This window comes from Dipodomys spectabilis, unplaced genomic scaffold, assembly GCF_019054845.1.
Source record: "Dipodomys spectabilis isolate Male_0828 unplaced genomic scaffold, ASM1905484v1 ptg000053l, whole genome shotgun sequence".
Taxonomy (NCBI): Eukaryota; Metazoa; Chordata; class Mammalia; order Rodentia; family Heteromyidae; genus Dipodomys; species Dipodomys spectabilis.
The window spans coordinates 11,977,665-12,465,251 of NW_024870730.1; the positions used below are offsets into that span (position 1 = coordinate 11,977,665).

At 39.7% G+C, this 487,587-nt stretch overlaps 1 protein-coding gene across 1 annotated transcript; it reads left to right on the forward strand.

Annotated features, from left to right (window-relative positions):
- Positions 1-130,885: 130,885 nt before the first annotated feature.
- Positions 130,886-487,060, forward strand: Bach2 (BTB domain and CNC homolog 2). The gene is made up of 8 exons (XM_042679581.1): positions 130,886-131,163; positions 167,364-167,497; positions 216,936-217,043; positions 335,010-335,158; positions 416,721-416,975; positions 460,638-462,230; positions 474,958-475,164; positions 480,878-487,060. The coding sequence occupies exons 5-8, from the start codon at positions 416,733-416,735 to the stop codon at positions 481,358-481,360; spliced, it is 2,526 nt and encodes an 841-aa protein (XP_042535515.1). The 5' UTR covers positions 130,886-131,163; positions 167,364-167,497; positions 216,936-217,043; positions 335,010-335,158; positions 416,721-416,732; the 3' UTR covers positions 481,361-487,060.
- The last annotated feature ends 527 nt before the right edge of the window (positions 487,061-487,587 follow it).

Here is a 487,587-nt window from a genome sequence, read left to right on the forward strand (position 1 = left end):
TTTCTTCTTGCAATCTCCCTGCCATCCTTTTCTACAGTAGTTTTTCAGTTATTTAAAAATAACCTTTTTTTTTTTTGGGTCCAGTCGTGGGGCCTGAACTGTGGGCCTGGGCGCTGTCCCTCAGCTCTTCAGCTCAAGGCTAGCGCTCTACCATTTGAGCCACAGCACCACTTCCGGCTTTTTTCTTTTTGCTTATGTGGTGCTGAGGAATGGAACCCAGGGCCTCAGGCATGCAAGGCAAGCGCTCTACCACTGAGCCACCTTCCCAGCCCTTATAATGAGTACATTTGTTTTTCTGGGGGGGGGGGGGTCCGGTTGTGGGTCCTGAACTCTGGGCCTGGGTGCTGTCCCTCAGCTCTTCAGCTCAAGGCTAGCGCTCTACCATTTGAGCCACGGCACCACTTCCGGCTTTTTTCTTTTTGCTTATGTGGTGCTGAGGAATGGAACCTAGGGCCTCAGGCATGCAAGGCAAGCACTCTACCACTGAGCCACCTTCCCAGCCCCTTAAAAATATTCTTGAAACTATGGAGAAAGGTTCCAAGGTAGCGACCACTTGGTGAATAATTGTTAAGAGAAAAGCTAAAAGGGCTAGATCTATTAAACCAGAAGTAAGAAAAAAAAGAACACAAAGATTTTTCTTCAGTTTCTATCCAGATCAACCAAATATATAAACATGTGAACAGTCAACATGTAACTACAGGTTGCTGATTTTAAGCTAATTAACTTGATGCTGTGTCATCATCTTTTGCAAGACCAGTTTGCCAATGGCTTACTAATCAGTAAGTCCCACTGATAGCAAACAAATTCTACAAAGAATATGTGTTTTCACTCTAAGGGTTATCTCTAGGTCTCCAAACACAGTCCACAGAATAAAACAATAACATTACTTCCAAGCTCTAATCTGTACCAACCAGTTAAAATACATTTAGTTTTTAAGTATTATATTTCCCTGCACCAAGAATGTATATTTGTTCACCAGTGGTTAGGCACTAAACTCCATAATCCAAGTCGGCTATCTAGGCTTTACTAAAAACTAGACAGCATTTCCACATTACCCTCACAGTCACTTTTTATAAAATTTCTCAATTTTTTCCAGTAATCCTTAAAAATATCCAGGCTTAGTTGGGTGTGGGTGACTCATGTCTATAATCCTAGCAAATCAGGAAGCTGAGTTCTGAGGATTGGGGTTTTAAGCCAGCCTGGGCAGAATAAGTGTGTGATATTCTTACCTCCAATTACCCACAAAAAGCTGGAAATGGAGCTATAGATCAAGTGGTAGAGTGCTTGAGCAAAAGAGGTCAGTGACAGTGCCCAGGCCCAGAGTTAGAGCCCCATTCCCAGCACCAAAAAAAAGCAAGGAAGGAAGGAAGGAAGGAGGGAGGGAGAGAGGGAAGAAGAAAGGAAGGAAGGAAGGAGGGAGGGAGGGAGGGAAAGAAAGAAAGACAGGCAGGCAGGAAGGGAAGGAGAGAGAGAAAGAAAGAAAGAGAGAGAAAGAAAGAGAGAGAGAAAGAAAGAAAGAAAGAAAGAAAGAAAGAAAGAAAGAAAGAAAGAAAGAAAGAAAGAAGAAGGAAGGAAGGAAGGAAGGAAGGAAGGAAGGAAGGAAGGAAGGAAGGAAGGAAGGAAGGAAGGAAGGAAGGAAGGAAGGAGAGGAAAAGATCCACGCTTTGTCTCAAAGAAATGGAAGGAAATAGAAATATTGAAAGTTCTATGTATTCCAGGTACCATTCTTAAAATTATACACAAAATGTTAGAAATTAAATTAGGAGAGAAAGGAGAAGGAGCAAGAAACAGATAAGACTAAGGATATGGCTAGAAGTAGGAGAAATGGAAATGGAAAGCATTTGATATATGTTTCAGAAATATGCAGATAATTATGGGGGGGGGGAGGCAGGGACGGGAATGATGCTCAAAAGAAGAGTTGAGGACAATGGGTAAGTATTAAACTCAAGTGAGTAGGGGCATTAAAAGCCATCCCTGAGATCCATGGGCTGGGTAGAGGTGTAAAGAAAGGGCTATAATTGTGTGGGCATGTTACTTTCAAGATGCCTAGCAGATGTGGAGTAGGAAATTAGATATATGACTTTGGAGTTTCTGTATGAGGTCAAGGCTACTGGGACTGATATACTAATCATAATACCCTATAAAACTACCTAGGAACAGAATATGAATAAAAGAGAATAGGTACTAAGTTCCTATCTTTAGACATGTCACATCTTAGAGGTTTTGCAAAGAGGAGAGGGGCAAATGAAACTGTAAATGTGTGAAGAGAGAATAGAAACACTCAGCATGAATGACGTACCAGAAACTGAGAAGAGAAACCAGCAAATGCAGCTGAGAGATAGAGTTGGAATGAAGCAAGATGATTTCTAACTTAGGCTACATAAAGGTCAGTAGGTTGTAGGTGACCTCAGCCAGACCTAGTCATGAGTTCATGGAGTTGTGGGAATGAAGGCTGGTATGTAAAGGAAATGGAAATTATGTCTATAGTCAAATCTTCTGAGAACTTTTAGAGGAAAAGAAGTCTCGAAATGGTAGGTAGTGAGAGAGAAATGTGAGATCCCAGGGTTTGCAGTGTTGTTACTGAAGTATTTAACTTTTTACTTTGGAAAGTTCCACACAACACACACAAGCTAGAGGACTGTGTTGTTCATTCTCATGGATTTAACACCCAACTTTAACAATGAGTTTGTTCCCCATTCCTCTTTTCATTTAGGTATAATTTATATACACTAAAATTTATATTTTGGAGGTATGAGAGCTATGGATTTTTATAACTCTATTTAACCATGTAGCTACCACCAAGAAGCAAAATACAGAAAAGGTCTACCACCCTTCTGGAGTCATCTTCTTTTTCTTACACTTCTTGCAAACATTTGCTTGTTTCCTGTCAATACAGTTTTAGATAAAAGATACTCAACTTGCCGGACACGGGTGGCTCACGCCTATAATCCTAGCTACTCAGGAGGCTGAGATCTGAGGATTTCAGTTCAAAGCCAGGCCAGGCAGGAAAGTCCGTGAGACTCTCATCTCCAATAAACCACTGGAAAACCGGAAGTGGCACTGTGGCTCAAGCGATAGAGCGCTCGCCTTGAGCTGAAGAGCGCAGGAACAGGCCCAAGCCCAGAGTTCAAGCCCCATGACCGACAAAAAAAAAAAAAGATACTCAATTTGATGGGCACAAGTGGCTCACACTTATATTCCTAACAACTCAGGAGGCTGAGATCTGAGGATCGTGGCTAGAAGCCAGCCCAGGCAAGAAAGTCTGTAAGACTCTTATCTCCAATTAACAGCCAAAAAGCTGGAAGTGGAGTGTGGCTCAAGTGGTAAAGCATTAGCCTTGAGCAAGTAAAGCTCAAAGACAGTGCTCATGCCCTGAATTCAAGCCCCAGGACTGGCACACACATACTCACATACACATACACACACATGCACACACACACACACACACACACATGCACACACACACAAATACCTTGTTTCAGAATGAGGGGGGGTAGTAAGGAGGAAAAAAGGAAGAGGAGGAGGAGTAGAGAGGGAAGTGGAGGATGAAACTATAGAAAACCCAAACTACTACAACATAACAAAAACCAGATGGGTTTTTCCCTGGGAGCAAGGGAAGGATGAATGACAGAGGAACACCAGGAAACTCTGAGGATCATTATGTTGACTCTAGTGATAGTTTTGTGGATATAATGTTATATGTGTTAAAAAAAAAAAACCCTATCAGATTTTAGCCAAGTGCCAGTAGTTCACACCTTAGGTCCTAGCTACTCAGAATATTGAAATCTGAGGATAGTAGTTCAAAGCCAACTTGGGCAGGACGGTCCATGAGACTTTTTTTTAGTATATATATATATATATATATATATGTATATATATTTATTGTAAAGATACTGAACAGAAGGGTTACAATTACATGAGGAAGGTAATGAGTACAATTCCTATCAAGCATTGTTACCTCCTCCTTTGTTTTTTTCCCGACCATCCCTTCCCTCCCCACCTCCGCAACTCCCCCCATCCCAAAATTGTAAAGTTTTCAATATAGAATCTTGTACAGCTCATTGATACAATGGATCATCCTGTATCCTTATTTCAGCATTTAATTATTTCCCTTCCCCTCCCCAAATTGGAAAAATGTATAAACAAGATGCATGGCATCGGAATAAAATACAGTGAAAACAGGGTTATACCATGGGGGAAGAGCATAAAAAAGAAACAAAAAAATCACATACTATATTACAAATACATAAAAACAATAGCAAGAAAGATAAAACCTCTTGTGTCCCTACCTTGGGGTTCATTTCACTTAACATCATCCTATATGGTCATATGTACATAGCTTTTGACCTTTTCTGCTTGTCCTAGACATATACTAGTTATTGCAAATAAAGGAAACCATAGGACTTATGTTTCTTTGGGGCTGGCTTACTTCACTTAATATACTTTTTTCCAACTCTTTCCATTTCCTAACAAATGGGGCAATGTCATTCTTTCTGATGGAAGCCTAGGATTCCATTATACATACATACATACATATATATATATATATAGATAGATAGATAGATAGATATAGATATAGATATATATCACATTTTCTTTTTTTTTTAATTTTATTTTATTTTATTTGAGAACATACTGTACAGAGGGGTTACAATTACATGGGCAGGATAATGCATACATTTCTTACCAAGCATTGCAGCCTCCTCCTTTGTTTACCCTTCACCTCCCTTCCCAGCTTCCCCCCTCCCCCCCACCCAATCATACCCCCCCTCCCCCCCCTCTGATATTGTAAAGCTGGTTTTGACATGACATTTTGTACTTCTCATTGTTGCAACAGGTCCACCTGAATCCTTAAACGACTTGTTTGTCCCCATCTCCTCCACATGTTATACTGACATCAAATATAGTGAAAGCAGGGGTTACACTGTGGGGGAGGGACATACAAAGCAACCAAGAAATAATCTTATAAATGCGTTAGAAACACATGCATGAAAGAAACAAGAACATTAAAATACATATTTGAGGGTTCGTTTTCCTAACATCACATGCTCTGACTTTTTCCGCTTGACTCATACCTATACTAGATATTGCAAATAAGGGAAACCATGGGACCTATGTTTCTTTGGGCCTGGCTTACTTCACTTAATATAATTTTTTCCAAGCCTTTCCATTTCCTAACAAATGGGGCAATGTCATTCTTTCTGATGGAGGCATAGAATTCCATTGTGTATATATACCACATTTTCTTGATCCATTCATCTACTGAGGGGCATTGGGGTTGGTTCCATATCTTAGCTATGGTAAACAATGCTGCATTAAGCATAGTTGTGCTGGTAGCTTTGGTATGACCTTGTTTGTGATCATTTGGGTAAATACCCAAAAGTAGGATTGCTGGGTCAGAGGGGAGCTCTCTGTGGAGTCTTTTGAGGAACTTCCATACTGCTTTCCAAAGTGGTTGAACAAGTTTACACTACCACCAGTGGGGTTCCCTTTTGGCCACATTCCCTCAAGCATCTCTTGTTATTAGATTTCTTGATTATAGTCATTCTTACTGGGGTGAGGTGGTATCTCAATGTTGTTTTGATTTGCATTTCATGGCCAGAGAAGTTGAGCATTTCTTCATATGTCTATTGGCCATTCGTATTTCCTCTGCAGAGAAGTTTTTCTTTAAGCCTTTTAGCCCACTTATTAATTGAACAGTTGTTTCTTTGAGGATTTGTTGTTAGGGATTCAATTTTTTGAGTTCTAAGTATATTTTAGATATAAGACCCTTGTCTGTTGTATGGCTAGTGAAGTTCTTCTCACAATCCATGGACTTTCTATTGATCTTGCTAACTATGTCTTTTGCCATGCAAAAGCTCTGCAATTTCATCCATAACATTCTAATTTCCAATTAACCACCAAGAAAACAGAAGTGGATGTGTGGCTCAAATGACAGAATACTATCCTTGTGCATAAAACCTCAGGGACAATACCCACACCCTGAGTTAAAGCCTCAGAATTCACCCCCCCACACACACACCTATCTAATTTACAATTTTAAGACTATGCAGCTCATTATATGCCAATTGTGCTTCAATAAAGCTATAAAGAATGCTTACATTTTAAACCTTGGTTCTTCTATTATATTCCTTCTTTGTGAATGGCAGTACCTTGTGCCCAGCACAAAGTCCAAACTTTAGCATCATCTGTAACTCCTCTTTCTTCATTTTTCACCCTCTTAGCACCTATATTCTGCTCAATTGAGTTATTTGTTGCAGATTTTAAAAGATCCATTCAGCCTAAAGAATTGAGCTTCTGGAATTTCCTAGAATCAATAATGCCTCACAGTAGAAAACACTTGAAATATCATATATTTACAGTATTTTTGGCAGGGATTGGGGCTCATCTAGCTACTCAGGAGGCTGAGATTTGAGAATCGTGGTTCAAAGCCACCCAGGGAGACAATTTAAAGAGACTTAATTTTAACTAACCAGCCAAAAGTATAAGTATGGCTTAATACTAGCTTTGGACAAAAAAAGCCTGGAAGAATAAGAGGCCCTGAGTTCAAACCCCAGTAATGACACAGAAAAAGATAAGCAAGCATAGAAAGAAAGAAACCAATGAAATAAAATATTTTTGAAAGCAATGAAAATACTCTGACATCCATAAAACAGGTATTATTATATTACTCATGCAAGCCTGTGACTTTTAACTTCTCACTCATTTTACTTATCTCTGAGGCATTTTCAAGTTCTGTCTTTAATGTATCTCTTATGTGATGGTAGGGAAATATAAGCTGTTTGAGAATTAATTGTAAGGGGAGTGGGTTCTATGAAGTGTCACCGATTTTTAGCTCAACAACCCTCAAATGACATATCTTATATTTAAAAATGAAGATCAACTACAATTCTCTTGGACGCCTGTCTCAGCTCCAGCCTTGCATGCGACCATTCTGGCCACAGTCCTATTCACAGCATGTCTCTGCATGACAGGTTTGTGTTTTTTCTTCTCCCTCACTGTTTTTTAAGCATCAGCTACTTCCGCTTTTTCTCTGGATCCCTCTAGGCACATTGTGGTCCAGCCTTACCTCCTAGACCCTGTAATTATGTTGTGTGCAGGAAGCAGGTTGGAAAAGATGGCAGTTGTCAACATGCCTGCCAACAGATGGGTGAAAATGTGCTTTCTCTTACCTCATTCAGTCAGAACATCACTGACAGAAAAGGGAAAAAAAGTATCTGTATATATCCATGTGACCTCTGTCATGCTGTCAGGGCAGCCAGAACTATTGTGTTCTGTTTGGTAGGTGTCAGCTCCACCACTTTTAGTGCCTGGAGGCAGATGTCAGTTGAGTACTCAAATGCAACCAGAAACCATCCCCTGAAATCAAAGCCAAACACACCTGCTTTCTTCTCTATTTATCTTTCTCTATTTATCAAGATTATCTGAAAATTTTCAACTGCTGCTATTTATAAAACTCATCTTCCATATTTTATCATTCTGAACTTTCCCCTAATCACCAGGCAATAGAGCCCAGGATATTGCTGTTGCTTGAACAGTCACTTCTAGTAAGATGATGTTGTCACATTAATGATCCTGTGACCTTTAGGAAGAAGGAATATATAAACACCAGCTGCTACCATTAGAAACTATCTCTTTCCACCATAAATTAAAATATAATGTTCACATATGCAATGCAGAGGAATGGAAAACCCTTTCTAAGCTTAGAGAGAAGCTGCCCTGAATTTGTAGTTATAATGTTTAACAGACAACTGTCTGTTCAATTTATCTATAAAATTCTCCCAGACTAAAATGGACTCACCAGCTTGCTTTCTGAACCTAACTGGATACACTTTCAAGTAAATATGGTAGATAACACTGATATGTTCAAGCTACTTTCTAAAAACAGCTAGAGATGCTGGAAAATTGTATGAATAGTATGAGATTCTTGAATTATTTTCTTGATTCTTAGGAAAGAGGTAGGCACTAAAAGCTAAAATAGCAAGATTGAAATGTTAGAGATGGACCCCCACAAAAACAGAGCTACTCATGGGCCTTGAGGCTAATATTTTAAGATTTTTGTAGGAACCCAAGAATAAATGCCTTAGACTGTTGAGAGGAAGAATCTGGTACCAAAGCACTCTTTGTGACTATCTCTGAAGTAGGAATTTGGTCAGCTCCATCTGCAAACCTAAGGAAGAGCTCCTAGGCACTTGGTGAAGAGAATCACGTGAGTCATAACAAACCCAACCCTAAGCCTCTACTTGTCCTATCTGATTTTGTAACACCAGTATGACACAGGAAAAACTGAGCAATAACTGGTCCAGAACAGATAAGAACCCAAGAGTCTCTGCAGAGGGAGACTTTGGCCAAAAAGAATTTGACAGCAATCATTTTACAGTAAAATATTATACAGAGGGGAGAAAATAAGCTTCTAGGAAGAAGAGACAGAGCATGAAAACACAGGAACCCAGGATAAAGGAACAATATCGAAAAGTCCATGAAGTAAAATAACTGAAATATTTTAGTAGATTCTAAGGGTGACAGAGATATTAGTTAAGACTTTGCCCTGTGACTGAGGATGGGATGGATATAAGGAAAGAAATGTCCTAGCTGGCACAGTGTCCCTGGCATTGGAGTGGTACAAAAGAAGTAAAATGATAAAGACTGTGGAGTTGAGGGACTGTTATTACTGTTGATTCAAAGATGAGAAAAAAAGAGAGGCTCAGATTTATTTGTCAATAACCTAAAACCAAGTATAAGACTTCCAGGGCTCCTTAACAACCTTTGAAGAGAGTCTCATCTCCTGCAACCACAGGACAAATGCAACCAACAGACAGACATAAGATTTAATCATAAGAGTTAGAATTGCAGAGTACACTGGATTCTCAGCTAAGGTCAGTATTCCACACCACAGTCAGGTCCCTGGTAGAGAATGGGTGAAGTCCTAAGAGTTAGGATGAGATGTCTGGCAGTCTTAGACCTCCAGATTCCCCTGAATCCCATAGAACTGTAGATAGATGATAGACAGATGATAGATAGATAGATAGATAGACAGACAGACAGTCAGATGCCTCCCTCACCCCTATCTACACAGGCATCAAATGAAACAGGGACTTTCCAAAGCCATGTTTGACCTCCAGAATTGGTTCCTACTGTCTATTTTGGGTACTGGATCCAAAATGAGGCCAAATGTGGGCATTGCTACATTGCAAAGGAGGGCTGGTTAAGAGAGGAGATGGATGAGAAGTTAAAGTTGCTAAAGGCTATGACTAAAAGTGTAAGAGGAACAGGATTGAGCATCAGTGGTGGTGGTACAAGGACATGATTCTCAGGGTACTGGAGGGAGGGGGAGATGGGTAAATCTAAAGTTGTTTCTAAGAGCAATTACTAATGTTATAACCTCTGAAATATCATAAGTAAACACCCTACCCAGGTCCCTAGGTGACAGTTCTAATATTCTGCTTGGATCCCTCTTAACATCTTGGAAAGATGTAATGGTTTGCCTTAAATAATATAGAGACGTAAGCACTACAATGGAGAACAGAATCAAAGGCTCAGAGAAGTAGGCATATTAGTATGGGTCTAACCCTACTAACTGACCACTGTAGGGTTATTCTTGCCTGGAGGACAGTTCATTTATCAGGCAATGAGAGAACAACATCACTAAGAAGCTCAAGATGGCTCTCTTCCTAGGCCAGAATAGATGGTTAAAAAAATGTCATTTCAGCTGGGCATTGCTTGATTCATGCCTGTAATCCTTGCTACATGAGATTGGGAGATTGTGGCTTTAAGCCAGCGTAGATATATATGCAAAGGCTTTTCTTAATTCACAGCTGGGTGTAATGATACGTGCCTGCTATTCTAGCTACCTGAGGAAAGCCGAGGCTGGGAGGACTGAGGTTCTAGGCAAACACAGTAGAAAAGCCCAGGTGATGCCATCTCAGTGGAAGAAGCTGAGTGTAGTAGCAGGTGCCTGAAACCGCATCTGCAGTGGGAAGTGTACAACATCAAGACTGTGGTCCAGATGCATTCTCAGGGGAAAAAAAGACCATATCTCAAAATAACCAGTGCAAAGTGGGCTGGAGTTTTTGTGGCTCAGCACTAGAATACCTGCCTAGCTAGTGCAAAGCCCTTAGTTCAAACTCTAAGAACTGAGATAGATAGATAGACAGACAGACAGACAGACAGACAGACAGACAGACAGACAGACAGACAGATAGATAGATAGATAGATAGACAGACAGATAGATAGATAGATGGATAGATAGAGTAAAACAGCCATTTCACACCTCATCAACCTGATGGCAGTGGAAGTAACAGGAACCCAGCACAGCTGAGATCAAATGGCAATATCTAACCATCAAAAGAAGATGGGTGTAATTCACATTGAGGCAGCAAAGATGGACACTCTAGCAAGTTTGATTGAAGAGTATAACATTGCCACAGAAAACCTAGATGGACAGTCAAGAAAGGCAGAGTCAAAAGAGATGAGGGCTGGAGGCAGCTTAGGTAAGTTGGATAAGTGCAGAGATATGAGTCACGGCTCAGGTCCCAAACTAGCATGAGTCCTGTAGCTTAGAACTCCAACTACAGGCTAGGCCGGACTTCCATCAAGAAGGTTCTGCTCCAATATGGCAATGCTACACTGTTAGCCATTTCCCAAGCCTTGCCCCATCATGGTCACTTTTATATGCAAATTCTTTTTATTTTTCAAGTGCTGGAGATTGCATCTAGATGATCGTTTTTTTACCGCTTAGCTTCAGATGAATGTATTTTAGAAAAAGAGAATACTCCAAGCACCATCATTGCCTCTTCTAGAGGCAAATAGCTATTAGATAATAAACAGAAATCTGACCCAGTGTCATTTTACAGTGAGTTCATCTACTTATTTCCTTGGTTCCCCAAAGGCTTATTTAGAACAAACATACTTATTGATGGTCAGAAACCTCACATTTGGATTGAGGCCTGTCGAATATGCACCACTGAGGTAGGGACAATTAAGTACATGCCCTTGACATTGTCCCCTGGCCAGGACCACAGTATTGGAGGGCAGGGACAGCTGTCAACCCCCAAAGACTCAGAGGATCTGGGGCTGCTGGTGCTTGTTACCCATTCTTGTTTAATTTAGCAACCCAAGCCCTCCAAAAATGGAATGAATGAAGACACACAGCAGTCAGCTCCCATAACTTAAGCAAGTAGGATCCTGTTGTTCCTTATGTGCAAGCTATGATACAGTTGCTAGAGCAGATGAACACAATCCCTGTTGTTGCCTGGCATGAAGGAGGCTCAGAAGCAGTGTGCAGTCACATGGGGCGGATGACAGCATGCATTTAAAGTCTTGTACTGAGCTATGTCAATGTTCCTGCTCTCTGTCATAACAGAGTCTGAAAGTTCCTTGTTAGGGGAGGTGGAAGGTGCCAGCTTGAGAGCAAGAAAGTGCTCTGCAGGGGTCCCAGACTTCAGCAAAAGCAGCCTTGCTGTTTGGGTCATGTGACCTAAGACATCCTTCAGTACTTGGAGACATCTGTGATAAAGACAATGTGTGGAGCCTCTGGCAAGTGCTAACAAGAGTCATTCACCATTTCAAAAGCAGTTCCTGAGACGTTATTCATCCAGATGCAAAATGGTATCTTACTGTGCAGATGGAAGCTAGGTTAGATCCAATTCAACAAGGCCTAAAACAGGAGGGATTCAGAATGGCTATTGTGAAATGAGAAGGGTATCAAGTGGGACCAAGTTCAAGAGGGTCCAGAGGGCACACCTATGCAGCACAAACAGCAACCCCACACCCCTGGGATCTAAACAAGATCAAAATTACCAGTGCAAAGTGGGCTGGAGTTGTGGCTCAGAAGTAGAGCACCAAACCTAGCCAATGAGGCCCCTAATCCAAACTCCTCTTCCCTCCCTCAGCTCACACCTATGGCTGTTTGAGAAGGGGTGTACCTATGACTAGACTATGAAACGGGAACATCATGAGCTTGGCTTACAGTGAATTGGCTTTGTAATAGCTTCTGTGTGAAGCCTTACTCGCAGTGCATCAGAAAGACAGTGGTGAGGGAAAGCCCTTTGATTAATAGATTTAGAAGATGTTTATCATCATCCACTTAGTGGAAAGAGAAGTATCTGAAGATATGTGAGGTATGTGAAGTCAGAGTACAGGGCTGGCTGGGGCTGGTGGCTGAGCTGCTTAGTTAGGGCCTAGACTAAGTTAAGAATGAAACATTGGCATTCAGGGAGCCTAAAAAAGATCTGTGTGGGTGGAGCCATGTGAACAGGGCCAAAGTGTTGGATTATCCACTAATTTCCAAGAAAGCACACCAAATCAAGACGTAATCAGTAAATTGAAGGAGGTACTCCAAATGGGTATGACAGAAACTGAAAATCCTGCTGGACTCAGAGACCTTTGCCACCTTGCCATTCTTCCTTTCCCTGGGAAGAGCTAAGACCCTGACTGGCACTTGTTCCTCTACAGGCACCACAGGCAAAGCCCAGAGCACTTCACCCTAAGAGATCTTAACAAAAATGCAAGCAGGGAAAGATAAGAGGTGGAATGCTTACAGCTCACTTTTCAGCAAAACGTTCTATGTTTGCTTCTTTCTTGTGTTTCTATTATCAGAGATGGAGACAAGCCCTGATTAAAAAAAATAAAGTTTCAACTGGATTCCATCTCCGCCAACCATTGTAACTTACTAAAAGGGAGCAGGACACCTTCCTTAGACTAGGAAACAGTTGTAGGTTTACATCCTCAGAATGACAACCTTTTCCTAAATCCAAAAGGTTGCCTCTTAACTAGCAGATATTGGAAATATGAGAAGGAACTGTAGCAGCAGAAGCTGGGAATGGTTATTGTTATTTTAGTTGGAAAACAAAAGAACTTTGTTTGAAAAATCTTGGGAGTTGACTTTCTGTCCTTGCTTTAATTTCTATCTCACTGCTATATAAAAGAACCAGCTATTGAGTGGTGTCTGCTACAGAGGACTTTTACTCTACTCTTTCCACATCTTCCCAGGATACCCTTACAACCAAACCCAGAACGCTTAAACGTCTTTAGCAAATAAATAAGATAAAATAAACCCAAAGAGAAAATAGGCAGAAATTCACAGAAAAGGATAAACCAGGTGGTTAAAAAGCACATAGAGATGTGCACCTGTGTGTGTGTGTGTGTGTGTGTGTGTGTGTGTGTGTGTGCGCTCACACATGTGTGCTCACATATGCACACGCCAGGACTGATGATTGAATTCGGGCCTTGTACTCCTATGTAGCTTTTTTTCCTTGTGGGTGGCCCTCTACCACTTGAGACACACTTCCAGCTTTTTTGGTGGGTAATTAGAAATACAAGTCTCACAGATTTTCTACCTGGATTGGCTTTGAACTACAATCCTCAGATCTCAGCTTCTTGGGTAACTTAGGATTAAAGGAGTGAGCCAGTGTCTCCCAGCAAGATGTTCACTTTTAATAGCAGAGAAATGCAAGGTTAAGCAGTACAGAGCATTCATCAGCTATTACCACATATGGGTCCGAGTATGGGGATGAGAACTTTCTTCTATTTCTGGTTGAGTATTACTACTTTCAAAAGCAATTTAGTGATAGCCAGGAAGCTGGAGTTTTACACAGTGAGCAGACACTAGAAATACTGCCCAATAGTACCCAGGAAGAAATGCACAATATTTTTAGTCACAATACCATAGAAAAAATTGGAAAGTCACCTAAAAATCCATCCATTAGGGAAGCAAAATGATCACAATGTAATCCTAGATAGGAAACTATCTGGTGATTTAAAATATGAATGAATGAGTTCTATAAACATCAAAATAGGGAAAGTCTAAGAAACACAATGTTGAGTAAAAACAGCCAAATACTATTTATGTAAACATTTAAAATATTCCAAACAACACTATATGCATGCTGTTTGTGGATCCATACATATGCCATGAAATATGAAAGCATGAGAAAGAAACTGCTTTAAGAGAATAGTTTATCTCTGGGGCACAAAAAGATTTCAATTTTCTCTATAAGGTTCTTATATCTTAAAAAAAGATATAAAGCAAGTATGCTAAAATGCTAACATTTACTGGACCGTAGGGGCTCGTGTCTGTTATCCTAACTACTCAGGAAGTTGAGATCTGAGGATCGTGGTTCAAAACCAGCCTGGGTAGGAAAGGCTGTGACAGTCGTATCTCCCATTAAACAGTAAAAAAGCCAGACTGGAGATATGGCTCCAATGACAGAGTGCTAGCCATGAGCAAAAAGGTAAGTAAAAGTGCAAAACCTTGAGTTTAAGCTCTGTTACTAGCGCCCCTCCCTCCCCATTAAATCTAGGTAGTGAATACTTTTCATTTGTGTTGTCATCCAAAAATTTGAATCAGTTAATCAGTTAATTACATTAAAACTAAGAGGAAATAGCATAGAGAGGACTAAGCCTGGACTAGGGCTACTGTGTGGTCCCCAGCCAGAGCAAATGGGTAGTGCCCAGGAGAGCCAATGATGGGTGGGAGGAGGGAGGCATGTCAAGGAGTTCTGTGCAGGACAAGGGAACTGTGGCTACATAAATAAGCAGGCCATAGGCAGCAGGTGCACTCATGGCAAGCAAGGCACTTCGGCTGGATTGAATGGGGCCAAAGTAGAGGTAGAAGGAGTTGGGCCCCCAGGTCTTGGGATCTGGGTTGCAAGTAGAGGAGAACATAGAAGCTGAGTGTCAAAAACTCAGTCTAACATGGGGACACTTCCCTTCCCATTCCCCAACTCCTGTATTGTTCTCTTGCCCCTCAACTTCTAGGATCCCCTCCTCTTAGGATCCCCCTCTCTCCCTCTCTGCATCCATCTGTGTCTGGCTGTGTCTCTCACCTATCTCTGTCTCTGTCTCTGTCTCTGTCACCTGTCTCTCTGTCTCTGTCTCTCTGTCTCTGACTCTCTGTCTCTCTGCCTCCCTGTCTGTCTCTGTCCCTGTCTCTGTCTCTCTGTCTCTGTCTCTGTCTCTGTCTCTCTGTCTCTCTCTCTGTCTCTCTGTCTCTGTCTCTATCTCTGTCTCTCTCTCTCTCTCTCTGTCTGTCTGTCTCTCTCTCTCTCTCTCTCTCTCTCTCTCTCACACACACACACACACACACACACACACACACACACACACACACACACAAGCCCCCACACTTCCGGATCTACTAACCTAAATCAGCAGGCTCAAGGGTTTCTCAGAGACTCCCCTCAGCATTAAGGATGCTAATTGCTACTCTAGCAGTTACTTTGGAAGATCAAAGAACCGCCCACAGAGCAGAGCTGCTTTTCATCTTCCACAGACCAAACACTAATACCACCCATCCCCCATACGGCTCCCCCTCTCAAGCTGGCACATTGGACCAATTCCCTTTCCTCTTCCCCACATGCTCTCCCCCGCCCCCTAAAATAGCTCTGCGCCAAAAATAAGCGCTCAGAAAAATGCTCCCAGAATGAATGGAAAAGGTAACTTCACTATCATTATAGTTCCCTTCTAATTACTGTGGTTTGTTTAAAGATGCACTTGTTTGTTTCTGGTTGTGATTCAGAAACCCATCACTGAGAACCCTCCCCAGTCCTTCCAGGAGCTGGGACAGGAATCCTACTGGCTTCTCCTCCCTCAGGCCCTAAAGCCTCAAAGGCACCCACAGTGATTACCCCCCCCCCCTCCCCATTGCTACACAAAGTGGATGGGCTTTCACTGAGGACAGATCTGTGCTTCTGGAATACAGGACATGGGAAAGTGCCTCTCTTCTACCCCCACTATCCTGAAGCAAGCCTTCTAGGGGTGGCACAATCCCAGAATGGGCCTTTTGTCAGAGGGACAGTTATTAAAAATGGTCTGTCTGGCTCTAGCTGGATAAGCCAGGCTGTCCTCCACACATTCCTCTGGAGTTCTAATAGGGGGATAATTAGAAGACATGAGTACTCGTCCCCAGAGAGATGTGTAGCCGAGCAGTGGCTTCCTCAGAGGCCTGGGCACAGTGATGGTAAATGCGATGGTCTTGATGGTGAGATTCAGTTGGTGCCATGCTCTGCAGCAGGCTGCTGGAATCTTTAGTATGAAGTTGTCCCATAGACCTAGGCCCCTTTGTCATGCAGGGGACAGCTTGCCCTTCCCCTGATCAGGGACCTTTTCCCACTGCTGCCCACTCAGGCCCTGCTCTGCCATTCCTGGCCACTAACATTCCAAGGCCACTAACCCTTGTGCCCTGCCCTGGGCTCCTGCTTCCACTACACCCTGTTCTCAGCCAGGTTCTGCTGACCACAGGGGAGCTGTGTCCTAAAGTCTCTCCTCTTCAGGTTGAGCTCCCTCGCTCTGTGCCTGTGGAGCCTAAGGACAAGATCAGGGCTAAACAAATAGGTGCTGGCTTTCGGCAATCAAGATGGAGATCTCCCAAGCAATAATTACTCCTGGGCAGTACATATGATGGTAAAAGTTCGACCCCACAGGGCAGAAGTTCAGGGTGCTAAGGCTTCTGAAAACAATAATGAAGGACATTTGAATACATAGTCAGGAATTGTCTCTCATCCTATCTACTACCTTCCAGCTTCCTGGGATATTAAAGGAAGCAAGGGAAGTGAGTCAATTGAAAGCCTAGAGACACTCAAGCTGCTGAGCCAGGGAGAATGGTCTAGTAGGACATTCTTCTCGTGCAGTCAGCAAGAACACAGAGCAACCAATGCCCCCCAGCCATGAAAACTGGCATCAGCCCTGCAGGTCCAGGTCTCTCAGACAGGAGGAAGAAAGACAAAGGTTGAGAGAGGACAGAGAAGAAAGTCTATGGTTGAGTTCACATGTGAAAGTTTAGGAAGACAGGGAGGTAGGTGCTTTTCCAGAGGCCATGATTCCTAATTTACATATGCAAGTGGTAAACTGAGGAAGGTAGGTAAGAGGTGGGTAACTCATAAATTGGTGGAAAAAAAGTTCTTGCTCTCTAAGCAACATCCACCTTTGACCCCTAACCTTCGGACCCAATGGGAATTGTTCAGCTCTCCATGAACACACCCCAAAGTACTTGATATCATGATTCTACTCAGGCTACAGTAAGCCAAGTGCATACCTGCCTCCATTTCTCAGGATTTGATTTTTTAAAATATTACTTACCCTTTGAGATAAAAATATATGTTCTTCTTACAGGAAGCCTTCCAGGATACCTTCCTTGTCTCCATCTTAGTGAGTTTTGTCTCCTGGTTCTCATGCAATTTCTGCTTCTATTATCATTCCTACCACAACCCAGTTTGTGGAGGGCCATTTGTGTGGGGCTGAGGACTAGCAACTTCCAGGAGGCTGAATCCAATGGATATTTTTCATCCCTAGCTTTCCCAAATTCCTAGCATACTCTTGAGAGAGAAGATTTTCCTTCCTGAATTCCTGTCTCCCTATATCTGTCTGTCTATCGGTATAGACATTTGGATTCTGCTTCCCTGGCCATCTCCTCAGATAACAGCATCCTTTCCTTTCCTTTCCTTTCCTTTCCTTTTTTTATTTTTTTATTTTTTTGGTTAGTCGTGGGGCTTGAACTCTGGGCCTGGGCACTATCCCTCAGCTCTTCAGCTCAAGGCAAGCGCTCTACCACTTGAGCCACAGCGCCACTTCCTCCTTTCCTTTCCTTTCCTTTCCTTTCCTTTCCTTTCCTTTCCTTTCCTTTCTTTTCCTCTTCTCTCCTCTCCTCTCCTCTCCTCTCTTTTCCTGTCCTTTCCTGTTCTTTCTTCCTTTCCTCTTTCCTTCCCTTCCCCTCTGTTCTCTCTTCTACTTTTCTTTCCTTCTTCTCTCAATTTCTTACTTTCTATTTGAATTTAGACCCTCACACTAACTAGCCAAACACTTTATTCTAATATTCTTTTGAGGAACCATTCTCCCCACGACTTCCAGTCCATGTAGAATAGAGGAATGAGATCAGCCTACAGCTCAGAGATGAACATCCAACCTATACCAACCCAGTGATAAGGATACCTGATGTTTATCAGACCAACAGAGGAGAAAAATTTTCCTTGCCTTGGATGGAAGTGATCTTGAAGCTGGTGACCTGATCAGTTCAGCACATGGGAAGGCTTACTTGGAATGAAGCATGCAGAACTGTGAGATGGGAAGCGATGTAGGGGACCTCTTCAAGCACTTGGGTCCAGTAGATTCTGATTAGTCAGTTGTAGGTTATGAGACATTGTAAGTTCTTTGTAGAAGATGGGTTTCATAATATGTATTTGAAAGAGTCCTAATGTAGCCTCTGACACAAAACACTCTTCCAGCCTACTCTTATCTGGTTGTCCCTTCTCAACATCTTTTCTAACAGTCCTTCTCTATCCAGACTGTAGATGACTGAGTCCAACAGACTCGTCCTGAGGTCCCTTCTCTTCTTGCTTTCTATGCATCCCAAGGCAATCTCAACAATCTATGGCTTCAATTACCATCTTCCATTCATAGCTCATTTGCATAGTCTCTCTTAGACCTCCAATACTGTGTATGCAGTCAGCTCTCTCAGTGTCTCCATGTCTCATGGGCACCTTCAGTTGGCTACATAATCTTGAATAATGACACTCCTTAGCAGCTCTCCCTTCTTTTCTATCACAACAAACGGCCCAAGATAAATGCCTAGTTTCATCTAATTTAGTCTCCACCCTTATACTGGCTTAAAAAATTATAGGCATGTCTCTTCTGCCCAAATACTTCCACAACCTTTCTATTGCTCTTGAGATAAAGACCAGAATCTGGAGCACAGATCCCAAGGTCCTGACCAGTATGGTTCTCTCTCACATCAATGCTCAGTGCTCTCCAATTGGCTGGCCTCTCAGTACTTTTTTGAGGTAAGTCCTGATCTATTCTGTCTTGGAAACTTTCACGCCTTTGGTTGCCTTAAACCTCCTAATCTTCATTGATAGACAGGATGCTGCTTTCCTCTTGGTACCACAAAGGTCTTATGCTTTCTTCTGGTAAGGGCAGAAACATCCCAATAGGTTTTATGATCTGCTTCAGGGAGGTAGGGCAGAGAAGGCCCTTTTGTAATTTTCACAAATTCCTTCAGCTTAAAATATTCAATAGGCCAAGGTGCCATATTTGGGGGTAGAATATTCTGAATCCCATCAAAGACTAGATACCACTAATCCTTTTTAGAACACTTTGTTAATATATATTTTTATTGTAAAGATACTGTACAGAGGGGTTACAGTTACATGAGCAAGGCAATGAGTCCATTTCCTATGGAGCATTGTTACCCCCTCCTTTGTTTTTCCCCTATCATCCCTTTCCTCCCCACCTCCCTGACGCCCCTCCCCCACCCTGTAAAGTTGTAAAGTTTGTTTTCAACATAGTGTCTTGTACATCTCATTGTTACAATGGGTCATCCTGTATCCTTATTTCAGCATTCTGTAGAACACATTTTTTTTTATTAAAACCTACCATCATTGATAATTTAAATTCTTAGTTTTTTCCTGGACAAATACTACTAACAAATACTACTAACAACAATGGATTTTACAACAGTACTGGATCTTCATGGTTTCTTAGGCTTTTGGGATAAGTTACCATGTTAGCAGCCTAATTATTTTTGTTTGTTTGTTTGTTGTGCTGGTCCTAAGGCTTGAACTCAAGGCCTGGGTGCTGTCCTTGAGTGTTTTTGCTCAAGGCTAGCACTCTACCCACTTGAGCCACACTCTATTTCTAGATTTTTGATGGTGAACTGGAAATAAGAGTCTCATGAACTTTCCTTCCTGGGCTGGATTTAAACCTGGATCCTCAGATCTTAGCCTTCTGAGTAGCTATGGTTACAGCCATGACCTACCAAAGCCCAGCCAGCAACCTAACATTCTAAAATTACTTCTCCATATGGAAATCTGGACAATGGCTTATTACTACTATTTAGATGTAATTATTCACTGGTTACTAATAGCAAATTCATTAAATTGTTTGATTTTTTTTTATCAGTAAATCTAGTTCCGTAGCCAGAGGACTTGGCAGGTTTTAAGTTTCTTGCAAAATGTTACCTAATGTCATGTAAAAACACAACATTCAAGAGAGGAATCTGGAAAGTGCTTTTGTAATTCACACCAGACTGGTGGCTCTACAGTGGTTTAAGTGTGGTCCATTTAGAGTGACAGCCTGGGGATAGGCCAATGTACAGGTCATGGGATGGGGGTGGGGTTGCTGTCCTGGGTCCCCTGCCAACCGACTTTCAGAACTCAGATACAGTCACAGGAACACTTTTTGTGGAGTATCTTAAAGTTCAACTTAATGTGCATATCATTGAAGGGAAAATATAGGCACAGAGAAGTTAAATAATACATTGACTATCATACTGCTAGTACTTCCTGAAACCAGAATTCAAGCTAAGGCCATCTGCTATACATCTAGCAGCATCTATTAGCGGTTGTGGTCTGGCAGTGGCAGAAGGGAATGAAAGAAATCCAAATGAGTTTTGGTCTGTCTTGGGGGAAGTGGCAGATAAGGAAGGTAGAGAGGATGCTTGATGCCTGGCTTTCACATTGTACCAAACTCAAGGTCACATTCAAGAGCGGAGAGATAAGCTCCCCCCCTCACTTCCAGCTATAAGACAGGTCAGACTCAGCAGCTGCCAATCTTTCCTCTAGCAGTGTCACAGTAAACACTCACTGCCAAGGACATCTTAATAATGCAGGCTCACTGGGAACACAAGCAGGATTCAGTTTGGGAGGGATACTTGTTTAGCTGGCTCCCCTGGGCTGAACAGGTGGAGAAAGGATGTCAGCAAGATGGCCCAGATCCCAGAAGAGCTCCAGACCACAGCTGCAGGAGAGTGATCTGTGGATTCCACTAGGTTGTAATGAGGAGTGAAATCCAAGGACACTGTGAGAAGGGCTCAGGGTTTGGCAGCACTGAGAGGGGGGTAATGTTCATCGGAAATGGGGCCACCCATGGAGATGGACTAAAATGGAAGGACAGAACAGATCATCAAAGATGACAAGAGGTGATTCCCCTGAGTGGGAAAACACACTATCTAGAGATGGAGAGGTAATGGAACAAGGAGTATGATGGTTACCCTGCTTGAATCGAATAGTTTATGTAACAATTATCTCTGTACTCCCCCTGCCTTTCCATCGTCTCTGCAAACATGCAATAGCACACACCATCAGCTCAAATTTAAAAAGAGCCAAACAACCCAAGACATGCACCACCAAGTTCTATAGAAATACTGGTAGCCCAACCCCCACCTTGGGACCTTCTGGATCAAGTCAGCCACACAAGAGGTTGTAGTCTCCAGTCTCTATAGCTTTTTGGTTGTTTATCAGGTCTTTGGCTGTCTCCAGGACACAGGTGAATAAATGAGGTAAAGTAATATATGCCTGCCAGGAGCAGTGGTTCATGCCTGTAATCCTAGCTACTCAGGAGGCTGGGATCTGAGGATCACAGTTCGAAGCCAGCTCTGGCAGAAAAGTCTCCATGAGTTGCTTATCTCCAGTTAACCACTCAAAAACCAAAAGTGGATCTACGGATCAAAGTAGTAGAGCTCTAACCTTGGGCAAAAGAGCTCAGAGACAGAGCCCAGGCACTGAGTTCAAGCCCCACAACTGACAAAAAAAATGACTATATGCTCATGAATTCCCAACTACTTGGTGAACCCAATGCCATGCCAGGAGCCTGAAGGCCTATGTCTTTTTAAACAAAAACTTGCCCTGTCTCTTTATCATAACAATCCTAGTATTTCAAGGGGAAGGTTTGGCCATGGAGATTTGTGCCTTGTGTATCAGTCTAAATAGGCAAGCTTGTTCAACATCAGTAAGTAAAATAAACAAGGTGATATGACAGTTTCAAAGGACAGCAGAGTGGGTAAGGAAGGGGGGGGGGGGGTAGAAAGGAAAGAGGATATTAGGAAAGAAACACAATCTAGCCCAGAAGAGATCTGCAAAAAACAGATATGCCCAGTTGGGCAGAGCAGAGAACGTGAAAGCAAAGGGACTGCAGAAAAGGCAAGACTAGCAGAGATAAAGGGTTGTCAAATCTACTGCAAAGTGTGCCACTCTTTGATCAGCTTGTTTAACAACCATTCCTGTTTGTTCAAAAGTGCATCAGAGGGGGACATATTGCCTGAGTATCAGGTACCATTAAGAGGAAGACCAACCCCAGGCTATAAGCCTGGTGCATGACTGTCTGAGCAGCAGATACTTATCAAGAGGAAGACCAACATGGGCCTTGGACTGTAAGCATGGCCCCTGGACAAGTCTGTGATGCAAAAAATGTCAGGGGACTCAGAATCAAAGTTCATGGAGGGCAGGACAGGCAGGCCTATCAGAGGGAAATCAGAGGTCCCTTACCCATTGTCCCTATTTGGAGAAACGAGAGGTGGGAATGGACGGAAAGAAAGTTAGAACTCAACTTCTAAAGAATATGGATTTGTATGACATTTACATTATTAAATGACATTCAGTCTAAAGAGCTAGAGTTAAACCAGGTGGCTTCTGTTGGGGATTTTCGGTTTTGTGTCTATTCCATGACAAGCTGTAGTCTTCTTTGTACAGTTTTCTGGGAGACTCAGGAATATATGAAACCTATTCTGGGTTGCTGGTGGAGAAGAGAAAGAAGGAATCACAAAATGTGTCAGGATAGGAAGCATGTTTTTCACTTCTCCTCACAGTCCACACAGAGCCAGGCCCAAGCCCCAACAGCTCTGCTGCAGTCTCTCTAATGAGGCCATTGCTTCTGGACCTTAGCTCTGCGTTTGACCCATTGATGGCCACTATAAACAATCGTGCTGGATCAAGCTTGTGTTACCCAGAGGCGTGGGTAATATTCCGCCAGCGGATTCTGTACTGGTTTTCCCTTTCTGAGCTGCAGGGATGTGAAACAGCCATCAAAACAAGGAAGCACAAAAAAGATGCTCAGCTCCCGGAGAGGCAGACAGCCAGTGTCCTTAGCCAGAAAGGGTGGAGAACACCTCCTGGGAGAACCCACAGGAGCTGGATGGTGTAAGAAACCTTCCTGAGGCAGTCTTGGTAAGGTAGTCTTCTGGCTGTGCAGGTGCACCCTGAGTGCTACTCAGACTCCCACGTGCTCTGGATGGGCAGGCAAACCCATGTGTCATCGCCCAAGTATCATCAGCCACCAAGCATACTTAGTCACCCCTCCATGCCAGTGCCTGACGTCCTTCACGTTGTCAGTTCTCCTCACCCCTCTCCTTTCCACCATAACTCAATTGGATGAATCTGAACAATGTGTAGAGTAGGTTTGTACCAGTCTGTCTCCAGAAATGGAGACAGAGATGAGGATTTCTATCCGGTGGTCCTTGTGTTGGCTGCACAAACAGTATGGAGCACCTGCTGTATGTCAGGCACTGCGACTGGTGGTAGGGAGTTCTCTCAGTGGTTTTCTAAGATGTGACAACAGGACTTTGTAGCCAGTGCCCTGGAAGATATGTACTTACCCTATTCTGCGATGGATGTGCTGGTGGTGATTAGCAGCTAGAGGAGACCACATGGCTCCTGGGGGCTGGAGGGGTTGGAACTAGGCTCACAGGTGGAAAACCACTTCCTAGCTGAGTGTTTATGTTATTTTTGGTTGTGAAACATAAGGTAGTAACTGTAAACTGGGCCTGAAACTCTCCTAAAAGAAAATCTTTCCTTCTGTGTTTTATTCTCTGCTCTCCTCTCCTTTTCTTTCTCTTCCTCTCCCTTCCTCTCTCATCTCTTCCCCTCCTCCTCCCTCCCCTCCCCTCTCCTCCCGTTTTCTCTTCCTTCTTCTCTGCTTTCTTTTCTTTTGCTTTATTTTGTTGGTACTGAGGGTTGAACTCAGGGTCTTGCATTTACAAAGCAGGCACTCTACCATTGGAGTCACCCACTCCAGACCATATGGTCTTTACTTTCTTACTTTCTTGCTTTCTTACTTTCTCTCTCTCTCTCTCTCTCTCTCTCTCTCTCTCTCTCTCTCTCTCTCTCTCTCTCTCTCTTTTTCCTTTGCCTGTCCTGAGTTTTGAATTCAGGGCCTGGGTGCTGTCCATAGCTTCTTTTACTCAAGTCTAGTGCTCTACCAATTGGGCCACAACACCACTTCTAGCTTTTCTTGAATGGTTTATTGGAGATAAGGGTCTCAGAGTTGCACAGGCGTTCTTGCCTGGGTTGGCTTTGAACCACGATCCTCAGATATCAGCCCCCCGGAGTAGTTAGGATTACAAGTGTGAGCCACTAGTGCCCAGCATGATCATTTCTCTTTCTGCTTTGTTGTTGCTGTTGTAGTTTTTTATTAAGAGCTTGTGAGAAGAGAGTTTATACAGAGGAATGGCAATCATTAGGTTGGATGGATGGGTCATGAAGACAAATGATTCTGACTTTTTTTCTCCACAATTGGGAATTCTAAATCAAGTCAATGATAGTCTCTTAATGGGTACAGACTCAGATCCAAGTTAGTGCTTCTCATAATATTTAACACAAGATCGTTTGGGAAACTGGCTGGAATGAATATTCCCAAACTGAGCCATTCACCTTGAAGTCACCTTGGAGTCTAGGAAGGACGGGATAGATTCATAACATCCTGACAAAGAGGGATGGAGAACACTGCTCCCAAGAAAAGAAACTGCAGAGCACCTACCAAGCAACAGTTACTTCTGTTCTGAACCAGACTGCCCCCTCCTCAAGTGATGACAATGACAATAACTAAACAGGATGGAGATATGACCAAGAAGGCCATGCTTGTGACTAGGATTGCTTCACGATACATAACCCCTAAACATTCTCCTAATTCTTTGTCTTTTGGAAGCCAACAGCTCATGCCTGTACCCTGAAGGCAGATGAAATTGGGCTAAAGCACTTTCATTGCTTATTCCCATGGCTGTCTTTGCTATGTTAAGAAAGCTCCTTTCCCTTCCCTTCACCTGGTGTGTTCATTTGGCATATCAAAATGAGTGCCTGGACCTGACATGTAGACCCTCTATAATTTGGGCCTGGGGAAGGAAGGAAGGAAGGAAGGAAGGAAGGAAGGAAGGAAGGAAGGAAGGAAGGAAGGAAGGAAGGAAGGAAGGAAGGAAGGAAGGAAGGAAGGAAGGAAGGAAAGAAGGGAGGGAGGGAGGGAGGGAGGGAGGGAGGGAGGGAGGGAGGGAGGGAGAACCACTCATTCAATAGAAGAAACCAAAGCCCAGAAAGACCACAAGACTTACCAGGATCTTGCAGCTTCACAGGATTGACGTGGATTAGTTTCTGTTTGATCAAAGATGCCAAAGCTTCTGGGTGCTGCTGACTCACACCTGTAATCCTTGCTACTCAGAAGACTGAGATCTGAGAATCAAGGTTCAAAGTCAATCAGGGAAGGCAAATCTGTAAGACTCTTTTTTTAAAAACAACTTTTACACTTTTTTGGTATTTTTTTATTGTAAAAATACTGTACAGAGGGGTTACAGTTACATGAGCAAGGTAATGAGTACATTTCTTTTTTTTTAGATTTTTTTTATTGTGAAAATACTGTACAGAGTGGTTACAATTAAATGGGCAAGATGAGTATATTTCTTATCAAGCATTGTAGCTTCCTCCTTTGTTTTCCCTTCCCATCCTTCCCCTCGCCCCCTCTAGCCTCCTCCCCCACACACCAAAGTTGTAAAGTTTGTTTTTTGACATGACGTCTTATACATCTCATTGTTGCAATGGGTCCACCTGTATCCCTATTTAAACAATTTGTTTTTTCCCTTCCCTCCACAAATTATACCAACATAAAATATAGTGAAAACAGGGGTTATATCGTGGAGGAGGCACAAAGCAACAAAGAAATCATCTTATAAATATGTTAGAAACAATAGCAAGAAAGCAAAACCATTTGAGTCCTTATCTTGGGGTTCATTTCACCTAACATCAACTTATCTGACCTTTTCTGCTTGTCTCAGACATATACTAGTTATTGCAAATAAGGGAAACCATGGGACCTATGTTTCTTTGGGCCTGGCTTACTTCACTTAATAAAAGTTTTTCCAAGTCTTTTCATTTCCTAACAAATGGGGCAATGTCATTCTTTCTGATGGAGGCAGAGAATTCCATTGTGTGTGTGTGTGTGTGTGTGTGTGTGTGTGTGTGTGTGTGTGTGTGTGTGTGTGTGTGTGTGTGTCTATAACATTTTCTTGATCCATTCATCTACTGAGGGGTATCTGGGTTGGTTCCATCTCTTAGCTATAGTAAATAATGCTGCAATAAACATGGTTGTGCTGGTAGCTTTAGTATGGTCTTGTTCATAATCATTCGGGTAAATGCCCAAAAGTGGGATTGCTGGGTCATAGGGGAGCTCTATGTGGAGTCTTTTGAGGAACCTCCATACTACTTTGCAAAGTGGTTGAACAAGTTTACACTCCCACCAACAATGCAGTAGGGTTTCCTTCTGTCTACATCCCCTCCAGCATCTGTTATTAGAGTTCTTGATTATAGCCATTCTAACTGGGGTGAGGTGGAATCTCAATGTTGTTTTGATTTGCATTTCTTTTATGGCTAAAGAGGTTGAGCATTTCTTCATGTGTCTATTGGCCATCCTTCTTTCCTCTTCAGAGAAGTTTTTCTGTAAGTCTTTAGCCCACTTATTTATTGGGCAGTTCTTTGAGGATTTGTTGGTAGGGAATTTAATATTTTGAGTTCCAGGTATATTTTAGCTATGAGACCCTTGTCCATTGTATGGCTAGTGAAGATGTTCTCCCAATCCGTGGGCTTTCTACTGAGTTTGCGAGCTATGTCCTTTGCCATGCAAAAGCTCTGCAATTTCATGCAATCCCATTTGTCCAACCTTTCTTTGATTTGTTGTGTTTCTGGGTCTCTATTAAGAAAATTTTGGCCTGTGCCAAGGAGACCTAGGCTTTCTCCTATTCCATCCGGTAACGTTTTCAGAGTGTCTGCTTTGACTCCGAGGTCTTTGATCCATTTGGAGTTGATTCTGGTGCAGGGTGATATATAAGGATCTAGCTTTAGTTTTCTACAAGTGATTAACCAATTTTGCCAGCACCATTTACTGAAGAGGCTGCCTTTCTTCCATTCTATTTTTTTAGCTCCTTTATCGAAGATTAGATGGCTATAGGTCTGTAGGTTCATTTCTGGGTTTTCAGTTCTATTCCATTGGTTCTGAGGTCTCTTCTTATGCCAGTACCAAGCTGTTTTGATTACTATGGCTTTGTAGTAGAGTTTGAAATTTGGCATTGATATTCCTCCAGAACTGTTCTTTCTGTTAAGGATCATTTTTGCTATTTGGGGTCTTTTATTGTTCCATATGAATTTTTGTATTGCCTCTTTTATTTTCTTGAAGAATAAGGTTGGAATATTGATAGGTATTGCATTGAATTTGTAGATAGCCTTGGGAAGTATTGCCATTTTCTCCTTTGTTTGTCCCTACCATCCCTTCCCTCCTACCTCCACAACTACACCCCCCTCCTGCCCCCACCAAGTTGTGAAGTTCCTTTTCAACATAATGTCTTGTACATCTCACTGTCACAATGGGTCAACCTGTATCCTTATTTAAGCATTTTTTTCCCCTTCCTCTCCCCGAATTAGAGAAGTGTATATACAGATGCAGGGCACCGACATCAAATATAGTGAAAATAGGGGGTTATACTGTGGGGGAGGAACATACAAAAAACAAAAAAATCACATAGTACATTATAAGTATGTTAGAAACAATAGCAAGAACGAAAAAAAATATTTGTGTCCCTATCTTGGGTTTCATTTCACTTAACATAATCTTATATGGTTATATATACATAGCCTTTGACTTTTTCTACTTGTCCTATACATTATCTCCAATTAATCAGATGAAGTCAGAAGTAGAGACCTAGCTTAAGGAGTACAGTGCCTTAATGAAAGAGCTGAGCAACAGCATGAGATTCTGAGTTCAAGCTGAAGTAATGGCATGATTTAGAGAAATCCAAGGCTTTGATTTCCCTCAAAATGTTTTTAGGAGACATTTGATATACTGACTTTCATTTACCTTTTTTGGGGGGGGGGAATTCAGTCATGGGGGCTGAACTCTGGGCCTGGGCTCTGTCCCTCAGCTCTTCAGCTCAAGACTATCACTCTACCACTTGAGCCACAGTGCCACTTCCCACTTTTTTCTTTTTCTGCTTATGTGGTGCTGAGGAATCGAACCCAAGGGCCTCATGCATGCAAGGCAAGCGCCCTATCACTGAGCCACCTTCCCAGCCCCTCATTTACTTTTTATTCAGAAATTTTCTTTTTTTATTTCTAAAACTTTATTGTAAAGGTGATGTGCACAGTGGTTACAGTTACATAAATTAGGTAATGAGTACATTTCTTTTTAAACAGTGTCACCTACTCCCTCATTCTCTCTGTTTTTCCTCTCCCAACTTCCCTCCCCATTGTGTCTAGTGTGTTTTACTGCTGAATTGATTCACCTTTTGTCCCACTGTTTCTCTCCAATTCAGATTAACTCATATACAAGACAAAGGGTATTGAAATAAAAAGTAGGGACAGAACAGAATAAACCAAAGAACAAAAGGAAAGAAGTAAAAGAGAAAAGAAAAAGAATGGAAAACAGTAAAAATAAAAAAAAATCTCATGCTTCCATTTCTTGGAGTTCATTTCAATAAGTATCATTTTATATACTCATACGCAGATAGCTATTGAGCCTTTGTGATCCTCTCCTAAGAATATCCTCCTTTGTTCTCATTGTGTGAATGTTTAGAATGCTTTTTAATTAATCATGTCCAAGTGTAATGATTTGTCTTTTACTATCCATTGGGTTTGCTTGTAGATTTATAGGCACATTCTAGTTATTACAAATGAGGGAAACCATGCAGCTTATGTGTCTGGGGCCTGGCTTACTTCACTTAGTATAATACTTTCCAAGTCTCCATTTCCTCACAAATGAGGCAATGTCATTCTTTCCGATGGAAGCATAGAATTCCATTGTGTATATATATCACATTTTCTTGATCCATTCATCCACAGAGGGACATCTGGGTTGATTCCATATCTTGGCTAGGGCAAACAATACTACAATGAACAGGGTGGTGTCAGTGGCATTAGTGTAAGTTGGTTTTTAGTCAATTGGATAGATGCCAGGAAGTGGGATTTCTGGGTCATAGGAAAGCTATATGTTTAGTCTTTTGAGGAACCTCCATACTGCTTTCTAGAGTGGTTGAACAAGTTTATATTCCCACCAACAGTGTAGTAGCATTCCCTTTTGGCCACATCCCCACCAGCATCTGTTATTGTTAGTTTTCTTGATAATGGACATTTTAACTGGGTTGAGGTAGAATGTTGTTTTGATTTGCATTTCTTTTGTGGTTAGAGATATCAAACATCTCTTCAGCCCACTTACTAATTGGGTTGTTGTTTCTTTAAGGATTTTTGGGGGGGTTTTAATTTTTTGAGCTCTAAGTATATTTTGGTACGAGGCCCTTGTCCGATGTATAACTAGTAGATCTCCCATTCTGTGGGCTTTCTGTTTATCTTGCTAGCTATGTCTTTTGCCATGCAGAAACTCTTCAGCTTGATGTACTCCCATTTATCTAGTTCTTTTTGATTTGTTGTAATTCTGGATCTTTACTTAGGAAGTTCTGACCTGTACCAAGGAGGCTTAGAATTTCCCCTATCCCTTTCTGTAATATTTTCAGGGCATCTGATCTTATATTGAGGTCTCTGATCCATTTGGAGTTGACTCAGGTGCAGGGTGATATCTAAGGATTTAGCTACACTTTTCTCCATGTGTATAGACAATTCTGCCAGCACTATTAGTCCCATCCTGTGTTGGCTCACTTATCACATATTAGGCAGCTATATGTTTATGGATTCATTTCTGGGTTTCCATTCCATTGGTTCTCAAGCCTATTCTTTGTGTCAGTACCAAGGTGACTTTATTACTACAGCTTTGTAATACAGTTTGAAACTTCATATTGATATTCCTCCAGTGCTGCTTTTCCTGCTAAGGATTGTTTTTCCTATTTAGGGTCTTCTATTATTCCATATGAACTTTCGGATTGCTTCTTCTATATCATTAAAGAATGTTGTTGGGATTTTGATTGGCATTGCATTGATTCTGTAGATAGCTTTGAGCAGTATCGCCGTTTTCATGATAGTACTCCTTCCAATCCAGGAGCATGTAAGGATTTTCCACTTCCTTAAATCTGCTTTTGATTTCCTTTCTCAGGTTTTTAAACTTTCATCATAGAGATACTTCTTGTCTTTGGTTATTTCCTAGGTGTTTTTCATTAGGTTATTACAAAAGGGGTTGCTTTCCTGATTTCAGCCTTGCTCTTCTCATTGAGATAGAGTTTTACTTCTTTCTCTATTTGGATTCCCTTTATGTTTATCTCTTGCCTTATTGCTCTAGCTAGGAATTCCAATACTGTATTGAAGAGGAGAGGAGAAAGCAGACATCTTTGTCTTGTTCCTGATCTTAGAGAAAATGTTTTTAACTTTTCACCATTAAGTATAATGCTGGCTGTAGGTTTGTCATATATAGCTTTTTGAGGAATGCTCCATGGATTCCTAGTTTCTCCAGAGCTTTTTTTTTTATCATAAAGGGGGGTTGGTTCTTGTCAAATGCTTTTTCTGCATCTCTTGAGATGATCATATAGTTCTTGTCCTTGTTCTTGCTCATGTGTTGAATTACATTAATTGACTTGCATATATTGAACCAGCTTTGCATCCCTGGAAAAAATCCCATTTTATCATAGTGTATGACTTTTTTGTTAGTTGTTCAATTCTGTTGGTCAGAATTTTATTGAGAAGTTTTGCATTGATGTTCAGCAAAGATATGGGTCTATAATTCTCTTCTTTGATGAGTCCCTATCTGGTCTTGGAATGAGGATTATGCTGGCTTCATCGATGAGTTTAATAGGATCTTTGCCTTTCACTTTCATTGAAGAGTTTGAGGAGTATTGTAATGAATTCTCCTTTGAAGACCTTATAGAATTCAGCTGTGAATCCATCTGGTCTTGAGATTTTCTTGGGTGGGAGGTCTTTTATTTCCATTTATATTTCATTACTTGTTAGGGATTTTTTAGTTGTTTAAACCTTCTTGGTTTAGTTTGGGTATATCAACATTTTCTAGAATTCTTCCAGATTCTCTGATTTGTTAGCATAATAGTTTGCAAAGTATTTCCTTATAGTGTGGAATCTTGCTTGTTTCTGTCATGATGTTCTCATTCTTAGAAATTTTCAAAATGAACGTTTATTGGGCTTCAACTGCTTTTAGTTTCTTTATTTGAAAGCTTACCATAGAAAGCCCTAGTTAAGTGTCTTTTATCTGGACAAAGATAAAGACCATCTTGTTAGACTGAAGTGTAGGTGCAGCAATGAGCCCCATGTGTCACACTTCATTTTCCCCTTATTGTATGTGAGGGGCAAGGTTAGAATCAGGAAGCACGGGAGAGGCAGTTACAACTGATGCTGACCCATCCTGCCCCCTGCCCACTACCCCCCCATTATACTAAAAGATGATAACTTTTGTAGGAGGGAAGAGGAAGCAAATGCTTTTGTTAGACCAATATATTTAATGACAATGTTTCACTGAAATACATTGCTTCCTTGTTAACAGTGCTTTAGTCACCTTTTCCATTACTGTCCACCTCATCTTCCTGTCAGCATTAAAAAAAAATAGCATCCTGAGGTAAAATGCTCATGATGTCCCCATAAATGCACATTGTCAGGGTTCATTGTTGTAAATTTGCCCTCTTGTTCTCCCCCTACTTCCTCCTGCACCACGTTTACATATGGGTGCCTGGCAACCCTATGCATGATCAGGGCAAGCAAGAGGTGATAGCTCTGGGGAATCCCCAGCAAAAGGGCAGATCTGCCAAGGACCGTTATCAGATGAGGTTGATGGGTGTGAGGTGACTCACACTGTGGAAAGACATTATTCATCTATAACCACACTTCTCCTTACCACACATCAGGCCTTCAAATTGCTGTGTCTAAACCAAGTTCTGCAAAACCAGTTCCGATATGAAATGAGATGGAGGATTCAAATAATTTCTACAAAGCATCCTTATCAATCAAGATTTCCTTCATTTGGTTGTTCATTTATTTATTCATTTAATAAGTACAAATTAATTCAGGGCACTGGCTCAAACATAAGAAATGTGGGAGAAATATGGTAAAGAACAATGGAAGGAATGACACTGACCAAGATGCACTGTATTCATATAATTGATGGGTTGAATTAAGACCTCTTTGGACAACTACTTAAAGATAATTTTAAACATTAGGTAAAATTTTTAAAAATAAGATGTTTTTATGTACTTATGAGGTTAAGATCATTACACCACCACTATAAGAGAGAAATAACAGGGTCTTATCTTTTGCAAAAATGGAACTTCAAAAAGAATTGCTACCTCAGATTAATGACTAAATAGAAGTTAGTTACCGGTTCAGCTTCCTCTACTTATGGACTTATTCCTAGCCATCCATGTCAGCTCATTTTTCCAGGAGCAGCATCTTCTACCTCTTCCTTTCAAAGTTTACTTGTAGTTTTGCTCTGATCAAAGTTTTCTGTTGGAACCTGTTAAAAGTACACCATGATTGCAATTCATCTGGGGATATGGCCCTCTCAAGGGAGAGCAGAAGATAAGATAGTGTGTTGAAAAAGGCCATAAGCAAATATATTTCTGCCAGTTTGTGATCAGGAATGTAAAAGAGAAAGGAACACTTAGCAGGAAGAAGCAAGGATCAGGCATTGAGGTTGATTCAGCTGCTGCTGCTGCTGTTGAGTGTTGTGGTCTGATCTGTCAGCAGCAGACAACACCACCAGTGCTTGATGTGATAACATTCTGGAGAAGACAACTAGAGGGAACTAGTTGCTGCTGCTGCTGCTTCTCCTCCTCTTCTTCCTCCTCCTCCTCTTCTTCTTCTTCTTCTTTTTATTTTTTGATGCCTGTCTGGGTTTGAACTCAGGTCCAGGGTGCTGTTCTTAGCTATTTTTGTTCAATACCAGCATTCTACCACTTGAGCCACACCTCCACTTCAGGAACTTTCCTGCCTGGGCTGGCCTTGAACCGCTATCCTCAGATCTCAGTCTTCTGAGTAACTAAGAATACAAGCATGAACCACTGGTGCCAGGCTGAAAGCCAGCTCTTGTTGCATATTGATCACATGCAAACATTTTTATCCTAGGGTGAGAATGGGATAATAATCTGTCCTTCCTGGATTAGTTGTGATCCAAGTGTGGGTATAGATTTCCAGCCTATAATGCCTGGGCCAGGCCTGCTATCTGAGACCACTCAGAGCACCTGACTTGCCGACATCATACATACCACTTCAGATGCAGGGGCATGGCAAAGGAGGTGTAACAATGGCCTATGTCCATGGGATATTGTATACATTTTATGACCTACAGCTTACCAATCACTTTACCAGAACAGCCTCTAAAAGGCCCAGCCATATATGGTACCAGGTTATGGACAAAGTCCATAGTCCAAAGTCAAGATGTGTGATACACTTTAAATACATGGGAGGAGAGGTCCCTTTTATCATTTGGAATTTGGGCTTTCTGTTTCTTAAATTTTTGATACAAGCACCAGAGGCAAATAGAACCTGATTAAGAAAACAAAAACAAAAACCAACAACCTGGTGAATACTAGCTCGGATCCTCAAGGAGTAATTTCAGAGTTATCCTATCAGGCAAGAAACCCAGATCAGCAACACTGACAAGATGAATGTCAATCAAAGCTTTGGAACAACAGCAGGTCTGTATATTGTCCTGCCAGCCCACCTGTTTTTTATTTTTTGGTTTGCTTGTGTATTTTTTCTGTTTATTTGTTTGTTTTTGACAGAACTGAGAAGGAAACCAGGTGGAGCAGGGAGAACCACCACTACTCTGAAGAGCCCGAGAGAAGATGTTGTGAATTTAATATGCAGCATGGGTGGTTGTGTGCAGTGAAAGAGACTGTAGCTAGGCTCTGTGCCTCATTCATACACATGCAATGCACTCAGGGCTCTCTGTTCTCCCTCATAGGTTCTGGCTACTGAGAGCTTGCTGTAGATTTAAGCACATATCTGGCCTACACCCAGGCAGGACACATGTCCTAGGGAATAGATGCATCTGGGAACTGGCCTTGAGAAAGCAAGGTCAGTGGTATCACTGGAGAAGGAACTTGAAGATTAGCAGGGGAGAATAAATTTGCCTTGCACTCAGGAAAAGGCCTTTCTAAGTCCCGGGGTATGAGTAGGATCTACTCTGACACAGGTAGAAGAGGAATGCTGGTAGACACACAGGTAAGATGTTGGCCATGTATACAAAGAAATCGGAGGGGCTGGAGTGGTGAGAGGGACGATCCGGTTCAATCCGGTTCAATCTGGTTCAAACCGGCTTGATCCGGTTCAATCTGGTTCAAACCGGCTTGATCCGGTTCAATCTGGTTCAAAACGGCTTGGCCGGTTCGATCTGGTTCGATCTGGCTCAAACCGGCTTGATCTGGTTCGATCTGGTTCGATCCGGTTCAATCCGGTTCAAACCGGCTTGATCTGGTTTGATCTGGTTCGATCCGGTTCAATCTGGATCAAACCAGTATGATCCGGTTCGATCCAGTTCAAACCAGTTTGATCCCGTTCGAGCCGGTCCGATCCGGTTCAATCTGGATCAAACCGGTTTGATCCGGTTCGATCTGGTTCAAACCGGTTAGATCTGGTTCGAGCCGGCTCACCTATTTGATCCGGTTCGAGCTGGCTCAAACCGGCTTGATCTGGTTCAATCAGGTTCGAACCGGTTTGATCCGGTCCAAACCGGTTCGATCCGGTTTGATCCGGTTCAATCTGGTTGAAACCGGTCCGATCCGGTTCGATCCGATTCAAACCGGTTTGATCCTGTTCAAACCGGCTTGATCCGGTTCAATCTGGTTCGATCCGGTACAAACCGGCTTGATCCGGTTCAATCTGGTTGAAACCGGTCCGATCCGGTTCGATCCGATTCAAACCCGTTTGATCCTGTTCAAACCGGCTTGATCCGGTTCAATCTGGTTCGATCCGGTCCAAACCGGCTTGATCCGGTTCAATCTGGTTCGAACCGGTTTGATCCGGTTCGATCTGGTTCAAACTGGTTTGATCCGGTTCAAGCCGGCTAGATCCGGTTCAATCTGGATGAAACCGGTTTGATCCAGTTCGATCTGGTTCAAACTGGTTCGATCCGGTTCAAACCGGCTTGATCCTGCCCGATCTGGTCCAAACCAGTTTGATCCGGTTCGATCCGGCTCAAACCGGTTTGATCCGGTTCGATGCGGCTGAAACTGGATTGATCCGGTTCAAACCGGTTTGATCCGGTTCAATCTGGTTCGAACCGGTTTATTCTGGTTCAATCTGGTTCAAACCGGTTTGATCCTGCACGGTCCGGTTCAAGCCGGTGTGATTCGGTTCGAGCCGGTCCGATCCGGTTCAATCTGGATGAAATCGGTTTGATCCGGTTCGATCTGTTTCAAGCCGGTTTGAACTGGATCGATCCGGTTCATACCGGTTTGATCCGGTTCGATCTGGTTCAAACTGGTTTGATCCGGTTTGATCCGGTTCAAACCTGCTTGATCCGGTCCGATCCGATCCAATCCGGTTCAAACCGGTCGATCCGGTTCGATCTGGTTCAAACTGGTTTGATCCGGTTCAAATCGGCTTGATCCGGTCCGATCCTGGCCGATTCGGTTCAAACCGGTTTGATCCGGTTCGATCCGGTTCCATCTGGTTCAAGCCAGTTTGATCCGGTTCGATCTGGTTCAAACCGGTTTGATCCGGCTCAAACTGGTTGATCCGGTTCGATCCGGTTCAAACCGGTTTGATCCGGTTCCAAACCGGCTTGATCCGGTTCGATCTGCTTCAAACCGGTTTGATCCGGTTGATCTGGTTCAAACCGGCTTGATCTGATTCTATCCGGTTCGATCTGGTTCAAACCGGCTTGATCTGATTCGATCCGGTTCGATTCGGTTCAAACCGGTTTGATCCGGTTCGATCTTGTTCAATCAGGTTCGATCTGGTTCGATCCGGTTCCATCTGGTTCAAGCCGGTTTGATCCGGTTCAATCTGGTTCAAGCTGGTTTGATCCAGTTCGATCTGGTTCAAACCGGTTTGATCCGGTTTGATCTGGTTCAAACAGGATTGATCTGGTTTCATCCGGTTCGGTTCCATATGGCTCAAATTGGCTTGATCGGGTTCGATCTGGTTCAAACCACGATCCTCAGTTCTCAGACTCCTGAGCAGCTAGGATTACAGGTGTGAGCCACCAGCGCTTGGTGCTTTGTTACTTCTTATATTCTTGGTGCCTAATATTTTGCTTAACGTGTAATCGTCATTCAGTACATGTTTATGGGTAGAATCATGACTTGAATTTTCCCCTTTCTTTGCAGGTCTACCATTCTCACAAACACTGTTAATTGGAGAAGACAGAGTGACAGATAATTACGATATTTAATACTTGCCCTTCAGGCTGAAGGCAAAGGTAGCTGCAAGATTGGGTAATTTTCAATTCAAAATATCTTCAGAATTATGAAATAGAAGCTATACAGATTTAATTGAGTTAAAGCAATTAAAATACTGTTTCTTATTCCTCAGATAACAACTGTGAGCTTGAAGGACCGACTGAAAATAATCCACTCTCTTTAGAACAACCCATGGCGTTGTTAGAGGCAATTTCACAGTTAATTCTGAATAAAATGCCAACTGCAGAGTGAGTATTTTCTTATAATAAAGATCTTTATTACAGAAAATGTCAGCATATCTGATGGTATCTATCTCAGCATGATCTTGTACATGTATATACATTATATCAGTATATATACTTGTACGTAGTTATATATTAATGCATAACTGCTTATTTATTATATATAGGTATATATAACAAATTCATCTTCTACTGGTGATAGTAACAATAATACAGCTTTTAGGGGGAATTATTGAATCCAAACCTCTTTTTCATTTAACTTCTTTTTGTTGTTTGTTTTCTTAGGTATTCCAGTTTGTTGAATGAATTTGTTGAATCTGAGTTTTTTCTGATCGATGGAGACTCCTTACTGATCACGTGTATATGTAAGAAGTCACTGAAGCAGGGGCAGAGTCTCCATTTCTTCTACCTGGTTGAATGCTAAACAGCATCCAGGCACAGAGTTCAAGCCCCATGACCAACCCCCAAAAAAACAAAAAACAAAAACAAACAAACAAAAAACACCACAATTGACATATACCTCTAGAACCATAGCTCAACACTCAGGAGTTTATTAAAACAAAATAATTCAAATGGAGAAAAAATATTTATATAAATGTATAATTACTTATAATTTTTTGGGGGGGGGTCCAGTCGTGGGGCCTGAACTCTGGGCCTGGGCGCTGTCCCTCAGTTCTTCAGCTCAAGGCTAGCGCTCTACCACTTGAGCCACAGCGCCACTTTCAGCTTTTTTCTTTTTGCTTATGTGGTGCTGAGGAATCGAACCCAGGGCCTCAGGCATGAAAGGCAAGCGCTCTACCACTGAGCCACCTTCCCAGCCCTACTTATAATATTTTTAAGTGATAAGTAAAAAATTAATACCTGTGATAGAGAATTGACTAAACAGTTTATATTTAGTGAGATATTTCTAACCATTAAAAATTATGAATAATGGCCAGGCACCGGTGGCTCACTTCTGTAATCCTAGCTACTAAGAAGGCTGAGATCTGAGGATCACAGTTCAAAGCCAGCCCAGGCAGTAAAGTCCATGAGACTCTTATCTCCAATAAAACACCAGAAAACTGGAAGTGGTGATGTAGCTCAAGTGGTAGAGCACTAGCCTTGAGCTGAAGAGATCAGGGACAGCACACAGGCCCAGAGCTCAAGTCCCACAACTGATGAAAAAAATTATGAGTATTACAAAGTAACATTTGAAAGTAAAAAATAATAGCTGGTCATGAGTGGTGCACACCTGTAATTCGAAATACTCAGAAGGCTGAGACCTAGAGGATCAAGGCTCACAGTTAACCTGCACCGAAAAGTCAGAGACACCCCATCTCCAAATAACCAGCAAAACACCAAACTGTAGGTATGACTTAAGCAGTAGAGTGCCAGTTGCAAGGAAAAAAGCCAACCAAGATCAAGAGGCCCTGAATTCAAGCCCCAGTATGGGCATATACACAGAGAGTATATAAAATAACATCAGGTGAAAAATCAAAACACAATATGAAATGTTGAAAAAGATGACCTTGATCAAGGCATAGTGTATTTATAACCACTTTGTTGAATGGCAACTTCTTTGTACAACTACTTAAAGATAATACAATACAAAGAAACACAATATCTGCATAAAAGGTAAAAATTCACATGGAAAAAGACTGAAAGAATGTGGAAATGTAAATATGTCATGTTACAGAAGTGAGATTTTGATTTTCTTTATTTTTCCCAGTTTTTACTGTTTACAGATAAGGATTTCCAACCAATAGAACATTCCGTATGGTGAATGTAAAATCCACAGAAAAACCTAGTATAATGCTAAACAACTTGTATCTGAGCAAGAATAAGAGAACATGAAGTTTGCTACCTATCAGGGTTTAGTGAAAATATTTATTGTTTTCTGTACCAAAGAGGATCAAGCAATTTAATGTAGGTCACTGACCATCCAAAGAAAATAAATTTCAAAAGAGTTCCTAGTATAAAGCTATTTCATTTTGTATTGAAAATACAATAAAATTATGTTAAATACAGCGTAATATTCACTGCAAATGTGCGTTTTGAAAATTCATGGTCTCTGCCCTCCACAGCTCTGAGAAAGAGAGAAAGATAATTATTATTATGCCAGTACTGGGGTTTGAACTCAAGGCTCTCCACTTGATTGATTAGTGCTGTACCACTATATCCACATCTCTAGCTCAGCTTTTTGTTGCTATTGTTTTTTTAAAATTTTGTACCATCCCTGAGAATTTAACTCAAGGCCTGGGCACTGTTCCTGAGCTGTTTTCCTCAGGGATAACACTTTACCACTTGAGCCAGAGCTCTAATTTTGGCTTTCTTTGGGTTAGTTTACTAGAGATAAGAGTCCCATGGACTTTCCTACCTGGCTGGTTTTGAACCACAATTCCTTATATCTCAACCTCTTGAGTAGCTAGGTATAGGCCACCAGCACACAGCTGGTCTGGCTTTTTTTGCTGGTCAATTGAAGATGGAGTCTCATGGGCTTTTCTGCCCAGGCAGGCTTTGAACTCTGACCCTTTGGGTCTCAGCTAAGTTTACGTAGGTGAGCCATTGGCATCTGGCTTGGAATTAATATTTTCTGAGTACTCACATGTACCAGGAATGCTATGAGTCACTCCCTGGCACCCAGGAAGCTTGAGGATCCTATACATCAGTCACCTTCTTCAGTCAACCGGAATCATATTCCAGAATGTTCTAGATCTATTCCAGAATGTTCTAGAGAATTTGAATGAACATCTTCTTAGTTGCAGCAAGTCTCCCCTAAACTTTGAGTTACCTCAATTCTCAAGCTAGCATCTTTCTTTTATAGTTAAACATTACCTTCCTCTTATCTTAGGCCTGATATCCACAGTTCCGAAATTCATTTACCAATGAGCCCACAGCTAAATTTTGAGCCATGATCATTTATTTTAGTATCTAATCTTTCCATTTCACCACATACTGCAATGTCAAAGAACATACAGGCTGACTAATAAAGATGATTTCAGTCCATCCCTTGATAATCACATCCTGGCTTTATTCACTCTTCTAATAACTCTATTAGAATGTTTATAAGATGACGTGCTTTTAATTGTTTCTCTCCTCCCAAAGATGCTGAGAGTACGTCTCCCTAATGGGCTTTGTAACTTCCATTCTTTATTTTTATTGCTAATGGACTCTCCAGTAATATAAAATGACTGATGAGCATGGGCAGAGCAAAGCAGAAAAATCAATACCTGTCCAGACTCAATATTAGTTAGAAGCAGGTGAGGAGTGAGGCTGGCAGACAAAAAGATTTCCTCTGCCCTCCATGTTTCATGGGCTGTGAAGTTCTCTACAAGGCAGATTTTTCTTTATATACACTGGATGCATTTACAGAGTGTTGAATGATTAGGAAAAGGCATAGACATCTATGAAAATTGTGTCCAGTAGAGGGCACTGGTACCCACACACACTCACCTTGGTTCTACAACATCAGTGCCGCCTCTCCAGGACTTCTGACCTCCCCTTGGACCACAGTGCAGTGACTGACCCAATCAAATACGAAAGCACATCTGTTCAGATGTGGTTATAACTAGCAGGGTCTCAGAAGCTGCAGGTTCGTATCTGATGAGCTGGTCCTACACAGCATACATGCTAAGCACCATATCACCTCGGTCTTACAACAAGCCCTATTCAAGGACTATGGTCATCATAATCATTTCTTAGGAAAAAGGTGAGCTTACCCAAGCTCATCCAGCTAGTAATTAGTACAGCCAACGTTGGAATCTCAGAATTTAGCTGCCATGCTACCAGTGGCTGGCCATGATATCTGCTCCATTTATGCTTCATTCATTATCTTGCCTTGTGAAATGTCTACTCATCCTTCACTCCATCCACAGCTAACAGGGATTTGAATGTAATAGGTGCTCATGAAGCAGTTTGACTGATTGAGCACACAAAAGTACCTCAGTCTATCACCCTCTCTGAGGTGTTGTGGAGTACATTTGACATGCTTTCTACTTTGTCATCGTTGACATTCTAAGACAAATACAGTATACTTTGGTATCAGTGGGTATGTGGTGACCACTATCGAGGAAAAACTGGGAAAGGTGCAGAGTGGAGTGCTGTATTGTGGCAATTTCACTCATTTTTTTTTTTTTGGGGGGGGGGGTCTGGTCGTGGGCCTGAACTCTGGGCCTTGGCGCTGTCCCTCAGCACTTCAGCTCAAGGCTAGCGCTGTGCCACTTGAGCTACAATGCCACTTCCGGCTTTTTTTTCTGCTTATGTGGTGCTGAGGAATTGAACCCAGGGCCTCAGGCATGCAAGGCAAGAGCTCTACCACTGAGCCACCTTCCCAGCCCCCTCACTCATTTTTTTCCATAATGCCACTCAACTTCTGTTAAAGATGTTCAGAAAAATTTCTAAAACTTTCTTGGCTTGTCCTAAAAATTGGGAGAGAGAGAGAGAGAGAGAGAGAGAGAGAGAGAGAGAGAGAGAGAGAGAGAGAGAAAGTGTGTGTGTGTGTGTGTGCGCGTGCGCGTGCTCGCGCGCACTGCTACTTGGGTTTGAACCTCATACTCTTAGATTTCTTGCTCATTGCTTGTTCTTTATAGCTGGAGCTATACTTCCAGTGCTGGTTAACTCAAAATAGAGTCTCTCACAGACTTTTCTGCCCTGGCTGACTCTGGTACTCTAGGTCTCACACTCATGAGTAGATAGGATTACAGGCGTGAGTCATCAGTGTCCAGCTTCAGATGATCATCTACATATGCTTTTGGACCTTATACCTTTTGTTCTCACAATTTTTTTCAAACCTTCCATTCAAGCTTACATTAGTTATAACTTCTGAAATGTTTCTAGAATTTTGTGCTAGTGGACACCTTTAGGGCTGGATGTTTTGAGTAAATGTCTGCATCTAGCCTTTTCCTTCAAGTTTTCAGCTGACCATTCTTCACCTCTCTCTCGGGGCTTACCTCACCCAGCCCAGAACACTTATCCTCATCCCCTCGCCTGTGAGAGGCAAAAACTGACTCCTGCCTATCTAAACTCTATTACCCTCTAAAGACAGATAAGTGTTTCCACTTCAGCATCTCCTCATATCTTTATCATCTCTATTACTTGCAGGACTTTTAAATCAATTATCTAGTAATACAGTGCTATGTCCTTAGAAAATATCTCATGTTGTATGACAACTAAGATAACTATGGACAGAATTAGGATATATTTAATGGAGCACAACTGTAATCCCAGGGACTCAGGAGAAAGAGACTGGGAGGATTGAGGTTTCAAGCCAGCCCACTAAAAAGGTAAGGAGACTTCCTTTCAATTAAAAAAAAAATAAAGGAAACCATGGGACCTATGTTTTTTTGGGCCTGGCTTACTTCACTTAATATAAGCTTTTCCAAGTCTTTCCATTTCCTAACAAATGGGGCAATGTCATTCTTCCTGATGGAGGCATAGAATTCCATTGCGTATGTATATATATATATATACCACATTTCTTGATCCATTCATCTACTGAGGGGAATCTGGGTTGGTTCCATATCTTAGCTATGGTAAATAATGCTGCAGTAAACATAGTTGTGCTGGTAGCTTTAGTATGGTCTTGTTTGTGATCATTTGAGTAAATGCCCAAAAGTGGGATTGCTGGATCATAGGGGAGCTCTATGTGGAGTCTTTTGAGGAACCTCCATACTGCTTTCCAAAGGGGTTGAACATATGACCAGATAAGATGAAGTTAAATGAAATGAACCCCAAGACAGGGTTTTCTTTTTGCTATTGTTTCTAAGGTATTTATAAGGTACCATGTGATTTTTTTTTGTTGCTTTATGTGTTCTTCCCCCATGATATAACCCTGTTTTTACTGTATTTGATGTCGGTGTAATTTGGGGAGGGGAAGGGAAAAAACAAGATGTTTAAATAGGGATATAGCTTGACCCATTGTAACAATGAGATGTATAAGACACTATGTTGAAAAATGTACTGCGGGGAAGCGGGGAGTGTAGTTGTGGAGGTGGGAGGGAAGGGATGGTAGGGGAAAACAAAGGAGGAGGCAACAATTCTCAATAGCAAATATACTCATTACCTTGCTCATGTAACTGTAACCCCTCTGTACCATATTTTCACAATAAAGAACTTATAAAAAATAAAAAGATGGGCTTTGTGGTGCATACTATAATTCTAACTACCAGGGAGATAAAGGTAGGAGGATTACAGTTCAATCTAGTATGGTAAAAAAAAAAAATTACCCTATCCTAAAAATTAATAAAGCAAACAAAGGCAGAGGCATAACTCTAGTAGTGAGATACAATCTTCTACTTGTGAAGTCCTAAGTTTAAACACCAGGACTGCCTCCCCCCCCACAAAAAAAGAAAGAAAAAGAAAAATGAAAAATTAAACTCAAAAGAATGTGTGAATGAGAGTGGACAATATACCTATTGTGAGAAGCAATAATTTATTATTCTCAGCAAAATCCCATAAGTCAATATTGAAATGATACTAATATTTACATTTTTCTTTTGTTTTTATTTCATGTATAAGTTTCTCTTAGAATTGTATGCCCTTGAAGCATGAAGGGATTGTACCTTTTTTGTCTTAGCTATTTAAGAGCCATTACTTCAGATTAATGTCAGGGCTCCAGAGACCTTTGCTTTAAAGGATCTTCAGTTAGTCAAGTCTGAAAACTCAGCACTAATTACGCCAGGTTTGCCATTGATTTGGTTGACAGAACGAAAGACTGCAATGAACTAGTGGCTTTCAGAACAGTTAATGCCACAATTTGATCTTCCCATGTCATTCCTCCCATTTCTATGGAATCTGAATCATAGATATCATCACCAATAAGCCAGGGAAACTCTCTTATGGTCATCATGTAATATCAAAGGCATTTAACTTTTAACATTTAAAAATGTTTTTTGCTGGTGGCTCACGCCTGTAATCCTAGATACCCAGGAGGCTAAGATCTGAGGATCACAGCTGAAGCCATCCTAGACAGGAAAGTCTATAAGACTCAAAAGGCTGAAAAAACAGCTGTGAAGCACCAACCTTGAGCAAAAAAAGTTAAGTGACAGCACCCTGGCCCTGAGTTCAAGCTCTAGTACCAGTACACACACACACATACACACATACACACACACATGCACACAAGGTTTTTTATTGCTCATTTGTCTTTATATATTATATATTCACTCAGGTGTCCAAACTTACGAGAACAAGATCGAAAATAGGCAGGTACAAGTGGCTCATGCCTTTAATCTTCACTACTCAGAAGGCTGACATCTGAGGATGGCCATTCAAAGCCAGCCCAGGCAGGAAAGTCCATGAGACTCTTATCTCCAATAAACCACTCAGAAAACCAGAAGCAACACTGTGGCTCAAGTGGTAGAATGCTAGCCTTGAACTGAAGAGCTGAGGGACAACACCCAGGCCCAGAGTTCAAGCCCCACAACTGACAAAAAAAAAAAAAAGATAGAAAATAGTGGTACCGCAAAAGAAATAAAAAGCACTTTCATATATGCCCAGCAGCCTACGTTCTTTTCAGAATGAAAATTCTTCTAGAAAGGACCCCCCAAAGCAATTTTAATTTCTCCCTTAAAGTTCAATGAGTGTTCAGCCAGAGTTTGGCTGGGTAACAAGTCCATGTTTGTGGCCACTCCCAATTCTCACAACTCACACTTGGACTGGTGCTTGAAGAGGCCCTCATGATATAAAGGAATGGGGCCACCTCCATGTTTTAATACACCCTGGTGCTGTTTCTTCCCCAACAGGGCATGCACACCATTTGGTGTCTACAGAAGAGGCTCTGTATTTACAGAGGCCTTACCATTTTAATTAACTGGTCTAAACTGTTGAATAAATGCCTGTGTCTCTAAGGATTAAACCCCGGTTGAGTAAGAAGAAAAGAAGCTGAATGTATCTGCTGAGATATGTTCCTGGGAGAAATGGCTAATTAGTGGCTCTTTCTTTACCCAAGTAGCAAAGGGCTATTTATGTCATCATAAAACTTAGGAGTTTTCATGAAATAGTGAGGCAGGTAGGTGGATAGTCAGTCATTTTCAACATGATGAAGGCAAGCCAGAAGTAGATTCAAATTAGCCAACATCTGGGAGAGAACCAGGTTGAAGTCAGTTTCTCTGAAGACCTCGGCTGTGTCAATTGTTAACCGGCTGGTTACTACATCATGGGGGTGGTCCCAGAAGAGAATAAGAGAAGAATTCCCTAGAGAAGATCTATTTATCAGCCAATAGCAAAATATTTCAGTATTTTTAAATGGCTATGCTTCTCCTCCTGCGTGCTGGTTAGACATCAGCGTGCATTTACCAGTCCACATGGCTTAGCTGCAAAGGACTATCACTTATTGTTGCAGCTTTCCCATTGATTTGGTTGACAGAACCAAAGTTCTACCAAAGAACCAAATAGCTTTCAGAAGCATTAGATCCACAGCTTGCTTTTCTCATGTCAGTTCCTCCCATTCCAGTGAAATCTGAATCACAAATATTACTGCTGATAAGCAGGGGCTACTCTTGTATTGTCATCATCTCATTTCAAGGCCATTTAGCTTTTATCATTTAATAGTATTCTCATCACTTTGTCTTATATACGATGTATTCAGTCAAGAGTACAGACATAGATAAACAGGATAGAAAAGAGTAGAGGAAAATCGTGAAGAAATAAATAATCTATAGGCTAGTGGTAGACCAAATGGTTGTTCTAAGCTCATTTGAGAAAGACTTTAAGAATGTGTTTATTTCCCACGAGGGCCTGAGCATGGAGGCGTCTTTCAACACTAGGAGAGATCAAGTAATTGATAGCAAAGAAGGAAATCTCAACACACAGGCCTGTTTGACTCTTACTTTGAGGACAAGTGATTAAAGTTTAGCTGAGACGGATAGGTAGCATATTTTAAATTATATATCATCTCAAGCACTAATATTAATAACAGTAGGAAGTAGTGCTGTGGCTTAAGTGGTAGAGTGCTCACCTTGAACAAAAAGGAGCTCAGGGAAAGTGCCCAGAGTTCAAGGCCTCAACCAAAATAATAATAATAATAATAGCAATAATAAAATACAATTATTCTTTCAATGTAGGTTTCTTCTTATAGTTAATCAAATTGCAAAGCATTTACTTTGTGCATTTCTCAGATGCATGTTCTCTATCAGTTCTACAAATAAATGTCCATTGCCTGAGGAAGCCCCTGTTTTTCTGGGGAATTTTTAACTTGCTGGAGGCTTAGAACACTTATTTTCCCCCTCATGCCTGCAGAAGCACTGCCAAGTGGGTGTGAAGGCAGAAGGTAAGGTAGTCCGAGTGAAAGAGAAATGTTTTCATGAATGGAAGGGTGGGTATTCAAAAGATAAGTGCTTGGATCTAATTGATTGAATAAAATGATATTTCTAAATCCATCTTACAAGTGATGAACTCAATCAGGGCACAATTGCTTTCATGTGGTTCCCCCGAACCCCACCTCCAGGACTCACTCTTCCCACATAGATGGCACACAGTGCAGAATGGCCCACACCCACTTCCCACAAATTACAACACAGTGCAGGAGCTCACTCACATCCAAGCTGACATGGTAAAATAGTTATTATTTCAAATCATCACCTAAATGCTGTCATTTGGCTTGCTTGCTTGGCTGGTGCTCTACTACTTGAGCAATGCCTCTGGCCCAGCATTTTACTGGTTAATTGGAGATAGTTTCATAGACTTTTCTGTCTGGACTGACTTTAAGCCTTGATCCTCTAAGTCATAGCCTCCTTTGTAGCTAGAATTATAGATATGAATGGGCTTCTGGCTTCAGGCAAATGGTATTTTTTTTCTTTTTAATACTTTTAAAAATCAAGTTCCCCAAATCCTGTTATTTAAAGCAACCATCGTTTAATGGAAATTGGGCATAGGAAATTGCCAAGACAGAGAAAAATTTAAGAGTCCAGATGAAGGGAAGAGCACTGGGATCTGCCATCCTCAGTCCTGTGTGTGTGTGTGTGTGTGTGTGTGTGTGTGTGTGTGGTCTGTGTCTGTGTCTGTGTGTGTCTGTGTGTGTATTCCAGAACACCATATTCCTCTTCCAGGGGTGTGGGATGTGAGCTAGGGTTTTGATAAGAACATCTTGAGTCAGAGCTTCCCATGGCGAATCCTGCCCTACTCAGACTGGCTAGGAGAGAGGGAGGAAGAGAAGAGAGAGAAAGGAGCCAAGAGAATATAAGTATCTGAACCCAGGTCTGAAGATAGCATGGTGTAGATCTTTCTGGGGATTGTATGTTGATATTGATGATCTCCAGAGCAAATTTAGTTGTCTCCTGGAAAATGGACAAAGTGATGGTTGTCTCATAATCGTATCTGCTCTTTGCTTTGCCAAGCACCATGTGATGTGAGTGCTAATAAGCTGTTCTTCATAGCCTCTCCTGCTAATGTAAGGGAGGCAGCCCTCCTCTGTGGCCTGGGAGTAGAGATGCCACAGCCGGCATGATGACTGTCTCCAACCTTTCTCCTGTGGTAGCCAGGGTACCCAGCTGAAGGACTCCCATGAGAACTACGCCCATGAAGAGAACTTGGAGAGAGAGAGAGAGAGAGAGAGAGAGAGAGAGAGAGAGAGAAAGTGTGAGTGTGAGTGTGTGTGCTGGTCCTAGGGCTTGAACGCTGGCCCAGGGGTCTGTCCTTGAGCTTTTTTGATCAAGGCTAGCAGTCTACCATTTGAGCCACAGCTCCACTTTTGGCTTTTTGATGGTTAATTGGAGGTAAAAAAATCTCATCAACACTTCTGCTCAGGCTAGCTTCAAATGGTCATCCTCAGATCTCAGCCTCCTGAGTAGCTAAGATTATAGGTATGAGCCAGCAACTTGTGTATTTTGATGTTCTTTGCTAAATGACCCCAAGTGGTATGTCATTAAAAACTCCCTGCAGAGCCAGTAGCAGGTGGCTCAGACCAATAATCCTAGCTACTCAAGGAGGCTCAGATATGAGGATGAAGGCAGTAAAGTCTATGAGACTCTTACTTCTAATGACCAAAGAGCCAGAAGTGAAGCTGTGGCTCAAGTGGTAAAACACCAGCCCTGAGTGAAAAAACTAAAGGACAGTCCCTGAGTCTAAACCCCAGTCATGGCACACTCACAAAAACAAAGCAAAACAAAATTCCCTCAGGGCTCTCTTGTGCTGGCAGTTTTGAAAGGAGAAGAAAGGAATCTGGATATTACGTGAATGTTTGTCTATTCTATATTCAGTGTCTCATTTCATCTTCCCTGAGGCTGTTTTATTATCCACCAGATGAGAAAAATTGAGGCACACGGTGACATAGATCAATTAGAAAAAAATAACAAACAGATTTGGGTACAGAAGAGAAAGGGAAGATTTCTTCTCATCCCACTCCCTCCAAAGAGTCAGATTTCACAACAGACCCAAAGTACTGTGTTCTCTCAGAAGTGCCCGCTACATCTACAGTCTGGCAAATAGAAACCTGGACCACATCCCCTAATCTCCATCCTGTCCTTTACCCAGCAAACTCCATCCTAAAAGGGAAGGGGAACGATGTTATCTTTTGACATGGTGTGGCTGGCACGTCTTGCTTCTTTGCTTGTTTCTTGCATCTTTGTCCCAGTGATCTTCCTGACTTGTCCTCTTCTCCTTCTCAATTATGGTGTTGCAAGGAGTCCCTAGCCTCTGAAATTCAATGCTTGGCTGATTTACTTGCCTGACTTTCTACTTTTTGGAACTGTCTTCTGCTGGCCCTTACATTTACAGATTTTGAACATGAACTTGTTAAGGTTTGGCAAACACTATCTCCCCTATAAAAGCAGAGATAAAACTTTTTCTGTTCCTTCTTATTCTTTGTCTGTATCTGTCTTTCTGTCTGTCTCCCTTCAATCTGTCTCTGTCTCTGAATCTTTCTCAATTTCTCTCTCTTTCAGTTACTCAAGCCAAAAATCTTCCCACCTCCTAGAGAGCTAATACTTTCTTTGCTATAATTATGAAACTCAGCAGCTGTGAGGTACTGGGGGAAAATATCCACCACCAATAACAAAGTATGCCTCGCTTTGTGTGGAAGCAAACGGTGGCATTAGTGGACATGGCCACTGTTCTTTCCCAGAGATCACCCCCCATGACACCCCTCACCATCACACTGCCTTCTTCACATTTTGGGGAGTGCATAATCAAATTTAGGGGCTGTATATGCTCTGTTGTCCAAGGTCATCTAATAACACTTGGGCAAAAGGGGCTTTCAATGTGCCCTTCATGTTAACGGCAGTGAGCCCATGCTCGAATAGACAGGTCTGGTGGTGTATCTGGGGCTCTCACTCAAATCCACCTCAGCCTCTCCAGGGAAAAGCTGTCAATCACTCCCAGCTCAGCAGTGGCTTTACAAAATGCACAAGTAGTAATTACAGAAAGACCCCCTACTAATTTCCCTATGTAATCTTGCTCTAAAACTTGAACCCAGGCCTCCACTTTAGCTGTTTCCTACATAACTTCAACCTGAAAAACACAAAAGAAAGCAACGGCTTGGAGGGATAGAAGCTAGCAGGGGGTAGAGCTGAGGAAAGAGAAGTTCAGACTAGCACAGCCCTGATCTTGAAGATTGTTATAAATCCTTTAGCAGGGTTGAAACAATTAGATCATTTGATTGGTCTTAAAGTTCCACAATCCCATAAATTAGCCTAGTGGGCATGTCATGCTGTTAAGTAATGCACTGTATTGTTCCAACATCAACATCTGCCTGAGGAAAACAGACTGGTTTTAATTTTAGCTCCAAGAAATTATACCTATTCCAGTCCTTATGACAATCTCTATAGAGACTATTGTAGAGAGGTGGGTTTTATCATTAGCATTTTATTTTAAAAAATACTTGTACTTTAGCTATAATAAGAAATAAAACTTTTAAGTGGTGCTCACTTTTAAAATCCAAAATCAGAAGCAGATATATCCAAACAGAATAATTTTCCATATATATAGAAAATATATGCATGTATTTGTATATGTGTATTTATAGATGTATATATGTGATATATGCATATATGATATACATGTTACATATATATATGTTACATATATATATATATATATATATATATATATATATATATATATGGTATTTGGTGCTGGTACTTGGGCTTGAACTCAGGACCTGAGCATTGTCCCTTACCTTTTTCACCCAAAGCTGGTGCTCTACCACTTCTGACATTGTTGCTGGTTAATTGATGAGAGTGTCCCAGACTTTTCTGCTTAGGCTAGCTTCAAACTGCAGTCCTCAGATCTCAGCTTCTGCATAGCTAGGATTACAGGTGTGAGCCTACAGCAAGCCCAGCTTCAAATACCATCTCTTTCAAGTTGAGGATACCATTATTTGGTGTTGCCGACAAATACCTCTGAGATGCAAATAGTCATACATGAAGCACTAGGTCATCTACCACCTCAACACAAAAACAAAGAGACCATATGTTCCCTGCCCCCTTTCATTCATCTGAATCATAAAAACAAATAGCCATCAACCATTGAGTCCATGCAATTCTAAAGATGCATCAAGTTCATTACCAATTCTCAATGGCATCCAGAGAGAAGAACATAAGACAGAGAAATGTACAGCAAAAGAGAAGAGAGGGCTGAAGACAATTCAAGGAAAGGGAGAGAAGGAAAAGTCAAGCATGGAGACAGATCTGTCCCCAGCTGGTCCCATCACGACATGGGACCAAAGATGGCTGATGATGTAACAGTCATCACCCTTAAATTGTACTTACCATATGCCAGGCATCCTAAATACATGAACTTGTGTAATCATCCCAACAGTCATATGAGGTTTAAAAACATTCTTAGATGAGGAAATTAAGATTCAAGGATGTTCAGTAATTTTCCCAATGTCATGCAGCCAGTAAGTAGCAGAGTCTGACTCAAGCCCATCAAGTGGATGTGGACTTTAATAATCCATGAATGCCAGGCACCAGGGCCTCATGCCTGTCATTCTAGCAAGACAGGGGACTGAGATCCAAAGATCAAGATTAGAAGCCAAGCAGAGCAGAAAAGACCAAGAGATTCCATCTTCAATAAACCAGCAAATATGACAGACTGGAAGTGGGACTCAGGTGGTATAGCATCAACTGTGAGCAATCAGCGAGCTAGAGCTTGGGCCTTGACTTAAGTCCCAGTACTGGCATACATGCTTACAATACCTAAAGAATCCACACACTAGTTATTTGTGGTTCTGTTCCACCCCAAACTTTCTATAACTTCATAGTTACATTTGTTTTACTCCACACAATCTGAGAGGCTCCACCTTTAATTTAATTTCCATCAGCCCTTGCACCGTCCCCCTCAGAATGATCCTCAAACTGCCCTACATTTCATTGACTCTTCAGAAGGTGAACATTTCTAACTTGTTTGTTTTTTATACTGGAGCTTGAACTCAGGACCTTGCACTTCCTCATGTTGCTTGATCAGCTGGCACCTGCTTTTTGCCAGCTATTTTGGAGTTAGTTATGGACTTTTCTTGTTTTGATCTGTGATCCTCCAGTTCTCATCCTCCTGACTAGCTAGGACTTTGCAGAAGCCACCAGTATCCAGTAAACCTTGTTTGTTTGTTTGTTTGTTGAAGGATAGTTTGCTATTGAACCCAAGCGAGCTTCAAACTCACTATTTGGCTCAGGCTGTCCTTAAACACTCCCTCCAGCCTTATCCTCCCAAATGTGAAGCTGAAGTTTTAACTTCTTGGGAAGGGATATGACTTGTCAGAACAGTTGAAAATCAGGGCCATGTATGAATAAGAAAAAACTCTAGAAAATAATTTTTTAGGTGAAAGATGGGGGTGGGGGTAATAGGGAAGAAATGTTACCAGGCTCCTTCTATGGCCCAGGAACCAATTTCAGCAATATAAAAAGCCATTCCAATTGTACAGGCAATTGAAGATCCCTAAAAATTTGTGTATAAGGATTGTGGGGGTCTTTCTGTGAAGTTCACTTGTTTTGATCATTTCTAGTCATGTCTAGACTCTGACTCTACCTACTATGCTGGGGGAGCCAGCCCATTGAATTATAATGTGCATCCTAAATATGCTCTTGCATGATCTCAGCTTTCTCATAAAGGCATCTGGAGCATTTTTGCTTTTCCCGATAATCAAAGAAAGAAATAAGACACTGATAGAATTTAAATAGGAATTCCAATCTTTTAACATCTAATATATAGCAAAAATATACCAGCAAAAGATAAAAATAAATTTGATGATGAGATTCTACAGGTGGCAATGCTCTAGGAATTCCCACAAATCGCCAAGGGTCAAGGTTAGTAGGCCCAGGATTTACTAGTTCATGTAGAGTTAGTTAACTAGAATCAGGAAAGCTGATTCATACTATATACTCAGGAAACAGATGCATAAACAAGAACAGACTTTTATTTATTTATTTGCCATGTGGAAATGGTCTTTTCCATAACTATCCAACCTATTGTGGGGGATCTGTTTTCCTCCAGTGTGTTACAAAGTGATTTCTCTCTTTCTGCATTTTGAGGCCCTTGGTCTTCTGTAATTACAGCATCACCTTGAGTAGATTAGGTTACTAGTCCTGAATTAGACTGTTTTCATAATCTATGACCCCTGTTTTGTCTGTCTTCTGTGATTGGCTATTGTAAACAGGTTGACTGTACCCCAGGCCATCTATAGCTTGACTCTTCACTTGGACTTCTGCAAAGAGTTTCTCAGCTGATAACCTACCTCTCCTCCCTTGGCATGTTAGAATTCAATGATATGGTGCTAAGTTTAGGTCAAAGAAGAACAAAACATTTAACTCTTCCTGCTTTGCTAATCACAGTAGCAACAATAGCAGTATTTGCTGAGTTCCTATTACTACCCATCACTATCCTGAAGTTTTCTCATGACTACGCTACAGACAGAGTCTGTCCTGAGACATCGCTTTCTGGGGGTCACAAGGTCAGTAATTGGCAGTAAGCAGATGCCCACACTCCTAACTACAGCATTAAGTTACTTCCTTAATCTCTGTCTACTTGGGATTTGCAACTATAAAATGGGGGCAGGGTGGAAGGAAGCAGCTGTTTCTCTCATTTGCTCTGACTCAAGCTAACAGTTCTTGACCTTTTTTTTTTGCATTTTATCCATGCAGAACAAGGTTGTATTTGTAATTAAACTCCAGACAAATAAGTAAAGCACCTAGGTGTTTGGTTATTTTTTTTTGAGGGGGAGGGGTCCCAAGTAGAATCTCATTATGTAGTCTAAGCCATCCTCGAACTCAAGACTTTCCAGCCTCCAACCTCCCAAGTACTGTAATTATAGGTATGTGCTACCATGCCTGGCTTACTACCTTAGTATCATTAGCAGGATCAAAAATTTGAAGCTAGTACAATACTCAAATCCAGTTAGGTTCTGTTGTCAGGAATCTAAGAACATCAACAGTAAGATTCTATTCTTTCCTTATATACATCCAGTCCCTCATTTCTACCTCCAGTTTTGAGGCCACTGGCTAAGGATGTCTACATTTGTTCCTGAGAACAGTTTGGTTGTACACAGAACCAACGAAAAGGAAAATCATGTAGATGTAACAGGCAGTTGAGAAAATTAATGTCACTGTTTGGTCTTCTTTTCTCTCTCTTTAAAGACGGCATTAAAGATTTTGTCTCTGTCCACTGTGAGGGAAGACTTAAGGCTCAAACATCATCTTTAAGGGAAATGTTGCCCTTTTCAAGCATATGTAACCCAAAAAGAATCCAAGTGTGTTCTATTACTTTGTTGCTCTAAGTCTACTTATAGAAGACTCTTTCAAGCTCATTTATTTTAGCCTACTTATAGCAGCAGATATTTGGATTGTTTGGCTTTTGCAGCCTAAAATAACATGATTAAAGAAAGCAAGTAGCCTGAACTGGTGATTGCTAGGACATAGTGGTAAGATGTAGTGGAAAGACTTGGGAGAAGTCAGGAGGCCTGAGTTTCAGTCTGGACCTCCAGGTTCTACCACCAGAGTTGTGTTGAGTAAAAGTGTTGGATGAAAATAGAGAGACATTGCCCATCATCTGCTCCAACTCCTCTCCATAACAGGCTAGAAAGGTCAGATGACTTCTTCAGGATCTTGTCTCCTGATCCCTGTTCTCACACCACATTGTACTCTCTGCGTTCTGTGTGGCTTCTTATTACAGAAGGCACTGGCTGCCTCTGAGAGGATGGTGAGAGAGAGAGCATTAATTCAGGATGGCAGCCAGCATGCTCCTCTGTGTGAAAAGCAGTCTATGCTGAGATGTCCATCAGAGCTTAGAAGGAATAGATCCCCAGCCATTATAATAATCTGCACACACCTCAGTGAATAAATATACTCATCCATATAGGAACTGGCAGGAATGAAACAACAGGTGCTTTGAAAGGATTGCAAAATATATTTGTACCCAGGCCATGTAAAAAGCCACTTCCATGCCAACAGGAAGGACATTTGGTATTTCCATTTAACATTTATCAAATAGTGGGTTTCAGAGCAGGCTCTCAATCTGAGCCCTTTTTGGCGGCAAGCATAAGCTTTTCAGATACCTGCAGTTTCTTCCTCTTACTGACAAAGATGTTTATTGAACCGTAAGAGGTAAGTAAACAGCAGTCGAGATCTCAGAAGAAATCAGTTAAATAGTTTAAGGGCTCTCCCTGATAGAAGGGATCAAATACCTGACCTCCAGTGAATCCTAAAAGATTCTGGCAGAAGGAATTGAATCCCCATGTGTTCCAGTATTCATGTTGGGCAGAGAAGAAAAAGTTTCTTCTGGGTTTGAAAATAAAATAATGATGTGATTAGGCACCTTAGAGCCTTGTAAAAATGTAGATTCATCAGTCTGGGGATGGTGCTGAGACTTTGCATCTCTTACAAGCTCCCAGATGATACTGATGCCAGGTTGAGGACCACATTTTAAGGATACCTCCCCCATCCTTAGTATTATCTGGTATATTATTATTGGAGATTAGGGGTACATCCATCGTTGGTCATCATTAAGTCAAAAGTATAACTTAGCATTGTTTACTCATCCATAGAGAGGTAACTAGTGTTACTTCTATCACTAAGGAAAGACATCTGGAAGTCCTAATTAATATTAAATAATTTTCGATGTAATATGTCACTTTCTCAAGGGTATCTGTCATTGAATAAAGGATAGAGAGAAAAGAAACTGTTTATCACATGATTCTTTGGTGTCCTTGCAGGTGTGAAGGAAGGCTTGCCAGGAGACCTGTCTTAGAGGCCAGGCCCTTTCTAGCACCCCACCGTCACATTTAAATATCTGTCTTCAGGATATGTCTTTGACTCTTACACATTAAATAACAAAACCAAGCCTATTTGTATCACATTCTAGACACTTCAGCAAATGTCCTAGTGTCAGATTTTAAGTAAGTAAAACAGGGATCATCATAGCTTAAGCAGTTCAGCATTTCCCATAGTACCTACCACAATGCCTTGCTCTAAATGATAGATACACTACACATGAAGGAAAGGGAGCATGTAGAGAGTTAGCCTTATTTCTAGGGGATGTGATAATTGGAAAAGTTATGATGCTTAAGTTGATCTTCCTAGGCAAAATTACCAAACCAACTGGGTGGCTCATTGTTTTCATCTCAAACCATCAACTGATTTTAGGTAGTTAAATTCAGGCTTAGGTGGTACTCAGAAGGTCTATAGATTGAGAAAAGCTAGCATTCGGGGCCTCACATAGCGACCAGCATCTTACTAAGATCCATTATAACAGTTCCAGAAGAACAAAAGAACACTATTTAAAAAAAAAGTACTGACCTTTGAAGAACTGGACCAATCCTGAATAAATGCTATGGAACTATTTTGATTATAAACTCATTCAATTTTCCTTTTCATATCAAAATATTTATTAGATCAAAACTCAAAACATCTCCTTTTCCAACTGAAGAAATGTCTAAAATATGATCATAAAAGTGTTTAATAGTCATATTAAACACTTGGCAATGTGGATTAGGCTAATTTCCTAAAATTTTAATTGTTTCAGATACAGCTTAGGCACAAAGAACTGCATATTTCTCTTTTGATTGAGGTGTAAACTATAAGTTTGGTGGATTTTCACAAACACTCATCATGTGACTACCACCATAACCAACATGTAGAACATTTCCCCCATTTCCATATTTCCCACGTGCTGTTTCATGGTTCACCCAGACCACATCCTTGACAACCAAAGAATTGTTTTATGTCACTATGGTTTTTGTCTTTATGTCTATTTTCATATAAATTGATCGCAAAGTTTTCCGTCTTTTTTTTGTCTAGATTCTCTCGTGTTACATATTGCTTTTCATAGTCATCTATGTTGTTGTGTCTATAAGCTCTTTTTTATTTCCAGGTAATATATTATTACATGACTATATCACAATTAGTTTATCCAGTTACCAGCTGATGAACATTTGGGTTGCACCTTCTGTGGGTCTATTGGAAATAAAAGGTCTATGAACAACCCTGTACAGGTTTTGGTGTGGACATAGGTTTCGTTTCTCATGAGCAAATATCTAGGAGTAGGGCTGGTGAGTCATATGGTAAATGTATTTTTTTCACTTTACAAGAAATTGCCAAACTGTTTTTCTGAAAGTGCCTGCATCATTTTGCATATGCACCAGCAGGTGAGACTCCAGTTTCTTTATGTTTTCACCAGTAATTGATGGCATCGGTTATTTAAATTTTAGTCATTCTAGTATGTGAATGGGCATAACTTTTTAAATATGCATTTCCCTAATAACTAATGATGTTGGGTATTTTATGTGCTTACTGAGCACTTGTATATCTTCCTTAACTCAAAATTGTTTATGGTAGTTATAGAGCAAAGATGGCACCATTTTAAAGATTGATGAACTAAGTAAGGCCTAAGGAAAGAAAAGGTAAACATCTACATGTGTTCCACAGAACTCTTGAAGCAATGCTCCCCACGAAGAAATGAGTGGTTTTATTAAACAAAATTAGGAAAACTGACATATGTGAATTCCTACCACTTTGTATGTTTGATAACCAGATGGGTTAGATATAGGTAGGTAGAGAGATAGAGAGATAGACAAATAATAGGTAGATAGGAAGATTTAGATACATAGATTTTTAACATAATAGGATAATTTTCAAGTGAAGGCATCTAAGTCCTAAGTTAAATAGAAGGAAACATAATCCTTTAGAATACTAATTTCTAATAGAAGCAACTCCTTAACTTTATGCCACATATTCAACATTAAGGAAATATTGTATGTCTGCACATGTGGGATGATAAGCCAGAGAACATTTCTGAGTTCTTAGATTATCAGCATCACATATAAAATGAAAGTGAAATGGCTACCACCCAAGCTCATTGACAAAACACATGAATGGTGTTTAGCATGTAGTAAATGTTCAGTAAACATTAGTTATTATTATTGTTGTATAGACACTTAACAGCACAAGAATGTGAATCCCATCACAAAAATACGAGAGTATATGAATACATGAAACAAAACAGAAGATTGCATAGGTACACATGAAAGCCTCTGAGCCAAATTCAATATATGACTTACTCTATAAATAGGCCTTTTCCAAGCCTGACTCCTAGATTCATCTGGAATTGCCACTGATTGGAATTAGATCTGTATTCCATCCACCATGAAGACTCCTTTCTGCCACACCAGCCCAGATACATGCTAGGAGAACTGTCCTGTTTTCTCAAAGGGAGTCTTCACTTCTTCCAGCACCAAGAAAACAAGTCTGAGGATAGGAATTCATGAAAAATATCACATCAATAATGTGATTCTTTTCAATCTAGACAATGGCCAGCCATTCCTAAGGACCATCTGTACAAGACACGATAAAAATGAGGCCAATTTCTTGCTGAGACAGCAAGGAGCTCCTACCTCGTAAATGTATTAATTGAAAAATAAATTGACTAATTAATTAAAATTAAGATTTTCTGCATCAATGATTTGATATAATGTTTAAATCAATATTTTAACCATCACTTCTGTATGCATTCTCTTGTAACAAAAAATTAGTACATACATATATCAGAGTCACTCAATCAGGTAAAAATAGTTGGACCTTTGACATTATGACAAGTGTCTCCAAAGTCTGAGACTCACAGGTGAGGAAACCTCCGTGCTGTTAACACTTAGGCAGATTTTCTCAGTCTCGGCTCTCCTAAAGGGATTCTCTCCACATTGTCCCCAAACATCCCCAAAAGCAATCACTATCACTTGGTGAATAAAATTTTCCCCAACAGCATGTGTGTTCATCATAAGAAGAGTTTCTAGAATGAAGGCACAGCCCATAGGAGCCATGGTGAGGCTTCCAAGAGCACAAATTCAAATACACAAATTCTGTCTTTCTTGAAGTATAAGTTTTGATATTTTCTTTCTGATTCTATCAGAAGGCTTCTGTGACTGGTCCCTGCTTTCCACAGCAGTTGTAGACAGAAGAGAACGTTCCTATCTATCCAGTGAAGGCATGAGAAGTTCTAGAATTTTCTCTCTGAGAAACTTCTTTTCCCCCGACCTCTCAGGTGCCTCTGTATGGTCTTGAGTCCCGTTTGCACTCCTGGGAGCAATGATGGGCCTGCTCTCTCCCCATACAACCATCCGAAGCTAATAACAGCCAAGTAGGCAAGTCCGCAAGAAATTATTCTTAAACAGTAAAGACTAACTGGTTATTTTCCTTTTTGCAAGTGAATTCCAAAATTCTGGAGTCACATGAGTCCAATGGGTAAACTTGTCAGAGTAGGGGGAAGGGAGCAGTGAAAAAATACATGCAACAAAAAATATGCCTTCCCCATGTTCTTGCTGCTCATTAGACCAGCACTGAGCCAATCCTCATATGGCCTGAATAACTGATACTTTTTATAAGTAACTGAAGAGCTATAAAAAGCTTAACATTTAAGAAAACAACAAACAGCTGCTGGCAAATGAGCAAGAAAATAAAGAGCAAGCCTATCTGGGTGGCAGAGGGTCACACTGCTTCAAGAGGAAGAGCTAGAATATCATTCACATTTGATCCTGGGCTGATCCTACCTCTCCATCACCCACGACCCCCTACTCACCTGTCCAAGTAGAACAAATGAATGTATGTCTCCAGAGTGCTCAATTATTTCCTTTCTTAAGACCAGGTACCCAGCATGTGGTAAGCAGTGGTATGCAAGAATGGTTCCCAATCAACAGAACAAACAAAAATCTATGGCAGAGTTCAGCTTCCATTGCATTCAGGCTGAGCCTCACTGACCTGGGACCCCTGGGATTAGTTCACATGCACCTTGAGGTGCCATGCAACTGCTGTTCCCTTTAACGGAAAATGCCATCTGCAGGGCCTCAGCTGGCAATGGGCAGCAGCCACCTCCCAGCTTCCTCTGTCAGTTGTCCATCAGCTCAGTAGTGAGGCAATTACTAGTGGAGACAGTACTAGTGGACACAGGATCAGGCATATTAGCTTTGGCCTCTGGAATCAACTCTATGAAATCAACTTCAGTGCTTCCTACTCCCTGATCTAGCAAGTTAACTAACCCCTCTGACACCTTGGTAAACAGCAAGTCAGCATTATCTTCCTCTGGCTTTCAAGTGCATCTTAGGTGGGCTTGTTAGATAATGCTCTAAAATGACTTTGAGAGGGCACACAGAAATTTTCCCTTATCATATTTTCTTAATGACATTAAATGAATATCAGGAAAAACGGAAAGTGAGTACATTCAACCAGATCAATAATTTTATTAAATCTATCTGGACTCAACACTTTTAATTAAAATGTAGCCTCTCTTGATAGATGAAGAAAAACCAAACTGTACTTTAAAAATTCATCTAGCTGGGTGCTGGTAGCTTACAACTGTAATCCTAGCTATTCAGGAAGCTGAGATCCGAAGATTATGGTTCAAGGCCAACCCAGGCAGGAAAGTTTTTGAGACTCTTGTCTCCAATTATCTACCAGAAAACCAGAAGTAGCACTGTGGCTCAAGCGGCAGAGTGCTCACCTTGAGCTGAAGAGCTCAGAAACAGTGCTCAGGCCCAGAGTTCAAACCCCATGACAGACAAAAAAAAAAAAAAAAGATTCATATGGGTTGAAATGAACTGGATGGAAAAGGACATATCACAGCATAAAAGACTTAAGTAGCTATAACAATATCAAACAAGGGAGACTTTGTTACAAAGAATTTTCCCAAAACAGAAGGACTTTTCATAAAAATAACAAATCTTAAATGTGCATGTCCTTTCTAACAGGGCTTCAAAACACATGATGTAAATATTGACAATTCAGACTGTTCTCCAGTTACAGACTGAGATTTAAACTCCTCCCCAGAACAATTAGCATACAATTAGTCACAAATATTCATTAACTCGTCAAGGATCTGAACAACATGATTAATAAATTATTAGCAGCTCTGATTTTCTCCATCCCTTGATTCATATCTTTCGAAACTAGAAAAGCTTCCAATTCTGGCCACCAGGCCCAGCATGGAAGCCAATTCAGTTCACTTGCTTCCCCTTGAAGCTTAACATACGGAGTGACTACTGAGAATTGTAAGGTCAATGGCTCTGTTATTTTTTTTCTCCTGAGCCTATCTTATATGACTCAACTGTGGAAATAGTAGTTCATCCCCTAGTCATGTTGCCATCTGCTAGGCACTGTGGCCATGGCTGGAGCCCTCAGAATCCTTCCCTAACACCTCAAAATACATAAAGTGTTGCCACAACAGATGTTTAACCATCACATTTCATGCATGTTGCCTAGAAGAAGACTTCCACAGGGAGAGCGTCGGAGGTTTTAGTGAACAGAAAACTTCCTTTGAAAATATCCATAGCAAAAGAATTTATATTTATTCTCTACCTTTTAAATGAAAGCTGAAAAAATAGCATTTATTTATTTTTATATTCATGCCCAATTGCTCAAATTTCATTGAAGATTGAATCGAAAGGGAAAAAAATATCTTTTTTTTGAAGAACATGAAAAATCAGGTGGTTCTTTAAAAACTTTTCTTAACTGGGCTGTGTGCTATATCATAATATCCTGCTCCAAAATGCACCTGGGAGTGAGCGATGTGTGGTACAGGGCCTTCGGATCTAAGATGAGTCAGACAAAGCATCCCCAAATATGCAATTTCTTCTGCATTAAATTGAAGTTATGGACCTGAAATAGACAGTGTTTTAGCTAAAAGTCTGCATGCAGAGAATTAGACATTCCTAAGGTTTGTGGATTCTATATTATAACATCTTTAAGCACCATATATTCCATTTACCCCACCAGCTCATGCTATAAGAAGTTTCTGTTAGTATGGATAAGGAACAAGGGAGCCTTTGAAAGGTTTTCTTAATACCTATCCTTTAAGTTCAGTGCTACTGCCTCCTGCCTATAATCCTAGCTACTCAGGAGGCTGAGATCTGACAATCTCTGTGCGAAGGCCAGAGTAGGCAGAAAAGACCACAAAATCCATGAGATTCTTATCTCTAATTAACCAGCAAAAAGCTATAAGCAGGTGTGGCTCAAGTGGAAGAGCCTAGAAATCAGAAAAATAAATAAATAAAAAAAAGGCAAATAGACAAGAGAAAGCATAAGGCCCTGAATTCAGGCCTAGGTACCAACACAAAAAAGGGAAGAAAGGAGGGGGGGGGGCGGGGAAAGGAAGGAAGGAAAGAAGCAAGCAAGCTTGCATCAGCATTTATATTTATATTGGTCCATTCAGATGGACTAGGAGATGTCAGACTGTGACATTCAGTGGAGGCAAAAGAGTCATTGCTGAGCTGTAGAGGCTCCTAGTTTCAGAATGCCCTCCAGCACAGAGCAGATGCAAGAGGGAAAAGACTACTACTTCTCAAGTTCAGTCATTGCAAGCGCTACTGGCAGCTTCCATGTTTTCTCCTTAAAGAGTATTTGTAGCATACTTCTCCCAAATAGCAGCTCTAAAGCCAAGCCAGCTGCAAAAATCTTGTCCATTGATAATAAGCAATTTTTCCTTAAGGAGCTTGTTTACCATAACTCTTCCATCACAGATGTTCCCTGTTTAAAACAGAACAGCATGCCGGGCACTAGTGGCTCATGGCTATAATCCTAGGAGGCAGAGAGATCTGAGGATCACAGTTGGAAACCAGCATGGGTAGAGAGTCCAGGAGACTCTGGTCTCCAAGTAACACACACACACACACACACACACACACACACACACACACACACACACATACAGAGCCAGAAGTGGAGCTGTAGCTCAAGTGGTAGAGCACTACTCTTGAGCAAAGAAAGCTCAAGAACAGCATCCAGACTCTGAGTTCAAGTACCAGGACATGCACCAAAAGAAAAAGAAAAAAGGAACACAATTCTAATATTCAATATTCTCCCCTTCTTGAACAGAGTGTTACTCCTTACTGTCAAAAAGAAAACCTGGTTTATTCCATGATTAATCTTGCCAGTGTTCTAGAAGGGCAAATAGGTGACAGGCATGAGGGGAAGTGCATCCATGAACACATTTTTTTTTACTGGAACTTGTCCTATTACAAAGCTCTTCTGCCAGACTCCATTAGGAAATTGCAAGCAGATTCATATATCCAAGTGCTCCTCTTTCTCCTACTCATAAATAAGTAGACATCATATGGCAGAGAGGGGGAGAGGCTGATTATCTCTCATGGCATACCCTTGCACAGCAGACGTTCAGGCAAATGCAAATACCAAACACAGTAGTTCGTGCATATGTGCACATGAATATATAGCATGTATTACTCCCTCATCAATGAGATTTCAAATAGCTACCAGGGAAGGGAAGAGCAAAGTCACAATCAATACAGCTCTACTTCTGAATGTCAGTTGAAGGGAGTGACAAGAAGATGGGCAGGCTGCCCTCAGCAATATGAAAAGAACAGGAACACCTAAGGATTGATTAAAGCTGGGCCAAATTCCAGGTCTGAACTCATCACAAATTATGCTAAGAGCTCCCGAGGGAAGGTTCCAATTGGCATTTTTTGAGCCAGGCTTCCCATTCTTTTGATACAGACATTGGGCCTATGTGGGAGATGATTAGAGAATAAAAAGCCCAAGCAAGAAAAAAAACTTGAGAAGGGCTGCTTTTCCATCCAAATGCTTTCAACTTTCCTATGAAATCACTCAGCTTCTTCAAAGTAAGCTGATATTAGTCTACATTGTCATTCAGTCCCCAAATGAAGGGCAAGGCCTGCAGGTAGGAAGATAAAGACAATGCAGATGGAAATATCTGTGGACTGGCAAGAAGATGGCACCCTGGCAAAACCTTCCAGCTCTGTAGAACTGCAGAGAAAGCTGGGGAAAAATATTCTACTTAAAAAATATTTTAAGGTGTTTTCTCTTTGTGTGTGTGTGTGTGTGTGTGTGTGTGTGTGTGTGTGTGTGAACAGAGGCATACACAATCACTAGCGTATTGTGTGAAAGAAAAATGAATGTATAGACCTTCTAGACCCCAAAATACAGAACAACAGTTCCAATTTTCATGACCAGAAATAACTGGAGGAAATGAGAAGCAGGTGTGGGAAGGCTTTCCTGAGCAATGCCAGGGCTTTGTTGTAATTCAGTTGTGCACAGCCTGCCTCTCCCTCCTCATCTTGCTGTTCATACATTCAGAGGTCAAGCTACTAAGTTCAGCAAAATGCACTTAACTTAATTTCTTTTAGACCTCAGCCCCATATTGCTTTTCCAATGGCTTATTTCACTGACTCCAGGAGGCCTCAAGTCTCTGCTGTGGGAACTACAGTGTCTCCTCAGATGACACAAAGTATTTGGACAGAAGCTTGGGGTTTCTCAGTTAATCAAAGAGAATATGAAATTATATTTGGGTGGGTGGTGGAAATCTAAAATGAGTTCTGTCTACTGGTAAGTTAAATCATAGTGGTGAATGGAGAATTGATATTTGATAGTATCTTTCATTGGAAGACTACTGACTGGAAAAAGGCAAATGTGATGATGTACCTCTTTCCTTTTCACAACAAGCTTACTTTACTTATTTTATATCCTTTAAGAAACCTTTTTATTTTTTTGTGATAATACTTGGGCTTAAACTCAGAGCCTAGGCACTATTCCTTAGCTTTTTCACTCAAGGCTAGCACTCTACCAATTGAGCCACACCTCTACTTCTAGAGTTTTGATGATGAATTCGAGATCAGAGTCTTATGGATTTTAAACCACAATCTTCAGATCTCATCCTCCTGAGTAACTATAATTATAGCAGTGAGCCACTGGTGCCTGGCTCTTTTTAATTTTTGAAAATTGGGAATTGCTCAAGAATTAAAAAAACATCTGCTTTGAATATATTTGCCAGCACTTAATACCCATAGAGAGCATCAGACAGATTCTGTCTGAAGTGTTTGCTGTGGGATTGTCCTTTGTTAGTTTACAGTAAAGCTCTGGGAATGTCCTGGGTGGTGATTTCAATAGATAGAGGGGGTGGGAGATAGGAAATGAACTTGAGCCCTGAGTCTTCCCTTCCTGGTTGCTAACCTTTGACAAGTCATTTAACCTCTATAGTACTTCATTTCCTTATCTGTGAAATGAGGCCTTGAACTAGATGAATTTTCTGTTATAAGCTTATGACTCTAATTTCTGGTCCTTTTGGGAAAAGCATAGATGGCTACACTTAGCCCCATAGTAAGCTAAAAAGACTTTCAAGTGGTGATTACGAGTGACTATAGGACGGTAGCCATAATTCTAATAAACAGCTGCTCAGAATTCATCTCCATGTAAGGAACATCAGCCCAACTGCGGTCTTCAGCGATGGTAAACTGTCAGCGTTCAGATTCCAGCAAAAGGTGCTCCCAACAAAGACAGGTCAGAGTTTCAACTTTAGGATTTAAAACTCACTTCCCTTGACTCTATTATTTCATTACTGGATGCCCAAGAATGCCAACTCTTCCTTATTAGCCTCTTATCTAACCAGAAGACAATGTGACTTCACATGTGGAGATGTGGTGATCATGGATGGATATAGGCTTACGACTCTACGGGAGGGATGGGTTGTTGTCTTGGCTGGTCAAATGCTCTTCTGTGGTTTGAGTCAGGGATAAAGAGCATCAGCCCTCAAGTCAGATACCTTCCCAGAACTAGAACGCATCCAAAGCTGCATTTGTTGTTGGGTGTACTCTGCTCTTCTCTTTTATCGTTGAGTTACAGAGGTGCCTGAACTACCTGTGTTCACTCTGATTTACACTTCTAGTTGCTGGAAATAGCCCCGACATCAGTATGCGCACAGCTCCTTTGAGAATGAGAGTGGGCCTGGCTGTGCCCTTTACAACCACTGTTGTCTAAAAAAAAAAAAAATCTATGTTCCTTGGGCAACTTTAAAAGCTAAAATGACTGGAAGTTTTGGATGCTAATTTTTCTCCTGTTTTAACAATATTTTACAATTTTGCATTTTGAGCTGTTGTTAATGGGGGAAATTTACATTGTAGTTACATGGCATTTTTAACCCAAGTGGTTCCAAAATATATTATTTGTTTGGTTGAATTACTCTGTTTCAGGTTATAGATCTTTTTCTCTGTCTGTCTATCTGCCTCTCATATTTTAGTTATATTTTATAGTACAAAATATACTCACACTTTTCAAAACTGAGTTTTCCTCTGTACTTAATAAAAGGAATTTCAAGAAGATTCATTACTTTTGCAATACATTATCTCTGGCTGATTTATAGGCAACTATAAGGAGTTAAATTCTCTTCTCCTTCCCTAAATTTACATCTTGAAGCCCTAACTCCCCAGTAATAAGAAGACAACTGTATCTGGAAATAGCCGCTTCACAAAGATAATTAGTTACGATGAGATTATACTGCAGGAGGGTGCCCTCCCCCATGCAATATGCCCAGCGGTCCTTTTTAAAAGAAGAAAAGTGGACACATACATACAGGGGCATGCCATGTGAAGATACAGGCTGATTCATATCTGGGCAAGCCCAGGGACACAAAGACAGGCAGCAGACCACTAATGCTACAGAGTAGAAAACAGGAGATTCTCCTCCAGAGCCTTCAGAAGGAACTCACCCTATAATACCCTGGTCTCAGACTCCATATCCGAAGGACTAGGAGACAAGAAACTGTGCTTTAGGTCACTTGGTTGATGGTTAGTTGTTCTGCTAGCTCTAAGCAAATGAAACAATAGCCAAACTTGGAAATTTTCTTCTAGACTTTAAATTATTAAGAACAAATGTCTGCAACAATTTGTAGACGTCTGATTTGTTTGCACTGGTTATGACAAATGCACATACAACTCCCCCCTCCAAACCCCGCCCCCAAGGTTTTTTAACCATATGCCCAAAGGCAGAACTGTGTCTGGATTCGGCCCCATTGAGTGGTTGCTGGGAATGCCCCGGACACATGCTGTAATAGTAGACGTCAACGGGGATGGTGTTTTCTTACTCTCAGTCTTGAATTAGTAAAAGATGGAGGGGGGGAAGAAAGCACACTTGCGTATTCACTGGTTTAGGCCCAGTCACGATTCCTTTAAAGATGCTGCCAATAGATTTTAGTCATTCTCTGGCAAAGGTTTCTCTTCAACCGCAAACGCTGCATAGTTACTGAATGAGTCACCACCTTGAGTAATCTAATTCCTTGACCAGTACATGCCTGCTGATTACAGCACACATTGTCTATCGTTGTGTATTTTGCTTTGCCTCACTCCCTGGATATTATTTAATACTATCTTAAGAGTAGGGCTAAAGATTTACTCTGAATCCTCACAGGGCTAATCTGCTTACTCAGCAGCAAGTGAAATGGCCGGTCATCCGGAACCCAAGTGTTAAGTTTTATTGAGCTTTCAGTTCAGCTTGATGTGGTCTTCATACTCCCCGCCCACCCTCAAAATATAATCCTTTTGCTAAAGAATCAGAGGAAATTAACAGGAAAGAAACAGAATGGGGTTCTCAGGGAGGGTGAGCCCACCCAGGTCTCTAGTCAGGCTCCAAAAGATCCCAGTATAAATCAGCACATATTTCGAATGCTTCAAGAAAAATACAGCAAACTATCATCAAATGTTTACTTCTATCAAAGATGAAAGCAAGTAGAATCCTACCTTCTTTTTTGCATGAGTTTGTATGTGTGACTAAAATACATTTTTCCCTATCAATATATGATAACCACAAGTTTCTTCTTCTCCCCTCTCCTCTTTCTTCTTCTCTTCCTTCTTTTGTGCTAGTATCGGGGCTTGAACTTAGGGCCTCTACTACTTGAGTCTTGCTTCTAGCTCAGCTTTTACTGGTTACTTTAGAGATGGAGTCTCAGACTTCTCTGCCTGGGCCGGCTTTGAACTTTGATCCTCCATACTCTGCCCCATGAATAGCTGGGATTACAGGCATAAGGCACCAGCAACCCACAAGATCCTTTGTGCTTTAACCAGGAAACACTTTATTCTTCACAGCTGGTAGATTAAAGCATCTTGAACATTTGTAACATTTTCGTCTAAGGACAATTTTTTTTTAACATTTGACCCCCTCTTTTTTGAAATCCTTCCCATTTCTTCTGCTGCATATAACTTCTTAATGTTCATTTCTCCAGGAATGGTTGTCAATAGTATGGAAGTCAAAACAAGAGAAATGGAAGGGAAGTGTACTAAGTGTACTAACCTGTTCTCTAATATTTCTACATACAAACTCAAGAAACCTTCAGATTATACCCTCATAGAGTTATATCTATGTTCCACATTCATTGAAGCACTAGTCACAATAGCCAAGATTTAGGAACAACCTCTGTGTCCATCTGTGAATGAAGAGATGAGAATTAGGGAGAGGGCGACAGTGCTCAAAAGGAAATGTACTCATTACCCAACTCATGTAAATATAACCCCTCTGTACATCACCTTTACAATAAATTTTTTTGGGGGGGGTCTGGTTGTGGGGCCTAAACTCTGGGCCTGGGCGCTGTCCCTAAGCTCTTCAGCTCAAGGCTAGCACTTTACCACTTGAGCCACAGCGCCACTATAGCTTTTTTTCTTTTTGCTTATGTGGTGCTGAGGAATCGAACCCAGAGCCTCATGCATGCAAGGCAAGCACTCTACCACTGAGCCACCTTCCCAGCCCCTACAATAAATTTTTTTAAAAATAAAGAAACTGTGATGATACTGCTCAGTAATATTTTATAGTACAAAATATGCCCAGTATGCTCAAGTCTCTGGGTTCAATTCAGACCACCACACAAAAAATTGTGATGGATGTTGATGTGTATGTATGTGTGTGTGTGAATATTACTCAGCTTTGACAAAGAAGAAACTGTCATTTGTGATATTTGTGATACCATGAATGAATTTGGAGGCTATCATGCTAATTAAAACAAGACACATAGAAAAATTCAGCATAATCTTTTACATTATGGAACCTTTAAAAAATCAAATACATAAAAACAGAATAGAACAGTGGTTACTGGGGAATAAATAAATACATGAGTTAATAAATAATATTGTACTATCATCCAACATAAAGACTATAGTTAATAATATTGTATTATATATGGGAACTTTATTAAGGGTAGAGTTTTCAAGTCAGGTGCCTGTTATCCTAGCTACTCAAGGAGCTAAGACCTGGAGGATCACAGTTGGAATACAGCCCAGGACAAAAAGGCCAAGAGACTCTTCCTCTGATTAACTAGCAAAATGCTGAACTGGAAGCATGGCTCAAGAGCACAACTGTAAGCAAGTTGAACAAGAACACAAGGTCCTGAGTTCAAATCCTAATATTGGAGTAAAAAAGAGAGTAGGCTTGAGAAGTACTTACCACAAGAGCAGCCATGTAAAGTGACAGAGAGATGAAGTTGCTTGACTACAGTAGTCCCTATGTATATTAAAACATCATGATGTATCTTATATATAGTAAAAAACTAAAAAAAAGCTTTATTGCAGGTGAATATACTTATTTGCTATTTGACTTTAGGCAAGTTTCTAGACAGATCAAATCAGGATAATACTAGAACTTTGCCTATAAGATCATTGTTAAAAATCCTCAAAGAAACAACTGCCCAATAAATAAGTGGGCTAAAGACTTACAGAAAAACTTCTCTGAAGAAGAAATAAGAATGCCCAATAGACACATGAAGAAATGCTCAACCTCTTTAGCCATAAAAGAAATGCAAATCAAAACAACATTGAGATTCCACTTCACCCCAGTTTGGCTATAACCAAGAACTCTAAAAACAACAGATGCTGGAGGGGATGTGGACAGAAGGGAAACCTACTGCATTGTTGGTGGGAGTGTAAACTTGTTCAAACTCTTTGGAACGTAGTATGGAGGTTCCTCAAAAGACTCCACATAGAGCTCCCCTATGACCCAGCAATCCCACTTTTGGGCATTTACCCCAATGATTACCAACAAGACCATACTAAAGCTACCAGCACAACTATGTTTATTGCAGCATTATTTACCATAGCTAAGATATGGAACCAACCCAGATGCCCCTCAGTAGATGAATGGATCAAGAAAATGTGGTATATATATACAATGGAATTCTATGCCTCCATCAGAAAGAATGACATTGCCCCTTTTGTTAGGAAATGGAAAGACTTGGAAAAGCTTATATTAAGTGAAGTAAGCCAGGCCCAAAGAAACATAGGTCCCATGATTTCCCTTATTTGCAATAACTACTATATGCCTGGGACAAGTAGATAATGTCAAAAGCTATGTATATATGACCATATAAGATGATGGTAAGTGAAATGAACCCCAAGATAGGGACACAAGTGGTTTTTTCTTTCTTGCTATTGTTTCTAACCTATTTATAAGGTACCAAGTGATTTTTTTTGTTGCTTTGCATGTTATAACCCCTGTTTTCACCATATTTTTTGTATATTTCACCATATTTTTTGGTATAATTTAGGGAAGAGAAGGGAAAAAACAAAATGTTTAAATAGGGATACAGGTTGACCCATTGTAACAATGAGATGTACAAGACATTATGTTGAAAAACGAACTTTACGATTTAGGCAGGGGGCGGGCAGGGGTGTAATTGTGGAGGTGGGAGGGAAGGGATGGCAGGGGAAAAACAAAGGAGGAGACAACAAAGCTTGATAGGAAATGTACTCATTACTTTGCTAACATAACTGTTACCCCTCTGTACAGTATTTTTACAATAAAAACCTTATTTTTTTAAAAAAAAAGATCATTGCTAAAACCCAGTGCTGGTGGCTTACAGCTGTAATCCTAGCTATTCAGGAGGCTGAAATCTAAAGATTTCAGTTCTAAGCTAGCCTGCCCAGAAAAAATCAATGACCCTCTCATCTTCAATTAACTAGCAAGTAGCTAGAAGTAGAGGTGTGGTTTAAGCGGTAGAGAGCACAGCCTTGAGCAAAAACAAACAAACAAACAAACAAACAAGCAAGAGTATGAGGCCCGGAGTACAAGCCTCAGTATACACAAAGAAATCATTATTGTTAAAGAGCAAAGATAACCCAAACACTTAGCACTGTGCTTAGTGCATAGACATAGCAAGTCCTCAATGAATCTTGACTATTCTGAGGAAAGACATTCACCATTGATCTCAGCCTTTGATCAATACTAGAAAAAGCAGAGGGACAGAGCCCAAAGGACTTCCAGGACTTCGTATTAAAACACTGCTTTCAGTCTCTTTGCTCCAACAGTAGTTTCATCTCTCTACCCTCAAAAGAAGTTTTGGAATAGTTCTACTCCCGTGTTGCTTTGAAAAATGAGTGTCTCTGTTCCAACGCAAATATTCCAGCACTGAGAATGGTCGCTCCACTTTCATTCCTGCTGTGCTGGATGGGAGAATTGCTTGGAAAATGTTCCTGTCTCTCCTGGTGAAGACTGAGGCCCAGGAAGCAAAACTGACCTGTACCACACACTCTAACATCCTTCTCCAAAGAGAAGCAGTGTGGCCGTGCTACTTCACAAAATCATTGGCTGTTATAAAAACAATCCATGGGAATTTACAGAAAATGAAGTCATCTGATGTGCTAACTTAGGAAAAACAATTTCAGGTTGTCAATGAGGAAATGAGAAGAACAACTAGCAAATAGCCTGAGTAATTACTGACTGTTAAGACAAACAGAGGAGAGAGAGACATAGCATGGTATCTTTCTGATTTGATTGGTATTTGATCATAGCTTTGAAAAATATTTCAATGGGGGAAGGGAAAAAAACAGCACAAAGTAATCTCAAAATCTCATCAGTCTCTGGCTATGAATACTACCTCTTCTTTTAATCAGATAACTACATTTTTCCGTAACTTAGATCATCTGATTATATATCTTCACATACTGCCCGAGGGCAGAAAAAAAATCACATATCCCTATACTCACATGAGCGGAAATGCATAATCTCTTTTCAGGTAAGATTGTAGCGTTCCAGCTCATTCTTTAGACTTGTTTCCAGTGACTTCCACAAAGGCCAGAGACTCAAACTTTGACCTGTGAGCAGAAACAGATGTACCCTGAACACTGGATTTTCCTCCTTCTTGTTCTAACTTACCATTCCAAAAGTAAATTGTTCATCATTCTCAAACATTTTATTTTCCTTTTCATTTTTTCCTCTGACAGGTCTTACAGGACCTGCTATTAATATCTCAATCTTTCTACCTTGTCAGCTTTGGTTTTTCAGAACGTAAACATGTGAGCCTGTGACTGGGCATGTCAAGGGGACTTCATTCATTCTGTGAATGTGCATTATCCAGGTGGACTGATATTATGAACCTCTTTCCATCTGCAAACAGCACTGAGGACCACCTACATCCCAACTACTGGAGAGAAGCAGGATGGGAAAAAATGCATTCCAATCTATAGACATGTGAGGGATGGAGGCAAATGAGTAAGAAGATATAAAAAGTGCACAGATCTCTGGGTTTCTTTCTTTTGCACCCCTCCTGCTGAAATGTGTGAGCAGATGTGGTAGCTGTATCTGAGCACCTCCTAAAGACAATACTACCAACACCAGTTTGGTATCCAGGGCACAGAGCTCCTCAGCCATGGAGGGAAAAACAGACCAAGTGCTAGAACACATCTTCCTTCCTCTATTCCCATAGAACTTTCTTTTTTAAATTATGTTTCTCATAAGAACTATATAAATTTCCAGTGGCAATAGGAAGCAAAGCCTTTGTCTGATGCCTCCTCCCTTAGTTTTCACTTTCATCTTGATTTTCTTATTTCCCCACGTCTGATGGTGTCTGTGACTTTCTCATTCTTTCATTGCCCCAATGCTGTCATCCCATAACTGTGCAGGACCTTCTGTAAATGAGGCCTTTAAGATGCCTGAACCATCTTGAATACACTAAAGTATTTCTAATTTAATTTTGTCAGTACTGGGATTTGAAGTCAAGGCCTTGTACTTGCTCAACTAGCTTGCTAGGCTTGTGCTCTACTTCTTGAGCCATACCTCCAGCCTAGCTTTTTTGCTGGTTAATTGGAGATGAAATCTCAAGGATTTTTCTGCCAGGCCTGATCTCAACCTTCCATCCTCTTCTCTGAATCTCAGCCTTCTGAGTAGGATTAGCCTGTGTTCCTAGGATAACAAGTGTGACCCATCTGTTCTGGCTAAATTATTTCCTTTGCAGTGTGGGTAACTCTGCCACATAGCTCTTGAAGGTCTGAACACCACTGCATTCCCATATAGAATGTGGAGGGGGGGAGGGTGGCTGGGAATGTGGCTTAGTGGTAGAGTGCTTGCCTAGCATACATGAAGCCCTGAGTGTGATTCCTCAGTACCACATAAACAGAAAAAGCCAGAAGTGGTGCTGTGGCTCAAGTGGTAGAGTGCTAGCCTTGAGCAAAAGAACCTCAAGGACAGTGCTCAGGCCCTGATTTCAAGCCACAAGATTGGTTATAAAAAATGGGTGTGTGTGTGTGTGTGTGTGTATGTGTGTGTGTGTGTGTGTGTGTGTGTGTGCCTTTTTTGGGGGACACTTGAATCAAGGCCAGAATGCTGTCCCTTAATTTTTTCACTCAAAGTTAGTAGCCCTCTACACTTGAGCTGTGCCTCTACTTAGGGCTTTGTGGAAGTTAATTGAAGACAAGAGTCTCATAGATTTTCATGCTTGGGCTGGCTTCAAACCTTAGTCCTCAAATATCAGCCTCCTGATACATATATCATTTTTAGTTAAAAACCAAAGCAGTAATAAAACCCCATAAAGTACCTTTTGCTACTTTGTTGTTATTTATATTTGTGGGTGTGTTTTTTTAAAAGATGGAGTCTATGTTGTTCACAAACTCCTAGGTTCAAATGATCCTTCTATTCACACCTCCCACGGAGCTGAGATAACAGCCACAAACTACCATGCCCAGATTATTGTTTGAGATAGCATCTCCATTTTTTTCCTGGGCTGGCTTTGAACCTTGATTCACCCAATCTCCACCTCCCAAGAAGCTAATATTACAGGCTTGAATCACCACACCCAGCCAAGCCTTTATTTCTTTACACTCATGAATCTGACCCATATAAAAGCATTGTGGAAAATCATATAATTGTGAGTACTCCCTGTCTCCAAATGTCTAGATTTCTGGAAAAAATCAAGAAATGGAGAGTTATGCATGAGATGAGGTAAGCCAAGGGCGGGCATCATGTTCTGTGGCATCTCCCTTGGGTGCTGTGGCTTTGGGGCTCTTTGTTTCTTACGGGATGAGACAAGAATGCCATTGTTGTTGCTTTTACCACAATTCTGGGGATGAAGAATAGCTGTGTTCTTTAGTTTTACATCCTGGTATAATCTCTTTATTGAAGGCCTGCTATGCAGATGGTCTCTTTTGAAATGTGGATCTGGAAAACCCTGCCTAGTAATCAGGATAAGGCTAGAGCACCTAGAAACTAGTGCTAGGTCGATGGTCTGTCCTTTGACTCAAGGACAAACCTTGACTTTATCCCTCCTAAGTACCTTGGGCCAGCTACTTGGTTTCTCCATGGCTCAGTTTCCTGCTGGTGAAATGGAGTAAACAACAGATACTGTTCCATGGGGTCCTCATGGTGGTTGAGTTAGTATTTATGGAATTTCAGAGCTAGGTTTGGCAGATAGTAAGTACTTGTGTGCTTATTTGGTATGGTGATTACCAAGACTCCAGAGGAAATCCAGTTAATGGCAGAATGTTCTTCTTTATCTAGATTTAAACCACATACTACTACCATTTAGTATACACATAACCCCAGACCTCTGAAGACAAGTTTTATGAAAAGATATCATTTAATCATGAGGCTGTCATCAACAAACACAACAGAGATAACCATGCCATGAAGACACTGCTGAACCATTTCAAGGCAAAGAAGAAAAGAAAAGAAAATGAATGTGAAGTTATGCTTGTGATTACGTGCCTTTCAGGACATGGGTGTGTTTAAAGTTCAAAAAAGTGTTTCTTTGAGAGAGACAGACTTTCTCCCCTGATTCCTGGGTTCAGCGAAACCCACAGTTCACCAAGGCAGTTTGCTCAACTCTAATTAGGAAGCTGACTGCTGGTTGGCCTTGTACAAAGGACTTTTAATTAGGGCTGAGAACGCTTAGAAAAATCCACTTGGCAAGTTGACTCCCTCCCTCTATCTCTTTTTTCACATCTTGCCAAGATCATAAGGAAAAAGGAGAGCTTAATTACAGTTGGTGTATATATCTTTAAGAAAAAAAATACATTAAGTGCTTTAAAATAGGCTCTCTTGGCTCTGCGATCACAAGGATTTTACTCACTTCTTATCCCTGATTGGTCTCATTCTCAGTTACAGATGAATCAGACACATTTTGAGCAGCTTTAAGATTTGCTTTTCATCCAAAGCCAAGTAGGCAAATGGCAGTGAATTCACAAGCTTTTCCAAATGATCTCATAGGTTCCTCTGGCTCCACTTTGGGGGCCGTTTACACTCAATGATGCTGTTATCTTAAACACTCCCGGCCTACTGGTGTCCGAGGAGAGACCATGGGGTAAGGGCAGGACAAGGTACCCCACTGTCTACATGCAGGTTTGAGTCCTTAGCTATACCCATGACATAATCACAAAAGCAGAATCCAAAGCACAGGAAAGAGTGAGCACCTACAGGGATGTCTGGAGGAGGGTGGGCAGGAAAGCTTTAGAGATAGGTGCTGTCCTCAGGTCCATCACAGAATGTTTCATCTCTCACTCATTGCTATCCAATCATCTCATCTCTGTCTGACAACAGGTGACCTGGTGCCCCAACAAGCCAGGGAACCCATAACTTTTCAATTCTTTCTATGAGACATTTGATGGGTCCATGGAGTAGCTGAACCCCCGTATGCTCGGGGAAGCACAAATCAGCATGAGATTGGTAGACTGGTTTTTATGGCTCCTTTCATCTCTGCCTTTCACGTCCAAGTCTTTGTGCCTCAGTGCTAAGAACCCGTTCCATTTAATCACAGGAACCTGAAGCTCTGCTATCCAGTCACATGTCTTTCCTTACTATTTATGTGGGATGTGAAAACAAGAAACTGGGTAGAATCAGAAGATGCAGTCACTAACTTCATAAAGGGATATGTCAATCATTCTCGAGCTACATCCAGCTCTTTCACACATTTTAAACGTGATTCTTCTGTGTAGACTTTTGGGTTTGGCTCTGTGAAATTATCTGAAAATGCAAGCACATCCCTCTCAAGCTTGAGCTGCTCGTGATCCACAGGGATTTGAAAGTCCTTTGCTTTCTGACCCATGACCACTAGCTGAGAGGTAGGGAAGCTAGGCTGCCTGGGACTATGTGACAGCAATAAAGTGTTCCTCTGCAAGTCTCCTTCTAAGGTCACTCTGATCTTGTAGTAGCAGCCGCAACAAATATATTGAATTATTTTATGGTGACTATGTCATTGGGCTGAAAGCCCCTCAATAGCAAAAAATATATTGGAAGGAGAGCAGCTTTCTAATTCAAGCCAGGTGAAGTACCAAGATACTCAGCTGATTTATTACACCATATGTATGTCTCTCTTTTACATTGTTTTTAGCCAGTCTTAAGAGAGATCAGACATCTACTTATCAGGCACCTATTTATCACCGTTATGTTCTTCAGGCTATTAAAAATAATCAGGTTTATGAGTTATCTTCTTTCCCAACTGCCAAGAACACTCCTTAGAATTTAGCACTAGCTCTTCTGATGAGCTGAGAGAGAAATATCATTATCCTTGTTTTACACAGGGAGAAATCTAAAGCCCGGAGAGGCTGTTTTGCCTAAAGGTGAAAATGTTGTTTTAATCCTAGACTTTTATTTTTATCTCTTTAAATTTCTTCCTGACGGTAGTAATGAGCTTGGAGAATTCATCAGATCTAAATCCTGTCTAAAGACTTGTTTATAAAATTATTTCAATAAAATCCACAATCAGATTGTCTGGGGCGGGTCTTGTGAAGCAAGTGCCTTGCCTAACGAGCACACATTCTCATCATCAGCCGGCTTCTCCCACACTTTGTCAAGGCGGGTGGTGAGGCTGGTGGAAATTTATTAGCAATAAAGACCAAAGCTCTAGGAGCTTCTGAACTAGGATTTGGTTTCTTTCTCACTTGTTTAATTATTTTAAAAGTTAGGTTGGAAAATGGGACACATCCTAGTCATTAACTCCAGAGACCACTTGGACTTGACTTTGGTCGTGTAGTTGCTGTCTCCTAATCTCCCTTTCTTGTGGTTGTGCTGCTTTGTCCACTGGCTTCTTCCTGCTTCATTTAGCACATTTAAATTATACCCAATATGGAAATTTGAAAGAAATGTGGAATGCAAGAGGAGAATCCTATGTTTTAGAACCCAAGGCTTCTAGATACTGGTAGGTATGGGTGCTGCCATAAACACTGAAGTTCTGTGTGTAACACAGTGCTTAGTTTACTTACAACAGGACAGGACTACTCAATTCACAGGACAAGTTGTAGCCACCATGAGAATGAGTTGTCAAAGCTCCATCACTCAAAGGCAAGAAAGTGTATCTCAGTCCCAAAGACCCTCTATTTCATTCTCACACACACTAACACACATACACATATACTCCCACACACACATACACTTATACCCTGTAGGGGGGCTCAGTTGCTCCAACACCTGCACTGAAATGGGAAGGAAGCAAAACAGGACAGGCTTCACCACTGACTGCCTTTCCTCATGGAAGCTCAGCTTGTCAGGATTGGTAGGCACACTTTCTGCATGAAAACTGCAGTTGGAAGGAAGGGAGAGATGTAACTAATCCCATTCTACTTCTGCTATCACTTAAAAATACACAGTTTTCCAAGAAAACGTCCGATTTGCAAGTGACAAATATCATCTCATTGAGGAGAATTTAGGAGAAATTATAACAAAAAACAAAAAATATTAAGAAAAAATGACATTACCCATAACTAAACAATCTAGCTAGCAAATGCTAACATTTGATTTAGGCCCTTCCAAGCATGAAAAAACTCTTTTTCCCCCCAGTTAGGACTAATATGCACATGCAGTTTACATCCTGCTTTTCTTTTTCTTTTAGTAATATTTCTTGAGCATCCTCCCAAGTCATTAAGTAGTATTCCAAAATATGATTCTTAGACAGGCATTAGTGGCTCAGGCCTAATAGTCCTGACTACTCAGGAGGCTGAGATCTGAGGATTGCAGAATTAACCATGGAAAAGCTCAGAAGTGGTAGTGTGGCTAAAGTAGTAGAGTGCCAACCTGGAACTAAAGTTAACTAAGGTCATGAGGCCTTGAGTTCAAACCCCAGTAACAAAAAAAAAATTGCGATTTTATCAACTGCATAAGTTCCAGTATATGAGGTACAAGGATTTGTGTATTCTTCTCCCTCTTGTTAGACATTTACATTGTTCTACTTTGTAGTTAAGCACAAAGAATTCTACTATACTTTGCCCACATCTTTGGAGGGATATATTTTTCAAATAAAACTAATGAGGTAAGCCTATTAACATTTTGAAAATGCTGAATATCTGTTTTCTAATTTCTTTTCTGAAAGCATTGTATCAATTTATATCTTGATAGCCATGGATTGAATGAATATTATCCACTTCCCATGGTAGCCATGCACTGGATAGATTTTTTTATAAACATCTTAAGGGCCCAGGAGTTGAAAGTTTACATTTTTAAAACTTGTTTAAACATTTGTAATTTATTCTATTTCTGTTGCAGTTTGAGCAAAAGTGTTATTCATGAACTTTTGTATTATTTGTTTGGCTAAGAGTTTTAAACAACACTTCAAGTAATTTGTTGCTAGGAAAAAAATCAATATCTGCCTACTACTCAACTTTAATAATACAATATTACAACTTTGGCATCCTTATTTTTTCTATTGATTGCCATAGTCTGGTGCTTAGATCTCGTATAACAATACTTTTCTTTTGATTTCTGCTTTCACGTGGGTTTGTGTTTTCTGTACTTCTATTATGTGACTGCATTGTCCCTTTGGTCAACATAAAACACCAAAAATGGCTCCTTTATTCCAAGTATTTAAGATGGATTCTCCTTTGACTAATTCTTAGTGCCATTCTTTTTTTCCTTTTATTTACATTTGCTTGAAAAGCATTTGACCATCATTGTAATCTTTTAACTACTTAGAATTGACATTTCAACATGTTTTTGTCTTTGTTGATTTTAAATTGAATTCACATTCACTATAACATAATTACAACTGTTGAAAAGTACAAAGTCAAAGCTGAACAAAATAAAACACTAGGAAGGAGTGGATGGGGTCAAGGGAAATGGGTAGACAAATGAAGAGAAGAAGAGAGAAAGAATGCAGTCAAGAATCCAATGTATATTCTACAAAATTAAGAAGAGTGAAGGATCTGTATAACCCCTGTTTTCATTGTATTTGAGGTCCGTGCCCTGCATCTTATATACACACTTTTCTAATTTGGGGAGCAGAAGGGAAATAACAAAATGCTGAATTAAGGATACAGGTTGATGCATTGTAACAATGAGATGTACAAGACACTATGTTGACAATGAACTTTACAACTTGGGTGGGGAGGAATTTGAGGGGTAAGGATTTGGGGAGGCAAGGAGGGAAGGGATGGTAGAGGAAAAACAAAGGAGGAGGTAACAATGCTCGATAGGAAAAATACTCATTACCTTACTCATGTAACTGTAAGCCCTCTGTACAGTATATTTACAATAAAAATCATACTAAAAAAGAAGAGTGAGGGAAGGGATGAACAGGGAAGGGATGGATTAGAATGTTGAAAGGGATGGCTTTGATCAAGATATATTCATAAACTGTTTAGTTAAAGGGAAGCTCCTTTGTACAACTACTTAAAGATAATTTTTAAAAAGTAAAAAAAAAAAACAGAAATATATATGCATACAAAATCATCCATTACTCTATACCTAGACTTTTTCCCTTTAAAAAAAAGTTTATTCTTTCTTTTGCTTATTAAATTTCTTTGTCATATTCAAAGAAAGCTAGAGGAGCCGACATGAGGGTTTGTAGGTTACAATTAAACCAGAACAGTTTCATTCCAAGCACCAGCAGAGGATAGGGAGACAAAGTAGTTAAGAAACAGCTCTTGTTTTTGCTTGATTTCTTGAAATCCCAAAAAGCAAATCACATTCTTCTCTCATCTACTGTGGGAGCTCAGAAATAAAGCGAACACACTGCCCAGGATTCAAAGCAGGAGTAACTTGAATCCACTGTCCTTATGAGGAGAAATGCAGCTTCCTGTGTCAGGAATTTAGAGAGTGTGATTTCAGCAGCTGTCATTGAAACAAAATCTCAACTACAGGAAGGTCCCTGGAGTGTGTGTACATGTGTGCATGTGTATGTGCATGCGTGTGCATGCATGCGTGCATGCATGTGTGTATGCATGCGTGCACGTGCGCAGGGGTAAGCCAACAGGCCACAGCAGCAGAGAGGGTTTGGCAGCAGCCCAAGGCCCCTCTGAGGATAAGCAGATAGTCAACACAGCTGAGTCTGTTTCCTCCCAGACATCCTTGGAGGTCTGAGAAAGACTGGTTCTGAGAGCTGCTTTAAGTCATGGTCTGGCTGAAAAGTAAGGTCCAAAGTTTAAGCAAAAATGTGTCCTGTGTTAGTGGATCTGAAAATGAGCTCTTCGGAAAGGTTAAGAATGTCTTTATCATGAGAGCAGGCTACTTAATTACCACTCTCAAATCTATGATTGACTCAGAGAGCGTTGCTCAGTGTTTTCTGCTTTCTCTATAAGAAAGAGTAAAAAACGAAAACAACTGTCATCTCTTAGAACAATGAAAAAGTCAAAAATCACTTCTTAACCCTCAGATTTATACAAATGGAAACCATCTCTAGGTAGAACTTCCATGCCCGGTGACTTTTGAAGTTAAATAACCAGCCATGCAGAGTGCAAGGGCTAATGGTATCTGGACATGACAAGCGTGGGTGTGTAGTCCAGGCTGACCTGAGCTGCAGTTCTGTACTACCTCAAAGACTACTTGACTTCTTTGCCTTAATTTCCTCATCTGTAAAACGGGCATAATAGCAGGTGTATCACATGGGGGGTTTGATGAGACAACCTATATAAAAGGATAACCTATGTAAATTCCTAGTATAGTACCTGATACATAATAGGTGCTCCACAAATGTTAGTTTTCTCCCATTTTTTTGGCTTTTGCTTGATAAGCAATAAATCTTGCTCATTGACTACTAAAGAAAAACAAAATTCCGTTTCTATTCACAGAAGATCTACTGAGCATCTACTCTGCAGCCCTACAGAAGGTACCAGCCTGGACACAGGTGTTTCTTGATTCCTCAACATGCATTCACTCTATTGGTATATCTCCAATTATTGTATATGATCTCATCCCATGATCATTTCTTCTGTCTCTCTTGGTAGGGCTTACTGGATCAAATATGGTCCAGCCATTGCCAATTAAAGAATCTGAGCACTTCACATGATTTCAGGAATGGAAACAGGACCCAAGAGAGCCAAGACCTTCACTGGATTGCCATGCAGAGCAAGGCATCCCTTCTACTGGACCTGAGTCTCGAAAGCTAGAGTGAGTGCAGCCTGAGAATGAAAATACAAAGGTGAGAGAGATGAGTTTAGAAACAGGGTAAGCCTGCTGAATCCCAAGACTTTTCAGTTAGCTGACCTAGGAAGTTCTACTTTTTGCTGAAGCCAGTTTCCATTGGGTTTTCTATTTCCAAAGGAATCCAAATTTATTTAGGCCTTCAAATTGATATAGGCCATGTAAGACAAACAAATATAAATGAAAAAACATTTAAAAATATTTTACATGAATAATAACAGTACAAAAGCCATGCACCTGTGGCCCATGCTTGTCATCCTAGCTATTCAGGAGGCTGAGATATGAAGATTGTAGTTCAATGTCAGCCCAGGCAAGAAAGTCCATGAAGTAGCTCAAGTGGCTTAAATGTAAGACCCTAAGTTCAGCCCTCTGAATGTCCAAAAACAAGAAAGTGGGAGGGAAGAAGGAAAGGATTATGGAAGGAAAGAAGGAAAGAACTCAAAATCTATTCTCATTCAGCTTAACTTTATTTTGGGAAATATAATGCAAAAGGGTGAAGATGTTTTCCAAGAGGGAGGAATTATTAGGCAGAAGCATTCAAAAATTCTATACAAGAAGGAGAAATCATTAGTTTATATGCATTAAAATTTTCCAATTTGTAACTTTAAGAGTAATTCTTTTGGGGGGGCAGGAGTCATGAGCCAGATGCTCTGGATTATACAAAGTCAAGATAATGCGGAAACAAAGCAAAAACGTTAAAAGAAGAAAGGGTAAAAGTATCTATAAAACAGGTTTTAGTGATGAACCAGGAAGAGAGACCGGGGGTCTGAGTTCTAGAGCTTGAGGGATTAAAATATGAAGAGAAAAGGGGAAAGTCTTCGAGAGTTCTTTCCACCTACCTGGAGAAAGCCAGGACTGACAGGGAAAAAGTGCACCTAGAATGTAGTGGTGAGTGTTTTCTAGGGAGAAAACCCAAAGACATGGGCACATCCATGTAGTTTCCTTTTTCATGTCCAGATTGCAACTTTAGGACTTACTGTCAAGGAGGAGGAGCTTGAGTTGGCATTTATGGAAAAGCCCTGCTGGCTCGTTGTGGCAAGATGGAGAGTATTTTCTGTTCAGCTGGAGAAAGACATGAAATGAGCCAGCACAGGACAGGTGCTAGGAGACCATTTACCTTGGAAATGAGGCACAAAAAGCAGATGGAGAAAACCAAAGCAATCATGATGACAGAACCTTTGGTTGGGATCCTCCAAAAGGTAAAACGTGTAATGACCATATCATGACCCAGAAACTCCACTTGTAGAAAGAAGGGAGTGGGCACCAGAGTTTTTAGCAGCATTAATGACAATATAAAAAAAAATAGGGGCTGGGAAGGTAGCTCAGTGGTAGAGTGCTTGCCTTGCATGCATGAGGCCCTGGGTTCGATTCCTCAGTACCACCCAAGCAGAAAAGCCAGAAGTGGTGCTGTGGCTCAAGTGGTAGAGTGAGCTGAAGAGCTGGGGTCAGTGGACAGGCCCAGTGTTCAGGCCCCATGACCGACCAAAAAAAATAAAAAAGATTAGAAACAGCCTAAATGTCTATCAACAAATAAGCAAAATGTGCATAGAATGAAATATTTTTCCACCTTAAAAAATGAAATTTTAATAGGTATGTATTGCCATGAAGGAACTTCAAGATCATTACACTAAGTCAAAAGAAGCTAGGCATGAAAAGACAAATTTTGTATGACTGCCCTTATCTGAGGTGCCTAGAACAGGCAAATTCATAAATGCAGGAAATATGGTAGAGGTTACCAGATGCTGGGGGCGGGGGATGAGGAGTGGAGGGGTATTGTTTAATGAGTACAGAGTTTCTGTTTGGCATGATGAAAAACTTCTGGAAGTGGATAGTGGAATTGGTTGCACAATATTGTAAATGTACTTAATCCCATTGGATTGAACACAGTTAAAATAATAACTTGTGTGAGATGTGTGTTTTAAAAGTACACACAGTGTAGGGTTGATGATATAAAGTAAGGAGCAGGGTTTTGCTCATTGCCTCCGCAGACAAGTCTTGATCAGAAGAGAGGGATATCAAAATGTTCTAGAAGACTGATCAATAGCCATGAGGTAGACAAGTTCAGACAAATGTTAAGCCCCAGACAAGTGTGTGAACTTCCAAAAGAAAGGATCTGAGTTAACCTGAAGAGCCAGACTGTTTGCTGGATGAAGGAAGAAATACTGGGAAGCCACACAGTTGTTATTACTTCAACTTTTTCCTCTTACAAAACACTTGCTACAGCTTTGTTTTCTGTTTTGTTTTTTTTTGTTGTTGTTGTTGTTGTTGCTGTTGTTTTTAACAAACCTGGTAGATCCTTCTTAATATTACCTAATATTATCTTGCTCAATTGCTGTCATAAACAGAACTAATTAGCCACAAGATCTTTAAATTGTCAACCTCAGCCAATAAACAGTCCACCATATGGAAAGAAGGCAGTCATGACTCCGGCAAAGTGACTCTGCTTTTCTGAATGGGAAAAAAAAAATCTATGTTTTGATCTTGCCCAAGAATGTCACTGAATGCAAGTCTGAGGTCAGCAAATAAACTTTTTTTTTCTTTTGGCACTGCAATGTTTCCAATTGCATCAGCATATGCTTTGTCAGAAAGGCAAATGTCAGACTCTCAGCTGATCAATACTAAAACCTATTTACAACCTGCTTTTTTCATTATCTTCTTAGTCTCAGTTTTTATGCTTTCATAATCCTGCTGTTGCATAGTATTTATTTCAATTTCCCTTTATTTAAACATTTAGACAAGATCTGAAAGGAAGTGCATAATTATAACAAGTTTTTTATTTTTATTTTTTTGTCAGTTGTGGGGCCTGAACTCTGGGCCTGGGCGCTGTCTCCTCAGCCCTTCAGCTCAAGGCTAGTGCCCTACCACTTGAGCCACAGTGCCTGTTCCGGCTTTTTCTCCTTATGTGTTGCTGAGGAATGAAGCCAGGGCCTCATGCATGCAAGGCCAGCGCTCTACCACTGAGCCAACTTCCCAGCTCCAACTTCTCAATTTTTACAGGTTCAAATCTATTTGTTTCTGCTGTCAATAACTCTTACATTCAGTTTTTTAATTTAATTTTATTGTCAAGGTGATGTACAGATGGGTTACAGTTACATATATAAGGTAGTGAGTACATTATTGTTGAACTTGTTACCATATCCCTCATTTTTCTCCCACTTTCCATCTCCCCCTCGCCCCCAAGTTATACAGTTCATTTCCAACGTAGTGTCTTGTGAGTATCACTGTTGTATTGGTTCACCCTTTGTCCTTTGTCTCACCATTTTATTGTTCCCCTCCCCTTCCCTAATTCAGATTAACATAAGTACAATATCCAGGCTACCAAAATAGAATACAGTGACAACAGGGGCTAAACCATAGGAAAAAAAACACAAAAGAAAAACGAAATCACATAGTACATTAAAAACAATGACAACCAAGAAAAACTTGTTTCTATATCTTGGCCATAGCACCACTTCCTCTTGGAGTTCATTTCAATTAGCATCATCTTATATAATCATATGAATGTAGCTATTGACCTATTCTGCTCTGTGTGTTACTATCAAAGATGTCCTGGTACCTCTTAACCACAGATGAGGTTACAGCAGCTTACCACCCATTGCCATGTAGTAGCAGAGCAATTCTCATGGACTAGGAAAGGGAGGAAACATGTTTTAACATAAGAGACAGGTCTGACACCAGACTGGGTCACTGTTGAAGAAGTTTCTCTACTTAAACTGACTTAATGTGGCTCAGATCAGCCCCAGAAGCAGAAGACAGAGGCAGTTGGCACTGATAGGAGGGAGAGGTTTACTGAACAGCAATGGTGAGTTAGTAACACAAGGAAAATCCTGTGTAGGCTGAATCAGATTAGATTGACCTAGCCACCAGAGGTCGGTGCTATTCTTCCTGAAGGGTTCTATTTGCACTATCAACCTACATGGAACTTTAGGAGCTTTACAGAAAAAAAAGGACTTGAGCTTTGTCTACTTCAGGCAAATACAGATATGAGCATTTATCTCACAAAGATTTACTGAATGTTTTGTGCTGTGCCAGACACTACAGAGAGGAAGCTGTGAAGTTGAAATTCAAGGGCTCGCCCCTTAAAAAGCTTACGATCTTAGTGGAAAAAACAGTAGTCAATAGAAGCAATAAGAAAGCAGAATAAATGAATGATTGAGATAGCCACAATGGAAAAAAGAAGAGTGGAACTGTGTCAGAGTTTCTGTGACAAAATATCTAAGAGAAACCATTAAAAGGAAGAAAGGTTTACTTTGGCTCATAGTTGCAGAGGTTTCATTCCATGGTCAGTCAGGTCAATTGCTTTGGGGCCCAAAGAGAGGCAGAACATCAAGGAGAGAGCATGGGATACAGCAAAGCTGTTCACTTCCCAGCAGCCAGAACACAGAGAGAGAGGAGAGACCAGGAATAATACCATGATTGTAGTGACCGACTTCCCCCAGCTAGGCTCCACATCCTTGTTTCCATCACTCCCAAGAATGCCATCAAATGGTGAATCTAGTTATTAGGTCAGACACCTAATGAGCCAATCACTCCCCAAAATCTCTATGAACACTACATTTGAGATCCAGTCCTCAACACATCCATTTTGGTAGAAAATTTCATGTCCAAACTACAACGGACAGTACAGATGTCATTGGGAAGAACAGATCATAAGAACATGGCTATCTTCAGTTTTCCCTCTTTCTTTCCCATTTATTTAAGAGCAAAAAGATAGCCCGATGATAAACTAATTTGCTGCTCAAGTTAACCAGAGTTTTTCATGCAAGACTTAGCAAACATGGGAACTCAGAGCAATTAATGTCTGTCTGCTAAATTTAATGTTGGTAGCATTTATTCTCAGAGGCAGCAGAAGGAACATTTATTCTCAGAGGCTGCAGGTGGCTAAAGGCAATGTCTTCAGGCAGTAGTTTCCTTGGACTTGGGTCCCTTTGCATAAATTACACAGTCAACAGGCAGCTTTGGCTTTGAATAACTGAGAGTTCATTTTATTCCTAGCATACTTTCATTCTATCTCCTCATCTTTCAGCCTACTACTGGTGACTCCACAGGGTCTCACAATGATCTCTGGCTTCTTCCAGGGCAGGGAACCATTTTAGTATACTGCCTTAGTTATGTCATGCCTTGGGCAAACATTAATAATAAAATATTACAAATCAATTACTCAGATTGATGATTAATGTCATATACAATTTCCTTTCTACCCTTTTTCATATTTTGTCTTCTTATGCTTTCCAATCTATACCTTATACTCAGACTAGGTTGATGTATTCATTGTGACTAGGACATGGGTCCTTTTTTCCTTCTCTCCTTTTCTCCAAAGCCTTAGGATCCACTTATGTCTTCATCTCTCTCAGGAATTTTTTTCCATAGCTTCCTTATCCACAAGGATCTCTCCCTCTTCTAAATGTTTAAAACCCTTGATGTCTGCCAGTCATCTTGTGCTAATGCTGCACAGCCTGGTATGACACATATTCTTCCTTGGGCTTATGCCTTATGGCATCAAGTTAGAAATGCCTTTAGAACAAAATCCACACTACAAAAGTGATTCATTGGTGTGAATATCTGACCTCTTCTTTATGCACAATCAGGCTAAGTCATGGAGCATGATACAGTACAGGATGGAAACATATATAAACAGAGTCTAATGAGCAGGTCTCTCTCGTTGCGTGCCTCATCCGTGGCCCCTGCTAGAAAAACTAGTTGGCTTAAGTTACCTGGAAGGAACATCTCTATCTGCCTCATAATCTCCTTTCCCTCTTGCACAACCATGGCTGCTTACAGGGTACCTGAGCCCAAAGCAGCATTTATTTATTGTGAGGCCATATGTGATCTGCACTGATAGTCTTGTACATATGAGAATTTGTCTTATGAGACATAAAGTCTTTGTCAGTTGAAGATGACTTCTGTAGGCTGGAAATGATGATTGGGAGTATGTTGGCAGATATGTTGAATGAAATAAGCAAAATAAATATGCAAAGGAAGTGGGTTTACGAAAAAGCACAATGGAGATTATTCTCAGAGGCATAGACTTCTGCTGTGGCTGAAGATGGAAAGAAAGAATGAATCCTTGTGGCTTTGTTTCTCAGATCAGATCTTTAATTAATCAGGGTCTGATGATATTTCCTATCTATAAGATGGCCCTATAAAATACAGCATATTGGATCTAGATTGAGTGACTTTCTAGTGCCTTATTTTGTTTAATTTCCGTCAAAAGACACCTGAGTAGAACAGAGGCAGAACAAGCTGGTGATGATTTCCTCCCACCATTCTTTGTGTCTTCCCAGGTAGGGCTCCTGGAGGGAGCTGCTCCTTTCCTTCTCCCATGGCTGTCACAGGAAGCATAACTACTAAATTCCTACTATGGAAACCCAAGCATCAATTGCTCAAATGCTGCCAAAAAGTAACATCCAAGTGACAATAGTGTCTCTGGTCCTGTCCCTATCCACGTCTCTGTTTTTAGATCTGCTCCTGCTCTTTGAAATTACAATGCAATTGCCAGGATGTATTTAATGAGTACTCCACCTTTCTTTGAAGATGATGCTTTGATCCCAAATTTATATCCTTCTCTCAGGGGTAGGGGCTTTGGGATGTGCCATTTTCCTAAACACCCAAAGAAGAATATCCTTTGAAAGAAGAGCTTGAGTCCTTAGTTAACAATAAAAAATTAGAGCTTTTCAAAAGAGAATTCCCTTAGCCCAACGTCTTTACTAAGTTACTCTCTAGCTCTTAAAAATAGGGGCAGCCTGGCTAGGCTTTCTAACAGATGCTGGGAAATCATTTTATAATGCGTGGAAAGTACCTTGTAAACAAACTCCAAGTAGGAGTACTCTCTTGTCTTCAGAGATATTATTCCATGTGTAAATGCTAAAGACAAAGAACTATCCCACACTAGAGCTCTGTGAGGGTACTTTAGGGTTTCTAGAAAACAATGGCTAGCCATCTGGGGGACACTCAAGTATATGTGGGGAAGGCGGGGACTGTTTCTCTCATGTTCAACTTTTTACATTAAACACAAATTATATAGGTGAAGTAAATGATATGTGTGAATTAAAACCCATTTTAAGAGAAAGTTGAAGGGGGAAAGGATAAAGAAGCAAAGAAAAAGTAACCCTTACCCCCTAAAACTTATGTAAGTTCCTATAAATCATGCTCCAAAGTGGCTCTCCATCCTTTGGTATCTTTCAGATTTCAGAGCATGTTGCAGGAGTCACAGTTAAGTCCAACAGAAAAACTGGGGAGCAGTAAGTTTATCTGGGCAAGCTCTTGACAACCATAACTGGGGGTAGGTAGAGGAAGCAGTAGGGGAAGAAACTGGACTATATTCAGCCATAACAAAGGGATCCTCTGAAGAGTCATCTCCACCAAGATAAGAGGCAGGGCTTTAGTAACCTCCCTCCTGTACATACATCATGTCTGTCACTGAGTGCAGGCTGCCCCGAGATGGGGCATGATGGCTTTCCTCAGCTTACAGCAATAGCCTGCAGGGTTACTCAGATGCCCCTGTCAGCTATAACTCCCCAAAGCTGGTAGAATTTGAAGCTTAGTCACATAGAAATCCTTATAGCTCTTGAAGCAGCTCCTACCACAAGACCAGAGCTGCCATTATAGCTTTTTAGATGTCAATGAAACAAGTAAAGGAATGCTACAAAGAATAGGTGCTCTCCACATTAGTGTTCTCATGGCATATTGTCAAGGGACACCTATACGACTTTCAGTAGAATCTGTGGTCAGAAGCAGGGAAGCTCCAGACAACACCTATCCTATCCGCCAAGCCTATCGACACAACAGGCAACTGGCTCCTTGTTATGGTTTGGATAAGAACATCCCTTGCAAAAGGTTCATGGGTTGACAACGGGGTACACACTACAATATTGACAGGTGGGGCTCTGGGAGAGCCAACCAGATCATGAGGGCAATAGGTTGTTCCAGTGATTGATTCACAACTCAATGGACTATTGGGAGACAGTGTAGGGTGGGGCCTTTTTGGAGTGAGTTATGCCTTTGAAGCATCTATTTTGTCCAGAAACTCTTACTTTGCTTCCTGACCACCGTGAGGTGAGTCACGCTGCTCCAGCATGTCCCTTCATCATGATGATCTGTTTAAGCACAGGCCTAGAAACAATAAAACCAAGCAGCCATGGACTGAAACCTCTGAAAGTATGAGCCCAAATAAATCTTTCCTCCCTCAAATTGTTTTGTCAGTTATTTTGTCAGTGACGGAAACTAACAGACTTCTTAAACCTCTGACGAGCATTTTTGTCACTGTTATTTAATTCCAAGAGGGCTCAGTTCTATCCCAGCTGAAAGAATTAATCTTGTTTTCAAGCTTGTCATCTCCCTTAGCACATACACCTGAGAATTGACAGTATTGTTTCGAAAAGGCTTCTGGCAATTGAACTGAAAATAAAAGAGGTATTACCAGAAACAACTTGGAGAATTAAAAGATCAAAAATAACATCTATGAATACTTATGACTCCCTCACTAAACAAAGGACAAGCTAAAACTCATCTATACATAATTTCCAAGGATTAAAGTCCTTCTAGGTTTTCTTTGAGCTTTTATAAACATTCATTCCTTGTATTTCTAAGGAAAGGCATCCTCTCTGGTAATTTTTTCCTTTTCTTTCTTTTAGTAAAATAAATTTTATCTTTTATTGTTATTATTAAGGCGACATACTAATGGGGTTACAGTTACATAAGTCAGGTAATATTTCTGTTTGAACAGTGTCACTCCTTCCCTCATTTTTTCTTTCCTTTTTTTTTTTTTTTTGCACTGGTATGGGGGCTTAAAGTCACTAAGGTTCTCAAGCTCTCACTCAGCTTTTTGCTCATGGATGGAGCTCTACCACAACAAAATCTCCAGTTTTTGGTTGGTTAATTAGAGATAGGAATCTCCTCGGTATGTCTGTCTGGGTTGGCTTCAAACTGAGATCCTCAGATCCCAGCCTCCTGAATAGCTAGAATTACAAGCATAAGCCACTGGCACCTGGTTCTAGTGACATTCTTAATTTCTTGTCAATTACTTTGGCTCAAAAACCTATCAGTTTAAGAAAGTGTATTAATTTTCTGGTTAATTCAAAGATCATATTCTACAATTGTAGTTATCTTTAATGGACAGTGTATCCAAATTATTATCTCCTAGGAGAATATCCACTTGCTTTTCCTGGGTACTCAATTCTTGTCTTCAGATTTTTTTTAAATAAAAATACAGAGGGGTTACAGTTATATGAGCAAGGTAATGAGTACATTTCCTATTGAGTATTGTTGCCTCCTCCTTTGTTTCCCCCCACCATCCCTTCCCTCCCACATCCCCAACTACCTACCCCCACCACCCCACTTCTGCCAAAGTTGTAAAGTTTGTTTTCAACATAGTGTTTTGTACACCTCATTGTTACAATGGGTCAACCTGTATTCTTATTTAAGCATTTTGTTTTTTCCCTTCTCCTCCCCAAATTAGAGTAGTGTATATATAAGATGCAGGACACCGACATCAAATACAGTGAAATACCATGAGGGAGGAACATACAGTGAAACAAAAAAATCACATGGTACATTAAATATGTTAGAAACTATAGCAAGAAAGAAAACAGATATTTGTATTCCTATCTCGCAGCTCATTTTGCTTAACATCATCTTATATGGTCATATGTACATAGCTTTTGGCCTTTTCTGCTTGTCCTATGCATGTACTAGTTATTGCAAATAAGGGAAACTATGGGAACTATGTTTCTTTGGGTCTGGCTTACTTCACTTAATATAATTGTTTCCAAGTCTTTCCATTTCCTAACAAATGGGGCAATGTCCTTCTTTTCAGATTTTTTAAATGGTCCTTTTGAACTTATCACTGTCATATCATTGATAGAACAATGACCATTCATTTTATAACTAAGTCTGAAGCTAATTCCTTCCTGTACTCATTGGTATAGATAGATATTCACTAATGTGTGAGGCTTGTACAGATAACACACAACTTCACATCCCAGCAGTCACTCAGCTTTGGAAATCACTACTCTCTCTGCCTCAGTTTCCCCATCTGAAAAATGGGAATATCTGTCAATAGAGATTTTGTTAGCAGTAATCAATTTTAGAGCAGTGTGTGACAGCTTTTAAAAAGCACGTATGGAAATGAGAGAGAAAGAGGGAACAGCTTACACTCAGCAAAAGGAAAGAAATGTACATATCACCTGATTTGGAAGAAATAGCTGTAGTGTCAAAGTTTGTAGACTCCCATAAGCTTTATAGACCATGATAATGACAATGTGCCTCGTGAAGGTTAAAATGTGTTTGTGATTTTAACTAAGTATCACTATCCCACAATACTGTGAAATTTATGTAATCACTTTATCTCAATAAAAATTATTTTAAAAAAGCAAGTACAATTATTGCGATGTTATCTTTAAAAAATCAATTCTGTTAAAAGAAGTGCCTGACATATAAATGCAATACACAGGCTAGTACTATCATTGCTGTGCTATTTTAAAACACAAGCATGCATTTAAAATCGTTACCACTTACAAAGTTAAATGGTGATATTTCTTTTTCCTGACAGCACAAAATCTTACGATGAAGCTCAATCATTCTCTTCTGTTATAAATGAGATCCCATTTCATATCACAGTCACAGGCACCAAAAAAATCCCAAGTCAACATGCATTCATTTACTCTACAAGCATCAAGGTGCTCTTTCTGAGCAAAGCATTGGGCTGGATGTGGGCCTCCACTCCTCCCAGATAGCCACTGAAAGCAACCCTTTGTCAACATCAATCAGTGAGTTCCCAGCACATTTTTTTTAATCTGACATTTACTTGCAAACAATCATTATAAGCTCGAGTGGGTGTGGAGCTTCCTTTCAGGTACTTGAAAGCACCAAAGATAGCTCTCCAAGAAAAAGATTTAACAGATTATTGGGGGGAGGGGGTTGTTTTGTTTTTACAAAATCATTGAGATATTTCTACCTGTATCTATATCTAGAAAGTACTATTTTAGCAAACTATTTTGTACAGACCTGTCAGTCCTGGGGCTTGAGCTTTTTTGGTCACAGCTAGTGCTCTACCACCTAAATCACCCCTCTACTTTCAGCTTTTTGGTGTTTAATTGGAAATAAAGTCTCACCTGCTTTCCTGCCCAGGCTCACTTCAGATCTTAGCCTTCAGAGTAGCTAGGATTATAAATAGGCATGAACCATTGGTGCCCAGCTCCTTTTTCGTTATTTGATAACTCAATAATGTCATCAATTGTCTTTTTACATAGTTCTTACTGGGTAAGTCATGTGCTGAGTGAATGTTTGTGTGAAATACATATTATCTGTTATATCAAAAAAAATACCAAAAAAAAAAGAATTGTCCAAATTCTTAAAGTGAAAAATGAACACAAAAGTCATTGGGGGAATGATAAAATTAGCCAGGGAAAACTTTAGGAAGGTAAATTTTAAACTAGAAACATTGCATAGATAGATTGATCTCTCTCTCTCTCTCTCTCTCTCTCACACACACACATACACACACACACACACACACACACACACACACACACACAATTACATACACCTGCCTTCTAAACATGATGCTTATAAGAACCTAAGAAACAGCAAATCAATGAACTGATAGATGCTGTAGAGTGTCAACTGCATGGCTGAGCAGATTCTGTGGTTATAGGTGAGGCAAGACCTTTGTGAGTGTCCCCAGATGAATAGAGTTGGACATTAGGAAACCTTTGGAGCCCAGTGGAGCATTCAACCCTCAAAGGAGAGTTTCAGGTCCTGGAACCTGTCACTGTACACTGAATAGAAAGCTGATAATTTCCTAAATGGTGGCTTCGAAAATGTTTCATATCACACTACAGGAATTTACTTCAGGACTGCTCAATCCAAATATCTGACTCCAAGGAGCTCCTTAGGGGGATTTTAAACTGCCTTTCTGTGGCCATAGTATGGAGAAAAATATGAACAACAGAGAAAATCTAGGAATCCAAAAACCCAAAGCATCCCACTCCAATCTGGCCATTAGCAAGCAAAGATCAGCAATTTGTGGCAGCAATGGGGAAGAATGAAGACCCAAATTTTATCCACATAAATAGAAGAGTCATGGGAAAGAACAATACAGGCACACTCAAGCATCAGAGAAGACCAGCTATCCCCTTGGGGCCCAAATGGGGCTGAGATTTCCAGAAGTTTCTTGGCATGTTGAATTGAAGCCTCTTTGTACAACTATTTAAAGATAAGAAAAGTGGAGTGTTGGCTTAAGTGGTAGTGCACCATCCTTGGGCAAAAAGTCTCAGGGACAGCACCCAGGTCCTGTTCAAGCCCCAGGAATTGCACTAACTAAATGAATAAGAAAGATAAAAAAACAAAAGAAAAAAAGAAAGAAGTTCCTACAAGAAAGGAGGTTATGGGGCTGGGAAGGTAGCTCATTGGTAGAGGCTTGCCTTGCATGCATGAGGCCCAAGGTTCGATTCCTCAGCCCCACATAAGCAAAAAGAAAAAAGCCGGAAGTGGTGCTGTGGCTGAAGTGGTAGAGCGCTAGCCTTGAGCTGAAGAGCTGAGGGACAGCGCCCAGGCCCAGAGTTCAAGCCCCACGACCAGACCCAAAAAAAGAAAGAAAGGAGGTTATTGCCTGACAAAAATGTAGTATTAGGACAGAAAGTAAGTGCAGAATTCTTCATAAAAATATTCCTAGGTTAAAGGATCATTTTATGTTATGGCCATAGCTGGACTCAATGTATAATATCTTTAGTAATGTTCCCAGGGCCTAGAACAAACAAACAACATAGCATCTTGCCTCTGCCTCAACATTAAGGAATTGTTCTAATAGGGTAGTACATAAGGGAATATATGACAGAGTAAACATATGCCTATAACAGGCTGTCCATACCATCTTTTAGGGGACATTCTGAGCACAGATATTAGGGGACATATATATATATATATATATATATATATATATATATATATATATATATATATATATATATATATATATATATATATATGGAGAAAGAGTTTGATTGATTATGGAAATTGGCTCATACATTTATGGAAAAAAAAATCTCCCAAGCTGGCATCTGCAAGCTGAAGAATAATGAAAGCCAAATGATATAATTTAGTCTAAGTTCAGAGACTGAGAACTAAACATGCCAGTGTCCAAGGTCAGGAAGAAATGGATGCCTGAAGTCAAAAAGAGTGACTTTGCCATTCTTCTGCCTTTTGCTCTGCCTAACAGCTGAAGTCCACTACCTTGGGGAGGGTCATCTTTCCTACATAGTTAACAAAATCAAATGCTAATTTCTTCTGGTAGTACTCTCACATAATTAATTACCAGCTATCTGATTATCTCTTAGCCCAAGCAGGTTGACATACAAAATTAACTATCAAAAGTTAGTTTGAAGCTGGTTGCTTGTGGCTCATGCAGAGTACTAGACTTGAGGAAAAAATGTTCAGGGACAGTGCCCAGGACCTGAGTTCAACCCCAAGACCAGCACATACACACACACACACACACACGCACACACACATGCACACACACATGTTTGTTACCTTAACACCAGTACATTTCTTCTTAAATTATTTTTAATCTCTAAATAAAAATAAGAATTTCACTTAACATGATAACAATTCTGCACACAAGAACAAAACTGGAAAATGAAATAATTTCTATCCAAAGAGAAGAGATTAAGTATTTACCAATATTAACTTTTCTTGTGATACCTCATAACTTAAATACTAAGACACAAAATGAATACTACTTAAATACTTATTGGTATAAATGCATTACAAATTATGTTACATAAGGAAATAGAGGAAAAAAAGCAAAAAAATTGCTCGTTATATGAATATGTACACACAAATATACTTGTAACAAAATAAGGACCATTACAGTTTTCAATTCTACAATTGGTCACAAGGTCATAGCTAGTATATATAACTACCTTCTTCTATCCATTTTGTATTTCTGTTAGCTTTTAGCAAGTACCTCAGCTAATCATGGTCCTTCACATGATGGTATGAACCAAATCTTCATTCCTGAAGGACTGGGGCTCTTTAGTAGCCTTGTCTGGGTTGGGCTGTTTCAGTTTCCCATTGATCTTGATCATGTAAAAAAAAAAAAAAAAAAAAACCTACAAAATACTTGTTTTCCAGATATACCCCCTCCCTTCTACCTCAGAACATCAGTTTAGTTTTTTCCTTAGTAGTTCTGGTCATTTACCTCAACAACAATTGTAACAGTTTTGTTAATGCAGATACAAGGAGCCCATGGGCTCCAGTTCAGTGCAATCATTACTAAGTGTCCCAGTGGGAAGCATTCCTCACTCCCAAACTAAGACCACAGAGCATTGACTCAGGAACAGGAAATAAGATTTTGCTAGTGGTTTACTGGGGTAACAGTGAGTGGTATCACTTTTGTTGTCTTGCCCAAAACTAGACCTATGAATCCTACCTATTGGGAAAAAGTACAAGACAGAATGTTAGACAGGAATTCAGAGCATACATAGCCTACAAGGGATTCCAAGGGACTACCGTCTAGCAGGTTCTATGCTAGATCTTTAAAAACACTAGTCTACCATTTTAGCAAGTCAGATGCTTCAGAATGCTAAGGGACATGGTAATACTAGTAAATTCTACAAGCATAGGGCCATTATCAAACATTTTTTTTGGTCACAAACTGATAAGAAGCACTATCCTATGGAATACCATGACAGTACAACTTCATACATCCTTAGATGGTAGTTTGGGCTACATCAAGGAATACCTTGATAAGAAAATATCCTGTGGAATACCACAACAGTAAAATTCTGTACATCTAGAGATGGTAATTTGGGCTCTGAGTGAGAGAACAATCCCATTGTGGGTAGGAAGATTTCTTCTACAATTTACAGGATCCCATTCTTTCCCAATGGATGTCTTCACTTTAGAAGATGATAGATACCTTGTGAGAAGGTTAATGGCCATTGTATTTCAGCCAGTAACCCGAGGAGGTTCTCTACTTGACTTCCATCAATTTCATCCTTGTAGCTCTTTCAGGACTCATAAAAAGCTGTTGGTCATTTGTCGGCACCTCAGCTGAACATCTGAATCTGAATTTGTTCATCACTTTTCCAGTGACAGTCGAAAACTGCCAGCCAACACCATTATAGTCTCTAAGGTTTGAATCTTGGTGATTACAAAGCTAAGAAAGCACAACCAAGAGGCAAGAGTGGAGAAAGATGCATTTCCCACAGTGAGCAGAGAGCACTGGAGATATTTTCAAGGCAGGGCTTTTCCAGAATAAAGGGAGCTTGGGTAGCCTATACCTATTCATATACAAAAGCACATTTCTGAGAATACTCAGCTTAAGGTTATAGATCACATAAAGATTCATTGTACTTTATTGAATGGCAACTCTTTTGTACAACTACTTAAAGATTTAAGTAAAATAAAATAAAATAATAAAGAAAAAGTGTCAAACCATAAGTGATATTGATAGTTCACTCCTATAATACCAGCTCTTGGGAAGCTCAGGAAGGAGAATAACATATGTGAGGCCAATCAAGGCTACATATTGAGTTTAAGGCTACCCTGGGTTCTATATAGTGAGACATGGTCTCAAAAAAAACTGTAAAAGGAAAAGAAGAAAGATGACAGACATGACAGGCTCGGTTCAATGTTATAAAGAGCTGAAATTGCTGTATAATGAATTATTACCTAAAAGAATAATGCAAAATGGCTCATTGGCCCTAGTTGGTTCCCTATAGTGTGTCAAAAGAGTTTTACCTGAAATACAAAGGAGACTTTTGAACATATATTAATATAGGAGTTTGCCCCAGTGATGTCTGTCTTCCTTAGTGGCTAACAACTTCTTATAATTGGAGGATCAAGAATATCCATGGTCACAAATACAGTCCACCTGCCATGACTGTTCATGTTAGTTTTACTTCTGGAAATATAAGCTCATTAGCATCCTTGACTCTCAACACTATAGAGATTCAATGCCAGAAACCTCAGAAACAATTAAGAAAACAACCTGAAATTCTGTTTCTTTGAAACCATGCTCAGTTCCCAAAGTTGTACTTGTGATGTTCTCCAATGGGAGCTATATGCACACATGAGGAGATTTGGCATGGGTTCCCACAATTATAGAGGCCAAGAAATTCCACAATCTTCTGGGGAAAGTCTTGGTTCAAATCTGAAACTCTGAGAACCAGGAGCACTGGAATATGTAGTTGAGAAAAGATGTCTGTCCCAGCTCTCAAAGGGAGTGAGTCCACCATGCTTTGGATTGGATGGTACTCACCTACATTGCATATGGCTATCCATCTGTTTTTCTCAGTTTGAAAATTCAAATCCTAATCTCTTCTGGAAACTCCCTCTCATAGACACATACAGAAATATAATTTTAACAGCTCTCTGGGAATTTTATAGCCCATTCACCTTGATGCATAAAATTAATCATCATGTCATCTCTGAGATTTGGAAGTGTCTATGCATTACCACCTCTATATGTATTGTTTCCATGTGGAACCTTTCCTCTCAGATATCTGAGCATTGCTGGGATATCTGTAAAAACATGATTTTTCTGTGAAATTCTAAGATTCTGGACAAGGGTTTTGGCTAGAGCAATTTTCTATACCTAGACCTTATTCTGTCTCACTAAGCACTGCCATAGCTATGGAACTCTACAAGGTACTTAGTGTACTATGGGCAACTAGGAGGTGGACAACACTTTTTCAGAGTTGAAGCTAAAGATCAGAGGAACAAATGTTCCTTGAAAGAAAGAGACACATTGTGTACATTCACTTTTGAGAATGAGCTGTTAGCACCATCTGTGCCCAGCATGTAGGAAAGCAACATCATGACCATGAACACAGGACCTAGCACACGCAATGACTAGAGCCATGGCACCAGGTTGTTCGATGACAGAATATCTTCACTGTACAAGCAGAAGAACAAACAATCCTAAATATTTAATAACCAAATTGGGAAACCATTAACCACCATAATGAATTTGGAACTCACAAAGCAGCATGAGCAAAACTCCTATAGATTACAAATTCAATAGTGTTTATTCAAAAATACTAATTAACATACAAGGTGCAGGCTCATGAAACAGAGCTCCTAAGAAATTGAGGGAGGCTGGAGAGGTTAGTGGGGAGGGGGGGAAGAGTCAGACAATTTCCATAGTGAGAATGATGAGAGACTTGCTTGCTCAAGGGCAAATTTTATGGAAAATCATGATCCAGTGCTAACAGAAGGAGAAACCTTTCCAAGGAGTTAATGGAGCAGTTAGAGAAATTCAGGCTCGGTAAATCATGAGGACTGGAAGTATTGATCTGAACATTCTAGTAGATGAAAATACAGAGCTGAGCTGCTGACCCAACTATATAATAGAACAGCTCTTCAAAGTGGCTGAGTGGATGCTGGAGTTTTGCCCACAGAGCCCTCGCCCTCCCCCACATCCCCCCTAGCTGATTCTTTTAAGAAATTCCACACACTCTCCTAGAGGTTAGGAAGCTCACAATACTCACACATCTCATACAATTTTACTTTTTTATCTCCCTAATCGTCCCTAAATCAAAAACACTCAACCCAATTTCTCATCTCATCTCCAGAGGCATATCTCCAAGTCTCTCCAGGACATTTTTACTCAAATAATTATGGGTAATTAGACACTTAGTGTCCCAATTGCCCTCACCAGTCTGGCCAATTTAAAAAGAAAACAACACAGGCAAAATGTGAAATTCTCCAAATTGTGTTCCTGATCTTCCAGCCTCCAACTCCTCTAGCCAAATGGCCAATGATATTAACCTTTTACCTCGGGTAGGTATTCAACCCTTAGTGACTCAGTGTTCCCATCTAAGAAGATGACTCACAAAGGGTTGACGGGAGGATTGAACCAGGAATGTGATGATATCCAGCTCATAGTTACATATACATTAGCATTGCCTTTATGCATATGGACTCCACCGGCATCACCGGGATCCACAGACTTCTGTCTCTTGAACCAGGCTCAATGCTGGCCTTGAATGATCCCATAAGGATGAGTTCTAGACCTCTTCTGCATAGCTGCCTAAACTTACAACATAGAGAGGGAGAAAGAGTAGGATATTTCCCAGAGGGAAAAAATGGGATCTGGCCTGAACACCCCACTCAAATAGTCCTGCATACCACAGGCTTTCATTAAAGAAAAGATACCCAATTTGTTGAACCCGTGAGGTGTGAGGGCCCAGGACAGGGTTCTTGCAGGACATCTCACCAGCTGATTAGCCAATTGGGATGCCACTTTTCATGATGACATTTTTCATGAAGATGCCTGGCCAATTGCTTCCTTTGTTAAATAATTAGGAACAGGGAGCATTAAAAATTAATAGAAAATTATATGAATAATGAATCTGTGGTAGTGTTCAAAATGATCATACACTACCCCCCAGGTTAGACAATGTATCCTGAAGTGGATGAAGGGGTTATATGACATTATAGTCTATTCACTGATGGCCTGAGGAAAACAGGAACAAGAGAGAAAACAAATAAAATTTGGGCAAGATGGTACATATTTAGCTGCACAAAGTGCTTTTGGTTATAAAGCAATACACTAGAGAGTCTGTCTCCATCCTTCATTCTCAGAGATGTGCTGCAGAGTCCTGAATCCCATCACCTAAACTGTAGCTGATGAGGCTTTTACACCAATCCAGCCTCCTAGGTTATACTTGTTAACTCCTTGGATACCAGCAGCAAAGCTACTTTTGTTATGGTAGACAGGAAGGCAGGAGCAGGAATGGCACAATGTCCCAGGCTGCGAGACTCCATTCATAAAACCCCCAAAGGTTCACACCCTGGAGCCACAATCGACAAAATGTCTCACACTCTGGATCTAAATCTTTATAAAGCCTTCATCCTATATCAAGGTTAAACAACGAAGGGCAAAGAGGATTAAACATTCAAGAGTACACCTTCCGTATCCATCCAGACTCTGCTCAGTGGTCAAACCACTGGAAGAGGACCCCAAGAGGAGAGTCCTTCATGCCAAGCACATCAACTTCCATGCATTTGGGGGTGTGAGGGCGATCTGGCTGCGACATCTGTCACCCCATTGATTGCCAGGGTTGATTCGGCTGATCTGGCTGCCTAGGAAGATGTCCCCTTCCTCCCTCACTGCTCCATGTGTGTCCCTCCAGAAGCTGGGCGCTCGGTTGAAGAGGACGACCATCCTCAAAAGAGGAGGACAGGTCTTCGGTCAAGGGTGTACGAGTAGCTGAGCTCCCCTGCTAGAACCCCCAAACAAACTCTCAGGTTCCATGCATTTGGCCCTTATCCAACCACTCAACCTCTCCCCTTTTAGGAGTACTGTCCTTGTTTAGGTGAGCAATATTTACCTGAACTTCTAGCTTCACTTGTTGAGCTATAATTCCACTTTCCTAATAAATGTCACCTTTTACTCCGTACTGACCTATCTGGTCTGCAAAGGATCAAGCAAGGAGAAAACTAAGCATAAGCTAGTGTTAACCAAACCCCACTTCCACCACCTCCCCATCCTCCCAAGCAAGCCTGCTTTGTGATGCCTAAAGAAAAGAAAAATACTGTGATCTATTCTTCCGTAGGCTCCTGAAGTTATTCCCGAAAGCTTGGTAGTTTCCTTCTTCATCCTGCCAGTATCTATTTACTTAGCTTCTCTGTCTCTGTCTCTGTCTCTGACTCTCTCTCTGTCTGTCTGTCTGTCTCTCCCATACATCCTACACACACACACACACACACACACACACACACAAACACACACGCACACACACACACACACACACACACCACACACACATTTTGGCTTGCATTGCCTTAGATAATATGTTGGCTCAAAAGAGAAGTAACAACAAAAAGAGCATTTCCTGGCAAATTAAAGATAGCCAGAACCTGGTATCATCCTGGTGATAGGTGAACAATTTCAGTGTGACTCCCTACAGTTTCTTTGATGCAATTCTTTTTAACCCTAAAGGACTTCCATGGTAATGAAATTTGTTTCAAATATCAAGGCTTGCTAAGTACCGATACCTTGGGAGTGTCTCCATAGTAGAGCTGTGTATGGCATGACCCTGTTTCTCAGAGTGTATGAGAGCTTGTGTGTCATAGGAGGGGATATTGCTATCAGCTTGTGATTCAAGTTTACTTTCAAAGCAGCAGCTCTCAAGAGGCAAAATAAGATATGGATCTAATTTGATGAGACACCAGAATCCTCTGACCTGTCTTATCTAACAGAATTCTTGTGCTTGTTTTTTCATTATGAAGATCTGAGTAAAAACTTTATTTAGTGCCTGGACTCCTTCCCTTCCCTCCCCTGTGAATTTCTAATGGAAAGTCACAGAGGCTGATTTACAAACAGAGCTTTCTTAGGTGCTATATTTAGAACAATGCTATACCAGATTTAAGGAGTGGGGTGGGATGGGGTAGGGGAGAAACTACAGTCACTTTTGAGCAAAGTAGCATTTCACTGCATAATAATGAAGTACTAATTGCTCTTTGTCATCACTTTTTATGCAAATTGCCCTGGAGCATTTGCCCAATATGCATTTTGTGTTTTAACAAAGAAAAGTGGAGTCTTGACAAACAAGAATCGTGTACCCAAGCAAAAATAAAAATATCAGCTATAAAATAAACTGCTTAAGGTGCATTCTCTAAGGATATGACTTTTCCATTGTATCATTCTCATTATTTGTCTATTTGACCAATAACATTCTTTTGAATGTAAAGCATAATGCTTTATGTATCAAGCAAAAAAAAAATAAACTTGTGGGCAAAACCTGCAGACTTCGCTCATTCTGTAATTTACTGTGGACATTTGATGGAAAATTATGTCCCAGCAACACTGAAATAGACCAGGTCAAAATGTAGATTGTTAAGGAATAAAATTGTGTCAAAGTCTCACTTGTACTTCTAAGGATATGGTTTTGGTTTTAATTCCAGAGGTTTTGGTTTCTCTGATGGACTCCCATTTATACAGAGATAGATGTCAGCATGGTAAACAAATAAATAAAGAGGGAAAACACAGTGTGCACATTATGGGTAAGTAGGATGTTTGGCTCCTGATTCGCAGACCATCCCTAGACATTATCAGAAAAAAAAAAACTTTTCACAAACAGAAAACAAGAAATCAATGTGATATTTTTTTAAAAATTCCAGGGATCTTCAGTGTGAAACCTAAAATTCAAATGTAGTCTTCTCAATTATTATGAAGATGCATTTGTTAAGGTAAGAGGATAGAATATATTTTATTGAACAGTCTGTTAGCTTGATCTATACCATTTAAATATTTATACATATGGTATGTGGGTCTCCATTTGTATGTCCGCCCTAGGTCTCAGTGATGTTAAGGGCAGATCTACTTCTTAGACCCACTCTCCTACATCACTGCTGACTGGAGGTGTTAAATAAAATGTGCACATGTTTATTCTAAAAAGGGAAGGAAATTTAAAGACAGCTGATTTCAAAGGTTGTCACCTCTATTTTTTTTTTTTTTTTTTAGCAAATCCACAGATTTCATATAGACAAATACAGTATGTGATAAAGTATTAGGAAAACAGGTTTCGTCCCAAATAACATTGAAATACCACATTGCCTAGTATAAATGACCATCTGCAAGTGTTAGTTCCAAAACAGGATAATTCCTTGAAATCCTCATTACTACACTGTGGAGTCTGTTCAGTTCCAGAGCAAAGCCATTTATAGCCCTGAAATAATCAGTCTGTAACCCCTTTTTCAAGGTTGGATCCATAAAGTATTATCTCCCCACTTGACAAGCACAGTATATACCCTAGATCCAGAAGAGTATTTGCTTAAGGTTGTCGAGTCAGTCAGAGGCAAATGGAACTGTGGAATCGTGACTCAGGGTACCATTAGACAGCCTGATTATGAGATGAAATACTGGTAAACACCAGCTTCTGGGCCCAGGAAATGTACTATGAAGGGCATAATGAATTACTTATGCTGTGTGGTGTATGTATAAATCATATTAAAGCATACTGAAAAGTACATTATCATGCTTCTATTTTGCATTACAAAAGTAACTAATGTAAGCTGCAAAGTGTACTTTTAATCCATTATTCATCTCTAAAAGTAGTCAGACCACTATTCAAGTACCATAAAAGGCTACCACTATAGGCAAATCTGCCTTTTAATTTATAAAGATGAAACAGCAAGATTTTTTAAATCAATTTAAAATTAGTAAAGTTGCATTTATCAAAACATATTAAACCTTTATGTCCCTAGCTCAGATGGAGAAATTATGATAAGTCATAGCTTTTATCCTCAGAGAGATTATATTTCTCAAATCCAGAAATTAATGCAATTTCTTTCACTGAGTACAATTCTCTGGTATTATTTGTTTACCTCACTTTGAGTGTTTGCATTAGCTCAACAATCAAGTTTCAGTTTCCTTTCTTGTTTGGGTTCTGCTATGTATATTCTGGATTTTTTACAGTATTGACTTCTTTGTGCTTTACAAGGTTTCCCCAAAGCAAGAACAGGGAGCTCAGTCTGAGCCTATTTAGGTATCCCACCAACAGTACCCCTCAAAGACCTTTGTAGTTACGGCTCAATAGCTAGAGCCATAAAGGGAAATGTTGTTGCAAATCAATATAAAACCAACATAAGCACCAAATACAAATGACAAACCAAGAACATATTTTAAACATATATTGAAAAGGGCCAGATGCTTCCATGTTCAAAGAGTCTTAGAAATTGAGACAGGATCAACAACTAATGGACACTGAACAAAGAATGTGTATAGAAAATACAGAGAAAGAAATATAAATGGACCTGAGACAAGATGAGATGCACTCATATAAAGAACAACTCTAATCAAAGTTACTTAATGATACAGTATCTCACCTATTGAACTGGGAAAAAAATAAAAAATAAAAACTTTAATACAAAAAATAAAATCTAAACAATAATACAACTAGCAGAGCTATGGGAAATAGCCACTCACATATACTAATAAGATTGTAAATTAGAATAATACTGACAGGTCAGGCACTACCAATGGTTCATGTCTGTAACCTTAGCTACTCAGGAGGCTGAGATCTGAGGACTGTAGTTTGAAGCCAGCCCCAGAAGGAAAGTCCATGAGACTCTTATCTCCAAGTAACTACCAAAAACCTGAAGTGGAACTGGCATAAGTGGTAGAGCACTAGCTTTGAGCACAAAAGCTCAGGGACCATTCTCAGGCCCCAAGTTCAAGCCTCACCCTTCATACAGATGGATATACATATACACTTATGAAATCATGTCTATACCAAGTAATGGTTGGAAATGAGACACTCCCCTACCCAACTCATGGGATGAAAGCTTATTCTCACCTGATGACAGTATTTTGCAAGATGATAGAAACTTTAAGAGATGATGTCTAGTTGGAGGAAGTAGGTTGCTGGGGGTATGGGTGGGAACCTATCTTGCTTCTAGTCTCGGATTATCTCACTTTGCACTCTTGCCTACATTCAGTGAGCAGCTTTGCTCCCCTTCCAACATGAAGTTCTGCCTTCCTACAGGCTCCCAACAATGAAGCCAGCCAACTTTCAATTGAAATATCTGAAACTGGTTTCTGCCAGTACTGGGCTTCAACTCAAGTCTCACAGTCCCCTGAGCTTTTTCACTCAAAGCTAACACTCTACCACTTGAGCCACCAATCCACTTCTGGCTTTTTGGTGGTTCATTGACACTGAGGGTCTCACAGACTTTCCAATAGGGCTGACTTTGAACCAAGATCCTTAGATCTCAGGCATGAATCACCAGCAGCTGCTGTGAATATAGTTTTATTGAACCACACACATTCATTTTCATATTTCCAAGGCTGTTTTGGTATGACCAGAGTAGAGGTGAGTAGTGTGAATGAGAACCAAAGACCCTCAAAAATCTCAAATATTGTTGACTTCACTATAGAACGTGAATTGCTTCCTAATAAATGTAAGTACAGAAAGCTTATTTGGTCTCCATTCTATCTCTATTCACCTAGCAGACTGCCTAGTGCCCAGAAGTACTCAGTAAATGTCCTGGCCCAACAGCTGAGAACTGCTTGGTGTGGGAGCCAAGCATAGCATCCTTGCTAAGTACATACTGAACAACCACTGTGCAAGTGTGTTTATACACACCTACTCTTGTGACCTATGATGATTCTGACTCTTTGGGTATACCACTCAACAGTTTCTCTTTTCTGTGTGTGTGTGTGTGTGTGTGTGTGTGTGTGTGTGTGTGTGTGTGTGTGTGTGTGTGTGTGTGTGTGTGTGTGTGTGTGTGTGCTGGTACTAGGGCTTGAACTCAGGTCCTGAGTGCTCTCCCTTAGCCCTTTTTTGTTCAAAGCTGGCTCTCTACAACTTGAACTACAGCTCCACTTCCAGCTTTTTGGTGGTTAATTGGAGATAAGAGTCTCATGGACTTTACTGCCCTGGCTTTGAATCATGATCCTCACATCTCAGCCTCTTGAGTAACTAGGATTACTGGCAAGATACTGGAACTAGGCAGATTTTATTTTCTTAATCTTCAGACTTTTGAAAAGAAAGTTTGTGCTCTTTTTAAAAATATTTTTTTTATGATCTTTAGCTGTATGAAGCGGTTGGCATGCAACAAAGAAGTTCATGAATACAATACACTTGATCAATGTTACCCCTTTCAACATTCTCACTCATTCCTCCCAACCCATCACTTCCCTCACTGCTAAAATTAATTTTGTAGTGTATACATTGAATTTTTTTCCTGCATTCTAAGCTGATGATTGGAGCTCAAGTAGCCTTTGTAAGGCACAGGGAAAGCCAGCATGCATTAATGGAAAAGTTGGATTGAAAAAGGTACAGTCCCACAAAACCATGTTACTCAAAGTGGGGTTCAGAGCAGAACCCACTGAGAACTGTGCTCCTGGAAACTACTGCATTTGTAACTGCCATTGTGATCAATTCCAACAATCAGTTCTGATCCTTGATTAAAAGTAATCAGATCCCCCCCTCCCAGGTCAAATCCTTATGACCCTTAACTTCAAGGTAAGAACAAACTTCTGAGATGGAAAAGTTAAACATTCCAGAGTAGCTTACTGTAACTCTGTTCCCATCTCTAAATGTCTAAAACCAGCTCAGATATTATCAAGCTGAAGGCATAGGCTTGCCTTTCCTAACATCTCTGCTCTAAGAATGGGTTAATTTCGTCTGCTCTTGCTCTTCTACCCAGCATCCTCCTGCATTATCATAAACTTAAAAGAAGGAGAGAGGGATGGGAAGGGAGAGAGAGGGAGACAAAGGAGAGGGAGGGAAGAAGGAGGAGAGGGAAAGGGAGGGAAGGAGAAAGAAGGAGAGGGGGTGAGGGAAAGAGGAAGGGGAGGAAGAAGGAGAAAGGGGGAGAGGGGAAGAGAAGGAGAGGAGTAGAGTGAGAGGGAGGGGGGGAGAGGAAAGAATTGTCACATTGAGGGTGGGGCATGTAGCTCAGTGGTAGAGTACTTTCTGGGCATGCTGGGTTCCAGCCCTAGCACTGCCAAACAAACAAGGCACTGATTGAAGCCACATGATCATATTGTTCCAATCTAAGGATTCTAATTTTCACTTTTTTTCCAGAATAGGTGGAACACTTCCCATCTCAAACTTAAGTTGTTATGTTTTGAACCTAAAGAATCTATATTTCTCATTTTAAAACAATAGTTACTATGGGAACAAAGTATGTGTTACTCTTAGCAACCACTGCAGCTTTCAACACTGGTAAACTTGGTTTCGACACAAAACTACTTTCACCAAGAGCTTATTGTTTCTGCAAGACCAAGCAATCATAGTATACAAATTCAAAAACAGAATTCTGCCAGGTTTGGTGGTTTACACCTGTAAACCCAACATTTGGAAGGCTAAAGAAGGAGGATCCAGACTTTGAGGTCATCTTGGACTACATATAGAAACCTCAGTCTCAAAATGAAACAAAAGGACTTAAAATAATATAAAAACTTTGATAACTATATATATATATATATATATATAATAACCCATGTATAAAACACAAGAATGCTTCAAAGAAACACATTAAAAGGAACCTACTTTGTGTCTTTATTCTCTAAATTTTGTCTGGTTCATAAAATAATGATAGTGCAAAAGAAAGATAATTTGACTCTATGTAATTGCATTTTAAATGACAAGTAAAGAATGGGAATATTGTAGTTGCTATAAAAGGCAAGCTGGCTACCAGAACTTTTTCTAACTCTGGCTTCCAGACTGTTACTGGTAAGTAGGGCACAAATCCCTAACCCATGGATCTTAGACTCTTCATTGAAAAATGATTTTATCTTCAAAATAACTCTACAATTTTATTTTCTCCAAATAATGACATTTAGGATGTTGACCCAATATTAAACAATGCATGGGCCTTAGGTAGAAATTTTACTAGGAGAGCTTTTCAAAAGCAGATGCTGGGGTTACAATAGCTAAGACATTTCATTAAGAATATAGATGGTGCTGGGCTTTGGCACATACCTGTGATTGCCTGAAGATCAAATCTGAGGATTGGGGTTTGAGGCCAGCCTGGGCAGGAAAGTCTATAAGACTTCTCACCAATAAACCACTCAAAAAAAGCTGGAAGTAGTACTGTAGCTCAAGTGGCAGAGCAGTAGCCTTGAGCAAAAGAAGCTCAGAGACAGCACTCAGTTCCTGAGTTCAAGCCCCAGGACCAAAAAAAAAAAAAAAAAAGGAATATAGAGGGTTTGCCAGGCATCAGTAGATCTACGCAGACCTGCCAGAGATTCTAATGTGCCCACACTAGAAAGCTCTGTATGCTTACAGTCTATGTCTATGTCTGAAGAATTTTCAAATCTAGAGGGCACTGGTGGCTCATGCCTATAATTCTAACTAGTCAGAAGGCTGAAATCTGATATCTAAAGTTTGAAACCAGCCAGGCCAGGAAAATTCATGAGACTCTTTTCTCCTGCTTAACTACTAAAAAGCTTGAAGTGGAGCTGTGGCTTAAGTGGTTAAGTGCCAGCGCTGGAGAAAATAAAAGCTAAGGGATAGGAACCCAAAGGCACAATACCTCTGTGACTCTGAACATATAAGAGACAATGCCCAGCCCCTGAGTTCAAGCCCCAGTATTGGCATAACCAAAAGGGAAAAAAAGAGAGAATTTTCTGATCAACCACTTGGCACTGGATGATGAGTATTCCTTGAGCTTTTCAGCACTACGTGGTACAATTAGAACTTGGGCTAGCTCGTGTCCTAAAATATTGAACTCAGATTCATCTCTTTTCCCATTCACCTTGTAGTGTTAATCTTCAATCTGCACTCCATCCATATTTTTTTCACATCTTTGAAACATCCCCCTGTACCATCTGTGCCATTCTGGGTGACTCATTTCTGAAACAGAACAGGCTCCTTTACATGTGCAGCCTGAGTCTCAGAACATGCTCTTTCCTATCACACTGAAGGCTTGCCTCTCATTCTTGTGCAGAAGCAATGTTGGCTGTGGTATACACGGCAGTGACATCTCCCTCTAGGAACGTGAAAGCAGAGAGACAAAAGAAGAAGTGTATGTACATTAGTGTGTGCTTAATACCACATATGCAAGTCAGCATACCTAGCTGGGTGTGCTGGTACACAACTATAACCCTAACAATGTAGAGGCTTCTCTCTGTTAGTGTTTCATGTGTGTGCGCACGTGCATATATGCCTGCACACACACACCAAGTCTATATTCCTTATATTCACAAATCAAAGAACAAAACTAGCAGGTTTGTTTCTTTTATTAATTTGAATGTCAACCCACTTTTCTTCCTTCTTCTTGCTTTATTTATTTATTCATTTATTTATTTGTGGCACTGAGGTTTGAACTCAGGGCCTCATGTTTTCCAGGCAGGTCTTTTGCCATTCAAGCCATATCTCTAGCTCTTTGTATTTTAGTTACTTTTCAAGTAGGTTCTCAGATTTTTGCCTGGGCCAGCCTGGACTGTGATCTTCCTATTTATGCCTCCTATGTCTCTAGGATCACTGGCCTGAGCTACCATACCCTACCAGAGATGTTGCTTCTTGAAGACAAGTTTTAAAGTTCTAAAAAAAAATGTCTTCACTAGCTATATATGATAAAAAGCTAGTTTTTAATTTAATAGCCATGGAAAAACAGTCCAATGCCCATAGGATTTTGACATGGGCTTTAGGTAGAAGGGTGATGTACTCCCTTGACTTCCAGCAAAAGGCTGGCAGTGGAGCTGTGGCTCAAGTGGTAAGAGTATCAGGCTTCAGTGTAAAAGCCAAGGCCCTGAGTTCAAACCTCAGGCACTTACATATACACAAAGAAAAATATTGACATTAGATAGTCACAACATCTTATTGATAAAGTATTATTTACTCTGACTTGGTGCTTCTAAATTCTTTTTAATAAGTTTTTTATTGTAAAAATACTGTACTGAGGGGTTACAGTTACATGAACAAGGTAATGAGTACGTTTCTTATCAAGAATTGTTGTCTCCTCCTTTGTTTTTCACCTGCCATTCCTTCCCTCCCATCTCCACAACTATACTCCCCCCTTCCCCGCCTAAATTGTAAATATCCTTTGTCAACATAGTGTCTTGTACATATCATTTTTGTTACAATGGGTCAACCCGTATCCCTATTTAAGCATTTTGTTTTTTCCCTTCCCCTCCCCAAATTATACCAACATCAAATACAGTGAAAACAGGGTTATACAGTGGGGGAGGGACATACAAAGCAACAAAAAAAAATCACATAGTACCTTATAAATATGTTAAAAACAATAGCAAGAAAGGAAAAACCACTTGTGGTCTCCTTCATTCTATTCCAGAGACAGGTTCTATCCTGTCCCTTTTTATTCCTTTTCTAACATGTCATCTACAAAAACATTCAAGAAGAAATGTATGATGCCCACTGGATCTTAAAGCTAATGATTTTTAAGGCAAATTTCTTACTCAAATACAACATACTTATTTTAAAAAGCATATATGTGAAGTTCATTTTCTTTGTATGTGAACCAGTCCTGGTGCTCAAACTCAGGGCCTTAAGCTCTCACTTGGCTATTTCACTCAAGCCTGACACTCTTACCACTTGAGCCATAGCACCACTTCTGACTCCTTGCTAGTTATTTGGAGATGAGTCTGACAAGTTTTTCTGTCCAAGTTGCTTTCAAATTGCAATCCTCAAATCTCAGTCTCCTGAGTATCTAGGATTATGAGCCACCAGCACCCTGCTACTGTCAATATTTTTTGAGTAATATCAGAGATGTCAATTACTATCAGTAATTATCTTATTTGAAGTCAAAGATATGTGTGTTATAAAGGAATATCATTTTTCTTCCACAGGACCATTGCTGAGGAAAAAGTATAAAATCATAAACACCAAGATTAAATACTGAACTGGTCATTAATAGCTATAAGATATTGTGTATATTACCCTATCTGACCCTGAATGTATTCATATGTAAAAGGAAGATTCTAGCACCTATTCTTTGGGCTTATGGAGAAAACTGAACAAACAATCCATTTGAAGTTTTAGCCCAAAGTCTAGCTCAAGTGAAATTAATTATTAGTGCGCCAAAAAGTGGAAAGCATATATATCCACTGGAAATTACTTAAATTTATTTAAAGATTAAAATTTGATGCTTTGGTTATTTTTTAAAAATTTTTCGACAGTAGCACTAAATTCCCTTTTAGGATCATTAGGTGATTTCTACATACTGGGATATGATTTATATCCCTTCTAATTTTTAAGTAAAACATGAACCTTGTAGCCAGAAAGGCTTCTAAGTGGGCACTGACTGTGGATTCATTAGTAGTTAATATAAACCCTACAAAGGAGGAGGCTACAATGCTTGATAAGAAAAGTACTCATTATCTTGCCCAGGTAATTGTAACCACTCTGTACAGTATTTTCACAATAAAAAATATACATAAACCCTAGATTTGCTTGGCCTTCAATTTCTCTACAACAGTTGTCTGAGTAGTTTTATCACCCTTGTCCTCAGGAAAGTAAATGAAAAGAACAGTCACACCAGACTCTTACCATGTAAATGTTTTTGAATAATCATCAGCTTTAATATTTCCACCCAAGTCAAAGTATGATGATGAAGTTGTATTTAGACATTGGATCTAGATCTCAATTTTGTTTGTGTACAGTTACTTAAATGCTAAGTATTGAGAGGGTAAATTACCTGTGTAGTAATCATATGCTGTTTGGTTAGCATCAAACAGATCTGTATCTACAAAAAGCTTTGCTAATATAAACAGAAATCTGTTAGCATAAGAACCATCTGAAATAACCTGGAGCCTAGCTCCAGAGACCCACAAACACAAGCAGGCTCAGAAGTGGAGCAATCCCTCCTTGGTGTCCCTGTTGCTTTGATAGTTGAGACTTGGTGAACTGGAACCAAATTCACAAAGGGCAGACTTGTCACTGCAGGTTCTCAGATGAAATTGAAGCCTTGTTTTTAATTTCATTTCCTTTTTTATTTTTTAAAAAAAGAACCTGTTACTCACTTTTCTAAATGACACTAAATGTAAGATAACTGTCCTAGCACCGTTCCTTGCTTGGTTGACTGCTCACTGGATAAAACGCAAATGTATTCTCAAAAATAGCCTGGGCACAGGCAGGCAGCCACCTCCATTGGAGCTGATGGAAGGAAGCTCTCAGGAAGGAAACAAGGAGTATCTATGTAGGAATCTCCTACCAGATACTACAGAGAAAAGCAAAGGTTTAATATCTTGGAGAGCAGGAAATTTGTCTCTGTTTTCAAGAGGAAATTATTGGAAAAAATAGAATCAAACTTTGACTGGAGCAAAAATTCAATGTTAATGATTTTCTGGTTTCTAACCTTGACTCTATTATTGATGGTCTTTGTCATTCTCAGCAAGCTTATGCCTCGATCTCCCTCTCATGACACAGTAATAGCACAGGTACAGTTTCCATTCTGCACTTGATGCACCCTTGAACTCTCATGTGAACTAAATAGTGGAAAATAAACCACAAGCTTTGACTATATTAGAAAAAGTCCATATTTTAAAACATTTCCAGATGAATCCTTTCGTCATGTAAATAATCATCTATGCCTGTTTTTAAAAAATAAATTTAATACTGGGATAATATTTTTTTTAAACTGGAACCTACTTTGAAAGGAAAGTATGGTGATTTTTTAATAGGCACTGTACCCAGGTTAGGCACAGAGGAGGAGGTATCTGAATATTTGCTACATTCCTGCCATAACCCGTGCTAAACTAGAAGGCTGTGGTGTCAAGGAGGGGTCCACTCTTTTGAGATGACTCTTCAGCCATTAAAACCACTTCATGTTATTAGAACTGTAGGGAGTGAAGAATAGGAACTTAAGGTAGAAAGGTGAGAGGGAAGGACTGGAGGTAGAGTTAGTACTTGCTAGGGAGAATAGAGCTTGGTACAGTTATGACACTAAAAGACAAATGTAACTGACCGAGGGCAAATGAAGGGGTTTATAATATAAAGGCAAGAGAAAGGCAAAGGCCTAGGTCAGCAAAGCCTTACAGACTGTGAGATAATGCTGGACTTCTGCTCTTATCTCAGTATGTGCCCATTAAGGGGGATTTGGAACAGAGGAATAATGATATTATTTACAGTAAAGAGAATCTTCCTCATGGAGTGTGAGGAGGAATTGGAGGTAGCAAGAATAGAGGCGCAGACTATTCAGAAGCTGTTGTACTTGTAGTAATCCATGAAGACAGCCCACAGCCTGGCCTAAGATGAAGACAGTAGATACAGTTAGTTGTGGACAGATTCAAACTAAAGTTTGGGCTTGGAACATGGCTTAGTGGCAGAGTGCTTGTGTAGCACGCATGAAGCCCTGGGTTTCATTCCTCAGTACCACGTAAACAGAAAAGGCCAGAAGTCGTGCTGTGGCTCAAGTGGTAGAGTGCTAGCCTTAAGCAAAGAAGCTTAGAGACAAGGCCCTGAGTTCAAACCCCAGGACTGTCAAAAAAAGCCTCAAACTAAAGTTTGGTGGTAGAGTAGGCAGGTGTGGCTGAAGGATGATGTTCAGAGAAGGGAGGATAAGAGAATTATCAAGGACAATTCCTGGGTTTCTATAGAGTACCAGGGTACTGTGTGCTTTTCCTTTATTTCTCTGTAGTCTTTTGAACAAAAATCTCAGTGTCCAGAATGTCTTTTAGGTATAACTCTTTTGAAAGTTCACTCTCTCACCCTCTGTTCTTCCTCCTGAGTACAGATTCATATTTCTAATCTCTTCCTGAACATTGAATACAATACCTCCTCCTCCTTCTTGCTCAAGTCCAAAGCAGGAAGACTTAGAATTTTGTAATGCTTTTATCTCCTACTATATGCTCTCCAACATAAATTATTTTCTAAGGGCTAAGACACTCCTTCTCTAATCCTAACTACTCAGGAGACAAAGATCATGAGGATAATGATTCTAGGCCAGCTGTCACAAAAAAAGTTAGTGAGATCTCATCTCACTCAATGAGCTGGATATAGTGGCATGCATCTGTCATCTCAGTTATGCAGGAGACAGAAGTAGGAGGATCACAATCCAGACCAGACCAGTAAAACTGCAGAAACCCAATTGAAATAAAATAACTAAAAGAATGAGTTAGAGACATGACCCAAGTAGTAGAGTACCTACTGAGCAAGCATGAGACTCTGAGTTCAAACTCCAGTATCGCCATACAAAAAAAGTCAGCCATGTCAGAATCAGACCCGTGCCCCCTTGGTAAAAGCCCAGAGGTATCTGTAGTGGAAAATGGCGGATTTTTGTCTGCCCAGCATCTCTCTTTCTTTCAAAATGGGAATATGATAGACATGGTTTTCTTCTCCCTTTCCAAAATGATGGGTCCATGGCAGAGGCGCATAATCCAACCAAACCTACCTAGCAGAGACCCTGGGGTTGAGGGTTGACATAAGAGATATTTAACATTTGGGACTAGTGAACCACTTATCCCTGTACACAGCAAACATCTGCCTGCGCATTACACTAGTGAAGACGAAGCGGGAGATGAGAAGAGGGAGAGAGGGAGGAAAGTCAGTTACACAAGCAAATGGAAATGAGAATAGTAGCATGGAGGGAAATGTAAAATGCATTCTCCTGATCACAGATTCACATAGGGAACACTTTGTTCAATGTCATATACCCCAGCTTTATGCCTCTACCGAAGCTGTGATGGACCTGCTTACATTTCCCACTTCCAAGGAGGATACAATGTCCAAGTTTCCCTCTACCCAATCTCACCATCCTTGCTTCCCTGTGGCTTAGCGCATGTGGCTCTATTGCTGCCTCTAACCTTCAGCCATCAAGCTGCTACCAAGTCCCCCCAACTTTTCCCAACTTTTCTATGCTAAATAGAACTCAGAGGTTATACCATGGGGGAAGAACATATAAAAGAAACCAAAAAATCACATAGTTCATTATATGGGGAGGGGAAGGCAAATAAAAAATGCTGAAATAAGGATACAGGTTGACCCATTGTAACAATGAGATATACAAGACACTTTGTTGAAAATGAACGTTACAACTGGGGGTGGAAGAGGGAGGAGTTGGGGAGGTGGGAAGGGAAGGGATGGTAGGGGTAAAACAAAGGAGGAGGTAACAATGCTCCATAGGAAATGAGCTCATTACCTTACTCATGTAACTGTAACCCCTCTATACAGTATCTTTACAATAAAAATATATACAAAACAAAAAAGTAGAACTTATTATGAATAAAACACTTGGAGCCTTCCTCAAAACAAAATATAGCACTAGAGCATCACAGATTTGGATACAGAGTATAATCTCATTTATTTAAAATAAAAACTAGAATACAGTGCCGTGCCCACACGTGCACATGCGCATGTGCATGCACTCGCGTGCGCACGTGCACGCGCGCGCACGCACACACACACACACACACACACACACACACACACACACACCTAATAGAATTGGATTTAGTAAGCTTTAGATGAGCTGATACTTTTCCAGTAGAATAATAGGATGTATCTATTCACTGGGAGATGGAGTTACCCCCAGTTGGAATAAACTAATAGATTAAAGCAATTTTGTTGCATTCTGTTCTACAAGAGGGGGCTAGATTCTCTCTGCACTTCTTCTTTGGGCTGCCTGTGGATAAGTATAGACTGTCTCAGGCCATTACTTACTGTTTTAGAATGCTAAATGTGACACTAGTGGCTTAGTGGCATTAATGCCCCTTTCAAAAAATGCCCAGTTTTCTCGTTGGAAGTAATTTCAGCAGTGATAGGCTACAACAGAGTCATTTCTGATAAGCAATTAGCACATATCAAATCAAGGCAAATTATTCAAGGTTTTACCCCGCCACTGAAGCTATAACAGGGCTCACCCATTAAACAGCATTTGTGCAAGACTTCTGCTGTTATTATGGAAGCAGAGGCAATATTCAAATGGAGACAACTCAACCATTGAAATAAGTATATTTTTAGTCATAAAATGTCACTGTTCTACAGACCTGCTTTTCCTATTAATGTGTTGGAGATGATGTTAATGAGAATAGCAAAGAACACAGCAATGTCTGAAGCTGTGAACCATTACTTACCTGTGTGAAATCTGGCAGTCCTTAAATCCACAAATGAATCTAAACATCTAAGCAACAAAAGTACAGACTTAGATGACAACAGACTCTTCTACAATACATTACTTTTCATACCCTAAATGAAAAAAATAATAAGAATACACCAGGGTTGGAAGTGCTAGTCAGTAGTTCCAAGTTCCAAGTTGAGATTTCAGAAAACAGCTCATCTGAGATATATGACTATATGTCATAACAGTCATTGTGTTTACCCACCAATAGCACCTCTAAAGAATACCCAACACATAATTTGTGGAGGGGTAGAGAAAAAACAAATTGTTTAAATAGGGATACAGGTGGACCCATTGCAACAATGAGATGTACAAGACGCTATGTTGAGAAATGAACTTTACAACTTTGATGAGAGGGGGTGTGTGTGGGGGGGGGAGATGGGAAGAGATGGGAAGGGGAAACAAAGGAGGGGGCAACAATGCTTGATAAATGTACTCATTACCTTGCCCATGTAATTGTAACCCGTCTGTACAGTATTTTCACAACAAAAAAAAGAATACCCAACACATACACAAGGGTGCTTAAAGAGAGCTATGATAGTCAGAAGCAGTATCCCTTCTTTCTTGTATAACTCTTACTTGGTAGCAGTTAATTGCACTAGGAGTGACCTCTGACCCTTCCACGGCAGCCAATTACTGCCTGGCCATGGACCTGTGTTAGATGATAAACTGGACCATTAGACTGCTTCACTTACAAATTGGAACTAGGAAAGATGTAGTAAATAATAGAATGAACAAGAGAAAGTGAAGGTAGAAAAGTGTGCCATGAAGAAGAGTCAAAGCCTTAAAAAGAAATTCATTTCTGAATTTTCTAAGAAACAATGTTGAAAGGGGTAACATTGATCAAGAGGCATTGCATTCAAAACTGCTTTGTTAAATGGTAACTCCTTTGCACAACTTCTTAAAGATAATAAAAATAGTTAAAAAAGAAATTATGGGAACAGGGATTGTCTTGGCTGGTCTTAAGCTGAATCTCAGACTGGCTCACATGTGAGGTTGATAGGAGCCCTGCAGATCTCTGCATATCCACAGACCATACAAGAGCTTTACAATACATATCCAGATACATTCCCAATGTTTCTGGGGAGGCAGGTGCATAAGTTTGTCTGACAGGCCAGGGATGGAAAGCAACTTCAGACCTCCCACGAGCAGTGAAGAAATCCAGGAGAGTGGACTGGAGGAAAGAAGGCTTGGGTCTGAGGAGAAAAGATTGGCTTGGTCTGAGGCTTCACCTGAAAGCCACAGGCTTTAGGTCACCTATCTCTACCAACAGGGATATATCTCAAAGTCTCTTAACATTTCCCAAGGCAAACAGCCACTACAGATCACCTATCCCAGAGCAGACTGGAGGGACAGCCTTTTTTCTAGGACAGGCATACATGTAAGCCAGGGCACAGATGCTCTGGGGTATGGCAGAAGTGTTCAGTATTACTGTGGAGAAATGTGGCCATACTTCTTTGAAACATCTCTAAAGACTGAGTGAAAACTTTTTTTTCAACAGAAAGATAATCTCATTAAGCCACAAGACTAAAAATCCAAAGTAGAAATAACTCCATCATTCTTTGACCTCCAACAAATCACTAAGTCATTTTTTTTCTTATCCATGTGCCAGCCTCCCACTTTAATTTTTACCCTAATTACTGAATGGCTGGTATGTGTGTGTGTGTGTGTGTGTGTGTGTGTGTGTGTGTGTGTGTGTGTGTGTTCTACCAGGGCATGGGCTAAGAGTATCAGCTTTCTCATTTATGGTTAGCACTCTATCACTTGAACCACACCACCAGCCTGGCTTTTTGCTGGTTAATTAGAGACAGAATCTCTCAGACTTTCCTGCACATGCCAACTTTGAATCATGAACCTCCAGGAGGAGGTCTTAACCTCCTGAGTAGCTAGAATTACAGGCATAACCCACCAATGCCCAGCCTGGCTGATTCTTCTGGAGCTGGCACATATCAGGTTGTTCACATCTGGTTTAAATAAAGTCTATAGGAGAGTCTTGGAGCCAAGATAAGTATATTTGATTAAGCACCTATAATGCTGTTGCTATAGCACTTATCACATTAAATTGTTTAGGAATACCCATTATGGAGTTGTAATAGTTTATCAGTGAGGTGGCTGCAGCTCAGAGAAGAGCAGAGTGTGGGATATGAGTCTTCATGAAGTCATCGTTTGGGCGAGCGCTATCAGGCCATAATCAACTCTGGGAGTAAAGGGATCTAGGTAGGAGTTGTATCACACTTGTACTTATACATGGGGGATTGTTAAATAGCACCACCAAGGCAGTGCTGTTGGGAATGAAAGGGAGAAGATAAAGAGGTAAAAAGGCAGAACTGCATAGGAAGTAGAAGAAAAGAAGCAGGAAAAGGTGAGGTAAATAGTGACTAACATAGGAACTTGTGAGAGAGGAGGTGGAGGATAGGAAAGCCTTCCCAAAAGATCCAGAATCCCATCCTGCACCTCCCTGCCTCACAGCAACCTCCTACCCAAGCACATCTGCTCCACATTTCCCACTTACCATATCAAAGGCACAACCAAAATTAAAATCAAGTGAGGCACCATGTCTGACAGCCAGCCAGTTGAGTCTAGAAAGCAATCTTTGGCATTTTGTCAGCCTCCAATACAAGGTTTCCATTTTTCACTTTGGGAAATTTCATATTGCAAAATTTCCTCTTTCACCCACAGCCACCAGTGCCATTTGCCATCCATTTGGTATCTGGACCAAACCCAAGCATTTGCTGAGAGAGGCTGGTTTTTTGTTTTGTTTTTTTTTTCTAACTGGTTTGGACAGGATTGCATACTGGTTATGATGACACAGTCCCGAAGCCTGGCTGAGTGGGTTCAAATCTTGCTTCTGATATTTGGTAGGTTATCTTAGGCAATTATTTCACTTTCCCATGCCAAGTTCCCCATTTCCCAGGGTGATTAGCATGCGCAAGCCTCCTGGTTTGTTCTTGCTATGGTTTGAAAATATCCTTCAAAGCTTGTATGTTGGAAACAGAATGCTCACTCCAGTGAGTAGTGTTTGTAGGTAGTACCTTTAAGATGATTAGGTCATGATCACTCTGCCCTCATGAATAGATTAATGTCATTGTTGGGGAAGTGGAATCCTTATCACAAGAATGGGATTGTTGTAAATTTAAGTTTGGCCATGCTTGCTTTCTCTCTTAGGTGGTCTTTTGCCTTTCTACCCATTTGCCAAGGGCAAGGAATCACTAGATGTCATTCCTAGATTTCGGTTTTTCCCAGAAAGCACTAGATGTAATTATTTGATTTTGGTCTTCCTAGCCTCTTCAACTGTGAAAATTTCTCAACAAATTACCCAGACTGAGATATTGTACAGTAGTAGCACAAAATGGTCCTAGCCTGCCCCAAACTAAAGAACCTTGAGTAGTGCAAGCTTTCATGATTAAATAAAAAACAACCTACATAAACAACATGAAAATTAAGAAGAGTTGATCATCTAAAGACTAAATAAGACATTGCACTGGAAAACTTGAGTGTTACACACATTGGCCATTCATGTTACAAGAGCTTCTTGCTAAATGGCTTTAGTGATGTTTGTTGTGTCTCTGTACTTGTCCCCCAAGTCAAGGTGAGTGGTTATAGACCAGAATATTCATTGTTCACATAGAGGAGTGAGTGCTCAACCAACCAGAGCACACAGTGACTGATGCTACACAATGAACTTATGGAATAATTATATGTAAAATGAGACTCAGGAGGCTGAGATCTGAGGATCACAGTTCAAAGCCAGCCAGGACAGGAAAGTCTGTGAGACTCTTATCTCCAATACACCACCAGAAAACTGGAATTGGCACTGTGGCTCAAGTGGTAGAGTGCTACCCTTGAGCTGAAGAGCTCAGGGAGAGTCCCCAGGCCCAGAGTTCAAGCCCCACTACCAACAAAAAATAATAAGAAGTGGGAAAGAACTGAACATGTGTAGCATGCATTTCTCCATAGAAGATACCCAAATAGCTTGAAAGTACATGAAAAATGTTTAAAATTGTTAATCATTAGGGAACCGTAAATCAAAAGCCCAATGAGATAGTGCATCACACTCATTAGGATGGTTACTTTATAAATGCATACATACACCCATAGAAAAATACTACAAAAATAACACATGTTGGTGAGGATGTAAAGAAATTGGTACCTGGAAGTGTCAAATTCATAGAGATCAAAAATAAAAGAGAGGCTGCCAGGAGTTGAGAGGAGTCAGGATGGGAGTTGTTATTTAATGGGCATAGAGTTTCAGTTTTGCAAGAAACTGCAAGATGAAAGGAGCTCTGGAGATGGATGGTGGTGAAGGTTGCACAACAATATAAGTGTTCTTCACAGTACTGAAGAGTACACTCAAAAATGGTTAGGATGTTAAAATTGCCAGGTGTGGTGACATTACCAGCTAATCAAAAGGCTGAGGGAGAAAGATCATTTGAGGCCACAGTTCTAAGACCAGACTATGCAATAAAATGAGGACCCAGGGCCGGGGGGGGGGGGTGAGGGTGGGGGGGTGGGAGATGGGAAGGGATAGGAAGGAGAAACAAAGGAGGAGGCAACAATGCTTGATAAGAAATGTACTCATTATCTTGCCCATGTAATTGTAACCCCTCTGTACGGTATTTTCACAATAAAAATAAATGAGGACCCATCTCAAAAACACAGTTTGTGTCTGTAAGTTTTTTATTATGTGTTGTATCACAATTGTAAATTTCAAAGGGAAGGGGATATCCTAGTAATGATTGTTGTAAAGAATTTCAGGCTAAAGTAACTATAAAAAGGATCTGACCAGCGTGGTCAGGAAAGTATCACTCAAGCAAAAGCAGGATGGAAAGGGAGTTTACTGGGGGGAAAAATGGGGTGAACAGAATACCATTTACCAAGTCCTTGTGTGGTGAAGGATCACCAATTGATTAGGATGCATTGTTAGACAAAATACAAATACTTGCTTTTACTAGATTTGTTTCTCTTTTTAATTGAGGTATACATTGTAAGTATAGATTTATACAATGTCTAAATACATAGAACTATGCATAGCTTTTAGTAGAATCATTTAAGTACAGCAACAGCAAAACAGCATGTTGCTGTGTTTCCTTTCTCCCTTCTATTCCCTTTCAGCAAGATGCTATCAACCTGGAAGGAGACCATGGGATATGATAACTGTCTGCAACACGTGATCTTCATGTTTCTTTTTCAGAATGGAAAAAAAATGTTATTGTTAGGACAGTTAGTGATATTTGAATAGAGTCTCTGATTGGCTGGTGGTACAGCAATGCCTGCTTCCTAATTTTGTGTTGTGGCTATATAGTGTCATTGCTTTCAAAAATATTCCCTGATTCATTGAAGGTTTGATGTAGCATCATGTTGACAATTACTTTTAAATTATACAGAAAGAGAACAATGGTAATGGGTGAGCATGCGGGTATTTATATAGCAAGACAGACAATAGAACAAATGTGGTACAATAGTTAACAATTAGACTAGCTGGCTAAAGGAGAAATGGCTTGAAATTTTCTAAAAGTTTGACATTATTTTCAGAGCAATGATATTTAAAAAACATTGTCAGTGAGCACTGGTGGCTCAGATCTGCAATCATAGCTACTCAGGAGGCTGAGATCTGAGGATCAAGGTTTGAAGCCAGCCCAGGCAGAAAAGTCCGTGAGCTCTTATCTCCAATTAGCTACCACCATCACCACCAAAAAAAAAAAAGGCTGGAAGTAGAGTTGTGGCTCAAGCGGTAGCATAGTAGCAACAAAGCTTAGGGACAGTGTAGCACAAAAAAAGAGACTTTGTCTATTGGTGAAATGAATACACGCAAGACAGCAAGTAACAGATAAAACCATAGAACACTGAATTTGAAAAGGTAAAGTTTGAGGAAAAAGATTTCTTCAGTGTGAAGCCAGCCCTCTTGAAAGTAACCACACAGGGTTATGTTAAATTCATAAGCATTCTGATTAAACATCTGCTTGCATTAATGAGGCCTTGACATGGGCTCTGGGGACATAAGCTTTCTCTGGATGGTGCCCTGGCTCCAACTCCAATTCACCTCTATGACACCACCCTTTCCAGGCTCAGAAAGTGAAGGATGGAGCAAACCTATCAACAGCATCTTGCTGTACATAAGACCTAGGCAAAACTGTCAACCCAGGGAGTTCTGAAGTGAGCTGAGAAAGAATACTAAGCCTCTTGGTATTTCTAGACTTCTGCAAAATCACCAAAGGCCTCAGTCAAGTCTAGGCATGAGGCCTGGAGTTTCCACATGCACCTAACAATTGAAGCCAGTGGCACAAGATTCTTGATGTGCCCTGTTGTGGGAGCCTTTCAAAGGGAGCATCATGGCAAAATGGAGAGACAGAGGAGCCCCAAATCTCTGTCATTCATACCCCACTGAGCTGGAAGCACACACGTGGGCATGGCTGTTAGCACTGTTGTGGTTGGATGCCCTTGGGTAATTACACCACATAAACAATTTTTTAAAAATAGATCAGAAACTGTAAGTACAGTCCTACATATTCTTTGCGGGGAAATTGTCATAGGGCTGCTGAAATCTAGTCTCTGTGCCTTCTCAAAAGAATCATAGCTGAGTTAAGGAAAATCATTCAATTTTAAAGTGTTTATTCATTTTTAATTTTTATTGTAATTATAAAGGTGATATATAGAGGGGATACAGTTACATATGTCAAGTAAAGAGTACATTTCTTCTTTTGGTCTTTAATCTCACCCTGAAGTTTCGGAATCTTAGCACCATCCTTTTCTTGGATTTCTCTGGAACATACTTTTTAAGTCCCACCTTTCAGATAGAGAAGTAGAGGAGCTCCCCTACCCTCCTCCATCTCCTCTTACCTCTCCCTCTGCTCAAGTTCTTAACCCCCTTTTTCCATCACTCCAGGTCCCACCTCTCTTATTCCTTCTGTCCTCCTCTATACTGTCTAAATCTCCTGCTGTCATATCAGGCAGTCCCCTCCCCACCAGACCTTACTTTGTCATAGAATGCTATTCCCAGGCCCCTCTTTGAAATGTCCTTTTCTTCACCTTCTTCAACTTCCCAATCTCTGGACCTTCTACATTCCTGTTTACTCCATTCCTGTCTTCATGAGCTCCTCCTGCTTTGCCCATATCCATCCATGACAGGGCTGTTCATCAAAGTTCCTGCCTTGATACTGCTTCCTTTTGACTCCATCCTTTACCAGAATGATCCTACCACCACCCAACATCCTGAGAACAGTTCTTTCTTAGTCACTCAAGATAGCCAGCTCCTGTTTCTCTGCTCTCGTTCCTCTTTTTCTCCTACCTCCCACTTGCAAGTGAGCTCAAATCATAAATATCTCTCAAGCCACCTCTGGTCTCTAGTTCCTCTCCTTGCCTTGATTTAGGCTCTAGGATTTCAGCCATTACCTCCAGCCTCTTTACCTTCTCTGCCATTATGAACACTCAAGAAACATCTTGAGGGCAATTAAGTCATTATGCTTCTGGTAATACTATCTTTCCTGTTTCATATTCTGCTATTTTCAACTATTTCAATTCACTACTCTTTCTCTGCCTGCATCTTCTTTTGACAAAACTTCATCCTTTAAAATCCAGCTCTGTTGTCTTCCTGCTCCAGGAAGCCCTCTCAAACTCTCCAAAACAGTCAGTGGGAAAATGGTCTTTGTCCTGTTCAGAACCATAATGTGGTGCTATGGCAATTTGCTTACCCATCATCTTCCTATCTGGTGCTTGAGACCCTGACCGAGGCACCTTCCGAAGGTAAAAATTATGCTTCCTCATAGACTGTGCCTGCTTGATCTCTATCTCTCTCTCTCTCCCTCCCCTCCCCTTCCTCTTCCTCCCCTTCCTCCTCCTCTTGGTTCCCTGCTTCTTCTTCTCTTCCCCTTCTTCTTTTGGTGTTACTCCAGACTGAACTCAAGATCTTGCAGTTGCTAGGCAAGTGGTCTACCACTTGGATCATGTCCTTAGTCCTTTAACTTCCAGTTTCTTTGTTCATATTGAGTCTCATACTTTTTCTTGAGGCTGGCTGTATACCACTATCCTTCTACCTGAGCATCCCAAGTAGCTGGGATTATAGGCATACACCATGATACCCTGTAAGGGATGACTTTCCAACAGGTACAAGTTTTTGCTAATGGGAGGAGAATGAAGAACAAAACCTAAATTTTAAGACAAAAAAAACATCTCCTCACAATAGCCTTTGTGCTGCAGTGTTATTTGTTAGTTATGATAACTAGGACTCCTGGACCCAGTACTCCTGATCTGCTTCTTGACATTATTACTTCTTTTGTTGATGCTGTTGATGGTTGTGGGGTTTGGAATAAGGCCTGGGCATTGTCCCTGAGCAATTTTGTTCAAGGCTAGAACTCTAGCACTTTGAGCCACAGCTTCACTTGTGGTTTTCTGGTGGTTAATTGGAGATGAGAGTCTCATAGTTGTTCCTGGCTGGAGTTTGCTTCAAACTGTGATCCTCTGATCTCAGCCTCCTGATTAGCTAGCGACCAACAACAGCACAAGGATGTGTCAGTCTGATCAAAGCTTAGCCACTGAGGTTCCTTTTGCTATCTGTCCATTGACCTTTTCCCCTTTCTGAATCCTTCCTGACCTTGAGGTTCAACTCAAATTCCACCCTCTCAGTAGAAACTTCCCAGGCTCTTTCAACCCTCATAATTTTTTCTCTCTTAATACCTACAATACTTAAGTTCTTATTAGAATTTAATTGCATACATCCTGAATTTTATAACTTTCATTGACATTCTTTATTACAAACCTTTTATATTAGAGAAATTATTTTAAAAGTGAAGCAAAATCATTCCTAAACTCTTCTTGTGAGAGTCACTCTGATAGTGTATAAAATTTTTCAGACTTTTGTTATGTATACATACAATTTTTATAAATGAGCTAATACTATAAATTCTGTTTTATAAATTGTCTTTTAAAATATACTAGTAGAAATTAACATACCAATACATATACTTCTGCCAGGCACCTGTGGCTTATACCTATAATCCTAGCTACTCAGGAGGCTAATAACTAAGGATTTTGGTTCAAAGCCAGCCCTGGGCAGGAAAATCCATGAGACTTTTATTTCCAATTAACTACCAAAAAGCTGGAAACGGAACTGTGGTTCAAAGTGGTCGAGCACTAGCCTTGAGCACAAAAGCTCAAGGATATCGCCCAGGCCCTATGTTCGAGCCCCAGGACACACACACACACACACACACACACACACACACACACACACACACACACACACTGCCAGTAGCTGATAGTTCATGCCTCTAAGCCTAGCTACTCAGGAGGCTGAGATCTGGAATATCATTGTTCAAAACTAGCCTAGGCAGAAAAGTCTTTGAGACTTTTATCAATTAATGAGCAAAATGCTGGTTCAAGTGGTAGAACATCAACCATGAGAAAGAAAGGGTTAGTGAGAATTTGAGATTGTCATTTCAGGCCCTGATACTGGCAAAAAAAAAAAAGAACCTTCTGTAGATTGTTAATTTCTAATATAATTTTAGATACTATTATGTTAATATAACTCATAAAAGCAATTATACATAAAATACAGCATTTGTGAACTGTTCCATGTATATTGTGACTACAGACTCATAGCATTTTTCTTTTCTTTTTACATGCTGGTACTGGGGCTTGGACTAAGTGTCTGTGCTCTGTCCCTTAGCTTTTTCACTCAAGATTGGTGTTCTACCACTTGAGCCACAGCTACCTCTGACATTTTGGTGATTAGCTGTAGATAAAGTCTCACAGATTTTCCTATCTGACCTGATTTCCAACCTTGATCCTCAGCGCTCAGCCTGAGTGGCTAAAATAACAGATGTGAACCACAGCATTGGCCACACTCACAGTTTTTAAAGTTCATGGAGGATAGTGTCTGACATTTTCTAATTTTCTGTCCCTTATGTGCATACTAGTTGTTTGTGTTAGGTATGTCAAAAAATTAGTATATTTCAACTACCAATGTTTTGTAGAAGAAGGATCTTGGGCTATCACTATAGATAGCAATGTTAAGAAAATTACTGGTTTTTAGAGCTGATTTCCAAAGTCCTTCTTAAGTACTGTGATCTCTAGGGAGATAAAGATGAAACAAAAGAAGAGATACATGGCTTTAAAACCAAAACAGGCTGCCGGCCAAATTTACCAATAACTAGAAGTCCAATTTTGGTGTGATTCTAGTTACCCTAGAAACTACAGTGCACTCTGACTTGGAATGCACTTGATGTTTTTTCAGAACTTGTGTGAAATTTGCTACAATGAGAAATCACTGCTACTGGCAGCAGCATCTGCAGAATGTAGTGACCCTCCAAGGCCCTCCTGTGCTGCCTAGCAATCCTGCTACATCTCCTGGTGCTGGCTTACACCTTTCCTCCATCTCTCAACTCCAATACCCTGGGTACCCGTCAGCTGGTCCTGATGCTTAATCCTCTAAGAAAACACAGCCTGTGCTTCACAGATCTGTAAGGGATCCTCAAGCTTCCCATCCCTACATCCTTGCCTCTTTGCAACACTCATCAGTGCTGCCTTCCTCCTTTTGTAGGGGTGAACTGGCCTTAGCCCCATGAAAGGCTTCACTCTCTGGTTCACATACTATAGAAATCATCTCCCTTTCTTTGCATTGTTTTCCCCAGGGCAAGATTAGTCCCCACAGTGAGTTCAAATTTATCCTTTGCCTTTCACCCATTTCCTTATTTTACAACGGAAGTCCTCTAAACAGTGGTCTCTAGTCTTCCCCCTCCCCTCCCCCGGTTCATCTCTACCATCATTCCTTCCACACTGATGCCAGAGACCTCTGAGTCACCAAACATACAAGTCAACGATGTGTTCTCTTATTTTATTTGTCTCATTGACAACTTCAGCACAGCAAAAATCTCCTTGCTTTTCCAATATCCTCTTTCACTTGACTTTTAGCATGGAGCATCCTCTCTCCCTTTACTCTTAAGGCTGCTGCTTATTCACCTATTAGCTGATTATCCTTATTTTCTTCATCCTCCAGACTCTAAATGTTTTTTAGAGATGAGATTCTCCCCTCTTTTCTCCTCTTCCCCCCCTTTCCTCCTTCTAGATTTGCATTCCCCCTCTCCCTCCCATTCCCCTTCCTTCCTCTTCTCTTTCTTCTCCCCTCCCACACCCCTCTCTCCACTTCCCTCTCCCCTTCCCTACTCCCCATTCTTTTCCCTCTCTATGTTCTCAAATGTATTATGTTGATGCCACTCATGTTTCTACCTCAAGTCTGGATGTCTTTTCTGACTTCTAGGTTCCCATATCTAATTATTTGCTCAATTTTCCATTTACATATTTGGTAGGCATCTAAAATCAGCTATCCAAAACCAAATGTTTGTGCTTTCTCCCATGTCTCACTAAGTTGTATCTCCACTCCAAAATCCAGAGCTGCCTTTGGCTCCCCTTCTCTCACATTCCACAGATGAATCATCAATAAATCCTGTCCAACTTAATCTTTGAAAATGTGTCTAGATCTCATTTATGGCTGATGTTCTAGTCCTGCTAGCTGACCTCAAAAGCCTCTTGCCTGGTCTGTCCACTTCCTCTTTTACTCTCCCTTCTATCTAGTAAACAGTGATCCTTTAGGAATCCAGGCTAACTGGTTTTCATTATCTACAGAAATCCTTATAAATAACCTCCCATTCCCCCCACCCCAAATCTGCTGGCTATACCTCTAGAATTGTGGCTCAGCTACACTTCGCCCTACTCTTGTACATCAATCACAATGGCCTCTGCTGGTTTTGTTCCTGAAACATGCCAAATCTACCCTGCCTTCAGGTCTTTGCACTTGCTCTTCTTGATATTTGAAAAGCTTCCCTCCCCCCCCCAAGATAAGTGCAGCAATTATCCTCTTGCTTCATTTATATTTCTTCTTAAATATATATTCTCTTATCAAGAAACACTTCTTTGACCCAACTTAAGAACCTCAACCCCTATCACTCCAAAGCCTTGCTACTTACCTTTACATGCTTCACTCCAAGCCATCCCAACACATCAGCTGACCCCATTTATATCTATAGCTTAGACATATGTTTGGCTCATTGTCTTTTTTCCAAGCTCACCACTAGAATAAAAATTCCACGAGATCAGAGGCTTTGTTCTGTTTACTGTTCCATCCCAGCAAAATAGAATAGCTGGAAGAAATACCTTAACCATGTAACAGGCAAGTCAACAATTACTGAGCCAATCATCAAAGCTTTTCCAATTCCATCAGTTCTTCAAAGTGTCACCTGGGCATTGCTAAGCTAGGGCTTTACAGTTTAGATAGATGTACATTAACATCTAGTTTTGACATAGTAAACATTAGTCATAATTCCAAGGTACTTGTCCCAGTGAGAATTTTCCTCATCAACAGAACTTCCTTCCATTACTAGGCTCTTCCTGTCTTGGGCATTCTTCCTCCCAGCATCCTACTCTAAACCCTTTTGTCAAGATTTCATTGGGTACTAAGTTTGCTTTGCTGAGATGATTCAAGGTGCTACACTGGAAATTCTGCCTACTGTTTTGCCTTAGGAAGAACTATTACAATCTTCTCAACATTATCAAATTCTGTCTAGGGTGCTGGGGTGCATGGAATCCAAGAGTTCAAAACTGTCTTGTCTTTCTTCTGTCTTCCTTTCCCGGTCCTTTTCTTCTTGCATATCTTCTTTTTCTTTTTTTTAAATTTTATTTTATTGTAAAGATGCTGTACAGAGGGGTTACAATTACATGAGTAATAAGTACATTTCTTGTTAAATACTGTTACACCATCCTTTTTTTCCTACTATCCTTTCCCTTCCCCAACTCTCCCACTTCCCCACACACACCTGATTATTTTCTTTTTCCTGTTTTCATTTTTTATTTTTTTTTTGGGGGGGGGGCTTGAACTCTGGGCCTGAGCACTATCCCTGAGCTCTTGAGCACAAGGCAAGCCTCTGCCACTTCTGGTTTTCTGGTGGTTAATTGGAGATAAGAGTCTGCCTGGGCTGGCTTTGAACTGCAATTCTCAGGAATCTCAGACTTCTGAGTAGCTACGATTACAGACATGAGCCACCAGCAGCCAGCTTCCTGCTTTATTTTTGTTTTGTTTTTGTTTTTTGTGCCCAGTCGTGGGGCCTGAACTCTGGGCCTGGACACTGTCCCTCAGCTCTTCAGCTCAAGGCTAGCGCTCTACCACTTGAGCCACAGCACCACTTCCGGCTTTTTTTTCTTTTTGCTTATGTGGTGCTGAGGATCGAACCCAGGGCCTCAAGCATGCAAGGCAAGCGCTCTACCACTGAGCCACCTTCCCAGCCCCCTGCTTTATTTTTTAAATAAATTCTAGAAATAAAGTTAATTGGCTTCAATAGCATGATACAAAGCCATTAACCTAGGAAACCATATCATGATGACAGATGAAGCTCATATTCTAGATCAAAAGACACAGGTAACTATGTAGGAAAAAGGTGCATCAGGACAGGTTGAATGTTTCAGGCATGGGAAATAAATTGACCTCTACTCAGGTTGCTGAGTGAAAGATCTGCATCTGTTTCCCATTGCAAATGACTGAAGTGTTAGAGTAGCAGCATCAGCCAGGGGCAGCCTAGCAAACAGGATAAAGGTGCTAAGATGTCCACTGGCTAACCTCTGTAGCATGGTGGGAAAGGAGCCCTTAACACTTGACTTACCATGCTAATTCATACAGTGCCAAATATTCTTTTCAGGTTTCAATTCAAATAACCTGCTTCCAACTCCTAAAATAAAATGAAACTTTCTACTAGACTTCTTCATGCTCCTGAAAGGCAATGATTTTTTATCTTCTTTGACATCATGGAGAGAATATATATGATCACTGAAGTGGGAATAACCTGCAGGTTAACTAGTTTTAATTCAGCCTCTCTGAATGACTCAGTAACACAATCTCTTCAGGTGCATTAGGCTTTGTCATCTTGACTGTCCTATCTCATACTTGAGAGTTTTAATTCACAAACGCTGAATCCAAGTCTACAGGCAAATAAACTAATTTACAGCATCTTCTAGCCTTTGCTGTATCTACCTGGGACCAGAAGTAAGGGGCAAATTTGGCTTCTCACCCATTGGCATGTCTCCTCACATAGCTGGGCAGTCTTAGCCTGTCTAAAGAGAAATGAATCTATGATCCTCATATGGATATTTTCAGGCCTGCCTTTATTAAAATGTATAAAGTTTCTTTCCCATCATACATTTACAAGAATGAGAATGCAAGTCAGGCACTGGTGGCTCATGCCTGTAATCCCACATACTCAGGAAGCTGATTCCTGGAGGAACCATGGTTTGAAGCCAGCCAAGCAGAAAAGCCCACAAGACTCTACTGCTAATTAAACAGCAAAAAAAAAAGTGGAGATATGGCTCAAGTGGTATAGCACTAGCTGAACAAGAAGTTCTGAGTGCAAGCCTTAGTACCAGTCACTTCCAGGACTGTCAAAGAACAGCTTGGTTAGGTTAACATCAGTATTCTGTCCTTTCTAGGGAAGGGGTCCATCCCAAGGGGTGCTAGATCAGAAATAAAGAGACACAGGTCTTCTAGCTGACAGACCATCCCTCATTTGAAAACTGGAAAGCTTAGCAGAGAAAGATCTCCCAGTGCCAAACTTACCAATGGAAGTTCTCCTATGCTGATAGAAAAATTAATTCAGTCTTGCACTTGTCATGGTCCCTCACAAACGTGCTTTCCACATAGACATTCCAAACCTGTCTTTGAAAATTGGGCCCTCAAAAAGGTCAGTGGTTGGAGCAACACTTTGGATGATATCACAAGACTCCCAGGGCGACGCTTCACTGCTTCCTCAGCATATGCCAGGGCCCATTTTATAGAGGGGATTTATGAGCCTTCTCTCAGTAGAGCGAGCCAAAGTTTTATAATATTCATTAAAAATCAGCACCACGTGTAATAATATGGAATACTGCCTTGCAGTTATAGGTGTTCAGGGAAACAGGGCAGAATTTCTTGGCCTTGGCAAGAGGTTGAGTTGCAGGCACCAGCACAACACTAACACAACCTTATTTTATTGCAAATGTTATGTCCAGCCTAAGTCCTAATTTAACTCTTATAACTGTAACTATCATCAAGCTTTCTTCTGACAAAGCAGCGTCCCCAGCGAAAGGAAGCAAAGTATCTGCAGACGTTATAGAAACCGGGAAGGCTGGCTTTTAATTAGCAATAGATGACACTCTTTCTACAATCCGGCCGCGAGGTCTTAGAGGTTCGTTCGGTGGGGCAGGCCCAGGCCCACCTGAAAGGGATCCAAACATCCCATCACCAGTCGTTGGGAGACTCTCCTTCCACCGCGCGGCCTCCAAGCATCTTTTCCAGCCCCTCCCCAGGGAGAAAGGATAGGCAATCCTGGAATCCTAGGTTGTGAGGTCTGGCTCCCTTCCCCGGATACAGCGCTAGTGCTTAGGGCTCTTGGCTCATTCTCCACGTGCCACCCTAACCATCACTACTATCCTAGCCTAGCCGCACTACCCCCAACACACACACACACACACACACACACACACACACACACACACACACACACACACACACACACACACACACACCCTTCCTTCTCTTTGTAGGCAGGGCCGGGCCTGGCCGAGCCAAGTGGTCAGCTGGGCAGGGAGGAGCGGGCTCTGGCAGCCGCGCGGCCGCACAAAGCCGGGAGATCGGTGGCCGCAGCGGCGTGAGGCGCGCCCCTTCCCGCGAGCCGGAGAAGCGCGCGCGCCCGCCCCAAGCCCCAGCCCCAGCCCCAGCCCCCCGGAGGAGCGCCATTCGCGGAGCGGCTTACGCTAGTCGCCGGGCGTACGGCGCCCCAGCGGCCGGGGAGGTGCGCTGCCCGGCTCCCGTAAAGTTATTGTGAATGGGGAGCGGGTGACGTCAGCGCCGAATGTCAACAATGTAGCGATTGAGAGTGTGGGCGTTCCGGGGAGAGCTCGAGCCGCGCGGCGCGGAGCAAACAGCGCCGAGCCGCCGCCGCCGCCGCCGCCTCAGCCGCCCCAGCAGCCGCAGCCGCAGCAGCAGCAGGAGCCGCCGCCGCGGCCGTGCACGCCCGAGCCACGGTCGCAGCAGCGCTAACGGGAGCGCCCACCACCGCCGCCGCCCGCCTCGCTCGCTTTCGCCCCCGGCCTCTCCTCACCCCTTCCCTTCCCCCTTCCCGTCACACTCGGGGGGCTGTGAACGAGCTGCCATGTGATGCGCGTCCCCCCCGAGAGCTTTCGGTGACCCCCTGAATCGCCCACCCGCGCCAGCTGCCGGGAGGCGGCTGCAGGCTGCGAAGACGCGGGGAAGAGAAGGCGGAAAAGGACGCAAAGTTCTCCCGCGAGGTGAGTCCCCGGGCCGCGGGCCCCAGCGCCCAGGCGGGGCGGCGGGCCAAGTTTGCGTGGGGAGCGGGTGCGCGGGGCAGGCGGGGAGGCGTGGGACGAAGTGGCGCGGGAAGGGACGCGCGGCCGCCCTCCCAGCGCCGGGCCCGCTTTGATGGCTTTTTCTAGGAACGGGAAGGGGTGGGAACGGCGGGGCCGGAGGACGCGCGGCGGCGGCGGCGGCCCCGGCGCGCTCACCCGCCCGGCTGTTTACGGCGGGCGGGCGAGGCGGCATTGTATTTTGCTCGGGTCGACGGGTGTTTTGGAACAGCGGCGGGAGGAGGAGGAGCGGAGGGTAATAAGTCAGGCGTGGGGAGGGCGGGCTGGAGGGAGGCGCGCGTCCGCGGGAGCCCGAGCAGCTGTCAGACCGACGGCCCTGCCCCCGCCTCCCCTACCCCCACATTCCCCGGACCGAAAGAAGCCGGGGCGTCCCGGTCCCTTAGCCCGCGAAACCCGCGCCGCTCCGGGCCGGCCGGCCGGACGGCCTCCTCCCGGTGCACCGCATCCGCAACCGGCGCTGCTGCGCCGACCGCGCGGGCGCCGCGCCTTAGCGCTCGACTGTCAAGCCGCCGCCGGGTGGCCCAGACCACCGCGCCCGGAGAGGGATCAAAGCTCAAGTTTCGGGTCTCAGGAAGCAGCCCGGGTACGCGCGGGTTGCAGACCCAGGTGGAATTTCCTTCTAGCCCAGGGCCGGCCGGAGCGTGGGGTAGCCGCGGTGCACCGAGCTCGGCGCCGAGAGCTCCCGGTTTCTGAGTGACAGCTCGCTCCAGCGTCCCGCGGTACCCACCCACAACCTTCACTGCGGTCTCCGAGCCCGTAGCTTCACGCGCCCCTTCGATCTCCCCCCCCCCCACCTCACACACACATACACACACACACCACCACGGTGGGTCTTCACTGGTGGGTGTTCCGAAGCCGAGGGCCGCGAAGGGCTTGTCCCAGGTGCGATGCCCACGAGCGTACTCGCGCGAGCATCCCTGCGACCTCGGTCTGGAGCCTGGAGGAAGCGCGCAGGGCAGGGTGCGTCTGTTTGAAGGTGCGTTTGAACTCCCGGCTTTGGGGGGTCGTGGGCGCACAGGGGATCCCCAGCAAGCTCTGGCATGTAAGTATGAGAGTTTGACAACTTGGAGGAAGTTCCCGCCAGGCCGCAGTCCAGGTGGTTTGGGCTGGTGACTGGAGAAGGGGCACCTGGCTGCCTGTTCCCTCAGTCACTGTCGCCGCCACCCGTGGCCACCGAGAAACGAGAGGCACCAGGGCGGCCCCCCCTCCCCCCAGACCGAGGCTGCAGACTGTCCGCGGGGCCCGCAGGTGGCCAGCCTCGGCGGTCCTCCGGGGCTTTCACCTTCGCCGTGCAGTGCTGCAGTCTCACACGCGGAGTGAATTTCATCTGTTGAGTGTATTTAACTAAAAAGGATAATTACTTTAGATTAAAAAAAAAATCCTTTCCTGCCTAGTGGGAACCTTGGCGGAGATGATGCCTAATGAGATTTTTTTTTTTTTGGTCTTTGTCTGTTTAGAGTAAAATTAGAGATGTTAACTCTGATAACAGTTTCCTCAGATCATTACAATGTAACGTGGAGGAAAGGCTCGTGGAAGCTGCGAAGGCTCTGGCTGGCCTGACAGGAGCTGAGCTTGCAAGGCTGCCGCTTTGGTTAAGCGGGCTATTTCCGTAAGGCAGCGGGCTTCTTGCTTAAAATGTGAGATCGCCCCACCCTGGTTCTCCGGCAGCTCTAGAGTAAACGGCAGTTTTCATTATTGCAGGTAATAATAAACGTGAGTCAAAAATGACATCTTGGTGGAATTAGTCTTTAGCTTGTAAGAGAGAGTGCTAAATTACAGTGTTGCATTCAAACGGCTCCAGTGAAAAGTCTGTCACCCTTTCCATTATAAATGCAGTTTTTTTTTCAGGAGTTTATAATTTAAGCACAAAACTTTGAAATGGTGACAATGTTTTCTCCTTCAAGGATTCTAGTCTTTAAAATACATTAATTGCTCATTTGGATACTATTTGCTAATCCTGAAACTTGCATTCACACGGGGGGATGGGTACCAGAGCATGCAATCATGGAATAAAATACTTTGGTTAGTATTTTCATTTGGATTTTAGAAGGCTTCAGGCTTGTCATTTGGTAGTCACAAATGTGCTGAATTCTTCTAATATCTGTCTAATCTGCAGCTGGGTTGAAATGTCGGTCTGATGCATATGCTAGGATTATGTGGAAAAATACATTTTCCTCATGCATACAAATATCTGAACTCATAGCTAAATTATAAACACCCTTGTTAGTGATTGCTCAGGTTTGTGTGGGTTTTTTGTAGATTACATCTCAGAATCTGCCTAAAAGAAGAAGAGACAGGATGAGACAGGATGAAGGGAATGGAGATCTTCAAATTTTCATTTTCAATAGTGCCAATCCTGGGAAGCCATTTATTCTCATTCTATTGAATTATGCCCTTTGACTCAGTATCTTCAGGCAATTCCCTTCCAGCCACTCACCTCTGGCTGCTGTGTGAGAGGCTTAATTATTTGCAAACTGCCTTGAAATCCCAGGATGAAAGGCACTGAATAAGTGCAGAGTATTGTTATTCAGATATGGAATTTAATGATCCATTACAGTTCATCAGGAAAATGCACTTTGCCGTGATGGTAGGAAACGTTTCCACCTGATAGAAGGTAATAATAACTGCTTAAAAGTAGGTTCAGATTACAGATGAGACAATTAACTCTAGCCATGTGCTCTTCCAATTTGTTGCAATTCATTTTGTGATCAAAGTGAGTCTCAGTGAGCCAGATGGTCAGGTTCATGTTCAAATCTCTCCTAGGCCAGCCCTTTGCTTCTGGGCCCACCATACAGCCAATGTGACTTAGTTATTCATTAGCAACTGTGAGCTATTCTTCAGAATTTGTAATAGAGGCTTCTGTGATGCCAACAAAAGGGCTCAGACCAATCTGTATTGTTGGGAGCAGTTTAATTTTACTTGGATTAACTCTCAGTGTCTCTGGTGTGGATTTCGCTTTAACAAGGAAGAAAGAGAGCCCAGTGGATCTGCTGTTTGGCTCCACTGCTATAGGATTTGAACCTCAGATCTCTAGGGATATGTCTGGCTTGATTGTTAAATGAATGAGAAAATACTTAAAGTCACCTTGCTGTTTATCTAGGAGTAAGGAGCAGGACCAGTTTCACAAGCATAGATTTAAACAATTGTACTTTGCCCCTTTCAGCTCATACCTCCTTTAACATTCTATTGTTGTTACCTTTACATCTTTTTTAAAATTCCTGAACAAGGGAGCTCTCATTTCTATTTTTATTGCACCCCACAAATTATGTATCTGGTCTTGATGATGCGGTAACTACCACGCTATAGTATTTATTGTTACCAACTGTTGCCAGGCAGGAATTGGTGGTAATGCTAGCTTTGTTTTTACCGTATTTTATGATTTTTTCCCCCAAGAGGAACTACATACTCAGATTATTTTCCCCTGTGGAATACCTTATTTTAAAATATTAGCCCAAAAATTGTTCTTAAATGTTGGCTGACGATACATATAAAAGCTAGAGCTGGCCTGTAGATGGCCCATTTCCCACCACTGAATAGCCCAGATCATCTTATTGTTTAATATTTGTAGATTTAGCTATTTTCTAAAAGCTAGGCACCTGGTGAGTAATTTGTGAGTTTCTACCAAATGGATGGTTACAACTGTTAAGAAAATAGATTTAAGTAAAACAAAAGTCTAAACCAACACTGAGTCTTCTCAGGGATTGAAATCTTTCTCTTTAAGAGAGAATTCAACCTGAAAGGTTAAAGATTATGTACCATGAACACAGGATTACCCTTTGTGGATAAATAGTCCAGTTTTGAACCGCCCTCTTCTATTTAGTTATTGACTAGTTGGGGTAACATGGATGTTTAATGTCTGAAGACTTCCATGTGAGTTTAACATTAGAGAACACATTAAAAACAACATATTCGCATTATTGAGCGTTCACATTGTGTCAGATAGTGCTAACTACCCTCATAGCCAACTTAGAGGAGCCCTGTGAAGATGGCGATTCTACAAGATGGCATGATTCTAATCAGAACTTTGTTGAATGCAATGTGTGATTTTTTTTTTTTTGAGTGGCTTTCCCAGGCTGGATCTATAATATATCTCTGAGTGTGGTTAGGACTGTAATGTCACATAGGGCCATAACATATTAAAAATTTGGTCCCTGTCTTCACATCCACGGAACAGTGGCCAGTACAAGACACGATATGGTTATCAACATCTGAGGTTTAGGTACCTGACTGTCCACCTGCCTTTCCATTCCTCTGCCTGCCCCAGATTGATACTTAAGAAGCTCCTGTGGCATAGGAGCACTTGAAGTTCAGAAGTTAGTGCTGACTGCAAACATTGAAATTTCTTTGGCAAAACAGATGAGAAGCAGAGCCATATTTTAAAAAAAGGCAACTTCAAAGCAATGGGGAAGAGGAAAAGAGTTTTGGATGGTCGGTGACAATGTATGACAATATGTTTAATAAATATTTAAATTTTATGCAAATATTTACAAATTAGTCAAGTCAAAATTGAAACTTGCTGTGAGCTAAACATGTTGTAAACTCCATTAAGTTGCTTAAAATAGTCAAAATTGAGACTTGCTATGAACTAAATATGTTGTAATCTCCATAAGATTGCTTGAAACATAATTGACCATTTTTTTTCTTTTTGACCTGAGAGATATTTTTATAGAAAAGGTATTTGTTAACTAAAGGTTTTCCTTCAAACTTCCCCCTTTTTTCCTTTGTTAATTTTAAGTCTCTACTTAGAACTTGAACTTACTCTTGTTATGAACATGCTACTCCATTAAATCAGAAGGTATCCTGATAATTTTACCACCATGTTCTTATATCAAGGACAATTTTATTTCTAAAGAATATGTAAATTGATTCTCTTTCTACTAATGACACTATTTTAAACATCGAATAGGAGTTTAGTGTTTGCTTTTCCTTGAGCTGTTTTCCCTCCAAAACAGTAAATCTCCCCATCTAAAAGCATTCACATCCTAGTTTGTTCTAGTCACTGGAATTACAGCCAAAATGCCTCTGGGTCTTCCCCAGTGACTTCTAATCATGCTTCTGCAGTATATTCCCCTGGTTGACTTCTCTTTTGTTCCTTAGCCTGATAATGATTTGTCCTTTGCTTCTGAGATGTATCTTTTTCCTCCCTGACCTTTTTGTTCTCTTCCTGAGGGCTGTATGACATGCTGCTGCTATATGCTGAGAGCCTGAGCTTGGTTGCCAGCTTCCTCCCACCTCTGTGTCAGCTTTCATCTCCTCCTTTCCCCAGCATTGAAACCCCCCACTTTCTAGCCCTCATACTTCTCATTATTCTCTCCATTGTTCCTAAGATTGTGGCTGGCATGTGTTCAACTTCCCAGTGTCTTTCAGAAGAAGGTATTGGAGTTTCCAAGTTTCCCAACACTCAAGACTTGCTCAGTCATCTCTTCTCTATGGCCCTCTTTAGGCAAATCCTGCAAGACTTTCCTGAAGACCATAGTCTTGCCTATAGAAGGCTTAATTAGGCCTTTGCTTTGGTGCTTAAATTTGGAAGACTTCAGCATGGGGATTTTTATTTCACAAGTATGAAGACAAAATGAAAGTGCATTTTTAACTTTACAAATGTCCACAGATCCCTGGCAGCTTTGATTTTCATCCCATTCTGTCTCTTGTCAATGCTACAAATGGACCAAAAAGCATCCAGAAAAGCTGTTCTGTAGAAACTGATGCCTCATGCATTTATTCCACATACAGACTGAGTATCTTATCAATGCTAGGTGACTGGAGTTGCAAGTGGGGAACACACTCAATCCTGGTGACTCATGAAGCCCATCATCAAGTAGAAAGTATGGCATTAGCCAGTTAGTGACAGGTGAGCTCATTAAAACTTCTGTGGCAAGGCACCCATGGCTCCACCTGTAATCCCCACTATTATCCCAGACAGAAATGTCCATTAGACTCTTATTTTCAATGAACCACCAAAAAGTAGGAAGTGGAGCTGTGGCTCAAGTGGTAGAGCACTAACCTTAAGCACAAAAGCTCAGGGATAGCACCTACACCCTGAGTTTAAGTCCTAAAAACTACACACACACACATCTGTGAAGGAAACGTATGATGAAGGGAATTTGACTAGTTGGGAGGTTGGGGACCCCTACCTACCTACCAGGAATTGAGGAGCGAGCTTCAGTCAGGTTCACTTTAAATCTTGAGGCTTGCTTTTCCCAGTAGCTTCCTAATCCTATTAATTTCCTACTCTCCTTGCCCCTTTGGAGTATTGCATAAACCATATTACCCCTGGGGCCATTTTGGCAAATAATGGTTCTTGTTTAACAGAGTCCAGAATTGATTTATTTACCTGAGTCTTTAGACAGAATCGCTAATTGCCCAAAGTACCATTTAGTTCATTTTTGTACTTAGAGAAAGTGCAAGTGAATGTTGTTACTTTGAAGATATGTAGGTGGTTTGGGCAATAATTGAGTGATCATAAATTCCATAGATACTGCCCCTAAGCAAGGATCTTAACTGAAACTGAGTTTGGCTTTTGTCTAAATCCCCCTATTCCCAGAGCGGGGAAATCTTCATCCTCTACAGATCTAACATGGTTACTTAGATCTTTCTTGGAAGCACAATTTAGGAATGTTGGGAGTGTAACTACTTAAAATAAATTCACTATACTATTGCTAAGATTCCTGAATCTTCTTTTTATTTGATGACAGCCAAAGAGCTTCTGTGTGTTTCTTACATTAGTTCAATCCTCCTAACAGCCCAGAGCTAAGTATTGTCATTAGAAGTTGAATTCCCATGTCACCCAGCTAATGAGTGAGAGAGCTGGGATTGGACAGTAGATGTTTGCCTGCTAGAGCAGGTACTCTTAACCATCACGATATATATAATGTCTCCCTCCCCACTTCTTTGTCTAAGTAACAGGTCTCAAAAGAGGAAAAGTAGGCCATCTCACTCTAAAATACTTGATACTTTGTTGGCATCTATGTGAAAGAAAATATTGAAAAATAATTTCTCAGGGAAGGAACCTGATTGATCATATCTCTAGTCCATTCAAGGATCAGAAAGTGAAAGTGATGACATGAGAAAGAAGACATAAAGTAGACACATCATGAATCAATGGCTTTGTCCCCAAGGCTTATCTGTAGTCAGACTCTTCCATTGTTAAGTGAAGGATTTGCTTTTTGCTGTTTTCAGTGGAGGGGGGGAGTGTTGGGGGGGAGAATGTAAGAGACTATTCCTCTAGTCAGTAGAGCATTCTATGCTAGAGGAACAATACTATAGGAACCAATTCCAGTAGATCTTCTGATTGGAAATACTAACTACCAGTCACAGATAAAAGTAAGTAACCTTTGTACTCATTCTAGTCAATTTCAGGAAGAGATTATGTTGGCAGATTATTATGTTGCAACTCCCAACCAGAGATTTGAATGGGTTTGAAGGACTCAGGGAGACATTTGTTTTGGCAGTGTCCCCTAATTACCTTGGGTTTACAGGGTCACTGTTCAAAAAGCTTACTCAGCTTAGTTCTGCCGGACAACAGCTTGTCATCTTTAGTCAAGAGGCATTATTCTTGGGAGCTGCTTAAACATTAAGCATACTTTTAAAACCCAGTATGGGAAATGATCAAATGTACAAATGAATGTACTGTGATTATTTTTTAGCATTTAGATCAAAATTTTGAGATGGCTAAATGGGGAGATGCTTAGTGTGTCAGTGTTGGAGGTTTTAAATGATTAAAAAAAATCAAGCAGATGAGTGCATAAAGATTTCTATGCAAACAATGATGAGCTTAAATTAAAGCTGCTGATTTAGTGTGAGAATTACTTGCATTGATTTGTAGAATATCTATATGGGCTCAAGATTCCATATTATGCAAATGAATAAGCCCTGAAGAGTCAAACTGAAAAAAAATGAAATTAACTGCAAAAGATATTATTACCCATTCAGCAAGAGGAAAATGTAGCTATACTGCAATTTAACCCTTACTTTCCATGCATCCCTCTGGGAAGATGAGCATCAGGGAGGTTGGTCCTTGTCTTAATTGTAAGGAAGCAAGGTTTGCTACCAGTTATCCCAAGTTCTATTTCTGTCCTTGCTTCCTAAGCTTTGTGCTGTCCTGTCTTTTACCACACAATGCCCTTAACTAATTCCTGTCCTTCTCTTTCAAATCCAATCATATCCAAGGATATGAATAGATGTGCATACCCAGTACATGACTTCTTTGAGGCGTGAGCATATTAATACAAAACAAAGGTAAAGAAGAAAAACTCTCAGAGTGGGAATCTCTCACAGTAGTATTTCACACAGTGGTAACTGAGTAGTTGGAGTGCATGTTTCAATAAAGAAAAAGGGCTGTTCATAAACCTAACATTGGGCAGAGAGAATAGACAAACTGACTCAAAGCTACAAACCACAGTAATATTCAAAAGTATAAAAGACAGGTTGGGCACCAGTGGCTCAAACCTGTAATCCTAGTTACTCAGGAGGCTGAGATTTTTTTATTTATAAGTTTTTTTATTGTGAAAATAATGTGCAGAGGGGTTACAATTACATGAGCAAGGTAATGAATACATTTCTTATCAAGCATTATTGCCTCCTCCTTTGTTTCCCCTTCCCATCCCTGCCCTCCCATTTCCCCCCACCTTGCACTCCACCCCCCCTTTATTTCCAATTAACCACCACAAACAACTGGAGGTATGGCTCAAGTGATAAGGCAACAGCCTTGAGCAAACCAGCTAAGCAAGAGTTTGAGGCCCTGAGTTCAAGCTGAGTTCACCCTGCCAATATATAAAAGGCAGATATCAGATTTTAGTGATACATCTGTCACCTGTGTAGGAAGACCGTGTGTTATATGACATCTAAACAAAACTTCAGGGGAAAGCCATGTGGTCCAGAATCAGGGATTTGGTCAGTGGCAGTGACCTCAAAGGTTTCTGTCATCCTTGAATGTTAAAATTTGGGGGAGATCCAACATCATCCTGCTTTCCTTCCCCACAATTTCATTGTTAAGAACTGAGTTGATAAACTTATTTCTAAGTTGGTGTGCTCCAAACTGTTAGCATGTGGTAGCAGTTGGATGTTAGGGGAGATGGATTAATTAATGGAACTATGCTTATTCTAGATAGAATTATTTGTGAATACCTAGCTGTAAAGAGTCTGAACTGCCTTCGATACCACCCTTTCCCTTTCACATGTTCCTGTGGCAACCATGCTATGTTGAGTTGATGGCGCCATCTTGTGCTGGCCCATGGAACTGTCTGCTAGACTTGTCAATCCCTCATGGTCTTGCTGAGGTTCAGTTACCTGACCTTTTTCTGGGGAGTGCACTGTCCTAGTAGAGATATATCTCAAGTTCCTACTTTCCCTCTGCCTTTGCAGTATAATTATTCTTGTGTCTCTCTTGCTTCCAAACTTCATTTCTGTCTTCTCTCTACTATCCCCTCTTTATAACTTACTACTCCTTTTTTCTTTTCCCAACTTTTGATTAGGTTTATTTGAACCAAAAGAAAAAAGTTCCCCTTACCTCGTCAGTACTCCTAATAAATATAAATAAGTTCATAATGATACTTCATGCTAAAGTAAGAGAACACCAGGTGTTTTAAAGTGAATTTAACCATTCAAACCACACTCTCACTAAGAAATTTGGTGTGATAAGATACAATCTCAACCTCCAGGGGCTAAGGCAAGACAATTATAATTCAAATTCTCCCTGGGCAATTTAGTGAGAACGTGAGTTAAAAATAAAAAAGATCAAAACAAACAAATCTTATTTAGAAGACTGTGTTCCTTGTTATCTGCTGATTAGAGATTTCTCTAAACACAATCAAGAGGACTTTCCCTTTATTAGTATTGGAAATGTTGTTATGGTGTCCTTTTCTACCTTTTCAATTCCAAATGGAAGCTCTCACTGACATTTTAAAATTGGAAATGTTTCCATGGATTGTCCTGGGATGCCAGCTCACGGGCATGATAGTTTTACTGTGGGAAATGTGTTCTGAGCTCCAGATGGCCAGTTTTCCTAGGGGCTTTTGGATCCTTTATTAAAGGAGAAAGCAGATAAAAGACATAAAGTTCCTTATTTGCTCATTGAACAATGTGGGTTGGACTTGAATCCGTGTACAGGTTTAAATCTCCCACATTAAAGAATGAAATTTAAATTTCCACTTCTGTTAAGCATCTTGACATTGTGGGTTTGAAAGTAAGTCCCTTCTGAAAAACAGGAACTGTGCTTGTCTGTTACCAGTTCTTGTGGTCTATTCGGCAACTATTTTGATTTTTCAGAAGGGAGGAAAAGCAGTTAAATCTAGTCCAAATTAGAGCCAGTTAAAATTAACTGGCTCATGAGATTTGAGTGCAGCTGTTGCTAACATTGGAACGCTGAGAGTGAGGTGTTTGTTTATTACCAATATTAATTACTATTAGTGTTACTTCTTTTTCAGCATGGATTATTTGGCTTTTGGTCTAACCTTGGAATGCGGGAACTGCAGTAAAAAGGATCCCAGTGGCTGATTCTCTTGCACACTGTTTTTGTGTCCGCTGGGTAGGTGTGTGCATCTTCTGTATGCACGTCATTTTAGCATGTCAGCAATTTCCTTCCGGAAGCGTCTGCTGACTCACTGGCTGCCCTTACAGCACTCAGCTGGCCGCCCTGTAAACTGTCCCTGTAGCAGCCATCCTGTGAGCTTTGGCTGGGGCCTGGGCCAGCTGTTTTCAGAGCTCCTGGCTGTTGAGCTGGGTGCCTTTCTCCTTTCTGTAGCCTAGCACAGCCTTTTACTTGTTGGATAGAAAACAAGGCAAATTTCTGACTCTCTTGGGACTGCACAGAGAATCACATTTCTGGAAAGACTTCAGGGAAACTGATTGTCTAGAAATCTTTAAGGGGTCAGGAGAAGGAAATGCCATATTTCCTACTCAGCACAGAAAGGACTTTGCATAAACCTTTAGCCTAGGCTTTCTTGGTGTAACTGAAACCTGACCCACTTGTCCCTGTGGGAAGCAGGGCAGAGAGTGGGAGGGACCGAGTCTCTGTATGATGACAGCTTTTGTTTATACCCTTAGCATGTTTTTGATGCAAAAAACAACAACAACAAAACAAAGCACCTGCCCTGGAGTCATTCAAAAGCTGGCTTTTATTTTTCTGGGATGGTTTCTCTGCATCTTTCCTAGTTCATTTTAGCTTATTTTCATCTGAAAGAGTGAAAGGTTGCTTTTCTGAGGTTTCTATATAGACTTCCTTTTGATGACACAGTTGATCAAATCATCCTCAACTCTCTTGAGAAGGATGATTAAAGCGAGCTCAGCTGGGAAGAAAAAGCTTATAAGGGCTGAAGAGTTCTCTCTCTCTTCCCCCCTCCCTCTCTCAGCATACAGAAGCTGCTTAAGCTGCTTTGACCAGTAATAAAGAAAAAGCCGCAGTGACTGGGTAACATGATGTTGATGGAAGTTCTTGGTTTCCGCCGATACAAATGACTCATCAGTATCAATCGAATTGTGATTTCTAATAATAACAGTGTAAGACCTTCAAAACATGTGGTTTTAGCCCTTGCTCTTAGTGAAAGGTCGGAAAATATTAGTTTGAGCTTTTTTTTTTTCTGCTGACCTCTTAATTTCACCCAAGGTATAAAGTTGTTTTTTTTTTGTAGGTGTGATGACCCTATTGTTTTTTTTTTCTTTTTTCATCTTACTGTTTTGAGTTTCGTTATGATTGATGAGCCTAACGCAGATCCTTTCATCACTTAGAAATCTGTGCACTAAGCATCTCCTGCCAGCGTTGTGTGTTTTGAGGGAAATGTGGCTGAAAAGCAAATCCTTCCAAAACGCAGAAAGGAAAAAACTGGTATAAGACCATGCTCCATCAAGCTGCTCACCTCCTACACAGCCTCTATTGTGGATTGTGGAGGGCTGTGGGATTGCTGAGTAGCCTCTTGCCATGTGAGTCACCGTCAAAGGATTCCAAGGGGAGGGAGGGCTAACAGAAAATGCAAGTTAGCGGAAATGGCAGTGGAGAGGAGCACTGGGCAGGAAAGAAGCGAGCCACCTCTTTTCTATAGCTGGCCAACTATCCACGGCAGCCCTGAGCACTCCTGCACACCCCAGCCAGCTGGCTGAGGGTCAGTTTGCAGCCTCTTTACATCTAAATGTGGGCACTCTTACTCTTGGTTTTAGTTTGCCTGCAGTTTGCCTGACCATCAGTGATCTGTTTGCTCTTTATCATAGTGGTCTTACCTGAGAACCTTTATGTATTAGGTACTTAAATGTTTACATTTACCGTTTAAATTACTTAACCTGTGTGTATGTGTGTGTGCACACGTGTGTGTGCATGTGCACTCATGCTCGTGCTCATGTGTGTGTGTGTGCGCGTGCATGCATGAGTGAATGCGTGCATGCCTGCATGAGCACTGGTACTGGACTTGAACTAGGGCTATTCAAGGCTGGTACTCTACCAGCTGAGTTGCACTTTCACTTTCTGCTTCTTTGGGTGGCTAATTAGGGGTGAGAGTCTTATGGACTTGCTTGCATTACAGGTATAAGCCTATAGCACTCAGCATAACTTTTAAATGTTCCCGTCATTTTCCATTTGCCTCAGACCTATTAGAACAAGAGGCTTTTGCACCTGACTGCTGGACCTGGAAATAGAACTCTTTACTCTTTTTATCTTTTATTCCCAGATATATTCAGTAACAAGGGATACTCAGTAAGGGATTGAATCTGTAAATGAAATAATTGACTCCCTGATCTCTTCTGTTTTAAAACTCACCCATGAGTCATTTGACGGCTCATCCTAATACTTGGGAGGTAGAGATCAGGAAGACAGTGGTTTGAGACTATCCTGTGCAATAAGGCTATGAAATCACATCTCAACAGAAAAGGTTGAATATCATAGTAAGTACCTGTCATTCCAACTATGGTAAGAAGTGTAAATAGGATTGTAGTCCAAAACAACCCCAGCATAAATAAAAGACCCTATCTAAAAAATAACCACAGCAAAAAAGGCTGGGGTGTGGCTCAAATGGCAAGCACAAGGCTCTCATAACCACCAGTAAACAAACAAACACATAACCTGTGGCTTCGTGATAACAAAACAAAACATTCAGATTCCCCTATCCTGTCACTTGAATTTCTTATAGCTTTTTGTTGTCCTGTGATTTGAGACATGTTTTTATTTTTTACAGTTTCCCTGTAGATGAAGTTCTCTCTGAAGTTCTCTGATTTTAAAATTATTTCTTGAACAAATCATCACTAATATATTGGAGATTCTCTGTTAGACACAGAGCTCTCTGTGTGTACTCTAATACTACTGTAAATTACAGTCCCTGGCTGGAAAAAATTAGTAGTTCTGTCTTGGAGATGATATCCAAGGTAAATTATAAAGCAATTTGTAGCCCAGGGCCAGAATGGACAGTAGAGCAGAGATAAGTATGATAGAAGCTGGGAAAAGAGAGCCAGTAACATTTGAAGAATAGAAAGCTTTTAAAGGAAAAGTTGGAAGTGTACATGGCCTCATGATACTGTGGTCCACCATATGTAAAGCATGTATATGAAGCAATAAGCAAAAGCCAGATATAATACAAAAAATGATAACAATACATTCATGAACTTAAAGATGCATTTCACAAAAGAAGAAAGCTAGTAAATATATAAAATATATTCAGCTTTATTAATAATCAAATACATGCCAAATAAAGCCATAATAGCCTACCATTTCATACCATCTGGATTGGCAGACATTTAAAAACTGACAATACCATGTGTTGGTGAGAGTATAGATGAATAGGCTCTCATATATAGTGGCACAATTACATTGGAACTTGTCGAACTTGTCACAATTACATTGGAAACCAGTTTCTTATTCTCTAACCAGGTCCACCCTACAAATAATGTATAATCTAGCTATCTTCCCCAAGGCATACATCCAAGAAAACCTTTTTGCCTATACACTACAAGATATATCAACAACAATGTTGACTTAAACTTGTCCATAAAAACTATTAAAACAACCAAATACCCAATCAACATTAGATTGAGTAAACACCTTTTGCTATATTCTGTACTAGGATACTGTCTGGAATTTTAAAATGACCTAATAAAACTATATGTAGGGGGTTTAAGGCAGTATTGTTGTGTTGTGAAGAGCAATTATTGTATTTGGGCTCGAATATTGGTAGTACGGATGACCTTGAGCAAATTTATTAACTTCACTTTCCTCATCTATACATTATGGAAAATAATTCTACCTGATAGAGTTGCTAGGAGGAATAAATTAGTTAGTATTTGTGACATGTTTAGGAAGGCAGCGTGCATAAAGTTCCAGTTTGAGGTCAGCCCATGCAAAAAAAGTTATGAGACTCCATCTCAATAGAAATAACTGTCTATGGTGGTATCTGCCTGTCATCCCAGCAATGGTTGAAGCATAAATAAAGGATTGTAGTTCATATTTTTCCAAGCAAAAAGCAAGACCCTATTTAAAAAATAACAGCCAAAAAGGGTTTGGGACATCTCACAGTGCAGAGCTCCTGCCTAGCAAATGCAGGGCTCTGAGTTTAAACCTACTATTGTGTCATCCACAAAATAAGAAATGCAATATGTCTCCCCCTCACCATCCAACTGAACCGGAAATTGCCTTTGATCAGGATTTCCATGGAGTTCACATACTCTCAGACATTGGTGAGGCATTGGTTAAACATTTCTAAGATCTTTCCTAATTCATAAGAATCAATGCTGTTTGGATAAGCTGCATATTGAGCTGTAAATTACCACTTGATATGGCAACATTACAATTTAAATCACCTGAGTATATTGTAGGCCCTAAAAGCCAAACAAGTATTTATTGATGAATTTTTAAATGAATTTGTCCATTTTTCTATAATGTAAAAGTTAGGTTACATATATATATTTGAGCTACTATTAGAATTAAAATAGGATAAAATATTGTTTTCATTTTAATAAAAAAGCTAGATTTTTAAAAGCTTTGACAGGGCTACTTTTTGTTATACTTATAAGAAATGTCAAAGTAGATTGGGGTTCTAGGTATCTCTTAAGTATACCTCAAGTAAGCATTTAAATAATAAAATATCACTGAATTCATGTAGATTAGGGTTCTGGGTATCTCTTAAGTATACCTCAAGTAAACATTTAAATAATAAAATATCACTGAATTCATTGCATTTTATAGTTGGTTTTTTCTTGTACATATTCCATATTTCGACCTTGTGGGAACCTTTGAAGATTGAATATTTTATAATTCCATACCACACCCTTTATCTTTCAGATGGATCTAAAATCAGGCAAGTAAAATAATTTTATCTTTCCTCTCTCAAAGATATGACTAACTTAAGCTCATTTATTTTTTCCCTTAAATATTTAACTGATGCAGTTCAAGTGGAATCCATGATTCATTTAATCTTTTCCCCTTCATGTAGTTAGTCATTTGTTCTTTGATGTCCGTAGCAAAACCAGTACTTAATGTGATAGTCATAAAATTCCAAAACACAAATGTCTTAAATGACTTAAAATGAGATATGAAGTAGACTTCACTGTATGGTAAAAATGAGTGGAGAAAACTTCTCATGATTAGGTACTTGTTAAGGCTTTGTGACCATAAATGTGACCATAAATGTGACAAAGGGGCCTCTACAGTCTTAGACATGTTAATAACTTTTGTGCATTATAATGTTTTACTTTTAGCTTAGCAAAGTTTCCCTCCCTTCTTATGGGATTAAACTCTGTCTTAATGAGATTCTTCAGGGTTTGATTTCTTAACCCATAAATGATTGGGAACAAGTGTTACAATAGCTAATAAAGTAAAATAGTAACTACTTACTGTAGGATAGAAGGCTAGACTTTTCAGGCAGATTTTGTGTTTGTTTGCTTCATTCATTTATTCATTTACCATGGGTCTCTTAGCACCCCTATATACAAAGCTCTTGGCTCCGTGCTCTGGGAAGGGCATCACAGGAACAGCAAAGTCCCATGTTCTCAGAGTTTATAGCTTTTTGACTCGAGGTATCCTAAAACTGTTTTTTTTTTTGTTTTTTGTTTTTATATTTTGTAAGTTTATTTTTAGAAATAATGTTGCATCAGTTTATTTTATTTAATCACCATTTTAATTACTGGGATTGTGAGATTGGCATTGAATCTGATGACAATTAAATAATCATTTGACATATACTATTTATTTATATATATATTTATACATTTATTTATTTGTGGTACTAGAGATTGTTCTTATTCTTGCAAAGCAAGTGCTGTAGGACTTGAACCATGATCCAGACCTTTGTTTATGTTATATTATAATAATTAAAAATTGTTTTTAGTTGTACAAAGGATTTTTTGAGATAGGATTCTTACCAATTTTGCTTAGGTTGGCCTCAAACTCACACTCATCCTGCCTCTACCTCCCAAATAGCTGGGGTTTGAGTATGAGTTACTATGTCTGGCTTGGCTTTTGAGATAAGGCCCCAATTTTTTATTTTTTGGGGCTGGGCAGGCATAGACAAAAATTTCTTCATATTTCAGCCTCCCAAGTAGGTAGACAAGCGCCACCAAACCCAACTTTAATTTTGGATTTTAAGAGAAAAATGTAGCAACATTACTAGAAATTGCTAGTGTTTATCAGATCTTATATATATATACATATATATATATATATTTTTTTTTTCTGAGATGGCCTGAGCTCTAGCGTGAACTATTCAATATAACAGTCACTGGATCACATGTGGGTTTTTTGTGCATTTGAAATGTGGCTATCGTGCAAACTGAGATGTAATGTGAACTACACACTAGATTTCAAAGGACATAAAATATTTTTGAATCATTTTTCTTATATTGATTGCATGTTGAAATGGTAGTATTTTGCATACAATAGGGGCAAGTAGAAAGATTACAGTTTGGCCTATTTCTCTTACTTTAAATATGGCTACTAGAAATTTTAAATTACACATATTTCTATTTCAAAGTGCTGGTGTAGAATCTAAAGACTAGAGATTGCAAGCACTCAGAGGAAAGAAGATCAGAGCTTAGCAGAAGGCTTTAGAGGTGAGATACCAACAGACCCACTTATTGTAAGGAGAAATCATAGTCTGCACCTTTGCCCTACTTTTAGAGACACTTGCTTTCTTGTACTCACAAAAAGAGCATTGGCTAGCAAGCATTTAATACTTACAATGTGCAAGGTATTGCACAGGATTGAAATAAGTGTTACATAGACTCCTGTTTTTAGGGGAAAAATATAGCCTCCTGGGGAGGCTTGATCTAAGCCTATGTCTTGTTAAATCATGGTTTGGGAGAGAAATAGCCATTCATTTCTCTAATCCAAAGTTGTTCCAGCAGACAGATGGAAGAGACATTAATGAAAAGGTGTTTTTGAGGAAGAAACAGTCCCCATGACCTGGGAAAGTGTTCCAGGAAGAATGGCTTGACCAGATTCTGACGAGTAGGCAGGATTTTAGAGGATAGGCCTAAATTCACAAGAGAAGCAGGACGTGATGCAGAGATGGGAGCAATGGAGAGGGAAAGGTGAGAAAAGTGGGAAATCAGAACAACTGAGCAATGAAAGTACAAGATATCTAAGTAGAAGGACTTAGGAAGAAATACAATGAGAAGGCAACATCTGATGGGAAGATTTCATTATCAACATCTCAGATTAGAGGTTGGTCAGGATGCTTTAACTTTGCTTAGAATAATAATATAATACTTAATATATAATACAATAATACACTAACAATACAACATTTGTTGTGTACCTTTGATTATTAGGCAGTTCTATATATAGCAAAAAATTAATAGTAGCTCACCACTTAAGTTTAATAGAATCTTATGATTTTAAAGTATTCTTATCAGTATTTCAGGCAATTGTGACAAGCCTTTGTACATCCTTCTTACTTCACAGACATTAAGTATACTGTCATTTGATCTTCTCTGTTGGCTTTATTCTACAGGAGTGGAAACTGGGAACAAAGATTGAATAATTGATGGTGAAATTTGGAATTCAAGCCAGCTCTTAAAAGTCCATTTTACTATGATGTGCCACTTAAGTTTTCATACCTGTAAATAAATTCCTTGCAAAAAATAGCTAATTTAATTTAACTATTTAATTGAATGATAATATGCATAAAGAAAAATATGTATATTACACACATTCATCATACTGGTGAATTTTCACACAGTGAGCACCCTGATTTCACCAGCTGTTGAAGACATAGATGAAGACACAGAACAGTATTACACTTCAGCTCTCCTTCAGCTTCTCTCTAACAACCACTATTTTGATTTGTAAAAGCCTCAATTTGCTTTGCCAGGTTTTGAACTTTATATATATAAGTGATTATATAGCACAAGCTATAAGATATTTTTCATTCAATAATATGAATGAAATGGTTAGATTCATTCATGTTGTGTATTTTGGTTGATGTCGATGTTTGATCCTCCATGCTATATAGCATTTCATTACATGACTGTATTACCCCCCTCTACTCCCCCCACCCCCACCCCGCCTTTATCCATTATATGGTGTTCCATTTGGGGCCATTGTGACTAGCACTGCCACCAAACATTTGAGAACATATCTTTGAACACAAGTGTGCATTTATGTGCATTTTTGTTTTTTATTTATGTATGGATGGAATTACAGAAGAAGCATAATTTAATTAGATGCTTTTAAGAAGCATGGATTTTAAACTTTTCTTGTAGATGAGGCTGAAGTTTTACCTTGTAATATACTTTTGAGGACAAGAGTGAACGCTTGAAACTATTAATCTCTCAAATGCTGTATCAAAATATATTAAGACAGACACTATGGAAAGATCCAAGGCAAAGGACTTTTATTACCCTAACATTTCTGGAAGAGAAGATGAATGGGAAATAGTAAAAATCTTTCATCTTGAAAGAGTTTAGAGGAGCTAACTCTGAAATACTGAATTTACATTGCTTAAGTGTCTCTTATGGTTATAGTTTTTTTTTTCCCTCCAAAGGAAGTTCTTGCAAATGATGGTGGGAAATTAAGATGAGTTTAGTTCCAGGATGGCCATTTTACCAGGGTAATAGGGGATGGGGCAAATGGCAGGAAATTCCATTTTAGAATTTATAATAAAAACTATAGTTCTCAAAAACATACAGAAATTTCCTCTCTTGCTTTGGGTAAATCTACAGGCAGTAGAATTTACATTCTTGTAAAAAAAGAAAAAAGAAAAAAGAGGGGGCAATTACAGATACTATAACCTGGTTTTTTAGAAGAAAAAAATAAGTCAGACTTTTACCCAAAGGCATCCTGTCTGAAGGAAATGTGGTTCTTTGGGTTTGTCAGCACAAAAGACTTCAGTGTCTACCTTTAAAGCTTATTAGCGTTAACTGATCATTTAAAGATGTATATCTTAAAGGCTGGGGAAAAGACTAGGCTAGAGTACTTTTCAAGTACTCTAGGCCCTGGGTTCACTCCTCAGCACCGAAAAAAAGATGTGTAACTAGTTATACTTACAAGCATTATCAGACTTAGGAGGACCAGGCAGAGAAAGACAACCTCCACTTTTGATGCTCTAACTGAAAGTGTCTCTGTATAGTTACATGTGAAATGGTAATATGTGAAACATTTTGCTATAGTTACTTTGACCTCAGTGGCCAAAGAACATCAGAGATGCGATTAGTAGTAAATTACAATTAATTTAGAGTAGAGGGATATTAACTTAGGGCAGGGCTTTTAACAGCCTAACTGTTCTAAGAAGATATTCCTTGTGTTTGTAGACAGCCCCTGCATATTGTTAGGAGTTTGGTGATGTGAGACTGCTCTGACTTCCAAACAGTGGGTATAGCTTGTGTTATGGGAGCATGTTAAAGAATCACATTTTCTCTAATGTCCATTGATAATTTGTTTGTTTATAAGCTGCAGTCAGATTTTGAATTTATTCAACTTTTCTTCTCATTTTCCAGCTTAAATCTAAAACAAGAGCATCCTAGGTAGGTAAAGGGGAAAACCAAATTATTTTCAAGTCATATTTGAAGAGCAGGTGTGTTCTCTCACAATAAAGTGCAGGTGCATTCTAATTTAGCTGCTTAACATGGTGATAAAAATTATTCAAGTAGAATAAAAAATTTTTAAATGACTTATAAACAGTTGTTCTTAATTTTTCCCTGTTCTCTCCACTTGACTTCCATGGCTTTTGTGAATTTCTGAAGCAGCAACCCCTTTAAAGAACACTGCTCTGAACATGTGAATTCCATTCATTCAATGAAACCCAGGCTTTTCATGTGTAGGACAATGTGGGGTCATAGGGTCATTGGTCTATTCTTTGTCCAGTCTGATTCGAAGTCCTGGAACAGGACTCTGCTTTGGGACCCAGCGACATTTCCATTTGTCATTGAACAGTACAGGCAAGAGCTACAGCCCCCAAGAGACCACCACTTGGACCTCACCCACTACCAGAGGATTTGCTGCCTCAGCCTTTCAAGTACCCCCGAGAATCTGATTGTGATGTTTTGTGTAGTGTTATCAGTGTTGGGGTGTTTCAAGGGATCTCCCCTTAGCTTGACTTTGGGTCTTGGTGATAGAATCTAAATAACACAGGTTACTCATCTCAAGTTGAAAATCTCTCCCTTTTCACATTGGTGCTTGTGATAGAATGTTCTGCATTGGCTGGTTGTCTGTGCGTACTTTGTGGCTGACGGAGATGCAGCTGGAAAGTGTGTGGGGGTTGTTGGCTTCCTCAGGCTGCCACAGGTGGTCAGGCGGAGGCGGGTGTAAAGGTGCAGCTCCCACTTCCTTTAGCTGGTCTTGTAAGTCTTGGAGCTGCCACCTGAATACTGGTGGCATGGCTGCCAGATTGTCTCGCTGGCGTTTTTATCTTGTATTGCTTCTGATTTGCTTGTGGAACGTTTGGTTTAAAATTCCCTTTTTAAGTATTAAAAAAAAACATTCCAAATTACTCTGAGTGGCAACTCTTTTTTTTCTACTTCTTCTATATGGACTTTCTGGATTTTGTGAAACAAATCTTAAAAACAACAAGAAAACCTTAATATCATATAAAAGTTAGAGAAGGGCTATATGGATAAAATATTCCCTTCTTAGAGCAAGAATAAAATCAGCCATGTTCTTGGCAGGTTATGTTAAAATGAATTTTATAATGGAAGGACAGAGTTGTTAGAATACTCTCCTAGACTTGGAAAAGGCTTCTTTTAGTCAATCCGCTATCTCCCCTCCCCCCCCCCCCCCAACTCCCAAGAGTCTCTTTAATTTCTCATAGTATTGTCCTTAGGGCAGAGGCAGGGGACATGCTGATGTCGTTGGTTCATGATAGCATAGAAGCTTTACCTTGTTCCTTTCCATCTTTGAGGAAAACTCATAAAAGTGGCAATTTTGAACTGTTTTTCAGAGAAAGGAGCTGAGGTTTGGAGACATCAAATCCCCAGGTATATGGTTCATTAAGCACATACCATAGTGAAGTCAAGCCTCCAGTTCCAGCACCAATGTTCCTTCTGATGTCAGTACTGCATTCTGTCTACATTTCATTATCTAAGGAACAACTTGCTTTGGGGACATCTAATCCCTGCTAGGTATGAGTTAGACCTGAGCCTTGGCAATGAGTAGAATTTGTATAGAGCCTCTAAAAAATGTGTTTCTGCATGAGGGAAGCTTCATAACAAAGGAATGATTGGCCATCTGTTTCAGGACACACTGTGCAGGCCAGACTTTCTGGGAGCCATTATAATTAACACTTAATGTGTTTACTGTGCTGGAGAAACTACTTCAGATCATTTTCCTTTCCTTTCCTTTCCTTTTCCTTTTCCTTTCCTTTTCCCTTTCCTTTCCTTTCCTTTCCTTTTTTTTTCTTTTTGGGCAGTAGTTCAGATTGGACCTAAGGTCTCACAGTCAAGCTATGTTACCTCAGCCTCTTTTTGTATTGATTTTTGAGGTAGGACCTTACTTTTAGGCTCAGGGTAGATTGGGCTTCAATCCTCTTACCTGTGCTTCCCTGTGTCATTGCGAAGGACAGGCATATACCACTTCAGTCAGCCATTTTGCTTCCTCAGTGACTAGGATAACAGATGTGTGGTGCTATGCCCAGTCCTTGATTGAGATGGAATCTCATAAACTTCTTTTAGTCTGGGCTGGTAAAAACAACTTTGATTTCCCATCACTGCTTCCCAAGTAGCTAGGATTGAGTGCTTAAGTTAGTATACCCAGCTATTACTACAAGTTTCTTCCATCTGTTAACCAGTCTTTCCTTAGTCACAACTTCTGAAGAAAATACTGTTACCAAGTCCATTTGAGTGATGAGAAGACTGAGGTACATGCTTTAGAAGTCCACACAGTCGCCAGGCACAGGTGGCTCACACCTGTGATCCCAGCTACTCAGGAGGCTGATCTGAGGATTGCAGTTTGAAGCCAACCTGGGTAGGAAAGTCCATGAGACTCTTATCTGCAATTAACCCCTCAAAAACCAGAAGTGGTGCTGTGGTTCAAGGTGAAAGAGTGCTAGCCTTGAGCAGAAGAGCTCAGGGACAGCACCCATCCTGAGGTCAAGCTCCACAACTGACAAAAAAATAAAAAAATAAATAAAGAAGTCCACACAGATACCTACCACATGTCCTATTCCTGGGCTATGGATATGTATTTCAAAACCTCTAAGGAATACATTGCTGGTGGTTAGAAGGAATTCAACCAGATTATAGTGTTGCCTCATAGAGTGGGAACTCCTTTTTATCTGAGTTCTCTTCATGTTAATCCAAACTATATGGCAACAACCTACATTTTCTCTAAGTTCTCAGAAGTCTCATAAGAACAAGAACATGTCCCAGAACTTTCAAAGCCAGATTGTTCTTTGGTGAGAATCCAGGATCCCTTATTTCAGCATCACGGCTATGACTTGTAAAGCATTTCATCTGCCACAGTGTCTGTCATAGTTGTTTTTATTTAAGCTACAGATTTGGAGATACACCTCACTTGAGCATTAGTTTAAAATTTTTAAGGAGGAGATGAAACTTGTATTTACAAATGATCATTTTTATTTTAGCCTCCGACTGTAAGCCTATTGAGTTTTTTTTTTTTTGTCTTCTCCTTAGCCAGTTTTACTGCTATTTGTATATTCTACTTCTAGAAAATAAGTCTTCATCTAGAAAAGCCAGAAACAGAATACCAGCAGGTGAAGCTTTTTAAAATAGAGTCAGCTCATGAAGATGAAACTCCTACCTCTAGGACTGGTGGAACGGCTCATGTGGTAGAGTACTTACTTTGCAAGTATAATATTCTGAGTTCAAGCCCTAGTACTGGGAAAAAAAATTGTGGCTGCTATCCACCAAGCACCTTGTTTCTCTCCTGCTTTTTGACATCTGTCCTCATTAGCACCTTCAGTCAAAAGTGTGAGAAGGGAGAAAAATGGAAGCCAAGATGGTTTTGCTTCATGTTTACAGTTTTGGTAAATGATGAAATGTCTTTTGGGATGATGTATAGGTTTTTATTCATTTTTCAGTTCTTTTAGACTTCAGTTTTTAAATAGAATTTATTGTTGCTAATCACTTACCTTGAATGGTTAGTAATCTTTTTGAATTACCAGAAAGTTTTATTATAATCTAGTTAGCATCTTTTTTTGTAAGACTTTGATGTTAATATAGTCCAAATATAAGTTAACAGACTTAATCTTTTACTATTAAAACTTCTTTCTGGACTGGGAATGTGGCTTAGTGGTAGAGTGCTTGCCTGGCATGCATGAAGCCCTGGGTTCAATTTCTCAGTACCACACAAACAGAAAAGACCAGAAGTGATGCACTGGCTCAAGTGGTAAAACACTAACCTTGAGCACTGAGAGGCTCAGGGACAGTGCCCAGGTCCTGAGTTCAAGCCCCAGGACTGGCAAAAAAACAAAAATAATAAAACTTCTCTTTCTCTCCTTTCCCTCCCTTCCTCCCTCCTTCCCTTCCTTCCTTCCCTCTTTCCTTCCTCATTTTGTGTATATCTGTGTGCACATGCCAGTGTGGTACAGAGGCTTGAACTCAGGGCCTTGTGCTCTCACTTGACATTTTTACTCAAGGATGGCACTTTACCACTTGACCCACACCTCTGCTTACAGCTTTTTGCTGGCTAATTAGAAATAAGAGTCTCATGAACTTCTTACTCCTAGCTGACATTGGACTGTGATCCTCAGAACTGAGCCTCCTTAGTAGCTAGTATTACAGTTACGAGCCACCAGTACCCTGCTAGTGCTTCTTGTAAAGAAGCTGCCTAAATCCTATTTATAGTTCTACCATAATCTGTTAACTGCCCCCATATGTCAGCGCACAGAAGCGCTCTAGGTTTTTATCACTCTCATCAATACTGAAAGTAAATTCTCACATATCTATTTGGTGTCTGAAAGGTGAGTTCATAAAAGCTGAGTCAAAGATAATGCCAAATGGCATTCCAAAAATGTTGCATCAGTAGAGTCTCCCACCAGCAAAATATGAGAACACCTGCTTGTCTCATCACTGTTAATGCTGGAAATCTTTAAACGTTTTTCTCACTCTGATAGGTAAAGTGATTCCTAGTTGTTTGGGTCTGAACTTCTCTGAAATGTTTAAAGGCCTGCTGGACTTTTCTATTTAATGTTGAGGGAACACACTAACATTTCTTCTTATGAGGTCTTTAGCAGCAGTCTGGGTGTGGTACATTCAGTGATGGGGTATGCATTGTTCTAGCCGGATAAAGGAGATAAGAAGAGGACAAAGAACATTAAGTGTGTTTTGTTTGGATTTTTTTTTTTTTTTGAGATGGCTTAGTTCTCATTTTCTTTTTCTCTAACATTTTTTTCTTCAAAAGTCAGCTTACTTACAGGAAATCCATCTGTCTATTTGTGTGTAATGTAAAAAGGGCCCAGGGTGGGGCCTGTGTGTGGCTTTGTACAGCATATACTGAAGGAGTGTATTCTCATCTGTACAGGTTTCCTGTTGAGCTAAAGTCATGTGACATAAAGTTAACTCTCAAAACATGTAATACAGTGCCATTTAGTACATTCACTGTGTTGTGCAATTGGCATCATTATCTAGTTCTAAAACACTTTCATTATCCCAAAGGAAACCCCATGCCTGCTCTCTTCACCCCCTGCAACTGCTAATCTGCTTCTGCATCTATGATTTCACTTTTTCTTGGTATTTCATATAAATACAATCTTACAAATGCAATCTTTCATTTCTGACTTCTTTCATTTAGCATAATGTCAGTCTCCCCGCCCCCCCCCATCCTATACTCTGGCAGTACTGGGGATTGAACTCAAAGCCTTCTGCAGGTGCCCTACCACCTGATTGTTTTGCTTTTCAGATAGCTAACTTTTCCAATGCTAGAACAATGCATACCCCATCACTGAATGTATCACACCCAAAAAGACTGCTGCTAGAGACCTCATAAGAAGAAATCTGTTAGTGTGTTCCCTCAAAGTTAAATAGAAAAGTCCAGACAGCCTCTTACCTCCACTTCAAATCAGCTGGGATTATAGGTATAACCCACTATGCCCAAGCCCTTCAGATAATACTTTTGAGGATCATCCATATTAAGTCCTAAAGCAATAAAAGCTGGCTAAGATGCTATTGTGCACCACAATTATACTATAATTTGTTTACCCATTTGCCAATTTATAGATTGTTTGTGCCTTTTGGCTGTGTAACTGTATGTATAACTGTACTCCCAGATAGTCAGTTAGACAAGAAGAAAGACAGTGGAGAAAGAGTCTGCCAGTGAATACTGGTGGTTTTCTGGAGCTTATCTTTTCTGTATTTTCTGCTTTATACGATCTTTAGAAGGGGCAGCTATGGGCCATATTTGAGATTTATATTCATTGACTTCAAAATCTAGGTTAAATTGAAACACAAAGCTTGTCTTTCATTCCCTCTGTATTTAAGAAAGAACTTACTGGGTACCCTTAAGGCACTGAGTCCACTCAGCATTAGTGGGTTCAGTGGCTAGCAGGCTATTTCCCTCAGTGGTTTTTAGTTCCACCTCCAGGTTTGGAGGAGTTATACCCATGTTGTACTTGACCAAAGAGAGTACAGGATCATTTCTCAATGGTGCAACCTTTGTCTGGCTGTACGCTTCTCAGTTTTCCCCTCTGTGAGATAGGTCTACTAATACATTATAAAGTTGCAGAACACTTAAATGGCACAGTGCCACCTGGCAGTGCTTGATTAATGTTCATTTTTCCTCAAAGTTCTTTGTCCCCTACATCTACAACCTATAACATTACCTACTTTACCCTGTCATAGAAAAAAATAAAATGAGGAAATACTCACACGAAGGTCCTGAGCACCATACCTGCCACATAGGTTGACATTATTAGGAAGATTCCTTACCTGGTAACTAGTATTTCTCATTGGGAAAGTAACATACGGTTGATTACAAGCTATCTGAATTGCTTCTGTTAGAAAAGATTTTTACCTGGGTGAAAAAGATTTTCACCTAAGTTGTTTTGAAACTTTGTTTGTTACTGTAGATACATCTGGTTTATTAAATGCAGCCATGTTCTAGAAAGAAGGAGCTAAAATCCCAATGTGGAAGTTGGAAATTTAGCATTGTGAACCGGGTACTATGGCTCACGCCTATATCCTTCTACTTGAGAGGTAGAGATGAGATCATGGTTCAAAGCCAGCCCAACAAAAAAGAGGTACCTAGACTCCATCTCAACCCATAGTAGCACACATCTGTTATCCCAGCTACTATGGAAACACAATGGCTGGACACAGTAATGCACATCCATCATCCCCAGTGTTATGGGGAAGCTAACGTAGGAGGACCACAGACAGCTGGCCCAGGCATAAAGTAAGACCTTACTGGTAAAAAGGTGCTAAAGGTGTGGCTTATGTAATAGAGCACCTGTCTAGCAAGCCCAAGACTTTGAGTTCGACCCCCAGTACCACAAAAAAAATTATTTCATATTAACACAGATACTTTAAAGAAAGTTACATTTATAGCAAAGTTTGCATCCAAAAAATATGTGGCCAGCACAAAATTCTCTATACAGAAGTTAACACAAGACTTCTGTCTGAACTTTGGAAATGTACTCTTGTTTTGAGCACTGCTATTTAGAAATCCTGTTTGGAGAAAATGGGAAATGGTTTCAGGAAAAAGAGTGGAATTACAGTAGCTATCCTATATAATGGTACCCTTCAAGTATGGGACCAACCTACTTGGTGAGAAAGAAGTGGTGTCCAGTGTGATTCCATACAAGGAAATGTCTCAAAGGTGTTGTGCTAGTAAAAATGAAGGAAAGGAGAGCCCATGCTTTGTCAAAAGTGCAGTAAGTTCTTAGTTATACTGTTATTTCTTTTACCACATCTACATATCCTGACAACAGCAGGCTATTCGAATAAGACTTGCATGTGAATGTTTGATAACGCAGTCTTGATTTTTTAAAACTCAGGACCTTGCACTTGCTAAGTAGGTGCTCTAGTAGTTAAGCCATCCCTCACCTCTTTTTGTTTTTAAATTACTTGTTAGATGGTGTTTCACATTTTTGGAGTGAGATCCTCCAACTTCTGTCTTTGGGATTATATAGCTGGAATTACAGGCATGAACCACTCCCCTCACCCCCCCTCCCCAATCAAGAACCATTTGAGACATTTTACCCCTACCTAAACACTTCGAGATAAACACATTTTCTGACATAGTACAACACAATTATGAAGTAATTTAACTAAAAAACTTAGGCAGAGGACAAACAAGAAGGGAAGAAACAGCAGTGTTGACTAAACTTGAGAATGTAGAGAGAGTTATAGGGAGATAATTAGAACTCCTATTCAGCGCCCCAAAGGAAAATTTTGTATATACATGAAAGAACCACCCACTAGACACAGATTTTCTCCAAACATTTACCTACTTCAATGAGTTTCTCTTGATGCCCTGAAGCCATTTAGTGTTTTGGCTAGACTTGTAAGCTTTCCATCCTCAAGGCATTTCTCTGGCATCATCAATCTACAGCCAAGAAGCACATGCTACTTAAATCTGTGGTTAGAAGGAAATTTTCAAGAGGCTTTCATGATGCTTTTATAATGAAAAGAACTGATGGGCCTTTCAGTTGTTATAGTCAGAAATGTTTATCACCGGTTAGTTGTAGAAAACTTGGGAGGCCTGCTCTGAGATTTCATTGAGGTTGAGCTAAAAGCTGATTTATTGGCACACTATTTTGAGTAATGTTACTAGCTCAGTAAAATGTTAAGCTTAATGACATCATAGACTTTTTGGCAGACTTGGACTTCAGGAATCAGCTCAAGACAAAAACAAATCCTGTTCTTAGGAAGCTGAATGCCAGTCATAACACCAAGTAGATGAAATTCTCCTTTCCCCTCCTTCTTTCTCTTTTCCTCTCCCCCCCCCCCCCCTCAGCATTTTTTTTGGCAGTTGTGTGGTCTGTACTCCGGGCCTGGGCACTGTCCCTGAGGTCTTCAGCTCAAGGCTAGCGCTCTACTACTTCAGCCACAGCACCACTTCTGGCCTTTTCTGTTTATGTGGTGCTGAGGAATCAAACCCAGGGCCTCATGCATGCAAGGCAAGCACTCTACCACTGAGCCACCTTCCCAGCCCCCAGCTTTTTTTTTTTTTTTGTAATACTGGGTCCCAGACTCTTTCAGGTCTTTGCAAGATCTCCACTGAGCTTCAGCTCAAGAACTATCTTTGTAAGATACAAATTTAGTCAGGCTAAACTCAAGATGGGAGATAGAGTTTGTTCATCATTCATTCTTCCAATAAGTAAACATTAGGTGCCTACTTCATGTTATGATGTACAAAAGAAACAAGAAAGGGTAGCTGTCTGAAAGGGTAGGTGTCATGAGCTGTCATAAACAGTACAAGAGCAACTTGAATATCCTGAGGCTGGCAGCATGGGATTAGTAAGGAGCTCAAAGAAAAGTGAGTCTGTCAATAAAGATTACTAAACAAATGAAATCCCAAACTGAATATTGAAAGAATATATGGGGAATTCTTCTAATTGGACAAGGATGGGATAAAATGTATTCAGGGAAAGAGACTTGCCCAGACCCACAGAGGCACAAAACACACGCCAAATTCTATGAATTCCAGAGTTCAATGTGACTAGAGTTTGGTGACATAGAGTAAGATGAATCAGTAAGGATCTTACACATCATTCTGAGGAGATTTTCTTTTATATATAGGGAATCGCCTTAGGAATTTTAATGAAGTTTCATAAGTATATTTGTGCTATAGAAATATTGTCTTGAAGCAAAGCAGAGAAAACTAATGTGATCCAAGGCCAGAGCACAGGCTACTGTGCTCCTACAGAAGTCCACAGAAGTGACAGGGCACTGGCAGCAGGGATAGAAATTAAGAGATGATGGATTTAGGGTCAGTTAAGAAAGAGAATCCAACCAGGTGCTGGTGGCAGGAGACTAAGATCTGAGGATCATGATTCAAAAGCCAGCACGTGTAGGGAAGTCTGTGAGACTCTTATCTCCAGTTAACCACCAAAATACCAGAAAGTAAAGCTGTAACTCAAGGGCTAGAATGCTAGCTTTGAGCACAAAAGCTCAGGAACAGTTCTTAGAACCTGAGTTCAAACTCCAGGACAGGCACCAAAACCAAAACACCAACAATAACAACAAAAAGAACCCACAAACTGGGTGATTGATTGGATATGGGGATTGAGAGAAGAAATAACTCAAAACAACTCTCAGATTTCTGGTTTGGGTGCCTGTATGAGTGATGTCATTAGCTTATGGCTGCTCAATTAGATCTTAAGATTGGAGAGCAAGATTAATGGAGACAGAATAAAGTGACCCAGTTCTAGGCAATGGACATTTAAAGAGGAGGAAATAAAAAGAAGACATAGAAGGAATATATGAAGGGGAGGAATACTTAAGGATAGGGTGCATTTTCCAAAACCCAAAGTGGGGATTTTCAGAAAGAGACAATGGTGTAGAATGTTAAATACTTTACACAGATCAAGCAAGCTCTCCTGGATTTGGCAACTAGTACATTCAGTCATACTGGCAGGAACAATTGTTTGAGCAAGGAAAAATGAGAAAGAAGACGGTTTGTTTGTTCTGCTCTTACTAGAAACTTTAATGTGAAAGGAAAGAACAAGAAGGTTAAGGAGAATTCTATGTCTCCATCAGAAAGAATGACACTGCCCCATTTGTTAGGAAATGGAAAGACTTGGAAAAAATTATATTAAGTGAAGTAAGCCAGGCCCAAAGAAACATAGGTCCCATGATTTCCCTTATTTGCAATATCTACTATATGTATGAGTCAAGCGGAAAAGGTCAGATAATGTGATGTTAGGAAAATGAACCCTTAGAGATGTATTTTAATGCTTTTTTATTTCATGCATTTGTTTCTAACGCATTTATAAGATTATCTCTTTGTTGCTTTGTATGTCCCTCCCCCACAGTATAACCCCTGCTTTCACTATATTTGATGTCAGTATAACTTGTGGAGGAGATGGGGAAAAACAAGTCGTTTAAGGATACAGGTGGACCTGTTGCAACAATGAGAAGTACAAGGTCATGTCGAAAACGAGCTTTACAACGTTGGTGGGGGGGGGAGGGGATGGGGGAGGATTGGTGGTGGGGAGGTAGGGGGGAGGTAGGGAAGGATGTGAAGGGTAAACAAAGGAGGAGGCTGCAATGCTTGATAAGAAATGTATGCATTATCCTGCCCACCATGTAATTGTAACCCCTCTGTACAGTATGTTCACAAAAAAAATTAAATAAAAAAAAAAAGAAGGTTAAGGAATATTTTTAAATCTTCTAGAGATTGAATATCCAGTGTTTTCACTCTAGGCGATAGAGTGTATGAGTGAGAAAGAGGAGGAGCTAATAGATGAGAGCAACGGAAGAAGGGCTAGGTGTAGAAATGGGTAAATGAGAAGCAAAGGCAAGTGAGACTTGAAAGTTGGAAATTTGAAGAGTGTAGTATCCGATGGAAGAAGCATGGCTGACTGATGACTCAGATGCTCTGCCCCATAGCCACCATTGCATTGATGCTAAGGCCCTGCTTAACCTTTGGATTCTCCTGGTTGATAATGGAGCATGATAGTGGTTCTTATTACAGGTTCATTGCAATGGGATTTTTCTAGTACACCACACTGGCTCCAGAATTTTCACTGGTCTGACTAGACCTTTCTTGAAACTATTATTCAGACTGAGACTTCCTACTTGATCCTGCCTGCTTCCCTTTCCATGTTTGCAGTTGTTGTGGTAAGGACCTACTGCATGCTGTAGCTCCCTTCCTCAATGAATCGTTGCATTACTAATATCTAAAAATAAAACACAGAGAATAAAAATCAGTAGTTACTAGGAGTGGAAGGGGAGAGGAAGGAAATGGAGAGATATAGGTCAGAGGATACCGAGAAACGTATGTATGATAGACAAGGGTATAGAGACTTCATGATATAGTCTGAGGACCATAAGTGATAAAATTTATTGCATATGAGATTCATGCTAAGTGAGTTGCTTTTGCCACAAAAACAAAACATAATTATGTAAGATGGTAGAGATATGTTCATTTGTTTCAGTGTAGTAACCTTTTATTGTCTATATACATCTTAAATAACCATAGTAAAATTTATAAAAAAATATTTTGATAGGTGGTTTCTTAAATTTCACTAGCTTAACACAAAAGAACTTTTATCTACATGAGATCCAAAATGAGTATTAGCACATGGCAGGTGGTATTATTTTCAATAGTCCTTTAGGAATTCAGGTATTTCCATTTTGTAGCCTTTTCATATTCAATAGACAACTTCTAAAATTACTGCACACTTTATACTATATGGACAGAGAAAAACTCTGAACACAGGTGGCTCAAGCCTTGTAATCCTGGCTACTCAGCAAGCCGAGATCTGAAGGATCTCAATGCAAAGCCAACCCAGTCTGACAGACAACTATCTCCAAAATAACTAGCAAAAAGCTGGGATAAAGGCATGTCTCAAAAGTGGTAGAGTTCCAGGCAAGTAAGTGCAAGGCTTTCTATACAACCCCCCCCCCCAAAAAAAGGAAAAAACAACAACAACATAAAGGCCACATGTGGAATTGTTTTATGACTAGGCCTGGAAGTTAGCATTAATCATTTTTACTGTTATTGGCAGAATCTAGTCACCTGTCACCAGTTACCTGACTAATGAAGCAAAGAAAGAGGTGCTGGCTGAGTTAATTGCTTAGAGAAGTAATTGAAGGCAAGTTTCCTTTAAAATTTCTTTATTTTAATTAAGTTTTTTATTGTGAAAATACTGTGCAGAGAGGTTACAGTTACATGAGCAAGGAAATGAGTACATTTCTTATCCAGCATTGTTGCCTCCTCCTTTGTTTTCCCCCTATCATCCCTTCCATCCCAACTCCTCAGCTACACCCCCCCACATCCCACTTCCCCAACCCCCCGCCTAAATTGTAAAGTTCGTTTTTTTGACATAGCGTCTTGTACATCTCATTGTTGCAATGGGTCAATCTGTATCCCTATTTAAAACAGTTTGTTTTTTCCCTTCCCCAATACAGTGAAAACAGGGGTTATACCGTGGGGGAGGGACATACAAAGCAACAAAAAAACAACCACATGGTACCTTAGAAACAATAGCAAGGAAGAAAAAAACACTTGTGTCCCTATCTTGGGGTTCATTTCACTTAACATCATCTTATCTGACCTTTTCTGCTTGTCCCTTGCAAAGAAGGGAAACCATGGGACCTATGTTTCTTTGGGCTTGGCTTACTTCACTTAATATATTTTTTTCCAAGTCTTTCCATTTCCTACAAATGGAGTGATGTCATTCTTTCTGATGGAGGCATAGAATTCTTTTTTTTTTTTTTTTATAGTTTAGCATATGTCTCAGTTTAGACTTTTATTTTTATTTTTTTTATTTTTTTAAATTTTATTTTATTTTATTTGAGAACATACTGTACAGAGGGGTTACAATTACATGGGCAGGATAATGCATACATTTCTTACCAAGCATTGCAGCCTCCTCCTTTGTTTACCCTTCACCTCCCTTCCCGCCTCCCCCCTCCCCCCCACCCAATCCTCCCCCCCCTCCCCCCCCACACCGACATTGTAAAGCTCGTTTTTGACATGACATTTTGTACTTCTCATTGTTGCAACAGGTCCACCTGAATCCTTAAACGACTTGTTTGTCCCCATCTCCTCCACATGTTATACTGACATCAAATACAGTGAAAGCGGGGGTTACACTGTGGGGGAGGGACATACAAAGCAACCAAGAAATAATCTTATAAATGCGTTAGAAACACATGCATGAAAGAAACAAAAACATTAAAATACATATTTGAGGGTTCGTTTTCCTAACATCACATTCTCTGACTTTTTCCGCTTGACTCATACCTATACTAGATATTGCAAATAAGGGAAACCATGGGACCTATGTTTCTTTGGGCCTGGCTTACTTCACTTAATATAATTTTTTCCAAGCCTTTCCATTTCCTAACAAATGGGGCAATGTCATTCTTTCTGATGGAGGCATAGAATTCCATTGTGTATATATACCACATTTTCTTGATCCATTCATCTACTGAGGGGCATCTGGGTTGGTTCCATATCTTAGCTATGGTAAATAATGCTGCAATAAACATAGTTGTGCTGGTAGCTTTAGTGTGGTCTTTTTTGTAAACATTAGGGTAAATGCCCAAAAGTGGGATTTCTGGGTCATAGGGGAGTTCTATGTGAAGTCTTTTGAGGAACCTCCATACTGCTTTCCAAAGTGGTTGAACAAGTTTACATTCCCACCAACAATGAAGTAAGGTTCCTTTCTGTCCACATCCCCTCCAGCATCTGTTGTTGTTAGAGTTCTTGATTTTTGCTGTTCTAACTGGAGTGAGGTGATATCTCAATGTTGTTTTGATTTGCATTTCTTTTATGGCTAGGGATGTTGAACATTTCTTCATGTGTCTATTGGCCATCCTTCTTTCTTCTTCAGAGAAGCTTCTCTTTAAGTCCTTCGCCCACTTACTTATTGGGCAGTTGTTTCTTTGAGGATTTGTTGTTGGGTGGTTTAATTTTTTGAGTTCCAAGTATATTTTAGATATGAGACCCTTGTCCGTTGTATGGCTAGTAAAGATCTCCCAATCCGTGGGCTTTCTATTGATCTTGCTAGCTATGTCATTTGCCCTGCAGAAGCTCTGCAACCTTATGCAATCCCATTTGTCCAACCTTTCTTTGATTTGTTGTGCTTCCGGGTCTCTATTCAGAAAATTTCGGCCTGAGCCAAGGAGACCCAGGGTTTCTCCTATTCCATCCTGTAATGTTTTCAGAGTGTCTGCTTTGAGTTCAAGGTCTTTGATCCATTTGGAGTTGATTCTGGTGCAGGGTGATATATAAGGATCTAGCTTTAGTTTTCTACATGTAGTTAACCAGTTTTGCCAGCACCATTTACTGAAGAGGCTGTCTGTCTTCCATTCTATTGTTTTAGCTCCCTTATCGAAGATTAGATGGCTATAGGTCTGTAGGTTCATTTCTGGGTTTTCAATTCTATTCCATTGGTCCTGAGGTCTGTTCTTATGCCAATACCAAGCTGTTTTGATTACTATGGCTTTATAGTAGAGTTTGAAATTTGGTATTGATATTTGGAGGCATAGAATTCTAATTGTGTATATATACCACATTTTCTTGATCCATTCATCTACTGAGGGTTGTTTGCATATCTTAGCTATGGTAAATAATGCTGCAGTAATCATAGTTGTGCTGGTAGCTCTAGTATGGCCTTGTTAGTGATCATTTGGGTAAATGCCCAAAAGTGGGATTGCTGGGTCATAGGGGAGCTCATTGTGGAGTCTTTTGAGGAACCTCCATACTGCTTTCCAAAGTGGTTGAACAAGTTTACACTCCCACCAACAATGCAGTAGGGTTCCCTTCTGTCTACATCCCCTCCAATATCTATTGTTATTAGAGTTCTTGATTATAGCCATTCTAACTGGGATGAGGTGCAATCTCAATGTTGTTCTGATTGGCATTTCTTTTATGGCCAGAGAGGTTGGACATTTCTTCATGTGTCTATTGACCATTCTTATTTCCTCTTCAGAGAAATTTCTCTTTAAGTCTTTAACCCACTTATTTATTGGGCAGTTGTTTCTTTGAGGGTTTGTTGTTGGAAGATTTAATTTTTTGAGTTCCAGGTATATTTTAGATATGAGACCCTTGTCTGTTGTATGGCTAGTGAAGATCTCCCAATCTGTAAGCTTTCTATTGATCTTGCTAGCTATATCCTTTGCCATGCAGAAGCTCTGCAACTGCATGCAATCCCATTTGTCCAATCTTTCTTTGATTTATTATGTTTCTGGGTCTCTATTAAGAAAATTTCGGCCTGTGCCAAGGTTTCTCCTATTCCTTCCTGTAATGTTTTCAGGGTGTCTGCTTTGACTCCAAGGTCTTTGAACCATTTGGAGTTGATTCTGGTGCAGGGTGATATATAAGGATCTAGCTTTAGTTTTCTATAGGTGATTAACCAATTTTGCCAGTACCATTTACTGACTGAAGAGGCTGTCTTTCTTCCATTTTACTTTTTTTAGCTCCCTTATTGAAGATTAGGTGGCTATATGTCTGTGAGTTCATTTCAGGGTTTTCAATTCTATTCCATTGGTCCTGAGTTCTTGTGCTAGTAGCAAGCTGATTTGATTACTATGGCTTTGTCGTAGAGTTTGAAATTTGGTATTGATATTCTTCCAGCACTGTTCTTTCTGTTAAGGATCGTTTTTGCTATTCAGGGTCTTTTATTGTGCCATATGAATTTTTGTATTGCCTCTTCTATTTCCTTGAAGAATGAGGTCCAAATATTGATAGGTATCACATTTTTGTAGATAGCCTTGGGAAGTATTACCATTTTAACAATGTTGACCCAGGAGCATGGGAAGTTTTTTCCACTTTCTAAGTTCTGTTTTGATTTCCTTTTTCAGGTTTTTAAAGTTTTCATCATAAAGGTCCTTTTCTTCTTTGGTTTATTCCTAGGTATTTTATTTTTTGTGGGCCAATTACAAATGGAGCTGCTTTCCTGATTTCAGCCGTGCTCTTCTCATAGTTGGCATACAGAAAAGCCATTGATTTTTGAGGGTTACTTTTATACCCTTCTACTTTTTCTTTGGAAATTCTTATTTCACTGTTTTTATAGATTTTTTAGATTGATATGAGAAGGAGTGACCACAGATATGATTCTCTGCCTGGTCAGTTTTAGGTCCTGCACCTTGACAGCTCACTGGGATTTGGCTCTTCCTTCTTCCCTTGTGTTGGATTCTCTGCTGACCACCCTGCGCATGACTTATAGAGGAAGAAAGCTGGTGAAACCACTGACAAAAAGTTCAGGTGATCTACTTACCTCATTCCTTCTCTAGCATGATTAGAATAAACCCTGCTCTTAGCTACTAACCCTTGCCAATCTGTGGTATGTGGTACTCAATGCAATTTTTTTTGTTTGTTGGTTGTGGGGCCTGAACTCTGGGCCTGGGTGCTGTCCCTCAGCTCTTCAGCTCAAGGCTAGCGCTCTACCACCTGAGCCATGGTGCCACATCTGGCTTTTTCTGTCTATGTGGTGCTGAGGAATCGAACCCAGGGTCTCATGCATGCAAGGCAAGCACTCTACTGAGCCACCTTCCCACCCCGCATTTTTTTTTTTTTTGCTTTTGCAGATTTTTTTCATTGTATTTCTTTTGCTTAAATTCAGTGCCTGCTCCATTCTATTCCCCTCCCTTTATTTTTGATTAGCAAAACCCCATCCTCTCAAATCCAGCTCAAATAATATCTCCTGTACTTTTTTTTTTTTTTTTTTTTTTTTTTTTACCAATTTCTCATAGCTGAGTCCTCTCAGACCCCTTGGAGCTTGGTTTCATCATTGTGGTAGCACTTGACTGCCTAGTAGAGTAGATGCTTATGTATGAGTATTGTCATCCATTAGATTTAAAACTCAAAGTTGAGACTGTGACTTTCTCATATTACTTGCTCCTTGTAGAGTCTTGTACCTGGTAAATTTTAATAAGTAAGTGAAAAATAAATAAATCCTGGTGATTGTGGGGAAACAATGGCAGATAGAATGAAGTTCATTTTGGAAAACCAGTTTTATGAGGCCACAAATCACAAAAATACAGAAGTAAAATAAGAAGGGAGGTAAGGCCTGTCTTAATTCCTTTACATCTTTCATGATAATAGAGATACAATTTACATTCTTTATAGGGATATATTAGGGCTCCAAAGTCTGTGAAAGTTATAATATCATCCAAGATATTAAAAAAGTCAAGAGATTGAGAACCCACCATTTTTAGTCTTGACTTATTTTTACAGTCTTGACATATTAATGGAAGCAAATTGAGATTTTGGTTGGTTATAGGGAGCATGTTATATTAATCCTCAGGAGAATACTTTTGAGTTTGAAATATTATAATAGCTCCTTTAGGCCTTTTAAAATGTATGTAAAACACCTTTAAATGGAAGATAATGAATTGACAAGAGACTAGGAAATATTAAGTTGTTGTTACTTTTCTATAAATCTTCTAGGAGTTGGTGTTTTGTTAACAGTATTTTTTTTTATTATTTCTGTGGTTATAGCTCTTTTACTGTAAGATAAAAATCCAAGCTGAAATAGTTCCTTAATACAGGTTGAGTACCCTTAATCCACAATTTTGATATGATCCAAAATCTGAAATATTTTGAGCACTGACAGGATCCTACACTTGGAAACTTCCACACTTGAGCTCAGGTGATGAATTGTGGTCAAAATTCAATCACAGCCAAGCATTGGGGTAGCTCATACTTCTAATCCTAGCTACTCAGGAGGTGAGATCTGAGCATCAAATTTCAAAGCCAGCCCAGTAAGAAAAATCCATAAGACTCTTATCTCCAATTAATCATCAAAAAGCCAGAAGTGGAGCTATAGCTCAAGTGGTAGAATGCCAGCCTTAAAGTAAAACAGCTTTTCAACATGTAGGGACAATGTCCCTGGCCCCACCCCACACAAAATTCAATCACACTAAAACTATTGCATATTGATATTCAGACCATAGATATAAGATATGTATGAAATATAAGTGAATGTTATGTTTAGACTTGGGGCACCTCCTCAAGATCTTTCATCATGCATATTTCCCTCCTTCCCTCCCCATTTTCTTATCTTTTTTTCCTTTTCTTTCTTTCTTGTGTCCATACCAGACCTTTTTCTCAACTTTTTCACTGAAAGCTGGTGTTCTAATCCTCACTTAAATGGAGGTAGAGTCTCTAGGACTATTCTGTCCAAATTGATTTCAAACAATACTCAGATTTCAGTCTCCTGCGCAGCTAGGATTACAGTTGTAAACCACCAGTGCCTGGCTTACATCTCTCCCCTACTCCCACCCCCCCCCCCCCACTACCTTTTTTAATCCAAAATATTTCTGGTCCTGGGCATTACAGATACTCACTTGTCTAAGACCCATATTTATAATATAATATATAGACCCTAAATATGGGATAATACTCTATGTTCTAGATTCTGTTTATTTTCTCAAAACCAAACACTGTACTCAAAGAGTTGGAGAGTCACTTACTGAAAACTGCCCTTAAGTCCACCCTCCCTTACTATGCTTGAAGGGTGTAATTATATTTGGAGATTATTATACCTGGCTTTATATAGTGGATTATTTTATCCCCACTCTCTTAAAACTGTTAACCAACTACTCTGTTTTATTGGTATGTCTTAACATATCAGCTTGTTTACTGAATATTTGAGAATAATTTGAAGCTATGGAAAGATTCAGATCGTCAGTACTTTTCCTGAACAAATTATGCTGTTTACCTAATTGAATCCATCTATTGGAAGTATTTGTTTTCTAGTCAGAAATGGTGTGGTATTCATTAAGTATTTACCAAGATCTGTGCTACATACTAAAATAATACTCGACTGATTTCTTCTATATAGTTTTCTAATATGTCTTAACCTTTTGGCTTTCTAGCCCCCAAGTTTCTTCTGTTACTTAACTGGTTGTGATTTGTTGTTTAATTAACTACAGTGAATATTTTATAAATGAATGCAATTATTATTTCATTATCTTTAATTGTGCAAAGAGCTCTCAATTCAACATACCAATTTGTGAGTATAAGGCATCTTATGATTACTTAAAAAATAGATTGGTAGGAATACATTCATTTCTATGTGTGTACTATACTTGACCATAGAGAAGTCCTTTATGATGATGGCATCACATATGAAATGTATGTTATAGTTAGTATAAAATAACTGTTACTGCTATATTTTCTCTATCTTATATACTTGGATTCTTCTGTAAGTTTAAACTGCTGTGACAACTTCCTTTTTTTTAATAATAAGTTTTTTATTATGAAAATACCGTGTAGAAGGGTTACAATTACATGAGCAAGGTAATGAGTACATTTCTTATCAAGCATTGTTGCTTCCTCCTTTGTTTTCCCTTACCATCCCTGCCCTCCCATCTCACCCCCCACTCCCCCACCAAAGTTGTAAAGTTTGTTTTTCGACATCTCATTGTTGCAATGGGTCCACCTGTATCCCTATTTAAACAATTTGTTTTTCCCCCTCTTCTCCCCAAATTATACCAACATCAAATACAGTGAAAACAGGGGTTATACCATGGGGGAGGGACATGCAAAGCAACAAAGAAATCATCTTATAAATATGTTAGAAACAATAGCAAGAAAGAAAAAACATTTGAGTCCTTATCTTGAGGTTCATTTCACCTAACATCAAGTTATCTGACCATTTCTGCTTGTTTCAGATATATACTAGTTATTGCAAATAAGGGAAACCAAGGGACCTATGTTTCTTTGGGCCTGGCTTACTTCACTTAATATAATTTTTTCCAAGACAACTATCTTTCAAATTTAGTTTCCTACCACTTACTGGTCTGGCTAAAAAAAGAAAACTTATTTTTAAAAAATTACTTTCAGTGTATTAAAACTATTTTGAGTGATGAATTTCACTGGGATATTTTCATGTACACCATGTTCTTTGATCATATCACTCCATTACTCTTTCTTATTTCCTTTCCCATTTTAAAATGTTCTTACACAGTTTTAAATGAGTTTTATTATGCCATTTTCATAAGTGCATGCCATGTACTTTGGTCATATTCTCTCCCTCCCACAGTTTCCTTTTTAAATTTTTTCTTTTGTTTTCTTTTATTTTTAAATCATGTAGAGAAAACACAGGGTATTTGTCTTAGGGAACAACTCTTAAATACAGAATAGTGCCTTTACCAATGTAGCCTAAAAGGGCCCATCAGTAGCCCCAAGATTCTTCCCACATTGAATTAAGCCTCTTGGTCTCTGTGTACTGATTGTACAGGACTCACCATTAAGCATAGACAACTTGACTGTGTTCATTTTGGCCCATTTTTAACCCTGTAAGAACTTTTGGAATTCTGTTCCTGGCATAGTCTTTCTCTGCTGTTATTGTTTGGGGGACAGTATGTGTTTTGGATCATTCATTCAGGTACTACTGAAATGAGAAATGCAGACTTATGTCCAGTCAGCATCCATTTACTATTGCTTTAGATGTAGTCTTTCTGTTGTACATCTGCGCTGGGGAATTGAATGCTGAGGCCAGAATAAAGCATGTTCTCTCATCGTTGCAAATTTTACTCTTAAAGAAAGAAAAAAAATTAAGTAGGAGATTTAGGTTTTACTAATATTGTGCCTGTCATATATCTTTGGATATTTAGAAGTGTCGAAGAAAAAGAAAGGGTTTATATTAGGGCCTGGTTAGAATCTTCCCTTTGGGAGCTTATAGCTGTGGGACCCATAATTTTGGGGTCAAAGCTCTCTTTGGTTTTGTCCAGAGACTTCCCCATGCTCCAAAGAGTTTTGATTATGACAGTGTTTTGTTTTTTAGTTTGTTTGTTTGGCTTAGTTATTTTTTTTCTCCAACTCTTCATCAGATTCGGCTAGAGATAAAAAGCTGTCACCAACTAACATGCCAAGTAGTATGGATTTTTTTTAAATTCATATATATATATATATATATTAGAGATCCTGTACAGAGGGGTTACAGTTACATGAGCAAGGTAATGACTCCATTTCCATGGGGGAAGAACATACAAAGAAACAAAAAGAAATCACATAGTACATTGTAAGTACACTAAAAAGAGCAACAAGAAAGATAAAATCTCTTGTGTCCCTATCTTGGGGTTCATTTTGCTTAGCATCAGCTTATATGGTCATATGTGCATAGCTTTTTTTTTTTTTTTTTTGGGTCCGGTCATGGGGCCTGAACTCTGGGCCTGGGTGCTGTCCCTCAGCTCTTCAGCTCAAGGCTAGCACTCTACCACTTGAGCCACAGCGCCACTTCCGGCTTTTTTCTTTTTGCTTATGTGGTGCTGAGGAATCAAACCCAGGGCCTCAGGCATGCAAGGCAAGCACTCTACCACTGAGCCACCTTGCCAGCCCTGTGCATAGCTTTTGACCTCTTCTGCTTATCCTAGACATATATACACTAGTTATTACAGATAAGGGAAATCATGAGACCTATGTGTGGATCTTTGTATTGATAATTAAACTAAGGGTAGCTGGGCAGTTTGAAGTTTGCGTTTCATGTTACATTGTCTTAAAAATATTGTGATGTTTATGGTAGATAGGCTGGCAAAATGTTGGTCGAACCATGGTTGAAAGTTTGGTGCTAAGCATGAAGTATTTGAATGTAGTAGATTCTAAATAAGTTACTTCTTCCTTCCCTCCTCCTCCTTTCCTTCTGAAATCTATGTATTCCACTTCCCTATCTCTGAAGAAAAATAATGCCTAGTGTTATCATTATCATCTTTCTGAAGTCTACAGACTTGTACCAGCTGTTCTCATATTACTTCAAATACCTTTTTATAAATTATAGGACAAAGTTAATTTTCTATTGAAATCCAGTGTTGTAAAGGCTCCTGTTTGAGGAGGAGGTTTTTCTCACATCCTATGAGGTAGGTTATGTGGAGGGGAAAGTTGTGTTTTTATTAGTTACCCATGATTAAGCCCAGGTGTTACCTTCTAAGTTAGGAAGACAGAGGTTAACTTGGTACTCAAGAACTTGGTGCTACATTTAGTTTTTTAAAGAAGAAGAAAATCTGAAACCGAAAACATTCTCTCTTTTTATGACTGGCAAAATAACATTGATTAAGATGCATCAAACAGGTGCTGGGCATATACTGAACTATTTAATGGGTTTCAGAGTACAAAATGACTATTTTTACATGTCACTTTATTCTTAGCCAAGCTGCTGGGCATTAAGTATATAAAGGGCTAAAAATATTTACAGTTTCAGTAATATGTGCTTTAAAATAAACTATCCATTGTGGTTTCTCTTTTCATTTGCAGGAAAAGAATTGTATGGCTCAGAAATGGCTTAAAACATTTTGTTCAGTATTTAGGTTTAAGAAGAAATCTCTGTTGGAAGGACAGTAAAGTTTGGGTTAAAAATTCTTAGAATTTTACAAACTGAATTAAGAGGTGACAGTGTTTAAAAAAAGAAATGTGCTTACTATCTGACTTATGTAACTGTAATGCCTTTGTACATCACCTTACAATAACAATTTTAAAAAACTAAATTGAAGAATGCAAACAGATGATCACAATTATTTATATTACTGTTGTAAAATTACTATGTGTGTGTATATGTGTGTGTGTGTGTGTGTGTGTGTGTGTGTGTGTGTGTGTTGGCACTCTACCACTTGAGCTATACCTACATTTCCAGCTTTTTGCTAGTTAATCAGAGATAAGAGTCTCACATATTTGCCTGTCCCAGATGGCTCCAAACTGAGGAGTCTGAGATAGCTTCCTGAGAAGCTGGGATTATAGACGTGAGGCACAGGCACCTAGCCAGTTATTACTGTTTTTGTGCTATGAACTGTAGTTCCAAATTCCAAATATTGTATTGGTTATTTTAAAAAGTTCTTTGTATGAAGTTAGGAGACAGGATGCTGATGTCACTTGACTTGTTCGTTGATCAGGAGTGTAGATAACATTTTCACCCTAGGATGCCCTCAAATTGCAGTCCTTCTATCTTTGCCTTTAAAGTAGTTGGGATTACAAATGTGAGCCACCATCTGCAAATAGTTAAGTATTCTCTTAACTGTTTTTAAGTATGTAGCTTAATGGTATTAATTATTTATGTTATTGCATAATATCTTTAGAACTTTCATCTTGCAAAATGAATTGCAAAAATGTTGTTTGTTTTAATCTCATTTTCCTTCACAATCATTTGTGCAGCTCTGTGATACAACATAAGATACAGGCTGTGTCTGGGCAGAGAATTTAGACTAGTTCTGTTCACTCTATCACTGGAGCCAAAAACAGAGCCTAGCTCACTCCTAGAAAGAATAACTGAACAGCAAGGCTTCTGACATAATGGATATGATTTTGAAAAATTATTTCTCACTTAAAAATAAATTTTCCTTTCTTTCCTTTTCTTTCCCTCCCTCCCTCCCTCCCTTCCTCCCTTCCTTTCTTTTCTTTCTCTCTCTTCTTTCTTTGTCTGCTTTCTTGCCTTCCTTCCTCCCTCCCTCCCTCCTTCTTTCCTTCCTCCCTCCCTCTCTCTCCCACCCTCCTGTCTCTTTCTCTCTCTCTCTCTCTCTCTCTCTCTCTCTCTTTCTTCTCCTGTGCCTGTTCCAGAGCTTGAAATCAGGGTGTGTGCCCTGTCCCTGAGCTTTATTGCTCAAGGTTAGTGCTCTACCACTTGAGCCACAGCCCCACTTCTAGCTTTTTTGGTACTCAAATGTATATGAGTCTCATGAATTTTCCTGCTCAAGCTGGCTCTGAAGCTCAATCCTCAGATCTCAGCCTCCTGAATAACTAGGCTTATAGGTGTGAGCCACAGTGCCCAGCAGTAAATCTATTTTTTTTAGTAAGTCTATTTTTATAAGTACCTTTAAATATACATGCAGCACCAACTGCTTTTATTGGCTGAAGTTTTGTGTTTTCTGTTCTTTTGCTTTTTGTAACAGAATTGCCATTTGTAGCCCAGCCTGGCCTCAAATTTGCAATTCTGCCACAGCTTCCCAAAGGCTAGGATTATAGGTATATAATCTGTACCTGACTGAGATGATTTTTTTAAAATAATTTTTAAATTATTTATCAATTCTGGGTTTTGGCAGCTCAATTTCCTTCAACTAGAAAAAAATCAGTATACTTAATGCAGATAGCCGAAGTATAATAGCTGTAAGAACTTGAAGATTTGCTTTAAGTTAAAACCTTGTTACTTTCGTTCAGATCTGGCCATTAGACCTATTTTTTCCCTCCAGGTATATGAATCATCTTGTTCTTTCACTTAGAAATCAAAAGTTCAGGTCTACATCAGTATTTACCTAAATGGATGGACTACTACCTTTTCCCCAAGAGTGCAGCATCATTTTTTGGTCTTTTAAAAGAATGTCTGGTGTTCAACATCTTGAAGTGGCCAGAACACTGTGGGTGGGGACAAAGAAAGGAAAAAGATGTCTCACTTAAAAACCTATGAAATTACTCTCAAGGTGTATGGAATTTTCACTTAGACTATTTGAATGGAAAAATGTTACATTTTTGATAGAGTTAATTTGTTTCTTTATAAAACATGATGCTTCTTTTACCTTCTTCAGCCTTAGGTTTTGTTTTTGTGGCACATTTAAATGTTCCAATGATTACTTTATTGTGTGTTTTTTGTTTGATTAAACATTACCATTAGAAAGTAAGCATAAAACGTGGCTTTTGTAGAGGTTCACTTCCTTCTACCAGGGAAAGAGAGCTTGTATTGCAAATATTTCTGGAGGGCAATGGCAGAATGCCATATGGCCTGCCCAGAATTTTATGGAGCAACATCACCACATATGGCCTGGCTATACGCAAGAGTAGAGACCATCTCTCAACTGATGGTGAATCCTCACACTGCTCCTATGGCAGACAAAATCTCTTCCAACATGTGACAAATTGAGGTCTTTGCATTATGCCTTCTGAAGTAATAAAGGAAAATGATATCTCATCACTTTTTCCTTTGCCACAAACAGAGTTCATCTCTGAATCAGAGACCATAATCTTCTGAAAGATCTTTGTTGATTCCTCTGAACTATTAAAATATGTCTTGTATTTAGATCCTCAAATAGCAGGAAGATACATAAAAACTTTCCCTATTTTTTTTGGTGTCCTTTTAAATACTACGTGTGAAAAAAAAAAAAAAAAAAACAACAACCAGAAAGCAAAGTCAGCTCATGGTCCCAGCCGGTAGGGAATTTGTTTTTTCTTTGTTTCCTGAAAAGGACCATTTAGACACTTCTGATATAATACAAGGGCCATACAAAACCATCAATTTAGGTAGATGGCCACAAGTAGGGGCGTACGAGAAACATACATTCTGTCCTGTCATGCACCAATGGATTTGAGGACCTTATATGGCCCACAGGTCTGGCATTCTTCATCCCTGGTAGACCCTGAGGACAGGACAATGTGTGAAACAGCCAATCTGTCTGCTCTTCATCTGCCCCAACATAGCTCCCTAGTGCACAAAGATACCCAACTTCTTTGCTGGCGTCTCCAGAGCTCTGTGGAGTGGGCCCCAGCCAGGCCTTTCTCAGCCATCTTTCATTTAGTATCAGCTACTGTATCACTACTATGACCAGGGGTCAGGCTCTTTCCAGGGCTGCTGCTGCTTAGAATGGCCAGCCCACCCCTCACTTGTCATTTTCCTAATGTTTTCTCATCTTTCACTCTCATTTTAATACCAGACTTTCCTGATCTCTATCCTCAGCAACACCACCTTGCTGTTCATACTTTTTCTTCTCCTTTCTTTTTCTTTTTATCCCCTTTGATTTATTCCCTGTTGTCACTGTTTTTGATTTCTGTACCCTTTGTCCTATATATAAGTTTATCTGATTTGTGGAAGGAAAGGGGAATCACAGAAATGGTGGGACAAAGGGTGAACAAATGCAACAGTGATACTCACTAGACACTGTGTTGGAAATGAAATTTACCACTTCCAGGGCAGGGAAGTGGGGGAGAGGAGGGAAGTGGGAGAAAATGAGGGTGGAGGGTAACACTGTTCAAAAAGAAAGATACTCAGTACCTTACTTATGTAACTGTACCCCTTTGTTCATCACTTTTACAATAAAAACTCTTTAAGACAAAAGGAAAAAAAGATTTTTTTTTGACAATATTAGTGTTTGAACTTAGGACCTTAACTTGCTTCACTGGCACTTACTATTTGAGCCATACTTCTAGCTTTGCTTTTTGCTGCCTATTTTGGAGATGGCATCTAGTGAGCTTTCTACCTGGGCTAGTCTTGAGATTTTCCAGATCTCAGCCTCCTAAGTAGCTGGGATTATAGATCTGAGCCATCAGCACCTGGCTGCTACTTAGAATTTCATATTTGCCTGTAGGTTGATGATTTTTTTCTCTTATGGACACTATAAGCCCCCATCAAGGATCATGGCATCATGGCTGTTTTGTATGGTCTACATACTATCCAATCTCTAAGTCACACACAAGGACTAGTTATATTGAGTGAATTAATTTACATTTTATTTTATAATAGATTAATGAGTCAGTTGATTTCACAGTATTTCTTCAGCGTTGAGGGTTTGTGGCAATTTGCTGCTTTAGGTGCATAGTAGGCATGGGCAAAATGGTCTCTGGCTTTGCAGAGGTCTCTAATAGGGGATCTCTTGCTTGTGAATTATGTTCTGAATCAGCAAATGAACAGTTTGATCTAGTATTTTATTCACTAGATATTTATCACAAATGATGTGGGAGACTTGCTATGGGATATAAAAACCAAAGTTCCTTTCACTGAAAGAGTTATTTACTCACATAAAAATTGGTTGAAGAGCTGCTAGGCAAATACCACTGCACAGTCAACTCATAATGTTTGTATGTTTTGTATCCATGGATCCAACCCATCTCAGAAATTATTGTTTTTAAAGTCTTTATTGAACATGTACATTCCTTTGGTCATTCTCTAAATAGTACAATATAACAATTATTATTATAAAAATTGGTTGAACTACAACAATAAACTGAGTTAGAATCTATAACAAATATATATACTTGAATGTAGTAAATACAAGACAGTAAAATTACTCTCTAAGAAAGTTACATAATTTTTTTTCTTTTCTCTACTTCTATTCTTTTGTAAATTATCTTCAAGTAATTGTACAGAGAGATTTCTATTTGTGAGTACCATGTATCTGGAAAGTAAGGAATATTGTCTGATTGGGGACACACTGAAGCACAGCATAGTTGTTGAGGAGTAGGAAGAAATTAGAGTGAAAGAAGGCAGATCAAGGTTATATACCTTCAGAGGAGTAAAGAATTCCTCAAAGTTCAGGAAAGGATGATTTTAATGCCCTTAATACAGTAGTATTGCTAATATTTCTCTTTGGTGCCCCTTAAAATTGGTACTTGTTCTCAACATCTTCTTACATGCCTAAAGCCTTCCACCAGGTCTCTCCATATGAAAACTTGCAAAGCCTCAACCTTTTTCATTGTAGCCATGTTCTTGCTGAATTAAGTGGGATTCAGGCCAATACATGGGCTTGAGTTTAGTCTTCATTATAAAAGTAAAAGTAGTAAAAAAGTAAATTACAGAAACCTGACATTTGAACTCTGTTCACATTTATAATATCCAAATGGACCAGTATGCTTTTGATGCATATGTGAAAGAAACCCCTTTTCAACTTTAGCATTAGATTTCTTCTGCCATTTCTTTATAATCATTTCAGGGTAAAATTTCATCTTCCTGATCAAATTCTATTTGACTGACACATTGGTATTTGAGCTGAAGTATCCTGCTTTGTGTCTACCTGTGCTCTTAGAAAGTCTACCATGAAATTTGCTTTTGTATATTAGATTTTTCTATTATGTACTTGGTAGTCTTTTGCTTTAAATAATCATACAATAAATCCATTTATCTTACCCAACTTATCTTTCATAAATTTCCATTTCAGCACATACCATACACATTTCTTGAGTAGGGGTAAGTTGGCAAGCAACAAACTAAGTAAATTTTTTTGCCAATGTGTAGTTTTTTAAGAAAACGTTTTATTTTGCTTCAGATACAGTTCATTGCCTCATACATTCAATAAGAGGGAGTTGGGAAGAATGAGAAAGCTTCATACCAACATATATGAATTTTTCTTTTGTATTAGAACTTGATGAAAACTGTCTTAGAGAGTTCTGGACAGAAATTGAAGAATGAACCTAAAGTTGGTAGAAAGATATTGTTCTAAAGATGACAGAAAAATAAAATCAGAAAAATTATATTTAATATAGGTATCTTATTACCACCTTTAGAAGTTGGTTATCTTTATTGTTCATATTTCACTTAAGAAAAGTAATTTATCTGCTTTATATCTATCTTGTGCAGATTAGGGCAAGAAAGAACAAGAGAAAATGTAGAGCCATAGAAAAACATAAAATTGGAAACCTAGGTTCTCACCACTCTGGGCTGAGTATTGGATCTTCTTTTCACATAGTTCCAGTGGTACTGGCTCAGACTACCAATCTGTCAGTCTGGTTTAACTCCAATCTTGTTCCTTCCCACTTCTCTTTCCTGGATAGTTTCTTACCACTGTCCTTTCCACTTATTTGTGCCTCATTGTTCAGCTACTGCCACTCTCCTATCTTAGAATGAAGATCTGGGCTTGGAGGCTTTTGGAAAAACTTCATGGAGAAAATGAGCTATAAATGTATTATTTAGGCCTCATGATAATTCCCCCTTGGTAGGAAGGATATGAAATCACTGGAAGGAAAGACGTTTGTATCTATGCAGTTGGACCCCATCCTGATTTGTTGACTACCAGGTGAACATGACTGACTCTGCCTGCTCCCCAACCTCTCCAACCAGGAAATGTGGAAGGGAGCCATTTGGGGAAGTTGGCTACAACCTGTGATATTGAGGTAATCAGTTGATTTTATCTGTGTTAGATGCCATAACTCCACAAACAGGTGGTGGCCATTGAGAATGACTTTTGATCTATTAAGCACTACATTGTTATCATGCCATCATATATTATTATAGTATAGTATGGGAAATATGCATATATTTAGCCAATTCTCAATATCTACTCTCATGAAGAATGATAGAGCGGGTTCTAATATAATATCTAATATAATATTGGAAATAGTATTATATCATTAGTGGAAGTTAGAGGATTCAGCTACCTAATTATTTTTGACTAACAGCAATATTGACATTACCCTTCAAATGTTTGGGATGCAGGCAAGAAAAACTTGGTCCCACCCCAGACAGGGTAAAGCCATCTTTACCCTTGTGGTAGATGTTTACTCCAGCAACAGCACAAAGCAGGTGTTCTACATGCTGAGGACTAGGAATCCTGAGGACTAGGACTAGAAGTTTGGTTTTGAATATCAGTATGGTTTCTTGTTTTGTGATGAATACTTAAGACTTTTGAACTTCATCTCCTTCATACAAAATACATTACGATGTATCTATTATATTACACTTAGCAATAACTATTATTTATATTTGTGTTCCTTTACTTAATAAAGCAGACAGTATTTAAAGAAATCTTTATGGATTTCAGCCTAGTAAAATATGTTTGTGTGTGTGTGTATGTGAAAGCAAACCAAAATATTCTGAAAATGTTTGAAAAACTCATAAGTATATTTAAAATTAATATCATTTAAATTAAATTTTTTGAGTATAGTAAGTTTATTCTTTGAGACATACTAAGTGTTTCAAGTGCTTTTTTATTTTTATGTATTTTTTAATGTTTTTTATTGTGAAGATACTATACAGAGGGGTTACAGTTACATGAGCAAAGTAATGAGTACATTTCTTATCAAGCATTACTTGATAACCTACTTCACATTCTTGTGTGTGTGTGTGTATGTGTGTGTGTGTGTGTGTGTGTGTGTGTGTGTGTGTGTGTGTGTGTTGAACTGGGGTATGAATTTAAGCTTGTTAGACAGGCTAGGCAGGCACTCTACCACTTGAGCCACACTTCTAGCCCTTTTGGTCTTATGTTTTTGCTCAGGACCAGCCATGGACCTCAATTTCTATTTAACTGGCATGATAGGCACAGGCTGCCACATTCACTTTTTGTTTGAAATGAAGTCTTAGTAAATTTTTGCTGGCACTGGCCTCAAACTACAGTCCTGATCTTAACTTCCTGAGTAGCTGGGATTACAAACAAGTGCCATCATGTCAAACCAACTACTTTACATTCTTTGTGAAGCAAAATTAATTTCCAAATGGATTAACATGTTAAATATTTTAATATCTAAAATATGCTTATGAAACAGTATTTGTTTCATTGACTCCAATGAAACTATTTTTGGACCTAACCCGTAGTTAGTACAAATAGATTTTTTTTGGGGGGGGTCCGGTCGTGGGGGCTGAACACTGTCCCTCAGCTCTTCAGCTCAAGGCTAGCACTCTACCACTTGAGCCACAGCGCTACTTCCTGCTTTTTTTCTTTTTGCTTATGTGGTGTTGAGGAATCGAACCCAGGGCCTCATGCATGCAAGGCAAGTGCTCTACCACTGAGCCACCTTCCCAGCCCCACAAATAGAAATTTTTAAAAGTGGTCTCTACATTTGTTCCTCAGCACTAAATACGTCATTTTCCTATAAGCTTCTTATGCCTTTTTACTTGGCAAGTCTGAAACAGTGGTAGAGGTCTGTAATAATATGGCTCTATCTGTAAGTTCTACTACTATGGGTTCAACCAAGTGCAGACTGAAAATATTCAAAACTTGCATCTATACTGAAAACATATAGACTCTTGTCATTCCCTATATAATCCTTTATAATTAGTTTTCACATTAATTGGTATTGTGATTTAGCCTAGAGATAATTAAAAGTATAGGAGATGATTTTCTTTTTTCTTTTTTTTTTTTGGGTCCAGTTGTGGGGCCTGAACTCTGGGCCTGGGTGCTGTCCCTCAGCTCTTCAGCTCAAGGCTAGCACTCTACCACTTGAGCCACAGCGCCACTTCTGGCTTTTTTCTTATGTGGTGCTGAGGAATTGAACCCAGGGCCTCGAGCATGCAAGGCAAATGCTCTACCACTGAGCCACCTTCCCAGCCCCTAGGAGAGGATTTTCTAGGTCACTTGCAAATACTGTGCCATTTTATATATGGGATCTGAGCATCCTTGGAATCTGTTATCAACAGGGGAATCCTGGAACCATTACCCTTCATATACTGAGGGATAACTCTGTTTTTCTAGTTGTCCTATGGTTTGACTAATTCTTCATAGTGGTATTTAAAAGATTTTGAAACATATATGTATTTCTTATGTGTGTGTGTAGACATTTAACCCTCTTACTAATAGAGATCATGTGTGTCAGTGCAGAGTTTGGGGAAAACAGAAATAAATATGACATGTGAGCCCACCAGAGATAAACATCATATCTTAGTCATATAGATAAAATTTCTATCTTAGTCATATCTAGCTAGATAAATAAGTATGTTCATGTTGCCAAAATTATTGAATATTTACATAGACACAGTTTTTAAAGCAAAAGAAGATTCATACAATTCTTCAGAGTGGTGTCTGTGTTCCTTTAATTTCTCATCAGGACTTGACTGTAATTCTAGAGCCAGCACCTGGCTGAGGCTCACCATGACATTTTCAGTTGATCTTTCTCTTGTTTTCTTTTCTAGTTGACCTTCAAACACAAAGTTCATAGCCTCTTCTCAGCTGTTAATGTGATTTACCTCATATGTCTGGGAAGTCAGGATTGTTGCTGCATTCATTGTTTTAAGAGGATTGAGGCTCTTGGTCTCATGCCAGGACATTCTCAACTGTCAGAAAACAAAATCCACCAATCCCTTTTTAAGATGACCAGATCTATGGCTCATGTATATCTTAAGGGACGTGTCAAGCAATTGTTAGCCTGTTCTTGGCACACCTGATATATACTGGATTGTAATCCAGGAATCATTTTAGCATTGATCTACACATTCCCTTGTGGCTTTAAGTCAGAAAAATTCAAAGCAGTAACTAACCTGAAGCTGCATATGCTTTAAAAATCATTATTTGAGTGAGTAGTTGTTGAACTTTGCAATTCGGATCCTGTTTTAAGAGTACTTAGTTCTTCTCAATTTTCAAACTAGGAAGAGTAGGGTATGTTCTTCAGGCTGAGACCCACAGCAAGTATGTTATTAAATATAAATGAAAAGGGCAAGACAAGCTTCATGCATGGACAGAATTACAGTTCTCATTCTCCCAAGACAGAAATACATCATCATTATTTGAACAGCAAAAAATAGCCATCTTACTGTAAAATTAGATATGTATTAGTCTATTAAAAACAAGTAGCCAGAGTTGTCTAGTTATTCAGCACACAGAGCATTACCATCCATGGTTGGACAACTGTTAGGGGCTCCTCACTAGCAAGAGCAAGTGAGGATTCTGGATTTCTGTTTTTTGCCTCAACCAGCCCTATTTCAGCTTCTTGCTAGTGTGAAACAACTGGGAACAGAGGAAGAATTTTTTAAAAATCAGCTAATGAAGAATTACTGTTTTTTTCTAATAGATAATTAGTCATGTAAAAGTAGAGCTAGTTTACATATTTTTAAGTGTATAATTAAGTTGGACATTGGCATTTGTATTATTGCATGTATATGCAAATACTCAACTTTAATATTTTATCAAAAGGCATAACTCCAATCATGAAACCTGCTGACTTGTTTCTATGGCAACGACTCTTGAAATGTGTCTGGCTAGTATATATCATCCCATAATTTTTCTCTGAGCGTTTCAAGGAGTTCCTTGCATTTTCTTTCCTAACATGGATATGATAGATGACTATATGAGTGACAGAGATACAGATATGTTTTTCCCCTAATGGGGATCTGAAAATATTGTAAAATTCCTTTATATTCATATATACTTCTTATGCACAAGTATATTTCATTTGTATGCCTAAACATATTTGGTTAAATAACAAGCCATGTTTTTTGGTTTTGTTTTGTTTTTTGTTTTGGTGACGGGGCTTGAACTCGGGGCCTGGGTGCTGTCCCTGAGCTCTTCAGCTCAAGGCTAGTGATCTATCACTTTGAATCACAGTGCCACTTCTGGTTTTCTGGTGGTGAATTGGAGATAAGAGTCTCACAGACTTTCCTGCCTGGGCTGGCTTTGAACCGTGATCCTCAGATCTCAGCCTTCTGAGTAGCCAGGATTATAGGCGTGAGCCACCAGCACCCAGCTATATTTTTTAATATACAATAAATTGTTGACTATTTGAGAAGTTTTCTGCTCTCTCAAATTCTGTCGTGTCACACACAAAATGAACACATGTAACTGGTTATTTCTGCAATATAAAATATGTGCTCACTGATACTATTAACACTATAACAGTGCTCAAAGCATTCATTTGATTATATTCAAAGGAAAATTATTCTACTAGGTAAAATGGCAGGAAATAAAGGGATACTATAAGTCCTTTATGTGTGTGTGTGTGTGTGTGTATGCGTATGCATGTATGTGTGTATGTGTGTGCATATACACATGTGTGCACCACTACTGGGGGTTGAACTCAGGGCCTGGGCATTGTCTCTTAGCTTTCTTGTTCAAAGCTAGCACTCTACCACTTGACCCACAGCTTCACTTCTTCCTATTTGGTGGTTAATTGCAGACAAGAGTCCTATGAGCTTTCCTTCCCAGGCTGGCTTCAAACTGTTATCCTCAGATCTCAGTCTCCTGAGTAGCTAGGATTACAGGTGTGAACAACTAGCACCTATCTCTTTCTTTGGATTTTCAAGTTCTCCTATGCCTCTAAACTAAGAACCAAGGAGGGTCATAGAGAATATGTAGTCTCACAAGTCCATTGGCATATGGTAAGTATAGCAGTGTATAAAATCTTCAGCTTTATAGTAATATATACAGTCTTTAGCTTTAACAGTTAACTTCAGTCCTTTCAAGAAGTATCCCAGTGGTGACAGACCCACTTTCCTCTTCAGTGAAGTGGGAATTCACAGAGTCCAAATAGTTCTTCTTTCAGAATACCACTCTGTTTTTGGCTCATCTTTTATTCCTCATATACTTAACAATCTCCCTGAGCTCTTTTTGCTTAGGGCTAGTGCTCTAACACTTGAGCTATAGCTCCTTTTCTGGCTTGTTGGTGATTAATTGGAGATAAGACTTTCACAGACTTTCCTGCCCAGGCTCCATTCAAATGACAATCCTCAGATCTCAGCCTCCTGAGTAGCTAGGATTGTAGATTCTGAACAACTGGCATCTAGCTCCTGGCCTTCTTGTTACCACAAATGTTACTCCTTCTCATCGTTTGTGCTGCTAACTAGAATGATCTTCCAAAGAAAATCTCTCAAAGAACTTCTCTTCTTCATCAGAGCATATTGCTTTGCAGGTTCCACCACCCCAGAAAGTCTAGGGCTTACATATCTTTTGAGTCCACTCCTCCCTGCTCCACTCATGATCTAGACAAACCTTTGACTTCACAAATACTTAATATTGAATTCAGTTTTTTTTCCAGGATTCCACTACAGGACTGAGCCTGCCTTGTGTCTCAGGGACTTCCCTGTCCTAACATACTATTCCCAATGGATGGCTGACTTACCTCTCTTACTAGACTGTAAGCATCCTGAGGACTGTTTCTTGTGCTCACTTGTCCAGCACTTTATCCGGCATGTAATTGATAGTCAGTAATAGTTATATAAATAAATGACCAGATTAGTGACTATATTTCATAAGAAGCAGGGGTACAGGAGAAGCTGCATTTAATTGGTAAATAAAAGAGGCTTGACCTGGGGCACTGGCTGCGATCACAGTTCAAAGACGGCCTGGGCAGGAAAGTCTGTGAGACGCTTACTGCCAATTAACCACCAAAAAGCCTGAAGTAGAGCTATGGCTCAAGTGATAGAGCACCTGCCTTGAGCTCAAGGATAGAGCTCAGGCCCTGAATTCAAGCCCAGGACTAGGTGTGCATGCATGTACACACACACACACACACACACACACACACACACACACACAAAACAGGCTTGAGCTACACTTAGTACAAATTTCAACAAGAATGAGGTTGGATGGGCTGGGAAGGTGGCTCAGTGGTAGAGTGCTTGCCTTGTATGCTCGAGGCCCTGGGTTCGATTCCTCAGCACCACATAAGCAGAAAAAAAAGCCGGAAGTGGTGCTGTGGCTCAAGTGGTAGTGCGCTAGCCTTGAGCTGAAGAGCTGAGGAACAGTGCCCGGGCCCAGAGTTCAGGCCCCACGACTGGACCCCCCCAAAAAAAGAATGAGGCTGGCTGGTTGGTCTGGTGATCCTTACGAGGACATAGGCATGGGACTAAAATCAGCATTATTAGTTCTGTGATAGAGGCAAGACTTGTAAGAAATGACTTAAATTAAATTTATGACACATTACTTTAGAACCAGAGATTTTATGTTCCTTGAAAGTGAGAAAGAAGGCTAGGTGCACAAATGACATTTCCTTAGGATACATCCTATTGGACACTGAATCCATTGATGAAGACATAGTTTTTGGAGAGATGAGGAAAATTATGGAAAGGTGACATTGATCAAGAAGCATTGTACTCATAAACTGACACATTGAAGTGAAACCCCTTTGTATAACTACTTAAAGATAATTTTTAAAAATTATAAATGTTAGAGCTGGCTGAATTTTAATAAGAATAAGTAAGTCTTTTCTAATTGTCCTTAAGATACTTTCCATCAGGTTGGATTTCCTAGAAGAATGATGACTTTTACATAATCCTCAACAGCTCTCGGAACAGTTCTACCATTGTAGTAATCATGGCTAACTACTGAGTATGCACTGTGTATCAGTCACTGCTGTATTTTACCTACTTTAACTCAGTTCCCATAGTCCCATGATGGAGGTAGACTATTGGGCCCAATATTGTAGAAAACTGAGAATAAATATATCATGCCATTTATCTGACCTGTGAGGGATGCTAAGATCTGAATCCATGTAGTTGGACTCACCTTTATGTTATTAGCCATGCACACATCTACTTCTTTAGGAGAAATCTTGACTGAGGTTCTGTGAACAGACTAGAGCCTTTCAGGCTACGTTTTATGCAAAAAACAGTGACATTAATGGAAATTTTGGTTCTTGGTCACTTGGGTATACAAGCAAGCTCAAGGAAATATGCATGGCACAGAGGCCATTTATGTTCTCTCACTCACTTCCAGCTCACTGTACAGATAGTCAGGGAGCATGCTTGGTGCAGGGCAGCCTCTACTTTGTACTTCTGAATCTGTTTGTGAAGAAATGACAGTATTTTTCAACATCTGCAACACTACTGACTGAAGCTCTGATCCTTGATGTGTTTAGTTTTTACATGTGCACATCTCTACATCATCAGAGGAAGCCACAGGAAATCGCTGCCTGTATTTCCAGGAAACTTAACTACTTCACCAGCTCCCCAATCTATGCAGCCCAGAATACCCCAGTGAAGGCATCAACTTGGCTGATGAAAGCACTGATAAGAGCAGGAGTATTCTCATCCTTTTGGCCTGCCAGTGAAAGCCCAGAGAAGACAGCCTCTTGATACTAACAGGAAAACTCCAAATCTGATTTTAAATCATCCAGTCTCTGAACATGCAAATGCTGTCTATGTATGGGCGGAGTGTCATTGTATACCAAAGTTGGTGTTCTTCACCTCTGCTCAGGTATGTGTGGTGTTTATGTCTGGCCCACAGTGCTGTGGCTAGCATTCTGTCTGGTCAGCAGATCCTACAACAATTCTCACATGAGCCTGTGGATGAGGTTGGGAGCCATAAAGACCAGAAGATTATACTAACCCCTCTACTATTTTTAAAGAGTGATTATACAAATGTTGATAATACTAAGAGCTGACCAGAGATAATACTAACACTATTGTTGACTGTGGTGTGCTAGGTATTTGATAAGGGTCCTATGATAATCAGTTAATCCTGACATAGACCTCCAAAGAGACTGGCATTATTATTCCCAATTTTCAGATAAAGTACCTGAGACTCATAAAACTTAACACCTTGGCCAGCATCATATGACTAGTGAAAAGATCTAAAATTTCAACTTAAGTCTATACTCTTCCAGGCCAGCACTATAAATAGTCAAGTGGATTTTACTAGGGGAGGAGTAGGGCTGGCAGTGTGTACAGGCAGATGGAAGCAGACATGATCCAGCCAGGGTAAGCTAAGGACACACACACAGAAGACTTTGGTGTAGAACTGCAGAAATGACATTCTTGCCTGGAACAAACAGTCGGCTGATAGTCCAGTAAATATTTTACCACGGAGAGTTTGTGTCTTCTGGTGCTAAGAAATTGATGCTTCTCTCTGAACAGAAACAAGTTTTTGTTTAAGCATGAAATCTACCATCTCAAAGATCAAAGAAAGATGGCCTGGAAGAGCAGGCATCATAAATATTTGAGGCATAATGAAAGCTATCTATCTGTTGAATAAAACTGCACATAATTGCAGAAAGATTTAATTTGGATCCAGAGATAAAAATCTTATTAAGCAAGTAGACAATTTAAAGTAAGAAAATGAGGCTAAAATGTGGAAGAGATGTCAAAAGACTATTTAAGAATGTGAAGATGAAAAGAGAAGTTCCATAGAAATTGATTTTCTGTTCTCTAATTTTCTTATTATTTTCCCTTTCCTTACAGAATCTTACTAGCTCAAGCTGACCTTAAACTCTTTTTAGCTGACCTCAAACTTGCAGTTTTCCTTCACCACCACCCAAGCACCAGAATGATGGGCATGTAGTGTACAACTTTATATAGGTATTGGCTAGTGTTGGTTTGAAACTTTTGCATGAAGACCTTTGTGACCTTTCTGTATCCCAGTTATTTTCAGATTAAGAACCCCCTCACAGTACGATCTATTCTATATCTCTGGATTAGTCTTGGACAGTCTGATTTAGGAATGATCTTTGTCTTTATTTCTCCACCTTCCAAGGCCTGTTTTCTATTTCCTGGTCATTTCTTTTTCTATTAACATTTCTGCTAAATGTAAATAGAGAAAATAATGACTTTTGCTATTTGCAGAGATGATTTTGATGCCTTTGGGTTTTTTTTGTTTGTTTTTGTTTTAATAATAAGAATTTCAAATAAAGGAAAGAAAAGAAGAACTGTGTTGGGATAAGGAAAGATTTTTGAATTGTAAGTTTTTGTCTTAATTGCTGTCTTCAAGATGGAATTAAGACACACCTCAGATTGTTCAAGAAATAGCTGAGGGTGTGGGCATGTTTTGGGATGGTTTGGCACTGTTACTCTTATTTCAAAGTCTTTTCATAGTCACCTTATGTAAGTACATCTTCATTTTCTTCAAGCTAGCCAATCAGGAGCAGATGAACATGAGTCAACCAATCGAAGCAGAGAAGCTGGACCTGCTACATTAGGGATAAATAGGGAGCAATCTGACTGCTTAGTGTGCTTACTTGCCAGCTTTTTAGCTGATGATGCATCCTTCTACAGAAGTAAATTTTATCTTGCTGAGGAAAGAAGAGAATTTCAAGAAAGATCTCTCCACATCTGTTTACTTCTAATAGAGCTCAAAACTATTTTGGAGTCCAGCCTGCTCCCTGATATGCTTAATCTGGGCCACAAATGAAGACTTGCAACAGAGTAACTCTGGCAGGGATAGATTTAGACTTCCTTTATACTTAAGGCAAAGGTCACTCCTGAAGAAATTATATAGAAAATGAAAAGGATAACAACTTCCAATTAAAACAAAGTGTGTTGATTACCTCAAGTTTAGTAATAACTATTTCTCTCTCCTTCAATTATATAGAATTGAAATTCCTATAAGGCACCCTTGTATATCTGTACCCTTGGGTTGGAGACAAATTTTTCCTACTCTCTTTGGATCAAATACAGTGTGTCTTTTGAAAGCTTGAACATCAGTGCATTTCCTCCTGTTTAGAAAATAATGCCTAGTTCCCACAAAAGTCCTTTTCATCTCTGAGACTCCTAAATCTTGACTATTTGATTAAAATTGAGGACATTTGTCTAAATAAGCCTCTCGTCCAGAAGCAGCCCAATGGACCTACAAAGTACGGTGATTTGTTATCTTTGAAACAGAAACAACTAGAAGTCTTTTATTATTGGCTATAATAGCAAGTGGCATCTCTTTATTATGTTTGGCAGCTGACATATCAAATTGCAGTTTAGTTGGTTGTTATACATGAAATAGTAGAATATAAGTAGATTCAAAATGAGAGTTGCAGCCTTGGGACATGGGCTATTTCACATCAAGAGGTTGCTATGACAACCTGTCAGGATGTTCTTTTGTAGTCTTTTGGATTGGGTTCTGGCCCAGGGTTACTGTATTGGAACTGGATAGGGGTTTAGTAACAGGATGCAAGGATGTTGTACCTTTACTCAATACCCTTTGAATTTGCAATGTTGCTATGATCAAGAAGAGGTGACATTGAGAGAATATTTGAATTCTCCAGAATCCAAACAAGGTCACATCTGTCCATGAAAATACTCAGATGAAGTGTTCTGTGGTTCAAGAACCCAAGACAGGATTTTCTGTCCTTGGCCAGTGGATAAAATGTATGTAAGTATCCCCTTATATATGCACATCCTTGAACAGTTATATGTAATGAAAAGTTGGGAGAGTAAGCCCAAAGTACTTGTCTTGTATTAAAGAATTAGAACTGAACATCCCTTAGAAAATAGTTTGACCACAAAGCAAAGCACAGCTGCTTTCTAGCACTTCATATGCTCCATCTCACTTCATATGCAGAAATATTCTGCAGCATGTGGAATTTGGACCAGAGGAGAGAACTGGGCAGAGTGTGGAAAGAAGCTGTTGGGAAACCATACAACATTCCTCACTCTTTACCTTGGCTTTGGCCACAGGGACAAAGACGCCATATGATAATGTACTTCTAGAAGTACTTCTCCCCCGGGATGAGCAGGGGAATCCACCAGGAAGCTATCCCTCAGTCTGACCCCAGTTATGTTACAGTGAGTGTGATCCTGAACAAAACATGTTTCCACTCTGGGTTCCCCCTAGGAAATGAGGGGTTGAGTTTCCTCTGGCTGTCAAGTTGTGTTATTTATCATCTGTGGGGCAGAGCCAAGTCTACACTTTCTTTTGTACCCTCCCCCCCAAAATCCACATTTCCATCATGATTTTGCAGAAAAATTACCTGCCTCACTTAGTAGGACCTTCTCACAATTAAAAGGGAGAGGAAAAAGTATTCTTCCTCACACACATGATTTTTTTTTTTAGGATTTGTAATTGTGGCATTCTGAAGCAAAAGTTCCTTTGTAGTAAGAAAAAAGTAAACTCCCAGATAGAATCAAGTCAGCTGCAGTACCTCTCCTGCTACCAACAGCATAAGCTCAGCTTCTAGTTACTGAGCATTTTCTATACAGAGACAGTGCTAAGTACTGTGAATACATGGTCCTGCCTAGTACTTACAACAGATATACATGTGTGCAACTTAGCATCCACTCTATTTCAGTGTTATGCAAAATCCTCACACTCACCTAACAAAGTAGATAAATGGATTGAGTTAAAGCTTCATAAAAAAATGAAGTGTTATCAATTGTCTCCACTGTTACAAATAAAGAAACAGAGTCATACTAGCTACTGGTAGGGAAAGGATTTGGACCTAAATGGCTTGGCATCACAACACTTTCTCATAGCTTCTCTGTCTATTCTCTTCACTTGTAAAGATAGCAGTCACATGAGGTGCTTTTAATATACAGAGATCTTAGAGCCCTATTCCCAGCCAGTCAGATTATCAAAAGTTGCTGCCTAGAACTGAGTTTGAAAGTAGGCCATCAGCATCACTATCTCAAGATGGACAACTAAAGACAATGAAGTTAAACAGTTGCCGTATCCCCTAAGCCAACCAAGACTGACCAAGGTATGGCAAATGTACAGTTCAGTGGGTAACATCCCAGTGTGATTTTCAGGGCCTGTACCTACCATCTTGGCTAATTTATTTTTCCTAGTCTAAACCCTATAGCCATGAGTTCTTTTATAGCCATGTTCTCTTTTAAAGACTATATGACACATCATACTCTGTGGATCAGAAAACAGATTATCAGTGTAGTGATTTCCCACTTAGGTTTGTCAAAATGAATCTTTGCTCCTCACCATCACCAACTTGAAGTCATTATGCACTTTCTTCAGTGAGATAAGCTTGTCTATGACAGGGTTCCAGAACTTCTGTGCACATTGGAATCACCTGGAAAACCATTAAAAACTACAGGTGCCTGCTTTTTACCACAGACACTGATTTTATGAGTAGGGGATGTGACCTGGGCACTAGGGGGTGGGGTGGGGTAGGAAAGAAAAAACTTTCTAGATGATTGATTCTGATTTTTCAGTAGGGTTTGAAGCATTGGTCTGAGAACTTGGTCTGTAAGTTTGCTAATGTGTTGACTTAAGAAGACCGTGGAGCCAGGTGCTGGTGGCTCAGGCTTGTAATGGTAGCTACTCAGGAGGCTGAGATCTGAGGATTGTGGTTCAAAGCCAGCCAAGCACGAAAGGCCGTGAGACTCTTATCTCCAATAAACCACCAGAAAACCGGAAGTGGTGCTATAGCTCAAGTGGTAGAGTGCTTGCCTTGAGCTGAAGAGCTGAGGGACAGCTCCCAGGCCCAGAGTTCAAGCCCCACAACCGACAAAAAAAAAGAGTTCTCTATGGACAGAACTTACTTTTGAATGTCTCACTCCCATCTCTCTTTGGCATTTCAGCCTGCTTGAAAAAAATTTGCATGTAATTCCTCCCACTTTGTTGTTACCTGACTCAGAAGTCTACCTCACTGTCAAATAATAGTTTCTTCCCAAAGATATCACTATCACTCTTGGAGTGATTTTGGTGACATATTTGTATTTGTAAAGTTCCCTTCTTCTTATTTTCACTATCTAGTACATTTCTTTTTAAATTCTTTTTTTTTATTTCTCTTTTTTTCTATTTTAAATTCTTTTATCTTTACATTTTTCTTCCAATAGCAAAGTGAAAAACTCTTACACTTAATTTATAGTTCCTTCCTCAGACTCCAATTTACTATTGATAGGCAAAAACTCCCATATACTTATAAGTGCTTAATAGTTGACAACAAAATCTTACAGAAAGTAAGAGACCAAGTAAGGTAGAACTGAGTCAAACTTCGTCCTCAAGAAGTTCAGTAAAGTCAGACTAACATAATTACTTGGAAAATATTGTTGGATTATAAGCTGAAAGGGTAAATTTGTTGACTAGTGTGCAAATGGACTTGATTAATTTAGAACTTTCTTCTGTAGTAGATAGGTCTTTAACTGTGACATTAAAACCAAGAGAGATGTTGTTTGGCAGGTAAGAGGATGCAGGTAAGTTACATATGGAGCAACTCTTGGCAGAGGCTGGAAAATGGAACATGCAGGTTACTAGGCCAACTAGCTTGGCTAGGATGAAAGTATAAATTGGGTTTGGCAGATAATAAGGAAGGATTGCTGGGGTGGAGGTAGCTGTTTTATGAGATTTAACAGCAAGAATAGTTTGGGAGAGCTAAAAAGACAAAAAGTATATTACAAGTTTCTGTTTTCCTTTGTATGGTTGTTGAAGTCCAGTTGGTCTATAATTGTGTTATGAACACAGAACAAGGCTGGTTGTGTGGGCTGGAGGGTAAAGCTTCCAAAATTAACTCTGAAATTAATTTAGGTTTAAATTTTTCTTGTTCTGATGTATTCCTGAGGAAAAAGAAAAGGGGTGGGAGTTCAGGTACTTTTCTTTCTAACTAGAAGGGTCAGAGCAGGCAGGGGGCTGTCATAGTTGCTTCTCTTTGTTCAGGACTTAGAACATATGAACAAATGGCTCCACCCCTCATTCTGTGAGCTGATTTCCTCCCATATTTCCTAATTTTTCCCATGACGTTGCAGCCTGTTTCTTCACAAGATTGTGAGGCCTGAAAGACCCCATTGTTTCCTAGGCGTGCAAGCTTGTGCACACTGCTGGTCTGGCTGCCTGGGGTCTGAGTGTGGGTGGTAATAGGGCCATGTAGACTGGAGAGTGCATACTTCTGAGGGTAGCAAACATGTTCTGTTTACCCAGAGTCCACAGAATGTCTTTTTCTAGGTAGAAGGAGCTCTACTTTTAAAATGTTCTTTACCAACTGCAATCTGATTGGCAGGAAAGGAGACATTCCACTAGGGAAAGGAAAGTTTCTTAATGGCAAATCAGACGGATGAAAGCCTTATCCAAACTTCACTTTTTGTCCAGATAAATGCAAACTTTTGTTCTTACAGAGCACACACTGTCATTGTTAGCCTGCCTGGGATTTATGTGAGCTCTTGAAGTTAGTCTCCTGTCAGTCCATAGTCTGCTTGGCAAATTCCAGTCAGTGTGCTCTTTGAGGGTACAAAATATTAATGATAGTAAGAGGAAAAATGTAATGACAAACAACTGGAGTTTAATACTAATGAGGGTTTCCTTAAATGGAGGTAATATATACTCTTTATATTAAAATGTAAAGAGCGGGGATCTGTATTTAATTAACACTAATAGACCAGTTAGAAGTCAATGCAAACTCAGTTTTCCATAAGATTTAGAAAATTCCCCATTGTTTTTAAATGCCAGTGGCAGCAGTGGCTTTGAGATCTAAAGTCAGGATTGAGAGTCAATTGATTTCTCATCACAGCTCTGTGTTCACTGAGTCATATTGGCAGCTTGAAAACAGCCATGGTGAACGTATTTACACCATGGAAATCAGCAAACACTGTAAATCAGAACTCTCCAATCTCAGAGCCTGGTTTTTAAACCTTTAGCACTATGCCATGGTTCAAAGTGGAATTTTCTCCTGAGCCAGGTCATGTGGGTTCCCACTGAACACAAGTAACATGTACATTTGAAAATATAAGTCAGGTTATGAGGTTCCTTTGCTGAGACCCTCCTGTGGCTCTCCAATTTTTTTGAGTATTTAATCACATGTCCTGAAGGTTATTCAGGCTCTGATGGCCCTTGACCTCTCTTTTCTATCTCCATCACTCTCCTCCAGACATTTGATTCCATCCCTGTTGCTGTGGAATACTGACTCCTCTAGTAGGGCCTACCCAATTTTTAGGATATCTCAGCATTTCTGAAGGGCTTAATAACAGACTGCCGGGTCCTGCTCTGGTGTTTCTGAGCCAGAACAAGTTTATAGGTGATGCTGTTGGGCTGTGGGACAATACTAAGTGATGGCCTCCTGGCTTTTTTCTCACCTCCTTCAAGTCTTGGACCTTCTTGGGCCTCCTCACCATCCTATGTCAAACTGTAGCCTTTCTTCCCATACTTCTAGTTCCTCTGCTAAGTATTTTTCTTACTTTCTAACAAATATCACTTAGTTATTGTGAATAATATCGTTTATGTTCTCTCTCTCTCTATTAGATCCTCACTTCTACAAAGTAGTCATTTTATCTATTTTCTTCATTCTATCCCAAGTATGTCAGAGTACCTAGCTTTTGGTAGGTGGATAAATTATTGACAGAATTAATGAATGGATAATGTTGAGAAATGATGGATCTGAAATTTTGAACTCAACACCTTTTTACTCACTAGAGAATCGTGTGTGTGTGTGTGTGTGTGTGTGTGTGTGTGTGTGTGTGTGTGATGTATATGCTGGTATGGAACTTGAATTCAGGGCCTGGGCACTGGCCTTTTGCTCTTACTCTCAAGGCTGGCACCTACCCCTTGAACCATACCTTCACTTTCAACTTTTTGGTGGTTAATTGGAGATAAGTCTCATGGACTTTTCTGCCCTGGGTGGCTTCAAACTCTTCCTCAGATCTCAGCCTCCTGAGGACTACAGGCATGAGCCACTTGGTACATGGCTTTACTGGAGAATCTTAAAACACTTTCTGTAGTTTCGTTTCTCAGCATTGCTGCTTTTAGATAACGAGATATTCAATCTGCTTTCAGCTTAAGTTTGAGAATAGTTTGCTGATTCTCGAGTAGTAGGTCCAGCAAATAGTTATGCTTTGGTTTTACTGGCTTTTATCTAAAAGTTCCTAGGCTAGTGTCCTTTGAACTCTGCAGGAATTCCTTGGAGGAGAGGCTTGAGAGGGTCTGCAAACATTTAATTTACACGTTATTTTTTAACACTTTAAAACTATTTTTTCTAACGAGAATTTTAAAAATACACACCAAAATTTAACACATGGGGACTATCAACAGATTGGCTTGAACTGTCAGGTTAACCTTGAAATAAAGTGTTTACTGTTATTTTAGTGTATGCATTTGAGCTCATAAATAAGTCATTTATCAAGAGCTTTTGTAGCTATGTTTTTCAGATTCCAGCTTGATCATAAATTGCACAAGTGAATTCCTCTTGTTACAAATACTCAGTGTGTACAATTCCATACCAGGCAGGGCTCTTTGGTTGGTAAGTTTCTGTGTGGCTCAATGGCCAATAGCCTCCGTTACTTGGTGACATACATGATGCTGTTAGCTTTATATTTTGAATACTCCTTGACTGACTTTTAAGGAAATCAAGTCATTGTCGGATTGTACATTTACTTAGATTAATGGTTAAAATTTGAAATAAAAAATCCATTTCTTTCAAGTAAATTTGAGGCAGATGATGAAATATAAAATATAGTGCTGAAGAGCTGCTGTAACTCCCAGTACTACTATGTCTTACTGTTACAACCACTTATTTTCAGAATTCAGATGTAGACATTTCCATAGTATATTCCAGTGGCAAAGAATACAGTGTTATTCCTGCAAGTTTGGTTTCTGAGTGTCAGTAAGTAGTAAGGGTAGCAACAGCAAGAAATCTATTTGAAAATTCACATTTCAGGAGTAGAATTCAGACAGCAAAAAATTAGGTATCTGTAGTTATGTTTTAGGATTTTCTTAATATAGTGTAAGTGAATATGAACATGAGAATAAGTCATATTCTAGTTAATTAATTATTTGACTTGCTCTCTGAAAGACCCACCCTCTCCTATCTCAAAAGTTCCATCCAATGCATTATATGAAATAATTCAGTCTTTGTGGGACACTTTTGTAGCCCTCCTTGTACCTAATAATTTGTTTAAATTGTTATTTTACCTCCCACATATTTAAACCCCTCAAAAGTAAGGATTGTGAGTTGGATGCTGGTGGCAAGAAGAAATATTCAAGACCCTACTCAAAAATAACGAGATCAAAAAGGACTGGAGGTGTGGCTAAAGTAGTGGTGTATTTCATAGTTAGCAAGCATGAAGCCTTGCATTCAACCTTCTGTACCATTAAAAAAGAGAGAGAGAAGTAAAGTAAGGATCATGGCTGGTATAGTGGTATACATCTGTAATCCCACATTTAGGAGATAGAGACAATATGGTCTAGGTCAAAACCAGCTTGGTCTATATGTAAGACTCTGTCTTAACAAAACAAACTAAAGTAGAAAGTGAGAATTGTGTCCCATTCAGTTTTGTTTCCCTAATGCCTGGGACTGCCTAACACATGGTGAATACTTAGCGTGGGTTTATTAGATGATGTGCATTCCACTGCAGAAGATATAAGCTTGAAATGAAGCTTCAGTGAAGCTCATGTTAAATGCATAATCAGTAATCTTCCACTGAAGGCATACATTTTAGCATAAAAAATTGGTTCGGTGATTTTTTTCCTTTCATCTCTCTTGAACAATAACTTCAGGTTTTCTAGATCCTTTCTAGAAATGTCTTTGTCTCTGACTCTTCCATGTCATCCTACTTGCCACTGCCCTGGTCCAAGTTGTGTCCTTCTCTTCATCCCTCTCATTCAGCCTCAGAGGCCCTTCCACAGATCAGGTTCTCTCCTTTTCCACCTTGCTATGGCAGATCTCAACTTATCAAACATATCTCAATGTGGCATTTGGCTTACATTCCTTGCTCAATAAGATCTGAACCTCTGTTGTCTAGTATAGAGGACACTAGCCTCAACTGGCTAGTGAGCTCTTAAATTGTGATTAGTCCATGCTGGAATGTGTTATATATGTGTATTCTATACTCTATTCAGTGTTTAGTATGAAAAAATGTAAACTATCTCATTTCTAGTTTTTACCATATTTTGGATATATCAGATTATATGACATATATCACCAGCTAGGCACAGTGGCACAAATCTATAATCTTAGCTACTTGAGATGCAGAAATCAGAGGATTGCATTTCAATCCCAATCAGACCTCACAACTCCTCAGACTCTATCTCAGCCTCAATGCTTGGTGCTGTGGCATGCACTTTTTTTTTTTTTTGGTCGGTTGTGGGGTTTGAACTCTGGGCTTGGGTGCTGTCCCTACACTCTTCACTCAAGGCGAGCACTCTACCACTTGAACCATAGCACCACTTCTGGTTTTCTGGTGCCTAATTGGAGATAAGTCTCACGGACTTTTCTGCCCAGGTAGGCTTTGAACCATGATCCTCAGATCTCAGCCTCCTGAGTAGCTAGGATTACAGGACCGGCACCCGGCTGACATGTACTTCTTACTCAGCTAAGGGGAGAACAATGACTGGGTGCAATTGTGTGTGCCTGTCATCCCCAGTGACACAGGGAGAACAAGTAGGAGGATTACAGCCCAGGCTGAGGACAAAAAACAAAACCCTACCTCCAAAATAACCAATGTTTAAAAGGTGGCCCAAGTGGTAGAGTACCTACCTAACAAGCACAAGGCCCTGAGGTAAAACCTCAGTACCACTAAAAGAAAAAAAAGTCATTAAAATGGATTCCTCATGGATTTTTAATTTATTTTAACATTATTTATTTGTTGGCTTTTCTTAATATAGCTATCAGAAATTTTTAAATTACATGTTTGATTCACTCTGTATTTCTACTGTCATGGCTGATCTATGCAGTTTAAGGACATTGAAAGTTTCTTTTTTTTCTTTTTTCTTTTTCCTTCCCATCCCTTCCCATCCCCCCCACCTCTCCACCTGATCCTCCCCCCCACCAAAGTTGTAAAGTTCATTTTTCGACATAACAACTTATACATATCCTTGTTGCAATGGGACCACCTGTATCCCTATTTAAACGATTTGTTTTTTCCCTTCCCCTCCACCAATTATACCAACATCAAATACAGTGAAAACAGGGGTTATACTGTGGGGGAGGGACATACAAAGCAACAAAGAAATCATCCTATAAATATGTTAGAAACAATCACATGAAAGAAAAAAACATTTGAATACTTATCTTGGGGTTCATTTTCCTAACATCAACTTATCTGACCTTTTCTGCTTGTCTCAGACATATACTAGTTATTGCAAATAAGGGAAACCATGAGACCTATGTTTCTTTGGGCCTGGCTTACTTCACTTAATATAATTTTTTCCAAGTCTTTCCATTTCTTAACAAATGGGGCAATGTCATTCTTTCTGATGGAGGCATAGAATTCCATTGTGTATATATACCACATTTTCTTGATCTATTTATCTACTGAGGGCCATCTGGGTTGGTTTCATATCTTAGCTATGGTAAACAATGCTGCAATAAACATAGTTGTGCTGGTAGCTTTAGTATGGTCTTGTTTGTGGTCATTTGGGTAAATGCCCAAAAGTGGGATTGCTGGGTCATAGGGGAGTTCTCCGTGGAGTCTTTTGAGGAACCTCCATACTGCTTTCCAAAGTAATTGAACAAGTTTACACTCCTGCCAACAATGCAGTAAGGTTCCCTTCTGTCCACATCCCCTCCAGCATCTGTCGTTATTAGAGTTCTTGATTATAGCCATTCTAACTGGGGTGAGGTGGTATCTCAATGTTGTTTTGATTTGCATTTCTTTTATGGTTAGAGAGGTTGAGCATTTCTTCATGTGTCTATTGGGCATTCTTATTTCCTCTTCAGAGAAGTTTCTCTTTAAGTCTTTAGCCCACTTATTTACTGGGCAGTGTTTCTTTGAGGGTTTGTTGTTGGGGGATTTAATTTTTTGAGTTCCAGGTATATTTAAGATATGAGACCCTTGTCCGTTGTATGGCTAGTAAAGATCTTCTCCCAATCCGTGGGCTTTCTATTGATCTTGCTAGCTATGCAGAAGCTCTGCAACTTCATGCAATCCCATTTGCCCAATCTTTCTTTGATTTGTTGTGTTTCTGGGTCTCTATTAAGAAAATTTCGGCCTGTGCCAAGGAGACCTAGGATTTCTCCTATTCCATCCTGTTATGTTTTCAGAGTGTCTGCTTTGACTCCGAGGTCTTTGATCCATTTGGAGTTGATTCTGGTCCAGGGTGATATATAAGGATCTAGCTTTAGTTTTCTACAAATAGTTAACCAATTTTGCCAGCACCATTTACTGCAGAGGCTGTCTTTCTTCCATTCTATTTTTTTAGCTCCCTTATTGAAAATTAGATGGCTATAGGTCTGTAGGTTCATTTCTGGGTTTTCAATTCTATTCCATTGGTCCTGAGGTCTGTGCTTGTGCCAGGGATTTAAAGTTTCTTATTCCAGGCCTCAGTTACCTTTTGGCCTTGTAGCTCAGTCCTTCCTGTTCCCTTGTTATTCCTCCTAACCCTCATACTCACCAGTTACATTTTATACTTGTGGTTTTTCCATGTTCTGATCTTCTTGAAATGTCCTTCTTTTCTTTAGTAAACTGTCATAAATCCCGCTCAGACTTTTAGGGCCTGACCTATTTGGCTCATGTTGGCAAAGACATTCCTCATTTTCTCAAGTTGAATAAGCCCCTGCCCTGCTTCCTACCTCCCAGGCTTTTAGTATCTCCATCATTGCCCTTGTCTGACAGCTCTGCCATGAAGTATCTTCTTAGCTACATTCCCCAAAGGAAAAGGCATCAACTTAGTCCTCCGATAACTGCCAAGGGCAATATCTGGTGTGTATTAGACATTTGATTGACCTTTACTAAATTGATTTGTGAGCTGGAGATATAATTTAGTGGTAGAGCACATGCTTTACATACACAAGGTCCTAGGTTTGACCCTCAGCACCAAATAAGAAATTAATTTGTAAATTTATCTCGTCCCACTGCACATGCTACTATTTCTACATGCCTTGATCACTTTAATCATTGGTAAAGGAAAGAATTAGATGCTGAGGTGGACAGGACAGAACCTCCCAGCCATAACTCCAGTTCCTGATTTTATGTTCAATAAAGTAGACTCTTTGTTCTCACTGGGTGACTTATAATGAGATAAAACTGTAAATTCATGAAATCTGCAGGTACTATGCAGATGGGTGGTATAAAATGACCATATATATCACATATTTTACCTGTTTTCTCTACAGGAATCTCATAGGATTTTGGTTTGGTAGAAGTCTCCAGTTCTAAAACATTTAGAAGCCATTGTTCTGGTTCTAAATTTAAATTTTCATTTCCATTCCAAAAATTTCATTTTGGTTTTGGTGAAGAGGTTCCTAGTGTCCTGATGGGTCATATAGAGTCAGATGCCTCAACTGTACAAACCTGAGAAGCTTTTCAAAAAAGACTGATATGCAGGCCCACCCTGTGTAATAAAAAAAAAGTTTGGAACTCTATGTAATAAGGCTGGAGAATTGAAGTGGACCCAGTATTTATAAAAAGACTAAGTAAATACTTCCTAATTAGCTAGGAAAATGTTGATGTTAATCATCTTTCTTCATATTATATCATGTTGTTAGCTTTGTTGGAAGTAAAACTAATGCATTCTCTTATTTGTATGATTGCTTAGAGCCTCAAACAGCCTTTATTTGTTTGCTTTAATTTTTCTTTCTTTTTTTTCCATTATTGGGGATAGAACCTAGGGCTTCATCCTTGTTAAACAAGCACTCTACCACTTGACACACCCACCGGCTAACAGAAAACAACCCTTAATAGAACTCATCATCATCTATGAACAGTTTCCTAGAACTTCTGAAATTAAAAATTCCCTTGTCTATTTTTCTCTAAAACCTACATGAGGCAGAATGTTAATGTTTTTTATTGGTAGAAATAGTCAGCAGAGATCATGAGAATGAGGACCAACAGGGTCAGTGGGTTTAAGCAGTTTGCACAGGTAGTGGCCTTCTTTGCACCCTTGTTAGCCTGAATAAACACTGTTCCCCTGAAGATACTGCCAGGCTCAGCTCTGTTGATATAATCTGACTTTCTAGTTAATCACTTTTTAATGATATTCTTCCTTTTGCCCTTGGTTTGTAAGAAACCAGCTTTTCAAGTAAAGTTTGAGAAAAATTAGTTTTAATCTCCAAATTCACTAAAATGGGCTCTTGTGTAGGCATTAATTTTATGAAAACGGGGAGAAAAATAAACCTTATGTCTGCATCAAATCTCTCTTAGTAAACTTTTAAAAGGTTGTAAAATACTTTATATCCTGTAAAGGAGTAACTCTGGAATAAATACTTTAGGAACATGGTGAAGAAATCCTAAAAATTCTGAGAGCAGGTTCCATGTCATATCTGTATGCTGTTAAAATTCAGACAGAAGAAAGCATAATTTTGCAAGTTATCAATTTGTTGAAAACAGCTGCATGGTCTTCTAAAGTTTTATATCTCTCATTTTAGGCTTTTAAGTGGGGGGAAAAATGAGAAAAGTACACACTAAGGATAGTAAAAGGAACTGAATTCTACAGTAAGCTTGGTTATTTGCAGTCAGAAGTATGTTGTCCTGTGTGAGACTGACGTCAGGCAGATTGAATGCAGAGCTGACTGGCTGTGTGTGTGTGTGTGTGTGTGTGTGTGTGTGTGTGTGTCTGTGTGTGTGTGTGTGTGTGTGTGTGTGTGTGTGTGTGTTTTAAAGTCCCACCCAGAATATGAAGTGACTACAAGGGCCACCACAGCAACTCTTGGGTCTGTCAAGAATGTACCTATTTATAACATGCTGGATCAAGTGTCAGCACACCATAGGAGATGAGGAAGGGGTAGAGACTGACTTTTACAGATTTCTGCGGATGGTAATGGCCCTCTGGCGTGTTTACAATACAGCTGTGTACTCTTAATGGCTCTGCTGCTACCATGTCAGGTAAAGTTTTCTTTGCACGTGATGAATGGCAGAGAATTCTCTAGTGAGGGAACCAAAAAGAACTGGGAGGAGGAAAGGGGAAGAGAAGAGAGTAAAACAGAGAGAAAAAGAAACCCACAGCTGCAGAGGGACATCGCATGAGCTTTGCAGTTGCTTGTGTGGATAGAAACCAGATGGTAAGCTGGAACACCCGCTTGGCTATCTGAGGAGCCAAGCATATGGTTAATGGTTGGGTGAAATAGCTCTCAGAGCCAGGGCTTTGCTGACTGCTTCATATTACAGATTGTTACAGTGTGTCATTACATTGCCAACCTAAGTGCTTAATACCCACTGCGGGCACTGGGCATAAGGACGACTTTTAGCTCTTTGCTGGCTCTGAATGGAGGTGACATCATAGGGAGGCTGAAAATGTCTGGCGTTGGAGGGAGGGAAAGGAAAGGATAATTTTGTAGTGGAAATAATATTTTCTTTCCTTTTTTTTTTTTTTTAAACAAGCCAAGCCTTCCCTCCACTGGACTGGACTGCTTTCTTAGAATGTTTTTATATTAGGCTGACCTTGTCTCAGTCAATGTTTTTCTCTCTCCTGGTCTTATACACACTCTCCCCCCCCCCCTCGCTCCTTCTCTCTCTCTCTCTCTCTCTCTCTCTCTCTCTCTCACACACACACACACACACACACACACACACACAATTATACTAAAACCAATTCATCACATAGGCCATGTCCCCCACTCCAAAGGGGTTGACGGGTTGACAGCCCCCTTCACCTGGAAGCCACATCTCTGCACACAGAGGCCCCCACATTTGAAGTTTCTGTTTGGGGAGCTTTGGGCGACAGCAGGCCTGTGTTATCTAAGGAACTGCTGAGCCCATTCATCTGCTTTTCACGGGCCGCTTCCTTTTATTTTTAGCCAAATCCGTCAGGCCTGACAGGCGGGTAATTCGAGCCAGAGAAAGGGCAGAGCTCCAGGTCCTTTCCACAAAGCAATTCTTCTCCTCCCTCCTGGGAGGGCTCCAGACTTGGCCTGCTTCAGGCAGATGGATTTGTTGAGTCATGTGAGATCATTTACACAAAAACACAGTGAGGCAGTGGAAATTAAAAAATAAAAAAGAAAGAAAGAAGAAAAGAAAGAAAAAAGGAAAAAGAAGAGAAAGGAAAAATGAGGGTGGGCCAGAGGAAAAAGAAGGGGAAGCCAGGGGAGCATGCACTGCCCTGGGCTGGAAAGCCCAGGAATTTTGCAGCAGGCAGCTAGACTGAGGAATGCCATAGAGTCATTTGTGTATAAGGTAATGTCTAGTTTATAGAGCTGGGTGGAGCCAGGCTAGAAAGGCCCCAACAGCTTGCCTCTATTTAGAAGAGGAAGGGGGATGTAGGGAACTATTTTTTAAGCGACACTCCCTAAACAAAGACCACACTGTTGACAGCCTTGGGTTCCAGTAGCAGTAACCTACCAATGGCTGGTTTAGAGAAAATTAGTTTGCTCTGTGATGTAATACAAGTTTGCTTTGTCCTGACGCCAGCATGACCGAGGAAGCAGGGGAGGGAGAAGAGGAAAATTGGAACAGGACTCGTGGTTAATGGTTTCCAGAGATTATTTAGCAGGACTTAAGTGGAGGGAGGAAAGTGGATATTGTGGAGAATTGCTACGAGGTGTACCATAATTGTGGTAGGTAAAATAGAGTCATTACTATGGTCTCCATGCTTAAGAAGCATTGAATAAAGATTTTGAAATTCCAAGAAGGATATCATTTTCCCCTACCAAAGTATTCATTTTTCTTTAGCTTTTGGGACACTGAAAAGGAACAAGAAAACAATTTTTACATTGTGGCAAGCAGTGTTAACATTAGAGAATCAGTTTTGTTTACTGTTTGGACCACACACCTTTAGAACATCTCATTAAAAAATTGTACCTGCTCATTCATAAAATTCTTCTTTTTCTTCTCCAAATTTTGCTAGCATGCATTATCAATGCTACATAAGATTTTCCCCCTTCCTTTTGCTGAAATGAACATGTTCATTGGGTTATATAAATGTACATTATACCATCAAATATAATGGAAGTGGGCCATAAGAGCATATAGAAACAGGAATAGAAAATTAGAAATGAGAGCATTGCAAAATATTCACCATGATTCTTTTCACTATGATGCATTTCTGCAATTCTGCGTTTATTTAAAACTCTTCTGTGTAGCTTTTTAAAAAGCTATCCTAGAATGTAGGTCACTTCACTATGGTTCCCCATATTTAGTTAGTATTTGAAAAGTTAAAACATTTGGACATTTTTTTCCACACCTATATTTGTCTGTATGCTTTCAGTAATGTCCTTGAACTTAGCTCATAAATTCCTTCTATTAATAGTCATCACTGAATTTTGATAGTATACATTCAGATAGCACCTTGACCTGGAATAAACAACCAGTCATGAGGTAGTGGTAATATGATCTAAGGAAGCCACTCCAATTTTGGCTTCACGACTCTTAATGATTTTACTCTGAGGAGTTAAAGGGAGACTTTTATTTGTTTTGCTTGAGGAAAGAATTGGTTTCTAATTAACTGTTTCTTGTGTGTGTTTCGGTTTGGGGAACCCCAGACTGAATAACATCAATATTACTATAAAGTTGTTAGTTAACTTGGTCTTAGCCCTGTCTACATCTTTGGTCTTCCCTCTACATCAGTGTTCCTCATTCTCAGCATTTGCCATGTTGGACTGGATTAAATCTTTATTGGGGAATCTATTGTATGCATGCTGGAGTGTTTAGCAGCCTCACCAGCTTTTACCCAGGAGTTGCCAGTAGCCTCTCTCCTGAAACTGATAACCAGAAAGATCTCTGAACATTGCCAAGTAGAACTTAGAGCTCAGAACCACTGCTTTACCTTCTTGTTTTGGGTTAGCAGTTCACTTTCTGTTTCATAAGCTGGGCATTCAGTTGCTTCTGAAACTGAAGTAAAAGACAAGACGTTTGAATCCCACTTTCTGTGTATATGTGTTGTGTTTGGGATGGATGAGTATGTGGGTGTGGTGCTGGGAACTGAACCCTGGGACTTCAAGCATGCTAAGTACACAGAATACCACTGAGTTCATGGTTCATAAGTAAATATCAATTCTGTCATTACAAATGGAAGTGCCGTGTTAGGTTAAGTTTTCCAAGCTGCAAACATGAGCAGGGAGAAATTTTCCTAACCAAAAGACTTGGAGTTTTGTTTTGGCAGAACAACTTCTCTGTTGGAATTTTGGCCCTAGCAGGTGGAATCCTTCAAGGCTGCCTGCAGCAACTTTCCCAGAGCTAGGCAAGAGGAAATGACCCCACTGTCTGAGCCTGGGGATGTTGATATGAGCAGTAAGAAACTCCTCACCAGGGACCAGCCCAGGCCCAAGTTCATCGCCTCTGTACTCAGCCCTAGAAAAAGGGGAAGGGTAGCAACAGTACTTTCTCGAGAGCAGAGCTGACATCCTTCCCATCCCAGTGGCTGTAGTCTCTAAAGCTGGAACTCTCATTATGAAGGAATGTTGAGCTTTCCACAGCTAGGGCAGGCATGAATTTCCTCCGTTTGTTTTGTAAGGATTAGTTGGCTGTGGTCAGAGTGGACAGCCGCTCCCCATACAGCCTGGCTGTGACATGGAGAGGTGGTGGTGCCCTGTTTTGTTTTGTGTTGCCTCTCTCACTCTACCAAAACATCAGTTTGTATTCAACCAATTCTACGTCACAGAAAGAGAAAGAGATCCCTTTCCATAGAACTGAGGACAGAAAAAGCAACCTTGGGTAGGAAGGTGACCTGCTTCCTTGGGATAACTCCTGGATAGTTGATACTGAGTATAGGTTTCCCAAGGCCTGGACTACACTTAAGCTTTTTCATATTCAATGTACTGTGTTATAAAGAAGAGTTAGGGAACATAATACAAAAACATAGCTTATTCTACAAAGTATTTCTGGTATCCTAAAGGATAAGTAAATGACAATCTATAGGACCTAATGGTCCTATTGGATTTAAGGAATCCCAAACTAGACATTTATGGCAGAATAGTATGTACTGATCTGATACAGCCTGGCCACTTCTAACTACTGGCCCTCCAGCCCCCATTCTTTAAGTATATTCAATAAAACAGATTTTTTTTTTTAGTTTCTGTGAGCTTTTAAAAGCAGGAAAGGGAAGTGCAAGGGCCAAAAGTCACAATGCCACTGCCCTGTGAGTATTTTAGACCTGCCATTGACTATAGGATCTAAGGCTATGATGTTCATGCTCAACAATAGGAACTCTTTGTCAGAGGGGTAAAAAGGGTCCTCCCTGTGTGTATCTGAGCCAGGGTGGAAATCCAGGAGTATAGTGTTCGAACAACCATTGGTCTGGTGTTTTCTCTGCCAGCATGTGGGACAACTTAAGCGGTTCTGATATAGAAACCAGTTCTGAGTTCTGAAGTTCTTGGGCCCTGGTAGAAGCAAGCTCTAGGGGCCTGTGGAGAGGTCTGGAAACCAGCAGAATAGACCATGCTAAGAGAAAGCTGGTAATGAAGGGTACAGAAACTGAGCTCCATGAAAACAGAGATGAACAATGGATCCTTGAGGTTCTCATCCACAAGCTCATCATGCCAAGGCAGAGCTTTCTCCTGGGGATGAACCAAAGCATCTTCTGTGAAGAACACATCACAAGAGCACTCTGGCTTACAATGAGGAAGAGTTCTATTATAAACACTCACTCACATTAAGGTGATTACCCCTCAGTGAAACTTGTCTTTTAGATCTACTTGAAAATAAATTCCTTAATGAAATCTTCTAAGTAAGAGCTGGTTCCCTTCAGTTTCTTTGAAGAGGTGCCTTCCTAGTGATTCCTCTTGACTCTGTTCCTTTTTTCAGCAGTCCATTTGAAAATAATTTACTAGGCTGTCTGGCATTTCAGCTTCCTACCAAATCACAGGAAATGGGGCTGCCTGGATTGTGCTGCAAGGCTCCCCCACCCCCCCGCCCCTGCCCAAGGGAGAAGGAGGCTGAAATTGTTTGGAGGAGACTTGAATTCTATCAGCATAAAGCCAAAGAAAGCAGATATGGCAGACCTGGTTAGTAAACTTTTGTTCTAGATGAGTGCAATTTAGCCTTCTCAGTCTGAAGTTGCAAATGGACTAAAGAATTACCTGGAACTCAGGAGATCCAGGGAGGACCTCCCTTGCAGCGGTATGCCATGTTGGCAACTAGGAATGGAAGCTGCTACAATTAGTGTGGTGCCACTTTACTGTTGGTTTTGCTTCATGTACTCTCAAGATATTCTAGCCAGATGAGAAGTGGGAAGAGATACTGATCCTGTGTGTCTCTATGTGTGTACCAGTACTGAGGCCTGAACTTATTCCTGAGTGCTGTCTCTTAGCTTTTTCGCTCAAAGATGGCACTCTGCCACTTGTATCACACCTCTACTTGGAGATAAGAGTCTCATAGACTTTCTTGCCTGGGCTGGCTTCAAATTGTGATACTCAGCTCTCAGCCTCCTGAGAAGCTATGATTTATAAGTGTGTGCCCACCAAGATATTGATATTGAAACATGCGAAGAAGATGAGAGGAAATAGGTCCAACTGGTGCCAGATGTAAGAAAGATATTATTAAACATTGTTACCAAACTTGGCATACAGTTGGTGCCTAATGTCTGTGAGGCCATGTTACAGGTGCTGGTATTTAGGGACAGACAGACAAGTTCTTTTCTCTTAAAGTGCTTAAAATTCACCACAGTGAGTGATTGAAGATAAACACCTACCTGCAATTTAATGAACAAGATTGTGCCCATGGGGATCAGGGCAGGAAAAGGGCAGAGCGTCTGGCCATTGAATACCACATGTGAAGTATTTTTCTTCAGGTCATGCCCTTTGGTACTCAAGACAGTCCCTGAAGGTATAAATAATTTTCCCCAATTGTAAGGAGAAAGGAACAGCAACTCAGAGGAAAATTGTCAGTCACGTGTCAACAGATAGGGAATATATTCAGACCAACTGACTTAGCTCCCAGTCTCCTTTGCTCACTCTCTCTTAGGGACTTTTGTGTCTGGAAAAACCACAGTGGCATAGCCCTCAAGGTGCCAGGAAACAGGGTCAGAATTTCTACCCCTGTGAAGATCGAAAGGAATGGACACTAGATGATATAAACTGCCCCATCAAATACAACCCCTATGGGATTTCAAGAGTATTAGTATAAGGTTCTGGTGTTTAAAAAAAAAAAAGGGCAGGTCTAGGTCAGACACGGGTGGCTTATGCCTGTAATCGTAGTTAATTAGGAGCCTGGAATCAAGAGGACCACAGTTCAAAGCCAAGGTGGGCAGAAGTCTGCAAATTCCATTTCCAAAATAACCAGTAAAAAGCCAGGCGATAGGCATGGCTCAAGTGGTAGAGCACCATCCAAGCAAGCCAGCTAAGCAAGCATAGGCCCTGAATTGAAACCTTGGTACTGATAAAAAAAGAAAAAAAGGAAAAGCAAGCCTGAGCTAGGCACCACATACCTAGCACATACCTGTAATGTCTGTAATGTCAGGTTCTCAGAAGCACAGGTAGGAGGTTTACAGTCCAAAGGTGGCTCCAGGGGAAAACTCAAGACCCTATCAGAAAAATAACTAAAGCCACAAAGTTTTGGAGGGTGTGGTTTAAGGGGTAGAGTTCTGGCCTAGTATATATCAGGCTCTGAGTTCAAACTGTTTGCTTGGGGGAAGGGAACAAATCTTTATCTGTGTCCCTGTTTACTGGATTTTTGTAATATCAGTAGCTCTGGGCTTCTGTGTATTGTTTCTATTTTGCTGGGGTTAGCACTGAATGTCAGTCTCAGTTTCCCCATTGTCTTCCCCCGGCTGACTGTCACTCATCTTATTGTTTAATGACTCCTGAATTAGACCATCAACTAGACAGAGGAAGTGGACTGAGCCAGGTAATCTCCTGGGAGTTACTTCAGTATTGTGCCTTTAACTTGAGATACATAGTCCTGAATCTCTAGAGACGGAGGTGGATGTTTACCAGCGAATAGCTCTGAAGTTAAACTTCAGTTCTGTGATGAATTGGCTCTGGTAGACCCCAGCATTTTGCCAGGAGTGGTTATGCAAAAGCACCTGGCTCTCCTGGCCCTCCTGTTGTTCCACCTCTGGCTTTCAGATTGTGTGTGTGTGTGTGTGTGTGTGTGTGTGTGTGTGTGTACTTGCATGTGTGTGTTTCCTTTATAATTTATAGTCTCATTTCCTTTTCCTCATCCCAATTTCCTAGTGCACCATAACTTATATACTAAATAAAATTCAGTATCTGAATTTTCCAATCACCAACCTTATCCTTGGGGAGCAGACTTTGCTGATAGGAAAGGAAGAGGTTCTCATCATCTCTGTGGCTCCCGAGTTTTTCTGTGAGGTGGTGCAAAGGGAGCAAGGAAAATGACTGACACTCCCAATCTTCTGTGCAGAGCAGGTTCCAGAGTGTTTCTGCTGCTTCAGCGTGGGGGTAGTGAGGATACAGGGTCCCAAGGAGCCAGAGCCAAAACTCTGATGTAATTTTAAGGATGGAGAAGAACCTGTCAAACACTTCCAGGCATTTCTACTCTGGTCCTCTGCTGCTGCTTCTTGGAATAAACCCCAATCTCTTGGAAGGTGTATATGTTATTGGGGGTAGGGATAGGGGTCATTTGTCCCTTTGTCTTGGGACCATGAATCCCCTCAGAATGCCTTTTGTTGTGGAAGGAAAAAGCTGGACCTTCTGAAAAAACTAGCACTGCATTTATTTAGTCTTGGATAAGGATTTCAATTGAAAACTGTCAGGATTTAAGTTCAGAGACGTGAGAATTACAACAATCCTCAAATGAGGTTGGGGGAAATGAAGGTTATTTCACTCATCTTGGCATCTGATTGCTCAAGCTTCCAAGTCCTCCTTTTTTTAACTTTCCCTCCAGAGCCTGTTCATCTTTTTTTTTTTTTTTTATTACTTCACTCATTTCTTCCCTACTAGGACTTAGATCTGGCAATTGTGTTGAAGAGTACATGTCTATTTGTAACTTGTGCCCTCCTTCCTGCATCGATACCATTTGAAATTGGGATGTTAGGCATCTCAAGGTACTTCAGTCCTCTTGTTTATACTGCCAGGTATGGTAGAGAGAAGAGAAGGAAAGAGTCTGCACCCATACCACAGACTGACTTTGGGTTCATTCTGTTTAGAAGCTAGAATCACTTGCTTGATATTGGTGGCCTATATCACTCTGGAGTGTGTGAGCTGCTCAAATTTGAGATAAATTATAAAAGGCTTCTACAATAAGCATTTCAGAAGGGAATAAGGAATTGGACTGGAGAGAAAAGCCCAAGTCAACATAGTCATTCTCTCTTGGCAATACATATTAGCAGTACTTTCAAGAGCTGAGCCTCAGCATACAAAGAAGCAACACTTGACACTTTAAAGCTTCTCTTGGGAGAGGAAGGAGGCAGAATGAAGCTGGCTTGTACTATTCTTTGCAAGCCTCTGCACTACCACACAAGTGGTGTAGATTCTCTCTCTGCTAGGTGGAGAATGATGGTAAATAGTGGAGAAACAGTTAAGTCAGGTCTTCACTTTTCTCCAACTCCCACGTTGAGATGCCTATCCAACAAAGTATATAGCCCTAGAGCTATATGTGGAATGTGCAATTGTCACCAGGAACCTGATTCTCTGAGTCCTTATCATAGCAAGGACCTGACTGGTGAGGAGTACTTGACCATATCTCCAAACTCTTTAGGTGTCTTCATTTGCTCCCCTGATCTTGTCTCTGTAATTACACCTCCTTCCCTCCCTTTCTTTCTTTTCCTTCCTTTCCCTTTCCTTCCATTTCTGCTTTCTTTTCCACTTTTTTTTAGCCTTCCATTTCTGTTTTCTGTTTTCTTTTCCTTTTTTTTTAACCTTGGTTCTGAGAATTAGCCCCAGGGCCTTATGCATGCTAATCAGGTGTTGTACCACTGAGTTATGCTCCCAGTCCAATTCTTGTTTTTACCCTGTTCTCACCTGTCTGCTTCCTTAACAAGAAATGAATTACATGTCCTATAAAACCATGGTTGACCTAAGGCTTGTTGTCCATTGGATCAACTCATTTAAAATCAGCTGGGTAGAAGGTGCAGTGGCTTATAGGATTGGTTTCCTAAGGTACCCTTTGTACCTGTATTTCTTTTTTGTCTAGTACAGGAAGATTCTGCCTTCTTAATACATTAAAAAGAACCATTACAAAATAGAATGGAAAGAAAATTCCTTGAATTCTGCCATGGTACTCAAGACTCCTTTTCTATATCTTATGTTTTGTTGTTAAGATGTAGTATGTTTTGTGGCGGGAGGAGATTGGGGGAAGGGAATGGAGATGCACACACCAGTCTTGGGGCTTAAACTCAAGACTTGGGGTGCTCTCCCTGATGATTTTATGCTCAAGGCTAGTGCTTTTCCACTTGAGCCACTGGACCATAACTCTACTTCTGGCTTTTTGGTGGTTAATTGGAGATATGAGTCTCATAGACTTTCCTGCCTAGGCTGGCTTCAAACCTCAGTCCTCAGATCTTTGCCTCCTGGGTAGCTAGGATTATAGGCATGAGCTCACAGCTCCTGGTGGTTGTCTGGTTTGGAACTGTAGATTTTTTTCCTATGTTTCTTCGTAAATAGAACCATTGCCAGGTTCTCTAGTCCAAGGGGATGGAAAACACTTGGTAGAATAAGACCAGTTTTTTTTTGTTGATGTCCAGACATAAACCATCATCTTTTCTCTGAATAGTTTTCTGTTAGTGGTAGTCTTTGAGGAAGGGGTGTGTGTGTGTGTGTGTGTGTGTGTGTGTGTGTGTGTGTGTGTGTGTGTGTGTGTGTGTGTGTGTGTGTGTGTGTGTGTGATATACATGTGTGCGGTTTTTGTGGAGGATTGGGTTGATTTCATTTGTGGCCTTATTCGCTTTTTTTTTTTTTTTTGGTCAGTTGTGGTGCTTGAACTCTGGGCCTGGGCGCTGTCCCTGCACTCTTCAGCTCAAAGTGAGCGCTCTACCACTTGAGCCACAGTGCCACTTCCGGTTTTCTGGGATTCATTGGAGATAAGAGACTCATGGGCTTTTCTGCCCAGGTTGGCTTTGATCTTCAGATCTCATCCTCCTGAGTAGTTAGGATTACAGGTGTGTGCCACCAGAGCCTGGCTGCCTTATTCATTCTTTACTTAAATAGTTTCTTGAAGTCATTTATAGCTCCACCTCATGTGTACTGCTAATTACTATAACATTTTTGTTTCCCTAGATCTGGTTAGGAAAACTATCACTTAGATTAACATCAGTACTAAATGAGAGCATACATACAGAAGTTTGGGGGGTGGGTACTGGGCTTTGAACTCAGAGCCTCTCAATTGCTAATTCCTCTACCACTTGAGCTACATCTCAAGCCCTTTCTTGCTTTTAGGTTATTTTTCAGATTTGCCCTCACACCTTCATGTGCAGTCAGCCTCAGAGTTCAATCTTCCTACTGATGCTACCCTTGTATCTGGGATTACAGATCTATTCCACCACACTCTACTTGTGAGTTGTGATAGGATCCCATCAAATTTTGCCTGGACTCTAACTAAGTGCAATTCTCCTAATCTATCCCTGACTAATGAGTAAATGAGATTATAGGTACATGCTACCACACAAGTCTTAAAATTCTGTAAGAGTATTATTAATGTAATCGAGCACTATACAGCTATTCATTTGTAAAAATTTTTGAAAGTATTGATTCTGATAGTCTTAATATTTTATTTATTTTTTTTTAGTCTTAATATTTTAAAAAGATTTCTAAAAGGTTTTCCTTTATTACAAAAAAAAAACAGTAAATCTTCATTAAGTATCAGCATTGTCTTTTTCTCTATCCTTTTCCTCTCTTTTGCTATCCTTTTTCTCTTTCTTTTTTCTTTCCTTTTTTCTCTCTTTCTTTCTCTCCTTCCCTCCTTCCCTCTCCCTCTCTCTCCCTCTCTTTCTCTTCTTTCTTTTCTTTCCTTCCTTCCTTCCTCCCTCCCTCCCTCTCTCCCTTCCTCCCTCCTCCCCTCTCTTCCTTCCTTTCTTCCTTCCTTCCTTCCTTCTTTCATTCCTTCCTTCCTTCCTTCTCTCTCTCTCTCTCTCTCTCTCTCTCTCTCTCTCTCTTTCTCTCTCTCTCTCTTTTTCCAGGGTCTAACTCAGTGCTTTGTGCTTGCTGCAGGTACTCTATCTACCACTTGAGCCATGCCCTGGTCCAGCATTGTTTTAAGGTCCCACATTAAAAGTCTATCATCCTAGGCCTTGTGAATGAGAATAAAGAAAAAAATCTCTGTTCATAATATTAATATTTCTATGTAACTAATATTCTCCTCAAAAGGAGTTTTATTCTTGTTTAGTTATAGAATGACATATATGAGAATGGCATAAGGACACTTTAAGTCAGAGACAGGGAGAGGTCCGTAATTATAATTAGTTCAGTGCAAGCTGCCTGCCCTAGTTCTGAGGGAGTAGGACTGTGGCGTGGTTGAACTGGGTAGAGCTTCTCAGGGCAATTGTGCTTGTAACTTGGGCCCTCCTTCCTGTATCAATACCAATATGATCATTTGAAGTTGTTATGTTTGGCATCTCAAAGTTTGAGATAAACTTTCTACTTCAGTGTTAGACTATACGTTTTAAAGGGATCTATCTATGTAGCTCTCTGTGGAAACATGTATAGAATTCTACTTTAAAATTCAGAAATTCTGTTTCTGGAAATTCAAAGACTAAAAGTTATATACATAATTATTTCAGTTACTTTTAAGTGAATTAGTGAGTTCTCATGACTGTGAAGCTATGATTGCCCAGTCATTGTATACAAATGGAGATGTTTTCTGTATTCATGCTGCAGAGTCAGAATTTAGGATCTCTGTTTGGTGGACATTATCATTAAAATATTGCTGTGAATGAATGTGATGTTTTCTTTGGAATCTGTGCCTACCGTGATTTGCAATTATCTCTCCCTATTTTCTGATTTATAAATAAAAACTAATGATAGTATGTTCACAACATGGTTATATGCATACATACATATATATATATATATATATATGAAATAGGAATTAATCTTTTGAAAACTTAATTGCTGAATGATTTTCTTAGCAGTGAAAACTGTTAATATGGAGAATACAGCTCGGACTGCTCCAGTTAGCAGACATATTACATTCTGGTAGGCAAAGGCTGATCACTAAGAAGTAAAGATGGTTGTGAAGGGTGATATGATTCCGAGAACTTCATATTCATGTGGAATGTATTCTATTCTTATTTTAATTTAAAATATGTGCTTTATTTATTTATTTTTTGGGGGTCCGGTCATGGGGCCTGAACTCTGGGCCTGGGCGCTGTCCCTCAGCTCTTTAGCTCAAAGCTAGTGCTCTACCACTTCAGCCACAGCGCCACTACAGCTTTTTTCTTTTTGCTTATGTGGTGCTGAGGAATCGAACCCAGGGCCTCATGCATGCAAGGCAAGCGCTCTACCACTGAGCTACCTTCCCAGACCCTGTGCTTTATTTTAAAGCATTTATATCCCAATTAAAGTTCTAATTCCATTTTTTCTTTATTTTAGCCTACTGTAAAAAATATTTATTAAAACTCCAAACTTTGAAATTTGTAGAAGTTCTTTTTTATATTTTTTTATTTCCAAGGTGATGTACAGAGGGGTTAAGTTTCATACGTAAGGTAATAAGTGCATTTCTTGTCACACTTGTTACCCCTTTTTTATATTTTTTTATTGTCAAGGTGATGTACAGAGGGGTTAAGTTTCATACGTAAGGTAATAAGTGCATTTCTTGTCACACTTGTTACCCCTTTTCCCTCATTTTTCTCCTACTTTTTCTCCCCCACCCCCAAGTTGTACAGATCATTTCCAACATATTGTTTTGTGTATATCACTGTTGCATTGCTTCCTTGTCCTTTGTCTCACCATTCTCCAATTCCATGTTTCATGGGAAGTTCAAATAGGTAATCCATCCCTAGATGCAACTTGATAAAGTACTGTACCAGTCAGGTGGATATAAGGAAACTTACAGTGTTTTATTCTCTCAGATCTCCTCATAAACATCTTTCAAAGAAAAAGGCTAAATGCTTGGGAATATTTTTTTCATTCTCTTGTTTGTTAAAGAACCTCAAAACCATACCATAAACTGTTTCATTCAAAACCACAATTCAAATGGATTAAAATCCCTGTTTGTTTGTTTTTTTTAACAACCAATAGGATGACTAAAAATCCATACTCTGATTCTAATATTGGTGGGACTGGATTGTTTGATTCATTTGGCCCATAGAAAACTGACTTATTGAATTCCCTGATGGTACACCTTGTAAGGGTCTAAGTATGAATTTCATGCAGTAACACTACCAGGCACCAGCGCTTGTCTATTTCTTTGTGTATGTAGATACTGACAGGGGAACGCACAGAGGTCAGGCACACAGTGGTGCTGTTGACATTCTAGCTTCTTTCTTTTTTTAAAAAAAGGTCAAAGCTTGAACTAGAAATTCCTGTCATTGGCCCCTTTGCCTTTTGTAAATGCTCAAAAATAGTTACTAAATCATAGTGTTTTTGTCCCTATGAATGTGTAACCACTCTTAAATATATAATATCTAGCTTTTGCTTGTCTATTGGCATACCCAGTGACCAGTGGTATGCCTCAAGATTCTTGATTTAACTGTCTGGGACCTGTATTGTTTCATGTGATAGCCACTAAAGGCATTGACTGTTTATATTTAATTAAAATTGTAGTTAGTTCCTAATTTAGTGCTCAATAACAGTTTTTCATTTGACCTTTGATCTCTTTACAAAACAGCAAGAAACTTGCATGTCAACAGCACCACCATGTGCCAGGTCTCAATGGACTCCTCTATTACCCAGTAATGCAAATAAGGGCTCAAGAGTCATGAGTGGCCACCATCTTGGATTGTTGCATCATGTCAGAAAGTTCTATTGAACACAGGATATCTTGGAGCCTTTTTGAGCTTAGGCTGAAGGGTTCTTGTTTATGTTCATAATGCAGCTCTCTGCTTCAGGAACTGAGACCTCCAGGAACAAGGAAATTCTTCAAGAGCTGCCTCACTTTGTGACATGTCTGATCTCTTGCTCTCATCTCTGCAGCATGAACAAGGTAAGAGGCATTTGAAACAGTATTTGGATTTTTTTTATGGTACCATGATCTTCCTCTTTCCATTGTACAACTAGGTTGTTTCACATGCCAGAACACTCAAGATGTTATATCATGTTGTACAATCCCTGTGAACAGTGTTTCAAAGGGTCACGGGTCGGGAGCAGTGTTTCCATGGTTATATAACCTCTGGAGGTATCATTTGTATTTTTTAGAGGCCTTTAGTGGCTGAAAGATTGATTGTTAGTATGACTCCCTTGGTATGACTTTTAGAAGATTGAAACTCTGGAGCCAGATTTCCTGAGATTAAATATCAGCACTGCCAGATGTTACCTTCAATGATCTAGACAAGTGGCTTAACTTCTTGGGACCTCCATTTCCCCCATGTATAAAATACTAATAATAGTGGTGCCTGCCTGGCAAGATTGTTGTAAGGATGGAAGGTGTTAACATGGTGCTGATCCATATTCCAAGCACTCGATACCGTTTGTTGCTCTTGCCCTTGATGTTAGAATATTCTTGTCCCTTAGACCTAGTTGCTTTAAGGAGTATCTACAACATTTCCATTAATTCCCTGATTGATCTGGTGAACAGTGATTGATTACTAGATAGGCACTCTGGGAATAAATGATGAATATGTGCTGGATCAAGGTTTTTGATGGTGATGGTCTATTTTGGGTCAGCATGACTACTGTTCTAACAAGATAAGTCTCAATTGTGGGATCTAGGAAGGGCAATATAGAAGAGGTGGGATTTTAAGTTGGACCCTAGGTAGTAAAAGTTAACATACTGGGCTGAGGAAGCACTCCAGATAAAGGAAACAGCTTGTGCTTAATCACAAAAGCATACATGAAAGTCTGGTAGGTTTAGAAAACACAAAAGAGTTTAGACTGGCTGAAGCAGGGTTTCTCAGCTATGATACTTGACGTTTGGACTAGGTAATCTTCTATAGTGAATGACAGTCTTCTGCACTATAGGATTTTTAATAGCATCCATTACACTCATTCAGTCAATAACAACCCAAAATGTCTCCTGAATGTCACGCAATGTCCCTTCGCAAAAAAAAAAAAAAAAGTTGAGAACTACTGCCCTAGTGGGTGATGGCTCAGAGACCAAGGGAAGAGTCAGATACTGCAAGCCACTAAAAGCATGAAGAGCTTGCTTCTCCTGCTGCAAGTATTCCAGAATTTGGAGAGCCATTTCCCTATGAAGAGAGACATTTCCAAAGACTGGCAAAAATAGATGTTTTTAATCTATGGGCTCCCGTATGATTGGTTAGGACTCTTGGATGATTTTGTATTGCAAAGATGTATGGAATGCTTACACTTCAGAAAACAAATTTAACTTATTGAAATCCCTCTCTATGTACCATTAGGCCATTTGTTCAGCCTTTTCAAAGATGGGAAGGTCTAAGATCTCTTGAGTATTTGCAAGATTCTGGAAGGGACCTCCAGATTGAAACTCTGGGGGAGGCTGTATCTTCTTTGCTCTATCTGAAGAGATCAGGAAAAATAACACAGCAATTGTTTTTGAAAGGTTTGCATTTGGCTAGACAAAGAGAAAGAAGCTCTTACTTACCCTGGCTTAAATACTTACCTTCAAGGAGTCAGAAAATTCAGCTTTGAAAACTCTAGAAAGGAGACAGCTGTGCTTCCTCACAGTTACTATGTACGACAGAGGAGGAGAACTAGCATTGTAAATCTTGGTTTCTGTTATTTCAGGTTTGATGTACTAGAAAGTAAGACTCTTGGGAAATGTCTGATCAGCATGCACAATTTGCTTTGTCGGCCCTGCCCAGAGTTTCTCCAGGGCAACTCCATACCTGCTATCGGGGCTGTGCTCTTGACACACACGTGAGAATCAGACTCCCAAGAAATTTCAAGTGTCTCAGTAGGTGTGTCTTGACTAGAAAGAACCCAGGTTCTGCCTGAGTGGCCCAGTAAGCACTTGATTTTATGTTATTTTAATTGAAAGTAGAGATTAAGATTGATGCGTCACCTCCAGCAGTCAGCATTTTTCTCAGGCTTTCTTGGCATAAGACAAAGAATAACTCATTCTCTGGGGAGGAAACTTCTTTCTCAGCACAAATACAAAGCCATCTCATCAATGAGGTATGTGAGTTAAAGTATTAAAAGTATTGCTGTGGGTGTGATTGGCATCCCAAGTGGACTTATTCCTAGAAAGTTAGAGAACTGTGTGTGTTGCTGTCATTGGTCACATGCTATAACTCTCTTCTTCCTTCTTGAACTCCAACTAGCTGAAGGGGCATTTCAATTAGGTATCAGGGAAGAAGATAGTTGCAGAGTTTAGGGTCCCTGTTTATCATGTGAGGTACCATTGGTGATGATGCTGGCATAGATATTGGCAGGTTTGCTTGGGGTCAACCAGAGATGATCTGTGTGGAAAAGATGCCCAGGGCTTCATGGCACAATGACAAACTAAGGCTTGAAAGAAAATATAAGTAAACATTAAATGAGCAGGGAGTTTAGAAGGCCTTATTAATGTCTAATGGTAGAAATTGTAAAAAAAAAAAATGTTTAAAGCTCAAAATTCTTTTCCATCAAAAAATATTCTGAAATGGGTGTGGTGGTACATGCCTGTAATCCTAGCACTTGGGAAGCTGAAGTAAGAGATTCAAAAATTGTGGTACAGCCTGGGCTACATAGTACAGGACTCTGACATTCTGAACTAGTTCAGAAGACAAGCTAATATATCTGATATGGTAAGAGCTTTAATTTAGCTAATTTAGTAAGGTCCTGCAGATTAAAGTAATAACAAAAGATTGTTTTAATAGAAAATGAGCAGTGAACAGAAAGATAAAATCCATAAAGGAATAATAATAAAACATATAGGAAGTATTCAACCACCGCAGTAATCAAAGAAAGGCAAATTAAGATGATGAGATGGTATTTTCCACCTATGCAGTTGATAAGGATAGGTAAAATTACTCAATGAAGGTGGGAATTGGGAATATCAGGAGCTCTCATACACACTGAAAACACAGGCAGGAGTTACTGTGAATCAAAGCTTAATGTACATACCTTTTGACCCAAAAAATTTATTTCTAGAACATTAACTCAAAACTATTGCCATGAATGTGTGTAAAAATTTAGCTAAGATGCTCATCACAATATTGCTTAACAGTAATTTTTTTCAAGTAATAACCATGGAACAGCCATGCAATAAAAAGCACCAGGGAAGCCTGGAAGAGCACTTGATGGCATAAAAAGATGTTCTAAGTAAATTAAGGAGAAGGCAAGTTGCACACTATATTGTAATTCCTTCCTTCCTTCCTTCCTTCTTTCCTTCCTTCCTTTCTTTCTTTTTTTCTCTCTTTCCTTTTAGAAAAGCACATGTATGTACACAGAAAAAGGATAGTAGTTCACAACAAATGTTCTTTTTGCATGTCTGATCTAAATTTTCTTTAGTAGTGCGCATTTTTCATACCAACAACACTTCTAAGTAAAACGCAGTAAATGCTTGGTAACATATGAATTTTTATTCTAGTGTTACTATGCATGATGAATAGACTGAACAATAAGGCCCAAAATGTCAAAAGTTGTTTTCTCAGAAGATAGGTATATTTTTTTCTTTCCTTAAAAAATTTTTTTCCAGTATTTTTACCTTTCCTACAGTAAGTATTTGTGTTTTATTAGTAAGCAGAAAAAACAAACATTAAAATAAATACTATGTTAGTTCTTTGCATTTGAAGTACAGCTGCAGGAAGATGTTTAGTGGGCAAATAGAAAACAAGAGAGAGATTGATGAAACAAAGATTAGTTCTTTGTAGCTGTTCTGTTTGGCCTATTTCCAGGAAGGAAGCTCTTAATGTATTGATGGTTTGGGGGCCATATAAGTAGATGAATGCTCTTGAAAGAGATACTGTCCTTTGGTTTAGTGGCTCAAATTATTTAAAGTGGGTATTACGTCCTCTTACTCAGAATTGTCATTTATTTCTTCATTTATCTCTTCAAAGATGTTGCTGATGTATACAAGATTGAACTAGACCCATTTTTCTCAAACTGCGGTTTGGGAAGTCTTGAAAAATGAGGCTCTGAGACTCTTTCAGGAGTTCTACCTAGAAGCTCAAAGCTATTTTCATAGTGAATATAAGATATTATTTGGCTGTCATTTTCTTTCTGTCTCAGTCTCTCTCTCTCCCTCTCTCTCTCACACACACACACACATACACATAAACACATTATTTCAGGTGGTTTCATGATCTGTAGTGCTGTCACCCCTGAGATAATTCTTGTTCCACATTTTCCATATTTTTTTTAGTTTTAATCTCTAATATGATGTACATGTAGAATTAAGTCCTATAAAACAAAATTCTTCAGGGCTCATGTAACTTGTGAGCCTATAAAGGCATCCTAAGACAAAAAGTTTGAGAACCAGTCAGTGAACTGGACTGTACACATGCCCTAAGAATGACAAGACATACTCTAATGGGTGGAGTGCAGCTCAACTTGTAGAGCACTCACCTAGCATGCTTGAAGCTCTGGGATCAATTCTTAGGCCTCAAAAACAAAACAAAACAAAAAAAAACACTAACAAGAATATTGAGTGTTAAGTGTTTTTACCTTCTTCTACTTTTACTTCCAACACCTTAAGAAATAATTGTCCTTAATCTTTCTGAAAGCTTCATTTTTATAGTGTCTGGGAAGCTAAAAGGTACATTGGTGATACCAGGCCAATGTAGCACCTGTGTGGCAGGTAAAGCCAGTTCTATTGGATGTATGGAAATGGTGATGTTAGACCTTTAGACACCTTTGCCATGTGCGTCATACTGGGCAGTGCAGTGAAGTTCTAGGAAGATAATCAGAATATAAATACCTTCTGTGAGGTGTAGGACTGCAAATGTAAAATAACACCTGGTCATGTGCTCTCATTGATGATTGGTTTGACATGAAGAAGGGAGAAGACAAGTTTAAAAAGATTAGCTGAATATGTTTAGGTAATATTAATTTGCCTTTAAAATGCATATAATTGTGTAAATGTATTTGTACATATATGAATACATGCATATCATACATGCATATATTATTTTAGAGAATTGCCTCTTAAATTTTGTAGAATTATCTCTTCATACAATCATTTCAAATATGGAAGCAACATTAGCACTTCTGCTTCAGTCCCAAGTCTTCTATTTTCTGCTTAAAGAAAAACACATTTCAGTGGTGTTCTCTCTTTCCCCTTGGATGTATGCTCACCTTCAAATCTCAAAGGTCGTGCAAGGTTGAACAGCAGTTGGTTCCTTTTCTGAGAAGCAGTCTTCAGGATTCAAGCAGATATCAAAAACCTGAACTATTCTGTACAGAGAATTTGGAATCAGATGTATAACAGTGAGCTCTGGCAAAGTCCTGAATGATGGAATCTTATGGTTTGACCTAACAGCTTCTCAACCTATTAGAAAAGATGGAGAATTCTAACAGGCAGTAACGAAGGCTTCAGAGTAGAAAAAGATGGGCTGGGGGTTTGTTTAAACCCATAAGAGCCTCAGAAACAGAGGAAATATGGTTTGGGGTGACCATAATATAACTGCAAGTCTGAGGGGCCTCAGCCTGTGAAATGCTGTCTCAGCTGCTGACGGTCAAGCAAGTCTCACTTAAAGAAAAGGGGGGCACATTCCACCCCACTTTATTCTTTTTAGTAGTACATTCATAGAAATTTGGGGTAGTTGATTTGGGAGTCTAGTGAGTACATATTTTGTGAGGAATGAAGGAAAAGTATCTAGGATTCTTGATTGAAACTGCTTTGCTTCCCTGCCCCCATGCTGATGAATTGCTCTGTGCCAGTCTTCATGTGGAGCTGTAATTGAATGTTAGCTAAACTGGTGGGTTGTTAGTCTGTATCCTTATGTTGAAGTAAGTTCACACTTTCATGCAGCATAAGCAGAGAGGCACTTTGGACATGATGTCAACTTAGACTTCTTTGAGCTTGGTGGCTACTGGTGTCCATACCAGAGGCCAGTAGATTGTGGCCTTTGTGAATCAAACAGAGGAATACTTCTGTCTTCCTTCTCTAGGCCATCAACCCTTTGCTTCTCCTTTCATTAGTAGGCCTTAATGGCTGCAATTAAGTTACATCTTATTTAGTCAATTGGTGATTGGAAACATGATTATTTAGTTGCTTAGTTAATCTGTGGCTTGTCCATCTCTAGAATATGAACAGTGGACCCTGTTTGCCTGATTTTGCAAATGTATCCCAGTGAGATCCCTGTCTATGAAGGAAATGTATAACCGACAGTTGCTTCTAATCCAGCTTTTTAGAATTCCTAGTACTCTCATGTGGACCTTACAAAGCAAAACTGTTTGCTGGTATTCGTCCTGTTATCTTTGTCTCCATAAAATAAATGAAAGTTTTTTTAGCCTTTTTGTAAGATGTTTGGGTTGAATACTATGCTTTGAGTACATGTATATCATTGACTTGGTTTTCAGAAATCTCATACCATAGGACTTGTAGCATACTAGATAGGAAAAGAGCAATGACTATTTAAGATATATAAAATTAAATAATTTGTAAAAGTTCTTCAGAAAGTTATACACACATATGATATATGATATATTTCTGGTCTCATCTAAATGACAATATTTATATTTAAATGAAAACATTTAGATTTGGTTAATCACAGCATATGTATTTTTCTGGCTTGTTTATTTTCTGTCCTTTTCCTTTTATGCAATAGTTTTATAACTTCTTACCCTCAGCCTTTAATATGGTAACATTATCTTGAGAGGCTAGATTCAGTTAAATAGGAATATAAGCAATTAATTAAGAGACCCAGCCCTAGCCAGAGAGGTAAAGTGTCATCATATGTCATCGTGATCTAGTAGTACCTGTAATTAGAACAGTAGGAAAACTGCAGTAAGTTAGGAAAACAGAAGCACTGTGTAAAATTAGCAATATATGTGCCTTGTGTTATTTCAGAAATCCAACCCATAAACTATTTGTTGTGACAGCTGTAGGTGGGATTATAGCATTTTGGATGAGGTCTGATTATAGCTAAAAATAGATATATGTATTGCAGATAAGGAAAAAGGGAATATTAAACAATTGAAATTTTGTGAAAGACTGATGCTGTTTCATTGTAATAATTTCCCTAAAGGCACATTAGTAATGCTGCTAAATACAGACTTTAATAGACTTTAATAATGTGTACTTTAGAGGGCTGATACACAAAGGGATAATGTATAAAACATTCATTATGGAAAATTGCTACCTTTTTATTTAATAAGAAATCTGTTGAAACAAAACTATTGTGGTGCCTATGGCATTGTGTTCCTGGTATTAGTAGGCTGGAGAATAATTGCCCCCTTCTTTTATAGTTTTTCACCTGTTCTAATTGAGTTGCAGTCATATTTACTTATTTGCTTTGTGAATGAAAATGAGGATTCAAAATCAACTTGGATTGGATGAACCCTTGTTCCAGTTGTGGCTTAGGCTTTTATTACCCATGTGATCTTGGTCAAGTTACCAAACACCAAAGTCCATTTCCTCATTGGTGAACTGAGGGTCGTTCTATCTCACAAGATGTGGGAGGAATAAGTTAAACCCTGATACTAGACACTCAATAAGCCCTTCCTATTATGATCATGCATCTTTATATTGCTTATTTCTATGCATGTCTGTTGGGAGTGGGGAGGAACTGGAAGGGATAACAAAAAGGAAAAAGCAATTAAAAAGAAGCCTTGGTAAACAGCTCTGTAGCAAACCTTGCTGTTGGGTTTCAATGTGATTTTTAATGTGCTGGTGCTGAGAGCTATGCTGCAGAGAGAGAGTGAGAGAGAGAGAGAGAGAGAGAGAGAGAGAGAGAGAGAGAGAGAGAGAGAGAGAGAGAAGCAGATGCTCTTAGAAGAACAGCGGGGCATTTATCTCTTTTAATGAGATAACATCATTAGAGTGACAAAGTGCATCGAATCGATACTTGAAATGGACTGGCACTATCTGCCCAACGTGTGCTGATTGTTACACGCCACAGCCTTAGAATCCGCTGAATCTCCAATTCTGTCTTATCTGTTATTACAGCCACTGGCTTTGATCTCACAGAATAGATCCACACCTTAGGGATTTCCAGAGGAGTGAGGAAATGAACTAATTGGATAATGAGAAAAGTCCAAGGTGATTTATAAGCTGCCCTGTAATCAAGGAACCTCACAGAAAGGAGGTCGGGCTTCTTTTTTTTCTCTCTGACTTTTTAAATGGCTGTGCATCCTGCCTCCCTTTCCTTCCATTCACGTGCCTCTCTCTGTCTGCTTCGTGGTGTAAAGTCAGAAACACTAATCATGTCAGACTATGACACTGACAGCCTTGACATTCACTACAAAGAGAGAAGAGAGAGAGGAAGATAGCTGGGGGAGGAGAGGGAAAAGAGCAAGGGGGAGGATTTTTTATATTACTATTATTGCCCATAAAATCCAGAGCTGCAGAAACACCAGCATTCTGGACATATCAGCATCCAAGAAAAATTAAGAAAGGTACACAAGGTGAATTCTGATGGAGATTAAAATTGAGCTGGGAGATTTGTAACACTATTTCCCCCTGTTCTCTTAGATTTCATTCTAATTCTATTAGAATTACCATGGCTATGCTTTTCCCGGAGAACTTAAAAATAAAAGACATTTTGATATCCCCCTCCTAGATTTTCTCTTTCAAAGTTCAGCACGGATCTTAATAGTAGGTATGTATTTTCTGATGCTTGACATTTTGTTACCAGAGTTCCTGAGCTTAATCTGAACAATAGCCACTTTAGGAAAGTCACTGGTGAGCCATGTTCCCTGCCCTGGACTAAGCTGTATAGAGACTGTTAAGTGTCATCTCACCCCCTCCCCCATTCCTAACACCTGTTTATAGCTGCCAGATAAAGGAAACACTGAGGAGTTCTGCTCCCGAAATGCTGGGGATGGGGTTCCAAAAACCTTTGTGGTTTATCAGTCCCTTAAGCATCTTCTCTATTTGGAGTGGTCTTTTGCAAGTGCTCTTTGGTCTCTGTTTCAGATCAGTGGTGACCTGGAAACTTGCTGCCACAGCTCACATGTGTTCTAAATCCAGATGTCATGATCTAAATTGAGCTCTGAGCTCAGGTCCAATCACCAGAGCTTTTCAAAAAACAGAATCCAGCTGCCAGCTCAGCTTTTGAGGGATTTTTGAACAATTCTTCTTTTAGTTTGGATATCTGTCCTCTTCTTTTTCCTTGATGCAAGAAAAAAAAATGATGGAAATGTATATTTAGTCCACACTAGTTACTCTGCTATAAAGCAGCTAAATTTTTGTCTATATTTGAGGGCAGAAGATGTTAAATACATAGTGACTTCTCTTCAGACTGATTTAAAATCATATGATGCACCCTTATTTTATAATTTTCTTGTCCTTAGTACCCAAGTAAAAGTTAGATCACTTGGAATAAGTGTTTCTCTGAAAAAGTTACATAAATGTGGCCTATTTGAAATTCTTTAAGAAACTGCTAGAAAAGAATAAATTTGTATCCTAGGGAAGATTTGGGGAATTTGCTCCAAAGTACGTTCCTGTAACTCAAATTTTCTTTGAAATTCCTTTTTACTCTAAAATTTTACGTGGATGTTATTTACATTATTCTTCTAAGATGTGTCCACAGTGGCTTTCATGAAGTAACTTAAAATTACTTGCCAGTTAAAATGACTTAGTTAAGGGCTGGGAAGATGGCTCAGTGGTAGAGGGCTTGTCTTGCATGCCTGAGGCCCTGGGTTTGATTCCTCAGCACCACATAAGCAAAAAGAAAAAAGCAGGAAGTGGCTCTGTGGCTCAAGTGGTAGAGTGCTAGCCTTGAGCTGAAGAGCTGAGGGACAGCGCCTAGGCCCAGAGTTCAGGCCCCACGACCGGACCCCCCCCCCCAAAAAAAAATGACTTAGTTAAATCTTATTAGGTAATACTTCAACTGTGACAAGTACGCCCTTAAAATTTTGTTTCGTTTCTTGCCAAAGAATCAATGCAGTATAGGTACTTCTTATCAGTGGAGTGCTCTTATGTAGAAGTGATTCAGGAATCCTGAATTTAGGCTCCTTGCATCTTTAGGCTTTACAATCTTATTCTATTCAAGTGGCTAACTTAAACCAAGTGTGTTGTGTCAAAGTCCTGGAGACTAGAAGGTGGAGATCAAGGTTTGAGAGGATTGATTTCTTCTGAGTTATGCAGGAAGAATCTATTCTAGACTTCTCTCCTAGACTAGTAAGCGGTTGCCTTGTCCCACAAAATTTCCCTATTTATAAGGACACCAATCATACTGGATTAGGGGTTCACCCTATTTGATTATGACCTTTTTCACTAATTACATCTGTAACAAACCTATTTTCAAATAAGGTCACATTTGAAAGGACCGGGCTTAGGACTTCAACATATGTATTAGAGGGAGGACTTAATTAAAGCCATAATATTCTCTTGAGCCATTCACCTATTATATAACAACATCTTTGAGTCTTGTAATAATCTGTACCTGGCTGGTAGAAGGAAAAGCGCATGAAAAAGGAACCTTCACTTCTTAACAATAGCGCTGAAGTGAGGCAACATCTTTTCTCCTCCTGTGCCTTTGATGAGAACTAGTCACCTGGCTCCACCTGAATACAAGGCAGCCTGGGAAATGTGGAGTAGTCTCAGATGATTAGCAATTGCACACATAAGCTGCCTGATCTTCCTAGGAAAATGTCTCCTGCTCTCCTGTGCTCCTGAGCAAATCCACCAGAGACCACTCAAAGAAGCTATAGCATATGAAAGTTTGATATGCAAAGTCCCATTCTCACATGGAAAGGAATGCTTTTCAATTAACACTACAAGTATTTATATGTAAATGAATGCCTGAGGTTGCTTACTATTTTGTTTTAAGACTTAAATGCATCCTCAAGGGAATTTTATTTACACTACTAGTGGGCACTGTTTTTCCTTATGAAATGTAAAATACGAATTAAAGAGTCTCTACCTTCTGCCAAAAATTGAGCTTGTTCTTGAACTGATTTCCTACAGTGCAGTAACTTTTCTGCTACATAGTCTATTATCACTGAGAAATTATATCTATCCAGGAGGGAAAATGGATATTGTGAATTGTGAGTGCAGAGGACAATTATATAACCTGCTGTGCTTTTCTCAAATGGCTAGATTGTAGTATTTAATTATAAAAGTCTTGTCTTTTCTATTTGGTTAGTCATTATTTCGAAAGTTGAATGTGGGTTTTATAAGTGACTAAGTAATTGCTTTGTGTGTTTCTTTTCAATTATGGCAAGAAGTCATGATTTTTCTACATTTAGAATTGCTAAACATTATTTAGATTTGGCTGTTGAAAAAGAGTTTATTCTTCAAAAAGGGAGTGGGAGATATTTCCATTAAAATTGTTAGCTTCTCAAAGTAATTTGTAAAAAATTTCCCATGAAAAAAAGGTAAGATAGAACTTGAAAAGGATCAGTAGGTACATTGTGAAAACTTGGTAGGTAGTGTGAAAACACACCCATAAGGAACCGTAATATTTAACTTAAGATTTTACTCAGGAAGTTTCATGTCAAGAAACCATGATCCTGATGTTTTATTGTTCTAGTACCTTCAAACAAGTTTCAGTCTAAAGTCTTAAAACGTATCAGTGGAAGACCTGGACACAAGAAGTTTTTCTTTGTTGATTTTTTTAAATGTACTATATGTTTTGTTTTTTGTTTCTTTTGTATGCTTTTCCCCCCTGTGGTATATCCCCTGTTGTCACTGTAAGGGAAACTTTTTATTTTTTTAAATTTTTTAAAATTTTTATTTATTTTTTATTGTGAAAATACTGTGCAGAGGGGTTACAATTACACTGGCAAGATAATGAGTACATTTCTTATCAAGCATTGTAGCCTCCTCCTTTGTTTCCCCTTCCCATCCCTTCCCAGCTTCCCCCCACCCAACCCTCCCCCCAACCCCCCCCCCCCCCACCAAAGTTGTAAAGTTCGTTTTCGACATGACAACTTGTACTTCTCATTGTTGCAATGGGTCCACCTGTATCCTTATTTAAACGACTTGTTTTTCCCCTTCCAGGGAAACTTTTTATTATAGATAATGGCTGCTCTCTTTTGTCAAATCAGTGTTCTGTAGAGTTAATGTTAATGAATGTTTAGATAGTAGAGAAATTCTATTAGTAATAGAAGAATTGACATAGAAAAATCAGAAGTTGGTTTAGAGGTATGGCTCAGGTGATAAGAGTACCAATGAGTGAACATATCAGATGCCCAGTTTGAGTTCTGATCTCAGACAGAAAAGAAAATCAATGAGTGAGTCGTGTTGATGGTGAATGACTTCCCCTAACTCTCATACCTGAACAGGTCCTATAGTTTTCTATAACATGTTAAGTGTCATTTAAAAAACTGTTTTCTAGCCAAGCACCAGTGGTTCGCACCTATAATCCTAGTTACTCAGCAGGTTGAAATTAAGGATTGTGGTTTGAAGTTAGCCTGGGCAGGAAAGTCCATGAAACTCTTATCTCCAATTATTCAGAAGTAGAGCTGTGGCTCAGGGACAGCACCTAGGCCCTGAGTTCAAGCCCCAGGACTGGCATGCACACACACACATGCATGTAAGTACACGTGTGTGCACACACATACACACACATTCTACTGTTTTCTTCTGGTGAAGCATGAATACTGATATGTTAGTGCCTATAACTGACCAAATCTGACCCTGCAGGAGCAGAGGCCCCAGGCTCAGTGAAAAGCACTTCAGCACCTTCCCCCTTTCAAGGAAAGAAAAAGAATTGTCACACCCAAGGTCCTACTGTTCATTTGAAGCTAAGGGAAGCTCACTGTTGTATGTGACTTGTACTGTATTGACACATTCTCCTACTCCCTGAAAAGTCAAAGACAAAGATACCATTCCCTAAATGCTTTTATATAAGGCTTTAAATTTAAAGAAAACAACGATGTTTGTCTATATGATTACATATCACAATTTTACCCTCATTGGAGTTTCAAAGTTTGCTTTTGACTCCTGAGTGTAAATGTCTTCCTGTGTGTTAATAATCATTTATTCTCTCAACTTCTGTTTAAAAATTCCAACACCTTGGTTCTGTTTCATTAGGAAGCTTTGTAAGAATACAATAATAATGAATAGTAGGTCACCATAACATTGTCTTCAAAATTGCCATGAACAATCACTATTATGGTTATTTTCTAGGCCAAGCCCACAATTCACAATCAAAAAAGCTAAATACTCAGAGCTGGCCTGTGGAAACTGATGGTATATTATTTATCTACCCATCCATGCATTTATCTAAATACTCAGAATACTCTTACATCATACTTTTTTATTTTGGAAAAACCAGTCTTTTTTATAGCTACTTGGATCCTCTTATGATTATAAATCCTTTTAGAATTATTTGAGACAAGAATAATAGTATGAAATAGCTATATCTGATTTCATATCATAGGGAGAATAGAAAAATAGTCTAAAATACTGCTAATTATGTCTTTTGACTCAGTTTACTAGAACAATCAAATGATCAGTTTCTTTTGGTCACTAGCAAGTATACCTTATGGTACATTCTTTTCTACTAGGTAGATAGGTAGGTAGGTAGATAGATATAAACTAGTCAGTGCACAGGTACCAGATACCAAACACTTCCAAAAACATCATTTGAAATGGAAACTATCACATATCAACATCAAAGCGGTTGAAATGAGCTGTGTATGAAATTCCCAGAAGTTAACCACTCTTAGATTCATTAGTTCATGGTATAGCTACTGATACTCCACCAGAAAAAAAATAAAATGCACAGAGAGATGTTAAAAGTTAACTTTTAGAGATTGAAACATGTTAATATCAGAGGTAAACAGCTACTGACCTATGTGGCAGCCACCAGAAGAAATGGGGGAGCTTGAAACTTTTAGGGTTGTCCCTGATTAACTGGTAGCTATGTGGTGTTCCCAGTGCATTTTAAGTGATGGGGCTTGACGACACCAACAAAGGATTACTCCACTCCTTTGTCAGAAACCTGCTGAATTTAGCATTTTCTCCCACAGTGAAACCCCTGGCTACAACATTTGCGCTCATCTAAAAGCTTCCTTGTGCATGTAGCTACATGATCTCACCAGAGCCCCATCTCCCCTCCACCTACTCAGTTCTGCAGTACACACTCAGATGTGAGCTTTAAATGTAAATCCTGGCCCATCACAGTAAGTGCTCAGTAAATATTTTAATAAGAATAATCTGACTCTAGCATGCTGAGAGATTGTATTTTATATAAACTGATCAGAAACATCCTAATTTGTCAGTGTGGCTCTTCTGAGTTTGGATAGAATGACCCAGGGCTATATGAAGATGTACCCATGGGGTTTACTTTTTATGCAAAGCTGAGCCCTCAGCGGGCCTGGCCTTTGTGACCCATCAGCTAGTGGGATAGATGACTTGGCCTCCCACCCAAGAGCCTCTGGCTTATTACTTCTCATTGGCTGTATTTCTTGTCAGAGTTTTGTATTGATCTCAAATTTGTGTTTTATTTTTTTATACAAAACAATTAAATATATGTGTGTATCACAGCAAATCAGAGAACTACCAATCACACCCACAAAGTATTTTTTTCAGATGCTGCTGTTAACTAGTTTATTTTTACTTTGACAGATACTTCCGCTTAGGGGGTGCTTTCCACAGACAGATTCTATTGTGCAATAGAACATTCACTAAAATTTGCCTCTAGGTTTCCTCCAGATCTTTCAGGTGACCACACCCAGGCCTCAATATTGCCATGTTCTGGATAAGAGATTTGAGTTATTTCGTGAATGATCTTAGTTTCCCTCAGGTTGTTTTTGTTGGCAAGTGGCATAATTACATTTAGGCATTGCTTTGATACTATACTTAATTAGCACCCCTCAAGGTCTGCATGTGCTTAATGGTTAAGAGTTTGCACCCTAGGAGTCATTAAGACAAGGATTCAAATCCCAGCTCTGCCACAGAAGTCCCTCTCCTCTTTAGCCTGTCCTCCCTAAAATGCCTAGAGAAGTTCCCACCTCCTTGGGAATATTAAGCACTCAACATTCAGCACCTGGTGAAAGCACTTGGTGAATCAAACCTATATCGCAAGAGAGACACTGAGTACAGAGTCCTCGAAAAAGTAGCTTCTCTTTCAGTGTAATAAGCACCTGGGATTTCACGCTTGCCTTCATGTCTATTTCATGATAACCTTAAAAAGAACTGACTCAGTTGGCCCAAAGTTGATACAGTGTGTTTTAAATTTCTAGTAAGACTACCACTTCCAAAGATTGACCATCATTTATATCTTCTTTTAGCCACTGAGCTACAGAAATAAAAAGCTACTGTTTATAGAAAGCATAGTGTATTTTGAGAATGACTTCAAAAGTTACAGGAACTTTGGTTATATTTGTTTTGTTTTGTTTTTTAAGAGTTTCAGGGCGTGTGGAAAAACACAGCTAATACACTGAATATGGTTCCCAAATTTGAAGAGTGGTTTGACTTAGGGCTGCTTATTTTTTGTTTCTCAAGAGGAAAATCTCTTGCGAATTCTGTTTTATATTCATTTCAGTGGCTAAGACAGACATTGAGTCCAGTAGTTGAATTATTAGGTGAGTTACACTCTAGTTCATTCTTAGGGAGTACATTGATTTCTCAGCACTGAAGTAGGCTAGAACACAAAAATTACAATATTGTTTTCCTTTGTATTTTAAATATGGTTGAGGATCCTTCTTCACTATGAGTGCACATGCTGACTTTCCTCCCTTCCACAGTAAGCCATTGTACATTGGGGGTGGGGGCACTGGAGGTGAGCTTATGTGTTATTCTGTGTTGCTGTCCAGATATCAGAAACACTAAGGAATTTTCTGAGTTGGTTGCCAAAGGGAATAAGAATCAAGTACATTTGTCTAATTGTCATAAAATTAATGTTCTGTCTCCATTTTTAATTGAGCCAACCATTATACAGAATTAGATATAGCCTTTGCTCTCTGGGAGTTTACAGTGTAAAACAGAAGATACTAATGATTGTAGGCATGAAGACAAATTCATTTCTTAAAAAATTATTATATTGTATTAGTTATACAGGGGGGATTTCATTATTATATTTCCATGCATGTCTATTCCAATCAATCTCTCCCCTCCTCTCTGTCCTCCTCTTCCCAAAACAAATTTATGTTAATATTTTATAAATATGAATGGTTCTATTTCATGCCTTTCTATCCTCAACCCAGGTGACACATCATCGATAGCATTTCACCCATGGAATTTTTTTTAATTTAATAACTTGATTCTTTTCTGGACTAGGAAAATAATGTTTCTTTTAGATAAGCTGAAAACTGAAATATTTTTTTAAAAATCCACACAGTTGTAACTATGCCACCTAGAAGAAACTATCAAGTGGTATATATTTTTATGGCCTGTTTTCTATCATTTCAAATGTATTTATATATTTTTCATAATATCCACGTGTGCAGATTTACTGTCTACTTTTTTCAATAGTATAGGTCTGTTTGGGCTGGGAAGGTGGCTCAGTGGTAGACTGCTTGCCTCTCATGCATGAGACCCTGGGTTCGGATTCCTCAGCACCACATAAACAGAAAAAGCGGGAAATAGCGCTGTGGATCAAGTGGTAAAGCACTAGCCTTGAGCTGAAGAACTAGGGACAGAGCCCAGGTGCAGAGTTCAAGCCCCACAACTGACAAAAAAAAACAAAAACAAAAACTATGGCTTTATAGTAAAAATTGTTTAGACACCATTTGCAGAATTTTTTAATATTGTGCAAATTTGAAAGGTGAGAATCTAGCTTTTGGACCCTTTTTACAGACATTTAATGTAGAGAAAGCCAAAGGACTGTTTCTAAGTGTTCACCAGCCTATGGAAACCTGTTTCAGAAACAGACCTATTGTTCACCTACAGTGGAAACTCAGCTGGCTTAAAGTATTTCCTTAGGCTGGGTGGCTGCTATTAGTCTTTCTTCTCCCATGTACTTATCAGGCCCCTTGCACACATGCACATTTTGTTTATAACCATCTTCCTGATACACAGCCACAGCATGGGTTTTGGAAAACTGCCCAGCTACATGTCATTCATACTGCTGACATTCAGCTTCTGGTAGTTAATCAGGTACTGTAAACTTCTCAGTCTCTACAGAACCTACCCGTAGAGTATGTGCACCATGGGGCCCATACACCAGCTAGTTTTCTTGGTGTTTGTGTTCATGCACACAAATGAAAGGAGACAGAGTGACCCAAGCATTGTGAAAGGTCACCTTTAAAAGTTGTTGACCTTCTGTTTTCTGGCCCCTTAGCCACCATGAGCAACTGCTTGAGTTTATATTCCTTCAGGCTTCAGGTGATGAGTCCTGAAGCACCTTGGCAGCAGGGGTGGTCTAATGGAACTTCCGGGGTGGGGGAGGGGACATGGGACAGAAACTACTGTAGGCTTGCCACAGGATGGACCTGTGCCCCTGGAATGTAGCCTATTCCTGGTATTAGAAAAAGTTACCTCATCCTCCCAGAAGCCATCCCTTTCAACAAACCATCTGGTCTTCCATTTTCCTAGAACCTGGAAAATGGTCTTTTTTTTTTAAACCACTTCTGTTTCCTGTGGAGTGAACACCAGAGTACCAGCTCCAATAGGGAGAGGAGGGGGGAGGGGCAGTAAAAGGAGGACAGGTAGGAGGAGGCTTGCATAGGAATACTGGACCAAGTTCAAATAATCATCTTATCTCTGCCAGCACTTATCTTTTTTTCTCTGAAATAGATTCCTACTCCCTCACATCAAGCCACATTCCTTGTAGGCAGAATTCTAAAGAGGAAATATGCACAATAGTAACTCACCAGGAAGGAGGAGCCTGGAGGAAGAGAAGCTGGTAAATGGCATTTATTCTATTTACAAATATTTCCTCTGAGCAGGAGTTAATCAGAGCTTTCTTGCCTGGTACTTTCTAAAATGATATAAGTTCTAGGAATATCTTTGCCCATGGGTACTTGGTTTCATATAAACAACCCATAAGAGTCCTTTATAACTTCAAAAGGGCAGACATGAAGTAAAGAAATAACTGCGTAACTTAGGTAGGCAGAAGTTATAATGGACAGCATTCCTCATTTCTCTTACCAACCCTGGGAAGTTTTCCTAGGACACCTTTTGTGGTTAAGGATGCTTGTTTCTCCTTCAACTACCCTGAATTGAGTGAATTCTAGGAGGAAGGACCTCTTTTGAAACACCCATGGGAGACTATGAGGTACACATGCCATTGCTTCACAGAAGATGTGAAGTCTTGGAAAGAAATCCAGCCATTACTCACTACCTCAGCTTATTAAATCTTGACAGCTAGCAGAGCTCAGTCAAACATCCCTGGTACAGGCAGTTCACATAGCCCCAGGAGCAGGTGGGAAGAATGGTGAGGTAGAATGAGCTACCCCAGTCACATTTGGTTGCCTGCATTTCACCGTATCCTCCTGAAGGTGCTGGGCACGGATTCATCAAATGCTTCCCCTGCTTTCATTGATGATAATCAGGACAAATGATCATTATCTTAATTGGAATAGTGTTGACAAGAAGGATCAATTCTCTTTCTTATTTTTTAAATTTTATTTTATTGTAAAGATACTGTACAGAGGGGTTACAGTTACATGAGTAAAGCAATAAGTACATTTCTTGTCAAGCATTGTTACACCCTTCCTTGTTGTTCTCCCACTATCCCTTCCCTCCACCACCTCCCTCACTCCCCCCACCACAAGGTATAAAGTTCATTTCCAATATAGTTTTCTTGTGGGTATCATTGTTGCAATGGGTCATCCTGTTTCCTTGTTTCAGCATTTGGTTATTCCCCTTCCTCTCCCCAAATTAGAAAAATGTATATACAAGGTGCAGGGTTCCAAAATCAAGTACAGTAACAGGGCAAAGAACATACAAAGGAAACAAAAAAAATCACATACTACATTAAAAACAACAACAAAGAAAGACCTCTTATCTTGGGGTTCATTTCACTTAGCATCATCTCATATGGTCATATATACATAGCTTTTGAGCTTTTCTGCTGATCTGATAAAATTATCCTAGACGTATACTAATTATTACAAATGAGGGTAACCATGGACCCATATTTCTTTGGTACTAGCTTACTTCACTTAATATAATTTTTTCTGTCTTTCCATTTCCTAACAAATGGGGTGGTGTCATTCTTTCTGATGGAGGCATAGGTTTCCTATATCTATCTATCTATCATCTATCTATATCACATTTTTTTGATTCATTCATCAACTGAGGGGCATCTAGGTTGGTTCCATATCTTAGCTATGGTAAATAATGCTGCCATCACATAGTTGTGCTGGTAGCTTTAGTATGGTCTTGTTTGTGCTTATTTGGGTAAATGCCCAGAAGTGGGATTGTTGGGTTGTAGGAGAGCTCTATGTGGAGTCTTTTAAGGAACTTTCATACTTCTTTCCAAAGTGGTTGGACAAGTTTACACACCCACCAACAATGCAGTAGGGTTCTCTTTTGGCCACATTCCCTCCAGCATCTGTTGTTATTAGATTTCTTGATTATAGGAAGGATCAATTCTTGTTAAAACTTTTTTGTCTTGCTAAATCTATACCAGATAATAAGGGATCTATAAATTATTTGGTTAGAGTTTCCAAGAGATTATAGAAATCTATAATGTTGATAATTTGTGGTATAGGCATATAGTTCACTAGTATAAGCATAAACACAAATCTATGGGTTCTGTAAATAATCTCATTCTTAGAGCTGGGCATAGTGGCATATATCTGTGATGCCAGCACTCAAGAGGTAGATACTGAAGGATCATCATGCTCAAGGTCAACCTGGACTAGTTGGGCCTAGTTGGACCCCCATCTCCAAAAGCATGAAATAGTCTCATAATGTGAAGAAAAAGTTGATCTCAATTACTGAAAACATCATATATCTAACACTCTAGGGGTGGTTTCACACAAAGCCATCATTTGGTAGCTTGTCTTACTGTTGCTGAGTTGCTAGACACATCCTCCTTCCTGGTAGAAATGTAGTTAACATACATTTTTATTTTGGAGGGCCCTTGATTTGGTGCCCTTGATTGACCTTTTTTCTATTCATAGTTGATGCTCTACCACTTCAGTCAAACGTGTAGTTTAGTTTTTTGCTGGTTCATTGGAGACAAGTGTTTTGGATTTGTCTGTCCACCCTACCTTTACACTATGATCCTCATACCGTAGCCAACTGAGTAGCTAGGTGATGGGAGCCATCAGTGCCTAGCTAGTTACATACAATTTAAAGGCAAAGAAATCTTGGCCTGGCACGTGCTCATTTGCCTGAACATTGGGCCTACTGTTGGCCTTGTGAGATAAACTCTCAAGCCCCTCAATCTTGCTGTTCATGGAGCCAGCATTGAATTGAAGGCCTGCAATGCACCAGAGAGCACACTAGCGCATTGAAAAGACATGATGTCCCCAAGGAACTATGGGAAGAACAGTCCCTGATGCCATAATCAAAGCCAAGGTAAGAACTGGTGAGACATGCCTATCTTGAGCTGAATGAACATGAGGAGGGAGAAACAGAACTACTAGAAGAGTAAGGAAATCTTGATAGAGAAGGAGTCACATGAACTACATCTTTGGGATTTTGAGGAAGTTTCCTGAGTAGAAGCAATGATGTTACATGGCATGATGAGAGGAAGAAGCATACTGCATGTTTAGGGATGAACAAGGTGTTTTCACTTTTAATTTATAAGAAAGAGAAAAAGTGTCTGATCCATAGATGAAGAAATTGCTAAAAAAAAAAAAAATAGAGGGCTGGTGATTAAATATCTGTGGACCAGAACTGCTGTGAGCATCCTCCAGAATCCTCATGACTGAGCTCTGTGTCCAGCATCTGCCATATGCCCATTCCAGGGCAGAAGCAAGCAATGAGAATGACGGTGGTTTGACCTGAGTGGAGCTGCTGGTTTCATGAGTAAAAGCCTGAAGCTCTATCTTGGAGATGGCAGACACAACAGGAAAAGGAACCACAGCTGTGTTAGACGCCATTTTCAAAGAGATGTAGGTACAGTCTGTTCTTCTGGGACAAGTTTCTTTCCATTTTTCCCTTAAAAAAAAAAAAACAAGCATACAATTGTATATATCCACCCAACACAAATGATGTTTATAAAAACAAACTCCAAGAACTGGAAATGAGATTTTTTGTTGTTACTTTTTTGTTTCTGTTTTGAGTTTTTTGTTGCTGTTATTTTCCCCTGCCTTTGTTGCTGTCTTTTATTTCTGTACTTTTCATCTTGTATGTAAGTTTGTTTGTTTGGAGGGAGGTAAGGAGGAGCACAGAAATGGAGGAGTAAAGGGTGAACAAATGCTGCTGTGACACTCACTAGACACTATATTGAAAATGAAATATACAACTTGGAGAGGGAGATAGGAAGGGAAACAAACTGAGAGAAAACAAGGGAAGAGGTGACACTGTCTGTTCAAAAAGAAATGTACTGATTACCTGACTTATATAACTATAACTTCTCTGCACATCACCTTTACAGTATATAAATAAATAATAAGCATACAACTGTATATATCTATGGAATATAAATGATTTTGTGTAATTGTGATACTAGTACACATGTGTTTAAATTCTCTATTTTTTAATAAAACAAAAAGCCACCACTTTTTTTTAAGCTGAGCATAGCACATGCCTGCTATAGTCTTTGCTGTTCAGGAGGCTGAGGCAGAAGAATTCTTTGAGTGTAAGAGTTCAAGACCAGTCTTGGCAAGTCAGCAAAAATTATGTTGGGGAAAAACACTTTTTCTCTTTTTGGTTTTCTTCCTAGATCATCATCTTCCACTTCCTGCTAATCCATTTTAACTGCTTATGTACCCTTCTGTTTTTTTCCTTCTTCTTCATATAGTCATTGTGCTAGTCACACTTTTCCCTGCTGTGACAAAGTGCCTAGCATAAACAGCTTAAGAGAGGAAGGATTTATTTTGGCTCACAGATCTTCGTATAGTTTCAGAGGTTTCAGTCCATTGTGGGAGTGATGGGAGAGTGTTACAGAGCAGAGAAGCTCACATCATAGTGGCTAGGAAGCAGAGAGAAAAGAAATGCCTGTGCTAGCTAGATTTCTCATTTTTCCATCTAGGCCCCTAGCCTATGTGGTGCTACCCACATTCAAGGCAGGCCTTCTCCCCTTAGTCAGCCTTCTCTGGAAAGTCTCTCACAAATACACCCAAATGTGCTTTACTAATCTCTTGGTACTTCTCAATCCAATGAAGTTGACAATAAGACATAATGATCACAGTTATATAGATGTATAATCATACAGAGAGAGAGACAGAGAGAGAGGGAGGGAGGGAGAGAAGGGAAATTGTAACACATAGTGAGAGCTAGGAGATACTTTGTTATTTAAAAATTGAAGGTATTCCAGGAGAGGTGGCTCCCACCTATAATCCCATCTACTTAGAAAGAACATATCAAGAATATCACTGTTTACAGGCAGGTGATGTAGCCTAGCCAGAGAACCCTTGCCCAGTACTCATCAGGTTCCACAACAATGTAGAAAAAAAACAAAAACTCATTAAACATGATTACATAATATTCTAGAGTGTAATTACTAAATTCTATTCCACCATTATCCTAATGGTGGGTAGTTGTTCCCCTGGTTCCAGTCCATTATCAACATCAAAGTCAAAAACACTTTCCTCCACATCATTGCAGACAGTACTACTCATTTTATGGCACAAGCTCCCAGGAATCAGATTGAAGAATAAAAGTCATTTTCATTTTAAGAGATGTTGCTATAAATAATTGTACCTATAATAATAAAAATGCTTTAGACTTTAGAGTATTTGAAAAACACTCATATTCATTATTTGTTTGCTGTCAACAGTGACCTTGGAGGTAGGCAGAATAAATATTGTTATTCCTGTTTTACAAATGAGATAATGGAGACACAAAATGTTAAATGGTTTCTCAGCTACATAGTCCTTGACACCAACCTAGCAACAGGCCTCATCCTCAAGAAACCCCTTATAGCCTTTCTCTACCTATTAACATCTTTGCTTTAGACAAAAGTCTGCGATATCCGTAGAGTTAATAAAAAGGACATATATCTTTGATTCTGCCACCAGGAGAGGGCAGTTGTTGAAATGCATATATTTTCTTAAATATTAGCACCCCCAGCCCCTTAGAAGTATGGTATTTGTCATGCTTTGATTTGCATTTTGAATTACTTTTTTTGAGTTGTGATGCAAATCACTCATCTCACAGCAGGGGCCGGTAGAAACAGGCTGGAGGTGATCATGTAGATGATGGGTACTTTAAAAAAAAAAAAAGTCAGCCTGGAGCTCATACTTATAATCTTAGCTACTTTGGAGGCTGAGATCTGAGGGTTGAGACTCAAAGCCAGCCGGGGCATAAAAATCCGACAGACTCTTATGTCCAACTAAACAGCAAAAACTGATGAAGTAGAGATATGACTCAAGTGGTAGAGTGCTAGCCTTGAGCTAAAAAGTTAAGGAAGAACATGAGGTCCTGAGTTTCAAGCACCAGTAACCTGCACACATACAAAAACAAATTATTGACAGAATGCAACTATGCTCCTCTGTATGCTGGGTCCAAAGCAAATACTGATAGAGCAAGCTCCCTCAATAGAGACTTCAGAATAAGACTTACGGTATTTCTAGGTATTATTTTGGAAAGAGAGAATATTTAAACTACAGTGAATACCTTTGTTCCTGCAAGGCTTGACAGAAAGGAACAAGAAAGAATTTTGGTTTTTCTTCCTCCAAGTGTACATTGTTTTCTTAGCTGTCCTTTTGGAGATAGGAAGGAGTGGCTACTTTATACTGATTGTGTATGTGGATGGGAGCCACAGCACATCAGTGTTACTTGGTGTTGCTGAAGATAAACCCCACAAATGTGGCTCAGGAAACATCTGTGAACTAACAGATTTTCCCCCCTTGAAAAATGTTAAGAATCTTTGTGTTTCTAATAGGAACAGCTGTAGAACTCAGCTGTTTGTTTGTAATGATGTCTGTGAGGATTCTATTTAACTACTATATTAATCTCTAAAATACCTCTTTAGATAATCCTGAGGTGGTGAGGTATGTGGAATGAAGCCAGGAAACTCAGTTACAGCTGATATTTCACTCTCTCTGGGGTTTGTAAGAAGGCCACAGCTAACTTTGCATTTCCCCAGGAAGAAGGGCGGAGTTCATTTGGTATCACACCCTGCATATTATTGAAACACAAGGTTGTTCATTTTCTCTTCTGTGAAGAGTAGTTACAAAAATGTGTGTCTTTGGATGGCTCCATTGTGGCACACCACTATGGTGTTCTACAGTGCTTGGGAAAGGTGAACATCTGTGTTTCTGCTGTGGGTGGACATTTCTTGATCCTGCCCCAAAACGGTATCCTGCTGTCAGAAGAAAGCTTTTGTTTTTGATTTCTAAGAAAAGAAAAAGATGTCTAGAAAAAAAATGTCTAGAAAAAAAAAAGCACCAGACTTCCTTCTTACTGGCTTGAGAAGGTCAGAAGAGTAAGGATGGAATGTAGACTCCATTAAGTACAGATTTCCCCCTCCTTCAGTGAGGGGGGGAAAGCTGAGATGGCAGGTAGCTGAGGTGACTTAGGGTTAGAACTCAAGAGCCCAGGTGTCCTAACACCTCCTCTGTACTGAACATCAGCTTCACAGCCTTCACACGTTGAGTGAGGTTTCCTTAGGCTCTTAGTCATACTTTGTGTTACATTTCACTGGAGGCACCAGACCCTAGCATAGCCAGTGGAGTCAGAGAGATTCAAGTCTTGGTCAGAATTTCACTACTTACTAACAGAAGGTTCTGATGATGCTAACTCACTAAATCACCTAACTTGCTTGTAAAAAGGGAATGATGATAAATATTTCAGGGTCACAGTGGGGAACTCATTGCAAAACCATAGCATAGGATATGCAACAGGTGTCCAATAGATGAGAGTGTAGGATATATATTAGGTGTCCAGTAGATGAGACCCTTTTATGAGCCAGGTACTGAGCTACATAGTGGGGATATATGGGAAAAAATAAGATGTCATCCCTGCATTTTACCAATTGGAAAGACAGATATAGATAAGAAGAAAGTAATCTGTGTTCAAAGTAATGATAATGACAAGATACACAAAGAACACAAGACTAGAGTAGTTTGGGAAGCCTTGTAAGTTGGAAGTGTTCCAAAGATTTTTGAAGATGAATAATAATTTTTAGGGAGGTCAGGACTTCCCTCTTTTTTGATGGTCTGGGTTTGAATCCAGGACCTGTGCTTGCCTGACAATTACTCAACAGCTTAAACTGTCATATCCCTAGCCCTACATTGTTATACTTTAATGTGCACATTCTGGGTAAAGTTGTTTACTTTATTAAGTTGTAGGTGCATGTATTATCCAGATAGAAAATAATATAAAATGTACTAATACACAGAAGGAATTAAATAAAAAATGTCTTAATATCCTCACTACTGTTGAAACCTCTATGTACCTCTCTTCTATTTTACTTTCCTCACACCTAACTAGTTTCTGGATTTTGAGTTAATAACTCACTGACTTGCTTTTCTATGGTTTTATATGTGTGTGTGTGTTTGTGCACCTAAAATATACTGTATTAATTTAACTCATACAAGTAGAATCATATTATGTTATGACTTGCTTCCCTCAAAACAGTATGTTCTGACTTTTTCTCAGATTGATCTTTGTAACTTTAATTTGTTCATTCGCATTACCTATCATGTAGTGGCCTTATTATATGATAATTGATTTTACATTCTCTCTCTTGCACTTAATTACACCTATGGTAACCTTACTTGACTCTTTTAATAAAAATAACTTGTAGATTCCTTGAGGTTTTCTTTGCAGATCATTATAACATTTACACCTAATGGTAGTTTGGGCTATTTTTTTAATTCATATAATCTTAACTGACTTTTCTTATTTTATTTAGCTGGCCTAGTGGTCTAGCATTAAATAGAAGTGTTAAGTTTTTAACTTTTGGTTGACTTTATAGACAAGTTTCACTCTGGGATATGATGTTTTGAGTAGGATTGTTTTGTGATAGCTTTTATTTAGTTGAAGAAATATTTTTCTAGTCCTTAGTTATTAGAGACTTTGATTATGAATGAGTATTGTATTTTGTAAAGTTCAAGATGATCATATATTTTTCTGTTCTTTAGTCTGATGAGCAACATTGATTGATAATGAGACAGCTTTGAATTGTGAGAATAACCTAAACTTGAGAATGTCATTTTTCTTTGTAAATCATTACTTATAAAGTGTTAATATTTTTGTTTGTTTTGTGCCGGTACTGAGACTTAAACTCAGAGACTGGACTCAGGACTGCTGATGAGCCACAGCTTTACTTCTAGCTTTTTCAGTAGCTAATTGGAGATCAGAGTCTCTCAGATTTTCTTGCCTGGGCTGACTTTGAACTGTAATCTTCGGATCTCAGCCTCCTGAGTAGCTAGGATTACAGGACATGGGCCACTGACATCCAGCAATATTTTAAGAGTTTTGCATTTGTGTTCATATAAGACTGTTCTATGGTCAGATTCTTCTTCAAGTTATGTGAACTTTTATTTTTTAAATATATTTTTAAGATAATGCATTTGAAACACAGTGGGGGTTTTTTTGGTAAATTAAATATTTTTAGTTACACCATTGGCCTTTCTTTTCCCCTCTTTGGATAGAAATAATTTTGTATGCATTTTCCTTAGCTAGGTTTCTAGTTTAGTGTTTGTCTGCATTTATCTTTCTCCAGCTTGTTTTTCTCAAGGATGCAAAAGGTTCAAGTCAGTTTTTTTAAGTCACATAGTTGATTTTTGTTGTAGGTAAATTAACAACAAAACAGGGTTTGAATTCAGAGCCAGTGCTTGCTCAGTTAACATTGAGCCAGGCTAATAGCCTAGATTTTTGTGGCTTAATTGGAGATAGAATATCACAGACTAGTCTGCCTTTTCTGGCTTCAAATCATACTGCAGATCTCAGCATCCTGAGTGGCTAGGATTATAGAGGTAAGCCACTGGGACCTGGAAATTTTTACTTCTTACTAACCTTGTTAAGGTATAATTTTCCCACAATACAACTCATACGTTCTAAGTGTACAGTTTGATGCATTTTGGCAAGTACGTATAGTCAGCTAACTACCACCACAGTAAAGATAAAGATCATTTCCACCACAACAGAAAGTTCTTCATGCCCTCTGCCTCCCTTTCCTCCCGCTCACTTTGGCCCCAGGAAACCTCTGATCTGCTTTTTACCACTGTAGTTTTGTCTTTTCTAGCAGGTCACACAGATGAAATCACACAATATCTACTTGGCTTCTTGCACTCCACATGCTTGTGAGATCCACCAAGTTGTTAGATATATCAGCATTTTATTCCTCTCCATGTATGTATCATTCCATTGTATGGACATACCACAGTTGTGCAGCCATTCACCAGTTGCTGGAAAATAGTTGTTTTCAATTTGGGAGGAATGTAAATACAGCTCCAGTGAGCATTTCATCTTACAAGTCTTCGTGTAAACCTACATTTTATGGTTTTTTTTTAATTTAATCAATTGTCCTCTCACAAAAAAGGTACTTGATCTCTATTGTTTATTTCTTCTCAATGATATTTTATTGTTTTTTATTTGTTTGCAATACTGGGGTTTAAACTCAGATCTTCCCACACTTGCTAAACAGGGAGGTACTCAACCATTTCAACAGTGACTTCAATACTTTACGTTTTAGCTATTTTTCTGAAAGAGTCTTGTGCTTTGGGCCTGGAGGAAAGCCTCTGATAGCAATCTTCCTCTTACCTATGTCTAGAATTATGGAAGCGCCTACACAAACATACATACATAGACAGAGTTTGGGGTTTTGATTTTTTTGAGATAGAGTGTCATTAACTTTTTCCTCATATTAGTTTTGAACTGCGATTCTCCTGAGTAGTTGGGATTACAGGCTTCTGCCACTCTCCCAGTGTTTAAAAGAATTTTATCTGTACTTTTCCTTCTTTTGACACACCATCTATCCATTTAATTATCTTTCTCCTATACATAATCGTTTTTCTCTCTGGCTTTCTGGAAGATTCCTTTTCACTGATAGTGTTCTGCATTTTTACCAGGCTACATCTACCTGAGTGAAGATTTTGTTTTATTTAGCATCCTTTGGATTCTATTGGCTTTGCAAATATGAAGATTGTGAAAAAAGTCTCAGAAAAAACCATACTTTGAATACTGTTTCTCCTACATTTTCTATTTTTGACTTTATGCATTATCTCTTTTCATCTCTCTTCCATATTATGCACTCTTTTCTGTACAGTATTATGTATAATGTCCTCATAGCTGTCTACTAAATCAATAATTCTGCTTTCAGCTACATTTAATCTGACATTAGCTTCATTTATTTAGTCTCTGATTAGAATTATTGTATTTTCATTTCTAGAAGTTATTTTTTGCCTACTCTCCAAATCTCCCCAATCATATTTCATATTTCATCCTTTTTTCTATATTGAAGTATTTTCTTTAAATATATATGCTTTTTATCTCTGTTACATCCAATGTCTGCAGCCTTGGAGCAGTTGAACTAGTTTGTTTTTCCTCATTCTGGGTGGCTCATGCCTCAGTAAATTTCTTTATAGATATCCTGTGATTTTTTTATAATAATTATTTGTTTGTTGTTATTGTTTTTAATGTACTATGTGATTTTTCTTTCTTTTGTATGTTCTTCCTTCTATGGTATGTCCCTGTTGGCACTGTATTTGATTTTGGTACCTTGAATCTTGTATATACATTTGTCTAATTTGGGGAGGGAAAGGAGAATAACAAACTGCTGAAACAAGAACACAGAATGACCCATTACAACAATGATACTCACAAGACTTTATGTTAGAAATGAACCTTACAACTTTGGGGAGGGAAGGGATAGTGGGAGAAAAACAAAGGAGGGGTAACAATGCCTGACAAGAAATGTACTCATTACCTTACTGATGTAACTGTAACTTCTCTGTACAGCATCTTTACAAAAAAAATTTAAAGAACCCTCTTGCTTCCATTTCATGGAGTCATTTCAATAAGCATCATTTTATATAGTCATATGCATATAGCTATTGAGCCATTATGCTCCTCTCCTAAGAATATTCTAGATATATTCTAGTTATTAGAAATGAGGAAAACACTACAGCCTATGTTTTTTGGGTCTAGCTTACTTTGCTTAATATAATTTTTTTCAAAGTCTTTCCATTTCCTTATGAATGGGGTAATGTCATTCTTTCTGATGGGAGAATAGAATTCCATTGTGTCTATATGTCACATTTTCTTGATCCACTCATCCACTGAGAGGTATCTGGGTTGATTCCATATCTTAGCTATGGTAAATTATGCTGCAGTGAACATGGTTGTGCTGGTGGCTTTTGTGTGGCCTGTTTTTTGTTTTATTATGAAGCCAATTTCTTGTAACTCTGAGTGAAAATCCTTTGAAACATTAGTACTCTTAGTTCATGACTTTAGCCAAGTGCCAGTGGCTCATAACTGTAATTCTAGTTACTCAAGAGGCTGAAATCTGTTTATCAAGCTTTGAAGCTACCCCAGGCAGGAAAGCCCATGAGGCTTTTACCTCCAACTAACCTCCCACCAAAAAAACTGGAAGTGGAGCTGTGATTCAAGTGGTAGAGCACTAGATTGAGTAAAAGATCTTAGGGACAGCACCTATTTAAAAAAGAAAAAAGCTCGTGATTCTAGATATGCTTTGCATTTGCTCTGCCATGTGTTTGAGCACACTGTCATACTGCTAGCCAGAACTTTTTTACTGTAAGTGTTGGTGTTTTAGAGAGGAAACATGATAGGTAATTTCTGATCCTAAAAAGTATGAGGGTATATTGGAATATTCTCAGAATATCTCCCTACCCCTCTTCTCCCATCACCAAGGCTTATCTGAGGAGACTTTTTTTTACTTCCTACTTAGGATTTCATCATTCAGAGGTATTGAATTTGATTCGCACAACCTTTGTAGACTTGAAGCTGTTTCCTGTCCTGTAGACTCCTTGGTCTCTTAAGCCCTATCAGGGAAGGCTCATGCCTATCAGGGATAGGCTCATGTCTCCAGGAGCATGGCTATTTCTTCCATGTGTTCTACTCATCTTGTCATTTCTGACCTTTAACAAGTGCTGCAACTCTCTTGCAGTTTAGCCTTTAAAAATGTCTTTTCTGCTCACCTCAGTAATTTTAGGGGTGAAAAATTCACATGTTCCATGTGAACTTGACATACTCTGACACCGAAAATTGAAATGTTTGCCAGGAGAGAAGCAATAATAAATTAGTTAGATCCTTTACACTCGTGTATCACACTGCAGTCAAGAAGCTGGCATTCGATCACAATGAAATCCTACTTTTATTCACCATAAAAGTACCTCACATTGAACTTCCTTCACCTGAAAATACAAAATCTGTGTTCAGTTGCTCTAAAAGTTTCAGATATATAGACTCTTGAGTTTTCAGTGGGAAGAATCTTAACCTGCAATATTTACACAAATATTCACAAATCTGCAAATCTCCAGTATAGAAATATTTCTGGCCCAAACATTTGTCTTCTTACATCTTTGATGTTTTCTGAAGTAGATATAAAAGGTCTTTAACAACTAGTCACTCATTCACTTACTTTTCAAAGAATACTAATTGAGCCCCCTGTACTTCAGAGTTGGACAAATCAGTGATTAAAGCAGATAAAAATTACTCTCCCTGTGGAGCTTACATTGTAGATGAAAGAGAAAGACAATTAACAAGATGAACAGATAAAATGAGTAAAGTGGTAGAAAGCTGTAAGTACAAGAAGGAATAACAAAAGTAAAAAGACTGGCGTTCTTACTCTTTTTTGTTTATTTGATTTTGGTCAGTCGTGGGGCTTGAACTCTAGGCCTGGGCACCATCCCTCAACTCCTCAGCTGAAGGCTAGCACTCTACCACTTGAGCCACAGTGCCACATCTGGTTTTCTGGTGGTTTATTGGAGATAAGAGTCTCACAGACTTTCCTGCCTGGGCTGGCTTCGAACCCCGATCCTCACATCTCAGCCTCCTGAGTAGCAAGTATTATAGGCTTGAGCCACCAACACCCTGCTAATTTTTTTCGTTTTTAAAAAGAATATGCTTAAAACTTTTAAAAGCCTTTCATGTGCTGGATACTGGTGGCTTTGTAATTCAGGATGCTGAGATATGAGAATTGAAGTTCCAAGCCAGCCCTGGCAGACAAATATGCAAGTCTCTTATCTTCAGTTAACCAGCAAAAATGCAGATGGGAGTGTGGCTAAAGTTGTAGAGCACCAGCAATGAGTTAAAAAGCTAAACTCAGGGTCCTGAATTCAAGCACCAGCACTGGCGCAAAACCAAAGAAAGAAAAAAGAAAAAAAGAAAGAGCTTGTTCCTATTAAAATTCATGTAAAAAGTTACCTAATCATTCCATGACTAAAACTTTATTAGTCCTTAAAGATTAGGTTAAAATATAACTGTATATTTGTAGAAGTTTCTAGATTGAAAAAAAATGGAAGTATTTAGGAATTCCTTGACTATCTCCTTTTAGTAAAAACATAAATAAATAGAAAATGTTGATTCCAAAAAACTTCAACTCTGTGGTGCCAAAATTTAAAAAAAATGTCAAGTTTAAATAACTTCAATAATTATAACATAATTGAAAATGAGACATGAATGTAGAAGGACCTGGGGGTAGTGGATCCGTTGGAAGGAAAGAGGGATAAGAGAGGTACCGTGGGTGGTGAAGAAGTTTGTTGTACATTACATGTATATGTATGAAGATAACATAATGAAACCCACCAAATACTATTTGTAAAGAGGAGGAACTGGGCAGACGCCAAGAAAATATAAAGGAGGGGTAAACCTGTTCAGAAAACACTGCACACACCTATGTCATTTTCACAATTTAACTCCTTTTGTACTATTAATGACATCTAAAAATAACAATAAAAGAGAAAAAATAGCTTTAAATTGAAAAACAGTCCTTTTTATTCATTCACCAACCCCTGCTAAGCACAAAGACAAACAAAATATTCTTCAACAACTAAATACCAAAGGATCTGAATATCCATTACTCTCAACTCTCTAGGTTGGGTCTGAGAGTCCCAATTGGTGAAGATATAAAAGGCCATTCATTTCTTTAGTGCAAACACTGACAAACAGGGCAGAAGTAACCAGAAGGAACAAAGAGAGAGAGCGGAGACCTTGAACGACAGCAGCAGGGACCCCAGGGTGAAAGCAGCAGGCTGTTTTAAAAGGATCATCGTTAATCTGGAGACCAAAGCTCTGCAGACCAAGAGCAAAAGACCATTTATAGCTTAGTTCCCACGAGGGCATGACCATGCTCCCTTACAAGCACATCAGCTGGGGGACAGAGAGTCTATTGTTAAACAATCGTAGTGGCTCCCCACAGGAAGTAGGGTGAATGTCTGGGTTAGTGTCCTGACACCAGTGACTTCATTGCTCCAATGTGTGTGAGTATCAGTTCAGAGCTTAGAATAGGAAGAGTTATTGCAGAAGGGAATTCATGAGTGAAGTTCTATTTATCATCATCATCATCATCATCATAGCATTATCTGAGGCTTTCTAATTTTAATGTTTATACATAGCCCTTACTCAGTGAAAACTGAGGCTGGTAGAGATATTATAACAACAAAAAAATTTTAGAACATGTAAATCATTTTAGTAGTTTTTCTAATTGTAAAAAATAACAGATGTTTCTTGGGAAAATGTTCAGAAAACTTTCCCTTTTGTGTCTGTAGGCCCTGGGGCTTGAACTCAAGGCCTGTATGCTGTTCCTGAGTCTTTTTGCTCAAAGCTAGTAGTCTACCACTTGAGCCACAGCTTCACTTCCAACTTTTTGGGTAGTTCATTGGACCTTCCTGACAGGGCTGACTTTGAACAGCAATCTTCAGATCTCAGCCTCTTGGGTAGTTAGGATTACAGATGTGAGCCACCAGTGCCAAGCTAGAAAACTTTCTTTGAAAAAAAAATCCATCTGTGTAAAAGCAATAGTAAACATTTTGTTTTATATCTGCAGTTCCCAAACTATGTGCCAGGATACTCTGGGGCACTAGAGCAGATTCTGAGTGCAGCTCTGAGGTTGGCACAAGACATTTTCCACGATGGAAGGAAACCTTTGCCAGCTGTAGTCAGAGGTAGCTCAAGGGCTTTTGCATTAGGGCATAATGCATTCCTTCTGATGACATCATAGCTTTGTAAAATTGGATTTTCAGTGATTGTTGTGTTCCTAGTAAACGTGGATAGAAAGTGAGGTTCGGGTGGGGGGAGGGGGGAGTAAGGAAAGGGAAGGGATGGGAAGGGGAAACAAAGAGGAGGCAACAATGCTTGATAAGAAATGTACTCATTATCTTGCCCATGTAATTGTAACTCCTTTGTACGGTATTTTCACAATAAAAAAAAAAATCAAAAAAAAAAAAAAAAAAAAAAGAAAGTGAAGGTAGTGTATCCAATGTGATTCCAAGTTCCAAAGAGAAGCAACACCCAAAATGCGTAGGCATTCTATTAATAGATTATTACCGCATTCTTTAAGAAGGATATAAAAATAGTTCCTTTCATTTGTGTGTGTTGTTTTATCAAATAGCTACTGAGTCATTAGGACATGAATAGTTGTTATGTTGTTTGGGCCAAGATGCTTAACAAACAGCATTATTAGTTATTTGTTTTGGCCTACTGACACTGTCTAAAAACTGCTGAGACTGTAAAGGCTCCTAGAATTATTGGGAAACTTGTAATCGATATCCTCCCAGATTTTTGCCTGTGAACACCCACATAGAGTTTTGAAACTTTCTGTTTTTTTTTTTTTTTCACTTAACAGATTTGCCTGTTGGTAATATAGATCAGTATTTAAAATTTTTAAATGGTGGAGCACTTTCCCATTGTTGGAATCCTCATATTTTAAAACCAATATTCTAGTAAAGTATTGTTTTCTTAGTGAATGGTGCTTCAGTCTTTGTACTTTGTGCTTTGACTGTTTGTACATTCTGTTTATATGGCTGATGATTTCTTAGTCTAGATTCCTAGAAAGTGATTACTTGAGTCAGAGAATATGTTGTTTGGTTTGGTTTGGTTTTGTGGTAGTGAAGTTTGAACTTGGTCTCATACTTATGAGGTAGGTATTCTACTGCTCAGCCACACCTCCAGCTCAAGAACAGGTTCTTTCTTAATGCCTTTGCTATCCATATGGAGAGAAAGAGCATTACATTTCTCTTTCAAAGGCAATTTCAGTCTACTATTAGTGTATGAGAATACCTTAGCAAAAAGAGGCAAGCACTGAGAATTTGCAGCTATATGAATTCAGGATGGAGAACTGACTACTTTATAAATGAAAAGAGGTGTGAGATGAAGAACCTGGTGAGAAGAACCTGGGAGCCTTCACCATCCCTGAAGATCCAACTGAAGTCAGAGGTCATTGATAGCTGCCTGCACAAAGCGGGCAGAAGAGCGATGGAACAGCCATTGCTAGGGAACTTCTTTAGCCCTTGACTCACTAACTAGCTTTCCAAAACACCATTTTACTTCCCTAAAAGTCATACTACATTGCGATTTTCATTCTGCCTCTGTGAGAATGGAACATCTACTCAGTAGATGGAGATGGAAGGAGCTCAGGCCAAAGCCAGCTCCAGTGAAAAGTTAGCAGCACGTTATCTTAACAAGTAAGCTGGGCATGGTGGCTGTCTTCCCAACTATGTGGGAAGTGGTGATAGAAAGATTGTGGTCTGAAGCCAGCCTTGGAAAAAGTAGGAGGTCCTATCTGAAAACCAGAAGCATTTTCAGATTTGGGTGGCTGAAGTGGTAAAACTTGACAAGTACTAGGCCCTGAGTTCAAGCCTAAAATCCCCATCATCCACCCAACTAAAAGTGAATGAGTCTTTTAAGGACCCACATTTTACTCTTTCCAATTGAAATTAACCACAGAGACAAAAGATGCAGAGTCCTGTTTAATCTCACAAATTTTGGTATAGATAAATCTGTACCATAAATACCGATCACTACATTACCTTGGCTCCATCTTTTCCATATATAGAACCAAGAAGCTATTTTGCATCTATTTGAGGAGAAGCCAAAGGCCACTGTACTCTGTTTATCAGACAGTTGCCAAAGAACAGCTTTTTCCTATTGTGTGGATCAGATTGTCTGAGCTGTGGGAAGCATCCATATGACTCTTCACTGCCATTACTTATTTCCTTTATTTTCCTTTCTACACTGGAAAAGTCCATCAAAGTCTGGTGTGTTCATTTGTGGCATCTCTAGAGAAGTCAATTGTATTAAAGAGGGGTGAGTGTCTGTCTATATCTGTGACTTGGTACATGTTGGTAAAAATATGCTTTTTAGACCTTTAAGGGAATTTGAAAGCCATACCAGTTATTTTTATTTTACTAACATAGTTTTGTTGTTTTTTAAAAATGCAGGCCTGCTTTTAGAACACTGGACATAGTTACACATTTCATAGACACTGGCCAGAGTGTAGTGTAATTACTAACCATCTGCCAAAGTTGTGGCACTGTTCCTTCAAGATAAAGAAATGGGAGCATCAGTGATGGGTGGGTAGCTCTATAGCTGCTAGGTTTTAAATATAGAGAATCATGATCATTCTTTGCTTTCTTATATTTTGGAAATAGAAATGCTATGCAGAAGTGGCACTGTGACTCATGGTGGTAGAGGGCTAACCTTGAGCACAAACACTTAGGGACAGCACCTAGACCCTGAGTTCAAGCCCCAACCAACCAAAAAGAAAAAAATGCACATGCGTGGACAAATTTTTCTCTGGTCTCTGAATATTTTGAGACAACTCACAAAGTTACCTTAACCCATACCATTTTTTATCAAATTGTCACTAATAAAATACCTCATAAGCAAGAACATTAGTGATTCAAATGAATATTAGTCCTGCTGCTCCTTCACTGGTGTAACATTCCACTGATTTATAAACATTAATAGGATTTCAAAGATGAACAAAACCTTACATTCATTGCCCTTAAGAAGTTTTGATTGAAGTCAGGTGCTGATTGCTCTTGCCTGTAATCCTAGATACCCAGAAGACTGAGACCTAAGGATTTCAGTTTTAAGTCAGCTTAGACAGAAAAGTCTGTGAGACTGTTATCTCCAAGTAACTAGGAAAAAGCCACAAGTGGAAGTGTGGCTCAACTAGTAGAACACTAGCCTTGCTAGAAAGCCAAGTGAGAGAACAAGGCCCTGAGTTCAAATTCTAATACTGTCTCTCTCTCTCTCTCTCTCTCTCTCTCTCTCTCTCTCACACACACACACACACACACACACACACACACACACAAGTTTGGTTGAATTGAGAAGCTTTGGAGAATGCTCATGTCTGGAAATCAGTGATGGGCTTTAGTGAATCAGGTCTAGAGCCAGGACAAGGCTCAGAGGAGCTTTTCTGAGGAACTCCTGGTTGATTTGAATTTCAAAGGTTGAGTGGAAGTCAGAGTACTCCCAGCCATGAAATCCACATAGAGTAAATTCCTCTTGCCAGAGGTTCTACCTCTTTAAATACATATGTTCAGACTTGTGATTACCACCAGATGCCAGTTAATACCTTGACTAAGTGTATTGTGCCTTCCATGGTTTCAGAGCCATCATGATGGCTGCGGTTGAGTGGTCTCTTGCCCACTCTCACTTGATTTTGTTTTTATTTTTTTGTTTTTGGTGAAGGTCTGGGGTCTTGAACTGAGAGATTTTTAGCTCAAGGCTTTTTGGTGCTTAATTGGAGATAAGTGACCTTTGGATTTTCCTTCCCAGGCTGTCTTCAAACTATGCTCTTCAGGTCTCAGCCTCCTGAGTAGCTAGAATTACAGGCATAAACCATCAGTACCCCATTCTCACATGATTTTTTTCCCATAATAATGCCAACTGATGGTACTAGGTCTTTGTTACTGTGGTTTAATTTGATTATTTTACTTGGTTTTGTTTTTGTGATACTGGAGTTTGAAGTCAAAGGCTTGTGCTTGCTAGGCAATATTTGATATTTGCCACTTGAGCTATACCCCAGACCTTAGTAGTTGGGTTTTGTTTTTTATTTTTATTTTTGTTTTTGGTTTACCTGTTCTTAGGCTTGAACTCAGTGTTTCTTGTTAGATAATAGCTAGTGTTCTCCAGCTCAGCCTTTTGCTGATTAGATATAGAATCTTATGAACTTTTCTGCCAGGGCATGCTTTGCCTCTCGATCATCAGTGTCTGAGCCTCCTGAGTAGCAAGAATGAGTTTCCAGGCCCTGGATAGTAATTTTTTAAGTTAATCTTTTAATGATTTTAAAAATCAGTTGTTTCAGGCCAGGAATGTGGCTGAGTGGTAGAGTGCTTGCCTAGCATGCATAAATCCCTGGGTTCAATTCCTTAGTACCATATAAACAGAAAAAGCTGGACATGGTATTGTGGCTCAAGTGGTAGAGTGCCAACCTTGAATAAAAGAAGCTCAGGGACAGTGCCCAAGCCCTGAGTTCAAGGCCCAGGACTGGCAAAGAAATTAGTTGTGTAACTATACCTAATCATGATATTTTAAATGCTCATTTATACAAATAAGCAATACATATTTTATTGTATTTTAAATAAATTCAGATGTAACTAACATTTGGGCAAATTATGAGTGGTGATAAGAATGATAAGAGCTATAACTTACCTAACAGATAAAATAATATTTATATTTCATTAGTGCTTGTATTTCACTAGGAAAACATACTTAATGACCACTAGCATTATAGCTACAAAAAGATCACATTTTTTATATGAACTATACCTTAGGTGGCTTTAATTTTGTTCAATCCTAGACTTTCAGTGCAAGGACTTGGAGGCACAAGCCTTCAAATATGCCTATTTTGTTTCCTCTAGATATAGACCATCCCATGGTAAAAGGACTACATGATGTTTTAATCTCTCTGAGGAAGGTGCTAGGGTAGAAATCCTTCCTTAAGGACCAAGAAGTGGTTTGAGTCAAAGCCAACTCTGATGTCTCTGTGGAATTCTTTTGTCTCTGGAGAGACCAAGTCTGAAGAACCTTAGTCTGGCTGAAAATTATGTGGCTTTTTGGGAATGCTGTACAGAGGTTTCTAATAAAAAGGTGGTGTTTGTCTGAGGTATACTAACACTCTGTTTTTGAAAAGTCTGCAGTACAAAATTCCCATTTACTTTATTTTTAGCTTGAGTCTACTCTGCTAGTAAAAATAAAACTATTTTTGTAAGTGCTGCCTTGCATCTGCAGTTGAGAATTCACAGAAAACAGTCCATAGTGATAAGTGTGTGCAATGCCCAGATTGTGGCAGAATTGTGTTTTGAATAAATCTTTTTATGATCATAGGCTGTATTTTAGCCATATCACAAGATCTAGCTCACATGCTTCCTGCCCCCACCATGTACACACACACACATACACACACACACAAATGGACTCATCCTTTTGCTTGTTTAGAGCAAGTACTTGTCTTTAATTTGTGCATTTGTCCAATGTGTTTCTCTGACTGTCCTTTGTGCATTGTCTGTGGCCTCACATGAACACATAAGCACTGAATAAATGTAATGAAGGTTTCCCTTAAGAGACAACACACTGCTCTTTTATGGAGTTGTGTGTTTCCATGACAACTGCCTTTCTGAAACTTTGAATTTTATCCACATATATTTTGCACAGACTGAAAACAAGCTTATGTTTAATTTAGAGAAGCTTTACATTTTGCAGAAGAGAAAACTAGCTTCCTAGCACATGTCAAGAGCATGCATGCTTTGAAAGCTCATTGGGGAAAAACATCATTTCTTTTGTGCTTGTCACTTACTAAAGACCAGTATTCCATTCAGATCATCTTTTATTGTCAAAGTTTTTGTGCTTCTTAGAATAAAAGGCACAAATATATACACAGTTTTATAAAACTATAAAGGAACTGTGTGTTTTCTCTGCCTGTCACTGGCCTCTCCCCCATCTTAGTGTTGTATAGTATAATGTCACTAGCTCATTGAGTTAAATATACTTTCATTATCCATTTCCTTTTCTCCACATGACAGCAAGATCTATGTCTCTTGGTCTGATCTAGAGGAAACAAATTTTGTGTGTATTTTAAAAGGGAGATCCATATTTGTGACTCGATGCTTTGTGGTTCTTATTCTAATTTTTATTTATTTGTTTATTGATTTTTTTTTGGCAGTACTGGATAGCATTTTTAACTCAGGGCCTTGTACTTACTAGGCAAGTGCTCTACCACTGTGAGCCCTACTACCACCCCTCCAACCCTCCTCCGGCCCCCTCCCGCCCTTCTTGCTTTAGCTTTTTCAGGTAGAATCTCGTGTTTTTTCTCTTGTGGCAGGCTTTGATCTTTGTACCTATACCTCCCACATAGTTGGCATTACAAGCATGAGGCATCATGCCCAGCCCCTTTGTGTTTTTTAATAGTCAGGACTCTGGAAGAGTTATGACTTCCTAATGACAAAATGTAGTGTAGTGACCATTTTATAATCTATAGGATAATTCAGACCAATCACTTTGTGTATTGATTGTGTCTCTCTGTATAAGAGTTTAACTTGTTTTCATTTGTCTTATTTTGCTTTTAGGATGTCATTTATATACATGTATGAATGTTATGTACTATTTTTCTATTAGAATGACTTTATATATGTGTGTATGTACATTTATGTGTATACATATGTTTGTATGTATATATGTACATATGTATCAAGTCATATATTTTTTATTCTTTGTCTTTTTGAAACACATATCCAGTTTCTTAAAATGAGATCAGCTGTGTGGGATGCTGTTTTGCTTTTAGCCGTGAGTTCATTGTTCTGGGCCTTGTCTTTCTGACTGTTTTGCAGACCTAATTTGTCATGGTCTATGCCTTTTACTCTACTAGACCGTGTCCTTGATTTCCCAGTGGGGAAAAGACTGTCTTTTCATTGGGTCATTAGTTATCTCATTTCAAAAGGGACAAGTTTTCCTGAGATGACTGTCACACTTTAATGTCTGCTTGGGAGGACCAGAGCCTCACTTAGTAACTTGTTCATCCATGTGGTAAAAGAAATGCCTAGTTAGTCACCGTGGAAATTTTTAAGTACATAAAGGGCAAAAAATGGTTAATTTGACCATTTATACTCAGCCACTAGAGATTATGAGTGAGTTCATTAGTGATAAGAAACCAGAGTAAGAGATGATGGTTTTCAGCCCCATGATGAAATAGAACTGTTGTTTATTCCAGAGGCATATTTTCATTTGCTGTGGGGTCATGGTACTGTGATACATTTCCTTAAATAGTGTTTGCCTAATCCTCTTGCTAAGTAAGCAGTTACCCCTCCCCCTAGAAACACAGAGGGAGACTGAGTTCTATAATCTTATTGTCCTTAGCTCCCCAGAATAAAGGAGGGGGATGAATGCTAGAAGCTGTTCTGACAGTATAGGGCAAAGAGAACATTGGCTCTCAGCAGTACCCCCAATCCCTGCTGCTCCTGGTCTTTGACAACCCCCAGCTCATTCACCCATATCTTTTTTGTTTTTTGGAGGGGGGGTCCGGTCATGGAGCCTGAACTCTGGGCCTGGGCACTGTACCTTAGCTCTTCAGCTCAAGGCTAGTGCTCTACCACTTGAGCCACAGCGCCACTTCTGGCTTTTTTCTTTTTGCCTATGTGGTGCTGAGGAATCGAGCCCAGGGCCTCATGCATGCAAGGCAAGCGCTCTACTACTGAGCCACCTTCCCAGCCCATCATCCACCAATATCTTATTGCACCATGAACCCCTGCACAGGCCTCTGATCTTACCCAACCCTGTCTCAAAGTTAGTCTCCCTTTGCATCCTTTTCCTACCTTGCCCTCTTTAGTGCTTTCTTCCTTTTCCAATCACAACTCTTGGCTTCATGTTTCAATACCAGTTCCTGGTCTCCCTGTGCTGTGCCTCCCCGCTCCTTATGCCGAGCCTTTCTTGACATGAACCCACCAGAAGTGTACACCTAGAAAAAGAGAGGAAATGGCTATTTCATTTTCTCCCTGGATGTGTGCACCAAAATGTTTTAGAATTCTTATTTGTATAAAACTTTATGTGAACAAATGATATAATACTTTCAAATTAAAAAAAGTCTTTGGTGATGTGGTCTAGCTACTGTCTACCTCTTTAGCTTCCTCTCCATCTGGGACAGTTTGGAGATGGACCAAATTGTATCATCCTACTTGGCCATGGCATGAGTCTCTCTGGCTGAAATAGTCCCTTCTCCCTGGGAATGTTCTTTTCTTTTCTTTTTTTAATAAGTTTTTTTATTGTGAAAATACTGTACAGAGGGGTTACAGTTACATGAGCAAGGTAATGAATACATTTCTTATCAATCATTGTTGCCTCCTCCTTTGTTTTTCCCCTACAATCCCTTCCCATCCACCTCCTCAACTATACCCTCTTCCTTCCTCCCCTTACCCCCCCTCCCCGCCTAAATTGTAAAGTTTGTTTTTCGACATAGCATCTTGTACATCTCATTGTTGCAACTGGGTCAATCTGTATCCCTATTTAAGCAATTTGTTTTTTCCCTTCCCCTCCCCAGATTATACCAACATCAAATACAGTGAAAATAGAGGTTATACCATGGGGGAGGGACATACAAAGCAACAAAAAAAATCACATGGTACCTTATAAATACATTAGAAACAATAGCAAGAAAGAAAAAAATCACTTGTGTCCCTATCTTGGGGTTCATTTCACTTAACATCATCTTATCTGACCTTTTCTGCTTGTTCAAAACATATACTAGTTATTGAAAATAAGGGAAACCATGGGACCTATGTTTCTCTGGGCCTGGCTTACTTCACTTAATATAATTTTTTCCAAGTCTTTCCATTTCCCAACAAATGGGGCAATGTCATTCTTTCTGATGGGGGCATAGAAATCCAACATATATATATATATATATATATATATATATATATATATATATATATATGTTGGAATATATATATATGTTGGAATATATATATATGTTGGAATATATATATGTTGGAATATATATATGTTGGTGTATATATATATGTTGGTATATATATATATATATATATATATATATATATATATATATATATATACACACACACACACACACACACACACACACACATACACACATACATACATATCCTGAGGGGCATCTGGGTTGGTTCCATATCTTAGCTATGGTAAATAATGCTGCAATAAGCATAGTTGTGCTGGTAGCTTTAGTATGGTCTTGTTTGTGATCATTTGAGTAAATGCCCAAAATTGGGGGAAATTTTCTTTTACTTTCTCCTCCAACCTCAGTCCCTCTGCTGTGCTCTTATCATACCACCTTACCTTTCCAATACATCAGTGGTTACAGTGGCAATTTCAGTTGTGTTTGCTTGATGAACGTCTGTCTCACTAGTCTTCTACTAAGCTCCTATAAGAAAGAAGATCGTGATCTCTATATTTCCAGTGACCAGCACAGGTGTGGACACATAGCAGGTGCTCACTACTGAGTGGCTTAAGTGACCACCTGTGTTTGTCCACAGTCCACACAATGGCCATTTGGTTGCTAGCACAACTCTGACTTGGTTGAAGCATTTTCTCTTAAGTGGTGGGCTGCTCTAGGACCTCTGGTTGTGTGCTAGTCCCTGATCCCTGAGGAGGGAGTTGTACGGAATTTTGTTTAGGCTAAGCAAGGTAGAGCAGAAAGATAGAAAGAACCCAGATTCTGTTAAGGTACTAAATAATCCAGTTCCAGTACAGCTCTGCCCATTGGCTCCATCACTTGAAGAGATAATAAATCTCCACTTGTTTCGGTCAGTTAGCAGTTTTGTGTTTCAGAAAATATCCTGATACAAAGTATCATGAGTGAATAAGCAAAAGAATAAATGAACAACTTAAACTCATCCCAAATGTTTTGGTCCATTTGTTTTTGGAATGCTTTGTTAAAGACGCTGTCTAGCCATGTAGCCCAAGCTGGCCCCCAAATTTTGATCCTCCTATCTCAGCCTCTCAAGAGCTGAGATTACAGACATGTATTGCTATAGCTTGCTCCCTAGGTTCTCTTTGCAATTTAGTTGTCTCTCTTCGTTTCTATGAAGTGTTGGCCCGTTAGTGAAATGTGATAGTTATTGAATCCATGCTGAACCCGAAAATAAGCTTGAACATAATTTCCTTTCACTAGCTGCCCTGTGACCCCCATTTGAACTCGTATTCTTCACCCCCCACACTGGCTTTACACTTTGTTCCTAACTTTTGGAGGCAAGTGCTTCTCTAAGAAGTTTTGAGATTCAGGTGAAGTCATACCCAGCAATTTCCTGTTTGTGAGCCTTGAAGCTTTTGAAGGGTGCAGGCAGGTTTGACAGCTCTGTAGGTGTCTTCAGACACTGAGCTGATTCATCTGCTGTGGTAGTTCATTCTCCAAAGGTCTCCAACACCCAGCCCCATACTTCCTCTTCTTTGTCTTCTCTCTGGATGCTACCCTTACCTTTGTGTGGAGCTGAGATTCTCAAGGTGTGCTAACTTCATGTACTGTTTGCCTTTGCTGGCTTTATGTGGGATGCATTACTGCCATTGTTATGGAAGAGCTACCACATAGGAGTTTGCTTCTTAGCATTCATTTTTACTGCAGGGCTTTGAATTAAGAATCCCCATAGTCTGCTGCCTCTGCAGTCCCCACCTTGGCTCATATAATATGGCCTTGCCTGTCCTCAAGAGAGGCAGCAGCAGCCTTATGTAAATACCACCTAAAGTTCAGGGACTCCACTATTCTCTCACTGTGGTTTTGACTTTCCAACATGTTGGCTACAAAGACTAGATAATCACTTGCTTTTTAAAATGTTTCTCTGGTTTTAAACCCTGCTATGTGAACATTATACCCTGTTCTGAACAGTATTACTTATATTTTGTGTATGTGTACTGGTACTAGGATTTGAACTCAGGGCCTTGGGCACTGTCCTTTAGCTTTATCCCTAAAGGCTAGTGCTTCAGCACTTGAGCCACAGTTCTTCTGGCTTTTTGCTGATTAATTGGAAATAAGAGTTCCATGTACTTTCCCTCCCAGTCTAACTTCAAACTGCAATTCTCAGATCTTAGCCTCCTAAGGAAGTAGGATTGCAGCATAAGACACTGCTGACCAGTTGATGGTGTTACTTTAGATCTGAATTAGTAACACAAAACTTGTATCTTTAAACCAAAATAGAGAGATGGTACTCTGGTCCACTATAACTGCACAAGTGATAACCAAGTCTCCTCAGACTCAGAATCTATCCTTAACTGTCCTGAGGGTTGTTAGACTGTAGGCTGAGATACAGCACACATGTAATTTATGCCTGAGAAAAGCTGTGTGAACATGTAGAAGACTACAATGACAGCTCTTTTTGAAGTATTTCTTCACCTGTTCAGTATCTACCTCATTTTCCCTCCTCACTTTCAAAATATGCAGAAGCTGGTTTTTAGCTCAGCCTCATGTATACCAGGGTGAGATCCCCAAAACTTTCTGATTCACCTGCATCTGACACCAGTATTTCCCCTCACTGACCTCTGAATTCACATCTTCTTTTACTTGAATGATTTTTTTTTACACTAGTATTTGGGCTTGAACTCAAGGCCTGAGAACTCTCTAGCTTACCTTAATGATTTTTTTAATTGAAAATAACATATATTGTAGCTAGAGTTGGGCTTCTTCATTGCTACCTGAGAAAAGGCCTGACACAACACCGACCACTCATCCACAGCCTGTAATTACTCTCTCAGCCAGCATTTTCCCACACAGAATGTGTACTGGCTATTGTTCTACATGTGCAATACATCTATGAACAAAACACACAGAAACTCCTGTCCTTGTGTGCAGCTTATATTCTAGTAGTTGAAAACAAAACATAAGCAATAAACAAATTATTGTATGTGATCATATAATCGCTGCTATTTTAAAACAGGATGAAGTAGAGCAGGGAAAGAGGCAGGTAGAAGCTGTTTGAGGACAGAATCGGTTGCAGTTCTCAGCCAGCATGAGCCTCTGGGATTTCTAGAATATTTTCATTATTGATTCTACAGAATGCTATGAGTTAATACTGCACATGTACTATTGGTTTATAGGTGAGTATCGAATCTAACATACACCTCTAATCTCGTACTCAGGAAATAGAGGCTGGAGTTGAGAATTCCAGACACTCCTGGGCTATACATAGCAAGATAGAATCACAAACAAACAAAGCCTAGTACAGTGGCTCATGCTTATAAGCCTAGCCACTTGGGGGGTGAAGAACACAGAGGTCTGAAAGATTGTTCAAGGCCAGCCAGGTTGAAAGTTCACATGGTCTCAACTCATCCAGGAAAAAACAGGGTACAGTGAAGCACACCTGCCATCCCAGCTACATGGAGAGCATAAATAAGAGGATCTACATCCAGGACAGCCCAGGTATTGACATGAGAACCTACCTAAAGAATAACTAAAGCCAAAGATGAGCTGTAAGAATGGCTCCAGTTATATAGTTCCCATCTAGTAAATGTGAGGTTCTGAGATCAAACCCCAGTACTGCCAAAAGAAAAAAAAAGTATGAAATAAAGGCAGTACAACTCATGGCTAACCCTGATTGTCAACTCTTGTGAACCTGCTGGAAGATGCTAGAGCCCTGGCCTTCTCAGGTTATTTATTCTTAGTTTCCGTTTCTGAAAATAATGTTTGTTAGATAGCCTCCAAATGGAGCATATCAGTGACACCTACCACCATGTGTTTATGGTTAAACTTAAGTAAGCCTCTTTCTATATAAGACCAAGAGACCATCCAAAATTCTTCCTTTAAAGTGTCTGAGGAGGCTTCCTGGTTGGCTTTCCAGCCCGACAGCAATGGGTTGTGCAGTCCTGTTCCTCCAGCCATAGGGAAAAGCTTAATGCTGTGGGGAATTCACCCCCCCCCCTTTAACATGTGTTTCGTGTTTTGGTGGTGGTGGATTGGGGCTGTTGTGTCTTAGGCACGGAGCTTATTAAATCCATATAAATTACAGATCACAGACATCCCACCCCAAATAACATTGTATTTATGAACTCTGGCTCTCCTTACGCAGAGCCCTCTCTCCCTATGTCTGCTGTGTGGCCTGACATGCACATAAGCCTCCCCTGAGCTCTGGAGTTCGAGAGATTCTCCCTTTTATTGCATTCTGCTTTGGTTTTCTCCTTGAAGTGGCTGAACCTTGGAGGGAATGTGTGTGGATCTTTCACTTGTTTGAGCTTGTAGACTGAAGCCTTTTTTTTTAGTGACACTGTGGTTTTGAACTTAGGACCTTGCATTTACTATAGCAAGTACTCTTCCACCTGAGCCACACTCTCAGTCATTTGTGCATTAGTTGTTTCTCAGATAGCATCTTGCACTTCTTTTCCAGGCTAGCTTCAGACTAGAATCCTCCCACCCATATGTCCTATGTAACTCAGGTTGTAGTAATCCACCAACACCTGGTTGAGATGGAGTCCCATGAACTTTTTGCCCAGATTGGCCTCAAATCATGATCCTTGCCATCTCTGCCTCCTGAGTAACTGAGATTATAGGAATGAGCCACCATACCTAGTAGATTAGAGGCCTTCTCTGTCGCTCTCTGCATAGACAAGACTGTCCAGGTGATACTTATTAGCCTCCTCTCCAGTACTGAGAAGCTCAGTGCCATTCAAAGTGTGTGAACACAAGAGCCTGGGCAGCTGTCTCAATCCTGGCCTGCTGTTAGCATCCCTCACAAGATTGAGGGTACAGCAGCCCGAAGGCACAAGGCTGGAACACTTAAAGATTTATTTAGAGGGGATGTGTAGCTCCCCTGGCCCTCTGAGCTGTTCAAGCTCTGAGCCTACCCCTCATTATTCTAAATTGTGCAGCACATTTCTGTTACTGACTGAGAGTCAGATTTTAGTTATTATAATAAATACTTGAGATCATCAACTTACAAAGACATAAACTGTATTGTGGACCCCTGTTCTAGAAGTTTCAGCTTGGGATCTCTTGATTCCATTGCTTTGGAAGCTAAGATGGTGCATTATGACAGGAATCAAAACAAATCACCTCATGGCTCAGAAGTAGAAGAGAAATAAAGGAATTAGGGTCCCCAAACTTCTTTTTGACACTGAAGACCCAAACTGTAGCAGTGACCTTGGGAAAGTCAGCTACTATCAATTTCTATCTGGCAAGGAGCAGATTAGTCTTCAAATGACCTGAAAGATTTCCTCTTCTTCCAACATTGTTATTAAGACAACACTGACTGCCTTTACCTGAAACTTTCCTTTAAACAAATAAACAAAAAAACATGATAGGGCTCTTCCATTGTTTTCCTCTTTGTCCTTGTCTAACTTTCCCCTCATTTCACTGTCACTCTCTCTCATGCTCCTATTAGAGCCTTTCTTCCAATATAACCAGTGATTGGATCTGCAGCTGCTCAGGTGTTTCCTTTGAAACACTTCCCCCTGCTGAAATGCTGTGCTGCTTTTATAGGGGTTCCTCTGGGCAGGGAGTTGGGCTGCTGAAGAACATAATTCTGTAGACCCAAGTTCCTATTTTAAGAGACAGAGAACGAAATTATAAATTCTTTTGTAGGCTGATCTGAGCCAGGTTCCAATGACCACAATCAAGAAAGGTTTAAATGCAAAAAAAAAGGTAATGCATGTGAATTTCCTCATAATACAGATCCTAACACAAGAGCAGTTGCAATACTTCAAGTATAGATAGTACGCATATTTTCACAATGATTTTTTTCCAGAATTTATCACATGAAAAGGGGAGGAAAATGTACTTCAGTGATTAGGAAAGCACTAAGTTCCATAACATAAAGGATTATGTGTCATCACTCAATGCCTAGGCCTAAAAGTTTTCAAATGATAGATGCAGCTGTAGTATAACAAAGATGCACAAAAAAATTTAGCATAGAGATATTGGTATACATACATGAAAGTGATTTTTTAAGGTAAACTATTAGATTTTCAACTATTTTTAATTTTGTTTTATTGTAAAGATGCTGTACAGAGGGTTACAGTTCCATAAGGAAATGAGTACATTTTTTATCGAGCATTGTTACCACCCCTTTGTTTTTCTCCTACTATCCCTTCCCTCCCTGACTTCCCTCCCTCTCTCCCACTGAAGTTTGTAAAGTTCATTTCCAGCATAGTGTCTTGTGAGACTCATTGTTGCAATGGGTCATCCTGTGTCCTTGTTTCAGCATTTTATCAACTGTTCACATAACGGACATAATCAAATATTTATCTGTTTGTATTTCTTTTCTGTTCCCAGTATGATAAAAAAAGAAAGGGTCTACTTTATATGTAGTATAACTTATTTAGGCCAGTAAATTAAGTTTTATATAGGAATGATCTGAAGTTGCAGAATCAGACATGGTACAGATTTTTTTCAGAATATGAGCTACCCAATAATGTCTCATACAGTCTTTGTTTTGAAGAGTAAGTACTTAGAAGTAGGATTTCTCCTTCTAATTGGAAAAGAATCTTGGTCTTAGAAGCAAAATGCTTTTGTCAGAGTCACAGAATAAGTGAAAGACTGGAATGACAACTCACCACTTTGATGTGTGACTTAGATCCTTGATTATGAATTAATATCAGTATTTATAAGAAGTCCCCATCCAGAAAATTATATTATTTTATATATACCCTTAATAAATACACTGTCCTCCAAAATATTAGGACAAGCCCATCCTTATCTTTATATGGGGCATACTTAATGATGTTTATGTTCTGATGAGATTCCATCTTACTGTTAAAGACTTCCAAGAAAAAAAATATTTCATAACTTCCCTCATTAATCTGCTATAGAATTTAATTAGATTTCATATCTCATGTTGTAGCTCAAGTCCATGTTCTATTCTACCTAAGAGATTAAAAGTAATAATCATTATCTATGATAGTTTTTATAAAGTCCTCCATATATTTGAAGTATTTTAATTGACAGTAAGTATAGCTCCCAAATATCAGTAAATTTTAAAATAGAGAATGAGGGACCAGCTTAAAATAAATATAAATGACATAGTGATGTTTAGCTCTGATGAATGAATAATACTTTCTAATATGACTTAAGCAGATCAAATGAAAAACATTCATCTCTTAACTCATCCACTTAAATATTTATCAGGCATCCACTTTACAATATTTTGCTATGTTTGGAAGCACACAAAGGAATAAATCATATGTCAAGAAGATTTCAACACAAAGGGTGAAAAACAAAGAAAATATTAGGTACCTTTGTTAGAAATGTGAAAATAGGATGTCCTGATCTTAAGAAACCAACTTTGTGTCCTTTTTAATGAGCCAATATCTGATCAGGAATCTGAAAACTATATAGCTTAATTATTAGTGCATTTCTGCTCATTTTTGCAGCTGCTCCATTACTAACATCTTTGATGGACATCAAAATTTCACTACACATCATCACTGAGCCTTACCCAGAAGCCCCTCGTGAGGAGTTATTTGTGTCCTTCTTGTTTGCGTAGACATGTGTGAGCATGCAGTCAGCATAGTATGACAAGGTTTATCTCTGCAAACAAATTACAGAGCCAGGCAGCATGAGAATGAAGTGCTGGTGTTACCTTTTGCTCCTTTCTTTATCATAAACAGCAGGGACAGAAAGGAGAAAGAGATTTATTCTGAAGCCATTTGAAGCTGACCAAGCAATTTATAACAGATGAAATGTTGATTTATTGCTGCGAGGAAAATAATGGGTGTTCTTGCTAAAACGCCATTAATGGCTTTATTGTTTAAAGTGCAAATTATACTCGGCAATTTGTTAGTCCTCTTTTGAGGCAGTGCTGAAGTAATTCAGTGTAGGCTTTTAGCCGAAGAAAAGGACAAAGTAATTAGAAAAATTGTAAAAGAATTCATTCACCAGGCTTGGCTGATACTTGAATGCTCTGAAAAATGAAGACATAGAAAAATTAAGATGACACAAGTATTTCTTCAAAACAGACCTTGATAAGCAAGTTGAAGTTGAAACACTGAAGAGTTAAGAGTATCCCTTCTAGCCTGGGCACTGTCTCTGAGCTTTTTTTGTTCATGGCTAGAGCTCTATCACTTTGAACCACAGGTCCACTTCCAGTTTTCTGGTGGTTAATTGAAGATGAGAGTCTCATGGACTTTCCTGCCCGGGCTGGCTTCAAACCACAAACCTCAGAACTCACCTCCTGAGTAGCTGGGATTACAAGTGTGAGCCACTGATACAGGGCTAGTTTCCTGTAATCTTATTTCCTTTAGATTTTCTGGTCTATTGAGGTTATTTCTCCAGTCTGCTTCTCATACTTCTAGGCTGCTCTTGGCCTGTTCTGCCTTGGAGCACCCAACAGTTTCTAGAGTCCAGTAAAAGGAAATTATACTCTCTTGATGACACTTGCCCACTCAGCAAGTTTTAGCAGTCAGGGTTCAAGTTTCATCTACTTCCTATACAGTTGGTTTGGATATTCATTCCACTCAGGCCTTTCTTTGAGGACATAATCAGAAAAGTTAAGCTTTCTTTAATACCTAAGTAGAGATCTCTTCTAAAAAATCCAGTGCAAAATTCTTACTTTGCTGATCCAGTTAACTAATTAGAATCAGACTGAAAGTCTTAAATAAAATCATATCTAACTATGAAGAAAAAAAAGAGTATTCTACAAGGTGTAAAGGCAGTGTTTTTTTCCCCAAAAGAGAAGCATCTAGAAACATGTAACTCTCTGCCTTTAGGAATCTTACCATTTGATGGTAGAAATAAAAACTAATTAGCTAGCTATCAGGACCAGATCCATATTGTTAAAAAAAGAGGGGGAGGGATAGATGAAGAAAGAAATAATGACATTCAGAAAGGAATATTAGTTGGTTTTAAGATACCTGAGATCTGGGTACAGAGGCATGTACCTGGAGTTCCAGCTTCTTGGCTAGAGAGGAAGGATTGCTTGAGCCCAGGAAACTTGGGCCAAGTTTTTGCACTATAGTGAGATTCCCATCTCATAAAAAAGTTAAAAATTGATGGTGTAGGCTTGTAATTCCAGTGTTTGGAAGGCTGAGGCAGGAGAATCTCAAATTTAGATCCTGTCTCATAAAACAAAACAAAAATATTCCTAAGATTTTTTTATAGTCATAGTTTTGTCTGTAAAGCTGTTCCAAACTGATCAGAAGGTGGAAAGATATGTGTTAATTAACACTGAATAGGCCATTTGGTACATCTGTTGCTATAGGATGACCTGAAGTTACTTGCCTAACATGGTGGTGTCAACTGTTGTTTTGGAGTATTCCCCTCCTACTCACAAAAGTGTCCCAGTTAAAGGATCATGCTTTCTTCCCAGCAGAGGCAGAAAAGTCCATGAATCTCCATCTCTGAAAAAAAACTGCATATAGTAGCATTTACCTGTCATCTCAGCTATGGTGGGAACTGAAAAATCAGAATGCACAAAGGCAGAGAGTAAGACCCTATCTCAAAAATAACCAATGTAAAGAAAAGGACTAGGGTGGTAGAATAAATACTTGCCTAGCAAGCACAAGGGTCAAAATTCAGTACCACCAAAAGAAAAGAGTATCTCATTAGGGAACAAAGCTGATTGAGGCCCCAGTTCCTGCTGCTCTAGCCCCACCACTTCAGCACTAAGGCCGCACCTCCTACCAGAGTCTGTGCATAGTAGGGTTCTAGCATACATGGGGCTCTGTATTGGACAACTCAGGTGCCAGGACTCTCCACTGCTATAGCTAAACCCTTCTTGGAACTATGCTACACTCCTAGACACTGCCCACTCTATCCTTTTTTCCTTCCCAGGTACCAACCCTACATCTGGATGTGAGGCTTTTCCTGCTTCCTCCTGTTTTGAGTCCTCCCCCAAAAAATCTCTGGCACATATTTCCATGTTAGTGTCTCCTTCTCAGCAGACCCTTTACAAATTCTGTGGCCCTTATAATTGATAAATGTCAGCTATTAGATGAGACTAAGGCTAGAAGTAAAAATTGGAGCCTTATTCTGGGCAATTTAAAACTGCATTGAAAAATTTGACCTTGAATTCAGGAGACAAAGAGACTTCCTTGAGGGTTTATCTGTACAAGGTAATTACATATTCGGTTTTGGTACTAATGGAACAGAGTAATTTTAAAGCAAAGAGATGAGTTAGGAGAGTACAATAAAAGTTTAAGCTAGAATAGTATATGTGATTATCAGTGCTAGTGTAGATATGAGAGACATAGCTGAGAAAAGTTCAGTTGCTGGTCACCATAGACAGGATAAATAATTACATAGAAGGCTGTTGATCAGACCCTTCTGAGAGCACAAAGCCATATGTAAGAGAAGAGGAGTCCTAGGGTTTCACTAACCTTATAATGAAAGAAGTACTTTAGGACTTGAAGGAAAGTGATCAGGCCTTGATTTGTGCAACGCAGTATAAGATCTCTCATTTAATGGGATCTGGACCCATTCGATCTGATCCCAGACTGAAAAAGAGTGAGTATGACAGGGCCTGCTACTTATGCACCCTCCTCATTTCATCCAGGACAGCATGCAGCCCTGTGCTTATGTGGGGGACTTGTGATAGTTTAAAGGCAGAATTAGCGAGATACAAGCCATGAAGTAGAAAGAAATTAGAAACTTCTAGGTATCTGGAAGAATGAGATAAAAAGGCATTTCATCTAGCCGGGCATGATGGCTAATGCCTGTAATCCTCGCTACTCAGCTAGCTGAGATTTGGAAGATTACAGATCCACACCAGCCCAGTCACAGTGCTCTCAAGAACCTAGTTCAACCAACAAAACTCTGAAATTGCTTTTCTGAGCTATGAAAGAAGTATAAATATAGGCTCATAATGCAGGCTGACACAGGGAAAAGGGATACCCTATTCAAAAAATAATCAGAAAAAGATGAGGTGCACCTCAAGATAGAGTTCCTGCTTAGCAAGTGCATGGTCCTGAGCTCAGACTGCAGAACTACCAAAACAAAAGAAAACATTTATCTATTCTTCTGCCTCTCTTTCCAGAAACTGCATGTTTGAAATGCCATTCTTTCCCTCCTCTCTACACCCTTGCTAGCCTTTCCAGTTCTATGTACACATCCCTATCCCTTAGTTCATACCAGGTCTTACTTCAAGCCTCGCCCACACTCCTGACTCACCAATTGAAGGGTTTGATGCAACTGAAACTCCAGATGCCACAGTTGATAAGTAACCTGTGTGAATCAAGGCATCTCAGAGGCGATAAGCAAAGGAGACAAGCAAAGCACGAAAGTGCATCCTGAGAGCACAGCACAGCACAGCTAGGGCTGAGACCTTCGCAGGTTATTTTAACCCTGGTGTCCTTATCTGGGAACTAGGAGTACTGGTAATATCTTGAGTCCTTCAAGCAGTACATGAGTTAACATGAGTTTTTGACATGGAGGGGCTGGAAAATAGTTCCCTGCTCTTCATGAGTCTACAGTCTCCACATGTGCTTGCATTTCCATTTGCAAATGTTCTACATCCTAGGAACACCTGGAACTTGCAGCTCAGTTGAGCCCACACTCTCAAATCCTACCCCTGCCTCCCTTTTCATTATATTTATACTCTCCTCCCTGCCCAGCAACCCTCAGTAGACTGTTTCTCTCCTTCCTTGTGAGTTCCAAGACCCTTAGGATAGAGACTATCTGCCCAGGAAGCATGTGGCTCTTTGCCAAATGAGGGAAGTGGCTTAGAGCACCAGATGGCCCTCCTAGCCTGGCACTAGATAGATTTCTACACAAAACCACTACCTACCTGGTAGCTGGACACAGTGGCTCATGCCTATAATCCCAACCACTCAGGAGGCAGATATCAGAAGATCCAGTTTGAGGCCATCTCAGGAAAAATTAGAGAGACCCCTTTTCAACCAATAAAATGCTAGGCCTGATGGCACCTGTCATTCCATTTAGGAAGGAGGTGTAAGTAGGGTGATTATGGTCCAAGCCAACCCAGGCAAAATCCTTAAGACTAGCCAAAAAGTAACCCAAAGGAGAAAAGGGCTGGGAAGCATGGCTCATTTGGTAGAGTACCTGCCTAGCAATTGCAAGGTTCAGAATTGAAACCCCAGCACTGAGAGAAAGAAAAAGAAATGTTCACTGGTTTTTGCTTTTCTCTTTGTCAATATATTTTATGGTAAGGGAGTGGCTTATTGGGACATCACCTGCTTCCCCAGCATAAGGACCTGAGTTCAAACCCAGTACCAACAAATGTATGTATGTGTGTGAGTGAAATAAAAATATTTTTGAGATGAGCAGTTTATAAAAAATTTAAATACTCCTACTATTAATATCCCTATGAGCTATTGTGTACCTACTGAATAGAGTATTCAGTCCAGAGAGAGTAAACAATCACTACATTCCTACTTTCTGTCACTGTCCTTGAATATTTTCCATGTCCCTTGAACATTCCTGTACAGCAACATGTCAGATGTCTGCCTCGCACACCCTATGTGGATGTACCCTAGTTTAGCACCGAATGTCAGGGTAATTTCTGGTATATCACTAGCGTAAGAGATGAAGAACATTAGGAAGAGTGCAGCAGAGTGCACTTTCATGCAGTTGTCTTTTTAAGTGAAGTTTCACATTAAAACACAGTCATACTCAAGTGTGCTGGTACAGGCTTGTAATTACAGCTCTAGGGAGGTAAAAGCAGAAGAGTAAACTCCAGTTGAAGCTACATAAGGAGATTCTGTCTAAACAGAAATATTTAGTCTTTTGTGGAAACTCCATACTGCTTTCCAGAGTGGTTGAACAAGTTTACATTCCCACCAAGAGTGTAGTAGTGTTCCCTTTTGGCCACATCCCTGCCAACGTCCATCTGTTATTGTTAGTTTTCTTGATAATAACTGGGGTGAGGTGGAATCTCAGTGTTGTTTTGATTTGTATTTCTCTTATGGCCAGAGATGTTGAACATTTCTTCTTGTGTCTATTGGCCATTCTTACTTCTTCCAAGAAGTCTCTCTTTAAGTCTTTAGCCCATTTATTAATTGGGTTGTTGTTTCCTTGAGGGTTTGTTTGAGGGTGTTTAATTTTTTTGAGCTCTAAGAATATTTTAGATATGAGACCCTTGTCTGAATGCCTAGGCTGGTAAAATTCTCCTCCTATTCTATGGGCTTTATATTTATCTTGTTAGCTATGTCCTTTGCTGAGCAGAAACTCTTCAGTTTGATGCAATTCCATTTATCCAGTCTGTCTTTGCTTTGTTGCGATTCTGGATCTTTACTTAGGAAGTTTTTACCTATGCCTAGGAGGCTTAGTGTTTCCCCTACCCCTTCCTGTAATATTTTCGTGGTATCTGGCCTTGCATTGAGGTCCCTATGGCCCAGTAATTCTATTCCTGGGCATTTATCCATCAGACGACAAACAAGGCCACACTAAAGCTACCAGTAGATCATGTTCATTGCACCACTGTTTACCATAGCCAAGATATGGAATCAACCCAGATGCCCCTCAGCAGCTAGACTGTATCAAGAAAATGTGGTATATATACACAATGGAGTTCTATGTTTCCATCAGAAAGAATGATATTGTATCAATCATAAGGCAATGGAAAGACTTGGAAAAATATTAAGCTAAGTGAGACAGACACAAAGAAATATATGTTGCATGGCTTCCCTTATTTGTTGTAACTAGAGATTGCTTATAAATCTACAAGTAAACATCTGGATGGTAAAAGACAAAAAAACACACTTGGACATGATAAATAATACAGGACTTTAGACAATGACACAGTGAGACCAAAGGAGGATATTCTTAGGAGAGGATCTCAAAGTCTCAATAGATATGTGTATATGATCATGTAAAATGACGTTTATCTAAATGAACTCCAAGAAATGGAAACAAGAGTTTTGGGGGGTAGTTTGTTAGTTTGCTCCTCCCCTTTGTCATTGTTTTGTTTCCTGTACCTTTTGTCTTGTATGTGAGTTTATCTGTTTTGGGAAGAGTTAAAGGAAACCCAGAAATGGAGGGACAAGGGGTGGACATATGCAGCAGTGACACTTACTGAACACTATGTTGAAAATAAAGTATACAACTGGTGGGGAAGAGGAGGTCAGGAGGGAAAAACTGGGAGAAAATGAGGGAAGAGGTAACAGTGTTCAAAAAGAAATATACTCATTGCCTGACTTATGCAACTGTAACCTCTCTGTACAACACCTTTAAAAGAGAAATTGTCTTTGAGCATGGTAAAAGTGATAGAGCTCCTATGATGGTGGTGAGGATCTCTTTTGAGAGCTAGGTATGTGGCTGAGTATAGAGTGATTATGTATTGTTTACAAGGCCCTTATTCCCAGGTCCAGAAAAATAGAACAGAACCAAGTAAAGCAGAAGAAAACACCTCTCTTTGAATGTTGCATCTCCCTGCCTGGCTAATACTTGTTGATTCTTATTTTCAACCACTAGTTACTCTATCTCCTCTAAGCTGCTGTCTTTAAATCCATGAGCTGTTCTTTGAAGTGTGGACCCTTTGGGAGGAACCTGTCTGCATCTCTGTGTCATCAAACAGGAGAATGTCATCTGTGTATCTCTGTAATCTCAGCTCATTTTACAAGAAGATTTTTTTCTTTCTTTTATTGACTTTTTGATTCAACACTTTAATTTGGCATGCAGATTCTTTGCATGCCTATTCAGATCACTCATGCCATTCTAGATTGAATATTTTGAATCATCGTTTTATGAAAGGTGCCTTAAAGACTCAAATTATTTATTTTGCAGAATCAAAAATAAAATAGCAAGCTGTATATTTGTGAGAGCTATACAACCTGATAGTTCCAACAAGGAAAAGCATCATTGGTTTTCTAATTTATTGTTTTAGATTGTTGCTGAAGCAACTTGATCCTAGTATATTGCATCCTTTTCAAGACTGCAAATGTGTACATTCCTTAGAGGAAAAATTTGGACACCCTGGCCCCTCCTGAACAATGAAGCTACCCCTGGGGCCCTGGCTTGTCTGTAGAATGGGGATACCAGGGAAAGGTGAGATGAAGGGCTCTCTTGTGCCCTGTGCTGCAGTATGTAGGAAAGCTCAGGGAACATTGATGGACACGCTATGAAAAGCAGATTGCAGGAGGACGTGAGAGAATTTAATGGCGGAGCTCAGATAGAGGACATCTGAAGAGCAAGGAGCAGGGATGTGGTAGCAGAAGGGCATCTGAGGAAGGGATAAATTATGAAGTAGCTTTTGGAGGACAGTGTGAAAAGGGTGCTTCCTCATTTCTTTGGCAGTGTAGGTCATTTTCCTACCCTCACATGCTTTATGAAAAGGGAAATCATTTATTTTTATTACAGCCTCATTCTTGTTATGGCCTTTTAAAAAAATATTGCATGCAGCAAGTCACTCATTTTTGTGTAAGACACTTCCTCTTTTCTCTGGGTTTAGTGCTTACTATTTCTGCCATATTCTTGTTTTCTCCCCGTCTAACTCTTTCTCTACCCTTCACCTTCTCTCTTCCTTTTACCTCCCTCTTTCTCTCCTTCCTTTCTCTCCATCTGTCTCTGTCTCTGTCTCTCTTTCCTTCCAACATTGGAAATGAGAGTTCTAATCAAACAATGTTCCCTTTGGCACTGAATCCCCAAGTGAAGAGGTTTTTTCTTCACTGTAAACCACATTTTAGTTAGTTGTACATGTCATTCTTTATGTTCATTCTCAGATTATAGAGCACAAGTGGTGAGTATAACATTATCAAGTCTTTTAGTAAAACATTAACCCTAAAATCCTTCCTAGGTGCTTAAAAAATCACCAAACAACTCAAATACATTTTTCCTAGAAATGTTAAGGTGTTTACTTATTCAAGTTGAAAAGATTTATCATTAATTTCTCACTTTTCCATTTCTTTCTGTGACTGAAGTACTTACACATGATCATCTTTCTTATAAAGAAGCAAGGCTGGGAAGTGTCTGTGTCACAGAGGAGTTAAGACCATTTTTGACTTTTTGTCTTCATATTTTATCCTAGAAAACTTTTACACAATTTTAGTAATAGAATCAGTTTCTCAGTGTAAAACAGTCAACTTAGTCCTCAAGGGCAGACATCACTGAAAATATCAATAAAACACACACACACACACACACACACACCCAGGAGTCATGAGTGCATTGTATGGCTTAAAGTTGTACCCATTGCTATAGAATTCCTCCTATTTTTCTGAGTCTTCCTTATTAAAGCATGATAGTTAATTGGAGATAGGAGTTTCATGGACTTTATTGCCTGGGCTGGCTTTGAATCAGGATCCTCAGATCTCAGCCTCCTGAGTAGTTAGGATTACAGGCATGAGTCACTGGTGCCTGGCTAGTGTAAAATTTTAAAAGCAAAAGTTCTAGCTTTAGACTCATATTCAAGTTTTGTATGTTTCTGGCTTCAAAACTTATAATGTGGAAAATGTTACAAGTCAAAGAGAAAAAGTCACTTGGAAGTGGAGCTGAGGTATAGCACCTAGGCCCAGAGTTCAAGCTCCACAATTGACAAAAAGAAAAAAGAAAAAGCCACGAAATATTTTAGCTAGTTATTCAAGAAGGACATTGTTACTTTCCCCCAGTTTCTTTCCAGTAGCCTCTAGTCCTTGAACCAGGTGTTCTTCCTGTCTGCCTCTATCTACCCATGTACTTTGGAAAGATGCCATCCTTCTTTCTGGAGGTCACCATTCCTTGAAGCTGAGAGAATCGAAAGTCCAAATTAGTCCAGAGAAGCTTTCTTAATGAACTCATCTGTTTTAGTAGGAATGATTTGACTTAAAGGCCTGGCACATCAGTCTTATTGGGAAGAGTGTCATTTTCCACACAAACTTAAAGGCTCTGTTTCTAAGGAGCTTCAGGCAATCTCATCAAGCATTTTCCATTATTTGGAGGAAGCTTTGATCTTATTTTAAACTCATCACTTAGACTTTTGTGTGCATTAATTTGTAAAAAGCTGACTGAATACTAGTTTTGTAAACACTTTTCCTCCCTACTTCCCAGCCCCAATCTTCCTGAGTTTATCTCCAAATGCTTGATATCACCGGTGCGCACTTAAACAAGATTGCAGACATTTTAATCTAAGCTGGTAGCAGTTAATTACCTATCTTTGTCTGTGTTTCAGCACTTAATACTATTTTGACAGAGGTTGCATACTCTCTGTCTTTCTGGAATTTTTAAAGTGCTCTTATGAGTAATTTGAGAAATTCCAAGTACAGATTAGATGAGCTATTCTTTCCTTTGTTGCTGAAAAAAACCTTGCAAAGGACCCACTATGTGTAAGGTAGGCAGAGTATTCTCATCTCTCCCACATACAACATCTAATTATCTTAGTTTATATTTGAATCATTATCTCAGAGTATAAGGAGTTGTCTTAGTTTGGGGGGTTTTTGGTGGGGGACAGTCATTTGAGGCAATTGTCTGGGCAATAGGTCTATTTTCCTCAGTGATTTAGTCTAGAAGGGCATTATTGCTGCCATTTTGGTCTGGTTAGTAAAAATGCTGGCTGGGTATTGGAAGAAGAATTTCCATCAGAGATGATGGCTGTATGGGATGTTTCAACATGAAGATATTTTAGTTTCTTTCCCCCCCCCCCCAAACCTGTGTTTGTTCACCTGCATTTCAGGTGAACAGGAGGCTCAGCTCACCAATGGAATATGTCAGGAAGGATTACTGGTTTCTTTATGTTTGCCTGTATTTATAGGACATTGGTTTGTTACTGGCTTCCTTGAGGCTTGTTCATTCAGTCTGTTTGAATAGTAGTCATGTCATTTTAGAACAATGGTGTTCCTGAAGATGCTTCCTGGAACCAACAAGTTAAACCTGCTACAGTTGTGGGCAGTCAAGGGGACCCCAGCAGTCCTTGCTTTCCTAGCTTCCCCCTGCATTCCTCCACTGGGTCACACCATGTTTGCTAGTAGCTTACTCAGTGCCTGGGGGATAATGGCCCTTCAGTTCTAAGTCTTCTCTCAACATTCAAACTATCCTTTTTCTGTTTTTCTTTCTTTCCTTCTTTCAACAGGCATTAGTGAGTGTCTACTGAATACATAACACTTTTACAAAGTTCTGAAGATACAGAATCAAATAAATAGACTTTTATATACAACTAGAATATGAAGGAAGGCGCTGGTAAAGACAAGTCATAGTTATCCATTGTGTTTTTATTATGAAGTAGTTGTACAAAGAAGTTTGAATTCCATAAATCAGGTTATAGGTATATTGTAACTTGATCAACATCACCATTTCCATTGCTCTCCTCTATTGGCCCCCCTATCTGTATCCTCAAGTTATGTAGTTCAGTTATTACAAAATATACATTGAATATAATGACTGTATTTACTCATATTTCCTCCCTCCATTTCTGTGCACCACCTCTTTATCCTCTCTCCCAAAACATGTTAACATGTAGCCCATGCTGGTCTCAAACTTCTGATCCTCCGGCTTCATCCTCATTGTTGATTACCAGCATGCACCACTATGGCCAGCAAAAAACAACTCCATTTTTTTAAATAAAGGAGAAAACCACTTTTGGATATATCAGTTCACATATTTGTAGCTAAATTTTCCCACAATGCAATTATAGGCAACTGTTGTCTATCACAAGAGATACTGGCAAATATTTGCTAAAGTAAAGTTCCATGCTAGATACTAGAAACATAAAGACGGACATTAGAGGTCCCCAAGTCAGGAAGATAGTCCTGTATATTGTGTAGAAATGCCAACTCAGATCAGAGGCGGATGCTGAGGTCAGTGAAAGGGCCTGACATTTAGCAGGCTTTTAAAATTTTAAATTAATCTTAAGTGATTATACAAAGGAATTTTAATTGAACATGTCAGTTTGTGATTACAGTGCATCCTGATCAATGTCCCTCTTTCTGTCATTCTCTCTCATCTCTCTCAATAAGTTGAAACTAGCATATTACTGAACACATAGTGTAAACAAATGATTTACATGTGTGTATTTACAACCAGTATTGGTAAACACCAGGGGAGGGGAGACAGTGCTCAGAGAGGGCTCTTCACAGCCAGAAAGAGATGAAAGAAACAATACCCAAGAGAAGTCTGGTCTAGTTCAGCAAAGCAGAGGAAAAGCATAAAGGTACTCTGGGGTAGAGGGAGCAGGGAACCTCATGAGAACAGTCTCAGAGATCTGTATTGGAGAGACCATTCCAGAAAGGCTAACTGGGTGAGGTTGTAAAGGTCTGAAAGCTTTGGCTTTTTTCCTTTATGGTCAGCAGGATGAAGAGACTTCGTTTGTTTCTGAGCAGGGGAAGTATATGGGATCTGGATATTGAAAGGGCTTCTGGCCTGTATCATATTCCTTTTTTGGGGGGGGGGCGGTCATGGGGTCTGAACTCTGAGCTGGGCGCTGTCCCTCAGCTCTTCAGCTCAAGGCTAGCGCTCTACCACTTGAGCCACAGCGCCACTTCCGACTTTTTTTTCTGCTTATGTGGTGCTGAGGAATTGAACCCAGGGCCTCATGCATGTGAGGCAAGCACTCTACCACTGAGCCAACTTCCCAGCCCCTCATATTCCTTTTTTAATTGTCAAGGTGATGTACAGAGGGGTTGCAGTTATAAAAGTAAGGTATTAAGTACATTTCTTGTTGAACTTGTTACTCCCTCCCTCATTTTTCTCTACTTTCCCTCCTCCTCCTCATCCCAGATGTGCAGATCATTTCCAATACATTGTCTTGTGAATATGACTGTTGCACGGGTTCCCACCTTGTCCTTTGTCTCACCATTCTGTTGTTCTCATTCCCTTCCCTAATTCAGATAAACATATATACAATTCCAGGGTACCAAAATGAAATACAGTGACAACAGGGGATATACCATAGGGGGAAGAACACACAAAGAAAACAAAAAATCATATAGTACCTTAAAAATAACAACAACAAAGGAAAATCCTCATATTCTTTCAAGTACAGAGAGTCTTGAGAAAGGAGCCCGGGGGGAGAGCAGTGGTGATAGTGGAAGGAAAGACAGTGGTGTAGAAGGAGAGAAGAGGTTGAAAGAAGCAGAACTGAGGGGAAATACAGACATATTTCATGTCAGTAAAGAGGCTGAGAGGAGACAGGGATGACCACCATTTTGAAAACACTCACAATTCACTATTTTGTGAGTTATACAAACTTCATCCACTGACTCCCTAGAGCTGCAGGTTCTGTATTGGCAACAAAGGCACAGTTGTATTACCTGATGGAATTCCTGGGGAATTAACTGAGGTAGAAGTGATTGAGCCCATCTTTGAAATATAATTTGATTTTTATAATTTTTTATAATTTGATTTTTAAAGGGCAGTTGTTAATGTACTATGGTGATAATAAATCCCTTAAAATATAATCAACATTACTATTAATTCAAAGTTTTTTTAAACGTAAAATATAAGGAGCAGTTCCACAAGATTGATTTGCTTCCCATAAACACTCATGCTTTTTCACATTAAATAGTTGATTGCAGTAGCTTCCATGTTTCCCCCCTAAATTATTAGTGCAATGAAAATTAGGATTACTGTGTTTTTAATATATGTTTGAGAAAATGCAGTGTGAATTATACCTATGTTAGGCCTACAAGTATTGTTGTTATTGTTGATTTTAATCCATTAAGTAAAGGAAGAAGATTTTTTTTTGCGGGGGGGGGGGGGGGGGGAGGGTCTGGTCGTGGGGCCTGAACTCTGGGCCTGGGCCCTGTCCCTCAGCTCAAGACTCAAGGCTAGCACTCTACCACTTGAGCCACAGCACCACTTCCGGCTTTTTTCTTTTTGCTTATGTGGTGCTGAGGAATCAAACCCAGGGCCTCAGGCATGCAAGGCAGGCTCTCTAACACTGAGCCACCTTCCCAGCCCCCAGGAAGAAGATTCTTTTGTTCTATTGTTTTCTATGACATACAGGGATTGATTTTTTGTTTTGTTTTTCTTTGTGATTTAAAACTCCATTGAAATCTTTGTGTAAAAAAAGTTATTTTTGGTATTAGAATGCCTACCTAGAGCAATAAGACAAGATGCAAACATAAAGGGAATCCAAATAGGGAAAGATGAAGTAAAACTCTCCCTCTTTGCAGATGATATGATCTTGTATTTAAAGCACCCCATGAACTCCATTCCCAAGTTACTCAAGCTGATTTAAAACTTTGGCAAAGTATCAGGGTATAAAATTAACCCTCAAAAATCAATGGCTTTCTTCTATGCCAATAATGAGAAAAACACAGCTGAAAGCAACTCCTTTGTAATAGCCCGACCCCCCAAAAAAATATATATACACACACACCTAGGAATTAACTAAAGAAGTGAAGGATCTCTATGATGAAAACTTTAAAAACCTGCAAAAGGAAATTAAAACAGAACTAAGGAAGTGGAAAAACTTACCATGTTCCTGGATAAGGGAGGATTAACACTGTGAAAATGGCAATACTGCTAAAGGTTATCTACAAATTCAATACAGAACCCATCAATATCCCAACCTCATTCTTCCATGAAATAAAAGAAGCAATCCAAAAATTCATATGGAACAATAAAAGACTCCAAATAGCAAAAAATATCCTTAACAGAAAGAACAGTGCTGGAGGAATGACAATACCAGACTTCAAACTCTATTACAAGGCCATAGTAATCAAAACAGCTTGGTACTGGCACAAAAACAGACCTGAAGACCAATGGAATAGAACTGATGACCCAGAAATGAACCCACAGACCTATAGCCACCTAATCTTCAATATGGGAGCCAAAAAAATAGAATGGAAGAAAGCCTTTTCAGTAAATGGTTCTGGCAAAATTGGTTAAATACCTGTTGAAAGCTAAAGCTAGATGCTTATCTATCATCCTGCACCAGAACCAACTCCAAATGGATCAAAGACCTCGAAGTCAAAGCAGACACCCTGAAAACATTACAGGAAGGAATAGGAGAAACTCTAGGGCTTCTTGGACAGGCTGAAAATTTCTTTTCTTTTTTTTAATTAATAAGTTTTTTATTTTGAAAATACTGTACAGAGGGGTTACAATTACATGAGCAAGGTAATGAGTACATTTCTTATCAAGCATTGTTGCCTCCTCCTTATTTTCCCCTTCCCATCCCTGCCCTCCATCCATCCTTCTCCTCTCCCCTCTCCCCCCCCCCCCACCAAAGTTGTAAAGTTCGTTTTTCGACATAATGTCTTATACATCTCATTGTTACAATGGGTCTACCTTTACAATGGGTCTACCTTTATCCCTATTTAAACAATTTGTTTTTTCCCTTCCCCTCACCCAGAAACACAACAAATGGAAGAAAGGTTGGACAAATGGGCATGGCAAAGGACATAGCTAGTAAGATTAATAGAAAGCCCAGGGATTGGGAGAAGATCTTCACTAGCCATACAACAGACAAGGGCCTCATATCTAAAATATACTTAAAACCTCAAAAATTAAATCCTCCAAAACAAATCTGCAAAGATATAACTGCTCTATTGATAAGTGGGCTAAAGACTTAAAGAGAGACTTCTCTGAAGGAGAAATAAGAATAGCCAATACACACATGAAGAAATGCTCAACTTCTCTGGGCATAAAAGAAATGCAAATCAAAACAATATTGAGATTTCACCTCACCCCAGTTAGAATGGCTATAATCAAGAAACTTAATAACAACAGATGCTGGAGGGAATGTGGCCAAAAGGGAACCCTACTGCATTGTTGGTGGGAGTGTAAATTTGTTCAGCCACATTGGAAAGTAGTATTGAGGTTCCTCAAAAGACTCCACATAGAGCCCCTATGACCCAGCAATCCCGCTTCTGGGCATTTACCCAGATGATCACAAACAAGGCCATACTAAAGCTACCAGCACAACTATGTTTATTGCAGCATTATTTACCATAGTTAAGATATGGAACCAACCCATATGCCCCTCAGTAGATGAATGGATCAAGAAAATGTGATATATATATACATATATATATATACTGGAATTCTATGCTTCCATCAGAAAGAATAACATCGCCCCATTTGTTAGGAAATGGAAAGACTTGGAAAAAATCATATTAAGTGAAGTAAGCCAGTCCCAAAAAAATATAGGTCCATGGTTTCCCTTATTTACAATAATTAGTATACATGTAGGATAATCTTATCCGATGAGCTGAAAAGCTCAAAAGTTATGTACATATGTCCATATAAGATGATGCTAACTGAAATGAACCCCAAGATAGGGACACAAGAGGTCTGTCTTTATTGTTATTGTTTTAGATGTACTATGTGATTTCTTTTTTGTTTGTTTCCTTTGTATGTTCTTCCCCCCTGTGGCATATCCTTTGTTCATCACTATACTTGATTTTGGTACTCTGCCTCTTTCCTAATCTGGGGAGGGGAAGGGGAATAACAAAACACTGAAACAAGGACACAGGATGACCCATTGCAACAAGGATATCCATAGGACAGTATATTGGAAATGAACTTTACAACTTTGGGTGGGGGCAGGTGGGGTGTGGAGGAGTATGGGAGGTGAGGGAGGGAAGGGATAATGGGACAACAACAAGGAAGGGAAGGGGTAACAGTGATCGATAAGTAATGTTCACATTGCCTTACTCATGTAACTGTAACCCCTCTGTACAGCATCTTTACAATAAAATTAAATTAAAAGAAAAAGTGATTGACCTCTGGTATGTACTAATAACTACCATATTACTAGGTACATAGTATAACCAAATGGTTTGCATGTATGTATTTTCTCAGTCATCATACCAACCTTTCAGAGTACACAGTGTTACCATCCTTATTCCAGATGAGGAAACTGAGGCATAGAGAGAGTCAATTACTTGTCCAATATATTACAACTGATAATAGGCAGACGAGAATCTGAACTAGGCAGGCATACTCTACAGGTGCATTTTTTCTTTTATGAAACAAGATCTTATCATGTCGCCCAGGCTAGTCTCTAATTCACAATCTTCTACCTGACAGGAATAATTAACTGTGGGCTGCACTGCCTCTGTGAATTATATAAATAGCATGTGAGTGTGTGTGTGTGTGTGTGTGTGTGTGTGTGTGTGTGTGTGTAGTACTGTACCACTCCAGTCATCTCTCATTATATAAAATTGACCTGTTCAGGTGGGTACTGATAGCTCACACCTATAGTCCTAGCAACTCAGGAGGTTGAAAACAGGATTGTAGTTTGAAGCCAGCCCAAACAGAAAAACTCATAAATTCTTATCTCCAGTTAACCACCAAAAGTCAAAAGTGGAGCTTTGGCTCAAGTAGTAGAGCACTAACTAGCCTTGAGCAAAACAGCTAAAGAACAGTGTCCAAGCTCTGAGTTCAAGACCTAGCACCAGCACAAACAGAACAAATGAATAAAACTTGACCTGTCCAGACACTGAAGCTAATACATGAATCTGCATGAATGGGGGTATTAGATTTATAGTTCACCCTCCTTTTAGCTAGCTGACAAGTAACTGTCATCTAAGAGGAGTGATAAACTTTGACCAAATAACTTATTTTACATAGAATAACTTAAATCATACCTGTGTCTGACTTTTATCCTGCCTTTAATATGTCCCAGACATTAGTGACAGAAGATCTCACCCTTTATCTCTTTCTATGCTTGCTATACTTTTTTTATTATAGTCACCCTACTTCCTTGATACCATAGAAAACAGAGAAACAAATGGAAGAAAATGTAAATCTCTTACACTGATTCCCTACCCAGCAGTAATCCCTGCTGACTTTACAGAGACTCAACTCATAGTATTCTTTCTCTGTGTATACATTCAATGTGTCTGAATGTAAGACATGAGCAGGTTTTGTTTGGACAACACTATCCTTCATTCGAGTGGGTGTCAGCCTTTAATCAAGTCCATGGAAGTCTCTCAAACAGATCTTTCTCATTTTATTTTGAATAACCAAGTATTATCTGGGCAAAGGCCCATTATCCTGAAATCACCCCAGCCAGTGTGAGTTCGGGTGCTCAAAGGGGTCACTTGATGGAATTACTGTAAAAGTACACAATGTAACTCAACAGAAATGCAGCCAGTAAACTGAGGGTGCCACCACAGCACGTCTTCAGAGAACAATGCAGTGTTTCTTAGTTAGCTTAGTTTCTTAGTGAATAAATAGTGGAGCTGCAATACAGATCAGATGGCAACGCTAACTTTCTTAATATGATGCCAATAGATATTTCTCACTCAGGATCCAGTTTCCAGGAACAACCTCGAATACTAAGCCAAAGATTCTGTCTCAGCCATGAGAAGTATTGCATGACCCCAAAGGAACCTTAGTGATGATGAAGACATTGAGGACACAAAAATATTCAAATAATACTTTCCCAAAAGGCATTTACAAATTTAACTTTTTATTTTGGGTAAAATGAAATTGCTTTATATGTAGATAACCAAGGAATGACTTAAATCACACACTGGGGGCTGCCTCTAACATGTCTCATTTGAAGATAATTGCTTGTTTAATTATTTATTGGGTTTTTTTGTATTCTCACTGGTAAAATGTGAAATCTTCTGTTAAGATACCCTTATATCCAGGCATATTTACTGGCTACACTTTATTTTGCTACAATTTTCCATGACTTAAGTCTTTTTTGTAATGGTACTAGAATTTAAATTCAGAGTGTCACAGTTGCTTCAGCTGGTGCTCTACACTTGGTCCATGTCTCTAACCTTGGTTTTTGCTGGTTAATTTTGGAGATGGAATCTCCATGGACTTTTCTGCCTGTGATGGACTAGAACCAATGTCCTCTGGGTCTCAAGTTGTTGAGGACCTAGGATTATAGTCATGAACCACCAGCATCTGGCTATCACGCCTTAGTTTTCAAACCATACCCTTTGCCATGCCTACATGAGACTGGCCAGACTAGCAATTATTTAACAATACATGTTGAAGTTGGGGGTCTCCACCATGTATTTTCTGTTATAAAAAAACTAGATGACTATCTGTGTAGATTAGTCTTCAGATGTGTCCATGGCTATTTTTCTTTAGTTAAATGTCTAGACATAGAATTGCTGAGGCAGGAGCTTACAGAATTTTTTAAGTATTTAATATAAATTGTCAGGGCATACTACTCAGGAATACTTTCATTATCTCTTAGGGAATTGTTTAATTACAGTTCCCTTGTGACAATACCTTAATTACTTCTGAGTAAGTCTTTAGCACGATCATTTTTATAACTGTCCAAGACGTAGTTCTAATCTTCACCATCCTTTCTTGCTCCTCCTTCTCTGAATCAGTGTGAAGTACAAGTTAGAAGAGTTTATACCTATTTCATTGTGCAAACTGAAGATGACTGAAGGTAGTTGCTACTGTATGTCTGGGGAAGATATGTCTGTAGCACTAGGTGATATATATATATATATATTTCTTTCCTGCTAATAACATGAAATCATTCAGAAACATGGCTGAATCCTGGGACAGAGAGAATCCATGGTTTTCCTTATATTCAGTAGAATGCTATGACTATAGTTTACTATACCAATGGTCATTCTTTTTCCATTTGTTGTGTGGGTTGGTAATCTTCAGGTTTTATAGCCTCTGAGAATAAAGAAGCTTGCAAGTCCTTCACTATGGAAAAGACTGCTAGTTTACCACCAAATAAATTCTTTCTGCAGTTGAGCTTGTAGACAGAAGACTACCTTGTTTAGCCAAAAGGCTAAACAGATTAAAGTTATGGCCAATTAGATATATAAAGAAGTCTTATAGAGTATAGACTACAACCTTCTTTGTTTTTCCTCCATCTTATTCCTTGGAACTTATATGTGTTGGCAGGAACACTAGCACATTTTAGACTTTAGGAGAACAGTGTTAGGACTAAATCTTAACAATGTTAGAAAGGGAAACTAGAAGAAATTTGGGTCTTGAAGAAGAAGGAACTTGTATTTTTAAAAATTTTACTGTAAAGGTGATGTACAGAGGAGTTACAGTTACATAAGTCAGGTAATGAGAACATTTCTTTATATATATATACATATAATTGTAAAAATACTGTTCAGAGGGGTTACAGTTATATAAGTAAGGTAATAAGTACATTTCCTATCTAGCATTGTTACCTCCTCCTTTGTTTTACCCCTACCATCCCTTCCCTCCCCACATCCCCAACTCCTCCCTGCCCCCCATCCTGAAGTTGTAAAGTTAGTTTTCAACATAGTGTCTTGTACATCTCATTGTTATAATGGGTCAACCTGTATCCTTATTTCAGAATTTTGTTATTTCCCTTCCCCTCCCCAAATTAGAAAAATATATATATAAGATGCAGGGCACCGGAATCAAATACAGTGAAAACAGGGGTTATACCATGGAAGAAGAACATATAATAGAAACAAAAAAATTTTTAAAAAATCACATAGTACATTATAAATACATTAAAAACAACAGCAAGAAAGGTAAAACCACTTGTTTGAACAGTGGAACTTTCATACAGTCCTGGACTACTTGTCCCTGACTCCTTTTACATGAGAGAAATAAACTGCTATTCTATTAAAGCCCTTCACTGAAGAGTTACTATTTGCTGTAATCAGGCTTACTTCTGTGTAAAACAGTGATAACATTGGATTTTATGGCCCTCTGTCTGTCTTTCCACTTTTGTATATTTTCTTTCTTTAATCTTTTTAGCTCTGAAATAGTCCTTAGGAGAGTTAGAGCATCACAACTTCCACTTGTTTGGAAATACAGCTGTTGATGTACAGATAGAAGACACCATGTGAACAATGTCACAGCATCACATTTGCAGACAATATGGGAGGCCTGAGTTCATTGAACATCCTCTTAACATATCCCTTCTTCTGAAAAAAAAACGGGGGGGAGCAGAGACAGAGGTTTCAATGAATAACTAATGAGCCAGAGTTGTGGCTCAATGCTTGGGAGGCAGAGGCAGGAGGATTTTCAGTTCAATGACAGGCTGACTACATATCTGAAAGTTCCAGTCAATCAATAAATAGATGAAATAAAATGAAAACAAATGTTTCCACATGAAGTGACTTAGCTAAGAATAGTGTACTGTATATTTTTTTGTCAGTCATGGGGCTCTGTCCCTAAGCTCTTTCACTCAAGGCTAGTGTTCTACCACTTTGAGCCACTTTGGTTAATTGGAGATATGAGTCTCACGGGGATTCTGCCCGGGCTGGCTCAATCGTGAACCTTAGATCTGAGCCTCCTGAGTAGCTAGGACTACAGGTGCAAGCCACGAGCACCCAGCTGTACTGTATATTATTAAAAATCTAGAATATAGGATAATGACAGTTTTTACCACAAAGAGTGATATTTTGGAGTTTTTATTGTTGTTGTTTTTTGCCAGTACCAGGGCTTGAACTCAGGGCCTGGGCACTGTCCCTTAGCTTCTTTTTTTGCTCAAGACTAGCACTCTACCACTTGAGCCACAATGCCACTTCTGGCTTTCTCTTTTTAGGTGGTAGTGAGGAATCGAACCCAGGGCTTCATTCATGGTAGGCAAGCATTCTACCATAAAGCCACATTCCCAGCCCAAAGAGTAATATTTTTAAAGAGATAGATATGCTTACCCTGATTTGAAAATTGTATGATGTAGCTAGCAAGATCAATAGAAAGCCCACGGACTGGGAGAAGATCTTTACTAGCCATACAACGGACAAGGGTCTCATATCTAAAATATACTTGGAACTCAAAAAATTAAACCACCCAACAACAAATCCTCAAAGAAACAACTGCCCAATAAGTAAGTGGGCGAAAGACTTAAAGAGAAGCTTCTCTGAAAAAGAAAGAAGGATGGCCAATAGACACATGAAGAAATGTTCAACATCCCTAGCCATAAAAGAAATGCAAATCAAAACAACATTGAGATATCACCTTGCTCCAGTTAGAACAGCAAAAATCAAGAACTCTAACAACAACAGATGCTGGAGGGGATGTGGACAGAAAGGAACCTTACTTCATTGTTGGTGGAAATGTAAACTTGTTCAACCACTTTGGAAAGCAGTATGGAGGTTCCTCAAAAGACTCCACATAGAGCTCCCCAATGACCCAGCAATCCCACTTTTGGGCATTTACCCTAATGTTTACAAAAAAGACCACACTAAAGCTACCAGCACAACTATGTTTATTGCAGCATTATTTACCATAGCTAAGATATGGAACCAACCCAGATGCCCCTCAGTAGATGAATGGATCAAGAAAATGTGGTATATATACACAATGGAATTCTATGCCTCCATCAGAAAGAATGACATTTCCCCATTTGCTAGGAAATGGAAAGGCTTGGAAAAAATTATATTAAGTGAAGTAAGCCAGGCCCAAAGAAACATAGGTCCCATGGTTTCCCTTATTTGCAATATCTAGTATAGGTATGAGTCAAGCGGAAAAAGTCAGAGAATGTGATGTTAGGAAAACGAACCCTCAAATATGTATTTTAATGTTTTTGTTTCTTTCATGCATGTGTTTCTAACGCATTTATAAGATTATTTCTTGGTTGCTTTGTATGTCCCTCCCCCACAGTGTAACCCCTGCTTTCACTATATTTGATGTCAGTATAACATGTGGAGGAGATGGGGACAAACAAGTCGTTTAAGGATTCAGGTGGACCTGTTGCAACAATGAGAAGTACAAAATGTCAAGTCAAAACCAGCTTTACAATGTCGGAGGGGGGGGAGGGGGGGTATGATTGGGTGGGGGGGGAGGGGGGAGGCTGGGAAGGGAGGTGAAGGGTAAACAAAGGAGGAGGCTGCAATGCTTGGTAAGAAATGTATGCATTATCCTGACCATGTAATTGTAACCCCTCTGTACAGTATGTTCTCAAATAAAATAAAATAAAATTTAAAAAAAAAAAAAAGAAAATTGTATGATGAATGCATGTGGTGAAACATCATTGAAACCCTGTAAGTATTAAAAATTAAAAATATAGTGATGATTTTTTTCTTTTTTTTCTTTTCTTTTTTTCTTCTTTTTGGTCAGTTGTGGGGCTTGAGCTCTGGGCCTGGGCGCTGTCCCTCAGCTCTTCAGCTCAAGGTGAGTGCTTTACTGCTTGAACCACAGCACCACTTCCAGTTTTCTAGTGGTTTGTTGGAGATAAGAGTCTCACAGAGTTTACTGCCCAGGCTGGCTTTGAACCACGATCCTCAGATCTCAGCCTCCTGAGTAACTCGGATTACAGGCGTGAGCCACGGGTGCCCAGCTATAGTGGTGATTTTTAAAGTAAACAATCTAAATAATCTCAACTTGAAAAGAAAACAAATGAACTCTATGAGAAAGTAGGTCGGCTGAGTGGTGACCACACAGCAATGCAGCAAGCACATGTGGTTTCAGGGAATCTATCACTGGATGTCAGCAAGCTTCAGACTGTGCCTTTCAACATCTCCCTCACTTTTCTTACCAAGGCTAGCTGTGATCATTCGTTAGATTTCACTAGCTCCTCTACCAAAGCACACAACTTTTTTTCTATTTTTTAAAAATGTATTTTTTATTGAAAAGATACTATACAGAGGGGTTACAGTTACATGAACAAGGTAATTAGTCCATTTCCTATGGAGCATTGTTACCCCCTCCTTTGTTTTTCCCCTACCACTCCTTTTCTCCCCACCTCCCCAACTCCTCCCTCCAACCCCCCGCACTCCTCCACAAAGCTGTAAAGTTTGTTTTCAACATAGTGTCTTGTACATCTCATTGTTACAATGGGTCATCCTGTATCTTTATTTCAGCATTTGTTATTTCCCTTTCCCTCCTCAAATTAGAAAAATATATATACAAGATGCAGGATACTGGAATCAAATACAGTGACAAACGGGGTTATACCATGGGGGAAGAACATACAAAGAAACAAAAAAAAAAAACCACATTGTACATTAGAACTGGACACCAAGATAGGGACACAAGAGATTTTATCTTTCTTGTTCTTTTTAATGTACTTATAAAGCACACAGCTTTTTAAGTGAATACTTCATGTTATTACAATTAATCATGAGAAACATAGCAAGGAACAGTTACAATGAAAACAAGAGAAGGGGGAAAGGCAGAGAGAGAATATGGTATCTTGGTTGGGTATTTGATTCAAGTGCTGGAGTATGGGCTTAGCAATATATGAAGTCCTTCGTTCAAACCCTTGTCTTGCCAAATAGAAAAACGAATAAACATACAGTCATAATAGACTTTTTTGATCTTGTAACAGCTCAACCAAGGCCTTAATGCCTCATTTTCAGTGAAGTCACTTTGATAGAAAACATAAAAGCAGTGTGGGCATATCCTGTTTATTCATCTTGCTGAAGTAAGTAGAGGGAAGGATGATGAAGCAAAAAGGGTGTTTCTTCCAAAACTCAGACCAGGCACACCATCCTCCCAGCTTCCTACTTGAGATATGCAGGATGAATCGTTTCTGCCAATCTTCCCACCCTAGTTGTTACTAACTTGACCACATGGCACATGGACTAATACAGACATCAAAGAGGATTATGGGCATGGTGTTTGCTGTGCCATACTATAGTGTGTTTGTTTCACTCCTGATTCAGCTGTTGATTGTGAATGTCTAGAGGGGAAAAGCAGGTGGAGCTGGGGATGGGCCTGGAACATGGCCTCTTCAGCTCGCTAGGTTCTTGCTCCCCAGGAAGTGTGAGTGTAAGGGATTTCCCTCAAAAATTCATATTGACATGCCATTTCCAAGCTGAGGGTAGTGACTGTTGAAGGATTTTTCAAGGCAAAGTTTGGAATATATCCTTTTGTGTTCCCACTGTAGAAGCCATCCATATATCAAACAACTGTTCAGCTCATGTCCATGTTTCTCCTATCTGTCTCTTTGATTAAATCTACAATAAGCCTTTGAGTATGAGTGAGAATATATGCAGTATGCAGTTATATGTGCTGTGGTAGCAAAGTCCTAACCTCTTAGCGTACTAAGAATGGGAGAACTGACAAAGTAAAGCATCACCCATCACCCTTATGTATTATAGTTGCAAATTCTGACTCCCAAAGAGGTGCAGTCATTTCTTTGGTCACTCCAGGTAAATCTAAACCTGGACCCACTCAGCCTCTTCCAACTGTCCTATGTTTCCTGGCTTTGCAGACAGAAGCTGAAGGTTATTAGACGTCTGGGCATCAAAGTCCTTCATCGTTGAACGTGGTGTTGGAATAAATCATCCTTATTGGGAAGAGCACCAGAGAATTATAGAATCCCACAGGCTTCTCAAAGATAATTCACTTTCAACTGTTCTCAGTAAAAGCCACATAAAAATGTCCAACAAATCATAGAAAAATGAGCTCATGGACTTGTTTAACCACTAACTTGAACAAGAATTTGTTTGTCCAGAGCTAGAAGTATGTCAAAGATATTTTCAAAAGTGGTGGGTAGTGAAAAACAAAAGAAAGAAAAGAAAAAGAAAGAAAGAGTCTGGAGCCTGGGTTAGTTCTCACAGTCTTTCTGGAAAAGAACAGAAAAGTGGTTGAGTTCCAGTAGTTGCTTCTTGTCCCACCCTAATTTTCAATTCTCTTAGAATTGCTTTCTTTGAAGTTAGAGCTAATAGATTTATGGCATTTTTAAACAGCTGACAACAATCTCATTTCACTCAAACACACATGCCTTTCCTCACTCCTACAAAATCATCCGAAAGTTCTGCTTGGGTCTTAGCAAAGAGATGGTTTACCTCTTAGACAGCACAAAGTTTAGACAGAACTAAACTGTGAATTGCTCTTGTGTAATTTACTTCACTTATCCTGCACTGGAGGAACTGTTGGATTAAGTGTTAGCTAGAGTATTCTTTAGATCTTGGGAATCAAGTTAAGCCTGTCCCTCATTCTCCTTGTGGCACATTGCTGTCCTCTGGCTTCATGAAAAGTAAGTAACTGTGTGTGTGTGTGTGTGTGTGTGTGTGTGTGTGTGTGTGTGTGTGTGTGTTTTGTGCACAGTGCCGGGTGAGGATGCCTTGGCATACAGTAAGACTTCACTTGCATAACAAGCTGCCCAGTTAATCTGTAAATCCTTTTCTTTTTTTAATTAATTTATTTATTGAAAAGGGATAAGCTGGGGGTTACAGTTACATAAGTAAGGCAATAAGTACATTTGTTTTTAATCATTGTTACCCTATCCATCATTATCTCCCAACTATCCCTCCTATACCCCTCTTCCTCAAGTTGTAATGTTCATATACAACATAGTATCAAGTGAGGATCAGTGTTGCTTTGGTTCATCCCTTGTCCTGCTGTTTCTGTGATACAAAGTACAAAAAAAGTAAGAGAAACAAAGAAAAAAATAAAACAATAGAAAAAAGAACAAACTACATACAGGGTCTAATAAGAACCTCTTGTTTCCATATATCGGTGTTCATGTTGGTATGCTTCATTGTATATGGTCCTATGCACTAAGAAGTTGTGTTATTGATATCCCCTGTTAAGAGTATCATATACATATTCTAGTTCTTACAAATGAGGGAGATCATGCAACCTACTTTTCTTTGAGTCTGGCTTACTTCACTTAATATATTTTTCCAGGTCTTTCCATATAATTTTTCCAAGTCTTTGGGACAATATTATTCTTTCTGATAGAAGCATAGAATTCCATTGTGTATATATACCACATTTTCTTGATCTATTCATCTACTGAGGGACATTTGGATTGGTTCCATATCTTGGCTATGGTAAATATGCTGAGATGAAGATCGTCATTATTGTACTGGTAGCTTTAGTGTGGCCTTGTTTGTGATCATTTAACTTCCCAGAAGTAGGATTGCTGGTTCATGGGGGAGTTCTATGTTTAGCCATTTGAGGAACTTTCACACAGTTTTCCAGTGATTGAACAAGTTTGCACTTCCACGAACAGTGTAGTAGTGTTCCCCTTTGGCCACATCTGTTGTTAGATTTCTTGATTATGGCCATACTAACTGGCGTAAGGTGGAATCTCAATGTTGTTTTGATTTGCATTTCTTTTATGGCTAGAGATGTTGAGCAATTCTTCATGTGTCTCTTAGCCATTCATATTTCCTCTTCAGAGAGATCTCGCTTAAGGTCTTTAGTCCACTTTTTAATGGGATTGTTATGTAAAACCCTTTTCAAATGTGTATTTTTGGTCTAAGTTTCCTTATACTTATTTCTTTATGGGATTCTTAAAAGAGAATAATAGCATGGCTTCCTACTCTGTATGTGAGGGCCTAGCTATTGGTCTACATTTGGTGAGTTCCTTTTTTGTGCTCCTCCTATGGACCTAACCATTTTTTCCATTTTAAAACATTAAATGGCACAAAAGCCCTGCTAATACTCAGAGTTATATTTAATATGCTTAATGGTACCAACAGACTTCTTCTTTATACCCTTCCTTATAGTTATCTTCTGTATCACAAATATAATGGGAAGGGAAGGGGGAGGGTAGGTCATGGAAGAGATATTTCTAGGGTGACTTCAAATGGAAGGAATTTTACATATCAGTATCAACAAACAACATTGAAAATATCCTCTTCAAACTAAATATATGGGCAAGAATTGTTATTCCCATTTGCAGGTATGTAACAGAGGCTGGGAAGAATTAAAATGACTTATTATAGACACCACAATTACTACTAGAGTTGTGACTCAAAACCAGGACTTTTCCACACCATAGTAATTGCCTACAGTAAAATCTTACTAGTATATTGTGTAGTCTTGAAAGTTTATCAGATGAAAAGGAAAGCTGGATACCAGTAGTCCATGCCTGCAATCCTACCTACTCAGGATGCTGAGGCCTGAAAACCATGGTTCACAGCCAGCCCAGGCTTATCTCCAATTAACTACCAAAAAGCCAGACGTAGAGCTGTGGCTCGAATGATAGAGTACTAGCCTTGAGTGAAAAGCTAAGGAACAGCACCCAGGCTCTGAATTCAACTTAAAACCACAATGCCATCACCAAAAAAGTGGGGTGGGGGGGAGTCCTGTAGATCCCCCTGGATGAAGACTCACAACTTTAACATTGAGCATCAGCCAAATACAGTGCAGAGTTCCAGTGTTGGAAGTGCCTACTGGGTACTGTCTAGTGTGTAGAAAGCTTTGGAGGAGGGAAAAAGAAGAGCAGGGACAAGATAGCTGAGCTCACAGATGGGGATGTATGACACTGAAATAGTGGGTCCATAGGCCCAGTTGCAAGGTAGGAAAGGGAGCCCATCATGGAGATTGTGCATGTCAACTCTCACCAGCCAGGGGCACATGATGAATGCCCTGAAAATGCTTAGTGAGTGATGGAGTGGATGAGAGAAAGGATAATATGGAGAGAATGTACAGCTCCTTGGAATCTTGATTGCTGAATAGAATATTATAAAGGTTGATCATGACCACAAATCTGATTTCATCAGCATTCAGTAAATGTTGGGAGGAAGTGGTAGCTTGGGGTCCTTGGTGCATAAATACCATCATCTTCTAAACTCCTGTACAGCTTCTCAAGATATAAGGGCTTGTGGGTATATGACAGAGGGTGAGGCCAGGCTTCACTCTGTTCATGATGAAGCAGCCATAGACAATGTTTTGGTTGGCTGTGTCAGCTGGGAGAGCTGTGACAGCAACGGTAAAGAAAATGTTTCTCCGATGTAAAAAATACTTTGAAGAAGGAAGATAAGACTTTCTTCATAACCTTTATTCCTTAATTTCATTCTCTCTGCATTTGACAAGAAAGATATAGCTTACTGCCGGGGAGGCCATCCTGTTTTAAGGGCCTCCTTAAACTGGAGGCAGAAAGTGATTCCAAAGTAAGGGTGCTGTTGAAATTGCCCCAGTAGTGTAAATATCAGGGCTGCTGCCCAGGTTTGAATATACTCATCCCATACTTCATGCCATCTCTTCTGTGTCTGCAGCCACCATGAATCTCAACAACTACTAGTTAAAACACCCAGGTTCCTAGGGCTACATGGCCTTCCTTACTAAGATGTCGGGGAGGAATTGCCCAGCCTTCTCATACCCTCTTCTCTAATGGCTGTATGCCTTGACCAAAGCAAATACTAGTTCTTTGTACAAGGCTTCAATTCAACTAGACCATAACTCTAAACTTAGACATAAACACCAAGTTATCCAGCAAGAGAGCTGGATTCTATTCCAGGTTTCCTCTTTGTACTACCTGTACTGCTGCAGAATTACCCACACAGTGGGATGAGACATCCCATGACACAGTTCTAGCAGGCTCCAGCCTTATTGAATGAGCCTCATGGATCAAGCAAGATTCTGTCCAACACACCTTTTGTAAAATATCTGCCCTCTTCTCTCAATGGCCAAATTAATACTAATCCCAAACAGGGATTAGTATTTTATTATAGAATTATTTCTACATGCTGAGTTAAAAGTAAAAGCCATGTGTATTTGAAGGAATGACATTTCTAAACTCACTTCTTTTTGCCTCCCTTATATTTTGAATTATATATGAAACCCAGAGTTTATCCAGTTTGTGATTTGACCTGGGTAAGAGTGTCTGACAGTGCTTCATATTTGCTGACAGATGATTTTATTTAATTCTAGTTTGTTTTCTACCTAGAGGGGTCAGATACATCTTTCTGAGTTTACTTTTGCATTTCATTTAGGTTCCCTTCCTGATTTCCCCTCAGGAAACAGATAAAAAAAAGAAGCCCTTATTTATTGTAGTTGCTACATGGGTTGTGATAGATGATGAAAAGAACAAAGGATTGGGTGGAGAGAAATGATTTTTTTAATAGACAAATAGAGTCTGGAAGTTGTGATAAATCTAATTAAAGAGACAGGAAATTAATGGATTTGATTTCTAATAGCCATCAAAGCAATAAATACAGTGACAAAGGTCTCAGGGCTAAATGTTCTTGAGGAATGAGCAGAACTGTCTTCCTGGAAGAAATTGGGCTTCACTTCATTGTGCCTATAGCCAGTGTACATAGTTGAGGGTCATAAATACAAGCTGAGTTGTGAGTTGTTCTTTGTGAGCTCCAGAAAGCCATAATAGTGTCTTCATGGTTGTGTCTCTAACAGAATGGTGGAGGCAGAAACCAGAGGCAGATGTCAGTCTTCACCCGTGGTGAAGCTGTGGTGTACTGAAATGGTGACTGTGGGCATGGAGAACTGAAGGTGGACTCTAGGGATCACACTAAAGAAGTAATCGGCAGGACTTGGAGAGAAAAACTTACTGTGAATAGTGGTAGGTCTGGGATAACAGAAGAACTAGAGAGAGAAAGCACAAGAGAACCCGGGGGCTCTAATTCCAGGTACTAGAAGAGTATCTAGTAGATACAGGAAGATGGGGAGTGTAGCTGCTGTATAACCCGGGCTTATTCTGTTAGATTTACAGACCAGGAAAAATAGACAAAGACCAAGTCAAGTTGGCCTACATAATATTCCCATTGCTCTACCCATTGCTGCCCATGGAAGCCATGGCTGGCAGGAAAGTATGGTTTACCTTCTTCTTTTTTTTTATCGTGAAAATACCATACAGAGGGGTTACAATTACATGAGCAAGGTACTGAGTACATTTCTTATCAAGCATTGTCGCCTCCTCCTTTGTTTCCCCTTCCCATCTCTTCACACACACACCCCTGTTCCCCTCTTACCTCCCACCCTCCGGCCGAAGTTGTAGAGTTCATTTTTTGACATAACGTCTTGTATATCTCATTGTTGCAACTATGTTTATTGCAGCAATCCAGATGCCCCTCGGTAAATAAATGGATCAAAAAATGTGGTATATACACAATGGAATTCTGTGCCTCCATCAGAAAGAATGACATTGCCCCATCTGTTAGGAAATGGAAAGACTTGAAAAAAATTATATTAAGTGAAGTAAGCCAGACCCAAAGAAATATAGGTCCCATGGTTTCCCTTATTTGCAATTACTAGTATATGTCTGAGACAAGCAGAAACAGTCAGATAAGTTGATGTTAGGTGAAATGAATCCCAAGATAAGGACTCAAATTTTTTTTCTTTCTTGCAATTGTTTCTAACATATTTATAAGATGGTTTACCTTCTTTAACTGGTGAAATGTCTAAGACGTATACAGCTTCCTCTCTACCTACCATTCTTTTGCATTTACTCTTACTGCTACCTGTTCCACAGTAGCATGTCATTTCAATTCTGTTAGCTAGCAGTGTCATCTAAATGAAACAAGCCTGGATATGTTTATATCCATCCACAGCAAGGTCTCTTGGCCTCCTGGTACAACCATGTAGTTCCAGGAGAAAGTCTCTGAAGCTCTCTTAGCATTTAATTTAGAACATTCACTTTCCTTGGCTTTTATAACAATAATAAGCTTAATTTTTGTTATGAGCAGAGGCAATTTGCTCGATGAATGTGGACTTGGCGTTCTCTTTTCTGTGGCAGCTGGCCCACTGACCTCATCTCTTAGGTTCTCTGTCTTGTAGTGGAACCGACACCACAAAAGTGAAATGCTGTATTTTCTACCGTCATGCTACATGGGATTGTTTACAATGACATAATGCTTAAGGCTTTCGTTCAACCCTCCCAACAATGGCCAGAAATGCAGCACTGAAAAAGAGTGAGTTCAAATGTAGAAAAAGGATTCAGACTTCCTATAATATGGAGTGTGTTAATAGCCTTCATGTACCTTTCTGCACCTATCCATCCATCCATTCAGAATATTTGCTGAGATTCATATCTTTGAAAGAAGAAAGCTTAAAAAAAATTTTTTTTAATTAAAAAAGAAGGAAGCTTGATATCCTGATGGTTCTTCCTGGTCTCCACAGACTAGTGAGTATCTTTGAACTCCATTGGATCAAACCACTGCATTTAGGAATTTTTACAAAATGAGGGAGGTGATCTGTCCTTTTGAACGCAGTGTACAAAAACAAGAGTGTAATCACCAACAAGAAAACAATTCTTTGTTCTCTGTTTCAACAGCTGTGTTACAGATCTCCAAGTGACTGGGAGCATGGAATTTCTGAATTCATTGGAAGTTAGCATTCCTCATTTACAGGTTGCATATCTTATGTTGTGTTGCTTTCCAGGGTCAACCCTCATTATTACTGGTAAATGTGTCTAAGTAATCTGCCCCTACTCCATTTTCCCCAAGAGTCATCTTGAGAACCCGCTCCTGGGTTTGTCAGGTGGGCTGATTGGCAGGTTTGTGAAAGTCATTTTTCCACTCTCAACAATGAGTCCCACTAAAGATCACATTAGCAGTAATAGCATCCTGTAATAGTCATGCTTTCAAAAGTACTGTTCATGTGCATTTACCATATTCAGTCCCCATGTAAGGTAATATCAGATTAATTTTCTTGATGAGAAACCTAAAGTTCAGAGATTTACCCCAGGTCATAAAACAAAAGCAAGCAAAGAGCCAGGATTTTAATCAGACTTGTCAGCCTCCAAGTTCTGTGCTCTCCTTACTCTGCCACCTTTATGTGACAAAAGCAGCAACTGCAATGTGGCCTCTGGTTCTCTTAGTGACCACAGTATAAACCAGAGGTGCTGGCCTGAACTGGCTGTAGTCTCTGCAGGCAGATAAGACCCCTAGAGATGGATATAAGGCTGCTGGCTGCAGACTTAGCTGTCTTTCAGTTCCAGTTTTACCTTTTTTGTTAGCAATTTTAACCTTAAGCAAATTGCCTGACTTCCACAAGTCTCAGCTTCTACCTTGATGAGAATAAAAAAGGCATTTGCTCTCAGGGTTTTCCCCAGTATGGATAGGCCATATTTGATACAATGCGTAGTACACAAGACATGCTCACGTGATGTGAGCTGCTGTGTCAGCATCCCCATCATTGAGCAGGACTCATGCTTCCTACCAGGTTGCTTTCATTGTCCAGTTACTTTGCTTGCAGGACACAGATTACCATGTATAGACTGGGGTTTGGAGCTCTTTAGTTAATGCAGGCCTCCTTAATCTTGGATAAGGCTGTCTGTCATTATGACAGCAGGAATCCACCAACTCAAGGCACATTCTAACAAATCACAACAGCCTGTGACAGTCATTTCTATCTTGATGCAGATCTTTCCTTTTCTTTCTTCTCAACATCAAAGCATAGGAGAACTTGGTACTGACAGGAATGAGAGGAAGAAGCACCTGTGGACCACAGCTAGGAAATGCAGAGATGAGGGCCCCTGGGGAAAGAACATAGGAAATCAGTGAAATATCTGCTTCAGCTCTTTATAAACCACCCTTTCAAGTCATGAGCAGCTCAAGAAAGTTCTTGCATTGCCTAGTTTTACCTGAGTGGCAAGTTTCAGACCTGAAACCTCAGCCACTGTGTTTAGCACACATTTTGGTTTTCCAAGCATGTGATCTCTCCCAGAGAGGACAGTGTTCATCTCCACAGAAGCTGTGGAAACACACAACCTCCAGTGTACAATGTCAGCTCAGCCCAGCCGAGGAGGCAGAAAAACATCTTCCAGACGAAACCAGATAGTTACTATCCTACCTGGCTTCCTTTTTTTTTTTCTTTCCCTCTAATTATCTACAGTGACTTGAGATAATTAAATCACACTGCATACTTTGTGATTTGTTTTTATTGTAAATCATCTCTGAGCAAGCAAGTCCTATCTCCCAATCCTCCCTGAAGCCATTGTCAGTAAAGGATTGCTGTTTTTAAAAGGAAAGGGAGATGAATTATGTGTGCCTGGGAAAGCTGTTAGGCTGGCACCCCTCTCTGCTGAAAAGGTTTAATAAACGGCTCTGCCCTCTTCCCACCTACTGCCTGAAGTTTGCTCCAGGGAGAAACATTCCTGTTTTTCAACAGCCACCCTGACCCCCTGAAACTGAGACTGCAGAGAGGCTTTGCCCTTATTCATTGCAAAAGTGAGGTCCACATACTTCTCATGCCTGACGCTGTGAACTGCAGAAGCAGAAATGCCCATCTCCAGAATGGCATTTACAGTCTCAGACATATTTCCTGTTCTCTTGAGTGTGTATGGGCTGGAAAAGAGGAAAGTGTGTTACTTTTTTTAATCCAACAACTTATAACTGTGTCAACACATAAGACAGTCTGTCAAAGCGTTCTGCTGGTGTTGCTGCTGTGAATTAATTTTGAGCGTCACTTGTGAGCAGTAAACACTTTTGCTGTGTGAACAACTCTTTGTACAGTAGGAGTTGTCAACAGCTTGCTGTCCCCCTCTGGAGGGGGAGTGAAGCAGAGGATGCCTCTCCAAAGATAAGTGAAGCTGGTTGAAAGCTGAGGAAAACAAAGTCATCATCATTCCCATTTCTTATCTTTCTAGAATTTTCTTTCTGCTCTTGACCAATGGGATGTTAGATTTTTCAGGAAGATATCTGATGTGTTAATGAAATAAATATCCTTACGTGACACTGGGATTTTGTTATTTCTTTCTGCTTAGGAATTGGTTCTAGAACTTGTGGCCCATCTCACATTTATACTTAAATTGTTAAGGAAGAGATTACCATAAGGGTAAAAAAACCATAAAGAAACCTAGCATGTACATCGTATATTAACTTGAGATGTGCTCGAGTTCTACATTTTATTGTAGATTCTACATTTTATTCTACATTCAATTAAACTTTATTCACTGATTTAAGACATTGCCATTCAGGTAAGCTGGCACGTGATGTAATTATATATATAGACACACACACACACACACATAATTTATTTTTTGGACTGGGATTTGAACTCCAGGCCTTGTGCTTGCTTAGATACACCACACTAGAGCCACATCTCCTGTTTTGTTTTGTTTTGTTGAGATAGAGTCTCTCTTTTTCCCTCTGGCACATGACTAGGCTGTGGTTCTCCTGTTTCACACTCCTTACAACGTAACTAGGATGACATATGCAAGCTACCTCCCCCAGCTTCTTCCTTTAAGGTAGAATCTCACATATTTCTCTGCCTTTACTGGCATGGAACTGCCATCCTCCTAATCTCAGCCTCCTGTATATCAGAGATCACAGGTGCATACCACTGCACCAGCTATTGGTTAACAAGGGAATCCACAGACATTTTATGGGTTTTGACTCTGGCTTCAAAGCTTGATCCTTCCAATCTCAACCTTCAAGATAGCTAGGATTATAGGGGCGAGTCAGTGACTGTGCCTGGCTCTTTTTTGTTGTTCAAATTTTTTCATTCTTAGTTGGGAGCCAGTGGCTCACACCTGTCATTTTAGCTACTCAGGAGGCTGAGATCTAAGGATATTGATTCAAGGTCAGCTCAGGCTAGAAAGTCCATGAGACTCTTATCTCCAGTTTACCACCAAAAAGCTAGAAGTAGAGCTGTGGCTTAAGTGGAAGAGCATTAACTTGAGAATAAAAGCTCAGGGACAGTGACGGACACAAAGTTTCTTTTTTTTTTCTTTCTTCTTCTCCCCTATTCAAATATTGATGTGCAGAACCATGGCAGACCCAACACTTCCCTCTAAGCATGTTCTGCATCCAGTAGTAGCTCTAAGAGCATTTAGGGGGGATGACATTGCTCAAGATATATTCACAAACTGCTATGTTAAATGGTAACTCCTTTGAGTTAAATAATTAAAAATATAAATCATCAACTAAAAGAGCATGGGGAAAGGGTGTGTGTGTGTGAGGGGATCCAAGGCTTGAACTCAGGCCTTGTGCTCACCTGGCTTTTTGCTGGTTAATCAGAGATGTGTCTCACAGACTTTTCTACCTGGGCTGGTTTTGACTTGAGATCCTCTAGGTCTTGGTATCCTGAATAGCTAGGATTACAGACATGAGCTACCAGTGCCTGGCTACTGAGAGTATTTTATGACACTATAGCAGCTAGCTTCCTTGGCTGTGATCCACATTTTTGAGATGTGTTCCAGGGTTGCTCATTCCTTTAAAACCCATGAGAGTCTATGGCTCATACTGCTATACCCTAGCAGCTCCTGAAATATGTCTCAGGCTGCACAATTGCTAAGGTACATGTGCTTCAAAGTTTATATAAAATATTCTGGATAAGGTCACCTTTGTCTTTCTGACCTAACATTCCTTTCCTGGGGTTGTATAATGATGACCCTTGTGCTAAAGCCTTAACAGGTTGAATAAGATCTGATCAACCTGTTTGTATCCCACAGATTACAAAGTGGATCACACTTTCTCCTCCACTTAGCTCCTCACTATCTTCCCAGCCCTCTCTTCCCAATCCTCTTCCTTCATTGTATTGTCGCTCTGTATATGGAAAAATACTTTATAAATCAAGTAACTGGTTATCTCAATTTATAAACAGAGCATGGTAGGGGTGGATGATTCCCCACTCAGCATCCCTGCAGGTTTAAAGAGATTTCCAGGGACCCTCAACAGATACTTGTCAGGGAGAGCTCAGGGCAGGTACCTCTGTGGCAGAACAGACCTCAAAATGCCTCGGAGGTATGTGTATACAGGCTGCCTATGTTCTACAGAAGGAGCCATGGTATGCAGGTTTAACTAGTACCATCAAACATCAAACCCCTGTAATTTTGTGCTGTTTTTCAGAAGAAACTAGCTAGCTTCTTCAATAACAGTGAAAAAGATACAGCCGTTCTTTCCTGACATGTAAACATTTGGAGAGGTGGTCCTTTTCTTCTGCTTCCCTAGTAGTATGGGTGGTTCAGCCCATTCTTGACTGTAGAAGAGAGACATCCTTATTGTGAGGGCCTTCAAAGAGTTAACTGAGTATGTTTTTAAAATGAGAACCATCATGAGATGGATGTAACATAAAAGACAAATGCAAAATACTTAAATGACAGGTGGCATCATTTGAAAAGGATGTGGGGGCTGATCCCAGAGCTGTGATCAGACACAGCTGCATTAATTTGCCTAATCACTGGATTGCTGTAACCAGTGTCTATAAATAAACACACAAACTAATCTTTTGATTATCCTTTTTATGGTACATTTTCTTCTCCCACCCTTCTTTTTGCCATGCTGGTGTCTTTTCATTGTGACTAAACTATATTTCTAAACTCCATAATTCCACAGACTCTGTTATAACTGTTATTTTAAACAATCAAAATAACTTTGGACAGTTCAAAAAGGGAAAATACAAATGGCCAATATTAAAAGATATTCTGCTTTTTGATCATTTTTAGAAAAACACAGGAGACAAAAATTAATGAATTATCATTTTCAAATATCAGATAACCAAAGATTAAAATCTGGGAAAACTCCAGCATTTGCAAAGGTGTGAGGAAACTGGTGTACTTGTGCAAAGTCAATGAGCATGCATACTATTCTTGGATACAAGAAAATAATAACTGAACACATCCTTTGACTTCTCAACCCCTCCCTCCCCAAAATATTGGCCAAACACAATGATACATACGTAGGGATTCTTATATCAGCATTGCTTGAGATAATAAAGAAATTAAGGAAAATGGAAATGATCATCAAGGGAACTGATTAAATAAACTACAATAGATACAAGAATGATATGTATCTGTTAAGAAAGATTATGCAGTTCTGTGCCTACTTCTAAAGACAGATAGTTTCTCTACCTTAACAGTAAAAATGCTGCTTCTCAAGTGTTCATAAGTGAATATAGATTTCTACACGGCAGGACAGGGGTAGGGCCTGAAACTCTGAATTTGTTATTACCAACTTCTCTGGTATTAATGTTGTTGGTTTGCTAACCATACTTGAGCCATACAGTTAAACTGTGTACATATATCTAAATAAAAGCTTGGAAATGAATGTGGAAGTTCCCCAAGATAGTGATTTGTTTCACTTGTGTCTTAGAGTTTCTGTATTAATACTTTATAAATCATTTATTTTGGGTTTACTTAAACAATTTAAAAAATTATTGAGACAGAATCTCACTATGTAGCCCAGGCTGCCTTTAAACTAAAGTTCCTCCTGCTTTCTTTCTCCCAAGTACTGGATTATAGGCATGTGCCATTGTACCTGGTTTAAAAATGATAACCTTTTTTTAAAAAGAAAAAAAAAAGAAATGATTTTTTTTAGAAAAAGTTGACTTTAGATCTACTTTTTAAACTTTTAATGGAGGGAGGACTACCTAGACTTGTCATTTTAAGGATGGTAGATCATTGGTGTCACATAGACTCTCAAGCCTGACCTCTAAAAATACAGCTTCAACCATCCTTGAGTAAAGGAATCATTTTTAAAAGTTCTCCAGGTAATTCTGACATATACCAGGATTAGCCTCCAATTCAGCCTTCACATTCCTCACCCGTCAGCTTTGGGGCCAAACATGCATACAAAGATTTCTACCCTCCATCTTGCTTCCTTTTCCTTTAGATCCCTTCAACTTGGGGTCTAGGAAGAGGATGGTAGTGTTCTTATATCTTCTGTTTCCTGTAAAAGTTTCTTGTGTTTTTTCTACCAGTCTCTTGGTAAGTTGTTCTATATTCATGTATTCATTTTCTATAGCTGTTCGTAACAAACTTAGTGGCTTGAAACAACAGACATTTATTCATTCAGTTCTGCAGAAGAGAAGGTTAAAATCAAAGTATCATCAGGGCTGAGCTTTATTATAAGGCTTTAGAGCCAACTCCTTGGAGAGTACCTTGAATTGTGCCTATATAATGCCAATTTCTCCCTTCACTTTCACATGACCTTCTTTTCTTCTGTCTCTTATAAGAATACTTGTTATCAGATTTATAGCCCACCTAGATAATCCAGGATGACTCCATCTCGGGATCTTCCATTTACATTTGCCATGTCTCTGTTTCTAAATAAGGTGACATTTATCCCTTCATTTCTTTTTATTTATTCCTTTATTCCTTCATTTATTCCAGAAGTTCAGACACAGATACATCTTGGGGGTCCACAGTTCAACCCATCATGCTTTCTAAGCAGCTCAGCACTTTGGATGTATGTTCCAGATTTACCATTACATTATTGGTTTTGGTTTTGGTTTTTGCTCTGAATCTGAGTTTAGGGATCTTATTCCTCCTTTTTAGGTAAAAAAAGAAAATTGAATGGTTGATTGTACACATTAGCGATACAGCTGTCCCTTGGAGTTCCGTTTTCTGTTCTGGGGATCTTTTTCTTCTTGGAAGTAGTCTTCTCAGCCATTGGAGAACCTGCCCAACATTCTCTCTGAACCCAGCCACGCTTCTTGCCTGTGCTTTGAAGAAGATGCAATCTAGCCTTCATTCTTTGCCCAGGCTCTCCTGGATGCAGATTACATATCTATTTACTGAGGAGGCAAACTGAAGTCTCAGTGGAAATCATAGGAAAAAAATCACACAAGCCAACTGGTTATATTCATCTGAACTTTTTAGGGTCACTTTAGCTACTACAGCCCTCAAGGAGAGAGAAAGGAGAATGCAACTCACCATAGAGCCCATCTTACTGCTCTGAGCAGTCCTTTCCTGTAAACCTTTTTTAGATGCTGGTATTGTTCTGGTAAGAGAGGGTGACTGCATTTCACAGTGAGCATGACACAAACCTGACCCTTTATTTTCTGACTTCATCCTGTGTAGTACACCCTACAGGTTTCTCACAGTGGATATTTTCAGTTGAGGAAGAGATTTCTCAAAAATGCTTTGCCAGTGTCTGCTCATGCACAACCTCTGGGCATCCCCAGTAAGGCACTTTGAGTCACAGTCCCACAGAGGCCTCAACAAAGATATACAGGAGGGCCCATGGTGGACTTGGCCAGGACTTGTGTCATTTCACAAAATAAACAGGAGGAGAAGAAGATTAGTAAAAGGAAACCTTGTTTCACATATGGCAGGTGTCTGCTGCCCCAGAATCAACCTTTGTTATTGGAAAGGTCCACCCTTTGTGACTTGGGAGGATTGTGCTAATTGAACTCGAGTTGAACCAATTTTACTAATAAGTAGATAGCTTTATACCAGAAGTGGTGTAAAAAAGCAAAATGGCTAAGCATTTAAGTCATATGAAAAGAAAATAATCTGGCCTTTTTGATCCTTAAAAATCTATAATGCCTGCTTGCTTCAGGATACTTGACATCTATTTATTATTACTTTCAATTTTAAAAAAAATGCTATAAATGAAATAATGAATTAGTGAACATTGAGAAGACCTCAGAATTAAAAATCAGAAAGAATGAAAGAAGGACTTCAAACTATCAGAAAGAACAAAAGAAGCACCTCAAACTTTCTAGAGATTCCCAGAATTCCTGATTGGTTGTACATCATAATCTTATAAGCTAACCTGATTGAGACCAGAATTCTTGTTAGCTGAAAACTTAAAGGATGAATGATTTTTAAAAAGATGTTACACAGCCTAAATATTGTCTTTAATTTCTAGTTAAAGGCAGTCTGGCAGTTAACTGGCAGTCTTTTGATATGGGCCTAAGGACTTTGCTTAGATTTGGGTCATCTCTCCTACATGTAATTGAATGATTTCCACTCATAGTCTCCTTAAATGGAAGACTTTCAAAAACTTTTTAAAGAGTTTGTAAAACATATGCCACATAATCTGATGGCAAAATCATTACATAGTTATCTATTCATTTGCCTCAGTTACAAACTTCTCTGAGTGGACTTCTTTCATGTCTTTTATTTTGCTAAGTTTTTATAAAGAAAACTTTATTTTCACACACAAATTTCATTTGCCAAAATTGAATTTCGTCAAATTCTAATTAAAGCAATGCAGAATTAACAGTTCAAGAGTGGAAAGCAACCAAATAATGCTGGCATTGTAGATATAGTGCACTGTCCTGTCAACACGATGGAGAATGTCAATAAATAATAAAATAGCTTGATTTAGAGCAATCAGTTCAGAGACTTTCTGCTGAGTATCTTCTGAACTCCTCTAAGAAATTCACAGGTAAAAAGTTGTATAAAAGGTAAATAGTCACCAAATGAATGAAAATTTTCCAGACACAGGGGTACACTTTGAGGCATTAAGTTCTGTAGCAAAATCTGAGAGATTTGAAGGAGGCTGACAGCTAACCAAATGTTTGTCTTTTTTTCTGAAGAACTAATAAACACACCAATGAAGATATTTATGAAATAGGCATACTTTGCTTTGAGAACTTTGACTGAGAATTTGTTTTCCTAATGTTGAATTTTTTAAGTGGCTTTGTTTATTTGTTTATTTTTTTTTAATTTCAGGTTTATGTAACACAGCACTGGGTACACAGAGTTTGGTCCTTACTGAGATGGTAAAAAGCAAAAGTTTCTATTCCTGAGCTAGGGATAAAGACACCAACCCCAAAACTTTCCACTTCATAGGAGTGGTAACTGTCAGTCTTGCTAGTAGGATTTTTTTGCTTCAAATACCTTGTTATCTCTGTGCCTGCTCCCCATTTTTAGGGGATTGGTAAGGCTCTTTTGGATAAGCACAGGAAGGGGGTCCTGTTGTCCACCTGGATGGATACTGGTGTAGGAGGGTGGGTGAGTGAGCAAGTGAGACATTGAGTCAGTAAGTCAGTCAATCAGGCAATCAGTCAATCAATCATTCTGGCACATAGCTAGCATGAGGCAGAGTGATGGTAAATCTAGGTCTTCTGCCTCTTTTTCCTGGATTTCTACTGCCTTGGGATCTCCTGGTGCTTTACTGACTTCTCTGTGTCCTCAGTGTTCCTCAGGCCAGTCAACCCCTATGTCTTGTCACCAGCAGATTGTGACAAATAACACAAACCAGGATGAAAATCGCTCTGATTTGGACACATGTATCATCTCTAGGATAGGCACAGCATACATGCTTTTATACACAGTTTGAGAGTTTATAACTGGGCTTCAAAATTTCCTGGAAATGCCCAAGTCAGTAATTTTATTTTCAAGGTAAGTGAACATTATATTTAAAGAGATGTTTTTCCCAGTAACTAGGAACTACTAAATAATTGTTTCACTTAAAATATTTTATCCACTTAAGAATCTTCACTAACTGTTAATTATATCTTTGCACAACGTTTGCAGTTATTGGGAAATACCAGATTCTGAGTATTTTCAATAAATAATTGTCTTTCCAGCTGTTGGGTAATAGTCTAATATTTTTAGATGCTGTTTCTGCAGCTGCATGCTATTCTTTATATATTCAAAATTTGGGCTTTTAAGTTTAGATTGGTGGCTCAGTTAGCTGCCATCACAAATCAAGTGGAAGACTGAGCTATCATTAAGCATTTCTCCGTAGTGTGTATGGTGTTTTAAGTAATAAATTTTTAGACATTACTGCTGAAGTTGGTGTTGGGAGTGTAGGAAATAGCCTGAGTTTTGTGCCTCATTAAATCTTCATATTATAGTTATGAATTGAAACTGACATAATTAGGAGCAGGGAGCAAGGGCTGGGCTGGAGACTCTGGAAGGATTGTGACTTAATCACCATCCTTTGATCTAGCCACATGTACACAACAGGTACAAATGCAAACGTTTCCCACAGCTTGTAAAGGTTCATAATGCATAGGACACTTAGAAGTGCCACATAAAGTAGTGCATGTCAATAGCTTTTATTTATTTTATCATATTGTTTTATTTTGTGCCAGTACTGGGGCTTGAGTTCAGGGCCTAGACACTGTTCCTGAGCTTTTTTGCTCAAGGCTAAAGCTCTAGTACTTGAGCCACAGCTGCATTTTGGGCTTTTTGCTGGTTAATTGGAGATAAGAGCCTTAGGACTTTCCTTGCTATGCTGGCTTCACCTGGGATCCTCACTCAGATCTCAGCCTCCTAAGAAGCTAGAATTACTGGTGTGAGCCACACACATCGGCTTAGATAAGGTTTTCAATGTTATACAAACTATACCACATGCTTATGCTAAGGAGGATAAAAGATAAATTATGTTTATTTTAAGTAAAATGTTCTGAACATTTGTTATATACCTGGGACTAAGCACAAATTATACTATATCTGTATCATGTTCTTTAATCGTCACAAAACCCTATTTGTAAAGTACGGCTCATTTATAGTACTTGATCTTTATAAGTTAACTGATCTTTTCTAGATATCTTACAGGCTATGGGTGGCAACACTTAGAATCAAACCAAGGTCTGTTTAGGCCACAGCACCCCACACTTTAGTACCTGTGCTCAGCCTCTGCCTGTTTGGAGAACTGTGGAGAACACTTGTTCATTTTCTTGTCCCACTTTGACCAACAGCGGCCTTGTTGGTCAGCTTTTCTTAAAGAGCACCCTGAGCCAGGTGCCTATAATCCTAGCTTCTCAGTAGGCTGAGCTCTAAGAATTGAGATTCAGAGCCAGCCTGGGCAGACAAATCTGAGAAACTCTTATCCCAAGTGGTAGACTGCTAGCTATGAGTGAATAGACTCAGCAGGACCAAGAGGCCTTTAGTTCAAACACACACACACACACACACACACACACACACGAGTAGAGTACATCCTGGCTGTTCCATAGCTAAGGCTTGTTAATTCATCAAATGTACAACTCTTGAATTAGTGAAAAGATATGAAAATGTGCAGATTAATTATAGCTCATATACATTGATCATTGATATGTCCTATTAACCATAGATGCTATAGATAGAATGAAATTCTTTATCAAAACTCCTAGTTAGCTGTGAGGCTAGATCTTTCAAAGAAGTAAACTTCCCTGGTGAGACCAGTGCTTACTTGGATTCTGTAACAGGGGCTCCTAAAAAGCTGTTTTAATCACCAGAGGGTAATTTTTCTTGCGTTGCAAACCAGTTGCTTAAAGGAGTTGTTTACATATGGAATACCATGATTCTTTCATCTTGTCTGTGTTAGGCACAGAGCAGAAATAGCTAGTTAAAGCAAAGAAAAATCAACTGTGTGAAACCACTGTTTCCATTCCCTAACTATAAATAATAGATCTAGGTTCTTCTTCAGGTTGTTGGGTTAGTGTGGCATTACTGGAGAATGCCCACAGGAGAGTTGAAGCTTTATGAACTTGTAATTGATATCAGAATTTGAAGTTTTAAGAACTTTACACAAACTACTAGATCGCAGTGTCCTTAAATATAGCCACAATGTAAAGGAAGTCATAATGAATCCTTAAAAGAAAACTAGTAAGTATACTTAGTAATAACACTTGGAATACTTTAACCAGGAAAAAAAAACAATGAAGTTGAAAATTTTAGAAAAGGGTTTAAAACTAGGAAAGATAAAATTTATTCTTGCTTGGTTTAAAAAAACACAAAATACTGAAAAGATATATGTAGACAAAATACAAATAGAGACAAGAAAGCTAAAGCAGGAATGCTAAAAAATCAGGCTGAGAGAAAAAAGAGAAAAAAATCAGGCTGACTGCATGCATACTAGAATTATCTCTCAGTCTTTCATTGGATTCATGCATTGGTGTGTTCATTAGCTGAGATCTCTGCAGGACCTCATAATTGAGTGGAGGAGATGTATAAATAAGCATTTGTCATAAAACCAGGCAGATATATAAGGTGCTATAGAATTACTTTTTTAAAAAAAGGAATCGAATCTAGGCAGAGAAAGTCAAAAGTGGCTGTAAAGGGACATGTTATCTCATCGTACACCTGTGAAGGGTGTATTAGCCAGGGGAAGAAGAGAGGAAGAATAAGGAATGGTGTATGAATCTCAAGATGAGGATGCCTGGTGCTCAGCACTGAGCTCAGCCATGGCTGGAGTATAGACCCATAGGTAGGGCTTGGAGGAGTGGCAAAAGATGAGGATGGGGAAGGAACAGTACCTGATAGTGACCAGCCTTGGAATCTGTATTTGAGCTTTGCCCTAAGATCACTGGGAAGCAGAGAAGTGATACAATAAAGTTGCCACTTTGGAAGATTACCTGCATGGTAGATGGTGTCCCGTAGAAGAAAGAGTAGTAATAAATGGGGGCCAGTTTGGAGACAGACCATGAAATCTTGTACTCTTATCTTGTTTGATTTGCAGAAATGTAGGCAAATGGCAATCATTTTCAGGGTGATATCTATGACTTGGATGAGGAGGCAGTGTGTATATTAGTAAGGGAAGTTTCAGGCTGTAGCATATCATTTCTCTTACCTTCCATGTACAGTTGGCTCTCCAGACTAAGGGCTCTAAATCTAGCTAATTGCAGATCAGAACACATTTGGAATGAAATTGTGTCTGTGCTTAACATGTATAGGCTTTCAGAAGTTCTTTATTTCCTCAATGCAGCGTAACAACTACTTACATTATATTTTTATTGTACTAGGTATAAGTAAAATAGAGATGATTTAAAATCAACTGATAAATAAGTTATATGCAAATACTAAGCCATCTCATTTAAAGGAATTGGATATCCATGAATTGGGATCCAACAGTGGAGAAGGGAAGTTCTGGAACCTATCACTGAAAACCTAGGGATACACTCTATCATATTTTCAGTACAGGCATAGCAACATAGCACTCACTGGTATTCACGTGAATATATATCCATTTGGCAGATACTGAAAATCACCTGCTATATTCCAAATATTACTAAACAAGATTATCGTTCTTGTGAAAATTCACATTTCCTTTCAAGAATAAATACAGTAAGTCAAATTAACATTATAATTTTAGACAACACTGAGAGAGCAATGAAATAGAGGCAGATGATTAAGAAGAGGGCTGTGTTCCATGTTAGCTAGTACCCAACATGGAAGTTGAAGCTTAAACAAGAAGGGCCTTAAAACCCAATGCTAAGATCTGGGGAAAATCCTTCCAGGCTAAGGCACAAGTAAATACAACCTAGTGGGTGGTTCAACCTGCACTACCACCACTCAGGAGGCTGAGGCTAAATGATCAGGAGTTCAATACCAGTCGGGGCTGCATAGTAGTTCCAGGGCACCTGGGCTCTGTAGGTAGGCTCTGTCTTAACAACAGGGAAAGAGAGAGATAGAGTAAAAGACAGAAACAGAGAAAAAAGGAAAATACAAAATGCTGAGGTATACAGAACATGGTTTTGAAGAATGATCAGAGAGCAGTAGGGAATTAAAGTAAGACTTTCAAGTAAAGCCGGGCTCTGGTGGCTCACACCTATAATCCTAGCTACTCAGGAGGCTGAGATCTGAGGATCGCAGTTCAAAGCCAGCCAGGGCAGGAAAGTCCGTGAGACTCTTATCTCCAATAAACCACTAGAAAACTGGAAGTGGTGCTGTGGCTCAAGTGGTAGAGTGCTCACTTTGAGCTGAAGAGCACAGGGACAGCGCCCAAACCCAGAGTTCAAGCCCCATGACCACCACCACCAACAACAACAACAAAAAGAGTTTCAAGTAAGCCAGCAATGTGATCTGAAGTACATTTTAAAAAGTGGCCCCTAGCAATTCTGTAGAGAGATATTCTTTCAGAGGCAAAGTATAAGCAAAGAAAATAGTGGGGTGTCTTTTGCCAAACCCAGGAAAAAGATGGCAGTGGTCTGAATAGGAAATGATGAACTAATGCAATTGTTCTCCAAATGTGGCTGCTGGATTTATGGCAACCCCAGACCTTTCTTTTTTGCAGGACACAAATCAAAACCTTTCCACAGTCATTCGCCTTACACAGAGATAGTACCAATGTGATAGTGGCTGACACCATGCCAGCATGAGACATGGTTCAGGCACTGAGCAGGACAGGTTCTCTACCACACACTCCCAGAAAAACGTGCTAGGTTACTTTAGGATGTCTTGACGAAGCAGTAATGATTCTTTTTTGTTAAATCTCAACTTGAGCTGCTATCTTTCTAATATCCTGTGTAACAAAATCAGAAGTACACATAAAAGTCTTCTTTATCCTCAAATATGATGGCTTTATCCTCAAATATGATGGTGCAGTAGTTTGAGTCACTAGCAGAACAAACTGCTTTTCATAGAACTCCAACTGCATTTATAAGAACAGCTAACAGAGAAATTCCAGTTATGTAGATTTGGGTATTAACTTGTCAGACGTTTTCTCAAAAAATGAATGAAGTGGTTCTGATACTCTAAGGAAAACAACGGTATTTGTTGCCAATGGCAAAATTTAGGCCTAAAACAAAATTGGAATTTTGGAAAACATGCCACTGTCACAGTGAGCTTGACAACTTCTTAATGCATAAAAGACTTTTTGTGATGAAATTACTGATGTTAATGTGGATCTTTTAATACGAGATAATGAGTAAACATTTGGAAGATCTAGATAACCTAGTGAACAAATAGCAATGTATCACCTTCTAGGCAAGTGCTTTAGCTGAAACAACTTTTTTGCTGAAAGCACTTTTTTGCTTTGGTTATTTTTTGAATGAAGCTCAATTTTGGCTGGTTAGGCCAAAATTGGTTAGGCCTGGACCTCAGTCTTTCTATTTGTGCTTCCTACCACAATCAGGGATAGTGATACACACTGTCATGCCCAGCTATTTCTCTTAAGATGGGATGGAATTAACTTTTTTGCCCCAGTTGGCATGTAACTGTGATTCTCCTAATCTCATCTTCCCATGCAATTTGAATGACAGACACATGCTACCATACTCAGCTGATTGGTTGAGATGAAGCCTCATGAACTTTTTGCCCAGGCTGGCCTTAAACTACAATCATGCCAATCACTGTCTGCTTCCTAAGCAGTTAGGATTATAGGTGTAAGCCATCAATATTTAGCCTCAATAGGTTTTAATGTAATAGGATAAAAAATGTGTCCAGACAAGATTTCTGTTTCCATATTTTAAGTTCCACTTATTTTCCTTCACTACTGAGGATCAAACATCAAACCCAGGGCTTTGAGCATGCTAGGCAAATCCAGGTTCCACAACTTAAAAACTGCCAGTTACTTACATTTTAGAGTTGAACAAGGAGGAATACCCACCATTATCAGACTATTGAAGTATTTGACCGATTTCCAGCGACATATCTATGGAAGTCTAGATATTTCTTTAGATTCTTCAATCTTGAACAGATTGAAGGTGATAGAGCTTTGAGAACCCACCTGTCTTCTAGTCAGACACTGATAAGATTTTAAAAAATGGAAAACAGTGTCACTCACATCACTAGTTTAAGAAAATAGTTACTTTTCATAGCATGTCACTTATATTTATCTAATTTACTATTCCAAATAAAATGAAACCTATGTTGTTTAAATTGCTTCAATTTCTAATATGATTAAGTATCAATATATACTGTTCCCATGACAAGAACTACTAGAGGTCCTTAAAAAGCATATCAAGGAGTTCTCAGACCAACATGTTTGAGCTAATAAGCAGTGATCAAACCTGAGATGTATGATAATTCATCTGAAACTGAAAAGATAAACCATGAGTCTCTGATTCATCTGCAGATATTTTTTCCAGGAAGCCATGATTGAAATAGGGGTAAAGAAATGGTGAGAACAGGTTTGGGGAGAGAATGGAAGCAAGAATTCTCTTTTGTCCATGCTATGTTGAAGCAGCACACTGGATATACAAGTTTAGAGGCTAACTTGGAAATTGATTTGGAAATTTCTGTTTTAATTTCTAATGTGATTAATAATTAGAGATACAATTCATACAACCAAGACCTGTTTGAGGTTACAGGGAAGAACTCACAGTGAGGTAAAATAAATTTGAGAGTCTTTTCACTGACAGTGAAATTTACAAGTCAGAGATCATTGAGGACCTTAATCAAAGATGTTTTTCTGGAGTGAGACAAAAATGTACTTAAAACAATTTAAGAAGAAAATGACAAAATAAAGGTAACAAGTATCTAGGGGAAGTCAAGGAGATTTTTAAGATGGAAAATGTTAAACATATTGGTATGTGGGTGGACATGGTTCAGGAGAGAGAGAGAAATTGATGTCCTAGACTGGGAAGGTGGCTCAGTAGTAGAGTGCTTGCCTTACATGCATGAGTCCCTGGGTTTGATTCCTCGGCACCACATACACAGAAAGAGCTGGAAGTGGGTGCTGGGGCTCAAAAAAAAAAAAAAAAAAAAAGAAAGAGGGTGAAAACAAGAAAATGCCTCAATGAGATAGAGGGACTGGGATCCAGAGCTCAAGATTCATGACCAATTTCTGGTAGGAGGGTGAGAAACGAACAGCCCAAGAATGGGCAGGCCACCCTATGTCCTTAATAAAAAAAGTTGACAGCAGGAAATAGCTAAAATTTAGTAGCAAAAAAATGTTCTCGGGAATTCTAACACAAGAAAGCCTAGGAAGGGGAGGTGTGGCTCAAATAGCAGAGCATCAGCTTTGAGTGAAAAAGCCAAGCCAGAGCAAAAATAGAGTTTGAAACCTCGTACTCCACAAAAAGAGAGAGGGAGGGAGGGAGGAAGGAAGGAAGGAAGGAAGGAAGGAAGGAAGGAAGGAAGGAAGGAAGGAAGGAAGGAAGGAAGGATAGAAAAGAAAAGAAAAGGAGGGCAGGCTGGGGAGGGGAGGGGGATAATGATGATTATATTACAACGTGAGTTTCAGAGGGACAGTCCAGAGTCAAATCAAAGCAAGAGCCTAGGTTCCAAGGTTGGTTGGTTGGGTTTTGTTGCTTGTTTGAATAATATATAATATCCACTGCTCCAGCCCTTTGGTTCTCTTCATCAGGGCCATGATAAGCAGAGTTACTTATAACCAGTTTGCACTTTGGCCACCTCTGGCTGATCCAGTATTCAAGCTGCTTCCCAAAAGCCAGAGGGGAAAAAGGGAGCTGACTAAAAAATGATTTCTATGGTTGCTTTCTGTAAGTAGTCATATAAATGTAGGCCACTATTTTTGATTGGTTGCTTCCTGGCTGCTTGGTGGATTAGAATAAGTTGCAGTGTCTCTACTCTTCAGTGGAGACTATAGGGTCAAGCAGCTTTAGTAGGGAAGATTAATCAGGGATATTCCATCCATAGACAATGCAGTCCATCTTCCCAGAAGGATATTTTAAATATTATTATTGATGAGTACTGTTCATAGCTTTCCCCTATCTTAGAATAGGGATACATGACTAACTCTGTGTCATCTCAAGACATCCCCCAGGTGAAGAGGTGGTTTAAGAAGAAAAGGAAGTGAACTGTGTCTGGTTTCACTATGAGGCTGGAACATGTATCACTCCTTATGTCCCAAGGGCAGGACGCTGTGTAGAGTAGAAATCCTGAAATCAGTCTCATCATTAAGCATCCTCTTGTCTTAGATAGTTTTCAGTAGGAGAAATAAATAAATATGACAAATATTTATTCAGTGTTTCCTCTCAAAATTTACTGACAAGACTCCATGCAGCATGCACACTGGCCTTCTTCCTAAAGGGTATTGTTTACTGAGTTAGTTTTCACCCTGACTGCTCACTGCTCTATAAGCATGGTACAATTTCATGATAATTTATACTACTTTGAGTGCAGTTCTTTTTTGTATTCTCCTTTACCAGTGAGTGAATAAACAGAATAAAGAAGAACACACAAGGGACTAGACCTGAGTGAGTTAGATACATAATAATAGAAGTAAGTGACAAGACCTACAGTTGTATTTCCCCATCAAAAAATTGCAGCTAGACAATGTGAGATATAACGTGCAATCACAATATATGCAAGGTCTTCAGAAGGCTTTATTTCTCCAAACAAGATCTTAATCTTTGCTGTCACAGAGCTGCCCAAAACATGAGCAAAATTATGCTCTGCACTATAAGACTAAAGAAGTAATAGGCAGCTCCATCTGCTCCTCGATGTAAAAGATTATTCTGTACTTGATATCACATTACACTGGCAAGAATATTGTTGGGTATAGTGTGATCTTAAATTGAAATTATTATTTTCTAATTTAAGGCTTAGCTGGCTTTTTCCCCCAAAGGGGAATAGCCCAAGACAATGATAGTAACAGGACTTGAAACCATGTACTAAGTGCCATTTGAAGGAACTGGAAACAATTTCCCGGAGAAAAGTTTGGACTAGAGAATATGCACCATGTTTGCGGGTGCTGTCCTTGCCCTAGATGCACTGGAGGAAAGACCAGTGAATTTAGATTGTGAGGAGGCAGATGATGGTGTGTGTATGTGTATAATGATGTATGATAATGTATGTAATGTGTTCAAGCAGAAGCAAACACCTGGTGATCAATGGAGCTTCCATAGAGATTATACTATCTGATCCCCAAAATGCCTTTCACCCTAAAAATGGGAATATAGTTTGCATTAACCATCTATTTGGTTAAAATAACAAGCAATGAAAGCCAGAAAGAAAGAGATAGTCGCTATGGCCATGAAGCTCTGAGGTTTTCACTCCCTGGGTCTTGGGCCTGAGCTACTTTTATGACCTGAAGGTAATTGTGTGGAATAAATACTTTTGAAGTCCTTTAGCACTTCTTTTTGGGAACCTCAACTTCAAAGTATGAAGAAATCTTATTCTGGCCAGTCCTTGTCTCAAAAGAAGGAAGGAAAATGTATTGAATACAGATGGAAGCCAATGAACCTCTGCCCTCAGTTTTCTTCTCCCTCTTCCAAAGGTCAAATGTTTTTGTAGGGAGCTATGGTGAGGAACAGGAAATTGATGCAAGAGGTTCATTAACTCCAACAGAAATGTTGTTGCAATTTATCGTTACAGTGTGGGATTGGTTATAAATAATTACTTTGATGGTCAGGGCCCCGTATTTTAGAATTTAAATTCTAAATATTAGACTTTTAAAAGCAGATTTTGATAACTGAAGCCAGAAAAATTGCCCTTCCCTTTTCTTCTCAAGTCAGTTAACAGTAGACTTGCCTCCCCCATAAATAGATAAAAGGGACTGAAAAACAGGAAGCAACATCAAAAAGTTCTAAATTACTTTGGGAAACTCCAAAAAGTGGGTGTAATGTGTGGGCCTTTAAAAATGAATCATATTTATGCATTTGATGTACAACTACTTAATTATTTCTTACAGTTCAGCTTCACATTCATTAGTATTTATATTTTCCTGCCTGTGTTTTGTTCTTTATTTGCCATGTATATATAACTGCTTTTGGTTGTGTTCCCACTTGCCCTATCCAGTACAGAGCAGATAAATATGCTACAGAGTAGGTATAGTTAAAAGAAATCACAAAAGGTTAAAGCATGAGATGACTGATTCTTTTTGTTGTTGTTATTTTTAAAGATTAAAGGTTACCACGAAAATTGTGTGCATGAGTGAGTTGAAGGGATAAGAGAAAATGATGAAGGTGGTAACACTGATCAAGAAGCATTCTAACTTTAAGCTGATACATTGATTGGTAATCCCTTTGTACAACTAATTAAAGATAATTAAAAAATATAAAAAAAGATTAAGGATTATTTTTTGCCAATAGCAAGACCCTGATATATTCCGCTGTAGTGTAGTCAAACGGAGAAGGTGTGACTAATTTTTATCCAGCATAGGCTTCCCAAAACTACAGTATAGGAGGCCTTGCTGGTAAGCACCTTGACATTCTGAAGACTCCTTTTACCTTCTCTTTGTTCACCAAGAAATTCATTGTCTATATTCCTAGTCCACCATCCCACCCACCTCTGTGAGCTGCCCTGCCCTGATCTTCATGGTTCTGACATTTATAGTGCTCAGAACCAGGATACATGTGTTCAATGTTTGGAGACTGAAGTGTTATAAATCAACCTAACAAACTGGATGTGTAAAATATGTTCATGATTCCTCGGCCTTGATGTGATGACCTTTCAGAAGACCAAGTATAAATTAGTTTGTGCTCAAAGGAGCTCCATCCAGGAACACAGAAACATTGGGAGGAGTAGTAAATACTCTATTCCTTCTTTATTGTGCCTTCTCCTCTTTTTCACCCATTTCACTAATTTATATGCCGGAGAATGCCTCAGTCCCCATGATCAAGCTAAATCCACATCTCTGATAACAGCCATCCACAGAATTAGCTTTGCCTTTCAGGTAGTATAACTTACCCAAGAGAAGGATTCAGGGAAAAGGTGTCTGCTGACCTTGCTTGTGACCACTTGGGTCAATAATGGGACATAAAGAAGGGAGGTCATAAAATCAAGGCAAATGGAGAACAAGGGTTCTTTGGCCTGGCAGAAGGAGAATAGGGTGCTTTTCCCCTAGGTTTTGAGGCCCTGTTGCACATGGGATCTTTATACAGAATTTGTGCTATCTCCTCCCTGCGTCAGTAGGTATCTCTTGACAGAGAGATCAGCCCTGCCTGGACTGTAAGGGCCAGAGAAAGCTACACATCCTGCAAGGTGGACCTCGTCCTCGGGCCTGGCAGGAGCATGCTCAGTGTTGGTATATTTCAGTAGTATTTTGCCTCCAGCTGTCTTGTTTACTCAGCCTCTGCTTCAAGCTTCACTCCCTTACATTCTTGTCCATGTGCCCCATCTCTGTCTCTAACCTTCAGATCCAAAGAAGGAAATTGCTGGAGTTTAAAGTCTATTCTTCAGCCTCTTCTTTTCCCTCTCCAGAATAAGTGATCTTCTCAATACAATGGTGTGGAATTGTAAAATTTTTTGGATTACATGAGGATTGCTTAAGAGCTAATGAAAGATATGCAAGTCCAAACTGCTTTAGAGTACATCATTCACTTTTGCCACATTATCATTGGCCAGGCCACATAAACTCTATAGCTACTTGTCCACATCTGGAAAAAAAGAGAATAATTAATAGCTGTTTCTAACCACTTCATTTGTGTGTTTTCTGGAAAGACTTTAAAATATTTGTGTGAACAAAACAATCAAAATATCCTATCAGGTCTCTTTCCAGTAGTTTCATTAAATGCCCCAAAAGCTTTTTGAGAACATTACTAAGAAATATGATTCAATTTTCTCTAAGTTGACAGAAAAGCGTGAAATCCATTTCTAACAGATGTTCCCTATGATCCCCCCCAATGTAAACATGTTTGCAAGCCGGCAGTGAGACAACCTGTTTACACAAGGAAGTACCAAAAAAAGCAAACAAAAAAGCATCACCCAGAGCAGTCATTGTGATCAAAGTGCCGACAACGATTATTAGGGTGTAAAGGGAACTGATGACTCAACTTAGCACCACCGCGGTCTCCAGATTTCAGTTTCGTAACAGTTTCTTTTCAGGAATATTCTTCATTTACACACAAATCCGATTTTCTTTCTAAAATGTTTCTCGATTTTTGTCAAACCGAAATGCCAGGATCCTTTCAGAAGATGACTCCGATACCCAGATTATGCTCAAATGAGCATCCTCTGGACATATGTTGCCCTAGAAAGTGGAGACTTTTTTCCTTCCCTGGAATCTAGGTGTTCAGGGACAAGCAGGTCTTCATATACTCACTCCTGGCTCATGCAGTTCCTATCTGTCCCCAATTAGTCAGATACGGCACAGAAACTCTCAGTCTGTGTGGTGGCAGAAAATAACTTTCTGAATCAATCAAAGTGTGATATTTTGATCATTTCATATGCCTGGGTATTCTGGGCAAATTCATGCTCAAGTCAGTGACTCACAGATCAAGATGCAAAGCAGGTCTCTGAATGCCAGCTGGCTGGAGATCAGGTTTTTAACCTGAAGCAAAATATAGTCTAGTAAGAATAATTACAATTGGTGTCAAATTCAGCAGTATTTGTGAAAATAATCACCACTGTCCCTCAAAGTAATATGCATTAAGAGTCTGCACTGAGTTGGAAAGAGGAAGTAGGTCAGTGGAGGTGTCTATGTGAAAACCCATAAGGGGTCTCTAGGATAGTTCTATTGAAAGGGTCACTTGGAGCCCTGCCAGGATAAGGTTTCTCATTGAAATAAGCTCTTCAATTCTCTTACTTTGAGAATGGTGAGGTCAGAAGCCAATGAAGCTAATGATGCCTGTACAAATAGACACTCTTTATAACTTTGTAACACTGTTCTATGGAAAGAAAGGGCCCTGAATTACAGGAATTCACCTCTCTAATCACAGTGTTAGGGAGTACTAACACTGTAACACTGAGTACCAGGAAGAGAGTCTAGTAGTGTGACCTCCTGACATTTACAGTGCAGTTTAAGTGAAGGATTGGTATGCCAGGATCTTCCTATGCTTTAGAATTCTTAAAAAATAAGTAAAATTCCAGCCTACCCACCCCCAAATTAAACATACAAAAATACCTATTAGAATTATTAAATAAGATCAACAAGTTTACTAAATAAAAAGTCAAAATATAAGAATTCATTTTAGCTAGGTGCCGGTGACTTATACCTGTAATTCTAGCTACTTGGGAAGCTGAAATCTGAGATCATGGTTCAAAGCCATTCCAAATAGGAAATTCTATGGACTCTTATGCTTAATTAACCAACAGAAAGCCTGAAGTGGAAGTATACCTCAAGTAGTAGAGCACTAGCCTTGAGCAAAAAAAAAAAATCTCAGGGACAACACATAGGCCCTGAGTTCAAGCCCCAGAGCCAGCACCAAAAAAATGAAGCAATCTGAAAATGAAATTAAGAAAACAATTTGTTATAAAAGCATGAAAAAAGAATGAAATATTCAGCAACAACTTTAAGAAAAGACATATAAGACTGGATCACTGAAAACCATAGAACACAATGGAAAGAAATTGTGAAAAACCTAAGAAATTGGAAAGACATCCAGTGTTCACATTTTAGAAGACTTGTTAAGATGCTAGTGCTGCCCAAATTATGCATATTCAACACAATGCCATCAAAATTCCACTCACTTTTTTGTTGCAGAAATTGACAGGCTGGTTTTAAAATTCATATGGAAATGTAAAGGACCCAGAATAAGAAACTCTTTAAAAAGAAGAATAGACTTGGAAGATTCATACTTTCTTGTTTCAGAACATACTATAAAGCTATAGTAATTAAGACAGTACAGTCCTTCCTTACAAGGTTTGTAAAAATTAACTAAAAATCATCTATCCAAATATAAGTACAAAACTTGTAAAATTATTAGAAGAAAATATAAGCATAAATCTTAGTGATCTTAGATTAATTAATGATTTCTTAGAAGACATAATAACAATATTGCTTGAATAATGGCATATAATAGAGTGCTTTCTAACACAGCTTAGCACTGGTGGCTCACACTTGTAATTCTAGCTACTCGAGAAGCTGAGATATGAGGATCTCAGTTCAAAGCCAGCCCAGACAGAAAAGTCTGTGATTATCTTACCTCTAATTAACCAGCAAAAAGGCAGAAGTAGAGATATGGTTTAGGTAGTAAAACACCAGACTTGAGCAAAAAAGCCAAGTGAGAATACAAGGCCCCAAATTCAAGCCCCAAAACTGGCACACAAAAATAATGTACAAGCCACGTATCTGACAAATCCTTTGCATCTATTATAATTTAGTGCTCAAAAACATAAATAGTATGCCTTTTTAAAAAACATACAAATGGGGAGGTGGGAAGGGAAGAGATGGTAGGGGGAAAACAAAGGAGGAGGTAACAATGCTCCAACATGAAATGTACTCATTACCTTACTGATGTAACTATAACCCCTTTGTACAGTATTTCTACAATAAAAAAACAAAAAAGACAAAAACCACACAAATTGCAATCAATACATGAAGAGAGTCTCAAAATCATGATAGTAAAATATAAATTAAAACCAGAGTGAGATACCATTTTACTCCCATTACAAGTAGCCTAATGTGTAAAAGACACAAGGTAATAATTATTGGTGAGGGTGTGTAAACCCTGGAAGCCTTACCTACTGATGATGGAATTGTGAGATGGTAAAGTCATTTTGGAAAACAATTTGAGAGTTTTCCAAAGTGTTAAATATAGAGTCACCATTATGTCTTCATAACGTATTTAGGATTCTTCAGAGATGTAGAATCAATAAATTATGTGTGAAGAGAGGAGGAGGGGAATAGATTTAAGGAATTAGTTCCTGGTCATGTAGGCAGGCATGTAGGCCAGCAAGCTGGAGGCTCAAGGAAGAGTCAATGAATGAAGCAGAGTTCAAAGGCACTTGCCTGTCAGAATTCTGTCTTCTTCAAGAAATGTCAATCTCAATGTGAGACTTTCAACTGATTAAGTCATATCTATCTACACTATGGAAAGTTGTCGGCCTTACTTAAGACTACTAATATAAATGCTACATTCATCTCATCAATATCCAGATGTATTTGACCTGGATACTATGCCTAATAGAAAAAGTTAACCATCACACTCAGAAATTCTACTTCCATCCATATGAAACAGAATTAAAAACATATGCTCATAGAAACTGCATTTATAATAGACAAAAAGCAAGTACATCAAATGTATTTGTAACTCAAATGTGGTATATGCATTGTTAGCTTTCTGTTACTGTGAAAAAATACCTAAACAAAACAACTTAAAAGGGAGAATGTTTTCTAAGTCCACCATTTGAGAGGTTTAAATCCATGATCAGGTGATCAGTTTGCTTAGTTGTTTCTGGGCCTGTGGGAGGCATACCCCTATGGTAGAAAGTCATGAGAGAAGCATTCTGTTCACCTTGTGGTGGCCAGGAAGCAGAGAGAAAAAGAGAGGGGGCGGGGTGGGGGGGGGGGTGGGATGGTGGTGATGAAAGTGCCAGGGACAAGATTTAGACCCCAGGTGAATGGCACCAGTGACCTGCTTCCTCTGAACAGGCCAACTTCCTACACTTTCCACCACCTCCCTATGGTCCATCCCACGATGAGTTTTTCAATGGATTAATCCATTGATGATGTTAGAGGCCTCATGATCTCATCGTACCAATACTGTTTCACTGGGATTCAAGCCAGTACATGAGTCCTTGGGGGAAAGATGCCAGATCCAAACTATAACATGAGTCCAGTAGATTTTTATTCTTCCATCAACAAGAAGGAAATACTTGCAGTGCTACATCCTAGGTGAACTTTAGAAACATGATGGTAAGTGAAAATAAGCCAGAAATGTTCAAAATGAGCAAATCCATAAAAGCCAAAAGAACTATTTGCCAAACATTGGAGGAAGAGCAAAAAGGAGGGATAACTGCTATGTGTATAGGGTTTCTTTTGGATATGACTGAAGTGCTCTAATATTAAATAGCAGTGGGAGGTGCCCAACTTTGAATATGCTGAAAAATCACTGAATTTTATATTTCAAAGGTGTGGATTTAGTACATAAGTTGTGTCTTAATAAGCCTAACAAAAATTATCTGAGACTCAGAACGTAAATGATCTTTCTAACTTAGCATCAGGGATTACTTCTGAAAGGTAATGTATGCTGAGTCCCACATGTGAAGAGTTACAGAGTAAAGAAATGGCAACACCATTTACTGGTTGCTTCTGTGTCCCAGGAACTGTACATATGTTCTAGGAGATAAAATTAACAGAGGAGGAAATTAATCCTTTTTTAAAACCTTATCTGGGCAGTGGGTTAACTACTACATTGTCTGGGCCCAAGACCTGACACCAGGTCTGTTCTCCATCTACCTTACCACATCCCTTCTAGAAGGAATCTCTGGACCAGGGTGAACAGAAAACATCAGACTGGATGCTTAGAGTGATAGAGAAGATTATTCCCAAGAGGCAAAGATGGGGAAATGTTGAAAGATATTTTTAGGGAAAAAAGCAAACGAATTTTTAAATGTGGCTTTTGTGGTCTAAAAAACAATCCGGTATAACTTTTTAAGTGATAAAAATTCCAGAAAGGACCAACAAGGCAAGTGACAGGAAGATGGGAGACCACAAGGACTCATGATGGCAAACTGGAGAACAGAACCTAAGCACATCAAGATAGAGCAAGCATTGGCAAAAGAGAGTAGCCCGAACACTTGGCACAGCTGTGCCAACACTGAATGTAACCAGAAGCCAGATAAAGATGTTCCTGCAGCTGAAAGCAGAAAAGACATTTCTCATGCAGAGACAAGTGGCACCCAAGAAAGTCACCCGGAGATGCTCCAGGGACTAGAGTCTAGTGCAGGGTCTGGGAACAACACAATCTCTTGGACTTCTTTAACAAGCGATTGTAACTTGGGGTTTATTGATTCTTAGGGTCTCCCTAGAGAATCTTGAAATGGTTCTTACATCCTCAAAAATCATCTGGAAATGTTTTGCTTGCATGTCTTTTGGGAAAAGTGGGTAATCTGGTTTCTAAAAGATATGTGATAGGAGAGTACAAGGTTAGAGTACAAGGTTAATTTTCTGGCTGTGTAATAGATTGTGTTAAATGGTCTGGCACTCTTAATTTTTGGAATAAAAAAGAATTCTTCGTGAATGATCTCACTGCCTGCAAGGCTGTCTGATTCTGTCCTGGCATTTGATAGAACTTGTTAGGGGATTAGGTAAGACAGGATGTTGGTACATTTGAGGTCATTAAACCAAGAAGGGAAGGAAAAATAGTCGTCTTGCTAAATATATTGTGGAGTTGACCTAAATGCTTAATAGCTAAGGGTTGTTCTTTGTGCTCTGTGCCAACTTGTGAAACCCTGCATAGAAACAAACCAGAGTTGTAGAAACAGCTCCATCTAGATGCAGTGTACTCATGAAAAAAATAGCCTGTCTTTCCAAGAAATACTGTACTTGTCCTTTTATGGAGGAGATGTGGAAGCCAGTGAGATCCTGTACATACCCAGTACAGAACCCAGAGAAACAACAAAAGCTACCATTCCACCTGGTGACCTGAATCCTCACAATTCTAGAATCCAGACAGGAATTAATATTGAAGAACACATTCTAAAAACAAGTAATTTTATGAAAGTCTTTGCAAATGAGACAGAGCAGTTCAAGCAGCTGGGCAGCAAAGTGCAGATTTTATTTGAAGAAATAATAGGAAACATGTCAAGATGTTAAGCAGAACAGTAAATATAAAAGCTTTGGAATGTTAAGGTCACTGAGGTTTGTGTGTGGAGCATGGATAACAAAGAGTCAGCTTAGCAGAATAGAGTCAGCTTAAGCAGTCCTGAGACTGCTGTCCTTCAAAAAGCCTCCTTGCCAGGGTGGTGGGAGGGGGTGAGGGAGGGGGCTTGCCTGCATCTGGGAACTTGGACTTCATGACTGTCCTTAACGTTCTCTAACTGATAAGGATGCTTTGTAAAGGGATTTGTACAAAGTGACTTACACTTGAACACCTGCTTTCTTTCTGGGATTCTGGAATTCTGCCCGGCAGAGGGTACCTACATGACCAGCATTCAACAGAAGCTGTGGACAGAAGCTCTAATGAGCTTCCCCCGAACAGAACTCCATGCTGTTACAATCTCACATAGAGGGAATTAAGCATATAGCTCTACTGAGGGCTGACTCTTGGGAGTGTCTATGTTGTTTTCTCCAGGCTCTCTCATTCATTTTTTTCCCTTGGCTGATCTTGCTCTGCTTGCTTTCACAGAATAAATCACACCCATGCATATAACATATGCTGAAACCTGTAAGTCCTCCCAGTGAATCACCTAACCCAGGGTTGATCTTCCATCCTTACAAGCCAAGGAGGAATTAAAAATAGGGAAGCCAGCTACCATGACAATATCACTAGATTAGGTGGGAAATAATGATTGGTAGCAGTAGAGGTTAAGAGTAGATAGACTTGAGATACCCTATGAAGGCAGAATTGTCAGCCTAGAATCCGGTCATGAGGAACTATATTTGGAGATAAGGAGAAAAGCAAAGATAACTCAAGTTTTCTTTTGGTACAGCATCATCAGGAGTAATGCCTTTTCCTGAATGGTACATCACACCCTCTTAGATGTCTTACTTGTCTAGGCCAGACTTGTTGTAACCCTTACCCTGCTACAGTGCTCAGCTCTGTGTGGACCCCAATACCTTCATGTGGGGTCAACCCAGAAGCACATTGACTTGTGTGGGACATCAGACCACTTGGCACCACACCCACGCAACCTGGAAGTCAGAGAATACCTGCTTTTGCAGATGAGACTGGCAGGAATGATCCTAGGGAGCCTATGCATAGTCCTACCCTAGAAATGGGTAGGACTTTGTATTCTGTCTGACAGATGAATCACTGGCTGAGAAGAGATTCTAGGATAAAAAGAGAGCTAAGTGCCCACTGTAGTTCTGACCAAATATTGAGCCTAGCAGAAGTCAAGGCAATGTTGATTGACATCAAGGTTGTTTTCTCTAGAAAGTGCCCTTCACCAGGTTGACAGGTACTCTCAACATGATTAGCCAAAACTTAATCTGATATCACAGATGATCCTTGAGCAAAGGATGGGAAATACGGTACTTGCGTCTTACAAAGTATTTCTGAACACATGAGAAGCTTCAGGCATTTTCTGCTGGCATTGTTAAAGACATGAGATCCAGAGTGAGAGACTTGATAGTGTGTTTTCACTACCCTGTCCAGGATCTGAGAACAAATACCATATGCTTATAATTCACTCCTAGAGAATAACCTGGGCCATTTTAAATAAGATGTCTGATACTGATAGTGATACTGATACTGATAGTGGCTTTAAAAAAAAACTACCATAGGGAAAGAACTATAAATTCTACATACTTCATGAGATAATAATCATTTTAGCACTATAAAACTAATCAGTTGTTTTTATACAAATGATTAAAATGTCATCGGACATGTAGCTTTGTCACCTTATTTTGGCATTTTAGTGGTAGTACACAGGAAATGTGCTCATGTTTCCTGTGAGGAGAGGAATGTGTTCCCCCTGTTTTGTAGTAGATAGCAGTGAGCCTCAGTCAAATCTCCAGTTATTTGACTTAGGCAAGACACTGCCTCTCTGAGGCAGACTTCTTTCATCCATCAAATAGGTTATTAATACCTGTAAAATTCCTGCGACAGTTCACATCAACTGGTGTGTGCTGTTTCATTTAGTCTTTCTGAGTAGAAGTTTCTGATAAAGGAGAACTATGGTAGTGGTGATGATGATGCCACCACATTAATACAATTTAGACTCTACACACAATTAAATTACACCAACCAAGTATTCCCTGTTCCTTTATTAATGGTAGTGTGATTTGAACTCAGGGGCCCCTGCTTGTTCACTTGACACTTTACCACTTGATCTATATCTCCAGCCCTGCATTTTGCTGATTCTTTTTGGAGATGAATTCTTGAGGACTTTTTCTTTCTAGCTTGTTTTGAACTCTGAATAGCTAGGATTATAGATGTGAGCCATTGACACCCAGCTAACACTTACAGTTTTTGTTCTCTTTCCTAAGAATTGTCTTTTCTAACAATTCTGTTTTCCAAATAGTAAGACAAGCCCTTCTGACTAAGCCTTGCATTTATGGTAGGGGTAAAAAATTTGAATTCTTCTATATTTGGGAACATAAATGCCTCCAGTATCAAAGATATGAGTTTTCTAACTGTGGTTCTCCAACTAATAACTAGGTTCTGACACCTGAAACATGTAAGTGGAAAAATTCATATTCTTTTTGAATCTTAGTTTTCTCCATCCTGCCTGAAATGGCTGCAGCTCTTCCCCCTTCTCTCTCTGTTGCAGCTAGAGTACATTTCTTATAGAACTTTCCTTTGCTAATAGAACAAAACAAAAAGCTTAAAGATCTTTGATCCAAAGGTCTGACTAAAAAATCAGCCATTTAAATGTTTGGAAGGTAAACTTTTCAAATTTTGTCTTTGTAGATTCCAAAAAGTTAGTATCAACTGACCTCTTCTATTTTAAAACCCGTTGTAGTCATCAACTGGTATGTGCTGTTTCATTGAGACTGAGTTGCTCAGAGTTAAGCTGCTCACAGTTACTGTTTGTCAGTAATCTGTCACCAAATTTTCAGTGACATTTTATACAACCAGTGACCAGCAGAACATAAGAGATTTTTCCTTTTTTCACTGGATGTGGTTGTTTGTTAACTTCTTAATTCTGTTTTCTGACCACTCTAAATTATCTTTTTACTCATTCCAGAGGGGGAAAGTGGTATGTATATGTATGTGAACAGATGTGAAAGGATCATTTTTTTCAGCACTACACGTTCATAATCCTACTTGAGCACAAGTGGCAATTTGAAGCTAGAAAGTGAGATTGGCCTACTGTAACCTTCCACATGCCATCTCATTGGGATGCTGAGCAAAATTTGGTGGCTTTGCATGATGAATCTTGATGATAATAATACAATTAGCTAGAAAACTTTCTTCCCAAGCATGATGTTACTGACCTTGATGTCAGTAAACCAATATTCTGGATATTTTGTTTTGCATTCTTTGTATCACAGTAAAGTAGGAAAAAGTGATTAAGATAGGATGGGAAAGAATTTAAAACAAGAGGACATGAAGAGCAATACTGGAAATCAGAAGAGTGTTAAATTACTTTCGTTTCTCTTAAAAATTGTTATTGCTAGTAGACTTGTAGATAGAAGTACCTCAACCATAGTTTCCTGGGGGAGTGTGGGTGGGGGTGAAGGGGAATAGGATTTTGCTCATCAAATCCCATTAAAGCCACTAAGAAAATCTTAGCTAAGAGTTGAGGTGTAGGATAAAGAATGCAATCAGCCTTACTTGTACAAGAAGTACCTTCTAGAAAATCTGACCATTTCAAAACTAATTGGTATAAATGTTCCCTTGAATACTGTTTGAAGCTAGAGACTTGCTTGCATATCTTTTTAACAGTTGCTGTAATTAAATACCATTTGCTTTTTCTTAGCTTAAGTATAGAGATCCCACTGACTTTTCTTTTAAGTATTTTTAAGCAAGAAAGAATTACATACAGATAAATTTCCATATCTTGGCTATGCTACTTTACTTCAAAGCAAACCAATTGTTGCCATTCAGATATCTGGTTTTTCAATTTTCCCCAGCTTCTCTAACAGTAAATGGGAAGAAATGAAACAACAGTGCTTTCATTCTTAGTGTAGCATATTGTATCTCCTCCACACCTTTTCCTACAAGCAATCTGGTGAGCCACTCAGAGATTTTGAGATCATTGGAAATCATTCTAGCTGAAACATGCCCTAGGGCATGGAAGAACTTAAGGTTCTCTTATTCATCATTTTCTTTCTTTCTTTTCTGCCAGTCCTTGGGCTTGATCTCATGATCTGGGCACTTTCCTAGAGCTTCTTTTGCTCAAGGCTAGCATTCTACCAACCAAGTCAGCCACCATGCCACTTCTGGCTTTTTCTGTTCATGTGGTACTGAGGGATCAAACCCAGGGTTTCATGCATGCTAGACAAGCACTCTACCACTAAGTCACATTCTCAGCCTTTCCATTGTTTTGAGACACCTAAACATGCACAGAACCTAGAAGGAGGTTAGTAAATGTTGGTTGAATGAATGCATTAGAAGTTGGCCTATAAACTTCTGGGATCTGAAATATCTACAAGAGAACTCATATCTGAGACACTATACTGCTGCATTGTCCACTAACCTAACCACATGCAGCTATTTAAATTTCAGTTAGTTTAAATTCACAAAAGTTAAAAATCAGTTTCCTCATTCACATGAAGCAAATGTCAAAGTAGTCAATAGCAACATGAGGTTAGGAGCTGCCATGTTGAACTATATAAATACTGAACATAACCATTAGACAGAAAGATGTATTACTCAGCCTGGAAGAAAATTATTAGTAGAGACCCAACTATTTTTAAAGTAAAATTCCCATATGATCATAGTATATACTCAATACCAAAGGCCTTTTTATATAGCTTGCCCCACTCAGCTAAGAAAGGGTAGCCCTTATTTGCAATATCTAGTATATGTCTGAGTCAAGCAGAAAAGGTCAGATAAGGTGATGGTAGGGAAATGAACCCTAAGATATGTAGTCAAATGTTTTTTTCTTTCATGCGACTGTTTCTAACACATTTATAAGATTATTTCTTTGTTGCTTTGTATGTCCCTCCCCCACAGTATAACCCCTGCTTTCACTGTATTTCATGTCGGTATAATTTGTGGAGGGGAAGGGGAAAAACAAATCGTTTAAATAGGGATACAGGTGGGCCCATTGCAACAATGAGATGTACAAGTCGTATGTAGAAAACGAACATTACAACTTTGGTGCGGAGGGTGGGGCAGGGAGGATTGGGGGGGGAGGGCGGGAGGATGGGATGGAAAACAAAGGAGGAGGCTACAATGCTTGATAAGAAATGTACTCATTATCTTGCCCATGTAATTGTAACCCCTCTGTACAGTATTTTCACAATAAAAAAAAGAAAGGGTAGTACAACACAGGGGGAAAAAAAAAACTATCTCTTTGAGACTGAAAGCCAAGCAGACTGTTAGCTAGACTGATATTCAGTTGGTATACTTTCTTTTGACTACACCGGTTGTTAAAATAGTAATAGATCTATGCCAGTAAATAATGATCTGATGTTTTAAACTCTCCAATATTGCTTTCTTGTGTCTCAGAAGCACTGGTCATTACTGTACATATTTTTCAGCAAAGTTAGAAAGTTAGTATCTACTCCATCCCAGGCAGTGGTAGGCTACTCAAGGATTCTGAACCACCACTACAAATTGGCAGGTACTGCCTTTGACTTTAGGATGCCTTTGACCTTCAAGAGGGACCACTTTCTGAGGATTTTTCAGGGCCTCATGCTCTTACTGCTTGGTATTCTTGCTCAGAGCTGATGTTCTACCACTTGACTCACATCTCCAATCCAGCCTTTTGTTGGTTATTTGAAGATGGAGTCTCCCAGACTTTTCTGCCAAGGCTGGCTTAGATCCTCCAGGTTTTACTCTCCTGAATTGCTAAGCATACAGGCATGAAGTGTGAGCACTCAGGGTCTTTCCAAAGACTTCCCTATCACTGCCATGCCCAAATTTCAGATGCTGACCTATTGTCCTTTGAAACAACCTTAAAGAGGATCATCTCATCAAACCCCCTCATTTTGCCAAGGAAATGGGTCCCAAAGAGTTACTTAGCTGTTGCTTGTAGTCCATTCAAAAACACACCTCCTACCTTGGTACATTTATTTGCCATATCTTCTTTTGTCACTTTCCTTAACTATGAAGTGGGGATTGACTACCTTATGCCTCATAAAGCCATTAGTGAAAAGAAAATTATGTTCAAAAATTTATGTCTTATAATTTGCAAAAGAAAGACACTTTTGTATACACTCTCATTTAATCCTCACAAGATTGATGGGAAGTGTCAGGCTCAGAGGTAGTGAATGAGTGACAGGCCAACATAAGAAAGTTTCAGTGAGCCAATAGGTCCATATCTCTTATGGCTTGGAAAAGTATAGCTCTTGTAAGAGTAAAATAACATAACCATGTGGCATTACTAGTTTTTAGCCTGTGCCATTTCACAGTTCAGGATTTAGTGACACTGAAAGTAATGACTTTATTCAAATGATGCATTTTATTATTTTTTTGTTTTGATAATGTGCCAGCTGCACAGAATTTGGTTCAAACAGAAACAGAAGTGGGCTGCTTTCAAGAATATTTTTAAAATGAGAGAATCCAAATTTGTAATTAGCTTTTTACAAATGCTGCTTGTACGGTTTGAGTATCTAGAGAGCTTCTGGTAAGCATTGGTGTCATTAATGGTGATTTGATTTTTGTACTCCTGCAAGCAATTAGACCCATTTGAAAATACAAAGTATTCTGTTTGGCAAGTCATTTTCTCTATACCAGCTTACTTTTCATACTCTATAGTCCTTGCATGGTTGCAAAACTAATCATATATCTGACTATGGCAAAGAAAAATAAGGCATTCTACTCATTTTGACACCTAAGTATCAGAAGAGTGCTGCTGAAACTGTAAAACAAGGAACTACAAAGAAGGAAATGATCCACTTCTTTATATATCTTTGGTCTTTTGTTGAATTGCTTTAATAGAAACAACTCATACTTTTAGGTAGGATGATTGTGAATGATCAATTTAGCTCACTTTTGAGAAGTGGAAAACGGCTTGGTGCCTATGGATCATGCCTGTAATCTTAGCTACTTGAAAGGTTAAGCTACTTGAAAGGTTCCAGGTCAACCCAGGCAGAAAAGACTATGAGAATCCATCTCAATAGAAAGCTAGGTATAGTGACACACACTTATCATCTCAGCTTTAATGAGAAGGCTAAAGTAAACAGGCTGATTGTGGTCCAGACATACATCCTGGCAGGAATTCAGACTCTATATCAAAAATATCCAGTGCAGAAATGGCCAGAGGCATGGCTCAGCAGTAGAGCATCTGCCTAGCAAGCAGGAGGCCCTGCATTCAAACCCAATACCACCAAATTGTTTTAAATTTATTACCATTTGTCATTACTCATTTTTTCCTAAGAATAGTCTAGTGAGCCACTTTAAGATTTTAAAAGTTTTTTCCTAAATCAATCTAACTGGAAAATACCATTGTGGGGAGAAATGAAGTTCAACTGAAAGACTAAGGTTATTCATGATGTATAACAAGGGAATATTTCTTCAATCAGCCTTATTAGCCTATGAAAACTGTGGCATCCTCTATACCAAATTAGAAGACTCTCTAAATGGAAAAGAACTTGGAAACTTGCTTTGGCCATCTTCACTATAGCCACCTTGGGGAGGAATACACCTGTGTGCTTGTTTTATTACCATATTACAGTGTCTGTAACTTCCTGCTTTCCACTGTGTGTGCTATTTGCTCTTGCCTCTCAATTATGCTCTAAGAGATATGGCCTCTTTCCTGTCAATATAGCACCTCCAAAAGAATTATTATTACCTTATATTTCCTGCATTTTTAGAGTCTGTAGATGGTGCTGACAAATCATGGAATGGTCAAGTTGGTGATTTATATCAGACCTGGAATCATCATGACAATAAGAAACTAGGCTGGAGAAGATCTTTGAAGTTCTCAAGCTGAGGCTACCAAACAGTGTGGTGTAAGGATCAATGAACATGTACTCTTCAGTGTGCCAGCTACCCATTTTTATGCCAGTGCACTCAGCATCCAATGAGACAATGCACATAGTAGCATAGTGAACATGTGGGTTGACCATCTTCATGAATAAGTCTGAGCATTCATCTTCATAACTTCATCTGCTCTCTGTGGCCATGCTGAAGAACAGCAAACTGTCAAACAACACCCAAAGGGAGGGATGAACAGGGCCTCTGTTTTCCAGAAGCTGCATTTTCAACCATAAAGTATCAAGGGGTTTCCTTTCATGATAATATGTGAACTATTTCTATACCTTACCTCTATCCTTCTATGTTAAGACCCAAGCCACAGCTTCTCCTTTGTTTACACCTGACTCAGCCTGGCCTACTGAGGGTCACTTGGTGTAAGTGTGTATTAACACCATTTCTCTCTTACATGAAATCAGCAAGCTGCTCTGTCTTCTTTAAGAAAAGTCAACAAAATGTCCTAAATTTACTGACTAGATTAGAACTTTGTAAAGGTCTGTGAAGTATGAGGGTGTCTTTCTGCACCTATAGTAAAGCTGGTAACTAGTGTTAGTGAAGCAGACAAGCTGATATTCAAATATGTACCTCAAAGTGTTGCTTGCAATAAAATTCATAAAAACAATCTGTATTTCTCCAAATGAGAGTACTAGTTCAACAGAATGCATTTCTATGGAGTATAATATTACACACACAGGAAAATGTATGCTTTCAAAGAATTTTTAGTAACAGGAAAATTCCTATAACTCACACTTTAGTACTTAATTACATTACAAATGTACAGAAAAGCTTTGTGTATGTTTGTGTATCTGAAAAGAATCCTGGTACATAATCCCTTATCCACAATTCTAAATGCAAAAGGTTTCAGAATTTTTTAAATTTTATTTTTCTTTCTTTCATTTTTGTAACCTCTTTGATGTGAAAACTTGATAAAAAAAAAAACACATAAGAGTAAGCCCCTGTTTTTGCACAGAGATATTTAATGTGTCTGATGATTGAGTGCTGATCCAGACTCTGATAGGATAATATGTGATAAATGGTGAGTGTATCATAATAGATTCTAAAATCTAAAATATCCAAGCACAATAGTTTACACTTAACTACTCAGGAGGTGGAGATTGGGAGGATCATAGTTTATGGTTAGCCAGGGCAAAAAAGTTAGTAAAACCTTGTCTTAACTAAAAGCCCGGTGTGGTGGTTCATGTCTGTAACCCAAACTACTTGAGGCATAGGTTAGAAATATTATGATCTGAAGCCAGCTGTGGGCAAAAACAAACTGTGTGTAAAAATGACCTAAAGCAAAAAGGGATGGCTGCATTACTCAAGTGGTAGAGTGATTGATCTCAAGACCTTGAGTTCAAGTCCCAGCACTGGCCCCCAAAAAGATCTAAAATAATTTCAATTCTGAAGCATATCCAACTTTAAGGGTTCCAGAGAAGGGATTATAAATCTGAACAAATATCATTAGTGATTTATTGGTGTCAAGATTACTTTTGCTCTTTTTTCTCCCTCTTTTTAAAAATGTCCACACGTTCTATAATAAGTCTATATGAATTAATCACCATAAAATATATATTGCTGGTCTTAAAAGAAACAGGACCATCTCACCTTAGACAGAATTTACAAGTGAATCATTGACTTCCTGAATTTCCCTAGTTAAGAGCCACATGAATGGTAATGTTCCAACTTGGAAGAAAAAACATTCCCAAGGTGAAATGGAGGAAACTGGCTGAATATTGACCTGTCCCTAAGCTGCCCTTGAGTTTCTGAGAGTGAGAGGACTGGGTGAGGGATGCTTACTAAAGGAAGCACCTCAAGAATGAGCTTTCTACCTGGTAGTGCCCAAGTGTTGGTACCTTGGACTATTTGGGTAGATTCTGTTTGTGTGGCTTGGTTCAAGAGACACATAGCCAGAAGCACAGTAGGTTACTAGAGAAGCTATAAAGTACAGAATGAATGTGTCAAGAGATTGCACTAGGGAGGGGGACTGGTCACTTGGCAACGTTTACTCTCATAATGGACAACTTTTCCTCTCTGATTAGGTGGACTCTCACTAACCTATCACAAGGTTGCCCTGTCAAGCTTTGGGGTCCATGTCTGAATGGATTGCTGTGGCCTCCTCATCTCTCCCTTCATCCAGTTCCCTGCATCCTAAGACTCGAAGCCAGGACAGGACCTGGGAAAATTATATGTAAGTTTTTATTCAGATTTCTCTTCCTTAACTAAGCAGTGAGATATAGTTTCTTAGGAGATAGTAACAAATAGCTAAACACTCACAAATTACCTTTATTTTAACCAAGTGTTGGGAGAGTTATAATTGAGACAACTTCCAGAGCTAGAATCTGAATAATGGTAATTTCTTTTTTTTTTTTTTAATTTTATTTTATTTGAGAACATACTGTACAGAGGGGTTACAATTACATGGGCAGGATAATGCATACATTTCTTACCAAGCATTGCAGCCTCCTCCTTTGTTTACCCTTCACCTCCCTTCCCGCCTCCCCCCTCCCCCCCACCCAATCCTTCCCCCCTGCCCCCCACACCGACATTGTAAAGCTCGTTTTTGACATGACATTTTGTACTTCTCATTGTTGCAACAGGTCCACCTGAATCCTTAAACGACTTGTTTGTCCCCATCTCCTCCACAAGTTATACTGACATCAAATATAGTGAAAACGGGGGTTACATTGTGGGGGAGGGACATACAAAGCAACAAAGAAATAATCTTATAAATGCGTTAGAAACACATGCATGAAAGAAAAAAAACATTAAAATACATATTTAAGGGATCGTTTTCCTAACATCACATTATCTGACCTTTTCTGCTTGACTCATACATATACTAGATATTGCATATAAGGGAAACCATGGGACCTATGTTTCTTTGGGCCTGGCTTACTTCACTTAATATAATTTTTTCCAAGCCTTTCCATTTCCTAAAAAATGGGGAAATGTCATTCTTTCTGATGGAGGCATAGAATTCCATTGTGTATATATACCACATTTTCTTGATCCATTCATCTACTGAGGGGCATCTGGGTTGGTTCCATATCTTAGCTATGGTAAATAATGCTGCAATAAACATAGTTGTGCTGGTAGCTTTAGTGTGGTCTTGTTTGTAAACATTTGGGTAAATGCCCAAAAGTGGGATTGCTGGATCATAGGGGAGTTCTATGTGTAGTCTTTTGAGGAACCTCCATACTGCTTTCCAAAGTGGTTGAACAAGTTTACATTCCCACCAACAATGAAGTAAGGTTCCTTTCTGTCCACATCCCCTCCAGCATCTGTTGTTGTTAGAGTTCTTGATTTTTGCCGTTCTAACTGGAGTGAGGTGATATCTCAATGTTGTTTTGATTTGCATTTCTTTTATGGCTAGGGATGTTGAACATTTTTTCATGTGTCTATTGGCCATCCTTCTTTCTTCTTCAGAGAAGTTTCTCTTTAAGTCTTTCGCCCACTTATTTATTGGGCAGTTGTTTCTTTGAGGATTTGTTGTTGGGGGGTTTAATTTTTTGAGTTCCAAGTATATTTTAGATATGAGACCCTAGTAAAGATCTTCTCCCAATCCGTGAGCTTTCTATTGATCTTGCTAGCTATGTCATTTGCCCTGCAGAAGCTCTGCAACTTTATGCAATCTGAATAATGGTAATTTCTTAACTCATTACTTCTGTGTGTGTGTGAGAGACAGTTAGACAGACAGACAGACAGACAGAGACAGACAGACAGACAGAGACAGACAGAGAGAGAGTCATGGGGCTGAAACTCTGGGCCTGAGTGATTCCCTGAGCTCTTCAGCTCAAGGTGTGCACTCTACCACTTGAGCCACAGCACCACTTCTAGTTTTCTGGTGGTTAATTGAAGATAAGAGTCTCTTGCCTGGGCTGGCTTTGAACCATGATCCTCAGATCTCAGCCACCTAAGTAGCTAGGATTACAGGCATGAGCTACCGGCACCTGGTAACTCTTACCTTCTTAAACTTTAGCCCGCATCAGAATCACTTGGAAGATTTGCTACAGGAAAGACTACTGAGCCTCAGACTCAGGACTGTTCATTCAGTAGATTGTGTGCTGGTTAGGAATTTGCTTGTCTAAGCAAGTTTCCAAGTTATGATAAAGTAGCTGGTTCAAGAACTCCCTTAGATAAGAAGCACCCATTTCACTCTGACAGCTCACACTTGTAATCCTAGTTACTCAGAAGGCTCAGCTATAATGATCACAGATTAAAGCCAGTGGGATAGGAAAACCCATGAAATGCTTGACTCCAGTTAACCACCAAAAAGCCAGAAGTGGATCTGTGGATCAAGTGGTAGAACACAAGTGTTGAGCAAAGAAGTTAAGGGACAGTGCCCAGGTCCTGACTTTTCAAGTCCCAGTACCAAAACACAGAGAGAGAGAGAGAAAGAGAGAGAGAGAGAGAGAAAGAGAGAGAGAATGCTTTACTCAGAACATCAACATGTAACATCTTCTCTATACCTTCCTTCATATTTGAGAGTCCAGACTGAAGATGCCCTAACTCCATGACAGCTTTCTTCCTTCCCTGCTGGTACTAGATATTCTGTGTTTTTCAGGATATATGATAAGTGCTGTAATCAGCCACAGACAATGAATAGCTATAGTCCTTTTACAGGTGCATTCATTATGCTTTTCGGTAACACTCCAGGGGAAAACCTTTTTTCCCCAGGGTTGGGAAAATATCATGCATTGTATTATTTCTCCCTCATCCACCTAAATGTGACTTCAATTACAAAAGGGAGGCACACCTCCAATAAGTAACTCAGGTCAGCAAGTCCACTGCTTTATGGGGTTCTTGGGACTGATAAATTTTAGGGGATAGGCTATTATTAAATTTGCCTTCAAATAGGCTAATTGCCTATCCATGAAGAGCATTTGTGCCACAGTAATAGAAAACATAGGAGAATCGTTAAAACAATGGCACGTTTGGACATGTGGAGGTACATTAAAGTGCACTTACGTGCCTATCAGTATGCATGTACTTAGTGAGTTTCTGAGCTTTTATTGTAGGATTTGTAAATGACATTTTTTTTCTTTCACTTTATTGAATCAATCTGAGTCCAGGAAATATTTTGGAAATTGCTGAGCATTTAAATCTGTTATTTATAATATTCTACTTGGATGTGTTCATTTTATCATTCAAAGAAGTATTCTGAATTTATAGTTCTTTTATTAGAACACTTTAGAATTAAGAATAACCACTGTTAAAAAAGCAATTGCCAAGTAACTATGTAATGAAGGAACTTATCTATTGCATCAACATTAATAGTATGAAGCCAAAATATCCTGGAGATAGATTTAAATGCACATGTTTAAAATAAACTCCTAAGAGCACTAAAGCAAGACAAAAAGTGACAAGTGATGAGAGGATTCCTGGTGGAATGTACCCAGAGCTATCCTCTGCGGTTGCCCAAGGAACAAGTAGGATGGTACAGGATTGACGGGGTTGCAAGTGATGTAATTATCTATTACTCCACCCTTGCAAACTTTAGCATGTCTGTCAGACACTGCTAGTTGTTCTGCACAGCATTCTTGGAGGGAAAATTGTCAGTTTCTGAGGCATATTCAGCAGGAAGAGAAAGAAGGGGCTTAGATCAGACACTTCTGATCCAAAACCTCTGCTTTGCCATCCTGTGAATCTCACATGTACACACCAGACTGTTCTGTGGGTAGGCTGTGCTTTGTCAGACCCACGGATCTGGAAGGAGGAAGGCTGTTGTGAAGAAGGCTGTTGTGCCTCCTTTGGTAAATCTTGGGCTTTGATAACTAGCTAGACAAGGCGGGACCTGCCTAGATCATTCCCTGTACACTTGGAAAGACCACTCTGTTACCAAGGTCTTATAGGGGTAGGGGACTTCTGCCCTAGGAACTACATAAGGCCTCCAAATAATTATTTGATATATTACAGACAGACTATATTTTTATATACTTCGTGTCAGCCGGTCACAGCCATCTGCCTGTTTTGATAATTTTGTGTGGCACACAAATGATGTTATAAATATCCAAATGAACCTTGGCAGAAAAAATGTTTCCTTACCCCTGTCAGAGTCTCCATAAACTGAGTACTAGGGCTGAGGGCATAGCTCAATTGATAGAGTGCCTGCCTAGCAAGGTTCAATATCACCAAAAACAAAGATGCTGTTAAGAGAAGAGGGGGACAGAATTATATGAGAAACCGCTATACTCTCTGCTCAATTTTGCTGTAAACCTAAAACTGAAAAGTTTATTGTTTTTATAAAACTGAAGTCCAAATAGTATGGTGATCTAAAAACACTGAAACAGAAATACAGTATGCTCCAGAAATTCCACTTCTGGGTAGAAACCCTAGACAAGTGTGAGCAGGGAATTAAATGGGTATTTGTGTTCCCTGTTGATATCAGCAGTGTGCACTGCAATCAAAAGGAGGGGAAAGTTCACATGTCCATCAACAGATGGATGGACTCAAAACTGAGGTGTGTACACACTGGGGAATATTTTGTAGCCTAAAGAGGTATGAAATTCTGTCACATGCCACCATGTGGATAAACCTTGAAGATACTGAATAAAATCAGCTAGACACAAAAGGGAACTCTTTAAATGCTCTCCCTTACATGAAGTACCTAGAATTGTCAGACTGGTGGGGTCAGGAAATAGAAGGGTCAGTGGCGCTGTAGCTCAAGTGGTTGAGCGCTCGCCTTGAGCTGAAGAGCTGAGGGACAGCGCCCAGGCCCAGAGTTCAAGCCCCATGACCGACAAAAAAAAAAAAAAGGAAATGTGAAAGGAAATAGAAGGGTCATTGCTGGGAAAAGGGAACAGAGAAATGGGGAAAAGTATTATTTAATAGATGTTGAATTTAGATTTGGAAAGATGAAAATAAGATTTTAGAAATAAAAGGTGGTGATGGTTGAACAACAATTTGATGTACTTAACATCACCTCAGTGTGCATTAAAATGATTAAAATGATACATTTTATGTCTGTTACCACAATTAAAAAAATCAATTCTAGGGCTCCTGGAAGGAGCCCTAATAACTAGTGCTTGATAGCAATGTTACATCTTGAAAGGGGGGAGTAAGAGCAGAGCCTGAACTCCCTCTCCATTTCTTCACACCTGCAAAGATAAAGCATCAGCTGAATGGGATACATCCATCTTAGGAATGTGTTTCCTGTTAGAGTAAGGACAAACCCATTGGAATCCATCACAGAAATTTATCATAAATATCTGTAGTCTCAATAAAAATGCCACCTAGAGGAGCATGCCTTACTGGGGTAGAGGGAAGAATGTAGCCAGCCACCTGTGCTGGGTAGTGGGGTACCACCTGCGCTCCTATAGTTGGGCTGATCTAACACCTCTGAATTGTATTCATATGCCAGCGCATGCCCAGAGCATTGTGTAGACAGAGTTAGGGAGTTTGTGCCTGACTGTAATTCCTAATGGCCTCACTCAGTAGAGGCAGGTATGTAGGGAGAAAGGAGGGACTGTAGACTTGGCACTGTTTACAGTATAGGAGAAACAGGAAACTAAGAACAAGCAACTGGTTCTCCTGTTGCAAAGCATCTAACATCTCTGATGCTTCGTTATACTCTCCAGCAAAGAAAGATTTTTCCCAACCTCCAAATTTCTATGTATTTGTGTGCCCATAAATCATAGAACAAGTCAATGAGCAACCTGCAGTTTTCTGAGAATAAGCTAACCCTCTGGGTTAGCCTACTGGACGCTTTTTTTCTTGGCTTTTCCTTCTATTCTGTTTCCAGAATGCTGCCTTTGAAGAATAGCAGCAGATTCTCTCCAGGCCAACAGCCATTTTCGCTTCAGGTCTCCATGGTCTTCAGGCCTTGACTTGAGGCTGACAAGATGTTGGAGTAGTATGTAGGAGTCCATGGATTCAATACCATATCCTAAATTGTTTTCCTTTTTCTTTAACATATCAAGACGTGTGTATGTATGCATATGTACATACTCATACACATGTAAATTTGGCTTAAGAAAATGGTAAAGCCAAAAAAAGGCATAAAATGAAGTCATGAATTTAAAGGACAACATATGTAAATCTAGTTGGTTCTCACACTGAACTTTCCAAACCTGCTGAGAAAAAAAACCAACAAAAAAAAAAGCTTCATGCTTTCCTGTAGGTGGGAGACCAAAGCAAAAGGTTTCTGACTCAATTGTTATAACATTTAAATTTTAAAGAAAGAATTAAAGTGGTTGTGTGTGTGTGTGTGTGTGTGTGTGTGTGTGTGTGTGTGTGCATGCTCATTGCTACGTGTGTGTGTGTGTGTGTGTGTGTGTGTGCATGCTCATTGCTACTAAGGCTTGAAGTCAGGCCTCTGTGCTTGCTGGTACTTTATTGTTTCAGCCACACTTCCAGCCTGGCTTTTTGCTGGTAAATTGGAGATAGAACCTTAAAGACTTTTCTGCCAGGACTGGCTTCAAACTTCAATCCTCCAGGTCTGACTCCCAAACAGCTAGGATCACAGAGATGAGTCACCTGCTCTCAGCCAATTAAAATGTTTATAGAAAAGAAAATTCAGATGAAAAAGTCCAAGGGAGAACAAAATAAGGGCATAGTCATCTCTGGCATCCATGTGGTCCCAGCACCTCAAACTCTGGCAGCTAGGCAAGGATATAGAATCTAATCCAAGTAAGCACACCTCAGTTCAGGGGCCATAGTTTTGTTTGGTCATACAGATTCCCCCAGAGAAGACTAGGAAATTGAGCATTACCCAAGTAAAATGATACAAGGTATAGGAGCCCCCTGGGGTGTCCTTTTTTGACCCTCATATTTCCTAAGAGTCAGATGAGCCTTGCTTCAGACACTGGCTTTGCATTTACTGATTGTATAGCTATCTGGAACTCAGTTTCCCAGACCCTGAATTAACTAAGCTTCCTACTTTCCACCCTCCCTTCCCACACACCCCACCTCCCTTCCACCCCTCCCACCTTACCACACATACCCCACTTCCCTTTTTCAGAACTAATGGCTCCAAAAACAAGATAACTTTGGTTTTCTGTGTATGAGAAATACACACTGGGTGATATTTATAGCTGGTGACATTGACCTGCTGAATCACTGAGAATGGTTAAATGTTTTATAATTAGGAAAAGAAACTGCCGTGGAAAGTGCTTCAACAAAATAACATTTATTAGGTGTCAGCCAGGAAATTGAAACAACAACAACAAAAATTCTTTTTGTTCTCAACTAGTCCTTTTAGCTGAGGTTTCATTGTAGTTGTTTTTGGACCTTAATAAGATTCTAAAATTGTTCACTGAGAAAAGAGAGGTACAACATTCTTTTTTTTTTTCTTCTTGAAAAACTATGCAAGTTTTGTCTTCTACTGTCTTTCCAGGACCAGAGTTTAAGCATTAGCTTTCATTGTATGCTTCAGAAATAATCTGAAGGTTATGCTAGAATTAACTTTAAGAATAACAGATACACTATGTTGAAAATGAACTATAATCTTGGGAGTGGGATAGAAGGGAAAAACTGGGAGAGAGTGAGAGAATGGGTGACATTGTCCAAAAAAAGTACTCATTACCTGATTTATATAATTGTGGTCCCTCCGTATGTCACCTTTATAATAATAATAAAAATAACATATAAAGCCAGGTACAGTTACACATACTTGTAGGCTTTGAGGAAAGTAAGTATGGGAGAATCATGGTTTGAGGGAGCCCAAGCAAAAGCATGAGATTTTACCTGAAAAATAAACTAAAGTAAAAAGGACTTTGGGCCTGGCTTAAATAGTGAGTCCTTGAGTTTAAACCCTACTCTTGCCAAAAAAAAAAAGTAACATAAAATAATCTCATGAGCTTATATATTTAGCTTCTGTAGTCACTTGAGAATTATTTATGTGATTTTTTTTGGTATGTGTGTGCTAGTCCTGAGGTCAAGGCCTGGGTACTGACTTGAGCTTTTGTGCTCAAGACTAGTGTGTTCTACTACTTGAGCCACACACAGCTCCACTTTTGCTTGGAGAGAAGAGTCTTATGGAGTTGCCTGCCCAAGCTGGCTTCCCACTTCGATCCTCAGATCTCAGATTCCTGAGTAAGTAATATTGTAGGGGTAAACTACCAGTTCCTGTCTATGTATGTGATTATTAAAGCCAATTCTGGATTTTTTTTTTTTTTTTGGGTCCGGTCGTGGGGCCTGAACTCTGGGCCTGGGCACTGTCCCTCAGCTCTTCAGCTCAAGGCTAGTGCTCTACCACTTGAGCCACAGCGCCACTTCCGGCTTTTTTCTTATGTGGTGCTGAGGAATCGAACCCAGGGCCTTGAGCATGCAAGGCAAGTGCTCTACCATTGAGCCACCTTCCCAGCCCCGCCAATTCTGGATTTTTAAAAGAAGAAGGTGTGATATTATTTGTAATAGATTCAGTTTCACAATTATGTTCTGTTCATGGCATCATCAGAATTAATTTTTTATTAGCTACAGTCCAGACAGGAGTGATTTTGTCAACATGTTAAATATACGTTAATGTAGAAAACGTAACTTTCAAATAATATTCCCTGAGAATCTCCAAATAGACAAAGCTGAATTGTTACAAAACTGCCTACCATATATCAGTTGCAGTTGACTTACCAGTTTATTCTAATTTCCAATCTGTTATTTTTTTAATATATATGTTTTATTGTAAAGATACTGTATAGAGGGGTTAGAGTTAACATGAGTAAGGTAATAAATACATTTCCTATCAAGCATTGTTACCCCTTGTTATCCCCTCCTTTGTTTTCCCCTACCATTCCTTCCTTCCCCACCTCCTCAACTCCCCCTCCCCCACTGAAGTTGTAAAGTTTGTTTTCAAACATAGTGTCTTGTACATCTCATTGTTACAATGGGTCAACCTGTGTCCTGGCTTCAGCATTTTGCTACTTCCCCTCTGTTGGTTTGTTTTTTTAAAGAAATGGTTTGTGTGCTTATTTTGTGGAAGTAGTTGTCACTAGTGAAATAACACCTTTGCTCTGAGCCCTGATTTAACCTAGGAGACTAACATCATGACCTTCAAGGATACCCACTCCACTGATTACTCAGAGGACTTCAGCACATGCAGCTTTGTTGCAGGCAGAAAGCGCAGAAATGGGAGATCATTTTGGCCTTCCTACTGTTCTACCCCAGAATAGTATTTGCAGTCTTTCAGGGTAGCAGGATTTTTATAAAGTCCTTGGAGTCCCTTATTATAAGCTATAATCTATTGTCTCTAGTGTATTTTTCCCATGACCCATGCCTTGTCACTCACCCAGATTCTTAGACTGGGTCCTCTATATTAATTAATTTCTACAAAGAGCCAGAATCAGAAAATATGTGCTCTGTTTTATCAAAACAGAAATAGCTTTGTCTTACATATCATAAAAGTAATATAGTCATGGGTTGACTGATAACAGAGATGTTCTGAGAATTGTGTCATTAGCTAATTTGTCATTTGGAGAATATCATAGTGTATACTTAAACAGCTACCATAATGTAAGTCTATAAGCTTTGATATGGTGTCCATCATTGGTTGAAACCTTATTAGGTGACATATCACTATACATATTTATTCTGTATAAACTGTAGTATAACAGCAAATAATTTTTTTTAAAAAAAGATCAAAACAGCTTGGTACTGGCACAAGAACAGACCTCAAGACCAATGGAATAGAATTGAAAACCCAGAAGTGGGGCTGGGAAGGTGGCTCAGTGGTAGAGCGCTTGCCTTGCAGCATGAGGCCCTGGGTTCGATTCCTCAGTACCACATAAGCAAAGAAAGATAAAAGCCAGAAGTGGTTCTGTGGCTCAAGTGGCAGAGCGCTAGCCTTTAGCTTAAGAGCTGAGGGACAGCGCCCAGGCCCAGAGTTCAGGCCCCATGACTGGACCCCCCCCCAAAAAAAGAAAGAAAAGAACACCCAGAAATGAACCTACAGACCTATAGCCACCTAATCTTCGATAAGGGAGCTAAAAAAAAATAGAATGGAAGAAAGACAGCCTGTCCAGTAAATGGTGCTGGCAAAATTGGCTAATCACCTGTAGAAAACTAAGGCTAGATCCTTATATATCACCCTGCATCAGAATCAACTCCAAATGGATCAAAGACCTTGGAGTCAAAGCAGACACCCTGAAAACATTAAAGGATGGAATAGGAGAAACCCTAGGTCTTCTTAGCACAGACTGAAATTTTCTTAATAGAGGCCCAGAAACACAATAAATCAAAGAAAGATTGGACAAATGGGATTCCATGAAGTTGCAGAGCTTCTGCATGGCAAAGGACATAGCTAGCGAGATCAATAGAAAGCTCACAGATTGGGAGAAGATCTTCACTAGCCATATGATAGACAAGGGTCTCATATCTAAAATATACCTGGAACTCAAAAAATTAAATCCCCCAACAACAAACCCTCAAAGGAACAACTGCCCAGTAAATAAGTGGCTAAAGACTTAAAAAGAAACTTCTCTGAAGAGGAAATAAGAATGGCCAAGAGATACATGAAGAAATGCCCAACCTCTCTAGCCATAAAAGAAATGCCAATCAAAACAACATTGAGATTCTACTTCTTCCCAGTTAGAATGGCTATAATCAAGAAATCTGATAACAACAGATGCTGGAGGGGATGTGGCAAAAGGGGAAGCCTACTGTATGGTTGGTGGGAGTGTAAACTTGTTCAACCACTTTGGAAAGTAGTATGGAGGTTCCTCCAAAGACTCCACATAGAGCTCCCCTATGACCTAGCAATCCCACTTTTGGGCATTTACCCACATGATCACTAACAAGGCCATACTAGAGCTACCAGCACAACTATGTTTATTGCAGCATTATTTACCATAGCTAAGATATGGAACCAGCCCAGATGCCCCTCAGTAGATGAATGGATCAAGAAAATGTGGTATATATACACAATGGAATTCTGTGCCTCCATCAGAAAGAATGACATTGCCCCATTTGTCAGGAAACAGAAAGACTAGGAAAAAATTATATTAAGTGAAGTAAGCCAGGCCCAAAGAAACATAGGTCCCATGGTTTCCCTTATTTGCAATAACTAGTATGTATCTGAGACAAGCAGAAAAGGTCAGATAAGATGATGTTAAGCAAAATGAACCCCAAGATAAGGACACAAGTGTTTTTTTTTCTTTCTTGCTATTGTTTCTAATATATTTCTAAGGTACCACATGATTTTTTTTGTTGCTTTGTATGTCCCTCCCCCACAGTATAACCCCTGTTTTCACTGTATTTGATGTTACAACTTGGGAAGGGGAAGGGAAAAAACAGATTGTTTAAATAGGGATACAGGTGGACCCATTGCAACAATGAGATGTACAAGAGGCTATGTTGAAAAAGGAACTTTACAATTTAGGCGGGGGGGGGGGGGGGGGGGGGGGAGGGGGAGGGGCCAGGGAAGGGGAGAGGTAGGGTGTAGCTAAGGAGGTGGGAGGGCAGGGATGGTAGGGAAAAACAAAGGAGGAGGCAACAATGCTTGATAAGAAATGTACTCATTACCTTGCTCATGTAACTATAAACCCTCTATACAATATTTTCATAATAAAAAACTTATTAAAAAAAGAAAATAAGTCTGGCTCCTCAGATAGCCTATTAACTCATACTTTGGTAGTACTGGAATTTGAACTCAGGGCTTCTCGCTTGCTAAGCTAGCACTCTACCCCTTGAGCCATACCTCCAGGCCTTCTAGCACCAATTCTGAACTGATTACATTGCACAATTTGGTAAAGCCTAGGAATGATGACATCAGATGCCATCTTATTGGTTGACAATCTTTTTTTTCCTTCAAATTATATCAATTGATTCTTGTGCAGATACTTGCATAGACTCAGCAATATCTAACTGTATAATGTGTGGCAACAACATTTCATTGAAGTATCTGCCTTCTTACATTGGGATCCAGAGTCTTCCTTCAACTTTGCATCCTTATTTCTCATCAAAGAAGCATTTCTTCAGATCATTCTGGTGTGAAGCTTGTCCTCTGGGTTATGCTGAATCTCTGTAATTTAGAGAGCATTGTCATACTGTATCTCCTTTAGAGAGTGCTGGGACTTAGGGTTAAGATGAGTCCTAATCCTTATCCAAAGTAATCTGAGGGAAAATCCAGATAAAACATAGGAGATTTATATGGGAAGTGTGAATAGATTAAGAAGCGTGTAGTAAGCGGCTGCTAAAAGATTAATTTGTTTGAGCAAATGGCCTGTGTTGGTACTGGTCCTAGCTAGATCTTATCATCGCAGTGCAAGACACTGAGTTCCTTGAAAGCAGAGACTTCTCTTTGCAGCCCTCCAGATCCTTTGTGTCCTTCAAGTAGTATGAATTTAGTATGGATTGGCTTGAATAGTTCTCAAGCTTCTGAGTGACAGACAGATGAATGGATAGGTGCAATTCAGGTAACTATTTTACTGTCCTCCCGCAGATGTTGACGGGTACTTTGGAAAATATCTGTGATTGTGCTTGATGTCCTGATAGAGTACAGGTGTGGGGAAGTGGTATCCAGTACTTGGATCCTGCCTCAGAAAAGGAGATTGCTAAAGTGGATAGTGAGAATTTAGTTCTTTATCTTTGGTTTCATTTGTCCGTCTCACTTGACTGTGTCAGAGTATGAGCTATTAGGTGGTTGACATGTCATTTAAGCCTGAGACTCTCCTTCAGATTGTTTATGACACTGTATACTAATTTCCCATTACATTAACAGCCAACATTTGGCATATAATTTCAAAAGCATACTAAAAGTTAGTTGGCTTTGTAGTTGACATTGAGATCAACTTTCCCTAACCTAAACTAGTGAAAACTAAAATGCTTCTCACCACATAAAAGTTTTGCTTTCACTGTGTTTAGACCCCTCCTACTTTGTCATAGCACAGTCATTTAGAGTCTGACTTGGGGACGATGTGGTTGTTTCTCAGTGGTGTGTGACCCACTTTTTTGTAATTACTTGCCTGTGTTTTTACAACACAAATCAGAAGTTCTGACGCTAGTGGATTAAAGCCCCAAAGAGATCTCCTGAGACATCACGTTAGCTCTAGTATCTGCATTGTCTGAAGAAGATCTTAGCTCTGCTGGGTATGTATTAGCTACCAGAGGATGAATGAACATTTCTTCTACTTTCTGGATAATGAGCAAGCACACAGGTAATGATTTTTTTTTCTCTGAATTGACTTCTTTTGTATCTTACCTATTTTATTGATCTAGACGTTTAAAAATTAGTCACTGACATTCTTTGCAGAAGGCTTGGAGAACAAGCATTTTCTTGAGTACCTAGAGGCCTTAATCACTAGCTTTTCATTAAAAACCAGGAGAGTGAATAATCAAAATGTACTGTCTATCAACTCTGTGCTCCAAGCAGACATGCTTTCCATGAGTCTTTTCTTCTTCTTTGCTCTCAAGGTTGTCTATAAACACCAGATTCCTGACTCAGCGATCACTTTGATGTGTGGGGTAGTGCTTAGTAAGCTTTAAGCTGTGGGGCGGTAAAATGTGGTCAAGGCCAACAGAGGGAATGCCCAGAAGGTCGGGAGGACAAGGAATACTGTCCTTATCTAAGCAGATTTAAGACAAATGCTATTGGTTTATGCTTGGCAAAGTCATTCTTAAGAGTCTGCTCTGTTGTATAAACTGTGTTTCTGTGAACTAGAAGAAAACTTTTGATTTTGTCATCATTGTTTGAAAAGGAAACATTACAGTGTTGCCTGTCCCTAATAGACAGAAAAGTTTGGAGTGCATTTGTTTGCTTAAGGTCGTCTGACATGTGATTTGTGGTAGGCTTGGTAGTACATTGAATTACATACCAACTTAGACTCCTTGAACATACTCAGAGATAACTGAGCCTTGTTTTCCCTGAAAGTCTTGATACAGAAAAAGAATGAAAGTACAAACACTGACTGGAAAAAAATGTCACACATGTTAGCCACTTTGCATCCCTTGTTAGGACAAACCCTAAGTTGGGTTTTTACATTTATGAAGTCGTATGGTAGGTGGAGTCGTGTGGGTGGCCCAGAAAAAGTAGCGGTTACAATAAGATTTTCCATTTATTGCCCTTTGTGCCTGGCTAAAAATAAGATTCATACAAATCAGAATATGTAGTGCAAGCAAAATCACTCTGTTAATTCTGATGACTGATTTGCCCACACCTTTGCATCTGTCTGGTAAGTAGTGGTATATTGGGAAATAAACATGTCTCTGTTTAAATAGCAAAAGGCAGCCAGGTTGTTGTGTTGGGTTTTTTTTTTTTTGCACTGTTTGTCTACATGTGGTAGTTTATCAGCATTTCCTCTTCTGAAGGAAGAAAGGCACAACTCATACATAAACAAATTGTGTCAGGGAAGGATGGAATCCTTGAGTCTCTTTTTAAAAACCAATAACCCTGTGGAAATGCTGTTTGACTAAATTTATCTTTTGGGCTTATTGTTAGAATATTGTTTCTTGTCACCTCCTAGAGCAGTGAGGAAAGGTCTTTAGACATTGGAAAACGTGTGCATGCAGATGTAGGGGTGGGAAAGGAAAGGGTGAACACATGCCTGTTCTGTAGTAGCTCCATAGACACAGATGGATACTAGAGGAGCAGTTAACCAAGGAAAAACTCCCCTTCATCTGGCCTATAAGTCTACTACCACCACAGTTAGTGATAACATGCCAGTTTGTGGCTAGGAGAAACATCAAAGAGAGGTAGTACCAGCATGTACAGGGAAATTTGTGTGTTTGTGATCCCAGAGATGGTGCTGTCCCATTCCACCAACTGCCTGGCTGAGCAATTTTCAGAGAATGAGAATGGCTCTTAAGTGTTCTATGCTTTTCGGTTTGATGTCATCTGTGAAATACATGAGTCAAGAGAGCAGTCATTCCAGAAGCCTCAGAGAAATGAAGACAGCAAATCACATTCGTCTAACTGTGTCAGATAGTGTGGCACAGTGGCTAAAGTGAGATGCGAGCTTTGGGAGGAAAAAGACCCCAAGCAAATCTTGGCTTAGCTACCTGTTGAGCTTGGTCTTTTGGATTAACATCTGCTTAGGCCTCTCTTAGGCCTGAGTGTCTTTATTTGAAAATGGAAAGAAGATAGCTACCTGCTTCCTAGGATGATCGTGAAGATTCAGTGAGGTAAGGTACATAAAGCACAGAGCCAGCAAGTACTCTGTGAAATGATGATGGTGGTATTCCTATTTGTATTGTTACATCATAAGGATATGTTGGAGATTTCCAGGGCATTTGGTGGTTTTAACCAACAAAGGATTGGCCTCTGATCCACCACTGCTTTGTCAGCAGGATACCAGCATTTGTAGAATGGTGTGGTTCTAGGCTACTAATGCTACTTTGAGGTTGTTTTTATTTTGCAGTGAAGTGAATACGATGTAAGCCTGTCTTTCCTTTCCAGACTTGCATTGTGTCGAGCATGTTGTTATTTTTATCCTCACACTATGTTTTTTATTTAAACATGGGTATTTCAGTTCTAACATCTGTGCGTGTTAATTGTAGGACCTGCTGGTATACATTAGCAAAGAGAGAGCGCTAATGTTGTAATCAAGCAAGCAAGGTTTTAAATATTTCAGGTGGGAATGAGCAAAATTTGAGGAGCAATTAGCCTCCATGGTGGTATAGATTCCTGCAGAAAACAGTACATTTATTATGATTCTGGTTACATCTCAATCCTAGAGATGGCCAAATGCTGACAGGCAAAAAAAAAAAAAAAAAACTGTTGCCTTTCTTGTCATTATTTTTTTGCAAATTATTTTCTATTTCATATAATGTATGCTTGCCCACCAAAGTTTTTCCCAATGTAAGGTCATAGCTGTGGGTATCACATGTCTTTTTGTTGTTGTTATTAACAACAACAAAAGAAGCTTTACAATTAGATGCAAGAAGTTCAAATCAGATATTTCCTTCAGCCTCCTCCATGACCTTCCTGGGATATTGTTCTTCATTTATCAAATTAAAGAAATTGTGAAAGCATCTTGACTTTGCCTCACCTGGGACCTGACAAGAAGTGATAAATGAGACCAATAAGCTAAGAAATTAAAATGTGGTACAGATAGAAAACAGTGATGGTTTACTTTATCAATGAATGTATCTTGCTGTTTTTTTTTTAAAAAAATAACTTCAAGCTTTCCTTTTCATAATATGTCCTATCATGTTTGTACTGGATACCACTGCTGCTAACTATAGGTCCTGTCTCAGCAGCAGCATCCCATTTTCTGGGTGTTAAGTTGTTAGGAGCTGTCAGTCTACAGTGGACATGCCTCCTGCCAACTTGTCCAGAAAAATTTGTCTTTTATTACCACATGTCTTCTTTCCCCCTGTGTATCCAGCTGCTGCTGTTGTACCCATTTTTCTCTGCTGAGCAAAATGGAAGAATGCTTCTCAGACTGAGCAGATCTTTCCAGATGACTTTCAAAGTCATCTGGTGTGGCAGATACAGCTCAGTCCCATTCACCCCGCCCCATTATCTCTGCCAGCCTGATTACACTTTGCTGCAGACTGAAGTTTCTGTAGAAATCATAGACTAGAAAAGGTGATAAATTAGGCTCTGGCTGTGATTCCCTCCCACACCTTCATAACGAATGACAGAAATTCTGAAATGCATCCCATCCATACACCATGTGCTTTTGCCTGCTACATAAGAGCTGATTTTAACCTACCCCTCATTTGGAATTTGAGGCACTGACTGGGGCCAGACTCATTATTCCTTTGGTTGAATAATGTAAAGCATTTGCAATGGAGATTGACTCTAATGATGTATTTTAAGTGCATGTCCACATTGTTGGTTTAATGCACTCAGTCATAGAATGCTTTAGTTTATCGCTAATGGATGAATCCTCAGGAAAACTGGAATTTTCAATAAGACTGGCATTTGGAATGAGAAATATAAATCCAATGAGAGTATTGCAAGCAAGGTTTATAATTAGGGCTGAATGGAGTAAATTTGTGTGCATTCACCAAAAAAGGGCACAGTGGAAGGCACAGTGGCATGCTCTGCTCTGAACGAGGGATGAAGGCTGATGTATCAGTGTCAGGCCATGACACCATGGAGCATCAATGATACTGTCATCAAGGGCTGCATGGGTACTGAAGGAATTCCCACTCTAGTAAATTATATTACTTAGACCTGAAGGCATTGTGTTGGAATGAGAGGCTGTCAGCATGAAGAGGGAGGTATTGCAGGACAACTGACTGCAGGGATGGGAAGTCATGGGCTTCCATTACACCTAGAGGATTTTGTATTTTCCTTGGTTAATTGGTTTACAGGACTGACAGATATGTGCATGAAAAAGAATATAGTGTCTGCTCAGGGTACAGCTTACATTAGGAGATGAATGAAAGGTATTCTGTATAAACTAGTCAGTGTTGGATTCTCCTCTTTATTATTCACACATGGATGATATTAGGTGTTCAATAAATGCTTGCCCTTCTTTTCTTTCCTTTTTGTGATGCTCCCACTTGCATTGTGAGCATTTAATTCCCATCCTCTGAGTTGTTTCTTTTCCAGCCCAGTCTGAACAAGAACATGTGTGTCTCGGTCCTTTCCTGTCACCACCTTCCATCACTAAGAGAAACAAGCTGCACCAGCACATAACATTGCATTTTGCAAAAGAACTCCAAGTTGACAACAGTGGATTCCTAGAGTGTGTCTTAAGGAGAAAACGATTTATTTTTTCCACTTCTGTTTTTTTTTTTATCTCCCTGCAATGAAGTGAGGCCTTGATGGGTTAATGTGTCTTACCATCTCTAGGAAAGAATTGACGGAAGAAAATAAGTATGTTAGTTATACTGCTACCTTCTAGGTCACTGAAGATGTGTTAGTCATCTTGTCTGATTTGGCTCTAAATGCCAGTTCTTGAACAAGCCAATGCTAGCTGCTCTGGCATTAATCATAGACACTCTTAATGAGCAAGTAAATGTCTCCTTCTGAATGGACAGATATTATGAAACAGCATCACTTGTGATGCACTTTAAAGTTCATGACATATTTTGTCCTTAGTGAAATTAATCTAGAAAGCATTTCTGGAAACCACATAGCTTGGAAAATACATGAGAGTTTGTTTACAAGCCTTGCAAATAGTACAAGTGAACTGCAGTAGTTATCTCTTAGATTTGACTTTTTTGTGTTTATATAGGTCCTGGGGCTTGAACTTGGGAGCTGGGTGCTGTCCTTGAGCTTTGGGGCTCAAAATTAGTGTTCTACCACTTGATCTATAGCTCTACTTCTGGATTTTTGGTGTTTAATCAGAGATAAGAGTCTCGTGGACTTGCTTGCCCAGGCTAGCTTTGAACTGTGATCATCAGATCTCAGACCCCTGACTAGCTAGGATTACAGGTGTTACTCACCAATATCCAGCTTAAATTTGACTTTGTTCATTCCAAAATAATGCCCTCTCCATGTCAGGACATTGTAACCTTAGTTACAGTCTAAGTCATTCAACATAAAGTTTAACAAAGCCAAATCCTTAGAAAAGAAGATTTGACGGGTGGGCAGGAGAAAGCATGGTCAACAATAGAATGCTGGTATTTCTATTTTATGCAGAGCATCCTTACCTTAAAAGATGTTGTGAAATAACATCTATGTGTGAAGCATCACATACAATGTCAGCATTGTGCCATGTTAAGCATGTATAGGCTACCTTGAAGCCTTTGTTCATTCACTGTAAGCACATACAACCATGTGGGAAATCAGTCTCTCCCTCAGTAAGATTAGTGGAATGGGGCTGGGAAGGTGGCTCAGTGGTAGAGTGCTTGCCTTGCATACATGAGGCCCTGGGTTCGATTCCTTGGCACCACATAAGCAGAAAAAGCCAGAAGTGGTGCTGTGGCTCAAGTGGTAGAGCACTAGCCTTGAGTTGAAGAGCTGAGGGACAGTGCTCAGGCCCAGAGTTCAGGCCCCACAACCAGCAAAAACAAACAAACATGGGATGCCTCCATTTTCTGTGTTCACTTTAATGCACACTATCCATATATATATTTTCTCTTCATCTAGACATCAATTGGGAAATTACACATATTTGATTGTTTGTCACATTACACATGTGACTTCTCCCCTGATGTCTTGGTGCAGTATGCTATTAGACTCCATCTTTGAGTGCTTCTGAGTTGAATACTGATAGAAAGAATTTGACAGCATAGAAATGGAGCTGGTTTTGATTCCTTCCATTCTGAAGAGCTTCCTTTGTTCCTGCCGCCCTCCTCACTACACACTCTTCCTCTTCTCACATTGAAATTGGAAAGGGAGAAAGGGGGAGCTCCTTAGGAGAAATAGGTCTATAGAGAATTGTGAGTACTCATTCAGAAGCTATTCTTAGTTCTGAGAAATATAATGAACTGGAGCTTTGAGTCCTGCTGAAGCTCCCATTAATGATCCTGCTTGTCACTATCTCCCCTCTACCTGATTATGTTTTTCCCAAAGGTGGTGGGTATTTTCTCCATAATATTCTGAATGGAAGGTCTTCCAAGTGAAGCATATCTGAAAGGCATTGTGTTGTTGTACAGTTGATAGTGTACTGGGTGGTTCTTAATTGCCCTGTTAGTGCCTCTGTTCTGCTTTACCTTAGAGTCTGTTAGATAGAAGACACTGTTCTGTTACTTGTCAGAAGTCAACCCATTACCATTAGCACTTTGTTTACATTATTATGGTGTTTCCTACTGACAACTGCTCCCCGTACTGCCATGTTCCTGAGTTCCCAGTGCTACAGAAAAAGAGACTTTTGTTCTGGCTTGATGAGGGAAAAAATCAGTGCAAACAACAACAAAGCTCTACCACTGGAGAGCCCATAAAGACATGATCCAGGGAACAATGAGGTCGTTTGTTCACATATGACATAAGGATGTAAGAATTGAAACAATAAGACCTCTTGTGAAATGTGGCAAAATATGCACCACAAACGTTGTGAACTTCTGTCTCATGCAAGGCAGTTTTTAACATGGGCTTCAAAAACCCATTAACTCCTAAATCACTCTTTAAAAAATAAAAAGGAAGTCACTTGTCTCACTATAAAATTAAGGCAATTTCTGTTCTAAGGAAAACTAAAATGCATTTGTTTATGTAAAGCACATGCACTATAATTTATTTTAAAAAAAAAACAACATCACAGTACTCTATTATGAAGTGCAGGCTCCTTTCCATCCTTCACTCAAAATGGAAAATGCATCCATTTAGTGAGGACCCTTATCAGATTGAAGAAAAAATAACATTTATTTCTTCCAAGTAGGAAAAAAAATCCTTAAATCACTTAGGATCAAGAAGTTGTTTTAAGGCTTGATAGTAATTCTCTGAATCCTTCTGATATTGGCAAAGCATGGGGAGGGAAAAACCCTGCTTTGAAGGGAGATTTTAATTGAATTTGCTTTAATGTGAACTCTATCCATTTTCACATTTTGCCTTTCAGGGAGACTTGGTATATTTGTGAACCTCAGCAGAAAAATGTAGAGATTTCCTCCTCAGTTCATCAGGATCTGACAAAAATCCCAGAATTGTCCCAATTTTGATGTTTGAAATTGCCTTTGGGGGGGGGGGGGCAGATGTTGAATGGTCAAAGTGTTCCAGTGAGCTGACGTAATATTAAACTAAACATTTCCAAGTATATGCAGATGGAGATACACACACACACACACACACACACACACACACACACACACACACACACACACATATGGCATCCTTGTAGAATCCTTAATTGAAGAAATGCTTCATCTCTATCTCTGTTGACAGAAAAGATTGCTTACTGATAATTGCTTTGCTTAAGTGTCTGATAATATGCCAGGAATGAGAGCATTCTGTGTTAGGTCATCTTTAATTATGCATGTACCACCTGTCAGCTCTGAATCAGTATTAGATTAGATCCTCCCATGGAGTCACTTTGGGGAGGGTAAGAGGGAGCCTGGAAGCTGAGGAGATATTTTAGAAACAACAAAAACAGTAGTAAACATGCCTTCTGACCTGCCACTTTTGAAAGGATCCTCAGCTGCATTGTTCTTGATCAGGAGTAAGCCATTGGTACATCCAAAAAACAGTTTGAAATCTCGCCCAGGAAAGATAAATTACTGTGAAGACAAATTACTGGGAAAGAGGATGGTAGTGCTTCCTCCCTCCGTACCATCTGTTGCATTTCCTTTTTGCTCCTTCTCATCGTTGTAAATGAGCCAGGGAATAGCTCAGAAACATTTTTACAAGCTATGTGAGGACAGGAAATATGTTAACGATGTTAGATTTCATATATTTCAGGGGTTTTTTTCAGTAGTTGGTTGGCTTTTTTTAGAAGGACAAGTGTGGGCTGGAAGTAATGCTTGTTACCCTCTGTCAGCTTTTGGTAGTTTTATTCTCACTTTTCAGGGTTGTTTGGGACTTTTTGCTGGGATGTTTAGGGTTCTTTACTGAAAGCTCTGTTGTCTCTTCTATCCGTTGATAGGACAGGTTTCTGAAAGGTATTTTTCTTTGTTCACCTGCCAGAAGTTTGAAGGAGGCCTTGAGTTATTGTGCTAGAGGCTAAAGGCAAAGAAGGAGCAGGAAGAGAGAAACCTTTGACAGGTGTGTGAGTTATCACACAGGGCAGTTCTCATACTGTTACCTGCAAAGGTAAGACTCCAAGTCTGTCCACCCTCCAGCCTGAAAACTGCTTTGAGAAGAGTTTGTGAGTGGTAGCCTTAGAAGTAAGTTGGAAATCCTGAAAGGCCTTATTTCAAACACTGTTGGTTAGAAGCATTGATTTAAAACTCAGGTCAGCTGATAGAGGGGTTAGAGACCCCTCTCCAGTTCCACCAAAGCCCTGGAGTATGTTCATTCATGGCTGTATATGTTTCTTGGCTGTCATTCAATACGTGGATGACATTTGTCTTCCTACCCGAATAAATAGTTCACTAAGGTAGAGGTACAATTTGTGGAATGCAAATTCACATAGACTTACAGAAAACAATGGAACATAACAACCTTTCAGCTTCATACAACAGATATTTCTTCTTTGGGCAGATGGGGGAGAGGGAGGGAGGTACAGTGGGAATTGAACTTGAGGCTTTGTACTTGCTAAACAATGGCTCTACCACTTATGGCATACCCCAGTCTTTTGATTATAGTTTATTTCTCAGAGAGGGTCTTGCACTTTTGCCTGGATTGACCTCAGACTGTGATCCAGGTAGCTGGAATTAGAGTTGTGAGTCACTACACTCAGCCCAGATACTTCTTAAGACAGGAGAATGTCGTGTATCCCTGCCTTGGAAGAAAAGAACATCAGAAAGTAAAGCTAAGTCCAGAAAGAACTAAAAAAGGGAAGTGAAAAAAAGGAGAAGGTGGGCATGGTGGTGCAAGCTTGTGGGACGTGGAAGGGGGAGGATTACTGTCTGAGGTCAGCTCTAGGCCAAAGTGAGATCCTATTTAAAAAATAAAAGCAAAACGTGCTGGTGATATAGCTCAAGTGCACTTGCCAAGTACAAGGCCCTGAGTTCAAATAATGTCCTACCCCAAAAAAAGAGGAGAAGTGCCATATATTCTCTCATAGCAGCTCATATTTGCGAAATCCCTTTCCAACTACCTGGGAAGATCTTGCACTGTCCCCACCTGGTTGTCTGTTGAGTTGTTGTTGAATCAAGTGTCATCTCCTCTACGAAGCTTTCTTTGATCCTTTCTAGAAATTTTGCTCTCACTCCTCAGACATCCCACAGCATAGAGCCTGCCTCTTTCACAGTATTCATCTTGTCCTGCCAGAGTTTCTGTATCTTTCTCTGACAAAGTTAACAGTATCTTTTTGATAGTGACAGTGGAGGTCTTGAGAGAAAGAGCAGTAACAGTTCCACTGACATGTCCAGTACTTAGACCGCATTAAGACCACTAAGAAAATACATTAGGGAAAGGATACAGAGACACTAAGAGCTGTGTGCACATAGCGAGGGGATGGAGAGGCCAGACAACAGTGTGTCAAGTATTCAGTTATTGAAGAAACCAAGAAAAAGAAGAGAGAAAGAAAGGGAAGCAACATATTTAGGTATTTGAAAGACGTATTCCAAAGACAACCAAGACAAAAGACAGAAGATAAAGGCGAGAGATTTGGGTTTAGAACAAGATTTTCTTGCTTAGGACGCTAGCCCACTATGAAACCAGAGCCACATTGGTAGCATGGCTCCTATCATGATCATTCTGGGTTGTTTGGGGAATTTGGGACTGTTATTGGCAAAATTGCTTCCCTTGGAAAAGGGTCACAAACCCAGTATTTTTAAGACTCAAAGCCTCATTACATTCAGAATCACAGTCAGGATGGCCTTGGAATGTAATCTCCAACCTCCAGTATTCCCAGTTGGCCTGGCACATATCCACCCAAAAAGTCCAGGCTAAAGTTGGGATCAGGAACTAGTTACAAAGAGGGTGGACAATAAAATAGGCCCATTGGGTAGAGTCTCCGTTCACATGCTTCCTGGCCTCATGAAGCTGTGTGACTGAGTGGTTCCTTCAAAGCCTTGAAGCTTCTGTTTCTTGCCATGCAAAGTAGAAATAATATCATTCACTAAGCTTAAGGAAGTTTAAGGAAGACTGTCCTTTGTACAGGGCAATTGTTATCTATAGGCCAGCGCTTGTCCAGAGTCCCAGTTGTGTTACTGGTACATTGGGCATAATTTCCTTCTTGCAGTGTTTCTGCAAGAAACAGGAAAGCCCTAGATGAGTGCCTACCTCGGAGTAGGTTATCATGATTACTAGCCTCATTTCAGCCTTGAGGAGACTGGTAGAGGTATATCTTGTACCTATCTCTCTGGTCCTATCCCTAGAAGAATCTCTTTTAATATACCCCTAACCCTGACCCCAAGTCTGTATCTCTTTCCTATTTACCCTGTGATCTCAGCAGAGAGCTTTCTCCACTTTTCCTCTCTTCATCTTTCTTCACTACTTATATCTTTTTCTAACACTCTTTTCTTCATTATCTCTACCTGATTCCCTACTACCTTTTCCTTCACTTTGTGTAGTATTATTCTGATGAGCACATTTCAAAGACTAGTCTTAGTGATACTTTTGTTCTGAGCAAGAGGTTTTATGTAGTTTAGATGTGGGGAGAAGGAGAGGTGGGTCCTTTCATTTTTTTCTATTTCCTCTGAATTTGCTTAAGGTTCATTTATCTATGTTAACATTCTCCCATTCTCTCATCCCTTGGGCTTGTAGTCATTAACTTGCCAGACACACAGCAACTGATTGTCTTTATGACGTTTCTGGAGTTGGGAAAGTGTCATTCACAGGGAACTTAACCCATATATTAACTCAGACGTAGCAAATTGCTAAATATATGCCTTTAAATGAAGAGCTTCAGAATGCCAATTTGATTCTCTTGTTCACAGCCTCTCCCACTGAAAGGGGGTTACTGAAACAGAAAAGGCTAGGGGCAAGGGAGGGGAAGTTTCCATTTTCCTGAGTCAGAAATTGGAACTCTGCCCTTCAGATGCAAACATTTCCTCTGGCCATCCCTCCCAATGCTCAAGAGCAATGTCCTTGTTTGTCAAAAGACCCAATGTAAGATCTGGGACTCACAGAGTGATAGGATTCTGCTTTCCTTCCTTATCTCTCCTGTCCTGGTCTTCTTGAGCAACAGCCACCACTGTAGTAGCCCTTCCTCATTTCCATTGTCCTCACAAGATCAAGCTGGGAAATGCTGGAGTAACTGTAAGAGTGGAGATATGGGAGGAAGGAAAACAATCAAAAGAAGAAAGGCAACTATATTAGATGTAGTGCCAGAGGTATAGAGTGGTACATGCTCTAAGATTGATTAAATGATTGATTGCAGTGGAAATCCTGTAGAGCTTTGGTGTGCATGGAAATGTGAATAAAGTTGAATTGGAATTGATGTGAATCATCTTCCTCTAGTTGAAGTCAACATGGAAGCCACACATTCTCCAGGTACATCTCCTAGATTAGGACACACAATTCGCTTTTTACTCAGCAGAGATGAATGTTTCTTTACCTTTCCCATCATTCTTCAACCTTAAAGCAGAAAATTATAGTTGTTTTCTTTCAAAGGAAGAAAGAGAATGGCTTATTTCTCCCCCACTGTCATGGTACATAGTGGTTCTGTGGGAGCCATTGGCCTGGTGGAAAGGGCATGGCCCTCTACACCTTGGGTCAGCTTATGACTTAGCATTGCCTAGCCTCAGTGTCTCTGAAGGAGGGAGGAGTGGTAGGGACAAGTCTGCCTCCTGCAAACCCCTGCCTTGTCCGAACAGTCATGTGAGAAGCCATGTCTGTTCCAACTGTTTGAAAGCAAAGATGTCAGCTATGTAAGGAATTTCGTTATGAAATATAGAGATGTTAGCTTTATTTTTCACAGAACATGTATTTGGTTCTGTAATCTTCACAGAACACTTGAGGTCATTTGCTGTCTGCAATTTAGTCAACCACTAAATTCCTATTCATTTGTTTCTTTATTTTTATTAAATAGTTGTGCAAATGGGTTACAATTCTAGAAGACAGGTTACGAGTACAGTATATCTTGGTCAGTGTCATCCTTTTTATTGTTCTCCATCTTTCCCCATCCCATTCCTACCCTCAAGTTTCATAGTTCCTTTCATAAGAAACTTCTTTGTACACAAAGTACTCTGGGCCTTTATCTTTTTAACAAGTGCGGATTTGTTTGGTTTTGTTTTTTCATAAACTGATGGCAAGCTTTTGCACTTCCATCTGTCACTCCTTTGGGCTCCCATAATCCTTTGTTTCTGTCTCTAGTAGCCACCATACTACCTTGCAAGTCTGTGTGGCCCCAAGTTCCAACCTATAGTTCACCATCTAGTAAAGGACCTAAAGCAGACACAAATAGATATGACCTGGATAGTAAGTGCCAGTTGCCCATTTAGTTGACCCATAGATTGGGGAGTAAGGGCCTATTTGGTACAGATAAGTAACTTTTAAGCAGACCAAAGAGAAAATGCAACATATATTAGGAGGCCCCAGTATTGTTATTTTTTGTATTACTTTTGTTTCTTAATTGGTAGGCAGGTGCTGTACATCTTAAGCTATGCCTCCAATCTTCTTTTCTCCTTATTAGTTTTGAAATAGGTTCTCATTGCCCATACTCTTCTGGACTTCATGCCTCCTATTTACACTTATTGCCATAGCTGAGATGAGAGGCAAGTACCACCATGTCCAGTTTATTCTGTTGAGGTCTTGTGGATTTTTTTGCTTGGACTGGCCTCAAATTATTATCCTACAGATCTCCACCTTCCAAGAAGATAAGATAGGTATGAACCAGTGGCCCCTAAAATTATTACATCATATAGTGTTTTCGAATTTACCTCATTGTTCTTTTTTCTATCCCAGGACCCTTGAAGATAAATACTTTCTAACTCATTACTAGTTTGTTTTGGATGTCTGAAAAGAACTTACAAATAATAGGTCTTAGTAAGTGGCTGTTTAAACAAATATTTTCTTTACCTTGCTATATTTAATTTCAATCTCAAAATTAGTACCACAATTTTCAAAGAAAACTCTGACTTTGATTTCATTGAATTTGCATTCTTTTCAGGTAAGTATTCTTTAGGAGAGATTCTAGAGCATTGTAGAAAAACTGATTTGTTTTTGTTTGTGCTTTGGGAACAAACCAGATGCAAAGAGTTTTCAAGAGCCCTCAAAAATATCTGCTTCAATTCTCTGATGTATCTTCAATGCCTGAGGACTACACTTGACATACATAAGGTGCTTAGTGTTTGTTGAGTTGAATTAGTGAATAAATTCAATAATCATTTCTTGAACTTTTTCTGTGGTCAAGTCTTGGAGGCTATAGATAGGCTTTTGCTCCATGTATCTCTGTAAATGAATGTAGAGGACAAACACTGATGTCAGCGGTTATTATCTAGTATGGAAAAGCAACAATGAAGATAATGTAAAAAATTTATTATTTTGTTATTTTAGCTGTTGTTATCATTGTCTTGAAGTAAGAAGTAACAAAGAAGAATCAGCCTTTGTCACCTATCCTGTCCTTTTGTTTTATTAACATTTGTCCAAAGTTGTCGCGCTTCATGGTGGCTCACAATAAATTTCAAGGCACAATCTGTGCTAAAGGTAGCACAGAAAACAAAAATGCACATCACTGCCAGGCCAAAGGCAGTACCCATGCAAGAAGCAGTGTTCTGGTTGGAAACTGTCCTTTCAGCCTGTGTCCTGGTCTGGTTCCCTTTGCAGTTCCTGGCCTCTCTCCTCCCACTAGAAATCTGGTGTTCCAGAGACACCTGAAGCAGTGCAGCTTCTGCCTACATGCTGAGGACTTGACTCCATGTTATCTCCAGATTTGAATTCTCTGATACCAAAATTTCTATTGGTCATTCCCTGGGAGTTTCACATGTAACCCATCCAGACTAGAATTTATTTCACAACCCTATTCCTCTTGTCAAGAATAATCCCTCCACACTGACATTCATCAGATTCGTCCAGAGTCATCTTTCCTTCTCCATACTCTACACCTGAGACATCTCCGAGCCTATGAATCATTCCATGGTATCCAGGCAAAACTAGTTATAGGATCCCTTGTGGTTATCAAAAGCAATGGATGCTCAAGTCTCCTATATAAAATATCATGGTTTTACATATAGACCATGCATGTCCTCCTGAATACTATAGATCATCTCTAGATTACATGTGCTAATGAACACAATGAAAATGCTATATAAAGACTGGATATAGACTGTATTGCTTAGAGAATAGTATGTTTAGTACAGACACAAAGATTTGGAGATTTCTGATTTGTAATTGGTACAAATATGATTTCTGATTTGTAATTGGTACAAATATGCAAAATCTGCTGGTAAAAAGAGACAGTAGTGCTATATACACTCTCTCAGCTCCTCATCTCTTCTGCAGTCCAGAGCTTCAGTCCCCAACACTTGACCGTTCTGCCCATAGTCCTTTTATTCTTCCTGTCTGTTGTCCTTCAAGACGCCTGAGTAATCTTCCTCAAACACAAATATGAACTTATCTATTCTAAACTCTTTAATATGACTTATAACTTTTATAACCTCCTCCATATTATTCCCTGCTCATTTCTGTATTTTCATCTCCCAACACTCTGTCTTCCAGTCTGTGTTTCCAAGCCTAGCATGTTGCCTGGACTCAGTATGTGTCTATTGAATGAACTGATAAACCCAGAGCTTGGAAGCAGGAAGGACATTTACCCAGGAACGCTGGCAAGTAAAGGCAGAGATGTGGAATGACATAGTGTGTTCAAGAGAGGAGAGTGGGTAAGATAAGAGTAGGCCAAGAAAAAAAAGACACACATGCACTGCACATGTGTGCATGTACACAAAACCCATGCACACACATACATATGTACACATACACACACTAAACCTGCCCTTTGGCCAAACTAAACCATTTGATGTTTTGATCTGTAAGCCTGAGGTTTCACAGCTTCATGCCCTGGCTGCTATCTTGCACCCTGTCTTTGGTTCACCTGGTCACCTCTTCTGTGAGTTCTTCCTTGACCTAACCCTCTGTGGACAGTCTTTCAAACCTGCAAGTACAGTCTTTCAGGGCTAAAAGTGCAAGTACTTAACTACTCACCTCATACTTATTCTTTATCAGTATGTCCAAACTCGTTAAAATGCAGGAATATTTGTTCTATTCTCTGGTGTATTCCTACCATCCACCATGCTACTACAGTATCCACACTTGCTGACTACAGCTCACAGGAAGGACTTGTATATGTCTGTTGTCCCTCCCAGTCTGGACAAAAAGAGCCATGTCTCCCACTATTAAATACCATACTTGAAACAATGATTGACACACACCAAATGACTATCAATTGAAGTTTGACTGAAGACCAAAGGACCTAACTGACAGTCCCCATTCATATTTCATAGTGAATTTCAACTTGCCCTTCTCCCTGCTCCCTGAACTGTTCTTCAAACCAAGTAATTCGTTGTGCAGCCACTCTCACATTGCTACCCCTGACATAGGCATGCATGCCCTCACTCTTGTCCTCCTTGAATTAGTCAAGACTCTTTTCATACCACTCCACATGGCACTCGTGGTTTTATCTGGAAAAACATTACTTTTATCACAACATTTAACCACTTGGATCCTTTAACAGCACCTCATTTCTAAGTGAATATGTCCAAACTCCTCACCATGGTATGAAAGCTTCTCCATTCTCTGCCTCTCACAGACAGTTCTCAGCAGTCAAACTAAATGCCACTGAGATCCACAGATGAGTCCACCTTTCATCTCTGTTGACTTCCACAGAACACTCTTTGTCTGGAGTGGCTTTCTCTCCTCTACTTAAGAAAACCTTTCTCATTTTTTAATCACCAGCCCAACACTGGGCTCACTGGTGAATACAAAGTAACTATCCAGCCAAAAGTGACTTTCCTTTCTCTGCCCTGAGAACCCTTGGTTTGTACCATGCATGTGTTCTCTATGATCTGTTGCTTTTACTATCATCTGAGTGCTTGCTGTCTGCATATGGTGCTATGTCCATCACCCACAGTTCTTATCCAAACTGCAAAATTAATACCATCACCAATGATGCCTGGTCTATCCAAGGTCACACAGAACATAGTGGGGAGAGCCAAGCCACAAGCCCCTCTTTGGGTCACTGCAAACCTGTTAGACCTCCCACTGTAAGAACCACCTCATTTATACTTCTTATCGACTTGTGCTTCTTGAGTAGGGAGAGGCTCTGGACCTTGTATATCTTGAACCCAAATATCATTATACATAATTTAGTACCTTATACACCGTAAATGAGGCATGAAGAAATGCTAGAGCTATCCTTTTTGTCGCTTAGTGCTTATGCTAAAGAACATGCTCTATGCAAGGGTTACTAGAGAATGGCACAGTTTTGCCAGTACCATCATCTCCTGGACTAGTTTGTTCTCTCATTTCTGAGTGGCTAAATTGTCCTAACAATTCTCCTTCTCGTAATTTGCCCTATCCTCTGCTACCAAACCTATCTAAAACACAAACTGTTATTTTCCTTCAGTAACTCTTATGCCTGACTCTCAGTGGTCCCCACTTTATCTTATCACCCCACCCCCAGAATCATGTGAGTAGCTTATTTCTTTCCCCCGATCTAAGTCCTGAATGCAAGCTACTGGTCTCTCCTCCTGTGAATACCCCCATCCAGATTTCCTCCTCTTTTCTGCCTCCTCCCTCTCTCTCATTAACATATGTTAATTGTACAAAGGGCTATTATAATATAGCCATGCATGCATGCATATAATATGTTTTGATCAAATTTTACCTTCTCTATTACTCTTTCTCCTCTCTGGAACATGCCACACTGATGATTCGTATGTGATTTATTTTTCTCAGAGGTTCAGAATTTCCAAGTAAACTTCATACTCTCCAGCTCTGGGTTTATTGGCTTATTCAGTAGGCACACTTGAGACTGGCTTTGAACTGAACACTGCTCTAGGCTCTGAGAACAGAACTGTTAAGACACACTGTACCTTGGGGAAACTTAGTCTGCTACAGCTCATAGTCACAAAAACAAACAGCATAAAGAGATAATCCTTTGGGAAATATGACACTTTACCCATTCTTTACAATCTATCCATGTCTATTTTGTTCCTGCTAAAATTAATATTACCTGTTATAAACCTTTGTCATTCTAATTATTCTGCCTCATTCATTTTGTCATTTAATCACATCCTGCCTAATGTTGTTATTTAAATGTTTCCTTCAAGAGAATGTCTTGCTTTCACATGTCAGCATTAAGTACCTTGAAATGTGGTCTATGCCTGTGTGTTTTATACCAGTATTATCAGTTAACATTTACTGTGTAACAAAACACTCCCAAACTTAGTAGCTTAAAACAGCGTGCATTTATTTCTCATGCTTCTTTGAGTTTACTGGGCAGTGCTCTGGTTTGGATAGTCTTCATGAGGGCTGAGTGATCTGGGATAGAGGTAGGTGAATCCCAGCTTGCCCTGCTCTTCTGCACATTCATGTGCAGCTGAGGTTGGAATGCTACCCAGTGCTCATATCACATACTATTTGGTATTTGAGTCATGCTAGCTCATCTGTTTCATGCATTGTGCTGTGCTTGAGATGGGGGACCAGGTCATAATTCACTTGCATTTCCCCTAGAATGCCTTGAATAAGGGTGACTTTAATAAATCTTTGTCTTTATAAATAAATGTTTTTGGTGGTGCTGGGGGTTAATCTAAGACATGCTAGGTAAATACTCCACTACTGATATTCAGCTTACCCCATTTTATGAATAAATAAATAGCTGACATTTGCATAGTATGTTTACCATTTCCAGACTCTCTTATTTACTAGATTTTCAAAGGCCATTGACCTAAATGTATTTTATGTATGACAAAGAAAATAAACACTAGGCTATAGATGTGGCTCAGTGATAAAGCACCTTCCTAGCAAGGAAAAGGCCTTCAGTTTAAATTCCAGCATCACTAAGAAAAAAAATATATATATACACACATATAATATATACCAGTGAAAATATATGATGCTATAAATTATAAGTTTCTCCCAATTTCTGAAGTATTTTAGATGCAAAATAGATACTCTAAAACCAGTGCAATTTAGGGTTAAATCTAATTGAAGTAGATATAATATCCAATTAAGTATTTATAAAACAACTAAACATGACAGTCATTAGAATCTCACAACAGCCATTGGAAAGAGGCAGTCTGGATTATAGTATCCACATTTTACAGATGAAAAAAATGATGTTCATTGAGGCTTTTATGTTTATTTAGAGTTAAACATCTATATATGAGAGTCAAAGCATATAATTCAAGTCAGAGGCATAGCTGGCTTCCTAAAATCACCTGTGCAAATGAAAACTCTTCAACCACCTCTTGATCTAATTATTATCATGTACTCTTTGAAGTGTGATACCTACCCAAAATTATATGCATGTCAGTTCGCCTTTCAGTTTATTTCTCCCAGTTGTATTGTTTTACCATGGTTTCCTCTGGAACATCCTGTCACTTGACATAACATATTATAATGTCATGTGATAGTTCATGCTACTTAGGGGAATTTAGAATGACTGGGTGCTTAGATTTTCTTGGGTTGTAATTAGCAGACTGAATCTCTCTCGCACACACATACACACACCTATAGGAGTTTCTCAACAATCACTACCTCAAATAGTAGAAGACTTTCCAGATCCAACACTTCACTATGTCTGAATACTTTCTTTTGGATTTTAAGGAGCACTTTCTGAATATGCAGTTATTGAGAGACAAAGTTTTTTCTATTAGATATGTTGAGGATATTGCAGGAACTAGCAAGAATGTTAGCCTTCCATGCTCTCAAGACATAAACAAAATGTAGACAAGTTCTTTACCAGAACATGAATGGTCTCTAATTTAGTCCCACTAGAGTCCTTGTCCTCATCCAAAACCTTGAGAGTACAGTCATTACCACCCATATTATTTACTTCCTTCTGAACTTCCACTAAAAATTTCCCATTGAGTTCTGCTTGCAATAGCCTACTCTCCAAACTTTTCCAAATCCTTCCTGCAAACTGATTCTAAAGGCTGAAGAAACCACATAGTCAGGTGTAATCACAGCATGACAAATTTTATGTTAGGCACTGTCTCATCACCATGACAAAATATCTATCATAAACAACTTGAGGGAGGAAAAGTTTATTTGGCCCACTCCTTCAAGGTTTCAGTAAACAGTTCTTAGTTTCATTGATCAGGGGCCCCTGGTAAGGCTGAAGATCATACACATCCATACCATCAACAACTCTTACCTTTGTTTTTATATCCAAACTGACACTGTCATTTCACTTCTGTCCCTTCTCCTACTGTCCTCTAAACCAAATTATTGTCATTTCTCATCTAAACTACTACTTTAGACTCCTACTTAGCTCTCAGCTTTCCTTATTTTTCCTTGCTGTGCATTCTCTACACCGCATCTAAAATAAGCTTTTCTGAAATAGTACCCAGATATCATTTCTGTGCTTTCTAACACCTTTCAAGGAGGACTACCTCTTCTGGAAGTATTCTAGGAATAACTTTATTGTATTTTGAAGTTATAGGAAGTAATGGAAACTTACCAAAAAAACACCCTACAAGTCATGAAACATAGGAAATTATATGTATACGTATATATAAACATATATACGTATACATATATATGTATATATACAAATAAAAAGAAAAGGCAGAATAGCCCATTACTTATGCTTGTGTGTGATGGTGGTTATAAGGGAATAGTAGGATCTGGGCTGTAGCTCACAGATTAAGTCTTGGATTAATCTGAAATTTTGTAAGAGAATTATATATATTTGCCGGTCATGGGGCTTAAACTCTGGGCCTGGGTGCTGTCTCTGAGCTCTTAAGCTCAAGACTAGCATTCTACCACTTAAGCCATGGTGCCACTTCCAGCTTTTTGTGTTTATGTGGTACTGAGAAATTGAACCCAGGACTTCATGCATGCTAGGTGAGCACTCTACCACTGAGCCACATTCTGAACACTCTGTCATTTAATAATAATAATTATAAGAGAATTTTATACAAGAGAATTTTTGGATTCTATAAGAGAGATTCTATAAGGGGTCCTAGGTTGGTAGCGCCCCTTAGTTCCAGCTGAAGGAAATATAATTTAGGCTTCTATCTTTTCACAGATTAAAAAATCTCTGAATTAATCTATTAGTTTTTTAACAGGTTGAAATAGACCAAGTTAGTTAAGTTAAAAGATTCAGTACAATAATGAGTGGGAAACAAAAATGTCTTTTTGTATTGAAAAACTTGATTTTGAATAAGTTTGCAATGGATACATTAGTAGACACAAAGGAGAAAAAGTAAGGAAGAAAAGTTAGTAGGTACAAAGTGCAAATAAGAAAGCATATATAAGGTGATTAGGTGTTCCAAAGGGAACAAAACCATGCAGATGTATGTGAGAGTATTGGAAGAGATCATGGCTAACAATTTTCTAAATAAGGTGAGAAAAGTCGACCCACAGCCATAAGAAGTACGCAGACAAATGAAATGACATTTGCATCCTTTTATTCTGTAGTAAGACTTGAGACTATTGAAGACAAAGTACTCTTAATGGAGCTACAGAGAAAGCAGATCACATCCATAAAAAGATCAATAATGAGACTGACAGCAGACTTTTCAACAGCCACAATTAAAGCCAGGAAACAATGACATATTTCCAAATTCTAAGATAAAATGGTTTTCAACTTTAAGCTGTGCACCTAGAAAAAAAACCCTTGAGAAGTAGTGTTCACAGAAACACAAAACTTAAGGAAGTTTGACACCACCTGGCTTATCCTGGAACTTAAAAATATATATTTCAGAACAAAAGCAAAGGACTTTCAAAACGAAAGGTTTGAAAAACAGGAAGAAAGGATAAGCAAAGAAATTGTTAAATACATCAATAATTGTAAAAAGTGTTTTCTTTCAATAATATTTACTATTAGGAATTTTTAATATAATTACATATACATGAGAAAGGAGAAATGATCACAATTAGCATCCTAAGGTACTTTTATTATTTCAACTCAAATAAAATATTGTTTTTCAATTTCAACAGTAACTACTAAGAAATAAACATAGTATATAACTGCCAGACTTTTTTAAAAGTCAGGAACAGAACAAATAGCAAAAGTAAGGTTTAGAAAGAAAATGCAAACATATTAGCAATTACAATTAATGTAAATGACCTTAGCTTTCTGGATAAAAGACAGAATTTAAAAATAATAATACCAGTTCAGCTGGACAGGGTTTAGAAACAATGAAAGGTCAGAAGTAAAAAGAGGGAAAAATATATTCCAGCAAATGCTAAAAAAAAAAAAAAAGAAGCGAAAATTTCTTTGTTACTATCAGTTAAAATAGGTATAAAGTATAGGAATAAGAAGAGCAATTAAATACAGTTTTAATTAATTGGGAATGTATAGTATTTCTAAAATAGCCTCAAAATGCTTAAAATAAAAAATTGTTCAGTTTTATTTTATTGTAAAGGTGATATGCAGAGAGGTTACAGTTACATCCGTAAGGTAATGAGTACATTTCTTGAGCAGTGTTACCCCTCCCTCATTTTCTCCCACTTCTCCCTACACTATCCTCCCCCAACAAGTTGTAAAGTTCATTTCCAACATAGTAATTACATGTATTTCTTCAAGTTATTCATAGTCAAGTAGACAAAAAAAATAAGTAATAAAAGTATACAAAATTGAGACAGCACAACTAAATAGCTTGATTTATAGGCATAAGGAACTTTGAACCAAACAACTAGAACATATGCATTGTTTGTTTGAAAGATTTATAAAAATTGAGCTCATACTAAGCCACAAAACAATCTCAACTGGTTTCCAAGAATCACTCTAATAATGACTACATTCTCTGGTTATAATTACAGTTAAGTTAGAAATCAATACCTAAAAAAATCAACTCCCCCAAACTTCCCCTTACATGTGGAAATTTTTAAATATTTCTAAATAATTCTTTAATCAAAAGTATTATAATGGAAGTTTATCAGTAGTTAGAATTGAATGACAATGAAAAATACACTTCAAAATTTGTAAGATACAGTAAGTAAAAGTTGAGCTTAAAGAAAAACTTAGTCTCAAATATTTTTACTAGAAAGTAAAGGTTGGAAATTGATGAGCTTACACTTTGAGAAGCTGAAAAGGAAAAGAAGGATGAAGAAAGATGAGAAAATAAATTAAATTGAAAATAAAAATACTGTATAGTAGATCTGCAGAATCAAGAATTGTTTCATTGAATGGGCTCCATAATTTGGAGCTGGGTTAACTTTTTTTTTTTTGAAAAAAAAAGGCCATTAGTACTTTGTGGATCATACAGTCTCTTACAGCATAGTATGAAAGCATTATAAACAATACAATTACAATACAATTATAAGAGTAAATGTGGCTCTTTTCCATTGAAATTTTATCTGTAATAACTCATGGTGGACTACATTCGTTCTTTTGATCATAAATTGCTGACTCCTGAACTAATAATAAAAATTATGTAAAATAGTCAATTAATTAAAAAGTTTAACCAAGTGTCTGTATATAAGATCAACATGCAAAAACTTGCTAGCTGGCTGCCAGTGGCTCACATCTATAATCCTGACTACTTAGGAGGCTGAGATCTGAGGACTACGGTTCAAAGCAACCTTGGGCAGTAACATCCATGAAACTCTATCTCCAATAAACTACTCAAAAAAGCCAGAAGTGGCGCTGTGGCTCAAATGGTAGAGTACTAGCCTTGAGCAAAAAGAAGCTCAAGGACAGCCTCAGGAACAGAGTGCAAGCTCCAGGACCAGCAATAATAATAATAATAATAAATTTTATACATTAGTAAAAGAAAACTAAGTTTTTAAAAGATTTTCATTAAGCTACGTATTGTATTGAATGCCTATAATCAGCACTTGGGAATCTGAGGCAGTAGAATCCTGAGTTTAAAGCCAACCTAAGCTATATGAGACTCAGTTGCACAACAAAATGAAAGTTGTCATTTATAATAACAGCAAAAAATTAAGTAAATAACAATAAATCTAGCAAAGTTTATGCAAGAACAAAAAAAAAAACATTGTTTTATCTACCTCAGACCAATAGTTAGCAAAAAAACTTTGGTCTCATGATCCATTTATATTCTTGAGTAATGCTGAAGACACCAGAGATGTTTTGTTTACTTCAATTTTATCTATCTATACTTTACTATACAGTAAAACTAAATATTTAAAGTGTTTATTATTTTTTGAATCACAATAGAAATGCAGCTTTATTAAAGAAATGAGAATGAAACAAGTTGAAACTGGATTGGAAAAGGGTCTGAAATTTTCCTTTAATATTCTCCAAAGCTTGAGGCTCCTATTCGCATGGGTCTCATCCTTCAGATCTGGGGGAAAAAAAAACATGTCTTAGTTCCATTTCCTTTTATTACCCCCTGTTGTAGAAGTTTTGATATCCCTCTCATTTCATTCATTCATTCATTTGCCTGTCCTGGGGTTTGAACTCTAGGCCTGGGCACTGTCTCTAGGCTCTTTTTGCTCAAGGCTAGCACTCTACCACTTGAGCCACAAATGCCATTCCAGCTTTTTTTGTGATTATTGGAGATAAAAGTCTCACAGACTTTCCTGTTTGGACTGGCTTCAAGCTGGGCTGGTTTTGAACCACAACCTCAGATATCAGCCTCCTGAGTAGCTAGGATTCCAGGTGTGAGCCACTAGCACCCGGCTTTTTTTTTTTTTTTTTTTTTTTTGTCGGCTGTGGGGGCTGAACTCAGCCTGGGCGCTGTCCCTCAGCTCTTCAGCTCAAGGCTAGCGCTCTACCCCTTGAGCCACAGTGCCACTTCCAGCTTTTTCTGCTTATGTGGTGCTGAGGAATTGAACCTAGGGCCTCATGCATGCGAGGCAATCATTCTACTACGAGCCAACTTCCCAGCCCCATAGCACCCGGCTTTTTAAAAAGATCTTTAAGTAGTTGTACAAGGAGTTGTTTATGAATACAATTAACAATGTTTAACAAACTAACAAATATAAATCATGTTTTTATGAAAAATACTTTTATGATGATGATAAGAATGTCATTGTTTTTTATTTCTGTTGAATTTCTGGCGTAATTGAAGACACTTAGATTCTAATATTTGTTTCAATATTCATTTCACTGTTTGAGGAGTTTTGGTATCATATGAAAAAAACAGCCTCATATAGTTATATAGTTGAAGCAGGAGAGGGTATTTTAATAGCCTTTTCAAATCTATATATTCCTCTTTTTTATTACACTAAAACTTAACAATTCATAACTTCTTAAGGGTTAATTGCAGTATAGGATATATTAAACCATATCAATGAATCCTTAGTACTCCATTATCTTAGAATTCATGATCTGCCTTACTCATTGAATAACTCTCCTACATAATTCTGTATTGTACTTGTTTCTTTGGAATATGTTGGGTTACTGAATTATACAGATTTTCAAGTAGTGACATCATTTCACAATGTCAAAAATTCAAATTAATATTACTAATAGTCTCATCAGAAAAGTCTTTCAATTTTTAAGAAACTGTCAAGCACACAGTAGCAAATATACATTTTCCAAAAATCTGATTTTCATTTGAAAGCTTGAGTTTTATCATTGACAACAAATACTGTCAGTTGTTTTCCTTGAAGTGACAGCTCACTCACCTTGTTCATTTTCAAGAAAATATCTGCCAAATACCCAAGTCTGAATAACCATAGTTTGTCAGTCATTCTTCGAAGCAAAAATGTTCTATGAAAAAAAGTCATGTGTGAAGCTTGTTAAACTTACAACTCAAATCATCCCATGTAAATACCTCCCTAAGACAACAGATACACTCCAGATGGAGCAAAAGTGCGTTGTGTGTGCACTTTGTCACACATAATGCTAAAATGTTGTATTCTCAAGTGCTGAGCTTTAACATAAGTAACAATTGTCACTGATGAGCAAGTATATTTTAATAAAGATATGTTTTTCTTTTAGTGTGTGCAATGGTGAAGAATTAGTCATTTGACACCACTGCCTTATTTCATGCTAAGGCACTGTCAGTTTAATGAATCATTATTTTGCACCACTGCTAACAGTGAAAAACACGAATAGTATCTTTGTATTACAGATTGAAGATCTCTAATCAAAATGCTCCAAAATCTGAAATTTGTTGAGGGCTACCATAATTTGACTGCTGGACAATTCCACACCTAAGTGGTCAGCCACAGTCAAAATATAGACACACTAAAGGTATTGTCTAAACTTTCCTCCTCCAAGCTATGTATAGAAGATATGTGGATAGATAGATAGATAGATAGATAGATAGATAGATAGATAGATAGATAGACAGATATGTGTGTATATATATAATATATATACTTTTGTGTTTTGACTTGAGTCCCATCTCCAAGGTCTATTATATATATGCAAATATTTCAAAATCTGAAATTTAAAACATTCTAGTTCCAAACTTTCAGATAAGGGATACCCAGTCTATATTATAAATAATGTTGCCTTCATTGGCATTGAAAAGAACTCCAGATCCCCCGGAGTTCCACAGGTTACACTGAGATCCATTCCCACCAATATTTGTGTGACTCTTAACATCAAGTAATTCAGATTTCAGCTTAAATGTCATGACCTCTGAAATGTCTATCCTCTATACTTCCCCCATGACTTCCTGTTGTATCACACTATTTTCTTTTGATGGTAGCACTTCTCACTTCTTATTGCTTAGTTATTGAGTTACGTATTGTCTGTTTCTATCAACGAGAATGTAATACCTGCAGTAACTACGTCTCTAAACCTAAATTAATCCATGGCACCTAATCACAAGATCATGGATTAAGGATCATCAGATGGATATGAGGCATAAGGAGTTGTGACCTAAATTAATCCATGGCACCTAATCACAAGATCATGGATTAAGGATCATCAGATGGATATGAGGCATAAGGAGTTGTGATTCTCAGAATTTCTCATTCAGGTGGCCTCATGGCTGTAACTTGCCTGTTTTTTGTTTTTTTTTTTTGCTTACTCCAAATGTTTTTATAACAACAGAAGGACTTCTGGATTCAGCATTCTATACGTATTAACCCAATCCCCACCAAAATCATTCAAACTAAAGCTTACTGACACCTGTGCATAGAAAAGGCACCAGAGGTTCTCTGAACTGTTAAAAATCTGAAAAGCTAGTGAATATTAAAGCCAAAAATTGAATTCATATTCTTTAGTTTCCTTCCAGGTAAAACAGTAACTCAAGGATACATATTAATACATACTCATAATTATTACTCATAGTGCCAAAGTTTCAAGTGTTATCTGCCAAATAATGAGACAGTAGTCATTCAGAAAGTGTGTTTGTTAAAGGGAAATTTTTAAATAATTAAAATTGAAACTCTGAAAGTATAGCAAATGAGCAGCAGATTTTCAAAATTAACTTTTTCCACATCTTAGAAATGTTTACCTCAACCTTTAATTCCCAAGAAACCTTGATATTTTTTCAATCTTCTGCCCAGAAATTGTAAGGATCTTTCCTAAGAACTGCAGCAATAGTAACAAGCATGAAGTCCTTATGTGACATTCATTTCAAAGGCCTATCCTGAGTCTGGATGCTATTTAAGTTTCCAATAGCAGGTGACAATAGAATGGGTCAGTACAATGACACAAGCCAAAACCTTGTTTTGGCTTTTATAATTTCACTTTATAAAATACACTACAGAATAAGGGTATAGCTGAGAATTTTCTAGGGATCACACAGAAGTCAGCAATAGAACATAAAATCTCATGTAACATATTGCTCTGCTTCAAATGTCAAGTAGTAGAAATTTTTAATACCAAGGAGAGGTTTACCAAGAGATGTCCAGGGGAGATACAAGCTCATTATACTTGAAGAGACAAGAGATCTTTGAGCATCAATCCTATAGAACTATGTTTGCTAGTCCTGAGAGATCTATAACGAGCAAATGAAGTGTAGTGACAACCCAAGTTCTGTTTTGTTTTGTTTTTCAAGTATACTAGAGGAAATCTTACCTGTGAGGTTAGTAGTGTTATTCTACAAAATGCAAATAAGTAATTAACTTAATTTGTCCCTAGTTAGAGGAATGTCAGAGGAGGTTATCATAAGTTAGAGCCAATTTTCTGAAAACTATCTTCTGAACATCCAAAGGTTATTGAAGCAGAGGAGAAGTGCTCTTGGAAAAAGTGGCACAAAGTATGGGATTCTATCTGCAAATCAGCACTGGCTTCCACAAACCAGGGGAGGAAAGGGAAATGTTTGTGGGAAAGCTTTTACCTGGTTCAGTCTTCCCCAGAGTGCGCTGGCATTAGACTCTTACCAACAGTAGGAAAGGTAGGAAACTGCCAGGATAGCAGAAAACATAAACCAAAAGCATCTCCCATCCACCTATTCCTGATAATTCCTTCAAAGCACTAAGATTTGTGGAGAAGGCATGGCTAGGTAGTCAAGACCTACACTTGACTTCTGCTAGTGACTGGCTTTGTCCTGAAGATACGGCTTCAAATTCATCTTTCTTGTCATGCTTATAGTTTCATGATATAAAAAATATATAATCAATGACCCCCTTAAACAATAGTAAAATATTTGCAGAGTATGAAGAGGGATCATCTAATGTATTAGACTTCTCAACCTCTTTTAAAACTACATTTCTTAGAAGGCTTTTCTCTTGTGCACATTCCCACCAGCAAGATGATGTCTGTAATTCATAATATAAATGTAGTAGATACTGCAGCCTCCAGCTGTCCCTTACTCTTCCCACTCCCAGGGCACTTTCAGTATGGAGAGTGCCACTGAAGAGCATTTCCTAAGTCTCTTCTCTCCACTGTGTCTCTATGTTTCAAGACTTTCTTTGATCCACTGTAGAATTCTTGTTCATATTTTTTGATTTGTGTTTTTTGTCTTTTATATCTGCTGAGATCCCTCCAGTGTTTTAAGTAGTAGTACTTTTAAGTAGTCTCCAAAAGGTCACTACCAAGGCATAAAAATGTGAGTGCTTCTCTTAGGGATGGTAGGGTCAAGGTTGATGTTATCATACCTGCTAGTGATTGGGGGTTATATTTTCACATTACTATTATTCTGGGGCTCTGTCCTTGAGATTTTTTTGCTTAAGGCAAGCATTCTACAGCTTGAGCTACAGCTCCACTTCTGGCCTTTTTGGTGCTTAATTGGAGGTAAGACTCTCATGGACTTTCCTGCCTGGGTTAGCTTCGAACTGCTTATTGTCAGACCTTAACCTCCTGAGTAGTTAGGATTACAAGCTTGAGCCACCAGTCCTTGGCTTCAGTTTAGTTTTGAATACTCAAAAACTTGTCCTTTTTTCTGAAAACATTTCTGTAGGTCAGTGGAGAAAACAGCTGAAAGAGTCCATTGAATCTATCTCCTGCAGCCTTCAACCACAGAACCTTCCTTATGTGGATATCACCCATTAGACCACCCAAAAAGTCCTATTCTTCCACATAGCTCCTTAGAACTGTGAAAATAGCTACTATATCTTCTTACTGAGGAGGAGATATAGCATATTTATCTACCTGCACCAGCCTTAGAAGGGAGAAAGTTAGGGACCCACAAATACTTTCCTCTGCCCTTTTTTCCTGAATGATTTCTACTTTGTTCTTTAGATGTGGGCATAAGCATTACTGTTGCTGGGAAAGGTATTGAATGTGCTGGGTGGCATGCAAAAAAAAAAAACTAACAGCCTTCATATCATGGTATCAAAGCTGCAGAAATTTGCTTGTATTTGTGACCCAGCACCTACCAAAGTGCTTCCAACTACATTAATGACTGAATCTTTCCATATTTCCAACTTATATACAACTTTACTCTTTAAGTGTGTCTTACTTGGGCTGTTTCATTGCACCTCTCATTAGCAGCTAACACTCATTATAGAACAGGGCTTTGAGGTATGGACAGAACACTTAAAAAAACTCAGGATAATAAATCTTTATTTTGGGATCTTCATTGCCTGTTTGAGGACTACACAAAGAGACAGGGAAATATCTGTGATCACAGGGAAGTAGAAATGAGCAAAGTACTGTTTATCGTTAGAGAAGAAAAGCCTGGAACATTGTGGGAAACAGTGGAGGTCCCAAATGTCCAAAGACTCAAGGAGCCACTAACATACTGCCAATTTAAATATCTCATGCTTAAAAAGAAAAATAAGAAGCAGACAAAACTCTGTGTACTTGGAAAGAAATATTAACCTCAAAGTATGTAGAAGAAAGGCTTCACACATACTTACATCACTCCCTTTTAGTGTTTTCTAATGTGATTCTGTTCTTGTGGGCCTGCAAAGCTATTGGTGTGGGTAATACAATATTTGTAATAACCCAAAGAACTTGACAGACCTACTGGCCTGCTTTTGACTTCTGAGAAATTCAACTGTCTCAAATACTGTGTAACTTGAGGCTATGGGCAAGATCATTTTATTTTATTCATGGAAAGATGCCTGCCTCTTTCTTCAGTACAGACGATGGGCTGTACATAAAGAACGGCTACAGATGTTGGATTTGTGAGGTTCCTCTCCCTTTCTTAAGTTGAAACACATTGTATACATATGTCCCTTTTGTTCCTTTCCAGAAGAACTCACTCTGGTGGGCTCCACTTTACACCACATGCTCATAAAGATGGTCTCCCAGAGAGGTGCTGAGTTACCAACCTATCTAGAGTAAGGACACACCTTGTATACATGCAGAACAGTGGGAAATGTGCCAGAGAGGCCTTATGGTTTGTTTTGTTCCTAAATAATGTGGGATGCAGGCTTTTCTGAGGGAAGATTTTTCAAGGGGAAAACATCAGACTTGGCCATCTAGACAGGAAGAAAATGCTTAGAACTCTTGTTTTCTTCCTTCTATGTATTGTATGTTGTCCAATCTGTGTACACTCAGATTATATCGACTTTGTTAACATCCCTCTTCCTTTTTATATGCTTTTATTGTAAAAAAAAAAATACTGTATATCCCTCTTATTTCATGTAAACTTGCTTATTCATTTATTTGCCACATGAACTTACTCTCTGTGCGATCTCATCCAGTCTCATACCTTTAAATACCCTCTCCACACTAATGGCTCCAAAATTTATGTCTCTAGAATCACCCACTCAGTCCTGAATCTCAGGCTCTGTGTTAAGTTGCTCTAATGGCTCCTTCTTAGGGCTGTCTAACAGGCTCTTCAAACTTAGCACATCCAAAACCAACACTTAATCTCCACTCATCCCCCACCCAGATCATTCCCTTGGGTTTCCCATCCATCTGGTCACTTAAGCTAAAATCTTTGAACCCATCCTTAACTCTTTGCCCTCTCTCACTTCCCATGTACAATCCATTACCAAATCCCATTAGTACCATCTTCTAAATACATGTCAAATCCAGCCACTTCATCATCTCTGCTTCATTCCTATTCTAATCTGTGACCACTGTTGTCACTAACACTGTCACAAGTGCTTCCTAACATGCCTCCTTGCTTCTAGCCTCTGACTCACCTCAACCTATTTTCCATATAGAAGTACAGACTAATATTTTAATGTAAATTAGGTCCTGTTGTCTTCCAGCTATAGCTTCTCTGTAGCCAGAGGAGTAACACCCCAACTCTTACTCTGAACTGCTGGCCCTTTATTGGCCATAACCTCCAGGTGCTATGGCCTTTTTTCTTTCTTTCTTTCTTTCTCTCTTTCTTTCTTTCTTTCTTTCTCTCTTTCTTTCTTTCTTTCTATTTTTTGTCAGTCGTGGGGCCTGAACTCTGGGTCTGGGCACTGTCCCTCAGCTCTTCAGCTCAAGGCTAGCACTCTACCACTTGAGCCACGACACCACTTCTGGCTTTTTCTGCTTATGTGGTATGGGGAATCAAACCCAGAGCCTCATGCATGCAAGACAAGCACTCTACCACTGAGCCACCTTCCCAACCCGCTATGGCCTTTTGAGTCACCATGGTGTTAAGCCCTTTCATCTCTAGGGCTGTTAAGGCAGGTGTTTATTTTGCCAGAGAGCTTTGCTTCCAGAAATCTGCATAGATTACTCCCTTACTTCATTTAGAATCTGCTTAAATAAGACCTTCCATGACCAAAATAGCTAAGACAGGACCTCTCCACCCACCTTCCTCAGTTTTCTTGCCCAGCCTTATGTTTTTATCTATAGCACATTTTATTATAGCTCTAATTGGGTGTCTGTGCATCAGTGTTTCTCCTGACAGAATGCAAGCTCCCTGAGAATCACAGCTTTGCTTTGTTCATTGCTGTCTCCTCAGATCCCTAGAGCAATGCATGACATCAGATACTATATGTGGTAGATAGGCAGTACTGGTTGAATGAATGAAGATACGTATGAAGTAGCCACCTTTATTTCAGACATCATGCTACAGAAAAAGAACTAGAAAGAGAAAAATAGGATCTGTGCCCTGCAGAACTTGCCATGGATGGCAGAGACAGATGATAAGCAGTTCTGTAGCTCTGAGGTGACCGGGTTGCTGGGGAAAGCTCCAGTATGATTCCTGACTGTGTCAGCAGGAGTCGGAAAGGTAACCAGAGGAGCTGACATTTGAGATTATTCCTGAAGGATGAACAAATGTTTTCAAGACAGAGGAGAGTGTGAAGGACACTTCAGGTGTGGAAATAGCACAAAGGACAGCATGGAGCTGTGAGGAGAGCAAGATCAGTAAGCCTGAACATGACCTGATTATGGGAGAGATGCGAGAAATGAGTGAATAGATGAGCTGTCAGGAGCAACAGCTGATTCTAGCCCTGACCCCAAACATCCTCCTTGGACATTTTCACTCAGTTAATCGCAGCCCCATTTATATAATTGTCCAAGCTGAAATCAAAGTCATTCTTAACAGGTCTCATTCATTCATACTCCTTATCTAATCCACTGGCAAATCCTACCAACTCTTCCTTTCAGATAATATGCCAAATCCATCTCAGCTGCATCTCTCCTGTCCAGAGTATTATTTACCTGGACTGTCATAACAGCTTCCCAACTGTGTTTCTTCTAACCTCAGTACATCCTGTATTCCAAACAAAAACTAGTATGTCATTAGAAGATGCTTTTAAGTTACAACTGGAAGAGCAACTTAGTATTGACTAAATGGATGCCTATTAAAGATTTTAAGCACACATATGTGTATATATTTATATGTGTACAAATGTGTGTTCTGTGGGTTTTGAGGGAAAAATAAAGAAATGATTTCCATGTCAAAGTTATGGCTTTGGTTGTGTATTTGGGGCTCTAGGATTAAACTCAAAGCCTTGCCTTTTCTTGACAAGGACTCTGCCCCATAAGTCATACTCCAATTCTTTTTCTTTTAGGTTGTTTTTCAGACATGTTTTTTATAATTTTGTCTGGGCTAGATTCAGATTATGTTCCTCCTACCTTTGTCTCATGAGTGCCTGGGATTACCAGACTATATATTTTTTTAATTTATTTTTACCAGTCCTGGGCTTGAACTCTGGGCCTGAGCGCTGTCCCTGAGCTTGTTTTTGTTCAAGGCTAGTGCTCTACCACTTGAGGCTAGTGCTCTACCACTTCTGGCTTTTTCAGTGAGTAATTGGAGGTAAGAGTCGCACAGACTTTCCTGCAATCCTTAGCTCATACCTATTTTTGAGATAAGTTGTTACTTTTTTCCCAGGCTAGCCTCAAACCTCAACTCTTCTATCTCCACCTCATGAATAGCTTAGATCACAGCCCTGTATACTTTGTCATTATGTTTCTGTGGTATTACTGTGGTATTATGTAATTATGTGTTCAGATGAGGGTTTCTGTTAACAATGGAAATATAGGGATCTTTTGTATATTTCTTTATTTTCATGGTTACCTGTACATACATATGGTACCCATGGTCAGTATGCCCTGAATGTTCATGAAAAATTATTCTTTGCTTTACAGGTTTACTTCTGGGTAGCTTTGGTAGTTTTTTCGATTTTTTTTTTTTTTTGATCAGTCATGGGGCTTGAACTCTGGGCGTGGGCTCTACCTCTCATCTCTTCAGCTCAAGGAAAGCACTGTACCACTTGAGCTACAGTGCCACATCTGGTTTTCTGGTGGTTAATTGTAGGTAAGAGTCTCACTGACTTTCCTGCCTGGGCTGGCTTTGAACCACGATCCTCAGATCTGAGCCTCCTGAGTAGCTAGGATTACAGGCGTGAGCCACTGGCACCTGGCCCCATTATCTTTTATAAATGATCAATGTTTTATATTTTATGTATGTAAAACAGTTAGGTAACCATCTAGTATGTAAACCTACAAGATTTAAATGTCCTCTTGTTAGAACCCAGAAGTGCATCTGAACAGTAGCAAAAGAGAAATCATGGCTAGAATACTTTTTGGAAACTATGAATAACAGAAATAAATGAATAGTGCATCTAATTCAAAAAGTTAGAGAAAAACGATAAACCTAAGAAAAGCAGCAGGAAAGAAGCAATGCAGTTTGTAGAAGAAAATTATGAATTTAACCATGGAAAATTAAATAGTTCCATAACTTAGACCTGGAATATTCTCCAGAAAAAAAAAAGATTCAAAAAAGGTTCAAATACTAGAGTTTTGCCTACTAAGGAAAAAGCCCTAAACTCAATGCCCAGTACCACAAAATTAAATATATGTATTAAATATATATATATAAATAATATATATATATATGTATTAAATATATATATTAAATATATGTATTAAATATATATATATATAATACATATATATATATATGTGTGTGTGTATGTATGTACGATTTTAAAAGACAATGTGAAACTGGGTGTCAGTGGCTCATGACTATAATCCAAGCTACTTGTGAGGTTGATACCTGAATTGAGGTTCAAAGCCAGCCTGGGAAGACAAACACTCAATACTTTTATCTCCAACTAACCAGCAAAAAGCAGAAGTGAAGTCCTGGCTCAAGTGATAAAGTGTCAGCAATGAACAGAAAAAGCCATGCCAGAGCATGAGGCCCAAACCCCAGTACTAGCAGAAGAAAAGTGAGAAATTGTGATGTAGATGCTAAAATGTATTCTAAATATATATATTAGAAGTTTGACAATCATAGACAAGTCAATAGTACAATATAGAAACCAGAAAAACATATTAATTACATTTGAAATTTTAGCTTACATAAAGGATGCATCTCACATCAGTGCAATAAAACTGAATTGTTCAGTAAATTGTACTGGTTGGTATAACTCAATAGCCATCAGGCAAAAAGTTTGATAGCTAAAGTATATGCCACAATAAATTCTAAGTGAACCAAAATCTTAATTTTAAAAAATTAATCTTAGCAGATATCAGGTATCTCATGCATGTAATTCTAACAAATTGAAGGCACAGGTTAAGAAAATCACCGTTCAAGACTAGCCCAGGCAGAAAGATTTGCAAAGCCTCTACTTAACCAATAGCTGGGAGCAATGGTGGTCCATCCCGGAGGATCATAGTTCTAGGCAAGCCCTAAGGGAAAAAAATCATGAGACTCCATTTCAGTGAAAGATGCTGGCATGCTGTAGTATATGTCTCATTATCGCAGCTATGACAGAAAGCCTAACATAGGTGGATTGTGATCCAGGCATGTATTGTGGTAACTTTAAAAAAAGAAAAAGGGCATGGAAGTAGGGCTTAGTGATAGAGTTTTGCCTAGCAAGTATAAGGTTCTCAGTTCAAACCCCAAAGAATCCAAGGGGAAATTGTTAATGTCTACATCTAGGGAGACTTCACAATCCAGAATGAGGAGGTCATAAAATGAATGTAGCTACATAAAAATCAAAAACTTCAAGAAAAATTGAAGATCAACAAAGTAGGAAAAATATTCTTGCTACCCTCATATAAAAAGGTCTGAGCCGGACACTGGTGGCTCACACCTGTAATCCTAGCTACTCCAGAGGCTGAGATCTGAGGAGTGTGGTTCTAAGCCCTGGCAGTAAAGTCCTTGAGACTCACATCTCCAATTAACCACCAGAAAACTGGAAGTGTAGTTGTGCTTCAAAGTGGTAGAGCACTATCCTTGAGGAAAGAGCTCAGGGACAGGGCCCAGGCTCTGAGTTCAAGCCCCATGACTGACAAAAAAAGGTGTGATTTCCCAAAGAGCTTTTACCAGAAACTAAGAAAAAGACTAACAATGCAATATAAAATTATAAGATTATTAACAGATACTTCCTTTTTTTATTGTGAAAATACCGTTCAGAGGTGTTACAATTACGTGAGCAAGATAATGAGTACATTTTTTATCAAGCATTGTTGCCTCCTCCTTTGTTTCCCCTTTCCATCCCTTCCCATCTCCTCCTCCCCCACCCCCCTCCCGCCAAAGTTGTAAAGTTCGTTTTTCTTTTTTTTTTTTTATTGTGAAAATACCATACATAGGGGTTACAATTACATGGGCAAGATAACGAGTACATTTCTTATCAAGCACTGTTGCCTCCTTTGTTTCCCCTTCCCATCCCTTCCCATACCCTCCCTTGCCCTCCCACCTTATCCTCCCCTCCCCCCAACCAAAGTTGTAAAGTTCGTTTTTCGACATAACAACTTGTACATTTCATTGTTACAATGGGTCCACCTTAACAGATAATTTACAGAAGATAAAGTATTAATACTTGTAAGGGTATAAATTTTATCTAGCTTCATTTCAACTCATTTGTAAAAAATGAATACAAATTTAAACTATAATGAGATGCTATTCTCCATGTAAATACACATAAATTTTAGAAGTTTGATAACATAATCTATTAACAAAAATATGGATTTTTCAAAAGCACTTACTCATTCTGGCAAGATTATAGATTGATACAATCTCAAAGAAGGACAATATGGCTTTATCAGAATTATTCAGCTTAAAGCAGTCTCCCCTTTATCTTTGGGTGTCATAAGTCAGGTTCCCCAGGGAATGCCTGCAACTGCAAAAAGCAGCAAACCTTTTCCATCTTAATGAAGCATTTATCACACACTGTGACTGTAACATTTGTCATTTAAGGTATGACAGCAAAACTAACATGATTCTTTTCCCTTCATAATTTCATCAACAGAAGAGACATTCTTAGCATGGAGTCCATGAAGTTAATTCAAGAACTTTCAAATTTCCACTTAAAATAAGTATTTTGCTACTCCTCTGTGGCATAACCAAGTAGCCAGCATTACTACACTTGGACTCTGGAGCCATTATGAAGAGAAATAAAGGCTGTGTAAACCCCAGCAATGCAATACCATAATAGTCTGCCTGATAACCAAGATGGCTACTGAGTGGCTAAAGGGTTGGCAGCATATACAGCATGGATATGTGGAGAGAAATCGTTTATTGGCAGGCAGGGCAGAGCCAGGTGGCACAAAATCTCATCATGCTACTCTGAATGGGGTACAATATCACACTTATGAATTTTTTTTTGGGGGGGGGGGGAATTTTCCATGCCACTCATTTGACCCTGCTTGACCATAGGGAACTGAAATTTCAGAATGTAAAATGGTGTTTTTTGACTCAGAAATTCCACTTTGGGGAAAATATATAGCTAACATTTCACAGGTACAAAATTATGACCTTGTTTACAATACAAAATTGACAACAACCCAAATGTCTGTCAATAGAGAATTGGTTATACAAATTACACTACATGCTTATCAAAGTCTATAAAATAAAAATATAAAATAAAATAATATATAATATACAATATATAAAAATAATATAAGTATAAATATATATATATAAGAATAAAAATAAAATGATAAATCTATTATTATTGTTGTTGTTGTTTGTTCCTGTACTGGGGCTTGAACTCAGGGCCTCACACTCTTGGTTAGTTTTTGTGCTCAAGGCTGGCACTCCACATGAGCCACACTTCTGCTTCTGTATTTTTGCTATTTAATTGGAGATCTCAGATTTGTCTGCCTGGGCTGGCTTCAAACTGCAATCCTCATATCTCAGCCTACTGACTAGCTAGTATTAAATGTGTGAGTCACTGGTATAGAATGAGAAAGTTTACATATATTGTCATAGGATGATTTCTAAATTATAGTTCTAAGGAAAAGAACAAGGTACCTGACAGTATGTAAACTTTGGCATAAAAGCAAAGATCTGTAGATGTATATGCCTTTGCTTAAGGAGACATGAAATTTCTATAAAATGAAACACAACAAACATCTGTTGCCGCTAGAAAATGAAACAGTGCCACTAGGAAGCTAAGGTTGGAAAATTTTAGAGACTTTCTATTTTAAATTAGTATATATTAATGTATTAATGTATGAGATTCTTTATGACATTTATCGTATGTTCATTTAATGTACTTTGATTATATTCATCTCCCATTATATGATCTCCCCTGTCCTTGATTCTGTTCCTCTTTCATGATAGCTCCGCTGATAGCTGGTTCTCTGTCTTATTTTTCCCCTAGATTCCACATATGAGAAAAAATGACATGAGTTACTTGTCTTCCTGAGTCTGGCTTCCTTCACTTAACATGATGGTTTCAGTTCTGTTTTCCTGCAAATGACATGATTTCATTTTCTTATGGCTACTGTCTTTATCCATTCATCTATTGATGTTCACTTTTGCTGATTCCCTAACTTGCTATAGTGATTATTGCCATAGTGAACAGGAGTGTGCAAATATCTCTCTTGTATGCTGACTTTAATTCCCTCCAGTCTATATACCTAGCATAGTATAGAAGATCTCTAGTTGTTTTATTTCTAGTTTGTTGAGGAACCTCCATACTGATTTCCACAATGGATGAACTAATCTGCATTCCCAACAAGATATATAAAGATTCCTTTCTCTCTTATATCTTTTCCAGCATTTTTTCTTAATGATAATCATTCTGATTGACATGAGATGAAATCTTAGTGTAGTTCAGATTTGCATTTCCCTGACTGAAGATGTTCAGTATTTTTTCACGTGTTTATCAGCATGTGGGCTTCTTCTTTTGAAAAGTATCTGTTTGGTTCATGTGGCTGGGTGTTAATCCTGTTAGATGAAAAGTTTCCAAAGATTTTCACCATTTCTTTATGCAGCCTTAACATGATTTCTTTTGCTGTGCAGAAGCTATTTAATTATTTGTTTACAGAAGCTTTTAAATCCCATTTGTCAGTTATTGCTTTTATTTCCTGATCAACTGGAGTCCTATGCAAAATCATTGCCCACCATTGTTTTTTGAGCTGTTTCCTCCATGTTTTCCTCTAGGAATTTCCAAGTTTCAGGTCTTACTTTAAGGTCTTTGGCCCATTTTGAGTTGATTTTTGTACAGGGCAAGAGATAGGCATCTGCTTTTAGTCTTCTACATGTGGATATCCAGTCTTCCCACCACCATTTGTTAACAAAGTTTTCTTCACAGTGTATCTTGGATTATAGCTGCCTCATTCTATCTCTACTTCCACTTCATATGATATTCTCCCTGTGCCTCAGTCTCTATATGGGGTTGGTTTTACAAATATTGGAGGGGGAGGAAGGGCATTCTCCTCCAGTATGACCTTGTATGACTAAACATACATGCAATAACCCTTGGTCCAGGGCTGGAAAGGTGGCTCAGTGGTAGAGCACTTGCCTTGTGTGCATGAGGCCCTGGGTTCTATTCCTCAGCACCACATAAGCAAAAAGAAAAAAGCCGGAAGTGTCACTGTGGCTCAAGTGGTAGAGCGCTAGCCTTGAGCTGAAGAGCTGAGGGACAGCGCCCAGGCCCAGAGTTCAGGCCCCACAACTGGACCCAAAAAAAAAAAAAATAACCCTGGGTCCAAATAATGTCACATCCAGAATTACTGGAGTTCTAGGTTTCAACAGTGCTTTTAGAGAGAGGAAAGATACAACTCATTCCATGAGAAGGGTTAATAAGAACTTTGAAGAGTTTTGGTGTTAGCATAGAAAAATGTTTTAAGCCAGTTTCAGAAACAGATTGGTGAAGTTTACCAAGAAGAAGTATCCACCAATGATGCCACCTCATCCACTGGAATGCAAGGTCCTAATCTGCTGACCAACATGGAGATTAAAGAGAAACTGAAGTAAAAAATGTTGAAAAGAAAGTTGAAGTAAAAATAAAAAGAAATTAAAGTGTTGGGCACTAGTGGCTCATACCTGTAATCATAGCTACTCAGGAAGCTAAGATCTGAGGGTCACAGTTCAAAGCCAGCCTGAGCTCTTATCTCCAACTAACCAGCAAAAATCTGGAAGTGGAGCTCTGACTCAAGTGTTAGATCATAGTGAAAAAGCTAAGAGACATTGCCAAGGCCCTGAGTTCAAACCCCAATTCTGACATTATACAAACAGAAAGAGAGAGAGTGGGGGGAGGGAGGAAGAGAGAGAGAGACAGAGAGAGAGAAAGAGATTTTTGGCTCTTTTGCTAGCCTCCTTCATGATTTGGAATTTCTTTGGTTGTATCTTCCTAGGTCATGGCAATGTACATTGTGATAACATGGTCATGATGATGGTCTGAAAATAGTCTTTTTGAAAAAAATCTCCTCATAGCCTTTAATTCTACCTACTCAGGGGGCTAAGATCTGAGGATCATGGTTCATAGGCAACCTGGGCAGTGATGATTGTGAGACACTTATCTCAAATAACCTACCAAAAAAGCCAGAAGTGGTAAAGTGACCAACCCAGAAGTGGCTCAAGTGGTAAAGCACTAGCCTTGAGCAAAAGAAGGGACAGAGCCCAAGCCCTGAGTTCAAGCCCCAGGACCAGAAAAAAAGTCTCCTCATCTTTCACATTCACTCCAAGATCCAGCAGCCCTTATTTCTCACTGGGCATGGATTTTATTGTACTATTGACGAGTCAGCAAGTTTCCAAATGAGTAACTGTCGCAGGGCGTGGTATGTGGCTTCCCTTTGGGTTATGCATCCATATCAGCCCCAAGGTGTAATTAATCCCATAGTTCTCATTACCATTGAAGTTGTTTTCCTAATTTAATGAAATAATTATTGTGTTGCAGTGGTTTCCACTGTGTGTGGCTTGCTGTAGGTACTCAGTGAGTATGAGAAAACTAAAGGAAGAAAAACAGAGCAACACTTAGCTACTTCAACAGTTTTGAAAGTCAGTGCTTTCTGTTGGTGGGAATGTAAACTAGTACAACCACTCTGGAGGACCTTTAAAAAACTGCAAATAGGTCTACAACTCATCCATTCTACTCCAGGGCATCTACTCAGAGCATCACAAGTCAGGTTACCATACAGACACTTGCACATCCATGTCCATTGATGATCCAACAAATGTGTACCTATACACAATGGAATTTAGACAGCCATTAGAAAGAATAATACTGTATCATTTGCAGGGAAATGGATGAACCTAGAACAAATCAAGTTAAGTGATATAAGTCAAGCCCAGACACAAATGACTCATGTTTTCTCTCATATGTAGAAACTATATCTGAAATACACAGGACATGATAAATTATACAGTGATTTCAGAGGACACTCTTAAGGGAGGAGCAATGCCTCTGATCATATAAAATAGGATTTTTCAAAATCAACCTCAAAAAAACAGAAACAAGGGTATTTTTCTTCATTGCTGTTTTTGTTTTCTTCTCTTTTTGTCTTGTTTCTTTGTCTGTCTTTGGTAAGGTATGGACGGGCACAGAACTAGAGGGACAAGGAGGGAACAAATGCAGTTGTGGCACTCATTGGACACTATGTTGAAAATGAACTGTATAACTTGTGGGTAGGAACAGGAGAGAAAAACTGGGAAAGAGCAAGGGAAGGGGTTACATTGTCCAAAAAGAAATGTACTCATTTCCTGACTCATATAACTATAACCTCTCTGTACATCACCTTTATAATAATGATTTAAAAAATTTATAAAAGAAAGTTAGTGCTTTGGGGGCAGGCCGAATTCACCTGTTAGACTAACATTAGAGTTATAATTTCTTTGGGTGGAAAGGTTTGACTGGGATGGGACACAAGGAAACTTTCTGGAATGATGGTCATGCTCTGTAATTTCATAAATGCACTTGAAGTTACATGGCTAGTTGTATGGATTACCTTTAAAGAAAAAAAAAACAGCAAACAAATATTGAAAACACTAGCAGATATGAAGCCTGCTGAATGATTAGGGGAAGATATGCTGATTTCTACAATTAACTTTGTTTTATGTTGAAAAAACAAGAAGGATAGGTTGATGTGCAATGAAATAAACATGTTAATCGTAAAATCTAAATATCAAGTACATGTAGATAGGTTTAGATCTCTTATCCAAAATCAGTAGAATGAGAAATGTTTCAAAAATGCATATACACGATGAGATGTCTTAGAGATGGAGCTCCTCTATATTAATCCAATATTTATGTTTCATATACACCTTATATCCATAGGCTGAAGGCCATTTGATGGAATACTTCTAATTTTATCCACAAATCAAAGTGTTGTGGTACCAAATTTTACCCTTGTAGTGTCATATCAGTATTCGAGAATGTTTGGGTTATAGATTTCATGCCAGGTACTGTTAGCTCACACTTGTAATTCTAGCTGCTTGGGAGGCTGAAATTGGGAGGATCATAGTTTGAGGTAAGTATGGACATAATAAAATGTTAGAAAAATTCAGCTGGGTACCAGTGAATCAGTCTTATAATCCTAGCTATTCATGAAACTGGAATGTGGATGATTGCTCTTCGAGCCCAACACAGGTAGGAAAGTCCAAGAGAGTCCAATTCCAAAAAATAACCAGTAAAAACCAAATTGCAGGCATGATTCAAATGGTAGAATGCCAGCTGAACAAGCAATCCAAGAAGGCACAAGGTCCTGAGTTCAACCCTAGTACCACAAAAATAAGTCAAACTACAAAGTCATTCATGTAAAAAAAAATCATGATCTTGTAAATGTGAAACCAAGGTCTACTTTCCCTTTTTTCCCCATTTTGACCATGCATATTGACTTGAGCCAGAGAACAAAAACATCTCCTAGGGCTGGGATGTTGCTCAGTGCCAAAGCACTTGCCTAGCAAGTACAATGTCCTAGGTTCAAGCCCCAGTACCAAAAAAGGAAAGAAAAAATGCAGTTTAAAAAAGAAAATCTGTTAGGGGTCACCTGCTGAATCCAGCAAAAAATTTTCAGGAGTGTCAGGGATAGTTTCACAACCCTACTAAGGGCAGAGCTTTGACAAGTAGTTGAAAAGGGGCCAAGGAATTCATATTTAGTGTGGCATTATACAATATGGTTTTAGGCCAGCCTTCAACATACGGCCCACAAACAAAGCTGAGTAAGCATCTTTAGAAACCATGCCCTGTTTTATAATTGTACTCAGAACTCAAAGGAAAGACATTTTTTTGTTTTACTTGAAGAAATACACAAAGGACATGCTCTTCCCACCCCCATTTCACCTCCTTCCTCTCTCCCCCTCCTCTCCAGGTTCTGGAGTTTAAACTCATGGCCTAGGCACTGTCATTAGCTTTTTTTCACACTAGGCAAGCAATCTACCACTTGAACCACAGCGCCACTTCAGCTTTTTGGTGTTGGAGATTAGAATCTCATGGACTTTCCTAACCAAGCTGGCTTCCAATCCCAATCCTTACATCTCAGCCTCCTGATTAGCTAGGATTACAGGTTTGAGCCACTCACACCCAGCTTTTGTAATAATCTCCTAAAATGATTCTTCTTCTGTCCACCCCAGCCCTATTATAGGAATAAAGTATAAGTAGGTGGGTTTAAGTTCAAATCCTAACTTGTCTCAATATGATCACCCATGTCTCTCTTCCTCCTGTATTTTTCTACTACAATACAGATGAAGAATCAGACATATCCGATTTTCCTTCTGTGACAATTACTAAATGCTTCCTGCTCTTTGATATTTTGTATTCTTAAGCTCAACTTTTCACAATTTTTCAATGAACAGATTCAGTCTGATCATCTACAAGCTCCTTCTATCACTAGAACAAAACTGCTTCTTCACAAAACAAAAACTGTCTTCCTCTGTCATACTTCTGGGGCCTCAGGGAGGGGGGAAGTGGGGAGACAGTAATGGAGTAGTGAATCTAGACCCTGCCATACCAGAAGTCAGAGCCCCTGATCCCAACACACAAAAGACTCTGCAAGGAGTTCATTTAAATAATGCCTAAGATTTTTAGTCCCAGTGAATTTTCCATCTGTTTTTACATGTATAGTTGAACATAAAGTTAGATACTTAAGGCATTCAGGAGAGTAAAGCCAAGATGTCTTATAAATCTCTTCTAAAAATAACAAGAAGAAAGAGCAGAGAAGAAAATGATTTTTATATTTGTGGAACTGTCTGTTTAGTTCACTTAGACTTAAGCCTGTGTGAAATTTCTCTTTTGTGTACTGATTATGGGAAGAGGCTATCAATTTCTAGCCAGGTCCCTTCCCCCCATCAAGGAATAAAAGCAGAACAGAGAGGTAATCAAGTGGGCTGATGCTCTTCATTCTCAAGATTGTAACAGAACTCAAACTCAAGTAAGGTTATTGAGTGAATTTGATATTTTTTCATATCTACTCAATTGCATTGCCAAAGACAGATTCCACTTCCCTTGGATGATGTTTAATTACCTTGGTGGTAATTATACAAGTAGACATTTTTGTATTCATAATCATACAAGGTATAAGTTGCATGCCAGATGTGGTTCTAAGTATATCTTTGTTGAATAGGTATTGTGGCTGTGTTTGTAGAACTATGTGTTGTATACACCTATGCATCATCCCCCTCCAACTGGCTGTAAACCAAACGTGGGTAGTGGGGATACTTAGATAACCTAAGAAGCTAATTATCAAGGACTTTGACTTTACTGATGTACTCAAGTTGGAAATGTTTTAGGTGAAGAGAGCATGGGCAAGCCATCTGATTTGGTCCATTATTATATTTTCAATTATCTTTCGTGCTCAAAGAGAGACATTAATATGGCCCAGGATGACATAGCAAATTACCACAGTGCTCCAACCTTTTAAATTGCTAACACTGTTGTAATCTGTAATTATAAAAATCAGTGTGAGAATTGTGGCAGTGCATAATTATCCTTCCCAATACTTTATTGCTGAATGAATTATTAATCAGAATCAGTCTTGTATAGTATTTGCAGCAACTCAGAAGAATAATGTATAATTAAATTTCATTATTCCTATTTTTGTGCTAATGTTTTATGATGTTGTAATTGATAATTAATTGGCCAAAAACTCACATAATACTTAAGAGTTTCAGGTAGCTGGAAAATGTTCAGTGTGCTGAGTTCATTAACTAAGTAATGATTGTTCTGTAAAGACTGTGTAGTCTCGTCCAATCTGGATGAGAAAGCTTTTGAAAGTGGTATCTTAATCTCTAAGCTTCTCATGTTTCATTAAAAAGAAAGCAATAACTGTGAGCTCATACAAATAATTAGGAGATCTGAAGAGATTTCAAATCTGGTCAATTTTAAGTAATCAAATGTTGGTTTTGAATAGCAGGCCTAACACACTAGATACCCTTGGTATGCTTGCCTTTGCATCCATTTCCATTCTAATTAAACCCGCTGTCTCCATATAGCCACAATATGAGGCAGATAATAGCAGTGCCTTCAAAGCTGTGTCCTTTTGCCTTTGATGAGTGCAACCCACAGTGTAGCATATCTTTATGGACAAAGTCTGGTTCAGTCTTCTCTTACAATAGTCTAAAATACTAAATGGGTTTCCTCCTCACAGACACCCAGAAGTTAAAATCTGAAGGGATTATGAACTTTTCCTTGACTGGCATTCTAAGAGGTCCTGGTGTGAGTCTCTTTTGGTGTTCTTTGCAACCTAGGTAACCAGGAAAAGCTCAGAATTCAAAAATGTCTTTCTCTCTGGCTTAGTTCTATTGAAAAGAAGCATTGTGAGGCATTTCATGTGAACTTCTGCTGTGCTGTTTTATTTGATGTTTTTAAGAAGGTGATGCTTCTTTCTGGGTGTTTTTTTAATGTCTCCTATAGAAACATACTTTTTTTTAGCAGTGAGCATCTTTTTTTCTTTCTGAAAGATTTCGAAGGCATTTTAATGGGAACTTGACAGTGCATGCGCTGTTTCTCAATCTTTTTCTGAGCTGATTCGAAAATCACCTATAGGACACTCACTGTTCCTGGAGATTGTTGTTCAAATACAACTCCACATATTCAGGAAGATTGTGAGTGGTTTGTTTTACATTGGTTGCATTGGCATTAATGACTTAACATTCCAAGTTATAAATTGTTAAAGAAAACTTGTCACAGACCGCTGTGAGTAGAACTATAACACTTACTTGTAATATCAGAATACTGTCATGAAACCTTGAGAAACTTTTTGTGGGATGAAGATCAAATACCCTCTTCTTACCATCTTTTCTCCTTCCAGGCCCTCCTTGGCCATGAATGGTCCCAGGCTACCTGCAGTTTGGACAGGTCTCTTGTTGAGCTTCACAGTGGATCCATCATCTTGGGAATACAGCTGAGGGTCCTGTGAGACAGTCATCTTCTGGGAGATGGGTGCTAATGAGAGGGAGAACTAAAAGGAGAAACTGGGAACTAGGAACTTGAAGGGAGAGAATTGAAGTCATCTTTCAGAAGCAGTACTGGGAAAATTGAAATACATTCTCATCTTCCCTGTATGCAACCAGTAGATAAAGAATATCTTTTAGAGTTTGTGAAAAGCTGAGCCCAGAGAGCTTGGGAAAAAAGCATTCGTAAGATTTTGGACACAGCAGAACTCTTCAAGTATTAGCTTTTCCTTCTCTGTCAGTCTGAACTTTTCCTATGGCTTTCCTACCCTCCCATTTTCTTGGCTGTGTATCTGGGAGATTATTTCAGGGGTTTCCTCTTACATTCAAAATGATAAGAATGGAGTGTGTTTTCTTTGGGTTGATGGATAAGCAAGGTGACCTGAAGGCCCAAAAAAAGTCAGGTAGCTCTCAAGAGTATAGTAAGATGGATGAAGAATCAGGTTGAAAGGAGACTTTAGGGGGAAAAAAAAGCATACAGACAGTGAGAGCTAATAAAGTCTTTTCATTCATTTTCTTAACAAGATACTATTTAATGTCTATTATGTGCCTACCACTTTTTTAATGTAAAGGTGATGTACAGAGTGGTTATAGTTACATAAGTAAGGAAATTAGTACAATCCTTGTCAAACATTGTTTCCCCCTCCCTCGTTTTCTCCCCCTGTGCCTACCACTTTTGAAGCTCTAGGGCTTGCTTCAGCAGAGAACAAAACTGATAAAAAAAAAAAAATACTCCTTATCTTCAAGTGACAAATGGAAAATAAACAAAATATGAGTGCAACACATACGTGTTAAAGTTTAACAGAAATTTTGAAGAAAGGGGAAGCAGGGAGAACATCTGAAATGTGCCGGCAGGAGGCAGAGGTGTAGCTAAGTAGAATAGTCCTTAACAGTTGACTGGACAGATAATACTTAAGCAAAGACTTGAAGCAGGACAGACCCTGCACCATCACTTTTAAATCCCAAGACAGTCTCAGGAGGCAGATTTTCTCTTTATTTCATATATATGGAGATTCAAGAGAACTTAAATAAGCTGCCCGTAAAAATTACCTAGCCCTAGAGCTTGGCAGGATAGAAGTATCTCAGTTTAGGGAGCCCTTTGGATTAGCTGTTAGGGGTTAAAATGCAGCTTTATAACCTTGTACTGTTGCCCTCAACTTGTACAATTTAAGATCTATTATAATTGCAAGACACAGGAATTTGGCTGGGGTGTTTGAAGTAGCCAGGCAGTGCTAACAGCAGGAAACATCAGTGTGACAAAGAGGCAAGCCATTGTACATCTGGGAATGAAAAGTGAGTGGCAAGAGTGGCCACAAATAGCATGGTAGAAAAAAAAAAGTCCTGATTCTGATGGCCACTATATGTTGAATGAGTAAATTAATGAATTGGTGAGCAAAGCATGTAGTTTTTGATCTTTATAACTGTATGAGGCAGATACTCTTTATCATATATCTTTGTACAGATTGGGAAACAGGCAACCAAAAGCTAAGTGTCTCCTGGGAGTCTGGAAGCTAGTGATTGAAAATGAGGTGGCCTGACTCCAATCTACATTCACCATTGCCCTCTACCGTATCTGCATACTTTTACGTATGCTGTATGTAGTGAATGCTTCTTGCATTCCAGAAGTTGTCCTAAGTCTCTTACTCAGCTGGATTCAGATGAAGAATCCTAACAGAGAGCTCTCCTGGTTTGTCAGGTGAAATCATAGACACCCTCCAGTGCAGGCAGGCTGTCCCCAGAACCTAGCGCTTCACCACCCACCATACTACCTCTAGTGATTAAAGAGGACTCTGCTTTGAACAAATGTGACAGAGAGGAAACAGGGAAAACCTGTCACAAGAAGGTGGAATAGATATGCAAAGGAAGTATTTTTAACAAATAACAAGGGAAAGAATCTTTTTAGGAAATGTTTTTAAATGAAGGTCAATACAAGTTCCCCATCTGCCAGGTGCCTTAGTTCACATAAGAGAGAAATAAATCAGGATTAAGTGTTCTTACTGTATGTAAGAATATGTATTTTTGGTATAATTATGTGTCAAATTAGCCCAGGGATAGTGAAAATAATCACCAATACAAACAGAGTATTTATTCTTGCCAAAAATTTCTCAGCAAGAGCGCTCAGCTCCTACATTGACCTTCAGCCTACATTGACCTTCACTGTCTTTGTGGGCTGTTGTAGAAGGCAGGCTGTCATAATACCATGGTTGAAGTTTCCAGAAGCATGAGGTCCCACACATTGTCCCAGCACTGTCTCATAAGTCTTGGACAAAAACTAAGCAAATTAGCCTTTCTGCAAGTTTAAGCAGGACAATTGGGTAAATAAAAAAATAAGCATTCTTCATGCCATCCAGCTTTGCCTCAAATATGAGAAATTCTCAATATGGACAGTATTATAAATGTTTGTTATAATATTCAAATTTTTTCTGCTCATGGTAGTTTTGAGCTGAGAATGTAGCTCAGTGATAGAGCAGCTGCCTAGATTCATGAGGCTTGGGTTTAATCCACAGTACCACAAAGACAAGGCAAGATGAGATGGGGTGGGGCGGGGTGGGACAAAAATTATTTTAATTTGTGGCATATTTATTCTAAAACACCCTGTACTGGATGGGTGAGGCTGGGAGAAAGAGAGATCAGGGAGAATGATGAACATTGACCACGATGCATTTATTCATAAATTGATATGTTGAATTGAAACCACTTTGTACAACTACTTAAAGATAATTTTTTAAACACATAGTTCTATAAAAGGAGTAACCCAAATACTTCATTGCTTCATATTTTTTAATTTATGTGCTGGTCCTAGGGCTTGAAGTTTGGGCCTAGGTACTGTCCATGAGCATTTTTGCTCTAAGCTAATGCTCTACCACTTGACCACAGGTCCACCTCCAGAGTTTTTGGAAGTTAATTGGAGATAATAGTCTCATGGACTTTCCTGTCTTGACTGGCTTTGAACCACGATTCTCAAATCTCAGTCTCCTGAGTAGCTAGCATTACAGGTGTGAGCCACCAGCACCCTCACTTCATTTAATCTTTATAACCATTTGGAAGATGGAAAACCCAAGTTATCTAATGTATCCAAGTTGGACAGCTAGGAAGTAGGAGAGATGGTTTCAAAGGATAAAGTCCTCTAATTAGGGGTGGAAAGAGAAATAGGAAGTGGAAACTTGGTAGAGTCAACAAAGTGCCAAGTAGCTCTGCCTGTCCAGGGCATCTCTGGGCTTCTCTGCTACCAAAGGGCCTTGTTACCCTAGATCATGGCAGAGACAGATATTTTCTGCCCTGTGGCTGTGCAACTTGGAGTTTTTATAACAAGTATGTTAAAAAAAATCTCTTCCTGGTATACTTCACTTTATCCAATCCTGTTGTATCAGGTAAACAGTGTGTGAGAGGGCTGGTAATGGAGGCAGGTAAGACCATTTGGATCTTAAACAGGATGCTTAACATCCTGATGCCTTTGTGTTCCTGCCTTTTGGTGATAATATTCATCACTCTACAAAGCTGCCAAGGACAGGACAAGGACTCGGAAAGTTCTCTTACCTCTTTGCTGACTTTCTGACTTTCCCCAGTCTCTCAGGAGAACCTTTCACCTGTGTGTTAAGTTCTCCCCCTGCATTTGACCTTCTGTACAGTGACAGATGATCCTGGCCATTTTATTACCTGGTGTAAGCTTTAACAACCTTCCAACCCATGGTCTTACCCTCATGGTGTAACCATTTTAAATGGGGGAAATGGGAATAAGAGTGCCAAGACTTCTGTAGCAATTCACAAAACTCATACTACCTAAGTGACCTGGAACCAGATGTAGTAGTCTATCCTGATTAGACACTGCCTGCTTTTGGTGCTGGGTTTTGATTTTCTTAGTTACCAGATGAGGCTGCCAGTGTTTTAACCCCATCTCTGCCAGCTTGCACCCCTACAGAAATATGTGGCAGGGCAGAGTCTTGTTTTCTTCAAGACCCTGACATTTACAAAAAAAAAAAAAGTTTTCTTTTATCAAAAAACCTTTCTGGGAAGACTGTATTTCTACCCACTCTAGTAACTCACTTCTATTTCCTTTCCTTGCATGCCCCCTGAGGCAGGAATTGAAAGAGATTGCAAAAATGGATAGCTGCCTAGCTGAAGACACTTTTTGTATTTGTCTCATTTGGGGGGGTGGGGACGGAGAGGGGGTTACTAGATTTGAACTCATTGTAAATAGATACTTTATCGCTTGAGATATGCCCCAGCCCTTTTTTTTTTGTTATTTTTCAGAGAGGGCCTTATGTATTTGCTCTAGGCCAGCCCAAATCATAACCCTCCTCTCTGTTTCCTACAAATCTGGAATTACAGATGTGAGTCACCCAGGCCTGGCTTGTTGGTGGAAATAGAATCTCACTTTTTGCCTGGATGGGGGTCAAGCCTTGATCCTCTTGATCTTCACCCCCCAAATATGTGGAATTATAGATGTGAGCCACTACACCTAATCCTAAATATTCTTTACATGCAGGCTGACCTGTATGTCAAAAGTGTGTCTAGAAGTGACCCTTTATCCCGAGAAGTTAGACTTGGTAACCTGGCCTGTAGCACCACAACTGCTGGTCAGTTGAATATACCTGTGGCAGGTTACACATATTAGTACCTATCAGTAGTCACTAATTCATGTTAGGAACACAATATTACTGATACTGTCTTTTGAATTTCTCTGAAAACCCCAATCCAGCATTGTCACTGAGCAGATGATTAAATTTTTGACAATAATTACTAGGGGAAAAAATTTTTTGAACCTATACCTAGGCATCGGGGCATACACCTGTCATCCTTAGTGACACAGGGAAGCAAAAGTAGAGAGACCACAGCTCAGGCTGGCCTGAGCATGAAATGAGACCCTACCTCAAAAATAACTAATGCAAAAAGGGGCTGGGACCTGTAGCTCAAATGGTAGAGCACTAGCCTAGCAAGCAGGAGAAAAAAAAGAAAACCTTTGGAAATTAATTTGAGGGACAAAAGAATCTTCAATAATAGCATTGAGGTGGTCTTTTCTTTCTTCTATTCTCTTTCCTGTCCCTCCCTTCTTCCTTCTCTCTCCCCTCTTCTTCCTTACCCCAGCAGATGTGAAGACCACTAATTGCTAATTGACACTAATTACTAATTGACAGTAATGCTAAAGTGGGAATTAAATAGACCTGCTGTCTTCCCCTGTTTTCTGCATTTGACTGTTGTCCTTTCTTAGTCTTTGACCCTCTGTTGTGAGTTTTGACTTGGTTCTTTTCAAAGACAGAATAATTTCTGTCAGGTTCTGGGAAGTCCCCTGCTACCTGATAATGAAGTTCTGGGGAGAAATTGTGAGCCCAGACAAGCTGAGCTGAGTGTTGGAATGTGTCTTGGGTACCAGTCTGCAGGGCCTTCTACGAAAATCTAAACTGATCCATTGAGTCATCCTGTGGTTTGACTCAGATGCTGTAAGGCTGACTTTGCCTGTCCCTTCTCTGCAATGATTTCCCCATGGAGAAGGGCCTCTGATAGAATCCAGGCACGCATGAGATTGCTCTGAGTCAAATGGATCTTTTATTCTTTGGGTATTAACCCTTATCTCTTAGTTTCCCATCCCTGCATTTTCCCTGAAGTAACCTTAATGAAGTAAACAGGCTCTGCCACCCTCATTTACCCTCCTGATCACTCTACACAATTTCTCCTCACATTAGCAGTGCAAAACTCTAGGGTAATACGTCTCTGGCTAGAGGGAAAGGAAGGGTACACTGGAAAAAGATATTCCATTCCTATACTTTGATAAAGGAAAATGCAGAAAAGAAATGACTTTCCTCTGTCCTCTAACTCCTAATAGGCAAGAAGAAAATGCTAATGTGATGCAGAGATTGATGTATGAGGGAGTGAATATAAATGGAGAAGGTATCTATAAAGAAGTAACACTACAGACAAACCAGAAGTGACAACACAGGAAAGAAAATTTGCCAAGAGGAAGAAATGATTTGTCCCAAAAGAGATACGGGTGTTCGCTATTCCCTTAGTTAGAGAGTCACCACAAAAGAACTATGCAATGTTGAAATGTAGACTCAAGGAGGGTAGCCAGTCACAAAGCTACTTGTCCTAATCTGTCCGCTCCCAGGTTGGCTCTCCCATCTTCCTTGCCCAACTCCTACACCAGCCACCACTAAAAGTGATCAAATTTTGGATACACACCAACCACTACCAAGAGCAATTGCAGGTGGGACAGCCTCCCATGGTGTAAGATGGTGTCCAAGAGACCTTGTCCTGCACAACAGAGCACTCTAGAGGGCAGTGAGGGCAAAACAAAAGTTGTTCACTACCGGTGGACACTGTGAACCACCAGTAAGATAGGAAAATTGGCTTTTGGTTCTTCCTTTGGGTTCACTTTTATTTGAGAGGGGCTATTCACACTATTATGGGATGGCTCATTCTCTCATTATCCCCTCAAATATTTACTTCATGGCATTTTTCTCCCTCTAGCCAGCTATACCTTTTTCAGTATCCCTGCCAGAAAGAAAACTCCATACGTTTCAGGAATTATAGTTAGAAAAGCTTATGTAGTTTCTGTAGTTAAAATTAGACCTAGAAGTACCCTGGAAGTCACCAGTTTCTTCCTATTACAAATGAGGAAATATAAGCATGGAGAGGAAGTTGTTTTGCCAAGAAAGAAGAAAACAAAAGGTCTCAAAGTAGCTTTCTGTGAAGCAAAATCTAGACTTATTTCCCACCACCTCCCAAGAAGGCATTCTAATTGGAAACCTATACTTGCAGCATAGAAGTAGTTGGATTTGGTGACCTTTAAGAATCCTTTGTGAGTGTGTGTGTGTGTGTGTGTGTGTGTGTGTGTGTGTGTGTGTGTGTGTGTCTGTGTGTTTGCTGATACTACGGCTTGAACTTGGCACCTGGGTGCTCTGCCTTAGCTTTTTCACTCAAGGATGATGCTCTAACACTTGAGCCACAGCTCCACTCTCAGCTTTTTTGTTGGTTATTTGGAGATAAGTGTCTTTCCTGCCAGGGCTAGCTTAGAACTGTGATCTTCAGATCTTAGTTTATTATGCTGAGTAGCTAATAGAGGTGTGAGTCACTGACACCCAGCTAAAGATCATTTTAATCATTGATTAGAGGCTATAAGGCACATGTGTTTTCATTTCAAATCCAAAGTCTATCCCACCTAAAAGTCTACCATAACAGCTGGGTATGATAGCATAGGCCTGTAATCCATGCTAGGAAGAAGGCAGAAGTAGGAGGATTGTGGACTGAGGCTGATCCAAGGAAAAAGCACAAGTCCCTACCTGAAACATAAAGTAATGTACAAAAGGGTTGGAGATCATGGCTCAATTGGTAAAGACTTGCCTAGCAATCGCAAGTCCCAGAGTTCAAATTCAGGGTGTACTGCAACTCAGGTGTTGTACTGCAACACAAAAACAAAGCACAAAAACCTGCAGTAGTTTCTATATAAACTCTCAAATTGTTGACCCCTTTCATGTGATCTTTAATTTGGGGGAATCTGGGTTTTGTTATCATAAACTACACTGTCGATACAGAAAACTAAACAAATAGGTAACTTGACATCAAAGTAGCCTGCCACCTGTGCCAAGCAGCATATTGAGACAGCAACTCCGAGGCCCGTTAGTGCCCCTTTTCAATGGCACCTCTCTTCCCCAAAGAGCATCTGTATCCTCAGCTTGGTCTTTATGATTTTTCCAGCTTTGAATGTTGTTACTAATTGCCACACTGGATGACTCAAACAACAAATATTCATTTTTCACAGTTCTAATGGTTGAAAATTGGAAACCAGGGTGCTAGCAGGGTCAGGGCCTTATGAGGGCTCCTTGTGGCTTACCATCATCATCTTTTTAAGTCTTCACATGAAGACTTAAATGAAGTAGCATCTCTTATAAGGGTCCTAGTCCCATTCATGAGGGATCCCTTCAGGTTGTGGAAAGATAACCCCAAGTATTTAGTCCATACTACATATCCCTATGCATTTTAACATTTAGTTATTTTGCCCATTTCAAGCTTGATAATAGAATCTGATTGTGTATTATTATTATTGTTGTTGTCTTGCTTATGTAAATTAGAATTCAGCATAGATTTCTGATATTTCACCCATGTTATAACATATAGCTCTAATCTGCTTTATATTATTGTGTGCAAATATAGGAACACTGTATACTTGGTGTATGTAGGCATTCTGCTACTGATGGACATTATGTCATTACCAGTGGGAGTCATTCTGAATAATGCAGCTATTAACATTCCTAGAGAGTTCCTGTTACAAATGCATGCGAGTGTCTTTGGAGTATAATCTAGGAATAAGATCACTGGATCACACTGCCTGCAAGGCTTCAACTTTACTAAATCGTGCCAGGCTGTTTACAATAGAGATTGAAACAATTATCAATAGACAAGAATTTCTAATTGGGTGCCAATGTCTTATATATGTAACCCTATTTACTTAGGAGGCAGAAATTAGGAGAAATATGACTGGAGGCCAGCCAAGTCATAAAGTCTCATTCACCCTATAGCTGGGAACAATGGTATACACCTATCATCTCAGCTACATGTGAGATCAGAAAGATTAAGATTCCTCTTCAGCCTGGGAAGAAAGCTTCAAGAGATCCCAAGTCAGCAGGAAAAGCTAGACATTGTGTTATGCCTATCATACTAACTACAGCAGGGAGCATAAATACAAAGATGGAGATTCAGGCTGGCTTAGCCCAAAAAAAATGAGACCCTATCTGAAAAATAAGGAGAAAAAAATGGGCTGGAATCATAGCTTAAGTGACAGCACCTGTCTAGTAAGTATGACACCCTCAGTATTCAAACTCCAATGCCACCAAAAATAATAACAATAATAATTTCTATTGGTTTACCTCTTCACAAATAGTGGTGTCAAACATTCTAATTATTTCCAAGGTAGTTTTTTTTATTGCTTTCAGCTCAATACAGATAGTATGCTACCAACATTCTGGTATTTCCTCCAGCTCCACTTCTGTAACAGACCCGGCCTCTCCACTCATTTATCTTTAAGACAAGAAAACAGTACTAGTTGGTCTCACTTCTTTCATACTACACATTTTAGAATTCAGGGTTATTTTTCATTCTGGTTTATTTAAAAAATAAATGAAACTCATATCCATGGATAATTTGCAAGAAAAATGTTATACTTGTCCACTTTATTTTTTTTGGTGTTTTTGTTCCACTGTGCAGTAAAAACTATTGTCATTAATTATGTTCATAAGTTTTGAACTTCGTTCTATGAGGTCAAGGAAAATGGAAGTTTCTACGGAAGTAAGAGAAACATTCAGGGCTATTAAGGTTTGGGTGATGCAATTGCAAGTGCTTTCTCCTAACCAGGGCCCTAAATTTCAGTTCCCTTGGCACTCACTAGAGCACTGCAGATGGAATGTTTGAGTAAATAAAGCATACAAACGTTTTAGCTGCTCCATGTCAGGCCCAGACTCCAGCTATCCAAAGCATTAGCGACATTAAGTGACAAGCACTGTGGTTTTCCATTAGGAAATACTGAAATTGTATTGCTTTCCACGTTAAGTAAGTTTTTGAGTCTTGATGTGGTGAAAAAAGGTTTCCAATCCCAGAATAATAACAAGGTAATTTTAAAAGCACTGTGATAACTTTCTAGAGACTTGATAACTTTCTTTTCTTTAAAAAAGAAAAACTAACCCTTACAGATTTATAGTAAACAACTTTAAAAAAAATAAAGAATTCTTGATAAAAGCAGAAATTTACTCAGCAATTACTAAATCATTTCATGTTTGATTCAAGGGAGTGTTTACTTAATGCATAGTTCTGAGAGCAATGGGGTAGGAACATGAAGTGAATGGTTTATAATTTGTTCTTTTACATCCCCCTCCGAGACACAGTCATTTCTTTCCATCTGAAACATTCTAGACATGACAGGTTGTCTGTAAAATTTAACTTTTTGTGAATTGTAGCTTTTCAGATTTCCCACTGTGGATTTTTTTTAAACTTTTTGCATTGTACTTTTACCATTAGAACTTACTCTTCAACATTTTAACTTCTGAATGTGACCTAGTAATGAATGAAAAATTGACTGCATTGATTAATACTGTGCTTGTGATTGATAGGAGTTCAGGGCTGTGGAACATTTTGAGGGATGAACATACTCTGACAAAATAATAGTAGTTAACTTTTACTGTTGAACCACAGGAGGAGATGATAGAAGTATGTGAGTATGCACATGTGCAGCTGGGGTTTCTTGGCTACAAAAAGAAGAGTGATTTCCAGCCAAAACTCAAATCAGAACCTTTGGAAAGCTTGCTTACAATTTGATTTCAGTTAATGTCTACATACTTTAACACATTGTCTAATGCTTAGAGTAAAGCCTGGCTGTCAGACTCGTACATGCTATTCTGGGCTCTGTTAGTTACTATGCTGTAAAGTATTTCATTCTTAGATCCCCTGAATCTCACTAAAGAGTTCAGGATTTCCTGCACTAGGAGAGAGAATGTAGTTTAATTAATATTAGTAGGGCCAGTAAAAATATGAGAGAGGAGAAAGTGAGAATGAAAGGGGTGACACTGGTCAAGATATATCCGTAAACTGCTTTGTTGCATGCCAGGCAACTCCTTTGTATACTTAAAGATGGTTTAAAAAAACAAAAAAATAAGCGAAGAATTACAAGACACTATGTTGAAAATGAACTTTACAAAGAAAGTTTATAAAGTCAAGAGAAAGAAAAGTTAATGGGATATCATGCAAGGATAGGAGAGGCAGAATACTATTTAGCATTGGCCAATCAATGAAAAAATAAAATCCAAACAGATTGGAGGGAGTTAAGGGGAAAACAGCAGTGATAATAAGAGGGTGGAAAAAGCTGAAGAACTGGCACCTCCCATTGTGTTTGAAGAGGGCCCACAGGGACTGAGTCGTCACTCAATAAGAGGCAACAGAAAGGGAAAGGCCTAGAGGAAAAAAATGATATGGGAAGGGAGAAAGAATTATCCAAGAATAACATAACAAAATCCAGAAAAATCCCCAGAAGTCCAAGTCTAGCAACAGCTTCATAATAATTATAGACTTCAGGTTTTAACTATTTGATGAACAGAAATAATATTGTTTAAATTGTCTGAAAGGCTTAACTCAAAGGATAGACATTCATGTTTAGATAACAATCAGTTTGGACTTGACCAACTTGGGCTTCTATATATAGCCACAACTCCTTTATTTTCCCAAACCTGACCTCTTGGCAGACGGTGGACTCTGTCTACAAGACCCACAGCTGTTGAACTTGGGAATATCCCAGTTGCTGGTGATCTAATCTGATTGTAGAATCATTACTACTGATGGCTGTTGCAGCTGACTGAGGGAGCGACCTCACTCAGACTTCAGTGGAGCCTCAGTGGACAGTGGAATGTGGTCTCCTTGCCTCAACCATGGTTTCCAGAGCAAGCTTTGAGGCTTTAGACTAAAGCGGCTAACAGCCTTTGCTGTACATTTTGTGCCAAATATTCTCCTAGGTTTGGATCCTCATTTCCTAAAGGAAAACTTAAAGGGTTTGTGCCCTGCCCCAAAGGGAATACTGTGACCCATCCAGGCAGACTTTTCTAACATACAACTTATACAGAGAAAGGTTGAATTCCAATTTTTCCTCTCCCAAAAGGTGTTGGTATCTTTGTATATTGCCCACCTTATTTGCTGTTACTGGATCTGCAGGGACAGATTCATTAAGGCATATAACATTGACAACAATCGGAAAGAAGGTTGCTAATCTTTTGCCCCATACTATTCATTTTACAAACATGGGAGCAAGCCCAAAGTTAGGCAGTTTGTCCAAATTCACCAAACTGGCTAGTGCCACATCTGAAGCACAATTCCTAAGACCCTCTTCCCACCACTCCTTGCTTTCATGTCTTTTTTTTAATATTTAATCACATGTTTTACTCACTTTATGACTTTGTATTCTTTGTATCAAACTTCTGCTTGGTATAGATGCATTGATGTGCATTACCTGTAAATAAAATGGACAAAATGAGATGTCATTTACAAACCTCCTAATTCTAATGTTTTCTTTTGTTTTTTTGTGTACAGCTAGTTCTACCAGCACAATTTTTTTATTGTGAAAATCTGTACATAGGGGTTACAATTACATGGGCAAGGTAATGAGTACATTTCTTATCAAGCATTGTTGCCTCCTCCTTTGTTTCCCCTTACTATCCCTTCCCATCTCCCCCACACACACACCCCGCCCCCCTCCCACACCAAAGTTGTAAAGTTCGTTTTTCAACTTAACATCTTGTACATCACATTGTTGCAATGGGTCCACCTGAATCTCTATTTAAACAATTTGTTTTTTCCCTTCCCCTCCCCAAATTATATCAACATCAAATACAGTGAAAACAGGGGTTATACCGTGGGGGAGGAACATACAAAGCAACAAAGAAATCATCTTATAAATATGTTAGAAACAATAACAAGAAAGAAAAGCATATCAGCTGTGTCCTAGAACCTTGCCTACATACAAGCAATTATGGTTTTGGTTTTGGTTTTGGTAGGTATTGGTACTGATGCTTGAACTCAGGGCTTACACACTGTCCTTTATTTTACTCAAGGCTAGCACTCTACCACTTGAGCTACTTTTGGCTTTTGGTGAAGATTAAAGTCTCATGGGCTTCCCTGCCCAGGCTGGCTTTGAACAAGGATCCTCAGATCTCAACCTCCTGAGTAGCTAAGATAATAGGTATTAGCTACTCATACACAGCTTTGATAATGATTTTCAAAGCTCAATAAAATTTTAAGAATAGTTGGGAAATGGAATATGGTTAAAAATAGTAATTTGAGAATTAAGAATGGAGAAAACAAATCAGAATTGAAACCCTGTGTGGGAGATTAGAAAATCCTGAGAACAAGACTAATAAGAAAGAATAAAAAAATGTTTGTCTTCTTTTTTTTTATTGTGAGAATACTGTACAGAGGAGTTACAATTACATGGGCAAGATAATGAGTACATTTCTTATCAAGCATTGGTTCCTCCTCTTTGTTTCCCCTTCTCATCCCTTCCCATATTCCCCCCACCTCCCCCCACCTATCCTCCCCCCCCACCACCAAAGTTGTAAAGTTCGTTTTTCGACATAATGACTTGTACATCTCATTGTTGCAATGGGTCCACCTGTATCCCTAGTTAAATGATTTGTTTTTGCCCTTCCCCTCCACAAATTATACCAACATCATATACAGTGAAAGCAGGGGTTATACCGTGGGGGAGGGACATACAAAGCAACATAAATATGTTAGAAACAATTGCATGAAAGAAAAAAAACATTTGAATAATTATCTTAGGGTTCATTCCCCTAACATCAACTTATCTGACCTTTTCTGCAACCCAGATACCCCTCAGTAGATGAATGGATCAAGAAAATATGGTATATATACACAATGGAATTCTGTGCCTCCATCAGAAAGAATAACACTAAACAAAGGAGGAGGCTGCAATGCTTGATAAGAAATGTACTCATTATCTTGCCCATGTAATTGTAACCCCTCTGTACAGTATGTTCACAAAAAATTAAAATTAAAATTAAAAAAAGAGAAACTTCTCTGAAGAGGAAAGGATGGCCAATAGAGACATGAAGAAATGCGTAACCTCTCTAGCCATAAAAGAAATGCAAATCAAAACAACATTGAGATACCACCTCACTCCAGTCAGAATGGCTGTAATCAAGAACTCTAATAACAACAGATGCTGATGGGGATGTGGACAGAAGGGAACCTTACTGCATTGTTGGTGGGAGTGTAAACTTATTCAACCACTTTGGAAAGCAGTATGGAGGTTCTCAAAAGACTCCACATAGAGCTCCCCTATGACCCAGCAATCCCACTTTTGGGCATTTACCCAAATGTTTACAAACAAGACCACACTAAAGCTACCAGCACGACTATGTTTATTACAGCATTATTTACCATAGCTAAGATATGGAACCAACCCAGATGCCCCTCAGTAGATGAATGGATCAAGAAAATGTGGTATATATACACAATGGAATTCTATGCCTCCATCAGAAAGAATGACCCATTTGTTAGGAAATGGAAAGACTTGGAAAGACTTACATTAAGTGAAGTAAGCCAGGCCCAAAGAAACTTAGGTCCCATGGTTTCCCTTATTTGCAATAACTAGTATATATCTGAGACAAGCAGAAATGGTCTGATAAGTTGATGTTAGGAAATGAACCCTAAGATATGTATTCAAATAGTTTTTTTTTTCTTTCAGGTGATTGTTTCTAAAACATTTCTAAGATGATTTCTTTGTTGTTTTGTATGTCCCTCCCCTACGTTATAACCCCTGCTTTCACTGTATTTGAGGATGGTATAATTTGTGGAGGGGAAGGGGAAAAACAAATCGTTTAAATAGGGATACAGGTGGATCCATTGCAACAATGAGATGTACAAGTGGTTATGTGGAAAAATGAACTTTATAACTTTGGTGGGGGGGAGGATTTGGCGGGGGGTGGGAAGGGATGGGAAGGGGAAACAAAGGAGGAGTCTACAATGATTGATAAGAAATGTACTCATTATTTTGCCCATCTAATTATAACCCCTCTGTGTACAGTATTTTCACAATAAAAAAATAAAAATAAAAGCTTATAAAAAAAAAGAAGAAAGAAAGCATTGCCCCATTTGCTAGGAAATGGAAAGACTTGGAAAAAAATTATATTAAGTGAAGTAAGCCAGGCCCAAAGAAACATAGGTCCCATGGTTTCCCTTATTGGCAATAACTAGTATTTGTCTTCTTACTAGATATCAAGGTATTTAGTGACAGTTTTCTGGTCATAAACCAGCTGACCTTGGCCTTACTCCAAGGTTTCAGGTCACTTTAACTGACTTGTGTCATTTTAGAGTGCTGTGCTATTCTGATTTTGTTTTTAAGTAAATCTGATTAACAAACCTCATAAATACCTCATCATTTATTTAAATACCAAATATCTAATAATTTTCATTCACAGAAAATTTTCCAATTACATACTGCAGAATACCATTTGTAGCAGAATAAAGTTTATACTGTGTGGTTACAATTGTGATAAATCGTGGTTTGAAAAGTGCTCAGTCTAGTCATAGTATAAAGTATAAATACATACAGGTGCCTGTGGGCTCATACCTGTAATTCTAGCTACTCGGGGCTGAGATCTGAAGACCAAGACTGGGCAGACAAATCCCAGTGACTATCTCTAGTTAACCATCAAAAAGCCAAAAATGGATGAAAGGCTCAAATGACAAAGAATCAGCCTTGAGTGGAAAAAGCTAATTAAGAACATGAGGCACTGAGTTCAAGCTGCAGTACCAGCACAAAAGGAGGAGGAAGAGGAGAATAAGGGGAAGAAGGGAGGGGAGGGGGGGAAATGGAGGTAGAGAGAGAGAGAGAAAGAAAGACAGCAGGTTGGAATACAGGACTTTTACTCTCAAGCAAGATGGAAAAACAGGTATTATACCCCCCACCTGAAACACCTGTAAAACAAGATATATGGAGTGATGCTTTACAAGATATTGGAAACCATGCAGCAAAGGACAGTAATCTGCCATAAACAGAAAATAAGCTGAGCCCAGACTACCACTTAAGAGAGTTTCCAGAAGATGGCCCTGAAAGGAAGAACAAAAGAATTCCCTAAGCTGGGAGGAAATTTGAAGAGAGGGCAGGGAAGAGGGGCCTGTGCATATCCAGAGCCCAGAGGCTGCATCCAGTTACCCTCCAACATTCTGCAGAATACTAATGTGCATATGTACATGAGGAAATGTCTCAAGAATGGAAGGACCCACTTGAAACAGCCAGAACTTACAGCCACAGAGGACTGGGAATAACACCTGCTCCTACCAACCAAACTAGAAAACCCCTACTTCAGAAGACATTGGGTAAAATACTGGAAAGTGTCTCAACTCAGTGGCTAGGAATAATGAGCATAAGCTACCTGCTGCTCTTCTCAAATGTAAAACCTGAAAAGTTCATAATCTATCCAAATTCCTCAACTGTGCCTTGGAACAAAGCTCAAGGTTATATATAGTAACATGAAAATATCTGTCATCCAACAAAATTAAATCCTAAAATATTCATGATGTCTGGCATCCAAAGATGTCCAGTTGTGTAAAAAAAAAGAAAGTAAGAAAAATATAACTATAAAGCCAAATAATCAAAACTGAGCCAGAACTGATACAGGTGTTAGAATTAACACAGACATTGAAATAATTATTTTAAGTTTATTCTAGATGTTGAGAAAGGTTGATAGACTTGAGCAGAGATGTGAAATGTTTTAAAAGACCACATTACACTTTTTGAGATGAGGATCACAGTATCTAAGATAAAGATTACACCAGAATGGATTAATGGCATGTTAGATATTATGAAAGAAAAGTTTAGTGAACTTGAGAGCCTAACAACAGAAATCACTTTTTTAATCAACAGAGCATCTTGTGAACTGTGGGGCAACTTCATATGGTCTAAAATAATGTAACTGAACTTGTTTGAGAACAGTGAAGGAGACAGAAAAAGGATGTGGCAAAAATATTCAAAGAAATTATAGTTGAAATTTTTCCAAATTTGGTGAAAACTATACACCCACAGATCCAAGACACACACACAAAAAAAAAAAATTAAGGAAACCACATGAAGGCACATCACAATCAAATTGCTTTAAAAAAAAAAAAAAACAACTTCAGAAAATCTTAAAAGCAACAAAGGGGGGAAAAACATTGAATACAGAAGAACAAAGACAAGGATGACAGATAGACAGCTATCTCTCTCATGTTTTCTCTCTCCCCTCTCCCTTCTACTCCTCCTCCCTCCCCTCTCTCCTCGCCCCTCATCTCCCCTCTCTTCCCTTTCTCTCCTTTCTCTGCTGTCATTCCTTTCTCTCCCCTCTTTCTCTGTTTGTAAGGCAGGATCTTGCTTTGGTACCCAGGATCTTGCTTTGATCTCAAATTTGTGATTCTCAGGCTCCTGAGTAGTTGTGAATATGGGCATGTACCACCACACCCTCCTCTATTTAAATCTCTTTAAAAGATAATTGGTGGGTTGGAGTCATAGCTCAAGTGACAGAGTGATAGCCATAAATAGGAAAGATGAGAGAGAGCACAAAGTTATGAATTCAAACCCTGGTACCAGCACAAAAAGAGACAAAAACAACTATGTGACTGTCTCAATAGTTGCAGAAAAGTCCAACATCCATTCTTAATTTTAAACTGAAAAGAATACCAGGCTTTGTGGTAGATATGCCAGTAATCTTAGCACCCAGAAAACAGAGGAAGGAGAGTTATGAGTTCAAGGCTCTGTTCAAAGGAAAACCCCAAACAAAACAATACCAAAACTTCCCAATAATAGAAACAAACTAATTTAACTCAGTGCAAGTATTTATGAAACATGTATTGCTAATACTATGCAAATGGTAAAAGATTCCATAGTTTCTCCTTAAAATCAGGAAGCTAAAGATTTTTGCTCTCATCACATCTATTCAACAGTCTACTGGAAATTCTAGCCAACCCTGTCCAGCAAGAAAAAGACATAAATCATTCAGAGTAGAAAAATTATAAAATGCCTTTATAGACAACATAATCTTCAATGTACAAAATTTATAGAACATTCCAATAAAAAAGCTGTGGAAGCCATGTGCCAATGGCACACACCTTAATCTGATCTACTTAGAAGGCTGAGAATAGAAGGATCACTGTTCAAAGGAAATTAAAGCAGAAAAGTTCACCAGACTCCTTCTGAACCCATAGCTGAGTACAGTGGCACATACCTATCATCTTAAACTATGTGGGAGACTGAAATTGGGAGAATCATAATTCCAGGCTAGCCCAGGAAGAAAAGTTCCAAGAGACTACCTATCCCTGGAAAAAAATTGGATGCAATGGGTGTGCTTATCATCCAGGAAACCTGAAAATAAGCAAATCTCAGACCAGGAAGATCTTATCTTTAAAAACAATAGTGAATCTAGGCCTTGATGGCTTACACTACTAACTGCTTAGTAGACTAAGGCCTGAGGATTGAGGTCCTAAACGAACCTGGGAAGACAAATCCAAGATACTTTTATCTCTAGTGAACCAGCAAAATGCTGGAAGTAGAGGTGTGACTGAAATGGTAGAATACCAACCATGAGTGAAAATGCCAATTGTCTCACACACACACACACACACACACACACACTAAAAATAACAACACGCAGCAAAAGAGGGCCAGAAGCATGGCTAGGTGTCAGAGCACCTGCCTGGCAAATGCAAGGTCCTGAGTTCAAACCCCAATACCATTAGAAAATAAAGGTGGGAAACCTAATAAGCAAATTATGCCAAGTTTCAGGATACTACATCAATCCCAAAATCACTTGCAGGGCTGGGCACCAGTGGGTGATGCCTAGTTACTCAAGAAGCTGAGACCTGATGATCATAGTTGAAAGCCAGCGCAAGCAGGAAAGTATGTGAGACTCTCATCTCTAGTAACCACTAAAAAACCAGAAGTAGAGCTGTGGCTCAGCCAATAGGGTATTAAAAAAACACCTAAAAGACAGTGTTCATTATATATATATATATATATATATATGTGTGTGTGTGATTATATATATATATTATATATAAATAATTATATATAATATATATATGTGATTTTATATATATATATTATATATAAATAATTATATATATAATATATATATTCACATTTTCTTGATCCATTCATCTAATGAAGGGCATCTGGGTTGGTTCCATAGCTTAGCTATGGTAAATAATGCTGCAGTAAACATAGTTGTGCTGGTAGCTTTAGTATGGTCTTGTTTGTGATCCCAAAAGTGGGATTGCTGGGTCATAGGGGAGCTCTATGTGGAGTCTTTTGAGGAACCTCCATACTGCTTTCCAAAATGGTTGAACAAGTTTACACTCCCACCAACAATGCAGTAGGGTTCCCATCTGGCCACATCCTCTCCAGCATCTGTTGCATTAGAGTTCTTGATTATAGCCATTCTACCTGGGGTTAGTGGAATCTCAATGTTGTTTTGATTGGCATTTCTTTTATGGCTAGAAAAGTTGAGTATTTCTTCATGTGTCTATTGGCCATTCTTATTTCCTCTTCAGAGAAGTTTCTCTTTAAGTCGTTAGCCCACTTATTTATCCGGGAATTCTATGCCTCCATCAGAAAGAATAACATTGCCCCATTTGTTAGGAAATGGAAAGACTTGGAAAAAATTATATTAAGTGAAGTAAGCCAGGCCCAAAGAAACATAGGTCCCATGGTTTCCCTTATTTGCAATAACTGTTATATATGTCTGGGACAAGCAGAAAAGGTCATATAAGATTATGTTAAGTGAAATGAACCCCAAGATAGGGACACAAGTGGGTTTTTTTTTCCTTTTTTGCTATTGTTTCTAACATATTTATAAGGTACCATGTGTTTTTTTGTTGTTGCTTTGTATGTCCCTCCCCCTCGGTATAACTCCTGTTTTCACTGTATTTGATGTTGGTATAATTTCGGGAGGGGAAGGGAAAAAACAAAATGTTTAAATACAGATACAGGTGGACCCATTGCAACAATGAGATGTACAAGACACTATGTTGAAAAACAAACTTTACAATTTAGGCCAGGGAGGTGGGGAGGGAGTGTAGCTGTTGAGGTGGAAGGGAAGGGATGGCAGGGGACATACAAAGGAGGAGGCAACAATGCTCGATAAGAAATGTACTCATTACCTTGCTCATGTACCTATAACCCTCTGTACAATATTTTCACAATAAAAAAATTATTTTTTTTAAAAAGTGCCCAAACCCTCAGTTCAAGCCTCAGTATTAGGAGGGGCGGGAAATCATTTTCGGGGACTAGGGATATAGCTCAGTGGAGTGCTTTCCTAGGAAAATATATGCAAGTATATGCAGGATCTGAATTTAATCCCTGCAAACACACACACACACAAACATTTGCATTTATGTTAGCAATGAAAACTTAGCAACTGAACTTTTAAAATAGTGCCACTTAACAATGGCCTTGAATATATTAATATTTAGGCATAAATCCGACAGAAGACATATAGTATATATACACTACTCCAAAGTATTGCTGGAAAAGATTAAAAATAAGCTAAATAAATGATACTATTCTGATGGGCCAAAAGATTCAATATCATTTAGATGAAAAGTCTTCCTATATGATTGATGGATGCAGAAAAAATCCTAGTGAAAATCCCAGAACACGATCTTATAAAAATTAGCAAGCTAATTTTACAATGTATATAAAAGTGCAATGGATCAAAATAACTTTGAAAAAGAGCAAATCAAGGCATTGTAATACTGGCATAAAGATAGATAGGTTGGTAAATGGAAAAGACACAGTCCATAAATAGATCTACATACACAGACAATGAATATCTGATAAAGGCAACCCAACAAAGAGTTTTTAACAGCTGTGCTGGAGCAAGTGAACATTCACCTGATATTTACCTCAATCCATACCTTGTAACACATGAAAAAAAAAATAGATGCAAAATTGCCCAGACCCCAAATGTAAGAACTTAAAAAAAAAACTTCTTGCATGAAATCACTGCACCCTTTCCAATCTTTGCAAGTTAGACAAAGACCACTTTTAATATGATTTGGGTTCAAACCCAGACTGGGCTGGAAAGCCCCTAAAACTCTTATCTCCAGTTAACTACCAAAGCTAGAAATAAAGCTGTGGCTCAAGTGATAGAGTAGTAGCCTTGAGCACAAAAGCTCAAGGACAGTGCCCAGGTCCTGAATTCAAGCTCCAAGACAGCACCATAAAAAAATCCAGCATCATCAGGGATTAGAGAAAATAAAACTGACAGGAGAGCTAGAAGTGTGGCTCAAGTGGTAGAACATCACCCAAGTAAGTATTAGTGAGCTTGAGGTACTGAGATCAACACCTAGTATCAGAAAAAAAAAAATCACCTTTAAAACCACAAGAAGATATCATAGTAAACCTATCAGAGTGGCCAAAGTTAGAAAGATAAGCAATACCAAATGTTGGCAAGGATGTGAAAAAACTGGAACTCCCAGACACTGCTAGGGAAAATGTTAAGTGGTACAACCACCTTAGAAAACAATGGCGGTTTCTTTAAAACCTAAACTTACACAATCAGCTCCATCCAAAAGAATATATGAATGCATATGTTCATATAAAGTCTTACACTAATATTTGCCACACCTTTATTTGTAATAGCCAAAAGTTGAAAAAAAAACTAAATATTTACAAATAGACAACCAGATTTTTTAATTGTACTATATCACTATAATAGCACACAGATAGGTAATATAAAAGCAAACTTTTGATACATTCAAGGACATGAGTGAATGGAAAATTAATGATGCTAAGCAAAAGAATCCAACCTGAGAATTTGTTGTCTCATGCATATAATCCTAGCTACTGGGAACTCTGAAATCTAAGGATAGGTGTTCCAATCCAACCTAGACAGAAAAGTCTGTGAGACTCTTATCTCCAGTTAGCCACCAAAAAGCCGAAAATGGAGCTGTGGCTCAAGTGATGGCGCATCAGCCTTGAGAGAAAAGGGGAAGGGGCAACACTAGGCTCTATGTCTAAGCGCTAGTACTGACACACATGCATATGTACACACACAGAATTAAGGCAAAGGGCTTACTACTGGAATTACTATTACTGATAAACATTACTGACAACCACATCATATAAATTAATTATAAATAATACATTTTAAAATACCTCAAAGGACACATTTTAAAGCCAAGAAGACTTTTGTTAATCCTCACTCAGCTGGGCACTGGTGACTCACACCTTTAATTCTGGCTACTCAGGAGACTGAGATGTGAGGATCATGATTTGAAGCACAAGTCAGTGAAACTTTTTATCTCCAATAAATTTCCAAAAAGCTAGAAGTGGAGTTGTGGTTCAAGTAGCAGAGCACTATACCTAAGCAAAGTAGCTCAGAGATAGTGCCCTGGCCCTGAGTTTAAACCCCAGGACCAGCATGAAAAAAATAAAAAAGTAATATTTACTTGAAATACATCTTACCGTTATTGATATAAACATATATATATATATATATATATATATATATATATATATAAAGTCTGCTGAGGTAGTGACAATACAATCCCACTCCTGAGAACTAGTGACAGTCTGGTTGTGTTTTGTCTTGAAGTGGAAGAGGGTAGATATAATAGAAGGATGTGTCCACTCTTTGGTACCATTGTTTCATTCATTTGTTAAATCACACATTGTGATTAGATACTTCCTTGCCTTGGCATCTTAGACATATTTCAATTTAGGAACTTCTGTGTTTTGCATTAAAACAGCATTTCAAATACTTGAAAAACCACTCCTTTCCTCTGTTAGTGCTTAAAGCTTACTGTTCCTATGTGAATGTTCCATTCCAGCTTCCTGAAAACTACCAAGTTTTAATGCACAGATGTGTTGCACATATTTATAAGAGCAGCACAAAAGCAACTAAGTAACTAATGATCAGTAGGGAGTAGGAGAGAAGAGAAATAGACTGTGGGCAGTAGGGGGAGTGAGGGTATATATAGCTGGGGGAGAATGAAGAAGATTGAACACTATCAAAATAGACTATTTGCAACTATGAAAACAGAACAAGGATATCCGTTGGAAATTCTATTTCTAGGGGAAGGGTGCAGGGAATGTGTTGGAGGGGATAAAATTGTTTGAAATATAGTGTTAACATGTATCAAGATGTAATAATGAGATCCCCTCTCCCTATATAAATGACACAAGCCAAAAATATTAATAAAAACAAAGTACAGATGTGTTTGAAATATCTGCAGTGTTCCATTAACATCTGGCTTTGTTATCATGTGAGAAAAGAATGCCATGAGTGTAAGAGATAAAAGTCAACCATAGAATTTGGACTCCAGATGTATTTTCTGACCTCATTGTGCTACCCAAGCATGAACATGCAGATTAGTGAGATCTGGGAACCATGATGACATCCCCCTCACCTTTCTGTCACTCTCATGATGGTTGTAACTCAGTCTCTCTCTCTCTCTCTCTCTCTCTCTCTCTCTCTCTCTCTCTCTCTCTCTCTCTCTCTCTCTCTCTCTCTCTCCTTCAGGGTGTGAACGGCATGTCTGTGGATGAGAAGCCTGACTCCCCCATGTACGTGTATGAGTCCACAGTCCACTGCACCAACATCCTCCTGGGCCTCAATGACCAGCGGAAAAAGGACATTCTCTGTGACGTGACTTTGATCGTGGAGAGGAAGGAGTTCCGAGCCCATCGGGCCGTGCTGGCTGCGTGCAGTGAATACTTCTGGCAGGCTCTGGTTGGACAGACAAAAAATGACTTGGTGGTCAGCTTGCCTGAAGAGGTACAGTGACTTGATTTGCTGGTGTGGTTCTCAAAGGAGGTTCTTGTATTATTAAAAAAAAAAAAAAAAAACTAGCTGCATATGAGGTAAAAGGTATATTCTGTGCTCCATCGATGTCCAAGTCACCCATACTTCGGTTTGTGGCCTAGAGAGTTTCTATTTGATACACTTGAAGTCTCAGAGGGATGAATATGAACAGAGCATGTTTCTTTAGGGGAACTGAGCCTCTGGGGCTCAGTCACTCATAGTTTCTAGTTCACTTCAACTTCCGGATTTGAGTTGTTTGGTACCATCCTGAATGTGGGATCTGAATCAGTGAATCAGTGCTATGAGTTCGCTCTTTCAAATGGTGTGAAGATTGCTAGGTTTCCCTTGAGAATAAAGAATGAAAGCCTTCTCATTGCCTTCCTCACTTGGGCAAAAGATAAAGCACCAATAATTCTTGTCCTTATTATGAGATTTTAAGTGGTGTAAACTTTTTCATCATTGATGAAAATACCCTATTCAGGTTTCCTAAATACTTCAGTGAATCCAGTCATTTTGCTACTCTTAGGGACTTGAGTAGCAGGACCTGCTCTGTCCAGAGATGATGTTCAGTTGTATGGTTTGAGCTACAGAATGTAGAGAATGGGTTTACAATGGAAAATTGTTAAGTTGGTCATCTTTTAGACTATGTATACAGTTGTTCTTTGGCATCCTGGTTTCCCTTACTTTCAGGACATTAAGGGCCATACTGAGCATCCTTGGCTTTGTGTTCAGGGCAGTTATTTCCTGTATCCTCTGGTACAGTGTGCAAGTAAAACACTAGAACCACCAGTAGCAGTTGTACAAGTTGTGTACTGCACAATTTTTGCAAATAGGCCTCAAGGTCGTCCACTTTCTCACTGAATAGTTTTTTACAGCAATATAAAAGAAAACTAAAGACCTAACACTTGGATGTGAGGTACTCATGATTATAACTACAGATGCTTTTGGAGACTTAGAAAAATAATACTAATGAATAAGTCAGGTTATATATAAGATGATAGGAAGTACTGGGGTGAGCACTTGCTCTATCAAGAAGTATCTGAATCTGAGATAAAACACAAATAATGGGCATGACTATACTTATGATTTCAATACTCAGGAGGCAGAGGCAAGAAAATCACAAGTTCAAGACTAGACTGGATTACATAGTGAGTTCACGGCCAATCTGGTCTGTTCAGAAAGATTAAACAATGTTTAGTAACTTGCCTAGCATGGCCAATGCCTTGAATTTGAACACCAGCACTAAAAACAAGCAAAAAGTGGCAAACAAGGTACACGAAATGGAGGGAGTCACCAGATTTCAGTCCCTTAGTAAGCAATGTCTACAATTACCTGTGAGGAGCAGAAGATAAAATGCTGGTTGCATAATCACTCAGTATTTCCACATTAGTTTTCTTTATATATATATACATATACATATATATATATGTACACACACACATACCACAAAACGCTCCATCAACACTTTTCATACCACTAGTGAATCAACAGCTAGAGAGACTTAAGAAGGAAGGGGATCAATCAGTGGCAGAAGACATAACTATGGTTGGGGTAAGGAGAGTAGCACTGCATGCCAGGTAACCTGAAAGACTGAGGAATGGCAGCTGAGGTGTGGCTGGGGATCTGAGCTCCATTTTCCCATCTTCATTAAGGTGGAGGACATACTTAACCATTTTATAGGTTGCCAGTAAATTTTCAGAGCCAGGCGCTGGTGGCTCACTCCTGTAATCCTAGCTACTCAGGAAGCTGAGATATGAGGATGGCAATTCAAAGCCAGCCCAGCAGGAAAGTCAATGAGACTCTTTATCTCGAATTAATCACCAAAAAACCGGAAGTGGCGCTGTGGCTCAAGTGATAGAGTGTTTACCTTGAGCTGAAGAGCTCAGGGACAGCACCCATGCCCAGAGTTCAAGCCCCATGACAAAAAAAAAAAAAAATTCAGCACACTGCCTGTCACATAGCAGGTATTTGTCATATAGCCCTTTCTTCTCTAAATGGGAGCAAAAATGTTTTCTTCCTTCTCTTTAACCTAGAATTCTCTAGAAATATTTGGAAAACTTACAGATACAACATAGTCTTGACAAAGAATGTAACCTTTACAGTTTATTATCTATTCCATGTTTTAAAACCATTTTATGTATTGTACTACTTTGCAAAAGAAATAGGTGACATTAATATACATATGCAAATGAAAATCATATTTTATGTAATTAGCCTTTCTTTAGTGGCTCTGTTAGCCCCATTCTTGGATCAGATCATGTCCCTTAAGCCTGGACTGGACCCTGTTCAGCACTGGAATCCTGACCTAGCCACTTTCTCTTGAGCCCCAGGTCTTACCTGTAAGAGCCCTAAAATTCTAGCATCCTTAAATCTGTTTCTCTCTCTCTCTTGCTTCCTCTCTCTTTCTCTCTCCAATTTGAGGCAGATCTCTCTCTTGTCTTCCCAAGACAAGAGAGAAAGAGGAAGGAAGGAAGGAAGCAGGAAGGAAGGAAGGAAAAGAAAAGAAATGAAGGAAAGAAAAGAAACCGAGCTAGAAGGACTGAGAAGCAAAGACATGTGTTGAGTCTTAACCACAAGGTGCAGTGTGGAACAGCCATGCAGCACTACAAGCAGCCAAGCACAGATGCCAATAAGATTATGGAGTCTTCTTGTCTGGAAGTTTTTATGGAAGCTATGAAAGCTGTTAATGTCTCTGGAATGGTTTAGGTCCAGTCTGTCAAGAAAGCAATCCAACAGGCATGATTATCTTTGGACAGTCCCTGTGATATGTAATGCTACAGCAAGTTTATAATATGGCAGCACAGGATGTCAATAGCACTCTGAGCTGGGTGCAATGGTAGCAGAGAGGGGAGAGTTCTAAGGGACACAGAGGGTGATCCTGGGAAGCAGTATGACCACAGTAAGAAGGGCAAAGCAGTCACCCAGCCCAGAGCACAGAGCAGTCCATTTTCTTCCCCATGATGCCAACTAACAAACCTTTGTGGGAGACACCGTGCTGCCTGAAAAAGAATAAAAGCAAATTTTAACAGCTAAAGAGCATTAGCCATAAGGGGCTGGGAATGCCTGGCCCTGAACCAGCTGCATGTGAGATATCAGACAAACCAATCAACTTCCTTGGACCTATGTATTCATTCAGAAAAACACATATCAAGGTCTGTTCTAGATGCGGTGTGAATTTTGCTTGTATAACAACTGGGGAGGAGGAGAAAGGAGAGATTACTATATGCCATTAAGGAAATTTAAAATAGAAATGAGAGGCTAGGAAGGTGGCTTAGTGGGAGAGTACTTGCCTTGCATGCATGAGGCCCTGGGTTCGATTCCCCAGCACCACATAAGCAGAAAAAGCTGGAAGAGGCTCTGTGGCTCAAGTGGTAGAGCACTAGCCTTGAGCTGAAGAGCTGAGGGACAGCACCCTGGCCCAGAGTTCAGGCCCCACAACCAGCAAAAATAATAATAATAATAAAATAAATAAAAATAAAATAGAAATGAGGATTAGGAAATATTAGGGTACAGGTGATGGGATTTTAAATAGGTTATCAAGGAAGGCTTGTTTGCAGGAGTGACTTTTGGAGATACACGGGGGGGGGGGGGGGGGGGGGGGGCAGGTAGCTGTGCTGACAGCTAGAGAAAGAATGAAGTAGGCAGAGCAATACCAATAAAAGGACCAGAGGCTGGACAGGCATAGCATGTCTAACACATGATAGCAGAAATGAGGGAAGGTGAAATGAGGAGAGACATGTCAAACCGGTGACTGAGCACCTTACCAGACAGTTGACCTTCACTTGTAATGAACTGGAAAGCCATTAGACAATTCCACAGAAGATTATTTTGACTGCCATGTGAAAATACATTGAAAGAACGCACTGGAAGAGGCAGGAAAACTCCTGAAGTGACCAAAACAATAATCAAGACATATGATAGGATGGTCTTGACCTAGGGATGTCAATTGTCAGTATCAGGATCTGGCGGTATTTTAATGGTAGAGCTTAGGCTTTTTTCTTACAAATTGGATGTAAGATAGGAGAGAAAAAGAAGAGATTCCAAGGGTTGGGCCCCGAACTAATAGAAGAACTGAGTTGTGGTTAACTGAGACTGTCAAAACTTGAAAGGAGTAGGTAGGGATGTAAGGACAGAAGGTAAAACAAAGTTAGAAGTTCAATTTTATGTATATTAAGTTTGAGATGTCTGTTCACATCTAAATATAGATGTCTAATACACAGTTGGGCATAGGTAGCTAGAATTCATGGGCACAGTCTAGTCTAGAGTGAAGAATTTTAAAACCAGATGGATATTGAAAGCCTCTCAGTAATGTAGAGGCCATTTGTGGTTTCATTGATCATTTTTGGTGGAGCACTAGAAGCAAAAAGCAATCCAGTTTCATGCTACAGTGAATGAAAAAAGCAAAAAGCTAATGTAGGCTTTATTTTTAAGGTCTTTCAACTTAAAAGGAGTAGTGACATGGGCTGGTCCAAGAAGCTAGAAAGAAGTTGTGTCAAAAGATGTTTCATTTGTTCTTATGCCTTATGTAGGAAGAAATTCCAACATGTTTGTACTGTGTAGGCAAGGATTACCAGAATTCACCCAGACCTAGTTTTCTTCTCTTTGTTGCATACAGAGGAAAACTAAACTTGTAATCAGGCTGGCTATGACATGTAATCAATGACAAGTGATAAACTATTACATCACTCCTGGATTGAGGCTATTAAAAGTAGGTCTGAATTCTTCATACTGTTTACTATCCATGTAGCTGGTATCAAAGAAATCCAAGATGGTGCAGAAGCCTGAATCTTGGAGTCACTGATGGAAGAGAGCCAAGAAAATGAACCATCTGATGCAACTCAAATTCTGAGATGAATAAGAAATAAAGCTCTATGTTAAGTCAGTAAGCCTTGACATTTATCTGGGTGTGTGGTACTTATCTGTAGTCCCAGATACTTAGCAGACTGAGGTAAGAAGATGGCTTAATCCTATAGTTCAAGTCTAGCTTTGGTAAATATTGATACCCTATCACAAAAAAAAAAAAAAAGTTTTCTTTGCCACCACAGTAGAGCCTAATCTATTTTGACCAATACTTGAGCCTATAGAAAGACTCCAAAAGTGAGGAAAACGCTAACCATATAGGAGACAGAAGTCTGTTGCTAAATGAATGTCCTTGAGAATACAAAGAGGATAGGATCTTCTGGCTAAGGGCCAGACTCAACTTCTCAAGGGACAGACTTAAATGAAAAAAGGTAGAATTAGGCTGGATGATCTCTGAGATCCAAACCTATGTCATAGGTTTATGATTCTTGGGCTTTTCTAGGAGAGGGGAAAAAATCCTGCTGTCTAGGAAGAGAGAAGTAAGATTTGGATTGAGAGCTGATGAAAGGCCATGAAAGTAGGAGGCAAACTGTTTAGATGTAGGAAAGAACTGTAGGACTCTGGAAGAGACGCCAGTGTAATTCTGTAACTTGTTTTTGTCACTATTCCCTAAATCCTCAGAAAATGTCTGATAGCTGTTCCCGGGAAATGGGAGTGGACCTATAGGATCTCTGGGCCATTCTGTAACCTAGAACACCAGCAGATTGTGGCAGATGCAACTGGATCATGGCTATTGAACCAGTGCTGGAGGTTTTAGGATTTTGATGGGATTTCTTCACATGTAATGGCCTCAATTTCAATATGAGAGCACAGGGAATAGTGATGCTAGGCCCCTGCATGACTTGCAGAGCTGCCATTCAGATGAATGAAATACTTCTTGGAAGGATGGTGCTACTGAAATAGTAGTTGTTATTATTCCCATAAAAGGAGAGAATAGTCTACTCTGATGAAATGTCTCTTACCTCAGAACCTTCATTAAAAGCTGTGGTGCAATTTTCCAAGTTGCATTAGTGAGACTTGGCAGGAGATTAAAAACAAAAAAAAAAGAAGAAATATTCTTCCAGGTAACTACTTGCCTGGCAAGTAAAAAGTTTTCAAGTCCTAGAATCGTGCTGATAATTCTGAAATGCCTTGAGGCAGAACTTATTTATAGTAATGGAAACGTGACTTCCAGTGCTGAGATCTGGGACTCGGTCTCAGAAGGGGTTGAAATAAAGCAAAGCCATGAAAAGGAAGCCTGATACATTTGTGGACGCCTCTCTGGAGGCCATGGGATGATGCTGATACCCACAGAAGAAAATCTAGTGTGAAAATAGCCACCAAAATAGCTAATTTTAAATCTGAGACACATAAGCTGTTTTCAAAACTCTTACATTTTTTTAAATCCTGAGGCCAGTATGTCCTATTTGAAGACTCTTGTGCAGAAATGTGTTCCTCTTTTGGTGTAGTAGTAGGAGTTGAGTAGACAAAAACCTAAAATACATCTTAAAATGATTTGTAAGTGACCTGATTTCAAAACCAGTTTTAAATTTTTTTCATTTTACCTGTTTATTTCTATCTAATAAAAGAGAGCCACAAGAATCAACATTATGAAATGGATTTATAACAAAGACTTTGACAATAAAGTTACAATAAAGTTAAGAGACTGAGATATAAGGGTATCAGTTCAATGCGAGCCCAAACAGGAAAGTCTGTGATATTCTTTTATTTCTAATTCAGTAGCACAAAGCCAGAAGTGGAACTGGTTCAAGTGGCAGAGTACCAGTCTTGAGCAAAAAAAGCCAAGAACATAACCTGACCATAAGTTTAAGGCCCAGTAATGGTACACAGAAAATAAATAAGCAAAATTATTTGTAGTATATCTACTCTGTCGAGTATATGTCCTAGGTACTATTCCTGAGCTTTTTTTTTTTTTCTTTTTGTCTGTCATGGGGCTTAAACTCTGGGCCTGGGAACTGTCCTTCAGCTCTTCAGCTCAAGGCTAGCACTCTACCACTTGAGCCATAGCAACACTTCCAGCTTTTTCTGCTTATGTGGTGCTCAGGAATCAAACCCAGGAATCGTGCATGTAAGGCAAGCACTCTACCACTGAGCCACCTTCCTAGCCTTATCCCTGAGCTTTTGTGCTAGCACTCTACCACTTGAGCCATAGCTCCACTTCTGGTTTTTTGGTAGTTAATTAGAGAGAAAAGTCTCAAAGACTTTCCTGCACATGCTGGCTTCAAACCTCAAACCTCAGATCTCAACCTCCTGAGTAGCTAGCATTACAGGTATGAACCACTTGTGCCCTGTGTATTTTAAAGCTCATTTCTGCATTTGAACTAAATATCCCTTACCTTTCTTTCTTTCTCCTATTATGGGGACTCAGCTATTTCAATTAAGATTAATAATAGCTTTAAGACAAAGTTCAGAGCTATAAAATTCCTCACTTGATCAGTAATCATAACTATTATTTTGTCATATTTAATCATAGGACCTGGGCCTTTAACCAGGTACTTAATGAAACTTTCAATTCATGATAAGAAGTTAAATAGCACTTGGAAGAGTTTTTTTTAAGTATTTCACTTCCCATCCAGATTACCCACTCAACCCCCTCCCTAATATAAAGGTGTGATAACAAGACAGAATGGCTGTCAGCCATGGGCTATTGTAGGGCATGCCAACATGAACTGGCTGTAAGCCATTCTCCAATTAGCATGGCTTCATGGTTGCAGGGCAATCTCTGTTGAGTAGATCATTGAGTCATTCATGGTGTAGTGGTACTTTACTTACTTCTCAGAGAATAGGTTTCTTGTTCAGTGTTATTACCTGTCTTGCTCTGCCAATAAAAGTGCAGACTTTGTAGGCTAAAAGCCAAACAGAAGAGCAACATTGATTTCTCTTCCTGAAAACTGAGATGGCAATTGAACAGTGAAGGCATGATGTGTTTTTTAAAGTGTGTTATAAGAAAATAGTTCGCACACCAAAATACTCAGAGTTAGAATCAAAGAGCCAGTTTTTGTTCTGTCTTTTCTTTGGCAGTTTTTACAATTGGCACAAAGTTCAAGATATCAATAAAGTTACCTAATAATCTTAATGGATTCACATTCCATTCAAAACTTGGAATGTCACCAAACTGCTTCAGGTTTCAGCTCCATTGTTAAGGTGTTCGCAGCATTTCTGGTGGGTGTGCAGTTATAAAAGCAGACAGCCTTTTTGAAAGAGTTCCTTCTTATGGTGTGAACACCTGGAATCTTAGTTGGACAAGCTGTAAGCCAGGAAATCGATTCAGGAATTTTTTAATAAAATGTTTCATACCCAAGCATTAGAGTGATGCATGGTTGTCAGAGGAAAAAAAAAAACTGTTCTGTTCTTAGAAGCATGAGGAAAGTAGAATCATGTGCACTAAGCAGTGGATATGTATGTTACTCAAATCACAAAGTCAGATAAAGGTTTGTTAGCTCTTTGAGAACCTGAGCAATTAAATAAGGTGCTGGTGTCTCACACCTGTTAATCTTAGCTACTCAGAAGGCTGAGATCTGAGGATTGCGGTTCGAAGCCAGCCCAGGCAGAAAAGTCCCATGAGACTCTTACCTTCAATTAACCACTCAAAAACTGGAAGTGGCGCTGTGACACAAGTGGCAGAGCGCTAGCCTTAAGCACAAAGAGGCTCAAAGATAGCACCTAGGCCCAGAGTTCAAGCCCTACCACAGACAATAATAATAATAGCACTTTTGATTTCCCGTTACCTTGGAAGTGTTCTTTTTCCATTCATTTGATGCCCATCATAATATCCACACACTCCTAAAAGTGTTAGAGTCTTCCTGACTGATTCTGGCCCTACCCCAGGCTAGTGATAAAGGCACTTATCTCAGATCCACTACCATGTACAACCTGGTGAAAGATGTGGGAAGCAGCTTGCCCTCCAATGTGAGCACACTTTTTGACTGACAGCAAAGAGAAATATTGGCAGCTGTTCTCAACCAAACCAAAAAGTTGGCCTGGGAGTGAAAAAATGCTGGGATTTAGCCAATAAAAGAAAAATTCCTGAGTTTAGACAGAAATCAAAGGAGGGTCAAAATGGAAGGCCTCCAACTTGTTAAGGTAATAACTATTTCAATTTATCTTTCCTGTTATTTTATTATTAAGCAATTGTACAAGATTACATTCCATAAGTCAGGTTAGGAGTACAATGCATCTTGATCAATGTCACTCCTTCCATTATTCTCCCCCATTTTACCCCATCCCATCCATACCCATCTTATTTTTAATATAGAATAGTATTAAATGTCACTGTTAGTCATATTTCCAGGTTATTTCCAAGCTACCTTTGGTCTATTGATTTGTTTGATTTCTTTCCCTGTATTGGGGACTTAAACTCTTTAGCTTTTCATTCAAGGCTACCACTCTTTATCACTTGAGCCCCAGCTCCACTTTCAGCTTTTTGCTAGTTAATTGGAAATACGAGCTTTGTGGGCTTTTTTGCCTAGACTGGCTCAAACCTCCATCCTCAGACCTCAGCCTCCTGAGTAGATACGATTACAAGCATGAGCCACCAATGCCTAGCTGATTCCTTCGATTTTTAAAATACTTTATTTGCAAGCCCATGCCAAGAACAGGCTCTGTGTGTTAACACACTCTGTTACCATACACAATCTGTGTGTTAAGCCATGTTGAGTAGCACAGACTAGAATGAAATGAGGTATATACGTCACTTCAAAGATCAGTCTAAGTACCTGGTGATTTGGTGTCAGTGACAGAGCACTTTCCTAGGAAATGAAAGGCCCTGGGTTCAATTCTCAGTACTGTAAAAAGAGAAAGAAATGAAAAAAAAAAAAACCACCTGTGAGCATATGCTTAGCAAGCACAAGGCTCTGGATTCCATCTTCAGTTGAAAAATAAAAGTAACAAATCCATCAGAATGATCCTTCTAATACTTTGTTTTTATTAGCTACAAAAAAGAGAAGAACAGAGAAACTAGAAAAGCTATTAAAAGGCCAGAAAAATGGCTGACAGGACCCTTGAGGGTCTTGCTGTGTGGAGCTGAGCACTCTGTGACCATGAAAGAGGTTCTCATGTTTGTGCTGTCATTCACTGAAACCTTAGACCATAGGGTGGAAAAGAGGCTAGGCCTCTTAAAAATGTCAAGTGGAGCTGTCACAGCCCAGCAACTAAATTGTTCCCTACAATAAAAAAGGTAGAAATATTTTTTAAAGCGTGCAACATCAAGATTGAGAGTAAGTACATATAGGTTTGGAAAAATATTTAGGATACTAAGGGAAAAAATTAAAGCATACTTTTTATAACTCTGAAGTTTCTTGAATGGGTTAAACCCACCAGATTTACAAGATATCCATGTAAAGAAATGCAATTAATATTCAAAGTTCCATTTAACAAACTTTCTCTATGCCTCCTACTTGAGACATGATCAAGATTTTCCTATCCATTGACAAAATAAAATTCTACCCATGTGAATGAGCTATTTCATCTAGATTAGAGGAGAACTTTATAACAGTACAAGATGTTAGACACTGAAGTAAGTTATCTTCAGAGGAGTATGTGTATAACTCAGCAGAACAAGATTAAGTAGAGCAGATTAATAAAGGACAAGATTACATGGATGTGATTGCTCGCACCTGTAATCCTAACTATACAGAAGACTAAGATCTGAGGATCATGAAGTTTGCCTAGGCAGGAAAGTCTCTTATATCAAATTAACCACCAAAAAGGTGGAAATGGAGCCGTGGCTCAGCTGGTAAAACACCAGCCTTGAACCAAAAAATTCAGGAACAGTACCCAAGCTCTGAGTTCAAACCCCAAAACTAGCCTAGAAAAAAGAGCAAAAACAAGATTAATAGAATCAGAAGAATAGACCACACATCATGGTTCATTTCTTTAGGGGATTAACTTAGAATTTCAAGCAAGACCACCTCCTTCTAAGAATTTACAATGAAGTCAAAGAATCAGACCATAGAAATGACAGGTGAATAACTGAAGAGCATTTGTTGTAGATGCCATGCTGTATTGGCACTTTATGTTGCACACGTGCAAGTGAGGTGAGAACAGGCCATGGTCTGGTTAGTTACATGGGGCCTTCACTACAAAAGAACTTATTTAAACAAAAGAACTTAGGCTTGATTGGGTAAGCAAAAGGAATTTACTGAAACATTGTAAGCACCTAAGAGAAACACCTAAAATGACGGCTGCTCTGGGCACTGGGGACATAGCATTAAAGAAAATAGTTTCTCTTCTGTCATGGAATCTGTGATCGACTAGATGTAACCATTAATAACCATGTTACCATTAGGAGTGTGGGTGACAAGGCTATAGGAAAAAGTAACACAGGTGGGAGAGCAGTAAGGCCAGAGCGGAATGTGACATACAGTGGTCAGGAAAGAATCGCTGCAAGGGTAACATAGGAACACAGACCAGGGCTTTGGGGGTGTTGGATGGAGACAGATTTTAAAAACCTGGTGGGCCATTTTGATGACTCTGACTTTACTAAGGGAAATGTTAGTCTATTAGAGGGTTCTAAATAAAACAACATAATCCAGATTACCTTTTGAAATGATAGCTATGGAGGCTGAGTTGAGATTAGGCTGCAGTGAGGCGGGGCAGAATGGAGATGCCAGTTAAGTGGCTCCTGGAGAGATTGTGTTAAGTGTGATAACAGGCAAGTGTGAGCACAGGTTGGATTCTGACTCTGGATTGAAGGAGAAACTGCCAGGATTTCCCACTAACTAGCTGGAAGTGGGATGTGAGAGGGGGAAAAGAATCCAAGATGGTTATGTGGTTAGGGCTATAAGACCAGAAAGCTGGGATTTGTCATTGATTGAGGCAGGAAAGACTGCAGGAGAGCAGGGAAGACAGAGGGAGCTGGACAGGTGCATAGCACGATGCGTAGGTGATCAGTAGCAGCCAACTAAGCAGTCTGGCAGAAGAAATAGGCAAAAGCTTCACTGAGAATTTCACAGTAGGATAATTGAGCGTGCCTCGTGAAGTCTTTTAGGAAGGCTTTGTTGTTTGTTTGTTTGTTTTTGTAATTTACAGAGGAAAGTATCGGTAAGCACCAGCACGTCAGCTGAGGTGAAATTGTTAACCCAGCTTGCACTAACTTCCTCCCAGGGACAGCTCCTTTCCCTGGGGCTGCTGTAGAGGCCTCCTTGTTCTAGTGCTGGATGGGAGTTTCAGGGGAAAAGGGGAATTGTCACTATTCACAATGTCATGTGAGCTGCCTTGGTAGGAGGGGCTCTTCAAGGTTCAGCCAGAGTGTAACAGTGGGTTCCCAGACATTTTTTGCCAATGACCTCTTTGACGAGTCACTAAGTCTCACAGACTGCCTTTCATTTGGAAGCCAAATTTCTCTTCATTCTTTGCTCTCCCCCTACCACATAAGTCTGTGAGAGACACACATTCTAAGCATATTTCGTTCCTCAAGAGCAGGCTTTGCCCACTTCGAGACTATTCCTTCACATTCCATTGCCTCTTCTGCTCTCCCTCTGAGATTCCTACAGTCTGCTCTTAAAATAATGCCAACTTATTTATCCAGATTTTTTTCCTCCCCCAAAGAAATGCCAAAGGCTTTTCATGAGAATTTTTTAAGAGTGTGGACTTGGGAGAATGTGTTTAGAATAGGGACTTGGACAGCCTCAGCCTTCGAAAGATTCCTATTGACAAAAATGACGGGCATTGAACCCACGCTACATGGGGAACTTTCTCTCTGCATGTCCTGCTAATGACAGTCCAGCCCAAGACCACATCCCTGGGAACTGGCTATTCTGGCCATTGCCTGGACAGAAAGAAGGTCAATTTGCCCTCTCCACCTTCCTCTTTCCAACTGAGTTTATTTTAAAAGCCCTACTAGTGAGATAAGCTGATCACAAAGGGAGAAAATACTTTGTGATTCCACTTGAAGTATCTAATAGAGTCAAATTTATAGAAACAGGAACTAGGAAATGGTGGTTACCAGAGGCTGGCAGGGCTGGGGGGGGCAGGGGGTGGGGGGAAGGAAGGGGGCAGGGAAGAGGAACTATTATTTATTAGGTAGAATTTCAGATTTCCAAGGTAAAAAAGTTCTGGAAATCTGCTTCATAACAATATGAATACACTTATCACTACTGAACTGTACATGTTTTTTAGGTCAAATTAAAGATTTTTGAAAGCTGGCCATGGTGGTATATGCCAATAATCCCAGCATTGAGGAAGTTGAGTCAGAAAGATTGTTTAAGGCCAGCATAGTCTACACAAATCACAATACTCTATGTTTAAAAAAAAAGATTTCTGAGCTTGGAGGTATGGCTCAAGTAGTAGAGTGCCTGCCTAGCTAGCCTGGGGTCCTGAGTTCGAATCCCTAGTACTGCTCAAAAAATATCTGAAAAGAACATAATTGTCTGTCAATGCCAGGCCTTCTTTGTAGAAGTAGTTGTCCAGCCTCTGCACCCAAGGTGGCCACCTAGAATCAGAGACCAGTGTCAAGAGAAGATCCTTCTACTGCCCACTACACAACTGCTGACCTCAAATTGAGTTTAAGTTAGAATCAGTATGTCAAATGCAGCTGGCACAGAAAACAGATGGCTGAGGAGCTAGATCAGGAACACCCAGAAACCAGGAGGTCATATTGTTGCAAGAGCATTGCTTTTGCCTTACTCTAGTTGCTCATGCAGTGCTATATTCTGTCCCAACTTCTTCTGTCTTGGTGAGCTACAGACATTTATTGAATATCCACCATGAGTAAATTACAATACTTACTACTATATTTTAGAATGTGTTCTTCCACCTCATCTTCCTTTTCCATTGCCTTCCATCTTCCATCCCTCCTACTTATAATCAGTGGTTTCTATTCCACTCATTAGCAAAGATTTAAAGATTACCTGATTCTATTCTAAAACTTGTCCAAGATATTATTAAGGAGGAAAGGCTTTGGGCTGTTTTCTCCTGCCATTTTAGAGTGTATAGAATGAAAGGGTGTGTACAACATTTATGATATGTTTTAATGGCTCAGTCATTATGTCAAGCCCAAGAAAATGACAAGATAAAACATGCTGCTTCCATTCAAACAAAACTGTGTGCCTGTGTGGCTGACTACACCCGCTCACCTGACAGGTCTAAATAGAAAGGTATTGTTCAGAGAAGGAAACTAAAGCCTAGAAACAATTCCTGTATAAATATCTTGAAACTCAGGCTATTGAGTATGCATTTGTTTAATTTCAAGATTTTCTAGTCATACAGTTCAATTTTGGTTGAATAGGAATGATGGGCTTTGAAAATGTCCATGCTTAAAAAATTGTTGATCTTTTATTTTACTTTTTATGACCTCCATAACGTTCTCTATGGGCTCCTTATGCTCTCTGAAAATTGTTGGTGATCTCAGCAGACTGGTTGGACCAGGCTAGCATTCCAATACAAAGCACTTTGAAGGAGATGTCATTCATAGACTGATAGGTGACTTGAGGATGTTCAGAACTGCTCTATTTTGCCAACTCACTGGCCCATATATTTTGCCAATAGTCCAGAGTAAATGAAGATATTATCAGCTTTTTCCTTCTTGTAATCACTTTGTGTGTATGTGTGTCTCTGATGAGTGTGTTATGAAGTGAGGGGCATCAAGGGTTGGATGCTAGAATGTAGCTTCCCTTCCATTTGGGGGTCCTTTTATAATGACATAGGCAGCTCTCCAGTCTGTGCTTAAACCTTGGTGGCAATAGGGTGCTCACCACCACTCAAGAGCATCCCTTCCATTTTGTACAACTGTGATTACCAGAAAGTTCTTTCATTCCTATTTATAATAGGACAATCATCCTCTTTCAAATGTGGTTCTACTTAGGCCCTCAGGAATGGAGGAGAACAAATATGATTTCATCCTTTCATGATAGTCTGGCAGATCTCTAAAGATAACCCTTCCTTGGTACCTCCATAAGTCTCCTCTGACAGGGTTCAACATCTCATGTCCCCCATGCTACCTGGGTTGCAGGTTTAGTGAAAATTATGATCCCTGTTGTTCATGACTATTCTCAACATGTAGTGTCAGAACTTAATACAAATCTCAGTGTGATCTGAATAGTTAAAAGTAGACTAACTATATGACTTAATGTCCCTGCCATTGTACATCTATTAATGTAGCCTAGGACTGTGTTAAGTTTCCTAGCAATTGTCACAGTACTGACCCATCTTGTTAAGCCAGGAGTTTCCTACTCTGTCCTTATAAACTTGTCCTAGTACAAGACATTTGTTTTTCTTAAATCTGCATCTTTTTTTCTGGTGGCCTGTGGTTAGAACTCATGGCTTCATGCTAGCTGAACCATGTCTATAGCCCATTTTTTGCTAGTTATTTTGGAGCAAGCATCTGGCATCCTGTCTGGATACACACTTAGACCACAATCTGCCTATTTTTGTTTCCCATTGTAGCTAGGATGACAGGAAAATGTCACTATGCCTGGCTTCCTTTTGTTAAATTGAATATTTATGCATTCCCACAATAATACCAGCCTGTGACCATCATTTAGGAACTTGATTCCCCTTAGTAACTCACCAGTTACCACCCACATATTTTCTAAGTCAAAGAAGTTAAGCAAGGCAGGACAGAGCAGTCAGAAAAAAAAAAAAAAAAGCTAAGTCACATTACCAGACATTTCTCCCCAAGTTGAAGTTGACATCAGTTCATCAACCAAGTACCAATCACCTCCTTGTTTTTCATATTTTTTCAGTGAGTGACCTAAGAGATATCAGCTTCCTTGCTAAAAATCCTCGGATGCTATTTCTACTGCAGTCTCTGAGCAGTAATCTCATCAAACCCAGAAATGCAGTTATTTTGGCATGACTTATTCCTAATGAAGCTTGAATCATCTGCCACTTTCCTGTCTGGGTTCTGAGTGGGTTATGCTTTGTTTGCCAAGCCTGGAAGGATCAAGTATACAATTCACATGGAACTATTGTTCAAAGACTTGGTTTGACTCATTAAGAGCATCAAAACATCCAGAGAGTGGGTGGGAAGGCTTAGAAGTGCTGCAAACTGAGTGACAGGGTAAAGACTCCTCCTTCTGTGTATCAATATAAAAATGGAAAGGAAATAAGAAAGAAAGATCATTCAATTCTTGGGGGAAGTCATGACTGGGTTAAGATTACAAAACGGAAGCAAAAGCTGGATATTAGGGAGGAAAATCAAAAACGTGTGTGTTTCCAAATCTGTGGAAACAAGTTGAATAAAATCTCCTTAGAAGGCAGCCCCATTTAGGCATGGCTAAGGACCCAGTGCTAGACCCCTGGAGAAATATACTTATATCATGGAATTCCTCCACCATTGAATGGGTTTATAAATCTCCCATAAGGAACCAGATTTAAAACCTACCAAAATAGCTGGGCATAGGTGACTCAATGCTGTCATCCTAGCTACTCGCCAGGCTGAAATCTGAGAATCATAGTTCACAGCCAGCCCCAGCAGGAAAGCCCTCCAAATTAATCAGCAAAAAGCTGCAAGTGGAGGTTCTTGAAAAAGCTGAAGGACAGACAGGCCCAAGCACTGAGTTCAAGTACCAGTACTGACACCAAAAGGAGGGGAGGTGGGGGGGGGGGGAAGTGGGGAGGGATGGGGGGTGGGGTGGGGAGGGGTGGGGGGGGGTGGAGAACCTACTAAGAAGAGCCATTCTCACAAAGTTCTCTTAGCCCTGGGTCAGGCACTAACAGTGTGTCCAATCCAGGCAGGATGTTGTGGGGTAGTGTCCGTTCATTTTGTCTTCAACATCAATCTCCCCGGTTTTGTTTGGTACATTTTCCTGTTTCTGTCTTTCTCCAAGATGTTGTTTCTGAGAAACAGTACCACCACCACCACCCCCTGACAGCTCTCATCCCTCCAGCCCCTTCACTGTTTTCAAACAGCTGTACTTCAGTTCCTCGGCTCCTTCTTCCAGCATCAGACATGACTGAATCCTGAAAAATACTGTTGCAGAGTTATTTTTGGCTCCCTTCCTTCTAGCCCTAGTGTCTGCCTGCTCATTGACAACCATTAACAGCTGTTAGAAAGGGCTTTCAACTGCCTGGCTTCTTGCTGAAGTGCACTAATACTGGTTTCCTAAGAGCTCAGCTACACAGTAGAGGGAAGAGGAAAAATAACAGAAGAGTTAATAAGACCCTTTTTTTTTTAATTTGGGGGAGTCGGATTTTTCTCCTCTTTTTTTTTCAGGAATACTAAGCCTCTGCCAAAGTCTGCAGAGACATTGCTGGCTGGTCCTTCTGGAGACAAATCCAGATGATGTCATGTGTTGGCCCCAAAAGCGGGCCTGTGTCATTCTTTGGGATAAAAATCAGGAGAGCTGGATGTCTGTACATTGTTGCTGTGAGACTGAGTATCCCACCCTCGCTCAGCCACTTCCTCATGGTGTCTGAGCTATGGACTAGAAAAGGGGGGAGGGCCTGTCACCACAGAGGCTGAAGGCTGCTGCCAGGACCTCTTGAGGAAATCCATAAGCCCAGACCCCCTTCCCCCTCCTCATAGGTGGCCTAGTCCATTGTTTACTTCCCTACATTGTTTACTTCCTAGCTACTCAGAAGTAGAGATCAGGAGGATCAATGTCCGAAGACTATTGGGCAAGAAGAGTTTGCAAGATCCTATCTCAGTCAGTTAAAAAGTTGGGCAAACCAGGCACTGGTGGCTCACTCCTGCCATGCTACCTTCTCAAGAAGCTGAGATCTAAGGATCATGGTTCAAGGCCAGTCTGGAAAGAAAAGCCAATGAGACTCTTATCTCCAGTTATCCAGCAAAATGCCTCAAGCAAGAGTTTGAGGTCCTGAATTCAGGCCTCAGTAGCTGCATACACATATACACACATACATTACACACATCACTCACACATACACTTACACACAAGTTGGGTATGATGGCACATGCCTGTCATCTCAGCAACATAGAAAGCATAAATAGAAGGATCAGGTGGTATGGGCCTGCCTGAGCAAAAAGCAAGACACTACTCAAAAAATGACAAATAAGCCAGGCACCAAGAACTCACACCTATAATCTTAGCTACTCAGGAGGATGAGACCTGAGGCTCATGGTTCAAAACCAGCCCAAGCAGGAAAGCCTGTGAGACTCTTATCTCCAACTAACCACCAAAAAAATCCACAGGTGGAGCTCAAAGTGGTCGAGTGCTAGCCTTGCCTGAAAGAGCTCAAGAACAGCCTCCAGGCTCTGAGTTCAAGCCAACAACAACAAAACAACCACAACAAACAAGAGTCATGGAAAAAGGGCTGAGGGTGCAGCTGAAGTATAGAGCACCTCCTTGGACGACTCAAGGCCTTGGTTACAAACCCCAGTACCACAAAAAAGACAAGTAGACTGTTTGGAAAGTTCTATGCTCTTGATAAACCACTCCATCGATTTGCATTAGCACTAGGAATGATAGCAATGCTGCTGCGTTTGTCAGGGAGCCAGATACAACCCTATACCCACACTTCACACAGGAAAGAGGAGAGGCTGTGGCCCAACTTCTTCTACTTCGAGACGCATTCTGCCAGTCATGAGTCCTAATCCAAGTTTCCCAAACTATGAATGCATTCAGCACAACTTAGACATGTAATGCTATCATTTTGGGTTTTTTGTTTTCTTTATTGTGAAAATACTGTACAGAGCGGTTACAATTACATGGCAAGATAATGAGTACATTTCTTAAAAAGCATTGTAGCCTCCTCCTTTGTTTCCCCTTCCCATCCCTATCATTTTGTTTTTAAAACTTTTTTTGAATCATCATGTTTGTTTTCATATGTGTGCAAGATAATCCATATATCAAGCTTAAGATTTCATAGATAGTATTACTTATAACAAATCTTTAAACTTCATTTAAAGAAGAAAGTGAGTTGCATTGGTGTAAGTATATAAGTTGTGACAGTGGGTGACAGTGCAGTTTAAGAAATACCATGTAATTCAATTTCTTATCTATCCACTAGTCCTGTCTTACGTGATATCTACTCAACATACACACACACACACACACACACACACACACACACACACACACACACACACAATGACATTTGTCAGAAGTGCTTAGCTTCCTAAGTTTTATATAAAATACAGTAATGGGTTTTGGGGGATAGGTATGTTTAGGTGACATTGCTTATTCTGTGTGTTTCTTTCAATCATGCATTCTGGGTTGCCTAATTTGAGTTGTTTTTCCAAACTATTCCAGCCCTTCTATCTGGATTCCTAAGCATCCATATGGCCTTCTCACCTATGGCAAGGAGAGAGAATGGCATTCCTCCTGATTCCTGCTTTGTGTGGCATAATTTCTTCAGGGCTAGTGTAGGTGATTTGCAATAATCCTGCCTCATTTCTCTCTGACTTTACCTCTGTTTCCTCCCTCCCTCTCTTCTGGTGTTTCAATTCAATGAAGGGCTGTGGGCTAAAGGGCTGTGGGCAGCCTTAAGGTTTAGATATTCTACCAGAGGAACATAGAGGACAGCAGGTTTGATAATAATCCCATTTCCCCTTGCTCAAGTACAGAGTAAGGAGAGGACTTGGAAGAGGAGTCAGGAGGTGAGTGAAGCCTGATTATAAAGACACTTTAACTATTGAGAGAGAGAGAGAGAGAGACAGTTTAATATTTATCGAGAATGAGAGACAGAGAGGGAAAGGGTAAGGGAGAGCAAGCACCTGTGGGAAAGCTGGATTCCATCTTCTTTCTAGTCCCTTGCTATGAATCCAAGGCTTTGAGGTTCTTTGTGTCTTCCTAGCCTGTCACTGTCCTTTCAGATGCAATGGTTCTCACCCCTCATTTACCCAAGAGCATCATTCCTGCCTGGCAGGTAGCCCTTATCCTAAATTCTGTGTATAAACTAAAACAGTGCCTAAAGGCTTTTATCTCTCTTAATATTTAGAGAGAGAGAGAGAGAGAAGAAAGAGAGAGGAAGGGAGGGAGAGGGAGAAAGGGAGGGTGAGAAAGAGAAAGAGACAGGAAGGATAGGAGACAGTTGGTAGTTAGACCATCGTGAAGGATTTGTATGTTGATTATGGTGTTTTCCATATGCAAATCTACCACCAAGTAGATTGACACCATGGCCATTTGGTTAATGTGGTCAAATAAATGGTGGACATATTTCAACAAAGTTCTAAAATATGTGCTGTATGTCAGATGCAGTTTGAGTGGGAACTAAAAAGGCCTGGAATGCCAACAAACATGATGTCATTGAACTGTAGTTCTGATGTGCTTTTCCGGCCACACCTAACATCTATTCACAGTTCTTTTTTTATGGGAAAATATCTTTAGAGTTCCAGCTAAAGAGCCCATCTTCTCCCAGTATCAAGGGCACACAGACTTCCCCTGAGGAGAGAGGGGGAATCTCTGGTCAGCAGTAATTTATTTATCTCTGTAGACTGGTATTAATGAGCTGGTGGAGCCCTCTTCACCAACCTCCTAGGAGTTCACAATTGGAGAACAAAGGGTAGTTGCTCTCCTGAGCTTTCCTGAGGAACTTGCCTGCCATTTACTTCCAACTACAGCTTATTCATAAAGTGGGGGTTGTTTATAAGCCCGAGACAGCATGTATTTTTTTAAAAAAGGCTTTCAGTCTCAGAGTCTCTTTATCTACACCACCCACACAAACATACAGAGAAAATTTCACCCATCTTTCCTTTGCACTATCCATTTATTTCCTTCCTTCTTCCCCTTTAAAGTCTCAAGTTAATGCTTTTTTGTTTATATTATTTTTTTTCTTAATTTAGGTCAGAGTGGTGCTTGCCCCAGCTAATGGCAAACAGCCTTGAACCAAGCCTGGGCAGCTTGCTTTGGCGAGCTTCAGAGTTTGCTCTCCAGGCTCCAGTTTCACCACTATAATTATGAGGGAGAAGCCTATAGTTAATTACAATGCATGAATGGGAGATATTCCTAGACTTATTTGCATTCAAGGCTTGCTAGTAGTTTCTCTGTTGAGGTCCCCATCCATGTTTTTACAGAGCTTTAGGACTGTGTTTCTGCAGTTGGTGTGTGAATTTTTATGATCTGTTGCATGTTATTCATGCAATTTCCTGCCCTGTAATGGTATCAGTTTTCCAGACGCAGAGGAATACAGACGAAAACCCGGGAGCCTGCATTAGCATAAAATGTCCCAGTTCTGTCAGTTTGATTAATTTGTCTCTTTGTCTCCACTCTATATGATAAGTGCTATTAATGGTTGCGGCACTTCATATGTCAAAGTCTTTCTTCCTAATGACTTGAAAATGTGGTTTATTTCCCCCCTTTTTGTATTATTTTTCTCATTTAGCATTCCACTCAAGTATAGATTTATGCCATGCTCTTTCATTATCTTACTGGTTGCAGCTCTGGAGTGATTACATATGGTGTAGAGTATGCGTAAAGATGTGATCCCAGGGGCAGCAGCTGCTGATGTAAGCTGAAAATAGATCCAGCGTACGCTCAGCACTTTTCCCAGAGGCCTTTTATTTATTAGGAACAGTCTTGGTATAGGACAGCTTGGATCCTCATTTAGCAAGATGACTTTTTGCCTCTCCCAACACTGCAGTGACTTTGCTCTATTTACTGACACTGCTGTCTAATTTTTTTCTAACTGCCTTAGATCTCAGCAAATGACTTAACCTCACATAAATTGTATTATAATCTCGATATATAATGAACTCAAGAAGCAACGGGCTCCATTTGAAGTAATAGAGCTTGACAGATCTAAGGTTTAAATTAAATAATCCTATTTGTAAGACAGCGTTTGTACATGGTACACTGCGTTAAAATGAATTTCTATTCTTCTCCAGTGATTCTCACCCCATTTTGAGTGTTCTCCTTTTCAAGAGGATGTTTCTACTGAAAGAAATGCATTGCAAAGCCAAGAGCTCTTTCACAAGGAAAGAACAAGAGAAAAAAAAATTTTTTTACCCAGTTCAATCACAGAATGTGAACCAGCATCATTAATAATTCCAGATGGGTATTTAGCAGCCTGTGCCAGCAGATGTAGGTAGCTTCGATTTTCTATCAGCCTGGCACATCTATGGGATAAATAGTGGAATTTCAGATTAAGATTGTAGCTGAGCTTCTGCATGGGTTTTAGATCCAAATTAATTTTTTTCATAAACTTAAAAAGTCTCAATAATGAGCACATCTGTGGAAATACTTTCTGAAAAATTCCAAGGAAAGCCCTCCCTTGGCAATACCATGCTGTCCTGTGAGAGGTAGTCACATTTCAAACGAGCAGAGAATATGTACATAGTCATTTGTTGCTGCATGACAAGATTTTCCAAATTGCTAAGCATGAAAAAATTAATAACATTACAGGCTTACCAGCAAATGACAGGTTGAAAATTATAGATATTGGCAAGATCTGAAAACCTTGAAGAAAAATGGATAGAATAAATAGGCAGCAGATTTTATTGTGGTAAAGTAGTAGAAAAACAAGACAATCCCAAGCAAGACAGTGAATTTGCTTTTTGATATTTTCTGTATTACTTATTCTTGCTCCAGAGGCAACTGGGCATTAGTGGGAAAAAAGAGTGATTTCCTCACTAAATCTATTAAGATAGTTTCATGCATTTATTTATTTAATAACCAATATTTTATTAATTCCACGATCAAATAAAGCTAACCACAGAATTTCTTTCTGGAGTAGGTTAAAAAAAATAGAACAGTGATTTGTGATTAAGAAACAAAGAGTGATTGTTTGAATTTAGCAGGTGTGGGATCTATAATGTTGTTGAAAGAGCATAATTCAAGAAATAATAAGCAAAGCAAGGGATTTGACTTCTTGAATAAAAAAGAAGCTCCTCCTTTTTTCTTTGCACATGCACAGTTGCACAAGAAAGTGTAAGACCATAGCATGTTTTCAGCTGTAACCACTGTGGTCTGTATACTCTTTCGAGTTTGTTTGGTGTTTAGAATGGGAACAACCTAGGCCATTGTAACGAGAGCAACAATTAGTGCCCTGCTTTGAAGATGTCCTCCATAGCAGTAGTAAAGTGACAAGGTCGACTGTTGCCAATGTGCCTGCTTTCTTACTCTTTTTATCTTCCCTTCTTTCTTTCCCACCATGATTCCCACTCTTATACAAAGAGCATCCCAGCTCATTCTCTCAGCTCATCCCTATTTTCTTCATTGTGACACAGTGATGTGACAGCCAATTTCCCTTCTCTGTCTAGTGACCTCAGAACAGTGGGTGATCTTGCCTGCTATAGAAGTGATCCTCAGGCATGACAACACGAATTAAGGATGGGGTTTAAGTATTAACTCTTAATTTCCTAGCCCTTGTGGTTCTAAATTAGATTTGTGATGCTATAAATGGGGGAGAATGTGAGCGTTTATATGTCTGTCGCTGAAACGGTATCTGATCAGTTGAATTGACCTTGTTTTTCTTCTGAAACTGTAGACCATTATGAAAAAAATACAATGAAGAAAAGCACTTCACATATCTTGTCAAATTTTAGATTAGGACCTCTGTATGTGGATATTTCCTTTTTGACACTAGATCCGAAAAGAGAACATTTTGATAAGTGAGGCTCTTTTCTCTGAAACCTTTGCATTTCTAAGATGTCTTGAGAGAATTATCTCAGTTTGGACTGAGCTTCCCAATAAATGATGTAGACTATGAAGGAGGCTCTTCCAGCCAGTTATTTAGCTGGTGAGTTATAAACCAAAGGTTAAAAGAAGACATGCACTTCCAGACAAAGGCCAACCAGAGAAGGAAGAAGCAAGAGGCCAGCTTAATGTATATGCCGAAAAGATATGGGAATCATTTTAACAAAGTCACAAAGATTATGGTATCAGAGGAATAAAAGGAGGGTGAGGGACTTGCTGAATTGTGAGCTGCTTGTTTTTTTTGTGGGAAAACTACATATTCCAGAAGTATTTAAACAGAAGAAAGAGAAAGGAAACACCCAAAGAAAATAGTTGAAGTTGTTTAAGAATCTGTCTAAAAATGTGATGCTAAGGTACAAGAATTTCGGTCACTAGGATAGAACATAGCTAGTGCAGTTTAGTACCAGGATACATAGCTAGTGAAGTTTAGTACCAGGATAGTGGCTAGCACATAGAAATATAGTATTCATTTTTATTCTGTAATCCTTCAGTAAGGAATTTCTGCCTTTTCAGTGCTTTTTTTTCCCTGTCCTTATTTTATTCTTTATTTCTTTTCATTTTTTTCCTTTTCAACATTTTCAAAATTAAGGAAAAAATTTCAACATCTAAAGCTTTGCTTGGCTTTTGGTCTAAGGTCTACCCCTTCTAGAAAATATTTACATAAAGCCCCAAACCAGTAGGGTTTGAGTCTGATTGAAAATTCACTGTATAAATATATCTTGGCTTGCTACAGCTATGAGAATACTTCATTTTCTAATGATGACTCTTAGAGTAAAACATAAATCCACTCCACTTGGACACTTCAGATACCTAGTGGAAGACACCTCTTTGATAGACCTTACACCACTTACTTTTAAAACTACCATAGGATGGACATGGCAGCACTTTCCTATGGTCCCAGCTACTCAGGAGACTGAGAGAAGAGGATCACTTGAGTCTAGGAGTTTCAGGTCAACCTGAGCACCTTAGCTTAAGAATGAAAAAAAAAAACAGAAAAAAAGAAATGTTTCCATGAATATTGATGTGTATGTATCTACCCTTTGAGAACAATTTTTTATGTATCAGTACCGGGGCTTAAACTTGAGACTGGGTACTGTCCCTTAGCTTTTATGCTCAAGGCTGGTATTCTAACACTTGAGCCACATTTCTGCTTCTGGCTTTATGGTGGTTAATTGGAGTCTCACAGGCTTTCCTGCCCAGGCTGACTTAGAACTGTGATCCTCAGATCTCAGCCTCCTGATTAGCAGGGATTACAGACTTGAATAACCAGTGCCCAGAATGAAAATAATTTTAAATCAAGAAAATTGCATCATTTGTATTTATAGGCATGCAATTCAGCACTTAGCTTTCTTTACATACTTTTGTAAACAAGCTGGAGCCCATGTATCTCTGGGTTTGATTATATTCTGTTCAAATAAAAAGACACAGATGCTTTAGTTAAGGTTTATTGCCAAGGCCAGCAGGTGACTGTATGACAGTGGTTTTACATATCAACTTTGACTCAGTACCATTTAATTAGTGGTGAAAAGAAATGTTAAAGATCTTGCCAGCACAGCATGAGGCAGGGGAAGTAAGGGCACAGAGTTTTTCTCCTGTGATATGTTGAGATCCATAAAACTTCGTTTTAAAAATCTCCCAAACAACACTAAGAAAAACAGTTAATTTTTTGTCTTTGTATATCTTATGTGGCTAATATAGTGAAGATTATGATGACAATGATGACGATGAGGAGGAGGAAGAGGAGGAGGAGGAGGATGAAAAAGATTATTTGTAAATAAACTTTATTGAAGCCTGGTGCTGGTTTTAAATGTTTAACTCATCAACACTATGGGATTGTGACTATTATTACCTTCACATACCAAATAAGGAAATTGAGGCAAGAGAGGTTAGTTCACTTGCTTAGCAGAGTAATCTGGATGTTAGCCCAGAAAGCAAGGCCTATGTCCTGGACCCCTTGACTCAGCATTGACAGCAATAAAAGCTATTCAAGATGGGAGCATCAGTGTGTTTAACAGGTGGGAAAATGAAATCCAGGGTCACAAATCAGCCAGTTGTAGGCTTGGAGACTTAAGAGGTATCTCTTCCTCTAGGAGAAATTTAGAACCCAGTTTCCACCCAAAACCTGGATAATTCTCTGTCAGGCATTAGCTCATGTCACTTCCTCAGAGTTAGATGCCCTTTTACCAACAACTGGATATCCCATACTACAGCTCTTAATTCTGTCCTGTAAGTATCTGTTAACTTGGCTGTGTCCCTAGCCCAGAAACTCACTGATGAGGTACCCTTTCCTTCCTCTCTGTTTAACCCCCTTGACCCAGAAGCTATAACTCTGTGGAACCATGGAAGGTTGTAGGTGTACATTTGTCAAAGGAATAAAGCTATCCTTACTTTGTATAGTAAATGTGGTAATGAGCATGTTGTAAATCCCACCCTTGGACAGAATGCTAGTTCCATTGCCTTGTCCTCAACTCATAAATGTAATCTATCTAAGTCCTGTGGTGTAACTGAGATCCACCAGCCTCTTCATGAGTCTGTGTGCCTGTCCTCTGGCACATTTGTTTCTGTATCAGTATATACTGTGATGAAGGTAGGAAAGACAACTAGAAGAAAGTACCTACCAAAAGTGTTGTTAGTGCTGAAAGACCTAGCAGATCATGAAGTAAAGTTATCATCCAAGACACATTAATAGCAAGATATCCTTCAGGTCTACATTCAGTTAAATCAGCTAGAACTGTATTCTATGTGATAAACAACAGCTTCAAAATTTCTCCTAAGAAGTACAGCATTCACCAAACACCCATGGCTCAGGCCTGTAATCCTAGCTACTCAGGAGGCTGAGATCTGAGGATTGTGGTTTGAAGCCAGCCCAAAAGAAAAGTCCATGAGATTCTCTAACTACCCAAAAAGCCAGAAATGGAGCTGCAGCTCAAGTGGTAGAGCACTAACCTTGAGCAGAGAAGCTCAGGGACAGCGCCCAGGCCCTAAGAACACCATTCAAGGACACACACACACACACACACACACACACACACACACACACACACACACACACACACACACACCCAAGAAAAAGTACAACATTCAATTTCCACATATTTTTTGGAAGCAATTTGCCTCTCTTTGCCTTTTTCTCTGACTTTTCTGGTGACCCAGACATATCCATATCTTGTGTTCTTGTGCTCCCTCTTCTGGTCTTTTCTGTCTTTCAGCAAGACCATATTCCTAGAATCAAGCCCAACTCAGGTTGGGGGTCTGAGTATCTGAACAAAGAAGCCAACCAGCACAGCAGGCAAACTATAAGATCCATGGGAGGCCAGATGCAATTCTCTTTTTCGTTGTTTTCAGTCCAGCTTGACTAAGTGAAAAAGGATCATGCTGAATCAAACAAACAAACAAACAAAAAAACATGCCTGACATCCTTTAGATGGTCTTCAGAAAGAAAACCAAAAACAGCAATAAAAAGCAGTTGATATTACATTTTATACTGATACGCATCCCTGGAGATATAGAGAGGCATGCATGAATGTGCTGTATCACTTAGTGTTGTTAATTACCTAATTATCTGGTGAGGTATAATAATAAAACTCTTTGACATTCTGTTCCTTCCTGTGCCAGATGAAGTCTTCTGGCGCCTGGTCTGTGAATGTGGTAGGTGCAACTGCTCTCTCACCCAGCAAGAATGAGATTGTAGAGTGGTCTTCACAGTCCGGCCATCATGAGTCTCTTCGGGTACACAGCACTGGAAGTGGGGTACTGCCAATCCCCCCCAGGGACTGGCAGGATAACTTTGCCCTTCCCACTCACAAAGGAGGCCAACATTTCACATCGCCTCGGTGGCCTTCAGTATCCTTCTGTACTTGGGCCCTGCCCATCCTTCTTCCAAATATCCTCCCTGCTGAAGATGTTGTCTTTCCTATTCTAATGTAGAAAAGGGTTGGTTTGGGATTTTTGCAAGCTAAGGTAGAATGGCCTGCCCAGACCTAAAGTCCTCTGACTCTGACTTAGGAAGTTAAGAAAGAATCAGTTAGCTCACCCACTTTATCTCCTGGCTTGCATTTCCACACAGGCTTTTCCTTCTTGCCCTGCAGCGTGGACAGAGGTAGTAAGTGTGTCCTTTCCTGGGTATCCATTTGTTTGGCTCTAGAGCTTTCCATGTTTCTTCCTAAGAGCTCATCTTGTTCTATACTTGTCGTTTACCCATTTGACCTTTCTTTTAGGTGGATGGATAACACTGGTTTCTTCAGGTAGAAAAGAGTGTTAATTCTGAATACCATGGAAGATCTTTTCCTAGAAAGCCAGAAGATGGTTTTCTTTTTATGTTAACCAGGTCAGGAATACAATATGTGGAGTCAAAGACTGAACTGTGTTGGGTTTGTTATCTCTCATCTTCCAACTTGCTCCAGCTTAGGTTGTTACACAACACACACATTTTTTGCTGCACCAGGAATCACAGCAAAGCGTAGATTAGCGTTCAGTTGTTCTCTGTTTCATGCACTATCATATGCTGTGAGTTCCTTCTTGGTAAAATTTTTTTCTTCTTTCAAGTTTACTCAGCATTCACAGCAGTAAATACTCAAGTAATATTTTTGCAATAATTATTTAGTGACTTTATTCATGTAAGATACTTCACATGTGCACACAGCCTACACTTCTTTATAAGCAAACCATTTCCTATCATTTTATCTTTCTTGAAATACTATATCATCAACATGAAAAGATAACCTTTTATTAGCATACAATGTTGTTTTCCTTCTAACAGAAAAAATGAACTCATCTTCATAGGGCAGGTAGGTATTTGACAAAATTTATTTGAATCCACATAGAAGATATATGAGGAACTATGATACCAGGGTCCTAGACGTGAACAATTTGTAATAAAGACAATCACAGTGGAATCTTCAGGTAACACTGCAAAATAGTACTTGTGATCAAATGCCAAGGCTGGTGTCTAACTATTGTCCAGATCAGAGAAGGAAGGTCCAATTTAACTGCCATCCCCTTTGCAAGCATTTCCCTTAGCCCCTTCATTCCATGTTGATAAACACCCCATCCCTAACCACCACAGTTTTCATAGGTGTGGTTATATACAATGTACATTTGGGTAAGCAAAGGCAGGAATATCTCAGGCAGTGGGTACAACTCGAACCAATGTTTGAAGGAATGCAATTGGGGAAAAAATTGTAAGCCATCAAGGAGAGCTAGTTTTCCCTATAAGGAGGGATTACTGCTAAACATAAGCCATGCAGGAACATTAACTAAGAGGCTGACTCTCCAGCTTCCCTTTGATTGACTTTCCAGAAAGATTTTGCAGGTGTAGGAAAGATGGGAGATGAAATCAACAGAGAAGAGTTCATGGCAGGCATGTGGGGTGCAAAAGCAATTTTCATTTTTTTGCTTTTGGTTTGAGTCTGTGCATTTTTACCACAATGGTGATGCTACCTAGGGATTCTTAAGCCCTGGCCTCCCATACTTGTTAAAGAAAGAAATGACATCACCTTGACAATAAAATTAAAATTAAAAAAAGAAAGAATGGTGATGCTGTCCAGGTAATTGCTAGCTAAGTTGAGGTTTTCAAAGTTACACCATTCTGGAAGGCTGCTGTTAAAAATTTTCAAATGAGTCCCTTGGATCCTACTTCCCATGAACCAGCTATTTCCCACTACAATGTTGCAAGGGCACTGGAAGGCTTATGTTCATTATGATTTCTTAAGTTTCTGACTTTCAACTTCAATGACTAAAATTCCACCAAAATTCTGGAACACTCCTGGGTAGTCTAGGTGTCTGTTAACGTGCATCCTTAACGGTATGCTCAGGAATAGTTTGATTCACCCAAAATGAGAGCACCTGGTGTTCTTGGGAGTTGGTATTTGTCAAAAAAAAAAAAAAAAAAAGCAAAAGTTCCTTTTCAGGATGTTTAGACATTCTTAGTTATAGTAGAAAAGGTGTTTTCCCAATTGGGAGCTATGAGCAAAAAGGTCTTGCATAATAGTTCCAACTACATTCAAAATACCTGGCCCCAGAATAGCACATTCTGGATGCACCTGTGACTTATTTCCCCTTCTCACCATTCCCCAAATTAGTATGAAAAGTTGTGTTTCAGCCCCCACTGAAACTGGACACAACTAACCACAGTGATTGTTGGAAATTTCTGCCTGCCCTGCCTCTGCAGCCCGTCTGCTGCCAGAAATGACACCTTGCCTTCATGCCTCACCAACTTGAAGTCCTGGACTCAGGGCGCTTTCCAGTAGAGGCTTGTTCCCAGTTTGGTATCATTTGCAAGTCTATAGAACCCTGGCTTTCATGAAAAGGCTACACAAAGGCTAAAAGGCAAAAAGCCAGCAAGTTGGGCAACAATGGCAACTGGTCATGCTGATAGATGACATCAGCTCCCTCTTCTTTCCCTCCCTTGACAGACAGAAATCACGTAGAGAAAAGATTAGAACTTAGTGGGGCTGAGCAGCAAAACTGACATCATGCCCTGGTCCAAGGCTGTGACTACCATGTCTTAATGATTTCTGCAGTCTTGATAGCTACAGAGCTGAATGTTGTCTGTTTGTCCTATAGCTCCAGGGCCGTCATTGTTGGATTCCCACATGGAAGGTTGTGTGAATGGCCACTGTTTAAATCCTTGCTAAGCACTGATGGTTCTGTATTGCATGAGCATGAACTGTTCTCTATTGGCAGAGCCCGTCGGAGAAACATGAAAAAGGGAGCGACAACCAAAGTACATGGTCCTTTTGAGAAAATGTCTGGTTTCTAAATATAATTTTACTCCTGACTTATTGCAACATCTTTAATACTAGCCTGATGGAAGTGATAGTCTGCCCTTCACATAGTTGACTAAGCATTTGCTCAGTCCAGTTATCGTACTGAGGATTTAGTCAGACTCAAAATAGCTTAGAGGATAGCATGAAGAGAACTGAAGAGGGTAAGTTTCTAGATGGGAATTTGGGACTAATATGAGAAATCGTCTCTAAGGAGAAGAATTCTTCAAAAATGTTTTGTGCCAATGTGGCTCATATATGTAAACCTAGCTACTCAGGCTGAGATCTGAGAATCAGGGTTTGCAGCCAGCCCAGGCAGGAAGATCTGTGAGACTCTTAGCTCTAGTTAACCACCAAAAAGCCAGAAGTAGAGCTGTGGCTTAAGTGGTAGAGGGCTAGCCTTGAGCACAGAAGCTCAGGGACAGCACGCAGGCCCTGAGTACAAGCCTAAGGTCCAGCACGAAAAGAAAAAAATGGGGGGGTTACGGGCTGGGAAGGTGGCTCAGCAGTGGAGCGCTTGCCTTGCATGCATGAGGCCCTGGGTTCGATTCCTCAGCACCACATAAGCAGAAAAAAAAAGCTGGAAGTGGTGCTATGGCTCAAGTGGTAGTGCGCTAGCCTTGAGCTGAAGAGCTGAGGGACAGCCCAGGCCCAGAGTTCAGGCCCCAAAACCGGACCCCCCCCAAAAAATGGGGGGTTTTCTGGTTGAACAGTAAGTAGTTGAGGGTTGGTTTGAAATGATTAAGGGATGAAAGGGTGAAAACCTTTGACTCAAAGTTCTAGTCTAGGAAGATCATTGGCTCTGCAAAGTGAAGAAGTTATTTAAAATGGAAATTAGGTGATTTTTTCTTATTTTTAAAAATAGTTTTATTTTGGAAGTGGTTTTTCAACTGAAACCATAAACCTTGATACATATTTTACTACTACATCATTAGTGAGTGGGATGCTTTTCAGTTTCATTTTACACTGAAAAATGTAAAAAAAAAGTCACTACTATTTTATATCTATTTTAAGATACATACTTGTGTTGAAATTGGATTTATAGAAATTATTCTGTGAATTCTATAATATAGAGTTTCAGAAGGGAGATTTTTCTGTTTCCATTGTATGCTATTTAGAGTAAATAGCAATGTATTATCTAACTGGGAAATATAACCATAACACCTAAAGAAGCAAATGATGAATACCACACATGCAGGAGGTAAGGTGAGCGGTGAAAAACACCTGAAATGATGGTGCTGCCAGTTCTCAGAAAGACAATAATGCATGTTTATTGTTCTTATCAGTAAACAAGTAAAGAAATACAAAAGAGCAGTTCCAGCTATAATGAAACCTTGTGATCTTTCTGAGCCAGCTGATACAGAGAAGGGCCACATGATGTTCCCTATAGAAACTGGCTTTGTAATCTTGAACTAAGCTCTGGTACCAGCTGGCTCCCTACCAGAAATGGATTTGGGCTTTGGTATCTTCCAGATTCTAAGGACTGATCTTAACCTGTACCTGCTAATATATTGTTCTGCGTGTGATGAAAGGACTTTCTAGAATGTACAGAGTTTCACTGCGCAAGAGAGGAACATAGCAGTGATTTTCATTCTTCAGGAGAAATCTAGACACTGAAATCTGAATCATGCATATAGTGATAGAACCAAGCAAGCATCCAGTTGGCTGGACTCTGGTGAACAGAGCTATGTAAAATTGGAATATTTTGGAGAATGGAAGAAAACTCATAATATGTTTTCTTTGCTTTAGGAAGTAACAGAGCATAAAAGTTGAACCTGGCAGTCAGAAGACTTGATTTAAGCCTTGTGACTTTGAGTAAATCCTTCCTGGGCTTTAGCCTTCTTGTCTGTAATGTGGATAATTAAGCCTGGGAAGTAGAAACTATGTCAGGTGTTTCAAACAGGAGATATAAAACAGAGAATCAGTTATACATGTGTTAGAAAACTTGAAGGGCAGAAAGGGAGAAAGCACCATTAACTCAATGATTAATGACTTCAGGAAACATCTTGCCAGCCCTAAGGCTGGAAGGGATATAGGAACCAACGAACGTGGATATGGGACTGATGCAATATCATGAGCACAACTTTGGAGGAACTAGCTAATTCAGATACTCCACCAGCAAATTGAGAAGGAAAGAAAATGAAAACAAGAAACAGAAGTAACCATGCCATCTTCATTTCTTGCTCCTTGAGATCTCCTACCAGTGTATCTTATTAGAAGAATCCCAACAGTAAGTCAGCTGACAAGCCAAGGAAATTGAGGTCAGAATTACAAGGGGAATATGAAGCATGGGTCTGTGACTGAGTGACAATAGCAAGTAACTGTCACTAGAATGTATGATGTCAAACAAATTAAATGAGGATAAAGTTAGATGTTGGTCAGAATGAATATACTGTGTATACTTTAGAACAGTATTATGGAAATGAGCCGGATTTGTAATGATCTGAACAGCTTCAGAACTTATTTTGAAGTTTTTTTTTGTTTTATTTTATTGTTTTATTGTTTCTTTTATTTAAAAAATTGTGACTCACATCTATAGTTCACCTATGCAGGAGATCACCTAATCAAGACAGGAGGGTCACTTGAACCCTGTATTTGATGCTAGCTTGGGTAACATAACAAGAACCCATATCAAAACCAGTGTGGGACATGGTTAGGCACTGATTGCTCATGCTTATAATCCCAACTATCCTAGAAGCTGAAATCTGAATGATTGTGATTCAAATCCAGCCCGGCAGGAATATATGAGTCCATCTCCAACATTATCAGCAAAAAGCAGGTCTGGGTGTATGACTTACATAGAAGATTGCCAGTCAAGCAAGCAAACCAAAGAAGAAGCTCTGAGTTCAATCCCCAGTACTACCAAAAACAAAAAGGTAGACAGATGGAAATGTAGTTCAGTTGTAAAATGAGCCTAGCACATGTAAGACACAGCACTGGGGGAAAATAACAATTGAATTTGAAGAAAAGCTTCAAGGATGACAGAGTGAGCCATGTCATTCTTTTACTTGTTCTAGAAAACTTTCACTCAAACCTCAGCACTCAGAGAGAATGTCACTTCCTCCAAGCAGCCTTACACAGATGGCCTTAGTTTTATCCTTAGCTTTATCCTCCTAATACCCTGATATATCTCTATGACATACTGCAAACATTGCAAACATCCTCATTGAATAATCAACCTGTTAACTCCTTGGTAAAAAGGTAGTATGGCCAACTAGCTGGGCACTGGGAGCTCATGCCTCTAATCTTAGCTTTACCGAAAGAGTTGAGATTTGAGTTCAAAGTTATCTCTTTCAGACAAAGAGATCAAGCCCTAGTACCAACACACACACACACACACACACACACACACACACACATTCACAAGAAATATGACTCCCCCTGACATTTCACGTAGTGCACAGTAAGTTCCCATCAATGAATGAATGGGTATACAAAAATAGTAAGTGAAGCTGGGTGCTGATGGTTCATGCCTATAAATTCTAGCTACTTGGGAGGCTGAGATCTGAGTGTCACAATTCAAAGCCAGCTGGGCAGGAAAGTCTATGAGACTCTTATCTACAAATAACCACCAGAAAACCAGAAGTAGTGCTGTGGCTCAACGTGGTAGAGTGCTAGCCTTGAGTGGAAACGCTTAGGGACAGTACCCAGGCTCTGAGTTCAAGCCCCAGGACTGACAGAAAAAAAGAAAAAGAAAAACAGTGGCTAAATGATTAGAGTCTCAGGAGAAGTCACAAGTTTGAACCACAGTTCCAAATTCAGGCCTGCATAGGAGAAAAAAAAAGGAAACATTTTTTAAATGTATATCTTAGGTCAAGCCTCTAATCTTAGTTACTTGAAAGGCAGAGATGAGGGTTCAAAGACTAAGGCCAGCTCAGGCATAAATTTTATGAGAAACCCATCTCAATGTCTGAGTGCGATGGTACATGCCTGTTATACTAGCTACAGAGGAAACACAATGGCAAGATACAGTGACACATACTTGTCTTCCCTAGCAATTAGGGTAAGCAAAAGTAGGAGGATCACAGTCCAAGCCAGCCTGGACATAAAGGGAGACCCTACCTTGAAAATCAATACAAAAGGGTACGGAAGGCATGACTCCGTGGTAGAGCACCTGCCTAACAAACACAAAGCCCAGAATTTAATTCCCACTTCTACTGGGAGGAAAAATGTTATGTGATACACATTAGCACAGGGAGTCATTTTCTTAAGCAAAAGAAAATTGGATGTAAAATGCAAATATACATCAAAGTGATTATTGATATAGTTTTATATTGTTACTCTAAGAATGTCTAAAATTAATACTAAAATGACCAGAAACTTTATTGAAATGGTAAGGTTAATTAGTCTACCATACATCCTAAATTATGAGGTTAATTAATCTAACAAATACATCTTAAATGTGGTATGTTTGTACAGCATGCTGTGTTGGGGAAGAAAATGTGATAACATGAGTATTAATTATAGAAAATTAAGATTAGAAGGGAGGCATCATCACTAAGTCAGTCTTTAACCTGCAAAGCGGGGTACAGCGCAGTGTGAGGGTGGGAAGAAAAGTAAGCTGTCACCAGTGTTGATTTCTTTATTCAGCAAGCGCTTTGGTATTCATATATATCCCATAAGGATGGACAGGAGGAACCTGAAATCTGAAGGAACCCATGAACCTGGCTTTCTTACTTCTGAATTCCTAAACCCATGCAGTATATGAGAGATTAAATTCCTGTCTTGCAAGACTGAAATTAGGCAGCCCTGAAGGGCTTGCTATCCTCCTCCTAGAAAGTAGTCCTTAGAGCTTCTGGTTTTACTCAATCTTCTGCAAAGGAGCTCCATGCTGTAGTCATGGACTGCCAAAAACACAATAATCATGAAGTTTATATTTTCTCCATGTCTTTTTTAAATCTTCATTTTTATTGTCTTATGTAGTTGTACTAAGGCATTCCAATTCAACGTATTCATGTGGCTTAAATTTTTAAAAAAATCTCAAACCCTGTATTATATATATATATATATATATATGTATATATATATATATATATACACACACACATATCCCCTGATCCCACTCATAATCTATTAATGAAACTGTTACACATTTCCTATCCTAAGCTTTGTCAAACAACAGGATGGCTACCTCATGAGAGTAAGCTTCTGGTCCTGGAAACAGCACCCTGCTGTGTGCTTTGCCCATCAGTCTTCCTTTCATCAACTGCCTAGAGATGATGTCAGAACACAAAGGAATAGAGGGTTGAAGGTCATAAATTCAGAGGGTCAGATATGGAACACATTATTGTATATTGATTCATGTCATAGCACATGAATTTGGGAAGCTAGCCTTATTTCTTCGGGAACAAAACCTAAAGATCAGTGTTCCTGCTCTCGGTGTGCCATCTACTTACTGGCCGAGGTCAGCACCTCAGAGAACAGTGCACACCAGAGATCAAGCGGGGTGTTAGTTCCTGACCTTCCTTGGACTCAGTCTCACATACCACACTCTGTTCTGCCCCCTCGGTGTGATCCCATCTCCTGTGGGGCACAATGTGTGTTGTAGATTGCAGGAGCAACACAATTAATCATGATTTTTTTAAATACCCTCAAAAGGATTCATCCAAAGTATTTCACTCAAAAATTTAAGACTGTTATCCCAAGTTGTCCTAATACTATATTTTGCATTTGTTTATATTACCTTTAGGCCATGCCCGACTGGTGGATTTTAGCATAGATATGTTGGCTTTGCTTAGAGCGGTGTGAGGTAGCTCCATTGACATCAGTGGAATAGAACTGTTTTGCTATTTCCAGGCATTTCATTCCACCTTATGAGAATTACCTTTTTAAATGCTATTTTTATGGGTCATTAGTTTTAAATGTGATTCTCTGACTCCTACCTTCTTTTTTCCAAGTCCCAGTGCCTTCCTTGTTAAGAACAAGAAGTAAATAACAATGCAGCTGTGGTCACAGTTTCAGGAATGTATAGCTTTACTTTGGTTCCAGGTTAATTGTCTTCTGAGTAGAATGGTGGACACAGAGTTCCTAACAATGGACAGACAGTGCAAGCTTCTGAACATGGAGGCTAAGCCAACATTTAGACAGTCGCTGTCCATTTTAAATCTGGTCCAGAAGGCGGGCCCGGCATTTGCTTTCTATTTTGTGTGTTGGAACAGTTGTTTTGCCTGAAGTACATCCAAAATGGGGGGAGGGGGACAGAAAGGTCCCCGGTGACAATCCAGTGGCCATTGTTTGAAGGCAGTCAACCCACAGCAGACTAGATAGGGAGTTAACTGCCCCCCAGGTACCCTAGCACAAGTGAGTGGCCAAGGGAACAGCAGATCTTCAACAGTCACCTTCTCTCCTAAACTTGTCTGGATGGCTCATTTGCCAACTAGTCACATGATCTCATGATGGCCCTTTCATGATTGACATATTACACTGGTCGTTCAAGAGTTAACAGTTCGTGTTTGTGCCTTTACTACAAAGCTAAACAAGTAGGTCAAGCTCCAGACTTTTTGTGCCTGTCTCTCCCTCACAGCCCCCAGTGCAGGCAGAGTGAACTGACTAGCTTGAGGCTGGCATCCAACATTCTACACCTGCTAGACTCCATGACTTTAGGTCAGTTCCTTTACCCCCAGGCCTTTCAGGATTCGTATAGAGTAGCAGTTATCATGCCTGCCTAGCAGAATATATAGCAAGTGTCAGGCAGTATAGTGCTAGACCAGAAGATGTTTGATAAATGTAAGCTATGATTCACCAGACTAAGCCTTGCCTGTAGATACTGTACAACATTTTAGAACATCAAATATGGTAAGGCAAGGTTTAAACTAATGTGGAGAAGAGCTAATTAGGACACTTGAAATTTCATGGTGAGGACAATGTTTCCTTTGCCCTTGGACTTGAATGACAGATTGCAAACCAATTTTTTTAAAGTTCTTTATTTATTATAAATTGCCATATTATACATATTTACCATGTACAGTGCAATGTTTGAAGTGTATGCATGCTGACTAGGTCTTTTACCTCACATAGTTATAATTCTTGTGTTGAGAGCACTTAATCTTTCAAAAATACAATATATTGGGCTGGGAAGGTGGCTCAGTGGTAGAGCGCTTGTCTTGCATGCCTGAGGCCTTGGGTTCGATTCCTCAGCACCACATAAGCAAAAAGAAAAAAGCCAGAACTGATGCTGTGGCTCAAGTGGTAGAGCAATAGCCTTGAGCTGAAGAGCTGAGGGACAGCGCCCAGGCCCAGAGTTCAGGCCTCATGACCGGACCCAAAAAAAAAAAACCACTATATTATCATTAACTCTAGCCACCAGACTGTACCATAGATCTATTAGAGTTATTCCTCTTATTTCATTGTCATTGTGTATCTTTTTCTTTTGTCAGTCATGGGGCTTGAACTCTGGGCCTAGATGCTGTCCCTCAGCTCTTCAGCTCAAAGCGAGTGATCTACCACTTGAGCCACAGCGCCACTTCCGGTTTTCTGGTGGTTTATTGGAGATAATTGTTTCACAGACTTTCCTACCTGGGCTGGCTTTGTACCACAATCCTCAGATCTCAGCCTCCTGAGTAGCTAGGATTACAGGCATGAGCCACCAGCACTAGGCTAACTTTTGCTTTTGTAAAATAACCATTCTGGCATGAGAAAGGCAATATCTTATTGTGGTTTTATAGTGGTGTTGCATTTTTTTCATAAGCCCAGTAGCCATTTGCATGTCTTCTTTTGAGAAATATCTGTTCTAATTTTTTACTCATTTTTTCATTGAATTATTTTCTTGCCATTGAATTGTTCAAGTCTTTTATGTATTTGGATATTATAGTTTGAAAATATTTTCTTACATTTTGTAGGTTCACACTTCACTTTTTTGACTTTCATTTTCTGGGAATTTTTTTACTTTAATCTCATTTGTCTGGTTTTGCTTTTGCTACTTTTGAATTAGGCAACATATTTGCCGTCACATCCAAAAATCATAGCCTAGATTAATGTCAAATAACTTTCCCCCCTTAGTAGTTTCAAAGTAGAAGGGGTTTTTTTTGTTTTGTTTTTCAGGGTTTTTTGGGTTTTTTGGTCAGTCATGGGGCCTGAACTCTGGGCCTGGGCGCTGTCCCTCAGCTCTTCAGCTCAAGGCTAGCACTCTACCACTTGAGCCACAGTGCCACTTCTGGCTTTTTTTTTTCTGGCTTTTTTTTTTTTTTTCTGTTTTTGTGGTGCTGAGGAATTGAACCCAGGCCCTCATGCATGCAAGGCAAGCACTCTACCACTGAGCCACCTTCCCAGTCCTAAAGTATAAGTTTTTTTCAGTACTTTAATAGTTTTAAGTCTCACCTTCAGTTCATGAATCCATTTTGAGTTGATATTTGTATTGGTGAAAGATAAAAGTCTACTCTCATTCTGTTTGTGGATAGTTTATTTTCCCGACACCATTTTTTTTTTCGTGCTGATACTGGAGCTTGAACTTGGGCATGATTGTTGTCCCTCAACTTCTTCACTCTACCACTTTAGCCAGGTCTCCACTTGCAGCTGTTTGGCCAACGCCATTTTTTTTTTTGAAGAAGCTTCTCCACCATGAATTATTAGTACCTTTGTGAAAAACTAGCTATCTGTTAATATGTAGATTTATTTCTGGTACATACAAGTACCATGCTGTTTTTTGACACCCATAGCTTTGTGGAATATATGAAGTTAGGTAGTTATTAACTGTTCTTTTCACTCTAGTTTGCTTTGGCAATTCATAATCTTTTGTGATTAGATAGATAGATAGATAGATAGACAGACAGACAGACCTTGCTGTGTTTCTCAGGCTGACTTTAGATTTCTGGAATCAAGCAATGTTCCTTCCTCAGCCTCTCAGGTAGCTGGAACTACAAGGATACCTCTATGCCTGGCTTTTCCATACAAATTTTGGGTTTTTTCTAATTCTACAAATATATAATTGATATTTTGATACATGTTCATTGAATCTGTGGATTGCTTTGGATCGTATAGACATTTTAACAATTCCTGTAACCCCGGCATCCTTACAATTTACTTATCCCCAGTCTCTTTCATCAGTGTTTTAGACTTTACATTGTAGATATATTACAACTTGGTTAAATGTATTCCTAAGTATTCCTGTATTCCAGCTTTTCAATAAGACTGTTTTCTTGGTTTGATTTCTTTTCCAGCTAATTCACCATTAGTATATAAAAATACTACTAATTTTTGTATGTTGATTTTATATCTGATAACTGTGATGAATTTGTTTATTCTAATAATTTTTGGCAGAGTATTCAGGGTTTTATCTATATATAAGATTGTGTCATCTGTAGACAAGAATGGATTCCAACTTTCCTGTCTCTTACTTATTTACTTTGACTAAATACTTTAGCTAGAATTTCTACTGTCCATGACCAGATGATGATTATTTCAAGGTCAGCACATCTCCTAAGCCCAAAGGGTCAGGAGATTCTGTCTGAAAAGTCACAGATTTGCAATATCAAGATTCTGTTCATTGACATCTTCAATTCAACCCACACTTTGAAGCTGCAACTCTTTTCTGTATGAAGAAGCTTTCTGCAGCTGTCTGTAACTCTGTAGCAAGGCGTGACTGCCAGCACTGCTTCTTATCTTACTTATCTTTTTTTTAATTTTTTTTATTTTTGGGGGGAGGGTCCGATCGTGGGGCCTGAACTCTGGGCCTGGGCGCTGTCCCTCAGCTCTTCAGCTCACCACTAGCACTCTACCACTTGAGCCACAGTGCCACTTCTGGCTTTTTTTTTCTGCTTATGTGGTGCTGAGGAATCTAACCCAGGGCCTCATGCATGCAAGGCAAGCACTCTACCACTGAGCCACCTTCCCAGCCCCTATCTTACTTATCTTAATGCTTATTTATTCTTATCATAGAGATCTGATTATCTTGATGGGTGTCCCTGGCTTCTTTATTAATTTTCTTATAAAAAGGCCATTCACAGTAGGGGATAGTGGTAAGACTAAGAGCAATAACATCAAAATAAACAATAAATGGTCATCAGGATGGGTGCGTGCAAAGTATAAATAGCATTGAGATCAATTTCCCATATAGAGATCACATTTGCCAAAGCTTAAGATGTACATGAACCACTCACTCAGCAACTGGCAAAATGCCTACTAGCATGGTAGAGGAGGCTTACAGGAAATCAATTCTGTCTTGATTCTACAGTTTCTCTCTTGATGGAACCATGTTGTAGTATTCTTCAGTTATGAATTTATACACCTTGCATTGCCTTATTAATTACATCTTTGTTAAGATTCCTGGTAGAAGCATACATAAAACAGTGTAGTCGGTACTGCATTTGCTAAATGTATATGATAGTTAATAGGATACAAAAGTATATATCAAGCCGGGCGCTGGTGGCTCACGCCTGTAATCCTAGCTACTCAGGAGGCTGAGATCTGAGGATCGCGGTTCAAAGCCAGCCCGGGCAGGAGAGACCGTGAGACTCCTATCTCCAATAAACCACCAGAAAACCGGAAGTGGCGCTGTAGCTCAAGTGGTAGAGCACTCGCCTTGAGCTGAAGAGCTGAGGGACAGCGCCCAGGCCCAGAGTTCAAGCCCCACAGCCGACCAAAAAAAAAAAAAAAAGTATATATCAGATGCTGCTTTTTAGTGTGTGTGTGTATGTGTGTTACTGAGGATTGAACTCAGGACCTCAGTTTTGCAAGGTAGATGGATAAGTGCTCTACCACCTCTAGCCTCTTTTGGGTTGGTTATTTTTAAGATAGTGTTTCACTATGTACTTGTGTTTCCCAGTGTCACTGGTGATGGCAGGTGCATGGTCACTGCACCCAGCCATAGTGTGCATTGTCACAGCACTCAGCCAAGTGTGCATTGTCACAGTTCCCAGCCATTGTGTGTCCCTTATAGCTGAGATAACAGATGCATACACTGAGACAATTCATTTCTGAGACAGTGTCTTGAGAACTTCAAGGCCCAGGCTGGCCTTGAACTGTGATCCCCTAACCTTTGCCTCCCAAGGAGCTAGGATTATAGGCTTGAGTTACTGGGTCCAGCTTAAGCCTCTTTTTAATAATTGTGCTAGGGTAGAACAAATAAGGACCCTTGGCTTGTCTTTGATTAGTTGGTTAGTTTGGTTGGTTGTTTTACATGATACCTAACTCTGAAAGTAATTTGAGATAACAATGACACATCCGACTGTATTGTCACCCTTTATACATGGTAGTTGTATATTAGGGGGACATTAAATATAACATATTCGGTAACATACAAGCTTCTACCATATACTACATTAGAGACACAGGGTTAAAATTAGACACAGGGCTACAAAGGGAAATACAGCCCTGAAGATCTGAAGCTGCCTGCTGTCTTAACAATTAACTATAATTAAAGAGAAACAGTATTAATTGCCTTGTGGAAGTATGATGAAAGTCCAGCAGATAGGACTTTTGTTTGTTTTCTTAACCAGATCCCTGACAGGAAATATTTTAATGTAGAATCTTATTTACTTCAAAAATATTAACAATTAAAACTCAGTTACATGTCTAAAACAATTTCCCTAACTGGAAACAGTGCAGTGGCATGAGATCAGTTCTCCATAGAGAGTCTAGGCTATATCCTCACTCTGGCCACAGGAACTGAGAGGACAGTGCCACGTATTCTAACAAAGTAAGAGGGCTGCCAGAAAGAGTAATGACCAATTTGGATCTTGAACAATGAATACAGGTCCTTGAAAATGCTTGGTTTAAGGGGGAGGCAACAAGTCTTGATAAGAAATGTACTCATTACCTTGCCCATGTAATTGTAACCCCTCTGTACGGTATTTTCACAATAAAAATTTTTTTAAAAAAAGAAAAGGCTTGGTTCTGAGTACTGAGGTAAGTTTAATACATTGCAGAAGTCAGATGTATGACCTACTACTTCATCTTCCTCTGCAGTCATTCCCCCTGCAATAATTTTTGATGACTGCTACTGTAGCTTGCAGCAAGGTCTTTCTTTCCGCTTCCATTGGATTTGTATGCATGATTTGTAGACCCAGCCTCCCCTTCTCATAGGATTAGCAGCACTTACAAGAACCTAGAATGTTCCGTGCTTAATGGTGCTTTGCTGTCACCCAGGCTATTCAGAAGGGAAAAGTAGAAGGATCACACACAGTCTCAGGCTAGTCCAGGAAAAGTTAGCATGATACTTCACGAAAAGCAAGAGGACTCAAGTGGTAGAGTGTCAGGCCAAAGCTCTAAATTTGATTCTCGATATCACCATAAAGAACCTAGAGGGCTGGGAGGTGGCTCAGTGGTAGAGCGCTTGCCTTGCATGCATGAGGCCCTGGGTTCAATTCCTCAGCACCACATAAGCAAAAAGAAAAAAGCCGGAAGTGGTGCTGTGGCTCAAGTGGTAGAGCGCTAGCCTTGAGCTGAAGAGCTGAGGGACAGCGCCCAGGCCCAGAGTTCAGACCCCATGACCGGACCCAAAAAAAAAAAAAAAAACTAGAGAAAGTGCAGTGTTACATACAGAGTAAGGAGGAAGCCAACTCTGAATACCAAGAAGTTCAGTCCACTTCCATCTAAAAAAGAAACAAGTAACCTCAGATAACATGCTGTCATTGCATGTGGGTACATGTGCATAAGTGCCACAATCTATATAGAATATAATAGATGAGCATCAAATGACAGTACTCTCAGACGCTGAAGACTTCCTAAGAAAGAAGACAACCACATGGCAAAGCTGCTGCTAACAACGAGGGAAGGAACACCCAAGTCCTGTGCCACTCAGCAGCTTCAACCACTGAAATGACAGCCAGTAGGCTTAGCTCTGTAACCCCATTCTTTATGGGCCAGGAGTTAATTTCTTGTTGAGAACATTGCCTTTAATTGTTCTCATCTTTTATCATTATCAGGTCAGGTATGACAGGATGATTGAAGTCTTAAGTAGAAAGCATAATGGATGAGCAAAATAGAAATTGTTTTCAATGTTTCTCTTAACACTAAAACTGGCAAAAAAAAAAAAAAAATTTCCTTTCAAAACTGGTTTTGGAAATCCCACAGACTGAGTTTGTCTAGCAGGGCCACACCACCAAGTTTTGTGGCTGGCAAGAAAAACGATCGTGCTTTCTTGGCCTTGAGTGAACTCAAGTCTCACAGTTACTCCCTCCTGTGGAGTCAACCCCCAGCAGGACCGTCAGGGAGGGAAGTTAATAGGAGTCCTATTGTTCTGTGTATTTTTGCCAGGATATTTCATTAGTGTACACACTGAACCCGTTGTCATCGTGTTTAGCCACTTGACCCTGGTGATTTTCAATTCTCGTGATGAAGTACAGAAGTGCCATGCATGCCCGAGACAGGCACTAATTATTGGAAGCAGAATCATTGCTGACCCAGTACGAGATTAACTGCTCCCTTGCAGTCTTTATTCTGGGACATTAGCACTGTCTGGTTATCTTGCTTCAGTTGAGGGATTCAGGACAATAGCAGTGCTGATGGTAATGTTGGCAATTTCCCTGTTTGTTTTACAGGTCACAGCCAGGGGCTTTGGGCCGCTGTTACAGTTTGCCTACACTGCCAAGCTGTTACTCAGCAGAGAAAACATCCGCGAGGTCATCCGCTGTGCGGAGTTCCTGCGCATGCACAACCTGGAGGATTCCTGCTTCAGCTTCCTGCAGACCCAGCTCCTGAATAGTGACGATGGCCTCTTTGTGTGTCGAAAGGACACTGCGTGCCAGCGCCCCCATGAGGACCACGAGAACTCTGCAGGAGAAGAGGAGGAAGAAGAGGAAGAGACCATGGATTCAGAGACAGCCAAGGTGGCTTGCCCCAGGGACCAGATGCTCTCACACCCCATCAGCTTTGAGGCCACTGCCATCCCAGTAGCAGAGAAGGAAGAAACTTTGCTCCCTGAATCGGACGTGCCCACAGACACCAAGGAAAACTCGGAAAAGGATGCGTTGACACAGTACCCCAGATACAAGAAATACCAGCTTGCATGTACCAAGAATGTCTATAATGCAGCATCACACAGTACCTCAGGTTTTGCAAGCACATTCAGTGAAGATAGCCCTGGCAACAGCCTCAAGCCAGGGCTTGCCGTGGGGCAGATTAAAAGTGAGCCACCCAGTGAAGAGAACGAGGAAGAGAGCATCACTCTCTGCCTATCTGGAGATGAGCCTGACATCAAGGACAGAGCTGGGGATGTGGAGATGGATCGCAAGCAGCCCAGCCCTGCCCCGACCCCGACCACCCCCACTGGAGCCACCTGCCTGGATAGGGGCAGGAGCGTGTCCTCACCTTCCTGCTTAAGGTCTCTGTTCAGTATAACAAAAGGTGTAGAGTTGTCTGGCCTGCCCAGCACATCTCAGCAGCACTTTGCCAGGAGTTCAGCATGCCCTTTTGACAAGGGGATCACTCAGGGTGACCTTAAATCTGACTACACCCCTTTCACAGGGAATTATGGACAGCCCCCCGTGGGCCAGAAGGATGTGTCCAACTTCACGATGGGGTCTCCCCTCAGGGGACCTGGGATGGAGGCGCTCTGCAAACAAGAGGGAGAGCTAGATCGGAAGAGTGTGATCTTTTCCTCAAGCACTTGTGACCAAGGGAGCACCTCTGTGCATTCCTATTCTGGGGCAAGCAATTTGGACAAAGACCTCTCTGAGCCGGTGCCAAAAGGTCTATGGGTGGGAGCTGGTCAATCCCTCCCCAGCTCACAGGCCTACTCTCACAGCGGACTGATGGCTGACCACTTGCCAGGCAGAATGCGGCCTAACACCAGCTGCCCCGTGCCAATCAAAGTCTGCCCTCGCTCACCTCCCCTGGAGACCAGGACCAGGACTTCCAGCTCCTGCTCCTCCTATTCCTACGCAGAGGATGGGAGCGGGGGCTCGCCCTGTAGCCTCCCTCTCTGTGAGTTCTCCTCCTCACCCTGTTCCCAGGGAGCCAGATTCCTTGCCACAGAACATCAGGACCCAAGCCTGATAGGAGATGGAATGTACAACCAAGTCCGACCCCAGATTAAATGTGAGCAGTCTTATGGAACCAACTCCAGTGACGAATCTGGATCGTTCTCGGAAGCAGACAGTGAGTCGTGTCCCGTGCAGGACAGGGGCCAGGAGGTAGGGAACCCACACAAGTTCAAGCATGTGACCTACTGTCTCTGGTCCTTTGTCTGGATTTTTCTTTTTTCCCTGCTCCCCATCATTACTTCCAGATTCTTCTTGTTTGCCAAAATTAACGGTGACAGTAAAAGGATTGCTTCCCCCATCCATTAAGACAGATGTTGCAGGGCGACTCTAAATTAACCACTTTTGTCTTAACAGTTGATCTAGATTTCAGTGTTTGCTGAACATTGAAAAAGTCACTTGAATGCCTGACAGTTCACTCGGGTACTTCAAATCTTCCCCTGTCCTCTTTCCATCCTCTCATTCCTCCATCTGCTCTGAAAGGTTGGAGGATTGACCACCTCATCCTTGCTGTTCACCCCCTCCACATGAAGCAAATTGTAGACTTTCTTTTAAAATTGATTGATCGAAAGTAAATGGATAGATACAAAACAGATGCTTTCCCAGCACCTCGTAAGTTTTTCCTGCCAACAGAAGACCCTCGGGGTCATCCTGTGTCTATCGTGATGGAGGTGATGGAATGCTCTCACTGTCCTGGTCACAAGGTCCCTGCAGAAGTACCCCAGTCAGCACACAGAGCTGAGTAATGGCTCATTTCCCAGGCAAATGATAAGATGTCATTTTGTAGAATAGCAGTTTTCTCCTGCCTGAAAGCCAAGTGCTCTGTAGATAAAATATCTATAGGCTCCATCCATGTTGCTTCATTTCTAGGAGAGAAAGCAGGAGTGACACCAGCACCATCTTAAGCTGTGTAGTGAACTTAGGATGGGAGAGAACAATTGGAGCCCTGAGAAGTCTCCCTTCTCAAGTGGCATGAGCATTTCCTAAACAGACTCCAGAGCATCTGCGTCATAACCCAGAATTCACTGCACAAATAACCAGGTGGAGACTCACCTCAGGAGCAGGAGTGAGAAAACCCAGAGACAAGTCCTTCCCTTCTGTCAAAAAAAAAGAAAGAAAAAAGAAAATGAGGAAGAAAGGAAGAGTGGGCTGGGGGTGTGGCTCAGTGGTGGAGCACTTGCCTAGTGTGTGAAAGGTTCAGGGTTCCATCTCTAGCACCACCAAAATTAAAAAGAATAGAAGGAGGAACGGGAAGTAAGCATAATTCTTATTAGGCCAGTGTACTGGGTGCTCACAGGGATGGATATTAGCCTCTGTGAGGCAGAGGATGTTAATCCAGCCAGATAGCAGACATCCACATGCAGAGAGATGGCTTTCAGAGAGCCATGTGTGGTTTATTCAGCTTCTACAAGATTGGTGGACTAGAAACACATGAAGTTTTATTTCAGGCCTGTTTTGAAAATAGACCCCAGAGTTCACTTGAGCCAGCAGCAGTAGTACCTTGTGGTAACCTTCCTCTCTGCCAGCTTACCTGATTCTTGCTTTCCTGCTCTTTTCTGGTAGAACAGAGAAAGACCAGAATGCACTGAAAAGAGTTAAGCTTTAAGCAAACTTATAGCCAGGAATTGGTGACTCAAACCTGTAATCATCACTACTTAGGAGGCTGAGATCTGAGGACTGCTGTTTGAAGCTAGCCCAAGCAGCAAAGTCCATGAGACTTTGATTGTTAATTAACCACCAAAAACAAAAATCCCCAAGTAGTGGTGTGGCTCAAGTGGTAGAGCAGCAGCCTTTACCAAACAAGCTAAGAGACAGCACATAGGCCCTGAGTTCAAGCCCCCGTACAAACTTGGAGAGAGAGACAGAGACAGAGACAGAGACAGAGAGACAAAGAGACAGAGAGAGAAAGAGAGAACATTTAATAGAAGTTCAAATGGAACTTTTCCCTTTTGGTTATGCCTTATCTCCTTAGGTTTTGGAACCGGTCACAACTGTGTCCCTGGCCTGAGGGGATAGAGGTTGTGAAAATGAGAGAATGTTGTATGCTCACTCCTCACTTTTTCCTCCCTTCTGACCTCAAGAGAAGTTTCCTTTTATCCTTGGAGCTGTTACTAAGTGTCCTTCATGAAGAAAGCTTGTCACTAGACAAGCTTCATCTATATGACTGATCAAGAACAGTTGTAGGCAGAGGACAAATGCCTCCTCCCTTTGGTTTTTGTTTCTCCCCACCATTCAGCAAACAGGGGTGTCGTTTTATACATATACGTATCTTAAAGGAACTGTCCATTTCAGATACATTTCCTTTTCCCTTGTAACATCCCAAAGGAAAATTTAAAGTCATTTCTTGGAACTCGGTATCATCAGCAAACACACACGTGTTTGTCCTGTACATGGTCCAGGTCAATATCTACCTTAGAACTGAAAATTAGTAACTCGATTTAGAAGGAGGATTCATTCAACCTCTAAAATAGTCAGTAGTAAGAGTAGTCTCCCTTCGAAGAAAAATAGCCTGATTTTAATTTTCTTTTTTTACTTTCCAAAACAAAAAAAATGTTGTTTGGATTTGTCAGCAGTGAAGGAAGAGACATTTGCCAAAGGCTTTGCTATCACAAGAGTCCCACTTAACAACCTCCCCAGACCCACACCCAAAGTAGTTTGTTTGGGACAGGTGAATGATGGCAAAGCTAAGGTTTTCCCCCAATTATATATATTTTTTTTATTTTCCTAGAGTAGGGGAGGTTACGTTTCCCAGAACTGCTCAGGGTCTCAACACAACAGAACTTCTAGGAGGTAATAACGGTGGTACTGATAGAGGTGATGCCCCCAGAAGGAGAATAATTGCTGCAGATTCATCTAAACTGATCTAGAAGCCAACCTACTCTCATGTATAGGTACCTTTTCTTCTAAGTGAGCCCCAGGAGACATCACAATCAGACACCAGATCTAGAGCTCGGCCAGCCACCAGACTAATACTTCAGAGTTTCCTTCCCAGTCTCTCTTCCTCCACATTGATTAGGAGCCAGAGAGTTAGATCAAAAGAAAAGTGTTGATAAACCTTAGGTTCTGTTAGATGCTCTACTGACATAATGTGTTGAACTCTCCCATCTCAAACTCTTGACTTTTCCCACTCTTTTCATCCTCTTCTCTAGCTTAAACTTGGGGCTGGAGCACTGTCCCCTAACCTTGTTGCTCACATCTGATGCTGTGCTCCTTGAGCCAAAGTTCCATTTCCAGCTTTTTGGTGGTTAATCAGAGATATGAGCCTCACAGATTTTTCTGGCTAGACTGGCTTCACATCACAGTTTTAAGATGTCAACCTCCTGAGTAGCTAGGATTACAGACATGAGTCACCACCAGCGCCTGGTTTAAAATTAATTTTTTTGAGGATGCTGGGGATGGAATTCAGGTCCTCATACATGCTAAGCATGTGCTCTACCATTGAGTTACACTCAGTTTTCTTTGTTTTCTTTCAATAATAAGTATAACCCATCTAGCTTCAAACACAAATTTATGGTTTCCCTGCAGAAACCTTATGATATAATAATGATACAATAATGCAGAATCCTATGTAACAACATATACATACATATATACACCCATCTCTTATTTTAATACTGCTGTATAGTGTAATTCTCAGCACCTCCTTTTGTCCACAGATCTCGACACTCTGTACACACCTCTGGATCTGTCACATAGAACCCCTCCCCATGCTTCCTTATTATCTATGACCTCAGGAATTCGAATTTACTTATTACCCATGAGTGGAAATTCCAGGTTTTTTCCAGTTTCTTTCCTCTACAATAAATAGTGTTGTGAACATATTGTTAGTAGTGGAGCTTTTATTTTTATGAATTGAAATCTCATAGGTAGGTTAAAGGTTGTGACCATTTGTCGTACTTCCTAATTACCTTGCTAACCGGTTGTAGCAGTTCACAAACCCTTCAGCAATTAAGGAATGCCCATTTCTACCTATTCTTGCCATTTTCAGTGGTCATCAGTCTTTTGGATTTTGGATGGACAAAACAAAGCATAACAACCAATAAGGTGGACTTCCTGTCCTGTGTGTTTTTCCCCATTTTATTTCCTTTCTTGTGAATTGCTGATGTATACATCTGCCCATTATTCTTTTGTGCTCTTTAACTTTAAATCAGCTTATAGGAAATCATAATCTCTAACCTTAGGAATATTAACCCTTTCTTTTAACTGTATTTTCTCCTGTGTATTTATTTATTTATAGTATCTTCTTCCATATAAAAATTTTTAATTTGATGTAGTCATGGTATCAGTTTTTCTCTTTATGATTTAAGAAGTCAGCTTGGGGATTTTCCAAAACTGAAAAAAATGAAAAAGTTGGGGCTGGGAAGGTGGCTCAGTGGTAGAGCACTTGCTTTGCATGCATGAGGCCCTGGGTTCGATTCCTCAGCACCATATAAGCAAAAAGAAAAAAGCCAGAATTGGCGCTGTGGCTCAAGTGGTAGAGCGCTAGCCTTGAGCTGAAGAGCTGAGGGACAGTGCCCAGGCCCAGAGTTCAGGCCCGACAACCGGACCCAAAAAAAAAAATGAACAAGTTGTATTAAGCAAAAAAGTCATAACATGACATGAATAACAAGGTTCTAGTTTGTTTCATAAATACATAGAAACAATGAAATCATTATAAAGAATAAAATAAAATTAGAAGCAAAGTTGGGAGGGCATGTAGGGAATAAAGTATATATTTCTATATATGTCTGAATTATATATAGATGATGTACATACATATATATCACGTAGGTTCATTTTTTATTGAGACATAATTCTTGTACTATAAAATTCACCCTATTAAAATGAACAATTCTGTGGTGTTTAATATGTTCATACTATTACATACTGTCTCAATTATCTATTTCCAGGACATTTTTCATTGCCCCAAAAGGAACTGTACTGTATCAAGTAGCTGGCCCACATTACCTTCTTTTCTCAGCTCCAATCAACCACTAAATTTGCCTCTGTCTCAGTAGATTTGGAGACATTTCATATAAATAGAATTTTACAACATGAGGTCCTTTGTATCTCAAATTTTTCACTTAGAATAATATTTTCAAAATTCATCCCTGCCATTGATACATTATCATGTGTCAAAATGCCATTGCTTTTTCACTGTTGAATAATACTCCATTTTGTTGGTACATTTTGTTGAACAGATCTACATTTTATTAATCTACCACAGGTTGAGGGGCTTTGGAGTTGTTTCCACTTTCTGGTTATTTTCAATAATGCTGCTGTGAGCATACAAGTTTTCATAGACATGCTTTCAGTTCTCTTCATTACTGCATAGAAGGGGAATCACTGAATCATATAACTTTATATTTAGCCTTTTGAGAAACTACCAAGAGGTCTGTGCCATTTTTCATTCCCTGCATCAGTATATGAAGTCTCTAGTTCCTTCACATCCTACCAATACATCTCTCCATCTTTTCTTATATCCATCTAATGAGTATGACATGGTACCCCATGTTTATAGGTCTGCTTTTAAATTTTTGCTAATTGTACAAAAATCGCAATTATTTTCCAAGTAGTTAGCTTCCATACAAGATCATACCCAAAGCCTTTCTAATTAATTGTGGATTTTGGTAAAGAAACCCTAAGAAGATGGTCTATTTGTAGTTAGTTGTACTTGCTTTGTTAATTTTTTTTTTTGGTCGGTCGTGGGGCTTGAACTCTGGGCCTGGGCGCTGTCCCTCAGCTCTTCAGCTCAAGGCTAGCGCTCTACCACTTGAGCTACAGCGCCACTTCCGGTTTTCTGGTGGTTTATTGGAGATAGGAGTCTCACGGTCTCTCCTGCCCGGGCTGGCTTTGAACCGCGATCCTCAGATCTCAGCCTCCTGAGTAGCTAGGATTACAGGCATGAGCCACCAGCGCCCGGCTGTTAATATATTTTGTGTCAGGATAAAAGTATTTATAAGTATAAAAGGGTATATAAGAGTGGATAAAAGTATATATGAGTGTGCAAGTCAGTGTGTATATGAGACCAGATTAGAGCAAACACTGAAATGGTACAGCAGAATCACATTTAATTCTTCCCCTCCAAACACTGGTTTTGACATATGCTTTGTAAAAAGTTTAATCTTTTATGTGGTTTGGCAAATCAGACATATTTTTAATGTCTGTATTTGGTATGTTTAATAATTAAAAGATCTTGCCAGCCAGGCGCTGGTGGCTCACACCTGTAATCCTAGCTACTCAGGAGGCTGAGATCTGAGGATCGTGGTTCAAAGCCAGCCTGGGCAGGAGAGACCGTGAGACTCCTATCTCCAATAAACCACCAGAAAACGGGAAGTGGCGCTGTAGCTCAAGTGGTAGAGCGCTCGCCTTGAGCTGAAGAGCTGAGGGACAGCGCCCAGGCCCAGAGTTCAAGCCCCACGGCCGACCAAAAAAAAAAAAAAAAAAGATCTTGCCAGCTGCTGGTGGTAAGGATTATATTCATAATCCTAGATGTTCAGGAGGCTGAGATCTGTGACTTGTAGCTCCAAGCCAGCCTGGACAGAAAAGTGCATGAAATTCTTATATCTAGGTAACCAGCAAAAAGCATCAGAAATGGAGGTATAGCTCAAGTGGTAAAGCAAAAGCCTTGAGCAAAAAAGCCAAGCAAGAGCACAATGCTCCCGAATTCAAGACCCAGTACCAAAATAAAATAAATAATTAAATTTTTTAAAAGATTTTTTTCAGGGCAACATGGGAGTCAAACAGATTCCTCTTTAAAATAATGTTTTCATGTTGTCTAGATTATTGTCAGTATCTGGAACTTCTTTTTTTTTGGGGGGGGGGGGGTCCAGTCGTGGGGCCTGAACTCTGGGCCTGGGCGCTGTCCCTCAGCTCTTCAGCTCAAGGCTAGCGCTCTACCACTTGAGCCACAGCGCCACTTCTGGCTTTTTTCTTTTTGCTTATGTGGTGCTGAGGAATCGAACCCAGGGCCTCAGGCATGCAAGGCAAGTACTCTACCACTGAGCCATCTTCCCAGCCCCAGCATCTGGAACTCCAAAGAATACTATATACTTAGAAGAGAAACCATGTGACAAAGGAAGATAGGCTGATGAACAGAAATAATAGTCTATGAGATATTTGCACTTTTCCAAACCATTTTCTCTGTCCTCCATAACCACCCTCTAAGTTATGTAGGGCATGTATTATCTGTCCAACTCGCAGATCCTCAAAGAGTATGAAGAAAAAGAAAATGACTTTTCCTGGGACCACATAGCTAATTAATCGCAGAGTCACCACTACATCCCTAGTGTCCCACATTTGTGCCAGAAATGGATCTTGAGGATAGACAAGCACAGGAACACTTGAGCAAGACACATTTTTTGGTTAGGAGAGGAAGGGAAATTCTGACATTGATATCTGCTTATCACAGGCTGCCTGTCCCCATTTCAACAGCACAAAGTCAGTCCAGTGGGCATCTTGCTATGTCCCCAGATAGCTATGGGCATCTAAGGGCTCTGTAAAAGCATAATGAATGGCTGATGCTCCCGAGGTTGGTTTCTCAGAGTATGGAGCTAATATGGCCCTACCTCCTGCTTCTCTTTGTTATCTAGTAGTAAAAACCAAGAAAAGAAAGTGTTACATTGATTGAGATGCACTGTACTCATAAACTGACATGTCAAATTAAAACTTCTTTGTATAACTATTTAAAGATAATAATAACAATGATAATAACAATTTTCTTTTTTTAAAAAAATAGGTGAAGGGGGCTGGGAAGGTGGCTCAGTGGTAGAGCGCTTGCCTTGCATGCCTGAGGCCCTGGGTTCGATTCCTCAGCACCACATAAGCAAAAAGAAAAAATCCAGAAATGGCACTGTGGCTCAAGTGGTAGAGTGCTAGCCTTGAGCTGAAGAGCTGATAGACAGCGCCCAGGCCCTGAGTTCAGGCCCCATGACTGGACCCCCCCCCCAAAAAAAAAAATAGGTGAAGCTGGGCACCAGTGGCTCACTCCTATAATCCTAGCCATTCAGGAGGCTGAGATCTGAAGGTTGCCCTTCGAAGCCAGCCTAGGAAGGAAAGGTCATAGACCCTTATCATCTATACCCAACAAAAAGCTGCGGCCCAAATGATAGACTGCTAGCCTTGACCACAAAAAGCTCAGGATAGTGCCCAGGTCCTGAGTTCAAGCCCAAGACTGGCACACACAGGAAAAAAGAAAAGGAGGTGGAAAACTCTTACAAACCAATCTTCCATTGACCACTGAGACTTCAGAGGAAATGGGTGGTTTTTTTTTTTCTATCAAATCTGTACCTCTGTCCTTCTCCAGTAACCCTCATCCAACAAACCAGAGACACAGGCAGTAAAATGTGTGTTCAAAGGCATAGGATGGTGAGGTGGGTATAATAGGCTGGTTGCAACCATTTAAAAAAAGGTTCAGAGGAGATAAATGTCCTAGGGAAACTTACCAGAGCAAGAGAATCATGATTTGTGGGTGGGTGGGAATTTTTTCCTCTTCTCTTGTCCCATATATGAATTTTCTATTAAAAGTTTATGATTTTTAATTGTTTTTAATGGGGTTGATGATTCAGGCTGCACTCTATGTATAAGTTGTTGGTGCACTGGTTTTTGATTTGGGGAGATGGGGAGCAGTTGCAGCCTCTCGTCTCCCCTGTCTATGTCTGGTAGTATAAATGTACCAAGGAGGCATGCTTAGGTTTCATGCACCACACATCGTAAGATTCCTCCTGCCCTTTTCCATCCTGAGGCCAGAGGTCCTAATCAATCAGTGTTAAAGATATGGAAGGTCTAACATTTTCTGAGCACGGCTTAGAGGGAAGTGCAGGTACTATGCTAAAAGCTACTACTGACCCTGTTCCTCCTGTGTGGTCCAGGGAGAAAGAAGAGTCAGCACTTTGCTAGGGCTGGGTAAAATCAACATCAGCTTATTGTGCAGAGCAAAGCAGTGGCCTGTGCTGCCCTCTTGGGCCCTTAGCTTGCTGACTCAGAGGCTGCTTCTGAGTCTTTGAGCCTCAATCAAGAACTAAAGCAGCAAGCTTGGGGCTGAAGAGATCCAGCAACCACAGGTCCCATGGGCATTGCCTTCCTATGCAGTCTACCTGCCCCGAGCCACAAGGGGTCAGCTGAATGTAAGTTCAGGCCATTCAGACAGGTACTGGTGATAGCTGGCGGGACTCTTCCTCTAGTCAATTTGGCTGTTGTGTGGTAGTTATGAGAATCCAGTGGCTGAAAACCAAACCACTGTTGAGACATGAGATGTTGGAGAAATAAGTCTGTGGAAAGATGGAAACTAACAGGATCAGTGCTGTTTAGGTTGTGAGCATTTCCTTGGAGAAAGGGGGCCTCAGCCTTCAGTCATTATCTGAGTGAGGAATGTTTAGGTACCCAAGAGGCTGTAAGTAGAATATTAAAATATTTTTCCAAGGAACCCAAAGAGCTGGTGGTAGTTGTTCCTCATCTCCAGGGAAGATGCCACTGGTTTGAAAAAAAATGTCACCAGACTCTGAAAATAATGAACCACACTAAAAAACCAAAAGAAAAAAATCAAAGGGCTATGACAGATTTTCTACTGTGCCCCTCTAGGAACAAGTCAGGGTCCCACCTGCTAGCCAACCCAAGTCCTTCCTGTGGCGGGCCAGCAGAACTCTAAAAACACACAGCAGTGAGTGGTTTGGCTTTTTTTTTTTCCTCATAGAAGAAAGTGTGTGGTTGACTGTTTTCTTTTCCTTTGACCCTCCTTAAAGAGCAGCTTGAGCTGCAACAGCCCTGCTGAAAACCTTCAGGTGGCCTTTTGCTTCAAGGACTTTGAAACTAGCATTGTTGATTTTTCCTCTTTCCTGCCAACCTTCTGTTTTGTTTGCTGTCCAAATGATTTTAAATACAGTAGCTCTTGGTGCGGGGTGGAGGGAGGAGGCCTTTTGACTTTCTCTTCAGCCTATGCTGAAGATATTGGGGTGGGTTTTTTTTTTTTGGAAATAAGTACACATCATTTGGAGTGGAAGTAAGATGGCTTTGTTGTCAGCTGGAGTGGGAATTCCATGAGCTCCAATGAAATGTCGAAACATCCGTGTCCCCAACACAAGACCTCTGTGTGATCGAGACATCATCCAGGATCTTGGTTATCCAAAGGGTAGAGAGGGGAGATCAAACGTCCTTTCATATCTTTATAAGCCTTGTGCAAACACAGCCCTGTGGACAAAGGCCTTCCCTAGCCCTTAACAAGGAGGTGTTTGTCCTGGCTGCCTGTCTTTAGCAGTAGAAGCAGGGCTCACCTGACTGTGGTGTAATGTGTTCTACTGTCATTTCGCTTTCTTAGGCCAGAATTTCACAGGTGTCATGAGACAGAGTTGACCACGAAGAAGCTGAATCAGAGTACTTATGACGAGCCTTCAGCAAGTGCCACATCAAAGAAGCATAGAGCTAGGAAATAACCTGACAATGAAATTGCACTGACCACAGAGAAGTCAAATGATTCTTTAGTGTGTTTGCTTTTGTGCATGGGGATTACCTGGCCACTGATGCTCCAGGATCAGGATTCATGGCTGCCTTCATCAGAGACAAAGAAAAGGCCTAAGCTTAGGCTAGGAACAGCCCCAGGTCTGACACTGAAGCAACTGCTTACTAATCAAGGGGTTGGATTCTTCACCAGAAATCTTGGTGAATTAAACTGAGGCCTATGTGTTTGAGTCACCAGAGCTGTGTGTTCACTCAGGAGCCACTCCCTGAACATGCCTAGTGAACCCCTGAAAGGTGACATCTGAATTGTGATGATCTAAAACAATAAGATATACTTTGAATTTAGAAAAAAACAGCACAAAAATTTACCTGGTAATAATCTTTATATTCATTGCATGTTAGATTTTAAATCTACTGTATGAAGGGACAGTATAAGATGAAATTCACCAGCTTCTTTCACTGTGGCTACTGGAAATTTAAAATCACGTTTGTAGCAGATTGATGTCTGTGTTACCAGTGAGCTAGCATATGAAGGAAGTTTAGGTTTGTGCTGCCATCTGCTGGTCAACCTGCAGATTTGACTCAGATGTGAGCAAGAATTAAGCAATCAAACCTACCAACACTGCCCCCTGGGGGCTAGAGTTGTAGCTCCGATGCTAGAGTGCTTGACTGGCAATAAGATCCTGAGTTCAATTCTCAATCACAATAGGAAAAAAACAAAACTTCTGCTCACTCTGCCGCCTCCTCCTCAAAATCTTCCTTTCCCTGCAGCTCAATCATCAAATGAGTACTGAAACATAGACATAGAGACATAGCCTAACATAGCCTTGGTTCGCTCCCACGTGCTGTACTTTTATATGCATTTTTTCATTATTTGCTCTTCTCTCCTTAAGAAATATTCTAAATCACCATTGTTTTGTAACCACTTAGCAATACAGGGAGAACAGATGTCCAGTCCTAAAGAGAATGGCTGCTTCCTCTCTTTGAATAGTGCTTATTTGCTTTTATTTCTCAAGGATTCAAAGTCAGAATCTTAATGATAAAATACCTGCATGTGTTATCAATTGCTGCCTAATAAAGCACAAAACTACATGGCCTCTAGAGCTGAGGAAACCTTTTTGGATAGTTATAACATCATTAGTAGACCATACAAAATAATTGATATAGGTAGCCAATAAGAAGCATTGAAGAAGCATATGCGTCTGTCCTATCATGTACCAAATACTTTTGCCAGACATTCCCTAGCTCTGAAGAACAATAATCATTTGGCCTCTTTCACAGTTTCTGAGTCACAAATTGCCCATCTGATCACTTCTGGCCCAAGATATCTCAGGTGCTGGCTAGGGCTACAGACTGGAAAAAATAATCCATTCCCAAGATAGTCAATTCAACAGATACTGACTGTTTATTAGAGGCATGTGTGTCCTCTAGCCATCTTAGCTAGTTTCCTCTAGAGAAAACTAAGAGGCCTAAGGGGAAGTCTGAGTACCTTACATAACTTGGCCTCTGATCAAAAGGCAGGGCCTATATCAGACCTCTTGATAGAGGAAGGCAGCATGATGTATAATTAGATGGCCATTTGGGAGAAACAGCTGAAGTGCCTAATGCTTACATGGTGCATAGTTCAGAAACATATACCATTTTGCAGATAAGGAAACTGAGGCTTAAAGGACCGAAGTAACCTGACTGAGGTTGCATGTCATAAGAATGACCAAAGCACAGTTCTGGTGCCTATGCTTATCCAAGTTGGATCCTGACCAGTTAATTCCTTAAATCTCCTTTTCTGCTGTCATTTCCAAGAATCATTCTAATGGTTTTATTTTTCAAGGTGTTTTGGGCCTGCCTCATTAAAGAGTTTTACAGACATCCTGAGTTAAGCCATGCTTGTGGAAGAGTTTAGCTAATTGTAAAGTCCTTCTTACAAACATACTACAAAATGTTTTTAATGTGGCATGCACTAGTGGCTTATTCTGTAATCCTAGCTACTAGGGAGGCGAAGATCTGAAGATCAAAATTCAGAGTCAACCTGGGAAGAAAAGTCATTGAGACTCATCTCCAGTTTACTGGCAAAAATCACAAGTAGAGGTATAGGTTAAGTGGGAGAGCACCAGCCTTGAGGGAAAAAGCTAAGCAAGACATGAGGCTCTGAATTCAACCCCCCATACCTTGGCACACACAAAGAAGAAGACACGTTTTCTATGCTATTTGCTTCAGAAATCTCAGGAATGATGATATTATAATATGTGTTATTCTGGTTGGTATCCAAACATTTCATCTTACTTGAATGTAAAACAGGAAAAAAAAATCACTGCTTGTTTTCAGTAATTTCCATGTCCATGTTACTTGGTCATCTTAAAAAGAGGTTTTTGCCGTTTTCCAATGTTACACCTGCCAAAATTGAAAGTAAAATCCAGCTGCAGTAATTCCATTCTGTTATGCTTGGTTTCAGGTCAAACTTCCTTTTCCAGTGGATCAAATCACAGACCTTCCAAGGAATGACTTCCAGATGATGATTAAGATGCACAAGCTAACCTCAGAACAGCTAGAGTTCATACATGATGTGCGGCGGCGCAGCAAGAACCGCATTGCGGCGCAGCGCTGCCGCAAGAGGAAACTGGACTGTATTCAGAATTTAGAATGTGAAATCCGCAAATTGGTGAGTGTATCCACCAGTTGTATTCGGCACCCTGAAGTGGCCAGGATTGGTACGAAGTTATGACAATGAGAGCTGAAGATGTGGAGGGACAGTTTAGGCTTATATTCCAATCAGTTTCTCAATAGAAACAATCAGTAAATTTATATCTGCAATATGTGTAACTATATAAGCATATCATATCCTTTAGCCATTTGTATGAATTAGTTCTTTGGGGGCTTCTCTTTGACAAGTAATGAGAGCTGGTGTTTGCTGTATGCATCTATGTACCAGTTGTTCCTGTGGATGATCACATTTTATCAGCACAATAAACCTATAACTCATGTGCTATTTTGTCCTCATTTATAGAGAGGTGAACTGTGATACAAAGTGCTTACATAACCACACAGGATGTGGTACAGCTTGAATGACAAATCTAAATGCAGGGGGGTTTTTTTTGTTTGTTTGTTTGTTTGATAGTTGTGGGTTTTGAACTCTGGGCCTGGGCGCTGTCCCTGAGCTCTTCAGCTCAAGGCAAGTGCTCTACCACTTAAGCCACAGCGCCACTTCCAGTTTTCCGGTGATTAATTGGAGATAAGAGTTTCACAGACATTCCAGCCTGGGCTGGCTTTGAACCACAATCCTCAGATCTCAGCCTCCTGAGTATCTAGGATTACAGGCGTGAGCCACCAGCGCCTGGCTAAATTCAGTTTTTTCATCCTGCTTTCTCTGTCTCTCAGCTGAAGAGTATAGGTTAGAAACAGGACAGCTATCTACACAGAGGGCCAGTTACTCCAGGAGATGACCTCCTGTAACCCTTTGTGGCCCCAGGGCCTTTGATTTTTCCTTAAAGTGGCTGTCATCTCTTTGCCATGTCTCAGATTGTTTTGTCTCCACAAACTTCCATCTCCTAAGCTCCTCCATACTCAGAAATGTGCTCCTGTGCTTTCTCCTTGGTAAGCAACTTTATGCTGCAGGAAGTAAATACAAGCAGCTCACAGCTCTTGACTTTGAAGGCAACCAGCTGGACCTCACTCAGCCCAACCTGTCTATAGGCCCAACCTGTCTGAAAAAAGAGAGGTCTCACGATGTGGTCATGATCTTAGTGGGGTCCTCAGAGTAATTCCAGCAATTCCTTTCCTCATAAGAAGACCTAAGGGCAAGGATAAGATGTTTGCACATCACCAGGAAGGGTTATATATTGCTAAGATAGCCCTGCATGTTAGGACTTCTTTGTAAATTAACACAAAACAGGGAAAGTCTGTCTATATGCAGTAGCTCCCACCACCTAAATAGTGTCAGCTCCTTGGCCAACACCAGCCTTGGAGATTGGACAACAGGTACCAAATTACAGCGAGATAAGAGAAATAAATTCTGATGGACCACAGTGCAAACAGTGAGTATAATTCACAACAATCATATATTTGGTAAAGAACTAGACGAGAGAAATTTGATGCTTCCAGACACAAAGAAATAATAAATGGTTAGCGAGAGGAAAATGCTCATTCCTCTAATTGGATCACCACATATTGCGTACACACCTGTACACAGAAATATCACATTATGCTATATACCTATAAATATGTACTATTACATATCTTTTCTTAATTTTTTTCAGAAAGATAGCTGGATGCGGTGGCTCACACTGTAATTGTAGCTACTTATGAGGCTAAGTTCTGAGGATCATGGTTCAAAGCCAAACTAGGCAGGAAAGGCTATGAAATTCTTATCTCCAATTAACCACCAAAAAGCTAGAAATAGAGCTGTGGCTCAAGTGGTATAGTATTAGCTTTGAGCACAAAGGTTCAAGGACAACACTCAAGCCCTGAGTTCAGGCATCAAGACCAGCATACACACACACACACACACACACACACACACACACACACAAAGACAGACATCCCCCTCCCCCACCCCACAAGCTGAGGTTCAGTTTGCAACTGCCCCTCAGCATTACCTCCCACTGCCTTGCTAAGACCTGACCCCTAAGTCAAGCTGGCTGCGGGTTTTCCCCAGTCTCCAGCTGTTTTATTCTTTTGCTCTTGCTTGATGCTGGTTTCCCTCTCTTAGCTATCTTCTTTGTGTTTTTATGTTCAGGCCACAGGTCCCCTCTGCTGGAAGCCTGTCTTTCCTGAGTCCCAGCATGGGCTAGGCTCCTAGGAACCTTTATCTGACCTCTGGTTTAGTGCTATGGCTCAGTCCCAGATTCTGTGTGTGTCTCACAGCCTCAAACCTAGCCCTAGCCTGTTTCCCAAGGGTAAGGACAGAGTCTTGGTTCCCTCTAAATTTCTAACATTGGCCTGTTGTTGGCTTTCAGGAAATGTCCATGGCCCTAAAATAACCTGAAAATTATGATTGTTTTGATCAGGAGATTTTAACCTTCTTTTATTTCCAAACCTTTCCTTGATGTTTTTATTTGTTTTGTGGTTTTTGTAGTGCTAGGCAAAGACTCTGCCACTGAGCTACATCCCCAGCCCTAACATTGTTTTAAAAGCAAAATATATTTTGATAATCTAATATCAACAAAGCATAATAAAGTACTACATATTATAAAATGTTATTATTTAAAATGAATATATCACTGGGTGCTGGTGGTTCACACCTATAATCCTAGCTACTTAGGAGGCTGAGATTCAGAAACATCAGAAAACCACTAGTGGTGCTGTGACTAAAAGCGGTAGAGTGCTCACCTTGAGCAAAAGAGCTCATGTACAGTGCCCAGGACCTGAGTTCAAGCCCCAAGACTGACAAAATATCAATCAATCAATTATATCTGTCAAAAATTAGAAGCTAGTCAAGGAAGGATATAATTTAAGGAAGCAGAGCTTTCCTGCCAGTAAGTGTTTGGGTTCTGAAAAGGCCTTAGATCACCCAGCTTCCCAAGTGGGAGTCTGTGGAATCTTAGACACATGTCCATAGTAATTCTCAATAGGCATTCTTCTTGAAGTAGAGTAAATCTCTACTCATACTTGGAAAGTGCCTGATTTAGTAATCAGCACTCTAAATGAATAATTGTGTTATACCTAACAATGAAATGTACACTATATAACAGAATACCTAAATACTTTAGTAGTATTTTTTAGTTGGGGAAAAAAAGAAAAACAAGAAGAGCCAAGCACCAATATAATGACTATAATCCTAGTTACTCAGGAGACTGAGAGCCAGAGGGTCCACATTCAAAGCCATCCAGCCAGACAGGGAAATCTGTGAAGCCTGCAGAAAAAGTTGGGCTGAAGGCTTGGCTAAAATAGTTCAGTGCTAGCTAACTGGGCAAACCAAGCAAGCACAAAGCCCTGAGTTTACCCTGGTACTGCCAGAAAAAGAGAGGGGGGAGGAATGGAGGGAGGGAGGAAGAGGGTGGGGAGAGAGAGAGGACATCTAGTTTTCACCACTTTTCAGCAGCCCCTTATATAATATGCTGTTTGGGTACTGAATGAGTGTTTCATTTGCTCATTTATGACTTAGAGCTTCATGGTTTGGGTTGAGTTGGGTTGAGTTGATTTTTTTGAGACAGGAGGTAATGCTGGCCTCAAACTTTTAACCCTCCTGCCGCTGCCTTCCGAGTGGTCAGATTACGGGCATGTACCACCCTGCTCAGCTCAGGGTTTCATGTTTTTAACCAAGGTATGACTTGTGCAGCCTTTCCTGCCAAGAGCCAAAATAATGTCACCTCTAACACTTCATTTTCCTCCTATGTAGAAAGTGGCCTGGCACACTTTTCCTGTGAGTAAGCCTGTTAGAGGTCAGTGCTTTGGTGAAGACAATGAGGCCAAATTGAGCTTGAAATTCCACTTCAGCATGTCCTGTCACTTTTCCAGTCTCCAGGTTCAGAGAAGAGGGATCCAGGGTGCACAGACAGGCACCTAAAACCTTTTCCCCACCAGGGCCTCTCCCTCAGGTTGATTTGCCAACCATCTCATAACCAGGGTGCTGTACCCGCTTGCCTGGTCTCAGTAAAAGGGATGTCATGAATGGGAGGAGACAGTCCCCCGTCTTTGCCTGCCCAGGCCCCACATTCAGTTCCCCCCCCACCGACACACACACACATACACACACACACACACACACACACACACACACACACACACACACACACACACACACACACACACACCATACCCACACACACACTGCTCTTGCAAACTCGCATAATGTATTTCTGTCAAGTTACATTTGTACATCTGTTTATTTTTCATTTTGAAAACATGTTTTCTTGATAAATTTATAAATATTTTAGCAGGTGCCCTTTCCCCATGTAAATCTTTCTCCGACACACATGCCCACGCTGCCTGCCAGATTGCATTTGGGTTAGTGCATGCGCAGTTCCCATGTCGAGTGCTCACCCCTCTCTCTCGCATCCTCTCCTGGCCCCTTGCTGCCCCTGCGTGTTCACAGCCGGACAGGCCTCACTTCACACTGATTCCTGTGCCGGGTCTTCAGTCACTTTGTGTGTGCCTCCTGGATTCTCCCCATCTCCTCTCCTCACACAGGATTGCTGGTAGCACCTTCATGAATCTCCTTTCTGCTACTTAACTCATCTCTGTGAGGAAGTGATACATCGTACTCACACAAAAACACATGTGACTTTTTATTTTGGGTGGAACTGGGTTTTGACTACTGACCGCCACAGGGCCTCCAGCGAGTGAAGTGCCTACCATCCCTGACCTCTTCTATTTGGGTTTGATATCTTGCAGTTGGGGGCTTCATGTTTGTGCCTGGGGCTGGCCTTGATTCTCTATCCTCCTCTGCACTAATACATGAGGACTCAGGGGGCACATTTCTGGCTTCCCTTCCTGAGTCTGGGGAGAATCCCTGCTTAAGATTCATGGCATGGTTCCCGGTGTTCTGAGACGGCCCTGCCGCATTCGGTCTGCTGCTGCTGATGTGAAGTTGCCGATGGTCAATGATGCGTTGTTTTCAAATAGACTCCCTTCTTCAGAGTCGTTTTAGATGGATGGAAAATACAAAGGTCCCAGGTAGCCCCTGATCCAACACTCCCAACCTCCCCAACCCTCAGCATCCCCACCAAGGGGGCACATTTGCTACAATGGATGAACCTCTACTGACCTGTCATGGTCACCCTTATTTTGTAACAGGTTCTCACTGGGTGTTGTACAACCAATCAGTTTCAATCCCTGTGTCGTGTCAGCCATCCACCATTGTGCATTGCGGAGTAGACTCACTAGCTCAACTGTTGTCTGTACTCATCCTCTCCCCTCCCTCCTAGCCCGGGCAGCCACAGATCTCTTTATCATCTCCACAGCTTTTCCTTTTTTTTTTCTTTTTTAGAATGTCAGAGTTTTGGAATCGGTTGGTTTCTGTCACTCAAAAGCACCAACCTAATGCATTAGAGGGGAAATTTTCATATATAAAGCTTGCAAAAGAGTTTTCTAGTCAATTCTCCTCAAACCCCCAAGTTCCTATAAGCCAGAACACATTCCCTCAGTTTTCTGCTTGGTGGTGACTTTTTGGCCACATTTAGGCATCAGAGAGGAATTAAGAGGTGCAGTGGAATAGATGTTAATGTCAGACACATGTGGTCCAGTACTCAGGTAGAAGTATGTGTCCATACTTCCTGTGCGTATATATGTTTTAAGTATCTCTATCCTCACCTACTCGTCTATGAGTTAGTTTACGATGTAGGATATAAAAACCAAGGTTGGAAAACCCTCCGAAATGAGGCCTTCTATCCTCCAAATCCCGGTGGATCAAGCTTCCCTTTTTGTCTTTCATCCAGGTGTGTGAGAAAGAGAAACTCTTGTCAGAGAGAAACCAACTGAAAGCATGCATGGGGGAACTGCTGGACAACTTCTCCTGCCTCTCCCAGGAAGTGTGCCGAGACATCCAGAGCCCTGAGCAGATCCAGGCCCTGCACCGCTATTGCCCTGTCCTCATACCCATGGATCTTCCTGGAGCCTCCAGTATTAACCCCCCTCCCTTGGGTGTTGAGCAGAGCCTTGCAGCCTCCCAGTGTGCAGTGGGGGAAAATGTGCCCTGCTGCTTGGAGCCAGGTGTGGCTCCCCCCGGACCCCCCTGGGTACCAGGCAACACCTCTGAGAATTGTACCTCTGGGAGGAGATTGGAAGGTACTGACCCAGGGAACTTCTCCGACAGAGGACCTCCTCTGGAGCCCAGGAGCCAGTCGGTGACTGTGGACTTTTGCCAGGAAATGACTGATAAGTGTACAACGGATGAACAGCCTAGGAAAGACTACACCTAGGAACTCAGATCTGCCTCCCAACCTTCACACCTCTCCCATCCAGGTGTTCTTCAGTCAGCCTGTGGCACTGTACATCTGTTGTCTGGAAGAACCAAGAACAAATCTGGTGCACACTACAGCGGTCTTAGCAGCAATACTGTTCTGAAGTATTCCCTGCTCTCTTCAAGCAGGAGTCATAGATAGTTCCCTTCACAATGGTGCTACCCCTTGCTCAGGCAAGGAAAGACAACAGTGCTGACACTGTCTGTCTGTGGGTTTATTTCAGTCTTCACAGGGATAGACGACAACACCTCTAGGACCCCACCACGGATTTTTTTTCTCAGTGGCCCATGTCACAAACCCTATCTCAGGAATATCTTCTGAATGTTCAATTTTTTTCATTGATGACAGCTTCTATACACATCAAAGTTTTATAGCTAGACTGTACATAGTATATATAATATATATGAAATATATATCCATATGCAAAAGTCCTGCATGCCTCAGTTTTTTTTTCATCCTAAAACTGGAAACTTATTTCTCATTTATAAACAGGTTCCAACATTCCTCTTCTTTTGTCTGTAGTGCTAGAACTAGTTTGGTAACCATCAACCTGCTCATTTTTCTTGCTTCATGGTTCAATTTCAATTTGTACTTATTTATGGACAAAATTCAATCATGTTGGAAGCTTTTTTTTTTTTTGTAAAGTTTAATTCAGGCTTTTTCTCTTTGATTTGGGTTGGGCACCACCAAATGGTGTCATGTGAGCATTGTGGGTTCGTGCTTTGTAGGGGGTTGTTTTTTGTGTTGTTTTTGTTGTTGTTGTTTTCTTCTTGCAGATACTGTACAGTAATGGTCAATTCTGCCACTTGCACTGAGTTTGGGGTCAAACCTATTTTCTTAAATGAAGTTGTAACTTCAGTGTAACTCAAGTATACTGTATTTTCTTTGCTTTTTAGTTAAAAAGTAAAACAGTTTAGCTAATTAAAAAGCACTCAGGTGATAATTATGTAGGAAAAAAAATACAATCTTGCCAAATAATGAATCCATCCTAGGATGTGTAAACAATAATCCGCTTGAATATTTTTCTATCTCACCTCCTCCCCAGCTTGCCCTATGTAAAATTTCACTGCAGATCAAGCTCGGAGTTGATGCTGGAGGGTCAGTTTCCTAACCGGGGAGGATTTAGATGTCTCACTCAAGAGTACATCACAACAGCAGAAATCTGAAACTTTGTACCGGAACTCGACAGGCATTGGCTCCTAGAAATCAAGGTAGAACTATTTCTTACCCAGGGAGTATGTCACATTCATTTCAGCACTTCATCCAGCCTTGGCTTGCTCTTGGAAGTGTTAGACAGTAGGACCTTCTCCTTTGAAGGAAGTGGCTAATAAGCCACCCCACTTTCCTACCAGGATTACCTCCCAGGACATCTACCTGAGAGGATTTGAGTCATGGCCTGGGTGTTCTGCCTTTAAGTGGCAGCTCCTAGGTTAATGCAGCTTGTAAAAGTAGGAGAGAGCAGGGCAGATTTAAGCCTGAGATCTACCCCTGACACAGGCTAACATATTTCTTTCTCCTCTCTTCCTCTAAATGCTTTGAGTTGTACTCTGAGGTTTTTCTGCTGGTCTCTTGTCTGCAGGCAGCTTCATACTGAAGCTTTAGACAAGGCATCAGCCCTTCTTGCACACACACACCCTACCCTCACCTGAGGGTTTGCTTCCCTTGCTGTAAAGTTGGTTGGCTTGCAACTCAGACAGAGCAGCTTTCCTGGCTCTGGGGTGTCCTGGCCCTGGCCGTGTTGACAGGAAGGTGTGCCCCAAGGAGGAATCAGCTCTCTCCTTCCAATGGTCCCCTCTTCTCTAGTTCAGCAGCCTGAGGGCCACTCTAGCCTGGCTGTGCAAGGCAGTCCAGAACAGTTTGATGTGGGGATGGGGTGGTGGGCAGGTGGGGGAATAGATGATTGACTTTGTTTCTTGATTTGTGCCATTGTTTTGGACAATATTTAAAGCTGCATGTAAAAGGAGAACTTTAGTATATGATTAGTAGGCAAAAAAAGTGAAATCATAGTAACCTATGTTTTAGTATTATTAACTTCTTTCTGTACAAATAGTAGCACTAAATGTTTGAATATGTATGAATGCCAGAAATGTGTTAGTTCATGCAGTAGGGGTTTTTTTAAGGCTTTTTCTTTTCAAGTAGTTCCACTTTTAAAACCTGCCTCTGGGTTTTCATGTCCTCGTGTGTGTGTGTGTGTGTGTGTGTGTGTGTGTGTGTGTGTGTGTGTGTGTGTCAGAGAAAGATTTGGAGAAATCACTGCGTTGAAGCTACCATTTTTGTTCTGCTTGTTGGAATTTCTTGGCCTAGTCGAACAGTTCTGTATTTCACCAGTTTTGCCTTTGTGGGAAACTGGTGACAGCTAGAATTTTAACTCAATGTGAATCACATGATACTATAACTATAACTATACTATCATATGATATATAACTATGCTTTATGGTGGAGCAGTTAGAAGACAGTATTTTATTTTTTCACTTTCATGTTGCCTTTTTAAGTGCTCTCTTTTGGAAAACAAGGAATGTGTTCTGCTCATACCACAAGCAGATGCAAACCAGCTTCTTGGCTTGATTTGCTCCAGTAACAACTCATGTGCAACTGGTAGGATTGACCTTGTTCCATCCGTTCTCCTGATTTGGGTTGTTTGGTAGCCCAGACATGTACCCCAGACATGCTAGGAGGGAAAGGGTCTTTATTGCTCTCCACCTGATTCCACCCTCATCTTCCTCTCACCAGTTCCTGACTGCTTGATTTCCTCTTCAACCACCCAGCAGTAGGAACTGGTTTTAAACAAAGAAAAGAGAAAAAAACACATTACTCTAAAAACTATCATTCTACTCCTTTGATATTTTTTAACAAATTATTTCCTTTATCATCCACCATGAACAGCTACTGGAATTGTTTATGTGATATGTCTGTGTCTTTTACTATTCTAAACCATTGCTTGTCAAAATTGTCTCTAGGTTGATTCAAAGGGATGACTCACTAGGGACCAAAATCCAAATTGCCTCAAATGAAAATTTTAAAACCTAGTCTGTCTCCTTCCCTGGGATCCCTGAGTCAATCCTAAACCTTTTATGAAAAGGAAAAGCAAGAGAACAGAAGGAAAAATATTTGCACACTAAGGTGACATTTAACTGGTTTTTTTTCCAATGGTCCTTCCTTATAAATAAAGGAAGTTCCAATCATGGGCTATTTACAGGGGTCTCTGTGACAGCTTGGTTGAGTGTCCCAATGGCTAGGGTACACATGGGTTGTTGGGGTGACTAATTAACAGCACCTAAACCTAGTCCTCCCTTTGGATCAGCTTTTGTTCTACTTAGGTCTCTGGACAACCTCCGTTCATTCAGGTTCGTCCGGCTTTGGGCAGGTGAGTGCTTTACTGTATGTGTTTCTCTGCGTTATCTGGGGGTGCCTTGAATAAAATCGAACTTCATTATATACTGATTCTGGAACAAAGCAGTTGCAAACATTTTTTTAAAGCTGGCAAAGTTACTAGGCCATCCTGCTACTTCTCTTCCAGGTTCCCTAACCATGACTCAGGCGTCAGAGGTGATGCTGCCGTAGAAAAACGTTATTTTATATGTTGTACAAGTAATTTATTGACTTTCGTTTAAAGGTATGCTGCTTTTTAAGGTGCACTATAATTTTGGATGTGATCCTTGCATTGCTTTCCCAAGGAAGTAAAAAAAAAAAATCTAGTGACTAATATGCCAATTGCAAATCTCCTTAAAAAGGAGCCCGGGACCGACCACAGGACTTGCGTGAGAGGACTGCCTAACACCTATGCTTCCTGTTGCTTTAATACCTTATGATTGCCACTGTGGTAGAAGAAAAAGAAGACACAGACCAAGGGTTTGTAATCATAAGGCTTTTAAGAAACAGCAAAATCCTACATCCTATGGAGTAATGTAATCTTCTCAAAATGAGTATAAACCTACAAAGGCTAGTCAAGTCTTTATTTGACAACCTATTTCTTCACATCATGCCCCATTCAAACTAGTAGCTTAATTGACTTCAAACTTCTCCACTATTGCTTATAGTGTAGGGAGAATCTCCGCTCTGGCAGGAAGCAAGAATCAAGTTTTGCCCTCAAAGCACCAAAAAATGAAAAAAAAAACAGATGAAAGAACAAGATATCTTCTTAGAGAATAAAGCTGTTTGTTGTTATCATGTTAGTATCCTTTCCCAAAGGTGAGGATTTTATTGTAGGTTCAATTTCTGGCAAGTCAGTCCGTGCCACAATGCCCTGTCCAGAGAGGAAGTCTGTGCATGCGGGCATCTCGTGTTCCACATGTGTGTTTATGACACTGCCCAAGCCATCTCATGACCCAAGCATCAAAGGCAGATGCTGTAGACTAGGATATATTTGTGAATAGTGTGTGCAAATAGTATTTGTACATAGAAAAGACTTGTGGCAGATCAAGGATAAATTATTCAGCTGACAGTGCAAAAAAGAAAAACAGTACTTGCAAAGAAAAGTAAGTGTATAGTATTTTCCTACACTCCACCCTGGGAGATAATATTTATATCAAATAAATATCAGTACATTTTAATTGTGATATGAAAATGATGCTGCCATTTTTTGTGAAAAATACCCACTTGGTTGCAGAGGCCAACTTTTGTAAGCTTTGATTTAATGTCGTGACATGGTGTATGCATTATTCAAGCAATGGACAAACAACGTTTATTCCACATTATTGACCTCAGATAAAACAGTGGCCCTTCATTGACACTGAAGTGCAGCGAGACCATTCATATCAGGTAGACTCCCATTCCGTGCCAAATGCTCCCACGGGGACAATCAGACATGTATTTAAGGAAAGAAAGAAGGAACCTGGACAGAGAAGGGTTTTCCTACAGATTGATGCAAAACCTGCTACCAAAACATGTCTGGAGGCGGAGGGTTGGCCTCCACTTGAGTCCTAACGATGCATTTGGGGTGTGCGGATGCTGAAATGCTCATTGACACAAGAACCTGGCACCTGTGGTGAGTTACCAGGAAGATTGCAAATGCATTTGGGAGCTTCAGGTGCTTGTTAGACACAGTGAACCATTCACGGCGAGAAGGCCTGTGAGAATTTGTTCCAGAACCAGTCTAATGCAAGTGCACCTCTAACATATGCCTTACAAACTCCAGAGGCCATATTCAAAACAGGGTCTTCTCAGTGTATGCAAGGGGCTGCAGCCCCTCTCCTCTTCCTCCCCAGGTCGAACAATATGGACAGTTTTCACACATATCTACCTGTATAACCCTCTGTACCTCTCATAACTGGTCAACGACTGTAACAGGTTACATCAGGTGTTTTTCTACATACTTTTTACACAGATTCTATGCGATTAATGTAACTTAATTCAATGCATCATTTTATTGTACTAGTTCTTAGGCTTGTCCTTTTTTTTCCTAAGTGATTGTGGTTTTTCTTGTGGTTTTTATTGTAAAGATGAAATGGCTGTTGATGCTTATTCTCTGTAACTAAGAATTTTTACCTTTTGGGGGAGAAAAAGCATTGCTATGAACTAATGAATTGAAACTTCATTTACTCATTGTAAATACACTATTGTGCAAAAAATTCACTCAGTTGAATTGCTAGTGTTAATTGAATTTTTGTCTAGACACCATTTCTGTTGATGAAATAAAGACATATCATTATGCATTGTAAACTGACTTCCTCTGCCTCTGATCCCTGCCTGTATTGCAGATTGCGGACAGGGAAACTCAAGAAATCTCTTCTCCCCAAGAGGCCACTTCTCTTTCTTTAGTTTGGACCCTTCCATACTACCCAAGTAATCTTAAAAATTGGGCAGTATACTAGGCACTGGTGGCTCATGCCTGTAATCATAGCTCCTCAGGAAGCTGAGATCTGTGGATCACAGTTTGAAGCCAGCAGGAAAGTCCACCAAAGAAAGCCAAAGCAGAGCTGTGAGCTGAGGAACAGAACCCAGGCCCTGGGTTCAAGCCCTAGGATAATGCTAATTTAATTCTTAAACTCTGAATTTTAAAAAGGCATTCGGCCTAACTTTCTGGTTTTTGTGTTGCACTATAGTTATGCAGAATATTATTGCAGGGGGAAACTGTGTGAAGTGTATTGGATTTTGCAACTATATGTGGACTTATAATTTTACCAAAAGTTTAATTATTAAGTGGTGTTATGGCTCAAAGTGGTAGAGCGCTAGCCTTGAGCAAAAGA

What these genes read in the sequence shown, in the direction of transcription:
- Bach2 (XM_042679581.1), top strand. Translation starts at nt 416,733, where the DNA reads ATGTCTGTGGATGAGAAGCCTGACTCCCCCATGTACGTGTATGAGTCC. An exon ending in TGCAGGACAGGGGCCAGGAG is followed by an intron (nt 462,231 to 474,957) that starts GTAGGGAACCCA and finishes GCTTGGTTTCAG; the next exon opens with GTCAAACTTCCTTTTCCAGT. An exon ending in AATGTGAAATCCGCAAATTG is followed by an intron (nt 475,165 to 480,877) that starts GTGAGTGTATCC and finishes TCTTTCATCCAG; the next exon opens with GTGTGTGAGAAAGAGAAACT.